Consider the following 473,594-nt stretch of genomic DNA (forward strand, 5'->3'; position numbering starts at 1 on the left):
CCTTGCCACCCCAGTGGGACTCCCGGCCAGGCCCACCAGGCCCTGCTGCCCTGTCCTCCTGGGTCTGAGGTTCCCAGTTCTCGTGGTTATGCCCATCCTTGCCCTGGCAGCCCCAGCACCTGCCTGGCCCCTTGGAGGAACAGTGGTGCTGAGGGAGGGTGTGAGGTGAGTGGGCATTAGAGCCCACCAGGATGGGGGTGGACCCCCAGTGTCTGTGAGGGAGGATGCCAGGTCTGGGGTCCAGGCCGAGGGTGCTGCAGCTCAGGGCTGTGGTGGGGAGCAGGGTGTTGGGGGGGGTCTTGCAGACAGACATGGGGTGGACACAGACCCCTGCCCTGGCAGATCCCTGTCAGGATGCCAGTCTTGTTGGCAGAGGGACTCCTGGAGTCTAGGGGTCCCCCAGCTCCATAGCCCGGTCCCCTGGGCCGCTTTCCTGGTAGGGGTTTCCTTGGCCCGGCTTCTGCCTTCTCCACCTTCCCAACCCGTGCTGCCAGGCCCTCCAGCCAGGACCCTGGAGGAACCCCAAGCTGCGAGTATCTTTCCAAGGGCAGGGGCAGGGCTGCCCCTCAGCCTGGAGGGCTAGGCAGCCTTGGCCTGGGCTCAGGTAACCAACAGCAAAGCCCATCTGGGACATCCCACTGAAACTGCGGCAGGACGGAGGCCTGGGTGCAGTGGGTACATCAAGGCCTGGCGGGGCCTGGTGGGGCTCAGAGTGCTGCCCAGGGAATGGAGGCAGGGGCAGCACCGCGCTGGCAGGAGGGCCCAGCAGTGGTTACAGGCAGCTCCCTGGATCACTGGGACGTCCCACCACACTGGGGACAGGCCCGGTCACCCACGACCCACACACATGGGAGGCGGTGAAAATGTTTTTGATGCCGGGAGAAAACCAGGCTGTCTCGGCCAGAGTGGGTGTCCTCTTCCTGGGGAGAAACCAAATGCTTCCTTGAGACACAGGATGGGCACCTGGCTCCCCCCAGGGGGCAGGAAGAACGAAGAGGGGCGAGGCTGGCGTGGCACAGCAGCAGGACTGTGATCTGGACCCAGCTGTCCCTGCCTCCCCAGCGCCACCCATGGTGTCAGGCAAATGCTGCATAATTGAAGGGAAGAAGGAACGGACTTCCAGCACCCACAGACCACAGCAGCGAGGTCCCGGCCAGTTTATTGTGATGACCCAGGTCACCCAGAAAAGATGACCCATGTTCAGTGGGCACAGGCAAGCCGCGCGGGTGACACAGCCGCCATTTGAAAGAGGGCAGGGTGGTACACGTGGTGGGGGGGGCCACTGCTTAAACCCACAGCGCCATCTGCACCCCGTATACTCACCCCGGCTGGCCTCCTGCAGTGGCACCAGGTATCCCCACGCGCAGCCAGCACCTTGATGGTGAGCCTGAGTGCTGGCCGCTCTGTGGGTGGCGCCCACAGAGGTGACAACCCTGAAGGGTGCAGGGGGCCCTGTGCCCCACTTTAAGGGATGCTCTTGGAGCCCAGACCCAGACGTTGGTAAGGAAGTACATGGAAGGGGCTGAGGCACCCGGGGCGGGGGTGGCCTGAAAGCAGGACCCCAGGAGCACATTTCCAGGGGCCACCACAGAGACAGGGAGCCATGGTACAGGGTGAGGATGCAGCTGAAATCCTGGCTGGCGCAGTTTTGAGCCCTGTGACCTTTTGGTGCCTCAGTTTCCCCACGTGCAAAGGGGGGATCGTGTTGGTGCCTCTGTCGCAGCCCGCTGTGAGGTGGAGGCGAGTCACAGGTGTCTTGCTGGGATGGCAAGCGAGGCCACTGTGCATGAGGGAAGGCAGGGGGCACGTGGGATGGGAAGAGTCTGGAGGGGCTGCTTGGAGCACTGGCTGGCTGGCGGGAGCCAGCCTGTTTGCAGCCACTGGTCACCAGCCTGCAGGAGGCTCATGGGAGAGACCTTGTGTCCTGAGAGCATGTGACCCCAGACGCCCACAGGTCCTCGGTGGCCCCCAGGCCGTGTCCATGGCGGAGGCCTGCAGTGGGTGGGCAGGCCTTCTCATAGAGGGGCTCCTCTGGTCCTCCTGACGCATCAGTCAGGAACACAAGCTCCAGGGGCCTCAGTGCCTGCGGGGAGACTGCGTTCTCTCCGTCTCAGTACAGGGCTGCACGCTGGGCTGGCCTGGGAGGACGGTGCACGCCCTGGGCCATGGCTTCCTGAAGCAAAGGGAGCCAGCAGTGGGGGGACACCACAGGGCGTCAGAGCTGGTGGCTTCTTGGACACCTGCCAGGGGTGAGCAGCTGCTGAGCCACGAGGGAGCCCTTCCCCTGGAATCCGTGGGGGAGAGAACCAGGAGTGCCTACCCTCTCTGGAGTGTCTGGCCCAGACCCAGCCTGGGTCACTCCCATTTTGGGGCACTCAGCCCTGCCCCGGCCAAGTGGCTGGGGGTTGTGGACGCGACATTTCCCACGCACAGGAAGAATTCACTCAGACAGGATGAGGAGGGCTTTGCACAGGCATTTACTCCAGGGGATGACAGGCCACCCCAGCCCCAAAGGGTTAATGCGTCCTGGGGCACACAGAGCTGGTGACCTTGGGGAAGGCCACACAATGGACTGCTGGAAACCAGTTCTCTCCTCCCACTGTTGCCTGGGGCTACAGACAAAATGAAGGCGAAAAATGCGGGGGCGGGGGGTGGCTGCTGACAGGGGACCCGGGGGTAGCCAGGCTGTTGCTGGGAGACTCAGTGCGACATGGGCCTAGTGGAGGGCCCCAGGCCTCCTGCAGTGGCAGCAGGTGTCCCCATGAGCGGCCGGCACTCAGGCTCACCTTGAGGGGTACCTGCAGATGGCAGCCAGAGGTGAGCCTGAGGCCTGGGCCGGCCATCCCCAGCCACCTCCCAGACCCCACGCATGGGGACAGGGCCTACAGCACACAGGTGCACACATCCAGACACGTGATCAGCCACACGCACACGTGTGCATACACGTGCACACTCACCACACTCGCCCAGTAACAGGCGTTTGCCACATCCACCTCCCAGTCACGACACCTCGATCTTGGCGGAGGTTCCCCCACCTGCCAGGGCCTCTGTGCCAGTGGGTAGGCTGCGGCCGGCAGACAAGGTGCCCTTGGACGGGTGCGTGTGTCCTGGGTGTGCTTGCCCCTCAGGGTCCTGCCCCCGAGAGGATCGGTGGTTCCTAGAGGCCAGGAGAGCCCTCCCCGGGGTCCCTGACCCTGAGTGGACCAAGCCTCCATGGCTCTTGACAGGGAGGGAGGGGTCCAGCCCCGCCTGCTGTCCCTGTTCACTGAAGTGAGCAGAGTCGGGTGGGGCTTCCCAGCTTCAGGGACCGTCCAGCCTCCACTTCTGTGCCTGCTGTGGAGTGGCCATCTCTGGGCCAGGGCCATCTCAGGGCTGGGGCTGCACCCTTTGGCCTGGCTCTTCTGCCCTGGGGGTGCTGGCCTCCCCTCACCCTGGGCTCCGTGAGACTGGGCAGGGTTGGGTGTCCCCTCACCTGAAGCTGCAGCTCCAACGCCTGCACCTGTTCCAAGGACTCCATGGTCCTCCTGACGAGAGCTAGAGTGCGGGAGAGAGAGGAGGCCCTGCTGGTCCCTTGGCCTTGGGGCCTGGGAGCCCAAGACAAGAGAACTTCCAGGCCCAAGTCCTGCCCCGACCCCCGAGCCCCCTTGTTTTTCCTGTATCCACTCGGTCACCCAAACCAGCTGTGGGACCTTAATGCCCACAAGCAGCCCCTGAGTGCCCGGCCCCTGAGGCTGGGTCCAGCTCCCTCGGCCCCGTCTACAGTCCAGGATGCCTCTCGCAGGCCCCTTGGCCCTCGCTGCATCCCTTCCTCCTGGCCTGGCCCGCCACACTGCACTGGCCCTCACCCCTACCCCTCCGGCTCAGCTCACCCCAGCTGGGGGCCGTGGGGTGGGGCAGGCATCATGCCAGCTCTGTTCCAGAGCCTCTGGGGCTGGGAGGAGGGGGGAGGCACAGGGAGCCCCACCAGCCAGAGCCACCAGGCACACAAGAACCCCCAATCCCCACTACTGCCGGGTGAAGTTTGAGGAAACAGTGGCTTTGTACCACGGGCAGACTGGCCCCATTGTGGGGGCTTGGATCACCATGCAGCAGTGGGGCTCAGGGCCCTGAGAAAAGGAAGGCCTGGGCAGGGGGTGGGGGCGGGGGCAGGACCCGCAAGCTCAGGCTTTCTCAGGGCTCGCTCTGAATCCTTGAGCCCCTGGATAAACATTCGTTCAGTCCTTTTGTGCTGTGTGACACCGCAATGCAAAGATGGTGGCAGGAGCCCTAAGCTGTGGTAGGCACCACCTCAATTTCCAGCCCTGCTGGCCCCAGAAGAGCCAGGGCCTCCCTGGTGTGTCCTGAGCCAAGGCCAGTGGCCACCTGAGCTCTGTGGCCCTCAGTGTCTTCTGTGCAGGAGCCGGTCACTGTCTGCAGGGAGCTGTCGGCCAGCAGGTGGGCATACGGCCCATGTGCACGGTGGGGAGCCCTGCAGAAGGACCTGGGCCGCCCTGGGGACCTTCTTATGGGGACAAGGCTGGAGAGCCGATGCAGTCCAAGCTGGACCGTTGCTCCTCATGCTGGCTGGGGCTACCCCGAGTGTGCAGAGAATGGGCCCCTCCTCTGTGCCTGGTGGGGTGGTGCTGTTGACTGAGTGCGTGATCCCAAGCAACTGCTGCTCAGAGAGGGGCAGCAAGCGTGGGGCTGAGCTGGCACTCAGTTGGAGTGCTCCCTGTGGGGCCTCGGGAGGGCCGGCAGGGCAGAGATGCTGGGCACTACACGCCGCCTGGGAGACACGACCTGACCCCCAGCCCTTCAGGGATGGTGCAGGCCCTGCCCAAGCCCCGGTTCCCCAGGCCCTGCAGTCCCTGGCCCTGAGTGCTCTTGAGAGAGCAGTGCACAGGCTGCAGCCTGCCTCAGGAGCTGCCAGGCCAGCTGGAGGAAGCTGCTCCCGGGAACAAGGCCGTTTGGGAATGTTTTCTTTCCTTTTTTAACCTACAGCTGAGCACACGTTATACTTGTTAAATGGTCACGTAAGATGGGTGTGTTTTCAAATGAGTGGCTGGACATAGTTTTCAAGTGGCAGAGCCCTGCTTTAGGCTGGAGTGGGCTGGGTGGGCACCAGGGATGGGAGCCTCACACCCCTAAGGGTAAGACCTGGAGAGGGTGGGGCTAGGAGGGCATGGTGACCACCACTCGACAGTTGGTGCCCGAAGCTTCCAGCCCTGATGCTCCCGTGCCTCTTCTCCCAACGCGTGAAGCTGCCCTGGCCATTTACAGACCTGGCCTGGAGAACTGGGGGCACAGGTCCACGTGGGCACCTGCCCTCACCTCTCCCCTGTGAGGCCAGAATGGGAGCCTCCATGGGACCAGTGGCTGGGTGTTGTGGGGAGGTCCTGGCCCTCCCAAGGGAGACAGAAAGAACCCCTCGGCCTGACCGCTGGGGGTGACTCTGCCTGAGCTCACTCATCTATGGGCTCAGCAGAGGGGGTGGCCTGTGGGACAGGATGGGACCCAGGCCTGAAGTCTGTGCTGAGCCTGCGGGGCCTCCGTGACTCCAACACCCCAACAAGAACACCTGCTGCCCGCTCCGTAGCCTGGCCCCAGTCACCTGGGTGGCCCCAGTGCCCACTCCCCATCTTTCTAGACCCCAAGACACAGAGGCCTCGGGCCGCAGACAAAGCAGCCTTGGGTGTCTGCAGCTGCTCTCCGGAGCTCCCGTCAGCTGGAACACCTGGCGCGCTCGGGGGCGGAGCCCACGTGGGCCTTTCAAGGGCCCCCAAACCCAGGCTGGCCCCTCTGCCTGCCAGGACCAAGGTGACACAGCAACATAAGGTGGCAGCAGCCCGGGGGCTTTCCTGGGCTGGGCCCATGGAGCATGGAGCCTCCTCTTAGCTGTTCGTGAAGACTAAGCAACGCTGTGTTGCCCCAGGACTACCTGCACACTCCGGGACGCCCCAGGCTACCTGCACGCTCCGGGACGCCCCAGGGCTACCTGCACGCTCCGGGACGCCCCAGGGCTACCTGCACGCTCCGGGACGCCCCAGGCTACCTGCACGCTCCGGGATGCCCCAGGCTACCTGCACGCTCCGGGATGCCCCAGGGCTACCTGCACGCTCCGGGACGCCCCAGGCTACCTGCACACTCCGGGATCTGCGGATCTTCCACTTCAAACAGCAGCTCATCATGGATCTGGGCCACCAGCCTGGCAGGGAGGGAGGGGGTCACCTTGGGAGGCCAGGACTGTGGGGTGGGGGCTCAGGGTTGCATGCAGAGGCGGGGGCCCATCCTCAAGGTTTCTGAAAGGTGGTTCTGGCACTGGGGCCCAAGAGGATGTGGCTCCGTGAGGCACGGGGAGGACCCAGCCCATGGGCACCACTGCCTCCCCACGGCATGGGGAGGACCCAGCCCATGGGCACCATTAACCCAGCCCATGGGCACCACAGCCCATGGGCACCACTGCCTGAGGTCACCCACTGTCACCAGGACAGCTCTGGGCAGCCGAGAGAAGGGGTGATAGGGAGACAGGCTGGTTGGAAGTGACTCTGGTCAGCTGCAAGGAAGCAGGTGGCACACCCAGCAGGAGGGGCTGGGCGGCCCGTGTCCGCCCCACCCAGGTTGGTCCCATGGGGCTGAGCAGTTCGCGTTCTGAAGTCTGGGCAGGGATGGAAAACAGCCCTTCGCGAACTGTTGTGGGGCCTGACATGGGCTGAGCCTCATGAACATCATGGGTTCCTGTGCCCTGAAGGCTTCTCGGAGAGGCGGGGTGCTCATTCCTGGCTCCTGCCTCGCTCTGGTGAGCGTCCAGCCAGCCCCAGCCAGCCCCAGCCAGGCCCCAGCCAAGCCCCACCCTTCCCCAGCCTCCTTCATGGAGCCCCTCAGTGCCCCTCCCAGGGCGTCAGCAGGGAGAGCAGGTGGGACCCGAGTAGGAGGACATTCCGGTGAAATGCACTGCTGGGGGCAGGTCCCTGGGGCAGGGCTTACAGATTGAAGTACAAGTTCAAGTGTGCACAAGGTGGACGGATCATGGCTCCGGGCGATCAGCTCTTAAGGGCCCACACCACGCTGGGCACAGACCCGGCCACAGCTGGATTCGGCCAGGGCGCTGCGGCTCCACATGCTCCTTGGAAATGGGTGATACACACCTTGGGCAGATGATGCCTCAAATGTTGGTGATGTGAGACCTCTGCTGAGGCCTGCTGCCCCCAGACCCACTGCCAGCCTCTCATGTCGGGTGGACACGGGCAGCTCACCCTGTGCCCTCGGAAGGGTACATGCGGTGTGGGAGACTCACAGGATGAGCTGCTGGGAAGGATGGGGTGCCAAGGGGTCCCACACGCTTTGTCCTCTGTGTGACCTTGGCTCTGTCTCCTGGATTGAGCCTTCATGGGCAGGGGTCACGTCCTATTTTTGACCCTGCTGCCCGTCCTTGGCCGGCACAGACAGGGGCACAGCGGGCCCAGGGCCCTAGGGAGCTGGGCTGCCAGGGAGCCCTCGCCGGGCAGTAGTCACGGGCATGTGATGGAGAGCCCCAGCTGGGATGAGGGGCAGCCTTCAAGCCCCAGGGTACAGGTGGGCCATGCTGGCACTTTCCACAGGGGACGTGGACTTTGCAACAGCGATTTCTGGTAACCTGCCCCAATCCGCCCTTCCTCTCTTTCTTCACGTTGGTCCCTTTGTTGCCGGATGGGGTGGAGGTGGGGCTGTGTCCTCAGCTGCAAAGGACATTTCGCAGGCTCTCTCTCAGGCAGGGTGGCCCAGGACCGCATTCCCTCCAGCTCGCAAGGAGGCTATTTTTTTTTCCCCCCTTAGCAGGGAGGGAGGTGAGGAGTGGGATGGAAAAGGAGACTCCAGGAAAGCTCCTAAAAGGGAAGGCTCTTTAAAGGGCTGACTGTAAAGGGCTGCCAGGGGCAGATGCTCTTCTGACCACTACTACTTTCTCCTTTTGCCTGGAAGGTGTGATGGCTGGAGCAGCAACCTCCATCATAGCACCAGGAGGGAGTGGCCAGGGAGCCAGAGGGACTTTGGTCCTGCTGCTCTGCGCCTCTGAAACAGCAACCACTGTTCTCTGGACTTCTCATGATGGGAGAGAAATCTGCCTTCTGGAACCTGAGCTATTGTAGCTTGGGCCTGTGTCCCTGACGGCCAAGTGTCCATCCTCCTGGGTGTACATCCACAGCACACTACGTGGGCCCAGACAGTGGTACAGTGCTGCTCACACCCTGTACCTGGCAGGCTGCCCCCAGGGAGCGGGAGGTGGGCCTGTGCTTTATGTGCAACCTCTGGCCAGGGGCCGTGGACGCTGCCCTTCCAGAAGTCAGAGGGGTGAGAGAGCCCCAGGCTGTCAGCACCAGCGAGCTTGTCTTAAACTAACTTCAAGGCCTCGGGCAGAAGTCTTTGTCTCCCAAGAGAACTTACTTTTCAAATGGGCAGAAACCTCAGAAAAGGCACTTGTAACTTTTTCCAGATTTAGCAGAAGCAGTTTTCACACTTCTTGAAATTACATTGTGAAATTCTGAGCTGCTGGTGTGGCAGGAACCTAAGAATAGGTGTAGTTGTCAGTTACTTACACATCATTCTTGCAGCCACTGAGACATGACCGCGCTTCTAATTGGGAAATGGGGCATGGGTGAAAGAAGAAGGATGTCTGTCGTCTCCGTGTGGGGTAGAGGAATGCAGGACCTTGGATCCTGTTGTGTTCCGGAAGGGAGTGGACCTCTGGTGCAACTCATATCCCTGTTCCTGAGAGGGGTCGGCCACAGAGCTGCTGTGTTCGGCATCTGGATGGCCTCACTGAGATCACTGCACGAGTAGGAGAATGTTCCAGAAGAGCCTCACTGCGTTGCCCTGTCTGGGGCCTGCAGGGGCAGCTTCCTTGCAATGGATGCCCCCAGCCCTGCTGAACTGTTTTGTGGACTCATCCTGAGTGTGGGCGCACGGTGGCCTCATGCAGACCCGCCTTGAGAAGGCCCAGGAGAGGGACCGTCACAGCACTGACACGTTCTGAAACCCAGGAAGGCCTTTTCATAAAGGGCCTGCATCAGAAGAGACAGGACAGCTGAGCCATGGCACAGAGGCCTGTGAACACTGGCCACTGGCCTCCTGCTCTGAGCCCGACCTCTCTGGTCTTTTTAGGGTCTGGACCGAGAGGCACGAACAAATGCCATTTCTCTATCACAGGGACTGTGGGTGGGGAATGGGGACTGTCCTGTGGCCCCAGCCCACCTGGGCAGACCCTCGGGGCGGCCAGATGAATCTTTTTTGTTGTTAGACAGCATCTGGCTCTCGCCCAGGCTGGAGTGCAGTGGTGCGATCTCGGCTCACTCTAGGGGCACTGTGTGCCTCCCAGTGATCGAGTTTCGTGCCTGCTGCTTCAGGCAGAGATGCCCGGCCACACTGAGTCTGCACCCGTCCCTTCCAGATGCCATCCACGTTACTCCTGGAAGAACAAATTACGTTCACAAAACACAGACCATGGAGTGCCCAATATTCCACACGAGTCCGCTTTGCATTTTGCTATGAGAGCATTTCCTCGTGACAGCCAATGGTTGATAATAGAAAGACGACTAGCGGGTAACTGTGTTCCTGAGTAAAAGTGTCTGTGTCCAGCTTTCGGAAGGACTCAGTCAGCAACAGAGAAAGACCTCAGCTCCTCACATGCCAACTTCCTTTATCAATTCCACAAGGGTTGAAAGTGAACCGACTTTTTCTTTTTTTGAGGCAAGGTCTTACCCTGTTGTCCAGGCTGGAGTGCAGTGATGTGATCATGGCTCACTGCAGCCCCGACCTCCCAGGCTCCGGTGATCCTCCCACTTCAGTCTCCTGATTAGCTGGGACTACAGGTGTGCACCACCATGGCTTGCTTTTTTTTTTTTTTTTTTTTGGTAGAGACAGGTTTCACTATGTTGCCCAGGCAACACATATGTTGGTCACAAACTCCTGAGCTCAAGTGATCCACCCGACTCGGCCTCCCCAGTGCTGGGATTACAGGTGTGAGCCACTGCACCCAGCCTTGAATCAACTTTTCTAGACTTGCAGTATCTTAGAGGCAGGACCACCATTTGGCTTTCAGTTCCTGCCAAAACTAGCACAAGCTGCTCATACCCTGGGAGAAGCTATAATTTACCTGCAGAAACTGGAAGTGAGCTGGATGCATGGATTTCAGGACACCAGGAGAACACTGTGCGGCACTAGAGGCTGGCTGGCATCAGTGTGTATGTATGTGTGTGCACGGGTGTGTGAATACACGTGTGTGTCCGTGTGTGCATGTGTATGGGCGCATGTGCTTATGTGTGCATGTGTGTGCGTGTATGTGTGCGTGTGCATGCACACGTGTGTGTTGGGAAGGAATGCAGATGGCAGCGAGATGGGGCAGGAGAGGACTGAGAGTGAATCTTTTTTGTTGTTGTTGTTAGAGTTTCACTCTCACCCAGGCTGGAGTGCAGTGGTGTGATCTCAGCTCACTGCAACCTCCACCTCCTGGGTTCAAGCAATCTTCCTGCCTCAACCTCCTGAGTAGCTGGGATTACAGGTGTGTGCCACCACACCTGGCTAATTTTTGTATTTTTAGCAGAGATGACATTTTGCCATGTTGGCCAAGTTGTTCTCAAACTCCTGACCTCAGGTGATGCATCCGCTTCAGCCTCCCAAAGTGCTGGGATTACAGGTGTGAGTCACCACGCCCAGCTGAGAGTAAATCTAATGCTCCACTCCTGCCTCCTGACCACTTCAGTTACTGCAGAAAGCAGCACTGATAGCCCACAGCCCAGTGAAGCTGCAAGCAGAGCCTCTGGGGCAGTGCTTAGACCCTGTGGGGTCTCAGGTATCCTCCCTCCCTGGGATGACAGCCTGGGCTTCAGCCTCCTTCTGGGCTTCGTTTCCCTGAGGTTTTGGGTGATTGTGGACCAGAGGAGGTACCCAGAGGGGCTGCAAGGGGAGGAGCCAGCTGGGGTTCGGTGGACTTAGGGACCACCCCCTCCTCTCCATTGCTGGGTGTCACACCTTGGCCTGGGCAGGGCCATTGCTGGGGACACAGTTCTGCACAAAGTCGCTGAAATCACTGGAACAGCACAGGCTTGAAAGCCACAGTGACAGGAGGGAGTTCGTGAAGACATAAGGAGGCCACTTTTAAAGAGAGATGAGGGATCTCTAATAAGGCAAAAAATCATGCCTTGAGAATGTAAAATAACCTCAAAAGCCAAGAGAAAGTTGTAAGCTCAGATGTTGTAAAGTTGTAGGCAGGACATGGGTTTGTGTAAGCTCCTGCAAGGACGTTTGTGATGAGATGGAAAAGAGAGGCCACGGGTAGGCAGGACCCACAACCCAAAGTCAGGGGTGTGCACACTGGGGAGGCCTGAGCCACATCTTATACTCTAGAAGCCTCTGCCTCAGCCCACCCTGGGCTCCCCTCCTGGATGCATCTGCAGTGGCAGGTGCACCCTGGTCTGCAGAGGCTGCCCCCATGGGACTGGCACCAAGAGCTTCAGGGCCCTTCAGGGTGGGGGTAGGAAATGTCTATGGTGGGTCAGAGCGCCAGAGGCCCTTCTGGGGGCTAACACTGGGGGGTGCTGAGGCGGCTCAGCTCCCAGAAGGGGCTCTGGGATTCCTGAGGGGATCCCCCACAAGGAGAATGAGGAGAGGAGGTGTCTGCGTGGCCATTTCCAGCAACCCCAGGGCCTTGGTTGGCAAGGAGGAGGTGGTTGGGTGAGGGCTGCTTGTCCTCTGGCTGCCGAAACTCTTGAGGTATGTGCCCTGGGGGAATAACTGAGGCAGGGACAGAGGCCTGAGAGAGCTGTGGCCTGGGGGGCAGCCACGGTGCAGCCTCCACCACCAAGGCACATCTGAACGTTGGCTTTGGGCTCGGGGCTGCAGCCAGAGCTGGACGTGGGGCACACTGCCTGGCATTGGTGGCAGCAACAGGTAGGAGTGGGGACAGTTTGGAGTTCCCAGGGTCCTGCTCAAGGGGCTGAGGGGTTCACCTGCCTCTGGGGTGGGCAGCCCCAAGGGGTGCCCCTGTGCTGTGCAGACACCCTGAGGAGGAGGGGTCTGGGGGAGACAGCATTTCTGTCTGGAAAGGCCTCATCTGCGCCCCATGCTGGTAGACAGCTGGTTGCTGTCTGCATGCCTGCTGGGGGTAGCCTCCAGGGCCTGCCACAGGCTGAGAGCCTCGGGAGGGGTTGGGGGCCCGATGAGCAGAGCTGGTGAGCGGTCAGAATCGTGAGCCCCCAGAGGGTCTTCCCGCAGAACACTAACCCTCCCATCCAAGCCCTGGGAAGGGCTGGGGCCCAGGCAGGCTGACCGCCACCCACTGACCTGGCTGTCAAGGTGCGGGAAGTGGCCACTGCAGTGAAGACACGGATCATGGCCAGCTTGCAGAGGTCAGCAGCGGAGCCTGTGGGGCACGTGGTGCTGTCTTGAGGTCCCAAGGCACACGGTTCATGGTGCACTCAGCATTTGGCACTGTCGCCACAGCTCTCACGGCACCTCCACACAGAGGTGCTGGCTCTGAGCTGTCTGAGTGCCAAGGCCACAGACGACTGCAGGCAGACACTTCATCCTTGCTCCTCCCGCCCTCTTGCTACTGCAGGGCACCTGGGTTTTGGGTGCCTTATTCCCAGAGGCCTCACCCCTGCCAGGCATGCATGGAGAGGATGGAAGGGCCTAGGCCAAGCACCAAAGGACCGAGCTCCAGGTCTGCCTAAACCCTTGAAGCCTCAGTTTCCCACCGCAGAGATATGGGAAACAGTACTGCCTGGGCCCAGCTCTTGGGGGAATCATCCTAGCTACAAAGATGACTGTGTCCCCTCACGCCCCTGACAGTAACTGCCAGGCAGGACATGGGTAGTGTAAGCTCCTGCAAGGAGGTTTGTGATGAGCAGGAAATACCACATCAGTGATCAGTGGGTGCCACCAGCCCTGTGGCTGCTAAAACCCAAGAAGCAAAAATGGACACAGAACTACAGGGTTAGAGGCTTCCGTACCTTGCACCACAAAGTTCACTGCCTGTCGCTCTGCTTGTGCCCGGAGTTGCTGGTCATGAGCGTGAATCCTTGGCAGGGGTCTCCTTCTGCCCATGATGGATACCACATAGCCTGAGTCACACAGAGCAAAAGCAGATGAGGGACAGAAACAGGCACTGCAGCAGGTGCAGCTCCCTTGGGCCAGGTCCAGAGGCCCCAGAGAGACAGTCACACTGCAGTGCAGACTCCGAGCCTCCCCTGGGCCCTTTGAGTCTATCGCAGGGGCAAGCGGGCTCTCCAGTGGGAAGGCAAGGGTCTGCTGCTGGGCACTCTGCACTTTTTTTTTTTTTTTTTGAGACAGAGTAAGACTCTGTCACCCAGGCTGGAGTGTAGTGGCGCGATCTTGGCTCACTGCAGCCTCCTCCTTCTGGGTTCAAGCAATTCTTCTACCGCAGCCTCCTGAGTAGCTAGGATTACAGGCACCTGCCACCACGCCCAGCTAATTTTCTGTATTTTTAGTAGAGACGGGGTTTCACCATGTTGATCAGGCTGGTCTCGAACTCCTGACTTCAGGTGATCCGCCCACCTCGGCCTCCAAAGCACTGGGATTACAGTGGGGAGCCACTGCCCCTGGCCACACTCTGCACTCAGCTCTGCACTCTCCTGACTTCTAGCTGCACCTGGATCTCATATAGGACGAGGGAGGGCAGCTTTTGCAAAGTCATGTGGAGGCCTTGGGCCCAGGCCAACTCCGAACTGTGTGGAATGGAGGAGAAAGGGGTCAGCCCACATCCTCAAGGAGGGGCATGTCTGAGTCAGGTCCACACCCTGCACTGGGCAGATCCAATCTTGTGTGGCCTGAAGTGTATGCGGTTTGGGGGCTCTTTTTAAGAAAATGACTATATTCCTGACCAGTGAGGACTTCTGCCTTAACTAGGTGTGGGCGGGAAATAAATCCTCCACCTGTGACTGAGGATGAGAAGAATTTCCCACATCTGTAATAATCAAAGTGACAAGGGATTGAGTACCTACTACATGCCGGGCAACACGCAGGATTCCTGAGAGGGACTGGCATGAGGACCCGAGACGGCTTCTGCTCTGACCTAGTCCCTTTCCGCTCCTGCTGTTTTGTCGGTCTAGTGAGTTTTGACCGGACGCTGGGCACTGTGAATTTTACGTTGTTGAATGCTGGGGTGTGCTGTCTTCCTTTTGAGGGTGTTTTGGCAGGCTTAAGTTACTTGCCAATCATCCTGATCCTTTTGAGGTTTGCTTCTAAGCTTTGTCAGAGTGGATTTGGAATAGTTGTAATCTAGGGCTAGTCCAGACCTGTCTCTAAAGTGTGACCCTTCTGAGGCCTCTGCTGAATGTCCCAGGTGTCTAACAAGGACTCTCTGCTCTGGATGGTCAGAACTCAAACATCTCCTCGTTCCATGTGAACTCTGGAATCATCCAGCTTACTGCTCCCAGCAGTTTTTGCGCTTAGTCCCGTAGCGTTTCACTCAATGTATGTGTATCTTAGTGTTCAAAAACAGACACAAGGGGGACTCCTTGAAGATTTACAAAGCTCTCTCTCTCTCTCTAGCTCCCTCCTCTCTGACACTCTGACTTGCAAAATACAGCTGCATCTGCCTCCCCAGCCTGGATCCATGTCTCCTCCACTCATCGAGACCACTCTGCAGTCTGCGTGGCTCCCCTTGCACACACGGGCTGTGCCTCCAGACACACGGCGTTCACAGGACTCAGCTCACTGGCGTCTTTTCTCTCAGATACAAGAGCAATACGCTACCCACTAGCTAGTGTTGGAAACGGCTGCTCCAGGTACTTTGCCCCGTTTTCTGGTTCTTCATGGTGGGTGCAAAGTCTGAAGCCAGTGACTTCCTTGTGGCCTAAGGCAGAAGTCTCCTGACTCCATACATTTCAAACCTCATTTCTCCTCCACCCAGTGCTACCAGTGCCAGTGCCCTGGCCTTTTGTGGTGATGCTCGCATGGCACCAGGGCTCCTGGAAGCCACTCTTGTGCCAGGATGGCTAGCACCACACCACACAGAGAAAGCAGGGGACCACAGGAGCACCAGCAGGAAAATCCACATTAAATGAGTTGCCAGCTCAACTGGCTGTGGCCCCACTGATGCCACCCGGCATAGAAAGGTGTGTGGTGGAGAAAGCCAGAGCGGTGGAGGCAGCAGTCCTAGCCGAATGTAGCTGAAACACTTTCTTTTGACATGTTTGCAAAATGTAGAAGGACGTGAGCACATTGCAGGGCCTCTCCCAGGGCCTTGGGACGGCCAGCATCAGAGTAAGTCTGCTCCAGCCGGGGCGGCCAAGTGCCCTGTGGAGAGCACTGAGCCCTGAGGGCTGGTGGCCAGAGAGGCATCTGAGATCCCAGCTGGCTCCCAGCTTTTGATGCCTCCTTGACATCTCTTACGTGCCATTCTCCCTCCGCCCCTCCTCCGTTACTGTGTTAATGCCTGCATGCTTCTAGATTATTCTCAGGGGTGGCTTTGACTGCACCTCAAATCTCTTTCCCACATCGTGACTGGAATCATTGTTGAAGGACAAAGCTCAGGTTCTTTCTGCATGGAGTGTCATGCGTGGTCTGGGTTTACCCAGCCCTACCTGTTCTCTGGCCCACCTGCCCATGCTGGCACTCCTCCTGGCCCTTCCTGTCTCCACTCAGGTCGCCCGTTCCATGAGGTGGAGACTGGCACAGCTCCCTTGGGGCCTCTGCGACTGCTCTGTTCCTCTCACACCTGGATGCCACCTTCCTGTCCTTGTCTGGATGCTTGTGGGTTTACCGTGTCCTCCAAGGACTATAAGCTCCATGGGAGCAAGCAGCTTGTGTCTCAGGTGCTGGAGAGGCCCCCCTTCCAGGCTAGCATGGGCTGTGGCACAGATGCTGCCCACCTGCCCGTCTGCTGTCAGACCAACGAGGAGCCTGTAGCAGGGCTGGCCAGAGCTCATGGGGCTTGGGCACGGGCCCCAGAGTGAAAAGTCATCAATGAGTCACTGGGAGAGGCTCACGGAGAGGGTCTACGAGGCTGCACACAGACACTGCCAGCACCCAGAGGCAACAGGTCACAGCATCCAGGATGCTGGCCCTGCTGAGGCCAACTCTCGGCTGATTTCCTCACTCCCAGTGACTGCTGAGTGCTGTGAGTGCTCTTCCTGTGTCTGTCGTTCATCCTCGTCTTTGCTGTTTATTTCATTAATTTCTGCTCTCCCACTAATTTCTTCCCTTTTTTCTCTGCTGCTCATTTCCAGATTTCTTGTGTAGAACACAACTCATATATGCCCACAACTTTCTCTTTCTTTAAAAAATACTCCTTTAAAAGATTCCTTTGCTTCTGAGTGAGGCGTCAGCTTAGCCACATCCCAGTTTCTGATGAGATACTTTTACTTTTAATTTATTTCTAACATTTTTTGTCATTTTCTTAGGGTTTCTTTTTTTAATCCTAAATTATTAGGAGTATAATCAATTTCCAAATAGGTAGGTGGAAGGATGGCTACAAATACTCAGACATACATGTGTGAAAACACCTTTTAATTGCACTGTGGTCACAGAATATGTTCTACTTGATATTCTTTGAAATTTATTTGGGTTTCCTTTGTGACCTGATTGTGGTGATATTTGTAAATATACCAGTGCTTTTCACAAGAATCCATGTTTTCCCTTTCCAGGTGCAGGCTTGTATCTGTTTTTACCTATCTGCCCACCCACCATCTAGTCACTCAAGTATGTTCACTGTGTTGCTTCAAGCCGCCCAGACTCCTGTCCCTTCTCGTGTGGAAGCTTCAGCCCTATTTGTCCAACAAGAGCTGAGGATTCACCCAGGCCCTGAAACCAACCTCAGGACCCAGGGCCCGCCCACACACCACCCACCCAGCTGTCCCCGTATCCTCCCACAGAGGGTGGGCAGGGAGCAGGAAGCTCTGGTTGTGGCCAACTCACCTGTCCGGTGACACTGGGCAATAGCTGCTCGGGCAAAGTCCTTGATTTTCTTGTACTTCTGCAAAAAACTCTCCAAAAACTGGGCAGCTTCCTGAACAGGAACTCCAAGGCAAGCAGCAAGCCTCTCCTTCCCTGTCAGTCAGAGAGACGCATGTCAAGGCCTCACTCACACCGGCCGTGACCGTGTGCATGGGCTCAGTGAGTCAGGTCCAGTTGACAGCACTGGTCTTTTCTGATGGGTTGGGATGCAGTTGGTGTTGGCTTTACAAGCTGGGTGCTAGGTGCCAATCAATCAGGACTGGGGCCTGTGAAACATGTATTTATTCAGTGATACTAACTCAGCGCCTGCCAGGTGTTTCAGGTAATGTGGTGATGAAGTAGACACGGTCCCTCCTCCCAGTGCAGCCAGTGGGAGACCCAATTCCAGAACTGCGGAGGTTAGAGTGGGGCACAGAGGAAAAGAAGAAGGGGAAGTTCCATGGTCAAAGTATGAGAAAATGGTGCTCAGGAGTTCAATATTTGGTTCTAGAAGATGCAGGTGTTCTTGTGACACTGCTGGTAGAAATGTCTCTGGTTGGGGCCAGGCATGGTGGCTCATGCCTGTAATCCCAGCACTTTAGGAGGTTGAGGCGGACGGATCACTTAGGCCAGGAGTTCAAGATCAGCCTGGGCAACAAAGTGAGGCCTACTTTCTATTTATCAACAAGAAAAGAAAAGAAAAAAAGGACTTTGGCTGGGCAGTGGCTGAGTTCCACAAGCATGTGAGCAGGTTCAGCGACCACAGAAGCCTGGGTCTGGGCCCAGTCCCACCAGGAGGTTCCGTGTGGCCCTGGGGATGTTGCCTGACCCACATTAAAGCTCGTTTCTGCACTGTATATTAGGAACAAGAGCCCTTATCTCCAGCTGGGAGCCCCATGAGCTAAGGCATGGGAAGCTCTAAGCAGTGCGTGGTTCCTACTTGGTACTCAATATACACTCATTCCCTCCCATTTTCCTCCAGAAGAGAATAATAATGTAAATAGAGAATGAGGAATCCATGAGGACATCATCCCTTGCTTGACAGTGGGATCCTAGGGAAAGCCTTGGCCCTGGGGAGTAGTGCTGTGTCCTTGGAAGGAACCCCAGAGAGACAAGCAGCCTGAAGACCTGCCTTCCTGGGGGAGCATGCCCGGGACCAGCAGCGGTCTTGGCTGTCCTCTGTGATAGGTAAACTCTGGGGTTGTACTAGAGGGGGCTCCATGGATCTTTGGACAGGATAGTGCAGAAACATGGCCCAGGGGGTGAAGGTGTGGGGTCTGTGAAGACCAGGGAAGAACCCTCTGGAGGAATGGGATCGACTGGCCTCTCTGATTCAGCCCTTCTTTCAGCCAGGCCACTCCTGGCCCTGGCCAGCTAATGGCGCAGCAGCTCTGGACAGAGAGAATATTCAAGTCTTAGGAGAGTGAAGGGGCAGGCGTTTGCTTCCACTGCTTTGCCAGCAAGAGTGGGAAGGTCTGGGGTGCCCTGTTCTCCCCAAGTTTATCCTGGCAGAGAGGGATAAAGTCATAGTCCTTCTATGCCCAGGACTGCCTGATGAATTGGCACCATTTGGCTGGAAATGAAAAATCTCCAATATCTCTTTTAGGGCTTAAAACCTATTATTGTGATATCTTCACAACTAAGTTATGTGTTCTGCTACACTTTACTGAAATAATTCATCTATGACTCTTTCTTTCTGTCAAATTCCAACCACCACCCTCACCTAGTGCCTCAGCTATGGTGCTGCAATGGAAAATTCCCTTGGCTCTCAGAAAGAAATCCAATGGTGGCTGGATACACAAGGTTGGCCAGATGAGACTTTGAGTATCTTCTTAGACAAGTCTTTTCTCACCTCCAATCTGCTGTTAAGCCCATCTGGTGAATATTTTATTTCTGATATGCAGTTCTAGAAATTCCATTTTAGAATTTTATTTCTTGAAGTTTTCTTTTTTCATTTATTATGAGCATATTTTCTTTTACTTCCTTGAGCTTAGTTATTAATAGCAACTTTAAAACCCTCATCTGTTAATTCCAACATCTGGGTCATCTTAGGATCTGTTTCCATGATTTCCTTTTCTCTTAAGTATGGTTAAGCTATTCTGTTTCCTCCTGTTTAGGAATTTGGGGTTGTATGCTGGATATCATGTATGATATATGTAGAGTTTTGGATCCTATTATGTTCTTCTAAGGGGTGCTATTTTTTTTTCTGTTTTTCTTTTTCTTTTTTTTTTTTTTTTGAGACAGTGTCTTGCTCTGTTACCCAGGCTGGAGGGCAATGGTATGATCATAGCTCACTGCAGCCTTCAATTCCTGGGCCCAAGCGATCCTCCTGCCTCAGCCTTCTGAGTAGCTGGGACTACAGATGTATGCCCACCATGTCTGGTAAAGGAGTGCTAATTTTTTGTTTACACTTTTTATATATTTATTTTAAAGTGTATATTTAGGACAAATGTTTTTAAAAATGTATAAAAATAATTCACATAAAAATCCAACTTCTATATTTACATGGTCCCTTAAAAGATTTTCATTTTATTATCATTAAAAATGTATTTCAACAATCTTCACAGTACTCTCAAAAGTCAGGAATTTTAAGATTTTCTAATAGAAAAATTTTAGTATTTATCTACACAAAAATAATGAAACTAGGAATTATACCATATTTTAAAATATAATGTCTCAACTATGCTGTGCCACATAAGAATAATCTTCACACTAAACGATTATAATTCCAAGTCCTGGCATTTTCATTGATGAACAAAGCACAAAAACATTTCATAGAAAAAAAATTTCATCATAAAAAACATAGGAAGTGGAATGCTTCAAACAAAAATATCTGAGGTCTGATTTCACAACAAGTTTCCATATCCACTTTGTAAACATATACTTACTCAGTATAGGTTACCAGCTTAAATAAAGTCAGTTATCACCGAAAGAAGACATAGTTAAAAAAAATTCAGTGCAAAAATACGTATCAACTAATCAACTGACCTACAACAACTTTGGTGAAAATCACAATTTGAATCCCATCATATAAAGTGATTCTCTGAAGACTTTAATTAAAAATAAAAAGCTCTACAACAGCAATCAAGTTTTCCTTTTGTTGCTATTCTCTAGTAAATGCTTTTTTTGATTAGCTTTTACAATATCATCAGGTGATACTGATTTGAAGTCAATGGTGTTATCACTACAAGAGGACTTATTTCTTTGTCCTTTACATCTTGAACTTGTCTACCATAAAGAAAAGTCTTACAGAAGTCAAGGGTGCGTCACTTGCAGCTTTTCAGTGGGTGACAAAGACACAGTGTTGAGGGAAAAGCTGAACTTCTAGCAGCAAGGGCCTTGGTCTAAGACAGAGAAAAAGGTGGTTTCCTAGTCAGACAGCCTTATTGTTTTTCTTATTATCCTTAGCAAAATTGGAATTCTTCCCTAGCTTTGAACTTAGAACTTCAGTTCGTGACGATGGAGCAATGGATTGGTCTACTATACGCTTTGAAACAAAATCTGGGTTTTTTATAAGGACACTGAGATCAATATTTGAATCTATTCCAGGAGACCTCTCTTCAGATAAACTGACTTCAAAGGACTCTTTCTTAATCTGAGAGTTGTATACATCAATCGTTTCTGCAATCAATTCAGAAAGTGACAAATTCTCAAGGTCTCTTGTGAGAAGCTTTAGGAAATGCCAGTGACAACAGAGATCCTGTTAATTCTGATATTCCGGGTGAAGACTGACAGTGATTTGCTAATTGTGACAGGCGAAAGGATCCCAAACTTAGATCTGTGAAACTGGCAGATGACTGGTTACAAAGGTCAGACAAAGTAAAGCACTGGCTTATATTGGTTTCTTTGTGTTCCCGAAACAGTTCAGTTAGGAATGGACTTTTCACACTGAGAAAACTGCAAATTATCATTTTAAAAAATGTAATTCTTGGCACTTTGTTCAACTAAAGAAACACTTCCAACTTCAGTTTCTTTACTAGCATTTAAATTATCAACAGTCATATTTTCCAATGAGCTAGTTATGCACAAAGGATTATTTGAACTTCCTAAACTGCCCTGTACTGGAATGTTTTGAAAATCAGATAGTGAATTATTTTGAATATATAAAGAATTACTCGGTGTTGTGCTCTTTATCATCATGGCCTTTAAATCCGGCATTTCTTTGAATGCAGAATCATCTTTGGAAACACATTCGGATGCATGAAGTCTCAACAGATCAGCATCTAGGTTCTTTGAAAGTAGACTTTGCAGACTGTAGATGATAATCTGACTGATGGCTGACTGTCACAGGAATCTCTTGACATATCATGAATTAGGTCAGTTAGTGAAAGTTCTTTTGTTAACTTACATAATTCCAGTTTCTTTTCCCTTTTAAGTCTGTCAAGTTTCTTCTTCCTAAGGAGTAAACAGTGACTTGGAACTGAAGAATTATGAGATAATCCGTATTTTCCTACTGAGCTAGAAAAATCAAAGGGTTTGCTACGATAATCCAAATGATTTGCTGACTGAGGATAAGAGCTTTGAACATTATTAGCTGAAACTTCAGAAGAAGAAAATAAGACTCCTTACCTTTTGTTGTCTTTCCTGTAGATACTGTTCCCTCATTCTCGTCCTTCAAATTCTGCATGCTAATCCAGAACCCCTGACAAAGGCTTCTGCACATCAAACTTGTTCTTCAGAACTGCTTCAATTAATATTTCATCTGGCACAGCATCTCCAAGTACCTTCTCTCATTTGATCAAGGAATGAATAAAGATGAGCTTGATCAAATCCACTGAGCTGGTGGTTCGAAACAGAATTGGAAGATTCTTTCAGATCTTCATGATCATATTCTTTTACAGGCTCAATGGAAGGTTTGTCACCCTGTGAATAAATAAACTGAGCAGCTGTTGATGGTGAAATACAATAATCATCCTCTACAGACTGGCCATAGAGATCATCAACTTCAAAATCTTCATTGTAGTCAAAGCCTCGAACATTCCGATGCCGGGCCATGACGGCGGAGAGGGCGTTTACCACAGCCCCTTAACTCCTTCCAAAACACTCCGCTTAGATACTGTGCCAACTCAGGAGTACTAATTTTTTTTTTTTTTTTTTTGAGACGGAGTCTCGCTCTGTCGCCCAGGCTGGAGTGCAGTGGCCGGATCTCAGCTCACTGCAAGCTCCGCCTCCCAGGTTTAGGCCATTCTCCTGCCTCAGCCTCCTGAGTAGCTGGGACTACAGGCGCCCGCCACCTCGCCCGGCTAGTTTTTGTATTTTTTAGTAGAGATGGGGTTTCACCGTGTTAGCCAGGATGGTCTCGATCTCCTGACCTTGTGATCTGCCCGTCTCGGCCTCCCAAAGTGCTGGGATTACAGGCTTGAGCCACCGCACCCGGCCAGGAGTACTAATTTTTTTTAAAGGGGCACTTAGTTTGGTTGAAATCAAACTCTGTCTCCCTGCAGTGGGAAAACGCTGAAATCTCAGGTCAGTCCTTTTTGTCTTGGCTTCTGGATTGTTTGAAGTCTGTCCTATTCATGCATAGTTAGGAGTCAGCCAAGGATCTGAGTAGAGTTCATACCTGGAATTTGGCCTCATTTCCTGGCTCTCTTCTTTCTAGAATTTCTCCCTTCACTTTCCAGATCCTCTGGTTGTCCAGAACTCTGTCCTCCAGTTCTTCAAGCTAGTAGGATTGTATGTTCCTAGCAGAGTTTCTGTCCCCACAGCATCAACTGAGGTTTGCCTTCAGGTAAGGGCTATAGAATGAGAAATTCACCAGTGCCATTCCTTTCCTCCAGGTGTCAGCTGACCTCCAACTGCTGTTGCTCTGGTCACTTCCCAGTGCCTCTGGGTAGTTGTCTTTTTATACATTTTCCACAGTTTAAAGCTGATCCCTGCAGGAGGGCTGCTCCAATCGGAGCGACTTGGCCATCACCAGAAGTCATGCCTTGCTTTCTAAATACTTATGGCCAAGGGAGAATCCCTTTCCTTTCTTCTGTGGAGCTGTCGGGATCTCTGAAGGGCAGCGGGTGGCCTCAGTCCCCATGCATGAAGAACGTCCATCCACAAGAGAGCAGACGGTGTGGTGGCTCCACAAGCAGCAGGGATGAGAGACTGAGATGGAGCCTGAGGGTCCGGGAGGACTTCCAGGCCCTGGATCCTTGCTCCTCACTCCTTGGACACCCTTAGCAGTGAGGCTGTCACACTCAAAGGTCACTGTCCCTTCCCCAAGCAGGATGGCTTTTGGCTCTGTGGGGACTTCTCTGTCTCACGCTTCCTGTGGACTGCTCCTTCTTTTCATAGAACTTGTTCCCACACTGTGATTCCGTTGATCCTGTTTCACACACAGGCCCTGAGAGATCTGCATACTAGGGGCACTAAGTCCTCCCTACCTCTGAAATCCTACATGAACACACAATTTGACTCTTCCCACAGACAGCTAATCCTATCTGGTGGGTACACATGTGAGTCTATGTATGTGTGTGTGCTACAATTTGACGTTTAGCAGGGACAATCTTCACTCCCTTTCCTCCAAGTGCTCTTCTGCTCCACACATATTGCTAACAGGCTTTCACTCCTGTTTATGTATCTAGGGATGAGCAAGTGCCTGTACATAGTGGGCCTTTGGGAATGTGGGCTGGTCTAGCTGGGACAGACCTGACAGTAAATCCTATGCTACTTTCAAAACTCAGCTCAGGTGTTGCTGCTCTGGGCCAGCTCCTGGACTCTCCCAACTCTCCTTGGGCTGGGTCCCTCCCCTGGCTCCCTTGGTACCAGGGACTCCTGCAGATGCACTGATGGCACAGCGCTATGTGCCCAGGCCTGCTCCTGTGTCTCCTCTGACAGGTGTGAGCCCCTCGGGAGCAGGCACTGAGCCAGGGGGCATGCCCTCAGCACAGGCCTGTGGGTCACATGATGACTGGATGTGGAGGCAAGCTTCAGAGTCATGGAGTCATCTGAGAAGACTCAAGGGTTAGACTCTAGGAGCAAAAGGGGCTCAGAGCAAGATCCGAGGAGTTAGGAGCTGCTTCCAGGAGAAGGCAGGTTCCTGCTGGGCTCCGCAGCAGCCATGAGCAGGGCCATCAGGCTGGGGATGGACATTTGAATTCAGTTGACTGATAGAGGAGCAGTGAGACTGTGAGCCAGCCTCTGGGGTCAAGGCTCCCAGACAGTGGCTGCTCTGTTACTCCGTGTGTTCCCTGCCAGCTCCTCCACAGTGTCTGCGGGGGCTGAGCGTACAGACCTTGCACCCTCTGGGGCATCTCCCCTGCCTCTCACACAGTCCTGCCGCTTCCTCTGCTATCTTCTTTACAGTTTTCACAATAGTCATGTCGCCGATTTCTCAAGAATGTGTAGGAACCGTGCCTTGCCCCACGCCCCCAGCATTTGTGGGCCGTTCAGAGGTACATTACATGAAAACACGTCACTGCAATCCGCTGCAAGCCGGTAGGTGCAAAGCTCCTCTATGGAATTTCCAAAGGGTACCCAGCGGCCCGGGAGGCCTGGCAAGTTCACAGGCTTCCTCAGTCCCAGCTCATGTGACAAAGTTTCAAACACAAGGAGAACAGAGATGCAGCCTAAGCCCACAGCAGTGGATACACAGTAATTCCAGCTGTCAAGCCAGACCAGAACAATGGGAGCAGCAGAGCCGGAGGCTCAGGGTGGGAACCCGTGTCACTGTCACAGCTAAAAGCAGCCAAATTACCCTTTTCGACATTATGGTTAATGACTCAGTACTTATTTACAAAATGCAGCTCTTTTCCTCTCCAGGAAAAAAAAAAGAAAAAGAAAGTGAATACTCCAGAAGGAGCCAAATGGGTGGCAGAGAAGACCACCTTTTTCTGAGGAGGTCAGGGCAGCCGTCCTGCCGGAGCACAGCTGCCCCACGGCAGGTGCTCGCACTCTCATTCTGTGTTCCTCCCTCCTAGCTGGATTTGGGGTGGCTGCCCCAGCTGGGGACAAGGCCGGGGCTGCCACAGGAGACCTACAGAAGCTGTTGAGTCACTTGGAGGCATTTATTGACATGGCACAGAAGTGAAGTAGGAGTCAGACATAATGGCAGATGACACAGATGAGAGCTGACTGTGCCAGGTATGGCCCCGTCCACCCTATGAAAACATTTTCCCAGGAGGAGATGGCACAGGGAGGCGGAGGGCCTTGTACAAGGCCACACAGTCAGGAGGTGACAGGGTTGGGGATCAAGTCCAGGCTGCCTGGCCCAGGATTGGGGAGGCGATGTCTTGCCCGCAGAGCAGAAGCAAATGTTATGTTTGCAACACAAGATGCTGGAGCAGGATGCAAGGCAACAAACTCTCATATAATTTGGCAGAGTGATGCCTTCCCCACAAGACAGAGGCCCCAGGGAGGTTCAGGGGTACAGCACAGAAGAGGCTGAGAGGAGGAAGTGGACCAAGCAACTTTGAGGAGAATCAATCCAATGTCACATTACTGTCACTCACAGAATCTAGTTCTTTAAAACAAAGTTTCTTAGTCTATTTTCCAAAAACCATGTACACAATCAGAATGTTTTCAAAAGTGGAAATAAGACCACCAAGTCCACTAATTTGTTCCTGTGTCTTCTCTGTGCCAGGCAGTGAGCTAAACTGATGAGCTCCTTTCTTTGAGGTGCCCATGTTCGAGCTGGTGCATGAGACCATGAACAGGCAAGTGAGTGCAGAGCTGGCGTATCTTGCTCCCTCGCTGGTTTGAAGAGCAGAGCTGCCAAGATGTAGGCTCTGCCCAAGGCGTGAGGCCCATGTGGCAAGGAGCTGAGACCACCTCCGGCTGACAGCCAGCAAGAAATAGGCCAGCCAGGTGCGGTGGCTCACGCCTGTAATCCCAGCACTTTGGGAGGCCAAGGCGAGCAGATCACTTGAGGTCAGGAGTTCAAGACCAGCCTGGCCAACATGGTGAAAGCCCATTTCTCCTAAAAATACGAAAAATTAGCCGAGTGTGGTGGCAGGTGCCTGTGATCCCAGCTACTCAGGAGGCTGAGGCAGGAGGCTTGAGCCCAGGAGTTGGAGGTTGCAGTGAGCCGAGATTGTGCCACTGCATTCCAGCCTGGGGAACAGAGCAAGACTGTCTCCAAAAAAAAACCAAAAAAAACCCAAAAAAACAAAAACCAAAAAAACCCAGAAGCCAACAAAGTGGATCCCTCCCCAGCCACAGATGCGACCACAGCCCCAGCCAACACCTTGACTGCAGCCCTGCAGGGGACCCAGTTATGGCATGCCCACACCCAGAGAAACTGTGGGATAGTGTGTATTATCTTAAGTTACTATGTTTTTGGCAATTTGTTACCCAGAAATGGGTAACAAATACTGTGGTTGAGGAAGGCTGCACAGGGGAGAGTTGAGCGCAGGTCTGCAGAAGTGAGGGATGGGTCCTGGTGATGTAGGGGCAGGCGTTCCGGTAGAGGGAAGAGCAGTGCAAAGCTCTGAGGTTGGAGCCAGCCTGGCTGACTGACTGACTGTGGTCAGCCAGGTGGGGCACTTTGGACCCTTGTTCAACAGCACCACAGTCTCAATGGAGACTGCAGGGCAGCTCTTAGGGACGATGTACTATGGGCTTGCCCCGTTATTCTTCCACTGAAGCTTGTTTGGTTTTGCTGCTTTTCTGTGAATAAACAAAGGGTTTCCATGGCAGGATGGTGAATCTTCTTTTAAGGGTCTTTGCACAAGCCCTGCTGCTCAAAGAACTGATCACAGGGAAAAGGAGGTCTGAACAGGCTTAAGAAGGAGCTGGCGGGCTGGGGAAATTAGGCCACACTGATTCAGCATTACCCAGGGCCAGAAAAGAATTAAAAAAACGCAGACAACCCATGTCAGGGAGTCCAAGGGAGAGTAGAAGAAGGGCGAATGGAAGAGAGTAGAAGGCCTGCTTTGACATGGGCGCTGGGGCTGGGGGGTAGGAGGAAGGAGGGAGAGGAGCAGAAGCAGGAAGAGAAGCGAAAAGGGAAGGGGAAGAAGAGGCTTGCAGAAGAGGTCCCAGGCAGCCCAAACCTCTGGCCTCCAGTCCTTCCCGGCCTAGCTCTGCTTTCTCCTATCTGCTACCCCTGAGATTGGATCCCCACTGTCCTGCTCCCAGCCCAAGGCCTGGTTCTGCCTTCTGTGGGGTGCTTTGGCTGTGTGGCCCAGCTGGGTGAGCTCTGCCCTAGGGAGATGGGGTGCATGCTGAGATGTGGCAATGAGTCCAAGCACTGCACACTGTGAGGCTGTCTAACTTTATAACGTCTTGGCATGTGTGTGGACAAGGGTCTCCTCGAAGGTCTCCAAGCACAGCAGTGGTGCCTAGCACAGTAGTATGGTGTAGGGGTGGAGCCAATGGCTTGGTCACACTTGACCTGCCCACCTCTGTGGCCTCCCCCTGAGAGACTGGATGTGACTCTGAGCAGGTCAACGCGTGGGGTGGTCTGGCCAGTGTCTGGTGGCTGCAGGTGTCATCAGAGCATAAACACCACCCAGGGACTCACAGATGATTTCTGAGGCACAGCCACATTTAAACACAGGCACACAGCTGCCAGCTTACAGGTGACCCCGAGACCCCAGCTCCCAGCCTGCAGCCTACCTGCTCCATAGACCACCGCGTATACCACCCTCTTGGTTTGCTCTCTGTCTGCGTGTGTCACGTGTTCCATGGGCACGTCCTTCCTGCATGGAGAGAACATGTGTGTTCAGGCACAGGAGGCATTGTCAGTGCAGGGCAGACAATCTAACCACACGCCCCACCACTGCGCTTCCTCTGGAAATTCTTCACAGTTTCACGGTGGCTGGCACACCGGCACGGGAGACATTCCATACCTGTGGTGTCAGCTTGGCAAGGGCCCCAGGCAGATGCCTTTAGCAACACTGCAGCAGCTGCTGCCAGCCAAGCACTACCCCACATTCCCAGGTGTCCACAAATCAAAACCCAAAACTGCTTTCACCAAAGGCATGCCCACCCAACTTCAGGAAAGCCCATTCCCCATGTTGGGGTGCCTGGACCTGGGCCACGTCTGTGTCTGCTGCAGTGGGGGAGCTGGTTTCTAGGCCTATCTAGTCCCACTGCTTGACTGGATGAGCAACTCTGTCCTGGCCTCCCACAGATAGAGGCCATGGGGGTGAGCCCCACCCTGGGGCTACAGCATTCAGATAGAATAAGGATCAACCCAGCATTTGACCCGCATCTGAACCACAGCAATCTCCAGAGATTAAAGCTGAGACATCTGAGTAGCACAGGAGCTCCAGGGCACTCCCAGCACCACCAAGAGTCCCTCCTCCTCTGAGAGCATCCCCAAAGGATAGGCAGCCTGCCAGGTGCCCTGGGTGCCGCGCCTCCTGTCTGCTGCTTTTGTAAACATCCTTATCATCTACACCAGGCCTCCCTGATGGAGTGGGCATCTCAGATTCAGAAGCCGAGAGAGAGAGAGAGAGAGAGAGAGAGAGAGAGAGAGAGAGAGAGAAACAGAGACAGAGAGAGACAGAAAAAGTAACAGAAACTTCTCCCAATCTGTTTTGTGAATGACTTTGTGCTGGGGCCTCCTTCATTGCTTAGCCAGGTTGTTCACAGCTCTACCTTAGCCTTCACTTCCTACTTGCACTGAGCATAGAGACCAGCCCCAGGTGAAACTCAGGTCTTCTTAGCTCTTTTCTGAGCATGCAAGCTCCCTGCGCATGTATGGGGCTTTCTACATTTCCTGGTATCCACAGGTACTTTTGAATGCTCTAATTTCCAAAAGCATCTCTCTCCTCAGTTTTTCTTCCAGAGCTTTCAGTGCTTCATTGTTGCCTCAACTATACTTTTTAGCTCCAGGAAGCTGCAAGTTACTTGCCTTACAATGTTTCCAAGCAATGTCTGCCACTCTTCTGCAGCAAGTGGGTTCTGAGTTAGGTGAAACAATGACAAGTGCCTGTGTCAGCCCTTCAGGCAACCACCAGACTGGTGAGAATACCCACTTCTTTTCGAGTAAGGTGTGCTCTGCCTCCAGAAGCAGAGACCAGGTCCCATGCTCAGAATATACTGCTGCCTTCAAGATTGGGGGGTGGGAGGAGGGTAAATAGAGTCATCACAAGGCTCTCCTACCATTTTTTATTTTTTTTTTGAGACAGAGTCTTACTCTGTCACCCAGGCTGGAGGGCAGTGGCATGATCTCGACTCACTGCAACCTCCGTCTCTTGGGTTCAAGTGATTCTCCTGCCTCAGCATCCTGAGTAGCTGGGATTACAGGCACCTGCCACCATGCCCAGCTAATTTTTGTATTTTTAGTAGAGACGGGGTTTTATTATGTTGGCCAGGCTGGTCTCAAACTCCTGACCTTGTGATCAGCCTGCCTTGGCCTCCCAAAGTGCTAGGATTACAGGCGTGAGCCACTGCACCCAGCTCTCCTATCATTTTTTTTTCTTATTTTTCTTTTTTTAGTGGTAGGGTCTTGCTTGTTCCCCACTGGTCTTGAACTCCTGGTCTCAAGCGATCCTTCTGCTTCAGCCTCTCAAAGTGCGGGGATTACAAGCATGAGTCACCATACTCTGCTTGCCTTTTTCTTGATTCAGCATCTGCTTGGTTGCTGTAAACCTTTGCCTATTTTTCAAAGTTTTGATGAAGTTGGTTGAGACGGTTTTGTTAGATTTTTCAATGTTTCTTTGGGGGACGGGCCCATGGGGCTGTGTACCCCATCATTCTTGCTGACATCCCAGACTTCACTGATTTTTTGCCACCTAATTTCTAAGTACCAATGCATTTCCAGTTTTCCCCCTTTTTCTGCTGTGTTAAGCTATTTTGCCACCTCATTTAGCTGCCCTTAAACTTGGCATTGTTAATAGCTATATTTAGATAAGAAGCAAAAAGCCAAAATGGGCTGAGTGCAGTGGCTCATGACTGTAATCGCAGCACTTTAGGGGGCTGAGGTGGAAGGATCATTTGAGGCCAGGAGTTCGAAACCAGCCTGGGCAACACAGCAAGACCCCGTCTCTACAAAAATGAAAATTAAAAAATTAGCTGGGCATGATGGTATGCCCCTGTGGTCCCAGCTACTTGGGAAGCTGAGGTGGGAGGACTGCTTGAGCCTGGGAGGTTGAGGCTGCAGTGAACCATGAGTGTGCCATTGCACTCCTGGGTGACAGAGTAAGACCCTGTTTAAATGAATAAACAACTACATGACATTTTTGTAGACTATTTTATAAAACATATTTAAATTTAACCAAATGAAAATGTATCATAGAGGTCTTGGTAAGTTTAGTTTGATGCCAGGTACATAAGCAAGGGAAGGAGCTAGAATGATCCATGGGTAATGGCTTAGCACCAGAGACACCAGTATGAACTCATAAGCTCCATGTCGATGCACATGGTTACACAGACAAATATTTAAAGATGTGTGTATATACAAGGTTGGCATGCATGCATAACTTCCTGTTCTGTCAGCTGAGAGGGCCTAGAAGCAACCTGCTCAGTAGCAAAGAGCACCTAGCACCAGAGCTTGGCCTTTAACACCACTCTCCAATGAAAAATGGGGCTCCCTTGGAGAAATGGCTGATTCCAGGACTGGGGCAGGAAACATACAAGATGAGCCTGGAATATCTTCTAGTGCCGGTAAGTAAGGAAGTGATAAATGTGTGTGCACGTGCGCGCGCGCGCGCACGCACACACACACACACACACACACACACACACACACACACACTAAAGAGGTTAAGTCAAAGGGACACAGGAGCCATCTGAAAGAGGTCCCAATGGCCAAAGCTGGAACAATTTAAGCAAGAAAACAAAAAAAAAAAATTGGATTATAGCCCAAAGTAAAAAATAAATATTCATGAATCCACACGAATTTGGATTCAAAGGATTAAATAAATAAATGGGGGAGAACACAGATCTCCCATACAGAACAAATCCAAATAATGTATATAGATATCCTGTCCTTAAGAAGACAAAGCATAACCCCCAACTCCTTAATTAGAGGCTGTGCTTAGTGACTTGCTCTCAAAGGGTACCATGTGGAATCAGAGTAGAAGAGAGTATCTTTATAGTAGAGAAACCTGACAAACACGCCATCAGCCAGGTGACCCAGGTCAGCATCAGCAGGGGTAAGTCCTGTTGACAGTGCGTGTCCCTGATTCAGTGTGATGGGAACGGCCCTGCACCTCTGTGCTCTTCCTCCCTCAAACCCCAAATCCCAGTCTCGTCATGAGAAAAACATCAGACTAACACCAACTGAGGAACATTCTACAAAATACCTGACCAGTCCTCCTCAAAACTGTCAGGGTCATTGAAAACAGGGCAAGTCCAAGAAAGTGTCACCATCAAAAGGAGCCTACAGAGACTGTGACTAAATTCAGTGTGGTGTCATGGAGGGGGTCCTGGAGCAGAAAGGGGACAGCAGGGAAAGACTGAGGAAATTCAAGTCATGTGCGGACTTTAGTTTATGATAACACACCAGTATTGGGTTCATTCATTGTGACAAATGTACCATATTAATGGAAAACATTCATACCAGGGAAGCAGGGGTGGGATGCATGAGAACTCTTCGTACCATCCTTGCCATTTTTATGTCAATTTAAAACTGTTCTAAAATAAAGTTTATTTAAAAAAGTGATCCAGTTCAAGACCAATCTGGGCAACATGATGAAACTTTGTCTCTACTAAAAATACAAAAAAATTAGCCAGGTGTGGTGATGTACACCTGTAGTCCCAGCTATGTTGGGGGCTGAAGCAGGAGGATCACTGGAGCCCGGAAGGCTGAGGCTACAGTGAGCTGAGATTGTGACGAGTGAGACCCTGTCTCAAAAAAAAAAAAAAAAAAAAAAAAAAAGAGAGAGAGAGAGAGAGAGATCCAAAAATTATGCTAGGTTGCAAATCATTTATATAGTATGACTCGATTTTAAGTCATAAAATTGCAGATAAATATGTGAGGGAAAGCCCACAAGTAAGTCTAGTGGGCTTACGGAAATTTGGTTTTTGTTATTTTGATAGCTGGTATTTAAATTTTTTCTAACCAATGAAAACTATAAAGAAAAAATTACCCATAAAAAATTCCACAGTAAATACAGGAGAGTCAATAGCTTTCCTACTAGTAATAAACAGAAACTATAATAAAATGACCACACTCACAATAGCAATAAAAACCTCAACATACCTGACAATAAGTTTAAGAAGAAATGCACCAGACTTTCAACAAGGAAGGGGCATTAAAGGACACAGTGGAAGATGTGCTGTGCTCCTGGACAGGACACTACAACAGTGAAAAGACATCAACTTTGCCATATCCAGTTTTACCTTAGCACACTTTCAATTAAGGTATCGAGAGGATTGAGGGGTGAAAACTTAAGAAAGCAATTCTAAATTTCATCTGAAAAACAAAACAAATGGGAACAGTCAGGCCAAAGCTAAAAAGGGCGAGTAATGAGGAAGAACAGGGAAAGGTACACAAAGCTCAATACTGATGCAGGAGTAAAAATAGATAAATCGGGGGAAGCAAAGAAAAAGCCCCAAACAGGCTGTAGTATATTATAAAACATAGTCAATGATTTGGCATTTTAAATCTATACTGGGTTGGAACTGACTCATTATTTGGGAAACTATGAAGTTAAATGCCTACTTCCTATCATATACAAAAATAAATTAGAAGCTCATTAAAGTAAAAACAATCATGAAAGGATGATGTTGAAATACATATACAGAGAAGAACAGAGAGCCCAGTGGCGGTGCTGGGGCTCGTGGGCCTTGGTGTGTTGCAGAGGTGAAACACTGGATGTGGCCCCATGCATTGACCTGGGACAACTGGCTCGCCATGGTGGAAAAAATCAAATTAGATCTTTGTTGCCACACAAATCACAAAAATGGGGTCCAGACTGAGTAAATGCCTAAACATGAAAGAAAATCAAAACTTAAATAAGGCTAAAGAAAACAAAGGAGAATACATAAGTCTCATAAATAGGAGTGCATTGAAAAGAAACACAAACAATACAAATCATACTAAGAAATATCTTTTTTTTTCAAGACAGCTGATTAGATGCATTTCAAGCATGCCTCATCCACTTAGAAGAACAAAAATGCTATGTAGACAATCACACTTTGAATACATTATCCAAGACAGAACACAGCAGTTCAACAGAAAAGCAAAAGAAAACTCCACAATCTAGGAAGAAGGAAAACAGACAGCCTGCATGGCCGGGACAGGCTGGGAACCAGAGTGACTCCCCAGTACTGGAGGGGGTGATATCTTTCTGTGGTCCACTTTCCCACTGGGAGATCATATAATCCAGGCCATAGGAGAGCACCTTAACCCTCCCCAGCCCTGCTCCAGGGAGGGAACACGCCCTGGGTCCCACGTCCTTCCTAAGACCTAAGTAGCTAGAGTAAGATGTCATTGTTGGTCCTAGCTTCTAACAGACTGTGTGGTGCCATGAAACAATGGCATTAGGCCTAGGCATCAGGAAAACTTGGGCTGCTGCTTGTGGAACAAGGATGTGAGCAAAGTGTGAGCTCCCACAACTAGAATTGGAAAGCAAGCATGGCATGGGCTGCAGTCACCAGAGTTGAAAGTAGGCACTTTCCCTGGGAATTGAGCAGGACGAGAGTAGCTGTGGAGGCTTGGTCTTGAGCTGGATAGGGGCTCTTATGGCCCAGGGCTGAGTTGTGGGTTAGGTGTGAGTTGCCAGGTCTGACTGAAAAGTGAGTCAGCTGTGACAGCTGGGATGGGGGAGGATGCCTGGATTGGACTGGGGTGTGAGAGAGACACAAGTTCCCCACTCTCCAGCCAAGGCTGTGATCACCGGAACAGGCCTTCACTCGCAGGACCTCAGCATAGTGGCTGTTGCCCTTCACTCAAACATTTCACCAGGGGCCTGGGGATTGCCATGCCATCCCTAGCCCTTCACCAACGCAGGTGCATGAACTTTCCACTGGGGGGCACTTACCATTCGGGGTCCAGCACAAGTTCACCTGGTCCGGCTATGCCTGCCTTTATCCCCAACAGAGTGCAGGATCCAGGGTCCTGGGGGTTCCACAACCCAATTCAGCACCTGGGACACTCAAGCACTTTTCCAGCGGGGCAGAGGTCAGGCATAAACACCATACCACTACCATCTCAGCTGGCTCCTACCTGCAAGTGCTGCCTGCTGGCCTGGGGGCCGGCCTGCATAGCCCATTGCAACCACTGCCAACACAAATGCACAGCACTTGGGACCCAAAAGAGTATCTCACAACCACTGCTACTACCATCACTCAAACCACCCTGGCAGCCGAGGAGCTCAAGAGCCCACTCACCCAACCAGGACATCACTAGTACAAATGGCATCTGAGAAAGCCAACCAGAGGCCTAAGAACTGGTCTGCCTGGAACCGCCAATACAGGTGCCAGCATATGCTGTCCCAGGGCACAAGGACAGTCATGCTTAGCTCACTAAGAGAAAGTGGCTGAAACCTGAAGAGAGGCCCATCTGGCATTTTAGTCCCTGCAAAACTTTACCACAGCCTCCACCAATACCTACACCCTGACATCCCAAAGAAACCACAGATACCACTAATGCTATTCACAGCCAAAGAAATCATACAGAGTCTTCACTACTGCATGCAATCAGAAACAAAGCCAAAGGGTCCTATCCAACCAACAGAGAGTCACATCTTCAGGAACCCCCACACCCAAATGAAAGTAAATTAAAAAATAAGAAGCAGCAACTGTTATACCAGATGTGCAGAAATCAGTGTAAGGACACAGGAAACATGAAAAAGCAAGGTAATATGACACCCTCAAAGGAACACAATAATTCTCCAGCAATAGATCTCAACCAAAAAAGAAATCCTCAAAATCCCGGATAAATAATTCAAAATACTGATTTTTAAAGAGGCTCAATGAGATGCAAGAGAAATTTGGAAATCAATACAAAGAACTCAGAAAATTAACTCAGGATGAATTAAAATTAATTCACAAATGAGAAACTTACCAAAGAGATAGATATCTCTAAAAACAAAACCCCCAAAACCAACTAAACAGACATTCTGGAACTAAAAAATTCATTGAAGGGAATATAAGATACATTTGAAAGCTTCAACAACAGACTGGGCCAAGCAGAAGAAAAAATTTCAGAACTTGAAGACAGGGCCGGGCGCGGTGGCTCAAGCCTGTAATCCCAGCACTTTGGGAGGCCGAGACTGGCGGATCACGAGGTCAGGAGATCGAGACCATCCTGGCTAACACGGTGAAACCCCATCTCTACTAAAAAATACAAAAAACTAGCTGGGCGAGGTGGTGGGCGCCTGTAGTCCCAGCTACATGGGAGGCTGAGGCAGGAGAATGGCGTGAACCCGAGAGGCAGAGCTTGCAGTGAGCTGAGATCCGGCCACTGCACTCCAGCCCGGGCGACAGAGCAAGACTCCGTCTCAAAAAAAAAAAAAGAACTTGAAGACAGGTCTTTTGGAATCCAGTAGGCAAAATTAAAGTAAAAAGAATAAAAAGAATGAACAAAATCTTTGAGATGTTTGGGACTATATAAAACACCCAAATTTATAAATTATTGGTATTCCTGAGGTTGAAGAGAGATCAAAAGGCTTAGAAAACCTATTTAACAGATTAGTATATTAAAAATTCCTGTCTAGTAAGAGATTTTGACATCCAAATCCAGGAGGTTCAGCAATCCCCAGGAAAATACAAGAAAAAAGGACTTTGCCACAGCACATTATAATCAAACTGTCTAAAGTTAAAGTTAAAGAGCAAATTCTGGCCGGGCGCGGTGGCTCACACCTGTAATCCCAGCACTTTGGGAGGCCAAGGCGGGAGGATCATGAGGTCAGGAGATCGAGACCACCCTGGCTAACATGGTGAAACCCCATCTCTACTAAAAAAATACAAAAAATTAGCCGGGCATGATGGCGGGTGCCTGTAGTCCCAGCAACTTGGGAGGCTGAGGCAGGATAATGGCATGAACCCAGGAGGTGGAGCTTGTAGTGAGCAGAGATCATACCACTGCACTCCAGCCTGGACGACAGAGTGAGACTCCGTCTCAAAAATAAATAAATAAATAAAATAAAAATAAAAAATAAATAGAGAGCAAATTCTAAAGTCTGCAAGAGAGAAGTGTCTAGTCATCTACAAAGGAAACCCCATTAAACTAACAGCAGACTTTTCAGCAGAAACCTTACAAGCCAGAAGAGAATGGAATGACATATTTAAAGTGCTGAAAGAAAAAGCAAACAAAAATGCTGTCAGTCAAGAATTCTATATCCAGCAACACAATCTTCATAAATGAAGGATAAATAAAGTCTTTCCCAGACAAGTAAATGATGACTGTATTTGTCACCACTAGACCAGCCCTTCAAGAAATGCTCAAGGGAAGCCGGGCGTGGTGGCTCACGCCTGTAATCCCAGCACTTTGGGAGGCCAAGGTGGGCGGATCACAAGGTCAGGAGATTGAGACCACAATGAAACCCCGTCTCTACTAAAAATAAAAAAATTAGCCAGGCACGGTTGTGGGCGCCTGTAGTCCCAGCTACTCAGGAGGCTGAGCCAGGAGAATGGCAGGAACCCGGGAGGCAGAGCTTGCAGTGAGCTGAGATCGCACCACTGCATTCCAGCCTGGGCGACAGAGCGAGACTCTGTCTCAAAAAAAAAAAAAAAAAAAAAAAAAAAATAGAAATGCTCAAGGGAGTCCTAAACTTGGAAGGAAAAGGATGACATTCACCATCATGGAAACATACAAAAGTATAAAACCCACTGGTAAAGCAATCACACAAAGGAGGAAGTGAAAGTAATCAAATGGCACCACTACAGAATCCCACCAAACCACAATGACAGAGAAAATGAAAGAAAGAATTTATAAAACCAGAAAACAATTAGCAATATGACAGAAACAAAACTTCACATATCAACATTAACCTTAAAGGTAAATGGATTAAATGTCTATGGCAGAACAACAATCCACTGTATGGATAGACCATATCTTGCTTACTTGTTCTGCTGATAGACAGTTAGGTGTTTCCACCTTTTGGCTATTATGACTAATACCACTATGAACGTCATGTACGAGTTTTTGTGTGGACATATGTTTCCATTTCTGTTGGGTATGTACTAGGGGTGGAATTGCTGGGTCATATGGTAACTCTGTGTTTAACTTTTTGAGGAACTGCCAGACTTTTTCACAGTGGCCGCACCATTTACCAATGGCAATGTATGAGGGTTGATTACTTTTATTTTGTAGGAAAGCAGGAAGGAAGATCAGTCCTTGAGCTTTTTACCCAAACTTCCCCCAGAAAACACAATCCTGGAGCCCTTAACAAATAATTAAAACTCTCTGGAGGGATATTTGACTGAGCAACATGGGCCTATGCTGTCTGCACCCAGCAGAGAGCCTCATTTGCAAGTGGCATCTCCCTCTTATAGTAAAAGCTATCCCAGTCAGACCACATGAGCCATGACGGCTGTATCTGTGGCTGAAAGAGGAAGAGCCCCAGGGATAGACTGTGGCCTCAGGTCATAGATCAAAGCTGTCCACTCCTCAGTGCGAGTTACTGCAAAGGTGTGCTGTTGCTGTCATTCACCCTCCAAGTGCTGCATACCTATCAGGGTGGCAGGGAATCAGACTGGCTCCCTTCAGAAGCGTGCACAGGTCGGGGGCACACACATGCATACAGTCATGTGCAGCCCAAGAGCAATCACCACACCAGCTACCCTTTGTTGAGATCTGCCCCCCACTATCCCATCTGAGCTCCAGTCTCAACAACCTATTTGGCCTCTCCACATGGGTGCAGCAGAGATGTCCCAGGTTCAACACGTCTGCGTCTTAACTCTCGTTCTGACCTCCCCTCACATCTTGTGAAAACACACCACCCACCCTGCTGCTGGCCCTCAATTGCCCCACTGGCACTCCCACGTCCAGTCCATCTCCACACCTCATCACCTCCACCTCCTAATATCGCTGGAGTCTGGACCTTTTTATCGTCTCTACTGATTGTTCCCTGCCCCTCATCTGGATGGCAGCAATAGTCTCCTCTGCCTTTTTTTCCCCTACAATCCATTCTCTGCTCAGCACCATGCAATTTGAAAACTTCCTTGCTAAGGCCGGGTGCGGTGGCTCAAGCCTGTAATCCCAGCACTTTGGGAGGCCGAGACGGGCAGATCACGAGGTCAGGAGATCGAGACCATCCTGGCGAACACGGTGAAACCCCGTCTCTACTAAAAAATCCAAAAAAACTAGCCGGGCGAGGTGGCAGGCGCCTATAGTCCCAGCTACTCGGGAGGCTGAGGCAGGAGAATGGTGTGAACCTGGGAGGTGGAGCTTGCAGTGAGCCATGATCCGGCCACTGCACTCCAGCCTGGGTGACAGAGCAAGACTCCGTCTCAAAAAAAAAAAAGAAAACTTCCTTGCTGAAAATCATTCAGCAGGCATCCAGTTAAAGGTGGCACATCTATTTCTCTCTGCTCCCTACCAAGATCCCACTAAAATAATGCAAAGGAATTAAGAGGAATAAATCTACAAGAAAAAAGAGATCAGGAGAGGGATTATCACCAGGCAAGAGAGCTCCATATATTTATGAAAGCTGGTGAAGAGCTGGTGGTGAGAAGAGCCATCACCCGGAAGACCCAAGAATGTGAGCTCCGGAATAGGGAGTGCCTGGTATAATGCAAGGCGGAGACAGGGAGCTGAAAGCAGGGAGGGGACATGAATCCAACACATGTACACAGAATGGTCAAGCATCCTCTTTGACTCACCACCCATCACTCCCGACCCCAAACACTCCACACAAGTCTGTCCAGGAGCCCACTCCCCCAGACAAATAATGATGATGATGATGATGGTGATGATAAAATGGACCATGGGATTCTCTCTACAGAAACTGATGGTCTTGGCAAGCTCTCCAACACCCTCCATATTGCTGAACTTGACAGTCACTCCCTAGTATCTGGCCTTCTTAAGATGTCCTCAAAGAAGAAAACCTGTTCTGTGCTGCTCACTTCACTCTTACTGAGCAAACTCAGGAAGAGTTTACTCAGGTACTTTTTTTTTTCTAGCAAAAATGATCTCTATGGGCCTACTATGCTTATAATGCTAGCTAATGAAATTCCAGAGTCTGTCTTTAAAATGCAAGTCTTCATAATTTAAAAAAAAAAAATTGAATCTAAGAAAGAAATGAAGATGTTCTCTCTGGCCTGCAGCTGTGGAGAAAGAAACATCAATCACAGACCCAATTTGAAAAGTGTTAAATGGGGAACTTTCACGTGAATAGCCATCCTGGTTTCCTGGGAACTGCAAAAACTGGCATGAATATCCTTAACTACCGCACTCTTCTCTCTTCTGTTACCATGAAATTGCCTTTGGAGGTCTTGCGAGACTCCTAGACTTTAGAATGTATTGCCATGTCCTGTGACAATCATCTTGAAGAAGTCTTGTAATTTTGATAGACTGTCTTACTTGATAAATTTTTTGCCCAGGGAATAATGCTAAAATTGGCATGTGTGAATTCCTAACCCATATAAATACTTACAAGACCTAGCTGTTGAATAAGAAGAGTGTCACTGGCTGTCCCCTCTTTCAGCATACACAGGACCAGCAAATACAAAGCCCAGGGCTCTTCCAGATGATTATTTAACAGATCCTTTGAAACAGTTTTTCAGTTAAATTGCATTTATCTTTTATCATATACTAAATGTTTACACATATTCCAGTAGGTCTTTTTATGGACTTCATTTTTTTCCATTGATCTATTCTGGTTTTTATTCATACCACTGTGTTTTAGCAACTGTGACTTTAACATTAATATATTTTAGTATCTGGCAGGACTTGGTCTTTTTTAGTGCTTCTCTTAAAAAGTTTTTAGGATTATTATGCATTATTTTTGCATCATAAACTGCAGATTAGTTTGTCTAGTTACTAAAAAAACCTTACTGGTATTTTTTGGCATATTTGTTAGGATATTTCTATATTTACATATTAATGTAAGGAGAAGTAACATCTTCATAAAATTGAAGTTTCCAATCTGTCCTATTTTTCACATTTCTCAGATCTTGCACATTATCCATTGTATTATTATAGATATTTTCTTTTTCATTGCACCTTTTCTTCCAATACATTTTCTAACCGGTTGTTTATATTTGGGGAGGTAATTTCTGTATATTAATCTGTGCCTAGTCTTCTTCCAGGTCCTAGTTTTAATAGTTTTTAATAGTTTTCTTTTAGTTGATTCACTTGGTTTCCTAGGCAGATAATCATACCGTCTTCACCAAATGATGGGTTTGCTTCCTCCTTTCCAGGTTTTTTTTTTTTTTTTTTTTTTAGGCGGAGTCTCGCTCTGTCGCCCAGGCTGGAGTGCAGTGGCCAGATCTCAGCTCACTGCAAGCTCCGCCTCCTGGGTTTACGCCATTCTCCTGCCTCAGCCTCCCGAGTAGCTGGGACTACAGGCGCCCGCCACCTCGCCCGTCTAGTTTTTTGTATTTTTAGTAGAGACGGGATTTCACCGTGTTAGCCAGGATGGTCTCGATCTCCTGACCTCGTGATCCACCCGTCTCGGCCTCCCAAAGTGCTGGGATTACAGGCTTGAGCCACCGCGCCCGGCCCCTTTCCAGGTTTTAAGCTTGTTTCATTATTTAATCAACCAGAGTAACCATACATACTAGCAGCAATAGTATCTTTTCTCATCTCTGAGTCTCACAGGGGTGCTTTGGTGTTTCATGCATGGCTTGCGGTGGGTAAATACTGTCAGCCATTGAAGGCTTGGAGGGGTTGCATGATCTGACTGAATCTCAGAGAGATAACGGGGTAGCATTAGGGCGTGGATTGGAGTTGGGGAGTGGGGGACCAGCCAGGAAATTATTACAATGGTAGATGTGGGAGATAACAAAGGCCTAAGCTGAGGTTGTGGAAACAGGAAGAGAGAAAAGGTCTAAGGCCAGGGGGACCACTGGCCTGGGGAATGTGAGGTGGGAGAGAGGAAGAGAGGAGGCATGACCGCTGCCTGAGGTACTGGCCATGGCACTGAGCTCCCTCCAGACCCACTGAGTTTGAAGTGTTTGTGGGATAGCCATGGAAAACCACCCCTGAGGACTGGAATGCTGGCCTGAGCTCAGGACAGAGAGGAGCTACAATGACCACAACAGCCACATATTGCCAATGATGGACACATCAACCACTCCTGAGGTCTTGCCATGAGCCAGGCACTGGGCCACTGCTTCTCCTCTGAGCATCACCTGATCCCACGATACCTCTGCGATGCTCTTCATCTGAACACTTTGCACCTTTGCTCCTTTTGCCTGGTGAGCACCCCTTCTCTTCCTCTGCTGGATTTCTCCTGACTCTTAAACACTCAGTTTCTCCTAAATTCTTCAGAGAAGTCTTCCTGACTCCAAGCAGTCCCAGCTGAGGGTCCCTTCTCTTTCTGGCCAGGGCTCGACTGTGATGATTCTAAACACAGGAGGCTAAGAGAAAGGTACGAGGCATTGACTTGCCAAGACCCAAGGGCTCAGATCAAAGCTCCAGAATCAGACTGTATGGGTAAGGAAGGTGGCTGCTTCTCTCGCTGGACAACTGTGCCCCCCCCCAGGCACGTTTCTTAAAGGCCCCAGGCCTCAGTTTCCTAATCCATAAGATGGGGACAATAGCAGCATCCTAAGTGGTGGTTGGTATTTAATCAGATGTGCTTAGAAAAACCTAGACATATAGTAAGAACTCGATAAATATTAGCTATTTGTATTGTTAAAGGGATAGAATGCAGAATAAAAAGAGGGAGAGAACGCTCCTAGGTACAGAAAGGAGGATGTCCACAAGGTGGTCAGAACAAAAGTTTAAATTCGGTGAGTTTTTCTTCTAAATCTCGATTACAGCTCCTAATTAACCATGCAGTGAATCACATGTATTGACGCCCACTAAAATTGAAGAAGACTTTTAGGGTAATTTTGTCGCAATTATTTTCTCCTGGCTTTCTCCCTGTAAAGCATGCAGTGTGATTCTTTGTGTGTTGCTCAAGCTCTAGAACTTGGCTGCAGCTAACCAGAGACACCCTGGACAGTGCCAGAAATTTGTGGCTGACATTCACCCCTTCTTCCACGGGTGCCCCCTCAGTATGGCACACTAATCTTCAAAACCTTGATGGGAAATGACAAAATGGCCATGATCCTCAGGCATGCAAAGACGCTTTCCTCGTGGGCAATGAGGAGACGGTCCACCAGGCTTTTCCACCGAGAGTGGGGGCTCTGCTCATTCACAGGAGTGGGCGTCTGCTCTGCCCGCTAAGCAGAGCTGCTGCTTTGGAGGGTTTGTAGCACTAGGAGGCTTTGAGGGCTTGTGAAACACTAAATCATTAAAAATCATCAATGATTATAGAAATACTGGAAGGAATTAGATGTGCCAGGGATCTGGTAAATTTTTTAGTAGAAGAATCTCAAAGATTAAGCAATATCATTTAGGAGGAAATGATTGAAAATGAAAAACAAAAAACAGGCCGGCACGGTGGCTCAAGCCTGTAATCCCAGCACTTTGGGAGGCCAAGACGGGCGGATCACGAGGTCAGGAGATCAAGACCATCCTGGCTAACACGGTGAAACCCCGTCTCTACTAAAAAATACAAAAAACTAGCTGGGCGAGGTGGTGGGCGCCTGTAGTCCCAGCTACTCGGGAGGCTGAGGCAGGAGAATGGCGTAAACCTGGGAGGCGGGGCTTGCAGTGAGCTGAGATCTGGCCACTGCACTCCAGCCCAGGAGACAGAGCAAGACTCCATCTCAAAAAAAAAAAAAAAAAAAAAGAAAAACAAAAAACAAAAGGAACCTCTGAAGCAGAGCTAATCATGGGGGGAGTCCTTTGCTATAATTAATCGTTACGGCACAACTTTCTTTTTCTTTTTTTTTTTTTTTGAGACAAAGTCTCGCTGTGTTATCCAGGCTGGAGTGCAGTGGCGAGATCTTGGCTCACTGCAAGCTTCGCCTCCTGGGTTCACGCCATTCTCCTGCCTCAGCCTCCCGAGTAGCTGGGACTACAGGCGCGCACCACCACGCCCGGTTAATTTTTTTGTATTTTTAGTAGAGACGGGGTTTCACCATGTTAGCCAGGATGGTCTCGATCTCCTGACCTCGTGATCTGCCCGCCTTGGCCTCCCAAAGTGCTGGGATTACAGGTTTGAGCCACCACGCCCGGCCGGTACAACTTTCTTAAGGAAGCACCACACAGGGTCTAGGAAAAAATAATGTATGGTAATCAATGTTTAACAATGCAGACAGCCTGAAATCAGTAACATAAATTGTATCCTAAAAGAGCAATAATCAAAATAATACAATATGGCATCTTAATTGCACATTTATTAAACTTTATTTAAATAGAAATTCCCCTTCTGAGAAAAGCAATGAGACTTTTTCAGGGAATGAATGATTGAATGAAATGTAAATTCGATTTCACTCTTTAGTTCTGTCAATTTTTGCTTTAGGTATTTTAAAGTTGTTTTAACAGGTGCAATAAAATTTAGGATTACTATATCTTCTTGATGAATTGGCCCTTTTATCACTATGAAATGTCCCTTTTTATCCAGCAACACTTTTTGTCTTGCAGTTTACACTGATACTAGTCTAGTAATTGGCTTTCTTATGCCTAGTGTTTGCATGACATATTTTTCCTTACCAGCAGTTGTAACAGAGGGAAAGAGATGAAGAGGAACCACGTGCAGACTCTTAAAGTCTTGCTTAGGAGTGACATGTCACTTTTACTCATGTTCCATTGGCAAGTCACATGGCCAAGTCTGACACCTACCGGGTACGGAAGCACCATCTTCCCTGGACAGGGAGCCACAGACAGCAATACTGTCTTCCACACTTGCCTGTACTTTTTCTGTATATTTCTTGGAATTTTCTACACTGACAATCATGTCATCTGCAAGTAGAGGCAGTCTCAGAGAAGCACTCCAAAACCATCTTAAGCAGAAGAAAAAATGAACATATTCTGCAATTAAAAATTCTTCTGGCCAGGCGCGGTGGCTCAAGCCTGTAATCCCAGCACTTTGGGAGGCCGAGACGGGCGGATCACGAGGTCAGGAGATCGAGACCATCCTGGCTAACACAGTGAAACCCCGTCTCTACTAAAAATACAAAAACTTAGCCGGGCAAGGTGGCAGGCGCCTGTAGTCCCAGCTACTCGGGAGGCTCAGGCAGGAGAATGGCGTGAACCCGGGAGGCGGAGCTTGCAGTGAGCTGAGATCCGGCCACTGCACTCCAGCCTGGGTGACAGAGCGAGACTCCGTCTCAAAAAAAAAAAAAAAAAAATTATTCTAAGTTTCAGTCTGAAAATGCTGAGTTGAATGCACAGCTGATAAGAATTGTTTTTTATTTGCATTTTATAAAACTTTTAGGAATTCACCTAACGAGCCAAGGACACGATGGTTCCTTGAAGAAGGCGCCTCAATGGCATGTCTTGGGCCCCGCAGTGCATAATGGCTGTGTCTTTTGCTTGTGTGAGTATGCATGTGTGTGCACACATGTGTGTGTGTGAAGTTGCTGGAGCTGCAGCAAGCAGCTCTGAGGTCCTGTCTGATGTGCATTCCCTGGGGAATTCCCAGCTCTCTGGGTGTCAGCACCAGTCTCTCAAATTGTGGCTTTATAGTTGATTTCTTTTATTTCTTCCAAACTCCATTTATATAAGCTTAAAGGTTTTTCAAGGAAATTGTTATTCTTTGAAAACATTACTAAATATTTCAGAATATCACATCAAATTGCCTTTTTGCTTTTTGTGTTTCAAACAATAAGGCAATTACATGAAACAAACATTTTTAAGAGTGTATTTGATCTTGCTGCTTTTTTACCACATGCTATTCTAGTCCTCTGTTTGGAACATAAGAATTATTTCCACAGCAACTAATTACAGTGTAAGTCACAAATGTTGGATTACTATTGCTGATGGGGAATTAGAAGCAACCACCATGCAAATATTAAAAGCTTCTTATTTTTGAAGTTCTCCCAAGAACTAATACAAGCTAATAAAATACAGGGAAGACATATGCTATATCCAATGTAGATATGAACTTTTCAAGTTGGCTTTATGAGTGCTCGGCTTGACACAAATCTGAAGAGAATTATTTTCTGTCTAATATGTTACACCTTTGTCAAAAATTGGTAAAGTATATTTGTTTGGGTCTATTTCTGGTTTCTCTTTTCTGTTCCACTGATCTAGTACTTATCCTTCTGTCAGTACCACACTCTCTTGATTACTATATGTATAAAGTTTTAATATCAGGTGGAGTGATTCCTTCCATCTTATTCTTCTTCAAAATGGTTTTAGTTATTCTAAGCCCTGTGCCTTTTCATCTACATTTTAGACTAAGCTTCTCTGTGTCTACAAAAACCTTGTTTGGGTTTTAACAGGAATTGCACTATAAACCTACAGACCAATTTTGGGAGAACTGACATTATTTGTATGTTGAGTTTTCCATACCATGAACATGGTATTTCTCTTGAATTCTTTGATTCCTTTCATCAGCATTTTATACCTTTAGGCATACATATCTTGTATATGTTTTGTTAACTGAAATTTAAGTACTTTATTATCTTTGGAGTGATTTTTTTTTTTTTTTTTTTTGAGATAGTTTTGCTCTTGTTGCCCAGGCTGGAGTGTAGTGGCTCAATCTCAGATCACTGCAACCTCCACCTCGTGGGTTCAAGTGATTCTCCTGCCTCAGTCTCTCAAGTAGTTGAGATTACAGGCATCCATCACTACAACTGGCTAATTTTTTGTTTTTTTAGTAGAGACGGGGTTTCATCATGTTGGCCAGGATGCTCTCGAACTCCTGACCTCAGGTGATCCACCCACCTTGGCCTCCCACAGTACTGGGATTACAGGTATGAGCCATCATGCTTGGCCATCTTTGGAGTGATTATTAATGGCATTGCGTTTTAAATTTTGATTTCTGCATGTTCATTGTCAATTTATAGAAATGTGACCAATTTTTGTGAGCTGATTTTGGGACTTGCAACCTTGGTGAACTTACTTATTAATTCTAAGGGTTAAAAACAATTTTTTGTCTGTTCTGTGGGATTTTCCACATAGACAATCATGTCATCTGCAAAGAGAGACAGTTTTATTTCTTCCTTTCCAATCTATATGTCATTTCCTTTTTTTTATCTTGTGCAGTGGCTAGAACTTCGATACGCAATATTAACAAGTTGTTCCTGATCTTAGGGGGAAGGCATCTTTCACCATTAAAATATGTTGTTGGGGCCTGGGTGTGGTAGCTCATGCCTGTAATCCTAGCACTCTGGGAGGCCGAGGCAGGCAGATCACTTGAGGTCAGGAGCTCGAGACCAGCCTGGCCAACATGGTGAAATCCCGTCTCTACTAAAAATACAAAAATTAGCTGGGCACGGTGGCAGGTGCCTGTAATCCCAGCTACTCTGGAGGCTGAGGCAGGAGAATCTCTTGAACCTGGGAGGCGGAAGTTGCAGTGAGCCGAGATTGCATCACTGCACTCCAGCCTGGGACACAGAGAGAGACTCTGTCTCAAAAAAAAAAAAAGAAAAAAAAAAAATCTCCAGGGAAGCCATCTGAGCCTGAGGATTTCTTTTTCAGGAACTTTTAAGGGACAAACTCAATTTCTTTAATAGTTATAGGAATATTTAGGGTATCCATTTCATCTTAGTTAGATTTTGGTAGTTTGTGATTTTCAAGAAATTGGTCCATTTCTTCTAAATTGTTGAATTGTTATAGTATTCCCTTTTTATCCTTTTGATGTCTGCAGAATCTATGGTGATATCTCCTATTTCGTTCCTGATATTGATGATTTACATCATCTATTTTCATTTTTTGTCACCCTTGCTAGAGTTTATCAATTTTACTGATTTTTCAAAGAACCAGTTTTTTTCATTGATTTCCTCTATTGTTTTCTGCTTGTCAATTTCATTGATTTCTGTTGTTTATTATTTCATTCCTTCTGCTTGCTGTGGGTTTATTTTGCTCTTCTTTTTCAAGTTTCTTGAGATAGAAACTTATTGACTTGAGATCTTTCCTGATTTCGAATGTAAGCATTTCATGCTATACATTTCCCACTTTACCTATATCCTTCGCCCAGTACTTTGACAAAAATGCTTTGCTGTAATACTTGGTTAGCAACAGCCAGAGTAGCTTTGGGCCCACTGAAGAAAGTAACACTTGTGATCTAATCACCAACACTCGCACTGAATTGCAGAGAGATTCTCTCATGCATTCTAAGGGAGGAAATCCAGGACACCTATTCCATCCAAGCGCTAAGGTGGCAACAAAGCTCAAAGGTTAACCAAGAAGCAAAATGGTCTTCCTGCCTGAACTAAAACCATCTTCTAAGACTTTCTGTATCTCTGGAGAGAGAGCAGGGGTGTTATTAAATTTATTACATACTTTAAAAATTCTATATTGTCTTATATCCTAACTGGAAGGAAAGCGAAAGTGAGAAAAAAGGACACCTTCTGGGAGGAGGGACACAGAGAAAGGCAGGCAAGTAAAACACTCCAGGGTGCACCTGTGTTCAGGTGTAGAGGAGGGGCAGGGACAGAGAGTAAATGACAAGTCCACAAAACCATGCTCAACACCCATCCCCATCAAGGAAATGCAAGTCACAGCTCAATGAGATACCACTTCACACTCACAGGATGGCTAGAATCAAAAAGACAGGTAATACGAAGTATTGGTGAGAATGTGGAGAAGCTTGAACCCCATATACTTATGGGAATGTAAAATGGTGCAGCATTTTTGGAAAATTATTTAGCAGGTCATGGAAAAGTTAAATATGGGTACCACTGAATTGCACATTTTAAATGATTAAGACAGTAAATTTTATGTGACAGGTATTTTACCACAATGAAAAAAGTTAAACATAGAATTATTTTATGACCCAGCATGTCTACTCCTAGGTATATACTCAGGATAAATTTAAATGTATGTCTGCACAAAAACTTGCACACAGACCAGGGGCGGTAGCTCACACCTGTAATCCCAGCACTTTGGGAGGCCAAGGAGGGAGGATCGCCTGAGCCCAGGAGTCTGAGGCCAGCCTAGGCAACATAGGAAGACAATCTCTACCAAAGAGAAGAAAAAAAAATCTAACCAGGCATGGTGGCATGTGCCTGTGGTCTCAGGTACTCAAGAGGCTGAGGTGAGAGGACTGTTGAGTCCAGCAGGAGGTCGAGGCTGGAGTAAGCTGTGAGTGGCAGTGAACCACTGCACTCCCACTAAGGGTGACAGATCGAGATCTTATCTCAGAAACAAAACAAAACAAAACAAAACAAAACAAAACCTCAGCCGGATGTGGTGGTTCACGCCTGTAATCCCAGCACTTTGGGAGCCCGAGGCAGGCAGGTTGCTTTGTAATCAGGAGTTTGAGATCAGCCTGGCCAACATGGCAAAACCTCATCTCTGCTAAAAATACAAAAATTAGGCTGGGTGCAGTGCCTCATGCCTGTAATCCCAGCACTTTGGGAGGCCAAGGCAGACGGATCATTTGAAGTCAGGAGTTCAAGACCAGCCCAGCCAATACAGTGAAACCCTGTCACTACTAAAGTTACAAAAATTAGCTGGGTGGCAGTGGCACACGCCTGTAATCCCAGCTGCTTGGGAGGCTGAGGCAGGAGAATCTCTTGAGCCTGGGAGACAGAGGTTGCAGTGAGCCGAGATTGTGCCACTGCACTCCAGTCTGGGCAACAGGGTGAGGCCCTGTCTAAAAAAAAAAAAAAATCAGCCGGGCATGGTGGCATGTACCTGTGGTCCCAGCTACTCAGGAGGCTAAGGCTGGAGAATCACTCAAACCTGGAAGGCAGAGGTTGCAGTAAGCCAAGATCATGCCTTTGGTCTCCAGCCTAGGCGACAGAGTGTGACCCTGTCTCAAAAAAAAAACCCAAAACCAAAGCCAAAACCAAAACCAAATCTATATACAAACATGCATAATGCATTGTTCATAACTGACAAAAAGTAGAAACAACCCAAATGTCCATTGAAGGACATCTGATGAATAGATAAATACATGGATTATTTGCTTATTTATATTGAAATATATAGAATATATTATTCTATATAATAGAATATTTTTCAGCCATAAAAAGGAATGAAGTACTGTTACCTCCTACAGCATGGATACACCTTGAAAAAATACTATGTTCAGTAAAAGAAACCAGATACAAAAGGTTCCCTGTTATACAATTTCATTAATGTGAAGTGTCCAGAATAGGTAAATCTAGAGACAGAAAGTAGATGAGTGGTTTCCAGGGCTAGAAGGCGGGGTGAATTGGGAGTGGTGGTTAATGGGCATGAGGCTTCTTTTCAGGGTGATGGAAATGTTCTGGAATTAGATAGCGGTGACTGTAACTTTATTTTTTGAGAGACAGGGTCTCACTCTGTCAAGGCTGGAGCTCACCGCAGCCTCAACCTGGGCTCAAGCAATCCTCTCTTCTTAGCCTCTCAAGCAGCCAGGACTACAGGACAGGCGTGTGCCACCTCATCTGGCTAATTTTTTTAAAATTTTTTTTGTAGAGATGGGAGTCTTGCAATGTTGCCCAGGCTGGACTCAAACTCCTGGCCTCAAGTGATCCTCTCCTCTTTGCCTCCCCAAATGCTGGGATTATGGGCATGAGCCACTGTGCCAGGCCAATTGTAACCTTAAAAGGGTGAATTCTATGGTCTGTGAATTATATCTTGATTTTAAAAGATGGTGAGAGCTTGGGAGAAGGATGTTTTCCCAGGAGCGGGGGCACAGAGACCAGGAGAAAAAGCACTGGGACAGGCAGGGACCAGGGCTGCCGCACACCCACAAAGACCTGTGCAGTCTCTGACTTGTCCCTTGCTGGGGGTGGGGTCTCGCTGCTGTTGCTGGCCCTGGACCTTGGAGCCAGAAACACCCTGGAGGCAATCATTGTCTTAGATGTGAGGAGTTCTGGGCTTCAAATACAAATAAAGGCCTATGTAGGTAAAATGAAAGTTTGTTTTAAGAAGCAAGAAAGAGGTGGCAGTGAGAAAGTATAGGGAGTAAGTGTAGATTTCTTTTGTATAAGCAATAAACGAGGTCTTCAACCAGGTTGAAGATAGGATTTCTTTCTAGGGTTCTATTTAGGGGAATCCTAAAGCAGGATTTTTGTCCCCCAGTAGAGGGGAACGAGGAAATCAACAAGGATATATTAACAATGCTAGAGTAAACATGGAAAATAAAAGGAATATGGATGAAGGCTGCCATGTAAGGCTGGGCTGGTTGTACACCACACAGCTGTGGGAGGAACCAGGCACACAGGTCTAGACACGTGGCAACTCCTGGAGATCTACACTGCACACTCCTTATCCTGGCAATAGAGAAGCTCCCTCCTTTGAGACAGGAGCCATTGGAGAGAGGGAGGAGGGTACATGGAGACACTGAGGCAGGGTGGAAGGGAGTTCAGAAGCCCCTGTCTTAGGCTTTCTACTTTGTCATTTAAGTAAGAGGGGAGGTTCTTTTTGGAGATTAAGAGAGAATAGTAGTTATTTGTGGGAGATCAAAAAAGTCTGGAGCAACAAGAGAAGACAGGAAGTCGAGAATATTAAGGGCTTCTCTGAGTCCACATGGCCTGAATTTCTATTGGACTCAGCTGCCACCACCTTGCAACTTCTTCCAGCACCTGGGGTGGGGTAAGTGGTGAGCAAGTAAGTAATGGGAATCACTCAGGGCTGGAAGCCAGAGAGCAGGGAGAAGTCAGAGGAGCACAGCTTCCTAAGGGGGCAGCTGATGGGGCTGAGCAGAGAGAAGAATGGGTCTGTGTGTGTCCTGGGATCCATCCTGGGACCTTTCCGGAGTGCCCAGGAGGAGCTGGAGCTGACTGGGTCTCCGTGCTTTTGGAGCTCAGTGGGGTACAGGCAAGACTGGCTAAGTGACAGACCTGGAAAGAGATGCCAGGAGGAAGGCCACTGGCAGAGTTGTGAGTGAGGCTAGCGAGGACCCGGTGCAGATCTGGGCATTCAGAGGTGGAGAGTTGGAGTCCCCGAGTGGGCCCTGACTGGGGTGGAGGCCACTTGTGTGAAAGGACCGGGTCACAGAGGGTAGGGTGCAGGGTCTGAGGATGAGGGAAGAGGATGGGAGAGAACAAGAAGATGCCCTGGATATGGGGTGAGAGGCAGGACCCAGTGCTCAAGAGCTGGCCTTGGCTCCTGCTGCCCTGGACCCCACCATGTGCCGTGCTCGTCACATCCACCCAGTACAGTGCCTCTTCCTGGGCTGGGCAAACACTTCATTATTCTTTGCTTTTCTCACTTTCCCTGCTGTCACTATAAACACAATTTCACAGCTACTCCAAAGTCCAGTTGAGTGTACAGTAACATTCTCAATCCTCTGCTCCTGGTATATAAAATATTTCTTCCTGAATTTTGTCATTCAAGTAAGAGTCCTGTGGTGGTAGCCTTTTTGGAGAGATTTTCTGATTCAAACGCAAGTTTGAGTTCTATACTATTTGTTCATTTATTTGACAAATCCTTTGTGAGTCCCCACCCTTTGTGGAGCACAGTAGGGACCAGAGTGGATGAGGTCTCGGCCCCTGGGCGCTGATGCTGCAGCAGGATGAACAGTAGAGCAATACATGAGAATGTGCATCGCACCAGAGACGAGTGGAGACCAGAGAGGAGTGGCAGTGTGCCCAGCATCAGGGGAGGGTGGTCAGGGGAGGGCCCTGAGGAGATGCCGGGAGGGCCCACTTGGATAAGGTGGTGGAGGGAGACACACGGACATTTGGGGAAAGAGCTTCCTGAGCCCCAGGGCAGGAAAGGCCGGAGTGAGGCGGGTAACTGGTGTGCTCAAGACCAGCCAGGGTAGCTGAAGAGGGAGCACAGGGAGAGTGGGTGGCAACCAGGCCAGAAAGCAGCCAGAGCCCTTGCAGGTCCCCCTGCCTTCAGCAAAGACAGAGGCAGAGACAGCACATGGGGAGGGGAGTGCAGGGGCTTAAGAACGCAGGGAATGCAGGGGGCCGGCCTAGTGAGGGGACAGACCCCCCCCCAACCTGCTTAGGACTCTGCTCCTCTGACTTCTTCCCTCTGGCTTCCACCCCTGAGGGACCCCCCGATCCGCTTCCTCATCTCCCACCCCGTAGGTGCTGGGCAGCCTTTCTGTGTGACGTGGTGAGGGTGAACAGGTGTCAGGAGATGAGCTGGGAGGGGAAGGGTAGGGAGGGGTGAGGGGGCTGCAGGGGGAGCAGAAGAGGCCCAAGGTGATGGGAAGGTGGCGCCTGCAGCTGCTGAGGAAGGGGACAGTGACTCAGACACAGGGACCTTCCACCAGCCAGCACACCCTCCCCCTCTCCTCCTCAAAGGGGCACTGATGCGCCTGGCCCGGTGAACACCTGCCATGTATACACCTAACACAATAATCACTCCTCCTTTTTGTGGAGTAGAATCTCTCCACCTCCCTTGCAGCTGGTGCAGCTGCATGACCTGCTCTAGAAAGTGGGGTGTAGCTGTTGTCTGCACTGGGCTCTGCAAGAGCCCCTTGACTTTCCTGGGCAGAGGAGAGGGGTGAGAGGAGAGCCTCGTAACTGTCTCTCCATCCTGCTTTGGAGACTGGAGCAGGTATTCCACAAGGAGGAAGAGAAGCCAACGTCCTGAGAATATGATGCAGAAGGACGGGCCTGGGACGACCCTGCCAAGCTGCCCAACAAAACCCGAGCCCATCTGCCTCTGGAATTCTCCAAGAGTGTAAGCCACTCAGGCAGGGTCTTTCACCTGCAGCTCAAGAAGCCCCTGGCCCACAGACGGGCTGGGGTGTGAGTGCGCAGCAAGCACCTTGCTCTCCTCGGAGGGCAGCGGCTCACAGCCAGCACCGTGGGCTCACTCTTTCCATGTTGCTCACCTGTAGGGTGCAGGACTCGCTGGTTATTTTATCATTTCTATTATATTTTCTAGGAACGGACTTCTTTTTTAGTGGAGAAGAATCATCCCTTCTTTCACAATTAGGTAACTCATGGCATCCTAGTTATCTACTCTTCTTTTCAAAATGATTAACTACTAGCCACATACACAAAAAAATATATAATTTCTGTCTTATGAAAGTAGCCTTGGAATAATTCAGGCTTTTAAACTTATATTGGCCTTCCTGCAGATCTGATAATATTGTGAGTTCATATAGCTTACCACTGTGAAGTCAGAGTAGAAAATACATCATCTCTTTCAGATTCCTGGAATAACTTCAGAAGTTCTGGATCCCCAGATAAATGTGCAAGAATGCGCAATTCAATCTGTGAAAAGTCTGTGAGATACAGTTCTGCATTAATTTAGAATTTGCCAGCAATGTTCCTCGTGGTTGCTGCCCAACCCGGCCACCCTCAGACTCTCCTGACTGTAGCCTCAAGGTCCACGTCCCCGCCTCCCATCTCCCAGGGTCTTCTGGCCTCAGTGTCAGGAGGTGAGAAATGAAATGGGGAGGCTCGCACAAGGTGAGGAGGCTCAGGAGTGAGTGAGAGTGTGTGCGTGGAGGGGAGTTGTTGTTATAAATAGGATGACCAGTTACCTTATAGGCCTCATCAACAAAGTGACATTGAGCAAAGGCATGGAGGAGGCAAAGGAGTGCACTAAGATGGTCTCTGGGGAAGAGGAATGGCTGGGCAAGGGCCTGGAGTGGAGGTGATACTGAGCTGGGAGAAGCAGGGCCGGGCAAGGCCGCAAAGAGCAGGGCAGACAAAGCACGGGGGTGGGGACCAAGGGTATCTGGGATTTAGATATGGTGATGAGGGGACACTGGAAGCAAAACTTGTTATTATGTACTGTGCCTTAGAATTTATTTGAAAGAGGCTGGCTGCAGTGGCTTATGCCTGTAATCCCAGTACTTTGGGAGGCCAAAGTGGGCAGATCACCTGAGGTCAGGAGTTCGAGACCAGCCTGACCAACACGGTGAAACCCTGTCTCTACTAAAAATACAAAAATTAGCCAGGCGTGGTGGCGCACACCTGTAATCCCAGTTACTTGGGAGGATGAGGCAGGAGAATGGCTTGAACCCAGGAGGCAGAGGTTGCAGTGAGCCAAGATCACACCATTGCACTCCAGGATGGGCCACAAGAGCGAGACGCTGTTTCAAAAAAAAAAAAAAGATTTTATTTGAAAGAATGAATTCCATAAGTACCTTTGAATTGTTCAATTTCTAAACCATTGAACTCTATGAAAATGCATAAAGTAAGCTACAGAAACGTACCTGCTGCTAGAAAGGTGTGGCCTTTGGATGAAACAAACATGGCCCTCGGGGAGATCGTGAGAATTTCGTCTTCTTTACCTGAATTGTTATTTCAAGAGCATTTAGTGACTTTGGTCATGAACTGACATAGCTATTCCTTAATACAATATTATTTGAATATTATTCTAAAGTCAAGAGTTAAGATTTTAAATTTTTCTGAATATTTTTATGAATTTAATTTTTTTTAGAGATGGGGGTCTCACTTTGTTGCCCAGGTTGGAGTGCAGTGGCACAATCATAGCTCACTGCAGCCTTGTACCCCAGGGCTTAAACAATATTGCTGCCTCAGCTTCCCAAAGCAAGCTGGGACTACAGGTGCACACCGCCATCACCAGCTCATTTTTAAGTTTCTTATAGAGACAGGGTCTCACTATGTTGCCCAGGCTAGTCTCAAACTCCCAGACTTAAGCAATCCTCCTGCCTTGGCCCCCCAAAGTACTAGGATTACAGGTGTGAGCCATGGTGCCTGGCCTTATTAATGTAACTTAAAAATAACATATTACTACTGAAAGTTAACTAGGTTTTCTGTCTTTTTAAAATTTTCTGTTTTGTCTAGAATTCTTAGTGAAGAAAAGAAAAAGTCAAATGTTGACAACTGAATGCATTCCAGTAAAAGCAATCTTGAAACTCTCTGAGCCTCACTGATTGAAGGTCTATGTGGGAAGCACAATTGTGATTTTCCCACTGAAGACATTTTAAAGGGGCAGCAGGGGATGAAGCTGCTCAGGATCCCTCTCCATGGACCCTATTTCAGGGCAGTTACATGTATTTTAGAAAAGACTGCTCATCGGGGTGGGGAGCAGTAGCTCACACCTGTAATCCCAGCACTTTGGGAGGCCGAGGTGGGAAGATCACTTGAGCCCAGGAGTTTGAGACCAGCCTGGGCAACATGATGAATCCTCATCTCTACTAAAAATGCAAAAAATTAGCTCGCCGTGGTGGTGTATGCCTGTAATCCCAGCTACTAGGGAGGCTGAGGCAGGAGAATCGCTTGAACCCAGGAGGCGGAGGTTGCAGTGAGCTGAGATCATGACATTGCACTCCAGCCTGGGCAACAGAGCGAGACTCTGTCTCAAAAAAGAGAAGAGAAGAGGAGATGAGAGAAGAGGGGAGGGGATGGGAAGGGAGAGGAGGGGAGAGGAAAGGAGAGAAGAGACAAGATTGCTCATCGGGTTTCACTGCTTTGCCAGGACCTTCTTGCACAGCAGGGCCCCCAAGAGAAGGGCAGGAGCACCACTGCCAAGGGGAGGACGTGTACAGGGCATGGGCAGCAGAACTCTCATTTGCTCAGATTTGAACTTTTTCTTTTTTAGAAATGTACCCATCAGCATTACAGCAGAATAGTTTAAAAGAAAGACGAGTGTTAGTGTGCTTTATAATGTGCTCTTAGACTCTTTTTAAGAGTGTTAGTGTGCTTTTATAAACATTTCCAGTAATGTTCAGACTTTAATAAGCACCAGTGCTATTATATGTTTGTTTTTTCTTTATTGGGAGGCTGGTGGGGGAGAGATGGTAGGAGGAAAGCTACTTTCCTGATATAATTATCATCTATTTCCACTTGTAAACTGCTAACAGGGAGGTACCATATCACTTTAGCTGTTTTTTATTTTTTCAATGTATATTTAAATCCTGGTGATGCAAATACAAAGAACTTCAGGAAGGTGAAGCAGTTAGTTCTACAGAAAATCAATGACAAGTAACCTTTTTAAAAATTTTAAAAATGGCACAGTGGCTCACACCTGTAATCCCAGCACTTTGGGAGGCTGAGGTGGGAGGATCACTTATGCCCAGGAGTTTGAGACCAGCTTTGGCAACATGGCAAAGCCTCATCTCTACAAAAAATACACACACACACAAATTAGCCGGGTATGGTGGTGCATGCCTGTAGGCCCAGCTACCCAGGAGATTGAGGTGGGAGAATCACCTGAGCCTAGGAGGTCAAGGCTGCAGTGAGCCATGATCGCACAACTGCACTTCAACCTGGGTGACAGAGTGACACCCTGTCTCATAAAACAATTACCAAAGACTTTATTTAGCAAGATAGTAAGAAATGAGTTACCTTTAAAATTCTTAGGTTTAGTAATCTGAATTGGGTGCTTGGAGATACCTTGGATATTCTGTTAATAATAAGAGACTAGCTTTAGTTAAAACATCTACTCTTAATCTGTACCATTTAGGATATTTAATGGGTATCACATTTTATTAAACATTAAAACAAGTAAGCCAATGTATCATGCATAAGCACATTAATACTTAATACAATTGTCTAATATCAAAACATAATTTTGGCGAATATACCACTAAATGTACTTAGCAGATTTGAGAACAATTCCTTTTGACTCCAGCCTATGTGACTCTTAACATAATTATGTACATTCTTTTTACAGCAGCCCAAATTATGAACTCAGCTAACTTAAAAATTCCTACAACATATGCTGATGGTAGGTTTCGGTCAAATTTGTACATTGTACTTTTATTTGAGAACATATTTTAAGATGAAAATTCTGGTCTCTTTGATGCTGGTCATTGCCCTCCCTCACAGGTCCTGGCACTTGGTGCCTGCCTCTGTCTCAGCCTGTCCTAAACTTAGTGGCTTGTGCTGTGTCCCCTGCAAACTCTTAGGGTCATTTGTCAAGCACCTTTGCACTTTTACAACTTGGACAATGTGCAATGATTCACATGCTTCTAGCCCGTTTCAACTATTCAAATCATGAGAATTTCTGTCACAACATCTTTTGGATTCTTGGTAGTATCTTGAATAATAATACCCTGCTATGTCTGGGAATAGAACTCCCTGGGCATTATTAGTTAGTCTTGACTCCCTGGCTAAATCTGACAAATTGCGCCAAGCATCGAAGTCCCGGAGTCTTACAGCGATGCTCCTTAGTTCCGCCTAGAAACCCTGGGAAGTGGTAAGGCCACATTGTCCTCCTCATTTTTTTAAGATGAGGACGTGAAGGCCTTGGAGTATTAAGTCAGTGGCTCTCAAGTTTTCTATACATTAAAATCACATGATACCTCAAAAAATACCCAATATTTACAGGAAAAGCTCAATAATAGTGTAGAGATGACAGAGAAAACAGCTATTGAATTTGAAGAGAGATCAATAGAAATGATCCAATCTAAAGAAGGGAAGAACAATAAACAAAGACTCAGGGATCTGTGGGCTAGTATCAAAAGACAATATCAAATTGTGTTCTCTTAGTTCCTGGAGAAAAGAAAGAGAATTGTGCAGAAAAATATTTTCTTAAAGAAATAATGCCTTCAAATTCTGAAATTTAGTGAAAGACATACTTTTTCCAATTTGAGAAGCTGAACAACCCTAAATATGGTAAAATAAAAGATAACCAGGCCCAGAAACATCATAATCAAACTGCTGAAAAACTATAATTGAAAAAACATCTTGAAAATAGCCAGAGCAAAATTGACACTTTACATGCTGAGGAATGGCAATGTGCGTGACTGCAGACGTCTTATCAGGGACCATGCAGACCAGAAGACAGTGGAACTACAACTTTCACAGACTGAAAGAAAAGAACTGCCAACTCAGAACTCTTTATTCCATCCTCCAGGAATGAAGGTGAGTTAAAGACATTCTCAGACGAATAAAAATTAAGGTACTCTGTCATCTGCAGACCTGCTCTAAAAGAAATGCTACAGGAAATTCTACAGGCTGAAGGGAAATGCTTCCAAAGGGAAACCTGGAACTTCAGGAATGAAAGATGAGCAACAGAAATGGTCAGCATCTGGGTAAATATTAATAAATCACCTTTTTTGAGTTCAATGGCTTGTGTAAGCATTTTGCGTCTTATTTGAAGTGGTAGAATATGAAATCTAAAAATAGCCTGTGATTGGGCACAGTGGATCACATCCGCAATCCCAGCACTTTGGGAACCCAAGGCAGGAGGATCGCTTGTGCCTAGGAGTTTGAGGCCAGCCCGATGTAAATTTACATGGCTATTATAAAAAATAGCAAAAAATAACATGCTGGCAATAATGCAAAGAAAGGGGGAACTCTGGTATACTGTTGGTGGTAAAGTAAATTAGTGCAGTCACTATGGAAAACAGGATGGAGGTTCCTCAAAAAAAGAAAAATTAAAATACCATATGATCCAGCAATCCAGTGCAGGGGATGTATGGAAAAGAAAGGAAATCAGTACGACAAATAAGTATCTGCACTACCATGTTTATTGCAGCCCTGTTCACAACACTCAAGATATGGAATCAGCCTAAGTGCTCATCAGTGGGTGAATGGATAAAGAAAATGTGGTAAATATACACAATGAAATACTATTCTGCCATAAAAAGAATGACATCCTGTCACCTGCAGCAACATGGATGAGCCTGGAGGCCATTATGTTAAGTGAAATAAACCATTAAACATGCAATATTTGCAGTGTATGTACATAGTGGTAGCAGAACTGTTCACCTGTACCCCTGTGGAAACCAACTTTATTAACTAGAGTGCAGTAATTGGGTTCAGTTGCTTCTGCCTTTTGTCTTTAAGACTCCACTCATTTCAGGTCAGCATCTTTTTCCTCCCCTGCCCCCCAACAACTTTCCCCAGTGAGGCTGTTTCACACAAATTTAATATAATTAGATTGATATGTCACATTCTGTTTCCCATCCTGAGATCCCCCGACTTCATAAATGACTTTTAAAAATTTAAATACATTGTAGTTCACTCTTGCTGTTGCACATTCTATTGGTTTTGATAATGCATAGTGTCAGCTATCCACCATTATAGTATCACACGAAATAGTCTTACCACCCAAAACAATCCCTGGAGCTTTACTTATCCAACCTCATCCCCAAGTCCCAGCTCAGAACTTCTGGAAACCACTAACCTGTTACTGTCTCTACAGTTCTGCCTTTTCCAAAACGTCACATAATTTGGAATCGTATGGTATGTAGCCTTTCCAGATTGATTTACTTCATTTGGCAATATGAATTTAAGATTCATCCATGCCTTTTTATGGCTTTATAGCTTATTCCTTTTTATCACTGAATAATATTTCCCAGTATGAATGTGTCACAGTTTATCTATCTATTCACCTCTAAAAAGACATCTTGGGCCGGGCGCGGTGGCTCAAGCCTGTAATCCCAGCACTTTGGGAGGCCGAGACAGGCAGATCACGAGGTCAGGAGATCGAGACCATCCTGGCTAACACCGTGAAACCCCGTCTCTACTAAAAATACAAAAAACTAGCCGGGCGAGGTGGCGGGCGCCTGAAGTCCCAGCTACTCCGGAGGCTGAGGCAGGAGAATGGCCTAAACCCGGGAGGCGGAGCTTGCAGTGAGCTGAGATCCGGCCACTGCACTCCAGCCCGGGCTACAGAGCAAGACTCCGTCTCAAAAAAAAAAAAAAAAAAAAAAAAAAAAAAAGACATCTTGGTGGGTTACAGTTTTTGGTGATTATAAATAAAGATGCCATAAGCATTTGTGTGCAGGTTCTTGTGTGGACATAAGTTTTCAAATTAATTTGGTGGATGCCTAGGTGTGTAATGGTTGGATCATATGGCATTTAGTTCTGAAAGAAACTGCCAAACTAGAAAAGTGGCTGTACCATTTTTCATCCCCACCAGCAATGAATGAGTGCCTGTTGCTCCACACCCTCACCAATTAATAATGTAAGGGTTTTTAAATTTTTATTTTTTTTGCTTTTTGATCTTAGTCGTTCTAATATGTATGTAGTGGGATCTTGTTGTTGTTTTAACCTCCTCACCTTTTTGATATCACGACTTCTCCTCATCCTTCAAATCTGCACACAAGCAGACTTCCTCCTTTCCTTAAGAAAGAAACCTCCTCTAGCTCCCTAAGCAAGCAGGCTGGGGTCTGTCACAATGCTCTGAAGAGCATCCTTGACAACTCTCAGTTCAGACGAAGTACTGATCACAACACTGAACAGCTGGGGACCTGGATCCCCCTTACCAGGAGCACCTCACACATAGAAAGCATGTAATACATGCGTGTTTACTGAATGAGTGAGACAGAGAAGCACTGAAAGCCTCTCAGTAATAAAAACTGAATACACGTAATGTACAAATTGCCACCTTTGACTAAACTCCTTCCTTCTGCTTGTGCCTTGTGCACGTATCCCTCCAATACTGGTGATGTTCTGCTACACAGAAAGCACCGCGACACGCAGCCCAGGGCGGGGCAGCAACGCAAAAGAACTCACACACAAATCTGGCCTTCTGGGAGTTATTGTCTGTCGTGACGTGTGTATCACACATACAAGTCACATAACGCAGGGTTCAAATGAACAAAATGAAAGGATGTCACAGGAGACTCTCCATGGCGCTCTGAGGGAAGAAGAGAGTACTTCAGGCCCCTGAGGAGTGAGGCAGGGGAAATCAGCCTCATTGATGGCAAATTTCCAGGAAATCAGGAGACAGGAAGCAGCCACAGAACCACATGTGTTTCTTCTGTAACCGACCTTCACGGCCCTTCAGCAAGGCCTCTCTGGAGGAGGTACCAGCCCATGCCAAGCCTTCCATGACCAATGCTCCCCGCTGGTTGTGGCACTGTGCGCCAGGGAGATCTGTGAATGTCTGTTCATGTGCATGGGTTCACATTTCCAAACACATGAAACGCTGCTGCACTTCTCTGTGGGCCTCTGTGATGCAAGCAGCCATCACACAGAGTGCCGTCCCTAACGCCTCATGGGCAAACGCATGCTCACAGGTGTCTACGTGAGCAATGAGCACAAACAGCATGTGAGCTACCAAAGACCAAAGGTGACCACAGTGACTGCGGCGGGAAGCGACAACTAACAAGAGTCCGAACATCTGGGAGGAAGCTGGGTCCCACTGGGTGGGAGGCCGAATGTGGGAGAAGCCTGTGGGTGGCACCCAGCACACTAGGGGTGTGGATGAAAGTGTGGTTGTCACACGACCATGAGAGCATCGAAGTCAGACATCACTCCAGCAAGCGGCTGCTGTCACAGACCAACACCAGGTGCCAGCACCCAGGAGAACCGTTCGAGGAAGAAGAACAGAGAAGCAATCACTGCCTGCAGGCATCCTTTACAGGGAGGGGCTGGACCCCCCGTTACTCTCCTTGGGCGAGGAGATGGCCGCCCAGGCTGACAGCAAATGGTGATATCTGAATGTTTCTGCAGGTGAAAGCCTCGGAACCAGCACACTCCTAATTTGTTGGAGTCAATCATGTTATTTACATTACATCAGCTGGTCCCCTCGTGTTGACCATCCGTGGACATTTCGTCTCCCAGGTCCAACCAATGTCCAGGGGGCGGAGACCATGCCCATGGGTCTCCTAAGCACTCTGGAGCCGAGCAGAGGGAGCACACAGTGACACAAGCACACAGCAGAATGACTGTTTTAAGTTCCCCAAACTATGGAAATGGAAGCAAACTGGAATACTTTTCTTAGAATTTTAATATCCTCTAGGGTATACAATTTTCTGCTGTTACTGTGGACATCAAAATGTGTGGAAATCACTTCTCAGCTGCCTGTGTAAATAAGCCCAGTCAAACCCCACAGAGGTGGGCTCAGCCCCCATGGGTTGCTCTGGGCAGCCCAAGTCTCCCGTGAGTGGCTGCAGGGGAAAGTGCCAGCTGTGGGGAGGGGGCACACCCCAGCATCTGTTTTCTTGGTGAACTTGGTATGTTTTTGCAAAAAACAAAAATGATCTAAAAAAATTGAATGTTAGCCTCTATTTAACATTCAGTGAAAGGCAAGGTGCTGAGATGATGTTTTCATTCTACAATGTGGCATTTGTTAAAATCTCAGTAGTTGTTAAGTGAAATGCTATGCAGGGAATAGTTTCAGCTGTGGGTGAAGGGGTTGCACCCAGGAGGTACATGAGCCTTTGCTTTTCTCCCTAGGTACTGTGTGGGCCTGGGTATCTTCATCTGTCTACCTGACCGAAGCTCCAGATGGAAGGTGCCAAACTGGGGAGGTGGTGGATATAAGGGAAAGGTGATGGCAGCCCTGCTTTTAATGTGTCAGCTATGTCCTTGCAGCCTCTGGAATGAAGCCAAAGGAAAGTGACAGTCACAGGGTCTCGGCCAGCCTGAGGGCACGCCGGCTCTTCTCATCTTGAGATTCATGCCATTCTCCTGCCTCAGCCTCCCAAGTAGCTGGGACTACAGGCGCCCGCCACCTCGCCCGGCTAGTTTATATATATATTTTTTTAGTAGAGACAGGGTTTCACAGTGTTAGCCAGGATGGTCTCGATCTCCTGACCTCGTGATCCGCCTGCCTCGGCCTCCCAAAGTGCTGGGATTACAGGTGCGAGCCACTGCGCCCGGCTGAAAAATAAATAATTTTCACAATAACCTAGCAAAGAAGGTGCTACTTTTATCATTCCATGGATGAGAAAAGTGAGGTTTCCATAAGTTAAGTAACTTGCTAGAATAACACAGCTATTGACTGAGCTGAGATTTGAACTCAGTTCTGCCCTAGGCCAAGGTTCTGTTGCCTCCAGAGTCTGCCGGAAAATGCCAGAGGTCTCCTGAAATAATTTTTCTTGATACAAAAAAAACCAAACCAAACCAAAACAAAAAACCCAAGTGAAAACCACAACAAAAACACAGAAAAGGGCAGCTGGCACAGAGCTCAGAGTGAAGGCCACAGCGGCATAGCTGCTACGGCACCTGGGCCAGGCTGATGCCGCTGCACTTGACCTAAGCAGCTTGTGGAGCCTGACCTGCAGCCTGAAGGGCAGTGTGGCCCTGACCCCATGTGGGGTCTGGAACCCTGTGAGTGGCTTGGATGGGAAGCCCCCTCTGCCCGCTCCACCTTGATACACTCCCGTGGCCCCCCTTACCCACTAAAGCTTCTGCTCAGTTGCCCCCTCCCCAACCTCTTTAACACTGCCTTCCCGAGGCTGGCAATCCTCCCGCCACTACATCCGTTCCACACATTCCACTCTCCCCTGTATTGTTTCTTATTCCATATGCGTATTGGCTGTCTCATGCCTTCTATCCCAAAGACTTCACAGAGCAGAGGGGTTTCTTTGCGGGGGTGGGAGGGTTGGAGTGCACAGAGTCTTACTCTGTCACCCAGGCTGGAGTGCAGTGGTGTGATCTTGGCTCGCTGCAACCTCCTCCTCCTGGGTTCAAACAATTCTCCTGCCTCAGCCTCCCGAGTAGCTGGGATTATAGGTGCATGCTACCACACCCAGCTAAGTTTTGTATTTTTAGTAGAGACAAGGTTTCATCATTTTGGCCAGGTTGGTCTCAAACTCCTGACCTTGTGATCCGCCCACCTCAGCCTCCCAAAGTGCTGGGATTATAGGCATGAACCATCGCGCCCGGCCAGGGCAGAGTTTTGACCCATACAGTGCAAGCACCCTGAACATCCTGGCACACAGCTGTTCAGAAAACATCTGTTGAATAAATGATGACGAATGGAGAGTGGCAGGAAATGGAGTTGGAGAAGCAGGTGGGGTCAGACCACCCGAAGCCCTAAGAGCCAGGTGAGGAGACCAGACATTAGTTAGCCCAAGAGCTCTGGGAGCCACTAGAGACTTTAGGGAGTGGAGCTAAGGCGTTGGGCTTGCATTTCTGAGAGACTCCTGGCTGGAGGGAGAAGAGCAGGAAGGTGGGTGGGGAACTGGAAGTCTGGCACCAAGATGTGTAGACAACAAGGGTGGGGACAGCTATACCGGGAGGCCCAAAGGCCTTGGTGCCCAGCCGGGACCCCTGGGCTCCAGCCTTTGTGACCAGTTAGTTGAGCTGAGGAATCACCACCTCCACAGGGTAGCTCAGAGGAGAAGCCAAAGATCTGGCTTAAAAATCGTGAAATCAGCCAGGTGCGGTGGCTCATACCTGTAATTCCAGCACTTTGAGAGGTCGAGGTGGGTGGATCATTTGAGGTCAGGAGTTCGAGACCAGCCTGGCCAATATAGTGAAATGTGGTCTCTCGTAAAAATACAAAAATTAGCCAAGTGTGGTGGTGCATGCCTGTAATCCCAGCTACTTGGGAGGCTGAGGCTACTCTGAACCCAGGAGGCAGAGGTTACAGTGAGCCAAGAATGTGCCACTGCACTCCAGCCTGGACAACAGAGTGAGACTCTGTCTCAAAAAAAAAAGAAAGAAAGGAAAAAAAAGAAAACGGTGAAATCACTGTGCCCTTTTTTTTTTTTTCTCTCTAAGATTCCTGAAGGAAAGCTGAATGAAGAGGGTTGAGACTCATGAGCATCTGTGCAGGCGTGGAAGCTGCCGGGAAAGGAGGTGCTTGTGCAGTGGGCTCTGAGGAGCAAGGATGAGCACCCTTGACCACAACAAATGGGTAGAGGGAGAGGAGCCCACTCCTCTGGGAAGGGGACAAGGCACAGGGTCAGAGGGGAAGGGCAGAGCCACACTGGGTCACCAGCAGGGCAGAGTGGAGACAGGGAGGAGCCACGGAAATGGGCCAGGTCCCCAGGGGGAAGCATGAGCCTCTGCCAAGCAGGGCTGGCTGGAGCCTGGGGCCCGCAGCTCCCCTGGGGTCAGCAAGGCTGTGGTCACTGTACTGGACAGCGTGACTCAAAGGGAGCCAGGCTCCTCCACCTGCCAGCCTTTGGCTCTGATGATCCATTTTAAACTGTGGGTCCCAGTTCCTTAGTGGGTCACAAACAGCACTTTCAAAGGTGAACTGAATAGAAGAGAAAATAGCAATGTGCGCTGCACGCAGTGGAACCTGGAACCTGCTCTGCATATATCCCAGTCAAGAGGCAATGCACAGAAAGTACCAGAAGGCTCCTCTTCCCACTGTGAGGTGACGGATGGAATAAGGGGATGGCTCAGTTTACTCTAGGTAGAAATAGGAAAATATTAAATCACTCAAAATAATAAAGTACAAAGATTTTAAAAGTTCATTTGGGTTTCAAATAGTGCTACAGATTTAGCAGTAATTATGTGATGTATGAACACCTTGCTAATAAATATTTTGATAATATTTAAATTATATCATATGGGAGGAATATTCATCAGGAAAGCAGAAAAATAACATGGCAACAATGTAAAGGTCTTGATTAGAATTACTTCAAAATAGTACTTATATCATTTATGTGGGTCCTAATGAAAACAGAGCCTAAAGACTACATCAGGAAAGAAAGTCCTCTTCATGTGGGGGTATAGTCAGTACCCTGAAGAAAATTTTATAAGAATCTCCAGGAAATAACAACTTACGAGTGGCTGGGGCTCTGGAAGACAGAATAGAACACTTCCTATTAGAACTCAAAAGGTAAATAGTAAACAGCTCTTTCACTTGTTTTTGGTACATTCAAAGGGATTTTTTTTTTTTTTTTTTTTTTTTGAGACGGAGTCTTGCTCTGTCGCCCAGGCTGGATGCAGTGGCATAATCTCGGCTCACTGCAACTCTGCCTGCCGGTTCAAGTGATTCTCCTGCCTCGGCCTCCGGAGTAGCTGGGATTACAGGTGTGCTCCACCATGCCCAGCTAATTTTTCTATTTTTAGTAGAGACAGGGTTTCACCATGTTGGTCAGGCTGGTCTCGAACTCCTGAACCCATGATCTGTCCACCTCAGCCTCCCAAAGTGCTGGGATTACAGGCATGAGCCACCGTGCCTGGCTGGGATTTGTTAAATTGATGCATGGAACAGGTTTAAAGTGTGTAACCCTTATTTCTGCTGACGGTAGGAATAAACTAATTTGCCACTTGGGCTGGGCGCAGTGGCTCATGCCTGTAATCCCAACACTTTGGGAGACCAAGGTGAGTGGATCACTTGAGGCCAGGAGTTCAAGACCAGCCTGGCCACCATGGCAAAGCCCCATCTCTACCAAAAATACAAAAATTAGCCAGGTGTGGTGGTTGTACATCTGTAATCCCAGCTACTCGGGAGGCTGAGACACAAGAATTGCTTGAACCAGGGAGGTGGAGGTTGCAGTGGGCCAAGATGACGCCACTGCACTCCAGCCTGGATGACAGAGTGAGATTCTGTCTTAAAAAAAAAAAAAAAAATTGCCACTTGTGGAGGACACAGGCTATTTGGGGCCATACAATACTTTCTTTTCCATTGTGTTTAGAAAATGACACTTGGATCTTCATGACGGTGCCCACCACCCCCCTCCTTTAAGCCAACCAGCGGACCTCATCGTCATGGAGACACAGGGAGACACTTGCCAAGGCATCTGCGAGACGCATGTCTTCATCCTTCTGTGAAGCTGCATGAGATGCTCTGCATCCCCACTGGAGAGAAACCCAGCAAGCACTGCCCAGGCCTGCTGGGACACGTGGGGAGGCTATGCAAGAGAGAGGCTGAGGAAAGGGCAGAGAGAAGCTGGGTGTGCTCATATAATGTAGGCTGCCAGATCAAACCTTGCCTGAAGCTGGCCCTTCTTCAGCCTTCTAGGTCAGGTAAGCTGAGACATACCCCTAATTGTTTAGGTCAACTGAGTTTGGTTTTATGTAATCTGCAACTGAAAGTCTGCCTGAACACATGGATTGTGGTATTTTAACCTACAGTTAAAATGCTGGGAAAAGCGCTTGGTCGGTGTGGCATTCATAGCTGGCTGATTAAGAGCCCAGCTGCTCTCCCCTCTCTGTCCTTCTCCCTCCACTCACACTTCTCCTTCCCGAGGTGGTGTCTGGGGTGGTGGATGATTCAGGGAGCCTACATGCCCCCCTGGCACCTGAAGAGAGGGTCCTGTGTCCCCAGCTGTGGCCACCCTGCCCTTGTGGGCCTCGGCTGCCCATGTCCTTGCCCTGTTTGCTCTGTTGGTGAAGTGTCCATGAAGGACTGCAATGAGTTCTGTGCTCTCGGCACGGCCAGCATCTAACATACGTCCTCTGCCAACTGGGCCCTGGCGCTGGCTCTGGCAACACTGTTACCTCCTGAAGCTCAACGGCACCCTCCCTGTGGACCTGGCCTTTGGCTGCCCATCTCACAGCTCTCCTCCACGGACCAGTGAGAACCCAGAAAACATGGGCAGCCGTGGCTTCCGTATCAGGGGAGTGCAGGACCCCAGGACCACAGGAGCTTCCAGCCCCCTCTCAGGCTCCTTGGAGAGCACTGCTTCCGGCCCCCTCGGCCTGGCACTCCTGGAGACTGTGACCCAGCCTGTGGGGCACTGCATTCCCCTCTCTGGCTTTCCACCCCCACTCTGAGTTTCTAACCCAGAGGGGCCAGAGGAAGTCAGAGCCTTTCAAAGACTCTTTCAAAGTGTGCTGAGCTCTTGGTTCTGCTCTCATGCTCTCCCCCTCAGCACCTCTTCCAAGCCAAGGAGGTACCCTCTCCCTCCTGTGAAGTGGGTCTCTTGCATCCTCTCTACTCAATGGCTTCCTTTATAATGTTAAACTCTAAAAATACAAGGCTTTGAGTCTTGATATTTAAAAGGAAGCTTCTGAAATTCAAAAATTAACAAAACAAAACACTTTTTGATCTCTCATGCCGATACTTTTCTTGTTTCTGCTGTGCCCTTTCACAAGTTCTAGTTGAAAGCCAGAGCTGAACACTGATTCCTTTATTCTCAGCTGAAACTCCCTCTCCCTCTGAAGTAACAGAGGCCTCAGCCCCACTGGGCAGGCAGTCTCTAAGTAGCAAGAGGTGCTGGGAATAAAATATGCACTGGAGGGTTTCTCAAAACTACTCCGGTGCTATCAAGTATTTTGTTCGATTAAAACTGCCAATAAGGAGACTTCTGCTTCCAGGAAGGTTGTGTAAACACGTTCCCTGTCCCTATCCCAAGATACAACTAAAACCCTGGGCAAGTACAAGAGACTCAGAAAGGTGGAGAAAATAAGGCAGATTGGCTAGGGACCACAGGACCCAAAGAATCCCACAGAGGTGGGTCCCAGGTTTCTTTTTGCCTAATGTGTCCCAGACAAGCCAGTAGCGTGGAAATGCCAATAACCACAGACAAAAACAACAACAAAACAAAACAAAAAACAAAACCTAACAAAAGCCTGCTCTCATTAGCCAAAAGACCAGGAAAAGGCCAGCCTAGCGGGAAAGAAAACCTTTAGACAATAACTATTCTACTCCAGCCAAATGCCATACAAAAACCCGTATTTGTGTTTTTTTTTTTTATCCCCCACCCCCACGCCCGCCATCCTTGATACCTAGCCAAGATGTTTTTGGTAATTTTCCATCTACTGAACCCTCACCCCCTCTGTTGGCTATAAATCTCCAGCTGCCAGTGTGGTATTTGGAGTTGAGTTCAATCTCTCTCCCCTATTGCTGTAATCTTAAATAAACTCTCCCTTGCATGTTTAACTCTGATGCAATTTTTTTTTGGACAAACTATAACATGTCAAAATGTATGGGTTAAAGCTAGAGCAGTGCTGAGAGGAAAATTTATAGCACTAAAAATGCATACATGAGAAAAAAGAAAAAGTCTCAAAGCAATAATCTAAGCTTATACCTAATAAGCCTAGAAAAAGAAAAGCAAAATAAACCCAAATCAAGCAGAGAAAGGAAATAATATGGAATCGATAAATTGAAAATAGAAAAATAATAGAGAAAATCAATGAAAAGATCAATAAAATTGACAGAACTCTCAGTAGATTGACAAGGAAAAAACAGAGAAGACACAAATTATCAATATCAGAAATGAAACAGGGAATATCACTACAGACCCTAAGACATCAAAAGGATAAGGAAATGCTATGAAAAACCACACACATGTAAATTTCACAACTTAGACAAAATGGACCAATTCTTCAAAAAACACAAGCAACTGAAATTCACCAAATATGAAAGAGATAATATGGGCAACTGCATAACTATTAAGGAACTTGAACTCATAATTTTAAAACTCCCCCAAAATAAATGTCTAGGCCTAGATGATTTCATTAGAGGATTCTATCAAATGTTTAAAGAAGAATTAACACCAATTCCACATTATATCTCCCAAAAAGTACAAGAGGAAAGAACACTTCCCAATTCATTTTATGAAACTAGTAGTACCTTGATACCAAAACCAGATCCCTCATGAACATACACATAAAATCCTTTAATAAATATTACCATACAGAATTCAGCAATATATTAAAAAATATATGATCCAACAATTGACTTGTGCACACTTATCCCAGAAAAATAAAGACTTAAGTACACACAAAAACCTGTATATGAATGTCTATGGTAAACTTATTTTAACAGCCCAAAACTGGAAACAACCCAGACGTCCTTCAAAACTAAAGTGCAACTTATACCCAGGAACTTCAGGTAATACATTGCCCATGGGAACTTAATATCTGTCTTCAAAATACATTTTAAATATATGATTTAAATATATTCTTTTGAACAACTAATAACTTTCCTCAAAGTTGTAAAAAGGGTCTTCTATAAAATACATATTCACTGTTAAAAATTTGTTTTTTTGTTTTGTTTTGTTTTGTTTTTTGAGACAGAGTCTCACTCTGTCACCCAGGCTGGAGTGCAGTGGTGAGAACTCGGCTCATTACAACCTCTGCCTCCCAGGTTCAAATGATTCTCCTGCCTCAGCCTCCCAAGTAGCTGGGACTACAGGCACGTGCCACCATGCCCGGCTAATTTTTGTATTTTTAGTAGAGACTGGGTTTCACTGTGTTGGCCAGGCTGGTCTCAAACTCCTGACCTTGTGATCAGCCTGCCTCGGCCTCCCAAAGCGCAGGGATTACAGGTGTGAGCCACCACCCCGACCCTAAAAATATTCTTAAGAAGACTCTTTTCTTAACTAGAGGAATTCATTCATTGTATTCATCAAAATCCTGCCATGTGCCAGCTATTATGAAAAATGCTAGTTCTTTAAACACATAACCTACAAATAATTAATATTTAAATAATATATAAACTACTGGACAAAATTCCTTTACCTGGTGAATATAGGCTGTAAGAATGAATGCTACGTATTTTTCCCTAAAAATTGCCCCCCGCCCCCATTATCCATTAGCTATATTTAGCACTCGATAACTAAGATGTAAGTCCCTGGTTTTACTCTTTCCTTCAGTAACATTTAAGGATTACCTATCAACTAGTAGACACTGAGCTTGTTTCTTGGAATAAAATATTGAAAAAATTCAAGGAGCCTACAGTAGAGAGAAGGCAATCACTAGCAATGGAACGATGACCACGTTAGGTAGTCAACACTCTGGGAATACATATCTGTAATGAAACTATAGGAAGTTAAGACTGTGTAAGAATATGGAAATAGACCAAAGGCACAGAATTGAGAGCCTAGAAACAGACCTATGCATTTGTCAAAATTCACAAATGACAGAGGCATTACAAATTACTGTAGTTCTTACAATAACAATAGTTATAACAAAGTTACCCAAACGGAAAAATAATCAGATCTCTACCTCACACCTATATAAAAACAAATTCCAAGGGAATTAAAGACTCAGTGTAAAAAGTAACTTTATTAAGAGAGAATTTGCTATCACAGAACACATGACAGGCAAAAAAAAAAAAAAGAGAGAATTTGAGTATCTTTATGATCTCCAAGTAAGAAAGGGTTCCTTAAATGAGACAGACAGATACAAACCTTAAAAGAAAAGACTACACATTTGGCAATAGTTTTTAAACATCTGTAAATCAAAGACATAGAATCCAATCTGAGAAAAACCAACCAATCACAGACTGGGAGAAGATATTTATATAAGTGAACAAAAGACTAGTATTCATAATAAAATAAAAAACTTACAAGAAAAAGACAAACCACTATATTGAAAATGGGCAAAAGAGATAAACAAGCGAGTCACTGAAAAAACTCAAATGACAAATAAACATACAAATACACTGACCCTCATTAGTAATTAAAGTAACATGAATTAAGCCACACTAAGATATTAATCCACACTCATCAAATTGGCAAAAACTTAAAAATGTGGTAATACCAAGTGCGGTGGTCTGTACGGCAATGAGGTCTCTATCACACTGCAGGTGAGAATGTGAGTGAGTCCACTCATTTGGAGGGTGTTTAGTGATGTCAGGATAGTTGAATACCAGCATGCCCTATGGTCAGGCAATACTGGTGACGTGATAGAGAAACCCTCGCACATGTTCCAGAATATTCCTCCCAGCATTTACTTTTTCCTTGCAGCATTGTTTTTAATAGTGAAATATTGGAAACAACCTAGTATATCTGTACAATGACATACTACATAGCAGCCAAGATGAATAATTTAGAGCTACGTCTGTCAACACAGATAAATCTCAAAAACATAATGTTAAATGAAAACAGCAAATTTAAAAGTACAATATGCTATAATTTATATAAACTTTAAAATAGCAAAAAAATACAATCTATCATTTAAGGACATATATATATTTAAGAAAATATAAATAAATAAATACATACATACATAAATAAATGCAAGCATTAAAATGGGATGATAAAGACTAAATGTAGAATAGAAAAGGGAACTGAACTGGGAAGAACACACTTGGGAAAGGATTAACAGGGGCTTTAAATGTTCTCAAGTAGGCCAGGCTCGGTGGCTCACACTTGCAATCCCAGGACTTTGGGCGGCCGAGGCAGGCAGATCACCTGAGGTCAGGAGTTCCAGACCATCCTGGCTAACATGATGAAACCCCGTTTCTACTAAAAAGATAAAAAATAACCCGGGAGGTGGAGGTTGCAGTGAGCCAGGATTGCGCCATTGCACTCCAGCTTGGGCAACAAGAGCTAAACTCCGTCTCAACAACAACAACAAAAGTACTCAAGTAATATTGAAGCTTTTAAGCTGAACGATGAATACACACGTGTTCATTATATTGGACTCCATACTTTGTTACTAGGAAAAGGGGTACTCACTGACTTCTAGTGTGGGGAGGGGCAGGCGGTTGAACAAGGCTTTTGAGGACATGTCCCCTGCACTGAAACCAGAAGAACTAACAGGCAGCAGCCAGGCCAAGAAAGCTGGGCTGAAAGATGTGTTCATGGATGTAGAGACAGAAAAAGTATCTTGACAGAGGTAACAACAGCAATGGCTTGAAGGCAGGTGAGAGCACGAGGAATCAAATAAACAAATTTTATCAAAGTATTATCATCACAGGACAAAATGGTAATTTGGCTCCATCCCAGTTAGATACTAAAAAGCTAGTACAAACATGCTAATGCAACAATGAACACATATTTAGGAAAATAAAAAAACTAAGGGGGAGAAAGACTCATCAACCAAGAAATCAAAGCAAATATCCAGCTAAATAATCCCTAGATTTTAACATTTCCAATTAATACAGCTATAACATTTAAAAAAATTAAATACTAAGCTACAAGAAAAATGAGAACTCAAGATACTAAAGAACTCATAAGAATACAATGTGAAAGGTCAGATATTTTGAATTACATAATGTTGATAAATTCTGAGCCAGTATCATGAGTGACTGTAGTGAAATGAGGACATTGACAAAAACTGGCTCTGCTGATATAGAAATATTAGGAGGGACCTCAAAGCCATGTGTGATAAGGAGGTATTAGATTTAAGAACGTGGCTCCCGGCAGTGCAATGAGAACAAAGGTCCTCAACACCTTCCCATGAGAAGGCCTTCGTAAAAAATGACAGCTCTAAGAGGGGCTTTCAAAACAAGGATTGACAAGATGACCCCTAAAGTATCCGAGTTGGGGAGAGAGGAGGATTTAGAAAAACAAGAGTCCATGACCAATTCATGCCCAGGGTGAAGAAGGCGACAGTCCAGCATGGGGAACAGGCTTGGCCCACATTGTCAACAGGCCATAATACTGATCATGATCCCAAACCAAATGATTTTGAGACACTGAAAGACAATTCAAGAGTAGATCAAACATCCAGTTTTTCTTTTCTTTTCTTTTCTTTTCTTTTTGAGACAAAGTTTCACTCTTGTTACCCAGGCTGGAATACCATGGCGCAGTGTCAGCTCACTACAACCTCCGCCTCCCAGGTTCAAGCGATTCTTCTGCCTCAGTCTCCCAAGTAGCTGGGATCACAGGCGCCCACCACCGCGCCTGGTTAATTTTTGAATTTTTAGTAGAGATGGGGTTTCTCCATGTTGGTCAGGCTGGTCTCGATCTCCTGACCTCAGGTGATCCACCCGTCTCAGCCTCCCAAAGTGCTGGGATTACAGGCGTGAGCCACCGCGCCCAGCGTTTTTCATTCAATACACACTTGGTGCCTACTGCATTCCAGGTACAGAGCCAGGCTTGGGGAAATGTCAGTGAAGCACACAGAAAAGGTTCCCATTCTCATGGAATTTACAGTTCAGTGAGGTGAACAGAAGTGCAGGATGTTATAATATGGTATAACGAGCACTATGCTAGAGGAAGTATAGGGAATATTTGGGAGGACACTGGACTGAGGTTCTAATAAAGCAAAAATTGAACTACAGCAATCAGTGAACTAGACAATATAGCAATAGAAACTATCCAAATTGAAACAGAAAAAAAATCCCAGGAAAAGAATAAAAGTGAGTTTCAGTGAGCTATGGACAATTCAGTGAGCTATGGGACAAATTGACCTAATATATGTAATTATAAGTGGAATCCCCGATGGAGAGGAAAGGAGGACTATAAAAAGTATGTGAATAGGCTGGGTGCAGTGGCTCATGCCTGTAATCCCAGCACTTTGGGAGGCTGAGGCGGGTGGATCACGAGGTCAGGAGTTTGAGACCAGCCTGACCAACATGGTGAAACTGCGTCTCTACTAAAAACACAAAAATTAGCCAGGCATGGTGGCACGCGCCTATAATCCCAGCTACTCAGGAGGCTGACGCAGAACTACTTGAATCCAGGAGGTGCAGGTTGCAGTGAGCCGAGATTGCACCATGGCACTCTAGCCTGGGTGACAGAGCAAGACTCTGTCTCAAAAAAAAAAAAAAAAAAAAGTATGTGAATAAATAATCACCAATAAATTTTCAGGTTTGATGAAAACCATAAACCAAATATCCAAGAAACTCAATGAATCCCAAATACAAGAAACATGATGGCATATCATAATCAAATTTTTCAAAAATAGTGATAAGGAAAAAAAAGCTAAAAGCAGCAAAGAAAAAAGGCACATTATATGAAGATAGTGATGAAAAACTTCTGATCAAACAATGTGAGAAGAAAGTAACATCTTCAAAGTATTGAGAAAAAAAACTTGTAACTGAGAATTTTATACCTCTCAAAAAAACCTTTCAAAAACCAAAGGTGAGGGCTGGGTGCAGTGACCTGTCACTGTGGTTACAGGCTGGGCGTGGGCCTGTAATCCCAGAACTTTGCGAGGTTGAAGCAGGGAGATGGCTTGAGCTTAGGAGTTCAAAACCAGTCTGGGCAACATGGTGAAACTCCATCTCTACAAAAAATACAAAAATTAGCTGGGTGCAGTGGTATGAGCCTGTAGTCCCAGCTACTTGGGAGGCTGAGGCAGGAGAATTGCTTGTGCCTGGGAGGCAGAAGTTGCCATGAGCTGAGATCGCACCATTGCACTTCAGCCTGGGTGACAGGAGTGAAACCCTATCTCAAAAACAAACAAACAAACAAACAAAAACCCAAAACAAAAAACAAAACCAAAGGTGAAATAAAGACATTTCCAGACCTACAAAAGCCAGGGGAATTCATCAATGGCAGACCTACAACACAGGAAATGTTAAAGGATGTCCTTTAGGCAGAAGGAAAATGATGCCAAAAAGAAATCTGTTTGTAAATAGGGAAATGAGAGCACTGGAAACAGTAACTACATGGGTAGATAGATAGGATTTTTCTTATTATTAAAATCTATGCTGCCCAGACTGATCTTGAACTCATGGCCTAAAGGATATAGGATAGCAAGATCCATCTCTAAAAAAATTAAGAAGTTAGCCAGGCACAGTGGCACACATCTGTGGTCCTAGCTACTCTGAAGGATGAGGCAGAAGGATCACTTGAGCCCGGGAGTTAGAGGCTGCAGTAAGCTATGGTTACACCACTGCACTATATAGCCTGGGCAACAGAGTGGGACCCTGTGTCTAAAAAGAGAGAGAGGGCCGGGTGCGTTGACTCAAACCTATGTAATCCTAGCACTTTGGGAGGCCGAGGTGGGCGGATCACGAGGTCAGGATTTTGAGACCAGCCTGGCCAACATAGTGAAACCCCATCTCTACTAAAAATACCAAAAATTAGCTGGGCGTGGTGGCGGGTGCCTGTAATCCCAGCTACTCAGGAAGCTGAGGCAGGAATCGCTTGAACCCAGGAGGCAGAGGTTACAGTGGGCCAAGATCACGCCACTGCACTCCAGCCCGGGCAACAGTGTGAGACTCCGTGTCAAAACAAAAACAAAAACAAAAACAAAAAGCAAACAAAAAAACAAAACAAATAGGAGAGAGAGAGAGAGAGACACATATGCACACACAATAGTTTAAACGTAAAAGAACAGAAAATACCACGCTACCATTCAAAGAAAACTGGAGTGGCTATTTAACATTAATATTAAATTATATTTTTATTAATTGTATTATTTCCAAAATTATTCTAACATTTTGTTAGTTAATATTAAATTAATATTTTAATATTAGACAAAACAGATTTCAAAGCAGAGAACAATACCAGGGATATAAAAGGTTATTTTATCAAAATAAAGTAGTCAATTCTCCCCAGATTGAGTTCTCGATTCAAGGTAATCCCAGTGAAAATCTCAGCAGGCTTTTTTGTAAAAATTGACAAACTGCTGATTATAAAGTTCATATGGAAATGGAAAAGACCAAAGACCCGAAATAACCATTTTTTTTAAAAACAATGTTGGAGGACTTACATGCCCCAATTTAAAACCTTACTCGAAAGCTATAATAATAAAGACAGTGCATTGCTGGTATGGTAGGTATATAGATCAACTAGACCAAGATCGGAGTATAGTATTAAACCCTTACATTGATAGTAAATTTATTTTAGACAAAGGCGCCAAGGTAATTAAATGGGGGAAAGATGGTCTTTTTAAGAAATGGTGCTGGGACAACTGGATCTCCACTCGTAAGAAAGATGATGTTAAACACTTAACTTTACACCATATACAAAAGTCAATTCAAATGGCTCTAAATGTAAAGCCCAAAACTATAATACGTCTAGAAAACAATGTAGAAAAAATACTTGCAATCTTGGTTTAGGCAAAGGTTTCTTAGATACAATATCAAAAGCATGATCAATGTAAGAACTCATTGATAAATCAGAATTCATTAAAACTTAAAACTTCTGCTCTTCAAAAGATGGTGTCAAAAGAATGAGAAGACAAACCACACACTGGAAGAAATTATCTGCCAAAATATACCTGATAAAGGACTTGTGTCTAGAATATATACAGAACTCTCAAAACTTAATGATAAGAAAATAAGCGGTCCCTTTAAAATACACAGAAGATCTGACTAGATGCTTCACTGAAAAAGAGAAATGAATGGCAAATTAGCACATGGAAAGACTCTCAGCAGTAGTGATCAGGGTAATGCAATGAAAACTGCAATGAGACACAACAATGCATCTAGCAGAATGGCTCAAATTAGAAAGACCAGCCAGACCAAATGCTGCTGGGAGTATAAAAGAAGTAGAATTTATACACTGCTGGTAGGAACATCAAATGGTAGAACCACTCTGGAAAGAGAGTTTGGCAGTTGCTTAAAAAGTGAAACCTACACCTACTGTATGACTAGCTACTTGACTCCTTGGTGTTTACCCAAGAGGAAAAAAAGTATCTATCCATGTAAGGACGTGCAGTGAATGTGTGTAGTAATATCCTAAACTGAATAATATCCCCAAACTGGAAACAACCCAAATATTGATCAACAGGTAAACTGATAAACAAAGTGGGGTACACAGAGTCCATGGAACACTACTGAGCAATAAAAAGAAATGAGCTACTGAAACACAGAGCAACATAGCTGAAGCTCATAGTCACAATGCTGTGAAAGGAGCCCGATAGGAGTCCATGCTGTGTGGCTCCATTCACAGAGGTTTCCAGAAACTGCAAACGAATAGATAGTGGCAAAGAGCAAGTCAGTGGTTGCCAAGGACATGGGTAAAGGTTGAGGGGTGGGGAGGGAAGGGAGATATTACAAAGAGACACAAGGATACTTTTGCACAACTGGTAGCAATGACTCTTTTTTTCTTCTTTTTTTATTTCCATATAAAGGACCAGAAGCAATAACTTTCTCTTAGGAGGGGGTGTGGGGGAAATTTAGCTTTCTGAAAATACTGAGAACCAGCTATAACCTAATTTTCTTTTCTTTTTCTTTCTTTTTTCTTTTTTTTTTTTTTCTTTCTTTCTTTTTTTTTTTTTTTTTTTTTTTTAGGTGGGATCTCACTCTGTCACCAGGCTGGAATGCAGTGGTATGATCTCGGCTCACTGTAACCTCCTCCTCTCGGGCTCAAGCAATCCTCCCACTTCAGCCACTTGAGTAGCTGGGACCATAGGCATGCACCACCATGCCCAGCTAATTTTCTGTATTTTGGTAGAGATGAGGTTTCATCATGTTGCCCAGCCTGGTCTCAAACTCCTGAGCTCAAGAGATCTGCCTATCTCAGCCTTCCAAAATGCTGGGATTACAGACATGAGCCACTGCACCTGGCCTGACTTTTTTTTTTGTTTTTTTTAAGAGACAAGGTCTTGCTCTGTCACCTAGGGTGAAGTGCTGTGATGTGATCACAACCCCCTGCAGCTTCAAACTCCTGGGCTCAAGTGATCCTCCTTGCCTCAGCCTCCCAAGTAGCTACCATGCTCAGCTAATTTAAAGCATCTTAAAATTTATGTAGAAATGCATTCTTCCTATGCTGCCCAGGCTAATAATCTGATTTTTTAAAATATTAGTCAACTGTATTTTGTGCACTTCAAGCAAAAAAAAAAAAAAAAAAGCAATTGAAATTCTAGCCATTTTATGACATTATCATGTAACCTACATAGTATTTTCTTAAATAATGTGCAGCTGGATTCAAGTTTTATGTGTACAAAAACAGAAGCACAAATGTTCTATCAGAAAATAGAGGTGAGTATTTAAATAATCTGTCTAAGATGACACTAAGACAGAAACAATAAGGGACGTCAGTACAGGGGAAAGTCACCATAGAGAGTGGGAAAGGCTCTGCCACACATTGCTCAGGGCAGAGACAGGCTGAAAGCATTTTGGAAGACAATCTAATAAAAGCTATTAAAAGTAAAAATGTAATATCTTCTGTACCCAGTATAGTAATTACTCAGTAATTCCATATCTGAAAATCCATCCCATAAAAATACATGTACCAATACAACAGGACATACATGCATGGTGTTCATTGCAGCTCTACTTTTAGAGGGCAAGTGCACAACACACCCACGTGTGGAACACACATAGCTAAGAGTGGGACAAGGCTCTGTCAGGTAAGCTGCAGGGATCCCCATAAGCTGTTGCTGACAGCAAAAAGCAAGAGGCAGGAAAGGAAAATTCTGAATCTGTAAAATAAATAATGACAAAGTGCATGTTTCTATGTGTATATGTGCAGACACATATGGGCCTATATGAGACTGTATAATAAGTCACAAGGAAAATATGGATATGCAAGCTCTAGGCTGCTATCATGGGCTACCAAGAGCACTGGGATTGAGGGGGGAGGGCTGAGGTATGTGGGTGTGAGAGAAGTGTCTACAATAAAAACAACATATGAAATGTGATCCCATTTATGTAAATGTGTGTGTGCATAAAGAGATAAGTTAGAGGATGGTTACCAAAATGTTAAAGATGGCCATAGCGGGGATATGGAGTTTTGAGTGACTTTTTACTTTGTTATTTACATTTTTATCTATTGTTTGAATTCTTTAGAAATATCATGTTATTTGTATAATTTTAAAAAGCCATTTTAAGTATAGTAAACCAGAATATGTATCTTAAAAGTTAAAAGGCAAAAGAAAATTGGAGGAAAATAATTCAACATTTTATAAAGGGTTAATCTTTATTATATAAAGAGCTTTTCCATACCAATAGGAAAAAATAAACACCCTCCAGAGAAATGGGCAAATGACATGAACAGGCAATTCAAAGAAGAATAATTGTTTCATGTAGTCAACCTCAACACATATTTAAAGAAATGGAAATTGAAAAAATGAGTCAGGAAAGTAATCAAAATGAAAACTCCTTGTGTTGGCAAGGATTAGGGGACCAAACATTTCACACACTATGTGGTGGGAATGTTATTTTTGGTGGAGAGGCTAATTTGGCAATATAAAGCCTTAAAAATACATATATACTGTAACTCAGAAACTCTGTCTCTAGGAATTTATGCTATAGAAATCAACATAAAAAAAGTACCAAAAATGCTTATGGTATTGGTTCTGGTATTGCTATTGAAATTGGTATGGTATTGCTATGATAAAGTACAAGTATGTTTATGGTATCTCTATAAAATAATTAAAACTGCAAACAATCTAAATGGCCATCATTAGGGGTAGCCATTAAATGGAATACAATGCAGCTGTTAAAATGATGACACAAGCTTCCAGTTAAAGGTCACAGCTGAATGCACATGTTATGTTTACATCTCATCTTTTCAAAAGTTCAACTGAAATAACGGAAAAATGAGTAGGTAAAATTAGAACTTCACAGAGAACCTGGGAGGAGTGCTACTCACAAACCAGACCCTTCAGAAACTTCTGGAAGAGAATAAAACACAGCAAGAAATTTACTGAAAATGTAATGGAAAAAGAAACTTATAACTCCATAAAAGCAAAAGCAAGGACCTCCACGAAAAGTTTCTCAGCAGAATTCCTAAATAACTCCTAGATAAGAAGTATCAACTAAGAGAAAACTGCAGCAGTTGTGGTTGGTTGAGAAATTAGCCCAAGGGTAATGTGGCAGCAGTGCCTGCATTCAGAGGAGATGGCACTGGTATTCACATGGATATTGGTGCTGGTATTGGTAGTCACATTAGTATTGCTATTACTACTACTCTTCCCTAGATAAAGACCCCAGAAGAGCCCCCTAAAGTGCAAGGCCAGAGACAGCTGGCAGCCCGAGAGATGACTGACCAAGAGTGGGTGTCCATGCACCCAAGAGACCATACAATCAGTGCAAACTCCCCCCATCCCAGCCTCTCTTCCTCTTCCTCACACAGTCACCCGAGTGTGTCCCTCTGCCTGCACGCACTTGGTACACCATCTATGCAAATGCCTGGATGAAGTCCTGACCATTAATGGAGGGAACCCACGGGACAGACACATGTTATGGAGGGAAGGGAAAGATGACTAACATTTGCTCATTCTGTAAATCTCCACATACTTGTATTTCTTTACCATTAATATATATTCATATTTATATATATTAGTGTATACTTAAATAATTCACATATTTAATTCATATATTTAAATTTAAATATAGATTCAAATCAATATTTATTAATATAGAATGATATCAAGAGATGTTAAAATAGAAAAGCATAATATAAAATAGAATGGCTTTATCTTTGTAGAAAAAAAAATTTTTTTTTTTGAGACAGAGTCTTGCTCTGTCACCCAGGCTGGAGAACAGTGGCACGATCTCGGCTCACTGCAAGCTCCGCTTCCTGGGTTCATGCCATTCTCCTGCCTCAGACTCCTGAGTAGCTGGGACTACAGGCACACGCCACCACGCCTGGCTAATTTTTGTATTTTTAGTAAAGACAGGGTTTCACCATATTGGCCAGGCTGGTCTCCAACTCCTGACCTCATGATCTACTGCTTTGGCCTCCCAAAGTGCTGGGATTACAGGCATGAGCCACCACACCCGGCCTAAAAAATTGTATTTTATAAATATATGTGCTTAGCAAGAAGTGTGGAAAGATAGACACCACAGTTCTGCATGGTGCATAACAAGTGACTTTTTATTATTTTTATTTCTTTTCTGTATCTAAGGAATTTTCTGTAATGAGAAATTAATCATGAGTCTTTTTTAGTTCAAAATACAGAGCCATTTAGAAAGTTAATTGCTTTAAGTGTGATGGAAGCTGCATCATAAGTTCAAGGGAATTTATGGCTTTTTTTTTTTTTTTTTTATCAGAGACACAGTTTCAACAACCACCAAAAAATTAAGCTGTTCATCATAGCATCAGCTATTTCAACACATTTCTGGAAATCAGAAGCCACCTGTCTGGCACAAATCTGAAAAGGAAGATGGGGTAGGGGTGCCCTTTTTGCCCTCACACTGGAGTGCATGGTTTCTGGGTGTGAAGCCCCCGCCCTGCTAACTCAGCACTTCACAAGAAGAGAACCCACCTGCCTTGTTCTCCTGCTATGTTCTCAGAATAAACAGAATAAAACACAGCATATCAGTATGAAGCCCCCTCTTGGAAACAGAAAGTACACAGGCAAACGCATGTGGAGACAAAACTTCAATAGCAAGGCAGGAAAACGGCGTTTAACAAAGACAGCTGTTTACACAACTTACAGGATGCTTGGCTGAAAGTCTTCCAGTCACAGTTCCAGTCTGATTCCATGTAGAGGAAATGGAGCCCTGTATTAGTTAAAAAGAATCAGTGTAAACTCTGGCAATGCTATGTGAAGTCGAGGATGTGGCGGAGCCTCCACCCACAACACACAACACTCACTGGTCCTCCAGAAGCCAACAAGCTGCTGGCCCTAAACTTCCAACCCTGAAATGTCCTTGGGGTTACAAAATTCCTGACGTGTGATTAGGGAAGGGTGAGGAAGGAGGCTCCCCCTAACCCATGTAGGAACTGCAACAAGACTTTATGTCACTCACAAATCCTGTGCATGGGGAGAGTAAGAGCTGTTGGGCTGTGGGGAACTTGGCATGGGCTCAAGATAGGACTGTGCGTCACAGACAGGTTCTGTCACTTGCTGAGTGAACTTGACCGAGTCACAGAACATCTCTTGACTGCAGTCTCCTCAGGTCTGAACTAAAACAGTAACATCTTCCTCAAATGAATCCAGAACAGAGACACAATCGTGGATGTGAAAGGTGGTCAGCTAGAGCTTCCTCATAAACGGAGGGTTTCAAGGCATAACGTCAACCTATGCTGCAAGGGGACCTAAATGATACCAATATTATGGTTCATAGTTTCAAGGATATTAGATTATTTTGGCCGGGTGCAGTGGCTCACGCCTGTAATCCCAGCACTTTGGGAGGCCGAGGCAGGTGGATCACGAGGTCAGAGTCTGAGACCAGCCTGGCCATCATAGTGAAACCCCGTCTCTACTAAAAATACCAAAAATTAGCTGGGCGTGGTGGCGGGCACCTGTAATCCCAGCTACTTGGGAGGCTGAGGCAGAAGAATCGCTTGGAGCCGGGAGGCGGAGGTTGCAGTAAACTGAGATTGTGCCACTGCACTCCAGCCCAGCGACAGTGCGAAACTCTGTCTCAAAAAACAAACAAACAAAAAAGAGAATATTAGATTATTTCATCATTTACTAAAATTACAAAGGTTCTATATGTATCTGAACTCACACAAAAACCACAATCCTAATCACAGTATCTTTTTGTAAAGCTTGTTACCTTTTTCATACAAGCTAATAATCCATCTACAAAGGTTGACTTGATCTTGTGAACCTAAGGTAGAAAGACAAAAATAATCATTTTCTTTAAGTCGTAAGTCTTTTTTGGGCGGGGGAAGGAGTCTCGTTCCATTGCCCAGGCTGGAGTGCAATGGCATGATCTCAGCTCACTGAAACCTCCGCCTCCTGGGTTCAAGCAATTCTCTTGCCTCAGTCTGAGTAGCTGGGATTACAGGCATGTGCCTCCATGCTCAGCTAAGTTTTACATTTTTAGTAGAGATAGGGTTTCACCATGTTGGCCAGGCTGGTCTTGAACCCCTGACCTCAGGTGATCCACCTACCTCAGTCTCCCAAAGTGTTGGGATTACAGGCGTGAGCCACCACACCCGGCCGGTTTAAGTCTTTAATCAGGAATGGTGTGAATGGTGTTTCACAGAGTGCTGGGTACATGCTGCTACTATCACCTCAGATGACTCCGGGAGGCCCTGGAATGACCTTAGGTGGCACCAGGATTAAATAACACTGACCCACACAGAAAGATGTCATTCCACTCTTTAAAAATAGATCTATTAATTCTAGAATCTTTCTAGATTTACAGGACATTTGCAAAGATAAACAGATAAACAAATACTCTGACACAGTGTCTCCTGTGGCTGCCCCTTTACATTGCTGCAGGGAGAAAGGGCCAGGCTGGAGCCAATGTGCTCCCTCACAGCTGCCAGGCCCTCAGGATACAGCAGGCCACAGGCTCAGTGAATACTAGGACCTATGCTGTGGGCAGTGGCAAAAGCTATAAACGTGGTTCACAACCAAAAGAGAACTTTGGAAGGAAATGGCAGGTGTGTGAAAAGAGAAAGGGAATCACCAGGGGAGGGAAGGGGGCCACTCATGAAATCTCTGGCAAATGTAAATGCAGGACGACACAACACTGCTATGGTATGGTCTTGGCAGACCTAGAAGCCAGGGAGGGGTTATGGGAGGCTTCGAGACTAGGTACTGCTGGGCGTCTCCTGCACACCGATGACACACAGCCGTGGCATGCCACCTACTTCCTTCTGATTCCTCATTGTCTTCTTCCATTTTGACTCCTGGGGTTCGCGAGTGGGGCTGATTGCAGACTTGGGTAAAATCACATTAGGGTGCAAGTAAGCAGTGCCAGTACAAGGTTAACCTGACAAAACTCTATTCCCCCGAGAACACTGGGAGGGCTACTTCAGCCATTATGGATTTCTGTTGATGACACAGGGCTGTATGGTTCCCCTTCATCACCTTTTACGTACAAAAAAATTAACTTACCTGCCTGTATTCCAAAATTATCTTGGGTAATGGATGAAGGTCTCGCAGAGCATTTAACTAAACATGAAAATAAATATTACCAATGTAATTCATGTTAACATTTTAAACACTTATTTTCATCTGGAGAAAGTCTTTGTAATAAATGGTCTAATTGAGCATATTTTCCAAAATAAAGATGCATAATAAACTCAAGTTTATCAGGTGTCTTAATCCTAACCCCTTACAAAACTATTCTGATGTCTACATGGGCACTAAAAACATCTCAGATAAGCTTGGAAATAAGATTCCTCTTGAGATTTAAATTAGCGAAATCTAAATCCAGGATAGGTAAAATACCGTGTCAGTGTCTACAAACGTATAACTCGCTAACTGCATAATTTCAGGGAGGGAGTAATGGATTATGAGTTTAAAGATTAGCTTTAAAAATCAAAATATAACATACCTATAGGAAAGTGCAAGAGAGTAAGAAAAGTTTGTTAATTATCACAAAGTGAGCACAGTTGTTAACCACCACCCACAACAAGCAACGACACATTCCAATTTCCCCAGTAGGTACTGGCTGCTTCCCCAGGGCTGACCACCACCTGGACTTCTACCACAGGCTACCTGTTTCCTGTCCTTGGTCCAATGTTATTTTTTTTAGGGTTCATCAATATATGAAGCAGTATTTCATTTATTTGCACTGCTGTGTAGTATTCAAGTGCATGAATGTAGAATATGATCCATTCCACCTTTGATGGATATGTGTTTTTTTTCTACCTTAGGGCTATCATGAATAATGCTGGTACAGAGATTTTAGTTAATGTATGTCCACAGTTCTGTGGAATACATACATTAAGAAGTGTGAAACTGCTGCGTCAACTTTAGCAGAGATACTGCCAGTTCTCCAAAGTAAACGTACCTGCTTATACCCCTTTCAGCAAAACATAAAAGTTCAAGCTGATCCACATTTTTGCCAATGCATGTCATCACTGGTGTTAATTTTAGCTGTTCTAGTAAATGAGAAGTGATCTCTCACTATAGTTTTAGTCTGTATTTCCCGTGACTAATGTTGTTGGACACTATTCATATATTTGACTAATTGTATATCTTCTTTCATTAAGCCCTTGTTCGTGTCTTTTGCTCACTTAAAAAATTGGTGTGTCTTTTCCTCCTTGAGTTGTAGAAATTTGTTATTCTGGACAGTTTTCTGGTCAGTTATATATTTATGGGAAATATCTTTTCTCCTTCTGTGGCTAGCTTTTTTATTCATTTTTTTTTAACTTTTAATTTTTTTTACATAAGGTCTCACTCTGTTGCCCAGGCTGGAGTGTAGTGGTGCAATCATAACTCACTACAACCTTAAACTCCTGGGTTCAAGTGATCCTCCTCTACCTCAGCCTCCCGAGTAGCTGGACTACAGGTGCACACGACCATGCCTGGCTAATTTTCTAAATTTTTGGCAGAGATGAGGTCTTGCCATGTTGCCCAGGCTGGTCTTAAACTCCTGGCTTCAAGTGGTCCTCCTGACTCAGCCTCCCAAGGTGTTGGTATTACAAGCATGAGCCACAGTACCTGGCTTTTTCACTGTTTAATGGTGTCTTTTCGTAATTAGAGATTTTTAATTTGATTGTTGTCCTGTTTATCAAGCTTTCCCTTTATGGTTGATGCATTTGCTGTCCTACTTATGAATGTTTACCTACCTCTAGGTCTTAAAGATATCCTCTTGTTATATCTTCTCCAATCTTTACTATTTTGCTTTTGATACTTAGATACACAATTTACTTGGAATTTATGTTTATGTGCTGAATGAAATGGGGGCCAAGAAGCACTGGCCCTTTATGTAACAAGCCCTCCTTACTTAATGCTTTGCAGTGATGCCCTATGAGACACATTCTCTCTCCCTCTCTTTCTTCTTGAGACAGGGTCTTGCTCTGTCACCCAGGCTGGAGTGCAGCGGTACCATCTTGGCTCACTGCAACCTCTACCTCCGGGGCTCAAGGTATCCTCCTGCCTCAGCCTCCAGAGTAACTGGGACTACAGGTGCATGCCACCATGCCCAGCTAATTTTTGTGTTTTTTGTAGGGATGAGGTTTTGCCATGTTGCCCAGGCTGGTCTTGAACTCCTGGACTCAAGCAATCCTCCTGCCTTGGCCTCCCAAAGTGCTGGAATTACAGGCATGAACCACCATGCCTGGCCCGATTTTCTTTATTTTTTTTACCTTTAAGTTCTGTTGGACTTGATGTTTGTGGATTTTCTATCTTGGTCCATTGGCCTAGTTACTGACCCTCGAGTCAACACCAAATGGTATTGCCTAATTAATTCCTAGTAATTCCTATTGCTTTATAATTAGTCTTGATATTCAATAGACTATGTCCTTAAATAGTGCTTCCCCTCCTCCCTCCAGATTATTTTGGCTCTTTTTAGTTTTTAGCATTTCCATATAAATCTGAGAATCAACTTTTCAATTCCTACCAAAAAAACTCCTGCCAGGATTTTAATTAAAATTGTTTAGAATCTATAAATCAACTTGCGGGAGAACTGATTATATGATTTTGATGTAATAGTGTAAACCACTAAATCATAGTGCTCTCTGAATAAAGACTGAGAACACAAGAGCTGTGACCATAAAACATTAACAGTGGGAGGTATCTTGCCTCAGTATAATCCAGAATTGCAGTTTTTGTAGAAAAGCTATCCCCAGGGGGGTGAAAGTGCATGAAAATACTTAGCCAAGAAAACAGCTTAAGATCATCTAACTCTCCTTATCTTGATACCTTACTCACAAACTAACTTTCTAACCAATAGTCTCCCAGTATATTTTGACTTGAGCAGCCTGAGAACACCAAAAAGAAGTAGTGTTTGATTGCACAAACCGTGTATAAAGCACTGAGTGTTGGCTGAGGGCCAGAGGCAGAGCGCCATCCGCCGCCATGGCTCTGTGGGCTCACCCGCGCACTCTGCGCTGGCTGCAGACACCACATTCTCCTGACCTCCCTTCTCACTCGTTTCCCTCTGGTGCCTCTTCTCTCTCTGACCTTCAAAATACCAGTTTCTCGGAGTTTAACTCTGTGGTCATCTATACCGGCTGTGTACCGCAATCAACAGGGAGCTTCAAAAGCAGGCCCATGACTAGGCTCTGCCACCCAATTCTGACTCAGGGGATCAGCTGTGGGCCTGGGCATCCGTGTTTTCCAAATCTCCAGGCAGGGCAGAGGAACATTGTCCCAGGGCGACTTTAGTAAAAATCAGCTGGCAGCTTCCAGGTGTGGATTCCCAGCATGAGCCCCATCCCACAGGCCCACTGCTGTTTTGTGACATGGCACATCACTGTCTCACATACACTTCTGTCCTAACATATCCAAGGCTGAACACTTGACCTTGCCCTCCATAAACAGTTCCTGTTCCAGTTTTCCCTGAGTAGTGGCTGTATCCATTTGCCCAAGTGCACAACTTAGAAAACTCAGAACTACTCCACATGCTGACTTCTGTTCACACTCACATGAATTTATCAGAAGGTCCTTTCTGTTCTAAATATCCTCTAAAAATCCATCTGTTTTGCTCCATTTTCATTGCCATGACCTAGACTGCAGTGACAGCCTACTAATGAGTATCCCCCATTCTCCAACCAGCTAAAAGAGTAATCTTGGCTGGGCATAGTGGCTCACGCATGTAATCCCAGCACTTTGGGAGGCAGAGGCGGGCGGATCACCTGAGGTCAGGAGTTGGAGACCAGCCTGACCGACATGGAGCAACATGGAGAAACTCTGTCTCTACTAAAAATACAAAATTAGCCGGGCATGGTGGCACGCACCTGTAGTCCCAGCTACTCAGGAGGCTGAGGCATGAGAATCACTTGAACCCAGGAGGCAGAGTTTACCATGAGTCAATTCATCACGCCATTGCCCTCCAGCCTGGGCAACAAGAGCAAAACTCTGTCTCAAAAAAAAAAAAAAAAAAAAAAAAAAAAGGCTGGGCGTGGTGGCTCACACCTGTAATCCCAGCACTTTGGCAGGCCCAGGTGGGCGGATTACCTGAGGTCAGGAGTTCGAGACCACCCTGGCCAACATGGTGAAATCCCATCTCTATTAAAAATACAAAAATTAGCCAGGAATGGTGGCACATGCCTGCAATCCCAGCTACTCGGGAGGCTGAGGCAGGAGAATTGCTTGAGCCCAGGAGGCAGAGATTGTAGTGAGCTGAGATTGTGCCATTGCACTCCAGCCTGGCTGACAGAGCAAGACTCTGTCTCAAAAAAAAAAGTGATCTTATAAAAACATATCCAACACCTATTAAAATGGTGAAAATCCAGAACACCAACACCACCAAGTGCTGGCAAGGATTTGGAGCAACAGGAACTCTCATTCATTGTTGGTGGGAATGCAAAATGGTGCAGCTACCCTGGAAGACAGTTTGGCGGTTTCTTACACAACTAAACGTACTCTTATCATTTCATCCAGCAATCGTACTCTTTGGTGTTTGCCCAGATAAGCTGAAAATTTATGTCCACATAAAAACCTACACGCAGATAATTATCTCTGCTTTATTCATAATTAACAAAACTTGGAAACAACCAAAATGTTCTTCGTAGGTAAATGGAAAATAAACTGTGATACATCCATGCAATGGAATATTATTCACTGCTAGAAAGAAATGAACTATCAGGCTATGAAAAGACATGGAAGAAACTTAAGTACCTACCACTAAGTGAAATAAGTCAATTCAAAAAGGCTACACACTGTGATTCCAATTTTGTAACATTCTGGGAAAGGCAAAACTGTGGAAACAGTAAAAAGCATAGTGGCTGTCAGGGGCTGGCGGGAGGAAAGGAGGAATAGGCAGAGCACCGGATTTTTAGGGCAGTGGCACTGCTCTGTATGATGCTGTAATGGTAGATGTATGTCATCATACATTTGTCTAAACCCACAGAATGTCTAACACCAAGAGTGAACCCTACACACAAGAGCAGTCCAAGAGTATACTGTGTAACTACGGACTTTGGGTGATAATGATGTGTCAGTGTGGGTTCACTGACTGTTAACAACGGTACCATTCTGTCGAGGATGTTGATAGAGGGGGAGCTTGTGCATGTGTGAGAACAGGGAGTACAGAACAGGGAGTATGGGAACTCTTTGTACTTTCTGCTCAATTTTACTGTGAACCTAAAACTAAAAAATAGTCTTTTTTTTTTTTTTTTTTTTTTTTTGAGACCGTGTCTTACTCTGTTGCACAGACTGGACAGCAGTGGTATAATCACTGCTCAGCGCAGCCTTGAACTACTGGGCTCAAGTGATCCTGCCACCTCAGCCTCATGAGTAGCTGGGACTACCAGCATGCACCACCACACCTGGCTAATTTTTAAATTTTTTGTACAGACATGGTCTCACTATGTTGTCCAGGCTGGTCTTAACTCCTGGCCTCAAACAATCCTCCTGCCTCGGCCTCCCAAAGTGCTGGGATTACAGGCGTGAGCCACCGTACCTGGCCATTAAAGTCTATTTTTTAAAAATCTAGATCATAGTTGCTCCCTTACTTAAACAATTCCAAGGCTATCCATTTTTCTAAAAATCTACATTCCTCCCCATAGCCTGCAAAGCACAGCAGAATTGGGTCCTTGTTCACCCTCAACCCCATCCCTCCCATTCTTCTCAGTCACAAGGCTCCAGCCTCAGCCCCTGAGCAGCCTGAGCCTTTTCCCATTGCAAGGCCTTGTTCTTATCCTTTGCATAGGCACTTCCTCATCTTCGAGCTTCAGCTTACACACAATTCCTTAGGGTTCTCTCTGGACCACTCGGTCTGGAGTGTGTCGCTCTCCCTGTTATTACCTTAATGGCTCTTATCCTGCTGGATGGTTCTTGTAATATCTAATTTTAGGTGTCAACTTGACTGGGTTATAAGACAACCAGACAGCTGGTAAAGCATTATTTTCTATGTGAGTGTTTCCAGAGGAGGCTGGCATGTGAGTTGGTGGACTGAACAGGGAAGATCTGCATTGATGCGGGCAGGGAATATCCAATCAACTAAGGGCCCAGTTAGAATAAAAAACAGAGGAAAGGTGGATTCACTCACTCTGCTAGCATCTGGGACACGCTTCTCCTATCTTTAGACATCAGAACTCCAGACTCTCCAGTGTTTGGACTCTAGTACACACACTGGTGACACTCCAGGCTCTTGGACCTTCAGCCTTGGACTGAGTTACACCATCAACTTCCCTGTCCCAAGGCTTTCGGGCTTGGACTGAGCCACACTATCAGCTTTCCTGGGTCTCCAGCTTGCAGACAGCCTATCGTGGGACTTCACAGCACCCCCAACTGCATGAACCAATGTCCCTAACAAATCCCTTCTCATATACCTATTATCTGTATCTATATCTGCATATGTCCTCCTGGCTCTGTTTCTCTAGAGAACCCTGCTGTAGTTCCTCACTGGAATAGATATTCCATGATGATAAAGACCTTTTCCCCACTAAACCGTCAACAGTGTCTAACACAGAGCCAGGGCCACAAGAGTGTTTGCTGACTAAAACAGAAAGGGCATCTGTCCTGCTCATGGCTGTATCCCACATACTGGATGCCCAGCAATGGGGTCAGTGCACACACATGACCTGGAGACTCCATCACTTCAGTTAGTCAAGGGGTGTCAAAAGCAACTCCTGGAAATGATGAGTGACTGGTCCAGGAATCCTGATCCCAAAGCTGGACCACCTTCCCAGAGTTTGAACTCCCTGTGATGTTCTGAGAACATGTGACTTCATTGCAGAGAAAAAAAAAAAAAACCATCAAAGCTTCTTTCAGTTCGTTAGGGAGGGACCCTTGTTCCCCACTCGTCACGTGCCTACTGAGGGGAGGGAATTCCCACTATACCCCAGCAGGAGTGAGCGGACCAGCTAGGCACCACAGGACTCTAAACCACACCGTACAGGTACAAGGGTACGTGTGTTCTTCAGCCCATGTGGAGCATCTGAGAACCCTGAGGTGAGTGTCAAAGAACTGACGTTGCATAGATCGTGTTCTCTTACCACACTTCATTTAATTCAGAAATCAAGGCTGGGCACGGTGGCTCACGCCTGTAATCCCAGTACTCTGGGAGGCCAAGGTGGGCAGCTCACCTGAGGTCAGCAGTTTGAGACCAGCCTGGCCAACATGGTGAAACCCCGTCTCTACTGAAAATACAAAAATTAGCCAGGTGTGGTGGCAGGTGCATGTAGTCCCAGCTACTCAGGAGACTGAAGCAGAAGCATCGCTTGAACCTGGAAGGGGGAGGCTGCAGTGAGCTGAGATCACACCACTGCACTCCAGCCTGAGCGAGACTCTGTCTCAAAAAAAAAAAAAAAAAAATTAGAAATCAATAACAAAAACTATCTGGGAACCCCACACACATTTGGAAATGTTAAGACACACTTCCAAACAACTCAATGGTGAAAGAATTATAAAGAAAATATGTAGAGTTAAACGATGAGAAAAAAATGGCACATCTCAAAACTTGAAGGGTTCATTAGTGACTTCCTGAGCATCCACTATGCCCCAGGCATTGTACTAAGCACTGGGAACATCCCAGCAACAAAAAAAAAGTTGTGCACTCTTAGGGTTACATCTAGTTGGGGGAGCTGAGCAGCAGCAAATCTGTGTGTGACGCAGGGGATACCATCAGCTGGTTTCCCCGACATCAAACATGGATTCGTGGAGGAAAAGGGCAGGTTGGGGACAGGCGCTGGGGTGAGAGGAGCCACAATGCTCACCAAGGCCTCTGGGAAGGGGGCAGGGAGGATGGAGAGAAGTCATGAGAAGAAATCTGAATCTTGAATTTGTCCATGTACATGGCATAAGCCAATCTTTTCATATGCATGAATGAACAACTTGACTTATTCAGTTAAATAAAAGAGTGAGGCTAATATGACTTATGCTTATTATGTCTTTATGGGAGAAAAATGAGCTCCTCATGAAAGCTGTTGCCTTAACATGAGAGCACATCAGCACCAGAAGACAGTGATGCCTCCTTTCTTGCATTGCTGGTTGTCTGGAGAGGGAAGGGAGCTGCAAAGGGAAGGGCGACAGTGCCAGCTGGTGCCAGGACAGAGGTGAGCTCAGGTGCCAGTGCAGGATGAGCGGCTTGCCCAGGCAGCGCCCCCTGCTGGAGCTCTGGGGCATGTTACCCATGTCCACTGTGTGGTGTTGAGACCCAAGCCTTAGTCTCTGCAGCAAGACAGATGCTGCTTCCAGGAACCACCTGCTGACCCAGCACTCCATGAACACACCACAGATGCTGAGTTCAACACCAGGGGCTGGTTTGGTTCTGGGGACAAACTGAAGTCTTTGATCTGCACAACCTACATTCTAATGGAAAAAGCAAACACACACCTAAGATAAATTTTAGGTAGTGGTGAGTTGGTGAGTTGTGTGCAGAAAATAACTCAAGGTGAAGAAACAGCTGTGACTGGGGACCTTACTGTAGTCTGGGCGACCAGAGGTCTCCTGAATGCAATGTATAAGCTGACAATCAGAAGCAAGCGGGAAAAATTTGTGGCACGAGTCTGGGGACAGAGGAGGAGCTGGCGCACAAAGCTGCAGGCAGCTCAGCAAGTGCTGGAGTGTGGAGAGAGAGGAGGTGCCGGGCCAGCAAGGCACAGCCAGAGCACAGGCCTGGGGATATGCTCTGCAGCTCGGATTTGATGGTAAGTGCAATAGAAGCTACTGGAAGTCCTAGGGCAGTAACGTGACTTTTCCAGTGCTTTTAAAGGATCACTCTGCCTGGGTGTGAGGGATGAGCAGCAGGGGCAAGAGTGGTTGGAGGGATCTAAGTGAGAAAGGTCTATGGTGGAGACGGGGAATGGGGAAAAGGAGGCACGCTCAGGACCTATTTTGTGGGTAGAGACTGTGACACTCGCTGTGGGGGAGGTGGAAGGAAAGTCAAGGATGACTCACAGGATTTTTCTCGGAATGGCCAATGCTAACTGGTCTTTTGAGAGCTTTTATGTCAGGCACAGTCCTAAGTGCTGTTTCACACAGACACATGGACACACATGCACGTGCACTGAATTCTCACAAGATTCTAGGAGGGAAAGTACTATTATTATCTTTCTTTTATAGATCAGGAAACTGAGGCACAAGTAATGTTTTCATGTTGTCCAAACCATGCCGGCCAGTGATGGCTCACCCCACTGCCCCTGTTCTTACTCACTACTCTGCACTAGCTCCCAAGGACCTGGAAGGAAGATGGGCCCTTCACTAAGGTGGAGAAGGCTTGAAGAAGAAGAAGATTTGGAAAGGCACAGTTCCGAGTCCCTCCAGTGGAGCATCCTCTGCAGGAGTCCATTATTCACCCAGTAACTGCCCATTAAACCAGCAAAGGCCAAGTGCAGGTACAGTCAGTGAGCTCAGGCTCCATGAGGGCCTGTACTCTAAGACGCCCTCACAGGGCGAAGACCGGAGGTATGTGGTACTGGAGAGGGAACAGGACCAGAGGAGGCATCTTAGAAGGAAACCTTCCTTTGCTACAAAGTCAAATGCTGGACAGAGCACAGAAAGCACAAACTGGAGCCTCAAAAGCTGATTCTCACCACAATAACCAATATTCACAATGACATTAATTCACTTATTTACTGACCTCCACTCTGGGTCTTTTCAGTAAAAGTACTCACTGGCTTCTGAATATCGACGTATACTCTCCCACTCCAACACAACACAATCTCACTACTCCTTGTCTTCAAAAAATTGATTCCTCTCAAGAGAGGAGTAGGTAAAATTCTCTAAAATAAATCTGGGGAAAGGAGAAGACTGATGACCTGCTTCTAGTTCCTCTTGGGGACACGAGGCAAAGAGATTTTGACTGGATTGTCAAGAAGTTGGTTTTAAGAACAAAACTCCACCAAATTATGCTTTTCAGAAAGTCAAGCCAATTAACTGCTTCTGCAAAAGTGCACTGTCTGACTCTCTCTCCTTGGTCCGCAGTGAGAAAAGCAACCTTGGTGTGGGGAGCCCCTCTTCTGCAGAAACTGCTGCCAGCATGAGGGGACGGCCTGAGAGTCTCGGGTGGGTCTAAAGGTCAGCACACAGGTGGTGCAGACATGCTGTCATTCTGAAAAGAAAAGGATAACTCTGAAATCTTACCACTGCTTCTGATGTGGATGGGTATTTCTGCAGCCCCGTTCTGGGGAGACTGTTCCTTCGACTCAGCAGGTGCAGCTTTAACTTGCCAAAGAGGATCTTCAACAAAGCAATTTACACATGGTGAGGGAATCTCACATTTGAAAGAAACAGAACATTACAATAGCAGAGCCCATGCCGCCAGCCAGAGAATACACACCCAAACAGACGTTACAACATGCTTAAATTCTCACTTAGTACTTTTCTTTGATTTAAAGGCTTTGAAGTAATGAATCTCAGTGTGTTCATTACTTGTGAGAGACCATGAAAAACTTACTTTTCGGATAGTTGACATAAAATATTTATAAATTCAAAATAAATCTCCCTTTAACTCCTGAATAAGAAATACATTTTACGAAAGAGCCAAAATTCAGCTTTACCTCTCGAAGCTGGTTACTGCTCATTATAAGAAACCGTTCTCCTGCAACAAAATGAGCTTCTTGCTCCAATTCCTTGAGACGAGCCTGAAAATATGATACACACAATTAATCTCATTCATAGCTTTCACAATTTAAGATTATTTTTTGTTCATCAAACAATTCTCAACAGCGAGATGGGCATGGTGGCTTATGCCTGTAATACCAGCCCTTTGGGAGGCTGAGGCGGGAGGATCACTTGAGCCCAGGAGTTTGAGACCAGCCTGGGCAACACAGTGTGGCCCCATCACTAAAAAAAAATTAGCTGAGCACAGTGGTGCACACCTGTAGTCCTAGCTACTTGGGAGGCTGAGGTGGGAGGACTGTATGAACCCGAGAGTTCAAGGTTGCAGTTAGTTATAACTGCCACTGCACTCCAGCCTGTGTGACAGTGAGACCCGGTCTCAACAAACAAACACATACACACAAAATTCCCAAAGAAAGCTCTTAAGAGAGTAATAAATAACCTATAATTTATCAAAATAAGCATAAAAATACATATTTTGGCCAGGTGCAGTGGCTCACACCTGTGATCCCAGCACTTTGGGAGGCCGAGGCAGGTGGGTGTCTTGAGCCCAGGAGTTTGAGACCAGCCTGGGCAACATAGTGAAACCTCATCGCTACAAAAAAAATAAAAATAAAAATAAAAATAAACGTATTTTGCCTCATGGTGAAATACCTAGGCTCATAGAAGCATCCTCCCCCAAAGGTAAGAAAACACTTAAAGAAGCAAAAATAATGGGAAGGGAAGAATCAATTCTCCAGCAATATTAAGACTAAAAAAGGGATCCAACATCATATAGAACAAGACAGAGGTAGAAAGTATAGGAAACAGGCTTGTATCAAGAATACATCAGGATATCCTATACATCAGTAAGCAAAAATATAAAAATGGGTAAAAGACTTGAGCAGATCCTTTACAAAAAGAAATTCCTAAAAGCTAATGATGCTTATGAAAAGCTAATCAACCCCACTAGTGTGAAATGTGACATACAAAATGACATCACTCTGGTCCAGAGCTCTAGAGTAGAGTCAGGGAGCCATTAACGCTGAAAAACAAAACCAAAAAGACAGGGACTTGCATTGAACCTCTGAACTGGGCCAAACTGCAATGACCACAACATCCTGGAAAACAGCTGGATTTTGCCAGTGCTGCAACTCCTGAAGAGTGACAACCAATGAGCTCAATGGATTCATGCACTGAGCCAGCCACCTCCACCAAGATCATTCTTTCACAACTGTGTATTTGCCCTTAGCTTCCTCTGAAAAATCTCGACTCCCCTTCCTCTCTTTGGAACACAATTTGGCCTTTAGCTGAATGTGTCCCCTAAATTGCAATTCCTAAGACCCCAATAAATGCCTTGTTTTACTGCTTTTCAGTCTGGTTTTTTGCCTTTTCTTGGTTGACATTAAATGGTGTCAGAAGTAGGACACAAAGCAACTCTCCTCTGCATTCTGGCACTGCCACAGATTTGAGCATGATACTTGCAGGAACCCCTTGTGCCCTATCACCTCCCTGAAGGCCTGGGACCCTGGTGGAGAATCCTCTGGTTTCCCTGAACACCCTACCTCAGTTGAGGTTCAGACCTTTACTGGGCGTCTGTCCTTTGCTGCTGGCTGTTCACAGAGGGAATTTTCCCTTTTTGGTGAGTACTCATGGTGACTTCTGCTTCTGAAAGTACAGGTGCTGAGTCACCCTCTTCTGGAATTTCTGCTGATTTTCTGTACAAAAATTACGGTTCTTTATCTTATAAATTTATTTATTGAACCAACATCACTGAAAGTGATTTGGAATTACAATGGCCAATCTGGGCATCTTTGATCTCCCAAAATTTGTTTTCCTCCACAGAAAATTAGAAGGGCTAAAAGGAAAGATTACACAGCCTGAGTGGAACAGCCACTTTACTTTGGTATCTTGAGGCATCTAAAAGAATCCAGGGAACTAGGCCGGGCGCGGTGGCTCAAGCCTGTAATCCCAACACTTTGGGAGGCCGAGACGGGCGGATCACGAGGTCGGGAGATCGAGACCATCCTGGTTAACACGGTGAAACCCCGTCTCTACTAAAAAAATACAAAAAACTAGCCGGGCGAGGTGGCGGGCGCCTGTAGTCCCAGCTACTCGGGAGGCTGAGGCAGGAGAATGGCGTGAACCCGGGAGGCGGAGCTTGCAGTGAGCTGAGATCCGGCCACTGCGCTCCAGCCTGGGTGACAGCGTGAGACTCCGTCTCAAAAAAAAAAAAAAAAAAAAAAAAAAGAATCCAGGGAACTAAACTAATGTTCCTAAGAGATAACAATGCTGAATTAGCTCAAAGACTCTCTAAACTAGGAAAGAAAAAATAAAAACCCAGAAGCATCTTCTACCCCGACCCTTCCCATCCATTGTCACGCTCTGTACTCTCTTGCTTATATGGTAGAAACTTATTCTAAACCTGGAAAATTACCTCCCGGGTTTTCCATGAAGAGGCGGCTTACTGGATTGGGTAGCTACTGGAATAAGTATACCACTGGAAATTCTAATCATCAGTAGCCAAACAGTAGATCTTTAAACTAGAAAAACTCCCATAAAATATTTTTGATATCTCTCATTCTAAACAGTTGTTTTATTTGTACTTACGGGAGGATCAATTTTTTTTAAGAAAGACATATAATAGGCTGAGTGTCGTGGGTCACACCTGTAATCCCAGGACTTTAGGAGGCCGAGTCGGGAAGATCACTTGAGCCCAGGTGTTCAAGACCAGGATGGGCAACATACTCATCTTAAAAAAAAAAAAAAAAAAGCCAGGCATGGTGGCATGTACCTGTAATCCCAGCTACTCAGGAGGTTGAGGCAAGAGGATGGCTTGAGCCCAGGAGTCTGAGGCTGCAGTGAGCTATGATTGCAGCAACTGCATGCCAGCCTGGTTGACAGAGCAAGGCCCTGTCTCTAAAAACAAAAATAAGGCCAGGTGCGGTGGCTCGCACCTATAAACCCAGCACTTTGGGAGGCCAAGGCGGGCAAATCACTTGAGGTTAGGAGTTCAAGACCAGCCTGGCCAACATGGTGAAACCCTATCTCTACTAAAAAGACAAAATTAACGGGCATGGAGGTGGGCAACTGTAATACCAGCTATTTGGAAGGCTGAGGCAGGAGAATTGCTTTCAATTGGGAGGCAGAGGTTGCAGTGAGCCAGGATCATGCCACTGCACTCCAGCCTGGGCGGACAGAGTGAGACTCTGTCTCAAAAATTAAAAAAAAAAAAAAAAAAAAAAAAAAGGCCATGCAGGGTGGCTCACACCTGTTATCCCAACACTTTGGGAGGCTAAGGAGGGTGGATCACTTAAGGTCAGCAGTTCGAGACCGGCCCAACCAACATGGTGAAACCCTGATTCTACTAAAAATACAAAATTAGCCGAGTATGGTGGCACATGCCTGTAATCCCAGCTACTTGGGAGGCTAAGGCAGGAGAATTGCTTGAACCTGGGAGGTGGAAGTTGCAGTGAGCCAAGATTGCGCCACTGTACTTCAGCTTGGGAGATAAGAGTGACACTCTGTCTCAAAAAATAAATAAATACATAAAATAAAATAAATTTAAAAAGACACATAATAGTGTCATGGCTAGCCTCAGAAATTCTCTTGATGAAATTAAACAACAAAAATCTGACCTGAACAACATTAACATCCTTTGTACATTCAAACTGCCTGCTTTGGATTCCCTGCGGAACTTACAAAAAAAAAGAAGACACTCTACTTTGGTCTCATGGAGATGTAAGTCCTTTAATTCAGGAGAAGAACCACTAATTTAAAACCTGGTTTAATATGTGTGTGACTCTTGACTTTGGGGGGGTTCTTCTATTTTTCTCATGGATCCCCAAGAGTGATGAGCAGGTTCAAGTCTAACATATAGGCACCTCAACTGACTGTCCTCTGGACTCCAAAACTTTTTCTTTTTTTTTTTTTTGAGATGGAGTTTTGCTCTTGTTGCCCAGGCTGGAGTGCAATGGCACGATCTCAGCTCACTGCAACCTCTGCCTCCTGGGTTCAAGCGATTCTCCTGCCTCAGCCTCCTGAGTAGCTAGGATTACAGGCATGCGCCACCATGCCCGGCTAATTTTGTATTTTTAGTAGAGATGGGGTTTCACCATGTTGGTCAGGCTGGTCTCAAACTCCTGACTTCAGATAATCCACCCACCTCGGCCTCCCAAAGTGCTGGGATTACAGGCAGGAGCCACCACACCTGGCCTCCAAGAAAACCTTTTCAAAGAATGTTCCCAACATTAACCTTTGTTTTTCTTCCATTTGTGAGGCTGTCCGCAATGCCGTCTTCTGAAATAAGACACAACTATTTAATTGAACTGACCAGTTCCCAGAAATGGGAGAGTGGTTTAATAGGACCTTTTGCCCCTCAGGTAAATCAATTTTTCTCTACACATCCATCAACGTAGCTGTTACCGTGTGAAGCCTCCATGGGAGCTTCAGAAAAGGGAATGTTGAGGTGCAGAAGATGATCCTCCAAATATGGTGATTTGGCATGCTGAATGCTTTTGAGAACTGAAAGGCTCCAGGAATATGTCTTAGAATCTAGATCCTTCTAATCTTGTTGTTCTTCCCACTCCAAGAGCAGGGAGGAACTCTGTCTCTGGAATTTTCTTATCTGGCTAAGAAAGCTTCTTACCAAAAGAAATACAATTGTCTTCTACATGGTTCCTGAAATCTCATTACCTATTTCAGAAAAGAAGACTGAGGAATGACATTTAGACATGTTAATAAAATGTGCGGCTCTCCTGATATACAGCTAATCACCATATAATAATGCAGGCCTCCTTATTAAAACGGCTCTCTTGTTACTCAAAGATCACTCATCTCTGAAGCCATATTGCACACTGACTTTCAACAACCCCCCTCTGTGAGATAAGACACTCTAAACAGGCAGTTCTAGTTCTGGGGAAAAGAGATAACAAATCTGTGGCTGACCAACCAATAACTGATCAGTGATGATTTCACATTTCAGATTTTGAGCAAAAGTGGGGAATGTGACATGCAACATGCAAAATGGTATCATTCTGGTCCAAGGCTCTAAAATGAAGTCAGGAGGCCATTCTAAGGACTACCTATATGACCTGCAACCCTGCAAAACAAAACAAAACAAAACAAAAAAACAAGGACTTGCCTTGAACCTCTGAACTGGGCCAAACTGCAATGACCACAACATCCTGGAAAACAGCTGGACTTTGCCAGTGCTGCAACTCCTGAAGAGGGACAACCAATGAGCTCAACGGACTCATGCACTGAGTCAGCCACCTCCACCAATGATCATTCTTTCACAACAACTGTGTATTCACCCTTAGCTTCCTCTGAAAAATCTCGACTCCCCTTCCTCTCTTGAGAACGCATATTGGCCTTTAGCTGAACCTGTGTCTCCTGAATTGCAATTTCTAAGACCCCAATAATACCTTGTCTAACTGCTTTGCAGTCTGGTCTTTCACCTCTTCTTGGTTGACAGTAGTAATCAGGAAAATAGAAACAAAACTCATAATGAGATATCATTATAGCCTCACCAAAATGGCCATAATGTAAATGTAGCCAGGGGAAGTGAGGATGTGCAAGAACGGGATCCCGTATGCATTCTCATGGGTGAGACTCTGGGAAGCCATTGGGCATTACTGAATAAAACTAAGCAACAGATTCCCTGTGTCCCAGCACACTAGTCACCTCATAGCCCCCAGAAAGCTGTGCCCACGGGCACAGGGAATGCCCTCAGAGGTACAGCGTGGTTTGTAATGACAGCCACTTGGAAACAACCACACGCCTATTGGCAGTGGGACAGAGACACCAAGCACAGCACAGCCCACAACAGAAAATTCCACAGCACTGCGTGACACACAGAAATACAGGTGGAGCTGAGATGTAGAAGGCTGGGTGAAAGCCTACATGTAAATCACTGTTTACTTACAGTTCAAAAGCAAAGCTAACCGACATTGTTTAGGCTTTGAAGTGGGAAAGCTAGAAAGAAGAGCAACAATGAAAAGGCTACAAAAGTCAGGGCTATAGTTACTTTTGGCAGCAGGAAAGGGGTTCCCATAGGGAAAGCACACAGGGCTCTGGAAATTCTATGCTTTGAGCCAGGTGATGGTTATATTGGGGTTTCCTTAAACATTTTATTTTAAAGATGCTCCTGGCATGTGGTTTATTTAGACTTTTTAAAAAATTTGTGCAGATGTATGTGGTATGTGAGAAAATGCGTTACGTGTATATAATATGTGGTGGTGAAGTCAGGGTATTCAAAGCGCCCAGCATTCGACTTCAATACCTTTGTGTTAAGTACAGTTATCCTATGCTGCTATCAAACACTGCATTTATTTCTTTTATTTTACTGTTATGTTTGTACCCTTTAGCCCGCTTCTCTTCATCTTTGCCCTCCCCGCTGCTCACCCTTCCCAGCCTCTGTGTCTATTTTCCCACTCTCCATCTACATGTGTTTTCTTAAGAAAACTGAAGTAGAGATTTTTATGTATTTTTTCATGCATCTTTACACATCTCTGTATTTTTGTTTTTCAAGAAACCCAAGAATTCCTTCACCAAACTACAGGGGACAATGTCCCTGTAAGAAAACTTAACTTTTGAGAAGGATCCTGAGGAGCCATTAAAGAACTCCCCGGACACACATGCACTATGCTGTTTAGGTCTTTTCAATGCTTGGTTCTCCCCTGCAGGAGTCAGAAAGAGGGAGAAGAACTGTCAACATCAAACCAGGAAGAGAAGACAAGGAGAATCTACTCTAGACCTGCCACTGGGAACAACTATCTCATGCAGGAAAGAGATGGCCAGTACACACCGTCTGGAATAATAACTTACCCCAAGAAGTGCTGATATCTTCTCCATCTCCTCTTTGTTCACCTGAATGGCGTGGCTTTCCATCACTGTGATTCAAAACCAGATCATATTTGCATTAATGTATCCTTTTTACTAAACGCTAAAATGCTTCACTCCCTGATGAGGACAATAATGACTGCAACTGCCATTTACTCAGCACCTGCTGCATGCCAACCTCTGCACAGGATCTGTCAGGATCCCTGTGTCATACAGGCAAATGGGTGCATTGACAGAGCTGGCCTTTGAGGTGTGAGTGGGCGAGGGGACCACAATGGCCAGCCTGGCCCTCCCCACACTGTGAATGCCCCCTGGCTGACGTGGTGCCCATCAGGACCTGCATCAAAGGCAAAGGCAGAAGAGAGCCCTGCATCGGTTCTTGCAGGAAGGTTGTCAAGGTTATAAGGACAGCAAACCAGAATGAGAGACAACCACTAACACATAAAATATCTAGAGAAACCTACTCCTCCTGGGCCAGGCAGCACAGCAGGGATCCCATATGACCAAAATGTCAGAACCTCTAGTCTTTCCACACCAATGGGGAATGCAGTCCAACCCCTCACTACATACAGAAAGGGAAAGTAATAGGCTTGCTACCTCTCCGGTGCCCATGGGATACACTATCTACTCCTAAATAAGGTACAGAGAAATATTCATCCCAAACAGTGTGAAGAACCCTCTAGAAAAATGGCTGTACTTCATCTTTATGGTGACTTACCTGCCAAAATTGGTATCAAAGGAACCTCCAAAGTACAAAATAGTTGCCATAAACCATACTCCTGTTTAACAGGAAGAAATAATATCAATGTCAATTTAAATATTATTGTATCTACATTTTATTGAAAAGCCTATTTTTTTTTTTGAGACAGCGTCTTGCTCTGTCGCCCAGGCTGGAGTGCAGTGGTGCGATCTCGGCTCACTGCAACCTCCACCTCCCGGGTTCAAGCGATTCTCCTGTCTCAGCCTCCTGAGTAGCTGGGACTACAGGCACCCCCCACCACGCCAGGCTAATTTTTAAACATTTTTGGTAGAGACAGAGTTTCATCATGTAGGCCAGGCTGGTTGTGAACTCCTGACCTCAAGTGATCTGCCCATCTCAGCCTCCCAAAGTTCTGGGATTACAGGCAAGAGCCACTGCGCCTGACCAAAAAGCCTCCTTAATTTTGTTGAGCTAGAATAAAGGAGACCCCTATCATGAGCATGGCTGGTCTCCTACCCAACTTCTACCCCTCTTGCTTGCTCTTCCCAATAAACTTATTTCCCTTAAGTAGGCTATTTTATTACCAAGATCTGGTAGAGATATTTAGAAATATAGATAGGTTCAAGTCAAACATTGGAAGTGGCAAAAAAGAAATAAAAAGAAATATCTGATAGGCCAAGCCCCATTCTCAATTTTCTTTACTCTTTTTCATTTTTAAGATTGATTTAAGCATTTGTAGACTTTTAGACTACCATTTTAATTTCAGAATAGGCTTACTGAATTCCCAAAATTTACCAATAATTCTCATTGATTTTTCACTGCCACTATGGATTAATTTGGGGAACATTAGAATCTTTATTCTAGGCCACCTCCCCTGAGAGCACGGAATCTCTATTTATCTGGGCCTTCCGGTGCTCTTCATGAGTCTCATTTTTTTAATTTTTCCTGCTGCCATGAGAGAGTCCCAGGCTCCATCCTCCAACTCTTGCCCTCATGTTCCCTCCTGCTCCTCCAGACCCATTCTCTGCCCTGCCCTTGCCCACAAGGCGGGGCAGGCCCCTCCAGGTCACATCACCTGGGCCACTCCTCTGCCTTCAGATTGGGCACTGAGGACAGAAGGGAGGGAAACGGGCTGAGCTACTGCCTGTCCCTGGAGGCTTCTCCTTCTGGCTGGTTCCCTTTGCCCTCCCTGGCCTCTGGACACAGTCCCTCCACTCAACACTTCTTGGTTGTTCATTGCAGTGGCTGTCTGCTTCCCAGGAAGACTCTGATTGAGTGAAACTACGTCCATCCCACTATTAATCAAAATCAATGCTCAGCTTTTATGTTAACTATGGCACTGGAAACATCCCACTGAAAGAGGAGGCTCTAAAAAATATTACAACTGTTTTCAACCTAGAGAAAGCATTTTTAAAACTTCAGGTCTTATCATTGCAGACTACCCTTTTCTGAGTAATGCACAGGTTAATTTGTTCTTAGAACTCAAGGTTTCGTTTTCTTCACATTCAAACACAGCGCAGGGTTGCTCCCTGGGAGTGCGGGTGCAAATGAAAAGACATCTCTTGTGAGTCTCCGTCAGCCAGAAATTACAATAAAATGTCTTGCCTTCAGTTTAGAGCAAAGGTCCATTGTAAGTCTGTAGAGTATCTTCAGGTTGTCACGTACATTCTGATTCTTTAAAAGAGTAAAAGTATTTTTAAAAATCAGATAAACTTGGTGGCAGTACTCATTACGGTCTGGAACTGACATGACTCGATGGCAGATGTCATGTATGTGGTAGTATCAACAAACACCTCAACTGGACAAGTTCCTGTCTGTAGAAAGTGCTTCTACTGTGCAAGTGCAAGCTATCCATAGTTGGACACTTCCTCCCAACCTAGGGTATTTCCTTATTTTACAGATTAAGAAACAGAAACACAAAGAAGCCTAATGTCTCAGGTGCAATGATTAAATGGTAGTAGGGAGAGGAGAATGCAGACCTGGCCTCTCTGGAGTCCACAGCTCCATTCTCTCAGCCTTACCACCTTGTACCTGCGCACAGCTGCTGCCACGCTCCTCACTTACCCCTCCATTCTCAGCCCAGGAGATGCACACAGAGGCCCTGGGAGATGACAAACAAGGGTCTGTGTTTGGCTGACAAAGAGGGAGATGGGATGAGATGTGCCCCTCAATACAGAGTCTAATTATCCTTCCCCTAACATGGAGCGCCAGGACCTCTTCTTCAACACCCCATTCTGTCAAACAAATCCCCCAACTCCAGCCCACTCAGACTCAGTTTTCTGCTAAAGGCCTGAGATTAGAGTGAACATCCCATGGGACGAGTGGCGAGCCACACACCACCTGGCACTGTTTTCTAGTCATCTCGGTTGTGGCTCTCCTGTGAATGTCGGGAGAACATCCTATGGAAGAGTCCCTCCACGTCAAGTTCTTAACTGCCACTTGGGAGAATCTACCTGGCTGCCTGCAGGAGTCTTCCGCACCCCAAAGCTGACCATGTGATTCCCAGTCTGATTAGCCCCAGGACAGGCCCGGCTCCCTGGTATGGCGCAGCTGCATGAGGAGCCCCTACATTTTCTCTGGCTCCCCACAGCCATGCCTCCTTCTCCCCAGGTTGGCCTTGCTGTCCTCCACAAAGGCACCATGTTCTCTGAGAGTCTTACTATATCCCTGCTGCTCCCTCTACCTGGAACTCTCTTCCATTTATCTGAACAATTCATGCCACCTCTTTGGAGAGAAGGGTGTAATCTGTGATCATGTAGATTAATGGCTGGACCTCCATCTCCCATCCTCATCCATGCACCGCATGGCTCAACTACAGACACATATCTGGCTGATGAGACATAAATAGAACTGCATCTGAGGCTGTCTCTTTTCTGCCTGGAGTGTGGATGAGTTAAACCCTGGGCCTCAATTTGACCCTGGGCAAGGTACATGTACGTTAACCTTTCTACACCTCAGTTTTCTCATCTGTAAACTGGGACTGATAATTCTGAGATGGACTACTCCTCTTTCTAATATCTCAGCTTCTGTTTGAGAAGTCTTCCTGCCTGACAGCATGGATTCTGAGTAGGAATACTAATCAAGATGCCTGGCCTCCTTGGTGGGGTGTAGACACATGGTACAAGGAGGGAAAGAAAACACTCTCCAAGTGCTGAAACTTTTACTTTTGGACAAGAGAAAAGGTCATGGTTCAGTGCTGCCACCATGCCTACCGGTTCCAGCTCCCTGGGACCCAGGGCCACCTGACTCCTGTTCTTCCCAAGGCCTGGTACTGCTTTTCCTCTGACTCTGCTGGCTACCCTATATCCTTCTGATAAATCTCTTTTTATATTAAGGGAAAGTGCATTTCTGCAACTTATAACACCAAACCCTTATTGGTACAAATCTTCACATCATAGATGATCTGTGAGGATGAAGTACATGAAGCAAATATCCCCAGCTCAGTGCCCGGTGCCTGGCACGGGCTCATATCACCTCTTACCCCCAGCTCAGTGCCCAGCGCATGGCACACGCTCACATCACCTCTTGCTTTGCTCTGATTGCTGGAGCTAGCTCAGTAGCCTGTGTGTTCTTCTAGCAGTGATTTTACCATGTAACTGTTCACTGACAGCTAACTAGAAAGCCTGAACAGAGTGGCCCCAACTGTGACCACACTGACACCACTAGACACCTCTCCTCTGGGGCCTGCTGAGAAGTCTCTCTCTGGGTTCTAGGCACAGTTCTAGAAGCTGTGAGTGCCTTTGTTTCTCCAGATGGTGCTTCCTGATAACAAGGGGGAATCTCTATCAGGGGAGGGCCTGGAGAGACCCAAGACAGTTCCTTTTTTTTTTTTTTTTTTTTGAGACAGAGTCTCACTCTGTCACTCAGGCTGGATTTCAGGGGCACGATCTCAACTTACTGCAACCTCTGCCTCCCGGGTTCAAGCAATTCTCCTGCCTCAGCCTCCCGAGTAGCTGGAACTACAGACACCCGCCACCATGCTTGGCTAATTTTTATATTTTCAGTAGAGACAGGGTTTCAGCAGGTTAGCTAGGTTGGTCTTGAACTCCTGTCCTCAAGTGATCTGCCCACCTTGGCCTCCCAAAGTGCTGTGATTATAGGCATGAGCCGCTGTGCCCAGCCTGAGACCCAGGGCAGTTCTGACCATTCTCTCCACATAGACTGAAGAGTGGCCATCCCAGGACCTCTGGCACTGTGGCCACATCACCAGCACTAAGGATTTATCAACGAGTGGCTTTCTGTTCATGGAGCAGGGGACACTGACACCAGAGAGTCATCTGGAAGAGTCACACTATGGACAGATTTCCTAGGAACAGGTGCCATGGAAGAACAGACATCACCCATCCTTATTCAACATTCTCCACCAGAAACGCCAAGGTCAGGACTATTTGTGCTGAATAAGTGAAAATGAATGTTGACAACATTCTTTTTACTATTAGGCTATCAAAAAAATAGAAAAAGCTTCCGGAAAGAAAAGGATGTATTAAAGTTGATAAAACCTTATCTTAAACAACTCACCACAATATTTCTTGAGGAATTTTCATATGTGCTGTTCACTTTAACCGTAATGGATTTTTCACAGTATTTTTCTACTAAATCTTCAAAAGAGGGTACGGCATCACTAGGATCTATAAGCCATGCAGCAATTCTGGGATCTAACCCTACAAAATCAGCAACTGAAGAGAAAAAGGTCATTCAGTCATCCCAGGAAAAACCAGTAATTGTTTTTCCTGCTTTGACAAGGCTCTTAAGTTCAAATGAGTAATAGTAGTATTATCATCCTCTCAAATTATAGAGCTAAGGACCAAAGTGACTCTCCATCATTCTCCAGAATTTAGAACCTTTGGTAAGGCAGCCTCGATGAACCCAAGTCCCACATGGCCCATCTCTGTGGGTGTCACATTAAAGAGGCAGATTTCAAGTAGCCATAAAAGAGGGACTCCAAGCTCACTTGCAGTTTGGATCTCTCAAAAACATGTTAAAAGCTGTCGAAGTCAGTGTGGTGGGCCATGCTTTCTGCCTCCCCTCTTCCTTGCTCCTCTTTCCCTCAGGCATCCTCTCTGCCAAGTTCTGCCCTCCTCCAGCCTCTCACTGGGCTGTCTTGCACCATGGAGTCTGGAATCCAAGCCTCTTGAGCAAAAGGAAGAAGGGTGGGAGTTGCCTGAGCACACACGACACCCTCGTCGCTGAATGTTGAACAGGTAGTGTGTGCAAGGCAAAGACAGTTTGGCACTCTCCCTGAAGTGTGGAAAATCCACAAGACAACTAATGTGCAGCGCCTTGGTACTGTATAAGGAACACCAGGTCTAGATTCTGAATCACCCTCTGAGCCTGGGAGGCCACCTCGCCCCTTCAGTGTTAGTTTCTTCATCCAAAAACTGGGGGGAAAGATTACTGCAATTATCTGAGATACACATGAGAAAACACTTTCTAAAAAGTAAACACGATATTTGCTAAACAAACAAGTGTTTATACCAGAACACTTTAGACATGAAGAGAGAGTCATAAAAGGACAGAGGGCGGGTATAAATTAATAGACAAACTAAATCCTAAAGTGACTGCTTTTTAAGTTACTTTAAAATTTTGAATTGTGCCATACAAAAATAAGGAGTTTGCCTTCAAATAAAACTATAGTCTTAGATCATATCACATTAAATATTATATGTTCCAGCATCTTTTTTTTTTTTTTTTTTTTTTTTGAGGCAGAGTCTCGCTCTGTCGCCCAGGCTGGAGTGCAGTGGCGCGATCTCGGCTCACTGCAAGCTCCGCCTCCCGGGTTCCCGCCATTCTCCTGCCTCAGCCTCCCGAGTAGCTGGGACTACAGGCGCCGCCACCACGCCCGGCTAATTTTTTTTTTTTTTGTATTTTTAGTGGAGACGGAGTTTCATTGTGTTAGCCAGGATGGTCTCGATCTCCTGACCTCGTGATCCGCCCGTCTCGGCCTCCCAAAGTGCTGGGATTACAGGCTTGAGCCACCGCGCCCGGCCTGTTCCAGCATCTTAAATTATACCCGTCTAAGAGATTTATATTTACCAAAGCAGCCAGTATTATGACTTTCTCACTTGATAGCTAGGAAGTCTCTTACAGTGGCACATTTAGAGCTCTGGATTAGAGAAGTCAGTGGTCCTCTGGCTGCCTGCCACCTCTGTCAGCAGGGCATGATTTTCTTTTTTTTTTGAGACAGAGTCTTGCTCTGTCACCCAGGCTGGAGTGCAGTGGCCGGATCTCAGCTCACTGCAAGCTCCGCCTCCCGGGTTTACGCCATTCTCCTGCCTCAGCCTCCAGAGTAGCTGGGACTACAGGCGCCCGCCACCTCGCCCAGCTAGTTTTTTGTATTTTTAGTAGAGACGGGGTTTTGCCGTGTTAGCCAGGATGGTCTTGATCTCCTGACCACGTGATCCGCCCGTCTCGGCCTCCCAAAGTGCTGGGATTACAGGCTTGAGCCACCGCACCTGGCCCAGGACATGATTTTCTACAACACTGTCTGGTGATGCAGACTGACCCAATAGGACTGTTTCATTCCACTTCCCTTTTCAATGCTCTAATGTTTCAAAAGTAACGGTTATCAACATATATTTTTTAAAATCCTTGGAGAAGCTCTGACAGTATAAGAATGCTCTGGGAAATGGTCCCTATAATCTCTTGCAACTGACAAACTGAAGCTTGCCAGGACAAATCCCACACTAGGGAGAAAATGCCAGTAGCTGAAAAAGAAATGCTAACAAAATGAGATTTAAAACAAGTTCAGAAAATTAAGAAAGAGTAAAAGTTATGAATAAGTAAATAAATCCGAATTATATACTTAGAAATTAGGTGACTGAGAAAAAGAAAAATTATACAAAAAAATGACAGAATCCAGGAGAGAAAAATTTTTTAAAAAGACAATTCAGAAATAAAAACTAAACTGGCAAGACACAAACGCAAATAAACATAATAGCTAACTACTTAAAGTAAAAAAAGATTTAAAAAAGGGAATTTTTTTGTTTGTTTTGTTTTATTTTTTTGAGAAGGAGTCTTGCTCTGTTGCCCAAGCTGGAGAGCAATGGCACAATCTCGGCTCACTGCAACCTCCGCCTCAGAGGTTCAAGTGATTCTCCTGCCTCAGCCTCCCGAGTAGCTGGGATTATAGGCCCCCACCACCACGCCCAGCTAATTTTTGTTTTTTTTAGTAGAGATGGGGTTTCACCATGTTGACCAGGCTTGTCTTGAACTCCTGACCTCAGTTGATCTGCCCACCTCAGCCTCCCAAAGTGCTGGGATTACAGGTGTAAGACACTGTGCCCAGCCAAAAAAGAGAATTTTTTTTAATAAAAAAGAATAAGTCCACCAGAACTTAAAAATAAAATAAAATAAAATTTTAAAAAATCAAAAAGAAATGAAGAGACTGAAAATGGATTCCGGACAAAAAAACGATAAATATGAAAAAAAAAAAATATGAAAGACAGACAAAAAGATTCAACATATGAAATAGGAAATCAAAGGGAAAAAAACAAACGAACACAGCATTAAACACTATAATTCAAGATGACTTTAGGCAGGGTGCGGTGGCTCATGCTTGTAATCCCAGCACTTTGGGAGGCCAAGGCAGGCGGATCACGAGATCAGAAGAGGCAGATCACAAGGTCAGGAGATCGAGACCATCCTGGCTAAAATGGTGAAACCCCGTCTCTACTAAAAATACAAAAAATTAGCTGGGCGTAGTAGCGTGCGCCTGTAGTCCCAGCTACTCAGGAGGCTGAGGCAGGAGAATGGTGTGAACCTGGGAGGCAGAGCTTGCAGTGAGCTGAGATCGCACCACAGCACTCCAGCCTGGGTAACAGAGCGAGATTCCATCTCAAAAAAATAATAATAATAACTTTAAACTACATAAAGACGTATACATAATCAATACAGTATAGTATTGACACAGAATAGACCTACAGATCAGTGGAGCAGAATTGAGAGTCTAGAAATAAACCCATACATCAGTGGTTGATTGATTTTCAACAAAAGTACTAAGAATGGTGTTAGACACCAACAGCGGGTTGAATTGTGGTCCTCAAAAGATAACTCCACCCAGAATCTCAGAATGAGAACTTATTTGAAATAAGGGCCTTTGCAGATATAATTATGGTAGGAATCTTGAGATGAGATCATCTTAAGTTAGGGTGAGCCCTAAATGTAATGATGGGTGTCCTTATGAGAGACAGAAAAGAAGGTGACATATAGAGACACACAGAGGGAAAAGGCCACATGAGGATGGAAGCAGAGACTGGAGGGATGTATCTACAAGTCAAGGAGTGAAAAGGACTTCCAGCCACCACTAGAAGCTAGGGAAGAGTCACAGAATGGATTTTCCCTCAGAGACTCCAGAAGGAACTGTCAACACCTTAATTTGGACTTCCAGCCTCCAGAACTGTAAGAAAATAAATTTGTTGTTTTAAGCACTCAGTTTTAAGTTACAGCAGACCTAGGACACTAATATAGACCCCTACCTCACACCATATGCAAAAATTAACAAAAAATGGATCATAAGCCTAACCTCGGAGAGAAAATGATTAAACTCGTATAATAAAAATATTAGTAAATCTTTCTGACCTTGGATTAAACAATAATTTCTTAGGTTTGACACCAAAAACACAAATGACAAAAGAAAACACAAATAAATCAGATTTCCTTAAAAAAAAAAAAAAAGAGTGCTTCAAAGGACATCAAGAAATTAAAAAGACAAGTCACAGATTGGGAGAAAGTATTTGCAAATTGTATATCTGACAATAAACTCATATTAGAATATAAAAATAATTATTTCAAATAAACAATAAAAAGACAACACAATTTTAAAATGGGCAAAATATTTGAACAGACATTTCTCCAAAAAAAGATATAAAAGTGGCCAATAAGCACATGAGAAGATGTCCAATATCATTAGCCATCAGTATAATACAAACCAAAACCACAAGGTGTAACACTTCACATCCACTTGGATGACTAAAATAAAGATAGACAAAAACATGTATTGGGCAAGGATGTGGGGAAATTACAATGCTATATACAGTGCTGGTTAAAATGGTGCAGACCTGTTGGAAACAAGTTTGGCAGTTCCTCAGAATGTTAAATACAGAGTACCACATGACCCAGCAATTCTACTTCTTCTAGATATATACCCAAGCAAGTTGAAAATATATCCATGCAAAGACCTGTACACCAAAGTTCATAGAAGCATTAATCATAACAGCCAAAAGTGAAAACAACTCAAATGTCCATCAGCTGATGAATGAATAAACAAAATATGAATATTATTCAGCCATAAAAAGGAATAAAGTACTGATATATGCTACAACATGAATGAACCTTTAAAACACTAGGCTAAAAACCACCACCAACAAAAAACTACATCAGGCTAAATGAAATAGGTCAGTCACAAAAGGCCGCATATGGTATGATTCTATTCATGTTAAATATTCAGAATACACAACTCCAGAAACAAAAATCAGCAGATTAGTGCTTGCCAGAGTCTGAGAAAGGGGAGATGGGGAGTGGCTGCTAAGGAGTACAGGGTTTCTTTCTGGGGTGACAAAATGTTCGTAGTATGACAAAATATTCGTAGACAAAAAATGTTCTACGAACATTTGGACTTAATTTGTCATAGGTTAGGCTTATGATCCATTTTTTGTTAATTTTTGCATATGGTGTGAGGTAGGGGTCTGTATTAGTGTCCTAGGTCTGCTGTAACTTACCATAAACTGAGTGCTTAAAACAACAAATTTATTTTCTTACAGTTCTGGAGGCTGGAAGTCCAAATTAAGGACTATGACAAAAATGTTCGTAGACAAAAAAGTTCGTAGTGATATTACGTAGTGGTGATAGATGCACAGTTCTGTGATTACTTAAAAAACCCCTGAATTGTACAGTTAAAGAGTGAATTTTATGGTATGAAATTATATCTTAATAAAACTGCTATTTTTTAAAGCTATACCAAAAAGCTATTTACAACTTTTTTTTTCCTTTTTTTTTTGAGACAGTCTTGTGAGATCTCTGCTCACTGCAACCTCTGCCTCCCAGGTTCAAGTGATTCATCTGCCTCAGCCTCATGAGTAGCTGGAACTACAGGTGCACGCTACCATGCTCGGCTAATTTTCAATTTTTAGTAGAGATGGGGTTTCACCATGTTGGCCAGGCTGGTCTTAAACTCCTAACCTCAGGTGATCCACCCGTCTCGGCCTCCCAAAGTGCTGAGATTACAGACATGAGCCACTGCACCCAGCCAAAGTTTTTTTTTTTTAAAGGTACATACATATATTGGAAAACTGATCCAAAACAGCCAACACCAAGACACAGTCTAGTAAAACAACTAGACTTAAAAAAAAAAAAAAAGAAAAAAAGAAAAAGGAAAACAAAACAAACAAAAAACTTTGGGCATTCAGACAAAAAGACCAAGTCACTAATTAGGGAAACAGAATCAGATTTTCACCACACTTTCTGAAAGCACCACTTTATGCCAAAAAACAATAGTATAGCATATTTTAGAAACACAAAGAAAGATGCAAACCAGTGATCTTATATACAGCCAAACTGACCTCCAAGTACAAAGGATTCTTCGGTATGTTTTAAAGGAGATGATAAGGTTAAGTAAAAACTCTATCATCCTGAACATGAATTAGAATTATCAGTATGAACTCATGGTATATTTTATCTTTAAAAATACAAGCATCTTAGCCTGGTAACAAAAGTCAACCTAATAGTGAGGTTTACACCCAGTGACCAAATTCTGGTCTCTAAATGCCATTTTTACTAAAGTAATAGGGCTTCTTGAAGAAATGGTTAATTTCAGGTCTAGGGCAGGAAATGCACAAGATGACCTGGAAACATCCTACCATACCGCAAATCAAGGAAGATGCCCAGATTACTAGGTTTGTATGACAAAGACTCACCTAACTCATCAAAGATCATGTGCAATGTGTCAAAACATATCAAATATATTTAAATTCATATGCTCATAATGATACTAAAATGAAAAGACTTTTAAAATTATCACCTTTTGGTGATTCTATGAAACAATTCATTATTTTGAAAACAGGTAAATAAAGGAAAATAATCAAATTTTTATCTTGGCTTTTCCAAATGAAGTACACTTAGGGTAACCAAATAGATGATAAAGGGGGATTTCTCTTTATGTAAGTATTACAGCTAATAAATGAAGAAAGCATAATAGATCTTAAATATCACCATGTTGCAATTAAGGAACCTAGACAATGACAAGCAGTAGCTTCTAACATCACACAAAAAAAGGTAAACATCCAAACATTATATACCTCCTGACAAATATATACAACACTATGTAGTCTTGCTCTCCCAAAATCTAACCTGAATCTGATCAAGCATCTGGATCTAACTGCCAATTTACAGGAAATAGAAGAGAGCGAACATATTAAATGACAAGGAGATGTGCTCAGTAAAATCCAGACTGTGAGAAATTCTACAGGACAAACACTCTGGTTTCTTCAACAACAAAACAACTGCAAGGATGTAAGACGAGGAAGGGAGAACATATAGATGAAAAGAGGCTTAAGAAATACAAGCACACCTGGCGGGGCGTGGTGGCCCATGCCTGTAATCCAAACACTTTGGGAGGCCGAGGCAGGCAGATCACCTGAGGTCAGGAGTTCGAGACCAGCCTGGCCAACATGGTGAAACCCGTCTCTACCAAAAATATAAAAAACTAGCCAGGCGTGGTGGCACGTGCCTGTAATCCCAGCTACTCAGGAGGCTGAGGCAGGAGAATTGCTGGAACCTGGGAGGCAGAGGTTGCAGTGAGCCAAAATTGCACCACTGAACTCTAGCCTGAACAACAGAGAAAGAAAAAAAAAAGAAATACAAGTTACGGGCTTTGGGCCCCAGTTAAAACAAATTGTAAAAAACAAAACAAATAAAACAAAAACAGTTATAGAACAACTAGGGAAGTGCAAACACTGACCAGATATCTAATAATAAAAAGAGATTATTGGTAATAGACTGATGTTACCAAAATGGTGGAACACAAGCAAGCTGGCTTCACTCTCCTTCACAGAAAAGCAAAAACCAATATATAACATCAAGATTATCACCAGCAATATCCCAGAACCCAAATATAAGGATGACACAGTTTCCAAGGCCACATAGAAGTGAAAAAACTCCATGCAGATAGTAAGAGAATCAGACTTTATGTCCCTTCCCCCATCTGCCAGTCACCAAACACGTAGAAAAATTTCCCTCAATTCAGTTACTAAACTGGAAAAAGTGAGACCAAGGTGGACAATCAACTTTCCCATCATCTTGGGCCCCCTGGCAGGAGAACCCTCCCTGCCACAATCCACAGGAAGCATCATGAGTGCCTGAAGGGAGAAATATCCCTGAGGAGAGCCAGAAATGGGCGGTGGTTGAGACTAGCAGACACTCTCCTCTGTACCACAGACAGAGAAGACACCAAACCAGAAAGGCTGGTCAGGAGGATCATGTTGTAGGAGGTAGATCCTACAGGTCCCCTGGGCATGAACTCCCAGCTAGCCTTCCCATACTGCGAGGTATATACCCTTAGGGACTTTCCTCACCAGGGATGGGGAGCGCTCTGAAGTTTGCTAGAGCCAAGGCACACCTGGGCTTAAGATGCCATCTAGTGCTGAAAAGGAAGCAAGGACCTAGCAAAAACGAAAAGATACTCAACAGATATATTGAAAAAAATTCTGAGCAAACATATCCAATAAAAAACCAAAACAAGCCAGAAAGAGAAGATTGGAACAAAAAACTAATCCTTCAATGCAAAGAAATAGACATACATTCACAAGAAATAACAGTAAGTGGGGAACCATGACCTCTTCAAACCAGACAAAGCAAGGAGCCAGGGACTGACCTTAACAGGATGGCGATAGGGAAGCTCTTTGATCAAGAATTCAAAACTGCAGTATTAAGGAAACTCAGTGATCTCTAAAATAACACAGAAAAACCCAGAAATTAATCAGAAAAATTTAATAGAGGTTGACATAATTTAAAAAATCAAACAGAAATCCTAGAACTGAGAAATATATTTGCTGAACAAAAAAATTCATTAGAGGCTCTCAACAGCAGAATGGATCAAGCAGATAAAAGAATCAGTGAGTCTGAAGATAGGCTACTGGAAAAGACACAGAGGAGAAAAAAGAAAAGAAAGAAGAGAAATGAAGAACACCTATAAGATATAGAAAATTGCCTCAAAAGAGCAAATCTAAGAATTATTGGTGTTCAAGATGAAGCAGAGCAAGAGCAAGGAGTAGAAAGCTTATTCAAAAAATAATAACAGAAAACTTCCCAAATCTTCTTTTTTTTTTTTTTAGATGGAGTCTTGCTCTGTTGCTCAGGCAGAAGTGCAATGGTTTGATCTTGGCTCATTGCAACCTCTGCCTCCTGGATTAAAAGTGATTCTCCCATCTCAGTCTCCCAAGTATCTGGGATTACAGGTATGTGCCATCATGTCTGGCTCACTTTTGAATTTTTAGTAGAGACAGGGTTTCACCATGTTGGCCAGGCTGGTCTCAAACTCCTGACCTCAAGTGATCCACCTGCCTCAGTCTCCCAAAGTGCTGGGATTATAGGCATGAGCCACTGTGCCCGGCCCAAATCTTGAGAAATATATAAATATCCAGGTACAGGAAGGCCAGAGATCCCTAAACAGATTAAACCCAAATAAAACTACCCTATAATTACCCAAATATAACTATCCTATATTTTACTACACATATAATAAGCAAACCCCCAAAGGTCAAGTACAAAGAAAGGACCCCAAAAACAGCAAGAGAAAAGAACAAATAACATATAAAGGAGCTCCAATTCATCTGGCAACAGGTTTCTCAACAGAAGGAGGGAGTGGGATAACCTATTCAAAGTGCTGAAAGAAAAGAAAACTGCCAGGCTTGGTGGCCCACACCTGTAATCCCAACACTTTGGGAGCCCAAGGCAGGAGGATTGCTTCAGGCTAGGAGTTCAACAGCAGCCAGGACAACATAGTGAGACCCCTGTCTCTACAAAATAAAAATAAAAACATTATCTGGGTGTGGTAGAACACACCTGTAGTCCCAACTACTTGGAAGGCTGATGCAGGAGGATCACTTCAGCCCAAGAATTTGAGGTTACAGTGAGCTATGATCGCACCACTGCATTCCAGCCTGGGTGACAGAGTGAGACCTCATCTCCCCACCACCCCCCACCCAATAAAAAGGAAAACAAAACAAAAGACAACTGCCAACCAAGAATTCTGTGCCCAGCAAAGCTATCCTTCAAACATGAAAAAGAAATAAAGCCCCAGACAAACAAAAACTGAGGAAATTCATCATCACCAGATATGTCTTCCAAGATATGCTAAAAGGAGTTCTTCAACCTGAAAGAAAAAAACACAAACATACAAAAAGGAAACATTTGAAGGATTGAAACCCACTAGTAAAAGTAAATACACAAACTCAGCATACTCTAACACTGTAATTGTGGTATACAATCCACTCATAACTCCAGTGTGAAGATTAAAAGATAAATCTATAAAAAGCAGTAACAGCTATGGCAACCTGTTAAGAGATGGGCCATATAAAAACACATAAATTGAGGCAACAAAAAGTCAAAATGTGTGTAGGGGGTGGAATTAAAGTGTAGAGGTTTTTTAGTTTTTCCTTTATTTGTTTGTTTCTATTCTTTTCTTTGTAAATAAAGGTAAGTTGTCATCTGTTTAAAATAACTAGTTACAAGATTTTTTTGTAAGCCTCCTTTTTATTTGTAGTGTATATATTATCGGTTTTTGTAACCACAAAGCAAAAACCTACAATAAATACACACACACAAAAAAGCAGCAAATTAAAAAGATCCTACCAGAGAAAATCACTTAACCACAAGTAACAAAATGGCAGAAATAAGTCCTCACCTACCAATAATATTGAATGTAAATGGACTAAATGTTTCAATTAAAAGTCATGGAATGGCTGAATGGATAAGGAAATACTTATACAAATTTACATAGAATAAAAGTGAGGGAAAGCAAGAATTAACATTGCTAAAATATCAATGTTACCGGCTGGGCGCAGTGGCTCATGAGGTCAGTAGATCGAGACCATCCTGGCTAACATGGTGAAACCCCGTCTCTACGAAAAATACAAAAAATTAGCCGGGCATGGTGGCAGGTGCCTGTAGTCCCAGCTACTCGGGAGGCTGAGGCAGGAGAATGGTGTGAACCTGGGAGACGGAGCTTGCAGTGAGCCAGGATCGTGCCACTGCACTCCAGCCTGGGCGACAAAGAGAGACTCCATCTTAAAAAAAAAAAAAAAATCTGTGTTACCTATAGCAATCAAAGAGTCAATGAAATCTCCATCAAAATACCAATGACATTCTTCATAGAAATAGGACAAAAAGGCCAGGCACGGTGGCTCACGCCTGTAATCCCAGGACTTTAGGAGACCAAAGTGGGCGCATCACAAGGTCAGGAGATCGAGACCATCCTGGCCAACATGGTGAAACCCTGTCTCTACTAAAAATACAAATATAGGCATGGTGGCGGGTGCCTATAGTCCCAGCTACTTGGGAGGCTGAGGCACGAGAATCGCTTGAACCCCAGGAAGTGGAGGTTGCAGTGAGCCGAAATCACACCACTGCCCTCCAGCCTGGCAACAGAGCAAGACTCCATCTCAAAAAAAAGAAAAAAGAAAAAAAAAAAGAAAAAAAAGAAAGCCTAAAATCTGTATGGAACCAAACACCCTGAATAGCCAAGCAATCACAAGCAAAAATAACAAAGCTGGAGGAATCACACTACCTGACTTCAAATTATACTACAAAGCTATAGTAACCAAGGCAGCATAGTACTGACATAAAAACAGACACATAGACCAATGGAATAGAATAGAGACCCCAGAAATAAATCAACACATTTACAGACAATTCATTTTTGACAGGCTCCAAGAATATATATTGGGGAAAGGTGCTGGGAAAATCACATGCAGAAGAATGAAACTAGACTCCTATCTCTCACCATATACAAAAATCAAATCAAAATGGATTAAGGACTTAAATCTAAGAACCTGAAATTATGAAACATCTGGAAGAAAACACTGGGAAAATGCTCCAGGACATTTGTCTGGGCAATGATTTTTTTTTTTTTTTTTTTTTTTTTTACTAAAACTTCAAAAGTATAGGCAACAAAAGCAAAAATAGACAAATGAAATTACATCAAGCAAAAGCTGTACAGCAAAGGAAACAATGGAGTGAAGAGACAACTCACAGACTGGAAGAAAATATTTGCAAACTATCCACCTGGTAGGGGATTAATAACCAGGATATAAAAGGAACTCAAACAGTTCAACAGGGGGAAACATGATTTAAAACAGGCAAAGTATTTGAATAGACATTTCTGAAAGGAAGATATACAAAAGGCCAACAATAATATTTAAAAATGCCAAATATCACTAATCATAAGAAAAACGCAAGGAAAATCACAATGAGATATCACCTCACCCCAATTTAAAAGGACTTTCATCAAAAAGATAGGGAATAACAGATACTAGTGAGGATATGGAGAAAGGGGAACCCTCATACACTATTGGTAGGAAAGTAAATTAGTACAGCCACTATGGAAAACAATACGTAGGTTCCTCAAAAAACGAAATAGAGCTACCATATGATCCAGCAATCCCACTCCTGGGTATATATTCAAAAGAATCAAAATATTCAAAAGAATCAACATATCAGAGCAATATCTGCATTTCCATGTTACTGCAGCACTACTCACAATGCCAAAATAAGGAATTAACCTGAGTTAATTTATCTGTCCATCAACAGATAAATGAAGAAAATGTGGTATATTTATACAATGGAATTACTATTCAGCCATAAAACATAATAAAATCCTGTCATTTGCAGCAACATGGATGGAACTGGAGGTCATTATGTTAAGTGAAATAAGCCAAGCACAGAAAGACAAATATCGCAGGTTCTCACTCACATGTAGGAGCTAAGAAAGCAGATCTCATGAAGGTAGAGTAGATTGGTGGTTACCAGAAGTCAGGGAGGGTAAGGGGGTGGTGGGTGGGATTAAGAGTAGTTGATTAACAGTTGCAAATATATAGTTAGGTAGAATAAAGAAGACCTGGTGTTCAGTAAATCAGTAGAGTGACTATAGTAAATAATAATCTATTGTATATTTCAAAATAGCTAGTAGAGGAAAATTCAAATGTTCCCAGTATAAAGAAAAGATAAATGTTTAAGGTGATAGATATCCCAATTATGCGGATTTGATTATTACAATTACACATTATATGAATATATCAAAATATCACAAGTCCCCCCAAAAAATGTATATCTATTATGAATCAGTAAAATTTTTAGAAGGAAAAAAAGAGAAAAAGATTATTGGCTAATTTCCTCGGGGGTGGGTAGAGATGATGGTGTTGTTTTAAAAACTGAATCTCACATTTTAGTCATACAATTGAAATATTTAGAGATGAATCACATGATGTTTGGGTTTTGCTACAAAGTATTCAGGAGGTGGCAGTTTGGAAGTATGGGGAGTTATAGAGCAAAAGATTGGCTGTAGCCAGGTGTGGTGGCTCACTTTGGGAGGCCGAGGCGGGCAGATCACAAGGTCAGGAGTTCAAGACTAGCCTGGCCAGCATGGTGAAACCCCGTCTCTAATAAAAATACAAAAATTAGCCATTCATGGTGGCGCGCACCTGTAGTCCCAGCTACTCGGGAGGCTGAGGCAGGAGAATCACTTGAACCAGGGAGGTAGAGGTTGCAGTGAGCCAAGATCATGCAACTGCACTCCAGCCTGGGTGACAGAGTGAGACTCTATCTCAAAAAAAAAAAAAAAAAAAAAAAGATTGGCTGGAAATTGATAATTATTGAAACTGGGTGATGACTACTTTTGTATATGTTAGAAATTTTTGACAATAAAAAGGGCTTTTTCCAACCTTTTATTATGAACAGTTTCAAATACACAATTTGAAAAGAATTATACAGTGAACACATATGTCCACCACCTAGATTCTACAACGAATATTTTTGCTATATTTTCTTTACCACTTATCTGTCCATCTAATTGTGTGTTTGTTTTTTTTTTCTCCTGAGACAGAGTCTCACTCTGTCCCCCAGGCTGGAGTGCAGTGGCGCAATATCAGCTCACTACAACCTCTACCTCCTGGGCTCAAGCAATTCTCCTGCCTCAGCTTCCTGAGTAGCTAGGATTACAGTCATGAGCCACCACGCCCAGCTAAATTTTGTATTTTTAGTAGAGACGGGGTTTCACCATGTTGGCCAGGCTGGTCTCCAACTCCTGACCTCGTGATCCGCCTGCCTCAGTCTCCCAAAGTGCTGGGATTACAGGCGTAAGCCACCGCGCCCGGCCATGTCCATCTAGTTTTTAAGAAGTTATAAAAAACTTTACTACTTTAAGCGAGGTGCAGTGGTCAGCACTTTGGGAAGCTGAGGCAGGAAGTTGGCTTGAGGCCAGCAGTTTGAGACCAACCTGGGCAACAGAGTTGGACCCCATCTCTAAAAAAATCAAAAAACTAAAATATATATGTACATTTAAAATCTTCAGTATTTTAAATAAAAGGTAGGTCCTATATTGTTTCAATGTTAATTACTCTGGACTGTAGTTTAATTCTTAGAAAGTTTATAAGCTATTTGTGGTAACAACAAATCTCACTGACCATGCTACTCAAGTTAATTCTTTCCTATTTTAAATTATGAAAGTAATGTATACTTGTAAAAATTCAAATAACCTAGAAACATGGAGGAAAACTTCCTCCCCATGCCTAGGGCCCATGAAGAGGCATATCCGTGTGTGTGGCCAGGTCCCCCAGTAGTTGTGTGACATGGCTGCCCTCACCATTCTCCCATTGATAGGAGGAGTCACAGTTGAAGAGTTAAATTATAGAGAGAACAAAAAATATAACTTACCATGCTTCCAACTGCCATCATTACCAAAAAACTGCAGCACTATTCTCACAAAATCCTTAGCATTAAAACAAATAACAGGACATTTACATTTCAGTGTTTGAAATAGCACGTTCCTGGAAGATGAAAAGAAATTCACTGATTTAAACATTAACTTGGAACTTTCAACCTTGGAAAAATATTACTACTACTAGACGAATAGCTATCACTTAGACAGCACATACACACATTAACTAAAGAATTCCAAGAGGTTGGTATTATTTATTATCAGCATTTTACAGATGATGAAAGCGAGACACAGAGAGACGAGGTAAGGTACCAAAGGTCACGCAACTGTCAAGTGCTTATCCCTGGGTAACATCCCATTACCTGTAGATTAAGACCTACATCCCTGAGCAAGGTACACCTACTCTGGGCTCTTCATAGCCAGGCCCCAAGATGACTCTCTAGCCCGTTCTCCCAGAGCTCCCCTCAAACATTCTACTCTCTCATCGCACTAAATTCCCTTTCCTCCACCACCAGGCTGTGCCATGTCCTGCTCTGCTCCTGGGCCACTGCATATACTGTATTCTTGACTACAGTTCTCTTCCCACAGTTTTCACAAACTGTTCAAGGGCCATCTTCAGGAAGGTATGCCCTAATTCCGCAGGCAGGGGGCTGCTCCCTCTTCTGTATCTCTTCTATACCCCTGCCCACACATGTAGTACAGTGGGAAGCACACTTGCTCTATTATAAGGTACCTTGAACATTTGTTCTCTCCATTATACCATGAGCACTTTGAATATGGGATTCACAATTGTTAAACCTGACTGAATACTTACCATGTGCCAGATACCATGCTGAACACTTCGTAGCATTGTGTGTGAAGTGACTGCTGCATTGAAACCTCATCACGATCCTATCTGGCATGCACTAGAACCATTTTACAGATGAGAAAACTTCGTCTTGAAAAGCTTAAGCAATTTGGCCAGGGTTAAATGACTAACAAATGGCAATGCTGGGATCTGAGACTGTATCTTCCTGCTGCCAGGGCCCAAACTCTAAGCTACCAAAGCCATCAATCCCTCTTTATAGTAAATGTTCATTAATACATTAATGAAGATTTCTTACCTGGCAAATTGTTGATATGCCTCCTGTTCTTGGTCCCAGAAGGTCGAGGTTCTTTGGTTAGAGCTGAGGGAGAAAGAAATCAAGAGCCTAATGAGCTTTGCACACTTAGCCAAACTGCAGTTAGATTTTGCTTGGACTTGTTCCACAGAAAGACATTTGTAGGCTTTTTGTACTTTATGTGATTTCACCTTGGTTTCCCTTGAAAAGGGCGGCCAGGATGGTAGGGAGGGTAAAGTGCCAATAACACAGCTTCAGATCTTGGCTTGGCTGGACCGGTGAGGAGGGTGTCCAAGATGGAGTAAAGAGCTTATGAAGGAGAAGAACTGGGGCCATGGAGCCCACTTCCCGTTGCTGCTCCTTCATCCTTAAAACTCAAGAGTTTCGGCCGGGCGCGGTGGCTCAAGCCTGTAATCCCAGCACTTTGGGAGGCCGAGACGGGCGGATCACGAGGTCAGGAGATCGAGACCATCCTGGCTGACACGGTGAAACCCCATCTCTACTAAAAAATACAAAAAAAACTAGCCGGGCGAGGTGGCGGGCGCCTGTAGTCCCAGCTACTGAGGAGGCTGAGGCAGGAGAATGGCGTGAACCCGGGAGGCAGAGCTTGCAGTGAGCTGAGATCCGGCCACTGCACTCCAGCCTGGGCGGCAGAGCGAGACTCCGTCTCAAAAAAAAAAAAAAAAAAAAAAAAAAAAAAAAAAAAAAAAAAAAAAAACTCAAGAGTTTCATGATAAGGTAATCTACCAACTACACTATCTTCTGCTAATAAGAGACTAATTGATTTTTATCTTTATAAAACAAACAACAAAAAGAATACCTTGTAAGCTAAATGGCAATTAGCGAGGCATGGTGGTGCATGCCTATAGTCCTAAAGTCCTAGCTACTGGGGTAAGGCTGCTGAGGAGGGGCAATCACTTGAGCCCAGGAGGTTGAAGCTGCAATGAGTCGTGATCACAACCACTGCACTCCAACTTGGGCAACAAAGAGAGACTCTGGCTCTTAAAATAAAACATGTATATATGTACATGTATATACACACATACACACATATATATTTACATATATATAAGCTAGATTTGAGGCTTTCTCATCCGTAAAATGGAGTGAATAAGGTATAACATACAGAGAGAATGTGAAGGTGAAGGGACAGTGTGTATGTGAAAGGCCTTGCACAGGTCATTTAATAAATGTTATTAAACATGTTTTGTGCAAAAAAGTATGTGTATTAATTTAAATGCGATTTATTTAAATTTATTTTGAATCTCAAAGACATAATCATAGGATTGGGATTATTATTTCCAATTTATGGTACTTGAGGCAATGTATTAATTTGATTGTCCTAGAACTTATAAAAATTAAGCCTCAACATTCATTCATTCAATGATAATATTGAATAAATACTGATTAAACACTTGCTTTGTAGCATTGTTCTTAGATATTGGGGATACATTAATGAACACACTACTGAACACAAATGAAAGTCATGTATGTGGGGTTAGCAGTGGGGTACCATCTCATGTAGGGTGGTCAAGGAAGGTCTGATAAGGTAATTCTTTTTTTTTTTTTTAGCTTAGTAATTCTTTTTTATTTATTTTAGCTTGGTAATTTTTTTTTTTTTTTTTTTTTTTTTTTTTTTAAGACAGGGCCTCACTCTGTCATCCAGGCTAGAGTGCAGTAGCGCAATCACAGCTCACTGCAGGTTCAAACTGCTGGGCTCAAGTGATCCTCCAACATCAGCCTCTGGAGTAGCTGGGACTATAGGCACATGCCACTGTACCCGGGTAATTTTGAAATTTCTTGTAGAGATGGGGTCTCACTGTGTTGCTCAGGCTAGTCTCAAACTCCAGCCTCAAGCCATCCTCCCACCTCAGCCTGAGCCACTGTTCCTAGCCAAGGTAACTCTTGAGGAAAGACATGAAGGATAAGGTAAACAAAAGCCTAGTTGGTAGAGGAAAGTTATTTACAGAAAATTTTAGCCACTAGATGTGGAAGAAACGATAGAGTTAGAAAAATCACCATCTTACTAGCCATAATTAAATAAGTGATTTAGATGATCCTCATCAAAGGACAAAACCATTAAGGGAAAGTTTGGGGGAGAAGTTTATAAGGAAGGGCTTGTGCTGACACCACCTGAACCCGCTGCTCCCTCTCAGCACCATGAAAACTGGGACAACCCAATTGCATCATTAAAGGAAGTCTGGAGGACACCAGTTAAGTCTGAATTTCAGAAAAATCATGAATAATTATTATCTGAAAAAAATTACATATTTTTTAGAGATGTATTCTTCTAGTATAAGTATGTCCCATGCAATATTTGGGACATACGTATACTAAGAAATTAGTTATTTATCTGAAATTCAAATTTAGTGTCCTATATTTTAATTTGTTAAATCTGGCCATCCAACTGCATCACAGATGGAGTGTGAAGCTTATGACTCCACCTAGGAAGTGCTGCGCAAAACAAGTTGGACCCAAATAATCAAGCATTTAGAGCTAACTCCAGTTTACAGAAAATATGGAGGAGAGAGAACAAGTTAAAGAACTTCATGATGAGGCAAACAAACGAATCCAGGACATGGGACCTCCTCCAAGACAGGGAGAGGGGCTGAGGGATGCTCCAGATTAGAAAAAAATAGAGACATGGCCACCCAATGCTATGTCCTGATCCCAACAAGTCAACTGTAGAAGGACATTTTTGAGACAATCAGGTAGCTTCAAATTTGGACTGGATATACAACTTGTTAAGTTTTAAAATGGCACTGTGGCTCTGTAAAAACAAAACAAAACAAAGCCCATAGTTTTTAGAGTCATGAGAGGGCAAAACAATAGGTTGGGATTTTCTTTAACCTCAGTCCTCTCCCCCTGCCCCAGGAAACGGACAGATGAAGGAAGTAAGGAAAAACCTTTGATAATGTTGGCCTGGGTGGATGCGTATACTACTCTGTACTTTTGTGTTTTCATAGTTTACTTTTTGTTTGTTCAGAGAAAAACATAAAGGAATGTGGCAGCAAACCATGCAGTTATTTGGGAGAATGCTGCAGGGAAGGATGGTGGCACCAGGCCCTTGGGCAGAGGCGCGTAACACATGGTCAGGAACAGCAAGGAGGTGGGAGTGCACTGAAAGGCCGGGATAGAGGAGGGGTGAGGCTGAAGACAGTGGAGGGGCCAGAGTAAGCAGACCTTGAGGGCAAGGGCCTTCACAGGTCCTGTGGCTTTTCTTTTTTTTTTTTTTTTTTTTTTTGAGACGGAGTCTCGCTCTGTCACCCAGGCTGGAGTGCAGTGGCCGGATCTCAGCTCACTGCAAGCTCCGCCTCCCGGGTTCACGCCATTCTCCTGCCTCAGCCTCCCGAGTAGCTGGGACTACAGGCGCCTGCCACCTCGCCCGGCTAAGTTTTTGTATTTTTAGTAGAGACGGGGTTTCACTGTGTTAGCCAGGATGGTCTCGATCTCCTGACCTCGTGATCCGCCCATCTCGGCTTCCCAAAGTGCTGGGATTACAGGCTTGAGCCACCGCGCCCGGCCCCGTCCTGTGGCTTTTCTACACTTGATCTTAGCCAGAAGGCCTAAAAGCAGTGATTTTGGGTTTTCCTCAGAGTGAAGCAGGAGTTGTTTGAGGGTTTGGGGCAGGGAAGTGATGTGACCTGATTTGTGCTTTAACAGGCCAGCTCTGGGTGCTGCACAGAAAACAGACTGAAGAGGCAGGTGGAAGCAGGAGTCCAGTGTGGAAGTTCTTGTGATCCAGTAGGAGGTAACAACCTGTGCCGAGTAACAGCAACACAGTGGATAAGCAGAGGGCAGATTCTAGCTACACTTAAAGGCAGAGCCAATAGGACTTGCTGAGAGCTTGATATGGTTTGTGGAAAGTAGAGAGAAGTCAGAGTTAACCCCAGGACTTTTTGCCTAAGCTCATGGAGGGCTGACACTGACTAAAGACAGCCAGGCCACAGGAGGCAGGGTCCAGGGAAGACAGGAGTTCAGTCTGGACATGTTTGCCTAAAATGACCACTAGATGTCCAAGTGCAAAACGTCAACTAGATTCAGAAACATCATCTAGATATTAGGGCTCTGTCCTCACAAGGGATCTCCATACACTAGACCTGACCAGTTGTTCTTTAAAGAGAAAATTACATAAAAAGAAAATGAAGGGTTCTGTTGGGAGCTGAAAGCTATGTTTGTCACACATTGTCCCCTTCTCCCCAAAAGTTACCTAAAATCACCCAGAGCCCAGTGAGCCTGTATGAAGCATGGAAAGGCTAGTAATGGGGCCCAGCTTCCTCCGGAGCTGGCTTGATCTTCCAGGGTGGCTAACTGGCCTTAAATCAGAGGGCTGGGGCCGGGCGCGGTGGCTCAAGCCTGTAATCCCAGCACTTTGGGAGGCCGAGACGGGCGGATCACGAGGTCAGGAGATCGAGACCATCCTGGCTAACACGGTGAAACCCCGTCTCTACTAAAAAAGTACAAAAAACTAGCCGGGCGAGGTGGGGAGCGCCTGTAGTCCCAGCTACTCGGGAGGCTGAGGCAGGAGAATGGCGTAAACCTGGGAGGCGGAGCTTGCAGTGAGCAGGGATCCGGCCACCGCACTCCAGCCTGGGTGACAGAGCAAGACTCCGTCTCAAAAAAAAAAAAAAAAAAATCAGAGGGCTGGGAAGGTAGTGGATACCTCCATTTGAGGCAGAAGCCCAAGTCATGTGTATAACCTAAGCAAAGAAACAGTGAGGAAGAGTACAAGATCCATCCCAGAAAGGGTTTTTCAGAATCCAGAAGGGGCGGCAGGAGGAACCCTGCCTGCTCTAAAATTCTGTGACTCTAAGAGGGCCAGTCCAAAGAGGTGAGACAGGTCTTACCTCTTTCCACAGACATAGAGCTTTGAAACTAGTCCCATCCTTGGTGGTATTAAGGACAATTATTGTTTGCAGGCAGTGATAACTTTGTTTTCTAATGCTGTGAATGAATGAACAAGTATGATAAGGAAAATCATCTGGGACTCTGCCAGTGACAGGGGATTTTCAGGGTCTGGGGTTGATGCTTTTCTCCCTAGCTTCTCATTGTGAAGTTGCTTCAAGTCCTGGAGCAGGCTGCTCCCACAGAACGGAACTCCATTCCAGATACTCTCTGGGAGAGAGAGGGCCAGTATTTGTAGAGATTTCTATCACTTGGATCCATTTTATTTTCATGTGCCCACACAAAACTTCTAAAAGTTTAAACAATTAAAACTGGACCTTGAAAAACTTTCCATTAGTATAAAGCAGGCATGTAAGTAGGGTGTGAGTCCATGCGTGAAGATTTTTTACCGGGCAAATTGTCGATGTGCCTCCTGTTCTCGGTCCCAGATAGCAGAGTGCTCTATTTGAATGTAGATGCATGGATCATTCGACACAAAGCCCTCCAGGACAGGACCACAGGCCGGGGCATCTGGACAACCATGGCCACCCTCTGCTTGGCGCTTGAGTAACATCACAATTCCTCTAACAGAGGAAATGGGGGTCTGTGGAAACACAACAAAATAAATTAAACCTAGACAATATATCTGTTGTAGAAAGATACACATTTTAAAATTAAGCAGAGAGAACAAGAAAAGGCCTAAAATTAAACTTGAAAATGAATGGCTTTTTTAATGACAATTGAGGCCAAAAGCCGAATCCATGACTTTACACTCCAAATCTGGTGTCTACCCTCTCCAACATCATGACGGAAGTCTCATCCAGGGCAATATGAAAGGAGAAAGGAATAAAAGGCATACACATCAGAAAGGAAGCATCATACTTTCCCTATTAACAGATGGCATGAATGTCTGTGTAGAAAATCTAAAGGAACCTGTAAAAAATGAATCCTGAAGCTAATATGTAAATTTAGCAAGGTTGCAGGATACAAGATCAAAGGACAAAAATGTAATATATTTTTATATTCTAGCAATAAACATGTGAAAATAAAATTTTTTAAAACCACCATTTATAGAACTCTAAAAAATGAAATACTTAAGTATAAACTAACAAAATACATACAGGATACGTATGCTGAAAACTACAAAATGCTAATGAAAGAAATCAGAGAAGACCTAAATAACAAAGACATATAATACTCAAGGATTTAAAAACTCAACATAATAATAAGTTTGTCCTTTATCCCCAAGTTAATCATTAGAACCAAGAAGATCAATAAACCTCAAGTACAAGGAACATGAAGAAAACTACAGATCATTTGCTTAAAACCAGTGATAAAGGGTGGGGGGTGGTGAGAGAACACATTACATAGATAGAAACAAAGATAAGGATGACAGCAGATTTCTCGTCGGAAATAAAGCAACTCAGAAGACAGTAGATATATATACATACTTTTTTTTTTTTTTTAAGAGACGGAGTCTTGCTCTGTCACCCAGACTAGAGTGCAGTGGTACAATCTCAGTTCACCGCAACCTCCGCCTCCCAGGTTCAAACAATTCTCCTGCCTCAGCCTCCAGAGTAGCAAGGACTACAGGCGCACACCACCACAACCAGCCAATTTTTTTTGTATTTTAGTAGAGACAGGGTTTCACTGTGTTGCCCAGGCTGGTCTCGAACTCCTGAGCTCAGGCAATCCGCCGACCTTGCCCTCTCAAAGTGCTAGGATTACAGGTGTGAGCCACCGTGCCCAGCAAACAGTAGAGTAATATTATGAAACTACTGGAAGAAAATAAACTATCAACTTACATTCTTTAGCCATCAAAATGCCTTTAAAAAAATGAAAGGTAAAGCAAGACTTGCATACTACACTGAAAACTATAAAACACTCCTAAAGGAAATTAAAGTTTTAAATAAATGGAGATACCCCATGTTTATGGATCAGAATACCCCACGTTTATGGATCAGAAAACTCAATACTATTATAATAAGATGGCAAGACTCACAAAATTAATCTATAGATTTAACACGATTTATATCAAAATTCCAGTTGGATTTTTGCATAAATTGACAAACTGATCCTAAAACTGACAGGCAAAGGAAGCACAATACCCAAAAGAATCTTGAAAAATACAAAGCTGGAGGACCCACTCTTCTTGATTTCAAAACTTACTACAAAGCTCCAATAATCAGAGAGAATTAGGAGACCATGGCAGATGGGAGGCAGGAGTAGATTGCAGCTCCCCCTGGGATGGACAGAGCAGAGCGTGGAGGCTTGCATTGTGACCTTTTGCTCTAGAATGACTACAAGAATAAATCAGGAAAGCAGAGAGAACACAGACCCTCTGAAGGAAGCAGATTGCTCCTGCAGGACCCAGGAGACACCCCAAATACTGTGTTGGTGTCCATGGCCAAAAGACTCACAGACAGTTCACATCACAGGACTCTGAGCACACAATCCCTAGTACCAGCCTGGAGCCTGGTAGACTTGCTGGGTGACTAGATTCAGAAGACAGATAACAGTCAATACAGCTCAGCTCTCAGGTAGCCACATCCCTAGGAAAATCGGGAGAGGACGACATAAAGGGAACACCCTGTGGGATAAAAGAATCTGAACAACAGCCTTGAGTCCTAGACCTTCCCTCTGACAGAGCCTAACCAAATGAGAAGGAACCAGAAAACCAACTCTGGTAATATGACAAAACAAGGTTCTTTAGCATGCCCAAAAAATCATACTAGCTCACCAGCAGTGGATCCAAACCAAGAAGAAATCCCTGATTTACCTGAAAAAGAATTCAGAAGGTTAGTTATTAAGTTAATCAGGGAGGGACTAGAGAAAGGCAAAGCCCAGTTTAAGGAAGTCAAAACAAATGACACAAGAAATGAGGGGAGGCCAGGTGCTGTGGCTCATGCCTGTAATCCCAGCACTTTGGGAGGCCAAGGCAGGCAGATCACGAGGTCAGGAGATTGAGACCATCCTGGCTAACATGGTGAAACTCCATCTCTACTAAAAATATAAAAAATTAGCCAGGCGTGGTGGCACATGCCTGTAGTCCCAGCTGCTCGGGAGGCTGAGGCAGGAGAATGGTGTGAACCCGGGAGGCGGAGGTTACAGTGAGTCCAGATCATGCCACTGCACTCCAGCCTGGGTGACACAGTGAGACTCCGTCCCCCACAACACTCCCAAAAAAAAAACAGAAAGAAAGAAAGAAAGAAGGAAGGAAGGAAGGAAGGAAGGAAGGAAGGAAGGAAGGAAGGAAGGAAGGAAGGAAGGAAGGAAGGAAGGAAGGGAGAGAGAAATGAGGGGAGAAATTTTCAATGAAATAGGTATAGATAGTATATATTAAAAAAATCAAAACTTCAGGAAACAATGGATACACTTATAGAAATGCAAAATGCTCCGGAAAATCTCAGCATTAGAATTAAACAAGCAGAAGAAAGAACTTCAGAGCTCAAAGACAAGGTTTTCAAATTGACCCAATCCAACAAAGATAAAGAAAAAAGAGTAAGAAAACATAAAGCCTCCAAGAAGTCTCACATTATGTTAAACGACCAAACCTAAGAATAATTGGCGTTCCTGAGGAAGAAGAGAAATCTAAAAGTTTGGAAAACATATTTGGGGGAATAATCAAGGAAAACTTCCCTGGACTTACTAGAGACCTAGACATCCAAATACAAGAAGCTCAAAGAACACCTGGGAAATTCACTGCAAAAAGATCATTGCCTAGGCACATTGTCATCAGGTTATCTAAAGTTAAGACAAAGGAAAGAATCTTAAGAGCTATGAGGCAAAAGCACCAGGTAACCTATAAAGGAAAACCTATCAGATTAACAGAAGATTTCTCAGCAGAAACCCTCCCAGCTAGAAGGGACTGGGCCCTATCTTCAGCCTCCTTAAACAAAACAATTGTTTCCAGCGAAACTAAGTTTCATAAGTGAAGGAAGGATACAGTCCTTTTCACACAAACAAATGCTGAGAGAATTCGCCACTAGGAAGCCAGTACTACAACTGTTAAAAGGAGTTCTAAATCTTGAAACAAATCCTGGAAACACATCAAAACACAATCTCTTTAAAGCGCACATCTCACAGGCCCTATAAAGCAAAAATACAATTAAAAAAAAGAAAAGAAACAAGCTATGCAGGCAACAAATAGTACAATGAATGGAATGGTACGTCACAACGCAATACTAAGGTTGAATGTAAATGGCCTAAATGTTCCATTTAAAAGATACAGAATTGCAGAATGGATAAGAATTCACCAACCAACTATCTGCTGCCTATAAGAAACTCACCTAACACATAAGGACTCACATAAACTTAAGGTAAAAGGGTGGAAAAAGACATTCCATGCAAAGGAAGACCAAAAGCAAGCAAGAGTAGCTAACACAGTAATAGCCGGGGACTTCAAGACTCCACCGACAGCACCAGACAGTTTATCAAGACAGAAAGTCAACAAAGAAACAATGGATTGGGCCGGCGCGGTGGCTCACGCCTGTAATCCCAGCACTTTGGGAGGCCGAGGCGGGAGGATCATGAGGTCAGGAGATCGAGACCATGGTGAAACCCCGTCTCTACTAAAAATACAAAAAATTAGCCGGGTGTCGTGGTGGGCACCTGTAGTCCCAGCTACTCGGGAGGCTGAGGCAGGAGAATGGCAGGAACCCGGGAGGCGGAGCTTGCAGTGAGCTGAGATCCGGCCACTGCACTCCAGCCTGGGCGACAGAGCGAGACTCCGTCTCAAAACAAAAACAAAAACAAACAAAAAAAAGAAACAATGGATTTAAACTGTACCCTGGAACAAACAGACTTAACAGATATTTACAGAGCATTCTACTCAACAACCACAGAATATACATTCCATTCATCAGTGCATGGAACTTTCTCCAAGATAGACCATATGATAGGCCATGAAATGAGCCTCAGCAAATTTAAGAAAACTGAACTTATATCAAGCACTCTCTCAGGCCACAGTGGAATAAAACTGTAAATCAACTCCAAAAGGAACCTTCAAAACCATATAAATACATGGAAATCAAATAACCTGCTCCTGAATGATCATTGGCTCAAAAATGAAATCAAGATGGAAATTAAACAATTCTTCAAACTGGGCTGGGCATGGTGGCTCACGCCTGTAATCCCAGCACTTTGAGAGGCCGAGGAGGGCAGATTATGAGGTCAGGAGATCGAGATCATCCTGGCCAACATGGTGAAATCCCGTCTCTACTAAAACTACAAAAATTAGCTGGGCATGGTGGCACGTGCCTATAATCTCAGCTACTTGAGAGGCTGAGGCAGGAGAATCACTTGAACCTGGGAAGCAGAGGTTGCAGTGAGCCAAGATCTGCCACCGCACTCCAGCCTGGCAACATAGTAAGACTCCCTTTAAAAAAAAAAAAAAAAAAAAAAATTCTTCAAACTGAAGGACAACAGTGACACAATCTATCAAAACCTCTTGGATACAGCAAAGGCAGTGCTAAGAAGAAAGTTCATAGCCCTAAACACCTACATCAAAAAGTCTGGCCGGGTGCGGTGGTTCACGCCTGTAATCCCAGCACTCTGGGAGGCCGAGGCGGGCAGATCACAAGGTCAGGAGATCGAGACCATCCTGGCTAACATGGTGAAACCTCGTCTCTACTAAAAATACCAAAAAAATTAGCCAGGCGTGGTGGCGGGTGCCTGTAGACCCAGCTACTGGGGAGGCTGAGGCAGAGAACAGCATGAACCCAGGAGGCGGAGCTCACAGTGAGCTGAGATCGCGCCACTGCACTGCAGCCTGGGTGACTGAGCAAGACTCCATCTCAAAAACAAACAAACAAAAAAATGTCTGAAAGAGCACAGACAATCTAAGGTCATACCTCAAGGAACTACAGAAACAAGAACAAACCAAACCTAAACCCAGCAGAAGAAAGGAAATGACCACGATCAGAGCGGAATTCAATGATATTGAAACAAACAAACAAACAAAATACAAAAGATAAATGAAACAAATGCCAGGCACGGTGGCTCATGCCTGTAATCCCAGCACTTTGGGTGGCAGAGGAGGGCGGATCACCTGAGGTCAGGAGTTGGAGACCAGTCTGACCAACATGGTGAAACCCCGTCTCTACTAAATACAAAAAATTAGCCAGGTGTGGTGGTACACGCCTGTAATCCCAGCTACTTGGGTGACTGAGGCAGGAGAATCACTTGAACCCGGGAGGCAGAGGTTGCAGCGAGCTGAGATTGCGCCATTGCACTCCAGCCTGCACGAGAGCAAAACTCTGTCTCAAAAAAAAAAAAAAAAAAGATAAATGAAACAAAAAGCTGGTTCTTTGAAAAGATAAATAAAATTGATAGACCATTACCAAGATTAACCAATAAAAGAAGAGAGAAAATCCAAATAAGCTCAATTAGAAACAAAATGGGAGATACAACAACTGACACCACAAAAATGCAAAAGATCACTCAAGGCTACTATGAATAACTTTACAAACATAAACTCGAAAATCTAGAGGATATGGATAAATTCCTGGAAAGATACAACCCTTCTAGTTTAAATCAGGAAGAATTAGACGTCCTGAACAAATCAATAACAAGCAGTGAGATTGAAATGGTAACAAAACAATTACCAACAAAAAAAGCCCAGGACCAGACAGATTCACAACAGAATTCTACCAGACATTCAAAGAAGAATCAGTACTGATCCTATTGACACTATTCCACAAGAGAGAAAAAGAGGGAATCCTCACTAAATCATTCTATGAAGTCAGTATCACCCTAGTACCAATACCAGGAAAGAATATCACCAAAAGAGAAAACTACAGACCAATATCCCTGATGAACATAGATGCAAAAGTCCTTAACAAAATACTAGCTAACCAAATCCAACAACATATCAAAAAGATAATCCACCATGATCAAGTGGGTTTCAAACCAGGGATACAGGGATGGTCTAACATATGCAAGTCAATAAATGTGATACGTCACATAAACAGAATTAAAAACAAAAATCACATGATCATCTCAATAGATGCAGAAAAAGCATTCAGCAAAATCCAGCATTGCTTTATTATTAAAACTCTCAGCAAAATTGGCACACAAGGGACATACCTCAATATAATAAAAGCCATCTATTATAAACCCACAGGCAACATAATACTTAATGGAGAAAAGTTGAAAGCATTCCCCGTGAGAACTGGAACAAGACAAGGATGCCCACTCTCACCACTTCCCTTCAATATAGTACTGGAAGTCCTAGCCAGAGCAATCAGACAAAAGAAAGAAATAAAAAGCAACCGAATCAATAAAGAGGAAGTCAAGCTGTCACTATTTGCTGATTACATGATTGTTTACCTAGAAAACCTTAAAGATTCCTCCAGAAAGCTCCTATAACTGATGAAAGAATTCAGTCAAGTTTCTGGATACAAAATTAAGGTACACAAATCAGTAGCTCTTCTATACACTAACAGTGACTAAGCTGAGAATCAAATCAAGAACTCAACCCCTTCTACAATAGCTGCAAAAAAATAAAATACTTACGAATATACCTAACCAAGGAGGTGAAAGACCTTTGCATGGAAAACTACAAAACACTGCTGAAAGAAATAACAGATGACACAAACAAATGGAAGCACATCCCATGTTCATGGATGGGTAGAATCAATATTGTGAAAATGACTACACTGCCAAAAACAATCTACAAATTCAATGCAATTCCCATCAAAATACCACCATCATTCTTCACAGAACTATAAAAAACAATCCTAGGCCAGGCATGGTGGCTCATACCTGTAATCCCAGCACTTTGGGAGGCCAAGGTGGGTAGAATACCAGGTCAGGAGTTCAAGACCAACCTGGCCAATATGGTGAAACCTCATTCTACTAAAAATACAAAAATTAGCCAGGCGTGGTGGCAGGCACCTGTAGTCCCAGCTACTTGCGAGGCTGAGGCAGAAGAATCACTTGAACCCAGGAGTTGGAGGTTGCAGTGAGCTGAGATCACACCACTGCACTCCAGCCTGGGTGACAGAGCAAGACTCTGTCTCAAAAAAAAAAAAAAAAAAAAAAAAAAAAGAACAAATCTGGAGGCATCACAGTACCTGATTTCAAACTATACTATAAGCATCATTACCAAAACAGCATGGTACTGGCATAAAAATAGGCACACAGACCAATTGAAGCAAATAGAAAACCCAGAAATCAACCAAAATACTTTGTTTTTTTCTGAGACAGAGTCTCACTCTGCCGCCCAGGTTGGAGTCCAGTGGCGTGATCTCAGCTCACTGCAAGCTCTGCCTCCCAGGTTCACGCCATTCTCCTGCCTCAGCCTCCCGAGTAGCTGGGACTACAGGCACCCGCCACCACGCCTGGCTAATTTTTGTATTTTTAGTAGAGACGGGGTTTCACTGTGTTAGCCAGAATGGTCTCGATCTCCTGACCTCATGATCCTCCCGCCTCGGCCTCCCAAAGTGCTGGGATTACAGGTGTGAGCCACTGCGCCCAGCAATAAACCCAAATACTTATAGCCAACTGATCTTCGACAAAGCAAACAAAAACATAAAGTGGGGAAAGGACACCCTATTCAACAAATGGTGCTGAGATCATTGGCAAGCCACATGTAAAATGAAACTGGATCCTCATCTCTCACATTATACAAATGTCAGCTCAAGATGGATCAAAGACTTAAATCTAATACCTGAAACTATAAAAATTCTAGAAGATAACATTGGAAAAACCCTCCTAGACACTGGCTTAGGCAAGGATGTCATGACCAAGAACCCAAAAGGAAATGTAATAAAAACAAAGATAAATAACTGAGACTTAATTAAACTAAAAAGCTTTTGCATAGCAAAAGCTATAGTCAGCAGAGGAAACAGACAACCCACAGAGTGGGAGAAAATTTTCACAATCCATACATCTGACAAAGACTAATATCCTTAATCTACAATGAACTCAAACAAATTAACAAGAATTAAACTAAAAAGCTTTTGCATAGCAAAAGGAATAGTCAGCAGAGTAAACAGACAACCCACAGAGTGGGAGAAAAATTTCACAATCCATATATCTGACAAAGGACTAATATCCTTAATCTACAATGAACTCAAACAAATTAGCAAGAAAAAAACAAACAATCCCATCAAAAAGTGGGCTAAGGACATGAATAGACAATTCTCCAAAGAAGATGTAAAAATGGCCACCGAATGTATGAAAAAATGCTCAATATCACTAATGATCATGGAAATGCACATCAAAACCACAATGCAATACCACCTTACTCCTGCAATAGCCATAATCAAAAAGTCAAAAAATCATAGATATTGGCATGGATGCACTGAACAGGGAACACTTCTATACTTCTGGTGGGAATGTAAACTAGTACAACCACTATGGCAAACAGTGTGGAAATTCCTTAAAGAACTAAAAGTAGAACTACCATTTGATCCGGCAGTCCCACTACTGGGTATCTACCCAGAGGAAAAGAAGTCATTATATGAAAAAGATACTTGCACATGCATGGTTATAGCAGCACAATTTGCAATTGCAAAAATGTGGAACCAACCCAAATGCCCATTAATCAAGGAGTGAATAAAGAAACTGTGCTATATACATATGATGGAATACTACTTGGCCATAAAAATGAATGAATTAATGGCATTTGCAGTGACCTGGATGAGACTGGAGACTACTATTCTAAGTGAAGTCAGTCAGGAATGGAAAATCAAACATTGTATGTTCTCACTCATAAGTGGGAGCTAAGCTATGAGGATGCAAAGGCATAGGAATGACACAATGGACTCTGGGGACTCAGGAGGAAAGGGTGGGAAGGGGGTGAGGGATAAAAGACTACAAATTGTGTGCAGTGTATACTGCTTGGGTGATGGGTGCAGGAAAGGAGAGGAAAGAAGAGGAAAAGAGAGGAAAGGAGAGGGAGGGAAGGAGGGAGGGAGGGAAGGAGGGAGGGAGGGAGGGAGGGAGGGAAAGAAGGAAGGGAGGAAGGGAAAGAAGGGAGGGAGGGAGGGAAAGATTTTTTAAAAAAATTAACAGATCAAATTTTTAAAATATTGTGCTTCAAAAGACACCCTCAATAAATTCTTTAAAAATAAGCCAGAAATTGGCAGAAGTATAAATGTTATATCTTATAAGAGACTTGTATCATAATGTATAAAGAATGCTTACAGATCCAAAATAAAACACAAATAACCCAATTTTAAAATGGGCAAAAAATTTGAACAGATATTTCATCAAATCATCAAAACAGAAAGAAGATATCAAAGAAGATATACGAATGGCCAATAAGCACATGAAAAGATGCTCCATGTCACTAGGTAATAGGGAAATACAATTTAAAACCACCATGAAATACCACTTCAGAATCACTAGAATGGCTAAAATAAAAAAAAAAATAGACAACAACAAGTGTTGACAAGGAGGTGGAGAATTTGAAACCCTAGTACACTGCTGGTGGAAAGTAAAATGGCACACCCACTCTGGAAAACAGTTTTGCAGTTTCCTAAGAAACCGATGGGAGCTATCCATTGTCAATCACTTACCACTGGAGGGGAGGGAAAGCCTTAAAATCTTGTTTCTAGCTCTCCTATCAAAATCAGACACTAAGAAAATGGGCTTCTTTTATGGTGTCAAGACAGCAAACAAAAACCATCACTGTTTACTAACCTGGTCAGCTCTTAACTGGGTGGAACCATCAGTATACATCAGAGTTACCACCAGGGCTGCTGCCTGTTTGAGCATTTCAATCAGCTGGCTTTTTGCCCAATCATCCAAATGCCTAATATCACAAAAATGTTTTTTCAATGCTCCTGAGTTCCCAGAATTTAGGTAGGCTTCAGCCTCATCAGTATCTTCTTCCAATGCCATTTGTTTACTTGTTTTCTCTGAAGAATTATTATATGTAATATGTTTTCTTTTAAGATTAATGCTTCCTTTATTTTCATTATTTATATTCTCCATTAGGAAATGCTTTCTTTCATGCTCCTTTTTCTGTAGAACTGAAGCCTCTTGATTATACTGTGGAATTAAACAACTTGAAAGAGCCAATGAGCTGATGCTCTTCTGTTTTTGGTCAGTAGATAGCTGATCTGTGAGTCTGACACCGAAGGACTGAGGAGAGAGCTTAGCGGAACCTCTTGATGTCTGACTTCTTAAAGATTTAAGATTCTACAGAAAAATGGAAAATATTTCATTAGAATATGGATTCCTAAGACAGATTTATAAACCAAACTAATTTCTGGTAAAAACTTGTCTAAAGTAATACAGAGACACAATCTTCATATTATCTATAATCACAACTTCTTTTTTTTTTTTTTTTTGAGGCAGAGTCTGGCTTTATCGCCCAGGCTGGAGTGCAGTGGTGCGATCTGGGCTCACTGCAAGCTTCCCCTCCCGGGTTCATGCCATTCTCCTGCCTCAGCCTCCCGAGTAGCTGGGACTACAGGCGCCCACCACCATGCCCAGCTAATTTTTTTTTTGTATTTTTAGTAGAGATGGGGTTTCACTGTGTTAGCCAGGATGGTCTCTATCTCCTGACCTGGTGATCCACCTGCCTCGGCCTCCCAAAGTGCTGGGATTACAGGCGGGAGCCACTGCGCCCGGCCTCTATGATCAAACCTTCTAAGGAAACCACATAGTGTCTTCTAGAGCAGTGATTTTTCTCAACCAAGGTAGGCATGCATATCTGGATCAAGAGCTCAAAAGCCAGTCAGGCATAGTAGCTCACACCTGTAATCCCAGCACTTTGGGAGGCTGAGGCAGGTGGATCACTTGAGGTCAGGAATTTGAGATGAGTCTGGCCAACAAGGTGAAACTCCGTCTCTACTAAAAATACAAAAATTAGCTGGGCATGGTGGCAGGCGCCTGTGTAATTCCAGCTACTTGGGAGGCTGAGGCAGGAGAATCACTTGAATCCAGGAGGTGGAGGCTGCAGTGAGCCGAGACTGCACCATTGCACTCCAGCTTGGGTGACAAGAATGAAACTCTGTCTCAAAAAAAAAGCTCAAAAGCCTCCAACAAGCCCCTGTTCTGGGAATCAATGCACGTAATGAGAGATGTCATGGATAGGAATATGTTGCATATGTGCATAAGAGAGAAGATTAATAATTTACAACTTCCAAGTAAAGACCATTTATAGAGAAAATGAAATCACCAAAACTATTTAATAATATGTTAATCTGTCTACTAAAAAAAATTTTTGGGGCCAGGCGCAGGGGTTCACACTTGTAATCCCAGCACTTTGCGAGGCTGAGGTGGGCGGATCATGAGGTCAAGAGTTCGAGACCATTCTGGCCAACATGGAGAAACCTCGTCTCTACTAAGAATACAAAAATTAGCTGGGCATGGTGGCGCATGCCTGTAATCCCAGCTACTCAGGAGGCTGAGGCAGGAGAATCGCTTGAACCCGGAAGGTGGAGGTTGCAGTGAGCCAAGATCATGCCATTGCACTCCAGCCTGGGTGACAGAGCAAGACTCTGTCTTGAAAAAAAAAAAAAAATTAAACCCAACTCAATAGCAGTTCTCTACCTGTCTCATTCTCATTCCATCAATGTACAATATACATTCATAGATCCACAAACTAATCAAGGTGGGGAAAGCAATCCTATCCATTTCATTATAGAACTTATTTATGATAACACTTTATTTTTAAGGTTTCTTCTCTTTTCCTTTTTTTTTTTTTTTTTTTTGAGACAGGGTCTTGCTCTGTTGCCCAGGTTGAAGTGCAGTGGCACAATCTCAGCTCACTGCAACCTCCATGTCCCTGGTTTAGGTGATCCTTCCACCTCAGCCTCCCATGTAGCTGTGACTACAGGGGTTCACCACCACACCCAGCAAATTTTTCTATTTTTAGTAGAGTGAGGTTTCACCATGTTCCCCAGGCTGGTCTCAAACTCCTGGACTCAAGCAATCTGCCTGCCTTGGCCTCCCAAAGTGCTAGGATTACAGGTGTGAGCCAACGTACCCAGTCAAGGCTTATTTTATATATATATATACACACACACACACACACACATATATATATATGTTGCTTTGAATGACTATATTAATATTACATTTTAAATAATTTTGAAAGAAAATGTTTTAACGCTTGGTCATATGTCATGAAAATTTTTAATGCATACTTGTATTTTTGTTTCAGATAAATACATGGTTTCCAAGAATAGGCTTTCAAGCATAAAATTACATTAACAATTCCGTGGAGGAGTAAACAAGAAAGGAATTCAAGGAGAAAAAGAAAAATATAAAATTTCAAACTGTTGAAGATCTTGCTCTGTCTTTTTTAAGGGGATTATTGTGGGCTGGGCACAGTGGCTCACACCTGTAATCCTGGCCCTTTGGGAGGCTGAGGCAGGAGGACTGCTTGAGCCCAGGAGTTCAAGACCAGTCTGGGCAAAATGGCAAAATCCTGTCTTACTACAAAGAATAGAAAAATTAGCTGGGCGTGGTGTCCTGTGCCTATAGTCCCAGCTACTCAGGAGGCTGAGGTGAGAAGATCACCTGAGCCCAGGAGGTCAAGGCTACAGTGAGCCATGGTCACACCACACTGTACTTCAGCCTGGGCGACACAGTGAGAAAGTCTCAAAATAATAATAATAATAAAAACAGGCCGGGCATGGTGGCTCACGCCTGTAATCTCAACACTTTGGGAGGCCCAGGCAGGTGGATCATGAGGTCAGGAGTTCCAGACCAACCTGGCCAATATGGTGAAACCCTGTCTCTACTAAAAACATAAAAATTAGCTGGGCATAGTGGTGTGCGCCGTAAATCCAGCTGCTCGGGAGGCTGAGGCAGGAGAATCGCTTAAACCCGGGAAACGGAGGTTGCAGTGAGCCAAGATCACATCACTGCACTCCCGCCTTGGTGACAGAGTGAGACTCCATCTCAAAAAATAATAAATAAGTAAATAAATTAATTAATAAATAAAATAGGCCAGGCACGGTGGCTCACACCTGTAATCCCAACACTTTAGGGGGCCGAGGCGGGCAGATCACCTGAGGTCAGGAGTTCGAGACCAGCCTGACCAACATGGTGAAACTCCATATCTACTAAAAATACAAAAATTAGCTGGGTGTGGTGGTGGGCACCTGTAATCAATCCCACCTACTCAGGAGGCTGAGGCAGGAGAATTGCTTAACCCAGGAGGCGGAGGTGGCAGTGAGTCGAGATCGCGCCACTGCACTCCAGTGAAGGTGACACAGCAAGACTCCATCTCCAAATAATAATAATAATAATAATAATGAGATGATTGTGGATATCAAGTTGTCAAAGTGCAGTATTTAATTTTTGTGAATATATTTCAAATAATGTAACAGTAAAAATGTCAATATTAACAATAAAGCAGAAATCACGTACTTTGCAATTTTTTTTTTTTTTTTTTTTTGAGGCGGAGTCTCGCTCTGTAGCCCGGGCTGGAGTGCAGTGGCCGGATCTCAGCTCACTGCAAGCTCCGCCTCCCAGGTTTACGCCATTCTCCTGCCTCAGCCTCCCGAGTAGCTGGGACTACAGGCGCCCGCCACCTCGCCCGGCTAGTTTTTTGTATTTTTTTTAGTAAAGACGGGGTTTCACGGTGTTCGCCAGGATGGTCTCGATCTCCTGACCTCGTGATCCACCCGTCTCGGCCTCCCAAAGTGCTGGGATTACAGGCTTGAGCCACCGCGCCCAGCCGTTACTTTGCAATTTTTTAAACTTGTGATAAAGACTTTAAATTTCAACTTTAAAATATATCAGGCAGTACACACAGTTTGAGATGGCCAGGCATGGGGGCTCACACCTGTAATCCCAGCACTTTGGGAGGCCAAGGCGGGAGGATTGCTTGAGCACAGGAGTTTGAGGCCACCCCGGGCAACATGGTGAAACCCTGTCTCTACCAAAAATACAAAAATTAGCTGGGCAATGATAGTGTGTGCCTCTAGTGTCAGCTACTTGGGAGGCTGAGTTGGGAGGATCACTTGAGTCCAGGACTCAATTGATTAGCTGGGCACAGTGGCGGAGGTAGAGGTGAAAATTGCAGTAAGTTGTGATCACACCACTGCACTCCACCCTGGGCGACAGAGTGAGGGGCTGTCTCGAACAAACAAACAAACAAAAACAACAAAATTATTTTGAGAGAAAGGGAGCAAAAAGTTTGCAGACCCCTGCCTTCGGGATCCAAGGAGCACAGTTTGTTCACCACTGAGAGATACAATTTCCATTCATTTACAGAGGGAAGAAGAGAAGAGTCCCTTCTCTGTGGAAGATACCTCTTCCCTCCACTCCAAGGGCAGATAATCATCCTATGAGCCCAGGGACAAATAATTATCCCATCAACCCAAGAGACAGGTCCTATTATCTCACTTTACTATAGGGAGTTTAGGTTTAAATTTAGTTAGCTTGGGACTTGAACACAGGTAGTTTACTCCAAAGTCCATTCTCTTAAACATTATGTAGCCTCTACCACTTTCATACACAAGGTCTTTGGTGATATGACCTTTTCTTTTTCTTTTTTTTTTTTTTTTGAGACGGAGTCTCGCTCTGTCCCCCAGGTTGGAGTGCAGTGGAGCGATCTCAGCTCACTGCAAGCTCCGCCTCCCGGGTTCACGCCATTCTCCTGCCTCAGCCTCCCGAGTAGCTGGGACTACAGGCGCCCGCCACCACGCTCGGCTAATTTTTGTATTTTTAGTAGAGGCGGGGTTTCACCATGTTAGCCAGGATGGTCTCCATCTCCTGACCTCATGATCCGCCTGCCTCAGCCTCCCAAAGTGCTGGGATTACAGGTGTGAGCCACCGCGCCCGGCCACAACCTCTTCTTATATCTCCTCTCTAGCCCGTACCACATAACGCACCCATTGTGAATGTTATATCCCTACCTTTCTGAACTTCTATTATTTCCACTACCCAAAGTTCCAAGCTTTCTTCCCTTTTCTGAAAATGTTCTCAATGTCCTGCCCCTACTCCCTTAAAGGTGGGGATCTTTTTATTTTTTATTTCTATTTTTTAGAGACTGAGCCTTGCTCTGTTGCCCAGGCTGGAGTGCAATCACAGCTCACTGCAGCCTCAAACTCCTTGGCTCAAGTGATCCTCCAGCCTCAGCCTCCTGAGTAGTTGGGACTACAGGAGCAGGCCACCATGCTCAGTTAATTTTTTTTTTTTTGTATTATTTTTTGTAGAGACAGAGTCTCCTTATGGTGCCCAAGCTGGTCTCAAATTCCTGGCCTCCAGTGATCCACCCTGCTCAGCTTCCCAACGTGCTAGGATTACCTGTGTGAGCCACTGCATCCAGCCTAGGTTGATCAACTCCTAATCATCCAATAGATCTCAACTCAGATATAATTTTCAGACTTCAGAAAGACATCCCTGATTCTTCTCGTCAATACCCAGAAGGGCAAAATGAAATAGCACAAAACTGAGTTAGATGTCCCTCCTATTGTCCCAGAGCACTCTGAACTTACTTCTTCTCTCACGGCGCTTACTTGCCCCTCCCCACATCCAAATTAAACTATAAGCTCTTGGAGAGCAAGAACACCCTTCTTTTTCTTTTTTAGGTGTTGTATCTACAGTGCTTAGCATATAGTAGAACACTTAATAAGTATCTGTTGAACAAATGAGTGTTATCTGTTTAAAATTACTCATATTTGCAATGATTTACCTTTTTTTCTGGTGATCGATTCTTCCCATCTTCAAGTTGTACTGAATACTTAACACTGGACTTGTTTATCACTTCTGTAGCTTTTAAAAACAACAAAAAAAGAAACATGGGGCATTAAAGAAACACTAATATCTAAGTAATACAGTTAACACTGAAATAACCTCTATAATCATGCTTATTTATTCATTATTAACTTACTTAAAACAATGTAATAAAATTCACAAGTAAAATGCTTAGTACCATTGCAATAAATGTTTATGTAAAGTACCTTCAAGTTAACTGAAGATAGCTCTATATAATCATAAAACATTTATTAAAAATCATTATTTGGGCCTGGTGCGGTGGCTCACGCCTGTAATCCCAGCACTTTGGGAGGCCAAGCTGGGCAGATCACAAGGTCAGGAGATCCAGACCACGGTGAAACCCCGTCTCTACTAAAAAAAAACAAAAAATTAGCCGAGTGTGGTGGCGGGGGCCTGTAGTCCCAGCTACTCGGGAGGCTGAGGCAGGAGAACGGCGTGAACCCGGGAGGCGGAGCTTGCAGTGAGCCGAGATCGCGCCACTGCACTCCAGCCTGGGCGACAGAGTGAGACTCCGTCTCAAAAAAAAAAAAAAAAAAAAAAATCATTATTTGGCATTTGCATTTGAATGCATGACTCTAAAAACCTAAGGTCAACATTTATAGAAACCTTAAAAGTATTATTAAAGGTTTGGGGAAATTCTTAGACTGAATACTGCAGTGGAGCAATTAAAGGTTCAGTAAAACATCATTAAAACAAACTTCTAACTTAGATTTTTGTTTTAATTTCAATAAGCCTGGGCTGAACAGTAAGTGACAGAACCAGGATCCAATCCCAGACAATATGATTTGGGAGTCTGTGCTCTTAACCACTGTGACATATATTTCTTCTGCAGGAAAAATAACAACCTAGAAATGCAAATAGGGGAAAATATTCCACTTACAATATAAAAACATTATACTTAGAATAAATACAACAAAAAAAGATACAAGGCTCTCAATGATGAAAATGTAAAATCTTATTAAATGGCATAAAAAAAGATCTGTACAAATGAAAAGCCACAGCATTAGGATATATATCACAAAATGTTTAATTCTTCTAAATTTAAGGCAATTCCAACTGAAGACCCTACAGGGATATTTTAATTTAATAAATAATTTCAAAGTACAAAGAGACAAGAAATGTAAGCTTAGGCCAGGTACGGTGACTCACGCCTGTAGTCCCAGCACTTTGGGAGGCCGAGGCGGGTGGATCACCTGAGGTCAGAAGCTCAAAACCAGTTTGGCCAACATGGTGAAACTCTGCCTCTACTAAAAATACAAAAATTAGCCAGGTCCGTGGTGGCAAGCACCTGCAATCCCAGCTACTTGGGAGGCTGAGCCAGGAGAATTGCTTAAACCCGGGAGACGGAGGTTGCAGTGACCTGAGATCGCGCCACTGCGCTCAAACCTGGGTGATAGGGCAAGACTTCATCTTGGGGAAAAAAAAAAAACGTAAGCTTAAAAAGAAAAAAAAAAAGAGAGAGAGAAAAGACCTCTAGAACAGGACAGACAACCCAGAGACTGATCCCAAGTCTTTATATACAACAAAGACAGTATTCCAATTCAATAGAAAAGGATAGATTAATTAATAGGGCTGGTACAACTAGCACCACATCAAAAAGAAAATAAATGCATTGGGAAAACTATTTGGAACAAAAATGACAAAGAGTTAATTGCTATATATACAACAAGTTCTCATACACTTACAAGATAAGACAAACAATTCAACAGAAAAATGAGCAAAGAATAGGAAGAGGCAATACACAAAACAGAAAACCCAAACAGGAAACGAATACAATACTCAGGGAAATGCAAATTAACTATAACTGAAAACGGAGGGGAAGAGGTAGTCTCATGTATTGCTGGTAAAAACATAAATAATTAGACTCTTTCTAGAAGGCAAACTGTCAAGACTTATTAAAATTAATAATGCGTACATCACTCTTGGGAATTGGGAGGAGTGGGTCACAGGGAGCTTAACATGGGCCTCTGGGAATGCTAGTGATGTTTCCTGAACTGGGTGTGGGTTTGTGAAATTTTGACCTAAACGTAACAGGATATGTGTGCTGCTTTTTATATATATATACACACATACCCATATACACATATATACACACACGTATCTATATATACCCCAGCCATATATATATATGAGAGAGAGACAGTGTTCTTGTCTCAACAAAAACAGAAAATAGTATCAATCATCTAACCAAATAATCTCACTTTTGGCTGTTTCACAGAAATATATGCAACAGTAAACAGGTTTAAACCAAAACGTTTATAGCAGTATTGCTCATTTTGGCAAAGGACTGAAAACAAAGTAGATACCAATCAGAAGAAAACTGAGGAATAAATTACATAATATCCACATCATGAAATATATAGCCACTAAAAAGAATGACCTTGTTAAAACATAGATTGCAGGGGGGAAAATGACTCCAGCTATAGTGATTGACTGAAGATGATGACCTCATTTTTAAAAATAATGACTAAATCTCCCCACTTGTGTACACGAAGATGTTATGCACGTAACACTGGCACAGGTGGGGTCCCCTGGGAGACCACCTCTGTGATGAAGGCTTGCATTTGAAAAGGTGATTGGAGAGTGAAGGAGGCACAACCCAACCAAGGAAGATGCAGTCACTCAAAGGTCTGCCCTGGGCTGAGCACAGTCCTGCAGAGGTGTCTCCCAATGGGTCAAGGCAGCTGGGCTTTTATACCCCTGCACACACTAATCACTGGACCAGTCACTCCTGGGGAAGGCGTGGGCCCTTGAGCAAAGACGTTCTTTGCAGCCAGGCAATTGGGGAGGAGCTGTACCAGGAGCAGGGACAGTGCTTCAGTACTAAAGGGGCATATGGGCGCCACAGTGCTCGCTACAGTCCACACTGTGCTGCTCATAGCCACTTGCTTCAGAGACGTTCTGGGAGCAGCTCCTGCAGGATTCTGGTGGGCCTTTTCCTGGGGAAATTTAAAAAGGGAAGGTACTGGGATGAACTACATCTTGTTGCTGCAGCTGGCCTTGAGGTTGCAAATTACATTCATCTCCCCGCTCTACTGCCCATGCTAGGGTTCATCCTCACCCTTGCCTATCTCCTCTACTGCTCTAGGTGGCTTAGTTTACCTGATCAGGTAACGCAAACCCTCATCCCTGAGAGGTAAGCCCCTGGCCACCATGCCCTTCTCTGGCCATAGCCCCTGCATTTGCCATCAACTTTGGGCAGGGGACCATGAGGTGGCCAATCACATCACCTGGGTGCGTCTCTGCCCCCAGTGTGGTGCCAAGTGTGGCGGTAGCCAGGTGTGGTGGCAGTAACAGCTCTACCTCCACCTGATGCCCATGGTCAGTCATCCCAGAAGATGGAAATTACATTCCTTGCCAGCCAGTCTCTTGGCACGAGGAACTCGAAATAACCAGGCAGCAGCCAGAGCTGGAAATTAAATGACATTCTTCATTTGCCCCTGCTGGAAAGGTTTTCCCTTTGAGAGTCAAGACCTTTAAACCTTAAGAACCCAGAGGAGTGTGGGGGAGAAATACAGATTTCTAAGTGGGTCACTGGGAGTGATGAGTTTCACCTTTTGGTTCCCAGACCCATTTATCACACAAACCAAGGACACTGCATCAGTACTGGTCAGTGATTTGCAGTGCAGACTGCACCCTGGAGGTGACTGCTTCATCGCAGGTGTCACCTCCAGGCTGCACACTAGGTGAGCTGTGCCTTCCACAGACCATCCTGCTGCTCCATCAGGCTGGCAGCTTCTTGGTGTGTGGCTGTGAGGGAGCCAGTGGGTCCCATTCTCATGTGTCCACTGCTGCAGTTCCTTGGCTGTGTGCCGGATCCTGTGGATCAAACACTCTGTGAAACTTGGGTGACGGAGCTGACTCAATCCATGAGAACGGGAAAGGCAAACCCATGCCTATAACATGTGTTGGTTCCAGCCAAGATGAATCACTGTACCTTCTAGGGCACAAGGGATTCAGTGTTGTCAAATGACTGTTTCCCTCCAAGGAAGGTGCAACTGGGGACTCAGTGTTTCGTCTTTGTTGTTGGAAGACTGGATGTTCAGCAGAGAAATAGCTAGGTCAGCTCTGGTGAGGGAGAGCCCCATGCTATGGGCCATGCCCAGCATCTACCCACCCCATGATTTCATGAGAGAGCCCAGTGTGCCAGCATGGGCACAGCAGATGGCAGAGGCTAGTAGATGTCAACTGGCCAAGTCATCCTATTAATGTGGTGGTTTGGTGTGTCCTCATGGTGAATGTTCTCGGCTGGGATGTACTTCATGTCTGTTCCCACAGATCCCTCCACATGCCTTACTCCAGGAAGTCCCTGATCTTCCAATCTTTCTTATTCCAGGTACCTGAGCAACCTGTCAAGCCACTAACCATTGCCCAAGAGTTCCAAATGTGTTAACATTGGGGCCACTTCTCCTTCCACACCAAGTAGTCAAGGGGACCACCCAACATTCTACCCATTGGGTTTCCCTTGAGCGCTGTCTTCCAGGGCTGCCTAAATCAGGCTGTTCAGAGCCCACCCACCATGAACCAAGCTCGAACTTTTCCTGCCTCCATCAGCTGGTCTTAAGACTGCCCCCTTTAGAAGTACCAGTGCCAGCACCGATGATGTCATGGGTTCTGGGCCACACAAGAAGCTTGGTTGTGCCTGCTTGTACCTAGCACTAAATGAGCCACTTCCAACTTGCAATGGACAGCTGCATGCCCACCTCTCTGTGGGTCTGACAGAACCAGCTCATGCTGGCAGTTCTGGCTCACGGTCACTTGATGTCACCATGGCCTCACGCTCCACCTCTACCAGGGCCCAGTAGCATGACAGTTTTGTTTTTGAAAAATTTATAATTCTTTTCTGCAGATAGCATTGCCTTGCTCCAGAGTTCTAGGAGGTCTGCATTGAGATTTTCCTGCTGGGGCTTTGCCTTAAGCTTCACATGGCATCTTTCCCCACTACAGATACCTCTAACATCATAAGGTCTGTTGGGTTGGAAGTCCAAGTAGCTGGGCCACTTGCTTCACAGCCTAGGCCTCTTACAGGATGCTTTCCTATGCAGTATTCCCAATGTAGAATATGCTGCCTCCACTCCCTAAACCCAGAGATGCCTATCAGGTGTTATGGTTCACTCTTAATGGTTAATGTGGTTAACCACGTTGCAGGATGACTCGACCAGTTTCCATCTTCATTCTTAATGCTTCATTCTTAAAAATGCAGTAATTTTGCCAGGTGTTCACTTGTAGTCCCAGCTACTCGGGAGACTGAAGCAGATCACTCTGACCCCAAGAATTTGAGGACAGCCTGAGCAATATAGTGAGACGCAGTCTCTCGGAAAAAAAAAAAAAAAAAAAGGTGGCCGGGCTCCGTGGCTCACGCCTGTAATCTCAGCACTTTGGGAGGCCAAGGCAGGTGGATCACCTAAGGTCGGGAGTTCGAGACCAGCCTGACCAACAAGGAGAAAGCCTATCTCTACTAACAACAACAACAACAAAATTAGCCAGGCATGGTGGCGCATCCCTGTGATCCCAGCTACTTGGAAGGCTGAGGCAGGAGAATCACTTGAACCTGGGGGACAGAGGTTGTGGTGAGCTGAGATCGCGCCATTGTACTCCAGCCTGGGCAACAAGAGTGAAACTCTGTCTCAAAAAAAAAAAAAAAAAAAGAGGCACTAATTCGTCCTTTACTTGCAAGGGGATATCCTACCTATCCCTCAGACCACCAAACTTCCAAAAACTTCATGGTTGTGGTGGGTCCCAGAATATCTGTGGGCTTATCTCCCATGTGTTGGACAGCAAGACGGCTAACAAACTTGCCATTTCTTGCTTATGCTGATTGGCATGATGTCATCAAAACAGTGGATGGCTGGATAACATAGCACTGGGGCAAGGTGCAAATTTATATTGTCCATTCAGAGTGAATATTTCTGCAGGGATGGAAAAGAATGTGTTCACCAAATCAGTAATTCCATTTCATATACCTGAGGTCTTGTTAATTGCCTATGCCATGGCCGGGCGCGGTGGCTCACGCCTGTAATCCCAGCACTTTGGGAGGCCGAGGCGGTCGGATCACAAGATCAGGAGATCAAGACCATCCTGGCTAACAGGGTGAAACCCCATCTCTACTAAAAATACAAAAAAGCCGGGCGTGGTGGCGGGTGCCTGTAGTACCAGCTACTTGGGAGGCTGAGGCAGGAGAATGGTGTGAACCCGGAAGGCGGAGCTTGCAGTGAGCCGAGATCATGCCACTGCACTCCAGCCTGGGCGACACAGGGAGACTCCGTCTCAAAAAATAAAACGAAAAATAAAATTGCCTATGCCACATCCAGCCCACCAGCTGTCATTAGGGCTATAACTTGGTCAAAACTATTCATGGTGTCAACTGTTATTCTCCAGGATCTGACTTCTATGAGCACCTACCTGGTGAATTAAATGAATATATGACAGGGACCACCCTGTGCCCTGAATCCTGTAGGTGTTTAAGGATGGCACTAACTTCTGCCATTTCTCCTGGGTTGCCATACTGCTATACTAATTCACTATCTTTGCTGGGAAGGCAGTTTCAGCATCATCCACTTGAGCTTACTCACTATGAGAGCTCTCATCCTCAGGCCAAGGAGCCAGTACCTGAGGGTTCCTCCAACAGTCTGTTCACTCCAAATAACATTTGGGGACTTGGAAAATGGCTTCAGAGTGAGCCCTCCCATTATGGTGTCATCTGGGCCAAGGTTCCATTTATTGCTTGAGTCCTCGTGCCTCTGACAGAGAAACCATGATGATACTTTAGGTCTCCAGGCATCAGTATCATATGAACGTTTCAGTATCCCCCTCTCCCATGTATAAGTTCTCAGAGTAAATGGCCACAGGTTTCCCTGGGGGAAAGACAGTAGGAATAGCTGCCATATACACTTGCTATGGTGTTGCACAGTCCTTCCTCCTGGGGACCCGGCCTCTCCTTCAGTCAGTCAGTTCCAGGTCTGAAGTCACTTTATGAGAGCTGTGCCTACCCTGCTTCTGACAGACACCACCACCTGGCCTCTATGTTAGGATTCTGTCTCCCTCACTGTTATCAGGAGGCATCTCCTACTATCATCCCTGGTCTATAGAGGACACCACTGAGATTCTCAGTGAAGCCGATGCTCCCCACTCCCTCATCAGCTTTCATTATTGCTTCGGTAAATACAGCATCCAGAGCGCCCTTCTGCAGAACACTGTTACCTGCTGAGTTTCCCAGCCCTCCACAATATGGACATTCTAGCATGTCCACCTCTCCTGGCTTTTCATGCCTTCTTTTACCATCTGCCCTGGCAGTTCTAACATTTCTACTTCACTTAGTGTGAACCCTCTCCTACAAGGAACTAAAAGCCATCCTAGCAGTATGTTGGCACCACCTCTTGGAATCTTCATTGGGTTGTCAAATCCAGTGTCTCTGAAGTGATCCCGCATCAATAAACTTTCCCTTACCCAACCTTAGTTCCACCTGCCTTAATCTAGTACCCTCAGACCCAGCCCACCCATAGGTACTCTCCCAGGCCTGCGTTTATGACCAGTTAGGTCCTGCAGTTCCTTGGGAGTAGAATCTCTTTTGTCCCTGTGCCAGTTATCAACGTACTGCCTCTCAGCTACAAATTCACCCCTCATCACACTGCATGCCCTACAGAAAATACACCTCCTTTGCCACCTGGCATGATGTTAACCTCTGTCAGCAGAGGGTGCTAGAGGGACGCTGCCAGAGAAGAGGCCTCTGGCTGCTGTGCTTTGCTTTCCTTTCTTCTTGCTCCTGCAGCTCTTAGCCAGTGTACTAGACACCCATGAGCAGCCCCACTGGCCACTTTCCAGCTACTTCCACAGACATTCTAGCCAGCCCTTCAACAAGTTTCACTCGATCCCTGTGGGCAGCTTCCTATTGAGTTTCACAGGCACCCCTACCAACTTCTCAGTGAGTTCAGTGATACTCCATAGGTGGGTTCCCACTTGCCAGACTGACTCAAGCACGTCAGCCAACTTCTTGGCCACCCAGTGGGCTACATCCACAACCTCTGACAGTCTGAATCTCAGCCTTGAGGGGAGAGATTCTGCTAAATTTGTCCCTTCCTTCAGCACCCCACTTCAGCCCTAGGGGAGGAAACTGCTCCCTGTGTCTGCTATTGCTGGATTCTTTAGAATTTTCTCTAAAGCTATTCCTGGTAGCTAATCCTGCTAGTTAGTAATGCCTTAAACATTCCCTGTTCAAATTACTCTATGGTTTCTGTCCCCTGACTGGACTGCAACAGGCCCAGTACTTTTTGGCTGGGTTATTTTGTGACTTAATGACCAGGAGAGGAGGAGGGGGCAGCAAAAAAGAAAAAGCCTGAACAATACATTTATGAATCTTTTCACAGTTCCATATGAAATGACATATGTATGCGTGTGTATAACTATACAAAAAGATCTGGGGAATTATGAACGTTGTTTGGTTTTTCTGTTTCTCCCTCCCCTCCCCAAAAACTTTTCCTAAAGTATTATAAAATAATGAGGGAGCATGTCTTATTTTTCAAGACAGAAGCTCTCCATTGTTCTCAAGCAAAGCTGTGGGGCGGCGGGAGCGCTCAGGGTGGGGCCATTTCTGCAGGTCTCAGAGGTATCTGATACTCAAGATTTATTTTTTAAATAAAATTTATTACAATTATTATTTTTTTGAAACAGGGTCTCATTCTGTTACCCAGGCTGGAGTGCAGTGGCACGATCTCAGCTCCCTGCAACCTCCACCTCCCAAACTCAAGCAACAATCCCCCTGCCTCAGCCATCCAAATAGCTGGGATTACAGCCACCCAGACAGCTGGGATTACGTGCCATCATGCCCCACTAATTTTTTGTAGAGATGAGTGTGAAAGGAAAATAAATCTTGGGAACCCCAAGTCACTAAGTTAAAGGGAAAAGTCAAGGTGGGAACTGCTTATGGCAAACATGCCTCCCCATTCTATTCAAAGTCAAATTCTATCCGAGGTTCACCTGAGACAAATGCGAATCGGATTGCTTCCTCTCCCCTATTGTTTATGTAAAAATACAGACTCACTAAATTGTGCTCCCACTGGTAAGCCAGACAAACCCACCTTGAGCCAAAGTCTTCTCGCTCTCGCCGACCCAGGCTGGAGCGCAGTGGCGCGATCTGGACTCACTGCAAGCTCCACCTCCTGGGTTCACGCCATTCTCCCGCCTCAGCCTCCCGAGTGGCTGGGACTACAGGCGCCTGCCACCTCGCCTGGCTATTTTTTTGCATTTTTAGTAGAGATGGGATTTCACTGTGTTAGCCAGGATGGTCTCTGTCTCCTGACCTCGTTATCCGCCCGTCTCGGCCTCCCAAAGTGCTGGGATTACAGGTGTGAGCCACCGCGCTCAGCTGAGCCAAACTTTTAACTCCACTACTACTATTTGCATTCCACCCACAACTTGTGATGAGGTCATCAGTGCCAGCTCACCTGCGGGAGACCAAACTCTAAAATCACATGTCTACTTTCTCAGACAACAACTGCCACCAGCTGTAGCAGATCAGGTTCCCTGAGACTGAGATTTGTCAGCAGAAAGCTTACTGGGGAGTGGCCTTGGAGATTAGAAGAATTCAGCCTGCAGAAGCTGAAACGTGATACATTGCAACAAATGCCTCAGCCAATGCTACCTGACGAGTGGGGTTGGCACAGATATATACAAGCTATAATTACAGTTATGTGGGGTATGTTCTGAGAAACGCATCATTAGGTGACTTCATTGTTATGAAAACATCACAGATCAAGGATCCCCAACCCCTGAGTTGAGGACCAGTACCTGTCTGTAGTATTAGGAACCAGGCCACACAGCAGGAAGTGAGCAGCAGGTGAGTGAGCATTCCCACCTGAGCTCTGCCTCCTGTCAGATCAGCAGCAGCATTAGATTCTCATAGGAGCATGAACCCTACTGTGAACTGTACAAGCGAGGAATAGGTTGTGAGCTCCTTATGAGAATCTAATGCCTGATGATCTGAGGTGGAACAGTTTCATCCCGAAAGCATCCCCCCAACCCCTATGCCATGGAAAAACTGTCTTCCATGAAACCAGTCCCTGGTGCCAAAAGGTTGGGGACTGCTGTCATATAGTGAACTTACACAAACCTAGATGGCATAGCTTACTACAATCCTAGGCTGTATGGTCTAGCCTATAGCTCCTAGGCTACAAACCTGTACAGCATGTTACTGTACTGAATACTGTAGGCAACTGTAACACAACAGTAAGTACCTGTGTATCTAAACATAGGTAAAAATACAGTATAAAAGATTTTAAAATGGCACTTATATAGGGCACTTACCATAATGGAGCTTGCAGGACTGGCAGTTGCTCTGGGTGAATCAGTGAGTGGGGAGTGAGTGTGAAACCTTAGTGCATTACTGTACACTACTGTAGACTTCACAAACACTATACACTTAGGACACACTAAATTTATTTTTAAAAATTTTCTTTCTTCAGGCCGGGCGCGGTGGCTCACGCCTGTAATCCCAGCACTTTGGGAAGCCGAGATGGGCGGATCACGAGGTCAGGAGATCGAGACCATCCTGAACGGTGAAACCCCGTCTCGACTAAAAATACAAATATTAGCCGGGCGAGGTGGTGGGCGCCTGTAGTCCCATCCACACGGGAGGCTGAGGCAGGAGAATGGCTTGAACCCGGGAGGCGGAGCTTGCAGTGAGTGGAGATTGCGCCACCGCACTCCAGCCTGGGCGACAGAGCGAGACTCCGTCTCAAAAAAAAAAAAAAAAAAAAAAAAAAAATTTCTTTCTTCAATAAAATCAATGTATTTTAACATTTTTTACTTTATACACTTTTAAATTTTTTGAACTTTTGAACTCTTTTATAACATTTACCTTAAGACAAAAACACATTGTACAGCTGAACACAAATAGTTTTTCTTCATATCTTGATTCCATAACCTTTTCTCTATTAAGATACTTCACTTTTAAAAAAAGTTCTAAACTTTCTTGCTTAAAACTAAGACACACACACACATTAGCCTAGGCCTACACAGGGTAAAAAGCATCAGTATCACCACCTTCTACTTCTGTATCTTGTCCCCCTGGAAGGTCTTCAGAGGCACTAATACATATGTAGCCGTCACTTCCTATGATAACAGTACCCTCTTCTGGATACCTCCTGAAGGACCTGCCTGGAGCTGTTTTACAATTAGCTTTTTTTCCATAAGTAAGAGTACACCCTAAAACAATGATAAAAAGTATATATACTATTGTAAATATATAAACCACTAACATAGTCATTTGTTTTCAAGTACTATGTGCTACATATAATTGTATATACAATTATACATAGTACAGTACAGTGTAGTAGGCTATGCCATTTAGGTTTGTGTAAGTTGACGGTATGACATAGATATATACTATATACAGAGTGCTATACTTGTATATATCTGGTAGTGCAGTAGGTTTGTTTATGCCAGCATCACAACAAAAACATAATGCGGCCGGGCACGGTGGCTCATGTCTGTAAACTCAGCACTTTGGGAGGCCAAGGCGGGCAGATCACCTGAGGTCAGGAGTTCAAGATCGGCTTGGCCAATATGGTAAAACCCTGCCTCTACTAAAAATACAAAAATTAGCCAGGCGTGGTGGCGGGCGCCTGTAATGCCAGCTACTCAGGAGGCTGAGACAGGAGAATCACTTGAGCTGGGAGGTGGAGGTTGCAGTGAGCTGAGATCACGCCATTGCACTCCAGCCTGGGTGACAAGAGTAAAACTCTGTCTCAGGGAAAAAAAAAATGTAATGCATTGTGCTATGATAACAGGACAGCTAGGATGTCACTAGGAGACAGGAATTTTTCAGATCCATTATAATCTTATGGGACCACCAACATATGTGCAGTCTGTCGTTGACCAAACATCATTCATTATGCAGTGCATGACTCTCCAGCCATAGAAGTTATAATCATAGAAAAAAATTAACAAAAATATAAAACGCACATACTAAGTTGTTAACATAGGTTAATAATAAGGGAGAGGGTTCAACAAGCAAAAATTAACTTGAACCTTCTCACAATTTTATATTAAAATAATGTAAGTATGCATGTATACAAATATGTAAAAAAAATTTTAAGAAAATGTCTTTGGGAGGCTGAGGCAGTTGGATGGATCATTTGAGGTCAGGAGTTTAAAACCAACCTAACCAATATGGTGAAACCCCGTTTCTACTAAAAATACAAAAATTAGCCAGGCATGGTGGTGGGTGCCTGTAATCCCAGCTACTCAGGAGGTTGTGGCAGTAGAATCCCTTGAACCCAGGAAGGGGACGTCACAGTGAGCTGAGATCGCACCACTGCATTACAGCTTAGGTGATAGAGTGAGAGTCCGTCTCAAAAAAAAAAAAAAAAAAAAAAAGATAGAAAAGAAAATTGTGTGGAATTACAGATTTCAGTTTAAAAAAAAAAAATACGTGGCCGGGCGCAGTAGCTCACACCTGTAATCCCAGCACTTTAGGAGGCTGAGGCGGGCGGATTACAAAGTCAGGAGATTGAGACCATCCTGGCTAACACAGTGAAACCCCGTCTCTAATAAAGAATACAAAAAACTAGCCGGGCATAGTGGCGAGTGCCTATAAGTCCCAGCTACTCGGGAGGCTGAGGCAGGAGAATAGCGTGAACCCAAGAGGCGGAGGTTGCAGTGAGCCAAGATTGCGCCACTGCACTCCAGCCTGGGCGACAGAGCAAGACCCTGTCTCAAAAAAAAAAAAAAAAAAAACCCATGTTTCCTAATGTATTACAAAGAGACTCCCCAAAAATGTTGTGGAAAAAATTTATAATACTAAAAAAAATAGTAGGACAGGCCTGTAATCACAGCACTTTGAGATGCTGAGGCAGGAGAATCATGTGAGCCCAGGAGTTTGAGACCAGTCTGGGCAACACAGTAAGACCTCGTCTCCATAAAAAAATAAAAAATTAGCCAGACACGGTGGCAAGTGCCTGTATTCCCAGCTACTTAGGAGGCTGAGGTGGGAGGATTGCTTGAATCTGGGAGGTTTAGGCTGCAATGAGCTGTGAACTCCAGCCTGGGTGACAGAGCAACACCCTGTCTCAAAAAAAAAAAAAAAGTAAGTTTACTTCTCTCTCATGTTCTGAGGTGAATGGTCTCAGTAGGTGGTATAGCTATTTTTTAAAGTCACTCAGGGGCCCAGGATCCTTCTAGCATGTTGTTCCACAATCCTCTAGGACACTGTTAGCATTTGCAGGGTTGGAGAAGAATCATTTCAGCTCTGACTGACAGGAAGCAAAGAGGCCAGACAAGTAGGCAGGCTGTCTTGGAGCCTCCCTTGGAAATGGCACCCGCTTGAGCTCACAACGCACTGACAGGCACCTGGCAACTTGGTCAAACCTGACTGCAACAAGATTGAGCCATGTAGTGTAACTGTGTGCCTCAGAAAACAAGGATGGATTCACCGTGGTAAGAAATGAATAATCGCTGCCAAAAAGTTATCTGGAATAATATAAAATGCCCATGATTATGAAGTGGTTGCCATAAAAGGCAGGATAATTAATGACTACATTTGAGCACGGAGAGATTTTAATTGAGTAAATTTTAATTAAGTAAATTTTGAGGTGTTGGCAATGTAAGTGGTAGTTACATGGATGTTCTCTTACATTAAGTTTTGCATTTTTAGTGTTTTTCGTGACAAAGTGTTTTTAAATAAAGAACTATACTTATTTCAAGAAGATATAATAGTCCAATCTTTACTGAAAGTGTATCTTGAGACACCTCAGTCAGTCTAGCAGATAAAAAAATTAGACCCCAAAATGACAAGTATCACAGGTTTAAAACAGTTTGGTGTGACTTAGTGTTTGTAAAAATATTTGTAGTTTATTTCCATTAATTTCTGAGTTTAATTTTGGTATTTATTTGGTAGGAAATAGGCTCATGGAAATGAAAGGCTAATTTACAATACTTTTCTTAGAATAATTTGACATTAACAGCTCAGTATTTGACAAGAATCTGGAGTCAGTTAAAACTTTAGCTCCAGCATCACTCATCAATAATCCACCAGCAATCCAACTTTAATTTGGATTCAAATGATGAAGGAATAAAACTGGTGAGAATCTGTGGTGGAAAGACTCCAAGGTGGTCCTATGATCCCTGCCTCTTGGTATCATGTCCTCACGTAAACCCCCACCCCTCTGAGTGTGAATGGGACTACTGATTAGCTTCTAACCAACAGAACACACCAAAGGCAGCAGCATGTATGTGATCACATTATATAAAACTATAATGTCAGTCTTGTTAGAGAGACTTTTGCTGGCTTAGAAAAAGTGAGCTGCCATATTGTAGGTTGCCCACAGAGAGGATCATATGACAGGAACTGGGGATACCTTCCATACACCAGCCAGTGAGAAACTGAGACCCTTGGTCTGAAAGTCTGTAAGAAAATGAATTCTGTCAACAACCATGTGAGTTTAGAAGAGAATGCTTCCCCAACTGCAGCCTCAGGAGAGACACCAGCCCTGGCTGATACCTGGAGTCCACCCTTGCAGAGGACCTAGCAGAGTCAGGTCCAGGCTCCTGAGGCACAGAAACTGTACAACAATAATTGTGTTGTTTTAAGCCAGTAAGTTTGTAGTAATAATGTTATACAGCAATAGAAAATATAAAATCCTTATGAAAATTCCACTATTTTTCCAAATCCAAGAGAGAAAAGTAGTATCACATATTTTTCTTTTATCTTCTCAATAACCTTTAACAAACAAAAGCCAGAATTTTAACAGGGTATTTTATTTTCAGAGATGGGATCCTGCTACGTTGCCTAGGCTGGACTCGAACGCCTAGGCTCAAGTGATCGTCCCAGGCATTAACGAGGTATTTTAGGACAACAATAAGAGCTGATATGAGATGGACTGTCATAAATTTTTCATCAGACCCTCATATTATAGCTGCCAGAGGCATTTCATTATTCTTACCAGTTTTTGAAGGGGAGTGTATTTCCACCTCTGTCAAGTATACACCACTCTACTATTCAAAAAAATATGGACTAATAAATGTGATTATGATAGTGTCTTACACAATCAATTGCTAGGCATGTAATTTGCACTTAAAAATTCTTACCAGTTTATTAGTGACTTTTACTATAATAAAGTACAGAAGCAACAGCTGCCTGAATATGAATGGATCAAAACGTTAAGTGCAACTGTATCTTAATCAAGAAGCTGTGTTTATAAGAGCTTTTGTGCTAATATTCAGCAATATTCTCAATTATTTCAATTCAATTTCATTTCTCAATTATATCTCACTCACTTATACCTTATTTTGTAGAAGGAGAAACTAATCACAAATTATTGACTTGCAAATTTAAAATAAAAACTGTTTTGCTAGTAGCAAAAAAAGACAACAAAAAAGACAACAAAAAAACACCAAAAACCCTGGTGTTACAAACATTTCAGTGACATTTGTGAGCATATCACTGCTTTTACTTTTTTTTTTTTTTTTTTTTTTTTGAGACAGAGTCTCGCTCTATCACCCAGGCTGGAGATCTCAGCTCACTGCAAGCTCTGTCTCCTGGGTTCATGCCATTCTCCTGCCTCAGCCTCCCGAGTAGCTGGGACTACAGGTGCCCACCACCACACCAGGCTAATTTTTTGTATTTTTAGTAGAGACAGGTTTTCACTGTGTTAGCCAGGATGGTCTCGATCTCCTGACCTCATGATCCGCCTGCCTTGGCCTCCCAAAGTGTCAGGATTACAGGCGTAAGTCACCGCGCCCAGCCCCACTGCTTTTACTATTATACCACGTCATAAACCCATATACACTGATCCAATAATCCTTGCCACCTAAGAGTTTACATTTCTATAGAAGTATAATACACATATTGTCAAAAACATATCTCTTGTTCACCACACACAACAGCAAATACTATGTACAGGTTTGATGACCTGAGAACCAAGATTAAAGCATCCCTTTCAAAGATACTAAAATACCTGATCCAGATTCTAAGGGAATGTTTGACAGAAATACCTGGAATAAGGAAGAGAGTGTTACATTTTTAAAGCAATGAAGGTTAAGGGAACATGAAAGTTAGCAAGCAGAAGTTCAGTCGGCACTGAGTGTAAAAAGGCGCAGAAGCTGGGCTTCATCTGTCTAGATGCATTCGATTTTCAATTCTTAGTCTTTAGAACAACTAACATTCAAAGTATCAAGAGAGAGAAAGGTTCATAAAAATTACTTACTCTCTGTACTCTTTCCCCAAGTCTTAGAATCCACTAAATCACCTGAATGCATAGCAGACATAATCTTCTGAGCAACAGTGGAGAGCGGTGTATTACAGAGATCAAAGCCTACCAATGCCTCATAATTTTCCATTTTCACAAAATCCTAAATGTAAGATTAACATAAGATAAATCCCATATATTAATTCTAAGACTTTAAAACAGGAAATACAATTATTTTGAAAAATGTATATACCAAGACTTTCATTTAAAATGTCTATATTCATAACCATAGAAAATAGGAATCAATCATCCAATAATACGGATAGAAAGAAAAAAGCAAAATAGCTAGAGGCTCAATCCAGGTATCATAGTAAATAGATAAAGAACTTATTTTCTAGGTAACCAATTTAGAAGCAAGCGATCTACTCAAATACTTCCTGAGGTTTGAAAAATGGTATTAAATCTCCAAATAGGCTCACGCCTGTAATCCCTGCACTTTGGTAGGCCGAGGCAGATGGATCACCTGAGGCCAGGAGTTCGAGATCAACTTGGCCAACATGATGAAATCCCATCTCTAGTAAAAATACGAAAAATTAACCGGGCATGGTGGCACCTGTAATCCCAGCTACTCAGGAGGCCTGAGGCAGGAGAACCACTTGAACCCAGGAGGCGGAGGCTGCAGTGAGCTGAGATCACGCCACTGTATTCCAGCCTGGGCAACAAGAGTGAAACTCCGTCTCAAAAAATAAAAACAAAACAAAATAAATCTTCAAATAAACATATCTAGTAACACAATGATTATAACTAACTTCAGTAATTATGGCAGACACACAACTACCATCCCTGCCTTGATCAGTCCTGCTGGTCCCCTGGCCTGAGCAAGCGAAAGTTTGGGTGGGGACAGTATAAATCAAACATCTGGGCAGGGGCATGGTGGCTTACACCTGTAATGCCAGCATTCTGGAAGGCCAAGGCGGGTAGATCACTTGAGGTCAGGAGTTTGAGACCAGCCTGACCAACATGGTGAAACCCCGTCTCTACTGAAAATACAAACATTAGCCAGGTGCAGTGGTGCACACCTACAATCCCATCTACTCAGGAGGCTGAAGCAGGAGAATCACTTGAACCTGGGAGGCAGAGGTTGCAGTGAGCTGAGATCGTTCCACTCAATTCCAGCCTGGGTGACAGAGTTAGACTCTGTCTCAAAAAATTAATTAACAAATAAAATAAATCAAGCGTCTGGCCACACATCTAAGTATCTGACACTAATTTAAAGAGAATTTGCTACCATAAACCAGGAAACCAGATGACATATTTTCCACATTATTGGAGAAAAGAAAAATTTTAAGTAAACTCTCTATCCCAAGACAGAATACAAAAAAATATATACAACAAAAATGTTGCTCAGGTGATATGGAGCTGATAGCAAAATTGTAAACAAAATTTATTGCTACAAAATTAAGGTTTACATAACATTTTAAATAACAAACACAATAACTGGAAAATATTTTTGTTCGATGGGTTTCAAAAATCAAGAGGGTTCATCTGTCATCCAGGTATGCCTGTTTTCTGATGGTTATAGCTAAAAAATTCCACAAAGAGCACCCAAAACATGTAGTTTTTAGATTGGCACTCCATATTACAAACAGGTGAGGAATATTCTTAAAGGTATTCCTACAAAGCTCACAAGGTATTTGTCATAGGCCACGTATAAATTAAGCACTGAAGAAGCATCTGATGTAGTAACAGATGAGCTACTTCAAATTATTTTAGACCAACCCTTATTTTCTGGTTGCCCAAATACCATTATTAAATATAATTAAACATTTTTGCTCTTAAACTGATTAAAATAGTATCATACATCTTTTGAACAACCACTTTTACAGAATTTTGAAATTCAAATTTCATTTGAAAGTCATTTATGATGTGTAAGTCACATTAAAGTCAAAGCACTGCTGGGCTGTCTTGTAGAAAACTTTGAGTCCCCAGAATTCAGACTCTAAAATGAATGATGGCCAAGGAAGTCCTAATACTCTGCGGTACAAGTAGGGACATTAAAACAGTCTAAAGGTCCATAGCAGGGAATTATGGAGTAATACAATTTAAGCAGCAAAATTTTATCTGACAATCAAACACGAGGGGACCTGGCTATTTCACATATTAAGGTCTATAGATTTAAAAATGCTGACTAGAAGTTCTACACATTTTAAAATATTTAATAGCGGCTGAGCGTGGTGGCTCACGCTTGTAATTCCAGCACTTTGAGAGGCCGAGGAGAGGGGATCATGAGGTCAGTAGATGGAGACCATCCTGGCCAACATGGTGAAACCCCATTTCTACTAAAAATACAAAAAATTAGCTAGGCGTGGCAGTGCACGCCTGTAGTCCCAGCTACCCGGGAGGCTGAGGCAGGAGAATTGCTTGAACCTGGGAGGTGGAGGTTGCAGTGAGCCAAGATCGTGCCACTGCATTCCAGCCTGGAGACAGAGTGAGACTCCATCTCAAAAAAAAAAAAAAAAAAAATTTAACAGCAGAAAATTTCTATTTCTAAAAAGAAAGTAAAGGAGAGAGATAACTATATTTAAAAATATTTGCATTATGTAATAATGCTTTTTCCCAGTAAGTAAAAAATTACCAGGACTAAGTACCACTAACATGCTCAAGTCATAAAAAGCACTGGTACTCTGAATGTACCACATGAGAAAAAAGCCAAATTAATACTTGAATTCATCAAATGAAATGTCCCATTGACCTCAAATTTTAAAAATTTAGTAGTGTTTATTATATACAGTCACCTCCTAATAAATAAAAGAGCACATGTAATAAAGATTCGGTTTCCAGTAATTGTCAATCTTCAAGACTAACAGCCTTAATCTTTGATTGAGTTTCTAAATTCTCCACAATATCTTTCAGATAATCTTCATCTTTTAAAAAATATACATATAATTCTCTTTCCATTTGATGTAATTTATTATTTGCCAAAGTTTTTCTTTTTGTCTTCACATCAGCAAGAATATCAGTGAGGAGATGATTTAGCTTATTCAGTTGAGATTCAACTTGATGAAACTGCTCTGTTAACTCCTAAAAAAAGGAAAATAAAAATAAAAATTCAAACACTTTTTTCCTAACACCAATTATAAAATTAAAGTATAATTTACATGGAAAGACTTTAAATGACTTAATAACTTCCCACAATTTTAGCAATAAATAAGCCTCAATTTAAAATCCATAATAGGTTTAATATAAATTTAATAGTAAGATTAATTGCAACAGTTTCTGATAGGTAATTTTAACTGATTCAAAGGAAACTCTTCCTGAAGAGTACTTGATATGTACGCTGTTCTGTGCATTCATATATTCAACAAATACTATTGTGCCAAGTACTGTTTTAGAGATTACTGATACAAGAATGAATAAAATCTCCCTCATGGAGCTTATATTCTGCTTAATTAGTCAAACCTTGTTTTAGCTTATTCTCTGTTTATTCTAGACAGAAAGTACAGAGAAAGTTGAAATGAAGACCAATAAAAGAGAATTATCTCAACACAAATCTCCATTTTTCATTTTTTCTTATTATCTTACCAAATGGAATTACATGACATTCCACGAAAATTATGCTGACTAATCATGTAATTTTCCTGCTCAAGAATCTAGACATGCCGACCCTTCACATTTATTATTATAAATTCAAAATCCTTAGTGTCTAGCATTTAAACTAGATTAACAAGTTTTCATAGCTTTCTAATCAAGCACTCTACTTACAAATTTTAGCCAGTATCACCAAAGAGGTTCTCAGAAAAATCTGTTGCTCTAACTACCCTCAATTGTCTACAGCTTCTAGGCATGGTCCACAAGCATAATTATCTGAGGTACTTGTTATGAATACAGATTCCTGTACCCCCTACTAGATTAAATTACTTAATCTCTGTACAGAGCTAGGAACCTGCATTTTGAAATGCTCCCTGATGATTCTAATGTACAAGTTCAAGAATGACTACCTAAGACCTGTCATAAATGCCAATTCACAGAGCAGTACTTCTTAAAATACATATTTTTGAAAATCAAGTAATTTCAACATTTTATCTACATTTAGTGATCTCCTCTAAGACAAACTTGATAAACTTGAATATACTGAGAAACAACAATCTCATCTTTACCTTCAATTAAATACTAAAGATCATACAGTTGCTAAAATATTGCTACAGAGACTGAAGTTCAGCTTCATTAATAATAGAAACACAAGTTAAAATTGATACAGCATTTTACATCACATTGAGCTAGGGAAAAATGCTAATGATACCTACTGATAAGATTGGAGTGAAATTACCATATTTTAGTGATTCTTGGATGCATTTTTTTTTTCACATTTTAACATATCTGAAATGAAGATGCATCTTAATCAAGAACATCACATGACTGTTTCTGGCCAGGTACTCTTAAGAAATACTTTCTCATCAACATTCTTGATATACAGTGTGGAAAATTACAGACAACTCTGAATCCAAAAATAACTTAGAAGAATTGAACATTGAAATGTGATGCTTTAGAACTACCCTAACCATTTAAATTGACTTATTTTTTTTCCTTTTAACATATGTCCAAGAGTGGTATGATAAAAATCTATGTCTACCTACACATAGGTAGGTAAAAGATCTTTTCTACTAAGTATGAAAAACAAAAATTCTTAATAAAGAAAACATTGTGTCGCTTTAACTAAGAGGTTTTTTTAGCAATTCATAAAATGATGGTGTGCCAAATGATCAATGGTGTCTAGTGGACGCTTAAATAGTGCTGGTAGCATTATAAACTCCTTTAAAAGGCAATCTGGCAGTATCAAAGGCAAAAAATGTGTATATACCACCCCGGCACAAAAAACCCCAATGATCCTATTTCTAAGAATTTATCCAGATGGAAGTATCCAACAACAAAAAGCTATATACACAAAGATATACATGATATTGTTCAAGAGCAAATAAAAGAAAAAAATGAAGACTATCAAAATGCCCAATAACAATAACCAGCTACAAAATTAATGGCATAGTAATTAAATCAAGACAGTATAGTTAACATTAAAAGTTAAGAAAACTTTAGAGAGTAAAAATGTTTATTTCATCATGCTAAGTAAAAACAAAACTATGGTCTTTGCTGAGGGTCTTTAGAAGTTAGCACCACGGCAAAAGACATGAAGGTCAAAATTAAGAACTACAGGACTGTCCCATTTGACAGCCACTTTGTCAACTAGAACCAGAACATGAACTGCTGGCAGAACTACCTGGACTTCTACCACTCCAAGAAGGCAATGACTGCTAAAGGGGGTGATGTCTCTGTGTGCAAATGGTACTGGCATGTGTAGAAGTCCCTCTGCCCCGGCCGGGCGCGGTGGCTCAAGCCTGTCATCCCAGCACTTTGGGAGGCCGAGACGGGCGGATCACGAGTTCAGGAGATCGAGACCATCCTGGCTAACACGGTGAAACCCTGTCTCTACTAAAATACAAAAAAAATTAGCCGGGCGAGGTGGCGGGCGCCTGTACTCCCAGCTACTCGGGAGGCTGAGGCAGGAGAATGGCATGAACCCGGGAGGCGGGGCTTGCAGTGAGCTGAGATCCGGCCACTGCACTCCAGCCTGGGCAACAGAGCTAGACTCTGTCTCAAAAAAAAAAAAAAAGAAGTCCCTCTGCCCTATATCCTTGACCTGGGACAAAGGCACGCTTCCTGGGAAAATCTGAACTGGCTCCACCCCACCTTTCCTCTGTTCTCCATCCTTCTCCCAGGGTGGTAGAGGGGGACCTAGGTACATGATGATCCCTACCCTGGGTCCGTGAATTAGGACTTAACTAATAATAAAAACTTAATGGAAAAGTGTAAAGAAAACTATATGCCTTACAATTACTAAGAAAAAGAAAAATGACACAGGAATATTAATATTAGACAAAAGAATATTAAGACAAAAAGCATCACAGGAATAGTCATTATGTAACGCTAAATGCTTTAATTCACTGCAATTTAAAACGATCAGGATATTCACTGTGATTTTAAACCTAGATATAACTTATAAAACAGACTCAAAATACATAGAGGAAAAAATGATATACAACTACACGGAGAAATTTTCTTCTTTTTTGAGACCGAGTCTTGCTCTGTCACCCACGAAGCAGTGCAGAGGCACGATCTCGGCTCACTGCAACCTTTGCCTCCCGGGTTCAAGCGATTCTCCTGCGTCAGCCTCCCAAGTAGCTGGGATTACAGTTGTCCGCCACCACGCCCAGCTAATTTTTGTATTTTTAGTAGAGATGGGGTTTCACCATCTTGGCCAGACTGGTCTTGAACTCCTGACCTTGTGATCCACCCGCCTCAGCTTCCCAAAGTACTGGGATTATAGGCGTGAGCCACTGCGCCTGGCCTACGTGGAGACATTTTCGAATCCACCATCACAGTGGAAATTTGTATACAATTCTCAATAGATCAAGAAGACAAAAATCAGTAACGGGAGACCTTTCAAAAAACAAATCACAGATACCACTTCACACCCATCAGGATGGCTACTATTTTAAGAACCACAGGAAATAAGTGTTGGCAAAGATGTGGAGAAACTGGAATTGTGCAGCTATGAGACATACAAGACTATCATAGGAGTAAGATCTATAGTAATAAAAACTGTAAATAACCTAAATGTCTGTCAATCTAACAGATAATTTCATTGTGGAATATCACACAATGGAATACTAACTACACAAAAGAGAACACTATGAATGAACTATAGCTTTACATATGAGTGAGTCTCAAAAACACGTTAAGCCATTGAAAAAGCAAGCAAGTCATTGAAGGATACATACCTTCAATATACATACCTTCGGTATACCAACACCAGTGTAACAGCATATAAAGTTCAAAAACACATAAAATTAAGTCTAAGAGAGGCCGGGCGCGGTGGCTCAAGCCTGTAATCCCAGCACTTTGGGAGGCCGAGACGGGTGGATCACGAGGTCGGGAGATCGAGACCATCCTGGCTAACATGGTGAAACCCCGTCTCTACTAAAAAATACAAAAACCTAGCCGGGCGAGGTGGCGGGCGCCTGTAGTCCCAGCTACTCGGGAGGCTGAGGCAGGAGAATGGCGTAAACCCGGGAGGCGGAGCTTGCAGTGAGCTGAGATCTGGCCACTGCACTCCAGCCTGGGCGGCAGAGCGAGACTCCGTCTCAAAAAAAAAAAAAAAAAAAAAAACATTAAGTCTAAGAATATATATATATGTGTGTGTATGTGTGTGTATAATAAAACTATACATAAAAGCAAGAAAATGATGAACAAAATTAAGCATGGTAGTTACTCTTTGAAGATGAGAGAGGAATTATGTTAGGAGGAGCATGTACCAGTAAGTGTACACAGAGGATTTTAAAGATACAAAGGCAATCCTGTGTTTGCTAAGATGAGTGAAAAAAATACAGAGGCAGTTTTATTTTTTAACACTAATATAAACATTACATATCCTTTTGTGTCTGAAAAATTGTATACATTTTAAAACTTCTGTGCACACTCATCAAAACTATCTGAAATACATATTTATATGTGAACAAAAATTAGGAGACATAGAAATATATTTTATATTAAGGCAATGGAATTGGGGTAATATTTTCCTCATGTTAACATTTTCTTTAATATCTTTTAAAACAAGCATTTTTTAAAAAAGCATTTTTAACTACTATGGCAAATACCCACCTGATCACTAAGCAAAAGCTGATTTCCTCCTTGATACAAAGCATCACAAAGCATGTCCACATCCTTATTCCGTTTGGACAGAAAGAAAGAATGTTCTTGAGCAGATACTGCCAACTGATCTTGTACTAAAGAAACATTCTGTTTCAATTTCTCAGCCACTTCTTCAAGGTTTCCATGAGTTAGAAACAATTCTTTTTTCTTATTCTCTCCCTCTAAAAGTTGGTAAAGCCTAAAATGTAAAAATTAAAATTATAGGGAAAAATTATCAAGTCAGTATCATTTTCAAAATTATAATCCACTGTATTGGGGCATTTGTGGAGATAGCTAAGTAACAACTTATAAAAATATTGGCCGGGTACAGTGGCTCACGCCTATAATCCTAGCACTTTGGGAGGCCAAGGTGGGCAGACTGGCTGAGCTCAGGAGTTCAAGACCAGCCTGGGCAACATGGTAAAACCCCATCTCTACTAAAATACAAAAAAATGTTAGCCAGGCATGGCAGCATGCACCTATAGTCCCAGCTACTCAGCAGGCTGAGGCAGGAGGATTGCTTGAACCCAGGAGGCAGAGGTTGCAGTGAACCAAGATCGCGCCACTGCACTCCAGCCTGGGCAACAGAGTGAGACGCCGTCTCCAAAAACAGAAATAATAATAATAATAATAATAATTTGTGCGCCTGCAAAAATCAAGCAACTGAAACCATTCTAACTGTAACGCTATCTCAGTACAGAAATATATATTCTAACTACTACATTAGATAAGCAGTCTATTACTGAATCCCAGTTTCCCCACCATCCAAGTTTTAGATATAAAATTCTTCTTAACTGCCACTAACCTACTTCAAAGTGCAATTCAGAGATACCTCCCAAGAAAACACTTGTCTCACAGAATGTAACGATGATGTAGTAGAAACAACAGGCTATGGCTCATGCCTGTAATCCCAGCACTGTGGGAGGGTTACTTGAGCCCAGGAGTTCAAGACCAGACTTGGCAACATATTGAAGTCTCATGTCTACAAAAATAATTTTTTTTTTTAATTAGCCAGGCATGGCGGCATGTGCCTGTAGTCCTAACTACTCAGGAAGTTGAGGCAGGAGGATCACTTGAGCCCAGAAGCTGGAGGCTGCAGTGAGCTATCATCACATCACTGCACTCCCACCTAGACAAGAGAGTGAGACCTTGTCTTAAAAGAAAGAAAGGTAAGGGAAGGAAGGGAAGGAAGGAAGGAAGGGGAGAAAGAGAGAGCAAGGAAGGGAAAGGAAGGGAAAGGAGGGAAAGGAAGGAAAGGAAGGAAGGAAGGAAGGAAAAAACAAGCAAGCAAGCAAGCAACGAATTTGAAACAGAAGACCTAGGTCTAGGTCTGAGTTTTCTGTTACGTGAAACCTAGGGCATATCAATCTCTGAGACTTATTTCCACATCTTAACTACTCCACATCTTAACCTACCTGTATTACTGGATTGTGGTGGGATTAAAAGAGAAAAACTAAAATTGTAAACAATGTAAAATATAAAAATAAATGTAAATTTTAAACAATGTAAAATGTAAATAGTTACATAAATAGCTATAATAGTAAACTTTTGCTCAGAATTTTTTAAAAAGTTATTTTTTTAATCAAGTTGTAACAGACTTTCTAAAACTGGTTCAATCCCAAAGCTGCCAATTACATTCTTACAGATGTAACTCCACAATTTCAGGGGTATCATTCACATAGATCATGATGTCAGTGGTACCCCCTGAAATTGTGCAATGAGGCAACCCTATCCAGGCCCCTCATTTTATTAATAAGAAAACAAAAAGATTAGATGCTCTTACCCTAGTCCTGGAGAAAAATGAGGAGTAGGAGCCAGATTTTTGAGGTCTTAAGACTACTTCAGCCCTCCAATTTTCAGTATCCCTCTGCCCTCAATTGCTCAGACATCCAGATGAAGCTTGGGAGCTAGCATTCATTCTCAATGATTCTCCTGACTACACACAGAAATGAAGTCTTCTCCCCTCTCTACTGCTACCTTCTCCAAATGCAGTCAATCCCCTGCCCAGCAATACCTACCATGCTGAGCTGTATTCAAACTTCTTGCCCCAAATCTAAAATAAGGTATATAAATAATAATGTCTAAAGGGGAATAAAACCCATTCGTTCCTCCACCTCATCCACTTAAGCTACAAAGTAGCTATTTTCAGATCTAACATAAATGGAATAGGCAGCAAAAAAACTAAAAATGAAAAAAGGCATATGAAAATGGAAAAAAAATAGAAAGATCAAAAGTGAAATGCAAAGAATTGTTAAAAACTTCCAAAATTTTAGCTCAAACTCTCTCTAGTATTTTGCAAAAACAAAAGGAAAAATTTACTAAGGAAACAATGAAGCATACATACCTATGAGTAGAATAATCCTTAGTATCAATGGTATTCCTTGGATTTATCTGCTGAGAAACTGATGGATCTGTTAATATTTCTAATTGCTTGTAGAGCATCACGTTACTTTGACTAAGTTCTTGAACCAAATTTTCAAGTTCACGATATATGTCCCAATGCTTTCTTAATTCAATTTCATACGATAACTGTAGAAGTTCAAATGATGCCTTTTGTTTTATTAATTGATTTAAAACCAACTCTTGTCTTGCTGTGTAATAATCTTGTTTAGCAATCTGCAGATCAAAATCTCCCTTTACCACTGGCATATTCAATAACTGGGCATTCTCTCTTACCACAGCAGGTAAACTTCTGTCTTTTATTTGAGTGATCTGTTCTTCAAGTTTCATAATCTCACTGGTCAAGCTAGAAATTTTAGCTTCTAAATTTTCTTTGTCCACAGCCTATACAAAGAAAAGCAATCACATTTCAAACTGTATGCCTAAATTTGAAATCATCTTAAGATTATTTTCACTTTCCACTTTAGGTGACCAGATAATAAGCTCAATGAATGAAAACTAATTTAATATTCATATAAACCAAAATTACAGTTTAAAAGGGAAAAATGTGGACTAAATTAAGGATATGAATTACTAAATTTTACTGCTATTACTACCATATATATAGTAATGGCTACCAAAATAGAGATCTTATTATACTTGTTTTACTCAATCAAAATCATTATTAATAGCACACTATTCACTGAATCCAAGTGTATGTTACTAGTTTTTCTTAAGTTAAAATTACCTCAATAGGTCCTAGTCAGCCAGTTGATTTTAGCACTTCTACATAACCATTGGATTTCCTATATTATTCCAGTTTTTTGTCAGCTATAGAAACTAACGTGGTGCTGATATTCAGATTCAGAAATGTTACATTTTTTACTCAAGTATCTAGCAGTTATATTACCCAGAAAGCAAGCTCTCCAAGAGTGCAGACAGACATCTGCAATACATCTATCCATATATTCTCAAAAAGAAATCAGTTTCAGTCTACTGAACCTGGACCTCTGACTTCATTAGCACTATGCTCTGGTTGGAGCAAATGAGGCAGAATACCCAAAATAAAGCAATTAGTTTCTAGCCACATCCTAAAAAGAAAATTTCAGTCCAGTCTGTATCTGCATCACACAAATTTAAAATTCAGAATGCAAATTAAAGCACGTTTGTTTAAAATAAACTAGATAATGTGGTTGAGATAATTACTATTGCTGCCCTCCATTAACGTACGAATCTATTTGTATGAAACACTGACACAGATCACAAACAAACACTGAACAATGAGAAAATAAAATGTAATCTCTTATTAGATGCCCCATTCTAAAGTACTTCAATAGCAATATTATATCCTCTATTCCTAACAATAATTACAATGTGAATCCAATCTCATTTCTTATGCTTACCTTGCTGGTTAGGCTATGAAGAGTCTCCTCTGCCCATTTTATACTTGACTTCATGCTTGAATTACTTGCTTTCAAGTGAATTAATTGATGTTGAGCACAAATGTACGCCAGCTGCAGTCTAGCCATCTCTAGTCGTCTCTCCTCAAGGATTTCTTGATTATCACAAATAGATGGTGTCTGTATATCTAAAAGCTGAAAATTGTCTTCATTTGAACTTTCAACTACTTCATGTATACCCTGAAAGAACTGTTTTTTGGTATACAAAGTTAACGCTGCTGTGCTTTGCTCTTCCTGACTTAGGTATTTTTCCAAGGAAAATTGCGATAAAAATACCAGTGGACTTGTCCCTTGACCTAAATTAGAATGTCTGAAGAACATCATCAATTGTGTAACTTCATCAGTAAGAGCCTGAAGTTCATTACTGATCTTAGTATTCATTGCATTTAGAATTCCTTGACTCTGCTTCAGCTTTTTAGTGGCTGATTCTTCTTTAGCATTTAACCTCAGAGATTTGTGGCTAGTTACTGAAGCCATCAATTGACATTTATTACGCCGCTGAATTTTTAGGTTCTTTAATTTCAGTAGAGTTTGAACCTCATCCTCTAATTTCTCCAGCTCTTTGTCATCCAGTCTAGGTGTCTTCAAATCAGAAGTTTTACACGTTTTAAGAGCTTCATCCAGTGCCGCCCCTTCTAGGATGGGCTTGCCTGATTTCTGAAGAACGCTAAAAGCTTCCAATTCTCTTTCAGACAACACGTTCTGTTCATTCACATTCCCACAAAACCACTTCAGAAACGATTCATCTTCAATGCCCTCAAACAACCAGTCAAAGTCTTCTCCATTAAGATTATCAGCTTTGGGAAAACCAATTTTTTTTAATGTTTCCACAAACTCATTTCCACAACTCATGGTTTAACTACCCCAATTTTGTTGTATCTGATGTGGGTTTACGGTGTTGATTTTTAGAAAATAAATCCAAACAGAAAAAAACTACGTTTTATACCAAGTCCACAGAGAAGGGAAAATCTATTTTTAGAATCTATAATGATTCCTCCTGGGGGGGAAGAAAACAAGTATTAGACCACAAATATGACGACAGTGTTTTTAAAAAGAAGACACAGACAAATATCACATGATATCCGAGAGCAGGATAATTGGCAGGCAGTCGTAGCTGCAATGTTTGATGATGATAAAGAGAAACAATTAGGCTAGTTCTCAGAAAACCCCAAAAGTAACGAAAATTAATTAACAAGAAAGTGGATCTATTTGGATCCACTTTATCGTTTTTTCCAAAGATAAAATGGTTTAAAATGCATTACTCTTTATAGAGCAACGTTTGTTTGTAATTCAAAATAAATGGATCCAAACAAACCCAAGTCACCAGGAGGCTAGGCAGCCTCTCTTCCCTGCCCTCCGTATGTAAGAAAACGCAAATAAGTATGGCACATCTTCTGAAGAATCAACTATTTACCTCAACGACTCGTCGGGCAAGGCTCTACCTCCAGAGTCCACTACCGCGGCGCGGAGAACAGCAGGAGCAGCAGGGAAGCGCGCGGCCACAATTAAGGGCGCTTCGGGCCGGCCTTCAGCCAGCGCTGAGGCAGCCGCGACGCCGGGGCCGCGCGAACCCGAGGCGGCGTCAGGCCCAGGGATCCGCGGCCCCGAGGCTGCGATACACCTGACGCGCCAGCGGCAAAACCTTCCTTCCGAGAGTCACCCAGCTGTGACACCTAAGCACGCTAACAGAACGAACGCAGAAGCCCACCGAATCGCCGTCGACACCGAGCTGCAGACGCGGGGTGACCGGCCCTGCGCAGCCCCCGCCCCAGCTCCTCGTCCCGCCGACCGGGCCGTGATGCCCGGGCAGCTGCCGGAGCACCTGGAAGGAGTCCCCAGAAGCTCAAGAAAAGAAGAGGCAGCGGGGTGCAGTCGGGGATCGCGGCCACTACTCCAGTCCCACACCCCGGCGCCCAGAACCCAGGCCCGCGTCAGTCACCTGAGGAAGCTCCGCTAGCTTCTCACAGGAAACCGCCGCCACCGCCCTCCGTAACCCGCGCGCCTCGCACTGCCTGACGGGAGCGCCGGGACGCGCGCACGCGCAAGGCGGTGGCGTGGTCGCGGGGATGACCGTTTGCGCAGGCGTGGTGTCAAAAGAGGCGGAGTCGGCGAGGCTGGACTATGGGGTGGAGCTGAGCAGGCGGCGCTCCGCCCCCGGCCGCGGCGAGCAACCTGCCTCCTGGGCGGGGCGCAGGCCAGAGAGAGGCAGGGTCTCGGCCGGGCAGGGCGGGGACAGGGCCAGGAAGGGGCGGGGCCTGGGAAGAGGGCGGGGCCTGGGCAAGGATTGGGGTGTAGAGGAGTGCGGTGGGGTATAGTGGGGCGCCCTCTGCGGAGCCGAAGCTGCGGGCCTGCTCTCAACGGAGCCGTCAGTTGTGCTTCAGGCCTGCCCTGCCCCGTACCTCAATCTAAACCCTCTGAAGGCACTTTTGAGGGGTACAAAGAGAAGCACAGGTTGGTGGTTGGGAGACAGGCTGGAGCCCGGCGGTGATAGCGCTGGCCCCCGAGAGAGACGAGTTCCCACATCCACAGCAGCCGGAGCAGTGCCTGGTACATTTTAAGGGTTAGGGATTGTTCGCTTAGAATCTTTTACAATGAACTTTATTTTGCAAAAGCACTTAATTCCCAATCCCTCACCTGACCACTATGTAAAAGCTGACTTCCAGCCGGGCGCGGTGACTCATGCCTGTAATCCCAGCACTTTGGGAGGCCGAGGCGGGTGGTTCATGAGGTCAGGAGTCCGAGACCAGCCTAGCCAAGATGGTGAAACCCCATCTCTACTAGAAAATACAAAAATTAGCCGGGCGCGGTGGTGGGTGCCTGTAATCCCAGCTACTCGGGAGGCTGAGGCAGAAGAATCGCTTGAACCCAGGCAGGCGGAGTCTGCGGTGAGCCGAGATCATACCACTGCACTCTAGCCTGGGCGACAGAGCAAGACTCCGAATCAAAAGAAAAAAAAAAAGCTGACTTCCTCCACAATTCCATTTTCAAAATGTTAGAAATGAACTCACATAAACGGAGTGGCCTGAGTTAAATACAAAGATGTATTTAACTCAGGGAGGATGATACACTATTTCCAAAGAGGATGGCAGTCAGTGAAAGATGACTGAAACGGGACTGCTAAATTTCATGCGAATCTGGCTGATGCCCTACAGCCCAGTGAAACCAGACCTCTCTATTGGACAGAATTCGTTTGCATCTCTATCAAACAAAAATCCTTTGCCACTCCTCAGTCTTCCACAGGTTAGCAGGGGCTTTGGTCATGGGTAAATATAATGGAACTCCCTCCCTTCAGCTTCAAATGACCCTAAAGGTGGCTTGTTAGACAATCTTCTAGTCCAGGGTGACTAGGTAGAAGTCGTTTGGATAGTTTTTCTTAACATTTTCAAGGAGAGAAATAAGAATGTTCTAAGGCAAATATTGTAATCTGATAAGAGTCAAAGATTTTCCTATTCATTCTTCACTTGTTTTACGTTTTTATCCTCCTCTTTTAAAAGTCAATGAGGCCTAAAATGATCTGAAAAACAAACATGACGGGAAAAATTTCAGAGTGGTGCCCAATCTGCAGGCGGGGAAACCAGGGATGCTGGAAAGGGGAGGCCTGGTGGGAGGACCCCTGCAGCCCAGGGTTGGAGGTCCGGGGGTGTGCATCAGGAGACAGAGTTGAGCCAGTTTGGACAGAAGGAAGTGGGAGCTGTGCAGGCAACGCCTTCCAGAAATGTTGCTGATGAGGCAAAGACTGAGTGGGAGGAGCGTGACAGAGAGAAAGAGAGAGATACAGAGAGACACAGAGAGACAGACAGAGAGAGACAGACACAGAGACAAAGACAGAGACAGAGAGACAGAGATACAGAGACAGAGAGAGACAGACACAGAGACAGAGAGACAAAGACAGAGACAGGGACAGAGACAGAGAGACAGAGTCAGAAAGAGAGACACAGAGAGAGACAGACACAGAGACAAAGACAGAGACAGAGAGACAGAGACAGAGAGAGACAGACACAGAGACAGAGAGACAGAGACAGAGACAGAGACAGAGAGACAGAGTCAGAAAGAGAGACACAGAGAGAGACAAAGACACAGAGACAGAAAAACAGAGACAGAGACAAACACAAAGAGACACAGAGACAGAGACAGAGACACAGAGAGAGAGACAAGAGACAGACAAAGGAGAGAGAGAGAGCATGCAAAACGACACAAGCTGAGGGGGTGGGAATGCAGGGCTGAGGGGAGGATTTTTTATTTTGTTTTGTTTGAAAATGAGAGGAACTTGGGGATATTTATAGACTGCAAGGAGGAACTCTGAGGAGACAGCATTAAAGATGGCAGAAAGACAAGGGGCTCCTTTATAGAAAGAGATCCCTGGAGGGCAGGAGGGGTGCACTCCAGAGCCCTGAAGGCCGTTCTAGAAACCCACTTTCCTAGTGACTCCTGGGTGGTTTCTTGGGCCACAAATTAATTCTCCATCTGATTTTGAATTGCTGACCATAGTTATTTGTTGCAAAGGTGCTTACGAGACCATAAAAGCCATAAAAACATTAAGTAAAAATTACAACAGTATCAGCCCCTAGAGTACACACGACAAACACAATAGGTTTAACTATACAGACATGGAAAGTTTTCTTCAGCTTGCCTTGGGAATTTAAGAAAGCAAGTATGTTACACTTATTTCCAGGGTAAGCTTTCTTTTCAGCAGTCAAAATTATTTGGAGTTTTAGTAAGGTCAAAAGATAAATGGAACTCAGGAATTAATCCTCCCTGAGAAAGCCCATGAGAAGATAATGGACTAAACAGACCTAAAGACAGAGCTGTGAGGATCAAGTGTTTTTGCTGTTTGCTTTTTCTCCTTCCAGTGGAAGCGATTTTCTCCTATTAGTATTTAAAAAATATTTTAGGTTTTGGACAATATCTTTTCAGACTATTTTTAAACTTTAGAAGTAACAGTCAGATGCTAAAGATTATTTGTTTTAGATGTAGTTTTCCATGAATTTTGTGGGACTCTATTCTGCAAGCAATGGAGAATGGGGGGGTGTTTTCAAGCAGGAGAGTGAATTCTCAGATGTGTGTTAGAAGCCTAATTCTGCAAGACCAAAAATGACAAAAGGTGGTAAGAGACAAGATACAGGACCACTGTTGCAGCATGTAGGAGAGGAGGAGAGAGCTGGACAGAGGGAGCTGCAGGAGCTGGCAGAGCCTGGGGCCTGATGACTAGCCTGGGTCCGCGAGACTCTGGGGTTTCCAGCTGAGCAGGGAGTGGCATTTCTTCCTAGTCTTCCTACTAATCCTTCCCATTAAGAAGAAAGAAGACCATAGGGTTGGGAAAGAGTTTGTTTTCCATCCTGTTGACATTCATGTGACAAAGTGAGAACTCAGTCCCCAAACTCAGGAGCAGGTTTGGGTCAGCACAAGCCCAAAGGAGGTGACAGAGTTCATTCACCAAGGTGGCCATGTGGAGAGGGCCTTTGAAGTGGGGAGGAATGGGGACCACAAGGGCTGGCAGCGGAGACTGGGACTGGTGGGGTGTCAGAAAGGGCCTCAGGACAGGAGGAGGAGTTGTGAGCCCCTGAGGCTCAGCAGGTCAGTGGCATAACCGTTTACATTCTAGAAAGATCCCCATGAGGCTGGAGTGCACGGGGCTGACCTGGCCAGCGACTCGGAAAGGAGGAAAGAGTAATGTGAGAAGGTCCTGTGGTGATTAGCCCAGATGATTCCAGTGCCTAATTTGGGTGGCCATAATCTCAGCAAAATATGGTGGGAAGGGATATAGGGGGCTCAGGGCCCACTTCCCAGAGGAGGTTGTGCCTGAGCTGGTGAATGCAGGGAGCAGGTGGGAGTGGGGGGCTAAAGTCAGTGCAGGGGTGGGCCGAATTGAGCTGAAGGACAAATGGTGGTGTTTGGGTTTAATCTGGAGGCCATGGGGACCCAGAGGAGGACTTTAGGGAGGGGAGCAAGGAGACCTTTGAGGTCATTCAGGCTGCCAAGAAGAGGGTGGGTGGGAGGCTGCAGGCAAGTGTCCTACTTGTAGGGGGACTTGCTATAACCCAACAAGCACAAAGATGGAAAACAGAGATGGACTCTGCTTGGAGAATCAAGGGCTTCCCAAAGGACAGGGATCCTGTCCCAGGTATCCCACTCTCCAGCCTGGTGAGCAGGGGAGGGGTGCATCTCCAAATCTCAGCGTGCCACCTGTGAGAAGGGCCCAGCATGATGATACCAGGTACCAATCATACATAGAACTGGGCACAGCCCCTGGCACCTGCATGCCCTCGATAGAAAACAGTAGTGGTGATCCCAAATCATAATATTTGGGATTTAAACGTCCACATTTACATGAACGACCAAATCCTGGTGGCTCTAAGGCCCCAGCCACATTCCCAGGAGGAACTGATTTCTATCCTGGGGTGCTCCCCACTAATGACCTCGAGGGCTCCTGGGGCACACACAGGTTCAACGATCCAGACTCTGCTGCTGGGGGTTGGGGGAGCTCAGATTCCTCCGAGGCCCCCGGCAGGCACCCTCCATGGCCACCCCACAACCTGCTGGTGGGTCCCACTGGGCCATCTCCAATGCATAGCTGCCATGTGCACAGCGTGGCGACTAAACACTCAGGAGCCCCCATATGACCACCCGGCTCCATCAATTCTCCAGCACTCAAAGCAGGCATGTCCTCTCAGCTGCCCATTGCTGGGCCCCCCAGGACTCCTCCCTCTGCACCAGGGTAGCTGGGCCCACACCGCCCCAACCCTGGCCCGGCAGATCAGAGGTCTCTGCTTCCAGGGGCGTTCCCTCCAAAAGGCCTCCCTGCGGGGGAGCAGGCAGCCAGCCCGGCTTGCTTGGGTGAGGGCAAGACCTCTTCTCCCCACTGCGCGAAGTCTCATCACCTCACAACCACCCCATGATGGGCATGACAGGAGCCTGTGTCTCCACGGTCACCACCGGCACAAGGGGATAGCTGGCCATGCCATCTCACTTCACCTCAGCACGACAGGTCCCCATGACAGGAAGCAGAAGCCATACCCAGGTAGTTGTGGGAACAGGTGCAGGAGAATTCTCACAGTGCAGCTCCGAGAGCTAGCAGCCTCTATGCAGAGGGTTCCTGGCTGGCATGGAGCACCCCAAGGGGTCGGCTGTCCTCGGCCAGCAGGGCCCCAGCACAAGAGCCAGAGGCAAAGTCCCAGTGCCTCTGGGACAAGAGCAACAAGAGCATCCAGTTGGCCAACAGGCCTGTAGCGGCACCCGCCTCAAACCCGCCTTCACCCAGCTCCAGGTGCCAGAGCATCCAGGGAGGCAGCTGTGATGGCGGGCCCAGTGTGGTTGGCAGCAGGGGGTGACGTGCTCCGTCAGGCCTCCCAGAAAAGAGGCTGTGGTAGGGCAACGAGGGCCACGGCCCAAAGGCCACACAGTATGGTGCCACTGGGTCAGGCTCTCTGCTTGGGGGCCGAGGGCAGGGCGCAAAGCATGGTGACAGTGACAATCACAGAAAGAGCCGGAGCCAGCAGGGTGAGATATAAAAATCTGTATTTATATTACAATGACATAAGGACACAGCATGGCCCACATGGTGGACAGGTGGGCGGGGGCCCCTTTCCCCTCTAGCGCACACCCCCCTCACCAGCACCAGGCCTTCATGTGGCCCCTGACTCTGGCACGGAACCTGCCCTAGTGCCCAACGTGGACCTGGGGCCACAATGCTGGCCCAGGGTCAGGGTCCTCTGTGCAGGCAGTGGGGAGAGGGGTCCCAGGTTCCCTGACAGAGGGAGGCAGGGCACGGGGGAGCCTGCCTTGCCCAGCAGACGGCATGGGCTAGGGCAGACAGCAGAGTGGGGCCCCCAGGGCCACAGACCAGTACAGGGCTCCACCACCCGGGGAACACAGGCCCAAGCACTGTGCCACTAAGGTGGGGTCTGCAGAGGCAAAGCCTTGCTGCAACATTTTCCCCTCTGCGAGGATGGCGGGGGTCTGCTATGTGGTTTGCAGGGGTTATCCTGGTATGCGGGAGCTGCCTTCCAGTAAGTCTGGGGAACCCAAGCCTGAGTCTGGGTGCTCAGTGGCCGAGAGCACCGGTGTGGGCTGGGAGGGCACACGCAGAGGCTCAGGAGCCCCCGGCGCTGTTCTGCTCCTGTCTGCTCTCTCTAGACACGGTGATGGCCTCTTGGTCCCTGCAGCCTCCAGTGATGGCAGCCTGGGCCCCTGGCAGGGAGCAGTGGGAAGTTTGAGCATATGGTGAGTCCTAGCACCAGCCCCCACCCAGTGGGCCACCCTTCACCCACCTGCTGGTGGCAGGGAGGGGCAGCTGAACAGCACGCTGGGTGGCTCTGAGACTGCCTCCCAGTCCACGTGGGAACCACGGCCTCAAGAGCCACAGGCTGAGCTGCTGGGAGGGTCGGCTGAGGGGCCACGACTGGTCACTGGGTGGATTCTGCTGGTCAGAGATGAGAGCAGAAGCCCCCCAGCTGCCCCAGGCACTGGAGGGTGGGGCAGGGAGCTGGTGCTTCAAGAATTGAGGGCAGGGACACGACCACCTCAGGGCCCTGGAGTGCTGGCTGGGGAAGCAAGGTTTTGCACACGGCCCGCCTTGCTCAGAGGTGCCGCAGTGTTTGAAATGAAGCCTCGGGGGGACAGAATCAGGCAGGCAGGGGAAGCTCCTTTCTGGGTGCCCCTGGCCCCCCGTGGGGCCGGAAGGAGATGCAGACAGGCCTCCTCACAACCACCCACAATGCATTCGGATGCCCCTCAGCTCCAGGCACCACACCCCCTATGGCCTGCAGGGCAGGTTCTGTACCAGAGTTGTTTCCAGGGACCCCCTTCCACCACAAAGGGCCCCCAACCCTGGGACATCTATGCCTATGACTGGAAATAGACAAATTTTCCCCATCATATGGAAATTGGCTAGAGATGCACCAGAGGCACGGCAGGCACTGCTGTGGGCCAGCCCCAAGGACAGAGGACGTCAGGAAGGAAGGGTGCAAGCCTCCTGGTGCCAGGCCTGCACCACCCAGTGAGCAGTCTTCATTGGCTGCCAGTGTCTGAAACCTGGAGCCCTCACTTAGACCAGGAAGCAGGGGGCTCGAGTCAGGTGACAGGTGAGAATCCACCTCTCTAGTGAGCAGGCAGGCCCCTGCCAGCTGCTGGGGAGGGCAAACACTAGGTCCCTCCATGCCACCCACAGGGGCCTGGCTGCATCGCCCCCAGGAAGCCCTGGCTGCTGGGAGGGGCTGCCCACAGGAGATGGGAAGACAGCACTAGCTGGGCAGGCCTGGGGCACCCTGAGCCACGAGGGACATGCTGGTGGGAAGGGCAAGGCCAGACACAAGACACAAGGCACACTTTGACGACATGACAGAGGGACAGGTCCCTGAGACGCTGGGTGGCTCCCACCCCTCAGCAAACAAGGACACAACAATGGCTAGGAAAATAGAGTACAAAAATCTGGTACGGGAAACAGAGGCGGCACACACGGACGTCCCTTGGCCGAGAGTCTTTAGGCTTTCTTTTTTTAAAACACGGTTGTTTTTTTGGGGGAAGCCTCTCTGCCTGCTGAGGCTGCCGCAGCAGAGCTGGTGAAGAGCCCTTTCCTAAGGTGGCTCCCGGAGCCCTCACTGGGCTGCTGGGCAGTGCAGCATTTTACTTTTTTGCTTTTTGTTTAAAAAAGGGAGATGAGTAAGCCCCCGAGGACCCAGTGGCTGCAACTTTTACCAGCCTCCAGCTCACCCCAGCCCCAGCCAGGAAGAGATGCCCCCTCTCCTACGCGGACAGGCAGGCACAGTGGGTGGGCGTGGGCGAGCGGGAGCTGGAGGGGAACCAGGCACAGCCCAGGGGCTGATGTTTGCCAGAGGACCCTGAAGGCCATCATCCCCAGAACAGGTGACCTCGGGGTGCCCAGGTGTGTCTGCGTGTGTGAGCATGTACATGAGTGCGTGTACCTAGGTGCGTGCGTGTGTGCGTCTGACAGTCCTACCAGAGCAGACGCTGCCCAGCTCGGTGTGGGCTGGGCTGGCCTGGCCTGCCCCGAGAGCCCAGCCCTAGGTTCTGACACCTGCGACGTGGGAAGGACCTTGACCACCCACCTGCCCCAGGTGCTCACCCAGGTCCCGCCCTTCACAGATCCCTTGTCCACGCCAGGAGCCTATGTGGACTGACAGGTAGGTGGACAGACGGACGGATGGACAGACAGCCTTGCCTTCCTTCCTTCCTCGGTCCACTCCTTTCTCCTGGGATCCAGGGTTGGGGTCTGAGCTCCCTGTGGTGGTCATTAAGCCCCTCACACGGCACCTGCCGAGGTTTGCAGCAAAGATATTTAATACTTCTGGAATGATTAGGAATCTGAGAACAGACCGTGGGCGGCTATGCTGACCAGGGCTCCGGACGTGGAAGCTGGGCCCTGCCTCCTTGCAGGGGACTCTGCCCAGCTGAGAGGGGCAGGCAGCTCGGCAGGCCCTGACCGGCAAGCGGGCAGTGCCAGGCAGCCCAGGTGGCAGCTGGAGCTTCCAGAATGGCACAGCAGTGGGCCTGTGGAGAGGCTGGCGTCAACTGAAGGAGAACTGGAGGGCTGACACGCGTGGCTGGCGAGCAGGCAGGCCAAGGAGCAGAGGGCACGGGCCTACGAGAGGGCGGGGCGGCCCAGCCGCCGGCAGTGGGGCCCGAAGCCACTGTCGCCGCCGCTGCCACTCTGCAGGCTGTAGTGGTCGTCCGCGTCACTGCTGCTGCCAACACTGTCCAGCTCACCAGGGCCAAACTCCATGCCCTCTATGTCCACTTCTGGGGAGAACAGAGCGGGGATGGGGTCAGGCCACTCTAAAGGTGCCAGCCCATTTCTCCCTTTTCTGGAAGCAGAAGCTCTGGGCAGAGGAGCAGAAGTGCAGACCGCGCTGTCTGGGCCCTGGGGCAGCAGACGCCAGGAGGGCTCTGGCTAAGAACCCAGCCTCAGAAGCACCAGTCCTCAGCGGGCCATGCGGCCTCTGCATCCCACCCTCCCTGTCCAGTCCCTTCTGCACTTAGATGGTGACAAACACCCCAGTGCAGCAGGGAGCTGGGAGGGTTCTCCCCAACCCCAGCACCAGGAGCCTTCTCTCCACCCAGGGAGCTGTGCCACTGAGTGCCCGGAGGCCCAGGTGAGGCTGCCCCACGCCCCACCTTGCTCTGAGTCGTCCGTGGAGACGGCGGAGCCTGTGCTATCTGTGCGCACGCGCTCCACACTCTGCACCGACAGCTGCTCCAGGCGCCGCTTCAGGAAGCGATGCTCCTGCTGCAGCTGCTCCTTGATGCTCAGTGCCCGGCGGTCCTGCTCCTCCAGTTTCTGCGGGCAAGGGGGACTGTGAGCCCACGGCGGGAAGGGGACTCCCCACTTCCCCCTGGCCAGGAACCGGGTCACCCAGGCCCAGAGGTTCCCTCTCCTTGACAAGACCTAGCCAGGCTATGGGCCACAGGGTGCCCAGTCTCTACCGGCCCCACAGCCTGAGGTGGATCCCTCCCTGTCCCAGCCAGGCGGTCACAGTCAGATGCCACCTCCCAGCCCTGTGGTTTCCATCTACGGCCCAGCTCTAATACCCGCAGCCACCAGGCAGCCTTGGTCAAGCTGAGCCATGTGTGGCCATGACACCCTGGGTCAGCGCTACCCAATCTTTGGCTGGCACCTTCTCCAGGACAGTCCTGCTTCCAGCGGGTCTCCTCACACACTCCCAGCCCTGCCTGCCCCCGCAGGGCTGTGGCTTGTACCATGCCTATCTCTGCAACACCTGCGCCCTGCCCTCTCTAAACCTTCCCGTGGGCCCCACTGAGACGCTGCTTGCTCTGTGAGGGCTCCCAGGGCTCTCGTTGTGCCCATCTCAAAGCTCCTGCCACCCCAGCCTGGAGATGACCATGCCTATGCAGGCAGAGGCCCTCAGAGCAGATGGAGACTTGCCCTGGTTGGCCCAAATGTCACAAGGCCCCCAAACCAACAGGGCTGTCAAAAGTCCTTTGGGGGCTGCCCCAGGGAATGTCTCCCTCAGCCCCGACCTACTGCCAGCCCCCACTGCCCCAACCTCCACCCTGGCCCCCCCCGCCAGGCTGCCTACTTTTAGTCTGCCTTCTGATGGCACCCAGAAACACCTGCCCCTCCTGGCCTCTTCTCTCCTTCCTGGCCCACTCTCTCCTTCCAGCAGCTGCCTCTTCACAGCCCAGGGCCCCAGAGAGCAATCTGTCCCCCGAACTCCTCCTCTCCATCCCAGCCTATGCTGCACTGTGGCTTCTTACGCCATCAGCACCCAACAAATGCAGCACAAGCCACGGAACTGCCTCGACCCCTTGGCAGCTTCTGTTGCTGCTCCTCCACCCTGGCAAAAACCACCAGGCCCCCGACACACACCCGCCAGATGGCTCCCCACCCACCTTCAGGCCCTCTGATCCAAGGGCCACCCAGGGTCCCCTGTGAGCACACCCCCAGGGCATGCAGTGACACCGAGGCAGCCGGACAGGGCAGGGTGGAGTGCAAGGCCCACTCACCTTGATGTGCACCTTGGCCCGCTTCAGGAGGCTCAGCGTGGTGTGGCGGGTGCTGTCGGGGCCCAGGGGCACCAGCTGCTTGAGCTGCTCCAGGTACAGCCTGAGTTTGGCTCGTCTGAAAGAGCCAGAGACAGAACCATCAGGCTGGGGTGGCCAAGCCCATGGGGTGAGAGGTCTGGGGGAGGGCGGGAGGCAGTTCACAGGGCCCTACACAGACCCATCCTCACCGTCCACTGCTGCAGATGTGCTGAGGGTCCCTCTCTGAGGATCCCCTCCTGGCCTGGCTGGGAACTCCCCCCGCCCCCAGGAGCAGCCCAATACCCACAGCCCCCAGACAACCGGCAGAAGCGCCCAGCTCACCATGGCCTGCAGAGCCTCAGTGCGTCACCACCAGGCACTGCCCAGGAGCCCCAGCTCGCCGCCCTGCCATCCCCCATCCCCCATCCCCCATCCCTGCCCTGGAGTCCTCATGCAGGGCAGGGTGGGGTAAGGCGAGGGTGCTGTTCAGGCTGCACCCAGAGATCTGGAGAGACCCAGACAAGATTTATGTCTCTCCACCTCATCGTGCACAACGTGCTGTCACTTTTGTGACCATGGAAACATGATCAGCCTAGGTCAAGGGAGGGCCAGGGACCAGGCCCTTCCAACCCAAGTTTCATATCCCCTTGGAAACCGCCTCATTCCAGAGTCTGTCCCTGTATCCACAGATGAATCCACTTTTCACACAACTGGAGCCATGACACCCAGTGGCGCTTGCTTGTCTGTTCACACTCAAGGGCACTTGCTCACACGCTATAATCCTCCAGGACACATTCATCGGGCACCTCGGGAGAGGGGCCCTGGCTTCATCCTAGGCCTGCCCCTGCGGAAACACCGCCTTCCCGGCTGGCCTGCTTGTCTGCGGGGGAGGATGGTGGAGCTCACGGGGTGCGGGGAGTCCAGCTCACCCAGAGGCCCGGGACCCTGGCCACGCCCACGTGCACCTGCCTGGCAGTGCAGGGCACCGGGAGGTTTTGTCACTGCCATGTTCAACCACAGACTCACCCATCCCGTGCAGGCCGCAGAGTCTGCTTCCAAATATAGGACACTTTGCTTTGGGTAAATCCTTACGAGTGGAATGACCAGGTCAAGGGGTAGGAATACTTTTTGAATCTTTTGAAAACCTGCTGCCCAACTGCCCTGCCACAGCTGATGCCTACACACGTGACTTTCCCCACATGGCGCCAACACTGAGCACCCCAGCCCTGGCATGTCTGCTCCTGCCGTTCCCAAGCCCAGCAAATCTTGTCCCCCGAAGAGTAACGTGTGCAGGGGCAGCCATTTCCTTTGGACAGAGGAGGAGACTGAAGAAGGAGGGGGCTGCTGGGTGCAGCGGTTAACAGCTGCACCAGTCGGGAGGTCTGCCTGGAGGTGGCCTGAATGGGGCCAACATCCTCAGCATCTCCCACGCTGCCTCCCGTGTACAGGTGCAGGGAAAGGGGTCCCAGGCTGCCACTACATGACGACCCCAGTTCCTGGAAGCTCAGCCTCCCCACCTCCAATGGGAGCGAGCGCCCTGCCACCCCCAACCCAGGAACTGCGCAGCCAAGAGGCCGAAGGGTGCTCTCTGCTCACGGAGGGGCCTTTCCCGAGGCACGCTGCCAACGTACTGTAGCCACCACTGGGACTAGGTTTGCAAGTGGGGGCGTTGCCAGGGGCCTCCTTCCCTGGTCCACTCTAGCAAATGGCTTTCCAACCCACCGTGTAATTACATCAGCACTACATGACCTCTGCAGAACAATTTAAAAATGCAAATCAACTTTAAAAGGAAAAAAAATTAAAAGTACCCCCAAACTCCACCACCCCAAAACAACCTCATTACCATTTTAGTGTGTTACACATGCACATCTTGAATGTTAAGTGAAAAAATTAGAATACGGAACCACATAGGTGACAAGTGACCCAATTTTGTTTAAAAAATAAAAGAGCAGACGCACACGAGAGACGACAGAACAAAACGAGGCACAGGGAGCGTGCGTCTCCAGGCGATGCGCCTGGCAATTTTATTTCTTTAGCTTTGTACTTTTCTGTATTTTCCAGGTTTTCTATGCTAAAAACACACACACACACATACACACACACACACACATTGCTGTGACAATCAGAGAAAGACACGTTTGCACAAGAAAGAAAAACACAGCTAAGAAACAAATAACAAGTAGAAAAATCTTTGCAATACATATAAAAGACAAATGGTTAGTATTCGTGGTATTTTGAGCTCACACACATCAAAAATTAAAAGCAGAATGCCTCGACGTCACAACGGGCGGAGGACACAAACAGGCTGCAGGACACGAGGGCCAACCTAACCTAACGCCTGGCTCCATCTCACCAGAGCCAGGAAATGCACACGCAAACAAGGAGGTACGACTTGCACCCTCCGACAGGCTGACGTGAGAAGGGATGGCTCCTGCGCCAGCCAACTCGAGGGGTCGTTGATGGTTTGCTGGTGGGAGAGCAAAAGGGGACACAGGTCTGAAGGGCCATCGGCACAGTTATCACTGACCGCCATCCAGCATCTCTACTTTTAGGGCCTTGGTCCTACAAAACTATCCCCCCAGATCCGCAAAGGTCTGTGCTCACCAAGGCACATCGCAGGACCGTCCGGAAGTCCCTGTGTTAACCAGAGGGTCATCACTAAGAACGCTGGTGGCACAGCCAAGTGTCCTGTGCAGTCATCGGGGATGAGCAGGTGGAGGAGTGTGCCCTGACGCAGGTGGACAGGACTTACGTACGTGGTATCAGGTGAAAGATCAAGTGAGGAAATGGAGAACAAGGTCCCCTGCTTATCCAAGTCTCATCGGCAATGTTAGTGCCCGCGGGGAGCAGAGGAGGATGTGGCTCAGCCTCCGAGTGCCTGGGATGCAGTCTCTGGGGTGGGGTGCAGGGGAGGTCCATGAACAGACCGCTTTAGAAATCACGGAACACCTTTCTCGAGAGACAAACAGAAGCCATCTGACCACATACACGCACTGTCCGAGCCAGTAACAGGTCCACCTGGCCCAGGAGGGCAGGCACCAGGGCTGGAGGCCACAGAAATTCCTGCCCTGAGCAGCGGCAGTGGCCTGGAGCCAACTCTACCAGCGGCTGGTTGTGGGACCCCAGGAAGATCCCCACCAACCCCTCTGAGCCAGGAAGCCCCTTGGCCCAGGGATGCACTGGGCTCCCACTGAGCCCTCCCCTCCTGAAGCCGCTGCAGTGCCCTGGGCCCCCTGCCAGCACCCCACGGCTGTCCCTGGGCATTCAAAGGGCTTTTAAAACCCCCACTTCCTGAAGGAACCCTGTGTGGATTCAGGAGGCAGAACCCGCCTGCAGGACTAGCGCGCTGGGCTGGTATCCACAGCAGCCCCACCTCTGACGCAGCACTTTCCAGCTCCCCCAAAAACCCCAAGCCCAGAGGGGGACCCGGGGCACCGAGAGGGCATGGCTCCACGCCAGCGTCCCAGCCAACCAGAGAACCTGGCTGTGGCTGACGGGGAGCTAGGGGCGGCCCAGGAGCAAGCGTGGATGTTGCCAACAGAACTTCCCAAGGTACGTGAAGGCCGTGTGAGGCTGCATCAGCACATGAGGCTGGGCTGCAGGGGGCTCCTGGGGACCTCCCAAAACCTGGACATGCTTGGGGCAATGTGGGGCAGGGACTCAGCTGAGGACTCTGGACTGGCCTTTGGAATGGGCTCTGCCATCCAGGGGCTGTCAAGGGCCAGGAAAGAAGGCTGGGACCTTCCCCCAAAACACACTACGACCATAGCCTGGAGCAGGGCCAGTGAGGTCAGCAGCCAAGAAGGTGAGGCCTCCACAGTCCCCAGGACCCTGGGGTCGGCAGCAATGCACCGGCCTCAGACCTGCTGAAGCTGCCTCTCTACAAAGCGAGGAGGAGCAGGGCTGGGCAGGCTTGGCTCAGAGCACCCACAAGGGGAAGTCCCACAAGCCCTGCCCAGTCCCCAATAAGGGAACACCTCCGGGCAAAGCAATGTCCAGGGCCTGCCTCCCGGGGATGGCTGGGTGGCCCAGCCAGGGGCTTCCTTCCTTCCTCAAGACAGCACGCAGCCCTTCCCTGCAGCCAAGAGCAGCTGGCATCAGGTAGGCCGTGATCCAGGGCCCCAGGCCTGTGAGTGCTTGGGGCTGTCCACATCTGCCTCTTGGCCAGCCAGAGACAGAAACCCCCTGCACTGGGGTGGAGGAGTCCACAGACACCCTGGCTGCCCACCCATCCCTCCTCTGTGTCTCAAGAAGGCCCCATGAGGCCCTGGCTAAATGCAGCCTCTGGAAAGAGAGAGCAGAGGGCAAAGCCAGGTCAAAGGGCAGCTGCAGGGGTCCCCTGTCCTCCCCAACAGCTGCCACATCCTTGCCACCCATCCTCCCCCAATGTCATTGTCCCTCAGTCTGTCCCCATTAGGAGGCTGTCCTCCCAGGGACTGCCTCCAGGAAGCCTTCCTTGAACACCCCCACGTGTCTGCCCCAGCTCCTGGGTCCTGGTCAAGGCTAGGCTGGTCTCCTTAGGCCTGGAAACAACTCCAGGCCTGCCTGGTTCTCTTGGGCCCTGTACCTGCCCCCACCTCTGTGGCCTCTAGGGAACCCCCCAAACACACATGACCTGTCCAGGAAGTGCAGTTCCTCAGAGAACACTGCGTTCTGTCCCTGCCCAGCTGCCCGCCCCAGCCAGCAGCCCGAATCCCAGGGGAACGGAAGTTGGCGCTGCTGTGGGGGTAGACATGGGGGGGAGGCGGAGACCTGGCTGAGCACCAAATCTTTCTAGAGGGGACTGTGGGGGGGCTCAACCAGCACGCAGACCTGCCCCACCAGGAAGGGAAGAGCTGACCCATTTCACAGATGGGATCACAAGTCAGGAGGGAGCGATGGCCCAGCATCCTTCAGGGGAACCTTCCTTGTCCTAGCATGGGGGCTCCTGCCTCTAGGGCTGCCTCTGCATTCACCCAGGGCTCCCACTGCCAGCCCCTAGGCCACTGAGCTCACCTGCACCTCATCACCACCAGCAGAGCTGGGCCTGCAGCCCTAGCTGCCTCCGGCTGTCACCAGGGGGAATGAACACCTCGCAGCTTTACCCGAGGGCTCGCCTGAATCCTGCCCTGGGCCAGAGCTTCCCACACGGCCAGGGACTGGCTGCTCTCCATCTGCCCCTCGGACAAGCCTGTAGCACGGCTCCTTGGAAGGCAGACCCCAGAACGCACAGGGCAGAGAGCAGAACCCTCCTGATTGGAGACCACTGTTCTGAAAGCTAAGGGCCCTGACTGTCACATAGCACAAGGGGTCTCTGGCTCCCACTTGGATGAGCTCCGGAAAGCAGGGCCTGGGCCCCCCGCCATCTCCTGCCTCTAGCACAGAGTGCCTGAAACAGATCTCAGCCTCCTCCTCCAAGCTTGACCCTTCCCAAGACAAGGACACACCCTAGCAGCACACTTGGCCATGCCCGGGACAAGGGCAGGCTCAGCGCACCACATACCCTCAGTAGAAGGGTGGGCCAGGTGCTGGGCTCATGTTGGGGGCTGGGGGATCACTTACCTGTGCTTTTCTAGCTCGTTGTGTGAAGACCTGTTTAGGGAGACAGAAAGACAGAGCTCACTCTGCTGCGTGACCACCAGGGCACAGAGAACAGCGCCCTCCTCAGGGGCCAGGACCTGCAGACAGTGGCTGGCTGTGTCTGGGTTCCGGAATGGCCCAGAACAGTGAGGGCTGGGACAGCTGTCCACCCAGGGTTGGGGGAACCACATGCTGAGGGTGGACACTGGTTGTCAGTTTTGGGTACTCCATGCTGGGGGAGACCCAGCTCACGCCCTGGAGTTCTCCATGGGTCAGGGACCTGGTTTGGTGAGAAGCAGCAACAGGGGCCGGGTTTGCTCACAGGGAGGCCCAGAGATGCAGGCAGGTCCAGGGCGCCCAGGGCCACAAGCCCACCTAGCAAGGCCTGTGGGGAATCTGGCTGACAGGAGGACCCAGGCCTCCTTCCAGAGGGGTGAGGGAGGCCCAGGGAGCAGCAGCAGGTCCTGGCGCTGACCTCTACTAACTACCTGCCTTCCCTGCTCCCCAATCCCTGAGGCCAGCTGTGTCCTTGGAGCCAAAGCAGCCTAGTACCTGGGACAAACAGCAGGTGGAGATGGAGCCCAGAGACCTGGCCCTCAGGACACGGGTGGTCCTGTCCTGACACCACCACTCTGTTGGGCTCACACACCTGCGTGACCACAGCCCACCTTACCAATGGGGACCAGGGACACAGCGTGTCAGCCAGGTCAGCCCATGAGGGGGCTTCTGAGATGTGGATGCTTCCCAGGCCAGTGGGCACAGTTCCCTCAGGGGAACTGCGTGCTAGCAGGATGGGCCGCCCTGGAGGCCCAGGCTCAGCCTCTCTGGGGACAGTGGCCTCACCTGCTGCTCACCTGTCTTGCCCATTCAGACACGGGCACACAACTCCGAGCACCACAGCAGGTGCCACAGCATCTGCCCTGGAGGACAACAAGGCAGGGGGACCTCGCTCCCAGCTCCAGGCCACCTTCCCAGTCCAGGCAGGACCCCACAGGCCAGCCAGGGCTCCCGGGCCTCCCAGGATGCTGCTGCACAGGTGGGCAGAGTTCAGACCACCTCGGGGCACCTCCAGACCCAGCCCTGAGGCCTCTCCCTGCCCTCAGGTCCTGGCTCCTTCCTGAAGTTTCTGCTGACCACTGCCTGCTTCAGGAACGTGGGATCTGGCGTCTCCTGTCCCAACCACTCAGGCCAAGGGCCTGCCCCTCCCACCTGCTGCACCAACAGGCTCTAGGCCCCCCTGTGTAGCCTCAGCAGAGCCTCCAGACCCAGGTCTCAGGATCCTGGAGAGCCTGGTGGTCACACGGGCTGGACAAGGAGCCTCAAGAATCACTGCCAGGGCCAGCCAGGGCCGGCCAGAGCGAGCAGAGGCCACGGCCATATGCTCCTCACTGGCCTCACAGAGATGGGCCCCTGCGCCAGCCTTTCTGCCTCCCCAGAACAGGCAGGCCACAGGAATGAGCTGCGCTCTCTGTCCTCAGCCCAAACCGCAGCCTGGCCACATGGGTCTGTAGTCTGCTGGCTCAAAAGGAAGGTCAGAGTCAGCAGGTGCCCTTCAACGTAAAAGCCTACCTGCCTACCCCTTGAAGGGTGGCGTGGCACTGGACCCCACCCTGGAGGCAGGGGACATTCCTCCAGCAGCTCCTCCTCGGCCCAGAGACCCTTGGGGCCCATCGAGGGGGATGTTTGCCACATGGGTCCCGGGAGCACTCTATCCCTCAGGAGAGGTGGGACCCATCCCCGCTGAGGCTGGGACAAGTGCGTTCTCAGCACTCCCGTGACCCCAGGAGACAAGCACACTTCCCATAGAATGGACCCCCCTGCAGGCTGGCCCCAGTCCCCTGCCGCCTCCCTCAACCCTGACACTGTCCTCTGGCCCCACTCCCTACCTGTTGCCCCAGCCCCACTGTGCCATGTCCCCTCCCTCACCCTGGCAGAGCATGGAAGCCTCACAGGTGGAGACAAGTTAGGGGCTCAGAGACCCTCTGGCCCCCTGCTCTGCCCAGCTACTTGTCTGGGCTGGCTGAGGAAAGCCTCCAGGGCAGCGCTGCCCATCAAGGAAGGGGCCAAGCCGCCAGCCCTGGGTTGCCTCAAGCCCCAGGGGAGCGGGGCTCGGCCCAGAGGAGCCAAGGGGAGACGCACCAGAGTTAGGGAGCCCTCTGCCTCCCTCACCAGTGCCCCCATGGTCTCTGTCCCAGCAGAATGTGGTCAGCCAGGACCCAACTCAGAACAGGTGTCATCAGAGGTGGGTGAGTGGCAGGCCTCAGTTTCCTTGGCCATAAAGAGAGATAAAAATCACATCGCCTCTCTGAGCCTGCGGTGAAGATGAACCGGCTGCGTGTGTGAAACGCTCAGCATAGAGGCAGTGTTCCGGCAGCCTTGACCAGGACGCTGGCTGTCAGCTTTGGGTACTCCACGCTGGGGGAGCCCCAGCTCACGCCCCGGAGTTCTCCACCGGTCAGGGACTTGGTTTGGTGAGAAGCAGCAGCAGGGGCCGGGCTTGCTCACTGAGGAGGCCTGAGGCAATGGTCCCCTCGTCACACTCCTGTCCTTCCCCAAACTGTCCCCAATAAGGGACCAGGGGCTGGGACTCAGAGACAGGTCCCAGCCAGGGCAGCAGGGAACTCAACCAATTCCTCGCCTGGCTCAGGACACCACAGAGATGGGTCCCTGCGCCAGCTTTTCTGCTTCCCCAGAACAGGCAGGCCACAGGAATGAGCCATGCCTTGGGGCTCTGAAGCCCCCTACAAACGCAGCTCCCAGCCTGCTCACACAGAAGGGTTGGGCCAAGGTGGGTCCAGACAGGGCCAGCTGTGCCGCGGTCCTCACAGTAGCCAGGAGGATGGAAATCCCTGGGAAGCCCCGGCCCAGGATCCCCACTTCCCACGCGGGGGACCTGTACGCATCCCAGCTTCAGGCCTTCTGCTGCCTGAACACGAGGCCAAGGTATGGAGTGCGCAGCTGGCACCAGGAGTAATGACTTCATGGGGCCCTTGACGTGCAGCCTGCCCCTCCTCCCGCCCCCTTAAAAGGCCTCCGTCTTAAAGAAGACGACCCCCACACTGGTAGCTGGAGTTTCGCTGTGTCAGGAGGCTGGGCAGGAGCGGTGGGCACCCTGGGAGGAGTGGTGGCCCAGGACAGCGCCTCCACTCGCCTTCTCTGTCCAGGCTCCTGGGAGATCGGGGAGGTCGCCGAGCAGCACAGTTCGGCTCTCAAGAGTCAGTCGAAAGGAGGCCGCCCACCCACCCGCGGAAAAAAAGGGTTAGGGCCGGCAGACCCTGGGGACCCTGGCTGAGGCTGTTTCCCCAGACCGACCGGGAACCAGCCAGCGCCCGCTGACAACTTTTCTACCGCCTGGAAAAGTCCAGAACAACTCGGGGGCGGGGAGCGGGCGCGGGAGCGGACCCCGGCGGCTGGCGCTGTACGCGTGGCACTGTTTACGCGAGCGGCCCGGGAGGCGCGGCCGCAGGAAGATGGCGACGGCGAGGGCGGGGCCGGCCGGGCGGGGCTGCGGCCGCGGCCTGCGCGCCTCCTCCTCCAGGCTGGCCGCCGGGGCGCGCGGCGACGGCGCTGAGGGCTGCGGGCCGGGAATCCAGGCCCAGGGACCACGCTCCGGGCGGGGGCGGGGGTTCGGGCCGGGTCGGACGGGGGCGGGCGTGGGGGGCGGTACCTGTTGTTCGGGGCCTTGCGCACCAGGCTGGCCGCCTTTGTTTTCTCCCTGGTGAAGTCGCCGTCGAAGGGCAGCACCGAGGCATAGCCGTGCTCGGCCTCTGCGGACACACGGCGCGGTCAGCGGCCCCCGCCCGGCCCGGACCCGCCGCCCGCCCACCGCTGCGGGCGCACAATGGGGCGCGAGCGCTACCTCGATCCCTGCGCTCCAGGTACTCGGCCGCCTCCAGCAGGATCAGCAGGGAGTTCAGCTCCATCCTCCCGCCCGCGCCTGTCCCCCCCGGGACGGCGGCGGCCGCTGCCCGGCCCGCTCCGGCCGGCTCCGCTCGCCGCCCGCCCCGCGCGCCCGGCCGCCGCACTTCCAGACTCCGCGGACTCCGGCGCTCGGCCGCCACCCTCCGCCTCAGGCCCTCAAATTGACACATAAGGGAGAGCGGCGGCCCGCAGAGCCAATGGGGGGCGGTGTTCGGGCTCCGGGGGCGGGCGCAGGGACGGACCGGGGCCAATGGGGGCGAGTCGAGCGCCTCGGGCGGAGCCGAGAATGTTGACAGATGCGGAGCTGGGCTGGGATAGGCCGGCCGCGCTAGTAACAATTTAGAAGCCCGAGCTTAGCAACAGCACGTGGTGGCCCGGCCCCCGCGCTAGCTGACTGGCGGCCACCATGCATGTTAAGTAGGCACCGCGCACCGATTGGCCAGAGCGGCCTATGTAAAACAGGCACTGCGAGCCAATGGCCGGTGGCGGGGCGCGCGGCCAATGGGGGTGTCGCGGCCGGACGCGTTGCCGAGAGGAAGCGCAGCGCGCGGGGACCGCCCGCCGGCGTGGGGGCCCGTTAGGACGCAGGAGCGTCTCGGCGACGCGGGCGCAGCGGGGCGCTCTGGGGCGTGCGCCGGGCCAAGCCGGGCCTGAGCGCGGCGAAAGCAGTGGCTCCGCGGGGTACGAGGTCTCGCGCTCTGCCCGCGGGTCTCGCGTGGGGCCGCGAACGACTCCCCTCCCCACCGGGCGCAGAGTGGCCCTGGGAAAGGCCCGTACTTGGGAGAGGGACACAGACGCTCTGAGCCTAAGAGCCAGGCCCCTCTGAGAGTGTCAGTGGGGAAACAGGCCCAGAGCGGGCGGGCTAATCAGATGGCCCAGTGGACGCCGGAGCTGAGGGAGGGCCCAAGTCTGGGGAAGGGACACAGACGTGCACCCAGAGTCGCGAGGCTCCCCAGAGTCGGGGGCTGCGTGCTCTGTGTCTAGTCTGAGGGCCAGGGACGGTCCCAGAGGCAGGCGCTGGCCTCTGGCAACGACGCTCTTTGTAGGGAGGGAAGTTGTCCTAAGTGGGGACGATGAGAGTGAACTCTTCATCAAATCCCGGCTGGCGGGTCTCCCTAGTGACCCCTGATCCTAAGGCTGGCCCAGGAGGTGGCAGGACTGGCAGCTCCAGGCTGGCCATGGCAACCCCCACCCTCTCGCTGATTTTTTATTTTATTTTATTTTTGAGACGGCTCTGTCGCCCAGGCTGGAGTGCAGTGGCGCGATCTCAGTTCACTGCAACCTCGGCCTCCCGGGTTCAAGCGATTCTCCTGCCTCAGCCTCCCAAAGTAGCTGGGACTACAGGCGCATGCTACCACGCCAAGCTAATTTTTGTTTTTTGGAAGAGACGGTTTCACCATGGATGGTTGCGATCTCCTGACCTCGTGATCCGCCCGCCTCGGCCTCCCAAAGTTCTGGGTTTACAGGCGTGAGCCGTCTCGCCCGACCCTTCTTGCTGATTTTTGAGGTTGATGGCCTGGATGTGCCAAGGGCAGGCCCTGCATGCTAGAGTGTGTGGAGGCATAAGGTGACTGGACCCCTCCAGAAGTTCTCAGTGGGGCACAGGGGCTGCTGCTGCCAATGAAACTCAACAAAAAATGTAAAACCTCAGCACCAGGACCGGCGTGAAAGCTTCGTGTGCATCATCTCCCTGGGTTTTGCATACCCGGCTTGCAGATCAGGACATGGGACTAGGGGCTCAGGGATTTGCTAGGGTCTCCCAGAAATCTCAGCAGAATGGAGATTGGTGCTGCCACAGACGACCCAGGGCTATAGGAATGCAGAGGCCAGAGCATCCTGGCCTGGCTGGTCCTGCTGGGTGTAAGCCTGTGGCGTGGGCTTCAAAATAATGTGTTCCCACAGAGCCCTGCAGGACCCGGTGGGGAACTTGGTACACTGCTATGAGACAGCCCTGCATGGACATTGAAACAACCCCCTTCATGTTAGCAGGGGCCCTTCCTGCTCCTGCCCGGCAGTCACTCCAGGGCCCCAGGCAGAGCCCCTCACAAGAACTCAGCACCATGGCCCTCCAGGTTAGTCTGTAGGGCTGCTCAGAGCTGTGCATGGTAAAGAAAGGTGCCCAAGTCTGCGGAGGAGCAAGGTGTGTTTGGGCTCTGGGGACCCCAGCTCTCCACTTAGGGGTCAGCATTTTGCAAAGTTGCTCCATCCCTGCTTTGGCCGCCCGGTGAGTTGCTGCCGACACCTAAAGCAGACACCTGGCCTGGTACAAGTGCACCTGCTGGGCATAGTGCATGCCCCCTTCCTGCCATGGGCCAAGAGGTTTGTTCTGTATGGCAATGGGCAGCACAGGTGCTCAGGTGTGTCTGTGGGGAGGCACCTGCAGGCTGCCCCAGTCTAAGAGATTTCTAGCCTCAATTTAGGCCATTTATGGAATCACCCTCGCCTCCCCAACACACTGAGGACCAAGCACTTCCCTGGTGTCCCTGGGCTCAACCTTGCCTGGAAGTGTGGTCACCACTGCCTGGGGGAGCAGGAAGGAGTGGGGAGTTGGGAGGAGAAGCCACAGGAGGCAATGGGTGACGGAGGGCTGAGCTGCAGCCAGGGAGGGAGGTGCTGGAGGCATCAGCCAGCTGGGGCAGGAGGAGAGGGAAGGGGAGGGAGCAGCCAGGAGAGGCCTGGAGGTGATGTTAGCCTGGCCCAGGTGGCTGCAGGTGGGCCTGGAGCCCCACCAGGAGAAGTCTGGAGCCCCTGGGGGATAGGGGCGCTGGTCCCACCTGCGGCTGGCAGGGTCTCTACACCCACAGGTCTCAACTTGTCCTTCCTAAGATGGGCAGAGGCACCTTGGGTCAGTGCTGGCAGGCACCAATGCCCATGGAGTCCCAGGGATGGTTGAGTGGGGAGGACGTGGCTCAGGTCAGCCAGTTGGACCCAAGCCCTGCAGGGCATGGGCCATGCCCCCTTCTGTAGGGCAGGTCCCCCACAGGGTGTGGCATCTCCGGGGAGCTTTCTGTGGGCACAGGCTGCTGCAGGAGGCTCCTGCCCAGTCCTGCCCTTCTCCGGAGCCAGGACCTGTCCAATATGCACCAATGAAGGCTAGGAGAGAGTGGGCAGACATCTCCAGCCTCCTTCCATGGGGAGCCCAGTCCCCCTACCCTACTCTGGGAGGACCTCTCTATGCCACTCTGGGACCCCCAGGGTGCATCCCATTCCTGCCCCATCTTCTGGGCCCCACCTGGCCTTGCATTCTCCCTGAGTCGTTCACCCTCACTGTCTCCTTTTCCTCATGACGGCCCACCCGAGCCCACCCCAGGCAGGGGCTCCCAGGGAAGGGATGACCTGAATGCAGAAGGGCTTCCCCGGTTTTGGGTGGAAGGCCAGGGCAGGCTTGTCTTCTGCTGCCTGGATTTCCTGAGTTTTCTTGCCCCAGCTGCCACGGCCTCAGCTTCCCTGGCTGTGAACGGGGCTGGCGGTGCTGCCTCTTGGGACACGTGGAGGACGGAATAGGACTAAAGGATTCCTGGTTTTGCTTGGGAAAGGCTACTGGGCTGACTCCCCACCCCCAGGATCTCTGAGAGTATCTAAGGCTGGCCCCGAAGAGACCTCCAGAAGATAGCTTCCTGGCCTTCCTGTGCCCACTGGGCCCCAACTTCCTTCCTCTGGACTCAGGATCCACAAACTCCTCATGGCCACACACACACGACTTCTTGGGGTGTCTGAGTCTCAGCACAGCCTCAAAGAGCACCCCTCACACACCCAGGGAGGGAAGGTTGGTGAGGCCCCGGCAGCTGCAGAGCCTCTTTCCCACACTTCCAGGCTGACCGGGCCCTGATCCCCCCAACTTGGCCACTGACGCCCTGCCCCTCCCACCTTGGGCCTCCTGTCACTGGGTGGACTGCCTGCAGCCCCCAGGTCCCCTGTCCCAGCATTCTGGGCAGGAGGCTGCCCTGCCTCCACTCCATCAGAATCCTCCCGCAGCGCAGTCCCCATCTCCACAGCCCTGAGGGGTGGCGGGTTCTAGGTCTGTGGGGTGGCCCGGGTTAGGGCTGGAGAGCTGTGACCAGCTCAGCATGCGCCCAGTGCCCCGGGGCCTTGGCTCCCCTGCACCAAGAGGCCTGGTTTTGTGCCGGCACCAGGGGGAGTCCTGTGGGGCCTCTCCTTGAAGCCACCCTGGATTCTAGTCCTGTCACTCATCCTCCCTGAGCCTGTTTCCTGGGCTATAAAATTGGGGGTGATGGTACTTGCCTCTTGGGTGGTTGGGGTGTGCCATGGAGGATGCATGCAAAGGCCTGCGCAGCAGCGGGCTGGGCTAAGGAGTGCCCAGGAAGTGCCAGGAATATGAACATCAGCTCCAAATCAGCAAGAGCCTCCAACCCCTCGGCCTTGCTCACAGAGAGACGGGGCTTAGGGGAGACAGGGCCTGCCCAGTCTCAGCCGGTCAGTAGCAGAGTCTCACTCAGAACCTGGGTGGAGCTTTGGCCGCCCAGGCTGGCCAGCCACGGGCACCAGGCCAGGCCTCTTGGGGGCCTTCCAAAAAGTTTGATACTCAGGAAAACACTCTCCAGAATACAAAAAGGCGGCGGCACAATCAAAATGCATGGAGATGTAATTAAATGTTTACATAACCTAATATCCGCCTTATTTTTAAATTTAAAATAAGATAATTCTATTTGTGAACAATTGGTGGGGTACATTTTTTTTGTCACTTTACAAGGTTTTCCCAGCATGCTGATGACCCCAGACAACTCAGACAACTATAAATTAAATGAATTTCCTATGGCCCCAAATTTCCAAAAGCAAGGGAGTAAATTTTCCTTTCAAACACTTTTACAAGAGGAAAACAAGTTTATGAAAGAGGCTGTGGCTGCAGATTCAAGGCACTCGCTGTGGGTGTCTGGGGGTGGCCTCCAAAATTGAAAGGACCAGAACCTCTGAAGCAAAGCTGGATAGGCCCTGCCTGGTCCTGCTACGGTTCTGGGACTGCCTTTCTTCCCTGAGGCCTGGGGTAGAAGAGCAGGTCCTCCTCTCATGAATTGTAGGGGTGCTGCTATCTGGGAGGGTTTCCTGGAGGAGGTGGGTCTGTGGGGCCTGGGAGCACCTCCAGGACTCTGGGGCATGGGGGTAGTATGGGTGGGCACTTTGAGGCCTGCCTGCCTCCCCTGAGCTCCCACTGCAGAGTCCAGAGGGCAGGAAGTGCAGGGGCTGGGCGCTGGTGGAGGCATCAGTGCACAGATGCCACAAAGCTGCCTCTCCAGGGTTCTGCCAGCTCCCCGCCTAGCCCTGGTGGTACAGGTGTCCAGCTCCAACAGGACCACTGGGGGCATGGTCTGTCCTGCCCTTGGTCATTGCTGTACTCTCCAGGGCCTCTCTGGACCCTCCTCCCAGGTGTAGAACCTTGAGGACTAGGGCCTGGCCACTGGGTCAGGCTGTGCAGGGGTCTCTGTCCAGACATAGGGCGCCTGGCCACGGTGGGGGGACCCCAACACAGGCAGGACCTCAGGCTGTTCTGCCTCTAGGAGGCAGTGGAGTTGGGCGGGCCCTGGTGGCCATTAGGGGCAACAACAGGACTCCTGAAGATAAGCAGGAGCTGCGGTGGGGGGTGGGGCAGGGCCTGGACCACAGGACGGGAGGGGACGGTCCCTGCCTCAGACCCGCTCCCTGGCCCAGCAAGGACACCCACCACTTCTGAGCCTCCCTGCATTCTCGCCCCAGGCCTCCCCAGAGCCACCTGCCCCTTTGTTCATGGCCTCCTTATCGCCACTCGGCCCAGGAACCAGCACAGCCAGTGTGGGTGAGGAGCTTGCCGCCTGAGGAACGGCCACTGGACAGATGAGCAGCAGGGGACCCACCACAGTGCAGGTGGGTGAGGGCCTCGGGAGACGTCTTAGCCTGCAGTGGGCAGGGCAGGACAGGGTGGGGTTTCTCCCTTCTCCCCCACCTCGTCCCACCTCCCCAAGATCAGGTGTGGCAATGGTCTCTCTGCCCCAGGCTTCCTCCTGAGCCCCTTGGACACAGCAAGCTCTGGGGATCCTCCCAGCCCTGTGCATAGCCCGGGCAGTGCAGGGAGGCCTGGCCCAGGCAGCCCCAGCCTTTCTCCAGCTGCCGGGACTAGGAACCCGGGTGCTCAGGGGTGGGGACGTCCCTGCCTCCGCAGCAGCCTTCCCTGGAAATGGTCTCCAGACACCATCCAGGCACCATCGGCCATGGCCAGTGCTTCCTGGAGCACCTCCCATCACAGGAACTTCTGTGTCTGCCTCTTGGAGACCCTCCTACATGCCCACAACCCAGTTCTATCACTTACAGACCGTATTGAGCCTCAGTTTCCCCATCTACAACACGGCGATGCTGCTCCCTCGAAGGGCTGTTGTGGGGAGAGGAGACAGCCCTGCTCAGGAAACAACAGCAGTGATGGTGATGGTGGGGAAACTGAGGCTTACAGGGGATGACCCCACAGCCAGATCCCATGGCACTCTCCTGCTTCCAACCCAGAGACTGCAGTCCCCAGCCCCATCTGTGGGTGGGTGACAAGTCTTCCCTTCTAGAGCCTTCCAGAGCTGGTTCTGCCTTGGCCCAGCCCCTCTCAACCCCAGGTCCTGGCTCTGCCCTTGGGGTGGGAATAGCCCCATGGGTGGGTGGTGACCACATGTCCTGCCTTTAGTATGGAAAGTCCCGCAGCCCAGGAAACCTCTCATTCCTGGGGGAACAAGACAGTTGGTCACCCTTTTTGGGGGGATCCTGCAGCCCCAGGCTTTCCTGCAGGGCAGCTCTGCTGCACAAGGCAGGCCAAGGCTGGCCTGGAGGGCTGCCAGGGACACAGGCCACATCCAGACCTCTGAGGGGAGGACCCTTCTTCTGGTGTCTGCTCCCTCTGCCACTGCTGACCTGGCGGACGAGGAGGACCCCCTTGCCTTAGCCCAGAAGGCGGCCACCACGGGTGTCTGTGAGGAGCCAAGGGATGCAGTGCAGCTTCGTGCAGCACAGCTGTCCACTGGGGTGGGTGTGGGGGCAGGCAGTCCATCTCAGAGTCCCCCAGTGTCCCTTCTCCTCTGCTCCCAAATAACTCAGCACTGCTCAGACGGGGCCCCACATTCCAAAACACTTTCTCCCTTGGCAGAAAGAAAGCACCCCTAGTATCTGCCCACCCACCAGTGCCCACCTCCAAAGGACAGGGTACCCGAGGCCCGTGGGCACAGGCCCATTGTCGAGGCAACCCGGGCTGCGGCCATCCTTCCGAGTTCTCTCCAGGACACTCCAGAAGGCAGCCGCTCTGGGTGTGAGTAGCACAGCCCTGCAACCAGGGCCACCAGGTGGGGCAGGCCCCAAGTCGGGGTGGCCACGAGCACTAACCCTGCCCCCCACAGGCCAGGGGGCTGAGCTGAAGACGCCTGCGAGAAGAGGAGCTGGGCAGGTAGATGGGCAGGTGGGGACGGGCATCGCGGGGGCAGAGCCCTGGAAGGTGGGAAGGAGCCTGCAGGAAGCAGGGGGTGGCCACCGCTCCTGAGGGCTGGCAGGAGCCAAGTCCCGCCCTTCAATTGTCCTAAGAGTCCAGGAGCCTCCAGCTTCTTAGAGGAGAATGCATATTAGCACCAACACCATCGCTTTCCAGACAGAGAAAAAAGATCCGCATTCACGGAAGAAAGGAGAGCGTGTGCAATCCTTAAATAGATTTATGGAAATGGCTTCAAATTACAGCATTTAGAAAATAAATATAATCTCAGTACATAATATTTCTTCCATTATATACTCTCCCCCCGACAGAAGCCGTTTCCATGCATGTGTACTCCACCGGTAAATAGTAATTAGATTTTATCCTAGAAAAGAAGCAGTAGGTGTGTCATCTCCAAAAATAAAACTGCAATCGTCATTGCAATGTGAAGCCTGAGATTTAAGCCTGAGGAGGTGTCTGCTGGGGCCACTCAGCTGCGGCAGCTTGGGTCCCAGGCCACTTTGGGGTCTGAGGAATTGGGCCAGGGTTCCAGAGGGTGCAGAGGGAAGGGGAAGTGGTGGCCGAGCTGGCGGCCCCAGGCGTCCTGGCTGACTGGTAAGCCCGGCCCAAGGCCCCGAGCAACGTCTGCCTGCGGTGTCAGTGCCTGGTCAGACCCCCACGCCATCAGCAGGGGGACAGTGGTGAGCAGACACCAGGAGCACCCTGCCCGCTTAGAGGACCACTAGGTCAGCTTCCCGCATCTCCCCACTCCAAGAAGAAATGAGATGCATGTTGTCAAGTCCTGAGGAAGGATGGTGAGGGGTGAGGGCTAGGGAACGAGGTGGGCAGCTGTTGGGGAGAATGGGCAGCCTGCATTTTGGGTTTGGGAGGCACATGGGGAGCCCTGCTGTGCCGCAGAGGCTGTGGAGTGGCCCTTGCTCTGTCTTCCAGATTCACCACAACAGCAGAGGCGGCAGAGTGGCCTCACTCTTGTACAGCTCTGTCACCCACCCCGATTCCCACAGCCCCAGCGGAGCTCCGAGGGACCAGTGGGAGGGCCCAGCCCTTCTCCGCCAGGCACCCTGCCCTGAGGCAGCTACCAGGCTCCTCCGGGTCCCCTGCTGGGCAAAGCTGACCTCCTGTTGGCCCCTGCAGCTGGCCCGGGGTCCCTGCGGGGAGGCCAGGATGGGCGAGACAGAGGCTCTGGATGTTCTAGAGGTCTGGGCGGCCCTGCAGCAGCAGGGGCAGCAGCCTCATGAGACTCAGTGAGATCGCCTGCAGCGTGGCCCCACCTTCCTGGGGGTTCCTGGCCCGGGTGGGTTGGGGCTGCCCCTGGCGCCACGTCACAGGCCGGCCTTGTCGCTGTAGAAGGGCGTGACGTGGAACATGTAGCAGTGGGTGCACACTCGGACTGGCTTCACCTGCCCGTAGCGGGGCAGTGGTGCTGAGTGCGAGGAGCAGCGCGAGCAGAAGATCTGGAATGGGGTTGGGGCAGTGAGGGTCTGCAGCAGGCCAGCCCCACCCACGCTGACTCCTCACCCTCCCACACACCTGCCCACCCAGCTCAGGCCGCATTGGTGGGTGGGGACTGCCCAGCCCTGGGTGCCAGGGGTTGTGACTTTCAGGAGGCTGGGCTCTATGAGGGGCCCACATCCTGCACCAAGGCTGCTGCAGCCTCCTGTTCACACTCACTGTCCCCTCCCTGTGGCTGGCTCTGCAGCAGCTGGGACTGGACATGGGCACCATCCAGGTCCCCGTGGTCAAATGCCTAGAGTCAGAGCAGGGCCCAGGACCTCCAGGAGCCTCTGCACAAGACCCCACAAGCCTTGCCGGCCGCCTTGGGCATCGGTCTTGACTTCCAGACCTCAGGCTGTGTCCGTGGAAGCCCTTGGATGCTGGGGGACCCTCCGTGCGTGCGGCCGCACCCACCTTCCCACAGCTGCGGCAGTGGTGCTTCCGGCGGATGACGGTGAAGGGCGCTTTGCACGCCATGCAGAAGCCACAGGCCTCATCTGGCACCCACTCCGGGGGGTCTGTCACAACAACAGCAGCGTCACATCAGCAATGGCAGGGGCAGGTGGGCTGGGCCGGGACCCTCAACCCGCCCTGGGCCCTCCTTCCCAGACTGCCAAGCTGCCTGGCCTCCAGCCAGCCTCCCAGGGGTGGTCTCCCAGCTCCCACATGCCCAGACTGGGTGGCCTGCAGCCCCTCCCCCAGGAGGAAGGCTCCCCTGGCTCCTACAGCCCTCACTGGTGTCTAGTGCAGTGTCCTGGCCCAGAGTCTCCCACACACCTTCGAAGTCCCCGTCGCGGGTCTTGGCTGCCAGTTCAGAGGATGACAGGGTCTCCTGGCACAGGGCACAGTCCTCCAAGGCCGCACTCCGCAGAGTCTGGGTGACTGGTGGAGAAGGAGGGGTCGTCGGGGTGTGGTGAGGGAGGCGGGGAATCGATGCCGGGTCACCTGCACCTGCTGGGCACAGCTGGGGGCTTCCAGCAGTGGGGCAGCTCCCCAAGCCCACTGGCAGTCTCATGGCAGGTGGCACCACAGCAGGGTGGGCGCTGATCCTGGCTGGGGGTCTTCCTGAGCAGGGGCCTCTCCTTTGCATAGCATGGGGGCCCAGAAGCCTGTGGCTGCTGCCCCTGATAGGGGCATCCAGCCCTGGGGCCCCTGCATGGCACATGCGTGGCCAGGACTCCAGCTCACAACCTCTGTGTGCAAAACAGGGCGTCACCTGCCGTCTCTGAATCATGATTTCCAGAAGGCAGCCCTGCCAACCTCCCTGGTAGAATGCAGCCTGGCGGTGTGGATGCTGCAAGGCAGAGCTGGCTCGGCACACGGGCTCCTCCCTGCTGGCAAGGGTATGCCCTGCTGGGCCAGGGCTCCAGGACCAGGCGGGCTGCCCCATGTGCCCGGACACCCACGAGCAGAAGCCCCTGTGGTGAGGGGCGGCTCTGCTGGAAAAGTGCCTCCGCTCAGCACCAGAGCACCGGGCATGGCGAGCAGGGGCTTAGCCCCCTTTCCTGCCTTGGATCCCTCCCTGTGCCTAACCAGTCCCTGCCCTGACGCCTTCTCCCTCCTAGATAATGTGTGCACTGTGTGAGTGGGAGCGTATGTGCACGTGTGCGTGGGTGTGCATGGGTGTGTGTGCATGGGCGTGGGTATGCATGAGTACATGTGCACATGTGAGGGGGAGCATATGTGCACATCTGTGCGTGTGTGTGTGTACATGAGTACATGTGTGCACGTGTGAGTGGGAGCATATGTGCCCATGTGTGCGTGTGTGTGGGTGTGTGTGCATGGGTGTGGGTATACATGAGTACGTGTGCACGTGTGAGTGGGAGCGCATGTGCACATGTGTGCGTGGGTGTGCATGGGTGTGTGTGCATGGGCATGGGTATGCATGAGTACATGTGAGTGGGAGCATGTGTGCACATCTGTGCCTGTGTGTGTGTGGGTGTGTGCATGAGTACATGTGTGCACGTGTGGGTGGGAGCGTATGTGCACATGTGTGCGTGTGTGCATGTGGGTATGTGTGTGCATGGGTGTGGGTATGCATGAGTACATGTGTGCACGTGTGAGTGGAAGCGTATGTGCACATGGGTGTACGTGTGTGTGCATGGTGTGGGCATGCATGAGTACATGTGTGCACATGTGTGTGCACGTGCCTGTGTGTGAATGTGACTGTGAGAGCCGCCTGTGTGCTTGTGCTGTGTCAGCGTGTGTGACACCTCAGCAGCTCATGGGCAGCAGTGGACTCCTTTCCACCCCCATAGGGAGGTGGGTTCGGGGAGGGCTGCCTCGAGCTGCTCTGAGAGGCAGCATTCGGTAGAAGTGACGCGGCACCACAGCTGAGTCTCATCCTCAAGAGGGAGGGTTTGGGCTCTCCCAGCCTCCATCAGAGCCAGAAGTGAAGTCACCTTGCTGCCACACATGCAGGGGACAGTAGCCAGGGCTGTGGGCACGAGCCAGGGGCCCTTGCCCATCTGCTCATTTGCAGGGGTGGAGTGTCTTCCTGGGCAGGCAGCCCATCTGGGCACTTCCTGGGCCTGCTGCTGTGCCCCTTGGCTTCCCAAGCAGGCAGGGCAGCCTGGCACATTTGGAGTGCGGAGGTCATGGGACCCTGGGCTCAATGATTGCTTGCCCAGGGCCAGAAGGTATAGATTTCTGAGCACCCCCTCCCTGTGGGCAGGGACATGGCCACCAGTGCAGGCCTCAGAGCCCGTCCTGAGTGGGCACTCACCCTTCCTCAACTTTTCCTTGTCGTCTGTTTCGGGCTTGGTGGCCATGACCTCAAACAGTGTTTTAAGAATACTTCTCAGGTCACTGGCATAGTTCGTCTGTAGCTGGTCAGCCACACCTGAGGGAGGAAGACCACAGTAACAGCAACAGAAGGACAGATGGAAGGAACTGTGGAGGTTGGTGCTGCACGCTGGGCGGACCCAGCCAGAGCTCACAGCCCAGGCCAGTGTGTTCTCAGATCAGCCAGGGAAGGAGGCGGCCCACCCCCTTGGGGCAGGGTTCCCTTGACAAGAATAAAAACTCGGGAGTCAAAAGAGAGCAGGGGAAGGGAGAGGACCAGACAGACAGCCCTGCCACAGTTGGTCTGCCACTGACATTCACGCCTTTTATGCACAAGTCACAGCCATCACCACTAAGCTGGCCGGGCCATGCACTAAGGGACACTTACAGAGCCCCTGCACTGTGCCCACCCCCAGGCCAGTGCCTGTGACTGTCACAGCCACTCAGGCATCCAGATGTGTCTACCTGCAAAGCATGTCCTCCTCCCGCAGGCACAGCCCCCAAGCAGCCTACGTGGTTGGGAGCCCAGGGTGGACCCTGTCCAGAGGTGGTGCCTAGTGCCTGGCTCTTCTGCCCCTCACCCCACTGCCCCCGCCACCACTCCCTGGAGGAAAATGCCTCCCACCCTCACCTGCAGATCCCCTCCTCCTCCTGCCTGTGTGGGGTCAGTCCAGCCTTCTCCATGAACAGGAGTGCTTGCTCCTTAGGGGCAGAGTGGGCTGCCGTTCACAGGAAAGTGAGGGGGAGGCTGTGCACGCCCCGCCTGACCTCCCCTAAAGTGCAGCCCATGTGTCCTCAAGCCATACACCGGTCCCAGGCCCCGACACGGCACCTGAAATGCAGACGAACAGGCGGTGGATGAGGTCGTGGCTGCCGTGGAACCTGGACCGGATCTTCTCTCTTGTGGCCTGTGGAGCGACATGCGTGGCTGCTGGGGCCACCTCTGGCCCCGTCTTGTCTGAGGAGCAGGACCCAGCTGCGGAGCTGCTGCATGGAGAAGGAGACACCAGCATGTGGGGTGGGGCACGGTGAGGGGCTGTGGAGCCTGAAGGTCACTGGTCAAGACAAAAGTCTGTGTCCTCGCAGACACCCACCCCACAGGCGTGTATCTGTTGCCCAGATACACAACTTCCCTATAACTTCACCTAAAACGTCCTCAGTGTAACACGCTCACCACGTACGCCAGGTGGTGCAACAGGGCTCTGAGCCAGTCCCAGGCCTGTTCTGGGTCTTTGATTTTTGCTGGGCCTCCTGGAATTGACAGCTGGTGGCGACTCACCCACGGAGGCTGCACTCCTGGCTTGATATCAACCGGCTTCCCCTATGGAAACGTCAACTCACCTTTCACACCTTTTCTAACGGCCTGAGTGTCAGGCAACCCCCACAAATATCTCTTCTCACCCTAGCCTCTGAAACCTGTGAACATGACCTCCTTTGGAAAAGGGGTCTCAGCAGGAGTAATTAAGTGAAGCATCTGGAGATGAAGAGATTGTCCTGAATGATCCGGATGGGCCATAAGTCCAATGACAAGAGTCTTTATAAGAGGCAGAAGAGGACACAGACACAGAGGGCAGGAGAGCCCATGTGACCACAGAGGCCGAGACCGGAGACGCGGCCCCAACCCAAGGAACACCTGGAGTCCCCAGAAGCTGGGAGAGGTGGGAGGAGCCTGCCCTGGAGCCTGCGGATGGAGGGAGGCTCTGCCAGAGTTTGCACTTCTGGCCTCCAACTGTGAGACAGTTTCTAGGGCTCAGGCCAGTCTGTGGTGACAGTAGCCTCAAGAAACGAATACAGGATCCCCCGCCCCCACCTACACTTCCCGTCTCCATCTTCCCAGCAGCTGCGTCCTCAGCTTTTACCAGATTTGCCGTTCAGGGGTTCCATGGTGACCCTATAAATCATTCACAGCTGGGCCTGTACTAACTTAGGGGGTTCACCTCGCCCAACTCTAGGGGTGCACCCACTGACCCTCTCATTTTAAAATAATTTATCTCCTATCATATCTTTTTGTCCCATTTTCTGGGAAATTTCCCCCAACTCGTTCTTCTAATTTTGCTCTTGACTTTTAAATTCCTGCTATCAAGTTTTAAATTTACTGCTGTTAACTGTTGTTTCAGGGATGCAAAATCTTTTCTCTACCTAGAAATATTCGGATAATTTTTTTCGGTTGCCATTGGCATCCTGCGCAGCCTCTTTTGGAGGGCTTGGCTCATTTATCTGGCCGTGTCTCATGCCGAGCCTTGCCCCAAATGTGACCTGCACAAAAATAAGAAGAGTGTGGGTGGAACAACAGGAGCCTTCACCTTGCGGGTGGGAGTGTCAGCTGGTGCAGGCACTTCAGAAAAAATGTTCGCACCATTTCAGTAAAACCAGGGCTGTCTACACTCCGGAGCCCGGTGGCCTCTGTTGCTGGCACACACTGGAAACGTGCGTCTGAGTCTGTCTGCAGAGATGCACGGTCTTAGACGCAGTGCTGGGGTTTCCAGTGAAACGCAGGACAGGATCGCCGGCAACGGAATGGAAGACCCATTGTGATCTAATCATTCACCGGCAGAGGCCACGGAGGCGGAGGCCAGCCAGCCACAGCCCCGCCAACGTGCGCGAATCCCGCATGGCGTGAGTGCTTTCACACACCGTGGGAAACACGCAGAACTGCCTGGCGTCTAATTTAGGGACACAGCCTCGTGACGTAAACCCTGCAGAAGCACAGAGTCATGACAACGTGAGAATTCAGGGTAGCGAGCTGCGGCAGATGCGGGGAGGAGGCTGGAAGAGTCCCCGGAGCTGCTCGGGGCCCCCTCCCTCATGGGGATGTGCTAACAAGCTGAATATTGACCGGAACGTGGGGGCACAGTGGGAGGCTTGGGGGGCCTGGGTCCATGGGACAGAACCCTCTGCTGGGACCCCAACAATGCTCCATGGCTCTCCCCTCCCAGGTGGTCCAGGTTCCACAGACGAAGCCCCTACCTTCAGCTTGGGGGTGTGGGCCTTGCTGCCCTCTGCCCTGGGAGCTGAGTAAGGGAGGGGCCTTCACTGTCCAGGATGTCAGCTTCCACTCAGTACCCCCAGCCTCATCAGAGCCTTACCCAAAGGAACTGAAATTTGGAACTCAGATACTTGCACACCCACGTTCATAACAGCCAAGAGATGGCAGCAACCCAGGTGTCTGTTGGCAGAGGCGTGGGTAAACCAAATGTGGTCCATCCATACAACAGAATATTATTCAGCCTTAAAAAGGAAGGAAATTCGGATCTAGGCTACAGCATGGATGAATGTTGGCAAGATCATGCTGAGTGAAATAACCCAGCTACCAAAGGATGAGTCCTGCGTGAGTCCCTGACACGAGGTCCTGAGAGCCATCACGTTCATACAGACAGGAAGTAGAATGGTGGGTGCCAGGGTGGGCAGAGGTTGGGGAGTAGGGGGGAGCGAGTGATGGGGAAACAGTTTCAGTTTGGGAAGATGAGGACATTCCGGAGATGATGATGGTGACGGTTGCACAGCACCGAGTGTGTTCAATGCCATGAAATTGTATGCTTAGGAAGGGCTAAATAGTAAACTTTATGCTACATATATTTTACAAAAAATTAAAAACATGAAAAAAAAAAGAATTGGGGCAGGGAGAGAGCAGAGGAAAGGGAACGGAGGCGGCAAGTACGTGGCAGAAGGCCAGATTGGCATGGCGCCCGACGCAGAAGGCTCGGGGGTGTTATTACCCACAACTACTGAGCTATGTGCTTTAGAAAGGTGAATTTTGTGGTATGTATGTTATATATAAATAAAGGCTTTGTTTAAAGACCACTTGTGTTTAGATATGGTAGCAATAAAGTGAAAGTGAAATTAAGAAAACAATCCTTAGTCCTTTACAACAGCATAAAAAAGATTAAAATGCTTAGACTAAATTTAACAAAAGAAGTACAAGAATCATACACGGAAAACAACAAAACATTGTTGAAAAATATTAGAAGACCTACATAAATGGGAAGACATCTCGTGTTCGCAGATCGGAAGACAGCACTCCCCAAATCAATCCACAGATTCAACGCAATCTATACGGAAGTGTCGGCTGCCTTTTTTTCTTGCAGAAATTGACAACCTGATCCTAAAATTAATATGGAAATGACTCAAGGGACCCAGAAGAGCCACAAGAAAAAAAACAAGTTGGAGGACTCACCCTTGTGGTCTGCAATGTGGCATGAGAGAGCAGGAATCAAGGCTGTACGGCACCAGCATGGGACCGACATACAGACCAACGAGACCGAGAGTCCACAAAGAACCCCATACGCTTGTGGGCAGTGGATTCTCAGCAAGGGCGCCAAGACCACCCAACAAGGAAAGGATAGTCTTTTCAACGAATGCTGCCGGAAAACTGGAGACACACATGCAAAAGGATGAAGCTGAACTCTGACCTTATACCACATACAAAAATTCACTCAAAATGAATCAAATATGTAGATGTCAGAGCTAAAACTCTAAGGTTCTTTTTTTTTTTCCTTTTTCTTTTTTTGAGATGGTGTCTCACTCTGTCACCCATGCTGGAGTGTAGTGGCACAGTCATGGCTCACTGCAGCTTCAACTTCCCTGGGCTCAAGCAAGCCTCCCATCTCAGCCTTCCGAGTAGCTGGGACCACAGGCATGCACCCGGCTAATTTTTGCATTTTTAGTGGAGAAGGGGTTTCACCATGTCACCCAGGCTGGTCTTGAACTCCTGGGCTCACGCGATCCACCCACCTCGGCCTCCCAAAGTGTGGGATTACAGGCGTGAGCCATGACGCCCAGGCTTAAAATTCTTAAAAGAAAACATTGGAGTAAATATTTGTGGCGTTGGGCTAGGCCACAAAGCATGGGCACCTAAAGCATGGGCAACAAAAGAGAAAACAGATAACTGGACTTCATCAAATTGAAGGCTTTCTGCTGCATAGGACACCACCAAGAAAGTGAAGAGAAAACCCACAGAATAATTTTTGCAAATCATGGGTCTGATAAGGACATTGTATCTGCAATATAGAAAGAACTCTTACAATCCAACAACAAAAAGACAAAAAAAAAAAAAAAAAAAAAAAACAAAGTACTGAACAAATGGAAAATAGATTTGAACAGACATTTTTCCAAAGAAGATATACAAACAGCTAATAAACACATTAACAGATGCCCAACATCCCTGTCAGTCAGGATGTGCCAAAAAAATTACAATTAAATACCATTTGATTTATTAGGATGATGAGAATGTCCCCCTGCCAAAAAAAAAAAAAAACCCAGAAAATATGAAGTTGTGGTGAGGAAGGTGAGGACGTAAAGGAACTGGAATCCTCATCTCTTCCTTGTGGGAATATAAAATGACACAGCCACTTCAGAAAACAGTTGAACGGACAGACAAAATGTGGTCTATCTATATAACGGAATAAGTTTCAGCCATAGAAAGCAACGCAGCATTACACATGCTTCCATGTGGATAAGCATTGAAAACACCATGGCATCATCCCAGCCCTGTGGGAGGCTAAGGCGGGTGGATCACTTGACATCAGGAGTTTGAGACCAGCCTGGCCAACATGGCGAAACCCCGTCTCTACTGAAAATACAAAAATTAGCTGGGCGTGGTGGCACATGCCTGTAATCCCAGCTACCCGGGAGGCTGAGCAGGAGAATTGCTTGAACCCGGGAGGCGGAGGTTGCAGTGCGCTGAGATCGCGCCATTGCACTCTAGGCTGACAACAGAGAGAGATTCCATCTAAAAGAACAAAAACAAAAACACACCCATCGTGCTGACTGAAAGAAGCCAGTCACAAAAGATCACATACTACGGCCGGGCGCAGGGGCTCACGCCTGTAATCCTAGCACTTTGGGAGGCCGAGGCGGGCGGATCACGAGGTCAGGAGATGGAGACCATCCTAGCTAACATGGTGAAACCCCGTCTCTACTAAAAATACAAAAAATTAGCCGGGTGTGGTGGTGGGCACCTGTAGTCCCAGCTACTCGGGAGGCTGAGGCAGAAGAATGGTGTGAACCCGGGAGGTGGAGCTTGCAGTGAGCCGAGATCAAGTCACTGCACTCCAGCCTGGGCGACAGAGCGAGACTCTGACTCAAAAAAAAAAAAAAAAAAAAAAAAATCACATACTGTATGATTGATTCCATTCACATGAAATGTCTAGAATAGGCATAGGGGCAGAAATGCCACATAGGGGCAGAAGGCAGATCTGTGGTCAGCAACAGCTGAAACGGGAGGGGAACAGGGTGACTGCTAATGGGGAGGGGTTTTCTTTATGGGGTGATGGAAATGTTTTGAATTAGACAGTGATATTGGCTGTACAGCCTCGTGGATGTACCAAAAATTACTGAGCTGTACATCTAACAAACAACAGAAGAGAATGTTTTTCTTGTAATCACCCAGCAAACTCATATGCAAGAAATAGCTCATAAGCTGTTTCTGTTTCGCTGTCCATCGACAGTGGGTTGACTCAATACATTAGGTCATATCCATATGGTGAAAGAATCTGCAGGATAGTTCACTGGAAATGTTAAAATATGAAACGAAAAATGTAGCATTTAAAAAATTAGAGGCCGGGCGCGGTGGCTCACGCCTGTAATCCCAGCACTTTGGGAGGCCGAGGCGGGCGGATCACGAGGTCAGAAGATCGAGACCATCCTGGCCAACATGGTGAAACCCCATCTCTACTAAAAATACAAAAAAAAAAAAAAAAAAAAAATTACCCGGGTGTGGTGGCGGGCGCTTGTAATCCCAGCTACTCGGGAGGCTGAGGCAGGAGAATGGCGTGATCCCGGGAGGTGGAGTTTGCAGAGAGCAGAGATCATGCCACTGCACTCCAGCCTGGGCGACAGAACAAGACTTTGTCTCAAAAAAAGAAAAAAAAAAAAATTAGAGGCCAGGTGTAGTGGCTCATGCCTATGATCCCAACACTTATTGGGAGGCTGAGGTGGGAGGATTGCTTGAGGCCAGGAGTTCAAGACCAGCCTGGGCAACATGACAAGACCCCTGTCTCTACAAAAAATACAAAAATCAGCCAGGCATGATGGTGTGCACCTGTAGTCCCAGCTACTCTGGAGGCTGAGGTGGGAGGATCGCTTGAGCCCAGGAGTTCAAGGGTACAGTGAGCTATGATGACACCACTGCACTCCACTCCAGCCAGGGCAACGAGCAAGACCCTGTCTCTTAAAATAAATAACTAAAATAATAAAAATAAAACTTGGAGACATCCTTTGTATATAAATGACTCACTGGGGAAGATACTCCAGGTAAGGCATTAATCTTACAGTTACTTGAGTAGTAAGATTCCAGGTACATTATTATTTTCTAAAGTCTCTTCTTGGATCAAGTATTGCTTTTGTGATCAGAAGAGATGCCATTTCAAGAAGAGAGGAAAGTGCCTGCTGGCAGCAGATGGCACCCTCGGGCCCTGCCTGTGGCGAGGAACCTGTTTCCCTGTGAAAGGAGAAGCCCTCGGGAAGCATTCAGTCCCACAGCTCCAGCCCCTGGAACCGCGCCCCGAAGCTGGGAAGGCTGTCTGGACAAGCCTCCTGCTGCTGAAGCGCCCCCGGAGGTGAGAAATCAGGGGAAGGGCCCTGACATTCAATAGAGGGTTGAGTGAGGCGTAAGAACAATGGCCTCTTCCAGCAGGTTGAGACCGAGGCCAGGCCAAGGCTGGCCGATTGCTCATGGGTGGGTCAGATCACCCACTGCCATCTCACCCCCCGACGTCCTTCACTTACCACAGGAAAGGCCCTCTCCTGCCTCCCTGCCCTGGTGGGCTGGAAGCTCTGGTGGCGCGGGAGGGGGAATGGCTGGACAGGGAGAGCCAAGGAGCCCCGTACGGAGATGTCGCAGGCAGAAAAACCAATGAGGCACTGCCCAAGGGAAGCGGCTGGGCTTGGAAGGCCCAAGGGGATACAAGAGAGCAGAGTGGGGAGGTAGAACCCAGGATTTCACCGAGAGCGTGAGCCTGGGTCCTTCTGGGTCAGCCATTCCTGAGGCCGTGTGGATGGGTGTCTTCCTTTGCTTCCTGCTGCTATAGAGTACCACAGTCTAGGTAATTTAGAATGAACAGACATGTTTTTGGCTCACGGTCTGAAGGCTGGGAAGCCCAAGGTGGAGGGGCCCCATCTGACGAGGGCCTTCTTGCTGTGTCACCGCATGGAGGAAGGCATCGCATGGGCAAGAGAGAGGGGAAGGGGGCCATGCTCACCCTTTATAAGGACCCCACTGCGGCAATAACAAACCCACTCCTGCAATAACATCAATCTGCTCAGGAGGGCAAAGCCTTCATGACCGAGTCACCTCTTAAAAGTACCACCTCTCAACGCTGTTGCAGGGGGGATCAAGTTACCAGCACACGAGCTTTAGGGCCACATTCAAGCCACAGCAGGGGCACAGCTTGGATGCCAGTGGCCCAGGAACACTGCCTTTGGAAGGGTGTTGATTCCCTGTGGCCAGTTGCTGAACAGAAAGGGTAGGGTCATGAGGAGGACCCCAGGGGTAGATCAGACGCTATGTGTCCCCTGAAAGCCAAGTCTACTGGGGGAGCCGCACACATTAACAAGACAGAGCCGAGAAGTGAGCTGGTGCCCAGCAGGTCCATCCCTGTGGTGAGGAAGGGAACAGTACGGGTGAGATACGGCCACAGTTCAAGACACAGAAAGACAGAGGCTGGAGGAGTGAGGGGCACCTACCCTGCCAACAGCTTCCTGTGTCTCACCACAGAGTGTGAACCCTTGCCACTGACATTCTCAAGTCAGTGGATCAACGTCACTTCAGCACGTACACCCGGGTGTCTAAAAGTCCAGCCACCTTCCGCAGCTGCTAGACACTCCCGCACCGGCTGCCTGAGTGTTGCTTCCTGCCACTCTCTTACAGAAGGCAGCACAAACTCCCTGCAACAGCCCCACTTCGGTTGGAACTACTGTGAAATGTCATTCTCTGGTAAAGAAAGGCAGTGCAATTCTGAACGATCACGTCGATACCAAAGGCTGACCAGCCTGTGTCTTCAGCTGTGTCACAGTTAGGCCACAGGGCAGGGGCCAAGTTTCCAACGTGCTCCTCTTGAACAGGACACAGGGAGGGTAAATGGCTGATGTCATCACTGGGGTGGGAAAAGCGGTGAGGGGAGCTCTGAGATGTTGGGAACGTGGAACACTCCTGAATTCAGCAATTGGATAGAGCAGAACAGGGAAGTTTACTGAACTTATAATTTTAATTCCAATTACTATGGAAAAGAAAGACCATAGCAAAGCCCAAATGAATCTGATGCAGAAAAGAATTTAGCAAGTGTGTATGCAAACAGAAAGACAGGACTTTGCCACCTTGAACCTCTAGGAGTCTGTGAAAGAAGAGAAGGTCAGCTTTGGAAAAACTAATAGCATCACAGATGTTTCTCATTGTGACATCAGATAGGTTAATTTTTGAACTCTTGACACCATTTGCAAAGGCTAATGAAGAGAAAAACAGAGTATAGTCCCAGCTACGGGGAGGCAGAGGCGGGAGGATCCCTTGAGCCCAGGAATTCAAGGCTAGCCTGGGTAACACAGCAAGACTCTGTCTCTAAAGAAAAATAAATGAATAAAAAAGAGAAAAACAAAGAACAACAAGAGTGACTGGTAGGCTCCAGAGGCAAGGTTTCATTGTGCTTGGATGTGGGAAAATTGGCAGCTTGGACATTTGCACAATCACATACTAATGAGCCACCTTGGGCCCTGACACAAACGGTCAGCTGGCTGCTGCTTGTAAAAGTCATCCATCCATCTATCTATCCATCCATCCATCCATCCATCCATCCATCCATCCATCACTCACTCATCCATTTATCCATCCATACCTTTACCTATCCATCCATCCACCCATCCATTCATACACCAATCCATGCATCCATCCATCCACATCCATCCATCCACCCACCTACCCACCCACCTATCCATCCACCTATCTAATCATTCATCCATCTGTCCACTCATGTACCCACCCGTCCACCCATCAATTCATCTACCCATCCAATCTTCCACTCATCCACTCACCCATCTACCCATCCACCCATCCATCCATCCATTCATCCATCCATCCATCCATCCACCCACCCACCAACTCACACATCCATTTACCCATCCATACATTTACCCATCCATACATTTACCTATCCATCCATCTACCCATCCATTCATCCACCAATCCATGCATGCATGCATGCATGCATCCATCCATCCATCCATCCATCCATCCACCCACCCATCTAATCATCCATCCATCTATCCACCCATGTACCCACCCATCCACCCACCAATTTGTTTACCCATCCAATCTTCCACTCATCCACCCACCCATTTACCCACCCACCCATCCATTTATCATCCATCCATCCATCCACCCATCCATCCATCCATCCACCCATCCACTTATTCATTTGCCTGCCATCCATCCATCCATCCATCCATCCAACCATCCATCCACCCATCCATCTAACCACCACCATCCATCCATCCATCCACCTGCTCTACAAACATGGACTAAGCACCAACTATGATCCAGGAATCGCATAGTTCAGCCCTTAGGAGCTCATGATTTGATGGCAGAGATCAATAGGTGAACAGTTAATTATCACACACATGGAAAGTGTAACGGAGGAACCATCAAGGATGTTGTTGTGGGAGGTCAGAGGGGAGACTCCTCACTCAGGCTGGAGAGAGTCTGGAGTGCCAGGGAGGGTTCCTGGAAGGTGCAGCATGAGCACAGCTTGAATGAAGGCTGAGAGGTGGGAAGTTCCCACAGACTGTAGGGAACCCCCGGTGATGCTGGGAGAGGCCAGGCAGCGGTCGAGGCTAGGTGGAGGCTCACTGGGAGGGCCTTGTGAGTGTGCCAGGCAGTTCGGACCTTGGCCTGTTGGTCAGTGCCCCCAGAGGATGCTCCACAGATCGCAATTCCTGTAGGCTACACTTGAGGGAAAAAGAGTTTGAGGAACAGAGCACAGGTGCTCTCTTTCTTGGAGTCCCAGCATCCACATTCATTGACATCAATCGACAGCTCAGGCTCGCTGTGGAGGACCTGGCCACCTAATACCTGATTCACGCGTGTATGCAGTGGAGGGAGTCAGCCAGCCTGGAAACGAGTGTTCAGAAATGAGACCATTTCCCATCGTGATAAAGGCCGTGTTGCCCAGGCTGGAGCACAGTGGCATGACCATGGCTCACTGTAACCTCAAGCTCCGGGCCCCACGTGATCCTCCAACCTCAGCCTCCCAAAGTACTGAGATTACAAGTATAAGCCACCATGCCTGGCCTGGGGCTTTGAAGACCATGATGGGGAGGAGGAGCGCACGATGGGGCACAGTGGTGGACAGCCCAGCTTGCAGAGGAAGCATTTTGGTGGAGATTTCACCAATGAGATGGAGAGGACCTCAGTAACAGGATTCCGAGATGGGGTGACCACAGCCTCCCAGGAGTCAGAGGTGAAAGACTGGCTGCCTGGTCACACTGGCCACCAGCCCAGGACAATCCCACAGTCCTGAATGCCTCTGGTTCCCCAAAGGAGTTGGAGCCTGCTGGGACATCTTGTCTCCTCTTATGGTGCCCCACAAAGACCTCCAGGGGACTGAGTCTGCAATGCATAAGGCCTGGCTTTGACTTCCTTTGTGAGTCCTGGAATCAGGGAGGGCTGAGACACCCTTCCAGGAATCAGCTCTGGAACTGTCTGCCAAAGTCACAGCAGCTCGGCTCAGGCCACAGTGGAACCAGCAGCAGGCAGACCCCGCTTCTTGGCAGGTGCCCTCAGAGTCTAGCATGGCAAGGATTTAGCAGGGAGGCGCGAATGAACTGTTTGGGGTTGAACTGGGGCCCCCCACCAAGCTCATATGTTGAAGTCCTAAACCCCAGTACCTTAAAATGTGACCTTATTTGGAAATAGAGTCATTGCAGGTGTAACTAAAGTTAAGATAAGGTCATACGGCCGGGCGCGGTGGCTCAAGCCTGTAATCCCAGCACTTTGGGAGGCCGAGACGGGCGGATCACGAGGTCGGGAGATCGAGACCATCCTGGCTAACCCGGTGAAACCCCGTCTCTACTAAAAAGTACAAAAAACCAGCCGGGCTAGGTGGCGGGCGCCTGTAGTCCCAGCTACTCGGGAGGCTGAGGCAGGAGAATGGCGTAAACCCGGGAGGCGGAGCTTGTAGTGAGCTGAGATCTGGCCACTGCACTCCAGCCTGGGCGACAGAGCGAGACTCCGTCTCAAAAAAAAAAAAAAAAAAAAAGATAAGGTCATACAGGAGTAGGGTAGACCCTAAGCCAACTTGACTGGTATCCTTACCCATGGGGAAAATTTGGGTGCAGGCCCACACATGGGCAGAACCCCACATGTACTGAAGGCGGGGGCTGGAGTGATGCTTCTGTAAGCCAAGGAACACCCAAGATGGCCAGCAAACCACCCGAGGCTGGAAGGCAGCCTGGGACAGAGTCTCACTTACGGCCCTAGGAGGAACCAGCCCGGCTGACACCTTGATCTCGACTTCTGGCCTCCAGGACTGCAAGACAACAAATGCCCCCGTGATTTAACCCACCTGGCTCACAGTGCTTCGTCACAGCAGCCGGGGGAACTAACGCGTGGCGCTGACCCCACATGGCGCCGACCCCATGGCTGTGAGGCCTGTGCACTGGTGTCAGCCCTAGTAACTTCCAGCAGCAAGTAAGCCAATTTACTCTGAATAGGCTGGAATCTTCCTGCTTCCTTTCCTCTCCAGCCCCTTGCAAAGTCATTCTCTCATGCTTTTCCTGTGTGACTCGTGTTCCCAAGGAAGTTGGTCTCACCACAGCTCCTGACTGCAGCTCCATAGCCCCTGGGTTGAGCACAGGCTAGGACTGAGAAGGAGACAAACGCTGCTCTGTGACCAGGGCATCCTCAGAAGGGCCGCTGCCACTGCAGGCCAGAACGAGGGACAGAACCGAGGGACAGGAAGGAGGGCTGGCCCGGGCCAGGAGGGCAGGCGCCCATCCTGGAAACAGCTCAGCGGGGAGGGAGGGAAATCAAAGCTGGGATCTCAGTGCTGCCCCGCCCTGGTCAGCTGGCCGGGGTCTGCCCAGGCTGCTGTCCCTGTGGTCCCCACAGGCAGGCACTAGCTTGGTCTGCAGGCCTCTCTCCCGGACGTGTCATCTGGTCTCGGCGCATTCTCTTGGATCACCCTCCAACGTCCATGCTCCTCTGGTCCCAGGGTGTGGGTACAGGCCCAGGGGTCCTTCCAGACACTCTGGCCCAGTCACTGCTCCCCCACCCATCTCCAAACCTGCTCCATGCAGGCACTCTAGGGGGTGCAGGGACAGTGGCCTGAGATTTGCTGCTGCAGGACTTCGGTCCCCGTGGGGAGCATGGGGTCAGGGGCCAGAGCAGCGGGGAGAGGACAGCCCTATGTGGGCACTGACTTACTCGCTCTCTCAGGGTGGGCTGCACAGTCCTCACCCCTCAGTTCCTCCCTCCCGGCCCCCAGGCCAGCCCTGCTTCCTGCTAATGAGACCTAAGAGACCTCAGCAGAAGGATGCCAAAAAAGCAGCAGGTCAGAGGTCAGGTCAGAGGTCAGCCCCGAGGCCTGCCCTTTGCCGGGGGAGGGGGGGCATCAGGCATGGAGGATGTCAAATGCTAAGCTCCACACCGGCCACCACCGCATCTCAGTCTCTTCTCAATCAACAAGAAGTGATGAAATAAACCTCAGCCATTCCAGACGAGAGCGCAGTCCATGGCACCTGGATTTCACCCTGGGGAGACCCTGAGCAGAGAACCCAGTCGTGCTGAGACAGGCATCTGACCCATGGACGCTGCAGGACCCTTACTCAGAATTGCTTATCCACAGCCTAGCTAGCTGATGCAAAGCTGAGACGTGGGCTCTTGGTGGAGCAAATGCGGTCTCCGGTTCACCTATGCCAGGTGGGATTAGGGAAGGAGCTCAGCCCTGGGCTGCTGACTCTCCAGCCCCTGCTCTCTGCTGTGTCCTGAAGACAGGGTGGGGGTGACAGGAAGGGTGAGGGGCTGGAGGCACAGGATTCAGATGTCATGGGGGGCTGAATGGGCCCCCCCAAATGTGAATCTGTGACAGTGACCTTTTTTAGAAGAAGGTTCTTTGCAGATGTCATGAAGTTAAGGATCTTGAGATGCGACCATCCTGGACTATCTGGATGGGCACCAACTCCAGTAAGTGTCCTTATAAGAGACAGACACAAGGAGGAGCCAAGAGAAGATGGAGGCCGAGCTTGGAGTGACCCCGCCACAAGGCAAGGAAGTGCCAGGAGCCACCAGAAACTGGAAGCAGCAGGAGGATCGTCCCCTAGAACCTTGGGCTGCAGTGCCACTCCGCCAGCGCCCTCATCTCAGATGCCTGCCTCCAGAACTGGAGACCAGCAAATCCCCATGGTTTTAAGCCTCCCAGCTCCTGGGGGTTCTGTTCCAGCAGCCCCAGACAGGCATCTACAGGTGGACTCTGTCGTCCGATCCTAAGAGCATTTCTCACCCACTGGGCGACCCTGGGCAGGTTGTGTGGTCCAGAGCTTTGCTCCCTGAGCCACAGACCAGGACAGTAAGATAGCCACTGACGGGTCAGACAAGTGAGATCCTCTCAGCGGTGTGGATGCGGCACAGAGGCAGCAAGGGCCTCGGGCCTCAGGCCTCACGTGCAGCGGCCGTAGGACGGGCTGAACGAATCCTGGCTTAAGTCCCTGAAGGGCCTCTAAGTTTGCAGTCACTCTTTCAACATCCAGGGACAGTGCTTTGCGAGGAGGAGGAGGCGTTGATTTGCTGTATTCCTTCCACAAATCTTCCTTTCTCTGTGGTGACTGACAGGAGGTGGCTGTGGCTGGAGTTCCCTGTGCAGAGGCCGGCACACATCACAGATCTCCAGGACGTCTGGAGCTAAGGGAAGGAAGGGGCGTCCCAGGCGCCCTTGGGATCTCTTTAGGTCTCTGGAAGGGTGACAGCTCCTCCCTGCCCCCACCCTCCCAGTGCCTTTTGTGATGTGGACACCGCTGTGCTTCAGCGGTGGGGGCTGCAGGGCGAGGGGTCACTCTGAGGGGGCAGGGGGAATCACTGTAGGACCCGCAGTTTGGTTCCAAAGTACTGAACATAAGGAGACACCGGATATGGATGCGTGAATGCTCTGAAAATTAGCTATTTTCCCGTCTCCTCTAATTCAGCAGCATTGCCTTGATGTCTCTTGGGATTCAGTTAGGAACACGAATTCCTTTATGTTTTTCACACTCCCCCCACCCCCACTCCTGTCTGGCCCGGCCCTATCAAGGTGCAGCGGGCCTAGGAAGGCAGAAGCAACTGGCCTGTGATCAGAAGCTCACAATGACAGCAAGGCACAATCACCATACAGCAGGGAGGACTTCCTGGAGGAGGTGGCCTGACCTGAGCAGCGATATGGCCCTACCCAGCCCTGAGTCCACGAAGGCCCAAGGACCTGCATCACCTCCCAGCCATGATCACTGGGTACAGGGCCTCCATCTCCTAGGCCCCCTTGTGGCCCCAGAGCTGGCTCCCAGGAAAACCAACAGGTGAGACTAGAACAGGGACCCCATCTCTAATGAGGGCAAGTCCTGACCTGCACAGTGAGGGGGTGGGCCAGGTGAGCGCCTGCTACACAGTGGGGGAACGTCGGGCCCCGGGCTGGGTGCTGGGGCCACAGTGGAGGCTGTGGGCTGGCAATAGGAGGAGACCCCCGAGGGGACCTGGGCACGTGGCTGCTGCTCCAAGGGGAGGTCCTGCCTTGGGGAGGGTGTCCTCGAGCTGGGCTGGGGAGTCACAGGTTAGCCAGTGTGAGCTGAAGGCCCTTGGGCATCACCACCTCTGCCATGTGGGCAGGGAACTTAACCTTCCAGGGCCTCAGTTTACTTGTCTCTAAAACAGGAAAGTGAGGCTGGGCGCAGTGGCTCACGCCTTTAATCCCAGTACTTTGGGAGGCCAAGGCAGGAGGATCATTTGAGGCCAAGAGTTTGAGATCAGCCTGGGCAGCACAGTGAGACCCTGTCTCTACTAAAAATTAAAGAAAAGATAGCTGGGCATGGTAGCACGACCCTGTGTTCCCAGCTACTCAGGAGGATCACTTGAGCCCAGGAATCCTAGGCTGCAGTGAGCCATGACTGCACCACTGCACTCCAGCCTGGGTGGCAGAGTGAGACCCTGCCTCAAAAATTAAATTAAATTAAATTAAATTAATAAAATAGGAGTGCTAAGACCAGGCGTGGTGGCTCATGCCTGTAATCCCAACACTTTGGGAGGCCCAGGTGGGAGGATCACTTGAGGCCAAGAATTCGAGACCAGCCTGGCCAACATGGCAAAACCTAGTCTCTTCTAAAAATACAAAAATTAGCTGTGGGGGTGGCAGGTGCCTGTGATCCCAGCTAGTCTGGTGGCTGAGGCATGAGAATGGCTTTAACCTGGGAGGCAGAGGTTGCAGCAAGCCAGGGTGGTACCACTGCACTCCAGCCTGGGCGACAGTAAGACCCTGCCTCAATAATTAAATTAAATTAATAATCTAAAACAGGAGCACGATACTGCCCACACAGCGTCCTTCGAAGAAGGGTGCCCCTCGGCACATACGATGCAGGGGTGGGGTAAGTAGGCGCTCAGGTCCTGGGTGTGGCCCTGGGCCGTGTAACATGGGCTGGAGCACAGCCTCCTCAAAGTGAAGGGGTGGTGTGTGACAGAGGCTGAGGCTGCTGGGCCAGACCTCAGGGCCACGGCCTCCTGCCACCTGCTGTCATCAAAGAGGCCAGCCCTCTGGAGGGTCAGGCAGGGGGTAGGCATCAAGCCAGGTACCGCCCCACACTGTCGGCAGCCCCGTCACCCCCAGGGTGATCCTCCTGCCTCGGGTCCCAAAGTAATGGGATTACAGGTGTGAGCCACAGCACCTGGCCTCGCCTTTTACAGACAAGTAAACTGAGGTGCTGGGAGGCTAAGTTCCTGCCCAGACGGCAGAGGTGGTGATGTCCAGGGTCCCTGTGGTGACACAGCTGACCACAGCCTGCGGGGGCCTGTGCATCATGCCCCAGGACACTTGTGGACCTGGGGGAGTTCCTGGAGATACCTCTGGTCAGTCACGATGGTGGTGTCCAGAAGAACTCGGAGAATCTGAGTTCCCCTGAGCGCCCCGATCCTCATCACCCATGGGGGACAGCCAGGCTGTGGTCAGCGCTCCTCATCCCAGGGACGTTCTACAGAGGCTAAGGGGGAGGGCAGACACAGACAGACCGTGGACAGGCCCAGGGAGCCGCTGTCCTCACGGAGGCCAGCCCAGTCCAGCAACTGACAGACAGCCAGGCCTCAGCCTGCAGCGTGGTGGCAGGCCCCGTCGGAGCCACTCCCCAGTGGCTGGGCCCCCAGGCTCTGCCCCGGGGGACCCATTGTTGCAAGATGTGCTCAGGGGGCAAGGCTGCCCATGCTGGCAACCGGAGCCCAGAGAGAGCAGCCCATATGGGGATGGCCCAGCAGTCCCCGGGCCCATCCCACCTGGAAGGTGTGTGACCACAAGCCTGCCTGCCTCCGAGGAGGAGGTGGGGTCTCCTCAGCTATAGAATGGGCTTCAGAGGATCAGGTGCAACCGTGCCTGGTGAGACACGCAGGTTGCAGGCCCCACGGGCTACTTTCCCAGTCGTCATGGTGACCCCTCCATGGATCCCGTAGCTACCCTGACAGCTCCTGTCTGTCAGCCCTCTCCAGCTTTGTCCTCTCGTGAAGATGCCACGCTGCTCACTGATGGCCCCCAGGAGATGTCTCCAAAAACCGGGGGCCATGGGTAGGTGCAGCAGAGCTGGGCACGACCACACCTTTCCCCTGGCCCCAGAGCAGCTGCTGACACCCACGGCTCACCAGGTCCTTCAAGAAGTCGGCTCCTCTGGGCCAGCCTCACCCCTCTCCTGCTGTGGGACAGGGGCCACACCAGGGCTGGGCCAGGGGCTGGGCATCGCCTTGGGGTGCTCACCCGGCCCCCCGCTTCCCCTATTAAGTCCAAGCACAAGCCAAGCAGCAGTGGGGAGGGGTGGGGGCCATAAGCTGATCCCTCCTGGCCAGCCCTGCCTGGCCAAGATCTGGGCTCTGGGGACACAGTGAGGCCCAGGCCTAGACATGGCCCAGTTCTTGAAAAGATCCCACTATTATTATGGTCTGGGAAGCTATTCTTTGTTTTTCTTTGTAATTACGGAAGCAATACATGTGCACCCTAAAAAACGAGGAAAGGCAGATTAGTGAGAAGAGTGCCTGCACGTGTGCTCCTGCCCCCAGCACACGAGCAGGAGGAGCTCCTGTCGCCCTTCGCGTCTCGCACCTTGCGGGCGCTTTCGCTGCTTTAAAAAGCTCTCTGAACAGAAGCCGCCACAACTGGTGAGTCTCAGAGCAGCGGGTGCAGTCGGCTGAGGACCGCCTCCAGGTCTCCTGGTCTCCGGGTCTCCGGCTGCAGTAACCCTGCGCTTGAAACCACTTCCTCTTGCTTTCGGCTCAGTGAAAGTGGGAGGAGATGCTTGGCTTTCGAGAAGGGGCTGTTCCCCCTGGAATTTTCCTGGTCCCACGGGGTGGAGGAAAACAACCCCTCGAGGATGCTTCCTGGAGCCACTGGGGAGCAGGAAGCTAGCACCCTCTCACCTCCTCAGGCTCAGGGGGAGGCTCCCTCCCTTTCCAGGCTCCCTGAGGAGGGGCTAATGCTTACTGAGTAGGCTCCACTCCAGCCAAAGCCCCCGCTTCCACCCCTTGATGGGCTCTGTGATGCTGCCAGGAGCAGGGAGTAGGGCCAGAAGTGGCCTTAGGTCCCCTCACCCCCCGCCTCAGACACTGCTGTGTCCCTCACTGAGAAGCGTCCTGAGGGACAGCACTGGGGGCCCCAGGGTCGGGAGAGCAGGAACTGAGAGCCGCACCTCAAGGAGCAGCACTATAGGCCTGGACTCTGCCCAGCTCCTTCTCCTGGAGCTCCCCAAGAATGGCAGCCCCCAACACCTGCCGATGCCCATCCCACTCCCCACACGCCTGGTGGAGGACATGAACCCTGCCTGGGTGGGCCCCAGCATCTGTGCCTTGGGAGGCTGAGGCTGGAGCGCCACCTGCCAGTCCATGGGGCTGCACTGGGCCAAGGAGCTGGGGTGGGGAGCAGAGGTGGCCAGGCTGCAGGGCAGCAGTTGCAGGGAGAGTCAGGGACGTGAGTGTCCAAATGAGCCAGGCGCCAGCACATCCTCCCAGGCCTTGCTGCCTTCCAGTCCTCAGAGCCACCTCCTTTCCACTTAGCCTAGAGCCAGCACGTCCCCCAACCAGGATCCTCAGTCACATCCAGGTGCTCTGGGATGCGGCATGAGGGGCTGGGAGGATGCCATGCTGCCGCACCTGAGAGGCACAGGCTGAACCTTGGGATGGGTCCTGCAGGCGGCCGGAGAGTTGGGTTGGAAGGGATGGTCCAGCCATGAAACGAACAGGAATGCCACAGACATGGAGACTCCCATCTCGAAGGCAGCTGTGGGACTCAGTGAGACCCAGCTGACAAAGCTCCCTACAGCTTCGTCCAGGCAGCTGAACGATGGTGGCTCCATGCCAAAGGGACAGGGAGGGAGGCCACAGTATAGTGCGATGCTAGCCCGAAGGGCAGACAGGGACAGGAGCAGGAGGGCACGCGGGGTCCAGAGGCAGGTCCCCTGGTTTGGCAGGGACAAGGGAAGCCGATTGCAGGGGCAGGGCTGTGGTGAGGGCCAGGTCAGATCATTGAGGGCCTGATAACGAGTCAGCGCCTCTGAGGGGACATCAGGAGGATGGACCAGGGTCGACGGATTACTCGATACTGCAGCAAAGAAACTCCATTCACGGAATAAGATGATAATTCAACAGACAGTCTGCTAGAAAGACATTGATTTTGTAGTCAAAAATCTTCCCACAAAGAAAACTCCAGGCCCAGATGGCTTCCCTGGTGAAGTCTACCTCACATTTCAGGCAGAAATAATGCCAGTTCTACACAAGCTCTTCCAGAAACCTGAAGAGGTGGAGCACTCCCCAACTCATCCTAGACAGCCATGCTCCTGCACCAGAAACAGGCATGACAAGAAGACAGCTGCCTGACAGTCCTCTCAGACAGATGCAAAATCCTACTGAAGTTTAGCAAATCAAAGCCAATGGTAAATCCAAAGGATAATACCTCATGACCGTGTACAGTTTGCCCCAGGACTGCAAGGCTGGCCGAACATCTGAACATCAATCAATGTGATTTATCACATTAACAGGCTAAACAGGAAAACCATGTGATTATGTCAAAGAAACCAGAAAAAGCATTTGAGAAAATCCAACATCTGTTCTTGATAAAAACAAACAACAAAAAACCTCTCAACAAATTAGGAATAGGAGAGAACTCCTTTTCTATTTTAGAAGATGAAGGGCATCTGTGAAAATCCTACAGCTCAAATCACACTTAACAATAGATACTGAATGCTTGGGAATGAGGCAGAATCATCCTGTTTCATTGTTTTCATTCAGCGTTATACTGGAGGTTCTGGCTGGTTAAAAAACACAAGAAAAAGAAATACATATAGGACATACAATTGAAAACAAGCAGAACTGTTTTTCTTCTCAGATGACAAGATCATCTAGGTAGGAAAACTGATGAAATCTTTGAAAAAAACATAACTACTAAAGTGAGTTTAGCAAGATCAATCTAGAAGATTAATCTTTTAGAAGATCAATCTACAAAGATCAGTTATAGCTATATATATTACCAATGAACAATTACAAATTAAAATTACAAAACAAACCAATTTACAATGGCATCACAAAACATAAAATACTTGAGGATTAATCTGACAAAAGATGTGCAAGACCTGTACAATTAAAAACCATAAAACTTTGCTCAGAGAAATTAAAGGCCTAAATAAATAAAGAGATATACTATGTTCATGAACCAGAAGTATTATTAAGATGCTAATTCTTTCCAAATTACTACATGGATTCTACATAATCCCAATCAAAATTCCAGCAGGCTTTTTTTTTTTTTTTGGCAAAAGTTGACAACCCTAAAATTCATATGGAAATACAAAGGAGACAGAATAGCCAAAACAACCTTTCAAAAGAAGATAAAGCTGAGCACTTGCACCTCCAACTAAGGCTTATTATAAAGCTACCATATTTAGGATGGTGTGGCATTGGTGTCAATACAGGCAAATAGATCAATGGGAGAGACTGGAGAGTTCAGAAGTGAACCCACCCCATGTGGTCAGCTAAAGACAAAAATGCAAAGGCAATTCAGTGGAGAAGGAATAGTCTTTCCCAACAAATAATTCTGGAATAATTGACTTTCCTTATGCAAAACAAAACAAAACTTTGATCCATGCCTCACACCATATACTTGAATTAATTCAAATGGAATACTGTATAGATCTAAATGTAAAACATAAAAGCATAAGATTTCCAGAAGAAAACATGGAAAAAAATCTTTGTGACTTTGGGTTATGAAAATAATTCTTAGTACAGCACCAAAATCACAATTCATAAAATAAAAAATGGATAAATTGTACTTCATCAAAATTAAAAACTTTTGCTCTTCAAAAGATACTGTTAGAATGAAAAGACAAGCCACAGATTGGGAGAAAATATTTGAAAATCACATAACAGACTTATATCCAGAATATATAAAGAACTCTCAGTACTCCATATGGATAAACAACCCAAGTGAAAGAAAAAGCAAAAGATGTCAACAGATGCTTCACCAAACAACCAATGACAAATAGCACATGAAGCGATGCTCAACTCAGTGAGGTAGCATGCCTGTAGTTCCAGCTACTTGGGAGACTGAAGTGAAGTAGGAGGATTGCTTGAGCCCAGGAGTTCAAGGCCAGCCTGGGCTGAACATAGTGAGACCCTGTCTCCAAAAAAAAAAAAACAAAACTTAAAAAAAAAAAAAAGATTTCCAACACTGTTATTCCTCAGAGAAATGCAAATTAAAACTACAATGAGGTACCACTTCACACCTATCTGAATGGTTAAAAAGCCCACCATACCAAGTGTTGACAAGGACATGGAGGAACTGAACTCTCATATGCTGTTGTTTATCGTATGCCAATCATATTTCAATAAAGCCATTTACAACAATTTTTTGTTTTTTTGAGATGGAGTGTCGCTCTGTCGCCCAGGTTGGAGTGCAGTGATACAATCTTGGCTCACTGCAACCTCTGCCTCCCAGGCTCAAGTGATTCTCCTGCCTCAGCCTCCCAAGTGGCTGGGATTACAGGCACCTGCCATAATGCCCAGCTAATTTTTGTATTTTTTTTAGTAAAGACGGGGTTTTACCATGTTGGCCAGGCTGGTCTCAAACTTCTGACCTCAAGTGATCTGCCTGCCTCGGCCTCCCAAAACGCCGGGATTACAGGCACGAGCCACCATGCCCAGCATTTACAACAATTTTTAAACCACCAGACCACTTCACCACCACGCTCACGTTACCGCCTCTGATGCCGTTCCTTCTCTCAGGGAAGTCTTTCCTGCCCACCCTGCCCACAAAGCTCTCTGAGATTTCCCACCCCACCGACCTCCTTCTGCCCTGTTCCCTGTCCCCTCTGCTCCTTCCCAGCACCTCGGCCCTCACAGGTCCTGCCACCTGGGCACCTTTCCTCCAGCCCCTTCCCTTCATTCAGGCCTCAGCAAATGTCAGAGCCTGCAGGAGGCCTCCCCCCACCCCACCCCCCGATTTTTGCTCTCACAAAAGGAGCTGCCTCACTGGCACTCTGCACCTCATGAAACAATTCTAATTTCTTCCCAGCACTGGCTGGAGGACCAGGTGGGGGGCGTGAGGGAGAGAGGATGGTGACGGGCTCCTTCCATGTAGCCGCAGCTGCCTGCAGGTGGTGCCCTTGAAGTCGACGGTGATGGAGGGGAAGGAGCAGGGTGGCGGATGTCGCAAGAGGTGCAGGGTGTGGTCCGGAGGCTGGGGGAGAAGCTGTGGTCACCAGGGAACAGACAGCCTATAAGGAAGGGCCCTCGGTGTGGTCATGAGGATGTGTGGGGGACCTGCGGTAATGACCATCCCCTTGGCCAGGCCTCCTGAGAGCACAGCCAGGCCGGGGCCTTCCCTCCAGCTCTGGGCCAGCTGTGAATTGGGAGGAGGCCCATCTGCAAGAAGGGTGGCACCTCCTCCCAGGACTTCGCTGGCCTGCGTGCCTACTGCATCCAGGGTACCACTCAGGGCCTTGCGATCACTGTCCCCCATGGGGTTCTGGTGACACAGGCATCACCGAGCTTGCTGAGGTTGTGTGCCTGGGGCCGGTGAGAGCAAGAACCCAGCTCTGCCCTCTCACCCAGGCCTGTGTGTGGCGGACCAGCCCTGGTCTTATCCCCGACTCACCGTGTCAGCCCGGGAGGCCCTGTCACTTACAAACGATTGACTTAATGACAGTCATTACACCTAATCTGTTTTTCAAGAGTCTAATTAATTCCAAGTCCTCCTCTATTTTTAAACCACTCAATCATTCTCGTTTTTCCTGCCGGGGCATGAAGTGGGTGGAAGGTCTCGGTGTTCCCTGCAGGGCCTCGGGACACCTGTTTTAGGGACCGATGGCTGCAGCAGCCTAGTGGGCACCTGCCACCAGGCCCCAGACAGTCTGGGGGAAATGGTAGCCATGTAAGCATCCCAGTGAGGGGGAGGGGAGGCCCGCGGGGTGGCACCTGCTGCCCAAGGTCACAGGCACTGGAGCAAGGCTGGGCTGCCCCAGTCCCAGACCTGTCACTCCGTCCCCTCGTCCTGCAGTGGGTCCACTGGGGACCCCCTGGAGTTGGGGAGCCCCTGCAGCCAGGGAGCCCCTGCAGCCCAGCAGCCCAGTCTTCCACCCAGAGGCTGCCTGTGTCCTCTGAGCCCCCAGAACAGCTCCACAGTGGGGCTGGGCCACTGAAGGCTCTGTCAGTCCTGCCGGCACTGCAGGGAGGGAAGCATGGCCTTCCGGGCCACTGAGGCCAGAGCACCACACGGCCCTTGGATGAGGCCCCACCCAGGGAAGGGGCTGACGCCTGTCTGCTGGTGGGAAAGCCAACTGGGGGATGTGGGAACGAAGCACATCGGAAGTGCCAGCAGCAGGTGACTCCCCATGCAGTGGCGCCTTCACCAATGTGCCAGCCACAACCTGCCCTCCTCTGGGCTGGGCACCGGGGGACGGGCTGGGGGCCGCAGGACCCTCTGTGTCATGGCCCGGAGGGGCCCAGGAGGATTTGCAGCAGCGACCTCACCACAGGGCAGGGGTCAGCAGGCCTGGGAGAGCTGGAGCTGCCTTGGGATAGACCGGCTGCAGGCTCTCCTCCATGACACCCCTGAACCCTGTCCTCACACTGGCAGAGGGCAGAGGAGCCCGTGGAATGACCCCAGGCCACGGCGGAGAAGAAGCCAGGTGGGGTGCGGCGGGTGGATGTTCAAGCTGGAGGCCGGGACCCACTGTCCGGGAGCAAGGTCATGAAGCACCACGGCAAAGCCTGATGTCACCCGGGACAGCTGTCACCGCCAGGAGAGTGGGAGACGGAGATGTGAATCCAGGAAACAATGAAATCCAGAGGCAAAGCCAAGACTGATCATGGCAAAGATGACCAGGAACGGCTGCAAGAGCAATCCAGAAGCAAGGTGAGGAGTGACAGTGGGGTGCCACGGTGACATAGTAACATGGCGGGCTGTGCTGGGAGGAACAGCAGAGCACGAGCTGTGATGCGTGAGGAGTGCGTCCTGCCATGTGGCTGGGGCCTGCTGTTGGTTCATTTTGCAGATGACAAAACTGAGGCTCAGGCTGAGCAGCCAGTTCACCAGGCACTGCCTTTCGCCTCACATCTGCCTATGGAGCAGGGCACTCCCCACCGCGCCTCCAGCGAGTCCCCTAAAAGGGATCTCCCTCAATGTCCGTCATCTGTCTGCCACTGACAAGTTCTGGAAGGAAGGCGCACACAGTCAGGGCATGTGCCACATGGTTGGGGCAGAGGCTTGGCCACTGTCTGTCCCGAGAGGCCTGTGAGACTCCTATCATTCTACCTAGAGCAACGGCCAGAGAGGCTGCTGAGCATGGTGGGGCAGTGGCGGGGGGGTGAGGTCACCAGCCGGACTCAAGTGCAGTCACAGAGGCGCTTGACTGCACAATGGAGCAGGCCTGGCCTTCCCCTGTGGGACGGACAGTGACAGGCCCTGAGACCTCCCTAAGCCAGTGCCTGGGCAGCCTCGACCGTGTGTCAGGACGGCACAGCCTCCGTCAGTCCCACTCTGATGCACAGAGGCCCCTGACACTGGTTCCAGCCTCCTCCCAACTAGGCATCAGGGCTGCAGGATTGATGGCAACAAATAAAACCCAGGCCACCAGAGATGAGAACGTTCTCCCGCCCCGCCGCAGAGGAGGAACGCGCCTTGCACCACACGATCAACCAGAAAGGCAGAGGAACAAACTTGTTTCTAGAATTTCTATAAACTTAATTACACAAGATAAAATTGAGGACATCTGCAAATCAAAACATATCCAAAAACGAAGTCAAAGGGCAAGAACAACTTGGAGAAAGCCATAAACAGACCAGACGGAACGTTTTCACGTCCGAAAAGCGTGACGTCCCAGCTGAAAAACAGCAGAAAACACAGTCACTTCGCAGAACGAAAAACACAGGCGCTAACAGAACAACTGCCCAGGTTGGCAGTCACCAGAGAGGGGCAAACCTCAGGAACCGCGAAGGGTACTCCGTTTTCTCCCCCTCGAGTTGGAGCTGGAAGTGTCGGCGGTTTTCTCCCCCTCGAGTTGGAGTTGGAAGTGTCGGCGAGGGATCGCACTGCTGCGGGTATCAGCTCTTTCTGGAAAGCAGTTTGACAGCGAATGGCAGAGCTTTAAAATGCTTCATACCTTTGCTATGGTGATTCTACTTCTAAGGACCAATTCTAAAGAAATAATCCAAGGCTGGGCACAGCGGCCCATGCCTGTAATCCCAGCACCCTGGGAGGCTAACGTGGGAAGACAGCTTGAGCCCAGGCAGGGAGCCATGTCTGTGCCACAGCACTCCAGCCTGGGCAACCAAGGGAGGCTCTGTGGTTGAAAAGAGAAAAGGGAAGGGAAGGGGAGGGGAGGGGAGGGGAGGGAAAGGGAGGGGAGGGGAGGGGAGGGGAGGGGAGGGGAGGGAGGAAGGGAAGGGGAGGGAGGAAGCGAAGGGGAGGGGAGGGGAGGGAGGAAGGGAAGGAAGGGTGGGAGGGAGGGAAGGGAAGGGAGGGTGGGAGGGAGGGAAGGGAAGGGAGGGTGGGAGGGAGGGAAGGGAAGGGAGGGTGGGAGGGAGGGAAGGAAGGGAAGGGAAGGAGAAGGGAAGGGAGGGTGGGAGAGAGGGAAAGGAAGGAGAAGGGAAGAGAGGGTGGGAAGGAGGGGAGGGAAGGGAAAGGAGGGTGGGAAGAAGGGAGGGGAGGGTGGGAGGAAGGGAAGCGAGGGTGGGAGGAAGGGAAGGGAAGGGAAAGGAAGGGAGGGAAAGGAAGGGAGGGAAGGGAAGGGAGGGGAGGGTGGGTGGAAGGGAAGGGAAGGGAAGATGGGAGGGAGGGAAGGGAAGGGAGGGTGGGAGGGAGGGAAGGGAAGGGAGGGTGGGAGGGAAGGAAGGGAAGGGTGAGGAGGGTGGGAGGGAGAAAGGAAATGGAAAGAAAGGAGAAAGAAAAGGGAAAAAAGGAAGGAAAGGAAAAAAAGAAAGAAAGAAGAAAGAAAAGGAAGAAAAGAAAGAAAAAGAAGAGAAAAGGAAAGCGGATCCATGAGGCAGACAAAAAACCATAGAGGAAACTATAAAACCATGTTCAGTGGGAAAAAAATAATAAAACCGTTCATAAGATTAGGAGTGATATTTATGTCTTTCTTTACTTCTTTTGTTTGTAAGAACTAGGGTCTGGCTCTGTCACCCAGGCTGCAGTACAGTGGTACAATCATAGGTCACCGCAGTCTCCACCTCCTGGGCTCAAGCAATTCTCCTGCTTCAGCCTCCAAAGTAGCTGGGATTACAGGCCCACACCACTGCACCTGGCTAATTTACTTTTACTTTCCATGAGATGGGGTCTTGCTATATTGTCCAGGCTGGTCTTGAACTCCTGGCCTCAAGCAATCCATCTGCCTCAGTCCCCAAAGGGCTGGGAATGCAAGCATGAGCCACCAGACCCAGTCTCTCCTTCTTATGTTTTCCAAAGCTTCTACAATGAACAGGGACCACATTTATAATCAGCAAACAGGGAGTCAGTGTTACTTTTCGCAGAAGGCAGAGGCTGGAAATCCACTTCATGGTGTCCTTGGAAGGAATGGACGACCGGCCTGAGCGGAGTTTCTGTCATCTAGACAAGTAACTTACAAGGGTGACTTCAAGAGGACAGAAGGTTCTGGATCAATGAGGTGAGGCTAGCTGAGGGGAAAATAAGCTTTTAAAAAATGTCAACTTCTCCAAAAGGATTCATTGACCACTGAGAAGGTGGGAAAGAAGCCAGTAAAATGAAAAGAGCTGAAGGGTGTAGGTTCCAGAACATTCTCATCAGCAAGGCTGATTCACTGCTGTCTGTCGAGGATGATGTCTGGACTCCCGGCGACACCACCCGAGGAAATGCCCCAGACAGGGGCTCCTCCTGGCTGGGACCCTCGCACCAGGACCCCAGCGGGCCGTGTGCCAACCCACCTCCTGTGTGCATCTGTACCCTGGCTGGTGGCTGGGAAGCCCTGTCCTTCCTCCTGGAGGCTGTCGTCTGCCTGGCCAGAAACACAGGCTCCAGGGGTCTCGGGGGAATCTGGCCTCGCGGGCCGGTCTGCCACGGCTCCACACATTTCCTTCATTTGCAGCACACGGAGGTCCAACTCACACGTGGGACTGGAAGCCGTGAGTCAGGGCCGTGCCCTCTTTTTCCCTCTGAACCGTCCACACCACAACCACAGGGGCTGCAGGGGCGCCTGCCGGGTGAGCGGGTCTCATGGCCAAACAGGCCCGGGCTCTTCCAGATGCTCTCAGCTAAGGCAAATACCACCCTCTCCGTCTCAGTCTCTCCTGCTGTAGAATGGGAGGGCTAACCAACCACAGCCACACCTGTGCACGCGACCGGCCTCGCACAAACGTTACTTAACACCAGCCAGGCTTCCTGACACGCGGCTGTTTGAATTTGGGTGAACTTTCTCCGTGTGTGAAGCTGGCCTCCTCGTCTGTCTGTGTGAAAACCTCCACTGCCTTATCACCTCCGTATGGTGTGAGGTGACACCTGGGGGGACAGGGCACGTCTCTTGTTCCTTGATGGGTCTCCGGTGCCTGGCCCAGAACATGCTTGAGACACAGATGAGTGGGGGAGTGAACGAGGCTCCCAGGGTGCGTACCGCCTGTGCCTTGGATGGGACAGTTGCCATGTGCCGCCGCCTGCTGACCTGATTTCCAGCTACCTCCGGGCACAGTGCTGGGCCCAGGCACTGTCCTAAATCGAACCAAACACGTGCTGTCCTGATTACCCTGCGATGTGCTTGCTCTCTCGGATCCTCAGCACCTGCCAGAAACGCTTCCTTGGAAGATGGCACCACCACCTGGGCTCCTTCCCTTTCCTCAGCTGAGCCTCAGCGCCTGTGCTGAGCTGCGTGAGGCCTGGAAAGCTGAGGCCGCGTTAAGAGGCCGTGTCCGTGGTGGAGCACAGAGCTCAGGCCAGGAAGGCAGGAGGAGCTTCCGGAGGGGGTGAGCGTCCACTGGCTGTCACCTGGACAACCCCCACCACCCCCAGCAGCAAAAGATGGGCAGGCCCCAAACCAAAAACTCCCCTCTTATCCTGTCAAAGAATTTCTGACGGTTTCATGTGAAACTTGGAGAAAAACGATCCATTGCCAATGAACTGGGTCTGGTCTGAGCCCCTGAGGAAAGCATCCAGTAGTAGGGAAAAGGTGCCCTGGCTGACACGGCCGAGAAGCTCAGGCTGTATCTCAAAAATGGTCTCACCCAAAAGAGGAGAGGCTGTTTGTGCAACGCTGTTCATCGTGGCACGTCTGTGACAGCAAAAGGCTGGAAACAAGCCCAAGCCAGCACCGGGACCCGAGTGCACGCCAGGCCAGCCTCGCATGGGGCCCTGCCCCGAGGTGAAGGGAAGGAGGGACGTCTCTAGAAAGCACAGGAGCGGCTCGGGCAGAAGGCCAGGAGAGCGAGGTGGGGGCGACTGCCTGTAGCAGGAGGCCCTTCACCAAATACGGGGACGGGGGATACGCGGGTGTGTATCTGAACTTCTACTCATGTGCCTTTGCTTACATTTTTGAAAACTGAAGGATGTACTACAAAACATTCTTAAACTGTTCCCTTTGGGGGCAGGGGAGAAAAAGGTTCCTTCAGACAGAGTTCTCTGGGTCTATCTTATTTATAGATTTGACTGGGAACCACACAAATAGAAAGTTGTATCAGCTGTCAATGGCAGTCTCTACACACGTAATGCTGAATGAGACCATGGAACCTGCTGTAAAGCAATGGTGTCCAGTGGTGTTAGAGCCATCAGCTGACTGCTGACCAGTGGGGTGTGCCCTAAGGACAAAACAAAGACAAGGACCAGTGTAAGGAAGGACGTGGAAACTGGAACCCCCGTCCGTGACTGCCTGGATGCCAACGGCGGCCACAGTGGAAAGTAGTCTGGCAGCTCCTCAAAACGCCACACACAGAGTGACCACATGATCTGCAATTCTGCTCACAGGGATCTACCCAGACGAGCTGAAGACATGTGTCCACACAAAAACTCGGATGAAACTTTTCATCACAGCCAAAACGTAGAAACAACACATCCGCCATCCACCAGTGAATGAAGAAGCGAAAGACGGGCTCCCCATGCGGTGAGCGTGATTCAGCCATAAAAAGGAACGGCGTGCGGCTGTGCACCTCTACACGTGGCCCTTACAGACGTTACGCTCGCTGGAGGAAGCCGGGCCCCAGAGGTCACACACCACAGATGCTCCTTGACTCAACCCATCGGATGCTAAGTCAGAAATGCATCTAACACTCCTAGCCTCCAAAACGCGGAGGACGGTTCCTGCTGGGTTCGCGTCACTTTCACGCCCTCGTTAAGCCGAGCCATCGTAAGTCGGGAACCACCTGTACCTGAATGTGTTCACAGGAAATGTCCAGAAGAGGCAAATCCATTGATGGAAAGTGACAGAGGCTGCCAGGGCCTGGTGGGGAGTGGGGAGGGATGCTGGGAAGCAGGCCCAGCCCACCCAGCCCTCAGCACAGGAAAGAGCTGCAGGGAGGCCCGGAGCCCTGAGTGGGCAGCGGAAAGGAAGAATGGCCTGACTGTCTCAGGGCCCTGGCCAGTCCTGCTCCTCCAGCAAGTGTACGACCTGGGAGGACCCAGCACAGGAAGAAGGAGACGTCTGCCCTGCACTGAGAAGCCCCTTTCCCCGGTGTGAGGACCCTCTCCTGGGCCTGCCCGCCATCCTCCAACACAGCCCCTCACTCCTGCCACCTGTGCCCCCGACCTCTGTCCCCATCTGCTGCCCAGCTCCCACGGCTCCTGGGGGGCTTTTCCGGCCTCCAGTTGAACCTCCTCCCCTCCATCCTCCCTCTCTCTTCCCTGTTAGAGAGGCCTATAGACACGGCCACAGCCAAGGCGGGAGCCCTGCAGGGTGGGGTCCTGGCAAGGGGGCCAGTGGCCCTGACAATGCAGCCATGAGACAATGAGCCATGCCTTTCCCTCCCTGTCTCCAGTGTGGGGGATGGGAGCCCATGAGAAGAGACAGGAGACCTCCCCACCTCCCCGCAATGCAGGGAAAGGAGGAGATAGTCCTGGGAAGGGCAGAGGCCCTGGGAACACCCCTGGGAATTTGCCTGTGGGTGGTCTCAGGACCCCTCACGGCCCCAGGTTCTACGCCCATAGCCACGGGTCTGTGTCTTGTTTCAGCCCGGTGCGAGCCAGGCAGCCACGGTGGTCAGCAAAGAGAAGTGAGCAGTGCGCTTGGATGCGGCCCAGGGCAAGGGGCTAGGCACCGGCACAGCCCACTCCCTCTGCCCTGCGTCGGCACACGTGGCTCACACCAGGTGCGGGATGAGCCGGGGCTGTGGCAGGTGAGCTGAGGGCTTGGCACTGAGCCCATGACACCTGAAAGGCACCTGGAACATCAGAAACAGGGAAGCGGGCCTGCTGGCACACATTTCCCGGTGCACGATGCCCCACAGGGCGGGTGCCTCTACAGCCAGCTCCTGCCCCTGCCCTCCTCACATAGACCCCACACCTGGCCAGGGCCCAGCACCTGTCGGTGGCCAAGATGGCCCAGGTGGAAACACTGTAATGCTTGGAGAACGCGCCAGCACCTGCCCCCAGTGCAGAGAGGACAAACCCAGTCCCTGGGCCAGACTGGCTCTTACCTGGAGCCCGACAGGGGCTGAGGTGCCTCATGAGCCGAGGGGCTCCCGGCATCCAGCTCTCTGATCTCTGGCTCCTGCTGACCTGCAACCCTGGCCTCTCCTTGCAGCCCACTCGCTGTGTCCACCTGGGAACCTGAGGTGTGAGGCAGGCACTTGTTGGAAGTGGGGGCTTTGGGCTCCCGCCCGTCGGAGGCATCTTCTGAGGGCGGGGGCGCCTCGTCCTGTCTCTCCGCGGCCCTGTCGCTGGCCTTGGCTAAGCTGGCAGCGTACGAGGCGCCAATGACGCCTCCCGGGCTGCACTTCTCCTGCAGACGCTCCACCACATCCTCCCTGCTGTCCCCACAGCTCCCACAGCACACGCAGGAATGCAAGAGGCAGTTGGTGGCCGCAGTGCTAAGCTTGTGGGGGCCGCCATCCATCCCCTCGGCCACGGGCTCCGAGGCGGCCTCCTGGGTGGCGACAGCAGAGTCCAGGGAAGTGGGAGATTTGGGGTTGAAGATGACCGTGGCTGAGAGCTTCATGCCCCCTGTTCGGTGGGCGATCATCTCGGCCGTCTCTGTGTCGTCCGCACCTACCTCCCAGCCGTCCAGGTGCAGCCGCGAGTCCAGGCAGCTGCAGGAGCTGGTGCCCGCGAGGCTGGCCCCGCCTGTGCCCTCGGCCTCGGGGTTGTTGTTGTTGCTCAAGTCCTCCTCCTTTTCCGAGGCGGGCACGCTGACCCCCGCTGCTCCGCCTGGCCCACCCTGCCCTTTCTCCTGGGGGTCGGCCCGAATACTGCCTGCCCACCCAAATGGGCCACCTGGGGACTCCGGCCTGGCCAGGGCTTCTGCCGTCCCCTCTACGTCATCCATGAAGAACACACGCTCCTCCTCGTCACTGCCCGACCGCAGGCGTGCTCTGCGTGGAGAGGCCTCCCCGCCTGGGCTGCCCTCTGCTCCCGGCCTGTGCGCGGGGGACTGGCAGGCGCTGGGTGGTGACAGCAGAGAGGACATCTCGTCCCCCGCTCTGTGAACCATGCGGCTGAGCTGCTCCAGCTCCTGGTCGTCGTACTGCATGGAGCAGGCCAGCTCTGCGTCCGGGTCTTTGGCCTTGACTGAGAGTGGCCCCTCAGGGGGGAGAGGGGCAGAGAGGGCAGGAGTCAGCACAGCGGGTCCCTGCACGTCTGCGCGGATGGGGAACTCCACGTCTTGGGAAATGCAGAGGTTCCGTTCCAGCGTGTGCAGCTCCTCCTCTGTCAGTGTCTGCAGCAAATCCCTACAAATCAAGACAAAACACAAGGGTGAGGGTCCCCAAAGCCACACCAGCCTCCTTGGCCAGGAGCGGATGCAGCACCCTGGAGTCTGCACCAGCAGAACAGCAGCCAGGCACTGAACGCTTGCACCTGAATTCACATGGCACCAGCAGGTCTCCTCCACCACAGATCAAGGCTCAGGTCTCGCCGCCCAGGACAACGGTGTTCAAGGTGGCCGGCTGGGATTCTAGTACAGTGTCTTTTTTAAAACAAGATTCTGGAAACTTTTGCTGAAAATAAGAAAGCCCTGATTGTTAGGCATGTGTTAGTTGCATGAATAAAAACTCCAAGGAGTGAAAAAAATATGTGCTGGTTTACACACAGACCTTCACCCTTTCATTCCGCAAATACCACTGAGCACTGGCTATGCAGCAGGAACCGGGCACTAGGACACGAGGACGAAGGCAGGTGTGCTCCTGCCCTTGTGGACTCAGCCTGCAGTTGGGGGAGGCAGATGATAAACAGGTATTTATACAAACAATGACTGAACTACAATGACAGCTGCAACCAAAGACAACGCAAGCCATGAAGGAGGGTGCAGCAGGGCACCTGGTTGAGGCCGGGAAGGCTTCCTGGAGGAAGGGGCATTGAGGCCGAGACCCAAAGGTGCAGTAAATTCAGTGATGCTGAGCAGGAAGCTCCTGCAGCAGGCTCCTACAGGCCGACTGTGGGCTGCTCTCTGCTGGGAGAAGCTTCAGCTGTGTCTGTGGTCTGAGTCCCACATAGGACGTTCCTGCACAGCCATGGCTGTTGTGAGGAAGTGCGCTTTGCAGAGCTGGGCAGAACTTTCATAAGCTGAACCCACCCATGTGAATAGCAGCAAGATTTAGAAGTGAAACCCCAACCAGGCCCCCAGCACTCTGGCTGTCGCATGACATCATCCTGACTCCATAGGCCGAGGCACGCACCTGCTCTGCTGCTCTGAAGAAATGGGAATTCTGTCTACACTCTCTTGTGGCAGGATTTGTTCGCTGATGTTATATTTGTGTAGAATCTCCAGATAAAATATAGGACACTCAGTTAAACTTCAATTTCAGATAAACAACAAATAAGTACTTTTAAAGTGTCATTAGAAATAGTTGTAAGTGTAAGTATATCCCAAATGCTGCTCATTTGGGACATACACTAAAAAGAGTCTGTTGTTTATCTGAAATTCCAACTGAACTGGGCGATCTGCTATTGTATTGCTAGATCTGGCAATGCTATTCTGTAAGATTCACGCATCATAGAGCACGTTGCCATAGGTCATTAATTCTTGTGGCTGCACTGTCTTCCATGGGGTAAATGTACGTAGTTCCTTTATCTGTTACACCTGACGGGTTTTGTGACCCAGGATTTTCGTGCATCTCTCTTGAAGAACACACGAGTGCATTTCTGCTGACTGCACATATGGGGTGGAACTGCTGAGCCAGACAGCGGGGAGGAGCCAGGATCCAGGCACGCCTGCCCACAGCTTGGCCAATAGCATGGCTTGCCCCAGGCCCTCAAGAGCACCTACTGTCTTTAACTGAATCCTTCCTGGTGAGTGAGTAATAGTATCTTATCTTATTATGGCTTTCCATTGTTTTAGCCTAATGACCAATGAAGTTGGTCACAGTTGACATACTTATCAGCCCTTAGATTTTCTCTATGCAAAGTTCCTGTTCAAGCCTTTTGCCCATTATTAATTGGGTTGTCTGCCTTTTTCTTATTGATTGACAGGAGTTCTTTATTAGATATATTCTCCAACTCTTTGGCTTGCCTTTTCATTCTCTTAATGGTGCTTTTGATGAAGGTTTTAATTTTAATAAAGTCCAATTATAACATTTTTTCTTTATGATTAGTGTTTTGTGTCCTGTTTAAGAAAGCTCTTCCCACTCCACAGTCACAAAGATGTTCTCCTTGACATTTTCCTCTAAAAGCTTTTTATTATTTTTTAAGACATGGTCTTGCTCTGTGGCCCAGATCTGGGGTGATCATGGCCCACTGGAGACTCAAACTCCTTGGCTCAAATGATCCTCCTGCCTCAGCCTCCTGAGTAGCTGGGACTACAGGTGCAGACCACCATACCTGGCTACATATTTTTTATTTAAAAATTTTTTTTAGAGACAGGGTCTCACTATGTTCCCCAGGCTGGTCTTGAACTCCTGGCCTCAAATGATCCTCCTGCCTTGGCCTCCCAAAGTGCTGGGATTATGGCATGAGCCCCCGTGCCTGGATTTTATTGTTTTACTTTTTATATCTACACTTCGTCTGGAGTTGAGTTTTTTGTACAATAATGGTAAGAACCCAGACACTAATAGATAACCATATGAGACGCTTTTCCTCACGTGGTCTTCTATTGACTCAGCCCATTCATTGGAAAGAAAAACAACAATTCCTGCTGTTCGGTAATGTCACGTTGTCATAAATCAGAGACCTATATATGCATTGCTCTGTTCTAGATTTTCTATTCTTTTGAATGCGTGTCAAGTCCATCCTTGTACTATATCTGTCAGGATTACTATAGCTTTACAATAGAAGATGTCTCCAATTTTCTTTTTCTTTTTTTTTTTTTTTTTAGAAATGGGGTCTTGTTCTGTCACCCAGGCTGGAGTTCAGTGATGTAAACACAGCTCACTGTAGCCTTGACCTCCTGGGCTCAAGAGCTCCTCCCACCTGAACCTCCCAAAGTGTTGGGATTATAGGCATGAGCCATTGTGCCTGGCCTTTGTTCTTTTTTTATGAAGTACACACAGCAGAAAAGCATATGTTCACCTGGAGACACCCACAGGGGTAGTCACAGCAGCGCTATTTGTGGAAACTACCCAAAGCCCATCGAGAGAAGAACAGATAACGTTCTGCTGCTGCTTGGCTATTCCAGGCCCCGTGCATCTCCACATACATTTTAGAATTAGTTTGTCAATTTCTACAAGGAAGGAAGGAAGGAAGAAAGGAAGGAAGGAAGGAAGGAAGGAAGGAAGGAAGGAAGGAAGGAAGGAAGGAAGGAAGGAAAGGAGGGAGGGAGGGAGGAGAAAGAAAGAAAGGAAAGAAAGGAAGGAAGGAAAGAAGGAAGGAGAAAGAAAGGAAAGAAAGGAAGGGAGAGAGAGAGAAGAAACGAAAGAAAGGAAAGGAGGGAAGGAAGGAAGGAAAAAGAAAAGGAAAGAAAGAGGGAGGGAGGAAGAAAGGAAGGAAGGAAAAAGAAAAGGAAAGAAAGAGGGAGGGAGGAAGGAAGGAAGGAAGCTAGCTAGCTTCTGGGATTTTGATTGAGACTGCATTGAACTCATAGATTAATCTGAGAATAACTGATATCTTCATAACATCAGGTGTTCCTCTCTCTGAATGGAACTGCTGTCCAGGGCTTTAAAAATTTATGGTAATAACATTTTATAACTTTCAATGGAGGTCTTGGACATCGTTAATTTGATTTATGCTTACGTATTTGATATTTACTGGTACTACCACAGATGGTATTTGCTATGGTTTGGAGGCGGTTTGTCCCCATCAAAACTCAGGTTGAAATTTAGTTCCCAATGTGGTGGTGTTTAGAGGTGGCGTCTTTAAGAGATGATTAGGTCATTAAGGAGATTAATGCCTTTCTCATGAGACCAAATTAGTTACCACAAGAGTGGGCTGTCATGAAGTGAGGCTGCCTCTCGTGTGTGGCCTCTTCGCACATGCCCCCTTCCCCTCCTGCTTCTCTGCCACGTTACGACAGAGCACAAGGTCTGCACCAGAAGTTAACCAGATGCAGCCACTTGATCTTGTACCTCCCAACCTCCAGAATCATGAGCTAAATGAACCTCCTTCTTTTATAAATTACTGAGTCTTAGGTATTCTGTGATAGCAACACAAAATTGAATAAGACAGTATTTTGATTTCATTTTGCATTTATTTATTGCTGGCATACAGAAAGACCATTTATTTTTGTATATTGATCTTTTACCTAGTGACCTTGCTAAATCTACTTATTATTTCTAATAGTTGGAAGATGCTTCTGAGTTTCCTAAGTACTTGATCACGTTATCTACATAAAATGGCAGTTTTAGTCCTTCATTTCCAATGTGTGTAACTTTCTAATTTTCCTTTTATTTTTGCCTTATTGCACTTGCTAGGCCACAATACAATGTTAAATGGAGATAGTGAATAGTAGACATCTTCTTCCTCATCTCAGGGATATGTGCTGTAGTACACACACAATAGACAACACACACACAGAGATACACACGGACGAAATCTGTACCTTTCTCTCTGTGGCCAGATTAAAGAAGTCCCCTCCTATTCCTAGTTTGCTAAGAGACGCTTTTTCTTGTTCTGCTTTGTTCATTGCTAAGAGATGTTTTCATCATAAAATTGGTGTGAAATTTTTTCAAATGCTTTTCCTGCATCTTTCAAAATTACATGATTTTTCTTCCAATTTTTAAAATTAATGTGGCAAAACATCAATTTGATTTTCAAATGTTAAGCCAATCTTGTATATCTGGAATACATTTCTCTCTTTTTTTTTAAATTTTGAGACAATGTCTTGCTCTGTCACCCAGGTTGGAGTGCAGTGGTCTGATCACAGCTCACTGCAGCCTCTGCCTCCCAGGCTCAAGCAATCGTCCCATCTCAGCCTCCCAAGTAGCTGTCAGTACAGATGTGTACCACTATGCTCGACTAATTTGTAACTTTTTTGTAGAGATGAGGTCTCACTATATTGCTGAGGTTGGTCCCAAACTCCTGGGCTCAAGCAATCCTCCTGCCTCGGCCTCCCAAAGTTCTGGGATTACAAGTGTGAGCAATGTGTGTACATTTCTCTTGGTCATGATATATCTTATTTATATATGGTTGAGTTTCATTTGTCTGTATCTTTTTAAGGGTATTTGCATCTATGTTCATGAGAGATTGGTGTAGTTGTTGTTTCTTGTAATATCTTGGTCAGGTTTAAATGTTTAGATTATACTCTTACTGATCAAAAAAAAAAAAAAAAAAAAAAAAGAGTTAGGGCTGGTTATGGTGGCTCGTGCCTATAATCCCAGTATTTTGAGAGGCCGAGGTAGTCGGATTGCTTGAGCCCAGGAGTTTGAGACCAGCCCGGGCAACATAGTAAAACCCTGTCTCTACAAAAAATACAAAAATTAGCTGGGCATAGTGGTGCATGCCTACGGTCCCAGCTACTCAGGAGGCTGAGGTGTGAGGATCACTTGAGCCTGGGAGGCAGAGGTTGTAGTGAGTCTAGATTGTGCTGCCACACTCCAGCCTGTGTGACAAAGTGAGAGTCTGTCTCAATAATAATAAGTTAGAAAATGTCTTTTTTTTTCTATTCCCTGAAAGAATTTATGTAAGACTTGTGTTATTTCTTCTTTAAATGTTTAGAAGAATACACAAGGAAAGCCATGCGTGCCTGATGTTTTCTTTGTGGGAAGGTTTTAAAATAATGAATTCAACTTCTTTAATAGATATTGGATTAAAAGGTTTTCTATTTCTTCTTCTGTTAGCTTTAATTGCTTTTTTGAGGAATTTGTCCAATTAATTCAAATTGTCAAATTTAGTGATACAAAGTTGTTTATAATATCCTCTTACTATCATTTTAATATCTGTAAGGTCTGTGGTGATGTCTCCTTTCCATCTATATTATTAGTGATTTATGTTTTATCTTTTTTCTCTTGAACTAGTCCAGCTAGAAATTTATCAATTTTATTAATCTTTTAAAATAACAAACTTTTGGGGCCAGGCATGATGGCTCACACTTGTAATCCCAGCACTTTGGGAGGCCAAAGTGGGCAGATCACAAGGTCAGGAGTTCAAGACCAGCCTGGCCAACACAGTGAAACTCTGTCTTTACTAAAAATACAAAAAAATTAGCTGGGTGTGGTGGTGGGCGTCTGTAATCCCAGCTACCTAGGAGGCTGAGGCAGAAGAATCGCTTAAACCTGGGAGGCAGAGGCTGCAGTGAGCCGAGACCATGCCACTGCACTCCAGCCTGGGTGACAGAGCTAGACTCTGTCTCAAACAAACAAAAAACCTAACTTTTGGATTTGTCTTTCCCCTACTATACATTTGTTTTGCATTTCATTGACATCTGTTCTTATTTTTATTATTTCTTTCCTCCTGCTTTCTTGAGGTATTAAACTTATTTTTCCTAGCTTCCTTAGATAAAATTTTACATAATTGAATTTCATCCTTTATTCTGCTCTAATTTATAGCATTTAGTGCTATAAATTTCCTTCAAAGCACTGCTTAGGCCTCATCTTAATTTTCCTTTTTTTTTTTTTTTTTTTTTTTTTTTTTAGAGATGAGGTCTTACTCTGTTGCCCAGACTGGAATACAGTGGCAGGATCATAGCTCACTGCACTCTTAAACTCCTGGGTTCAAGCAATCCTCCTACCTCAGCCTCCCAAGTAGCTGGGACTACAGGCGTGTGCCACCATGCCCAACTAAGTTTTTTATTGTTGTTGTTTTAATATGTTAAAGAAAATTGAAGGGGGCAAATTAGATAAGAGGATGAAAAATTTAAACAGATAATTGGAATCTATACAAAAAGTTACTCAGGAGGTTGAGACAGAAGAATCAGTTGAGCCTAGGAAGCAGAGGTTGCAATGAGCCAAGATCGCACCACTGCACTCCAGCCTGGGTGACAGAGTGAGATTCTGTCTCAAAAAAAAAAAAAAGAACATGAATTCTGGCAATTGTTGGATGTACTGTGACACATGTAAGTTAGGTCAAGTTTGTTGGTTTTGTTATTGAGATTTCTTACATCCTCAAGGGTTTTCCTGTTAGTTCCATCAGTTATAGAGAGATAAATTAAAGTATCCTGCTGGTTTTGGATTTGTCTATGCCACCTTATATTTCTGTTATTTGCTTTACAAAAGTTTTACAGCTATGTTATTCCACCCATACACACAGATTTGGGATTGTGACATCTTCCTACTGAATTGCCTATTTTGTTTGTTTTGTTTTGTTTTGTTTTTGAGACAGAGTCTCGCTCTGCCCTCAACCTCCTGAGTAGCTGGGATTACAGGCATGCGCCACTACCGCCTGGCTAATTTTTGTATTTTCAGTAGAGACTGGGTTTCACCATTTTGGCCAGGCTGGTCTTGAACTCCTGACCTCAAATGATCCACCCACCTCGGCCTCCCAAAGTGCTAGGATTACACACATGAGCCACCGGGCCCAGCCTTATGTTCTTCTTAAAAGTATGTGGAGGCTGAGTGCAGTGGTTCATACCTGTAGTCCCAGCACTTTGGGAGGCCCAAGTGGATGGATTGTTTGAGCCCAGCAACAACAGCTCAACAACAAGCTCCTGTTGTTGCTGCTGTTTTAACCCAGACCAGTAAACTTAGTTTTATACTTAGAATATTTAGTCCATTCGTATTTAATGTAATCACTGATGTGGTTAGGTTTGTATCTTTCATCTAATTATTTTTTTCTATTTGGTCCATTTGTTGTATCTTTTCTTTCTCTGTTCTTACCTTATTTTGGATGTTTTTGCTTCTGTGAATTTGCTAGTTATTCATCTTTATTATTTAATGTTATCCTAATATTATAATAGTGATCCTTGATTGACCACATTCTAATATAAATAATTTATTCAATCACATTTCCAATACAACTTTAAAATTCCATTTACCCCTTTCTGTCTTTTCTGCTACTTGTATCATGAATTTTACTACTATGTATAATTTAAACTCCACAGACACTACAATTATTTTGTACAGTTAATATTCATTTATATTAACCTACACCATGTTCTTCAGTCTCTCTTGCATTACTTTTTTTAACACAGGGCCTCTCTGTCACCCAAGCTGGAGTGCAGTGGCACAATGATAGCTCACCGCAACCTCAAACTCCTGGGCTCAAATGATCCTCCCACCTTAGCCTCCTGAGTAAGACGGAACTACAGGCATGCCACCATACCCAGCTAATTTTTTTTTTTTAAGTAGAGAGAGAGCCTCACTATGTTGTCCAGGCTAGTCTCAAACTCCTGAGGTCAAGGGATCCTCCTGCCTTGGCCTCCCAAAGTGTTGGATTACAGGCAGTAGCTGGGATTACAGGCAGGAGCCACCGCGCCTGGCCTCTCTAGCATTTCTACATTTCCCTCTGATATATTTTTTTTCTGAAGAACTCCAATTAATTGTTTTATGTGCAGGTTGCTGATAACAAATTCCTTCAGTTCTGTGTTTTGTAATAACTCATGAAGGCAAAATATCACCTTCATTTTTGAAGGATATTATTGCTGGTTATAAAATTCTGATTGTCAGTTATTTTCCTTCAGCAGTTTTTGTTTTGTTTTGTTTTGTTTTGTCTGTTTTTGAGACAGATTTTCACTCTGTTGCCCAGGCTGGAGAGCAGTGGCATGATCTCTGCTGGCTGCAACCTCCGCCTCCCAGGTTCAAGTGATTCTCGTGTCTCAGCTGGGATGACAGGAGTGCACCACCATGCCTGGCTGATTTTTGAATTTTTAGTAGAGATGAGGTTTCACCATGTTGGTCAGGCTGGTCTCCAACTCCTGGTTCAAGTGATCCTCCCACTTCGGCCTCCCAAAGTGCTGGGATCACAGGCGTGAGCCACCGCGCCCGGCTTCCTTCAGCAGTTTAAATAAATGTTATTTCACTGCTTGTCGGCTTCCCCTGTTTTTGTTTGTTGAGAAGACAGCTATCCATCTTATGTTCGTTTCAAAGTAGTATGTCCTTTTCCTCTTGCTGCATGTCAAATTTTTTGTCTTTGTTTTTGGCAATTTCACTATGATATACCCAGGTATGCTGGTTGGTTTTTTGTTTGTAGTTTTCTTGCTGAATCCGTGGCTGGAGATTTTTGTCTTTTGGAATTTGGGGAAATGTTTAGTCATGACTTCTTTGAATATTGCTTCTGCCCCTTCTCTCTATTCTCTCTGGGGCTCCAATTATGTATTTTAGGCCTTTGGAGTTTGTTACACATGTCTCTTATGTTCTATTCCGGTTTTCTGTTGTTGTTTCTTATTGTTGTTCCCCTCTTTTTTCCTGTCTGAGCTTCAGTTTGGGTCTCTTCTATTGAGCTATCCTCAAGCTGACTACTTCTATATTCTGCTGGGTCCAATCTGCTATTAAACCCATCTACTGTGTCCTTATTGTCAAATTGTGAATTTTCTTAGCTTTAGAATGTCATTTTTTTTCTTTCTTCCGTCCTTTCCTTTCTTTCCTTCCCTTTCTTTCCTTCCTTCCTTCCGTCTTTTTCTTTCTTTTCCTTCTTTCCTTCTTTCTCTTTCTTTCTCCCCTTCCCTCCCTCCCTCCCTCCCTCCCTCCCTTCCTTCCTTCCTTCCAGATGAAGTCTTGCTATGTCGTCCTGGCTGCAGTGCAGTGGCTATTCACACTCTACTGTAATGGTACAATCCCACTACTGATCAGCACGAGAGTTTTGACCTGCTCCATTTCTGACCTGGGCCAGTTCCACTCCTTAGGCAACCTGGTGGTTCCCTGCTGCAGGAGGTCACCATATTGATGCCAAAGTTTAGTGCAGACACCTGATCAGCATAGCACACTAGAACTTAGAACTCCTGGGCTCAAGTGACCCTCCAGCCTCAGCCTCCAGAGCAGCTGGGACTACAGGTACATGCCACCATGCTTGGTTGTGTCTCTGGATAGATTCCAATTCTCTGTTCAATTCTCCATCCTCTTATCTAATTTGCCCCCCTTCTGTTTTCTTTAACATATTAATCAGAACTGTGTTCACATTCTTGGGTGTAGAATCTGGATCATCAGCAGTCTGCATCCACTTTCTGGCTCTTCTCTAAACTATCAGATATATTTATATATTTTCTTGTCTTTTTTTTTTTTTTTTTTTTTGAGATGGAGTCTCACTCTGTGGCCCAGGCTGGAGCACAGTGGTACAATCTTGGCTCACTGCAACCTCCACCTCCCAGGTTTAAGCGATTCTCCTGCCTCAGCCTCCCAAGTAGCTGGGACTACAGGTGCGTGCCACCATGCCTGGCTAATTTTTTATATTTTTAGTAGAGATGGGATTTCACCATGTTAGCCAGGATGGTCTTGATCTCCTGACCTTGTGATCTGCCCGCCTCGGCCTCCCAAAGTGCTGGGATTACAGTATTTTCTTGTCTTTTTTTTTTTTTTTTTTTTTTTTGAGACAGAGTCTCACTCTGTCACTCAGGCTGGAGTATAGTGGCATGATCTTGGTTCACTGCAACCTCCACCTCCTGGGTTCAAGCGATTCTCTGGTCTCAGCCTCCCAAGTAGCTGGGATTACAGGCATGCACCACCACATCTGGCTAATTTTTGTATTCTTGTAGAGATGGGGTTTTGCCGTGTTGGCCAGGCTGGTCTCAAACTCCTGACCTCAGGTGATCCGTTCGCCTTGGCTTCCCAAAGTGCTGGGATTACAGGAGTGAGCCACTGTGCCCGGCCAACATTTTAAGCAATTTTGGATTATATGACAGACATTGGATATAAAAGAATCATAAAGGTTACAGATGACGCTTTTTCCACCAGAGAGGACTGCCCCTTTCTCTGTTAGACTGACCGCATGAGGTCCATTATTGCATTCCCTTCAGAAACGGAGTAGGTTGAGGCTTGGCTGCAGCTTAGGTCTGGTTACTATAGTTCTGAGTCTGCTGGGCTCTCTGTCTTCTCAAACCCGAAAATCTGCAGGAGACCGAGTTCTGTCCTTCCAAGTTCCAGCTCAGCCTCCAGTCACATGCAACTTCAAAATCTGGCAAACATCTCTAGGAGTGTGCTCACGGCATGCTTTGTTGTTGTTGTTGTTGTTGTTTCTTTGTTTTATTGAGATGGAGTTTTGCTCTGTCACCCAGGCTGGAGTACAGTGGCGCAATCTCGGCTCACTGCAACCTCCGCCTCCCGGGTTCAAGTGATTCTCCTGACTCAGCCTCCCAAATAGCTGGGATTACAGGCATCCACCACCACGCCCCGCTAATTTTTATATTTTTAGTAGAGACAGGGTTTCACCATGTTGGTCAGGCTGGTCTCACACTCCTGACCTCAGGTGATCCACCCATCTGGGCCTCCCAAAGTGCCAGGATTACAGGCATGAGCCCCTGCACCTGGGCTCAAGGCATGCTTTTGTTCCTAAGCACCTGGGAACTGCAGGAAGCCTGTTGTCAGGGGGCTTTCTGCCTGTATTTCCTGCTTCTCCAGGACTGGCAGGCGTGCTGCTTGAATGCCCCGAAGCTGCCAGACTGTTCCGCCAGCCCTCGTGATTAGATGTTCTTTCTCCAGTGGAGCTTCTCTGCCTGGGAAGCCTGGGCCCTGGATGAGCCTGGAATCATCAAATCTTCCCTGGGGAAAAACAGCCAAGTAGACTGCAGCTCACCTTAAAAGGCTCCCTTCCCTGGGGTCTTAGTTCACCCAGTCCTCACTTCCACAGTTCAGGTACCTTTAAAAGCATGATATTTTGGCTGGGCACGGTGGCTCACACCTGTAATCCCAGCACTTTGGGAGGCCGAGGTGGGCGGATCATGAGGTCAGGGGTTCAAGACCAGCCTGACCAACATGGTGAAACCCTGTCTCTACTAAAAATATTAAAAATAAATAAATAAATAAATAAATAAAATAAAAATATAAAAATTAGCCAGGCATGGTGGCGCACATCTGTAATCCCAGCTCCTCAGGAGGCTGAGGCAGAAGAATCTCTTGAACCCGGAGGCGGAAACTGCAGTGAGCTGAGATCACACCACTACACTCCAGCCTGGGAAACAGCGAGACTCCGTCTCAAAAAAAACAGCTGGGTGCAGTGGCTCACACCTGTAATCACAGCACTTTGGGAGGCCGAGGCAGGTGGATCACGAGGTCAGGAGATCGAGACCATCCTGGTTAACACAGTGAAACCCCGTCTCTACTAAAAATACAAAATATTAGCCGGGCATAGTGGCAGGCGCCTGTAGTCTCAGCTACTCGGGAGGCTGAGGCAGGAGAATGGCGTGAATCTGGGAGGCGGAGCTTGCAGTGAGCCGAGATGGCACCACTGCACTCCAGCCCGGGCGACAGAGCGAGACTCTGTCTCAAAAATAAAAAACAGGATCTTTCAAATGTATCCAGCAGATTTTCTGTAGTTGCTGCAGCTGGAGAACTGGCCACCACAGCCTGGGCATCCTATCTCTCCCAAAGCAGTAGTTTTGCCCAGCTTTTAAAAAGACATGAAGTTGCCTGGTTGTGTCTGCCTATATTTCCTACATATTGCCTATATTAAAATATCCACTCTAAAAATTTCATATTTTTTGCCAATTATTTTACAACAGACTGCAGGTTCTTTTTAAGGGCTCTACTCGGACACCTCTTTCCGGCTTTCCTCTTCCAGGGTGGCAAGTGATCCTCAGCTGAAGTTAGCAGTTTCTGGAGCTCTGTCAACGTCAGGCCACGTGGACAGTAACAGGTAAGTCCTCAAACCCTGACACTGGAGGAGGTGCAGGCTCATCCGTGGACTCTCGCTGTTCTCCGTGCGTTGGCAGGGGGCACACGCAGCAGTTCTGTCGGGGCGGCAGGGCCAGCCTGTGGGTGCACACCTGGGTCCCAGCTGCCCTACCCATGGGTGAGGTTCCCCACATCAAGGCCCCAGGGTGGGCAGCAGAGTCACGTTCTATCCACACAGCTTTCTGCAAGGTGAGGTGACTCACACCTGTAATCCCAACCCTTCGGAAGACCAAGGCGGGAGGAAAACTTAAGCCTAGGAGTTCAAGACCAGCCTGGGCAACATGGCAAGACCCCATCTTTACCAAAAAATTTTTTAATTAGCTGGGCGTGGTGGTCCGCCTGTAATCCCAGCACTAATCCCTCGACAGCATTCTGCCTCCAGCCCGTTCAGCTTCATCCCCCTCTCCATTGCCCATGTAGGCCAAGGGCGGATATGCTCCCAGGACGTCCACTCCACTCCTGCGTGGCCTGGGCCCCCTTCCGGCCTCACACTGCCCAGGAGGCTCATTCTCCAGCCACGGCCCAGTGCCTGCGCCACCTTTCCTGTAAGACCCCCATATGTGGGGTGGGGGGCGCATATGCCTTCCCGGTCTAGGTGGCATCGGTCTCCTCTCCTCGCTGTGGTCTCCTCCACGTCACTCGAGGAAGGATGGGACTGCGACCTCCAGGTCCAGAGGTCCCATCCCCCCCAAGCAGGAGGGAAGCAACGACAGCCATCTCCCAGATGAAACATGGACTGAACCAAGCACCCCTGCCCCTCAGCCCACTGACACCAAGGACCACCTGTCAAGGCCCCAAGAGCTCACAACCCCATCTGCAAGGGTGACAGGCAGCCCATAGCCCATGGGGTCACTTTCCACTGTCTGGACTCACAGGACCTCTGGCCCTCATGGGGCAGGGCTCTAGGCTTCTGCGTCCCCGAAGGAAACCTGGTTGCAGTGATCAGGGGCTGTAGTAGGAAATACCGAGCTGTCCCAGGCCACAGAGCCAGGGTGGCACGCGGAGGACATGTGGCCATGGGCTTCATGTGGCCCCCATCCCTCCAGGAAGCCACAGCTGGGTTCTGTCGGCTCAGGCCGCCCAGCAAAGCCCTTGGCCCATATGAAGGGAAGGCATCAGGTTTTAAAAGGGGGGGTCCCCCACGCGGACACAGACGTAAACCAGTAACTAAAGACAAAGGGCATAGGTAGAGCACCACGACTGCAACAGAAGCGAGCGCTTTGGGGACGGTGGGGACAATGGGGACGGTGGGGACAATGGGGACAGTGGGGACGGTGCGGACAGTGGGGATAGTTAGCTGTTGCTGCACTATGTCAGGAAGTGTGAGGTTCACTCCCCCAGCTCAGCCCAAGAGAGTGCCCACCCCATGCAATGCCAGGCAGGGGCCAAAGCCAGGACTCTGTGACCCCCATGGGTCGTTTGTGACCCCCACCCCGCTCACCAGGAATATTAACCGGCCCATCCTTCCTCGCAGAGAAGAGGAGGACCTGGAGGCAGCAGCTAAACATGACTTTAGCGCCCACCGGTGGCCCTCCTGTCCCCCTCCCCTCCCCCATCTCCTCTATCTCTATCCCCACCTTATTTTCCGCAGCAACGTGTGGAAGGGCCGGAACAGCTCGGACATGTCTTCTGCCTTGCGGTCCAAGTTCAGGGGTCCGTCCGCATAGACCACGAGGCCACTGCATTTGAGACACAAAAGCCAGGATGTCAGGCCTGTGGCCCCCTGGGTGCCGCAGACAGCCCAACTTAACCACCTGCGAAAACCACGGCCGCTGGGACTCTGCAGCGTCACTGTCCCAGCACGGCCGCCGCCTCATGCTTTGCCTTGTGTGATTGCATCATAAATAAGTTGAGAAAACAGCAGTAAAAATTATTACCCAGACTTCACCCTCTTTTGCAGTTGATTAGCTTGTGTTCACTGGAGGGGTCGTAAAGTAATCAGCAAAGTGTATCTGCACACATCGGTGCTGCAATCACATAAATTCGCCTCAAGGTTTGTTACCAAAACCTACCTTCTTGCAAGTTATAAAAACTGGATTTGTGGTTAAATTTATCTGCAGAGCCTTATGAGAACTGGACCTGGAACCATCTTCTCCAAAAGCAAAACCAGCTGCAGGTGTGAGCTGAGGCCCCGCACGGGTTCCCTTCCTGCAGCCTGGCCAATGCTCCACCACCCCACAAGACCAAAGCAGCCTCCCCTCATCTCCCACACAGGACCCACCTCCCTTGTGGTGCCCACCAGGCCCCGAGAAGCTCCCCTCCCCAGGACTGCAGCCCCATGTGGCTGAGGCCGGTTTTCCTCACTGTCCCTACCCCAGAGTCTGGCTCAAGGCCTGCTGAAGGACAAGCTTCCCAGATACCACCTCTGGCGGCCCCCACTCCTCTCTGTGCACCGTCCAGCCCTGCCCAGCTCCGAGTGTGCCTTGATCATCCATGTCTCAGCCCGTCTCTCCTTGAGGGCACCCATCCCAGAAGACCTTCTCTGGGTGCCTCCTCCTGGGTCTCCTGGGACCAGACCATGTCTCAGGTGCCTGGGGAGTATCCACCCACGAAATCGTCCCCTGTCCCTCATCATCATCATGTTCTTCCTCATCAGAGCACAGACAAGGGCCATGTGGGCCTGTCTGTGTAAATGGAGCACCACCGGCCTGTGTCTTTCAGCAGACGTGACACCAAGGTCAGGTCCAGCCAACACTATCCAACACCAAGTCCCCGGCAGCTCAGGGACAATCTCCTTGTCCAACGCACCCAGCTCAGTGAGAAGGGCTGATAAAGGGAATTGAACAAAGGGAATGTTTTTCCCTAAAAATCGTTGGGTTTCATGTGCAAAAAGAAAGATTTGAAAGTCACAGGAAAAGTATGTGCACTGCTGCCTCTGGGGCATGGGGGCGCCAGGCCCTGTGGAGTGGCCAGCTCAGCTGGGCAGGAGGCTGTGTCCTGACCTCCTGTCGGTGAGCGGACAGCACAGCCAGCCTTCCATTCTGCTTGGTGTCCTTTGTGGCTCTTACATGAGCTGTCTGTCCTGATTAAACGAACAGTATTCAGGGGACAATTACCCAAACCGAGCCTTAACTCTACGGGTGAATCAGGCAGTCTCAGGACAAAGGCAGAGGGAAACAGAGCAGGGAAGGGGGCAGCCCTGACTCCAGCGGCCGGGCCTCAGGGAAGCCATCCCCAACCCCAGTAGAGCTCCTCCCTGCTGGGCATAGGACTCAGCCCCGCAATGACCCGTGCACCCAATGTCTGCCCGTCTGGAAACCTCGCTCCTGCCTGCTCCGGGCAGCAGTGTGGCCGAGGAAGGTCTCAGCTGCCCCCCAGGGCAGTCAGCAGGAGTGGGGGAACGAGGCCTGCCCATAAGAGTTGCTGGCCCAGGTCCTCAGAAAAGAACTCGTTCATCAGGAGGCTCAGACCCAGAGGCTGCTGTGCCACCTCCTCCTAGGAGCCTGCGGGGACCCAAGGACCCCCGGGCTGTATCCCTGCATCCAGCCGTGTGTCGGCTTTCGCGTGCTGGACGAAGGGCCAAGCACTCCACGGTGGCCGAGCCCTGCTGCTCAGCGACTCTGCAGGTGCCCGAACTACAGAGAGGAGGCCTGTAGGACGGGAGATCAGGCTCAGGTGCTGAAGTAATGGGGTGTGGGGGGCAGAGGTGGGGAGAGGTGGGGAGCAGTCCCCAGGCAGCAGCCAGAGGCTCAGCATCTGTCTCTGCACCTGGCCTGGCACTTGCAGGAATCTGGCTGAAGGGGCTCAGAATGAGGCCTGGGAATGAGCCATTGCTAGAAATGGTGGTTCTGATGCAGCTGCTGCCCATGGCTACAGCCCGACAGGCCACCCAGGACTGTGTCCACGCTGCCACGAGCAGGGGTAAGGCAGTCACCCACCAGTGAGCCTGGAAAGCTGGATCCCGGGGTCTCGGTGTGGCCAGGGGTGTGGGGGCACCGTGAGGGGCCTGGCCCAGATCCAGCTAAGGTGAGCAGGCCAGAGGACACCCTGCACAGTGGAGAAAGCTGGGCCCTGCTGGAAGTGGGGGTGGCCAGTCTTCCCTTTTCTTTTTTCAAAGAAATTCATATAACAAACAATTGTTTTAAAGGATATGATTCTGAGGCATTTTCTGCATTCATGCTGCTGTGCACCCATCACCTCTCTAGTTTCAAAAGGTTTTTATCACCCCAGAAAATACCCTTTTAATAATCACCACTGACTTATTCACCTCAGCCATGGCAATCCCTCATCTGCTTTCTGTCTCTCTGAAGTGGCCTATTCTGGGTGTTCCATGTAAACAGAATCACGTAATGCATGACCTTTGTGACCGGTTTTCACCTTGCACCACGTTTTCAAGGCTCATGATGCTGTGGCACGTGGCGAATGTTCCCGCACATACATTTCTTCATTCATCCACGGGTGGACGTTTGGATTGTTTCTGTCTTTGGGCTATTATGAATAATGCTGCCATAAACATTCGTGTAGAAGTTTGTTCACGGACATATGTTTTCATCTCTCTTGGGTATATGCCTAGAAGGGTATGTGGTATGACCATATGGATCACATAATTCTATGTTTAACTTTTTAAGGAACCACCAACTGTTTTCCGTAGCAGCTGCGGCATTTTACACTCCCGCCAGCAATCCAAGGGTTTTGACTTCTCCACACTCTCACTACGTATTCTTTTCCAATTTTTTTGATTACAGCCATCCTGGTGGGTGTGAAGTGGCATCTCATCATGGTTTTGATTTATATTTCCTTAATAACGAATGATGTGGACCATCTTTTTCACGTGCCTGTTGGCCACGTGTATATCTTCTTTGGAGAAATGTCTATTCAAGTCTTTACTCATTTTTAAATTGGGTTGTTTGTCGATTTGTTGAGTTGAAAGGGTTCTTTATATGTTCTAGACATTAAATCTTCAACAGATATGTGATCTGCAAATATTCTTTAGGTTGTCTTTTCATTTTTTTTTTTTTTTTTTTTTTTTTTGAGACGGAGTCTTGCTCTGTAGCCCCGGCTGGAGTGCAGTGGCCGGATCTCAGCTCACTGCAAGCTCCGCCTCCCGGGTTTATGCCATTCTCTTGCCTCAGCCTCCGGAGTAGCTGGGACTACAGGCGCCCGCCACCTCGCCCGGCTAGTTTTTTGTATTTTTAGTAGAGACGGGGTTTCACCGTGTTAGCCAGGATGGTCTCGATCTCCTGACCTCGTGATCCACCCGTCTCGGCCTCCCAAAGTGCTGGGATTACAGGCTTGAGCCACCGTGCCCGGCCTTCATTTTCTTTATAATGTCTTTTGATGCATCACAATTTTAAATTTTGATGAGGTCCAGTTTCTTTTTATCTTTTTGTGGTGGTGCTTTTGATGTCAAATCCATTGAAAAATCTGAGAACAGGAAGACTTACCCTCTGTATCAAAGTTCTCTAGAGAAACAGAACAAGAGAGAAAGATTTATTTATTTTAAGGAATTATTTCATGCAATTGTGGGGGCTGGCAAGTCCAAATTCTGCTGGAGACCCAGAGAAGAGTTGACATGGCAGCTCCAATCCAAGGAGTCTGGAAGCCGGATTCCCTCTTACTTGGGGATCTCAGTCTGTTTCTCTCAGGGCCTTCCACTAATTGGATGAGGCCCACCCACATCACGGAGAGTCGTCAGCTGTACTCAGAGTCTACTGATTTAAATGCTAATCTCATCTTTAAAATACTCACAGCAGGGTAGTGCTGACATGCGTTTCAGAGGACAGGGAAGGTTGTATCCACATCGTACAGTGGATGCTACATTGGACACCGATGGGAAGAATCATCCATTCAAGGAAGCATGACTTGTGTTGAACAAGACAAGCTGGGTGAAGCATTTGAAGGTGCTTTTGAGGTACTGATGTAACATTCAACTGATCTTCAGTCCTCCCCAGGTGACAAAAATGACCTGGCTTTCATCAACCACTGTCCTCACGTCAGAGGAAATTCCATCTGCTAAGAAGTGTTGCCCACAGAGGAACCTGTGTATAACTGGAGAACCATAGTAGCAGGAAGAAGCTCTGACCATTTTAATACCTTCACGAATTCCCACGTAATGCCAAGATGGCATCTTGTATTCAGGGGTAGATAAAACCAAAGACATCTTTCCATTTATATTGAAAAATAAAGAAAAACTTTAGGGAAAACCTTCAGGGAAAAAGAAAAGTCAACCAGAACCCCGTGACTTACTCAGAAAATTGCCAGGGCCCTGAGGAATGATGGAAGAACTAGAGAAATCGCCAAAATCCAGAGGAAGCTGACCTACCAGTTTACCAAGGCCATCCTCCAAAGACTCTATCTTATTTCTCGGGGAAAGCAATCTTCTACTTACAGTGTGTTCAGCCTGATCAAGAATATCTCAGTTTAAATAACTAGAATGCAAATTATAACTATACACGTGCCAATTACCATGAGCTAAGTCACCCTGATTGCTAAATATACTCTCACGTTTCATGGTTTCCTGGCATCAGAAATCCCTACAAGCTTCAGGATTTTTCTCTTAAAGCAAATGCTGAAGAGAAAAAAAAAATTAACTTTATTATTGCTATCTTTTGTCAAATAGCATAGAATCTATACTAACTTGGTGGGAAATACTGCCAATGAACAAATTTATTGTTGGAAATGACCAAGCCCTATGTGAAAGTACTGACTAAATGGCCTTGCTCTTACTATTCTCTATTCAACCACTTTCTTCCCGATTAATACTGCCAGTACAGGAAACTAATAATGATTCAAACATTCTTCTGTCATATACTCAGGTGAAAACATCACTCTAACCTGTATCTGCTGGCTTTACAAAAAAATCATTTACAAAAAAAACGAATGCACATGATAAAAGCATTTGTGCAAAAATACATTCATGGCTTTAAAAACTTCAGTGAAAATGTATATTCAGTTCCCTTACTCACATTTTTTCCTTTCCCCCTTGTCTTTAAATCTTACTTTTTCATTTTTCTTTTAAGAGACAGAGTCTCATTCCATTGCCCAGACTGTAATTCAATGGCATGATCATAGCTTACTGCAAACTCGAACTTCTAGGCTCAAGTAATCCTCTCGCCTTTGCCTCCCAAGTGGCTGGGACTACAGGCACACACCACCACACCTGGTTTTTTGCCGTTGGGATGAGGTTTCATCATATTGTCTAGGCTGGTCTCAAACTCCTGGCCTCAAGCTATTCTGCTGCCTCAGCATCCCAAAGTGTTAGGATTACAGGCATGAGCCACCAAACCCAGTCTCTTACCCATTTTTGTTGTTGTTGTTGTTTTCTTGCTGTTTAATTTTTTGAGTTCTTTATATATGTTGGATATTAACCCATCAGATGTATGAATTGTAAATATTTTCTCCCAATCCGTAAGTTGTCTCTGCACCTTGTTGTTCCTTTTGCTATGCAGAAGCTTTTCAGTTTGATGTAATCCAATTTATCGATATTTATTTCTGTTGCCTGCACTTTGGGGCCAAATCCAAAAAGTCACTACCCAGACTAATGTTGTGTAGTCTTTCCCCTAAGTTTTCTTCTAGTAGTTTTAGAGTTTCTGGTCTTATATTTAGCTCTTTAATCCATTCTGAGTTGATTTTTTTATATGGTGTAAGATAAGGGTCTAGCTTCATTCTTTGACATGTGAAAATTTCAGATTTCCCAGCACCATTTATTGAAGAAGCTGTCCTTGTCTTCTTGGCACCTTTGTTGAAAATTAGTTGGGTTCCCTTCTGGGCTCTTTATTCTGTTCCACTGGTATGTGTCCTGTTGTCTTCTTTTTGCCAATTCCAAGCTGTTTTAAAATTACTATAGCTTTGCAGTAAAGTTTAAAATCAGGTAGTGTGGTATATCCAGCTTTGTCCTTTCTGCTCATGATTGCCTTGGCTATTCGTGGGTTTTTATGGTTCTATATGAATTTCAGGATTTTTTTTCTTTTCATAAATAAAATGATGTTGGGCTTTTGAAAGGGATTACATTAAACATGTAGATTTATTTGGGTAGTATGGACATTTTAACAATATTAATTTTTCCAATCCATGAAGATGGAATATCTTTCATTTGTCTTCTTGAATTGATTTCATTGGTGTTTTATAGTTTTCAGTGCACAGCTTTTTCAGCTCCGTGATAAAAATTATTCCTTAGTATTTTTTTGTAGCTATTGTAAATGAGATTATTCTCTTGATTTCTTCTTTCAGATAGTGTATTGTTAGTGTATAAAAATGCTACTAATTTTTGTGTGTTGATTTTGTGTCCTGGAACTTTACTATATTCATTATTAGTCCTAACAGCTTTTTTGTGGAGTTTGTAGGGTTTTCCACATATAAGATAAGGTTGCCGGCCGGGTGCGGTGGCTCACACCTATAATCCCAGCACTTTGGGAGTCCGAGGCAGGTGGATCACCAGATCAGGAGTTCAAGACCAGCCTGGCCAATATGGTGAAACCCTGTCTCTACTAAAAATACAAAAATTTAGCCAGGCATGGTGGCGGGCACCTGTAGTCCCAGCTACTCAGGAGGCTGAGGCAGGAGAATGGTGTGAACCTGGGAGGCGGAGCTTGCAGTGAGCTGAGATCATGCCACTGCACTCCAGCCTGGGCAACAGAGTGACACTCCGTCTCAAAAAACAAAAAAAATTAGCTGGGCATGGTGGCACATGCGTGTAGTCCCAGCTGTTCAGGAGGCTGAGGCAGGAGAATCGCTTGAACCTGGTAGGTGGAGGCTGCAGTGAGCTGAGATTGTGCCACTGCACTCCAGCCTGGGTGACAGAGCAAGACTCTGTCTCAAAATATATTATAATAACAATAATAATAACAAATAAAATATATATATTTAAAGTTGCCAGCAAACAGTAACAATTTCACTTCTTTTCCTATTTGGATGCCTTTTCTTTCTTTCTCTTGCCTAATTGCTTTGGCAAGGACTTCCAATACTATATTTAATAGAAGTGGCAAGAGTAGGCATCTTTGCCTTGTTCCATATCTTAGAGGAAAGGCTTTCAATTTTTCTCCATTGAGTATGATGTTAGCTGTGGGCTTCTCATTAAATATGGCCTTTATTGTGTTAAGGCACATTCTTTCTTTTTTTTTTTTTTTTTTTTGCACTTTCACTCAATGGTACTCTTGAAGGGATACATTCCTTCTACATCTAATTTGCTGATTTTTTTCATCATAAAAGGAAGTTGAATTTTATCAAATGCTTTTTCTATATCTAATGAGATGATCATATGGGTTTTTTTCATTCTATTAATGTGATGTATCACAATTATCAATTTGTGTATTTTGAACCATCCTTGCATTTCAGTGATTAAAAACATTTCTCAAAAGAAGACAAATGACCAACATCACTAGTCATTAGAGAAAAGCAAACTAAAGCCACAATGAGATATCATTTCTCATTTGTCTGAATATCTTTTATCAAGAAGATGAAAGATCAGTGTTACCAAGGATGTGGAGAAAAGGGAACCCTTGCACACCATTGGTAGGAACGTAAATTGGTACAGCCATTATGGAAAATAGTACAGAGATTCCTCAAAAAACTACAAATATAATTACCATATGATCCAGCAATCCCACTTCTGGGTATTTACCCCAAACATCTGAGATGAGTTTGTTGAAGGGATGTCTGTAGTCTCATGTTTATTGTAGCATTATTCACAGTAGCTAAGATATGAAATCAATCTAAGCGTTTAACAGATGAATAAAGAAATTGTGGTATATATATATATACAATAGAATACTATTCAGCCTTAAAAACAAAAGAGATTCTGATATTTGTGAAGAATTGGATGGAATTTTAGAACATTATGCTAAGTGAAATAACTAAGACCCAGAAAGACAAATACCATATGTTCTCACTTACATGTGGAATCTCAAACAATTAAACTTACAGAATCAGAGAGCAGAACAGTGGTTATAGAGGCTGGGGGTGTGGGGAATGGCCAAAGAGTATAAAATCTCAGACTAGAATGTTTCTTCTTTTTTTGAGTTATTTGCACATCATAGTGAATACAGTCAAAAACAGAGTGTTGGACATTTCCAAATTTTAAGAGAGTAAATTTAAAATGTTCTCATTCAAAAAATGTTAAATATTTGAGGTGATGGATATGTTAACCAGCTTGATTTAATTATTCCACACTGCATTCATAGATTATAATACAACTTTGCACTCTATAAATCTGCACAATTATAAATTGCCAGTTTATCATTATAAAAAGAAAAAAAATACCTTCACAGCAAAATTCAGACTGGTATTTTACCAAATATCTGGGTAATGTGGCCTAGCCAAGATGACACATGAAGTTAACCATCGCAGGGTACAACTTTGTTCTTTTGCATGTGGTTATCCAGATGCCCCAGGAACATTCTTTGAAGAGACTGTTCTTTCCTTATATTATGATCTTGGCCCCCTTGTCAATAATCAGTTCACCATAGATGTTTGGATTTATTTATGGCCTCTCAATTTTATTCCATTGGTCTATACATCTATCTTTATGCCAGTACCATAAGGTTTTGACTTGTAGTAAGTTTTGAAATCAGGATGTATGAATCTTCCAACTTTGTTTTTGTTTTTCAATATTGTTTTGGCTACTTAGGGCCCATTGCAGTTCCATATGAATTTTAGAACACCTTTTCCATTTCTGCAAAACCAAAAGGCCAGTGGAGTTTTGACAGCAATTGCATTGCATCTGTAGATCACTTTATGGAGTATTTGTCTTCCCATCCATGAACATGGAATGTCTTTCTGTTTAATTATGTCTTTAATTTTTTCAGCAATGTTTTTTAGTTTTCAGCATCCATGTCTTTCACCTTCTTGATTAAATTTATTCCTAGGCATTTTACTCTTTTGAATGTTATTGCAAATTCCTTATTTAAAATAACACCTAATTACATACAATGGAATATTATTCAGCCTTAAAAAGGAAGGAAATTCTGACACATGCTATGCATGGAGGAAGCTTGAAAATATTATGTGAAGTGACATAAGACAGTCACAAGAGGGTAAATCCTATATATTAGCGTGGTGCAAAAGTAATTGCAATTTTTGCCATTAAAACCCTAAGAAAGGGTCAAAATGGCGAATTTTGTTATGTATATTTTACCACAATAAAGAAGAATGTTTATTGCCTTAATTTCTGTTTACAAAAGTGTTATCTATCATTTTAAGGAACGCTGTAAAATAGAGACATACTATTTGATAACAATTTTTGTACTTAATACACCAGGGATGTTTTTGCATAGCATTAGGAGATTTTCTCCGTCATTATTTAAATGGCTAGAGTATTGTTTTTAACCAATCCCTCAATTCTGGATATCCATCCCTTCTCAAATTTTTATGATTACAAGTAATACTTCAGGGATAATCTTTGTGGATATATATTTGTGCCCCATCAGATCAATGCAACGAAATTCTGTAAAAGTCTACTGTGCTAGGACATGCCAGGCACTCAGGGTGCATCAGTGAATAAGAGTTATGGTCTAGTGGGGGAGACACAAAAATAACAGAAATCCCATTTATACGAATAACCCAAATAGGTAAATCTATAGAAACAGAAAACAGGTTTGTGGCTCCCCAGGGTTACGGGGCAGGATGAAGGAGATCGGGGGTGGAGGTGGCCGCTCAGGAGTAAGACACATCTTTGTGAGTATGAAAATGTCACGAAATTTGTGGTGATGGCTGCACAACTCTGAATGTACCAAAAATGACTGTGCACTTTAGATGGGTGAGTCATAGGGTAATGAATGTTCTCTCAATAACATGGAAAAATAAATAACAGAGTAAGTCATGCAACATGCTGGTGGGAGATGGGCTTGGATGAGCGGTGCAGTGGTGGGGACATCGCAGAGGGAGGGACAGCAGGGAGGAGGGGACAGTACAGAGGAGGGGACAGCACAGAGGAGGGGACATCATAGAGCAGGAGACAGCATGGAGGAGGGAACAGTGCAGAGGAGCACGGGGGAGAGGACATTGCAGAGGAAGGGACAGCATGGAGGAGGGGATGTCATAGAGGAGGAGACAGCATGGAGAATGGGACAGCATAGGGGAGGGGACAGCATGGAGAATGGGACATCACAGAGGATGGGACAGCATAGAGGAGGGAACAGCATGGAGGAGGGAACAGCATGGAGGAGGGAACAGCATGGAGGAAGGGACAGCATAGAGGAGGGGACGGTGCAGTGAAGGGGACAGCATGGTGGAGAGGATGGAATGGCCAAGAGAACACTGGAGCAGAGGGGACAGCATGGAGGAGGAAACATCATGGAAAAGGGGACAGTGCAGTGGAGGGGACAGTGAGGCAGTAGGGATAGGACAGCCAAAGGGACTCTGGAGCGAAGGGGACAGCGTGGTGGAGATCAGGGCAGCGGGTGCACGGGGACTGGGGAGAGGCTGAGTGTGGGTGCAGGTGGATCACAGTGGGAGCGGGGAATGGGGAGAGGCTGGGTGTGGGTGCAGGTGGATCACAGTGGAAGCAGGGACTGGGGAGAGGCTGGGTGTGGGCGCAGATGGATCACAGTGGGAGCGGGGACTGGGGAGAGGCTGAGTGTGGGCGCAGGTGGATCACAGTGGGAGCGGGGACTGGGGAGAGGCTGGGTGTGGGCGCAGGTGGATCACAGTGGGAGCGGGGACTGGGGAGAGGCTGGGTGTGGGCGCAGGTGGATCACAGTGGGAGCGGGGACTGGGGAGAGGCTGGGTGTGGGCGCAGGTGGATCACAGTGGGAGCGGGGACTGGGGAGAGGCTGGGTGTGGGCGCAGGTGGATCACAGTGGGAGCGGGGACTGGGGAGAGGCTGGGTGTGGGCGCAGGTGGATCATAGTGGGAGCGGGGACTGGGGAGAGGGTGACTGTGGGTGCAGGTGGATCACAGTGGGAGCGGGGACTGGGGAGAGGCTGGGTGTGGGTGCAGGTGGATCACAGTGGGAGCTCCGGCAAGGGTCTGAGCAGGGCCGAGATGACACCTTGTCTTGACACAGGTGGATGGGCGAGGGCCCCTGAAGAGGATCTGGCAACCATCCCGCAGGCCACGGGGGCGGTGGCTCCTGGACATGTTCTGGGATGGGCTGGAAGGAGGGGCCTGGGGAGGAAGGGAGGGGTAGAGGAGAGGGGCCTGGGTTCTGCACAGTTCCGGTCTGGGAAGCACCCGAAGCAGAGCTGTGAGTGTAGACCAGCGGGCGGGCGAAGTCGCAGCGACGGGAGCAGCCAGCTCTGTGCTGATGGGGATTGAGAAGTGACCACTGGGTCTAGAGGTTTTATTTCATTTCTTCCTTTAAAGGAACTGTTTTAAGGCCGGGGCTGGGCACGGCAGCTCACGCCTGTAATCCTAGCACTTTAGGAGGCCAAGGCAGTCAGATTGCTAGAGCCCAGGAACTTGAGACGAGCCTGGACAACATAGCAAGACCCTGTCTCTATTTTTTAATTTAAAAAAATAAATAAAAAGTTTAAAAAAAAAAAAAAGAAACTGTTTTAAGATAAATCCCCAAAAGTAAAACCAGTTTGTCGAAGAGTCTGAGCCTCGTGGAGACACTCTCCCCAGGATGCTTGTCTCCACCGGCAGAAGGGACTGACTAGATGCAGGTTTTAGGGAGGGGACAGGCCGAGGGGTTCAGGGCAAGTGGGGCTCCTCTCCTGCGGCTCAGAGCAAGTCCCCACAGGGATGACCTCCAGTTTTTGTCCTCACTGCCTGGTAAGGCCAGACTCTGCCAGGCTGCACCCTAAACAGGGGGCAGGGTCCCACCCAGCCCTCCCCTCCACCTCCCTGTGCCAACCTGAAGGCCTCAGTTTACCACTGCCTCTGCCCCAGGCAGGCCTCCTCTGCCGGCCACAGAGCTAGAGTTTCTGCTTTCTTGTGTCACAGGTGAGCAGCAGGCTCTGACCCTTGGCTGGGCTTGGTTGTGCCACCTCCAGCTGTTGACCCCCAGCAGAGCCTTTGCCACTGGAAGCCCCTCAGAAGGGGGCCGGAGCCTGGCCCGCAGCTCGTGCTTGGTCAATGTGGCATCACAGTTCTGTGACACTGTGTACTGGAGAAGGGACTGGGGCTCCTGGGCAGCAGCAGAGTCATGGGCAGAGCCACAGAGGAGTTCCACCCCCAGCTCCTGCCCCGCTCAGCGCCCCCGCCTCCCCTCTGCTCTCAGTGTTCCCTGGGGGTCACCTGGGGGTCCCAGGATGCCCACTTCACAGAGGCAGGATCCTGCGAGGGTGTGGGCCCAGGAATGCAGGCTACAGGGGTCTTCATTGCTGCAGAAGTTCCTGTGGCCCCTGGTCCTTGCTCAAGCCCTGGCCACGCCCCTGAGCACACACCACCTGCACCAACGTGCCCCCCTCCCGCCACCTGCACAGCTCCCACCTCTGGGCCAGCTGCCCTGGTGAGCCTCTCCCTCACGCCTCCAGCTCCTGTCCACCCCATCGGGTCCCTGCACTGAGTTCCCCTTCCAGCATCCAGAACATTCCACAGCCCTGTGGTCAGCCCACCTGTCCATCTCCCTGCTACAAGCATAGGGTGAGGTATGCAGCAGGCACTCAATACTTGCTCGCTGCGTGAACACAAGAAGGAGCAGGTTCTGGGCCCCACCCCGGGCAGCTGTGGCTTCTGCCTGAGGCTCAAAGCGGTTGCTGTGTACGACGAGGAAGAAGACCGGGAGCCACTGGTGGTGCAGGACTGCAGGGCCCCGGTGAGCATCCCCGAGGGGTGGCCTTAGGAACAGCTGCCTGCTCGGCACTCTCCCGCTCAGCACTCACTTGCCCTGCTGGAGGCTCGCCGCACAGAGGGGTTGTAGTGGCAGCCTGGTGCACCCCACGGTTCCTCGTATCCGCAGCCTGGCTCTGCGGCTAGATGCCTGCCTCTGGGGGGCTCGCAGCTGGCCACCCCCCTGGACAGGCCTGCTCCCTGGACTCCGGCTTTGGGCTCCTGTGCCTGCTCATCCTTCCTCCCTCCTTCACCTCCTGGGGGTCCCTCACCCCCTTTCCAGGCTCTCCCTCTGTCCTGAGCTGGAGAGGACCCCACACCAGTGCCTCCAGGAGGGGACCCACGGGACAAAGCCTCTGCCAACAGGAGCCCCAGCTTCCCTCCCCCACCTCCCTCCCTCAGCCTCCCGATGAGCACTTGCTGCCCTTCCCTGACCCCCCACACTCCCGCACCTCCCTCCCCCAGCTGCCCCCACAACTCCCGCACCTCCCTCCCCCAGCTGCCCCCACAACTCCCCCAACCTCCCTCCCCTGGCCTCCCCTCCCCAATCCCCCACCACCCCCCCCACCTCCCCTTGCCTCCCAGGATGAGAGCTCAGGACAGAAGGAGAAGCAGAGGTTTGGCCACCGGCAGGTGGACTGAGGTTGGCAAACAGGACACAGATGATACTGGTGGGAAGCGGCTGCTGTTCTGTGGTCGCCTGTACTCGGCAAACGTGGGCAGCAGACTCAGTGTGAAAGTCCAGAAACACGGTGTGCCTGGGGTGCAGCCTGTGGGGAGGGTCACCTGGGGTCATCTGCACACACCACGCCCGACCTTTAAGAGGAAGTCCAGCCAGGGCCTCAGCAGTGCGTTGACACGGGCGTGAGTGGGCGTGAGTGGGTGGTGGCTTGGTGCCACACCTCAAAGCACGCACGGAGGACTTTCTACAAGGACAGCAGAGCTGCTCATTTGCTGTGAGTGCCCTTGGGACAAGGAGACACCTGTACCCGAGGGAAAGGCTCACTGCGCCCTGCGCCCTGGCGGAGACAAGGCCGGCTCACCAGATCTTTGCTGTTCTGTTTTTTAAACAAAGAGAAGAATAAGGACCAAAACTGCCTGTCATTTTCTTCAAAGTGAGTTTGGCCACAGAGAGACACTTGCCTAGTAAAGAAAAACAATGTCACCAAATCCTGTGGCCCATGGGAAGGGGTGCTCTGTAATAGCTTCCGGGTAGCCTCTCCCCACCAGGACACTTCCCTTCAAGCCACCTTGGAGGCCACTGGGGACACCCCGCCCTCCAGCCTCAAGGTCTTCAGGTGAAGGGAAGTCCCCCGACTCTAACGGGAGGAGGATATCCGAGCCCGCCTCCGAGCCTCCCTCTGGCGCAATGTGAGGCTCGCTCTCTCTGGTTTGCTAACTTTGAAAGACGCAACCTCTGTGAGGACAGGTGAACAGTGCAGGAAACAGGCCAGGCCCTGAGCTACTGGAGGGGACTCTGGGGAGCCAGGGCCCGGCAGATAGAGACCATGCTGGAGCCCTCCCTGAGGAGGTGGCGCCCAGGACCTGGGTGAGTGGGCGGCCTGGCCCGGGGGAGTCCGGACTGGCCCCGGCAGCAGCCCCCATTGCTCCCCGCTCCAACAAGGGGGGATCGGCACATCCCGGGGTTAAGCACCTCTGTCCCCTACAGGCCCGGCCGCCAGCCCCAGCCCACTGCACTGCCACCGCCCCACATGCTCCCACCTCTGCACCCCCGTTTCCCACAGGAGGGGTATCCATGTTCAACCCCAGCACGCTGCCACGTGTGCCTGTGCCCCGGGGTTCCCTGGGGGTCCTCAGCACGGCCTGAGCCTGGGCCAGTCCTGGCCTCTGTGCCCACTGCACACTCCCTGACCACTTCACTGACATCCACATCTCCACAGGGCATCTCTCTCAAGGGATCCCCATCCCCTACTCTGCGCAGTCCCACACCTGCAGGCCGCTGCCCACTGGACCCTCCCCCTCATCCCCTACTCTGCCCAGTCCCACACCTGCAGGCCGCTGCCCACTGGACCCTCCCCCTCATCCCCTACTCTGCGCAGTCCCACACCTGCAGGCCACTGCCCACTGGACCCTTCCCCTCCCCCCAAGCTGCAAGCTCCATTAAGCTCTCTGTGGCCCACTCACTGTTCCGCCCCCGTGACCACCCGCCTGGCAGGGGCATAGGGAATCCCCGTCTAGAGTCAGGATGTGTCTGAGCAGCGTGGGCCAAGCCCCAGAACCCCTGGGTTCTGACCTTGGCCCCAAGCAGCTCAGAGACGCTGAGCGGGTGACCCCATGCCTCCTGCCTCGGTGGATTTCAGGCCTGAGCTTCCATGTGCTGTTTTCACGTCCTTGAGCCCCACAGGGCCCTACAGGCTGCCTTGAGTTCCCTGCTGTCCCAGATGGGCCCCGCTGGCAGGAAAGGCTCCACACGGGTATTCCCGCAGCCAGACCGACTGCCCCCACCTGCCCTTCAACCCAGTGAGCTTCACCTCCCTGCCAGCCCCCAAATCATTCAAACAAGCCAATCACATCCTCCTGAGGGACCAGGGGGCACCTCGTCCTCTTGTTACCACCACGTCTGCCTCCCACAGCTCCTGCAAGGCCACTCTGTTCCGAGCATGGCCCTGTGTGACCCTCATGGTCTCCTGTGACTAATGAGCTCACATGTCGATCTCACCTGTCCAGTGCCAGGTGCCAGGTGTTACGCCACCTCGCCCTATCTAGGGTGACAGAGCCTCCCTCACCAGCAAGGTGAACAGAAGGCACTCAGGTCCCTGGACCAGCAGACACGTGGTCCCTGGTCTGCTGAGGGCCGAAAGCAGGCCTGCCTGGTGACTGACCTGGGGCAGCCGAGCGGCCACTGTGCGGTAGAGGCGCCATGGAACAGCACCCACACGGGACCCGGCACCGTCAGCCCTGCCCGTCCTGCAGGTTTCTGCAGAGGGCCTGGGCACAGGAGGCACTCACCACACGATGGCCAGCCTGGGGATGCTGAACATGAGGGCAGGCTCGTAGTCATCAATCATGTCCTGGGTCAGGTACCCGAAGTCAAGGGCCCTGTCCGGAGAGAGGGACAGTGAGCAGCGTGAGGGCTGGTCCACCGCAGCCACAGGTCAGACCACAGCAGGGATGGGCAGACCTCAGTTTGCACCTGCGGTCACGCGTGGTGGCCACATCAAGAGGTGACACATGCCACCCCCGGTCCTCGTATGTGCAAGGGGCTGGGGCTGCAGGAAAAGGCCACGCACTTCCCTGAATGCCCTGGCAGGTGGCTCCAGCTTGACCTTTCCATCTGCCAGTCCCCACCTCTGCCCCAGGAGGCAGGGGCAGGGAGGATGTGTGAGGACAGCTATGATGCCCAGCAAAGAAGGTAAGGCAACCCAGAGGACAGCTCTGCTCGGCCAGGAAACCGAAACAACTCCAGTGTCAAGAATGAACACAGAACAAAAACACTGCCCCAAACAATTCAACACTTCCCTGAGAAACCAGCTTTATTTCCCTGAGAAACCACCCGGGGCCTGCAGAGGGCTTTTCTTGCACCTCGTGAGCAGGCCTGCTGGCATCACAACTTTTCAAGATAAAAGGGATTTCCTGTCATCTTATTTTCTGATAATTTGAAATATCCCTCAAAGCATAAATAGTAAAAATTTGCTTTTTAAAAATAACAAACATACAATGTGGTATTAGTCCATTTCAAATCTTCCAAACACCATAGTACCACTTGAACAAGAGAAACAACAAGGTTACATCTTAGCCCCAAAGTCCGCTGAGAAAACCTGACTCCAAATTACTGTACAAAGCCTGAGAAGAATACTGATGGCTTCCCCCGCCCGCACCCCCCACAAAAGAAACACTTGTTCAGCAGACTTAAAACCCAGCAACAACCCAATCCTGGCCTGGGGTGGTGAGGAGTGAGGATTGAGGAGTGAGGATGTGAGGACTGAGGAGGTGAGGAGGTGAGGAGTGAGGAGGTGAGGAGTGAGAATGTGAGGAGTGAGAACGTGAGGAGTAAGGAGCTGAGGAGTGAGGAGGTGAGGAGTAAGGAGTGGAGGACTGATGAGGTGAGGAGTGAGGAGTGAGGAGGTGAGGAGTGAGGACATGAGGACTGAGGATGTGAGGATTGAGGAGGTGAGGATAGAGGAGGTGAGGAGGTGAAGACTGAGGAGGTGAAGAGTGAGGAGGTGAAGAGTGAGGGGGTGAGGAGGTGAGGAGTGAGGAGGTGAGGGGTGAAGAGTGAGAAGGTGAGGAGTCAGGAGGTAAGGAATGAAGAGTGAGAAGGTGAGGAGTGAAGAGGAGTGAGGAGGTGTGTAGGTAAGGAGTTAGGAGGTGAGGAGCGAGGAGGTGTGTAGGTGAGGAGTTAGGAGGTGAGGAGTGAGGAGGTGTGGAGGTGAGGAGTTAGGAGGTGAGGAGTGAGGAGGTGTGGAGGCGAGGAGTTAGGAGGTGAGGAGTGAGGAGGTGTGTAGGTGAGGAGTTAGGAGGTGAGGAGCGAGGAGGTGTGGAGGAGAGGAGTTAAGAGGTGAGGAGTGAGGAGGTGTGGAGGAGAGGAGTTAGGAGGTGTGGAGGTGAGGAGTGTGGAGGTGAGGAGTGAGGAGGTGTGTAGGTGAGGAGTTAGAAGGTGAGGAGTGAGGAGGTGAGGAGGTGAGGAGTTAGGAGGTGAGGAGTGAGGAGGTGAGGAGGTGAGGAGTGAGGGAGTGAGGAAGGTGACAAGGTTTGGATGTCCAACCCATCATGCCTGAGGCTTCTAGCGTTTGTCCTCTGACATGTGACTTCACCTGCAGGATCTGCCCTTCTGGCCGACAGAAAAGTGACCATGGGGTGGTGGAAGGGGACCGGGCAGAGGTGAAGGCAGGGGCGGCCTCTACCCTCTGCCCACCTGTGAGGAGAAGCCGGATGTAATGTGGGAAGACATGGCTGGTGTCTTCCATCTGGAGCACTCCCAAGACAGCAGGTTCCCCCAGAGCTGCCCTCTGCCCCAGGCCTGGAGTGAGGCAGGGACTCCCCAGATGCTGCCCCCGGCCCCGAAGCATCCCTGTCCTCACCTCTCCACCGTCTCGCAGAAGAGCACGATGACCTCCTGCTGCACGTAGTACTCCCTGGGAGACTTCACAGGCACCATGGCCGAGACGTAGCTGCGAACACAGGGAGATCTGTTAGGCCGCACGTGGGCCGCGGCGGGGCCTCTCCAAACAAACAGAGGGTGGGGCATCTTCAATCAAAGCTGCAATACTGGGCAAGGTGGGGGCGGGGGCCCTCACACCCGTAATCCTAGCACTTTGGGAGTCTGAGGCGGGAGGATTGCTGGAGCCCAGGAGTTCGAGGCAACACAGCAAGACCTCATCTCAACAAAAAATGAAAAAGTCGGGTGTGGTGGTGGCATGCACCTAGTCTCTGCTACTTGGGAGGCTGAGGTGGGAGGATCACTTGCGCCCAGGAGTTGGAGGCTGCAGTGAACGGTGATGGTGCCACTGCACTCCAGGCTGGGTGACAAAGCAAGAAATTGTCTCTTAAAATACACACACACACACACACACACACACACACACACACCCTACACCACCACCCCATTTCGGCAGTTTCATAGTACACAGTTCCTGCCAGCCAGGCCTACTACAGGCCTTCCCTTGAAACCCCAGCTCTGTCCATGGGGGATGGTTGTGCTCCCAGGGCTAACCCTGGAGCCTGACCACCCTGGACCCAGTGCTGCCCATGTGCAGGACCATCCCCCACCTTGGCACCGGCCTTAATGGGCGAGAGAGAAACGAATGAATGAATGCATGGGTGGGTGAAAAACCCACAGCCCCAGGTGGACCTCAACAGCCACGGAAGCCAGCCCAGGCTGGGCACAGCGGCTTGCAAGAGGCCTGCGAGTGGCTGTGAGAGGTGATGGCTTGTTCAACCCTTCCCCAGATGACAGCACTTTCTTTTCTTCTAAATCACTAACTCTAGGCCAGGGGCGGTATCTCATGCCTGTAATCCCAGCACTTTGGGAGGCCGAGGCCAGCAGATCACTTGAGATCAGTCGTTCAAGACCAGCCTGGCCAACAGGGTAAAACCCTGTCTCTACTAAAAACACAAAAAAATTAGCCAGGCGTGGTGGCGGCCACCTGTAATCCCAGCTACTTGGGAGGCCGAGGCAGGAGAATGGCTTGAACTCAGGAGGTGGAGGTTGCGGTGAGCTGAGATCACGCCACTGCACTCCAGCCTGGGCAACAGAGTGAGACTCCATCTCAGAAAATCAATCAATCAATCACTAACTCTAATTTTTTCTTATGAAAACTGATTTAGAAAATCTGGGGAAGATAAGAAAATAAAACTCGATTGTCCGTGCTCTCGCTTCCTGGAGAGGACTGCCCTTAATGCATCGGTTGATCTCCTTCTAGGGGCCAGTAGATTACAAGATGAAAAGTTTTTATTAATTGGAACCTCCACAGACACCATCTGCCTCCGTTTTTTGTTTGTTGTTGATGTTTTGAGATGGAGTCTCACTCTGTTGCCCAGGCTGGAATGCAGTGACTGGATCTCAGTTGAACCCACTGCACCCTCTGCCTCCCAGGTTCAAGCGATTCTCCTGCCTCAGCCTCCTGAGTAGCTGGGACTACAGGCGCCCACCACCATGCCTGGCTAATTTTTTGTATATTTTTTAGTAGAGACGGGGTTTCACCATGTTCGCCAGGATGATCTGGATCTTCTGACCTTGTGATCCACCCACCTCGGCCTCCCAAAGTGCTGGGATTACAGGCATGAGCCACCTCGCCCGGCCTCTTTTGTGTGTGTGTGTGTGTGTGTGTGTGTGTGTGTGTGTGTGTGTGTGTGCGCGCTCTTGTTGCCAAAGCTGGAGTGCAATGGCACTATTTCGGCTCACCGCAACCCTCGCCTCCCGGGTTCAAGCGATTCTCCTGCCTCGGCCTCCCAAGTAGCTGGGATTACAAGTGTGTGCCACCATGCCCAGCTAATTTTTGTATTTGTAGTAGAGACGGGGTTTCACGTTGCTGGCCAGGCTGGTCTTGAACTCCTGACCTCAGATGATCCGCCTGCCTCGGCCTTCCAAAGTGCCAGGATTACAGGCGTGAGCCACCGCACTGGCCTAGCTGCCTCCGTTTTCTTCTCACCTCCTGTGAGGTCTCATTCATTCCAGAGGCATCATTCATTCCTGCCCCCTTGGGCCTCTCCAAAGCCCTTCCCCTGGAGGCCCACGGCGGCCAGATCCCCACCTGCGTCCTCTATGCTCACCCCACTCCCTGGAAAGATGCCCTCGATCACCTCCACGCTGTGCTCTCCAGGGCTTAACCCCACCCACAGGCGTCCCTGAACCCGCCTGCCTCCTCCCTCTGCAGAATTTTCCAGCTTGAAGTATCAGGGTGAGCCCGGGAAGGTGGCACAACAGTCCCCAAGCTCATACAGCCAGGGCTGTGGACCCACAGCCGCAGTACCTGAGCTCGAACTCGGCGAACAGGACATCGAAGTGCCTCAGCGCCTCCCTCATCTTCTCCGTGTAGGTGTTCAGGTCCCGCAGCGCCTGGTCGCGGAGGGCGCCCCGCACGTCCTCCAGGCTGCGCGTCAGCTCCTTGGCCAGCGGGCGCATGGCCATGCTCTCCAGCTCCCGGTTCATGATGATGGAGCCGGCGGCCAGGCACTGTGGGAGGGGACGCGCTCAGGGAGGGGCCCGGGGTGGGGGCCAGGCTCTCAGGGGTTGCCGTCCCGGGGAACCTGACTGCACACCTCGGGGACCCTCTTCTCACCCTGGAGCACAGGCCGGCTCGTGTTCCCGGTCCCCGCAGGAGGTTTTTCTTACATTCAGAGCAATCGTGAGGGCGATAACCAATGTCCCCCAACGTGATCCACGGGGTCCTCGCAGGGCCCCAGGAGCAGGGAGAGAAGGGCAGGGGAGGGGAGGGGAGGGCAGGGCAGGGGAGGGGAGGGCAGGGCAGGGGAGGGGAGGGGAGTGGAGGGGAGGGCAGGGCAGGGCACGGCAGAGGAGGGGAGAGGAAGGGAGGGGAGGGGAGGGTAGACTGAGGCTCTTGGGTCTGGGGGCTCAATGCAGGAGGAACCCTGGTCATGTGACTCTTTTCCCCTCCCCTTCCAGGCCGCAGGGATGAAGGTCAGGGAGCTTGGAGCTTCCAGACTCCACATTCAGGTCTGCGCTCCCAGGGATGAAGCAGCCAGGCTGATCCGGGCCCCGAGGCCCCCAGCCTGTCTAGGGAGCCACAGACACTACGGTCAACTTGCTCACAGCCAGAGAAACGCAACCTTCCCCGGAACGGAGACTCATCAGTGTGAGAGTCCGCGGGCTCCTGGGCAGGTAAGGAAGGCTCCTCCGCACCCACAGATCCACCCACGTCTGCCCTGGGCACTGCCAGGCAGCTCCCCAGTGTGCGCTCAGCAACTGAGAGTCTCACCAAGCTGCTCTCTGGCACGGGGGCTGAGTCCAGGCCCTGGTGGACCTGGTGTCACAGGGAGGCTCGTCCAGGGCCTCACCAGGGTTAGGATAGAACCAATCCACCTGGTGTCCCCTCAGAGATGATCAAGTGACGCAGGACAAGCAGCCATTTCCCAGGTGACAGAATGAGACAGCTACTGATTTCCCAGGCCCATGCTACGGGTGGGCTCTGAGCTTGGGGCACCAGGACCACACAAGGAGCTGTGCCCGCCCCTGGGCATGCATGCCCCTGCCAGGCCAGCCAGGCACAGAACCCGCTCCATCCCATGACTGCCCCAGGACCCACTCCACAGAGGTGGAAACTGAGGCTGGGGAGGAGACAGAACCTGCCCGCGGGCCCCTGTAACTAACCCAAGCCTCGGCAGAGGACACCCCAACCAAGTGGCTCAGAGGTGGGGTGGGCAGGGTGGACACAGGGACAGGGCGGCGTGGGATGAAGACTCCACACCCCAGGGATTCCTAGAGAGGGGAGGCGGGGAGGATGGGGACGGGACAATAGAGAGGGCGGTGATGTTGGGGCCGAGGTCAGGCTCCGGAGCACGGGGAGGGGAGGAGGCTGGGAGGTCTGCATGGTGGGGGCCTGGGGGAGACTGTTCCTGCCACCTCGAAGGGCGCCTTCCTCTCGGTGCCTCAGTTTCCTCATTGGGAGATGAAGATGAAGATGACAGGCCAGATGTGGCCTGCATGGGGCTGCAGCACAGCTCCCCAGCCCCCGCTGCTGCCTGTGCCGCAGGGCGGGAGGGGAACACTTGTTCCTGATGCGGGCATTACTGCCATTAAAAACCACTTTTAGGTCCTGGCTGTCTGGGGGCCTGAGAACCGCAAAAACATCACATGGGAAATTTCATTTGTATATACAGTTTGGGGGGCACTAGTTCATGGCTTTCCCAGATCCTCCAAGGGTGCACTGCCTACCAGGCTCAGACCACACCATGTAACCCAGAGTGGACGGAGCTCTTGGAGGAGACACTGCGGCCCGGCACCTGCAGGCACCCATGCACAAGGTTCGCAGGGACACGGCTAGACGCCACCCCACATCAGGACCTCCGAACCCAGGTGGCCACCCGCTACCTCGGCACCGAACCACAGCTGGCCGGCCAGGTTGTCGTGCCGGATCTCCTCGGGGAACTTGACGCAGAAATCTCTGGGGGCACGGTCCTGGGGGATGCACTCATCCATGATCTGGTTAATGATGTTCAACACATTGTCCTGAAACAGAAGACAGGAGAAAGTGCGCCAATCGCTGTGTCCAGCTGGCGGCTGCCATGTACTGCTAGAAAACACGCACGGTGCATGTTACTATTTTTTAGGATTATTATTAAAGTGACAGAGGAGGCTAGGCACAGTAGCTCATGCCTATAATGCCAGCACTTTGGGTGGCCGAGGCAGGTGGTTTACCTGATGTCAGGAGTTCGAGACCAGCCTGGCCAACATGGCGAAACCCCGTCTCTACTAAAAATACAAAAATTAGCCGGGCGTGGTAGCGCACACCTGTAATCCCAGCTATTCGGGAGGCTGAGGCAGGAGGATCACTTGAACCAGGGAGGCGGAGGTTGCAGTGAGCCGAGATCGTGCCGCTGTACTCCAGCCGGGGTAACAAGAGCGGCAACCATAGGAGCCATGGGCTCAGACGAACTCTCAGCCGGCTGGGGACCTGCAAAGCCCTCGTCTTCCCTGAAGCTCAGTGCACTCCTCTGTAGAGTCAGGGACACAGACCACGTCTTAGGGTCGGAAGAGTGCAATTACATCAAGGCCAGGCACAGCTGGGCCCTGCTCTTCCATCCAGGTGGCGTCCCCTCCCACCTCCTCCGGAACCAGCAGATCAATTACAGCAACACGTAAGTCAGTCTGCACTGGAGGGGGCGTGGCTTTCACAAAGTGGAGACCCTGACTCCACCCCTCATGGCTGTTCAACCAGGGACAGGTCACTTCGCCTCTCTGATCAGCCAGATCCCCTTCTGTAAGCCTCGATACACAGCAACTTCTGACTTTTTGTTTATTTTTAGAGACAGGGTCTGGCTTTGTCACCCAGGCTGGAGTGAAGTGGTGCAATCATAGCTTATGACAGCCTCAAACTCCAGGGCTCCAGCCATCCTCCAGCCTCAGCCTCCCGAGTGGCTGGGATTACCAGAGTAAGCCAGCATCCCTGGAAGCAGCTTCTATTTTAAAGACTCTTTAAAATTATTTTACTTTATTTCCTTATGTTCAAAATATAAAGTATAACAGACTGTTTTGAACACTTTGTGTATATGAGGGAAAGAAGCCCGTGTTTTTACGTCTTAAATTGCATTCCATCCTTTTCTGTAAACTTGTCCTATTCTTTAAACATTGACGATTCCTTCTGTAGATTACAAAAACACTGGAAGCTTAACTTTTGTCTTTAATTTGTTAAATATGAAATCAATACACATTCATCCTAGGAAAACTGGAATCAGTGGGAAAGGAGAGAAGTGGGGAAAATGTCCTTGGGGAAACATGACTGCAGGTGGGACACAGTTCCTTCTCATTCTCATCCTCCAAGGGCCAGTTTTCAGCCAACATTGAGATGATCCATGTACCGAACACTGCATTCTGCTGTGGTTGCTGCATCCAACTTTTGATGGATGGTGACATGCTATTCCAGCACATAGACCGTCCTGTTAACGGACTCCTTTGTCTTCTGCTGGACACTGACGGTGCCTAATCCTCCACCTCCATGCAGCGCTGCCCTCACTACTGTGGTGCACGACGCTCCGGTTGTGGATTACTTCCTCAGGACCCACTGCTTGCTAGAAATGGAATTACAACGTCAAAAGTGCAAACTGCATTTCCAGGCTCTGACGAGATACTGCCAAGTGGCTTTCCAGAAAGAGCACACGAACTGACACTCTCACCCGTGGCCATCCCTCCTTTCTGTCCTCCGAGGCTTGACTTTCATTTTTCTTAGGAAGGGATATGAAAACTCACTACGAGTGGGGAAGCATGACCCTTCTCAGGCAAGAAATGAAAACACTGAACTCTGAAGGAAATTCTGCAGTGTAAGAAAAATGTTAAGCCTTTATCATACAAAAAATAAAAACAAAATTCAACCAACAAGTGGTTCTACTGTCACTTCTTTTTAAAAGGTTTTCTGGGTAGGAAGGTCCCTTGCTCATGATTCAACAAACCAATGAGCAAACAACGGCAATCACAGCAACAGGCAGTGCACAGTAACCACCGGCTGAGATGAAGAGTCCAGGATCTGAGGCTCAGCCCGGTGGCACGGCTTATCTAAGGCTGAGGAGACTTTAGTGGCTGTGCTTGGATTCATTGCCCGCCCTTCCTGGTCTACCGGAACATACCTGCCTGAGGGAAGGGCCTTCTGTTACTCACTGATGAGTCTCCAGTGCCTAGAACAGTGCCTCACACACAGTATGCTGAACAAACACTTGCCAGGACTTCTAACTCCAGCCAAGATGGAGTCAGAGGAACCCAATATACCCCACTCCCAACGACGGTGATTCCCATGACACTGGACATCAGGCCACAAAGGACACTGATCCCCAAGAGACAGGAAATAAATAAGGTGAGCCCCCCGACTACCTCAGCTCACTGCCTTGAGGAAAGTCTCAAGTCATGGAACAGGGACAGGGAACTCGGATGGAACCAAGGCAGTTAGGGTTCAGAGAGCAGGAGGCAGAGAAGAGAGAGAACTCTGGAGATCTGGGGAGGGTCTCAGGGGTTCAGCCGAGAACTGATCAACACATGCCCGTGGGGAGATGACCTAAGGCCGGGAAAGAAGCACCTGAAGGATTCCAGGGAGCAGTGGCAGGAGCTCTCCAGAAGGCTGGAGTAGCAGGAGCGCTCACAGTTCACAAAGTATCGAGTAGAATACCCAAAAGTGTCTTGCCTCCATATGAACAGCAGTTAACTCTAGACTAAACACAGCTCTGGTCCTGCCTAACACCTTAAAAAATAAGACCCAAAGGAATAAACTGTTTCTAAGTAACTAAACTGCATCACAGAACAACCAAAAATATTTACAGTCATATAAAAATAGCCCCCAGCAAGGTGAAATTCACTATGTCAGGTACCCAATTAAAAAATTACCAAGTCTGGCCAGGTGCCGTGGCTCACGCCTGTAATCCCAGCACTTTGGGAGGCCGAGGTGGGTGGATCACCTGAGGTCGGGAGCTCGAGACCAGCCTGACCAACATGGAGAAAGCCCATCTCTACTAAAAATACACAATTAGCCAGGCGTGGCGGTGCGTGCCTGTAATCCCAGGCATGGAAGAGCATGTCACCGTCCATCAAAAGTTGGACGCAGCAACCGCAGCAGAATGCAGCATTCGGCACATGGATCATCTCAATGTTGGCTGAAAACAGGCCCCTGGAGCAGGAAAACAGGCCCTGAGGCAGGAGAATCGCTTGAACCCGGGAGACGGAGATTGCGGTGAGCTGAGATGGTGCTGTTGCACTCCAGCCTGGGCAACATGAGCAAAAAAAAAATTACCAAGCTTGAAAAGAATGAAGAAAATACGACCCATGACTAAAAGGAAAAGCAATCAATCAAAATCAACCCAGACTTGACAAAGATGATCAGGGACATTAAGACGGTTGTTATAACTGATTCCCATGTGTTCAAAAAGTTAACTAGAGACAATGAAGAAACTAAAAGTCCCGACCTGATTTAGAGATGAAAATTACAGCGTCTGAGATGAAAAGATATACTGCATGAGATTAACCTCAGATTTGATAATTCAGAAGAAAAGAACAGTAAACTTGAAGACAGCAACTGAAACTATCCCAATGATTCAGAAATAATAATAGATCATCAGTGAACTGTTGGACAACTTCAAAGGTCACATATGAATGTAATTCAAGTCTCAAAATGAGGAGGAATGAGATAGAAAAAAATATTTGAAGGAATAATGGTCAAAATTTTTCCAAATTTAATAAATATAAACTCACAGAACCAAGTAAATGAACCCCAAGCAGAAGACACATTTTTAAAAACTATACTAAATTACAGCATAATCAAACTGATCAAAACCAATAAAAAGAGAAAATCTTTAAAGTAGCAAGAGAAAAAAGATATGTTACACACAAGGAACAAAGACAAAATGGCATTAGATTTTTCATCCAAAATAATACAAGTGAGAAGAGAATGAAACATCTTTTTTTTTTTTTTTTTTTTTTTTTTTTTGAGACTGAGTCTGGCTCTGTCGCCCAGGCTGGAGTGCGGTGGCCGGATCTCAGCTCACTGCAAGCTCCGCCTCCCGGGTTCACGCCATTCTCCTGCCTCAGCCTCCCAAGTAGCTGGGACCACAGGCGCCCGCCACTTCACCCGGCTAGTTTTTTGTATTTTTTAGTAGAGACGGAGTTTCACCGTGTTAGCCAGGATGGTCTCGATCTCCTGACCTCGTGATCCGCCCGTCTCGGCCTCCCAAAGTGCTGGGATTACAGGCTTGAGCCACCGCGCCCGGCCGAAACATCTTTAAAGTATTGAGGGGAAAAAAAATATCAACCTAGAATTCTATACCCAGCAAAAATATCTTTCAAAATCAAAGGTAGAATAATTTTTCATTCAAACAAAGGCTGAAAGAATTCATGACCAGTAGACTTGCACTATAAGAAATGCTAAAGAAATTCTTTCAAGCAAAAAGAAAATGACACCAGACGGAAATAGAGATCTATACAAGGGAAAAGACAGCACTGGAAATGGTGACTACACAGTAAATATACAAGATCCTTTTTTACTATTTAATTTTCTAAATTTTAATTTTAAAAATTGACCATTTAAATGAAAAAAATACCCTAACAACATAGTGTGAGTCTATAACATACAAAAGTAAAATGTATGGCAACAACAGCACAAGGTCCAGTAGGAGAAATGGAAGTGACTTATTGGAAGGTCTTTATACTCTATGTGAAGTTGTATAATGTCATTTGAAGGTATCTGTAATTAAAGACAATTATTATAAACCCTAAAACAACCACTAAAATAACAAAACAAAGGGTTCTGGTTAATGAGCCAACAAAGGAGACAAAGTAGAATCATAAAAAATAAATAGAATACATAAAAATTAAGAGATGAAGTCACTGAAGCCAATTAATAAAAAAAGAAGGAAAAAAAGAGGAAAGGGGAATAAATAAAAGATAGGACAAACAGAAAACAAACAGCAAAATGATACTCAAATCTAACTATATCAAAGATATTTAAACAAAAACGATCTAAAATCCCCAAATAAAAGACAGAGATTTTCAGATTGCATAATAAAAAGAGACCCAACTATATGCTGCCTACAAGATCCCCACTTCACACACAAAGACACAAATAAGTTAAAAGTCAAAGGACTTTTTAAAAGTTATATCATGTTCACACCAATCAAAAGAAAGCTGGAGTGGCTACATGAATATTGAAGTAGGTTTCAGAGCAAAGAGTACTACCAAGGACCAAAAAAAAGTCATTTCCTAATAATAAAGGGGTCAATTTATTAGCAGCACATAACAATCATTAACATTTATGAACCTCATAATAGACCTTCAAAGGGCATGAAGTAAGATGACATAAACAAATCCACAATTATAGTCAGAAACTTCAGTACCTTTCTCAACTGATAAGACATAGAAAGTAAACAGAAAATCAGCAAGGACAGTAAATCTTAGCAATGCTGTTAAAACAACCTGACGTGGCTGACATTTACAGAACTTTCCACCCAACAACAGCCAGAGGCACATGATTCCCAATTGTATATGGAACATATACCAAGAAAGACCAAATTCTGGGCCATAAAACAAGCCTCAATACATGTAAAAATAATCCAAATCACACAAAGTATATCCTCTGACCACAGTGGAATTTAATTAGAAATCATTAACAGAAAGATCTCTAGAAAATTCCATAAATATTTGAAAACTAAATAACACACTTTTAAATAACTCATGAATCAAACATGAAATCAAAGAGGAAATCACAAAGTATTGTGAATGAAATGAAAGTAAAAATACAACATATCAAAATTTATGGAATACTACTAAAGCAGCAATTAGGGAGAAATTTAAACCACTAAATGCCTAAATTAGAAAAGAAGAAAGGCATTCATTCTCTAACCTCAGTTGCCATATTAAGAAACTATAAAAAACTATAAACCGTATATATTTTATATGGTTTTGAAGTCTACCATATAAAAATAAAAAAAGAAACTAGAGAGAGAAGAGTAAATGAAACCCAAAGCAAACAGAAGAAAGGTATAGCAACAATCAGAGCAGAAATTTAAAAAGAGAAAAGATTAAAGCAATAGAGAAAATCAATGAAGTTAAAAATAGTTCCTTTGAGAATATCAGTAAAATTGATAGAACTCTATCAACACAGAATGTTCAGAATGACAACAGAAGTTCAGAATGACAACAGAAGTTCAGAATGACAACAGAAGACACAGCGTAATAACAGGAATGAGAGAGGTGACATCTCTGTGGATCCTACTTACATTAACAGGATTATAAGGAAATATTATGAACAACTTAATGCCAATAGATGAAATTTCTTAAAAGGCATAAACTACCAAATCTCTCTCTAGAAGAAATTTCTGAAATAATGTGAAAACCCTATATCTATTCAAGAAATTAAATTTGTAGTTAAAAATCTTCCTACAAAGAAAACTCCAGTTTCAGATAGATTAATAGTGAATTACCAGGTCCAGATAGATTAATAGTGAATTCTACCAGGTCCAGATAGATTAATAGTGAATTCTACCAAACATTTAAGAACAACTAATACTACACAAACTCTTCCAAAAAACTGAAGAGGACAGAATCCTTCTCAACTCATCTATGACATTGTCTTGATACCAAAATCAGACAAAGACTATGGGCCCATACTCCTCATGAACACTGATCCAAAAAATCCTAACACAATTTTAGGGAACTGAATTCAATAATGCAAAAAAGGATAATGTACCATGAACAAGTGGGATTTATCCCAGGAATGTAGGAGTACCTTTTTTCTTCCTTTTTTTTTTTTTTTTTTTGTGAGATGGAGTCTCACTGTGTCGCCCAGGCTGGAGTGCAGTGGCACGATCTCGGCTCACTACAAGCTCCACCTCCTGGGTTCAGGCCATTCTCCTGCCTCAGCCTCCCGAGTAGCTGGGACTACAGGCGCCCGCCACCACGCCCAGCTAATTTTTGTATTTTTAGTAGAGACGGGGTTTCACCATGTTAGCCAGGATGGTCTTGATCTCCTGACGTCGTGATCCACCTGCCTCGGCCTCCCAAAGTGCTGGGATTACAGGCGTGAGCCACCGTGCCCAGCCAATTTTTTTTTAACATTCAAAAATCAATCGATGTATGCTTATGCTCTTCCTGGACGAAGTAAGGCAGAATCTCTGGGACTGGGTCCTGGCATCTATATTTTTTAAGCTCTCATAAGGACTGTGAACCGTGGATATGGTCAAGGATATGGTCTAACATCTGCATTTTCTTAGCAACATGTCTGATCGCTTCTGTATTTTTAAAAATCTGTTTTTATTTAGGGCCAAATTCTGTCTTTTATCTTTGTGGCATATTTGTGATACCCGGCTGGTTCTATGATCTTCTTTCTACCAGGGAACTAAAATGATGTGTCTTCCATCATTTTGCAAGACAAGAAGACACCAAGAGTTCCAGCTACCCTGACGTTTGGGTGCTGTGGCATCCAGCAAATGACCCCTTGTTTTCTGTTTATTGCATGTGATGACGGATGCATCACCCAATCTGAGTGGATTTAATGTTCTAATTCACGAAGTAAGAGAATCGGACCAGATGAGCCCAAAGTTTCTTTCAGTGCTAGATAATCACAACTCTAAAATAGCTATGGTGAGAAGCCTAAATGTATATACTAGCATGAGATTCAAACTTTTGGCAGCTTGACACAGTTTACAATTGTTTTTGTGATATCATAGCTATCATATGCAAAAAAGAATAAGTCACATTATTCAAAAAGAAAATAAATTAAAATTTAAGTGAATCACCCAAGTGTTCCCTGTTTCAATGATATAACTGAGTGCCTACTATGTACTAGGCACTGGGATGTACTGGTGAATGTTGTGTGTACACATAGCCCTGCCCTCGTGGCATCTACATGCTGCTTTTGTTGGGTGATGGAGTGGATACTAATAAAAAAGTCAATATTTATTGAGTAAAAAAAGACCATCAATGTAATTTACCATATTAAAAATAACATGATAAATCTCCATTGACACAAAAAAAGCATCTGAAAAAAAATCTAACATCCATTCCTAATAAGAACTCTTAGCAAGCGATGAGTAGGTGGCAACTGCCTTGGCCTGACAAAGGGTAGCTACGAAAATCCTACAGCTAACATCACACTGATCTCTGGGGAGAAAGCATTCGGTTTTCCATCATTAACAAAAGATGTCTGCTCTCACCACTTCTATTCAACTTTGTACTGGAATTCTAGCTAGTTCAATAGGGTGACGCACACACACACACACACTCATGGCATCCAGATAGAAAAGGAAGAAGTGAAGATTATCTTTATTGGCAAAAAATGTAACAGAACCTACAAAAAGCTGCCAGAAATACTAAGTGAATTTAGAAAGTATGATATTGTAAAATATATGTTTGGTCTTCTTCCCATTTCCTGACATACAGCTCCAAAAAGCCTGGGACTCTCTAGAGTGATATGAGTTCACTGGTGACTGGGGGGCCCTAGACAGCTTCAGGATGGGGGGCTGGTCCCTGGGAAGATCAAGGCATGTTAGAGAGTTGCGACTTTCAGCCCCCACCCCCAACCTCCGGGGAGGGGAGAGGCACTGAAGAATTGGGAAGTGTTCTCACCAATAGTCAACGATATAATCAATCATGGCTCTATAAAGAAGCTTCCGCAAACACCCAAAAGGACTGGTTCAGAGAGCTTCCTTCGCACTGGCGAACACATCCGCCTGCCAGGAGAAGTGCACACCCCAACTCCACGGGACAGAGCTCCTGCCCTTGGGACCCTTCCCGGCCTTGGCTGGTGCACCTCTTCATCTGGCCGCTCATTGTACCTGTTACTACGTCCTTTATTCCTAAGCCAGAACCATGAATGGAGTGTTGCCCTGGGTTCTGTGAGCCACTCTACAAATTGATCCAACCCGGAAGGGGGTCATGGGAGTCCCGATTTATAGCCAGCTGGACAGAAGCACAGACCACACCTGGACTTGGGATTGCCATCTGAATGGGGGGCCGTCTTGTGGGACTGAGCCCTCACCCTGTGGGGTCTGAGGTCACTCCGGGTGGACAGTGTCAAGATGGGGTTGAACAGAGGACCCCCACTGCTGTCCCCTGCAGGACCTGCTGGGGAATGACTTGGTGTGTGGGGAAAACCCTACTCATCTGGTCATGGAGTGTTGGGTGACTGTGTGAGAGTAGAGTAGAAAGTAGGAAAAACCCATTATTTAGATTCCCACAGAAAGGTTTTAGGATAAAACATCTATATACAAAAGTCACTTATATTTCCATATAGTAGCACCAAACAATCAAAAATTGACATTTAGGGCCAGGCATGGTGACTCACGCCTGTAATCCCAGGACTCTGGGAGGCCAGGGCAGTTGGATCACTTGAGTTCAGAAGTTCAAGTCCAGCCCGGCCAACATGGTGGAACCCCGTCTCTACTTAAAATACAAAAATTAGCAGGGCATGGTGGTGCATGCCTGTAATCCCAGCTACTCAGGAGGCTAAGGCAGGAGAATCAGTTGAGCCTGGGAGGTGGAGGTTGCAGTGAGCCGAGATCGTATCACTGCACTCCAGCCTGGGCGACAGAGTGAGATCCCACAGGGTGAGGGCTCAGTCCCACAAGACGGCGCCCCTTCAGATGCTGATGCCAAGTCCAGGCGTGGTCTCTGCTTCTGTCCAGCTGGCTATAAATTGGGGCTCCCACGACCCCCTTCTGGGGTTGGATTAATTTGCAGAGTGGCTCACAGAACTCAGGGAAACACTTCATTTATGATGCTGGCTTATTTTTTAAAATTGACCTGTAATAAGCAATACCACTTATAACGTCATGAAAAGACATGAAATGCAACCATCCCTCAGTACACGCAGTGGGCAGGTGCCAGGACCCCCAGCATATATCATATCTGCACATACTCAAGTCCCACACTTGGACCAGCAGAACCTGCACAGCCCTCCGTGTATGTGGGTTTTGTGTCCTGAGAATACTGTATTTTCGATCTCAGTTAGGTTGAAACAATGCATATATAAGTGAACCTGTGTAGTTCAAACCATGTTGTTCAGTGGTCAGCTGTGCTGGGGGTAAGGTGGGCCCTGTGAGATGCCCCCAGGGAGCTGGGGGGAACACCCGGGGAGCATACCCCAATCTGGGCGGACGAGAGGCCGAGAGGCTCCCCTGGGGGTGCTCAGCACCGACATGGAGCAGGCTGAGGCTGCCATGTTGGGGGTCGGACAGGAAGAGGCCAAGGACTGGGCGTGGGACCCACATGGAGGCGGCTGGGGGAGGAAGGGGAGATAGGAGGAGGGAGGAAGAGGGGGAGGTGTGGAAGAGAGAAGGGCCACAAAAGACCCAGTGGGATGCGAGGTGAGCCAGAGGCAGGGCCCTGGAGCTGAGTGAATGGAAGTGAGCCCGAATCAGATGATGCTAAGGGGCCTGGATGGTGTCCACACCCTCTTAGTTCCTTCAAAGACCACAGCAGCAAGGAGAAGAGCGTGAGTGTTTAAGCCCCTGACTGTACTGGAGCACTCCCCTCCAGATCCTTCTTGCAGGGCAATTCTCACTGTGACACATCCCAGTTAAAGCCTGTGGCAGCGGGAAGCCGGAGAAGGGGCCACCTAGCTTGGCAGCCCTCCTGTCCCTCCCCCACCTCTCAAACTCACTTAAAACCAGGCTTTATCATCAACTCTGTCAGTCAACAAAAAAGCACACAGGTCAGAGCATGTAAAGGGAACAGAGCTCCCCAAAGGTTGCCACGAGGAACAGCCTCCGAGCTCCCTTCCTCAGCCGTGGGGCCGCAGGGCAGGTCAGCACCTCTCCTCCGCGGCACTCTCCTCCTCCAGGCTCCAGGGCCCCCAGCACCTGTCCTCTGGGCAGGAGCTCTTTCTAACCTGAGCTCCTGGGGGTAGGGACTCTCCCCACCACAGAGGCCATCCCCGGAGGGGCCCAGGACATCTGTTGGAACATCTGAACACACAGAAGGTGGAGGCTGCCACTGAACAGCCCAAAAAAGAGCCCAGAGCCTGATCCGGCCAGAAAAGCTGTCCTGGCCACACACAGGGCCCTAACGCTGCTGAGTTCCCACTGCAGCAGGGCCAGGCCAGAGCCAGGGCTGGGGTGCAGCCAGCTCAGCCACTGTGCAGGACCCCCACAGGGTGGGACCCTCAGGATCACGGTGACACAGGGATGGACCCCCCCTGTTGGAGGAGCATGTGTCAGCCCCCACCTCCCACGGCCGCAAGGATTCAGCAAGACCCCATGGGGAGAGTACACCAAGAACATTCCGGAACTTTGTGAAAACCCCTCATCATCACTGGATAAAACTTTGCACCATGCCGTTTGCTATTGTGCTGGAGATGCCTCTGAATGCTTGGTGCACTGGGAAGAAAACCTCGGCCGGGATATTTTTAGCAGCAGCTTCCAGGGCCATCTCTCAATTATGCAGCAGATGCCGGCAGCGCCATGAGTCAGCGGCAGAGTGTGACCGCCACATGGTACCCAAGCTCTGCACGAGCACCTGGGCAGGCCCACCCCTCCCACACTGGCTGTTCCTTGGCTCAGAAGCCTGCTCACGCTGCACCCCCTGCCCCCACGCTCCCAGCCTCTGCTCCCCCAAGTGTCCCATGCGGTTTCTCACTTCCAGCCCGGCTATACCCACCCCACACATCCTGCCCGGGATGGTCCCTCTTCCTAGGCCTGGCTTCTCTAGCACCTGACCCTGAGAACGCCACCACAGGGGGCTAGCAGGTGACAAAGCCTTGGTCTACTGAGGACAGGCCACTCTGTCCAATGCCCAGCCGGGCCAGCCAGCTTCTGCTGCCCCGTGGCTCACCTGGCAGGAGCGGAACTGGCTGACCAGCAGCGTGCACCGCTGGGGGTCCTTCCGCCCATCCAGGCTGTCCAGCTCCGCGGCCACCTGGTTCAGCTCCTCGTCGGCATAGTAGAACCGGGCAAGCAGCTGCGGATCCGACCTCTGCAGGAGAGAGGGGCCGGGGCGTGAGTGGGTGGGGAACTGGAGGGGATGCCTCTGCCTTGTCCCCTGTCCCCAGGCCATGTGTGGGCTCCGCCTGGGGCCTTCCACCCTGAGCCGTAGCCGGCGCTTTCCTCAGCTTTCCACACCAGGATCTGGAGGGAAACAGCTAAAGCCGAGGCTCAGGCTGCCGGCTCAACCCCTGATTCGAGGGTCCCCAGGCCCCCTGCATTTCAGCCCAGGACTGTGGGGGAATCCAGACCCTTCGCTGCACCTCAGACACGAGGTCCTCACGCTCCCTCTGGTAGAGAGCCCACAAAAAAGGGGCTCCGGGAAGAGTGGGGTCCCAGGCGCTCCAGGCGACGAAAGCAGCTCTTAGGACTTTTTTTTTTTTTTTTTTTTTTTTGAGATAGAGTTTCACTCTTGCTGCCCAGGCTGGCGTGTGATGGCACGATCCCAGCTCACTGCAACCTCCACCTCCTGGGTTCAAGCGATTCTCTTGCCTCAGCCTCCCCAGTAACTGGGATTATAGGCACCCGCTACCGCGCCCGGCTAATTTTTGTATTTTTAGTAGAGACAGGGTTTCACCACGTTGGCCAGGCTGGTCTTGAACTCCTGACGTCAGGTGATCCACCCACCTCAGCCTCCCAAAGTGTTGGGATTACAAGCATGAGCCACTGTGCCTGGCCAGGAAGTATTTTTTTATTCACAAAACCAAAATATGAAGCGGCCCAGAATAATACAATAAAATTTACTCCACTTAAGTGAAGAATGATTGACAGTGCATCATAAACCATTTCCCATGATTCATAAACAATTTGCCATCCCCTCGTTCTCTAGAAACTTCATAGCGTCTCAGTCCAGTTTCCACAAGTCAGTGCACTGTGGCAGGAAACCCTATGCTCAGAGTCTCCCCTCTCACCAAACACGTGGGGGCTCAGAAGCTGGTTTTCAACTGCAACCACCACCCACCCCAACCCTGGCCGGCCTCCTCGGTGCTCTACACACACAGCACGGCCACCCTCCCTTGCCACGTGAGGTTCCCACTGCCCCAGGATGCAAACGGCTTGTTCCCCTGGATCAGAGTTTCCAGGATTCCGAGAAGCCCATTAGAAAAGTGATGAAGTCCTTTTGTGTGTGTATTATTATTATTATTATTATTATTATTTTGAAGACAGAGTCTCACTCTGTCACCCAGGCTGGAGTGCAATGGCGAGATCTCAGCTCACTGTAACCTCTGCCTCCTGGGTTCAAGTGATTCTCCTGTTTCAGCCTCCCAAGTAGCTGGGATTACCGGTGCCCATCACCATGCCCAGCTGATTTTTGTATTTTCTGTAGAGATGGGGTTTCACTAAGTTGGCCAGGCTGGTCTCAAACTCCTGACCTTGTGATCCACCCACCTCGGCCTCCCAAAGTGCTGGGATTACAGGCGTGAGCCACTATGCCCAGCCTATATATTTTTTTGAGACAGGATCTAGCTGTTGCCCAGGCTGGAGTACACTGGCATGAGCATGGCTCACTGCAACCTCCGCCTCCTGGGCTCAAGAAATCCTCCTGCCTCAGCCTCCCAAGTAGCTGAAACTATAGGCACACATCACTATATTCAGCTAATTTTAATTTTTTTCTAGAGATGGGGTCTCCCTGTGTTGCCCAGCCTGGTCTTAAACTCCTGGCCTCAAGCCATCCTCCCACCTTGGCCTCCCAAAGTTGCTGAGATTACAGAAATTAGTCACTGTGCCTGGCCTGAACCTATTTTTATAAAAGGGACTCTTCGTAATCACAGAGAGAAAGACAGAGGAGAGGGGAATATACCAAATCACACACAGTCCAAATGTGCCGGCAGTGTTCCCCACAGACTCCCATCTCCGTCGGGGCATTTCCTCCATGTGCTCTGGCCTGCTGCCCCTCCCCTCTGTGTGGCCTTGGCCAGGGTCACTTTGTCCTGACTCTTTCCTGGTCCTCCAGTCCCCTCTCTCTGGATCAGCTCAAGACGCTGGCCCAGACCCCTGGGGTGGGGAGAGCAAACCCCAGTGAGGCTGAGCGGACCCACACGAGGCCATCCACTGTCCCCTGCGTGGGCTCCAGCAATGGCTGCATGCACCTGTGACCTGGGCAGCCAATGGGAAGCCTTCCCTGGGACTGTTCACAGGAGGCCTGACAGAGCCTCTGCAGCCACTCACTCCCCGGCAGATGCTGCCTGAACGTCCACTCTACTAGGAGCGGATCTGGACCTGGGACACAGCCCAGAGCAAGACAGACCCAGGCCCCACCCCGCCCGGCCGTTGACATGCTCACAGATGCCAGAGGCACAGAGATGGACGGTGGGCACTGGCTGCCATCTGCTCCCACCCTCTCAGCACCACAGCTGTGCCTCATGCCTTTCTGGAGGTAAACACATCCCCTCCACGCGCCCAGCCAACCGCGGAGAGCCACAAGGTCGCAGTCACCCAGCAACCCCTCTGTGATGAAACGGGAAGAACCGTGGGGTTGGGAGGCAGGAGACACTCTTAACCTCGTTCCTGCTCTACTGCCTGCAAGGAAAGGAGGGAGGTGGGGAAAGTGAGGCCCAAAAGGCCCCTCCCGGCCCTTCCCCATGGTCCGAGCCCCAGGAGTGCTGCACCTTCGAAGCCTTGTGGTTGTCAACTTACAGATGAGCAACTGGGCCCTTGACCTTTGCTTCAGACGCAGCCCCCATAATCCTTTTTTCTTTTTTTTCTGAGACGGAGTCTCATTCTGCTGCCCAGGCTGGTGTGATCTCAGCTCACTGTAACCTCCACCTCCCAGGTTCAAGCAATCATCCCACCTCCCGAGTAGCTGGGATTACAGGTGTGCACCACCACATCCAGCTAACTGTTGTATTTTTAGTAGAGACAGGGTTTCACTATGTTGCCCGGGCTGGTCCCAAATTCCTGACCTCAAATGATCCGTCCGCCTCGGCCTCCTAAAGTGCTGGGATTACAGGTGTAAGCCACCGCGCCCAGCGCAGTCCCCATAATTCTGACTGGCTTATGGGGTGGCCGCCAGCTTCCCCTCCCCTAGAATTCTGAGCCAGCTTCTGGGGTGGCCACCAGCTTCCTCACCTGGACCTGGGGCCTGCCAATGCCCCTCCTCGCTCCCAAGGAAGAGGGGAAGGGCCAAGAACAGCACCTTCCTACCAGAGGGCAGAGGAGCCGTCCTGCCACTGCCCGAACCAGGAGGGAGCATGGCCCCTTTTCGGGGTAGGGCTGAGCTTGCAGCCTGCCCAAGGCCGGCATGAGACCCGCGGGGCCTGACACCCAGCTCAGGCATTAGTCCAGGTCAGCAGAGCCACTGGCTCCCTTCTGGCCCCACACCTGCCAGCTCCCCTTCAAAGCAGTAGGTATGGGAGGTGGGGGAAGCAGGAGCCTGGTGCAGACGGCCCCACAGCAGACACCTGGCTGTGACCGAGCTGGACCAGAGCCCTCACAGTCCCTCTCCGCGTGCGTCCCGCAGCCCCGACCACAGCTCACTGATGAGACACCATCTGGCCCAGCAAACAGGCCAGGTACTGAATTTAGGGCACTGGATGACAACACCTCCTGGAAGCTAAATCTCGGCTCTGAGAAAGAGGACACGACGAGGGGCCACGCACAAACCCCCAGAAAGGAACCCAGAATCATTCTCTGCCCTGGCACCAAAAACCTCACAACACTCAAGGAGTTCCCAGCAATGCCAGGTCAACACGGGCCCCTCACTGCTCGGTAAGCAGAGGAGACAGCTCAGCCACAGCGCAGGTGCATGAAAGGCTGATGGCAGCGTGGTGCTGCACAGAAAGCCCCCGTCATCACACAAAGCCCCAGACCAAAGAGGGGACTGAGCCTCTGAGCAAAGAATGGGGTGCATGCATGTCCCCTCAGCTCACTCACACCCTTCCTCTCCTGTGCTCTGGAGAGGCCAAGAACCGCCACCAAGAACCGTGTGTGCAAGTGTGTATGTGTACACGCATGCACCTGTCCATGGCTGTGTGCGTGTGAATCTGTGCATTGTGCATGTGCATAAGTGTGTACACGCATGTGCGTCCATATATCTGTGTGCGTGTGAATATATGTGTAGGCATGGATGTGCATGTGTGTGTGGACGTGCATGTGTGTGTGGATGTGCGTGTGTGGATGTGCATGTGTGTGGATGTGCATGCATGTGTGAATGTGTGCGTGCGTGGATGTGTGCATGTGGATGTGTGCATGTGTGAATGTGTTGTGTGGATGTGTGCATGCATGGATGTGTGCATGTGTGAATGTGTGCATGCATGGATGTGTGCATGTGTGAATGTGTGCGTGCGTGAATGTGTGCGTGCGTGGATGTGCATGCGTGTGGATGTGCATGCATGTGTGAATGTGTGCGTGTGTGAATGTGTGTGTGTGAATGTGTGCGTGTGTGAATGTGTGCATGTGTGGATGTGCATGTGTGTGTGGATGTGCATGCATGTGTGAATGTGTACGTGTGTGAATGTGTGAATGTGTGCGTGTGTGAATGTGTGCGTGTGGATGTGCATGCATGTGTAGATGTGCATGCGTGTGGATGTGCATGTGTAGATGTGCATGCATGTGGATGTGCATGCATGTGTGAACGTGTGCATGTGTGGATGTGTGCATGTGTGAACATGTGTGTGTGTGGATGTGCATGCGTGTGGATGTGTATGCATGTGTGAATGTGTGCGTGTGGACGTGTGCATGTGTGGATGTGCATGCATGTGTGAATGTGTGCCTGTGTGAATGTGTGCGTGTGTGGATGTGTGTGTGGATGTGCATGCATGTGTAGATGTGCATGCACCTGTACATGTGAGACTAGTGCAGCAAGTGTCAAGATGAGCTCCCACAGGGGTGACGTGTCTGTCTACTTGGCAGGGTAAATGCTAGAAAGGGGTGCTCATCACCAAAATAAAAGGCATGGGAGGTAGGGAACCCTTCAGGGACGGGCCTGACACTTGACCCCTCCTGGCCCTGGCTCCAGTTAGCGGGGATGCTTGGTGCCCTGCAGGGAAGCCGATTCTCACCTGCAGCAGGCAGCCTGTGTGCCTCAGGGCTCCCTGCCTTCCTCTTGGGGCAGGTGAAGCCTCTGAATGGTCTTCCACGGAGCTGAGGTGTTACTGAGCACACAGACTGCACTGCCAGGCCTGCTCACTGGTGGGGTGGGCATGGAGGGGTTGGATGAGGCAGATTTGCTGTGTGACCTTATCATGAGCTAACCTGTGACCACACCCCCCAAATTCAAACATTGAAGTCCTAACCCCCAGGACTCAGAATGTCAGAATGTGACTGTGTTTGGAAACAGTAAGTCCCTTTTTTTTCTTTTTTTTGAGACAGGGTCTTGCTCTATCCCCCAGGCTAGAGTGCAGTGGTGTGATCACAGCTCACTGCAGCCTCCACCTCCTGGGTTCAAGTGATCCTCCCACTTCAGCCTCCTGAGTAGCTAGGAAGACAGGTGTGTACCACTACTACACCAGCCAATTTTTGTATTTTTTGTAGAGATGGCGTTTTGCCATGTTGCCCGGGCTGGTCTGGAACTCCTGGGCTCAAGCAATTCGTCTGCCTCAGCCTCCTAAAGTCCTGGGATTACAGGCGCAAGCCACCGTGCCCAGCCTAGAGATAAGATCTTTAAAGAGGTCATTAGGGTCAAATGAGGTCGCCAGGGCGGCCCTGATCCAATAGACCTGAAGTCCTTATAAGAGGAGGAAATATGGACACAGGCATATTTGGTGGAGGACCGACCTTGCGGAGACACTGGCAAAAGGCGGCATCTGCAAGCCAAGGAGAGACCCAGCCTGAGGGCCCCAGCCCTGCCACGCAGCAGTCTTGGACTTTTGGCCTCCAGGACTGAGAGAAAATAAATTCCTACTGTTCTAGCCACTGAGTCTGGAGTCCTTTGTTGTGGCCGCCTGACCTGTGTGGAAGGCCCAGGAGGGGGCTGGGGAGCCAGCCCTCAGCCAGACCCCTCCATGCTGCACTGCCATGCAGGAGGGCCTGGGAGCCCTGACATCCACTTAGCAAACCCCGCCAGGTAACCCTCCTCCAAGGTAAAACCCCAAACTGTGGGCCTGTACAACTCTGAGGAAGCTGCTCTTGGGGTGGGCTCCAGCTTCCCTGAAAGACCCTGGGGACCCCCATCCACCCGGAAGGACAGCCCCCTTGGGCCCTGGACCTGAGCCTCGGAGCCTTCACCCACCCGAGAAAGCGCACGGCATCTACAACAACCTGCGAGGCCATGTGTGGTTCTCTGTGATTTGAGGATGCCTCCGTGATGTCTAGGGACCATGGGCTCTGACAGTATAACTGCCTGCACGTGGGAAACGGGCATCCCGAACAGCGTGTCCAAAGTCACCACCCCCGAGAAAAGGGAAGCGCTGAGTGTCTCCACAACCACAAGGAACAACACTCGCCACACCCCACCTCATGCCACGCCATGACGGGCACCAGTCACACTGCTGACTTGGCATCGGTGCCCACAAGCAAACGCCCTGCTGCTGTACCTCGATTTCAGTAAATTAAAGACCTTAAAACCAGACCTACAAACGTGTTGACCATCTGCAAAAAGAGAGCTCTAATCTCACACACACACACACACCCACACACAGAAACTCTCTGCTATTTGAAAAGCTGAGTTAGCCCCTGAGCTAGCGTCCTGGCCCTTCAGGACCGGTATTTCAGAGGAAGAGGCCAAGGTTCCCGCATGGTCCCGGCGGTGCCTGGGGCGGGAGCAGGAGAGATCTTTATTCACTGTGTCCATCATCCCACCCAGACGCCTCACTGTGAGTAGAGACCTCCAGGCAGGGGTCCCAGGAAATGAATTAACACAGCTTACAAAATTCAGTCTGTCCTGATCAACAGAATCCAGAAGAAAATGTGGGGTACTAAATTTCCATTTCTAAGTATGCAGAGTATAAAGCAAACAATTACAACCTCAACCTACTTATCACCTAGTGCTAAATCTGTCCGGCATGACAGGGCTCACCCTCAAGTCAGCCTGTGGGCAGGAGAGAGAAATGGTATAGTGGGGGAGGGGGTTAACATTCCAGCACTCACAAATCGTCTCCCTTTGATTTGAATCCACCAGCTTTGTTCAACGACATTTTACAATTTCATTTTAAATTAAGTTTTTAAATGTCCTCAAATACAATGTCCACAATAAAGGGAATCAATTGATATAAATAGGAAGTACTCACCTTGTTAAAATTTTTGAAATAAAAATTGTAAAAGAATATATTAGAACCTAATAGGAATCTCTTTTAAAACCACACCACGTAGGCCGGGCGCGGTGGCTCAAGCCTGTAATCCCAGCACTTTGGGAGGCCGAGGCGGGCGGATCACAAGGTCAGGAGATCGAGACCACAGTGAAACCCCGTCTCTACTAAAAATACAAAAAATTAGCCGGGCGCGGTGGCGGGCGCCTGTAGTCCCAGCTACTCAGGAGGCTGAGGCAGGAGAATGGCGGGAACCCAGGAGGCGGAGCTTGCAGTGAGCCGAGATCGCGCCACTGCACTCCAGCCTGGGCGACAGCGTGAGACTCCGTCTCAAAAAAAAAAAAAAAAAAAAAAAAAAAAAAAAAAAAAAAAAAAACCACACCACGTAAATATTTTCTCAAAGACAAATCCATAGCAGTGAGAGTGTTCACTGTTAAAAGGAGTTAGAAATAAACCCGTAAAGGAAGAATTTCGTTCAGGAGGTCAGATGACTACTGAACGGACAGCCTCAAAAAGAGCAGGAGAAAATACGCATGAACAAAGCAGCTCTCAATTCAAAATTACAAGGATGGACGGACTGAGGGCTAATTTTGCAAAGCTGATTAAACTGTTAATTCATTCAAGCCCCTGGTCCCTAATGTGAGCTGGGGCTGCAGGCGGGAGGCGCAGGTTGGAGGCACGTGCAGAGTGAGAGACGCAGTGCGCACGTGTGAGCTCAGCCCGTCTGACCCTGGAGTGTTTCCGGGCAGTTACGAGGGCTGGCCACCAGGCTCAGAGTTTACACGCACTACACCACCCACTGGGGCAGGCCCAGCCACCTTGAGGCCCAGGAGGGCTGGGGCTCCAAGCTCTGCACAGGGCACAGAAGCACAGTCCATCACACTGCACCTTCCACCCAGACAAGGAGACTGACGCTTCTGAAGGTAACTCATGGCCAAGGCCACATCGCTGAATGACAAGGAGCCAGATCTCAGTCCAGGTGTCACTAGGATCCTCTGGCATCTACATGGGGAAAGAGGGGGTAAGGGCCCAGGACTGGATCCCTTTCACACTCTTGTTTGCCAAATATGACATAAATCCTGCAGGTGGGGACCTTAAAGAGACACTTTGTCACTCCAGGGCAGCAGCATCACAGTCTTGGCCAAGCTGCGGCAGGGACGACGGGAGCAGGCAGGTGGCGGGACAGATGGAAGGACAGGCAGCACAACCAGGCCAGAGAGGACCAGCCCCGCCCTATGGGCCCCAGCAAGGGAGGGAAGCCCAGTCCAGCTCCTACTGCCTCCCTCCCCACACAGCTGAACCAAGGACATAAGCTAGGCTGTAAGCTCCAGTTCTCAAGACAGACCACCCCAGGCAGCCAGCTCCCTACCCCTACAGCCCCCACACTCAGCTGTGGAGACCCAGGTACATTTGACTCCTAGATATCAGCAGATCTCCGGGAGACAGTGGCCACATGCGGACTTCAGCTGGACAGAGGCTGGAGCGTGCAGGGGTGAGGACCAGGTGTCTGAGGCGCCGTCCTGGGCCTCTCCGGGGCCAGCTTTCCATTAAAGCCTGAGACTCCTTGCTCTGGCACCAGGAATCCAAGAGCACCGTGAAGAAGCCAGGGAAGAACCTCTGCCCGGGACACCCAAATGAAGCCCCACAGCTGTGAACCCCCACACCAGCTGTTCCTCAGCCCTCACCATGACCAATTAACTGTCGAGGAAACCCCTCCACCCCTCCACCCCTCCACCCCTCTACCCCTCCACCCCTCCACCCTCCACCCCTCCACCCCTCCACCCTCCACCACTGGGGCCAGAACTATTCATTGCCGCCAATCACAGGCCCAGTCCCTCCTGCAGATCCCCAACCCCTCCTGTCTGCACTGAGGCCTGGCGTCCCTGGGCAGCTGTGACCCATGTCCCCAAGGCAGGCTTCATCCACAGCAGACACCCCAGGGGCTGCCAGGCTGAGGCCCCACTGATCTGGCAGCACCACCAGCCATTGGCAGCACATCTGGGGCCCCAGACAGGCACATACTCCTGTGGTCCCAGGCACAGCCCTGCTGCCACACCCACCCCAATGCTACCAATGTTGCTACTGCCTCCCTCCCCATCCATCTGTCCCCATTCTCTACCCTGCTCTGGGGCCAGGGAGGTGCAGTGGGCACACTGGGTCAGCAGGAGGCCTGGCAGGGAGTGAGGACGGGACGGTCCTGCCCACTTCCTGCCTTGGCCTCCTGCGGACCCCACCCAGCCCTCCTCTCTCTCAGGACTCGGTACTGGCCCTCCCTGTGGCCTTCGGGCCCACATGTGGCACCAAGCCCTGGACTCATCACCATCCCTGTGGTCCCCTCAACCCCATTACATGATGAGTGTCCCCAGCACAGCCTGACCAGGGAACTGCTGAGACTGCCGGCTACTTCCTCCGGGACTCAGAAGACCCTGGCAGTTCTAAGGCTTGATGGGCGGGGGCTGGACACAGTTTAATCCCTCATATGACCGTTGACCAGTCACCTGTGAGAGCGGCATATACGCTACCCAGCTCAGGTCACCTGTGAGAGCAGCATACACACCACCCCAGCTCAGGTCACCTGTGAGAGCAGCATACACACCAGCCAGCTCAGGTCACCTGTGAGAGCAGCATACACACCAGCCAGCTCAGGTCCACCTGTGGGAGATAATCCCTGCAGGAACGTCTCCAGGGGGCCTTGGACCAACCCAGCACTCCCAGTTTTCTTGCTTGCTGGTAGAACGTGCTGAAGATGTGGCATCCAGAGGCAGGGAGAGACTGCCCAGAAAAGCCCGGGCCTTGTCCTTGACCCTCCCAGGGATTATAACAGCTTGAGTTAGGGAGGAACTGCCTGGGCTTTGCTTCTTTCTCCCTGGAAGCAGGGTGTCAAAGCTTTGCCTTGGGGGTCACGTGGCCCCTGAGGTCTCTAACGGGGGTGGCTGATTCCAGGGCCCTTCAACCCTGGTGCAAAGAGAAGCATGTGCAGTCAGCAATCCATCTGCCCTGGGCAGCCTTCCCGACACTGGGGACTGGCTCTGTCCCTTGCTTTCGATCTGTAAGTAATCAACCTGCTTTGTATAACTTGTATGTGAGTGTGTAGGTCACCAGTGCATGGAGGACTAAACAGTAGCCTGGGATGCGGTGCCCACAGGCAGAAGTTCCTGGCATTTGGCTACGATAATCTTTGCTATTCTCCACGAAGTAGGAGTCTTCTCTTGGGACTGGTAATTATCAAACCTGCTTTGAAATCCCTACTACCCCAGAGGAGATAAGGGGCGGTTCTCCAATTTACAAAGGGAAGAACCAAGGCTCAGAGAGGTTCACAAATCCACCCAAGATCTCACTTCCAATAAGCAATGAGGCCAGCATTTCAAAGCCACTCACCCTCCCTCATGGTGGAAGACTTATCCTGTGACTCGGTTTCCTTGTTTGCTCCTGCTAGGTATAAAGGGTGAAAACAGCACAAAGCCACCACTGATGTTGGTGCCGCAGCCCCAGGGCAGGCACTGTGCCCTGTGAAGGGAAGGCCTCCCCAGGCCTCGGGTCACAGCTCCAGGCTCACTGTGGCCTTCTGGCCCAGTGAGGCATAGGTTGTCCAATGCTGGCTGGGAAGGTGTTGCCTGGGACGTTCAAATTTGTGCCCCCGGGGACAGCTTGCACATCAACTCTGTCCACCCGGCCTGCCTGCAGACCAGGGCTTGGTGCTGAGCCCCCAGCCCCACCCACCCCCTGCAGGTGCCTGTGGGTAGACAGCCAGCCCCACACAGGCCTCCAGCCTGACCTGGAACCACAAGCTGCCTGGCCTCCGTGTTGTGGGGCCAGCCAGGCCACTGAACGCCCTGCCTGCCCCAATGGCACAGTCCCCCACCTCTCCAAGCCCTTCAAAGCAAACCGCCAGGAAAGGCTGGCAGCTTTATGTTCGATTCACACCAGTAAGTACTTTACCCAGACGGCGGCCGTGCCTGTTTAGAGGAATCCTCCGCAGCCCAGACGCGACAGGAGCCACGTGGGAAGGGAATTTAGAGGGTCGGCACTGGGCACAGACGCCCCGGTGGACACCAGCTTCTTTGCCGCCTGTCCCGATTAGCATCTGCGAAGTGGGCTTAAGGACAAAGAGAACCCGCTTAGCCTGGACGAACCCTGCGCACCTCGCGTCCTGGCCCGCAGGAGTGACAGTGGTGGACGCAGGTGATGAGGTTAACGCCTCGCATTCCCGCCGCCAAGCCCTCAAGGCAGCCTCGGTCTCCAGCGGGTGACTGGGAATGGCAGGGGCTGCGTTCCGCGACACAACCCCCGCGTCGCCACAGCAAAGTCTGCCGCGAGGGGGCCGTGGACCCCCCAGGAGGCGGCGCGGAGGGACAGCGGGGCGGGGCCCAGCGGGGGCGTTGCACGGGGGTCACTCCCGAGGCGTCAGACCCCGCACGGCGCGGGTGGGGTGGGGGCGGTGGACGAGGAGATCCAGGCCGAAGGACGAGCGGTGGAGCTGGGCCGCCCGGCAGGCAGTGGGCAGCAGGCAGCGTTGGGAGAAAGGGGCCGGGTGTCCCTGAACGCCGCGGGGGAAGGGAATGAAAGGGGAAGGGGCACGGGAGGCGCAGGTGGCAGGCATCAGGGCCTCCACGTCTCCCCGGGTGGGCCACGCTTCGAGAGAGCGCCGTGCGCGGAGGCCACAGGCAGCAGCCGGAACAGCACGGGACAAGGGTGGGAGGAGGGGCCGCGCGGCGCCTGTCACTCCGAGCATGGAGCGCTGCCTTTGGGCCCGCACGTGCACTGACAAAGGGCGTGTCCCCCACAACTGCCTGCACGCGGCAGGGGCCTCTCAGTGCACCGAGGGTAATAATAAGGGTGACGACAACGCCAGCCTCCCCAGGATCTGGGCAGGTCACCCAGGCCCACCTTCCCACCTGCAGAAATGCCCCTGGCCCTGCCTGCTGCCTCCCTGGCCCACAGTCTCTCCTGTCCCTGCTTCAGGTCCACGCGCAACTCTCCCAGCCTTCGGTGGGAGCCCCGAGCCCCGGCCCAGCCTGGGGACAAAGGCTCCGGCTCAGGCCTGGGTGGAACCGCTCGCCCCACTCAGGCTAGCAGTGCTGGCTGGGCCTTGGTTCTGTGCCTGAAGCTGGGCTACACCGGGAGGACGCCTCCCAGGCCCTCCAGCTCACCCTCAGCTGGACTTTGGGTTATCAAGCTCTGAGAGTCACCCCGATACCAGAAGGCCCCAACTGGACCACCTGCAGAATAAATTCTGAAGGAAAAGGGAGCACACAAGCATACATGTTTGTTTCCCAGGTCCTGAGGTTCAGACATGGGGGTCTGGGGGCCCCCCTCTACCTACAGGAGGGATGCAGGTGGCAGAGCACGGCCCGTGCTCCCTAAGGGCAAGGCGAAGGCTGACCGTGTGACCCGCTTGCAGGAAGCCAGGGCAAGATCCAGCTGGCCTCACTGTGAACTCCAATGGCCCAGCATGGCTCCCCAGCACAGCCAGTGAAGGAAGGACCCTGAGGCTGAATGTGGATGTCCCAGCAGAGGCCACCTCTCAAAAAGCATAGGCATGAACTCTACACACACCAAAAACATTCACATGTACGTTCTGAGATGGAATTTTTAACCTCACTAAATTTTTGTTTAAAATGCTTTTACAGCTGTTACCAGTGCTCATGTTTCATAAGAACCTGCTTATGCAAAGCTGCACGTGGGCCTCCCTCAGAGGCAAGCCCAGGCCTCCGCAGTTTCCCAGATGGTCTGGTAAATCGGTGCCCTGGGAAGCTTTAGACTGGGGGACTGGTTTAGACACCCCAACAAATCAGTTCCCTGCACCTGCTGTCTCACCAGGCAACACCCGTTTCCCGGCCAAGTTGCTCTCACTCGCAGCAGAAGCCACAGCCAGCTCGGAGGGGCTGGTGATGGGTGGAAGAGGTGGCAGCCTTCCCCACAGCCACTGTCCACTCAGCTCAGTGGAGTGCTCAGTGGCCCAAAGAAAACCCTCCAATTGCAAAGGGTACAGTTCCATGCAGCTGGAGGCCTCTGCCCCTTGGGGCACAGCAAAGGGCCCCTTTGTCACCTCAGTGTAGTCTCTGATGTGGAAACAGATCCCCTCCCACCCATGGAAGGAGATGCTCCCCAGAAGCTGGACCCTGCCTCTAGGAGGAGGGTGGGTTGGCCCCCTGAGGATAAGGCATCCCCTATGATGCAAAGACATGCTCCTTACAGGAGAAACAGCTGGGCATGGCGCCACACAAACCCCAGGTGATAATGCTGGCCTTGACCGTGGCATGTGTTCCACAAGCCAAGCCAGACACAAAGCTGGGAGATAATTGCACATCTAGCAAAGCGTTTTCCAAGGGAAAATGGATTTTCAAATCAAATTCTGTCAAGTACTGCCTATACAAATGATGTGCCAAGAACACGGATTGCAGAAAATTTAACCACAGTAGCTGCAGTGGGAGCATAAAGGAACGAACGAACTGCACAGCCCCTCCGTCACTGCCGAGGAGGAGAATGGGTGGTGAGAGAGCTCCGGAGGGAAGGGTGCTGCGTCACCAAATGGAATAAGCCTGTATCTGACAGCTGGGCATTTAAACTGCCAGAGATCTCATTTTGAACTCCATAGGTTTAAAGATTCTTTAAAATGCATTTTATTTTTAAAACTGACTATTAAATAGCAAACTTGCTAGGAAGACAACCGATTCCATTCCCACTGTGCTAGCAGGGTGCCCCCGGGGTGCTCCCTGCTCAAGCCCCACTGTTGCAGGGGCTGAGCACAGCTCAGGAAACTCCGAAAGGGTGGTGGGGATGGGGGAATGCAGTCTGGTCAACTCCTAAGATGCATGGAAATTTGCTTGTGGAAAATGGAAACTTAAACTGCTTATTTATAAATTATTCCTCTCCTTCCAAAAGGATTTGAGGTGATTTGCTAAGTGCTCACAAGAACTGAGCTTGCTCCTTTAATCAGAGGAACAATTCAAACACCCAGACAGGGGTCTGAGGTTGTGGGCCAAGAGAACTATTGCAGTGGGGCCGCAACAGCCGGCCCAGGATACTCTGGTCTCTACTTTGTTGGCTCAGGCCTGGGGGGCCATACGTGTCCCACGCTCCTGGGCACACTGGAAGCCATACTCAAGGAGGCCTCACCGGCCCAGGCAGGTGGACTAATGCTCAGTCCTGGACCAGCTCCCCTTGAAGGACCTAATGGACTTAGACACCCAGGGTGGTTGCTCCTCTAATCATGGAGCCCCCGACTCTGACCCAACATGAGGCCAGCTGGATCTTGCTCTGTGGTGCGTGCCGGTCGTTGCAGGTCTGTGTCTAGGTGGCTCCAGCCGGCAGAGACAAGCCCAGGCTCTGCTGCCCAAAAGAGAGCAAGCATTGCTTTCTGAAACTGTTATTATTGAGATAGAACTCACATGCCACAAAATTCTACCAAAGTGTGCCATTCAAAGGCCAGGCACGATGGCACTTTGGTGCTTTGGGAGGATGGGAGGTGGTGGGAGGATCACTTGAGGCCAGGAGTTCAAGGCCAGCCTGGGCAACAAAGCAACACCTTGTCTCTATAATAATAATAATAATCCACTGTATCCACACACAAAAGATTGGCCAGGTGTGGTGGTTCACACCTATTAGTCCCAGCTACTCAGGAGGCTGAGGCGGGAAGATCACTTGAGCCCAGGAGGTAGAAGTTAGAGTGAGCTGAGATCATCCACTGCACTCCAGCCTGGGGGACAGCGTGAGGCCCTGCCTCTATGGTATGCGATTCAGCAGTTTTTAGGGTATTCTCAGAGCTGTTTTTTAGGGTATTCCCAGAGCTGTGCAACCACCACATGATCTAGTTTCAGAACATTTTCATCACCTCCAAAAGAAACCACTCCCGTTAGCAGTCATCCCCCTACCCCTTCATCGACTTTGTCTCTGGATTTGCATGTCTGGACATTTCCTGTGCATAGAATCATACGAAACAGGGATTTTGTGTCTGTTTCTTTCACGGAGCAGTGTTTTCAAGGTTTGTCCACATTACAGCATAAATCGGTGCTTCCTGTGTGCCACTGTGTGGATGGACAGACCACATTTTGTTTATCCAGGCGTCTGTCGATGAACACTTGCACTGCTCCCATCTTTTGGCTGCTATGAATAGTGCCGCTATAAGCAAGTTTTTGTGGGGACATATGTTTTCAGCTCTCTGGGTATATATCTAGAAGTGAAATTCTTGGTCATATGACACTTCTATGTTTAGCTTTCTGAGAAACTGCCAGACTGCTTTCCAAAGAACTGCACCATTCAACAATCACAGAACAGCAGTTGGTGTGGCAGGGCTCTGATTTCCCTAAATCTTCACCAACACTTGTTATTATCTGACTTTTCAATTCTAACCATCCTGGTGGCTGTGAAGTGGCCACTCACTGTGGTTTTGACTCTCATTTTCCCAATGGCCAATGACACTGGGCACCCTCCATTGCTGGCTGACCATCTGCACATCCTCTCTGGAGACCATACGCTGTGAGCAGGTGGTGCTTAGAGGGGCATCCCTGCCATCCTTCCTTCCGGTGACATCTGTGAGTCAAGGGTATGGAACGCCACACTCTGTGGACTGACCAGATCTGCTTTCTCACATCAGAGCAATCTAGGCCAGGCTGTTCCATCTGGTGAGACAAGGGTCCCCCCTGCCATAGCCACAGGACCCCATCAAAGCCATGGGCTGGTATGGACTGGACAATGTGGCACCTTTGTTGTGATTAGGACCTAATTTGCCACAAAGAGAGGCCCTGGAGTAAGGAAAAGGTGTCCCCAGGGCCTGCTCTGAGACCCCAGACACAGTTCCTACCCACCCACAGTGGGTCAAATGGTGGTCCCCTTGAAGCACGTCTGGAATGTGTGAATATGACTGTATTTGGAAAAACAGTTGTTGCAGATGAAAGAAAGGTAAGAATCTCAACCTGAGACCACCCTGGACTCTCTGGGTGGGCCCTAAACCCAGTGACAGGTGGCCTTAGAGAAGGTGAAAGGCACACAGAGGAGAATGCCATGTGAAGATGGGGCAGAGATCGGAGTGACGGGCCTGTGAGAAACCCCAAGGATAGCCGGCAACACCAGGAGCTGGAGAAGACAAGGAACGACCCTCCCTCAGAGCCCCCAAAAGAAACCAGTGCTGCCCACGCCACGACCTCAGACTTCGGGTCTCCAGAACTTTGAAAGAAAGGATTTTTTTTTTTTTTTTTTTTTTGAGACAGAGTCTCGCTCTGTCACCAGGCTGGAGTGCAGTGGCATGATCTCAGCTCACTGCAACCTCTGCCTCCCAGGTTCAAGCAATTCTGCCTCAGCCTCCCGAGTAGCTAGGATTACAGGAGTGCACCACCAAGCTCAGCTAATTTTTGTATTCTTAGTAGAGACGGGGTTTCACCATGTTGGCCAGGATGGTCTCGATCTCCTGATCTCGTGATCCGCCCGCCTTAGCCTCCCGAAGTGCTGGGATTACAGGCGTGAGCCACTGCGCCTGGCCGATTTTTGTTGTTCTAAGCGCCCCACAGTGTGTGACTTGGTCACAGCAGCCATGTGGAATGAAGACGCCCCTCTCCCAGGGCACCACGATTACCTGATGTCCCACAGCGGAGAGAAGGGGATTTGCCTGGTCCTGTGTCATCGGGAGACACTGAGTGCATCGACCCCACGTCAGTGCATGTATCCCATAGACCGGCCCTGACCATTGCTCGGCCTGAGCCCCCTGGACACACCCGGAGCTGGCAGAGCTGGCCGGGCTGCCCAGTCCATGGATGGGGTTCCCTGGGCCCACACCCCAGCTCACGCTTGGGGGTAGGGATTCCCATCACCCCACATTCTGGGCGATCTCTTTCGACAAATCTTCCACCCGTGCAGGTGGGACACAGGCAGGACAGAGGTGGCCCTGGACCCAATCCTGCTGGCCCAGGGCCCACAGCCTGCCAGTGAGATGCAAAGAAGGGGCCAGAGGGAGCACCCACCCGCCTGAGCATCACTGTACCAGGGGAGGGGTGTCTCCCATGCCTGCTACCACCTCCACCTGTCGGCTCCCTGGACAGTGGCATGGCCATGGAACCACCTGCAGTGGGCCAGTCTGGGGTGCTGGATTGCACACCGCATCCCTCGCCGGCCACCCCTCCTGCCCGCACTGTGACGCTGGACGCCTCTGTGACTGCCCTCAGGAGGGATGGGCACCCAACCCTGCCATGTCCATGTGGGTCAGGTGTGTCTCGGATCCTCCTGTGTAATGCGGCGTTCCAGGTGCTTCCACTGAGAAGACACGGTGCCCACTGTCCACCACGGCAACCCCCAGGGAAGAGAACCGGGCCTGGGGCGAAAGTGGACACAGCATGTGGGTCGCAGCCTGCGTCTGGCTCTTCATCTTGACCAGTTGTTAGGTTTCGGGCCCTGCTCCTTAGGAGAAGTGGCAGGTGGGCGACTTGGTGCTGGAGAGAAGATGGGGAGCTCACGTGGGGGCCGAGTGGGGAAGGAAGCACACAGGGGATGGGGTGACCGCAGGAGAGGGCAAGGCCACCTAGACACACGGACACAGCCAGCACCCGGCGGGGCTGATTCATGTGGTTGCCCGCATTGCCAAGAAGAATCCCTGGCACATTCTTCTTTTGTACTGTGGTTATTGCTGAAATAATTAAATAATGCAAATAAAACTTAGAAGCATTTGACTTATAATGGTGCCCGCTACTAACAGATGATTAGGACGATTCCATCATTCTTTAAAAATAGCTGTCCTAAAGGAACACCTGCTCTCACCAATGCGTCATTTTACCAGAGAATAAAAATTATTTGTAAAATAGTCCAGTGAGAACCTGTACTTTATTTTTATGCATTATGAGAGGAAAAATGACGATGTTCCAGAGGCTTGACATATGGCAAGAAAAGCCAAACAGGTATTCGCTCAGAAAAACCCAGGAAAGGATCTGCAGAAAAGTAACTCAGGCACTGGGGCTCATGGCAGGACATAAAACAGACAAGCAAACAAACAAACAAAAACCAGAAAACAAAAGAATAGAAAGACTCCCTTCAACAATAGCAGGCAAATAATTAAAACTTTTCAGTGTCTTTAAGGGCCAAAGCCAAACGGAAAAGGCACGGTCTGGCCACTGAGGCTGGCCTGGGAAGGCCACGCTGCAGGTTCAGTCCTAACCCAGCAAACAGCTGGCAGCCCGCCCCCGACCCGGTGTGAGACGCCCGCCTGGGCAGCAACAGGATGAAGGTTGGGCTGCAGGGCGGTGAGCTGATGGCCATGTGTCCCCAGGATCCAGGGCTGGAGAGTCACACAGGAACAGCCTAGAGGCAGCAGACCCCAACTATGACGACGGTGATGGAGCCGGGGGCTGGCAGGCATGCAGGGCCACGCACGCCTCGGGTCAGCCCAGTGGAAGCCTGGAGGGCGACGCAGCGTGTGGCCGGTTCTGGTGCACATGGCCCCCGTGGACATCTGTCAGAAATGGGGAGCGGGGAGGGGGGCAAATGTTTTGTTTGCTATCACCTATTCCCGTGACCAATAGGACCCAAAGGACCTTCCAGAGAACCAGAGGTTTCTATCCTAGAAGGATGGTGGCGAGGCTGAGTCTGGTTCTGAGAAGGACTTGTGAGGGGGTAGAAATGATCCCAGCACCCTCATGGGTACATAGGGGTGTGTCTTCACAGCCCTACGATGCCTCCCCAGCCCTTCCATCGCCGCCTCCTGCTGCCACCACTCCCGCCATCCTCCTTCTAGTCCTCGGCATGCCCAGCAGGTTCCAGTCCTTGCGATTCACCCAACACCCGACTCACTCCCCATTCGGGTCTCTGCCTGAACGTCACCATCATCGAGGCCTCCCAGCCCCTCCAGTAGGGCACCGTGCCCCATCACCCCGTGATGTGGGAGGGGTACACAGAGGTGCGGGCAGGCAGGGGTGCTGGGGTGCTGACCAGGGCCTGCATTCTGGGAAGGGACCTGAAGAGGGAGGGCCTGCGGCTGGGCACAGGTGGGCGCCGGCTGTCACTCCTCCGCAGAGGCAGGGCCAGGCACTCCAGGGCTTCGGTGATTGTGTCAGTTAAACTCTGAGGGTTGGGGCTCATGCTGGCAGAGCCAACTGCCTACCTGGACCAAGGATGCTGCACACCCCTAAGACCCAGTCTCCCCAAGGCCTCTCCCCAGGGCTGACTCACCACAGCCTAGACCCAGGCCCTACCCAGGGGCCCTCCTAGCACCCCCAGCCTCTCTGGCCAGCTGGCTTTGTGCAACTAGGGAGGGCAAAACCACAGCATGCCACCAGAAGACCACCATGTCTCTGGGCAGATACTCGGGGTACCACTACCCTGTGCCCGGGCCAGCTCCTCCCCCCACAGCCACCGCCACCACAGGGACAGAAGGCTCAAGAATGGAGTGGCAGACAGACAGCATTCACCAGTAACCCAAAAGTGAATGAGGTGATCCACTTCAGCTATGCTCAGACCTTCTTAGAGAGTGACCATGTCTGATAGAGCCTGTGAAATACAAAATGACTTTTAAATAATTTTTTATTATAAAAAGTATGAGCTGGGTGCTGTGGCTCATGCCTGTAATCCCAGCACCTTGGGAGGCTGAGGTGGGAGGATTGCTTGAGCCCAGGAGTTCAAGACCAGCCTGGGCAACATAGTGAGACCCCCATCTCTACAAAAAATTTTAAAATTAGCTGATTGTGGTGGCATACACCTGTGGTCCCAGCTACTTGGGAGGCTAAGGTGTGAAGATTGCTTGAACCCCAGAGGTTCAGGCAGCACTGCCATGATCACACCACTGCCACTGCACTCCAGCCTGGGCAACAGTGTGAGACCCTGTATCAAAAAAATAATTTTAAGTATGGAAATTCTGACAAATGTAAAAGAAAAACAATGTTTCCTGGAGCTGAAACACTGTCAACATCTTGGTCTTCCACCTGTGTGAACCTGAGAACACATCGATCCATTCTTAATTGCCTCAGACCTTCAAGCAGGGGCTCTGAAACCCATGCAGTGGCAAACATGCACTCGTATGCCCTGGCAGAATCTCCGTTCCCCAAGGAGCCCCTCAAATGCCCTGATGTGTTCACCTCATTCTAAAAGCTAGAGATGACGTGAGCAGCACACAACACGGTTTTAGAACACAATAAAACGGCAGCACAGAGTATGTGCCACACCTCTCCACCTTCAAAACCCAAAAAGTAGGGGAATGCATAGAGATTCCTGCCCAGGCCCTCCCTGTCATGCCCTAAACCCTGCCTCCCTTTGTGCCCTCTCTCCTGGCTCTGCCTTTGCTGCCCCACCCCAGCCAGTCCTGACCTTGGCCCTGACTGCCTGATCCACCAAGATGGGCTTCATCTTCCCCATGGGTCTCCAAGAGCTCCTCACTCTGAACAGCAAAAGGTAATGTTTTTACTCTAAAATCATGGTATGTGCATGGTCACATACAGCCCACCATGCCCGTAGGTAAGCCCTTCCAATCTGGAAAAAGCTCAGGGGCAGCTGGAATGCGAGTAAACAGAAAGAACCAGAACCCATGCAGAAACCTCTCTCAAAAATAATAATGTGTCTTCAACTAGTGTTGTTAGAAGCTGAAGGCTGTTAGTACAAGGACAGATGTCAGTCAGAAACCCGTTTTGGGCCAGGCATGGAGGCTCACACCTGTAATCCCAGCATTTTGGGAGGCCAAGGCAGGAGGACTGTTTGAGTCCAGGAGTTCGAGACCAGCCTGTACAACACAGTGAGGCCTCATCTCTACAAAAAATACAAAAATTAGCTGGATGTGATAGTGCACACCTGTAGTCCCAGCCACTTGGGAGGCTGAGGTGGGAGGATCGTTGAGCCTGGGCAGGTTGAGGCTGTAGTGAGCTGGGACTGCGCCACTGCACTCCAGCCTGGGCGACACAGTGAGATCCTGTTTCAAAAAAAAAAAAAGAGAAGAAGAAGAAAGAAGGAAAAAGAAAGAAGAAAGAAGAAGGAGGACGAGGAGGAAAGAAATTGGTTTTTAAGCAAGTATTTGTGTGCTCATATAGAAAAATGCCCAAATATCTACGAAAGACACCTAAACTTTTAAATTGAACTTAAACCCCAACATCAGACGCTGTGGCTCCTGCCTCATCTCCCCACCTTTGGGCAGAAACTTGGTGCTCTTTCTAGAAAATTCTTAGGAAGTATCTTTGTACCCAGCCCCACATGCCACATTCGGCTCCTCCTTGGTGGGTTTGCGGCTCAGCAGCATGTGATGACCATGTCCCCTGTTGGCACCTGGTGCCAGTGGATAAGGACTGAGCCCAGTCCTCCTGCGGAAGACCCTGAGGTTCCAGACAGAATCCTCCTAAGTCCTTGTCTTTCTCTACTGCTTATGAAAGTGTAAATTTGGATGACATGAATAGCAGTTCAGACCTCCAGTACAAAGCTCTGAAAGTGCTATGGCCTTCCCCAGGCACTGGCCCCTGGGCTCACATCCCCTTCCCTCCCTGCTGCTGTAGCAAAAGGTGGAGCCACCATGGCTTTTTCAAGAAAGCTACTCTCCTGCAGCCTCGGGGAAGGTGGTTTTCTCTTCTTATCCTCAAGCCCTCTTTTTACAGGAAAATGTTATAATTAAGTCATTCCTACTCATTGTAAACAACTGTGCATCAATACGGGGTTAAGTTCTAACAAGGCCCAAATCACCCAGGGTCAATCACCCGGGCCAGCATTGAGGGAGGCCCCAGCACCTCCCCAAGGGTTCTGCCGGGTTCTTCCCCCTGCTGGACAGCAGTGGCTCACACTGTGACCCCCAGATAAAGTCACAGCTTGGTGGCCGAACTGAATGAATCCACACCCAGCCAGGTGCCAGCTCGCACCCACGGACAAGAATGAGCAGTGGCTGAGCTCACTGGATTTGCTTGTGCTAAAGGACTGTGTGAGGAGGTAGCTCACCCCACACACTAACCCCTCAACTCCTCTGTGGACCAGGAGGAGGGGAAATGACGTGGCGCCTGCCCTGGGGCTGGGCACAGGACTGTGCCACCCCCACCTCTTATCACAGGCTGAGAAAGCACCGCCCCATAAACAAAGGGCACCCCACTGACAGCCTCCACCCTCCCTTCTAACCCTACCACGTGGAGCGATGGAGCCCCAGATTTCAGAGTTCACCATGAATGTGCAAGATCTCATAGTTTTCACATTGATTACATGTTAAAACAATATTCTGATCAAACAAAATATTATTAAAATTAATTTCACCTGTTTCTTTTACTTTTTTTTAATGTGGCTACTAGAAAATTTTAAATTGGCCAGGCACGGTGGCTCAGACCTATAATCCCAGCACTTTGGGTGGCTGAGGTGGGAGGATCATTTGAGCTCAGGAGTTTGAGACCAGCCTGGGCAACACAGTGAGACCCTATCTCTAAAAAAAAAAAAAAAAAAAAAAAAAAAAAAAAAAGTTTTTAAATTAGCCAGGTGTATTATTCCATTCTCACACTGTTATGAAGAAATATCCAAGACTGGGTAATCTGCAAAGGAAGGGGGTTTAATTGACTCACAGTTCTGCATGGCTGGGGAGGCCTCAGGGAACTTACAACCATGCAGAAGGTACCTCTTCACAGGGTAGCAGGAGACAGAGGCCAGCAGGGGAAATGCCAGATGCTTATAAAACCATCAGATCTCCGGAGAATTCACTCACTATCATGAGACGAGCATGGGGGGAACTGCCCCCTTGATTCAATTACGTCCCATCAAGTCCCTCCCATGACACATGGGGATCATGGGATTATAATTCAAGATGAAATGTGGGTGGGGACACAAAGTCAACCCATATCACTGTGTATGGTGACATGACCCTATGGTCCCAGCTACTTGGGAGGCTGAGACGGAAGGATTCCTTGAGCCCAGGAGGTTGAGGCTGCAGTGAGCCAAGACTGCACCACTGTACTCCAACCCAGGCAACAGAGACCCTGTCTAAAAAAGAAAAAATTAAAAGTTATACGTGTGGCTTGCACTCAAAGCTCACGTCGTGTTTCTATTGGACAGCACTGGTCTAGGGCTTTACTTTTATCTCTATTTTAGGACACATACAAATTTCTTAAACAATTATGAGCTAAACTCGCTGACATTTTATCAGTTTCCACCCTCGTGGCTGCTTCTTTTATCTTTCCTCCGAGTTCCGTTTTCTTGCTGACATGCATCTTATAATAGTAAACCTTACAATGAGCATCTGTAAATGGTTAAAAATGTTTGCCTGAAAAATGTCTTGATCTTGCCTTCCACCCCTTCACTTAGCAGTTCGTTTGGGTATAAAATCCAGGGCTTCCAGTTGCCTTCCCGCTGCACTGTGGGCTCATTCTCTATCTCGTGGCACTTGGGGTTGCTGAGAAGAAACCTGCCGGGCTTTTTCCATTTCTCTGTAGTTACTCTGTCTTTTCGGCTAATTCTAAAGATTTTCTCTTCATCCTTGACATTCTGCAGCTTTACCACAACACATCTCAGTGTGGATTTACTCCCAGGTGTTTCTGAACGATGTGAATATGTTCTGAGAATGGTGTCGTCAGTTGACTTCGTTATTGTGCAAACATCAGAGAATGGACTTCCACAAGCCTAGATGGCCCTGCTCGACAGACCTAGACTACATGGTGGAGCCTGTTGCTCCTGGGCCACAAACCTGTACAGCACGTTACTGTGCTGAGCAGTATAATGTAGGCAATTGTAACACAGTGGGAAGTATTTGTGTACCTAAACAGAATAGGTACAGTCAAATACGGCTATCATAACAGCCTAGGCATGGTGGCTCACGCCTGTAATCCCAGCACTTTGGGAGGCTGAGGGGGGTGGATCACTTGAGGTCACGAGTTTGAGACCAGCGCGGCCAACATAGTGAAACCCCATCTCTACAAAAATGCAAAAATTAACCAGGTATGGTAGTGCATGCCTGTAGTCCCAGCTGCCGGAGAGGCTGAGGCATGAGAATCGCTTGAATCCGGGAGGCGGAGGTTGCAGCGAACCAAGATCATACTATCACACTCCAACCTGGGTGACAGAGCGAGACCATATCTCAGAAAAAAATATGGTTATCATAACTTATGGGACTACCGTTGTATATGTGGCCCGTCATGTGGCCCATGACTGCACGTTTCTTTATCCTACTTGGAACTCATTTTATCTCAGAACTCCTGTCTTTCTTCAGTACTGGGAAACTCAGCTACCATTTCTTCAAATACAACTTTTCTTTTTTTTTTTTTTTTTTTTTTTTTTTTTGAGACGGAGTCTCGCTCTGTCGCCCAGGCTGGAGTGCAGTGGCGCGATCTCGGCTCACTGCAAGCTCCGCCTCCTGGGTTTACGCCATTCTCCTGCCTCAGCCTCCTGAGTAGCTGGGACTACAGGCGCCCACCACCGCGCCCGGCTAATTTTTTGTATTTTTAGTAGAGACGGGGTTTCACCGTGGTCTCGATCTCCTGACCTTGTGATCCGCCCGCCTCGGCCTCCCAAAGTGCTGGGATTACAGGCGTGAGCCACCGCGCCCGGCCCAAATACAACTTTTCCATCATTCTTTCCTCTCCACTCTCTCCCTGGGACTCCTATGAGACACTTTTTGGAACTTCTCCACTGCACTTTGATGCTTTTTCCTTCTTTCTTAGGGAAGCCTGCCCGACTCCCGGCTGGGGCTGGTCCTCCTATGGACGGTGAGGCAGCACCCTGTCACTTCCTCTGCACTGCTTTCCTGGATTGAAACTGGGTATTGATCCACCCCTGCTCCATCCACCCACCCAACCAAGAATTCTGAAGCCAGCCAAAACGACCACTTGTTTTTGTTTCAGACCCTACACCCAGCCTTTCATTCTCCCACGGCTTGCCACAGATCTTGATTATTCCCAGAGAAAGAAGAGGCAAACTGAAGCCAAATCGGAATCAAGGTCCACCTGCCCCTTCCCAAACCACCTTAGACTCCCACAAGGGTGGGAGCTGGTGCCAGAGGCTCTGAGCAGAGGGCTCTTCCTGTATGGGGCAGATCTGTATCTGGATGTCTCTGGGCTCCAGGCATCCTGGTGAGCCACTGGGAAGGTGTCCAGAAACTCTAGGGGCCTACCTGCCTGGGCCACCCAGCAAGGTCTGGCTGGCTCATCACAGCAGGGGGCAGAGCGGGGCTGGTCACATGGACAGACAGCATCTGAGAGTGGCCAAGCCCCCCAGTGTGCACAATGCTGGCAGCACAACCTGTGCCAGAGAGCAAGCAGGTGTGGGCACAGGGGGGACCGCCCCAGGGAGAGACAGAGCCCTCAACAATCAAAGAAATCAACGGGAGGGACTTACAGTTTCCTCCTCTACCAAGAAAAGGAAATCTCAGAACCCCAGCTTCTGTCCAGACCTGGGAGCAGGTGGGCACTGCGAGGATTCTCGGCCCTCCAAGGCCAGGAGCCGTCCCCCTATGCCAGGACCTCAAATTTAAAGCTATCTCCTCTTACCAGAATCAGGAAAAACCAAGCTGACAGCTAAAATGTTCAGCTAAAGTTTACAAAATTGTAGAGGCTCAGATTGTCATATTATAATCATTGACATTCAGCAAAAAAATTGGCCCATCACTCCTGGATGACAAATCGCCCCCCAGTCTGACTGCCCCTCCTTAATAAATAGTGCAGAGATGGCACGGGCACCTCTGCCATCTCGAATTCACATTGCCACCCCACTTCCCTCCTGTAATTTTATCCTCAAGGGATACATTTCTATGCTTCAAAGTCTTTTACTGATCACCTGTCAAATCTATCTGCAACATATATATCAAAATTACATATTTATAAATCTATAAATGGGATTTAAATTTTTAAATTTTCACACTTTTTTTAAATTTTTAGACAGAGTCTTTCTGGGTCACCCAGGCTGAAGTGCAGTCGCACGATCTCAGATCACTGCAGCTTCCATCTCCTGGGTTGAAGCGATTCTCGTGCCTCAGCCTCTCAAGTATCTGGGATTAGAGTCATGAGCCACCATGCCCAGCTAGCTTTTGCATTTTTAGTAGAGACAGGGTTTTGCCATGTTGCCCAGGCTGGTCAAATTTTTTAATTTTCTGTGAGGCTCTGAGTGTTAGCATTTTCTCTACACTGACTCAACAATGTAAAAACTGCAATTACTTTTGCAGCAACCTAATAGTATTAGTACAAAAGCGATCAAACAACATAAACATGTGACACATCTTGGCAAACCATCATTTCACAGAAAGGTGTCTAACAGAAATGTAGTTCTTGATGGGGTGGCTGCATCTGGGGCTGACTAGCTCATGTCTCTTTGGGTAACTCACTCATTGCCAAAGCAGACTGGCCTCAGCTACAAGGCTGTTCCTGCGTTTTGACTTAGGTGAGTGCCAAGAAACCTGCTCTCACGGCTGAGTCAGCAGGAGCGGGGAAAGCAATAGAGGAACCTCCTGCCACTCCGAGAACAACTGTTGAGTTATCGGCTAAGAATCATTGCTTCACGACCAAAAGTCATTCTTAACACCCTGTCAACTGCAACTCAACCAAGTCCTCCCTCAATTTTATTGAAGTCAAAACAGCAGAAACCACCTGGTTTGAAGGATTTGTCATTGGCATCATCCACTCCTTGGTCCTGCGGGTCACCTTTTGATATGGTTTGGCTACATCCCCACCCAAATCTTATCTTGAATTATATTCTTGTAATTCCCACGTGTTGTGGGAGGGACCCAGTGGGAGATAATTTGAATCATAGTGGCAGTTTTCCCCATACAGTTCTTGTGATAGTGAATAAGTCTCACAAGGAGTGATGGTTTTATCAGGGGTTTTCGCTTTTGCATCTTCCTCATTTTTCTCTCGCCGCCCCCATGTAAGAAGTACCTTTTGCCTCCCGCCATGATTCTGAGGCCTCCCCAGCCATGTGGAATTGTAAGTCCAATTAAACCTCTTTTTCATCCCAGTCTCAGATATGTCTTTATCAGCAGGGTGAAAAAGGACTACTACAGTAAATTGGTACCAGTAGAGTGGAGTGTTGCTGAAAAGATAACCAAAAATGTGGAAGCACCTGCCCTAGAGGTTTATGGAACTCTGAACTTGAGAGGGATGATTTAGGGTATCTGGTGGAAGAAATTTCTAAGAAGCAAAGCATTCAAGAATTGACTTGGGTGCTGTTAAAGGCATTCAGTTTTATAAGGGAAGCCAAGTATAAAAGTTCGGAAAATTTGCAGCCTGACAGTTTTTGTTGCTGTCATTGTTTTTGAGACGGAGACTCGCTGTGACACCCAGGCTGGAGTGCAACGGTGTGATCTCGGCTCACTGCAACCTCTGCTTCCCAGGTTCAAGCAATTCTCCTGACTCAGCCTCCTGAGTGGCTGGGACTATAGGCACGCACCACCACGCCCGGCTAATTTTTGTATTTTTAGTAGAGACAGGGTTTCACCATATTGGCCAGGCTTGGTCTCAAGTTCCTGACCTCAAGTGATCTTCCCACTTCGGCCTCCCAAAGTGCTGGGATTATAGGCGTGAGCCACCGCACGCAGGCATGACAACGTGATAGAAGAGAAAAACCCATTTTCTGAGGAGAAATTCAGGCCAGCTGCAGAAATTTGCATAAGTAATGAGGAGCTGAATGTTAATCCCCAAGACAACTGGGAAAATGTCTCCAACGCATGTCCAAGGTCTTCAGGGCAGCCCCTCCTGCCGCAAGCCCAGAGGCCTAGGGGAAAATGGTTTCATGGGCCAGGCCCAGGGTCCCTGTGCTATGTGCAGCCTAGGGACTTGGTGCCCTGTGTCCCAGCTGCTCCAGTCATGGCTGAAAGGGGTCAATGCAGAACTCAGGCCGTGGCTTCAGAGGGTGCAAGCCCCAAGCCTTGGTAGCTTCCACACGGTGTTGAGCCTGCAAGTGCACAGAAGTCAAGAATTGGGGTTTGGGAACCTCGTCTAGATTTCAGAAGATGTATGGAAACACCTGGATGCCCAGGCAGAAGTTTGCTGCAGGGGTGGGGCACTCAGGGAGAACCTCTGCTAGGGCAGTGCAGAAGGGAAATGTGGGGTTGGAGCCCCCACACAGAGGCCCTACTGGGCACCACCTAGTGGAGCTGTGAAAAGAGGGGCTACCATCCTCCAGACCCCAGAATGGTAGGTCCACCAACAGCTTGCACCGTTTGCCTAGAAAAGCCGTAGACACTCAACGGCAGCCTGTGAAAGCAGCTGGGAGGGAGGCAGTACCCTGCAAAGTCACAGGGTGGAGCTGCCCAAGACCATGGGAACCCACCTCTTGCATCAGCGTGACCTGGATGTGAGACACGGAGTCAAAGGAGATCATTTTGAAGCTTCAAGATTTGACTGTCCCGCTGGATTTCGGACTTGCATGGGCCCTGTAACCCCTTTGTTTTGGCTAATTTCTCCCATTAGGAATGGCTGTATGTACCCAATACTTGTACCCCCATTGTATCTAGGAAGTAACTAGCTTGCTTTTGATTTTACAGGCTCATAGGCAGAAGGGACTTGCCTTGTCTTAGATGAGACTTTGAACTGTGGACTTTTGGGTTAATGCTGAAATTAGTTAAGACTTTTAGGGACTGTATTAGTCCATTTTCACACTGTTGATAAAGACACGCCCGAGACTGGGAAGAAAAAAAGAGGTTTAATTGGACTTACAGTTCCACATGGCTGGGGAGGCCTCAGAATCACGGCAGGAGGCAAAAGGCACTTCTTACATGGCAGCAGCAGGAGAAAATGAGGAAGAAGCAAAAGCAGAAACCCCTGATAAACCCATCAGATCTTGTGACTTATTCACTATCACGAGAATAGCATGGGAAAGGCCAGCCCCCATGATTCAATTACCTACCCCTGGGTCCCTCTCACAATATGGGGGAATTCTGGGAGATATAACTCAAGTTGCTATTTTGGCGGGGACACAGCCAAGCCTTATCAGGGAATGTTGGGAAACCATGATTAGTTTTGAAATGTGAAGACATGAGATTTGAAGGGGCCAGGGACAGAATTTTATAGTTTGGCTGTGTCCCCACCCAAATCTCATATTGAATTGTACTCCCATAATTCCCACGTGTTGTGGGAGGGACCCAGTGGGAGATAATTTGAATCATGGGGGCGGGTCCCCCATACTGTTCTCATGGTAGTGACTAAGTCTCACGAGATCTGATGGTTTTATCGAGGGTTTTCACTTTTGCATCTTCCTCATTTTTCTCTTGCCACCTCCATGTAGGAAGTGCCTTTCGCCTCCCGCCACGATTTTGAGGCAACCCCCGCCCCACAGCCATGTGGAAATATAAGTCCAATTAAACCTCTTTTTCTTCCTAGTCCCAGGTATGTCTTTATCAGCAGTGTGAAAACAAGACTAATACAGTGGCAGCGTGCTTATCCCAATACCCAGGATGACCTGAGGAATCAAATGCTGCTTTTAGTCACCTCCACTGACCCAGTATCTTCTGTTAAAATGCCTTTATCTTTTCATATCACGCTTCAAGTGTCAAAGCCTTGGCACCATCAATGCAGACTCGAGTGAATGGCAGGCCACACACTGGGCTCATGGCCAATTATGGAAGGAGGAGGCACACTTCACATTGGTTGGGATTTTCCAGCAGGCCTTCCACAGATCTAGAATATTCTATTTCTAAGAGATCCTGACAGAAAAGGCTAAGGGCCTTTCTCTGTGTATGGCATCGCTGGCATGTGTTACAGACACTCACTCTCCAGGGCCATCTCCAAGAGCCATTCTTTCACAAGACTGGAGAAAGTGAGGTTGTCACACAGCGTCATCACTCACAGTCTCTCTCAATGATGCCTTGATGACCTAAGATGTCCCCATCACCCTGAAGTGTCTCCACTGGGGCTGTTCTGCAAAGAAGGGCCTTGAGGAAGAGGGCACATGTCCCACTCAGGCAGAGTGATTTTTGGACAGGGGCACACACAGTAGATGCAGTGTTGGGTTCCCATATTCTACCCACAGGGAAGAGGCCTCCGGGACTGTCAGGCAAAGTCAATGCCACAGAGCCCTCTCCTCCCTGGGTACTTCGAGAAACACTGAGGAACTGAGACTGCGCTGCCGACAGAAGAAACTCTCTGGAAGGAATTCCCTTTATCTGAGAAGAGGAAACTGGTTTTGTAGGAAAGTGTGAGAGCTTCTGTACCCACAGATTAAGTTATTCGAGAAGGGTCAGATGGAAGTGACCACCCGCCAAGAGAGTGAACAACTGCTCGGGGCTGCCCAGGGTCACCCCAGCTGCCTGGTTTCCCGGGAGAGGGCTGTGACTGACCACTGGAGGAGGCACAGGCAGGCCACCAGGACCTTGACAAAAGCAGTTTGGGAGCAGGAGTGAGTTCAAGCAAGAACAAGAGGAGGGGAATGGAGTAGGGAGCAGCCAGGCAGGAATCTCCTCCTGAGGGAGTGCTAGATGGGGTGGGGGAGCAGAAGCACAGAGGGCCAACCCCTCAGGGCCCGGTGGGAGGGTAGGTGGGGAGGGAAAAAGCCTTACCTGCCAGGATCACAGGGGAAGCATGGAAACACGCAGCCAAGACTTGTGAACAATTGAATGACTGAATTATTTCTGAAAAATCTTTTATTTAATTCAGCAGAGGCAAAGGAGACAAAGGCCAAGAGCCACCTCACCTCCTGGAGTGTGAGACACCTGACCAAGCTTCAGCCCACTCTGCACCAGGAGTCACACAGAACTCTGCCTTTTCAAGATGTGACGGAGACAGGCTCAGGTCCTAGACTTGGTGGGAGGGGAGTATAGGGCAATCATCTGTCCTGATTTTAAGGATTATCATAAACACACTAATCCTGTACGCCCTCAAGGAGTGCAGCAAAATCATAAAACAGAGTTTCTAAAAGGCCTCGCCTTTGGAGCCATGCATAAAGCCATCCAACCAAACCTAGATGGCTTGAACTGCCCAGGACTGGCGAGAAGGGGGACCAGCCTGGAAGGCCAAGTCACTCAGGGACCCACAGATGCACCCCATCACATCTGCAGAGGCTCTCTGGGAATACACCCAAACTGCTGCCACCCCTTCCCATCACTGGCTTCAGGACAGACAGACCTGGGCCATGGAGGAGTACAGGGATGACCCTGGCCTGTCTGGTGGCTACTTATGGTAAGGCAGTGGGCCAAGAACAGCAGCAGAAAGAGGTGAGACCCACCCGAAGCAGGCCCCAGCCCTGAGAGAGCATCCGCTGCCCTTACAGAGCTGCTGTCTCCTGACCCCAGCCTGTCAAAGTTGGGATTTGAGACTAGGTCTTTGGACTGTGAGCTGGGACCCTGAGCATCGCCACCAGGCAGCAAAGCACCCCTTTGTTTCTGCAGCAGGTCAGCACCCAGCAGCACAGGGGCTGCCTACATGGCCTCCCACAGGCTTCGGACAGCAGAGGGGGCACCCACTGCCTGCATCTGAGCCTCTGCCCTCAGGGCTGACCTCTGACCTCCTGCATGGATTCCCTCCAGCCCCATTGGCTTGCCTTCCTCAGGACAGCATGGGGCAGATTTCCCTTCTCACAAAATAAACAAAAAAACACACCAGGCTTTCACAAGGCGGGACTTGACACCCTCTCACACCCCCACTCCAGTGCTCCCAGCTCCTTGCTTAAGAGCTGCAGACAGGCGCCCTCACAGGGGACCCATCTGGTTCTCTAGGAAGTTAAAATCACAATTTGGCTTTGTCAGTGGGTCCTGAGTTCACAAAGTGGAGTATTTGAGGGTTCCCCATAAACACTGCACGGGGCTCGCTCTCATCCCAGGCCAGAGCCAACACAGAATTTAATTTTCCACTTGCAGACTAATCCCAAATGTCTCTTTTCTGTTCCCACCAAAAACCCCACAATTTCTTCCCTTCCCGTCCCTGCTGGTGCTCACTCCCACGGCTGCAGCAGCTGGCTTTCCACCCAGGCAGGGCTATGGTTCGAATGCCCCCTCCCAAATGCACGTGGACATGAATCCCCCAACAGAACAATTAAGAGGTGGGGCTGGCTGCACGCAGTGGTTCATGTCCGTGGTAATCCCAGCACTTTGGGAGGCCAAGGCAGGTGGATCACCTGAGGTCAGGAGTTCGAGACCAGCCTGGCCAACATGGTGAAACCGCATCTCTACTAAAAATACAAAAATTAGCTGGGTGTGGTCGCGGGTGCCTGTAATCCCAGCTACTCGGGACGCTGAGGCAGGAGAATAGCATGAACCCAGGAGGCAGAGGTTGTGGTGAGCTGAGATCACACCACTGCAATCCAGCCTGGGCAACACAGTGAGACTCCAACTCAAAAAAAAAGAGGTGGGGCTTTTAAAAGGTGACTGATTGGGTCATGGGGGCTCTGTCCTCATGAATGAATCCAGCCGTTTGTGGACTGAGGGTCAATGGGCCATCAAAGAGCGGGGCTATCATAAAAGCTACCTTGGCTCTCTCTCCTAAGCCCCCTAGCCATGTGATGCCCTGGAACGCCTGGGGTCTCCAGAGTCCCTACAGACAAGGAGGCCCTCACCAGATCATCCCTGCGACCTGGGACATCCCAGCCTCCAGGACTTAAGAAACCCAAATGCCTTTTCTTTATAAACGACCCAGTCTCAGGTATTTCATTACAGCAACAGAAAAGAGACTAAGACAGGTGCTTTCCACAGTAAAGCCCCTCTTTGCGCCTGCTGAGGCCATGCCCGCCCGCCTGAGCCCCCAGCCAAGCTCGCCGCCCTCAGCTCCACTCCCGGAGCAGCCTCCGAGTCCAGTCTTGTCTGGACAGAAACCCCGCCGGCCCCCGCAGTCAGGTAGCACGAGCAGCAGGGCTGAGGCCCCAGAATGGAGATTTCTGGACACAGCCAGAGGGCTGGACGGCTCCGCAGGCTGCATGAGACTCCGGGGCCATGGCCACTTCCTGGAGGAGGGGGCTGAACCAGGATGGAGACCGGAGCCACAGTCCGCCTGCCTGCAGGAGGAGGCTGGCCCTCCCCAGAGCTCACCACCAGCGGCCTGGGGTCCCCCAAGGTTCCCGGCAGTCCTTTGGGAACCCGGAAGCACAGTCCAGCCTACGGCTGCGGGGCTCTCCCCTACCCATCCCCTCACCCAGGGCCACCTCTGCTGCACCTAAGCCTCGCTGAGGAAGGAAACTGAGCTTCACGGCCGGAAGTGAGACGGCTCTGCTTGCCCGTCATTGGCCAGAACCCATCACGTGGCCCGCTTGCCCTCCCGCTGGCAGGAAGCAGGAGACCCAAGTCCAGGCGGACGAGACGTCCTTGTCCTCGTGCTGTGCCTGGGGGGAATCTGCCTGTCAGGGATGTGCCGCCACACTTGGCGAGCAGCTGGGGACACGGGATATAGGGCCGGGCAGTGCTGCCTTTCCAGGGAGAGCCCAGAGGCAGCCTAGGCATGGAACAGGGACCCTCTGAGCTTGGCAGGGCCATCCTCTAAGCACACCCAGATCCCAGGGATGCTTGGGTGGGGAGGTTCTAGAAGGTTCTGGAATACTGGTTGAACAAAGTGTCCTGTTGCTTCTCCTGCCAAAAGAGCACCAAACAAAAAGGAGGAGGCAGTTACTATTCTGGGGGAATGGTGGCCATCATGATGGGCTGTGGCATCAGGGATCACCTGGCTCCCTTATCACCTCCAGAAAGAACTGCCCAATAAGAAATTGGGAATGTGGGCTTCACAGCAAGGCGCCTGGCCAAAGACTGCCAGACAGCAGGACCCCTGAGCCTGGGAAGCCCTGGAGGCCCGCAGCAAAGGGGCCCCCCATTCACGCTGCCTGAATGCAGATCTGCAGCCCTGGGTCTGGAGTCGCCATCCTCGAGCAGAGCCAAGACAGGTCCTGTGACGGGCGGCTGGCCTCCCATGGTCTGCGGGAACCCACTGAGCAGATAGTGAGCTCCCATAATGCAGCACTCATCCGGGAACTGGACGCAGCACACGCTGCCCACCAGTCCCGGTGCGAACCTAAGGGTTTATCCCACAGGGCTGCTCTCCTAAATTGTCTTCAAAGCCGGGGCATAAATTCAAGACACATAAAAACTGGCAATTACGACCATATTAAACATGGATCACATCAGGAGAAACAAATTAAAAGCTCTCACAATGTCAGTTTCCCAATTAGCTCCTCAAGGTCACTCCTAATAATGTCAACCCCTAGCACAATTATCCCATGGAAGAAAATCCTAGAGGCAAAGAAAAAAGGTCATGGACTATCAACAGCACAGCGAGGGCTCCCACATCGCTTGGAAATACCTTTTTCCACAAGAGCACACCTCCCATCCCACTGCTGCACACGAAGGGAAGTGCCAGGGCCTTTCTGGAGCATCCCAGGACAGTGTCACCCCAAAGCCCTAAGACCCACCCAGGCAGCCTCTTTCCTGCCCATGTGACGACTTTATTTAAAGAAAGGCTTTCAGAGGAAGGAACATAGGAGAGCTCAGGAGAACATAAGGAGCTTAGGAGAACGAACAGGGTGGAGATGGTGGTGTTGCTCTCAATGTTCACTGCATTTAGGTGAAGGGCTCAGCTCCACTTCCGAGGGCTGGGTCTAACAGGATCCCTCCCCTACCAAACTGAGAAAGCTGCACAAGACTGAGGCAGTGAGGATGGGAGGGACCAGACCACCCAGACCCTCTCCCCTGCTGGGCTGGAGGAGTCACCCTGGTGGGAAGCAGAGGAGGGAGCTTAACAATTTCAACCCGAAATCTAGGAACACGGTTTACCCTTTTAAAATAAGCACTGACGGCAAAGGAAGAGTCCCGCCCACAGAGAGGGAGTGGCCAAGGCAGCCAATAGCCCCCACTGCCAGTAGCTGTGGCTGGTTTGCATTTCTACCGTTCTCCATTGTGGGGGAAGAACCTGGGAGGCTGATGATTCCGTCCTCTGAGACCCCAGATCCTCTCCTCCACCCATCTGCACTGTCCCAGCTCCCTCAGAACATGGCTCCTGCCCCGTGGATCCACCCCATCCCCCCACAATCCTAATGGCTACAGCCCAACCCCACTCACACCCACGGCCAGTCAGGCCATCCAGCCAGGTCCTGCCCACACAGCCAGGGGTGTTCCGGCCTCCATGGATCTGGAACACCCACAGCCCACCTGGATCTCATAACAGCTTGATGGGGCTGCGGGGGCCAGCATCTGTGACGTGAGAGGCCAGCCTGCCTGAGGCTACCCCCATGCCCCACCCTGCTGACCCTGTGAGCCACAGACACACTGCCCGGCCCTTTCCTGGGTCTCAGTGCCCACCACATGAGGAGGCTCAGCCTGCTAGTGCCCCATGGTCTCTCCTATGGCTCAACTCAAGGCCAGAAGAAGCTGTAGAGTGCTTCCTGCTACACCCAAGGGACACATGTAAGGCCAGGTGGCTTCTGATAGATTAGGAACAAGCTGCCCAAAATTTCACCTAGAAAAACCCTTTGCAGCCCCCAGGACACGGGAATGACAGCCCTGTGTCGGAAGCATCCATTCCCCCATCGGGCTCCTCTGTCTTTCTCAGATGTGCCTGCAGTTTGGGACATGTCCATTCTGCAGGGAGCCCCAGAATGAGGGTGATGAAGCAGCCCCAAAGCCCCTAAGGAAAGGCAGCCCTGCAGAGGTCCTGGCACCAATTTGGGAAGGGAGTGGCCTGCTGCTAGCTCCCTACCTACTCTCAGCAGGAAAACACACCACATGCTCACCTGCATGCTGACACGGTGTCCCCTCACGGCGTCCCCTCCAGCCTCAGAGCTGCCTCCTGCCTGGCTCTGAAGCCCAACCCTCCCACCAGAATGCTGTTGTGGGTTGAATGGCAGTCCCCCAAAGATAGGTCCACCTGGAACTTGTGAATGTGACCATATGTGGCAAAGGGGTCCTTGCAGATGTGATTAAGGATCTTATGATGAGATCCTGGATTATCTGGGTGGGCACCAAATCCAATGACAAGCGTCCTTAACAGAGACAGAAGGAGGCGGCCGTGTGAAGATGGAGGTGGAGACTGGAGCAAGGCAGACAGAGTCAGCAAATGCCAAGCTGGCTGGCAGCCACCAGAGGCTGCAGGGGCACAGAGCAGGTCCTCCCTCAGAGGTTCCAAGAGGAACCAGCCCTGCCGACACCCTGATTGTGGACTTCTGGCCTCAGACTCTGAAGGGGTGAATTTCTGTGGTTGAGCCACTCTGTTCGTAGTAATTTGTTGGTGACAGCCACAGGAAACGAACACAGGCAGGGCCACCACAGGGAGCTCCCCCTGCCCCCGTGTCTCACTGGGGAAGCAACCATGCCTCAGCTGGAAGATGATGGGGACCCCGTATTGGGGGCTCAGGAATTCAGTTTTCCTGAAGCTGGAAGATGATGGGGAGCCACAACCCCGTGTCGGGGGCTCAGGAATTCAGTTTTCCTGAAGCTGACAGAAGCTGCAGAAGCCATCAGGCAGTGAGGTGACCGGCCAGGTTTGTGTTCCAGAAATGTCCCCAGAATCTCCACTTGTATAAATTATACATAAGCATGGATATGTAAAGAGAAAGATCTGGAAAAAACAAACCAAAATATCAGCACAGTTTTTCTTCTGAGTGGGTTTCCCTTTTGCCTCTCTAGCTGCCTGAAGTTTGAGTTTAGTTTACAATAAGCGTGTATTGTGTTTTTAGCCGTTACTACCACAATCAGAATACAATGAAGTTGTTTTCTTTTTGTAAGAAAACAAGGCCTATGGCTGGCCTGGCAGTGTGGCCAGGGCTCACCCTGCATGCTGCCCTGGTCCTGGGATGCCCCAGTTGAGGAATCCCCGTCCGGTTGGGGTCCTCCTGCTGGATTCTTTCCCACTACTCAAAAATCCTGTCCTCTGGCTGCCAAGCTTCACAGCTGAAAGTCATTTCATAGAAGACGGCAGCCCCTGTGGGGCGGGGAGCAGACACTGGGGCTATCTACAAGGCTCCAGAGACCTGCCTGTGGGCACGCAGCCTCCTCTGACCCCAAGCGCCCTCCTAAATGACCGACAAGGGGCCGTGCTCGCCTCAGCCCTCCCTCTGTGTTTCCTGATTTTCCCAGGTGCTCTCTCTCCCCTTCTGCTCCATTCCTGACTTCTGGATTTAGTGCCTTTTTATAATTCCGCATCATCCCTGCTGCTGCTCATCACTGTTCCTTCCTCTTTCATGTCCTGGTGGTCACAGCCCACCTTCAGTGCTCCCAACCCGCGCTCATGTGTGGCGGAAGAGCCTCACGTCCACAGACTCGTTCCCTCCCTCCCGTCCTGGGGCCACTGTTGCCGCACGTTTACCTCTATGTACACAACAGACCCCACAATGCAAGGTTACTGTCAGGTCCGCTAGCACTAAGGAGGTCAATTACCTTTTTTATTTTTTTACTGTGGTAAAATGCAAATAACATAAAATTTGCCATTTTTACCATGCTTAAGTATACAGCTCAGTGGCATTAAGCACATTCACATTGTTGTACAACCATCACCACCATCCCTCCCCAGAACTTTCTCACCTTCCCAAACTGAAATGTCCCCATTAAACTCTCCCCCCCCCATTCCACCTCCCCTAGACCCTGGTACCCACCACTGTCCTTTCTGTATCTATAAATGTGACAGTTCTACGGCTTCCTGTAAGTCAATTCTCTTTTTTTTTTTTTTTTTTTTTTTGAGACCAAGTCTTGCTCTGTTTCCCAGGCTGGAGTGCAGTGGCGCAATCTCAGCTCACGACAACCTCTGCCTCCTGGGTTCAAGCGATTCTCCTGCCTCAGCCTCCTGAGTAGCTGGGATTACAGGTGCCCGCCACCACGCCCGGCTAACTTTTGTATTTTTAGTAAAGATGGGGATTCACCAGGCTGGTCAGTTCAAGATCAGCCTGGCCAACATGGCGAAACCCCACCACTATAAAAATACAAAACTTAGCCCGGTATGGTGGTGAGTGCCTGTAATCCTGGCTACTAGGGAGGCTGAGGCGGGGGCATCACTTGAACCCAGGAGGCAGAAGTTGCAGTGAGCCGAGATTGCACCATTGCACTCCAGCCTGGGTGACAGATCAAGACTCCATCCTCCCCCCTTCAAAAAAAGGGCGGGGGGGCATATTTTATGTTACCTGAATTCCACTTAATTACAAAATATAGCCTGGGGGGAATAAAGCAGCTCCCTGGGATGGTGCATCCCAGGCAGAAACCAGCCCCTCCACGGCCAGCCTGGCTGGATGGCACCATCTCCTCTCCCGCAAACCCTGGGAGAAACCAGCCCCTCCACGGCCAGCCTGGCTGGATGGCACCATCTCCTCTCCCGCAAACCCTGGGAGAAACCAGCCCCTCCACGGCCAGCCTGGCTGGATGGCACCATCTCCTCTCCCGCAAACCCTGGGAGAAACCAGCCCCTCCACGGCCAGCCTGGCTGGGTGGCACCATCTCCTCTCCTGCAAACCCTGAGCTTCTCCCTAAACAAGTAGTGCCCAGTGATCACTCTCCAGCCCATCATAATCCAATGCGTAAGTACATCCTCTATCAGAACAAACATGACAACTACAGATGGGACAAAAAGTATGAATAGGTGGAACTCTCTAAAGTAAAAGTAAAATCACGTTACATTACTTCTTCTTTCATCCATGCTTAGCATGCATGGAATTTGGGAACAAACTCATTTAAAGCCGGTGTCTGCAAGCAGGTCTGGATAGATTCATCCTCAGCGAATAAAAATAAATTAAGGGTTACTAATAGACCATCCCTCTGCATCGTAGTGACTCTTAAATTGTATTAAATTATTTAAATACAACTAAGTTTTGCAGCTCACAATGAATTGTTTATATCTTTTCTTACCGTCACCTAATTCTTCATGTAACTCCAAGGAGAAGTTATCAAAGGAAACATTACGTTCTCTTTATTCTTCTCTCAAACTCCCACCTCCCAGCTCTTCCCATGCCCAATATTTAAACTGACATCAGTCGAAAAGCTCAGCTTGGCCCTGTGAATTTAATGAGACTCGTGCTTCACACACCTCAGCTGTAAGGAATTTACAAAAATGCAGAAAAATATGCCCAGGTAGAATTGACCCTGGCTGGAGTTAGAAGAAAAAAAAAGCTTTTATCTCTTTCCAGATTCAGACGAATATATAGGATCTTTTGCTCCTGTCTTGGAAAGAATTGGTTCACAAAGTTCCCCGTGAAAGGGTCGCAGGCTGCGTCTGCCCCTCCTTTGAGGACGCTGTCGTACTGATCATGGCCAGTCAATCCCATCTCATCCGCAGAGCCCCAGAGGAGACCCCCACAGCTCCTCGGCCCATGGAATGCAGGTTGTCGGTGGCACCTGAAATCTCACAGTGCCCGCTGCATAAAAGATCACTCCATTTATTTTCCTTTTCTAGACACAGAACACCTGCCTTCCCATTGTCAAATACAGAGTAATTCCAATACCTGAAACGCTTCCTGTTTTACACATAATGCCACAGGCAGCACTAATTTAAAACTCTTGGGCTGGGAATTCCTTGGAAGGCAGGCCACACAGGCCTGGAGACAGCTAATTCCCAACTATGCTGAAAAGTTAAAGGCTGTGCTAGTTATTTTTGCTCATGCCATGAGTCCCCAGAAGCTCACCACCTACTGTGCAGGGGGGTCCTGCCACAACCACCCCTGCCCGCCCCTTGGCCGCTCGCACACCTCCCACAGGCCCTGAGCCTGGCTCTCACGGCCCCTTCCAAAAGCTAGGTGGCAGCCATATGTAGCCCTGAAGCGTATTTTTGGTTGTTTTTGACTCTATAAAAAGGACATAATGCGTATGCAATATTTCGAGACTGGCTTTTTTCACTCCACATTAAGCTGCTGAGACTCCCGCCAGCCCCTTGCCGCTGCCCCTCCTCCTGCAACTGGACGCCCCCGGTTCACTCGGCCATGCCTGCGCAGTGGCGGACGGACTTCTGGGCTTTACTGCTGCGAGCAGAGCTGGCTGTGCGTGTCCCCAGGAGGCGTGTGCTAGTTTCTGTGGCTGCCGCGACAAATCACTACAAACTCCGTGGCTTAAGATGACAACATTCACATCTCACAGTTCTGGAGGACAGAATTCCAGCCTGTGTCTCACTGGGCTAGGACCAGGCGTCAGCAGGACCGTGTGCCTTCTGGAGGTTCCAAGGAAGAGTCTGTTTCCTTCCCCTTTCCAGCTTGCACAGCTACTTCCCGACGCACGGCCACCTGCCCGACCTTCAGAGCCAGCGGCATTGCATCTCTACAGCCTTCTTCCCAGGCCTGGCTCCTCTGACTCTCCTGTCCCCTTCTCCACTACTGAGGACTCCTGTGCTTCCTTGGGGGCCACCCAGATAATCCAGAAAAATCTCATGATCGGAAGGTCAACTGATGAGCAGCTGTAGTTCCATCTGCAACCTTCATTTCCCCCCGTAGATTCACGGGTTCCAGGGGTTCACACATGGACACCTTTGGGGGCAGTTATTCTGCCTACCGCAGGTGGCACAGCTGGGTCACCCACCCCAGCAGCCACGTCTGTGATCCCACGGCCACACCTGCTCCAGTGCCCGGACCTGGAGGGCTCCTTCACGTTGCCAGCTGACTGGCAAAGGCGCTCTCTCACCGTAGACTTGAGTTACAATTCCTGGACCCCTAGACTGGCTGCGTTTCTCTTCACAGGGTGGTTGACCCCATGAGAAGGGTCATGAACCGCAGGTTATGATGGCTGCAGCTCTGGGCACATAAGGTCCTAAAACATCAACGCCTCCTTTCTAACAAGGCACATGCTTCCAGCCGCTTGGTCACAGGCGGGGGCCTGGGTGTTGGGTCACACAGGTCTGCGATCCGATCCTGTGAGCAGGCACCACTCTGCGCAGCTGCATCGACGCTTGACTGCACGTGCACATGCTTCCATTACACTGTCGGCGGCCAGAGGCATCCTCGTCCTTGCAGCAACCCTGGTGCCAGCGGCAGATGCCAGCACCCAGCACAGTGGGTGGCACAGGGCAGGTGCCTCGCAAATTCAAGGAACTATCATGCAATCTCTTCCCTGCAAAGGGCAAGGCCAGCCCTCATGATACTCTCTCACTTCCCGTTAAAAATCCCACTGCATTAAGCCAGGAGAAGCTTCTGTCTTCTTTCCAGGAGTGAAATGAAATGGCACAGAGTTTAGTGAGGTGGCCTACAGTGAAACCCCTTTTGTTCAAGACTTAAAAGCATCATACCTAATACAATAATTGGCCATCCTCTCCTCAGCTTGAATTGCCAAGGTCACTGGTGCCCGATCCTGGCAGCTCCCCATCACTGCCATGCCAGTGGTACCCTGCAGGGGCCTCCCCCATCTCGGTTCCTTCTGCAGAACAGTCAGGGCACTGAACCTCAGGAAGGCACTGAACTCAATTTCCATGTTTTCTTTACTCGACTACTAAGAGAGGAATTCACACACGCTACCTAACATTTCATAATCCCTAACATACTCAACCACACTGTTTCTCATCCAAGAGCAGGCGGGCGTGCAAGGCGAAGGTTTTGCTTTACTGCGGACAGCACTGCTCCATCCAAGCCCTTCATAAGCCCCAGGAGGGATCCCAGCACTCTCCCCGCACACAGGCACCAGGTCCAGGTCATGGGAGCTGGAACAGTGTGAGGGCTGGGGACTCCGGCCTCTGCTCAGCACAGCCTGGCTGTCACACTCAGGTACAATGTACACCAGTCGTGGACCAGAGTCCCCAAAACTCCCTTGGTGACATCCCATGGCACCTGGAATTTTCAACCTGGGAGCAGGAAACAGGGGTTTCCTGAGATTCCTTCCCCACTTCCAGCTCTTCTCCAACCATGGTCACCAGGAATGCCAGGCCAGAAGAGGTGGCTGGACCCAACATGCCAGGGACAGCCTTTGACCGTGGTGCTGCCGCCCCACCCAGATAATGGTCCAAGACAGCAGGGGGGAGGCTCACAGGAGGCAGTGGGACTCTGGATTGGGGCGGGCTGTTTCTCACCCAAGGCACTGCTGACACTTGGCGCCAGGGGGTTCCTTGTCAGGGGCTCTCCTGTGCATTGTGGGATGGCTAGCAGCACCCCCACACTGCATGACAATGAAAAATGTCTCCAGACATCGCCCATGTCCCCTGGGGGTCCGAGTCAGCCCAGGTGAGACCCACTGGGTGAGTCTCTGCTAAGGCAGGATTTGAAGGGAGCTGATGGAGGAGCCATCCTGCAGAGGGGACCCAGGCAGGGGTGTCTGGGAAGCCGCAAGGAGCCTGGGTGGCTGAAACGGAGCAGAGACAGCTGGGGGAGGGTACCTGACCCTGAAGGGGCTTAACTCCAACTGACACAGAGTCACTGGGGGTTCCTGAGCAGCGAGGCGTGACCAGAATTGAATTGTGTGTTTCAACAATCACTCTGGCTGCCGTGCTGAGAACAGCCAAGTGGGGCAGGACAGGAGCCAGGGTAGAAGGAAGGAGGCCGGCTCAGAGGCATCAGAGGCGACTGCCACGGCTGGAAATCGGGGAGGCATCGGAAGGGGTCGTCTCCTGCAAACATTTTTCTATTATTATGGTAAACTGCAGTGATTTAACATAACACAAAATCTACCTTTTAACCTTTTATGAGTGTACAACTCAGTGGTATTAAATGTTATTGCTGGGCTGGGCACGGTAGCTTGTGCCTATAATCCTAGCACTTTGGGAGGCCGAGGTGGGCAGATCACCTGAGGTCAGGTCAGGAGTTTGAGACTAGCCTTGCCTTTTAGTAGAGACCCGTCCCTACTAAAAATACAAAAAATTAGCCGGGCGTGGTGGCGGGCGCCTGTAATCCCAGCTACTTGGGAGGCTGATGCCTGAGAATCGCTTGAGCCGGGGAGGTGTAGGTTGCAGTGAGCTGAGAGTGCACCACTGTACTCCAGCCTGGAAGACACAGCGAGACTGGGTCTCAAAAAAAAAAAAAAATGTATTCACATTGCTGTGCAACCATCACCACCATCCCTCTCCAGAACTTTCTCACCTTCCCAAACTGAAACTCCGTCCCCATTAAACACTCACTCCAGCGCCGCAGTGGCTCAAGCCTGTAATCCCAGCACTTTGGGAGGCCGAGACGGGCGGATCACGAGGTCAGGAGATCGAGACCATCCTGGCTAACACGGTGAAACCTCGTCTCTACCAGAAAATACAAAAAACTAGCCGGGCGAGGTGGCGGGCGCCTGTGGTCCCAGCTACTGGGGAGGCTGAGGCAGGAGAATGGTGTAAACCCAGGAGGCAGAGCTTGCAGTGAGCTGAGATCCGGCCACTGCACTCCAGCCTGGGCGACAGAGCGAGACTCCGTCTCAAAAAAAAAAAAAAAACTCACTCCTACTCCCCTCCCCGGCCCCCACCGGACTACTTTCCATACCTATGAACGTCATGCCTCTAGGGACCTCATGTCGGTGGACTCAGACAGTATTAGTCCTTTTTTGATTTAGTCTTTTTCAGCAGAGTGTCCTCAAGGGTCACCCACGCCTTAGTATGTGTCGGAACATCCTTCCTTTTTAAGGCTGAATAATATTCCACCACATGAATACACCACATCTTGTTTATTTATTCACCCACTGACAGACACATGGCTATTCGGAATGACGCTGCTGCAAACGCACGTGATCCTGGAGACACTTTGGAGGCCACGCCTACAGGATGTGCGGAGGGATGTACGGTGAGATGTGCGGTGAGAAACCAGGGGGAGAGCCGAGGCGGGTTTCCAGGTGTGAGGCCCGGGCACCCATAGAAACAGCGATGGAGGAGAATGGAGGGGGTGGGGCGGGGGCAGGTGAGACGAGGGGGTCTGGTAGACATCCACATGGAGACACTGAGGGGGCAGCTGTCCTACGAGTGCAGCGTCAGGGCAGAGGCAGGGCACAAATGTGAGGCACCAAGGCCAAGGGACCTAGAGCTGGTGCCAGTGGATGGCCTGGCTCCACAAGAGGCCACGCGGGTGGGGAAGGCCAGCGCCCATGCTGGGGTGCAGGGCACCGACACGGGAGGCCATTGGTGACCCGATGGGTGGTCACAGTGGGCTGCTTGGGGGAGCGACCAGAACACAGAGCAGTGGGCTTGCATGAGGGCGCCCAGACAGCTTCTTCAAGGACTTCTGCTGAAAAGAGGGCCAGGAGCTGGAGAGATGGTAGTCAAGGAGGGCTGCTACATGGCTGCTGCTTTAGAGGCAGGAGAGGTCATGGCAGGTTTTCACCTCTATGGGAATCACAGACTGGGAGAGACTAGTACAAGAGACAGAGAGCACTGCAGGAAGCTCTTGAGTAGGAAAATAGGTGAGATCCAGCACAAGGCAGGGCGAGATCCAGGGTACAAAAGTGGGGCAAGATCCAGTACACAAGGCCGGGTGAGATCCAGAGCACAAGGGCAGGGGCGAGATCAAGGGTACAAAGAGGGGCGAGATCCAGGGCACAAGGTGGGGCCCAAGATCCAGCACACAATAGGTGGTGAGATCCAGGGCACAAGGGGAGGGCGAGATCTAAGGCACCAGGTTGGGTGGTGAGATCCAGGGCACAAGGTGGGGTGAGATCGAGGGCACAAGAGTGGAGGTGAGATTCAGGGCACAAAGAGGGGGCGAGATCCAGTGCACGGAGTCGGGTGAGACCCAGTGCACAATGTGGGGGTTGAGATCCAGCCCTGCACTGGGGGGTGCAGCAGGGGGTGTGGCTAACCACAAAGCTGCACCAACAGCCCATCCGTCCGTCCAATCCCATGTGTTCACGCCTTTCCCCCTGTCCAGAGGTGAAACCTCCGCCCCTCTTTGTGGACCTGGGCTGACCGTGACTTGCCCAGACTGTGAGAATGCCAGCATTCCCCTACCACACCCCAACCATGCTGCCCCCAACCATGTCCCCAACCCAGCTATACCCTCGCAAGAAAGTACCCAGGAAGGCCGGGGCCTCTGACATCTGGTTCTCTGCCAAGTCCCAAGCTCAAAGCCTGGCACATCATACACACCCAGCTCATGTTTGTTGAATGAATACATGACTGTTTTAACTCTGTGCCTATTTTGAGATGGTCAGGGAGGGGCTCACTGTGTCCTTCCATTGCACCAGGTGGCCTACAGGGAAGCCACCTGCCTCCCACCCAGCAAGTGGTGACACTTGGATCCCAAGTGCAGAGCGGAGCGGAAGAAACAGCGCAGGCCCCCGACTTGGAGCAGAGCTCGGAGCAGGGCCCGGGACATCATCTGGACCCAAACGCTGCTGGACATGAGCTGTACCAGTCACGTGGGCCACATGGGGCTGGGTGCCCTGTCACCCACGTCAAAGCTTCCTCAGCAAAGGTGGAGGAAGAGGGCAGGGCACCCACTGTGGCCACCAAGAGGCACCACCATGTCCCTCCTCCTCAGAAAGGGGAGCCCGAGGAAGTGCCGGCACCACGCAGCATGCCCAGGGCGGACGGCCCCCGCTGCCGCTTCAGATGCTGCCTCTCCACATGCAGGGTCCTTCCCAGGAGTTCCTCAGGGCGGGCACAGAACCCTGACCCTGCATGGAGCTCCTGTGACATCGAGAGCCTGCAATATGCCTCGGGGAGCCACAGGTCATGGGGAATACATTTTTTTACTTGATTGCGCTTAATTCATCTACGTGCAAGGTCTTGGGGTTACCCACTTTTATACATAGCTGGTCTGGTCCATCGCAGAATGTCTAGAAGTACTAAGTGCCATCAATGATGTCCGTCAAGTTACTGTGTCGAGACACGCACACCGATTTCATCACATTAACTCTCTGACAGCACACGTACAATGCTGACCTCCTCAAACATTACCAGTCTCAGCCCCTAAAACACAGGCATCTGCACCACAATTCGACAGTAGCCCAGGTCCCGAGCCACCACAGGAGGGAGTGTCATGAGGCCCCCAGACACCCCAGTTTGCCTGGGTATATTAGGGCTCTCTAGAGGGAGAACTAATAGGATAGATATATATAAATGGGAGTTCATTAAGTATTAACTCACACAATCACAGCGTCCCACAATAAGCTGCCTGCAAGCCAAGGAACGAGGAGAGCCGAGTCCCAAACGGAAGAACTTGGAGGCCGATGTGCAAGGGCAGGAAGCATCCAGTACGGGAGAAAAACGTAGAAAGACGTAGGCTGGGAGGCGAGGCCAGTCTAGTCTTTTCACATTCTTCCGCCTGCTTTACATTCCATCCGTGCTGACAGCTGATTAGATGGTGCCCACCAGATAAAGGGTGGGTCTGCCCTTCCCAGCCCACTGACTCAGATGCTAATATCCTTTGGCAGCATCCACACAGACACACCCAGGATCAATACTTTGTATCCTCCAATCCAGTCAGGTGGGCAGTATTAACCGTCACACAGGGTGAAGAATTCCAGACCAACAGGATTCAGCTATTGATTGTGGTTGACTTACACTCTCTTTGTCCACAACGACTGGAGGTGGCGAACGTCACACACACCCTGAGAATGTCCCCAGGTGTGTGGGGGATGGAAACTGGCACCCGGGGAGGAAGGCTGGGCAGGTGGGCCATCAAGACTGGGGAACTCTCCCCAGTCCCCAGGGGAAACACCGGCTCCACGGAACTAAGGTGGGCCCCGAAGGGGATGGCCAGTGGGAGGTGAAGGCACTGATATTGCAGGGCCCTGCCACCTTGGATTGGTCACTGACAGTGCAGGGCCCTGCCACCTTGGATTGGTCACTGACAGTGCAGGGCCCTGCCACCTTGGATTGGTCACAGCTCACATGCAACGACAAATGGCCCAAGGGGGAGGTGCCGATTCATCCCGTGCAGAGCCACCCCAGGGGTGTCCCGGTTATGGGGGCGGGGCAGCACTGCCACTTCCATCTCGGGCAGGTGGGTGGGACTACGGCAGGAGTCCAGGTGCCCGCATCCCACCCTCACAGCCTGTGCAGTGGGTGACCCAGGGCCCAGGCCGCAGGGACACACCCTCTCCTCACGCCTGTCTCATGAGAAAGACCTTTCAGACAAAACCAGCTCACTTGGCCCTCCCAGCGCTCCCTGAAGCCCCGTGTGTGCGGTGGTGGCCAGCCTGCGGGATTGCGGCGGGCAGCTCACGATGGCCCCGAGGCTTTGTCATGCTGCAGTCTCTGCTGTCAAGAAACACAGAGGAAGAAATCCTGGTCGTAGCAACTTTTAAAATCCTCCCCCTGGCGCTGGAGGAGGGACTTGCTCAGCTGGGTCCCCAACGAGCATGGAGCTCCACTGCCACCACTCCCCTCATGGCACCAGGCCCTGCACAGACAGTGCTGCATCTGGGAGCTCCTTTCAACCTGGGGACAGCCCTGCCGGGTGGCGGGGCCCTCCACCCCCGCTCCTCCCAAGGTCAGCTGCTCCAGGGCTTGGACCCAGTAAGTGGACCAGGCAAGCCAGCACCGCCCCCACCATCAGACACCGTCCCCACCCGCCTCAGGAGCAGAAGGTGCTGGAGGGCCATGTCCTGCAGCCTCCGCTTGGCTAGTCCCCAGAAGTCCTGATGGCTCAGCAAGAGCTGAATTAAGCAGAGCAGGCAACAACGGCAAAAACTAGCAGAACATCCTCACGCCGGGACTGCGTGTGAGGAAGACAGCACCAGCGTCACTGTTTCATAGTGGGATCCACAGAGCCCGGGAACGTGGCAGAAAACGTGGAGGCCACGCAGCAGAGAGCGGACGGGGAACGCGGTAGACAGTCGTGCAACAGCACTCAGACAGACGCCAAGAGAGAGGCTTAGGAGGGAATATTAAAAACCTCAGCAGCTGCACCAGACGAATAAGCTTAGGTGTGTTTGCACTCTATTTACCCACCCACATCTCATGATACACCAATGCTGGAATTTCAGCTCACTCTGCTCTCAGTCAGCCTCTCACTGCATGAACACCAGGGCAGCAGTCCCATCACTGACCCGTCCCTGCAGGGCCAGGCCTGCCCCCTCCACCGAGGCCCCCCGTCCTAGCTCAGGACCCGGTCAGCTAACACCAGCATGGTCCTCACAGGACATGCCACCCACCGCCCATCTAGCACCCTCAGAAACAGGATCCCCATTTGGGAGTCTCCATGAGGCTGGCGTGCCATTACCCGTGTTTGAGAAAAGTCAAAGTACCATGCTGACCTCTCTGACAACGCAGGGCACGTAGAACAATCCACGTCCTTTCCCTGTGGCCGCCCGATGACCCCACTGGGCTGTGGCCCAAGCCTGTGTGACCCCAGCTGCCTTCTCCTTGGCTGCCGGGGCTGCCCTGAGCCCCAGTTCCTCACAGATGCCCCCACACTTCCAGGGCTGCAGCCAGGAGGGGACAAAACCTGTACCCCAGCATCAGGTCTGCAGAGGGATCTGAGATGGGCAAAGGCCTCGGGGGACCTTGTCACTGCCACTCAAGTGGGGGCATGGGACCTTCCATTGGGAGAAAGATGCAGTCACACACACAAGTGTCAACACGCAATATGAGACTTCCAGAATTCTCGGAGCATGACCCTGGCCAGCCCTGGATTGTGGTGGGAGGACATAGCCCCACTTTTGAAGACCTCCCCAGGCCTATGGTTTCAAGGGGTTTGACTTGATTTACAAGCACAGGAAACGCGGGAGTCCTATCAGGGCACTCTGCTCACCAGGGCTGGGGCAGCCCAAAGCCATGGCACACAGTGGGGCCACAGATTCCCTCTCAGGCCCCTCACAGCACTCACCAACCCCGCCTCTGATGACCCACTCTCTGTCAAGAACCACAGTGGAAGTCGGCCGCAGTGGCTCACACCTGTAATCCCAGCACTTTGGGAGGCCAAGGCAGGCGGATCACCTGAGGTCAGGAATTCGACACCAGCCTGGCCAACATGGTGAAACCCCATCTCTACTAAAAACACAAAAAAATTAGCTGGGTGTGGTGGTCCCAGCTACTCAGGAGGCCGAGGCAGGAGAACAGCATGAAACCGAGAGGCAAAGGTTGCAGTGAGCAGATATCGTGCCATTGCACTCCAGCCTGGGTGACAAGAGTGAAACTTCATTTCAAAAAAAAATAAGAAGGCCGGGTGCGGTGGCTCAAGCCTGTAATCCCAGCACTTTGGGAGGCCGAGACGGGCGGATCATGAGGTCAGGAGATCAAGACCATCCTGGCTAACACAGTGAAACCCCGTCTCTACTAAAAAAATACAAAAAATTAGCCGGGCATGGTGGCGGGCGCCTGTAGTCCCAGCTACTCGGGAGGCTGAGGCAGGAGAATGGCGTAAACCCGGGAGGCGGAGCTTGCAGTGAGCTGAGATCTGGCCACTGCACTCCAGCCTGGGCGACAGAGCAAGACTCCATCTCAAAAAAAAATAAAAAAAAAGAAGAATCACAATGTGGAAAGCAGTTGGCAGTCCCTCAAAGAGCTGAAGATGGAGCTACACCGTAATTCCATCCGAGCACCTCCCCAAGAGAATCAGATTACAAAGACGCGAACACACACGCTCATGCTAGCGTCATTCATGACAGCCAAAAATGGAGACTACCCAAATGTCCATCAGCAGGTGAATGGAAAACAAAAAGTGGTCTGTCCACTAATGGAATATTATTCAGCCATAAAAATGAAATGCTAATACATGCCACAACACGGATGAAACTGGAAGAAGCCAGACACAAAAGGCCCCACAGCATGCAATTCCTTCTAGCTGTCCAGAAAAGGCAAATCCGCAGACGGAAAGCCGACTGGAGGTTCCGGGGGCCAGGGCCAGGGTGAGTGGGGAGTGACTGACTACATAATAGAAACGGGGCGTTTATAGAGGATGATGAAAAGTTTTTTTTTGTTTTGTTTTGTTTTGTTTTGAGACGGAGTCTCACTCTGTGGCCCAGGCTGGAGTGCAGTGGCCGGATCTCAGCTCACTGCAAGCTCCGCCTCCTGGGTTTACACCATTCTCCCGCCTCAGCCTCCCGAGTAGCTGGGACTACAGGCGCCGCCACCTCGCCCGGCTAGTTTTTTGTATTTTTTGGTAGAGACGGGGTTTCACCGTGTTAGCCAGGATGGTCTCGATCTCTTGACCTCGTGATCCGCCCATCTCGGCCTCCCAAAGTGCTGGGATTACAGGCTTGAGCCACCACGCCCGGCCTGATGAAAAGTTTTGAAACCAGAGAGAGCCAATGACTGCACCACACTGTGAATACAGGAAGTATCACTGATGGCTTGCTTTCAATGGTTGCCTATATATTCTATGCATTTCACCCTCTCAGTCTCACTTTTTTTTTTTGAGACAGGGTCTTGCTCTGTCGCCCTTGCCCAGGCTGGAGTGCAGTGACACAGTCATAGCTCACTGCAGCTTCAAACTCCTTGGCTCAAGCGATCCGTCCCCCTTGGCCACCCAAAATAGGTGGGATTATAGGCGTGCGCCACCATGCCCAGCCACACTTCAATTTCTTAAAAGATTAAAATAGGCCGGGCGCGGTGGCTCAAGCCTGTAATCCCAGCACTTTGGGAGGCCGAGACGGGCGGATCACGAGGTCAGGAGATCGAGACCATCCTGGCTAACACAGTGAAACCCCGTCTCTACTAAAAAATACAAAAAAAACTAGCCGGGCGAGGTGGTGGGCGCCTGTAGTCCCAGCTACTCGGGAGGCTGAGGCAGGAGAATGGCGTAAACCCGGGAGGCGGAGCTTGCAGTGAGCCGAGATCCGGCCACTGCGCTCCAGCCTGGGCGACAGAGCAAGACTCTGTCTCAAAAAAAAAAAAAAAAAGATTAAAATATATACAAAAATGAACCATAACAAACCTCATCCATAAGCCGAATTTGTGCCCAAAGGCATATCCTTGGACAGTTCTAAAGTGAGCCCCAGATAACCCCACAGAGTGGCCTGGGCCAAGCGGTGCTGGGCCTGGGGCCTTCAGAAGTCATGTGTCTTCCCCATACTCTGAGCAGCACCGTGAAGGGAAGGTGGGGTGCACCAGCACCTGCTTTTCTGTTCTCTCCCCACAGTGAGCTATGAGGCAGGCCTTACCACCCACAGTCTGTGGCCTTTACAGAAGTGTCAGGCGCACACCAACTGGACCAAGTTTGAGAAGACCAATGGGACTTCCTCAGATTTCGAACACCATGGGAGGCTGCAGATCGACGTGCTGATGGTCTATTGATGGGTGCGCTGAGCAGCCTTACAGTTTCCTGTCATTCCCACTCCCACTGCGCCCAGCCACATGGCCGAGCTGTAACCTCGGGCAGGGCCAGGCTCTGAGATCTGCAGGTGGGAAGCCTTCCCTAGCTTAGAGGGAAGTGGCCGGGGCACAGGACAGTGGTCCCAGTGCCCATTGTCCCTGAGACCTCACGGCCCTTGGAGTGGTCAGGAGGGGGCCGGGCGAGGCCGAAAGCCAGTCCTCCTGTCACTGTCCCTCGGGTTCTCTTGGTTCTTTCAACAGTTTCAAAATGCCCACTGGCCAGGCACGGTGGCTCACGCCTGTAATCCCAGCACTTTAGGAGGCCGAGGTGGGGGGATCATCTGAGGTCAAGAGTTCGAGACCACCCTGGCCGACATGGTGAAACCCCCTCTCTACTAAAAATACAAAAATTAGCCGGGTGTGGTGGCCTGGCCTGTAATCCCAGCTACTCAGGAGGCTGAGGTAGGAGAATCACTTGAACTCAGGAGGCAGAGGTTGCAGTGAGCCAAGATCATACCACTACACTCCAACCTGGGCCACAGAACGAGACTCCATCTCAAAAAAAAAAAAAAAAAAAAAAAAAAAAAAAAAAAAGAAGGAAAGGAAAGAAAAGGAAAAGGAAAAAGAAAAGGAAAAGGAAAAGGAAAGGAAATTAGCCAGTCATGGTGGCACCTGCCTGTAATCCCAGCACTTTGGGAGGCCGAGGCAGGTGAATCACTTGAGATCAGGAGTTCAAGACCAGCCTGGCCAACATGATGAAACCCCATCTCTGGCCAACATGATGAAACCCCATCTCTGTCAAAAATACAAAAATTAGCTGGGTGTGGTGGTGTATACCTATAATCCCAGCTACTCGAGAGGCTGAGGCAGGAGAATCACTTGAACCCGGAAAGCAGAGGTAGCAGTGAGCCAAGATCATGCCACTATACTCCAGCCTGAGCCACAGAGAAGACTCTGTCTCAAAAAAAAAAAAAAAAAAAATACCCACTGGGAAGGGGCTTCCCGAGAGCTCCTGTGACTGAGACCAGGACTAAAAAGGTGGGGCAGGGAGGCCTGGGAGCCGCCAGTGTGCAGCAGGAAGCCAGCCCCTCCCTGTGGGGAAACATGCTGTCATTTTGCTTTGAGCTCCGTGCTTACCTGACACAGGGAGAAAGAACTTCACTTCCTTGCTTTTGGTAAAGGCCCGGTTCACCTTTTCTGCCCCTTTCCTTTCAACCTTTCTGCGGAAGCTGTCTTGTGGACGTGTCTCGTCAACAGCACAAGGCCGGATTGTTCAACGCACAAGTGCACTCTCAGTCTCTGCCTGGGAGGTGGGTTTGCTCCACTCACTGTGATTCCCGATTTATGTGCAATTATTTCTTCGGCTTTATTTTTTGCTTTTTGTTTGTTGTGCTTTGCTTTGCTGCCCTCTTCTCATCCCTTCCTGCTTTGATTGAATTCTTTCCTTTATTCTCCTTCCTCCCTCTCCTGGTTTAGAAGTTATCCCTTCTCTGGGACTGTTATCCTAGTGCCTGCCCTGTGGTAATTCACACACTTAGCTCATGGTCTCAAATCCAGCCTTATCGCAAATCATCAAAGACCTCAGCACCAGCTCTGATTGCTGTCCAGGCTTGCTGTCCAGAATTTCTACTCCCCCTTGCCAGGAGCACGGATGCTCACGCTCCCCAAGGTGACTGCTGCTCCCATCTACCCACTCCCTGCCCGACTCCTGTGCCCACCATTGCACCTTGCCTCCCACTCCCTCCTTCTGACTTTGATTCTCCTCTTGGAGTACATTTTCCAGTACTTCTTCAGCAAAGATTTGGGGGCGGTTACTTTTTTGTCTTCATCTAAAACTGTCTTCCATTTTGCTCCCCTCCACGAATGGCAGCTCAGCTAAGCCCAGAACTCTGCTCTGACTTTGCTCCCTGTGGCCCTTGAAAGATTTCGCTCCACAGTCCTCCGGGCCTCCAGTATTCAGCCAGTCCAGCAGAGGCCCCTGTGAGATTGTGGCCCGTCCCCTTAGGCCCCTCGGATGCTCAGAATGCTGTGCCACTGATCCCATCTGGGGTGTGGGCTTATGAACCTGATGATTCAACTCAGGAAGACTCTCAGCCGTGAGTGGAAAACAGCCTCCTCTCTCTCCCTGCTCTTGCTCCTGAAGTCCCAGGAGTTGCATCTTGAACCTTCTCATCCCTCCGTGCCTCAGAAGCTCCCACAATTGCACAGGCTGGAGTGTAATGGCGCAGTCTCCGCTCACTGCAACCTCCGCCTCCCAGATTCAAGAGATTCTCCTGCCTCAGCCTCCTGAGTAGCTGGGATTACAGGCACGCACCACCACACCCAGCTAATTTTATATTTTTAGTAGAGACAGGGTTTCACCATGTTGGCCAGGCTGGTCTCGACCTCCTGACCTCGTGATCCACCTGCCTTGGCCTCCCAAAGTGCTGGGATTACAGGCGTGAGCCACCGCGCCTGGCCTGCCTTGTGGTTTCTATCCTCAGTCTCTTGGCTTGGTTTGAGCTTATGCATGCCAGAGTGTGTGCTCATGGAGAAGCCCACCCAGACGAAGCCCATCTAGATGCTGATACCCCACCCAGACGAAGCCCATCTAGATGATGATACCCCACCCAGACGAAGCCCATCTAGATGATGATACCCCACCCAGACGAAGCCCATCTAGATGCTGATACCTCACCCAGACGAAGCCCATCTAGATGATGATACCCCACCCAGACGAAGCCCATCTAGATGATGATACCCCACCCAGACGAAGCCCATCTAGATGCTGATACCCCACCCAGACGAAGCCCATCTAGATGATGATACCCTACCCAGGTAAGCCCATCTAGATGCTGATACCCCACCCAGACGAAGCCCATCTAGATGATGATACCCCACCCAGGTAAGCCCATCTAGATGCTGATACCCCACCCAGACGAAGCCCATCTAGATGATGATACCCTACCCAGGTAAGCCCATCTAGATGCTGATACCCCACCCAGACGAAGCCCATCGAGATGATGATACCCTACCCAGGTAAGCCCATCTAGATGCTGATACCCCACCCAGACGAAGCCCATCTAGATGATGATACCCCACCCAGGTAAGCCCATCTAGATGATGATACCCCACCCAGACGAAGCCCATCTAGATGATGATACCCCACCCAGGTAAGCCCATCTAGATGATGATACCCCACCCAGACGAAGCCCATCTAGATGATGATACCCTACCCAGACGAAGCCCATCTAGATGATGATACCCCACCCAGACGAAGCCCATCTAGATGATGATACCCCACCCAGACGAAGCCCATCTAGATGCTGATACCCCACCCAGACGAAGCCCATCTAGATGCTGATACCCCACCCAGACGAAGCCCATCTAGATGCTGATACCCCACCCAGACGAAGCCCATCTAGATGCTGATACCCCACCCAGACGAAGCCCATCTAGATGCTGATACCCCACCCAGACGAAGCCCATCTAGATGGCCCCACACAGTAAGCCCTGCCCATAGAAGCCCCACCTAGATGAAGCCACGCCCAGGTGAGCCCCACCCAGAAGACCAGCACCCCACGGGCTGATGCCCCCAATCCTGACGGGGGGCAGCAGTGATGGTTTGAAGCTCTCAGTTCCAGGTGGTTTCTAAGTGGACTCTTGGACCCTCCCATGTTCTCAAATTTAGGTTTTAGTTTCCTCTTATTCCTGGCACTAGGGGTTACGCCTTCTCTTCTGCAAGCTCAGTACTTTTAAAAGTGTTTTTGTGATTTTATGCAACATTCCTGGGCACCTCGCAGTGGGGAGGTCTGCCTTTACACGGTCTGCAATACAGCCCTGAACGCCCCTGGCCCCCCACCCTGACATTCCCCGAGGAGTTGCACGGCCATCAAACACACTGTCCAAACCCCAACTCCTTCACCCCCACCCCCACCCTCCACCCTGCAGCTCCTCTCCCGGGCTCCCCATCCCCAAACAGCACCCCTCCCCCACCCAGATCCTACCCCCTCCAGGCCCAGATCTATCCACTTTCTCCATCCAGAGTTGCCTGCTGCCATCCTCTCGCTGGAATCCCCGCCACCCACCAGTCGCAGCTTCCAGTCTTGTCTCTCCCGCAGCAGGCCTGGAAGGACCCCACAAACAGCAGTGCTGACCCCATCATGCCCCCTACCTTCTGTGCCTGTGACCCATCCCCAGGCAACCTCCCAACCCCATCTGCAGCGACCCTACCTTGTCCCCTGTGCTCCAAGTGCACCGAGGCTTTCAGGCTCCCCGACCCATACTCCCTTGCCATTCACATCTCAGCAGCCCCCTCGCCCCCACTCTGCTGGCTGTCCCTCCGATCCCTGGCTCAGGCAAGGCCCACATGGCCTGACAGCCTTGGAGCTTCCCACTGGGCAGCCCCTGCCGGCGCTGTGAGAAGGCTGAGTCTAGCACACCCATGGTGGGGTCGGGGGGGCTCGTCCCTGCATGCAGCTCTGTGGGAGGAGGTTGGTCTGAGAAATTTGTCAGAACTACCCAACCATGATGAGTCCCAGACACAGAACTCCTTCACGCTGTCTGCTGGAAGCCCCAGGACAAAGGTCCCGGCAGCAGCCCAGGGTGGGAGGAGAGGCTGGGCTGGGACTTGAGGATCCATCTTCAGAGGCCAGGAAGATGCCCCAGCCAGGTAGCCTCAGTCAGCAGGCCAGGCTGGCAGGGTGCCTTCCAAACCCCCAAGTCAGCTGCCTTCCCCAGAAAGCCAAGCTCGGGAACCGTGGCCCTGGGCCTATTTTCCTATTTTTTTTCACTCAGGGGCAAAACACCTTTTCCCTTGATTATCTGTTAACCTCAAAAACTGCTACAATTCCTTTTTTTTTTAACTGAGGTGAAATCCACACAACATACAATCAGCCATCTTAGAGGGTACAATTCAATGACATTTACTGCATTCGCAATGCCTCCCAACCATCACCTCTCGCTGCGTCAAAACCTTTTCATCACCCCAAAAGGAAACCCCATGCCCTGTAAATCGTCACTCCCCATTTCCACTTCCGCTCTCCAGCCCCTCACAACCGCCAGTCTGCTTTCTGTCTCAATGGTTCTGCCTCTTCTGGACATTTCATAGAAATGGAATCACACAAGATGCAACCTTTCGCAACTGGCTTCTTTCGATTAGCATCCCGTCTTCCAGGCTCGTGGCGATGGCTTGTATCAAAACATCCTCCCCTTTTTTTTGTTGTTCATTTTTTAAAATTTTATTTATTTATTTATTAATGAGACAGAGTCTCGCTCTGTCCCCAGGCTGGAGTGCAGCGGCGCCATCTCGGCTCACTGCAAGCTCTGCCTCCCGGGTTCACGCCATTCTCCTGCCTCCAGCCTCCCAAGTACCTGGGACTATAGGTGCCCGCCACTACGCCCGGCTAATTTTTTTGTATTTTTAGTAGAGACAGGGTTTCACTGTGTTAACCAAGATGGTCTCAATCTCCTGACCTCGTGATCTGCCGGTCTCAGCCTCACAAACTGCTGGGATTACAGGCGGGAGCCACCACACCTGGCCAGAACATCCTCCTTTTCTAATGCTAGTATCACGCCATGGTGCGGAGGGACCACAGTTATCTGTTTCCCCCTTTTGGCTGTTATGTATAGAGCTGCTATGAACATGAGTGTACAATTCTTTTTTGTTTTTGTTTTTGTTTTTGTTTTTGAGGCCAAGTCTCGCTCTGTCACCCAGGCTGGAGTGCAGTGGCCGGATCTCAGCTCACTGCAAGCTCCGCCTCCCGGGTTCCCGCCATTCTCCTGCCTCAGCCTCCCGAGTAGCTGGGACTACAGGCGCCCGCCACCTCGCCCGGCTAGTTTTTTATATTTTGTTAGTAGAGACGGGGTTTCATTGTGTTAGCCAGGATGGTCTCGATCTCCTGACCTCGTGATCCGCCCGTCTCGGCCTCCCAAAGTGCTGGGATTACAGGCTTGAGCCACCGCGCCCGGCCCATGAGTGTACAATTCTTAAATGTATCTGACATTTAAGTAGTTGATTCTGCTTTTAGGTGTTTTTTGTAATCATGATATCCCTAAAAATAATTGGAAACATTCTCAAAAACTGAAATCCAAAGAAAAAAAAATTGCCCTAAGGCCACCATCCTGGGTGTGTTAGCCCAGTCTCCCCAAGAAGCCGGTGTAAAATAGCACCCCATCTGGTGCGGGAGAGCCAGGGCCAGCACAGCTGGAGCAAAACCACACCCATGGCAGAGACTGAGAGAGCCAGCCTTGCAGTTTGGACCCACGCTCCTCAGCCATGGAGGGCGCCCCACTTGATGTGCCCCCTACACCCCCTGCCTCCCTCCAGCAGGAAAACAATGAGAAATGGAAGAGCTTCAGAATACTTACTGTAAGAAGGAAAAAATCATTCCATTCATCTTATCCAACTATTCTACATAAATTACCATAACATAAAATGTTCTATTCTACTTGTGCTTAATCTATTCAGATCAGTCAAAAAATATCCATTCACTTTTGTCTTCCTCCTTCAAACACTTGACTTGCCCATCAATATCTAAGTTTTTTTTGCAATCCAACTGAACAAAGCACAAAAGTAATCGTTTCACCAAATGGGACTCATGTAAAATCCGATGACAGTCCAGTTCCTTCCTGCAGGAAAGGAGACTTTGCCTGACAAACGCGGGTGCCAGCCCTGGGGTCCCACGGACCTGAGTCCTCCTGGCTGTAGAGGTTCCAGCAAAGTGACTTGTCCTGAGACCCCATTTGTAAAACAGGGTGCATCAGCATAGTTTAAACATTCACAAATGGCCCTCAAACCTCAGTGCCTTAACGGATAGAAGTTTATCCCCCTCACATCACGGTGCAGGGTGAGTGCACCCCAACCCCTTCCCCACTGCCACCCCAGAGCCCTGGAGTCCTCTCCTAGGTCCTGAGCATCCAGACAACAAATGGGGCACGGGCCATGGGAGGACAGCATGAGAGGTTTGGGGATCAGTCCGACATGGTGAACCCCATTGCTGCCCACACCAGCTGCAGTCAGCCCTGGTCCTGTCAACCACAGATGAAGCAGGTCTTCGTGTGGTGGGTGACATGACAGCATCTCTCCCCTGGGGCGCGGGCAGGGGCAGTGCACATCCTTCATCCTCAGGGGGACATGTAACCAGGCCTGTGGGGATGCCTGGGGCGCAGGCAGGCGCAGGGCGGCATCCTTCATCATCAGGGGGACCTGTAACTGGGCCCACAGGGACGCCTGAGGTGTCCTAAGTCAGGGTCTGTTCCCAGCAACCAAGCACCTGCCACCCACCAGAAAAAGGCGCAGGGGTGTCAGGCCCCCACTGAGACCCTTTCACTCTCAGAATGGCCTGGCTGGAGGAACTGGAAGCTGTGATGGTCTCTGGGACTCCAAGAAATACTGACATGAAACCCTAAGTAGCTAAATGTTGGTTGTGTGGAAGTCCCCGCGTGCTTACACCACCCACTGGTTCTCCCAGTATTGACTGGGGTCAGTGGTTAAACTGTTCCTGTGAGTCTTGGACAGAGATGGTCTCCTCACATGCTCCCAACAATTCCACAAGGCAGGTCTCAGCATGCCCACCTGACACTAGGGAAACTGAGGCACAGGTGTGGGAGGGACAGGAATCCCCAGCCAGGCCCTGGAGCTCCCATGCTACTTAGACACATGGCCAGCAACCACTGAAGACAAGAAAACACTGGGGAAGCACTGAAACCCACAGTCTTCCCAGCATTTATTTTTCTTTGAACTGGAATCAGCTCACCATTATTCGCCTTTGCACCCGGCACACCCTGTAGCTGCACAAGGCTGTCAACTCAAACGAAACCACACCCTGGCCGTCACTTACCAGCTCTCAGATGTGCACTTGCACACATTTAGAGCAAGCACACCCGGTATTCTGGGAATTCTTGGTGGCTGAAACCAGCCACTGAAGCCTCCTTAAATTACCCATCTCTCCTCTTAAGGTCGAATAAAATGACCTAAAAACACTGAGCCTGTGGGGGAGGACACTGGGGCCCTGCTTCCCTCCCCCATCTGTCCTGCCTGCTGAGTCCAAATACCAATTATGTGAAGCTCTTGACTCCCTGCCTCCGACTCGCCCATTTAACAGAAACCATACCAGACGTTTCCAGTAAGTACTCTGCCCTGCCCTGCCAGGGAAGGAGAGCCCTGAGTGATGACAGCGTCGGCACAGCGAGTGATGCTCGCCCTCTGTCTGCAGCCCAGGCTCTTAATTGCCCTGCAAATGCCGCTGGCACAGGGCAAGGCATGTGAGGTCCCACACTCCCCCGACCACAAACAGAAACCTCAGCAAAGCGCAGGAAATGAGCTGTGAGCTGCCCGCTGAGAGTCACTTCCTAGGAGGCCAGGGAGCGGGTTCTACAAAGCCACTTTAAGAGCAGATGGACTCTCAGGCGTCCGCACTGCACTCCTGCTGACCACAGCCTGAGTGCTGATGTGGAAAGGAAGGCTCTCTGGGAGGGGTAGCATGACCTGGATGCAGAGCCGGGGGAGTCCCAGAGCCCTCTGAATTCAGAGAACCCCATGCAACAGAGAGGGACCGGTGTGCAGGGCCAGCCACGCCTACTCTGACTCAGCGCTGCCAAGCATCCTCCCAGGACTTCCCGAGCCCCCTCCGTGCCAGGCGCCCGCCAGGAGAGGGAGCACCGCCGGGCTCAGCCTGTGCAGCATCCGGAACGCTGACTTTCCAGCAGCTCATCTCAGAGAGAAACGTGCCAGACCAAGGACAACCCCCTGCCACAGCTGGGCACTTGGAGTTTATCAGTTGAAAACTAATTCATCAGTAGCCTGGCTAGAAGTTATCACTCAAATCCCAAGCCCCTGGAACAGGGTCTGCGCTTGGCATGGGGCACGGACACAGTGCTGTAGGGACAGCAATTCATTTCCCAGGTGACGCAAAGCAGGGAAGTCGAGGCACATGCTGGTGACTGCCCTCTCATAGGTCCCACTCGTGCCAGGTCCCGGTCTCCATCAAGACCCCTCCCACAGCATTCCAAGCCCCAGCTGTGTAGTTCTGGGGGGTCTCTATCATCCCTCACCCTCAGCCACCAGTGGGGAGCCCTGAAAGGAGGACCAAGTTGCGCCTCATCTCTGCACATCAGGACCAAACAGATATATCCAGACCTTGCCCCACCCCCAACTCTGGGGCCCGCCCCCATCTGCCAGTTCGTTTCCAGGGTGCCGCCCCTCTCAGCCAGGTGGCCAAGGTACAGAGTGCTGGCCACCAATGAGCAGCTCTCTTCAAGGGCCCGTGACCAAGTGGGCTGGAACCCTGGAAATCCTCGGATGACTGAGGCGGGGTTAACACAAGAGCCGAAGGGCAGGAGGTCCTATGCTCAGTACTGCTCAGTCCTATGCTCAGTACTGCTCAGTCCTAGCAGGTTCCCACAAAACATGCCAGTGGGGTTGGCCCCCAGGTGGATTTTACCAAACCCAAAGGGTTCTTCTTTTATAAAGCACACACACCCAGCAAGTCACTCAGGCTTCTCTTGGCAAAGGCCATGTCATTGCTAATCGGGGCCCGGAATGTTTACAGGAAGTTGCCGAATACATATCACTCAGTAAGGCAGATTTAAAGGAATGTTCTCCTACATAGCGGGAGGACAAGAAAGGTTAATAGCCCCCACTCTGAAAACGGTCTGGGGGTGCAGACAAGCGACCTCTTCTCAGAGTGCAAGGTTGAGCATGGTAACCAGCCATACAAGAACGACCCCATCCACCTGGCCAGCATAACCCACCGAGGGTCAATTCCTCCTCAAAGATGGGAAACACAAATTCATCCTGGGTGATTATTAATATGCTCTTTGGTGATGGCCAGGAAATCTTGCCCAGGTCCAGGTAAGTGTCCAGATCCCTTTCCCCCTTGCCGGGAGTTCTCACCTCCTAGTGACCAGGAACCTCTAGCCAGGTCAATCAATAGAAAGTCATAACCAAGCAAGAAACACAGCACTGACACTTTTGTTTCAAATGAAGACATCAACCATGCCAAAATGGTTTGCCTTTCTAAAGCATAAACTCTCTTGAAAAGACTTTAAAGAAAAGCAAGAAAGTATTTCACCAACATCAGTAAAGCAGGACAAGCTGACAGGTTTTCCTGCACGTCTCTTCCAGGTAGTGTTCAAAGTCAGGATAATACTTAAAAGATCTGAACACTTAACACCAAGAAAAATCATATTGGTGTTTAAAAGACTGATTAAGAAAGTGAATAGAAATACAATTTGCAAATGTCATTTTAATGTTAAACTTTTGTATTATTCATCAGGCATTCTTTTACTCAACTTAGGTAGCTAATGTAGTAGCTAATTTTTATTCAGATATCAAAATTTATGTCACACAGGAATATTTTTAAGCATTTCCAACTGCTTTTTAAAACTATAAGAATGGTGAATAATATTTTCATTTCAGAATATTTTCCACCATATTGTAACAAACAAGGAGCTCAGTGTTGGCCAGGCACAGTGGCTCACACCTGTAATCCCAGCGCTTCGGGAGGCTGAGGCAAGAGGATTGCTTGAGGCCAGGAATTTGAGTCCAGCCTGGGCAACATAGTGAGACCCTGTCTCTACAAACACACACACACACACACACACACACTTAAAAATTTATAAAAATAAGCTCACTGTGCAGTTTTAAACCAAAGCAGGAATTCAATTAAAAATTCAGTTTGAATTGTACATCTATCTAAATAAAGTGGGAAAAAAAATTCCTAACTGCAGGCAACAGTCTCCCCCAGACACATCCTCCCACAGCTAACGTTTAACACTTCAACTCTTCCAGGCCCAGAATCTTCCCAGGACTGACTTTGTGCTTATTTGTGCCAAAATGTGTTAAATTAGACAAGAAGGAGAAGCATAAAATTCAATTCATAATCCAAGACAAGAATCTGAGCTTTGGTTTGAAAAATGAAAAGCTCTGGAATGACATAACATACTCCAACCCTTCAAACAATCAAGATATTTAACTCCAAAGACAGATCTCAAATAAGAGACAGCCCAAGTTCAGACTGCCCACAGGGCACCAGCTCCCAGAAAATGCCATGCCATGGCCGGAGACAGATCTGAGTTGGAGATACGCCTCAAGTCCAGAGCTCTGGAGCTAGTACCAGACAGCATGCGGGTAGAAGACAACGAGAAAAAGGAGAGGTCCAAACGAATCCTGTTCCCTCCCTTCTCCAGAGGCACACAGCTCTGGGCTGACTCCTGGGATCAGCTGATTCACTGGCGGTGCCCTCTCAGTGCCTGCCCCCTGCCTGGAAAGCCAGCTGTCTGCTGAAGACGAAAAGTTAGAAACACAATTCCTAATTCTTGGGACAACCTCTAGTATCATGTTCTACCTTTAAAGTGTCTTCCCTAAACGAAAACAGACAAGGCCATTCTGAAATTACTCAGCTACTTATGAAACAGAGTCTACAATTATTTTTCCTTCCTTTTCAACACAATTAGGAGGGTGTCCCCCCCAAATGCGGCCTCTTCCACAGCCACGTCCGGAGGGGCATCCCCTAGTGTCCCAGCAAGTGCTTTCAGCGACACCAGAATGTTACTTTAAGACCTGAGACACCTTTCTCCAGCTGCCTCCCGCCTTGTGTCACAGAAAATAATGCTGCTGCACGCTCTCAAAACGCCGTTTTACAAGCCGACTTGGTTTTCCGTAACTGGTGAGGAAAAGTCACTGGAACCAAACGCCACTCATACAGCTATCCAGAGGCCACCGCCCTCCCCCGGCAGAGGCGCATGGGGGCAGCAGGCAGGACCGAGAGGGGCTCGGAGGCGCCGCAGGAGGAGAGGCTGGGCGCAGACGGCTCGGCCCCAAACCACACCCAGCGCTAGGAAGCGCAAGGCTCCGGACGAACCCTTAAGAAGTCGCTGCTAGGGGCAGGGAGGTTGGGAGAAGGGAGTGCCGCCACAGGAACCCTGAATCCCCTCCCGGTCAGGCTAAGGCCGAGCATGTACCGTAAGCCCTCAACCCAACACTCCTGCAACGACAAATAGAATTCCCCGACCTCAAAGGCGTGAAGCACGCGCCCTTCTGGGCCCTGAGTTCGCCCTCGAACCTCCGTGCCGATCTTCCAAACCCACCTCCCGCCTTCCTGGAATGGGCGCACGCGAGGCACGGATTTCAGGAAATCTCCGCCGTGACAGCTCACCCACGGTGGAGGCGGCGGTCTGGGACGCTGGACGGAGAAAGGTGGCCAGCGGAGGGAGGAGGGGTGGGTCGGCAACGCAGTGGCCTTGGATATCCGAGCTGCCCGGACGCAGCGCTGGCCCCACTCCCGCCCTTGGTCGCCGCGGTGACCCCACCCGAGCCGTGCCCTCCCAAGATCTCAGGGCCAGGGCCTCCCCGCTGCGCCGGCCCCAGGGTGCCACCCTCGGACGCCCAGATGCGCCCTGGACCCTGCGCCGGGATCCCGAGCACCGCCGCGCCTCTACCCCGCGCCGAGCGCGCCCGGCCCTGCTCCGGCTGCAGCGGACACGAGCCCCAAGCGGGCGGCGGGGACGCAGCGCCTGCAGTGCGACTGGCGCAGCCGCCGAGGCACGGAGAGCGCCGCCCGGACCCCGACCCCATGGCGCTAGGAGGGCCGCGGGCGCGGGCTGTGGAGCCGCACCTCCAGCCCCGCCAAGGCTGCTGGCCACCGGCGCGCTCGTCCCAAGGGCCGGGCGGAGGACCTGTCCCGGATTCCAGAGGACGCGGGTGGGGAAGGGACAAGGATGGGGACAAGGGAGGGGACGCCAACTGGGCCGAGGTGTGGGTCAGTCCTGGTTCGGGAAGGGAGGCCGCCATCAGGATCCTCTCTGGACTCGGAAGGACGGGTCTGCCCTGGACCCAGGGATTGGGAAATGTGGCTTCTCTCAGAACCCGGGGAAGTGGGGAGAGGGTCTGTTCTGGAGTGCGGAGGGAGGTCCATTCCCGGCCCAGGACAATGGGGGTGGGGAATGAGGGAGCAGGAGGGGAATGAGGGAGCATCCCTGGTTCAGGGAGGGGAGACGGATAAGTAGTAGGGGGTCTGCTCCAGGCCCGCGGGCTGGGGACCACGAAGTGTAGGAGGGCACCGTCCAGGACCGGGATGAGGAGGGAGAGGGGCCCGTTGTGGCCCTGGAAAAAGGGAGAGGGAAAGTGCTCCCCGGCCCGAGAGGAGGAGCAGGAGGGTCAGTCCTAGACCTGGGCTTAGGAAGCGAGGAGGGACGTTCGGACCCGCCCCAGGGACAGGGCGATGAAGGTCTGTCCAAGTCGCGGAGTGGAGGGAAGTATGTCGGCGGTGGGGGAAGAGGCCGGCCACGGACAGGAAAAGGGGGTCCGTCTCGTAGGGGGGACGGGCGGTCCTGGGGAAGGGAGAGGCCTCGGCGCGGGGGGCATCCGGCCCGAGCGGGGCCGCTCACCTTGGGTTTGTAGAGCCACTTTCGGAACCTGTTCATCATCGCCGCGCCGGCCCTGGCCGGACTCCGGGCGGCCCTCGCCCTCCGCAGCGCTGCGCCCGGGCCCGGCTGCGGCGCGGGGCGGACGCGGAGGCACGGCTGGAGCCCCCGCGCGGTCGCGGGGAAGCTGGCGAGCTGAGCCCGGAGCGCCGAGCGGGCGGCGGGCAGGTGCGCTGGGCAGGCGCGCGGGGCAGGTGCGCGGCCCTGAGGATGCTCTGCAAGCGGCGCGCCGGGCGGACCCTCAGACCCGGGAGCTGGCGCTCTGGCGCTCGGGCGCACGGACAGACGCGGGCACGGGGGCGCGCGGCTCCTCGCTGCTCACTGACACCCCGCACTCCGCTGGTCACGGCCGCCCCGCGCCGCACATGCGCCTATGGCGCCGCGAGCCCCGGGCCCACCACGAGCGGCGGGCGGGGCGGGCGGGACGGGCGGGGCGGAGGCGGCCAATCCCCGCGCGCGGGCGCCGCACCCCGCCGAGGCGCGCTCTCTGCTGGCTGGGAGACTCGCCGCGCCCGGGGATCCAAGAAACTACAAGTCCCGAAGGACATGGCGGGAAGGCGGTGCCCAGGACTTGGCGCCCGGGCCGCGCCGCGGCGCTGTGCATTGTGGGGGTTGTGGTCCACCCGACGTCGCTGGAGCGTGCAGCCGGTTGCCAGGCGACGACGCCAAACAGCCGCCGCGTCCTGCCTACCAGGAGCTGACGGACCGCGACTGCCAACCCCTTCGCCCCACCTGGTCGAGGAAACTGCTGCGGCGGCAGGTGGCGGCGGCAGGTGGCGACAGCAGGAGGGCTCGGCTGCCCGGAGGGCCCGCCAGGTACTGGGGCGGGACAGGTGCGGGGCTACGCGCCGCCGACTTTCATGACCGGCCGGCCGGTCCCTCTCACTCGCTGCTCATCTTGCTTCTCCCAAACACCTTTTCCGTCTTCTTCCCAGCTCCTCGATGAAAGTGAACGGTGCCTCTTTTTTTTCTTTCTTTTTTTTTTTTTTTAAATCACCACTACCAGCGGTGCGTTCTAAAAAGATACTCTCCCGCCCTCGCTATTCCCCCCAATGGTGCCCTAATTTGTACCTTAAAACGCTCACCTCAGACTACCTGCTGTGTGTCAAGCAGAGAGCTAAAAACCCACACGTGGCCTCACTTAAACTTCCCATTGACGGCCGGAGAAGCAGGCACAACGAGGCCGGCGTGCCCTGGCTGTGGGGGTTGCATCCAGATCACGGCGGGTCTGGGTCGGCCTGACCCCACAGCGCTGCACTTTTCCCTGCCGCACCAGCACCACGTTTCTGGCTTGTGGTGAAACGTGCAGATGTGAGACACAGGAGATGGAAATCATGCCCTGCTCGGTTCAGAATTTAGAAGTATGACCTGTTCCTGGTTGTCCTTACTAGCCAGGGCCAGGTACTCAGAAAGGTCCGTGGACTCCATGACCACTTTATTCCATCATACTCATTGTGAGCCTAGGTGCGCTGGCATCTGAGATTTCTCTTAGTTGGGGGTGGGGTCCATGTTCATTTTTGAGTAACTAATTGACTTTCCCTAACCTCCTCTTCCTACCACAGTCGACCCTCTGAAGGGTAAAACCCTTCTGGAGTTGTCCCTTATCTCCAATTCCTTCCCACCTGTTCTTTCTGGAACCTACTCCAGTCAGATTTTCACCTAACCACTCCTCTGAAGCTCTTTATCAAAGTCATCCTTGACCTTGATGTTGCAAAATCCGATGATCAGGGGTCAGCGCTCATCTCTTCCTTGAACTGTCACCACCAGGTGACCCAGCCGACTGTGCCTTCTCCATAACACACCATCCTGGCTTGGCTGGAACAGATCACTCTGTCCACTTTTCCTCCTTGCTCCTGGCCACACCTGCTTGATCTCCTTGGCTGGTTGCCTACCTTGCTCACCGACCTCTCAACACTGGAGACCCTGGACTCAGTCCTTGGAAGCTACTCTATCCACTTCCTCCCTGGGGATTTCCTGCAGTCAGGTGGTTTTATAAACAACGATTTTCTCCCAAACTTCTCAAAACCTGCATCTCTAGCCTCAACCCTGAAACTCCTGTTTACCTGTTCTTCACCATTTGGACGCCTAACAGATCCTCTTCAATTTAATGTGTCCCAAACTGCACTCTCAATCTTCCCCCATAAAACCTGCTGCTCCCAAAGCCATAATTTCTTCAGCACAGGATCTTGGGGTAGACACTTGATGGGCTTGTCCACTGAGTGAATGGCTATTCTCTTTGGGTCTATCCTTGGCCAACTCCAGGTCCTGGAGCAGTTTTATCTGCTCAGAGCTTCCCTTCCTTTGTTTTATAGTTTGAAATTGTGCATGGGATGAAGGCTGAACTTGGGGAATTGGGGTATCAGTTAGGTTTAGCTGCATGTATTGAAAAATCCCAACATCATAGTGGCCTCAACAAGAATATTACTCATACTTTTATAAAAGAGGTTGCCGGGCACGGTGGCTCACGCCTGTAATCCCAGCACTTTGGGAGGCCGAGGCGGGCAGATCACGAGGTCGGGAGATCGAGACCATCCTGGCTAACACAGTGAAACCCCGTCTCTACTAAATATACAAAAATTAGCCGAGCATGGTGGCGGGCACCTGTAGTCCCAGCTACACGGGAGGCTGAGGCAGGAGAATGGCGTGAACCCGGGAGGCGGAGCTTGCAGTGAGTGGAGATCGCGCCACTGCACTCCAGCCTGGGCGACAGAGCGAGACTCCATCTCAAAAAAAAAAAAAAAAAAAGAGGTCATGGAGAGGCAATCATGGTTGGTATGGCAGCCCCAAAGTCCTCAAGGATCAACTTTTCTTTTTTTTTTTTTTTTTTTTTTTTTTGAGACGGAGTCTCGCTCTGTCGCCCAGGCTGGAGTGCAGTGGCCGGATCTCAGCTCACTGCAAGCTCCGCCTCCCGGGTTCACGCCATTCTCCTGCCTCAGCCTCCCGAGTAGCTGGGACTACAGGCGCCCACCACCTCGCCCGGCTAGTTTTTTGTATTTTTTTAGTAGAGACGGGGTTTCACCGTGTTAGCCAGGATGGTCTCGATCTCCCGACCTCGTGATCCGCCCGTCTCGGCCTCCCAAAGTGCTGGGATTACAGGCTTGAGCCACCGCGCCCGGCCAAGGATCAACTTTTCTAGCTGCCATTCACATTTCTTCATGATCCAGGATGGCTGCCCACATTCCTGCCATCACCTCCTCAGCCCAGGTACCAGCTGCAAAAGAGAAGATGGATATGCCCCTCTCGTTCAGGGAGACTTTCCAGAAGTCTCACACCTTTCCACTTCTTGAAGGTGATGGGAGAACGTAGCCACAAGACCATGCCCCAGCTACCAGGGAGGCTAGGAAATGCCATCTTTCAGTTGGGCAGCAGTAGACCCAGCTAAAAGTCAGAGTTTTCTTATTTGGGAGGAAAGGGGGAGTGGAGATTGAAAAGCAACTAGCAAAACCTGCCACGTGGGATTGTGCTTTAAGCAGAAGCCATGGGGGCTGACTTGGCAGCAACCCTTAGGAGACTGGCTTCAATCAGGAGAAAAGATTATATTTTAATTAACATACATTTGAGATCTTAGGTAAATGAGTTATCTCCTAGTGGTTGAGAGTGTCGAGCTGTTTTGTGTCTGATGGAATTTAAACCTCCTCATATAATCTCATTTGTGTCTATAAAATATTTCCTAAGAAGGCCGGGCGCGGTGGCTCAAGCCTGTAATCCCAGCACTTTGGGAGGCCGAGATGGGCGGATCACGAGGTCAGGAGATCAAGACCATCCTGGCTAACACCGTGAAACCCCGTCTCTACTAAAAAATACAAAAAAATTGGCCGGGCGAGGTGGCGGGCGCCTGTAGTCGCAGCTACTCGGGAGGCTGAGGCAGGAGAATGGCGTGAACCCGGGAGGCAGAGCTTGCAGTGAGCTGAGATCCGACCACTGCACTCTAGCCTGGGCGACAGAGCAAGACTCTGTCTCAAAAAAAAAAAAAAAAAAAAAAAAATTTCCTAAGAAAAGAGAAGCTTCAGCCCACCCTTTTTTTAAGATAGTCTTGCCCTGTCACCCAGGCTGGAGTGCAGTGGCATGATCTTGACTCACTGCAACCTCTGCCTCCCAGGTTCAAGCACTTCTCTGCCTCAGCCTCCTGAGTAGTTAGGATTACAGGCACCCGCCACCGTGCCCAGCTAATTTTTGTATTTTTAGCAGAGGCGGGGTTTCACCATGTTGGCTGGTCTGGAACTCCTGATCTCAAGTGATCTGCCCACCTTGGCTTCCCAAAGTGCTGGGATTATAGGCGTGAACCACCGTGCCTGGCCTAGTCCAGCCCACCTTTAAAGTTGCCTTAAATATAAGATAGTCAAGTCCTGATCAATGGAGTTAAAAATCAATATGAGAAAAAAGTCATTAAGCTTGGAAATTAAATCCCACTTCCCACATAGATGGTACTTCACTATTAAAGCTGAACTTTGGAAGACTCAGGTGGGAGGATCGCTTGAGGCCAGGAGTTCAAGACCAGCCTGGGCAACATAGTAAGACCCCTGTCTCTACAAAAAAAAAAAAATTAAGTACAAAATTAGTTGGGCGTGGTAGTGCACGCCTGTAGTCCCAGCTACTTAGGAGGCTGAGGCAGAAGGATCACTTGAGCTGTAGTGAACTATCATTGAGCCACTGCCCTCCAGCCTGGGTGACAGAGTAAGACCCTAAATCAGGAACAAAATAAAATCAGGCTGAGAGTTTGAGAATGAGTGAACACATGAATATAGCTGAGATGCTGAAAGCAGGCGTCAGAAGTGGATGAATTTTAATACCTATTTCCTCCCCAAAGATGTGATTGTTTTGATGAAGTTCTTAGGCTAATTTCAGTGGGATTCAGAATTCAAGCATCTCTTTTCCTTACATCCACCTTCACGTACACCTGCTCTGGGCCAGATTCAGGGTGCAGAGGCCCCGCCCCAGCGACCTTCAGGCCCGACAGTGAACCAGGGTTCCAGGGGCAGGGCAGGACAATTTGAGTCAGGCTGGACTCCAAAGGGGCTCCTCTCCCCTGCATCCCCATCTTCAACTTGGTTTGTCCATTTTTTCCTTCCAGTTCATTCCTACCAGGTCTGCCCTGGATTGGGGGGACGGGCTTGGCATGGCCCTCTTGCTCTCCTCCACTTGCATCACCAAAGGATGCCTAGGATCATCCTTTCTCCAGAATGCTCCAGCTCCAGGACAGGGGGAGACGGCAGGGAAACTCTTCCACCCTGGGAGCAGCTGCCACCACACTCGCGCAGACCACCCACTCTCACCGCCCGCACCAGGCGCAGGAAAAGACCCTTTCCTGGGTGTATACCCAGTTCCTCCAGACAGAGCTGTGTCCAGAGCACATTAGAAAAGGCTGGGGCAGGCCGGGCGCGGTGGCTCAAGCCTGTAATCCCAGCACTTTGGGAGGCCGAGACGGGCGGATCACGAGGTCGGGAGATCGAGACCATCCTGGCTAACACGGTGAAACCCCGTCTCTACTAAAAAAATACAAAAAACTAGCCGGGCGAGGTGGCGGGCGCCTGTAGTCGCAGCTACTCGGGAGGCTGAGGCAGGAGAATGGCGTGAACCCGGGAGGCGGAGCTTGCAGTGAGCTGAGATCCGGCCACTGCACTCCAGCCTGGGCGACAGAGCGAGACTCCGTCTCAAAAAAAAAAAAAAAGAAAAGGCTGGGGCAAGGGGACCCCATCCCAGGGCAACCTGACCCGCAACGTGAGGTGGAGGCAGGGCAAGAAAACTCATTCTTTAACATTGTTTCTCTAAAAGTAGACTTTTACATTTATTTATTTATTTATTTATTTATTTATTTAACAGGATCTCAGTGTGTCACCCAAGCTAGAGTGTGGTAGCACAGACGTAGCCCAAAGCACCTTCGACCTCCTGGGCTCAAGGGATCCTCCCACCTCAGCCTCCCGAGGAGCTAGGACTACAGGCGCACCACCATACCTGAGTCATTCTTTAATTTTTTTTGTAGAGAAGTCCCCAGTTACGCTGTGGAGTTTTAAAAAGCGCCTCAATGTGGCTGACCTTGGCAAAGATGGGGAGTGGGATTTGTGAGCTGTGAGCTCACTGCCTACGGGGAGCCCCCACTGCTCTCTGCAATGCCTGGAGTGAAAGCCACAGGTCCCCCATCCCCAGTGAGCAATGCCCCAGAAAAGTGCTTCCTGCCGCCAGCAGCCTATTGCCCCCTGGCTGTGTTATGGCTGCCTAAATCCACCTACCCACCAGGGTTGGCCATCACGCCCACACTGCACCTCACGGCACCACACCCCTGCCATACTGGTGGCCTGGCCTGCTGGGACCCTCCCGAGGAGAGGAGCTGAATTCAGAGAGAGCAGGGACTTAGGGGAGCCTGTCACAAGCTTAAGGCCCCACCTGAGTGTTCCTGCCGTGGCAGGCTCGAGGGAGGGTGCTCACTGGGCCTCCTGGGCCTTTCTGCTCACAGCTGCCAAAGTTCTCACCCCAGAGGCTCAGCTAGAGGGGATCAGAGGAGAGTGAAGGGACACTGAGGCTGCGGTGGGGTGTGGGTGGTCTCTCTTCCATGGCCCAGCCTTCCAAGAAGCAAAGGTTTCCTGCAGGGTGGGCTGAGGCAGCTTAGGTGGCAGGTCCCCAGGGGCAGGCCGTGGAGGGGGTGGGAGACCTCAGAAGGTCTGGGCAGCTTCACCCACAAACCTCTCTCATCTTGCCCAGGCAAGCCTGGCTGCAGCATCTACAGCTCAGCATCTGTGGATTTGCAGGTTTAATGGCTTCTGATCTGGTGTCCTCCAAGCCAGCAGCATCACCGTCTCTTCCTTTGCCCTGAATCATCAGGACCGCACTGGCAGAGGAACGCGTAGCCAGGCAGCCTTGCTGGTCTCCAGACACGGGGTGGGGGAAGGTGACCCAGCCAGGGCCCAGGGCAGGCTCCCAGGCAGTGACGGTCCTGGCCGTGCCAGAGGCTCATGCTCGCTTTGTTCTGGGAGGCCTGGTCTCCAGGGCCTGTTCTTGGCATCAGGGCTTCAAGCCAGATTTCCAAATTCCAAGCGACCTTTCTTCTGGCCTCCTTAGAGAGAGGCTCCTGCTGGCCTCTGTGTCCATGCACAGCCAGACTGGTCCCTACAGCAGCCCCTAAAAGGACAGCCCAGCCAGGCGCGATGGCTCACGCCTGTAATCCCAGCACCTTGGGAGGCTGAGGCGGGCAGATCACCTAAGGTCAGGAGTTCAAGACCAGCCTGGCCAATATGGTGAAATCCCATCTCAACTAAAAAATACAAAAATTAGGCCGGGCGCGGTGGCTCAAGCCTGTAATCTCAGCACTTTGGGAGGCCGAGACAGGCGGATCACGAGGTCAGGAGATCGAGACCATCCTGGCTAACACGGTAAAACCCCATCTCTACTAAAAAAATACAAAAAACTAGCCGGGCATGGTGGCGGGTGCCTGTAGTCCCAGCTACTCGGGAGGCTGAGGCAGGAGAATGGCGTGAACCCGGGAGGCGGAGCTTGCAGTGAGCTGAGATCCGGCCACTGCACTCCAGCCGGGCGAAAGAACAAGACTCCGTCTCAAAAAAAAAAAAATACAAAATACAAAAATTAGCCCGGCATGGTGGTGGGCGCCTGTAATCCCAGCTACTCAGGAGACTGAGGCAGGAGAGTCGCTTGAACCTGGGAGATGGAGATTGCAGTGAGCCGAGAGCGTGCCATTGCACTTCAGCCTGGACAACAAGAGCAAAATCTATCTCAAAAAAAAAAAAAAAAAAAAAAAAACAGCCCATGTCAGGCCTCAGGTGGTGCAGCCAGCAGGGAGGTGGAGACATAGGCCCTGGGCTGATGCCATCCCTGGCCAGGGCCAGCGTCACAGCTTCTTTCCCTAACTATGTGATTAAACCCACTCGCAGAACATGCCAGGTGCTCCTCCTGGAGACACCCCTGGGAGCCCCTTCCCTCCTTCTCTGTCCTTGTCCTGCCAGCCAGTGTCACCCTGGGGCTACCTGCATTGCAGCCTGGAAATTCCCCATGACGACAGTCTCTTGGGTTCAGCCCCTGCTTCCCAGGGCACCCCCAGCCGAGATTCCTCTGCATCCCTGACTCTTCCTCCACTGAACGTGTTCAGGGCATCCCCGGCTCTGAAATATCACGACCCATTCCCTGTGCTGAGCTGCCAGGGGCGCCCTGTCCGCCCAGAAGACCACATCCTTCAGTTCTAGGGCATTTCTCTCTTATCTTTCTGGAACTCCTGTTAATCGGGGTTTGGACCTTCAGTAATAGTTCCCTAGTTTTCCTAGTGTTTTCCCCTACTTTCTACAGCTTCATCTTTTTCTACTCAGGGAGATTTCCTCAACTTTACCTTCCGTCTCCTGTTTATGTTTTTAGTTCTGCCATCATATTTTGGTTTCCACAAGCCCTCTCTTTCTCCAACCATTGCTTGTTCCTTGGACGCTGTACCTCCTCTTCTCTTGCATGGCAGTGCCTGGTTTCTAGGCTTTTTCCTGCCTTGTGCATCGTTTTCTCCTGGTTCTTTTCTTATGGTTTCTATGTTTCATGTCAGAGGTTTCTCTAAAGTGTCTGGTGACACCTGGCCTCCCCTTCTCTCTGCGTCTTGGCCAGGAAGAGAGGCGGGGGGCAGATCAACATGACCCTTTAGCACAGCCAGGGTCAGCATCTCACCGAGGACCCTCCAGTGTCAGTGGTGGTTGGCGGAATCGTTTGTATTTTTTTAATCAGTCTCCAGCCTGGAGGGTCTAGGTCTGGGGACTGCTACCTGGGGCTGTGCTAGCCTGTTTCAGGGTAGAGGAGAGGTACTCCCACTGTCCCCAACTTTGATGGCCCTTCAAGCCCAGCCTGGCCCAGAGCAGCTGGTCACTCATGGAGCAAGAGGAGGGTGAGAAGGGCCCCCCTCTGCCCAGTGCTGCCCTACTGTCCTGCATAGTCCAGCCAGAGCCCAGGCCTGCACCGCACCCAAGGATGACGGCCTTTGCTGACAGGCCCCGCCTTCTCTGAGGATAGTTTGGGGGCCACATGTTGTCCTTAGAGCTGGTTCACACAGGGTGCCAACCTCACCCTAGGCAGCTTCTCCAAGGTCCCCTGGGAGGGGCTCTGGGCGAGTCTGTCCCCTGGAACTGCTGTGCCTCTCGAGTGTTCGGCGCCCCTGCGAGCCCTCCCCAGGGCCCTGTTCCCCCGTCGTCAGGATGGCGGTGTTGACCCCAGGGACCCCAGGCTCCTTCTTGCCTCAACCATGTGTGATGAGGTCACCCTCACCCAGGACCTTCTGCTCCCCAGCAGGGTCTGACGAAGAAACCGTCACCTTCCCTGGCAAAGCTGAGGGATGCTAAGAGGCTGGCTTGAGAGGTGCCTCTGTTCTCTGCCATGGGCCCCTTGCAGGGGTGGGTCACCCCATCCAGGAGGCATGGCTGTGGGGCCTGAGGGGCACTCAGCTGGCTTGGGGTTGTGGTGATGGGGGGCCTGAGGGTGAACTCACCCTGGCCAGCCTGGGCTCCTGAGCCACAGAGGCCTGCAGGAGACAGTACAGGACATGAACCTTGGGGTACCTGCCAGGGCCCTCACTCACATCCGGCACTCCCCACTGCTGCAGGTCCAGCACCCTAGCCAGGGCCCCCAGTCACATCCAGCCTCCCCGCTGCTACAGGCCCAGCACCCTGGCAGACTCCTGTTGCTGCTGGGGAGGATCCTGTCGCCACATCCCAGGTCTGGAGGGTATGACCTGCACCGTTTGTTCTTAGGATCTTGCCCTGAGAAGATGGCCTACTATGGAAAATGCATTGAAACTGTCATCGAGAAACTCGACAAATTTACACCCAAGAGGGACAACCCTGAGCAGTTCCTAGAGGCTGTGGCCCTCTCCCTGCAGGTAGGGTCTGCGGGGGCTCCTGGGAGGCTGGTCTGCGGGGGGCTCCTGGGAGGCTGGTCTGCGGGGGCTCCTGGGAGGCTGGTCTGCGGGGGGCTCCTGGGAGGCTGCACCAATGGCACCTGTCATGCAGCTGTTCTCGTTAACAGCATCAAATACCTTCCTAGCGACTGCCTTCCTTCCAAACGGGGAGAAGCTGACAGTGTTTTCCACAGACACCTGCTCTTTGTATAGGGAGGTGCTCCTGGCACCCACAATGTGTGTCAGGCCAGGCTCTGGTGAAAAAAAGCCTTGGCCAGAACCCGGGATATGACATCCACGCTGAGGTTCCATCCTCAGTTAACACAGACGAGAAGGGTCAGCCCTGGAGTGCCCCCATGCCCCACCCCCACTTTGGAGGGCATCTTATCACGGGAAATGGGTCCTCCATCCCCCAGGGGCCCCAGGGCTGTGGCAGTGAGGGTGGGTGAGGTCACAGCTTGCGCTGTATTTGTGGTAACCGAGACTTGGGAATCACTGACCGGGTCTCCGACAGAGGCAGGGGCTGGCCTGGGCAGTGAGGCCCCTGGGGAACCGAAGGCTGCAGGCATCCATACACATCTCCTTCATCTTCCTACCCACACCTGGAAGAAGTCACAGGCCCACCTGGAGGCTGCCCAACTCTTCAGCTCCTGTCCTCCTGTCCCTGGGTTTTCCTTAGAGCTCCATCCTGGTCCTGGCAACCCCTGCAACCTTGGCAGCCCCACCCCACTCAGGGGCCTCCCTGTCACCCAGTCTTGGCTCCCACCCCCAGGTGCTGATCTCACATCTGCCACCTGTCAGTGGCAGGTGCCCAGGGAACAGGAGCTTAGATTGCAGGGCCCCTGCCTCCAGGAATGTGGGACGTGGCTCCATTGGATGGGGCCTCCAGAGGAAGCTGAGCCCACCGGGGGAAATCCTGGGGGGCTGTCTCATGGGCCATCCCGGCCCATCATTGCCCAGGAGCAGAGAGAGGGCACTCGCCCCCTGGAAGGAGGGCGCTCTTAGCAAGTGTGCTAATTCAGGCCACCTGCCTGTCCTTGCAGGCCACAGCCCTCTGTGCTGCCGTGCTCTGGATGAACTTGGCCTGTGTATGCTGCTTTCTGCGTGGTCCCTGGGGGCTGCCCTGGCCATGCTCCAGCCCCAGCCCTCACTACCTGCTCAGACGCACCTGTGCTGCTCCCCTAGGCCACAGTCTGAGCCCACCTTCCCTTGGGGTAGAGTGAGGGATTCATCCTTCATTAGTTACCCCTGGGGCAGCCTCAAGAAAGCCCAGAGGGGAGGTGTTGTGAGTAGGTTACAAAGGCTGCAGGGGTTGGGGCCAAGGCCTCTGCCATAAGAGAAGGCCTGGGGCCCTGACGCATCCCTGCTCCCAGCTTCTGGAAGAGGCGCCTCCTCCGGCTGGGGCCTGGCAGCAGCAAGGAGTGGAGAAGGGAGCAGGGCCTGTGTGCAGAGCTACAGGCTTCCATGGGCACCTCCTTCCCTCTGCTTCAGCACCCTCCGGCCCCCAGCTCTTTCCCTGAGCCCCTAAGCACCGCGGGGAAGTGACGCAGACAGCTGGGGCCCAGATTCATCTACACTCCTCTTCCCACCTGAAGGCCCCAGCACCACGGGCACACCTCTCATCCCACCAGCCAGCCCTCCCTACACCCGTCCACAACAGACAATAGTGAAGGCCCAGGTCCCCTTGGCCAGAAACCTGTCCTGGGAGCTGGCATCACCCACCCCACTGCCTGGGCCCACCTGCAGCCCAGCCCCTCTGTCCCGTCCAAGAGCAGCTCCAGCAGCTCCTCCTGTCTGTCCCCTCATTTCCCTCGGGATCTTTCCTGTCAGCCACCCGTGCTGCTACTTCTCTCATCCTAAAAACATTTGTTTAAAGTCCTCTGGGCCAGGCGCGGTGGCTCACTCCTGTAATCCTAGCACTTTGGGAGGCCGAGGCGGGCGGATCATGAGGTCAGGAGATCCAGACCATCCTGGCTAACACAGTGAAACCCGTCTCTACCAAAAACACAAAAAATTAGCCGGGCGTGGTGGCGGGCGCCTGTAGTCCCAGCTACTTGGGAGGCTGAGGCAGGAGAATGGCGTGGACCCGGGAGGTGGAGCTTGCAGTGAGTCGAGATCGTCCCACCGCACTCCCGGCCCCACTGCACTCCAGCCTGGGTGACAGAGCGAGACTCCGTCTCAAAAAAAAATGAAAAATAAAAGTAAAGCCCTCTGTACTCCTCTGCGGCTCCCGCGGTCCCCGCCTTCCAGACATCTAACAGACTCCTTGAAGTCCCTGCCAGGAGCGGCAGCTCTTCTTCCATCCTCCCTCACACCCCTCCCGGCAGACTTCCCCAGCCCTCCACCCACGGCCGGTCTAAGTCGCCCCCCTCCTCCTCGTTGCCAAATCCAGTGGTGCAGCCTCAGCGCCTCTGACCCAGCTGACCCCGCCCCCAGCTCCGGGGCCTTCCAATCAGCTTCCTGGGTACACCCCCCCCCGCCCACCAGCCAGGCCCGCCTCTCACCAGGCAGCCAGTGCTTCGCGGGCTCCGGCCTCCCCTGTCGGGTGTGCGGGGTGCTGCACACACTCCTGGTCCCCTCACCTGCTGACAGCTCCTGCTCCTCCCTCATCCTTGACCTCTGCAGAGCCTGGACTCACATCTCCCTGGGTGTACAATGGGCACCTCCCGTGTGACCCGTCAGCAGGTGAATGAATTCATGTGACCTCCCCCGAGGCTGCTGATTCCGGTATCCCCAGTTCAGCCGGAGGCCACTCCGTCTCCCCTTGCTTGAGTGGGAACCCTGGCGCCTCCTGGGCGCCCTCATTCCTCTAGCCCACATCTGTCCATCATCAGCTCTGCCTTCAACTCTGCCGCATGTGCACTCTGCTCCAGCGGCACTGGTCTCCTAGTGTTTCTGGAACATTCCACGTGTTCCCCGCTGCACTAGCTGTTGCCTCCACCTGAGAAACTTTTCCCCTGACGCTCTCTTGGCCTGCGCAGCCACACAGCACCTTGGCAGGGAAAGGGAGTGTGTTTACCCCTTCCTCAAGCAAAAAGTGGCAAAGTTCATGTCTTTATTTCTTGATACTAACCATTACAGAAAAATGAGTTTGTTACAACAAATAGTTTGGATTTGGGTTTGTTTTCTATAACCCACAGATTATTAATGGTAGATGAGACTAGTTGCTACCTGGCAAGTCACAACGTGACGACCACAGGTGTGCGTTTCCACAGGGAGCCTGGCACACCGATAATACTAGCAAACTGGCAGAGGCAGACACAACGGATCATCCAGAGGGCTGCGCAGCACGGGCACAGATGCTCCCATTGGTAGCAAGGAGGCTTGTTCCTCAGAGGCACTGGTTTTTCAGATCCTTTCTTTTTTTTTTTTTTTTTTTTTTTTGAGACGGAGTCTCCCTCTGTCGCCCAGGCTGGAGTGCAGTGGCATGATGTCAGCTCACTGCAAGCTCCGCCTCCCAGGTTCACGCCATTCTCCTGTCTCAGCCTCCCGAGTAGCTGGGACTACAGGCGCCCGCCACCATGCCCAGCTAATTTTTTGTATTTTTAGTAGAGATGGGGTTTCACCGTGTTAGCCAGGATGGTCTCAATCTCCTGACCTTGTGATCTGCCCGCCTTGGCCTCCCAAAGTGCTGGGATTACAGGCGTGAGACACTGCGCCCAGCCTTTTCAGATCCTTTGAAAAGCCCCTCACAAGCCTGAGTGGAATGGTGCGTTAGATCCTGATCCAGTTTGGACAACTCGTTTTCCTCTCCAGCTGTCAATAAATTGTTGCAACTCTCTGATTTTGCTAGGCCAAGGCTCAAGACTGCCACTTGCCAGAAAATTACACAATACATAAACCAAATGGCAGACTCTGGACAGCAGAGTGCGGTGAAAGGCAGTGTTTTGGGTTAAATTGTGCCCCCCCCAAAAAAAAATACTAAGCCAGGCATGGTGGCACGTACCTAGTCCCAATTACTAGGATGTCTGGGGAAGGAAGATCCACTTGAGCCTAGGAGTTCGTGTCCAGTTTGGGCAACATAGCAAGATTCCATTTCTCTCTAAAAGAAAAAAAATGAGCCAGGCATGGTGGCTCATGCCTGTAATCTCAGCACTTTGGGAGGCTGAGGTAAGAGGATTGGTTGAGGCCAGCAGTTTGAGACCAGCCTAGACCACACAGCAAGACCTTTTGTCTATTAAAAAATATAAAAATTAGCCAAACATAGTGGCACGTGCTTCTAGTCCCAGCTACTTGGGAGCTGAGGAAGGAGGATTGCTTGAGTCTAGGAGTTAAAAGCTACCATGAGCTATGATTACACCACTGCACTCCAGCCTGGGTAACAGAGTAAGATCCTAGCTCTTTAAAAAAAATGTTGAAATTCTAACCCCTGGTTACCTATGAATATGACTTTTTTTAGAAATATAGTCTGTGTAGATGTAATTAAATTAAGGATCTAGAGATGAGATCTGTTACAAACCACTGTGGGACTGACTAGCCACCTGTCCCTTTGCATCTTGGATGCACCCAAGGTCAAGTCCAAGAAGACACAGGTTCTCGCTGTGAGAGTAATTGGCTCTCATGCTTTCAGTGTGGATTGCCAGTTAGCTCTCCACGGAGATCCACTGCTGCTCTCCCAGGCAGGTAGGGAGCGCTTGTTCCCCTACACCCTCATATCTTTGCTCATATGAGAAGCAGTCTGCAGACAGGCAGTCTAGAGTGCCTTCAGCAGTTCCATGGTGCCATGAGGAGCTCTTTCCATTCCTCTCCACGCAGCCGCCTTAACACGTACTATTGCCTCATAGTCACTAAATGGCTGCCCTACCTCCAGCATTGCATCGATATCCCAGGTGAGGAGAGGGGAAAGGCAAACAGTATAAGGCATGTGCCTTCCTTTCAAGGTGCTTTCTTGGAGGCCACACCTTGCAATTTGTCATTACATTTTACTGATTAAAACTGTCACATGGCTCTATCATCAAGGAGAGTTGAAAATATGGTTTCAGCTGAACATATTACCATGCCCAACAGGACGGCATTCTTTCTGTTAGGTGGAAAGGAGGGTAGAAGGGATGCTGTGTGGCCCTGCAGCCTCCGTTTCCTTTGCCTGCTTTTCTAACTGACTTCAGGCTTTGCGTTACTGATGAGCAAGTATTGGTGACATGAATCACAAATCCTGTTGTTAATCAGCCTCCTGGCCCCGCACCCTTCCCCTGCACCCCCTCCCCGCAACCCACCCCGGCCCGGCCCTGGTCTAGCTCTTCCCCAACCCTGTGAGTCCAGCAGACAAGTGCACTTCTGGAGGTGCTGAGAGACCCCTGCAGCGATGGTGAATGCTGGACCCTTCACTACTGAGAGCCTGCTGCTGTCCCTGGTTGGGGACTGAGGAGCCCTGAACTTGACCAAGGCCCAAGATTTTATCACAGACTCAGAGACTCTTGGGCAGCCACAGGCCGGTCTCAGCGACAGGCTGGTTCCCCATTAGGAGCCAACTCCTGTGGCAAGGGCCTCCCCTGCCTCCTCTGGGAGAGAGAGCCCACCTGGCCTAGGCCCATCTCTGCTGGCCGGGTCAGAAGGACCTGGTCCAGGGCCCCTGAGGCATGTGTCACCCCTTGCCCCCAGCCCCAGGCCCCTCTCTGTGAATAGGCTGGGCACCACGTGTCCTGGCGGCCGCCAGCCCAGCATTAGTGGCAAGGACCTGGCTGTGGGCCTGGCCCGGCCTGGCATGGACTGGGATGTCATTTACTAGCTTCTCACTTGGCTCTGCAGCTTCCAGGACCCTCTGGCCCAGTGTGGCCCTGCCCAACCCGCCTTGCCTGGGGCTGCTGGCACAGGGCTCAAGGCTCTGACCTTATTAAAAATGCATGCTCACACTTCCAAAACACAGACGTCATTGATGAGAAGTGGAGTCGCCGTTGCCTGAGCCGGGGAGGCCAGAGGAGGTTGTCAGCAGCGTCCCGCAAAGTCATCACCCTCAGCGGCCATGCTGACTCACTGCTCTCGGAAGGGTCTGTCCTGGCTCCTGGGCTTCTCTGACAAGATGTTGTCAGTTACACGGGAGGAGGTCAGTGCCCTCGGTGTGGGTACAGCCTGGCAACTGCAGGAAACTGAGAGGGAAACAGGTGCCAACCCCCAGCAGAGCCCCTCCTGGCAGCTCAGCACCCACCGAGCCCCCTCTCCGTGCCCAGCCCCACTCACAGGATGTCACTGGGTCCCCGTGATCTATGTATTCTCTTTCCTCTCTGGCGAGCGCCCAGGTGACCGTCTAGCCAGGAAAGGGACAGTAAACAAGCCATGCCGTGACTAGGACAGGCCATGTCCCGCGAGAACTGGTCAGGAACACAGTCCTCACAGCCGTGGGGTGATAGTGCCAGGAGGAGGTCGCAGGCAGAGGGAACAGCCAGTTCCCCGATGAGGAAACAGGAGGCCAGTGTGACTGGAAGAGAGCCAGGGCGGGCCGGGGACTCCGAGGGAGCTGGGCATGCCCCTGCAGGGCCCCGCTGGCCACGGTGAGGAAGGACGCCTGGGGCGACATCCATCTGAGAAACGTCGCCCTGACTGCTGGGTCGAAGAGAGACTTGAGGGGAAGCAAGAGGAGAGGCAGGGAGAGCAGCTGGGGTCCCCCAGCCAAGCGGCCAGGAAGAGAGACAGAGAGACACGCTGGGATCAGGGAACCGTGTTTACTGTGCCACAAGGTTGGGGGCAGTAAACAAGGGGCAGGCTTGGGCGGAGCCCAGGAGGCTGGTTTCAGACGCACTCATGTGAGACGTCTGCCCCAGTATCCAGGAGAGGCCCAGCGGCAGCAGGATCGAGGTTTTTGAGTTCAGGGAGCGGTGCCGGCTGGGGTGTCCATTTGGCAATCAGAATGCTGTCAGCCTTGAAGCTGGCTGCGATCACTCAGAAAGTAGATAACGAACAAACGTCACCATAGGGGAACTGCACCCTGAGCCCCTCCAATATGTGGAGGCTGAGAAGACAAAGAGGCACCCACAAGGGAGTCCTAGAACGAAGGGCTGTCCCCGGGAGAACGTTGCTACCAGCTGGCATTCCAGGGGGAGTCCAGAAACCAGTCCTGGCACTCCCAGGAGAAAGGGATTTAAATTTAACACGGGGAACCTTGTGCTTAAAGCCGTTGCAAGGGCTGGAAGAACTCATGCTGAGTCAGTCCTGGCTCCCAGCTGGTCAGGGCACTGCAGGGAGCAGCTCCCCACCACATGGAGCGGGAGAGGCAGGGGCGAGCAGAAGGCTCTGGGAAGCCCAGCATCTACCACCCCTGGGGAGCTGAGGAGAAGAGGCGTCCCCCAACCTTGCCCCTGCCATTTCTCCCATAAGTGTATATCTTGCTAGCAGAGCCCAGGCTGCACCCAGAACCCCAGAGGCAGAGCTGCTGAAGCGGGTAGTTCTCAGGCCTCCAGCCCCTGCACTGCAAGGGCAACACTAGAAGGGTGTGGAAATGGCCCTATTTGCAGAGCAGTATCCAAAATGTTCTCGTTCACATGTGTGGAAACCGAGGCCCCACAAGGTCATGTGGCTTGTCCAGAATGCTTCAGGTTAGCTCGTTACCCTGTTATCTTAGTGTAAAAGCAACTGAAGGGCTGGGTGGGGTGGCTCACACCTGTAATCCCAGCACTTTGGGAGGCCGAGGCAGGCGGATCACATGAGGTCAGGAATTGGAGACCAGCCTGGCCAAAATGGTGAAACCCCATCTCTACTAAAAATACAAAAAATTAGCTGGACGTGGGTGGCTGGAGTCTGTAGTCCCAGCTACTCGGGAGGCTGAGGCAGGAAAATTGCTTGAACCCGGGAGGCGAAGGTTGCAGCAAGCTGAGATGAGAAGGTTGCAGTGAGCCACTGCACTCCAGCCTAGGCAACAGAGCAAGACTCCGTCTCAATAAAAAAAAAAAAAGAAGCAACTGAAGAAATCACAAAGGAAAAGATAGATTTGATCCAAAATAAAAGTAAAATTCCGGCCTGGTGCGGTAGCTCACGCCTGTAATCCCAGCACTTTGGGAGACCAAGGCGGGCAGATCGTGAGGTCAGGAGATCAAGACCATCCTGGCTAACATGGTGAAACCCCATCTCTATGAAAAATACAAAAAATTAGCCGGGCGTGGCAGTGTGTGCCTGTAGTCCCAGCTACTCAGGAGGCTGAGGCAGGAGGATGGCGTAAACCCGGGAGGCGGAGCTTGCAGTGAGCCGAGATCGCGCCACTGCACTCCAGCCTGGGCAACAGAGAGAGACTCCGTCTTGGGAAAAAAATATATATATATATTTATTGTGGTAAAATACACATGACATAAAATGTACCACTGTAGCCATTTTTCAGTGTAGAGTTCCCTGGGGTTAGGCACGTTCCCACTGTTGTGCATCCATCACTGCCCTCTATCTGCAGAAGCTTTTCACCTGAGCAAACTGAAGCTCTGTCTGCATTAGGCGACTCTCATGCCTGCTGGCCCCTGGCGCCCTCTGCTCTGCCTCGATGCGGTGGCCTGTTCTCATTAGCTAGAACCTCACAGTACTTGTCCCTTGTGTCATTCCTTGCACTGCCTCATTGTCTTTGTTTATTTCTGTCTTTGCCCCTACCTCATCTCACCAACACAGGAGAATCTGGGGACCAGTCCCTGAGTGGGGAGGTACTGCCAGCTTCCCTGGGGGCCCAACTAACTGGCCCTTAGCAGCCCTGGGGCCACTCCACCCCTGCCTTTGCCCAAGTTTCCCACCCCCACCGCTGCCCTCTCCTCCCGGCCCAGCCAGGGCCCCCCACCGGCTATTTCTCTTCCAGGCTCTGAGTCCCCAGACGCAGAGCTTTGTTTTGGAGGTGCTGTCTGGGTGCCTCGAGTACCGGAAGCTGCTGACCATTGTGGTGGATGCCTTCTACGTGGAGGATGGCCGACTCTGCCTGCGGGTTGACCGCAGCCGCTTCATGGGTACGTGCCCGACTGGTCCCCAGGGCCAGGCCACAGAGACCGTTCACTCAGGCTCTCTGTGGAAAGGCCTGGCAGGCAGGCGGCGGGCGGGCGGTGCAGCTCCCGTTCCTGCCCTTGCACTAGAGACTTCCTGGGCCCTCGCCTCACTTGGTCCTCACGGGGCAGACCAGGACCTTGGAGACAGGGAACTAATGCCCCAGGGCAGCCGGACCTGGCTCTGCCACCCCAGTTTAGGGCATCCAGCTCCCAAAGGCAGCCTGGACAACACGAGAGCCTTCCGTAGGCTGACCCCTAGCCACCACTGACCCCAAGGCCTTTGGACAAGATGGACCCTGTGGCTGCAGTCTGGACAGTCCTATGGGGGATTGAATACAAGAGACTCGCTGCCTGGGCTTCCTGTAGCCTCTGACAGCTGTCTGCTTTCATGGGGCAGGACGACCATTGCAAGCCAGGTGGCCCGTGCTGCTGGGGGGCGATCAGGGCAGCCCTGAGACCCTGCACAGGGTCTTGCTGCCCCTGTCCAGGAAGGGAGAGGAGTGGGGCAAGCACTGTAGGGTACTGGGAAACTGAGCGGAGCCATTGGTGCCAGTCCTGAGCTAGGCTCCTGTCCCCGACCCCTTGCAACCCAGCTGGAGCCTTATGATGGGCAGTGCGTCTAGGCTGCAGGCTAGGGGCCTGTTACAGTTCCTGCCTTGGAGTAAACTTGGGCCCAGGTTTATTCACGTTCTAGCTGGCTTGAGGTGACAACTGAGCTGCTCAGAATTGACAAACAAGTCCAAAATGATTTCACTTTTACCTGGGGAGCCTTTGCAAATTCTGAGAATTTATCAGATGGGATTATTTGACAAAGTGCTTTGCAACCACAAATGCATTGCACTCTAAGACAATGTTGTTTGTGGTCGCTTATCATTTTCAGGTGGGCACCAGAGGGGTGGAGGTTTTCCTGTGGCTGTGTGCCCTGACATGGTGGAGGCCTTGGGCTCCAGTCCCACCGTGCCCCTGGTGCCCCTGTGATGTCCCTGAGCCTCTGACAGGTCCCCTGTTTTCTAGTGATCTGCTACCTAGCCACATTCCTGCTGGAGGAACTCGGCTTCCAGCTGTTCTGTAACATCATCAAGTCCCAACCTGTGGATAAGATGTGCAAGGTGAACCGCCCCTACCTGCCCACCAGGCCACGAGGCCCACGGGTGAGGTCCATCTGATCCTCGCCCACCTTTCACCATTCTGGTTGGTTTTAATGAAAGAAACTCTGGTGGTTTTCTTTTGTATTTCAAAGAAGTAGCAAGCCAGTCATGCTGGTGCCCGTCTGTAGTCCCACCTGCTTGAGAGGCTGAAGCGGGAGGATCACTTGAGTCCAGGAGTTTGAGGCTGCAATGAGCAGTGATTGAACCACTGCACTTGGGCCTGGGTGACAGAGCAAGACCCTGTCTCTAAAAATCAAAGAAACAACAACAACAAAAAAAAACCCAATGCACACCGACTAGTGCGGCTAAATGCACTGCTTTTGTCCTGGGGAAATCCGATTCCGCTCCTGGGGGGCCTCTTCTGACTTGTAACAGGCCCAGAACAGCCTCTCCTCCCTGTGTAGCTTTAGGGGTCCCAGGGAATTGGTTCGGGGTCAGTTCTGAGGATTGGCACCCCAAGGGGGAGCCTGCGGGAGCCCACACCCCTGACTGCCTGGGGCCACTTGCATGGGAAGCAGGCACACACAGGCCTCCGGACCGAAACATCTGGGCTTGGGCCTGCTGCTCGTGCTGGCTGCTGCCCACTCCCACTGACTGCCAGGTTTCCCCGGACACTCATCGTGCCTGTTCTTGCTCCATTCTTTTTTTTTTTTTTTTTTTTTTTTGAGACGGAGTCTCGCTCTGTACCCCAGGCTGGAGTGCAGTGGCCGGATCTCAGCTCACTGCAAGCTTCGCCTCCCGGGTTTACGCCATTCTCCTGCCTCAGCCTCCCGAGTAGCTGGGACTACAGGCACCTGCGACCTCGCCTGACTAGTTTTTTGTATTTTTTAGTAGAGACGAGGTTTCACCGGGTTAGCCAGGATGGTCTCGATCTCCTGACCTTGTGATACGCCCGTCTCGGCCTCCCAAAGTGCTGGGATTACAGGCTTGAGCCACCGCGCCCGGCCCTCTTGCTCCATTCTTAAAATGACCCAGCGAGGTTGCTCCTACATGGTACCCATCCCAGGGTTGCGGAAACTGGAGCACAGAGAGGATAAGTAATTTGCCCAACGTCACACAGCAGGAGGGTAGCACAGCCAATTCTCAGACTAGGCTTTTAGCCACTGGCTCGCTCCTCCTTACTCTGCGTAGAGGGGACAGTTTCAGCTGAGGAGAGTCACTCCCTGGAGAAGAGAGTGGGAAAGCCCTTGGGCCCAGACCTTCAAGGTCTCTCTTGAAGGAAGCAACTAGTTCTTCAGGGGGTGTTCCAAGCCTGGAGAAGTGGGAGAGACCTGGAATGGCAGAGCCCACCAGGATTGCAGCCCCAGAGATCTGGGACTGGTGGCTCACAAAGTGCCTCGGCCACCTAACAGGTGAAGGGAGGGAGAGTGCAGCCCCAAGCCAGCACTGTGTACGTCAACGACATGTTTTCCATCCACATGGAAATGTAAGTAATTCATGACGCGTACACATTTGTATATAGCTTTAGCAAGGTCTTCATTTTAATGAAAAAGCAGCAGAACTGATGGCATTTTCTGGGAGATACCTGGAGACTGGAAACAAGCAGGCACTGATGTCTGCTCTTCTGTTACAATCTTGATATTCTTTTTTTTTTTTTTTTTTAAGACGGGGTCTCGCTCTGTCACCCAGGCTGGAGTGCAGTGGTGCGATCTCGGCTCACTGCAACCTCTGCCTCCCGAGTTCAAGTGATTCTCCTGCCTCAGCCTCCCAAGTAGCTGGGATTACAGGCATGTGCCACCATGCCTGGCTAATTTTTGTATTTTAGTAGAGACAGGGTTTCACCATGTGGGCCAGGCTGGTCTCAAACTCCTGACATCAGGTGATCCGCCTGCCTTGGCTTCCCAAAGTGCTGGGATTATAGGCGTGAGCCACCGTGCCCAGCTTATCTTGACATTCTTAATGAACAGGCGGGGCATGGTGGCTCATGCCTATAATCCCAAAACTTTGGGAGGCCAAAGCTGGGAGATTGCTTGAGCCCAGGAGGTTGAGACCAGCCTGGGCAACATAAAAAACCTCATCTCTATAAAAAAATGGGATTTTTTTGGTTTTTTTTTTTTTTTTTTTGAGATGGAGTCTCACTCTGTCACCCAGGTTGGAGTGCAGTGGTGCGATCTCGGCTCACTGCAAGCTCCACCTCCTGGATTCATGCCATTCTCCTGCCAAGTAGCTGGGACTACAGGCGCCGCCACCACACCTGGCTAATTTTTTTTGTATTTTTAGTAGAGACGGGGTTTCACCATGTTAGCCAGGATGGTCTTGATCTCCTGACCTTGTGATCCACCCGTCTCGGCCTCCCAAAGTGCTGGGATTACAGGTGTGAGCCTCCGTGTCCAGCCAAATTTTTTTTTTAAATTAGCCTGGCATGGTGATGCTTACCTGTAATTCCAGCCACTCAAGAGGTTGAAACAGGAGGATCACTTGAGCCCAGGCGTTTGAGGCTGCAATGAGCCGTGATTGTGCCACTGCACTCCAGCCTGGGCGACAGAGCAAGACCTCTTCCTAAATGATAATAATAATTATTATTATTATTGAGGCCGGGCGCGGTAATCCCAGCACTTTGGGAGGCTGAAGTGGGTAGATCACTTGAGATCAGGAGTTCGAGACCAGCCTGACCAACATGGTGAAACCCCGTCTCTATTAAAAATAGAAAAAAATTAGCCGGTCGTGGTGGCACATGCTTATAATCCCAGCTACTCAGGAGGCTAAGGCAGGAGAATCACTTGAACCTGGGAGGCGGAGGTTGCAATGAGCTGAGATTGCACCGTTGCACTCCAGCCTGGGTGACAGAGCGAGACCCCGTCTTAAAAAAAAAAAAAAAAAAATTACTGAACAAAGATCCATGTTTTGTCTTGCCCTGGGTCCCACAGTGGTGGAAGTGACCCTGGATCAATCTCAGCCTGCAGAGTCCCCAAAGCACCAGCCCAGGACAGAGTGCTCAGGGGCTGCTACAGAGACTCCCTAGGAATTCGGGGCACTGGCCGCACAGAACCCTTGGGCCCAGGGTGGTGCCCCCAACACTGGTGCCTGTGCACTTACCAGCTGAGAGAGCCTCTGGAGGCAGGTCCATGGGAACAGCCCACATAAACCCCCAAGGGTACTGCCTGAGGGACTGCCTCCCTCCATCCCACACCCCATGCCCCACTGGGCCATGCCCATCCCATTGGGGTCCTTCTTCCTACCTTGGGGCTCCAGGAAGAGGCCAGCCTGGGCCTTGAAGAAGGAGAGCAAGCTACTGGGACGCCACCCTGTGGGCTCTCCAGGGAAGCCCCTGGGCCACACCTTGGGTGCTGTCACCACCATGGTCAGCAGTGGTGAGCAGTGACACGGTGTGGCTCCCAGGAGGTAGCATTCCTCACTCTGCAGGGAGTAGCCCTGAGACACCTGTGGGGGGCTGATGGCCCCGCTGGCTCCAGGGAATCCGCCAACTGGCAGAGGGGGATTCAGACCCACCGCAAAGCCCCACCCCAACTCCAGCAGGTTCTGGGTACGGCTGCCCCACCACACCCCAGTGAGGATGGGGGCCTCAATACAGGGCTGGTCCTGGTGGCAGCAGCCCAGCTGAGACATTGAGTGTGGGGATGGGGTTTGGAGATGGAGGGATTGGGTGGGGACAGGGACCAGTGCTGAGTCTGGGGCCATCACCATGGAGCCCCAGACCCTCAGCTCCCCGTCCAGCTGGCTTTCGGGAAGCGGACTGGACAAGGCCCTCCAAGCTGAGGATGTGCTGCCAGCTTCTCAGGCACCCCTCTCCCCATGGCAGCCCACCCAGGGACCCCGGGGGCTGTGCTCCTCCCAGCTGAAGGGGAGCCAAGGTCCAGGCCTCCAGCACCAGCACCAGCACCAGCACCGCACATCAGAGCGCCAGGAGAGTTCCGTAGTGACAGTCCCAGAAGCATACCCTGCACGATGGCCTTGGGGGCAGGGAGCCACTGGGGGTGCTGGTGGCCTTGGGGGCAGGGAGCCACTGGGGGTGCTGGAGGCCTTGGGGGCAGGGAACTCACTGGGGGTGCTGGGGGCCTTGGGGGCAGGGAGCTCACTGGGGGTGCTGGGGGCCTTGGGGGCAGGGAGCTCACTGGGGGTGCTGGGGGCCTTGGGGGCAGGGAGCCACTGGGGGTGCTGGGGGCCTTGGGGGCAGGGATCTCACTGGGGGTGCTGGGGGCCTTGGGGACAGGGAGCCACTGGGGGTGCTGGGGGCCTTGGGGACAGGGAGCCACTGGGGGTGCTGGGGGCCTTGGGGACAGGGAGCCACTGGGGGTGCTGGGGGCCTTGGGGGCAGGGAGCTCATTGGGGGTGCTGGGGGTTTTGCCCAGTGAGGGGTTGGGCCCACAGCTCCAGCCCCGTGACAGCCCCGCTCCACCCCAGTTCCTTAGGTTCTTCTTCAACCCCCTGCACCTGTGCTCGTGGATCAAGGACGAGTGGAGCCTCATCTACGAGCCGGCCCACGTGAAGGAGAACTGGCTCGACCCCCTGATGAGGTGGGCTGGATGGGGTGCTCTGGGGGCCCTGAATGGCATCTGTACCCCACTCCAGGTGCCTCCACAGGCACAGGAGCTCCACGTTCCCCTTCCTGCTCCCAGAAGCTCTATGAGTGTCAGTAATCACTCCGTGTTGGGATGAGAGCTTCGGAGAAGCCCCAAGTGCCGGGCTGGCCCCACAGCTTCGGCGGGGAGGAACGGACATGGTCCAGCTGCCCAAGCGCCAGCCTGGGTTCCCTCCATGCCAGGCAGCTGACACGTGGTGGGTGGCTGAAGGCCATTTCAGGACTGGCTGAGTGAATGGCTCAGAGCTGACTCTTCTGCGCCGGGGCCTACGTGCTGGCTGGGGCTGCGTTGGTGGCTCTAGTCCTGTGGGGACCCTGCAGGGCCCTTGGCCTCTCTGCAGATCCCAAGAGTGCAGAGTACGGGTAGGGGTGGAGGGAGCTGAGGAAGCCACAGATCAGTTCCTGGTGGATTCTGGGGTCCAGATCTCTCTTGGGGTCCCCAGGGCCATGTCCAGGCCTGCTGCCCTCATGCTGCCCTTGCCGCCTTCTCCTGCCTCCCCAGCAGGACTGGGGCAAACACCGGGGCAGGCCAGAACCCCCACGCAGAGGGGTCAGCACAGTCACTAGGGCCCTGCCTTGTGCTCCATGGAGAGGCCCACTGGGGCCTGGGTGCAGCTGAGGGGCCCCCCAGTTTTTTCCTTTCTGATAGGACTGAGGGGAGCCACTTTGTCTTCCTAAGGACAGACAGACAGACTGTTCTGGCACAAGCAGACCACTTAGGTGCCAGCTGGGTGCAGAAGACCTGGAGGCCCGGGGAGATGGAAGCCCTTCCTGTGGGGAGAGGAGGCCTGGAGATGTTCCTTTACCAAGGGGAAATCCCCAGTCCCAGCCAGCCCACTCCTGGCAATCAAGATAAACCTCCAAAGGAAGGAGTAGGAGCAGCCCTGCTGGTGCCCCTACCTTGTGCCCCAGGCTGGACTCACTGCCTACTCAGGGGCCCCCATGGCCTGGGCCTGCAGGGTTGCCTCTGGGAAGCTGCTCAGCTCAGTTCCCATGAGCCCCTCTTCCTGCGCCACCACCCCCAGTCGGCTTCCTCTGCCTGCTCTAGGACCAGCCCCATCACAAACCTCCTGCCCCTCTCCCCAACCTGCCTCAAGCTGGGAGCACTGGGGCCTGGCCCTGGAGAGACCCCCAAGACCCTCCTTGCTATGGGCCCTGGACCATGGCTTTTAAGGTGAGGCAGGAGCTATTTCAAGCCATGCCCTCTGCCGCCTGGGAGCCCACATGAGAGGACACTTGATAGGCTGGTGATGGCGGGCTGTGCCCATGCAGGGTGTGGGACATGGAAGGGGGAGCCCCAGACTTGGGCGGCCTGGCAAGGCCCTTCCCAAACCCCTGCTCCAGAGCACCCCCACCCAGAGGCTGTACCAAGTACAACTGGGCTCCTGCCCCGCCTGACTCCACAGCTCCACTTCCAGGAGTCACCAACAGTGTAGTTCCAGAATGTTCCTTTCCAATCAGCTCCTTTCTCCACTGCTGGCTTCCATCTGCTCCGGCCCAGATTGGCTTCCTGAGTCCTGGCGACTGCTTGTCCTCAGAGCCCCTGGATTCCTGCAGCAGGGCTGTGCCTGTCCTCTCAGCTCCCCACTCACCAGCATGGCCCAATGCCTCTGGGCCTGTTTCCTGTATCTGTACAAGGGGACTGCATCTGTGTATGTTTCAGGGGTGTGGTTGACAGTGTGTGTGCCTACAAGTAGAAGGCACTTCGTGAAGTGAGGCCATCCACCCCACTATCACCTCCACCCCAAGGTGGATCCAATCACCTGGGAGCCTTTTGTATCCTAAAGGCCATCGCCTTATTGAATAGCTTACGGAGTGACCATAAGAGGCGTTTCCACTTTTGCCTTCAAGATGGCAGCCAAAGGTCCAGGAGCTGATCAACCACCTGGAGGGCATGTCTGCCAGTCAGTCCTCTCCTTTAAAGACCAAGGCCAAGGTCACAGAGCCCAAGGAATTCAACCTGACTGCCCCCAGGCCTCGCACCATTCCAGCGCCTGAGCTAGTCCCGGTCGTGGCCAAGCCAAGACCAGTGAGTGTGGGCATTCTCAGCGGGCACCGGCTTGCAGGCATCAGGGTGGCCAGGCTGGGAGAGTGGACTGTGTGGGCCTGTGGGATACTGGGCTCCCCGCAGGGCTGAGGGTGCACTGAACTAGACCAGGAACACTAAATGACACCACCCCATCCCCACCCCCACTCCCCACATTGAGGGAAGCCCAGCTGACCCGGAGCCCACCCGCTGGGCTCCCACACTCCACACACTGTGGTCCTCTTAAGTAGGTGTTGAGTGGAGCTGTCAGGCCATGGGGCTCTGACCTGTCTGGAGTTGGAGCTTAGAGCCCACTTTTAACTCTGACGTATTGCAACACCCCCTCCCCATTAAGTATGACACGTAGATAACAGCATACTCTTTGGGCAGGCCTAGAGACTCTTCCTCTCTTTTTCTCTCCCCACTGCTGACTTATCAGTCAGGATGCTTTGTATTGCAAATAACAGAAAAATGCAGCTCAAACTGGCTTAGACAATAGAGCACGGGCTCTACTGAGTGAAGTAGGATAGGCTTCAGGCATACGTGACCAGGGTTCCGGCTCTGCTTCTCTGTGGCTCTCTGTCCTAGTCTCCTCTGTAAGTCGAATTCATCTTTGGGCTAACTTCCCTGATTATAGCAAAATATCCTCATTTGCCACCACCTATACCATGAGAGGACACCTGGGGCCAAGAATTCTTTGGAAAAGTCTGACTGGACCAGCTTAGGTCTCATGCCTGCCTTGAATTGATCACTGTGATCAGGAATATAATGTCTTGACTGGTCACGGGCTCTACCCCAAGCAATGGACTGAGCTTCCCAGAACCAACAGGTTCTGCAACAGGACTAAGGGATGTATGTGAGGGGAAGGGGATGGTGCTGGGAGGCCCCAGAGTCCTGCCCCACTTCCGCTATCCTTCAGGTCTCATTAAAATCCCTCTTCCCAGAGAGGCTTTTCATGAATGCCTCAAACATGTCAGGTCCTTCACTTAGTTTCCTTCTCACTGATCCTGGCTCCTTTTCTTCACAGATTTGAATTTAGAGTTGTTTAGTAATTTGTGGACCTGCCTATTGTCTGCCTCCTCCAGCAGACATCATCCATCTTATTTGTCCCATATTCTTTTTATTTTATTATTATTATTATTATTATTAGAGACAGAGTCTCTCTCTGTCACCCAGGCTGGAGTGCAGTGGCGCAATCTTGGCTCACTGCAACCTCTGCCTCCTGGGTTTAAGTGATTCTTCTGCCTCAGCCTCTGGAGTAGCTGGGATTACAGGTACCGGCCACGACGCCCGACTCATTTTTATATTTTTAGTAGAAGTAGGGTTTTGTCACGTTGGCCGGGCTGGTCTCTAACTGACCTCAGGTGATTCACCCACCTCGGCCTCCCAATGTGCTGGGATTACAGGTGTAAGCCACCGCACCTGGCCATTATTTCTCCCATATTCTCAATGCCTAGCCTAGTCATGGCTCAAAGCAGAACCTCAGTGAATATCTGTTGGATGGATGGGTGGACGGATGGATGGATGAATGGATGGACTATCGGATGGTAGGTGGATGGGTGGATGGATGGATAGATGGATGGATGGATGATTAGATGGGTGAATGGATAGATGGATGATTGGATGGAAGAATGGATGGGTGGATGAATGATCAAATGGATGGATGGGTACATGGGTGAGTGGGTGGATGGATGTCAGATGGATGGATGAAGAGATCACCAGGTAGATGGATGAATGAGTAGATGGATGGGTGGGTGAATGAATGGAGGGATGGGTAGATGGATGGATGGGTAGATGGATGGATGGATGGTTGGATGCACAGAAGGATAAGTTGATGGATAGATGGATAGTCAGATGGAAGGATGGGTGGGTGGATGGATGGAGATCAGATGGATGGATGGATGATAGATGGTCAGATGGGTAGATGGATAAACAGATGGGTGAGTAGATGGATGGGTGAGTGAATGAATAAATGAGTTGGTAGATGGATGGATGAATGGAAGGATAAGTGGATGGATAGATGGATGACTGGATGGATGGATGGATGGATGGATGGATGGATGGATGGATGGATGGACGGACACATGGAAGGATAAGTGAATGAATGTAAGGATAAATGCATGCATGGAAGGATAAGTGGATGGGTGGATGGATGGATAATTGGACGATTGGATGGATGATTGTATAGATGATCAAATGGTTGGGTGGGTGGGTGGGTGGGTCAGTGAATGGGTGATCAGGTGGATGGATAGATGATCAAATGGATGAATGGATGAATAGATGAATGGGTAAGTGAATGAATGGATGGGTGGGTAGATAGATGGATGAATGGATAGATGGACAGATGGATGGACAGATGGGTGGATGGATAATTAGATGAGTTTATGGGTGGATGAATGGATGAACACATGGGTGAGTAGATGAATGAGTGAGTGAATGAATGGATGGGTGGGTAGATGGATGGATGGATGGATGGATTGGATGACTGGATGGATAATTAAATGGTTGGATGGGTGGGTAGGTGAGTGAATGGATGACCAGATGGATGGATAAATGATCAAATGAATGAATGGGTGATTAGATGGATGAGCAGATGGGTGGGTAGGTGAATTAATGGATGGGTGGGTAGATGGATGGATGGATGGATGGATGGATGGATGGATGATTAGATTATGGATAGATAGATGGATGATCACATGGGTGAGTAGATGAATGAGTGGGTGAATGAATGGATGGGTGGGTGGATGGATGGATGGATTGTTGGCTTCATGAAGGATAAGTAGATGGATGGATGAGTGGATGAATGGATGGATGGATAGATGGATGGATGGATGGATGGATGGATAGAGGGATGGATAGATGGATAGACGGATGGATGGGTGGGTGAGTGAGTGGGTGGGTGGATGATCAGATGGATGAATGATTAGATGGAGGTGGATGAAGGATGGATGATCAGAGACCTTGTTGCTGAGCAATCCCACAGTTGCCCCATCTGTATAATCTTCAGCATTTCTGACCCCATCTCCTCAGGGCTCAGTGTATTTGTCTCAGGTCATGCTGCCAGCTTCCTCTCTCTCTCTCTCTCTCTCTCTCTCTCTCTCTCTCTCTCTCTCTCTCTCTCTCTCTCCTCTCTCCTCTCTCTCTCTGTGTGTGTGTGTCTGTCTGCCAAGCACAGCCCCTGCCTGGGCCCTCACCATGCCCTCCCATGCTCTATAGCTGTGTGCTTCTCAGTACAATCTGTGAGATGTTGGTGGACATGTACCTTCTCTGCATCCACAGGGTGGCTGTGCTGAAACTATACTCTACCCTCCCTACCCTGTCCCATGCCTAAGACATCCTTCCCCTTCAGGGTTGAGGGCCCACTGGAATTCACTCATTCATTCATCCAACAGATAGTTACAGAGTGCCAAGTGTATGCCAGGCACTGTGACCTCATGAAGCATGCACTTCAGTGGGGGACACAGACAAAATCAGGATAAGTAAAACATATGTTGTATTAACTGGTGATAAATGCTGAGGAGACAAAAGGATGCAGACAAAGGAGATGAGCATTGGAGCGGTTGTGATTCTAGATTGTGTGGCCTGGAAAGGCCCCCCAAGAAATGCCATGGAGTAAAAATCCAGAAGTGAGCAAGTCAGCCATGGGGTGTCTCAGGGAAGAGCATCCTGGGCAGGAGCAAGGTGCGGGCAAAGGCCCGGGGCAGTGCCCACCCCCCGTCAAGTGTTTAAGGGCGGCCAGGAGGGGCTGGAGTGGAGTGAGGCAGGGAAGAGGGAAGGCGGGGTACCAGTCTGGTGACACATGCACTGGAGGGAGCAGAGACAGGACACATTGAGGCAGGCTGGCACCAACACAGGGTCCCTCCAGCTGCCGTGGCCAAGGAGGGTGGTGAGAGGCAGTTTGTGGAGATGTCTTGAAGCAGGTGGGCAGGAGATGAATGTGGGTGTGAGAGACAGGTGACAAGGAGGACTCTGAGGCATGGGTGAGGATTGGACAGCAGTTGTGGTCAGTGAGGCTGAGGGAGGGCTGGTTGGAGGAAGATGAGGGTTTTAGGTTTGGAAAAGTTGATTTTCCATGACTGTTAGATGTGCAAGGGAGAAGGCATGGAGTTAGGAGGGTAGATACAGCGGTCTGGAGCTGGGCCGGCCTCCTCCTGCTCCTCCATGGACACAGCTCCGGCCATGTTATCGGAGCCTCTTGTGACTGGACTCGGGGATGTGGTCCAGCTGCCCTGTCCTCTGCAGTGTCCCCTCCCCACAGCTTACTTTGCAGGGGTCTGTGATATTCTCCCAGCCTCTCCTGCCCAGGCAGCCATCTTCTGCCTGTCTCCCAGTGTCAAGGGAACTGGCTGCCCTCTTGCTCCTACCCACCCTGGCCATCCCATGCTGGCCGATGGTGCGCCCTTGGTACTGCCGGCTCACGTCTTACCCCACCCACCGCATCCCCGGCCAAGCTCCAGACCCCGCGCCAATGACCAGCCTGACCTCCTTCCCTTTACTTCCAACACTGACCCACCAGCACCTAGCAGTGTTAGCTCCAGCCCTGCTTCTCCTCCAGTGCAGGCTGCCACCACCCTCCCCTTCACCTACATCCACCAAGCTGTTGGCCCTGGCATTCCTGGCCCCTCCCACTCGTAGCTGCTGGCCACAGGCTCCTCCTCCCACCGCTTCAACAGGTCCCCCAGAGCACCTACCAGCCGCCCAAGGAGCAGCAGCAGCTGGAGACGGTCAAGAGGCACAACCGCCGAAAGGCCGAGGTGAGCTGTGTGCGACCCCTGCCTTCCCAGAGACCCCATGTGGGGGATGTATGAAGGGAAGGTGGGGTGGGGAGAGGGAGGAGGAGGCAAGAGGGGAGAGACTGGGTGGAAGCTCGTCCTCCCATGGCCTGGAGGACACTGGGCAGAGGCTGGTGGAACTGGAGCCGCCATGTCACTGTGGCAGGAGCTGCTGCTGAGGGCAAACATTGAGGAACTGCGCTGCGCCATGCCCAGGTCCTGCGGGGAGCCAGTGCAGGTACCGCCCAGCTCTCTCAAGACCCATCATCGAGGTGGCATCTTCTCAAGCCATCAGAAAGTTCCTCCCAACATTATCGCAGTGACCACTTATGTAGCCTTTTACCACTGAGGGCCAGGGAGGGGCGGATTCTCAGTAACACTGGGAAAGTGCGCCTTGAGCCCACTGCGGTGTGGCCCCTAAGCAGGCGGGTGTAGATGCGCATCCACATCCCCTGGGAGGAAGCTCACGGGAAAGCACCTGCAGGTGCTGCCTCTTGGTGTCTCCAGATGTTCTGTGACGAGCATTTCATGCCTCTGTAAGGAAAAAACAAACCCAGGTATGTTTGCCAATAAAGAAAAAGCAAAGCGGCAAGGACAGGAGAGACTGTGCCTGGCGGGGTTCACTCAGGAGCACGGCCCCACTGGGTGGCAGGGGTCCCACCGTGAGGGCAGACCCGGGGTGGGCAGCCCGCATGGTGCATGCCGCGGGGCCGACTTGGCTGAGTGCTCAGAGGGGTGGCCTTTGCAGCCACTCCACTCACTGCAACTTGCAGTGCCCACCTGGGGTGTGTTGGCAAAGCAGCTGGAGGCTGGGCCGGGAGCAGACAAGCTTGGAGAGAGGCCATGGGGGCCAGCCAGACCCCAGCTCTGGGGGTGGCTGAGAAGAGAGTCACTGAGCCCTGAGGCCAAGTTGTCGTGACTAGAAACCACTGTTCCCAGGCCCACAGGCCCTGCACCCTCCCTGTTCCAACCTGGGTGGAACCCCAGCAAGGTTTGGGGGGCATTGGAAGACAGAGATGCTGACCTGGGGTGGTGGTAGGAGTAGGCAGCTGCGGGGAGGATGAAGAGGAGTGAGCCAGGCCTCCCCAGGGTGCTGGGCCAGCATCTACCTGGTGTGTGTTTGGGGGCACCCAGCAGGCACAGGTGCCAGGCAGCCAGCTCTGCCCTGACTCCTGCAGGGCTCCAAGCAGCAGCTGCGGCTTCAATTCCCACCCCGAATCCGAAAGACTCCGAAGCTGACCTTCTATAGGGTGAGGGATTCTCCTGGATGGTCAGGCTGCTGTCCCTGGGCTCCCACCCCTCCAGACCTTTTCTGTCCCTAGAGGCTCAGATGACCTGAGCTGGGGGACCCAGAGTCTCAAGGACGGCCCCACTCTGGGGAGAGGGAAGCACCCGGGCAGGGAGTAGGTGTGAAAGGCACCTGGGCAGGGGGTAGGTGTGAAGGGCACGAGAGCAGGGGGTAGGCGTGAAGGGCGTGAGGGCAGGGGGTAGGCATGAGGGGCATGAGGGCAGGGGGTAGGTGTGAAGGGCACCCGGGCAGGGGGTAGGTGTAAAGGGCACCCGGGCAGGGGTAGGCATGAAGGGCATGAGGGCAGGAGGGTCACTTGTTGCTCCCAAAGGTCCCCTCAAGTCCCCACCACAGCCAGTCCCCACTCCACAGCCAGACAACGTCCCGGTCAAGCTGAACGCCACAGCCATCCTGCGAGAAGGGGCCTTGTACCAGCGGCAGGTGGAGCAAGAGCTGCAGAGGTGAAGGGTGGCAGGCCCCCCACCTGCCTTCCACAGCATCACCCTTGGGAGTAAAGGCCCAGACGAGGGGCCTGGGGGCTGGGCAGCTCCGTGGAGAGGGCTCAGGGGTCACAACAGGCTGTGGTCCTGCAGCGGCAGGGGCGACAAGCAGGACTGTGTCAGGGTCACAGGTGCACCTTACAAAGATCATCCCGGCTCATGGAGGGGCATGAATGGGGGTGGAGGAACTTAGCAAAGGCCTGACCCACCCCAAACCTCCCTTGGGGTTACCTCCTCTCTGGACCCCTTCCCGATGCCCCCCCGCATCTCCTAGACCACCAGGGCTGCGAACTCCTGTGCTTACCCCACGCAATGTGGTCATGTCTTTCCTTGTCTGCAAGTCAGGCTGTGGGGGGAGCATGGGTGCCTGACCAGATGGTAGAGTGGACGCACAGATGGTGCACAGGGGCAAGGGTGGCCAGGCCAGTGGAGGACAGAAGGTTGATAAATGGACAGATGACGGACACAGGGTTGGTGAGTGGACGGACAGTTGGACAAACAAGTGGATGAAGGGAGGGGTGAGTGGATGGGGCTGATGGGTGGATTGTGGGTCGGGGGTAGGAGTAAGGGCAGGCCATGCAGCTGGGTGTCAGGAGTAGCAGCCCACGCCTGCGTGGCCACTGTCCCCCAGGAAAATCTGTGGCCACCCAGTAGCCTCCATCACGGGAGGAACCCCAAGTTATGCTTCTGTCCCTCTTTGCCCAGGGTTGATAAGCTCGTGGATGGGGCTGGGGACTTCTCTGAGTTCCTTGAGTGGCAAAAGAAGATGCAGGCGAAGGACCGGGAAGAGCAGCTGGCTGCAAGCGAGTGCCGGCGGTTGCAAGGGAAGCTTAGCCATGAGGAGGCCGTCCTGGCCCGGCAGAGCCTCATGCAGGAGAACAAGCAGAGAGTGGAGCAGCAGAAGGAGCAGGTGGGTGCCATGCGGGGCAGCTGGGCATGGGGCAGCCAGCTGAGCTGTGTGCCCACTGGGAGCTGCAGGGCCAGGACTGGCAGCGGAGCCGAGTGTCCACAGCACCCCCGTAGAAGCTACTGATGTGTCGGTCCCGGCTCCTCTTCCTCCTCGAAGGACACACTGCCTAGGTAGGCACTCTCAGCCTGTGTTCCCCGAGAGTGCCTGCTCCTTCCAGTGGGCCTCCCAGTGGCCTGGACCAGCAGGGAGCCTCGGCCCCAGGAGGCCAGCCTGTATACTCTCTCCTGGGACGTATCCCTTTGCAGGCCTGTGGTCAGGGGCTTGATCAAAGATCACTTAGATTGTTTCTTTTGATAGTTTTGTCTGTGTCTGTATTCAATTTTAAGGTCTGCCTTTTCTTTCCTTTTTACTTTAAAAAAGAAATATGAAGGTCAGGCCAGGCATGGTGGCTCACACCTGTAGTCCCAGCACTTTAGGAGGCCAAGGCCAGAAGATCACTTGAGCCCAGGAGTTCAAGATCAGCCTGAGCAACATAGCAAAATCCCATCTCTATAAAAAATACAAAAATTAGCCGGGCATGGTTGTGCGTGCCCATAGTCCCAGCTACTCAGGAGGCTGAGGTAGGAGGATCACTTGAGCCTGGAAGGTCAGGTTGCAGTGAGCCATGATCATGTCACTGCATTCCATCATGGGCAACAGAGTGTAGCTGTCTCAAAAAGAAAACAAACAAACAAACATAAAAATGAAGTTCAAACAATGTGAAAAGGTAGACTCAGAGAAGTCTCACCTCTTGTAAGTCTATAACTTACAATCCATTTCCATCTTCCTTTGTAGGTCCTTCCTTTCATGAATTTCTGGATTGCCTTTCCCGTCTTTCAAAGCAAATAACACCTTTGTATATATGTACTTTTTCCTTTCCTTTTTTGTTACATAAAAGGTCACATTTTGCTTTATCTGCAAAGAATAATGTGCAAGGCTTTCACCTTTGCAGAGCTGGATTTTCAGGATAAACTTCTAGAGGAAGTTACATTTTCAGATGTCACACCAAAGAGTAACTGGATATGCGGGAGTCCTCGTTTGGGACGCGTGGTTTTACTGAATATGGCCAATCGTCTCCCTGGTACTTTTATTACCATCTTACTCCCCCAAAGTGTGAGAGGGGTCTGATCCGCATGCCCCAGCCCAGAGTACCAGGTGAATTCGTGAATTTGTGCCTATTTCATGGGTGAGAAATAGTATCTCGGTATAGTTCTGGTTTCCATCTCATTTATTTATCAGTGAATTTGAGCAAATGTCCACATGTATAAGTGATTTCTGTGTCTATTTCTATGAACCGTCTATTCGTGTCTTTTGTCCATTTTCTATTGCACTTTTGACCTTCATTTCCTTGACTTTTTTTTGGTTCTTTATTTCTTTAACTTGACAAATGCAATTGAATATATTTATGATATATAACTTTTTTTTTTTTTTTTTTGAGATGGAATCTTGCTCTGTCGCCCAGGCTGGAGTGCAGTGGCGCAATCTCATTTCACTGCAAGCTCCGCCTACCAGGTTCACGCCATTCTCCTGCCTCAGCCTCCTGAGTAGCTGGGACTACAGGTGCCCACCACTACGCCCAGCTAATTTTGTGTATTTTTAGTAGAGACAGGGTTTCACCACGTTAGCCAGAATGGTCTCGATCTCCTAACCTCGTGATCTGCCTGCCTTGGCCTCCCTAAGTGCTGGGATTACAGACGTGAGCCACCGCATCTGGCTGATTGATTGATTGATTGATTTTCTTTTTCTTTTTCTTTTTTTTTTTTTTTTTTTGAGAAGGAGTCTCGCTCTGTCGCCCAGGCTGGAGTGCAGTGGTGCCATCTCGGCTCACTACAAGCTCCGCCTCCCAGGTTCACGCCATTCTCCTGCCTCAGCCTCCCAAGTAGCTGGGACTACAGGCGCCTGCCACCATGCCTGGCTAATTTTTTTGTATTTTTAGTAGAGACAGGGTTTCACTGTGTTAGTCAGGATGGTCTCAAACTCCTGACCTCGTGATCTGCCCACCTCGGCCTCCCAAAGTGCTGGGATTACAGGCGTGAGCCACTGCGCCCAGCCTTTTTTTTTTTTTTTTTTAAGATGGAAGCTTGCTCTGTCGCCCAGGCTGGAGTGCAGTGGTGTGATCTCGGCTCACTGCAACCTCTGCCTCCTGGGTTCAAGCAATTCTCCTGCCTCAGCCTCCCAAGTAGCTGGGACTACAGGTGAGCACACCATGCCTGGCTAATTTTTGTTTTTTGTTTTTTTTCTTTTTGAGACAGAGTCTTGCTCTGTCGCCCAGGCTGGAGTGCAATGGTGTGATCATGGCTCACTACAACCTCTGCCTCCCGGGTTTCAGAAATTCTCTTCCTCAGCCTTCTGAATAGCTGGGATTATAGGCATGTGCCACCATGCCCAGCTATATATATATATTTTGGTGTGTGTGTGTATTTTTAGTAGAGATGAGGTTTCACCATCTTGGCCAGGCTGGTCTTGAACTCCTAACCTCGTGATCCACCCACCTCGGCCTCCCAAAGTGCTGGGATTACAGGCGTGAGCCACCGCACCTGGCCTAACATGATCTTTTGGAATACAAATACATTGTGAAATGGCTAAATCAAGCTAATTAGCATATGCATTATCTCATATACTTATTTATGGTAAGAACACTTACAATGTACTCTCTTAGCAATTTTTCTTTTTTTGTTGTTTTTTCTTTGGGTTTTTTTTTTTTTTTTTTTTTGAGAAGGAGTCTCACTCCATTGCCCAGGCTGGAGTACAGTGGGTTGATCTCACCTCAGTACAACCTCTGCCTCCCAGGGTCAGGCGGTTATCCTGCCTCAGCCTCCTACGTAGCTGGGACTACAGGTGCACACCACCATGCCTGAATAATTTTTGTATTTTTAGTAAAGATGAGGTTTCACCATGTTGGCCAGACTGGTCTCAAACTCCTGACCTCAAGTGATCCATCCACTTTGGCCTCCCAAAGTGCTGGGATTACAGGCATGAGTCACTGTACCCACCCACAGTTTTTCTTTTTTGAGACAGGGTCTCACTCTGTCACTGATGATCTCGGCTGATTGCAACCTCTGCCTCCCAGGCTCAAACCATCCTCCCACCTCAGCCTCCCTAGTAGTTGAAACTACAGGCGTGCACCACCTTTTTAGGAGAGACGTGGTTTCACCTTGTTGCCCAGGCTGGTCTCTAACTCCTGGGCTCAAGTGATTCACCTGCCTCAGTCTCCCAAAATGCTGGGATTATGGAAATGCGCCTCTGCGCCCAGCCTGATGTTCTTTATATGTTATGAAAAATAATCTTTATAATATATTGTTGCAGATTGCTTTTTTTCCAGTTTGTCATTAGACTTTGTATATGAGGCTTATGATGTGTGTTTCCCATGCAAATATTCTTTTTATGTCTTCAAATTTAACATTCTTTTCTCGTGTTGTGTTTGGAGTTAGAAAATGCCACTCTTGGCTGGGTGTGGTGGCTCACGCCTGTAATCCCAGCACGTTGGGAGGCTGAGGCAGGCCAATCACCTGAGGTCAGGCATTCGAGACCAGCCTGGCCAACATGGTGAAACCCCATCTCTACTAAAAACAAACAAACAAACATTAGCTGGGTGTGGTGGCACACCAACTAATTACTCCTGAGTAATCCCACCAACTCAGGAGGCCGAGGCACGAGAATCGCTTGAACCCGGGAGGTGGAGGTTGCAGTGAGCAAGATCATGCCATTGCATTCCAGCCTAGACGACAGAGTGAGACTCTGTCTCGAATAAAAAAAAAGAAAATGCCGCTCTTCTCACACCAGGTTACAGAGGGATTATCAGGCTTCTCTCCTGGTCTAAGGATGTCCGGCTACACGCATTCATGTGACTAATACTTTTTCTTACTAAATTAACTAGATTAGGTGGCACTAAATATTTGAAGTAAAAAGAGTTTTAGTTTTTCTTATGCAGCTTATATTGGACTGATTGCTTTTACAGCCTCAATGTGTTTTAGTGAACTGTAACTTTTGTTTCTGCTTGAGGTTCTAGTACCACAACCTGACCCATGGGCACCCTTTCGTCTCCTCCTCTGACCTTTGGGCACTGCTCAAGAGTCTTTGGAAGCATCTTTTCCATTGAGAGGAGAGATGTTTGGGGCCTACCTGAATGTTCTCTGCTTAAGACACACAGATTCAGTTATTCTCCAAGGAACCTCCGTGCCTCATAGAAGCCAGTATTGAGTTCCCTATCTGGGTGCTTTTCTGTTTTTTTCAACAGTTACCAGTTTTTTGGGGTTTTTTTTTTTTTGGTTTTTTTTGGAGATGGGGTTTTTGCCATGTTGGCCAGGCTGGTCTCGAACTCCCGGCCTTAAGTGATCCACACGCCTCGGCCTCCCAAAGTGCTGGAATTACAGTCATAAGCCGCCATGTCTGGCCTACAGTGACCAGTTTTAAAGTACTCTAGCAATGGGGCTGGAAAAGGATAGATTTTTAAATTACGGCTGGATGCGGTGGCTCACACCTGTAATCACAGCACTTTGGGAGTCCAAGGTGGCTAGATCACTTGAACCCAGGAGGTCGAGACCAGCCTGAACAACATAGTGAGACCCCGTGTCTACAAAAAAATGTTTGTTTGTTTGTTTGTTTGTTTGTTTGTTTGTTTTTGAGACGGAGTTTCACTCTTGTTGCCCAGGCTGGAGTGCAATGGCATGCTCTCGGCTCACCATAACCTCTGCCTCCCGGGTTCAAGCTATTCTCCTGCCTCAGCCTCCCAAGTAGCTGGGATTACAGGCATGCACCATCATGCCCAGCTAATTTTGTATTTTTAGTAGAGACGGGGTTTCTCCATGTTGGTCAGGCTGGTCTTGAACACCCAACTCAGGTGATCTGCCCACCTCGGCCTCCCAAAGTGCTGGGATTACAGGCATGAGCCACTGTGCCCGTCCAATAACTTGTTTTTTAATCTGTTATCACTGTGACATTAACCCAGAATAGCTGTACTAGTATCAACACTAAACTCCTGGTAAGCAATGACATTTCATGTTTTGGTTGTCATGGGTAATCATTCTTTGAATACTTTTTTTTTTTTTTTTGAGATAGGGTCTTGCTCTGTCTCCCAGGCTGGAATGCAGTGGCACAATCATGGCTCACTGTAACTTCAACCTCCTGGATTCAAATGATCCTCCCACTTCAGCCTCCTGAGTAGCTGGGACCACAGGCATGAGCCACCAGACCTGGCTAGTTTTGTATTTTTTGTAGAGACAGGGTCTTACTATGTTGGTCTCAAACTGCCGGGCTCAAGCAATGCTCCCTGCTCAGCCTTGTGCTGGGATTACAAGTGTGAGCCGCTGCAGCTGGCCCTGGGAGAACATTTTACTGAAGTCTTCAGGCAGATTGTTTCATCAAGCAGCACTTGCATCTTTTTTCCACTTGATTCTGGTCACAGAAATGCTGTTCTACGTGTTCTCCCTTCCTTTTAATTTTGAAGGTGCCGGTGCAGGTAACTGAAAGCTCAGGCTTGGTGTGAGCTTAGTAAGCAGCCAGTGCAAGCCATGCTCTGTGGCGGGAAGGAGGAGGGAATGTGTGGGAAACCTGGTGGGACGTCCACAGCAGGCCCAAGGATGCATGTGGCTGCCCCGGCCCCTGAGTGATGGCAGGCAGGACCGTGGGTCCAAAGTTGATGTCTGAGTGGACCCAGCCTGGCGTGTGACCTTGGACTCAGGCTCTGAGGCTGCTCTCTCCGCTGCTTACTGCCTGGGAACCCTCGCCTTACTGTGAGCCTGGCCCAGTGACCACACACTCATAGACTGTCAAACACCTATCCCTGTCCACCACTCCCGGCCTGTGGGCCTCTTTTCCTTCTTCCTCTGCTCATTCCTCTCTGCCGACTCCCTATTCTGTGCTGAGGCTGGTGCTGTGGTTGATGGGGACACTCTTTCCTGAGCCCTTGCTGGGTGCTGGCCCAGCACCCAGTGCACCTGAGGAGGTGGGCGTGGCCATCTTCATTTCCCCGCAAAGAAACTGAAACCCAGAGAGGCCCAAGATTTGTCCGCTGCCAGGGAGCTACCAGGGTGGCAGAGGCAGAACTTCGCATCCTGTGTGTCTTACTCCCAAGCGGGAGCCTTATCTGTGGACTGCTGCTGCCTCCCTGATTCCACATTCCCAAAGAGCCCGGAGGCACTGCCGCCCTCTTCTACACTCCCAGCCTGAGGTGCCCAGCCATCTCCGTGCCGTGGCCCCTGGCGCTGTGGCTGGGGGCGGAGGGCCGTTGTGGACCGCCTCTGTTCTCTCTTTGCTCATTGTCTGGTTGACTGAGATGGGACTTTTGGTATTTTTTGGTGCCCACTTTTTTCACCTCCTATTTCCATACAACGTATTACCAAATTTGTAAAGAAACGTTTATTTTTTTTATTTCAGAACAATTTTTAAATTTACAGAAAAGCCATAAAGGTAGTACAGAGTATTCCACGTCCCCCCTACCCCGGGCTGCCTACCCTGGTTCCCTCCACTGTGAACAGCTTACGTTGCTACTGGGTGCACTGGGTCTCTAGGGCTACCACAACAAAGTACCACAAACTGGGTGGCGTCAAATGCAGGAAGGTACCCCCCAAGACCACGCTGGGAGGAAGGGAGAGGACGTGAGGTGGAAGTTCCCCAGCAGGCCCAACCTCCAAAGCCCCGCCAGGAGTGAATGGGCTTAGACCTGGGTTCGGGGGTGATTCAAAGGCAGGGACCGGGTCTACCTTCAGACCTCATGCTGTGGCCTGGGCCGGGGCGGGACCAGGCAGGGAAGCCGGTGCAGACCCACTCACTGTGGCAGGTCCCCTGTCTGAGCAGATGGCCAAGCTGATGCTGCAGCATGCGGAGACACGGCTCTGGGAGGACAGGTCCAGGAAGCAGCTGGTGGAGCAGGTGATAGAGGGGCAGAAGAACGTCAAAGCCGCCCAGACGAAGCTCACGAAGGGCCGACGGCAGACAGGTAGTCAGGAGCCAAGTGTCACTGGCCCGGCCCCGTTCTTCCCCACTCAGGTGCTGGGCTACCACCCTTTCCTGAGCCAGCTACTATAGCTGTCAAGGGTCACGGGGCCCCTTAAGGGAGGTACTCCCAAGTGGCCGCACTGAGGCCAGGGGCCTGGCTGGGGAACCCTGGGGGAGGTGCCTCCCTGTCCAGCGCCTGCCCTGACACCCACCGGCCACCTCAGCTCCTGGCTTGGCCCCCAAGTTCAGGAGGTGATTGAGGAGAGTCGGGGGCTGCTGCGGCGCAGGGCACAGGCGGCCCAGGAGGAGCAGCGGCGCCGTTGTGAACTCATCTCCCAGCTGCGCGCACTTGAGACGCAGCCCACGCGCAAGGGCAAGCTCGTGGACCTGACCCAGGTGAGGACACAGTCCTGGACAGGCCCATGCCTCAGGGAGCCTCCGTGCTGGCACTGCCATGGGAGGCAGTTTCCAGGGTTCCCACCAGCGCCACAGGTGGGTCTTACACCACCTGAAACCTGGCCTGCCACCCTCTGTGACTTAGCACCCATGTGGCGCGGGCCTGGGTCTGGTCCTAAGAGTTCACAATCCCGCAGGTGAGGCAGACACTGAGCCAGTCCTCTGTAACCCCTGGGGGTGGCCAAGGTGGGCTTCACGGAGGAGACCACTTAGGAGCTGCCTGTTGAGGGAGGGCCAGGGTGGAAAGGGCAGTGTAGGGAGAGGGCAGGTGTTCAAAGGCTGGATGGAGGCTGGATGGAGCAGGAGGTTGAGGAGGGTCTGCTGGAAGCCCGTGTGAGAAGGCATGATGAGGGGCCAGGCCTCAGAGGAGCACGGGGAGGGGCCAGGCCTCAGAGGAGCACGGGGAGCCAGCTGCAGGGCCTGGCCCAGCCCCAAGGCCATGGAGAGTGCAAACGGCTGTCTGCCCCAGGCCCCGAAGCCTGGCTGGGGAGATAGTCATGAGCTCCATTTGGGACTTGCCACAGTGGAGGGGCCTCAGTCCAGCTGAGACGTGCAGACCCACACAAGGTATAGCGTTGCAGAGCAGAGCCCAGGCTGGAGAGGCTGGGGGCATGTTTCATAAGCAGTGTTGAAGCAGAGGGAAGGTGGGCAAGGGGTGGGCCCATGGAGCAGGGGAGGGATCCTGGTGGGAAGCATCAGGGCCCAGCTTGGGGCCTCCCCTACCACCCCATAGACCCCTGGCTATGGCCTGGAAGGAGAGATGTCCATAGTGGAGCTGCGGGAGCGGCTGGCCCTGCTCAAAGAGAATCAGCGGCGCAAGGAAGAAGAAAAGCGGGATCAAATCATTCAGGGCAAGCGCACCAAGAGCCAGGAACTGCAGAACACGGTGGAGCAGATCTCGCTGTGCCGTGCAGCCATGGGGAGATCCGCAGCCTTGAGGTTGGTACTGGGCTTGGGGAGGGTGCCTCTGGGTGGACAGGGAGCAGTAAGCCTGCCTTGTACCCTCCTGGGTGGGTCTCCTTGAAACAACCCGCCACCCTCCTGCCCAGGAAGTTCCTTGCCATAACTCCCCTCACCCCTATTATTGTATTAGGTGACTTCCAGGCACATGGGAATGGTGCAAAATTCTGCTTCCATGGCTTAGATGCCATGACCTAGATGCGGTCATTTTTGCACCCAGCTCATGGGTCCAACCTTTCACCATATGTGCTTCACGCAGCCAGCTAGCTATTTATGTCTGCAGAAGCATTTGGAAGTAGCTGCAGGAATCGGGCACTTTACTGTTAAACACTTCAGCATACATCTAAAAAAAAGATCGTCCTACATAAAACCACAGCACCCTGACACCAATAGAAAATTGAAAAAAATTCCCAACATCATCTAAATATCTCATTTTTTGTTTCACATTTCTCCAGGTGTCCAAAGACTGTTGGCCAACTGTGTTTTTTTTTGTTTGAGATGGAGTCTTGCTCTGTCACCAGGCTGGAATGCAGTGGCACAATCTCAGCTCACTGCACCCTCTGCCTCCCAGGTTCAAGCCTCAGCCTCCCAAGTAGCTGGGACTACAGGAGTGTGCCACCATGCCTGGCTTTTTGTGTTTTAGTAGAGATGGGGTTTCACCATGTTGGCCAAGATGGTCTCAAACTCCTGACCTCGTGATCCGCCTGCCTTGGCCTCCCAAAGTGCTGGGATTACAGGCGTGAGCCCAGCCTGGCTAACATTTTTTAAAGACTGCTGCTGTAATTTTTTTTTTTTCTTTTTAAACCAGGATCTAGTTGAGGGTGGCAGATAGCTCGTGTGCATACACACACATACAGATGCCTTTTTACTTGTTGGGGGGACAGTCTGGTGATGTTTTTTAGCCCCTTGTGGCTATCCCCTGGCAACCAGGTCAGACATGGGCAGGCATGTCCCCTGGCCCTGGGGTCAGGCTGGTCTCTGGACCCTGGTCTAGTTCCCAGGGAGGCCCAGCTGTTGTAGCAGAGCCTTGTTTGGAGCCTGGCATACAGGGCTCCAGAGAAAGTTTCTGAGTGGGACTGGGTGGGGTGGATGACAGGGAAGACAGAAGGAAGGACTAATCATTGCTGATGGAAGAGAACCCTTCACTATTGGTCCTTGGAGGGGCTGCTGCTCTGGTTGCAATTCAGAGGACGCACAGGGCAACCGCTGCTGGTGCTGTTCAGGGCTGGCTGGCTGCCCACCAGATCCCCAAGGTGGCAAACACCTGGACAGCTCTCACTTCCAGCTGCTGGCCACGGCCTGGCAGAGCTCAGATGCAGCCTGGTTGGTGTCAGGGTGCCTCCAAAGGTCTACTTCCTGCTAAAAAAGTTAGAGCAGGGCTCAGGAATGCACTCAGGCCCCAGGCCATACATTCACCAGGGGCGACCTGGACAGTGAGACAAGAGTGGTGGAGACAGGGGAACAGCACATGCAAATACCCCAAAGCTGTGAGGTCTCCGGACGCCAAAGCCAGCAGGGAACGATATATACCATCAGAAGGATCAAGGGCCATGTCTGCAGATACCTGTGGAGATGCACACCATAGCACCACAGCGTTAGCAGGGAGTACCTCCAGGCAAGAGACAAAAGAGTGTGAGGTCAAAGGGGGCTTTCACATTTGTACCCCAGTTATGCATATACTTAGTACACCTGTAATACCTTTTTTAAAAAATGTTAAGTTTTTAAAAAGCTGCCAGGCGCCGTGGCTCACGCCTGTAATCCCAGCATTTTGGGAAGCTGAGGTGGGAGGATTGCTTGAGCCTGGGAGGTCAAGGCTGCAGTGAGCCACGATCGTGCCACTGCACTCCAGCCTGGGCGACAGTGAGACCCTGCCTCAAACAAACAAACAAACAACAACAACAAAAATTTTTAAAAAGAAAAAAAGAGCAAAAGGGTAGAAGTGCTGGAGACCCCCCCACCCCCAGCCCCTGCGCGGTGGTCCTGTCTGGGAGCGCACCGCGGCCCCTGGGCTTCGCTGTGTGTCCTAAATTATTCCGGTGAACCTCTCCGGCCGCGTAGCTCCTTGTCCCCGCGTCGCTTGGACACAGGTGGCATCATGGGTCTGGCCTGGGCCTCCCGGCGGCCTGTTTCTGAGGCCGCCGCGTCGCCTGCCAGGTGGGAGGAGAAGAAGGCCCTTGCGGCGGCCCCGGAGGCCCCCTCGCAGGACGAGCGCGTGCAGCAGCTGCGGCGCAGGATCTCGGAGAGGGCGGCCGAGCGCAGCAGGCAGGCGGCCTTGCTGCACGTGTCGGCGCCGCGGGCCGCGGGCCCCAAGCCCCGCGTGAGTCCGGGTTGGTGGGAGGAGCCCGGGCGACTGAAAGCCGGGGCCGGGTGGGGATGGCGGGCGCGGCGCGCAGGGACCGGCGTCGAGGAGGGGGGGATGGCGGGGAGATCCGCTCCGGGCCGCAGCCAGGAGCTACTCAGAGGCGGGCGCGGGAGGCGGTGGGGGGCGTCCCTGCCCGCGCCGACGCGTTCTCCGACCTGCAGGCGCAGCTAGAGGCGCAGCACTGGCTGGAGCTGGAGCGGAGCCGCGAGCGCAGGCTGCAGGCGCTGCAGCAGGGAGGCTCCGGACCGGGGCCCGCGCGCCGCCTGGAGGCCGCCTGAGCCGGGCAGAGCGCGCCCCAGCCGCTTGCGGGCCACCCCCACCCCCACCGCCCCAATAAAGCGTGCGGCCCGCGGTGCGCGCCTCCTCTTCCTTGGCCGGGACCCCCTTGGCCCCGCTGCACCTGCCCCCGCACCCCTCTCCCTCCCTAGCCCCCATCTGCCCAGAAAAGGATTGCCAGATAAAAAGGCAGGACGCCCAGTTACTGCGTGGGGGCAAACTTATGCTAAAAATGTATCCTCTCCTTATCGGGAATTCAACTTAACTGGGCATCCTGCAATTTTATAAGCGAAATCTGGCCACCCCGGCCCAGGTCCTAGCACTTCCCTAGCACAAGGCATTTCTGGTGCCCACCTCTTGGAACTCCCAGAACTCCTTCGGATGTGGAAATCTGGAACCCCCACCCTTTGCCGGCATCCAGGTGGCTTCACCTAGGGAACCCCCAAGACTGAGTGGCGACTGTCAGTGTGCGTTTGGCTAGGGAAGTGGCCAGGATTCTTGAGTGCCAACGTTGCACTGGCCCTTCACGCACCTCCACCATCCTCACTACCGTCCAGGGACCTAGGAACTGGCCTGCCCCTGTTCTGCTGATGAGGCCACAGGTGCTCAGAGAGGCAATGTGACCTGCCTAGAGGGCCAGAACCCAGAGCTGGGCCTGGGTGACTTTAGAGCACCCCCTCCTCCCCTTTCTCTAGCATCAGAAGCAGCCCAGATCCAACAAGATCAGGTCCACTGGAGACAGGACTTCACCCAGGGCAGGGACCAAGATGGATTGGTTCTGCAGTGTCCTGGGACCCGGTGGGCTAGAGAGGGTTCCACCCTGAGGACAGGCTTGCTGAGTGAATGCCTGCTGGTGAAAGTCAGCCTCAAGAAGAAAGTACATTAAGCCATCTTCTTCCCAGGAAAGAGAGAAGAGGGTCAAGTCCGTGGGGTGGTGAGCAGTAAGGGGTTGGGGAGTGGAAACTAACAGATTTAAGATAGATGTCCAGGGGAGATATGTTTCCACCCCCAACTCCCAATATTCTCCTTGGGCCTGCAGAGGAGATGGCACCTCAGATGAGGAGGCTGAGTCCCAGGGTACACTCAGCCCAGGAAGGCAGGCATCTTGGCAGTGACAAGAACAGACTAAAGGACCAGAGCCCTACTCCAATATTCTGAGTTTGTGAGAACCCCAGGATTTTACCACCCAGGTGGGTAAGGAGAAGAATGTCCACCTCTGTAGAATTGCAGCTGGGAGCAGATTAAATTTTATTTAAAGAAATAAACATTGGCTGGGCAAGGGGGCTCAAACCTGTAATCCCAGCACTTTGGGAGGCTGAGGCAGATGGATCACCTGAGGTCAGGAGTTTAAGACCAGCCTGGCCAACATGGCAAAACCCCATTGCTACTAAAAATACAAAAATTAGCTGGGCGTAGTGGCGGGTGCTTGTAATCCCAGCTACTCGGGAAACTGATGCAAGAGAATCGAATTGCTTGAACCTAGGAGACGGAGGTTGCAGTGAGCTGAGAATGCACCACTGCACTCCAGCCTGGTGACAAGAGCAAAATGCCATCTCAAAAAAAAAGAAAGAAACATTGCTCACATTCTGTGTTGTGTGATCCAAACACATTTAATTTGATATTGACGGAATACATCGATGATGCCTGGCCCAGAGAGCCCCTCTGAGCTCTGGGGGTTTCAAAGGGGGATTTATTAGCTCTCATAATGCCAATCCAAAGGTGGCAGACTTCACGATGTGCCAGATCCAGCCTGAGGGACAAAGAACAGTTGCCCCAGCCTCACTGGCCTGAATTGAACATGCTTGTGCTGAGCCAGTTCCTGCTGTGGGGGAAGGTCTGCAAGGGTGCCTGAAGCACTGTGGCAAGGCGGGGAATTACCCTTCACCTAGGAGGTTGGCCTCAGGAGCGGAGGGGGGATGTGGCAGCTAACAAACTGAGGGTACTATTGCCAACACTGTTGGTTGGCAGGTAACAAGTCCCCTCCTGGACTGAGCAGCCGCTTAGAGCTAGCTTGAGAGTACCTGGGGCCTCTCCTCATACAAACCTAGGTGGGAGCAGGCCTGGGACCACTCCCTAAAGTTGTGGCCTGGGAGTAGGCATCGTGTGATAGATGGCAAAAAGTCTGTGTATCTCGGCCCCTTGCCGTGTGACTTTACACCTCCCACCAAGAGGCGGAGTCTGTTTCCCCCAGCCCTTGCATCTGGTCCGGCCTAGTGACTTTCTTTGGCTAATAGGGTGCAGCAGAAGTAACCATGTGTCAGTTCTGAGTCTGGGCCTCAGGTGGCCTTTGAGTTCCCAGGGAACCTTGCCCAGGCCCCATGTGAGCATGACTAGGGTGGCCTGCTGGGATCAGACACCATGTGGAGGAGAGCCCGTTATCTCAGAGGCCATCCTAGAGCAGCAGAGCACAAAATGAGAGCAGACGGACAAGAACCTCCCCCAGCCCCACTGTCTTGTAGATTCATGAGCAACAATAAATGTCTATCGTTCAAAGTATCAAGCTTTGGGGTGGTCTGTTCCAGAGATATAGCTAAGGGGCACACCCTTAAGGGCCCAGGGCCTTCACAGTGGGGGCCCCTGCCTCCCCTCCCTGCATAGGCTCTTTACAGAAAATCAAGCTACTCCCCCAAAGGGGGCCAGCCAGAGTGAGATATGACCCAGCTAGTGCTGACAATCCCTCTCTGAACCTTTCCTGGCTGGACTGCCTGGGGAGTGGACACTTTGCCTGAGTACAGGCTAGTCAGAAGGTCCTATGCATAGCATCTGAGACCCACTTGGGCAGGGGCTTTCTTTGGAAATAGTGAAGAAAGCAGATTCAGTATCTGGTGTGAGGCCCCGGAACCTGCATTCAGCTGGTTTCCACATGTGGGACTACGGGAGCACCAAGGTGCCAGTCTTTTCGCCAAGCTGCAGGTGTTCAGGGGCCAAGGGAAGCGCTATTTGTGAAGGAACAAGTTCAGTGCAAGTGAGGCTTGGAGAAGACTTAAAGGCAGCTTTTGTTTGTTTTTGTTTTTGAGGCAGGGTCTCGCTTTGTCACCCAGGCTGGAGTGCAGTGACGTGATGATAGCTCATACAGTTTTAAACTCCCGGGCTCAAGTGATCCTCCTGCCTCATCCTCCCTACTAGCTGGGACTACATGCACTTACCACCAAACCCAGCTAATTTTTTATTTTTAGTAGAGATGCGGTCTCACTATGTCGCCCAGGCTGAAGGCAGCCTTTGAGCATGAAACTGGTATTTGTAGAGACTTTCAACATCACATGTTCAATGTATTACAGTTACAAACAGAAAACCCTAACTTTTCCTTAGGCTGTAAAATACAAATTACTAATATTACTCTTTCTTTTTTTTTTTTTTTTTTGAGACGGATTCTTGCTCTGTTGCCCAGGCTGGAGTGCAGTGGCCGGATCTCAGCTCACTGCAAGCTCCGCCTCCCAGGCTTACGCCATTCTCCTGCCTCAGCCTCCCGAGTAGCTGGGACTACAGGCCCCCGCCACCTCACCCGGCTAGTTTTTTTTGTATTTTTTAGTAGAGACAGGGTTTCACCGTGTTAGCCAGGATGGTCTCGATCTCCTGACCTCGTGATCCGCCCATCTCGGCCTCCCAAAGTGCTGGGATTACAGGCTTGAGCCACCGTGCCCAGCCATATTACTCTTTCTAAATCTGATTTTTTTTTTTTTTTGAGAGAGAGAGAGAGAGAGAGAGAGGGTCTAATTCTGTCACTCAGGCTGACATGCAATCACAGCTCACTGCAGCCATGACCTCCTGGGCTCAAGCAATCCTCCTGCCTCAGCCTCCTGAGTAGCTGGGACCACAGGGACATGCCACCACACCTGGATAATTTTTTTTTTTTTTTTTTTTTTTTTTTGGTGGAGACGGGGTTTTACCATGTTACCCAGGCTCATCTATAAACTCCTCAGCTCAAGCAATCCTCCCACCTCACCCTCCGAAAGTGTTAAGATTACAGGCGAGGCCGGGTGTGGTGGCTCACGCCTGTAATCCCAGCACTTTGGGAGGCTGAGGCAAGAGAATGGCATGAACCTGGGAGGCGGAGCTTGCAGTGAGCCGACATCATGCCACTGCACTCCAGCCTGGGTGAGACTCCATCTCAAAAAAAAAAAAAAAAAGATTACAGGTGAGAGCCACCATGCCCAGCCTAAATCTGATCATTTTTAACCACCATTTTGATTAATCATGTACGGCTCCATTTATGAACTGAAATTCTCTTAAACATTTTCAACTGCATTTATACATGTAGAATCTAATTTTATTCTTTAGCATTTCAGTTGTCTGCCTTATCAAGTATTAATATTTAAATAATTCTCATAGGTATATTAAATGTCTACATTTCTCTTAAACTTTTAAGTTCTCTTTGTTCCAATTATAATCACAAACTTTGGAATACCTTTCAACTTACAATCACTATCAAAAATCGAATACCTAGGGCAGGGTGTGATGGTTCATGCCTGTAATCCCAACACTTCGGGAGGTCGAGGCAAGCAGATAGCCTGAGCCTGGGACTTCAAGACAAGACTGGGCAACATGGCAAAAGCCAGTGTCCACAAAAAAAAAAAAAAAAAAAAAAAAAAAATTAGCCAGGCATGGTGGCACACACCTGTGGTCCCAGCTATTTGGGAGGCCAAGGTGGGTTGATCATCTAAACCTGGGGAGGCCGGCCGGGCGCGGTGGCTCAAGCCTGTAATCCCAGCACTTTGGGAGGCCGAGATGGGCGGATCACGAGGTCAGGAGATCGAGACCATCCTGGCTAACACGGTGAAACCCCGTCTCTACTAAGAAATACAAAAAATAGCCGGGCGAGGTGGCAGCGCCTGTAGTCCCAGCTACTCGGGAGGCTGAGGCTGGAGAATGGCGTGAACCCGGGAGGCGGAGCTTGCAGTGAGCTGAGATCCGGCCACTGCACTCCAGCCTGGGCTACAGAGCGAGACTCCGTCTCAAAAAAAAAAAAAAAAACCTGGGGAGGCCAAGGCTGCAGTGAGGCATGATCGTGCCACCACACTCCAGCCTGGGTGACAGAGTGACACCTCGTCTCAAAACACACACACACACAAATACTTAGATATTTTACATGAGAATTAGATTTATCTATCAGATACTCTACCATGCCAGATTTCCTTACAATTACAGAAAATAGCAAACACATATTGTTTGTAAACACAACGCAAAAACGTTAATGCTCTGGTTTCTATCTGCCTTGTCATTCCATTATTTGACTCCATTTTCGAGGTTAGAAACTTACTGTACGGTGGCCGGGCGAAGTGGCTCACACCTGTAATCCCAGTACTTTGGGAGGCCAAGGAGGGTGGATCTCCTGAGGTCAGGAGTTCGAGACTGGCCTGGCCAACATGATGGAACCCCGTCTCTACTAAAAATACAAAGAAAATTAACCGGGTGTGGTGGCAGGCGCCTCTAATCCCAGCTACTCGGGAGGCTGAGGCAGGAGAATCACGAGAATCCAGGTTGGAGGTTGGAGATTGCAGTGAGCCGAGATCGCGCCACTGCACTCCAGCCAGCGCGACAAGAGCGAAACTCCATCTCAAAACAAACAGAAACTCAGTGTAAGAAAACAATGCAACCCAAGGCATTTGGGGTGACCTTCACATTGCCTGGGGGTGCCGAGGGACCAGAGATGCTGGCCATGGACTAAGGTCTGGGTATTCTCAGGCAGCAGGGACAAGGTGGGCTTTTTTCCTGGTTGCTAAACCCACGTCAAAGTCCAGCTCAGGGACTGGAGCTCAAGAAACCCACCACCCATTCTCCAGTCCGACCGGGGACCTGCATGCGCCTGTGCCGTGCTGCCCTGAGTCCTCCAATCCTCCACACTCTTCATCTGTTAGGTACACGTCTGCACCCCAGCCTGCAAAAGTTCCAGGTTCCTCTCAGGGGCAGGGACCCGCACGCCGGCCCAGGGCTTGGCACGCGGGGGCGCTGAAACAGGGCCAGGCCTGGTTTCCAGCCGATCGTCATAGTCCCCAGGCCCAGCAACCTTCCTCACAAAGGCATCGTTAAGAGGCGGGGAAACAAGAGCCAGGAGAGGGGCGCGGAACGGCGGGCGGGACGAACTACCAGCTCCGCGTCCCGGCCAGCTGCGTCGAGCCAGGGGCACAGCAGCTGGTGTGCGGTTCGAAAACTAGGAATGGGAAGGTTCGGGGCCCGCTCGGCTCCGGAGGCAGTCGGCGGGCAGTCCCTGGCGGCGTTGGGACAGTCAGTCGCAGCCGGGTACAGGAGCCCGGTTGGCCCTCAGACCGCGACTCCCGGAAGGCCTTGCGAGCGGGGCCGCGCCCGCGCCGTCTCTTGCCGGAAGGTGCGAATTAGGGCGCTCGATTGTGGGCGGGGGCGGAAAGAGGCGCGCTTTAAAGTGGTAACAGATGGTTTTCTTATCCAATAGGATTTAAAAATTTGTCCTTACCCGGCCAACCGCGGAAGTAGGGTAGGCGGGCGGCCAATGGGCACACGACGGGGGGCGGAGCCGAGGCCTCCGAAGCGGAAGTGGGTTGCTGTTGAGGCGGCGGCATCTTTCTCGAGGGGCTCTCCTGGGCGGCTGGAGAAGCAGCTTCTTCTCTCGAGTGCGACGGCGGCGGCTCCTGCGGACCTAACTAGCTCCAGGTTAGGCTGGGCTTTGCGGGGAAGCAGCGGCAAATCAGGGCCTGTGCAGATGCGAGGTTTAGGCGGCTTCGCGGCCTACAGAGGCCTCGGCCCGCGCGGCTCCACCCGGCCGAGACTCCGCAGCCCGGGACCTCGAGCCAGCTCTGGCCGCTCGCACCGCCTTCCGCGCGGGCGCACCTAACCCGGCTTGGCGCGGGCGACAGAAGTTAAGAGGCCTGCGTCTGGGTCTCGGCTCACCCTGGCGGGCCGCGGCCATGGGGCTTAGTCCATAGCTTAGGAAGGGAAACTGAGGCTCTGGGAAGGGCAGGAACGCCCCCAAGGTCACTCGGAGAGTCGGGCAGGGTGTGCTCTTAGTGGGGAGACCTGGGCAGGGTTTTTGTTCCCCGCTGACGACGTCTCCTTTGTGTGTTCGTGCCGCCGCCCCGCCATCGTGGGGCCTGCGAGTTTGCCCGGGTGCCCGGGTGCCCGGGCCGCGTGGCGGGGCCTTTTGTAGGTCGGGAGGATCTGAGTACGGGTGCGGGACTGACAGTGTGGGGCGCCGAGGTCGCAGTCTAAAACTTGGTAGGGCCTCGACTTCCGGACGCGCTTCCGGGCCCCGGCTGATGGTTGGTGGAACGTGTGACTGTGAGGCTTGCGGCCCAGCCCTGCACCGCTCGGGCCCTTCACCCTCTGGCGCGCCTGTAGGCTGGCGTATGAAGATTCTCAAGACCCGAAAAAGAGTTGCTAGTAAACACCGCTTTTCCGCCTTTGATCCATCGAGGAAACAGGGAAAAGGATAGAGCTTGGGCAAGCAGTTTTGGTAGGGATTTCAGCTTTTGTCTTTCACTTGTCGGTTCCCATAGACGTTCACAGTCTTAATAACCTTCGTTCTGTTTCTGCACGAAGTTCTTGAGCCAGACGTTGGGTCTCAGCTCTGGAATCTGACTTACAGTGTCCAAGTGGTTGGGGAGACTGAGGTCCAGAAAAGTGAGGTAGTCTGCCCAAGGTCACAAAGCCGGCTCTTTGGCAGCAGATGAGATTAAGTCTTAACTGCAGGATTAGGCTTTTGAATTCGGTGACCAGGAGTTTTGGGACCGCTGACAGTAAAAGAGACATTGAAGGGAATGTTTTGTTGTTTTCTTGGTGTTTTACTTGTTAATGGACAAGGATACATTGGGTTCAGTTTTACTGTGAGTTTGAGATGAAATAGGGACATTTGAGTAGCAAGCTGTGTTGCTGGCTTTTGTATTGCCTGAATTTGAGCTTCCAAAAATCTTACTTTAATACATCGTTTATTGATCTTAAATTACTACCTTTGTAAGGAGCTTTTGTAAACATTGTTTTTCTAATCTTCATGAAATCTTAATGCCATACGTAAACTATTTTTATAGAATGTATACACATCTGTGCTTTGTACATAAAATGAGTAAGATATTTCACTCTCCTCAAGATCGAAGTAGCATATTTTTGAGGTGTCCTGTATGCCAAACTTACAGCAGTCAACAGTCGTGGTGCTGGCCCTCCTGTAGCTGGGTGAGGATGGAGGGAATAAGAGATACCTCATTTTATTGTGCTTTGCACATATTGCCTTTTTTGCAAGGTGAAGGTTTATAGCAAGTATTCGTCGAGCAAGTCTGTAAGTGCCAGCCATTTTTCCAACAGCATGCGCTCACTTCGTGTCTCTTGTGTCAAGTTTTGGTAATTCACAATATTTCAAACTTTTTTTTTTTTTGAGATGGAATCTCAGTCACCCAGGATGGAGTGCAATGGCATGTTCTCGGCCTCACTGTAACCTCTGCTGCCTGGGCTCAAGTGATTCTCCTGCCCCAGCCTCCGGAGTAGCTGGGATTACAGGCACATACTACCACACCCAGCTAATTTTTGTATTTTTAGTGGAGACGGGCTTTCACCATGTTGGCCAGGCTGATCTCGAACTCCTGACCTCAAGTGATCTGCCTGCCTTGGCCTTCCAAAGTGTTGGGATTACAGGCATGAACCACCATGCCCAGCCCCAAACTTTTTCATTATTGCATCTGTTACGGTGAGCTGTGGTCAGTGTTTTGGGTTACCATGAATAGCACTAATATAAGATGGTGAACTTAACTGGTAAAAGTTGGGTGTCTAGTAACAGTTCCACTGACTGGCAGTTCCCAGTCTCTCTTCTCAGGCCTCTCTATTCCTTGAGACACAATATTGAAATTAGGCCAGTCAGTGACCCTGCAGTGTCCAGACAAAAGGAGCAGTCAGTTGAATCTCTCTTACTTTAAATCAAGTTAAGAAATGATTAACCTTAGTGAGAAAGGCATATCAAAAGTTGAGATAGGCCAAAAGCTAGGCCTCTTGTGCTGAACGACAGTTGGCCAAGTTGTGAATGCAAAGGAAGAGTTCTTGAAATTAAAATGCTACCCCAGTGAACGCATGAATGATTAGCCAAACAGCCTTATTGCTGATAGGGAGAAAGTTTTAGTGGTCTGGATAGATCAAACCATCCGTGACATTCCCTTAAGCGAAAGCCTAATCCAGATTTAAGGCCCTAACTCTCTTCAGTTCTGTGAAGAGTGAGAAAGGTGAGGAAGCTGCAGAAGAAAAGTTTGAAACTGGCAGAGGTTGGTTCATGAGGTTTAAGGAAGGAAGCCGCCTCTGTAATGTGAAAGTGTGAGGTTGAGGCAGTAAGCATTGATGTAGAAGCTGCAGCAAGTTATGCAGAATATATAGCTAAAATAATTGATGAAGGTGGCCACACTGAACAACAGACTTTCAATGTAAATGAAACAGCCTTATATGGAAAAAAAAATACTATCTAGGACTTTCATAGCCAGAGAAAGATCAATGCGTGGCTTCAAAGGACAGGCTGATTCTCTTGTTAGGGGCTAATGTGACCCGTGACTAAATTGTAACCAGTGCTCATTTACCATTCTGAAAATCCTAGGGCCCTTAAGAATTATGCAGAAATCTACTGTGTGCTGATCGGTGAAACAAGAAAGCCTGTGTAGTAGCATATCTGTTTACAGTATGTTTTACTGAATATTTTAAGCCCACTATTGAGATCTACAGCTCAGAAAAAAAAAGATTTCTTTCAAAATATTACTGCTCACTGAGAATGTGCTTAGTCACCAAAGAGGTCTAATGGAGATGAATGAGATTAATGTTAACATCTGTTCTGCAGCCCATGGATCAAGGAGTAATTTCAACTCTCAAATCTTACTTAAGAAATGCATTTTGGGGCTGAGCACGTTGGCTCATGCCTGTACTCGCAGCGCTTTGGGAGGCCAAAGCAGGTGGATCCCTTGAGCTCAGGAGTTAGAGACCAGCCTGGGCAGCATAGTGAGACCACCCCCTCCACTGCCAATCTCTTAAAAAAAAAAAAAAAAAAAAAAGGGCGGGACCAGGGGAAAGAAATGCGTTTTGTAAGGCTATAGCTACATAGATTGTGATTCCTCTGATGGGTCTCAACAATGTAAATTAAAAACCTCCTGAAAGGATACACTATTCTAGATACCATTAAGAATATTTGTCAGGCTGGGCGTGGTGGCTCAAGCCTGTAATCCCAGCACTTTGGGAGGCCGAGACGGGCGGATCACGAGGTCAGGAGATCGAGACCATCCTGGCTAACATGGTGAAACCCCGTCTCCACTAAAAAATACAAAAAACTAGCCGGGCGAGGTGGCGGGCGCCTGTAGTCCTGGCTACTCGGGAGGCTGAGGCAGGAGAATGGCGTAAACCCGGGAGGCGGAACTTGCAGTGAGCTGAGATCCAGCCACTGCACTCCAGCCTGGGCAACAGAGCGAGACTCCGTCTCAAAAAAAAAAAAACCAGAATATTTGTCGCCAGGCGCGGTGGATCACAGGGTCAGGAGATCAAGACCATCCTGGCTAACATGGTGAAACCCCATCTCTACTAAAAATACAAAAAATTAGCCGGACGTGGCAGTGGGAACCTGTAGTCTCAGCTATGCGGGAGACTGAGGCAGGAGAATGGCGTGAACCCAGAAAGAGGAGCTTGCAGTGAGCCGAGATCGCACCATTGCACTCTAGCCTGGGCAACAGAGCAAGACTTCATCTCAAAAAAGAAAAAAAAAAAAAAAAAAAATATATATATATATATATATATATATATATATATATATATATTTGTGATTCATGGGAGGTCAAAATATCGACATCAGTAGGTCATGGTGGCTCACGCCTGTAATCCCAGCACTTTGGGAGGCTGGGGTGGGCAGATCACCTGAGATCAGGAGCTCGAGACCAGCCTGCCCAACATGGTGAAACCCCATCTCTACCAAGAAAATACAAAAATTAGCCAGGTATGGTGGCACGCTCCTGTAGTCCCAGCTACTTGGGAGCCTGAGGTCGGAGAATCGCTTGGGCCCAGGAGGTAGAGGCTGCAGTGAGCTGAGATTGCGCCTCTGCACTACAGCCTGGGCGAGAGTGGGATTCTGTCTTTAAAAAAAAAGAAAAAGGACCAGGCGCGTTGTCTCACGCCTGTAATCCCAGCACTTTGGGAGGCCGAGGCGGGTGGATCACAAGGTCAGGAGATCGAGACCATCCTGGCTAACACGGTGAAACTCCATCTCTACTAAAAATACAAAAAATTAGCTGGGCGTCATGGCGGGAGCCTGTAGTCCCAGCTACTCCAGAGGCTGAGGCAGGAGAATGGAGAATGGTGTGAATCCAGGAGGCGGAGCTTGCAGTGAGCCGAGATCCCGCCACTGTACTCCAGTCTTGGGAACAGAGAGACTGTGTCTCAAAAAAAAAAAAAAATTTTGATTAACACAACAAGAACTTGATTCTGACCCTCATGGATGACTTTGAGGGGTTCTAGACTTCAGTGGAAAAAGTAACTAAATGTGGTGGAAATAGCAAGAGAACTAGAATTAGAAGTAGAGCCTGAAGTCTGGGCCTGGTGGCTCATGCCTGTAATCCCAGCACTTTGGGAGGCCGAGGCAGACTTGAGATCACTTGAGGTCAGGAGTTCCAGACCAGCGTGGCCAACATGGTGAAACCTTGTCTCTACTAAAAATACAAAAATTAGCTGGGTGTGGTGGTAGGATTATTACTGCGTAGTAATCCCAGCTACTCCAGAGGCTGAGGCAGGCGAATTGCTTGGACCCAGGAAGCAGAGGTTGCAGTGAGCCAAGATCGGGCCACTGCACTCCAGCATGGACAACAGAGTGAGACTCTGTCTCAAAAAAATAAAAGAGCTGGGCAAGGCGGTAGGAGAATCGCTTGAACCCGGGAGGCGGAGGTTGCAGCGAGCCTAAATCATGCCATTGCTACTCCATCCAGCCTGGTTGACAGAACAAGACTCCGTCTCAAAAAAAAAGAAAAAGAAAGCAGAAGCTGAAGTTGTGATTGAATTGCTGTTATTTTATAATAAAACTTGAGCAGATGGAGAGTTGCTTCCTGTGGACAGGCAGAGAAAGTGGTCTCTTGAGGTGGAATTTACTGCTGAAGGTGCAGTGAACATTGCTGAAATTATAACAAAGGATTTAGAATATTTTATAAACTTAGTTAATAAAGCAGTGGCAGGGTTTGAGAGAATCTATTCCAATTTTGAAAGAAGTTCCACTGTGGGTGAAATACTGTCACACAGCATTGCATGCTACAGAGAAATCTTTCATGAAAGGAAGAGACAACTGATGCAGCAAACTTCATTTTAAGAAATTGTCGCAATTGACCCAGTATGGTGGCTCACACCTATAATCCCAGCACTTTAGGAGGCCGAGGCAGGCGGATCACCTGAAGTTGGGAGTTCCAGACCAGCCTGGCTAACATGGAAAAACCCCGTCTCGACTAAAAATACAAAAAAATTAGCCGGGCTTGGTGGCGCATGCCTGTAATCCTAGCTACTCTGGAGGCTGAGGCAGGAGAATTGCTTGAACTAGGGAGGCAGAGGTTGCAGTGAGCCAGAATCGCACCATTGCACTCCAGCCTGGGCAGCAAGAGCAAAACTCCATCTCAAAAAACAAGAAAAAGAAATTGTCACAGCTGCCCCAACTTTTGTCAGCCCCCGCCCTGAGCTGCCCCAACCTTCATCAGCCACCACCCTGATCCGTCAGCAGCCATCATCAGGGCAAGACCCTTCACCAGCAAAAAGATTACGACTTTATGAAGACTCAAATGATCATTAGCATTTTTTATTTATTTATTTAATTTTTTATTTATTTATTTATTTATTTTTATTTTTTTTTTGAGACGGAGTCTTGCTCTGTCGCCCAGGCTGGGGTGCAGTGGCCGGATCTCAGCTCACTGCAAGCTCCACCTCCCAGGTTTACGCCATTCTCCTGCCTCAGCCTCCTGAGTAGCTGGGACTACAGGCGCCCACCACCTCGCCCGGCTAGTTTTTTGTATTTTTTAGTAGAGATGGGGTTTCACCGTGTTAGCCAGGATGGTCTCGATCTCCTGACCTCGTGATCCACCCGTCTCGGCCTCCCAAAGTGCTGGGATTACAGGCTTGAGCCACCGCGCCCGGCCTTTTATTTATTTTTTAAGAGAATCTCTCCCTGTTGACCCAGTTGGAGTGCATTGGTGCAATCATAACTCGCCTCAGCCTCCCAAGTAGCTGGGACTACAGGCGCATGCCACCACACCTGGCTAATTTATTTTTTGAGACGGAGACTCGCTCTGTCGCCCAGGCTGGAGTGCAGTGGCGGGATCTCAGCTCACTGCAAGCTCCGCCTCCCGGGTTCACACCATTCTCCTGCCTCAGCCTCCCGAGTAGCTGGGACTACAGGCACCTGCCACCATGCCCGGCTAGTTTTTTGTGTTTTTAGTAGAGACGGGGTTTCACCATGTTAGCCAGGATGGTCTTGATCTCCTGACCTCGTGAGCCACCTCGCGTGGCCCACACCTGGCTAATTTTTAACAAATTTTTGTAGACTGAGTCTTGCCATATTGCCCAGGCTGGTCTCAGACTCCTGATTCGTGATTAATATCTACGGTTGAGTGATTCCCTACTTCTCACTATCTTACAGAACCACCCTATAAAGTAGTTGTTGTAGTTAGCCCCATTTTACTCTTCCTGAGGCACGGGGAGATCAGGGCCACTTGCCCAAGGTCACACAGTTAGTAAGCAGAGCTTGCAACTTAACCCCTGACTCCTACCTTTGTTCTTTTGTTAGGCTTTGTTATGTCTTGTGCTTTTTTTGTGTGGTGGGAAAGCACATGGCCAATGTTTCTAGAAACTTCAAATAGTAAAAACAAAACTTAATAGTATCTTTATTTTTGCTTTCATCCCAGAGGAGTCTGATAAATACCCTCAAGAAACGTTATTGATTCTCAGTGACTGTATTGTATTCCTCAGAGTTATTGTTCCTAAGTTTTCTCCTCTCACCAGCTAGGGGAAGTTGTCCTAGGGCCTAGGCATTTGCCTGTCTGCCACACCTCACCTCTTTCTTTAGCCAAACTACTGCTAAATTCTGCTGCTAAATAAGGCAGCATTCTGTGTTACCTGCACTAAAATTTGCTTCCTTTCTAAGTACCTTCTTGCTGTCTTCCAGTGTTGGTTCTGGCCTCCTACTCTTGCAAGTTGAAAAGTTGAAAATGCCTCAGGTAGAAATGTTCTCTCCTATTCTCCCATCACGATCATCTGTGGTTTTTTTTTGTTTGGTTTGGTTTTTGTTTTTGTTTTTGAGACAGAGTCTCACTCTGTCACCCAGGCTGGAGTGCAGTGGCACGATCTCAGCACTGCAACCTCCACCTCGCGGGTTCAAGCAATTCTCCTGCCTCAGCCTCCCAAGTAGCTGGGATTACAGGCACGTGCCACCACGCGTGGCTAATTTTATGTATTTTTAGTAGAGACGGGGTTTCACCATGTTGGCCAGCCTGGTCTTGAACTCCTGACCTTATGATCCACCCGCCTCAGCCTCCCAAAGTGCTAGAATCACAGGTGTGAGCCACCACATCCGGCCCTTTTCTTTTCTTTTTTTTTTTTTTTAGAGAAGGTTGTCTTCCTATGTTTCCCAGGGAGGAGTGCAGTGGCCATTTGCAGGTGCAATTATATAGCACAGTACAGCCTAAAACTTGTTTGTTTTTTTTTTTGTTTTTTTTTTTTTTTAAGACAGAATCTTGCTCTGTCACCCAGGCTGGAGTGGTGCAGTGGCACAGTCTCAACTCACTTCAACCTCCACCTCCTGGGTTCAAGTGATTTGCCTGTCTCAGCCTCCCGAGTAGCTGCGATTACAAGTGGGCACCACCACACCTGGCTCATTTTTGTATTTTTAGTAGAGACAGGGTTTCACTATGTTGGCCCGCCTGGTCTTGAACTCCTGACTTCAGGTGATATGCCCGCCTCAGCCTCCCAAAGTGCTGGGATTATAAGCATGAGCCACTGTGCCCAGCCTACAGCCTCAAACTTCTAAGCTAAAGTGATCCTCTTGTCTCAGTCTCCCAAGTAGCTGGGAATACAGGTGCTGATATGGTTTGGCTGTGTCCCCACCCAAATCTCATATTGAATTCCCACATGTTGTGGGAGGGACCTAGTGGGAGGCAATTGACTCTTAGGGGCAGGTCTTTCCCATCCTGTTCTCATGATGGTGAGTAAATCTCAAAGAGATCTGATGCTCTAGGCCCGGATGCGTTGGCTCATGCCTGTAATCCCAGCACTTTGGGAGGCCAAGGCGGGCGGATCACGAGGTTAGGAGTTTAAGACGAGCGAAACCCTGTGTCTACTAAAAATACAAAAATTAGCTGGACATGGTGGTGCATGCCTGTAGTCCCAGCTATTTGGGAGGCTGAGGCAGGAGAATCGCTTGAACCCAGGAGGTGGAGGTTACAGTGAGCAAGATCGCGCCACTGCACTCCAGCTTGGACAACAGAGTGAGACTTCGTCTCAAAAAAAAGAAAAAGAGATCTGATGCTTTTATAAGGGGGAGTTTCCCTACACAAGCTCTCTTTGCCTGCTGCCATCCATGTAAGACATGACTTGCTCCTCCATGCCTTCCACCATGATTGTGAGGCCTCCCCGGCCATTTGGAACTGGCTTTTGTAGACCTCTTGCTTTTGTAAATCACCCAGTCTCAGGTATGTCTTTATTAGCATTGTGAAAACAGACTAGTATAGTAAGTTGGTACCAGTAGAGTGTGATGCTGCTGAAAAGATACCCAAAAATGTGGAAACAGCTTTGGAACTGGGTAACAGGCAGGGGTTGGAAGAGTTTGGAGGGCTCAGAAGAAGACAGGAAAACGTGGGACAGTTTGGAACTCCCTGGAAACTTGTTGAATGGCTTTGACCAAAATGTTGGTAAGGATATGGACAATGAAATCCAGTCTGAGCTGGTCTCAGATGGAGATGAGGAACTTGTTGGGAACTGGAGCAAGGGTGACTCTTGTTATGTTTCAGCAAAGAGACTAGCAGCATTTTGCCGCTGCCCTAGAGATTTGTGGAACTTTGAACTTGAGAGAGATGATTTAGGATATCTGGTAGAGTAAATTTCTAAGCAGCAAAGCATTCAAGAGATGACTACTGTTAAAGGCAATCAGTTTTTTTTTGGTTTTTTTTTGTTTGAGACGGAGTCTCGCTCTGTCGCCCAGGCTGGAGTGCAGTGGCGTGATCTCGGCTCACTGCAAGCTCCGCCTCCCAGGTTCCCGCCATTCTCCTGCCTCAGCCTCCCGAGTTGCCAGGACTACAGGCGCCGCCACCTCACCTGGCTAGTTTTTTGTATTTTTTAGTAGAGACGGGGTTTCACCGTGTTAGCCAGGATGGTCTCGATCTCCTGACCTCGTGATCCGCCTGTCTCAGCCTCCCAAAGTGCTGGGATTACAGGCTTGAGCCACCGCGCCCGGCTGGCAATCAGTTTTATAAGGGAAGCAGAGCATAAAAGTTTGGAAAATTTGCAGCCTGACAATGTGCTAGAAAATAAAATTCCATTTTCTGAGGAGAAATTAAAGCCAGCTGCAGAGATTTGCATGAGTAACAAGGAGCCAAGCGTTAATCCCCAAGACAGTGGGGGAAAATGTTGCCAGGGCATGTCAGAGGTCTTCATGGCAGCCCCTCCCATCATGGGCCCAGATGCCCAGGAGGAAAATATGGTTTCCTGGGCTGGGCCTAGGGTTCCTCTGCTGTGTGCAGCCTAGTGACCTGGTGGCCTGCATTCCAGCTGCCCCAGCTGTGGCTGAAAGGGGCCAACATAGAGTAGAACTCAGGCCGTGGCTTCAGAGGGTACAGGCCCCAAACCTTGGCAGCTTCCACATGGTGTTGAGCCTGCGAGTACACCGAAGTCAAGAATCAGGGTTTGGGAACCTCCACCTAGATTTCAGAGGATGCATGGAAACACCTGGATGCCCAGGCAGAAGTTTGCTGCAGGGGCAGGGCACTCATGGAGAACCTCTGCTAGGGCAGTGCAGCAGGGAAATGTGAGGTCAGAGCCCCCAAGCAGAGTCCCTACTGGAGCACCACCTGGTTGAACAGTGGGAAGAGAACCACTGTCCTCCAGACCCCAGAATGATAGAGCCTCTGACAGCTTGCACTGTGCACCTGGAAAAGCTGCAGACACTCAACACCACCCCATGAAACAGCTGGGAGGGAGGCTGTACCCTGCAAAGCCACAGGGGTGGAGCTGCCCAAGACCTTGGGCACTCACCTCTTGGATCAGCATGACTGGTTGTGAGACATGGAGTCAAAGGAGATCATTTTGGAGCTTTGAGATTTGGACTGCTCTGCTGGATTTCGGACTTGCATGGGGCCTGTAGCCCCTTTGTTTTGGCCAATTTCTCCCATTTGGAATTACCCAATGCCTGCACCCCCATTGTATCAAAGAAGTAACTAAATTGCTTTTGATTTACAGGCTCATAGGTGGAAGGGACTTGCCTTGTCTCAGATGAGACTTTGGACTTTTGAGTTAATACTGAAATGAGTTAAGACCTTGGGACTGTGGAAAGGCATGACTGGTTTTGAAATGTGAGGACATAAGATTTGGGAGGGGCCAGGGGTGGAATGGTATGGTTTGGCTGTGTCCCCACCCAGATCTCATCTTGAATTTCCACATGTGGGAGGGACCTGGTGGGAGATAATTGAATCATGGGGGCAGATCTTTCCCATGTTGTTCTGATGATGGTGAATAAGTCTCACAAGATCTGATAGTTTTGTAAAGGGGAAGTTTCCCTGCACAAGCTCTCTTTGCTTGCCGCCATCCATGTAAGATGTGACTTGCTCCTCCTTGCCTTCTATCTTGATCGTGAGGCTTCTCCAGCCACGTGGAACTGTTAAGTTCATTAAAACTCTTTTGTAAGTTGACCAGTCTCAAGTATGTCTTTATCAGCATTGTGAAAAAGGACTAATACAAGTGCACACCGCTGCACTGGCTCCAGTCCCGCTTTTAAGGCTCCATTTGTTTCTTAATTGTGACTGTTTTTACTTGCAGTGTAAAGGCTTCATTTCCCCCATCTCTGAAATTATTTTTTTTCTTTTTCAAAAACGCTCTGCCATGTATTCAAGGTATCTGCCATCTCTTTCAAGCATGTGATCAGCTTGATAACTTTTGCTGGGGGTCAGTGTTCGGAATGACAGGCTGGAGTGCAGTAGCACAGTCATAACTCACTTTAGCCTCGACCTCCCTGGGCACAAGCGATCCTCCCATCTTAGCCTCCTGAGTAACTGGGACTACAGGCGTGTGCCACCACAGCCTGCTAGGTTTTTTTTTTTTTTTTTTTTTTTTTGGTATTAATATTTTGTGGAGAAAGAGTTTTACTGTGGTGACCAGGCTGGTCCAGAACTCCTGGGCTCAAGCAGTCCTGCCTCAGCCTCCCAAAGTGCTGGGATTACAGGCATGAGCCTCTTTCCTGGCCCTAGAGTTTGCTAATTTCATTCTTTTTTTTTTTTTTTGAGACGGAGTCTCGCTGTGTCGCCCAGGCTGGAGTGTAGTGGCCGGATCTCAGCTCACTGCAAGCTCTGCCTCCCGGGTTTTTACGCCATTCTCCTGCCTCAGCCTCCCGAGTAGCCGGGACTACAGGCGCCCGCCACCTCGCCCGGCTAGTTTTTTGTAATTTTTAGTAGAGACGAGGTTTCACTGTGTTAGCCAGGATGGTCTCGAACTCCTGACCTCGTGATCCGCCCGTCTCAGCCTCCCAAAGTGCTGGGATTACAGGCTTGAGCCACCGCGCCCGGCCTCATTCTTTTTTTTTGTTTGTTTTGAGGCAGAGTCTCACTCTGTCACCCAGGCTGGAGTGCAATGGTGCAATCTCGGCTCACTGCAACCTCTGCCTCCCGAGTTCAAGGGGTTCTCCTGACTCAGCCTCCTGAGTACCGGGGATTACAGATGCCCGTCACCATGCCTGGCTAATTTTTGTTTTTTTAGTAGAGTTGGGGTTTCACCATGTTTGCCAGGTTGGTCTCAAACTTCCAACCTCAGGTGATCTGCCCACCTCGGCCTCCCAAAGTGCTGGGATTACAGGCGTGAACCCAGACCTTGATAATTTCAGTGGGGAAAAAAAAATCTTATTTACATGTTTGGGCCAAGTGCTATGCTAATGGGTGGGGACACCTTGATAAGTATTTGATAAGTTATGTTTCTTGTCTTAAGGGAGTATAGAAGGAATGGTTAAGTCAGCACTGGGAGGAGTGAGAGAAATTGAAGCCCTTTGAGGTAGGCCTTGAATGAGCAGAAATTCCCCCAAAGGGTGGGAGTGGCAGGACCAACCTGGCCAACTTCGGACCTTCTTTGAGTTCCAAAGTCAGGTACTTTGAACTGGCTTCCAGGATTCCTGGAGTAAAGTACAGTTCTGCTTGAAGTGTTTGTTTGGAAACATGAGTTTGTTCCAGTGAGGCTGCTGTATTAGATAACCACTTGAGAGTTTGCTGTACACCATGTCATCTGTGAGAAACGTTAGGTGATCGTGAAAAGTTGAGGCCAGCTGTACCAAGCCATGTAATATACACCCCTTCAACATAGATCAGTCACCTCAGTTGACTTGTTGTATGTGAGCCACAGTTGTGTACATCGGATGTTACAGCATTCACTCGCTTTGCCTCCACTTCTCAATAACTCACAAGCTGTAAACCGTCTGAGGCCCACTTCCACAGAGCAAGCCTCAGGCTTTTTTCAAGGTAAAGTATCACAGTTACTTGTATTTCTTAACCATTTAACGTGTAGAACTTTACTACCATTTTCACTAGATTGTTTTGTGTATGTGTGTCACTGACAAAATTTTTTAGTGTTGTGCCCCTAATTCCATTTTTCCTCACAAATGGTGGGTTTTTGCGTAGCAAGATGCTTTTTTATTTTTTTTAAGAAACACATGTCTGTAACTGCAAATGAACCCAGAAAAGTGAGGAGGAGTTGGGAGAGGAGGTTGGCTATATGATATGAAGACTTTGGCGTATGTTCTGTAGGCAATGCTTGTGATTATTTGGGAGCACTTGCAATATTCTTGGATATTTTGGAGCCTGGTGATTCTTTGCATTACCTTGTGGTGCTTTTAACTTCCATGAACCTCCTCCTCCCCCTTCTCCCTTCTGCCTTCTGTCACCTTCAGAGCATTCCTGTTGTGTGTGCCTGTTTTTCTTTATCTTTACCGGGAGCCAGTGATTTTTTGACTTGCATGTGTGTTTTTGTTTTGTTTATGATATTTTTTTGAGACAGTTTTGGTTTTTTTGTTTTTTGTTTTTTGTTTGTTTTTGAAGACAGAGTCTTGCTCTGTTGCCCAGGCTGGAGTGCAGTGGCACAGTCTCTGTACACTGCAAGCTTCGCCTCCGATGTTCACGCCGTTCTCCTGCCTCAGCCTCTGGAGTAGCTGGAACTACAGACGCCTGGCTAATTTTTTGTATTTTTAGTAGAGACGGGGTTTCACTGTTAGCCAGGATGGTTTCGATTTCCTGACCTCGTGATCTGCCCACCTCGGCCTCCCAAAGTGCTGAGATTACAGGCGTGAGCCACCGCGCCCGGCGTTTTTGTTGTTTTTAAGACAGGGTCTCACTCTCACCAAGGCAGGAGTGCAGTGGCGCGGTCATGGCTCAGTGTAGCTTCAACCTCCCACTCTCAAGTGAGCCTCCCACCTCAGCCTCCCAAGTAGCTGGGAGCTGGGACTAGAGTCACACACCACTATGCTCAGCTAAGTTTTTGTATTTTTGTGTAGAGACGGGGTTTCCCCATGTTGCCCAGGCTGGGACACTGACTTGTTAGTTTACTTTCTAGGGAAAGTGTTGAGAGTTGAAGAGGGTCTAGATTAGGACTTCTGGATGCTGGATTTCTCCACCAAGATGCAAGCCCTTAAAGAGCTGGGTTTGGCTAGCCCTTTGGTGACAGCTTGTATTGCTCCTCAGCCCACAGATGCACCTGACTAAGGACAGAAGAACATGTCTCTCTTGAGGAGCCTGGAGCCGGAGAAAGTGCTGTTTGAGATTAGGCCTCCTCTGCTGTGCCCTTCAGAGAGTTCCCATTGTGGGGCACTGCTCAGCTGCTCCCACCTGGTATGGGTCAAATAATCAGATTTGTGAGCATCTCACAACCAACTCTATAGCCCAACCAACCCTGAATTCTGGATACAGTAGAGGCAGCTAAGCTGCTAGCTGGTCTTCTCCAGCAGGCTTTGTGCTCAGTGGCCATTAACACCAGGTAGCTTGGCAAGCCTGCCTCCTGTGCTGACTGTGGGCTCTGGGGAAGTGTCGAGAATGTTGACGGCCTCTAGCATCTGAAGTACACCTGCCCATCGGCCTCTGGAGGAGTTGATCCTTCGATTTCCTTCATGATCTTACCCTTTCTCCTGGCCTCCAGAAATTACGTTGTTTTTGTATGAGACTCCAAAGCCTAGGCCATCTTGGCTGAAAGATGTGAAAGCCCTTTGTGCCTTTCAGGACCCTGGGGATTTTGGTTGTAGCCTGATCGCTGGTGGCAGCTTAATCAGGGCCATAAGATAATTTTATGGAAGACCTGGTTACTTGGCATCTGAACCTGCCTCATTGCCTCTCTGAGCATAGTCTGCTGCTTTCTGCTTTGATCAAATTCATTCCTCTTGTCCCTGCAAACCTTCAAGGGAGGCCAATGTTCGAGGCCCCTGAGCCTTAGGAATAAATAACTCTGGGTGAGAACTGCCTGTCATTGGCTCTGTGCCGGCTTTCTTCAACCTCCTCTGAGTCCTCCTCTAAGTCTAAGCCATTGTGATTAGCTACATCCTGCCAAGTCTCTTCTGGAAATGAATAAAGCCCTTGCTAAGAGCCGGAAACATTGGTTCCAATTCCTCCTGGGGTGAAGCTTTGTTTTATTGAATAGCACTCATACCTGTAAGAAGAGCCATTTTCTCCAGCCCTTCTGATATAACATCTGTTTATTACTTCATGTGTTGATCATTTGTCCAGCTAGGATATATGCTCCTTGGGTGGTTTTTTGTTGCTGTTTCCCATTCCGTTCCTAGCCCCTGGAGCAGTGCCTTACCCAGACTAGGCACCTGTGAATAGTGAGCAAATTAGCTGATAGAGTTGCCTTCTGGGTGCGAGGAACCATACTGCGTGTTTCATTCAGCGGCCACTGGTTCCACAGAGGTGAGGCGTTCTACTCAGTTAAAGATGCGGACACTGAGGCACAGAGGGCAAGTCTTTGTCCAAGGCTGTAGGGCTTATTGGCTAGCCACATCATTGCTGACCACTTACCACATACCCTCATTTGTATAATGAGCAAGAGGCTCGTATTTCTTCTGAGTATTAAGATGTGGTTATTAATATGACTGAGGGTATCAAAGTTCCGTTTAAGAGGTGTTTGTGACCAGGTGCAGTGGCTGACTCTATAATCCCAGCACTTTGGGAAGTTGAGGTGGGCAGATCACTTGAGGTCAGGAGTTGGAGACCATCCTGGCCAACATGGCAAAACCCCATCTCTACTAAAAATACAAAAATCAGCCGGGCATGGTGGTGGGTTCCTATAATCCCAGCTAGTTGGGAGGCTGAGGCATGAGAATTGCTTGAACCTGAGAGGTAGAGGCTGCAGTCAGCCAATATCACACCACTGCACTCCAGCCTGGGTGACAGAACAAGACTGTCTCAAAAAAAAAATTATGTGTTTTTATTTATTTGTTTATTTTGAGACTGAGTTTCACTCGTCGCCCAGGCTGGAGTGCAATGGCACTGTAAACTCCGCCTCCTGTGCTCAAGTGATTCTCCTGCCTTGGCCTCCCGAGTAGCTGTGATTACAGGCGCCCACCACTACATCCAGCTAATTTTTGTGTTTTTAGTAGGGAGTAGGTTTCCCCATATTGGTCAGGCTGGTCTCGAACTCCTCACCTCAGGTGATCTGCCCACTTTGGCCTCCCAAAGTGCTGGGATTACAGGCGTGAACCACCATGCCCAGCCCAGGTCTCTTATTTTCAGTGGGTGATTGTATCAGACCCTGCCTCCCAGGCAGGATTTGAGGGTTCTGTGTACCTGATGTAGGGCTGGGCTAAACAGAAGAGCTTCTCATTAGAGCATCTCCCCGTGGACTGGCTGCAGAGTTACAGCATCATTCTGGTTCTGGTGTGCTCCCCACTGCCCCTTTTCCGCTGACTCACTCTTTGCTCATAGGAATACAGTGATATGAGATACAGTCGTAGAATTTGGTTCCAGTCTGACCCTCTTCCTGTTTCCTGCCCGCCTGACAGTCTGTCTCTGTCAATTAGCAGACTCTCTTATATATGATAGAGACACATGCACATATGAATACACAGTCTCTGACTTACAGTGGGTTTTTTTTTGTTTTTTGTTTTGTTTTGAGAGAGAGCCTCGCACTCTTGCCCAGGCAGGAGTGCAGTGGCGCCATCTCGGCTTCCTGCAGTCTCCGCCTCCCTGGTTCACGCCATTCTCCTGCCTCAGCCTCCCGAGTAACTGGGACTACAGGCGCCGCCACCACACCTGGCTAATTTTTTGTATTTTTAGTAGAGACCCGGTTTCACCGTGTTAGCCAGGATGGTCTCTATCTCCTGACCTTGTGATCTGCCCACCTCGGCCTCCCAAAGTGCTGAGATTATAAGGCGTGAGCCACTGCGCCTGGCCAATTTACAGTGTTTTATTTAGGATTTTTCAACTTAAGATTTATTGGGAGTTAACCTCATTGTAAGTCAAGGAGCATCTGCACATCATATACATATATACCATAAATATACATAATTAAATGTCATACTCCTGCTAGAGTTGGGGGGGTCAGTATCTGAAGTGCTTATAATAGCTTTATGTGGGGGTGATCCTCTAAGAATAAGAGAATAGTTACGTAGACCTTAAATAATAAATTATAAGAATGAAGAAAGCCCCGAAGCCCCCCCAACTTCCACCCTGTCAGTCACCTCTCTGTCCTATACTCTGTCACTACCCCTGCGCCTCACGGCTTTCTTCATGCCTGGTCTACCCTGAATCTCCTCCTTGGTCTACCGTCTGACTTGTTCAGTCTCCCATCTGTTCTCTTCCGCACCTTTGTTGTCCTCAGTTCTCTCCCCACCTCCACACAGTGCTTGTCTGGGACATCCCTCTTCCTTCCGCCCACCCCACCCACATACATTGTTTCTTGACTGACACCTCCTGTCACTTTAGGCCCCATTCAGTGCCGCTTCCTCTAGACAGCCCAGCTTGATCCTCAGTGCAGTTAGGCTGGGACTGCAACTCCTTTGCTGCGGCTTCCACTTGCTTAGGTCACCGTGTCCCACTTCCGTGTCTGAGCTCACTGGCTGCCTTTTAGTTCCTCAGCCTGTGCATTGCAGCTGTTCACTGCTTCTTCCTCCTTGAAGAAGGAGGTTTTGTCTAAGTGACAGCTCCAGGTTATCCTAGGTTTGTTTCTTTTAAATTCTCTTTTACAGATTCTATCTACCTGCTTCCCCAAGTTTTCACACATTCTGAAATCTCTACGTCCATCCCAGTTCTCACTCTTGAGTTTCCAGCTACCTTCGGCCCTTTCTCCCTGGGTATCTCACACCCCACTTTTCTAAAAGTACACTCAGCTCCTGTTTCTATTCTCCCTTCCCTTGTTGGGTTTTGTGGTATCACTCTTGCAGGGTAAGAAGCTAGATAACCTTGACATGAGTTGTTTCTCCTTTCACCTTGGAACTTTAGGGCTCTCTTGACCATCCCCAGTCAGGAATGACCACTTCTCTACCCCAGCTCCTCTTTTCTTAGTGGCGGGGGTGCCATCAGCACCCCACTCTTACCCTCATTTATTCCTTCAATAAATGTGAGCATCCGCTTTGTGTAAGGTCTTAGCTAGGTACAAAGTAAATCGAGCCCTGTCCTCGTAGCACTTGTGTAAGTGAGAGCATCCTGGACGAGAGGCTGGAGGATGGTGGGGCCCTTTCCTGAAATGGAGTGTATGTTGGCGGAAGGAGGAGGCATGGGTTCCTTTTGGAACACACTAAATTTGAGATATCTGAAAAATCACCATCAGTGTTCCAGCTAGTTTCTAGAATTGATGTATTTGATTCTGGCACTAACATACCTATTTGAGGGTGCAGGTTTTGGTGTCAGACTGCCCTGGTTTAAGTCTAGGCTCTGTTTACTAGGTGTGGACGACTTTGGGCAAGTTACTTAACTTTAATCCTTAGCTGCTTCATGTGTAAAAAGGGGACCATAACAGTGCCTGTTTCCCTACTGGGTGATACGAGGAGCACATGTGGTAATATTTGGGAAGCACAGTGCCTTGTGCAGATGCATAGAAGGCACATCTCAGCTGTTGTTAGTTTTCTTATTCCACTGGACTCTCACCTACATGATCCAGAACCCTTTGTAGTTGGTGAGGGCTACTTTCCCATGACCCCTAAGGTCTCCTTTCACTCTGCATTTCTACATTTCTGCATTTATTTCTTTTTTTTTTTTTTTTTTTTTTTGAGATGGAGTCTCGCTCTGTTGCCCAGGCTGGAGTGCAGTGGCCGGATCTCAGCTCACTGCAAGCTCCACCTCCCGGGTTCACGCCATTCTCCTGCCTCAGCTTCCCGAGTAGCTGGGACTACAGGCACCCACCACCTCGCCCGGCTAGTTTTTTGTATTTTTTAGTAGAGACGGGGTTTTACCGTGTTAGCCAGGATGGTACATTTCTGCATTTCTACATCCCCACTATGAATGAGGCAGGGAGGTATGCAGCCCCTTCTTAAAGCTGGGTGGGAGGTCGGGCGTGGTGGCTCATGCCTGTAATCCCAGCACTTTGGGAAGCTGAAGCAGGTGGATCACCTGAGGTCAGAAGTTTGAGACCAGCCTGACCAACCTGGTGAAACCCCGTCTCTACTAAAAGTAGAAAAATTAGCTGGGTGTGGTGGCACACGCCTGTAATCCCATCTACCTGGGAGGCTGAGGCAGGAGAATCGCTTGAACCTGGGAGGTGGAGGTTGCAGTGAGCTGAGATTGCACCACTGCACTCACTCCAGCCTGGGCAACAGAGTGAGACTCCGTCGCAAAAACAAAACAAAACAAAACAGTGGGATGTGATATCACACAGCGTTTTAGGGCTTGAGCAGAAGGTTGGAGCTGGGCACTGGAAAGGTGAATTTGGAGAGACTGTCAGCCTGTGCTGTGGGGCTGAGTGTGGTGATGGGTATGTGTCAGCCCATAGACCCTGAGCCTTTACAGTGTGTCTGCACTGCTCCAAACACTCTCTTCTAATAACTTCTGGAATCCTTACACACCATTGAGGTAGGTGCAGTTCTGTTCTATAGACAAGAAATGGGGCACAGAGAAGTTCAGTGCCATGCCCCAAGGTCACAGGTTGGGGTTCAGGTGCCTGGATTTTTTTTTTTTTAGATGGAGTTTGGAGTTGGGCTCTCGTTGCCCAGGCTGGAGTGTAATGCTGTGATCTCAGCTCCTCCACCTCCTGGGTTCAATAGATTCTTCTGCCTAATTCAAGAGTAGCTGGAATTAGAGGCATCCACCAACTCTCGGCTAATTTTTTATGTTATTTAGTAGAGATGGGGTTTCACCATGTTGGCCAGGTTAGTCTCAAACTCCTGACCTCGGGTAATCCACCCGCCTCGGCCTCCCAGAGTGCTGGGATTACAGGTGTGAGCCACCGCACCCAGCTGGTGCTTGGATTTCAATCCCAGTTGCCTGGCTCAAGAGATGTGCCCTGATTGCAGTGCCAGCCTGGCTCCACACACCATGCTTAGGAGTTAGGTCTTGATAAGGATCCAGGGAAAGTTGCTGCGGCAAATGTTTTGGAAAGATGGCCTGGCAGTAGGGTAGATGTGCACCCAGGGACAGGAGACCCAGCATGAGCAGGCATGGTAATGGTGCAGAGAAGGATGACACGGCAGCAGCACTGGGGATGCACAGAGGGTGGATATGAAGAGCGTTCCTGTTGTTTCCGCCACCTGGATCCCTTTCACCTGTGTCTGCTTTGCAACTCCATCCCATTATGCTACTTCAGTATGTACCATGGTGTAGTCTCTGGAACAGCAGCACCTGGGAACTTACTAAGATGTGTAAATTGGAGGGCCTAGCAGCCTGGGCTTAACAAGCCCTCTGTGGGGGAGCCTGATGCTTGAGGCTCATGCTTGAGAAGCACTCTCCTAATCTAAGCTGCTAGCACCCAGCAGTGGGTGACCACAAGGGTCTTGTCCTTGCTTTGGCTCTCTCCTAGTCCCTCAGCCTTGTCCTGTGCTCAGGGCTTGTGGCTCCATTACCCACTGCATTGCTGACACTGAGTTTACCGTGTTCAGCCTCACTTCTCAGTGAAATCCAAGGGCCTCTCAACCTCTGCATCTGGTGATTTCTCTGCCTTTGCTCAAAGCTTCTACTTGGCTGCCTAGTCCACAGTCTCCTGGTTCACCATTCACCTGGTCCCAGCAACAGAAGTCTCAGCTGGACACACAGTGTGCTTTAGAGTGAATGGCTCTTGTCTCCTCAACTCTAGATGACAGTGAAATTGTGGGAAGAGCCTGAGGCTCTGAGCTCTGTTTGGCCTCAGAAGCTCTTTCCCTTCCCTTCCGGTTACGGTTACTGAGGAGTTGGTGTGGTCGTGTGTGGCAGTCCTGACTTGCACCTCTTCCCAGGCATTAGCACAGTACCTTGCCGAGATGGCAGGAGCCAGAAAGGAGGTAGCATAATAATTACAGTTGCAGACTTTGGGATCAGGAAGTCCTATATGCAACAAGAATGCTTGCTTCCTAAGATGAATATAGAATTAAGGATGTCATTGCGTAACATATTCAGCAAAGAACCTAGGGACAGAAAGGACCAGTACTTTATCGAGCTGAGCTTTGTTTCAGTGATGTAAGTGGCAGCATTTATCAAATCAGTATCTTTGTTTTTCAGGACTTGAAAATACTGGAAATCTGTCCGGATCCAAACTCTTTTGCAAGCCAGATGAGTAACCAAACGGCATGAAAGGTTGAGAACATTTGACTTCCCTGCAAACCTTGGTATAGATCACTTCCTCTCCTGTAGGTTGGCACCAAAGAGCACAATGAGTACAGTAAGTTTTATCTCTTGAATTTGTGATTTTTTAGGGCTAATTAACTACCTTCTTCCTTGTAGCACATGAATGAAAGTGAGTTCCATAATGGCACTTCAGAGTAGCCCCACTTCTTGAAGGAGTGTGTATAGGATCTTTCTGGTAGTTACATCAGCTCACTTATCGACACTGAACTAAATTCCAGTCATAAAGGGCAGTGCCCAGAAGACAAAAGGCTAAGAAGGAATAACTTAGGGTTTGGTAATCTCAGACCTTCACAGCAGTCGTCAGCGTCATGGAAATACTAAGACTTTTTGCTTTTTAAAATTATTTGTAGACTGGGCATGGTGACTCACACCTGTAATCACAACACTTGGGAGGGGTTAAGGTAAAAGATCACTTGAGCCTAGGAGCACCCAGGGCAACATAGGCCCTATCTCTACAAACAAATAAACAAAAAAAAAATTGAGCCAGGCGTGGTGGGGTGCACCTGTAGTCCCAGCTACTTGGGAGGCTGAGGCAGGAAGATTCCTTGAGCCCAAGAGTTCAAGGCTAGCTATGATGACACCACTGCACTCCAGCTGGATGACAGAGTGAGACCCTGTCTCTATAAAAGTCTTTCCACCCAGTTTTCCATTTTTCCTTCTATTTTGTTTCTCTGTGACGTTCTTGGTTCATTCATTGTGAGCATGATAGTAATGATCCATAGTGAAAAGTTTCTTATATTCTGTGACCAAAGTTGATTCGTCATTATAATAACTGTTTAGAGCTTTTGTTTATTTTCTGAAACAGGGTCTTGCCCTGTCACCCAGCCTGGAGTGCAGTGGCCCAATCTTGGCTCACTGCAACCTTCACCTTCTGGGTTCAAGTGATTCTTGTGCCTCAACCGTCCACATAGCTGGGATCACAGGCGTACACCTCCCCGCCCAGCTGATTTCTGTATTTTTAATAGAGACAGTTTTTGCCATGTTGGCCAGGCTGTTTTTGTTTGTTTTTTGAGATGGAGTCTCTCTGTGTCGCCCAGGTTGGAGTACAGTGGCACTATCTCGGCTCGCTGCAACCTCTGCCTGCTGGGTTCAAGCAACTCTCCTGCCTCAGCCTCCTGAGTAGCTGGGATTACAGGCGCCTACCACCACACCCAGCTGATTTTATATTTTTAGTAGAGACGGGATTTCACCTTGTTGGCCAGGGTGATGTCAAATTCCTGACCTCAAGTGATCTTGGCCTCCCAAAGTGCTGAGATTGCAGACATGAGCCACTGTGCCCAGCAGTTTTTGTTTGTTTTTAAGAGACAGGGTCTCTGTCTGTCTCCCTGTCTGGCGTGCAGTGGTGTGATCATAGCTCACTGCAGTCTCCAACTCCTGGAGTCAAGCAGTCCTTTCACCTCAGCATCCTGGGTAGCTAGGATCATAGGCATGCACCGTCACACCTGGCTAATTTTTAAGAAAATATTGGTTGGGGCCGGGCGCGGTGGCTCAAGCCTGTAATCCCAGCACTTTGGGAGGCCGAGACGGGCGGATCACGAGGTCAGGAGATCGAGACCATCCTGGCTAACACGGTGAAACCCCGTCTCTACTAAAAAAAAAATACAAAAAAAAACTAGCCAGGCGAGGTGGTGGGTGCCTGTAGTCCCAGCTACTCAGGAGGCTGAGGCAGGAGAATGGCGTAAACCCGGGAGGCGGAGCTTGCAGTGAGCTGAGATCCGGCCACTGCACTCCAGCCTGGGTGACAGAGCGAGACTCCGTCTCAGAAAAAAAAAAGAAAAGAAAATATTGGTTGGGCGTGGTGGTTTACACCTGTAATCCCAGCACTTTGGGAGGCCAAGGTGGGCGGATCACAAGGTCAGGAGCTCAAGACCATCCTGGCTAACACGGTGAAACCCCGTCTCTACTAAAAATACAAAAATTAGCTGGGCATAGTGGCAGGCACCTGTAGTCCTGGCTACTCGGGAGGCTGAGGCAGGAGAATGGCGTGAACCCAGGAGGCAGAGTTTGCAGTGAGCTGAGATCGCGCCACTGCACTCCAACCTGGGGGACAAAGCAAGACTCCGTCTCAAAAAAAAAAAAAAAAAAAAAATTTTTTTGTAGGCATGGAGTCTTGCTTTATTGCCCCGACTGATCTTGAGCTTCTGGCCTCAAGCAATCCTCCCACCTAGGCTCCCAAAGTGAGTGACCATATCCAGACTGTTTAGAGCTTTTATTGCATCTGTGAGGCAGCTCTGGTTTGGTGTAATTCAGGTATCACGTGGAACCCCTTGAGCTCTAGAGGAGATTGCCTGAAGGTCCCCCTGTCCCAGTTTATTCCCTACTGATAGAGTTCCCACTGCAAGGTGGTTTAAATGATCTAAACTCTAAAACAACTGTTGTCTGAGATCCTGAATTCCTTGTCAGACAGACCAGATGTGAAATAGCCTGCTGATTTCTTCCAGTGCTCCAGAGATGCTGTGAATGGTATGGGAAGATGGATGGTGGGGGCAGGATGAGGCTGAACAAACAGCTCTCAGAGGGAACGGTCATGGAAATGCTGGTCACACCCTCTGAGTCATTTGAGTGCTCACCCTCTTCTGTTACTTCCTGGCCATTCCTGGCCCCCATTTTGCTCCAGGACCCACTTTTGATGGTGATACACAAAAAAGCCTGCTTCTTTGACCTCCCACCTTGGTGCTTCACCTGCAGGTTACCACGTAGCTCACCTATAGGGAAATAGGTGCTCTAAGCCTTACCTCTGAAGCCCCATCTCTGCTTAGGCTGGATCAGAACAGGCAAAACAATGTAGCCTTTTGTGAGTGTGTGTGAAGAAATTGGTTAAAATTCCTGAAAGTTATGGTGTGGTTATAGCTTATGTGGTTGTGATTGGATGGTCAGTTTTCACCAAAAGCTATGGACCTCTGAGGGCCCTGCTAGTAAAAAGGAGAAGAGTTATGACCAGAATTATGGGAGGGCGAGAGGGGAGAGTTCTGCAGATATTCCTGGATTTATTGAGACTGTCTTGAGTGGTGCAGGGAAGCTACTTGGGGGGAGGAGGGGGCTCAGAGAAAGCAGAGTGGGAGGGTGAAGGATGTCCTCAGGAAGGAGGTAACATTTGAGTGGGTTCTGGAAAGCTGGGCAAGAATTGGCCAAGTGAAGAAAGGGAGGGATGGGTACTCCAGGCAGGGAAGAAGCTCTGGATAAAGGCATGGAGGGGTCGATAGAGCAGGCAGGAAAGAGGATTCCTGAGGTTAGGGAGGGGTGGGGACATTCCTCTAATTATCCATGAGGGGAGATTTGGGGTCCAGGACCCATGGCTGCTTTCTTGGCTCCCTCAGTGGGGCCCCGAAACCACACAGGTAGTTGTGGGACATGAAGGTCTGCTTAGCAGTGTCTAGTAAGAAAGACTTGGTCTGCTACAGACTGGGCATGGTGGATCACAGGAGTTCGAGACCAGCCTGGCCAACATGATGGAACCCTATCTCCACTAAAAATACAAAAAAAATTAGCTGGGCATGGTGGCAGGTGCCTGTAATCCCAGCTACTCGGGAGGCTGAGGCAGGAGAATTGCTTGAACCCAGGAGGCAGAGGTTGCAGTAAGCCGAGATCGTGTCACTGCACTCCTGCCTGGGCGACAGAGCCAGACTCTGTCTCAAAAAAAAAAAAAAGACTTGGTCAGCTACAAGGGAAGGAGGGTACAAGGACAAAGGACATTATCAAAGAGAATGGGATAAATTTTTTATTTATTTATTTTGAGACAGAAGTCATGCTCTGTCGCCTAGGCTGGAGTGCAGTAGGTGCAATATTGGCTCACTGTAACCTCTGCCACCCGGGTTCTAGTGATTGTCCTGCCTCAGCCTCCCAAGTAGCTGGGACTACAGGTGCGTGCCACCAGGCCCGGCTACTTTTTGTGTTATTAGTAGAGACAAGGTTTCAGCATCTTGGCCAGGCTGGTCTTGAACTCCTGACCTCGTGATCCATGAGAATGGGGTAAATATTAAAGAGTCCTAAGTGTTTGAAATGCTTGTTTTCCGGTGCTGTAAAAAAATAGCATTTGAACATAAATTTAATATTTTCAGCAAGGCCTTTTTTTTTTTTTTTGAGACGGAGTCTCACTCTGTCGCCCAGGCTGGAGTGCAGTGGCCGGATCTCAGCTCACTGCAAGCTCCGCCTTCCGAGTTCACACCATTCTCCTGCCTCAGCCTCCCGAGTAGCTGGGACTACAGGCGCCCGCCACCTCGCCTGGCTAGTTTTTTGTATTTTTTTAGTAGGGATGGGGTTTCACCGGGTTAGCCAGGATGGTCTCGATCTCCTGACCTCGTGATCCGCCCGTCTTGGCCTCCCAAAGTGCTGGGATTACAGGCTTGAGCCACCGCGCCCGGCCAGCAAGGCCATTTTTATACTTTCTGCAGAAAGGGTACACTCACCAGTAGTTTTGCCGTGAGAGTACATTGAATAAAGGAGACAGGGTTATTTATAACTTGGTGTGTTTACCCTATTGCTGTGTTCAGTTTTTATTGGCTGGAATGGGACCTCACATTCTGTATTTGTCCCAATTGGTTAGTAACTTACAACTTGTTGTTGTTGTTGTTGTTGTTGTTGTTGTTGTTGTTGAGACGGAGTCTTGCTCTGTCGCCCAGGCTGGGGTGCAGTGGCCGGATCTCAGCTCACTGCAAGCTCCGCCTCCCGGGTTTACGCCATTCTCCTGCCTCAGCCTCCCGAGTAGCTGGGACTACAGGCACCCGCCAACCCGCCCGGCTAGTTTTTTTGCATTTTTTAGTAGAGACAGGGTTTCACCGTGTTAGCCAGGATGGTCTCCATCTCCTGACCAAAGTGCTGGGATTACAGGCTTGAGCCACCGCGCCCGGCCGTTGTTGTTGTTGTTGTTGTTGGGGGGGAGGGGAGATGGAGTCTTGCTCTGTCTTCCTAGGCTGGAGTGCAGTGGTGTGATCTCGGCTCATTGCAAACTCTGCCTCCTGGGTTCACACCATTCTCCTGCCACAGTCTCCTGAGTAGCCGGGACTACAGGCGCCCGCCACCACGCCCGGCTAATTTTTTTTTGTATTTTTTTAGTAGAGATGGGGTTTCACCGTGTTAGCTAGGATGGTCTCAATCTTCTGACCTCGTGATCCACCCACCTCAGTCTCCCAAAGTGCTAGGATTACAGGAGTGACCGCGCCTGGCCAGAACTTTGTAAAAGAGGCAAAGGCAGAGGAGAATAAAGGAATGAGGAAGTAACTTATGGAATGCTGAGAAAGGTAAAAATAACCTTTAAATAAGGAAGAGAAACAGGCTATGATCTAATGCTTGCTTGGACTGATATAAGCATGCTAGGGTAAATATTTAGGCTAAATTGTGGGAGCTAAGAATATAAAGTACATTGATTTCTTTTTTATGGCTAGCAGATATTTAATGTTAGTACAGGTCTTTGAGTAAGTTTTGCTTTTAAGAGAAGTTACTGTTTATTTGTAATTAGATGGGGAGGAAAGTCTTTGAAGAGGAACGTCTACTTTTTACATAAGTAACCTAGTAACTGCTGGGGAAACCCTTAAAACACTAGGCAGTAGAACTCCACTGAGGTTATTGTCAGCTCACTTGAGGCCAAGAGCAGCTGCCCACCTGGGAGTTATGGCTGCTGTCACTTGGCCTCTGGGCCCTCCTGGGGCTGTTTTTGTGCTCCTTAGTCGGTGGGAAGTTGCTAGACCCAGCTTCATTTCCAGAACATCTCAAGCTGCCATTTGATAAGAGTAGCATTGCAACACAGATATAATTAGGCTTATCCCTGTTACCTGGCATGGGCTTGGCTGGGTGGTGAGTGTTCCTAGATCTTGTATGAATCTCACTTGCAATATCTGGTCCTTTCAGAGTTTCCTGGGACAGATTGACCCTAGTAAGGCTAAGGAATTGGCATAGTAGCATATTCCACCTCTGCGTAGTACTTTACATGCATGATCTCATTTAGACCTTATAACAGTTCTTCAAGGCTGGTACTGGTGGGGAACTTGAGACTTAGGAGTGCAATACTTGTCCAGGTGGTCCAGTGTGAAGGATAGCAGGACAGGGCACAGGGGAGAAGAGCACAGAAATACACAGTGGGAATAACAAGGCGACAGGCTCTGTTGGGAGGCTGTGTCTCTTGGTTAAGGTGGAGGGTATTCTCAACTCGTCTTTTGGGACCAGCCAGCCCAGAAATGGCTAGAGCATATTGGCAAAAGGCAGCCTAAGGATTTGGAAGAAAGGCTGGTCAGAGCGTCAGTTGCAGATCAGCCAGTTGAAAGCCTGAACCTTCCGGAAGACATGGCTCTTGGGTAGCCACTGGGAACATCCTTAAAACAGGTTTGGTTCTCTGAGTTCTTTGTGGGGGATGATTGTCTGGTGTGAATCACAGTTGATAATACCCTGAAAAGTTCAAGGCCACATTTCCCCGGGGAAGATGAGCTTTCCACAATGTATAGAAACTCAGAAAACTCCAAGTTCTTTATGCTAAGAAACAAAAAGGGCTCAGAAAGGCTGGACACAAAGTCAGGGAAGAGAAATTGATAACTTGGTTAAAGGGAAGGGTTTCCAGCCTTTTGGCCAGGGCATCCACGACAAGTCCAAATCCTGACTTGCCCTGAAGCTTTTGTAAAGGGATGCATCGTGTCCCTTTTGACGTGCCAATAGTTTTTGTTTTTTTGGGTTTTTTTGTTTGTTTGTTTTTGAGACGGAGTCTCGCCCTGTTGCCCAGGCTGGAGTGCAGTGGCACATCTCAACTCACTGCAAGCTCCGCCTCCCGGGTTCACGCCATTCTCCTGTCTCAGCCTCCCAAGTAGCTGGGACTACAGGCGCCCGCCACCACGCCCGGCTAATTTTTTTTGTATTTTTAGTAGAGAGGTGTTTAACCGTGTTAGCCAGGCTGGTCTCGATCTCCTGACCTCATGATCCACCTGCCTCAGCCTCCCAAAGTGCTGGGATTACAGGCATGAGCCACCACGCCTGGCTTGTTTTTGTTTTTTTGAGATGGAGTCTCACATTGTCGTCCAGGCTGGAGTACAGTGACATGATCTCAGCTCACTGCAACCTCCGCTTCCTGGGTTCAAGCGATTCTCCTGCCTCAGCCTCTGGAGTAGCTGGGATTACAGGTGCCTGCCACCAGGCCCAGCTAACTTTTTGTATTTTTAGTAGTGATGAGGTTTCACCATGTTGGCCAGGCTAACCTTGAACTCCTGACCTCATGATTCTCCTGCCTCAGCCTCCCAAAGTGCTGGGATTACAGGCATGAGCCACCACCCCAAGCCGACCTGCTGATGGTTTGATAAAACAGAAGTTTTACTTTCTAGAATTTCTACTTGTTGTATGTCTTGGATGATTTCTCTCTGTATAAGCATTCAGTATTCTGGAATCTCAAGTTTTGAGAGGAGCCCTAACTTCAAGTCTACTCACTGACCTGTTAGTGAGGTGAACCGTTTCTGTTGTTGCCCCTTTAGTTCTTCCTGAAACCCTGACATTCTGATGTTCATGTGACTATTCTTTCCCCCTTGCTACTCAGAGAAAACGTCGTGGTGGAGCAATAAATTCTAGACAAACCCAGAAGCGAACTCGGGAAGCAACCTCCACCCCCGAGATTTCCTTGGAAGCAGAGCCCATAGAACTCGTGGAAACCGGTAAGATTGCCAGGGACACTACAACTGTGGGATGTTAAAGTGGAGAGAGGTAGCTCACTGTACCAGGGTGAGCTATTAGAAGGTGTTTTCCGTGTCTTTAGAAGGCCTATGCAATCTCAGCTCACCATTTACAACTGAAAGCTTCACGGATTCTGAAATAGCCTCTCAGCTGGTTTAACTATTCAACTCTGATAATGTTTAGCAGTGGGGTAGGACCCATTTAGAAAAGTCTCTAGTGCCAATGAGATAGCCCACCTTTTCTTTTTGAAATTACATCCCCAATTTGCTTGACCTCATAAAGGACTTGGCCTTCCTCCTCTGGTTTTCATTAAGACACAAAGTCACCCGCAAAGGTAAACTTGTCCACAGAGCTCTCTGTGTTGGAGCTTGGTGTAGGCAGAGTCCAGATTGGATTTCGCCTTTCTGCCTGCTCAAGAAGTGGTTGATGACCCGCCTGAGTTAAGTCCCTTTGCTCTGCATATATTGTTTTTATAACTAGGATATCTGCAAACTGGCATTTTAAACAGAAGCAGCTTAGTGCAAGATAAATTTCATGGGCCCCCCAGGAGTAGTGAAGTTCTCTATGTGGTCTCTGAGTTTCACTTCTACAAGTGAATTCTTGAAAGCCTTGACTTGAGGCTAAGATCCTGGCTCTAGACCAAAAAGGAACCAACCGCTTTCCAGCATGGCACTTGTCATCCTCTAGGCAGTCTTACCCCTGTGTGTGCTTAGGGCTGCCCATTAGAGCACTTTTTTGTTTGAGACGGAGTTTCACTCTGTCACCCAGGTTGGAGTGCAATGGTGCGATCTCAGCAAACTGCAACCTCTGCCTCCCAGGTTTAAGCGATTCTCCTGCCTCAGCTTCCCAAGTAGCGGGGATCACAGGTGCCCACCACCACACCTGGCTAATTTTTTTGTGTTTTTAGTAGAGATGGGGTTTCACCATGTCAACCAGGCTGGTCTCAAACTCCTGACCTCAGATTATCCACCTGCCTTGGCCTCCCAAAGCGCTGGGATTATCAGCATGAGCCACTGCTCCAGGCCTAGAGCACTGTTTTTGTAAGAGCCCAGAATTGTGTTCACCAGAAAGAGAATGGTTCAATAAATTGTTGTATATCAGTATATGGACTGTTGGGCAGCCCTTCTTTTTAATAAAGAATGCAATAATGTTATATAAATTATATTGTATATCTAAGGTTATCATGGTTTTTATTCCTGTGAAACTTTATGATACAAGAAAATAAAACAGGCCAGCCAGATTGCTTGAGCCCAGGAGTTCCAGACGAGCCTGGACAGCATAGCAAGACCCTGTCTCTACAAATAAAAAAATTAGCCAAGTGTGAGAGGCTGAGATCAGAGGATCACTTGAGCCTGGAACATTGAGGCTGCAGTGAGCTGTGATCATGCCACTGCACTCTAGCCTGGGCAACAGCAAAACCCCACCTAAAAAATAAATAAAAGAAGTTACGTTAGGCTGGGCGCTGTGGCTCGCGCCTGTAATGCCAGCAGTTTGGGAGGCTGAGGCGTGCGGATCACCTGAGGTCAGGAGTTCCACTGTGCCTGGCCCATTTAGTGCTTTTAAATATTAATAGTAATCAGAAACAAAATGGTTGTGAGTCATTTTTTACTTTCTATAAATGGAAGTTGTACATTAACTGTTTGGTCCATGTCCTTTTCACCTTCATCCTGTGCTCACGTAGACATCACAGTATACCCTAAGGGCTGAAAGGCAAGCTTCACAAGAGATGCAACCCATTTTGTGTGCTGAGGTTCTAGGGACCAGTAAATATCACTGTTATTCTCCATCCAAGTAGGGAGACACTTGGGAGATAAATGGAGATTAAAAGTTTGTCCTTGGCTGGGCATGGTGGCTCACGCCTGTAATCCCAGCACTTTGGGAGGCTGAGGCGGGTGGATCACAAGGTCAGGAGTTCAAGACCAGCCTGGCCAAGATGGTGAAACCTCTTCTCTACTAAAAATACAAAAAAATTTAGCCAGGGATGCTGCCGGGTGCCTGTAATCCCAATTACTTGGGAGGCTGAGACAGAATTGCTTGAAGCTGGGATGCGGAGGTTGCAGTGAGCCGAGATGACGCCACTGCACTCCAGCCTTGGCGACAGAACGAGACTCTGTCTCCAAAAAAAAAAAAGAGTTTGCCCTAGATCCCTAGATTAACCAATGAAGTCACTAAACTAAGCCTGACTTTTGGTCCTTAGGCCAGGGGAGAGTGGTCTGCTTCCCCTACTGGGAGGAGCGAAGGTTTCAGGCTTGTCCATCCCAAAGAGAAAGGCCCAGGGCTGGGCATGCATGGTGCCTTCTCCCAGATGGGGCACAGAGGCATAGCCGTGTGGAAGTGGGATGCCGTGGCATAGAGGTGTGCGCGTGTGCACACATATATAACCGCCAAGGTACATTTGTAAAAACCATACATCCCCACTCAGAGGAGAATTCTGGAAGGGTGTTGACTGGCTTTCCCTCCTGAAGGAGGTGTTGGTCCTGGTGCTCTTTACAGTGTGTACTTCAGGATTATTTTAGTTAGGGGTAAACGTATATTACGTTTGCAGTCATACTAAAGGGTAGAGGGATACAACCTTATTTTCCTCTTAATGCTTGTTGAAATACTTTCTTTTGAAGCTGGAGATGAAATTGTGGACCTCACCTGTGAATCTTTAGAGCCCGTGGTTGTTGACCTGACTCACAATGACTCTGTTGTGGTAAGTGTTGGAGTGTGAGAGTCGGCTCTTTCTTGGGTGTGGGTCCCTGGCCAGTGCCAGCATCTGACAGCCTTGGTCACAGACTACAGGTCAAGGTTATAGCTTATGCTAAAGAAGTTCATGCATCTTGTGGAATTGAGCTTTTAGAAAGAAACTGTAACAACAACAATAATAAAGAAGTACATGCGGCCGAGCGCGGTGGCTCAAGCCTGTAATCCCAGCACTTTGGGAGGCTGAGATGGGTGGATCACGAGGTCAGGAGATCGAGACCATCCTGGCTAACACGGTGAAACCCCATCTCTACTAAAAATAAAAAAAAAAACTAGCCGGGCGAGGTGGCGGGCGCCTGTAGTCCCAGCTACTCGGGAGGCTGAGGCAGGAGAATGGCGTAAACCCGGGAGGCGGAGCTTGCAGTGAGCTGAGATCCGGCCACTGCACTCCAGCCTGGGCGACAGAGTGAGACTCCGTCTCAAAAAAAAAAAAAAAAAAGAAGTACATGCGTTCAGTGATGAGAGCCCAAAATGAAAAATGTTTCAGGAAAAATTTGTTATGGCCTTGTTGCCTATGGAGTAGGTCTGTGTAATCTGACCTTGCCACACCTGGGCACAAAATTGGTTTGGGGAAAATCTCAAGGCCCCCACATCTGCCTTCAGTCCCTGATTACACAGTTTACACCAGCTGTGTGACCTTGGGCATGTGACTTAGCCTCATTAGCCTCATTCACTTTCCATGAAATGGGGACAGGTCACTCATGTCAGTAGGGCATGGTGTAAGAGATCTTACAAGAGATGCCATGTTTGAGTGCCTGACACCTAGAATGGTGCCCAGTCACTGTGAGTTTATGCCCTCCCACCTGAAAGGAAAGAACATTGGCCCAGCACTGCCAGTGGGAAATCTCTCAAGTTCTAAAAGCACCTGCTGTTGAGCATGGCCTCGGGATGCAGGCTCCCTGCATTGCCACCTGATGCCTGCTGTGTCCTGATGCCAGGGAGGCCGGAGTCCAGGAGGCTGCCTGTGTCCCTGTCCCATGGCACCAGTTGCAGACTGCAGGGGACGTGTGTGTTGCGTGTCCTGCCTGCCAGGAGGGAGGCCTTGTCTGGTCAGAGGACACATGGAGAAGCTATTTCTAGTAGACCTGTTTCATGGTACATGCAGGTCTGGGAGTCTGGTCAGCATCCTAAGTGCCGGTTTGCCTCCGAAAGATGCCACTTGAGCATTTTCTGACAGTGTGCTCGGACTGCAGATCAAGGGTGGGGCAGTGGCACACTTGGCAGCATTGGCAGTGGGGTGGTAGGTGCTGCTGAGGAGGACTGTAGGGTGTGGGGGCTGCTAGTAGCTGAGTCTTCGCCTTGGCCCTGGGTTCACTGGTGTTTGGGTTATCCTGTCTGGCCGATGCCAGGGTATCTGAACAGGGACATACCATAGGTGTTGCTTCTTAGCTGTGCTGAGAACTTCAGAATAGGGTTGTACTGAGAAGTTTCAAGACTTCAATCCATAGAAAGGGGCAGGGATGGAAAACCATCTGAGATAAGCAGCAGTGGGTTTAGTTGTAAGTGGTCTCTGCTTAGGTCTCATTAGTGTTTTCTCTGAGGTACACATACGACTTTGCTTATCCCTGTGTACTCTATGGATTTCTGGAAAGAGAACTAATTTGGTATGTAACTGAAAGCTACAGCACAGTCACTGATTTTTTTTCCCTGTTTTTCTTTTTCCCAGCTGACACCTTGGTTTCACCAGTTGCTAATTAAAGCTGAAAAGTGGTGTCTGCAAAAGTTTTTTTTTTCTTGAATACTCCATGTTCACCAGTCTTCTTGGCCTTTTCTCTCTGCCGGACCCTGAGGAGAGAGCTAGGATTCTGACCACAAAAAGACAATTACTGATTTTGTGTTGGCTGACAAACCAACATCATTTCCCCTTTCACACTTGTGTTTTCTTTTGCTTTAGAAACAGGATCTCAGACTGGGCGGGGTGGCTCATGCCTGTAATCCCAGCACTTTGGAAGGCCGAGGTGGGCGGGCCACGAGTTCGGGAGTTTGAGATCAGCCTGGCCAACATGGTGATACCCCATCTCTACTAAAAATACAAGGATTATGGCGGGCACCTATAATCCCAGCTACTGGGGAGACTGAGGTAGGAAAATTGGTTGAATTCAGGAAGCGGAAGTTGCAGTGAGCCAAGATCATACCACTGTGCTCCAGCCCGGGTGACAGAGTGAGATTCTATCTCAAAAAAAACAAAACAAACAAAATATAAAACTTAGCCAGGCGTGATGATGCGCACCTGTAATCCCAGGTACTCGGGAGGGTGAGGCAGGAGAATTGCTTGAACCCAGGAGTCAAAGTTTGCAGTGAGCTGAGATCACGCCACTGCACTCCAGCCTAGGTGACAGAGCAAGACTCTGTCTCAAAAAAAAAAAAAGAAACAGGGTCTCACTGTGTTGCCCAGGCTAGAGAGCAATGGCATGATAAGACCTTACAAATGCAGCCTCCAACGCCTGAGCATAAGTGATTCTCCCACATTATCCTCCTGAGTAGCTGAGGCTACAGGTGCATGCCACCATACCCTACTAAATTTGGGTGGGGTGGTGGTGGTGATTTTTTAATATTTTTGTAGAGACAGGGTCTCACTGTGATGCCCAGTCTGGTCTTGAACTCCTGGGCTCAAGCAGTCACCCACCTCAGCCTCCCAAAGCACTAGGATTACAGGTGTGAGCCACCACACTGGCCAGCTTTGTTTTGTTTTGATGACTAAACTGCTCTTGCTACAAGGGCTTCCTCTCTGCACTTCCCTACCTTCCTTCTGTTTCCCTGCGCTAGGGCTCTATGTTGTCAGTCCTACTCCCAATTAACCTGGGGCTGCCTGGTTAACCTTTATAAGATCTGCAGTCATTGGGAGACCCAGGGACTGGGAATATTGGCATTGAGGGAGCTGCCCTGGAAAATGGATGGGTGGCCAGAGGGAGAGCTGATAGGTAAAAGGGAGACACTCCTGGCTTGGGAGGCAGGAGTCTTCGGTTCTGGTCTGAGATCTACTGGTCAGTTTGATCAGTGGATTTATCTCACACTGTCCTTAGTGTTCTCAGCCACAAAATAATTGTTTTGGACTTGATAGCTCTTGCTAATCATTCCCCACTTATTTTTGGTTTTAATAAGTCCATTTAATAAATGCCAGTTTATGAATTTACACTGAGACGTATACCTGAGTTTGGAATTCTGCCTCTCTGAGCGAATCTGTTTGGGAGGCCTCTAATGCTATTCACTGAGGACAAGGGGCATCTATAGATGGATCATGTGTTCAGGGTGACCCTAGACTCCACCTGCAGGAGAATGTAAAATGGATAAATGTATTCTTTCTGGAAGTGGGGTAACCTTCCTTACCAGTTCCACCAGGACCTGTTGAATAGCTTGAGTGCACTGCTTTAGCTCCTGGAGCTCTGTACCTTTAAGACAGGAATCCCTGGATACCAGGATCCAGAGGTAGCCGTCAGAACATCAGGGAACCCTCCAAACTCTGTGCCTGTGGTCCCAGCTACTGGGGAGGCTGAGCAAGGAGGATCTCTTGAACTCAGGAGTTCAAGGCCAGCCTGGGCAACGTAGTGAGACCCTGTTTCCTTCAAAAAAGAAAAAAAGACTGGAGGCCGGGCGCGGTGGCTCAAGCCTGTAATCCCAGCACTTTGGGAGGCCGAGGCAGGTGGATCACGAGGTCAGGAGATCGAGACTATCCTGGCTAACATGGTGAAACCCCGTCTCTACTAAAAATACAAAAAAAAACTAGCCGGGCGTGGTGGCGGGCGCCTGTAGGCTCAGCTACTTGGGAGGCTGAGGTGGGAGAATGGCGTGAACCCGGGAGGCGGAGCTTGCAGTGAGCCGAGATCACGCCACTGCACTCCAGCCTGGGAGACACAGCGAGACTCTGTCTCAAAAAAAAAAAAAAAAGAAAAAGAAAAAAAGACTGGAAACTCTGCATGCAGGTGTGCACCTTCTTCCAACTTTCAAAGGAATTCAAAGCCCCTGAAATATGAAGGGAAATGAAAAATGTGGTAAGATGCAGTGAGAGACTTTGTTCATCTCGCTTTATTACTTTCCCTCAAAATGAACTTTCATTTTTGGCATTGCATTGCCTAAAAAAGGCGTCACTGCTGCGTCCCGAGGTGTGAGTGTCTTTGAGTTTTACTGGATACATGCCAGACTGTTTTCTAAAGAGGGAGCAGTTCACATTCGTGCCAGTGTTTGAGGTTCTCCACATCCTCGTGGTCACTTTTAATTTTAGCCATTCTGATGCTTGTCCAGTGGTGTCTCATTGTAGTTTTAATTTGTGCTTTTTGATTACTGATGGGATCAAACACCTTTTCATGTTTATTTTTCTCTTTTGTGAAGTGCTTGTTATAAAACTTTTTTGTTTTATAACTTTTTTTTGAGATGGAGTCTCACTCTGTCACCCAGGCTGGAGTGCAGTGGCAAGATCTCAGTTCACTTAGTTCACCTCCACCTCCCAGGTTCAAGCGATTCTCCTGCCTCAGCCTATTGAGTAGCTGGGATTACAGGCACATGCCACCATGCCAGGCTAATTTTTTGTATTTTTAGTAGAGATGGGGTTTCACCATGTTGCCCAGGCTGTTCTTGAACTCCTGACCTCAGATGATCCACTCGCCTTGGCCTCCCAAAGTGCTGGGATTATAGGCATGAGCCACTGCACCTGACTGTTGTATACCCCCTTTTTTTTTTGAGATGGAGTCTTGCTCAGTCACCCAGGCTGGAGTGCTATGTGCTATGGTGCAATCTCGGCTCAGTGTAAGCTCTGGTTCCCGGGTTCACACCATTCTCCTACCTCAGCCTCCCAAGAAGCTGGGACTACAGGCGCCCACCACCACGCCCGGCTGATTTTTTGTGTTTTTTAGTAGAGACGAGGTTTCACCATGTTAGCCAGGATGGTCTCGATCTCCTGACCTCGTGATCCACCCGCCTCGGCCTCCCAAAGTGCTGGGATTACAGGCGTCAGCCACCGCGCCCGGCTGTATACCTTTTTTTAATACAACTTTCGTATATCAACTTTTTTCATCAGAAATAGGACTTTTCGCTGTAGCACCTGTCTCATCCCAGTAGCTTTTCCAGAACTGCTGTCTTCACCATAAAAGCTCCCTACGTTTTCCCAATGCAAACCTGAGTGTGTTCAGCATTTTCACTTTTCTAACAGAGACATCACGGAGGGGATAGATAGATTTGCAGGCCTTTCTGTGTCTTCTCCAATGCTGTCTGGAATAATTTTCTCCACCACTTCTTTCAAGTTACTTATCTGCATCTCTTGGGTCATAATTTCCATCATCTTAGAACTGTTGGTGCTGAGGTTTTCTCTAACCATTGGTAGTCTAGACATCAACATGAGCTTCAATCATGGTCTGCCCTTTTTTTTTTTTTTTTTTTTTGAGCCGGTGTCTTGCTGTCACTCAGGCTAGAATGCAGTGGCATGACCTCAGCTCACTGCAACCTCCGCATCCTGGGTCCAAGCAATTATCCTGCTCCTCACCCTCCCGAGTAGCTGGGACTATAGGCATGTACCACCACGCCCAGCTAATTTTTGTATTTTTTGTAAAGACAGGATTTCGTCATGTTGTCCAGGCTGGTCTCGAACTCCTGACCTCAAGTGATCTGCCCAGGTGGTCTGCCTTTTTTGTTTGTTTGTTTTTTGTTTTTTGAGACGGAGTCTCGCTCTGTTGCCCAGGCTGGAGTGCAGTGGCACGATCTCGGCTCGCTGCAAGCTCCTCCTCCCGGGTTCCCGCCATTCTCCTGCCTCAGCCTACCGAGTAGCTGGGACTACAGGCGCCCGCAACCGCGCCCGGCTAGTTTTTTGTATTTTTAGCAGAGACGGGGTTTCACCGTGGTCTCGATCTCCTGACCTTGTGATCCGCCCTACTCGGCCTCCCAAAGTGCTGTGATTACAGGCGTGAGCCACCGCGCCTGGCCTGCCATTTTTAAATCACAGAACACATTTTGTCATGGGTAAGACCCATGCATGGAAGCTAGGCAGTTTTTGCCCTGAACATCTTGAACAGTCAGCTTGAGTTTTCTGCAAATCAGCAAGCCTTCAAACATAACCCTTGAGGCCATCAGATACAATTTTGGTTCCTTGAGTCCTATCAGCTTTTTAAATAGTTGAAGAAATTGAACTAGAACAAAGCAAACTATTGGTTGTCTTCTTTTCCCCCCCCCGAGACAGAGTCTCCCTCTGTCACCCAGGCTGGAGTGCAGTGGCACAGTCTTGGCTCACTGCAACCTCCATCTCCAGGGTGCCAGCGATTCCCATGTCTCAGCCTCCTGAGTAGCTAGGATTACAGGTGCATGCCACCTTGGCCAGCTAATTTTTGTATTTTTAGTAGAGATAGGGTTTCACCATGTTGACCAGGCTGATCTTGAACTCCTGGCCTCAAGTGATACACCTGAGTCAGCCTCCCAAAGTGCTAGGATTATAGACGTGAGCCACCATGCCCAGCCTCCTTGGTTGCTTTTAAACAGCAAATCATTTTTTTTTTTTTTTTTCTGTTTTGTGTGCCTTTTCCAAATTTGTTGATTTTTTTTTCTTTTTTTTTTTCCCCCTTGAAACAGGGTCTCACTTTGTTACCCAGGCTGGAGTGCAGTGGTGCCATCACGGCTCACTGCAGTCTATACCTCTTGGGCTCGGTTGAGCTTCCTGCCTCAGACTCCTAAGTAGCTGGGACTATAGGGGTGTGCCACTATAGTGATTTTTTATATTTTTTTTGTAGAGACAAGGTCTTACTATGTTGCCCAGGGTGGTCTCAAACTCCTAGGCTCAAGCAATCCTCCCACCTTGGTTTCCCAAAGGGCTGGGATTATAGTTGTGAACCACTGAGGCTGGCCTTGGATCACTTCATGAGCATTTTCAGTATGCCCATCTCTGCTCTGGCTGGAAGCAATGCAGTGGTAGAAAAGAGACTGGCACCTCTCTTCAAGGAATCGAGATTTTTTAGGGGGAGATTATTGAAAATGTTACTTAGGCTGTTTTTCTTAAATTTCCAAATATTGTCTCTTAGGTTGATTTTTCTGGAATCTTTTTTTGGTCTGTTTCTACAGTGTATTAATAAGTCACACTATTTGCTTTTTATTCTGTATCCTGCCTGGTTTTCCATTTATGAGACTCTGTAGAAAGGATGCTTGATATTTCTGGAAGGAAGGACGAGACAGAACCCTGTAGATCTCTGGGTATAAAGGACACAGGAGGCACACTCTTGGAATAAGTGAGCCAGCCCAATTCTATAGGAAGAAAGAAGAGCTCAGAAAAGCCCAAATATCATATCCAGGAATTAGCCAAGATGGGTTGGCTGCTCAGCTAGAACGTAATTGTCAGCACCAGTCTTCCCAACACTCCTGCCAGTGCTCCACTTAACAGGCATCAGTAACTGCATGATGTGTGTAGCTGTTGGACATCGAGTAGCCTTTTGTGTGCACAGTGCTTGGAGATGGCTGTGTCTCCAGTGGAGCAGTGTGCAGTGCTGTGAGCTGTGAAGTTGTCTAAAGCAAGTGTGTCTCGGTGCTCTTGGCTGGGTGAACATTCCTAGAAATGCTAGGGGCCAGCCTGAGTGCACGGGACCCCAGTGATTCCTATACTTGTTTCTTTCATGCAGAGGTGTTCTGAGGCTCACTTGTGCTTTTAGAAGCACAAAGGGGCTTTGAGTGACCAATCAGATGTGCCTGCTGCAGGCCCACTTGTCTCTAAATGCTCTGACCTGTGGACTCTTCTCCATAGTTAAGAAGTTAGAGTAAAGTAGAATGTATGAGAGAGTGAATCTTCTTCTTTTCTCTTTTCTTTTCTCTTTTTGAGACAGGGTCTTCCTCCGTTGCCCAGGCTGGAGGGCAGGGGCCCAATCTCAGCTCACTGTTGCCTCAACCTCCCAAATTCAAGAGATCCTCCTGCCTCAGCCTCAGGAGTACTGGGACTACAGGCACTCACTGCCATGCCCAGCTAATTGTTTGTATTTTTTGTAGTGACGGGGTCTCGCCATGTTGCCCTCCCAGGATGGTCTCGACCTCCTGAGCTCAAGCGATTCAGCCCACCTTGGCATCCCATGGTGCTGGGGTTGCAGGTGTGGGACACCATGCCCAGCCCAGGAAGTGTGAATTTCTGATCTTGGGCTAGCTTACCACAGTACTAATTAAACTATTCAGTCCAGGGGATTAGTTCATTGTTCTTATTTCAGTTTCGGTTTTTCACTTATCTTAAAGGCCTCTCAAATGGATTAGAGGCCGCAGAGCTTGTGTTGCACCTCTATCCATCTCTCAACTCATCTGGTAGGCGTTTATGAAGCGCTGGTACTCTTCCCCTTGCACCCATCTTCTGTGCTAGGCAAGCACTGTGTCACCCGCGGGGCCACAGCTGTGAGTTAAGTACATTACAGAGTTCTTGGGATGTCTGCAGGGATTCTGGAATTTGATGTGACTCGGCCACTGTGTGGAGGGAACACCAGTGACCAATACTGTCTTGTCCACCAGCTGAGAGGCCAGGCTGTGGTGTGTGTGTGTGTGTGTTTGAGACGGAGTTTCGCTCTTGTTGCCCAAGCTGGAATGCAATGGTGCGATCTCGGCTCACCACAACCTCCGCCTCCCAGGTTCCACCAAGTGAGTCTCCTGCCTCAGCCTCCCAAGTAGCTGCGATTACAGACATGAGCCACCACACGCCCAGCTAATTTTGTGTTTAATTAGTAGAGACGGGGTTTCTGCATGTTGGCCAGGCTGGTCTCAAACTCCTGACCTCAGGTGATCTGCCCACCTCGGCCTCCCAAAGTGCTGGGATTACAGGCGTGAGCCACCGCGCCCAGGCTTTTTTTTTTTTTTTTTTTTCTTTTTGAGACAGTTTCACTATTGTTGCCTAGGTTGGAGTGCAATGGTGCGATTTTGGCCCACTGCAGCTTCTACCTCCCGGGTTCAAGTGATTCTCCTGCTTCTGCCTCCGAAGTAGCTGGGATTACAGGCGCCCACCACCACGCCCAGTTAATTTTTTTTTTTTTGTATTTTTTAAGTAGAGACGGGGTTTCACCGTGTTAGCCAGGATGGTCTCGATCTCCTGACCTCGTGATCCGCCCGTCTCGGCCTCCCAAAGTGCTGGGATTACAGGCTTGAGCCACTGCGCCCGGCGCCCAGCTAATTTTTGTAGTTTTAGTAGAGGCGTAGTTTCACCTTGTTGGCCAGGCTGGTCTCCAACTCCTGACCATGAGTGATTCACCCACCTCCACCTCCCAAAGTGCTAGAATTCCAGTTGTGAGCCACTGCGCCTGGCCTGTGGTGTCATTCTTATGCTGAAGACTCATCTGTAAGCTGTTTTCCTCTCATTGAAAGTGGGGACCGTCAGAATTGTTACCAGTGAGGAAACACTCTGGCCCCCCTGTTCTTATGCACCCAGTAGTTGTGTGTATATCACCTGCTGCTTGCCAGCAGCCCCCGGGCTCAGGGCTCAGGACAGGCCTCAGTTTGGCACTATCCAGGGGCAAACTGGGTATGACTCATAGGAGACCATAAAGACTCAGTACCCACACTCTCATGGCTGGGGAACTGGGAGTGTCATAGCCCTTCCTGGTGTCCACACCTAACTAGTGGGTCATCTTGGCAGAGGGTGGAGGCATGCTGGAGCTGTAGAAAGCTGGGGTCATTTCGAGCCACAGAAGAATTTGCTTCTGCTCCCAGCTAAACGTTTCCACAAGGGCCAGCACTGTTACCAGAGCCTCCTTTCTAGATTTCATGCGGACAGTACATTGTGCTGGCCCTGGTAAGTTTGGTCCTGTTGATGAGGTTGACTGATTGTCCCCGGATTTCCCTTTTCACCTTCTGCAGTCTCCTCTAAGAGGAAAGGGGAGCACTTTTCAGTGCCTCCACATGTGTGGATTATATTCTCATCTGCAAATCGAAGACCTTTATGCTCCGGCCTACATTCTTCCTGCATGGCCATTTGTGTATGTCAGGATGCCATTTGGGAAACAAAATCCACTCTAATTATTCTTAAGCTTAGTGGATTTTAACATGGAATCAGCAGTCTCTGGGCTGCGTCGCAAGGAGTAACTCTTGACCTCGAAGTATTGACCCACCTAGGGAGCTGCTATGTCTGCTCCACGAAGAAAGTCTGGAGGTGGGATCCACCCCCTGCACTCATATCTTTGGGTTCGAGTAGACAGTACTGCAGACCCTTTCTAGGGAGGAGAGGCCTGGACTCAAGACATAGCAGCCTCTGCCAGAACTGTTTCTTCATGATGCAGCTGTGCCTGCCAGTGCCAACACCCACAGCAGCTCAAGTCGGCCTCCACCCCCTGCCCTGCCAGTAGCATGAGTGTGTCTGTTTGAGGGAACATGGTTCACGTCCAGGATCCTAGCTGTGCGGGATCCAGAGTAGAGGATTAGAGCTTCTTGTCACTGTGGGGCAGATATCCTGCCCAGGGAACAGGCAGGGTGAGGTGAGCAGTAGGGCTTTGGCGGTGAGAACTTTTCCTGAAGCAGTCCCTCCTGCATGCTGAGCAAGAGGGAAAGGGCGTTCCACTGACCTCCCTAGATGGGGAAGAGCACTTGGCCAGAAGGCGGGAGGAACCGAATTTGAAACTGTTGGAGCAGAAATCGTCTAGCTGTAAGTTCTGAGCTGGCAGGTGAGGGGCTTGTCAGGTTCTTAGACCCCCAGGACACAGAATTGGATTGAGCTCTGTCCTTGGTGTGTGTCACACGCATTGGTCATGCATAGCCTGCTTTGCTTTGTTAGTTATTTGTAACAACCTACTGAGCAATGCAAATCCTCCTCCACATGAAGCCTCCACCTTGGCAGAGGCCTACATTGGCCGTGTCAGCTTGCGAAAGCATGGTGCCCCTAGTGCTGTCTGAATGTTCACTGCCTCATGTAATCCTCACAACACCACAGTCAGAGGTGGGCTCTGGTGTTTTTCAGAAGAGGAAGCTGCAGCCCCCAGATAGTAAGTAAGGTCCCCAGGTCTTGCAGCCAGCACATGGTGTGGCTATGGCTGTGGCTGTGGCTGTGTTCACGCTCCCAGAGACTCCACTAAACACCCAACAGGGAGAGACACAGCCCATCAGCTGGGAGATGGAGTGACCTGGGAAATGGGCTTGATTGACTGGGGGAGGTGCACAGATACTCTGCGGGTGGGAGGAGGGTGGGGCCCCTGCTGCTCACCGGAGGGTTCCACAGAGGGTGTCACAGGTCAGAAAAAAGAAATGCCTTCATTTATCACTTATATCAAACTGATTGCTTGTTTCTCTTTTGTTTTTCTCCTTCTTTTTACAAGATTGTTGATGGTAAGTGGTTTCATTTCCTTTTTCACTGGGTTTGGAGCAAAAACTGCCTTAGGTGAGAGCTGCGGTGCGACAGGCCTTGGCAGACCTTCCCCAAGGGCTTGGAGCTCTCCAAGCAGGAAGATCCCTTCCCACATACTGTGGTCAGACCCGCACAGGCAGTCCACTTGTGCCTGCTGAAGAAACTTCACCCCTATCACTGACACTGAGCTGTCGTCCTTTCTTGTGGCCTACCAGATTTTGGGGAAGGCTGGTAGCTCACAGCAGGGGTTGGGGCATTTCTCCTGAGAAGATAAGATAGTGGCCTCCAGAGCTGGGCAGAACCTTCTGGGTTATAGCTGAGCATGGCAGCAGTTTCTTTCTGGGGGTCCCAGGCAGGGAAGGAAGAGGGTCTTAAGAGGCATCAGGATGGGGGTGGTGAGGATGGTAAGAGTAGGGAGCCTCCAACCTGAAAATGTGACCTACCTTAGAAAGAAGAAGACCAAGGAGGAATGCTAGGAGGCTGCCCCAGGACCATGCTGACAGCTGCGTGGTGAGCAGTGACGACGAGGAGTTGTCCAGGGACAGAGACGTGTATGTGACTACCCACACTCCCAGAAACACCAGGGATGAGGGCGCTACAGGCCTCAGGTACCAACATGCCCCCAGCTCTGCTGCTGCCGTGCTAGGGGGTGGGGCCAGGGCATAGGAATGCTTTTCAGCAAACCTGAGCGCTTGGCCCTGGCAGGGCTTGACCAAGCCTCTCCCCAGCATCTGGATACAGTTGGAACCTGGCCCAGAACTGAGCCCAGCTGTTTCCACTGTAACCAGAGTATGCTGAGCGCTGACAGAGTGGGCGCAGGCAGTCCCGGTGGCTCCAGACAGGGATCCTGGGGCCAGTAGGGACCTGGGGGAGGGCAGGGTGACTCAGGTTGTCTGCACCTTCTGATGTTCACCCTGCCACATGCCCTTGGGGCAGTTGGCTTTTCTGAAAGTCTCTTGGATGCCTGTGCTAAGGCAGAGTCAGAGGAGGCCGGGGTGGTTCTCTTGTAGGGGATGCAGGCCGCTTACATGAAGGCCACTTATGGGGTATAATAAAATATTTGCATTGACTGAAAAACTAATGTGAAGCACTGTGCTCTTAGGCCCTCGGGTACCGTCAGTTGTCCTATCTGCATGGATGGATACTCTGAGGTAAGTAAACCAGGCTGTATCTTCCTTGCTTCTGGTTTCTAAACTTCATTGAAAGAACTGGATGAGACAGGATCTTCTCCCTTGGTGGGGCTGGACAGCCCTACTCGCAGTCGTGCCTGGGCATCACTTGCTGCAGATCTGCTTGTGAGTGGAGAATGTGCCAGTTTCTCCTTGGACCCTACAGCTTTCACCTTCAGCGCCTGTACCCCTGTATGCCTTGAGCTTCCGGGTGTAAATGCGTCCTCCTTTTGTGTCCCCCATCCTGACTCTTCTGGAAGCGGCTAGTGTTTACTGGCGTCCCTTATAACCTTGGGCTGTCACACTGTTGAGATGCCATGGCCCCTGCCTCCTCCTCTCCAGCTTAGAGCGATCACAGCAGGCACAGTTAGCTCTCCAGACCCCTCCCTGTTGCAGCCTGGCTCTTGTTTTCCTTCAATTGGTCATCTTAGGCATAGATGGGTGGGATTCTCTGGGGACCATGGCTGCTCTGGGATAAGGACAAACTCAGAGGCTCTTCTTTTTAATCCCTTCTAGATTGTGCAGAATGGACGTCTCATCGTTTCCACAGAGTGTGGCCATGTCTTCTGTAGCCAGTGCCTCCGCGATTCCCTGAAGAATGCTAATACTTGCCCAACTTGTAGGAAAAAGATCAACCACAAACGGTACCACCCCATTTATATATGAAGTATTCAGAGTCGCCCAGGAGACACGGATGGACAGACAGACAGACAGGTTCTCCAGTGGTATCTGCCTCCATTTTCCTGAGCTCAAAAAGACTGTTTCAGAACCAACGTCTGATATGTAAACTGCTCTTTTGTTTCCAACCCCTTCTTTTTGTTATCTCCAGTTTGATGCTATGGCGCTGGACCCAGGGCCCTCCCAGGCCATCTCTGTTCGTCGGGGGTGGTCCAGTTCTAGAGTGGGAGAAAGGGAGTCAGGCACATTGGGAATCGTGGTTCTAGTCTGGTTGCAGAACCTGCACATTTGCCAAGAAATTTTCCTTGTTTGGAAAGTTTGCCCCAGCTTTCCCAGGCACGCCACCTTTTGTTCCAAGTGTCTGCCGGTCGACCAATCTGCCTGCCACACATTGACCAAGCCAGACCCAGTTCACCCAGCTCGAAGATCCCAGGTGCAAGAGTGGCCCCTTGAGGCCCTGGAAAGACCAATCACTGGACTTCTTCCCTTGAGAGTCAGAGGTCACCCGTGATTCTGCCTGCACCTTACCATTGATCTGCAGTGATTTCTGCAAATCAGGAGAAACTGCAGGGCAATCCCCTGTTTCCTAAGAACAAAAAAGTGCAATAAAGGCCATTCGTTACCTACTTTTCGGCACCCCACAAGATGTAGCACTATTAGCGTCCCCCTCAGAGGCCTAATGTTGCCTGGGGAGCAGTGCCCATCCCAGCCCGTTTCTGCCCGCCAGTTGTTCTCAGGAACCTTACCCATGCTCCAGCGTCCTTCACCTGGCACAGGACATGCAAGATAAATAGGGCAGGCACGTGTTTGGGTGTCCTCTTTTCTGATAAAATCCATCCTGTATTTGCCACACGCCCTCCAGTCCTCAGTTCCTCGGTTTCCACTGCCTAACGTCTGCCCCCGCGTAGATACTGAGAGGTGGTGGCAGTAATTGTGGCCTTATCAGCCGCTCAGTTCCAGGCTTTTGCCCAAGTCACTGTTGCCCCATGTTTCGGAGAACCTGGCCCACCTGACTTGGCTTTCTCATCCTTCCCAACCCAGTGCCATTTGTTTCAGAAGCTACTCCTCTGGCCAGCTGGGCTTGGATCCTTTGGGCTTTGACTGCTGCATAGGTTTTGATGGGTGAAACACGGGCCCAGATGACAACCTCTCCCTCACTCCACAGGTATGTGGGAGCCTCAGGTTCTCTGAAGGGCAGCAGAGTGGCCCACGCTGCCTCTGACAGCACAGGGCCTGGGGGTGGCTAACAAGAGAGGCCTTACAGTGCCAGCCTGCCTCCTCTTCCGCTGTCCTCCTTCCTCAGAGGGCTTCAAGCCAAACAAACGGCCTTTTCGTGTGAAACATCTTCAGAGTGGGAAAGGGGCCACTTCTGGCTTTGTTAGCAATAACTGACCTTCAGTTTACCCTTCTGAAGGAGCAGGGACTCAGCACAGAATTCACTTTAGACGGGGCTGAAGGAGTGTCCCTCCTCTATGTGAAAAGAAAATTGTTTTATTCTTCATTCTGACTTTTTAACTGTTTGGCTCACTTCCAGTTAGTTTGAATGAAAATAATAATTTTCTACTTGGAGTTGAAGAGGGCAGAATCCTCAGCTCTCATCATTGTGATGTGTAGCGTGTCTGCCCTCTGACTGAACATCATTGCCATTAACTTTCTTTTGGGCATCATGCGAGTGTCATGATGCCCAGACTTGGAGCAAGGCAACCTTGGAGTCAGTCCACTAATAAAATATGGTACCACCCATTTTAAAATTTCTTTAAGTTTTATCCTTAAAGACAACTTCAGTGGTTAATTATAAAAGTTGTGTTACTTCGTCCTAAATTAAATTGATAAAAAGATTTAAAAATGTGTTTTGTTTCTACTATTCAGAAACTGCGAACTAGGGAAAGGTTGGTATGAAAAAAATGTCTTTCCTTTTTTCAATGTACATAGTTCAACTCTTTCTTTGTTACATTTAAACTGTATCCATGGATATCAGTCTGCTTTGGACTCCTCTGCTAGTGTTAAAGATGGAAATAAAACCATTAATTTGAACCAAGTATCTTTCACACACTCATTTGCTCTTTGGAACTAGAATCGGTTTCCCCCCTTTGTCTGCCTCACGTTGAGTGTATTTTGCGTTGGTGTGTGTTCGGGAAGTTCGCATGTCCGAAATCCAGCACGCTTGTGGGAGGCTGTTCTCGGAGCAGAGCCGGGAGCCCGAGCCCTGGAGTCCCTGAGAGAGCAGAGTCTACCCTGAGAGGCAGGGTCGACCGAGGAGCTGTCTGCTCAGCTCAGCCAGTCTCAGAGGTGTTGGGGTGCTGCTCTGAGAGCGATGGACTGAGATTGCCCTGGATGCCTTGCATTGCAGTGCCCCCCTTTGCCACCTAGATACAAAATTTGCCCTCTGAGTGGGAGTCAGCACTGGGAGTGCATGGATGTGCCAGCCACTGCCACAGGCGAGCAGTGCCAGCAAAGCCACAAGGAGGAAATGGGCTTGGCAGTGTGGCCAAGCTCTCCCTTTGCCTCTGGCCTCCTCTGTACCTGTCCAGCTGTCCGCAGGGACTAGAAAGGCTCACATGCTGGCTGCCTGGGTCCCAAAGGCCTGCCATCCGGTGCCGTTTCTTACCATGCTCCTGGCACTGCACTTTTGGCTCTGTGGGCAGTGAGGCAGACATCATGGAACATGTTTACAGAGGAGACAGTCCCCCAGGCCAGCGGAAAATTGAAACTGACGAGGGTGAGGTACAGGAAACCAGGAGATTCAGCAGGAGGAAGTTGAACCTCTCCAGAAAGCTCTCCCTGAGTAAGGGCTGCTAAGTTGCCATCTTCAAGGTCCAGAAAGCTCTCTAGGGAAAAAGGAGAAGAAGGAATTCCAGAGACTCCAGGCCAGGCCTGTGAAAGTTAGGAGAAAGACCTGCTTGCTGGCATACAGTAGGGTCTGCAGGCCCCCCTGATACCTCAAGGCACTGGACCAGACACTTCTGGTGGCTACCCGGGGGAGGCAGGGAGCAGTGTATCCCTAAGACTGGTACTGCTGGAGTGGGTCTGGTCCTGGAAAGGAGGGAGCCCCCAAGGCTGGCTGTGGAAACTCAAAAAATGTCTGTATTAACTGGGTTTTTTCTTTTGTTTTGTTTGGCAGCATAGAAACAATTGAGTTTTGTATATTGTGTATCCAGAATCCTTGCCAACTGTTTCTTTTTTTTTTTTTTTTTTTTTTCCTTTTTTTTCCCTCTAAGACAGAGTCTGGCTCTGTCGCCAGGCTGGAGTGCGGTGACTCGATCTCGGCTCACTGCAGCCTCCGCCTCCCGGGTTCAAGCGATTCTCCTGCCTTCAGCCTCCCAAGTAGCTGGGATTACAGGGACACGCCACCTTGCCCAGCTAATTTTTGTAGTTTTAGTAGTTACGGGGTTTCACCATGTTGGCCAGGCTGGTCTCGAACTCCTGATCTCAAGTATCTGCCTGCCTCGGCCTCCCAAAGTGTTGGGATTACAGGCATGAGCCACCACACCCAGCCCCAACTCTGTTTTTTTTATTTTTTATTTTTTCTATTTTTGTATAGACGGAGGTCTCACCATGTTGCCCAGCCTGGTCGTTAACTCCTAGCCTCAGGTGATCCTCCTACCTCAGCCTCCGAAAGGCACTGGAATTAAAGGTTTGAGCCATGACGCCAAGGCTAGCCCAGTTCATTATTATTAACACACAAATGGTGTGGGTGGACACCTTTGTGTTTCAGTGTTTCATCAAGATAGATGTTTACTGTAGGTTCTTGTTAGATAACTATCAGGCCGAAAGTCTGTCTTTAAAAAAAAAAATGGCCGGGCGCGGTGGCTCAAGTCTGTAATCCCAGCACTTTGGGAGGCCGAGACGGGCGAATCACGAGGTCAGGAGATCGAGACCATCCTGGCTAACACAGTGAAACCCCGTCTCTACTAAAAAATACAAAAAACTAGCCAGGCGAGGTGGCGGGCGCCTGTAGTCCCAGCTACTCAGGAGGCCGAGGCAGGAGAATGGCGTAAACCCGGGAGGCGGAGCTTGCAGTGAGCTGAGATCCGGCCACTGCACTCCAGCCTGGGCCACAGAGCGAGACTCCGTCTCAAAAAAAAAAAAAGACAGAGTTTCACTCTTATCACCCAGCTGGAGTGCAGTGGTGCAATCTCTGCTCACTGCAATCTCCACTTCCTGGTTTCAAGGTATTCTCCAGCCTTAGCCTCTCGAGTAGCTGGGATTACAAGCATGCCACCACCACGCCTGGCTAATTTTTGTACTTTTAGTAGAGATGGGGTTTTACCATCTTGGCCAGGCTGCCCTCAAACTCCTGACCTCAGGTGATCCGCCTGCCTCAGCCTCCTCAAAGTGCTGCGGTTACAGACTTGAGCCACCGCACCTAGCGGCATTTGTCTTCAATTTCTGTTTTTTGTTTTTTGGGTTTTGTTTTTTTGTTTTGTTTTGTTTTGTTTTTTTTGAGACGGAGTCTTTCTCTGTCGTGGCCCAGGCTGGAACGCAGTGGCCGGATCTCAGCTCACTGCAAGCTCCGCCTCCCGGGTTTACGCCATTCTCCTGCCTCAGCCTCCTGGGTAGCTGGGACAACAGGCGCCCGCCACCTCGCCCGGCTAGTTTTTTGTATTTTTTTTAGTAGAGACGGGGTTTCACCGTGTTAGCCAGGATGGTCTCGATCTCTTGACCTCGTGATCCGCCCGTCTCGGCCTCCCAAAGTGCTGGGATTACAGGCTTGAGCCACCGCGCCCAGCCTTTTTTTTTTTTTTTTTTTTTTTTAAACGAGACAAGAGGGCCGGGCGCGGTGGCTCAAGCCTGTAATCCCAGCACTTTGGGAGGCCGAGGCGGGCGGATCACAAGGTCAGGAGATCGAGACCACAGTGAAACCCCGTCTCTACTAAAAATACAAAAAATTAGCCGGGCGCGGTGGCGGGCGCCTGTAGTCCCAGCTACTCAGGAGGCTGAGGCAGGAGAATGGCGGGAACCCGGGAGGCGGAGCTTGCAGTGAGCCGAGATCGCGCCACTGCACTCCAGCCTGGGCAACAGCGAGAGACTCCGTCTCAAAAAAAAAAATAAACGAGACAAGAGTCTTGCTCTGTTGCCAAGGCTGGAGTGCAGTGGCACAATCTCGGCAGGTTCAAGCAATTCTCCTGCCTCAGACTCCTGAGTAGCTGGGATTACAGGAGCCGCCAACACACCCGGCTAGTTTTTGTATTTTTCGTAGAGATGGGGTTTCTCTATTTCTGTTTTTGGTCACAAGTGAATGTTCAATCTTATCAGTCCTTTTTCTGCTTCTATTGAGACAAGATTAATTAGCCTCTCTAATAGTTAATGTATTGTGTAACACAGGTATATGTAGTTTAACTACAGGGATATATTCTTTTTTTTTTTTTTTTTTTCCTCCCCCTAAGACAGAGTCTCACTCCGTTGCCCAGGCTGGAGTGCAGTGGCACAATCTCAGCTCACTGCAAACTTCATCTCCCATGTTCAAGCAATTCTCCTGCCTCAGCCTCCAGAGTATAGCTGGGATTACAGGTGTGCACCTGTTAATTTTTTCTATTTTTAGTAGAGTCAGAGTTTTACCATGTTGGCCATGCTGGTCTCGAACTCCTGACCTCAAGTGATCCATCCACCTCAGCCTCCCAAAATGCTGGGATTACAAGCGTGAGCCACTGTGCCCCACCTTACAGGGATATGTTGTGAGAAATATGTTGTTAGGCAATTTTGCTGTTGTATGAACATTGTAGAGTGTAATGTGTAATTAGATAAACCTAGATGGCAGATCCTACTACACATCTAGGCCATGTGATACAGCCTATTGCTCCAGGCTACAAACCTGTACATGTTACTATACTGAATACTGAAGGCAACTGTAACACGATGGTAAGTGTTTGTGTATCTAAACATAGAAAAGGTACAGAAAAGGCAGGGTGCCATGGCTCACTCCTGTAATCCCAGCACTTTGGGAGGCCAAGGCGGGTGGATCACCTGAGGTCAGGAGTTTGAGACCAGCCTGGCCAACGTGGTGAAACCCCATCTCTACTGAAAATACAAAAACTAGCTGGTGTGGTGGTGCACACCTGTAATCCCAGCTACCTGGGAGGCTGAGGCAGGAGGATAGCTTGAACCCGGGAGGTGGGGGTTGCAGTGAGCCACGATGGTACCGCTGCACTCCAGCCTGGGTGACAAGAACAAAACTCTATCTCAGAAAATAACAACAATAATAGAAGGACTACAATCTTAAAATACAATGAATAAGCCAGTAACATAGTCATTTATTATTATTATGTACTGCACATAAATTATATGTGCTATACCTTTATACAACTGGTAGCATCACATGTAACAATGTACTACAGTATGACAGCTAAGCTGTCACTAGGCAATAGGCATTTTTCAGCTCCATTATACTCAATGGGACCACCCACCATTGTGTATGTGGTCTGCTGACTGAAAGGTCTACAGCAGCACATGACTGTATTTGATTTTCTAGCATACACTATACTTGCATTTCTCTGATAACTTCACCCTATTTATGATACTTTGTCCTTCTATATGTTTTGTTTTTGTTTTTGTTTTTTTTTGTTTGTTTTGTTTTTTGGTTTTTTTTTTTTGAGATGGAGTTTCACTCTTGTGGCCCAGGCAGGAGTGCAATGGCACGATCTCGGCTCACTGCAACCTCCGCCTCCTGGGTTCAAACAATTCTCCTGCCTCAGCCTCCCGAGTAGCTGGGATACAAGCACCCACCACCACACCCGGCTAATTTTTGTGTTTCAGTAGAAACAGGGTTTCACCATGTTGGCCAGGCTGCTCTTGAACTCCTGACCTCAGGTGATCTGCTGTCCTTGGCCTCCTAAAGTGCTGGGATTACAGACGTGAGCCACCATGCCCGGTCACTACTGTACATTTCAAGACCCCCAGTGGATACCTGAAACCTGAGTACCAAATTGTATATATACTGGTTTTTTCTTATTTATATATACATACATATAAAGTTTTAATTTACAAATTAGGCACAGTAAGAGGTTAGCAACTAATAAAATACTGTATATGCAGTACTTTTTTTTTTTCTTTTTTTTTTTTTTTTTTGAGACGGAGTCTTTCTCAGTCACCCAGGTTGGAGTGCAGTGGCGCGATCTCTGCGCACTGCAAACTCGGCCTCCCAGGTTCAAGCAATTCTGCCTCAGCCTCCTGAGTAGCTGGGATTACAGGCATGCACCACCGTGCCCGGCTAATTTTTGTATTCATAGTAGAGATAGGGTTTCACCATGTTGGTCAGGCTGGTCTCGAACCCCTGACCTTGTGATCCACCTGCCTCAGCCTCCCCAAGTGCTAGGATTACAGGTGTGCGTCACTGTGCCCAGCATAGTACTTTCTTTTCCAGTTTTTTATTTGTGTTTTGTAGAGACAGGGTCTCACTATGTTGCCGAGGCTGGTATTGAGCTCCTGGCCTCCAGCAATCCTCCTGAATATGGTCTGAAAATATTTCATGGTAGTGTGTGCTGTGGGTGACTGTGTTCTCAAAGCAAAAGCATAGAAAAGGGTGTACTACTGTATTATATTGTAAGATTCATTGATGTTTGTAGTTCATTTTTCTCACTGTATGTTATTTTATTAGATGGATATGCTTCAATTTATCCACTATTCGGGTCATTTAAGTTTTGGGGCTATTAATAGCCAAAAAATGAACACTCTATGTGTCTCTTTTGGTGCAATTTTGCTCACATATCTAATGGGTATATACTTAAAAGTGAAATTACTGGACTTGCAGTACGAACATACTGCAAAGCTCACAAATATATGGAACTTGAATAGAACACTGAACCAGTGGGTCAAAGAAGAAATTACAAGAGAAATTAGAAAATACCTGGAGAAGGGTGAAAATAAAAAGACAACATACCAAAATGTATGCAGCGGAAGCTCTGCTCGGGAATATTTGTAGCTGTAAACACCTACATTAAAATATCTCAAACCAATACAGAATTCTATACCTTAAGAAACACACACAAAAAAACTAAATAAAAAGCAGAAGGAAGGCCATAATACAGATTAGAGTCAAGGTAGGCCGGGCGCAGTGACTCACGCCTGTAACCCCAGCATTTTGAGAGGTGGAGGCAGGTGGATCACTTGAGGGCAGGAGTTCAAGACCAGTGTGGCCAACATGGTGAAACCCCATCTCTACTAAAACTACAAAAATTAGCTGGGTGTTGTGGTGCATACCTGTAATCCTAGCTACTAGGGAGGCTGAAGCATGAGAATCGCTTGAACCTGGGAGGTGGAGGTTGCAGTGAACCAAGATCACGCCAGTGCACTTGAGCCTGGGCAACAGAGTGAGACTCCGTCTCTAAATAAATAGATAAATAAATTGGCTGGGTGTGGTGGCTCACGCCTGTAATCCCAACACTTTGGGAGGCCGAGGTGGGCAGATCACCCGAGGTCAGGATATTGAGAACAGCCTGACCGACATGGTGAAACCCTGTCTCTACTAAAAATACAAAAATTAGCTAGGCATAGTGGCGGGTGCCTATGACCCCAGCTACTTGGGAGACTGAGGCAGAAGAATCGCTTGAACACGGGAGGTGGAGGTTGCAGTGAGCCGACATTGCACCACTGCACTCCAGCCTTGGCGACAGAGTGAGACTGTGTTTATTTCAAAAAACAAAAAAATAAACCGGTCGTGGTGGCTCATGCCTGTAATCCCAGCACTCTGGGAGGCCAAGGCAGGCAAATCATCTGAGATCAGGAATTTGCTACTCAGGAAGGCTGAGGCGGGAGAATCACTTGAACCCAGGAGGCAGAGGTTGTGGTGAGCTGAAATAGTGCCACTGCACTCCAGCCTGGGTAACTAGAGCAAAACTCGGTCTCAAATAAATAAATAAACAGTTAAGGATGGCTGGGCACCGTAGCTCACGCCTGTAGTCCCAGCACTTTGAGAGGCCAAGACAGATGGATCACAAGATCGGGAGACCGAGATCATCCTGGCTAACACAGTGAATCACCATCTCTACTAAAAATACAAAAAATTAGCTGGGCGTGGTGGCAGGCACCCGTAGTCCCAGCTACTTGGGAGGCTGAGGCAGGAGAATCGCTTGAACTTGGGAGGCGGAGGTTGCAGTGAGCTGAGACCACGCCACTGCACTCCAGCCTGGATGACGCAGCGAGGCTCCATCTTAAAAAAAAAAAAAAAAAAAGGCCGGGTGCGGTGGCTCAAGCCTGTAATCCCAGCACTTTGGGAGGCCGAGACGGGCGGATCACAAGGTCAGGAGATCGAGACCATCCTGGCTAACCCGGTGAAACCCCGTCTCTACTAAAAAATACAAAAAACTAGCCGGGCGAGGTGGCGGGCGCCTGTAGTCCCAGCTACTCGGGAGGCTGAGGCAGGAGAATGGCGTGAATCCGGGAGGCGGAGCTTGCAGTGAGCTGAAATCCGGCCACTGCACTCCAGCCTGGGCGACAGAGCGAGAGTCCGTCTCAAAAAAAAAAAAAAAAAAAAAAAAAAGGACATGACTACTGACTTTACAGAAGAATTATCACACACTACTGTGAGCAACTGTTTGCCAAAAAATTGGATAATATAGATGAATTCCTAGAAACACACTACCAAAACTGATTCATAAAGAAACAGAAAATTAATTAGTCCTGCAACAAGTGAAACTGAAACAATCGAAAAGTTCCCAACAAAGAAAAGTCCAAGACCAAATAACTTCACTGGTGAATTTTTTTTTTTTTTTTTTTTTGAGACAGTCTTGCTCTGTTGCCCAGGCTGGAGTGCAGTGGTGCGATCTCAGCTCACTGCAAGCTCTGCCTCCCAGGTTCACACCATTCTCCTGCCTCAGCCTCCTGAGTAGCTGGAACTACAGGTGCCCGCCACCACACCCAGCCAATTTTTTTGTATTTTTAGTAGAGACGGGGTTTCACTGTGTTAGCCAGATGGTCTCGATCTCCTGACATAGTGATCCGCCTGCCTCGGCCTACCAGAGTGCTGGGATTACAGGCGTGAACCTCTGCACCCCAGCCATTTTTTTTTTGAGATGGAGTCTCACTTTGTCACCTGCACTAGAGTGCAGTGTCACCATCTCAGCTCACTGTAACCTCCGCCTCCCAGGTTCAAGCAATTCTCCCGCCTCAGCCTCCTGAGTAGCTGGGATTATAGGCGCTGACCACTATGCCCAGCTAATTTTTTGTATTTTTAGTACGAGATTTCATCATGTTGGTCAGGCTGGTCCCGATCTCCTGACCTCGTGATCCACCTGTCTCAGCCTCCCAAACTGCTGGGAATACAGGCATGAGCCACCACACCCGACCTTCACTGGTGAATTCTAACAAACATAAAAGAAAATGAAGACTAATCTTTCTCAGGCCAGGCATGGTGGCTCACTCCTGTAATTCCAGCACTTTAGGAGGCCAAGGCAGGCAGATCACCTGAGGTCAGGAGTTCGAGACAAGCCTTGCCAAGGTGGTAAAAGCCTGTCACTACTAAAAATACAAAAATTAGCCAAGCATGGTGGTGGGCGCCTGTAATCCCAGCTACTCAGGAGGCTGAGACCGGAGAATCACTTGAACCTGGGAGGTGGAGGTTGCGGTGAGCCGCGATCGTGCCGTTGCACTCCAGCCTGGGTGACGAGCAAAATTCTGTCTCAAAAAAAAAAAAAAAAGACTAATCTTTCTCAAACTTCATTTTAAAATGAATACGAGGCCCGGCACGGTGACTCAAGCCTGTAATCCCAGCACTTTGGGAGGCCCAGACGGGCGGATCACGAGGTCAGGAGATTGAGACCATCCTGGCTAATCCGGTGAAACCCCGTCTCTACTAAAAATACAAAAAAACTAGCCGGGCGAGGTGGCGGGTGCCTGTAGTCCCAGCTACTCGGGAGGCTGAGGCAGGAGAATGGCGTAAACCCGGGAGGCGGAGCTTGCAGTGAGCTGAGATCCGGCCACTGAACTCCAGCCCGGGGCACAGAGCAAGACTCTGTCTCAAAAAAAAAAAAAAAAGAATAGGAAAGAAAACTTTCTAACTCATTTTGTGAGGTCAATAGTACCCTAATACTGAAGCTACCTAAAGACATTGCAAGAAAATAAAACTGCAGAACTGGCTGGGCGCAGTGGCTCACGCCTGTCATCCCAACACTTTGGGAGGCCGAGGCGGGCTGAGAGATCGAGACCATCCTGGCTAACACAGTGAAAGCCCGTCTCTACTAAAAATACAAAACTTTAGCTGGGCGTGGTAGTGGGCGCCTGTAGTCCAGCAGGCTGCAGCAGGAGAATGGTGTGAACCCGGGAGGCGGAGCTTGCAATGAGCCGAGATTGCGCCACTGCACTCCAGTCTGGGGGACAGAGACCGACTCCGTCTAAAAAAAAAAAAAAAAAAATGCAGAATTGGCCGGGCACAGTGGCTCACGCCTGTAATCCTACCACTTTGGGAGGCTGAGGTGGATGGATCACCTGAGGTCAGGAGTTCAAGACCAGCCTGGCCAATGTGGTGAAACCCTGTCTCTACTAAAAATATAAAACTTAGCTGGGCGTGGTGGTGGGTACCCTTAATCCCAGCTACTCGGGAGGCTGAGACAGGAGAATTGCTTGAACCCAGGAGGCAGAGGTTGCAGTGAGCCCAGATCACACCATTGCACTCCAGCCTGGGTAACAAGAGTGAAACAAGTCCCAAAAAAAAAAAAACAAAACTGTAGAACAATGTATTTTATTAATATAGACGCAAAAATCCTAAACAAAACACCTTTTCATTAGAAAAACCCAAGCGCAGAAGAAAACTAACTCAACATTATAAGGGCCATATTAAAAAGCCCACATTTCACCAGGCGTGGTGGCTAATGCCTGTAATCCCAGCCTCAGCCTTTGGGAGGCCTAGGCGGGTGGATCACTTGAGGTCAGGAGTTCGAGACCAGTCTGACCAAGAAGGTGAAACCCTGTCTCACCATGTATACAAATACTCATTTTGTATTTCTAAAACTACAAAAATTAGCTGGGCGTGGTGGTGCACGCATGTAGTCCCAGTTACTTGGGAGGCTGATGCAGGAGAATCGCTTGAATTCAGGAGGCAGAGGTTGCAGTGAGGTGAGATCATGCCACTGCGCTCCAGCCTGGGCGACAGAGTGAGATTCTGTCTTAAAAAAAAAAAAAAAAGCACACATTAACATTATATTCAGTGGTGAAAGACTGAAAGCTTGTCACCTAAGATCTAGAAACAAGACAAGAATGCTTGCTGTTGCCGCTTCTACTGAACCAAATACTGGAAGTTCTAGTCAGAGCAATTTAGCAAGAAACAGTCTCCATCCAAATTGGAAGTGAAGAAGTAGAACCATCTCTGTTCACTTCTATATAGAATATATAGAAGTATATATTCTATATAGAAAAACGGCCAGGCCAGCCAGAAAAATTACGGCTCATGCCTGTAATCCCAGCACTTTGGGAGGCTGAAGCAGGCAAATCACGAGGTCAGGAGTTTGAGACAAGCTTGGCCAATATGGTGAAACCCCGTCTCTACTAAAAATACAAAAATTAGCTGGGCGTGGTGGCACACGCCTGTAGTCCCAGCTACTTGGGAGGTTGAAGCAGAAGAATCACTTGAACCCGGGAGGCAGAGGTTGCAGTGAGCCAAGATTGCGCCACTGCACTCCAACCTGGTGACAGAGCAAGACTCCATCTCAAAAAGAAAAAAGAGGCCGGGCGCAGTGGCTCACGCCTGTAATCCCAGCACTCTGGGAGGCCGAGGTGGGCGGATCATGAGGTCAGGAGATCGAGACCATCCTGGCTAATACAGTGAAACCCCGTCTCTACTAAAAACTACAAAAAATTAGCCGGGCACGGTGGCAGGCTCCTGTATCCCCAGCTACTCGGGAGGCTGAGGCAGGGGAATAGCGTGAACCTGGGAGGCGGAGCTTGCAGTGAGCGGAGATGGTGCCACCTCACTCCAGCCTGGGTGACAGAGTGAGACTCCGTCTCAAAAAAAAAGAAGAAAAAAGAAAAACCTAAAGAATACACAGTGTTCGTTTATAAATGAATTCAGCAAAGTTGCAGGATATAAAACACACTAATCTGTTGTATTTCTGTATACTGTCAATAAGTAAATCAAAGAGGGATATAAGAAAACAATTCCATCTCCAGTAGCATCAAAAAGAATAAATACTTACGGGCCAGGCGATGTGGCTCATGCCTGTAATCCCAACACTTTGAGAGGCCAAGGCAGGTGGATCATTGGAGGTCAGGAGTTCAAGACCAGCCTGGCCAACATGGTGAAACCCAGTCTTTACTAAAAACGAAAAAAATTAGTTGGGCATGGTGGCGCTCTCCTCTAATCCTGGCTACTGGGGATGCTGAGGTAGGAGAATCGCTTGAACTCTGGAGGCAGAGGTTGCAGTGAGCCGATATCATGCCACTGCACTCCTGCCTGGATGACAGAGCAAAACTCCACCTGAAACAAAACAAAACAAAAAAGAACAAATATGTATAAATAAGGAGGTGCAAAATGTGCATGCTGAAAATATTGCTGAAAGAAATAAAAGAAGTCCTAAAACAGGCATCTCATGTTCATGGACCAGAAGATGCTATTGTTAAGATAGCAATACCACACAAAGCACAAAGTCATAAAAATAAGTTGAACTTCATTGAAACAAAAGGCTTCAATGAAATGAAAAGAACTGCCAGGCGCAGTGGCTCACGCCTGTAATCCTAGCACTTTGGGAGGTTGAGGCTGGCGGATCACTTGAGGTCAGGAGTTTGAGACCAGCCTGGCCAACATGCTCAAACCCCATCTCTACCAAAAATACAAAAATTAGCTGGGCCTGGTGGCAGGCACCTGTAATCCCAGCTACCTAGGAGGCTGAGGCAGGAGAATCACTGGAACCCAGGAGGTGGAGGCTGCAGTGAGCCAAAATTGCGCCAGACTTGGAGCGAGACTCCATCTTAAAAAAAAAAAGAAAAGAAGAAGAAAGAAAAGAAATAAAAAGAACTTGTGTATCAAAGGACGCTATCAAGAGGAAATGGCATATTTGCACATAATTTACAAAATAAATTTTTTTAAATATGAAAAGACAGCCTGCAGGATGGGAGAACATATTTGCAAGTCATCTGATATGGGATTAATACTCAGAATATATAAAGTACTGCAACTCAGCGACAAAAACAGATACCCCAATTTGAAAATGGACAAAGGACTTAAATAGATACTTCTCCAAAGAAGGTATATAAATGGTCTACCTACTCCAGGGGCTTACGTGGGAAGATTGCTTGAGACCAGGGGGTCAAGGCTGCAGTAAGCCATGAACAGTGCCATTGCATTCCAACCTGGATGACAGAGCAAGACGCTGTCTCTAAAAAACAATAAATGAAAAATTTAAACAGTAGAAGTTATCGGAGCCTGAGGGTAGAGGGGACATAAAGTTTTTGTTAATGACTACAGAATTTCTGTCTGAGATGATAAAAAAAAGTTCTGAAAATAGTGGTAAAAGCTGCCCAACATTCTGAATATAGATAATGCCGTGGACTTGTACACTTAATGATTAAAATAGTCAGTTTTGGCCGGGTGTGGTGGCTCACCTGTAACGCCAGCACTTTTGGGGGGCTGAGGTGGGTGGATCACAAGGTCAGGAGATAGAGACCAGCCTGGCCAACATTGTGAAACCCTGTCTCTACTAAAACTACGCAAATTATGTAGGCCAAGGCTGGCCGATCACCTGAGGTCAGGAGTTCAAGACCAGCTCGACTAACGGAGAAATCCCGTCTCTACTAAAAATACAAAATTAGCCGGGCGTGGTGGTGCATGCCTGTAATCCCAGCTACTCTGGAGGCTGAGGCAAGAGAATCACTTGAACTCAGGAGGCGGAGGTTGTGGTGAGCCAAGATCATGCCATTGCACTCCAGCCTGGGGCAACAAGAGTGAAACTCCATCTCAAAAAAAAAAAAAAAAAAAAAAAACTGGGCATGGTGGCTCAAACCTGTAATCCCAGCACTTTGGGAGGCCGAGGTGGGCGGATCACAAGGTCGGGAGATCGAGACCATCCTGGCCATTATAGTAGCATGATGGGTAAGAGAAAAACAAGTTGGATTTGATAAAAAATAAGAACTTTTGCACCTTAGAACACACCATTAAGGCCGGGCGCGGTGGCTCAAGCCTGTAATCCCAGCACTTTGGGAGGCCGAGACGGGTGGATCACGAGGTCAGGAGATCGAGACCATCCTGGAACACGGTGAAACCCCATCTCTACTAAAAAATACAAAAAACTAGCCGGGCGAGGTGACGGGCTCCTGTAGTCCCAGCTACTCGGGAGGCTGAGGCAGGAGAATGGCGCGAACCCAGGAGGCGGAGCTTGCAGTGAGCTGAGATCCGGCCACTGCACTCCAGCCTGGGCGACAGAGCGAGACTCCGTCTCAAAAAAAAAAAAAAAAAAAACCACACCATTAAGACAAAGAAACAGCTGGGCGCAGTGGCTCATGACTGTGATCCCAGCACTTTGAGAGACCAAGGTGGGCGGATCGCTTGAGCCTGGGAGTTTGAGAACAGCCTGGGCAACATAATGAAACTCCATCTTTACATTAAACAACAACAACAACAACAACAAAAAAGGCCTGGTGCCCGGCGGCTCACCCCTGTAATCCCAGCACTTTGGGAGCACTTTGAGGCGAAGGAGGGCGGATCACGAGGTCAGCAGATCAAGACCATCCTGGCTAACACAGAGAAACCCCGTCCTGTCTCTACTAAAAATACAAAAAAATTAGCCGGGCGTGGTGGTGGGCGCCTGTAGTCCCAGCTATTTGGGAGACTGAGGCAGGAGAGTGGCTTAAACCCGGGAGGTGGAGCTTGCAGTGAGCTGAGATCCCACCACTGCACTCCAGCCTGGGCGACAGAGCAAGACTCCTTCTCAAAAAACAAAAGCTGGAAATGGTGGTGCACACATATGGCCCTGGATCCTTGGAAAGCTGGAATGGGAAGATTGTTTGAGCCCAGGAGTTCAAGGCTTCAGTGAGCCATGACCACACTACTGCACTCCAGCCTGGGTTACACAGTGAGACCCTATCTCCAAAAAAGTGAGACCCTGTCTCTAAAATAAACAGTAAGTAAATAAAATAGGCCGGGTGCAGTGGCTCACACCTGTAATCCTAACACTTTGGGAGGCCAAGGTGGGGGGATTGCTTGAGCTCAGGAGTTTCAGACTACCCTGGGCAATATAGTGAGACCCCATGTCTACAGAAAAATTTAAAAATGACCCACGCATGGGCCGTGCGCGGTGGCTCACGCCTGTAATCCCAGCACTTTGTGATCTGAGGTGGGAGGATCATGGGGTCAGGAGATCGAGACCACACTGGCCAACGTGGTGAAACTCTGTCTCTACTAAACATACAAAAATTAGCTGGGCGTGGTGTCGGGCGCTTGTAATCCCAGCTACTCAGGAGGCTGAGACAGGAGAATTGCTTGAACCACGGAGTTGGAAGTTGCAGTGAGCCGAGATTGTGCCACTGTACTCCAGCCTGGCCACAGAGCAAGACTCCATCTAAAAAAAAAAAAAAATTACCCAGGCATGGTGGTGTGTGCCTGTCGTCCCAGCTACTTGGGAGGCTGAGGTGAGAAGACTGCGTGAGCCCAGGAGATTAAGGTGGCAGAGAGCCCTGATCATGCCACTGCACAACAGCTCGGGTGACCTTGTCTCAATGAATAATAAAACACTAGGAAATGACAAGCCATAGGCTTGGCGAAAATTTTTTTTTTTTTTTTTTTTTTTTGAGACGGAGTCTCGCTCTGTCCCCCATGCTGGAGCATAGTGGCCGGATCTCAGCTCACTGCAAGCTCCGCCTCCTGGATTTACGCCATTCTCCTGCCTCAGCCTCCCAAGTAGCTGGGACTACAGGCGCCTGCCACCTCGCCCGGCTATTTTTTTGTATTTTTTTTTAGTAAAGACGGGGTTTCACCGTGTTAGTCAGGATGGTCTTGATCTCCTGACCTCGTGATCCGCCCGTCTTGGCCTCCCAAAGTGCTGGGATTACAGGCTTAAGCCACCGCGCCCGGCCGGCGAAAATATTTTAAAATCACACATCTGATAAACGACTTGTATCTGGAATACAAAAAGAATACTCAAATCTCAATAATTAAAATGCAAAGAAATGAGCAAATGATTTTAGTAGACTCTTCCTCAAAGAAGATATGTGGTGTGGATAGTAAGAACATGAAAAAGCAGCACAATTATTAGTAGTGAAATGCAAATTAAAATCACAATAAGGGCCAGGCGCAGTGGCTCACACATGTAATCCCAGCACTTTGGGAGGCCAAGGCAGGTGGATCACCTGAGGTCGGGAGTTCAAGACCAGCCTGACCAACATGGAGAAGCCCTGTCACTACTAAAAATACAAACAATTAGCCGGGCGTGGTGGCGCATCCCTGTAATCCCAGCTACTCGGAAGGTTTAGGTAGGAGAATTGCTTGAACTCGGGAGGTGGAGGTTGCGGTTAGCTGAGATCGCACCATTGCACTCCAGCCTGGGCAACAAGAGCAGAACTCCGTCTAAAAAAAAAAAAAAAAAAAAAAAAATTCACAATAAGATATTACCACACATTTTAACCCTTTGGAATATCTAAAATTAACAATACTCACCACATCGGCCATTGGCAGAGATGCAGAGTAGCTGAAACTCACATGCAGTGTTGATTGGGAATGTAAAGTGATACAATCACTTTTGAAACAATTTGTTGGTTCCTTAAAAGTTAAGCATATTGGCTGGGGCGTGATGGCTCACAGCTCATGCCTGTAATCCCAGCACTTTGGGAGGCCGAGGCAGGCTGATCATGAGGTCAGGAGATCGAGACCATCCTGGCCAACATGGTGAAAACCCATCTCTACTAAAAATACAAAAATTAACTGAACATCGTGGCACATGGCTGTAGTCCCAGCTACTTGGGAGGCTGAGGCAGGAGAATCACTTGAACCCAGGAGGCGGAGGTTGCAGTGAGCCAAGATTTCACCACCACACTCCAGCCTGGTGACAGAGCGAGACTCTGTCTCGGAAAAAAAAAAAAAAAAAAAAAAAAAAAAAAACTCACGCCTGTAATTCCAGCACTTTGGGAGGCCGAGGTGGGTGGATCATGAGGTCAGGAGTTCAAGACCAGCCTGGCCAAGATGGTGAAACCCCATCTGTACTAAAAATACAAAAAAATTAGCCTGATGTGGTGTGGATAGTAAGTGGTGGCAGGCACCTGTAATCCCAGCTACTCAGGAGGCTAAGGCAAGAAAATCCCTTGAACCCGGGTGGCAGAGGTTGCAGTGAGCTGAGATTGTGCTGGAGTGCAGTGGCACAATCTCGGCTCACTGCAACCTTCATATCCCAGGCTCAAGTGATTCTCCTGCCTCAGCCTCCCTAGTAGCTGGGATTACAGGCATGTACCACCACACCCAGGTAATTTTTGTATTTTTAGTAGAGATGGGGTTTCACCATATTGGCCAGGCTGGTCTTTTTTTTTTTTTTTTTTTTTTTTTTGAGACGGAGTCTCGCGCTGTCACCCAGGCTGGAGTGCAGTGGCCGGATCTCAGCTCACTGCAAGCTCCGCCTCCCGGGTTCACGCCATTCTCCTGCCTCCGCCTCCCGAGTAGCTGGGACTACAGGCGTCCGCCACCTCGGCCGGCTAGTGTTTTGTATTTTTTAGTAGAGACGGGGTTTCACCGTGTTAACCAGGATGGTCTCGATCTCCTGACCTCGTGATCCGCCCGTCTCGGCCTCCCAAAGTGCTGGGATTACAGGCTTGAGCCACCGCGCCCGGCCCAGGCTGGTCTTAAACTCCTGACCTCAGGTGATCCGCCTACCTTGGCCTCCCTAAGTGCTGGATTACAGGTGTGAGCCACCATGCCCGGCCTCAAGCTGTACTTTTGTATGCATTAACCAACCTTTGGCTATCTCCCTCTTCCCACTACTCTTCCCTACCTCTAGAAACCACTATTCTAAGCTGGGCACAGTGGCTCACGCCTGTAACCCCAGCACTTTGGGAGTCCTAGGCAGGTGGATCACAAGGTCAGGAGTTCGAGATCAGCCTGGCCAACATGGTGAAACCCTGTCTGTACTAAAAACTTAGCCAGACATGGTGGTGCGCCTGTAATCTCAGCTATTCGGGCGGCTGAGGTGGGAGAATTGCTTGGACCTGGGAGGCAGAGGCTGCAGTGAGCCGAGAGATCACGCCTCTGCACTCTATCCTGGGCAACAGAGTGAGACCCCACCTCAAAAACAAAAACAAAAATTACCCAGGTGTGGTGGTGGGCGCCTGAAGTCCCAGCTGCTTGGAAGGCTGAGGCAGGAGAATCACTTGAAAGAAAGAAAGAGAGAGAGAGAGAATCATTATTCTACTCTTTTCTCTGAGATCCTTTTTTTTTTTTTTTTTTTTTTTTTTTGCTTTATTTCTCTTTTGAGATCGAGTTTTGCTCTTGTCACCCAGATTGGAGTGCAGTCGGATGATCTCGGTTCACTGCAACCTGCGCCTCCTGGGCTCAAGCGATTCTCCTGCTTCAGCCTCCCGAGTAGCTGGGATTATAGGTGCCTGCCATCACGCCTGGCTAATTATTGTAGCTTTAGTAGAGACAGGGTTTCACCATGTTGGCCAGGCTGGTCTTGAACTCCTGACCTCAAGTTCAAGTCCTGACCTGCCTCGCCCTCCCAAAATGCTTGGATTACAGGTGTGAGCCACCGTGCCTGGCCAAGATCAACTTTTTTAGCTTGCACACATGAGTAATAAAGTGGTATTGATCTTTCCATGCCTGGCTTATTTCACATCACATAATGTCCTCCAAGCTCATCTATGTTGCAGCAAATGACAGAAATATGGGGTTTTTAATGGCTAAATAGTATTCCAAAAAATTGTGCTCCCTGTCCTGTGTCTGTAACATTTTATCAGTTCATCTGCTGATGTGCACTTAGGCTGATTCCTTATCTTGGCTATTGTGAATGGTGTTGCAATAAACATGGCAGTGCAAGTATCTCTTTAACATCCTAATTTCCTTTCCTTTTGATTTTTGAATCACACTAACCCAGTAGTGGGATTACTGGATCATATTACTAAATCAAAAATAGTCCTATTTTAGTTTTTTGGATTTATCTCCATACTGTTTTCCATAATGGTTGTACTAATTTATAGTACCAACAATGTATACTCATTCAGCCAATAATGTATAATAATTCCCCTTTGTCCCTTCACATCCTTGCCACCATACTGTTTTTTGACTTTTTTTTTTTTTTTAAAGACACTCTTTCACTATCACCCAGGCTGGAGTGTAGGGGTGCAGCTTAGAACTCCTGGGCTTGTGGGGCGTGGTGGCTCACACCTGTAATCCCAGCACTTTGGGAGGCTGAGGTGGGCGGATCATGAGGTCAGGAGTTCCAGACCATCCTGGCTAACAAGGTGAAACCCCATCTCTACTAAAAATACAAAAAAATTAGCCAGGCGTGGTGGCAGGTGCCTGTAGTCCCAGCTACTCGGGAGGCTGAGGCAGGAGAATGGCGTAAACCCGTGAGAGGGAGCTTGCAGTGAGCCAAGATCGTGCCACTGCACTGGAGCCTGGGCAACAGTGGGAAAATGCGAGACTCCATCTAAAAAACAAACAAACATGGCCGGGCGCGGTGGCTCAAGCCTGTAATCCCAGCACTTTGGGAGGCCGAGACGGGCGGATCACGAGGCCAGGAGATCGAGACCAGCCTGGCTAACACGGTGAAACCCCGTCTCTACTAAAAAAAAAATACAAAAAACTAGCCGGGTGAGGTGGCGGGCGCCTGTAGTCCCAGTTACTTGGGAGACTGAGGCAGGAGAATGGCGTAAACCCGGGAGGCGGAGCTTGCAGTGAGCTGAGATCCGGCCACTGCACCCCAGCCTGGGAGACAGAGCTGAGACTCCGTCTCAAAAAACAAAAACAAAAACAAAAACCTCCTGGGTTGCGGGTTCAGGCAATTCTCCCGCCTCAGCCTCCCGAGTAACTGGGATTACAGGCGCGGCGCCTGCCACCATACCTGGCTTATTTTTTGTATTTTTTAATAGAGACGGGGTTTCACTAGGTTGGCCAGGCTGGTCTTCAACTCCTGACCCTGTGATCCGCCCACCTCAGCCTCCCAAAGTGCTGGGATTATAGGCGTGAGCCATCACACCTGGCCCCACCTAATTTTTTTTTTTCATAGAGACTGGATCTCACTATGTTGCCCATGCTGGTCTTGAACTCCTGGGCTCAAGAGATCCACCCATGTCGGCCTCCCAAAGTGTTGGGATTACTGGCATAAGCCACCATGCCTGGCCTATTTTTTTTTTTTTTTTTTTTTTTTTTTTGAGACGGAGTCTCGCTCTGTCGCCCAGGCTGGAGTGCAGTGGCCGGATCTCAGCTCACTGCAAGCTCCGCCTCCCGGGTTCGGGCCATTCTCCTATCTCAGCCTCCTGAGTAGCTGGGACTACAGGCGCCCACCACCTCGCCCGGCTAGTTTTTTGTATTTTTTAGTAGAGACGGGGTTTCACCGTGTTAGCCAGGATGGTCTCGATCTGCTGACCTAGTGATCCGCCCGTCTCGGCCTCCCAAAGTGCTGGGATTACAGGCTTGAGCCACCGCGCCCGGCCTATTTTTTGACCTTTTGATAATAGTGGTTCTAAGTGGCATGAGGTGATATCTCATTCTGGTTTTAGTTTGCATTTCTCTGATGATTGGTGGTGGTGAGCATTTTCTGTGTGTATGCCTTCTTCTGCAAGATGTCTATTCAACTCATTTGCCCATTTAAAAATTGGATTATTTTTCTCTGCTGAGTTGTTTGCATTCTCTGTGTATTCTGGATATTAATCCCTTGTCACACAAATAATTTACAAATATTTTCTTCCACTCTGCAGATTGTCTTTTCACTCTGTTGGTTGTTTTGTTTGCTGTGCAAAACCTTTTAAGTCCCATTTGTCTATTTTCTCTGCTTTTGTTGCTCATGTTTTTCAGTTCTTCTTCATGAAATCATTGTCCACAGAAATGTCCTAAAGCATTTCTTCACTGTTTTCTTATAGAAGTTTCATAGTTTCAGGTCCTAACTCATTTTGGATTGACTTTTGTATATGTTAAGAGATAGATACCAGGCGGGGCGCGTTGGCTCACGTCTGTAATCCCAGCACTTTGGGAGGCCGAGAGGGGCGGATCACGAGGTCAGGAGATCCAGATCTAAGTCGGTGAAACCCCGTCTGTACTAAAAAATACAAAAAAACTGGCCGGGCGCGGTGGCTCAAGCCTGTAATCCCAGCACTTTGGGAGGCCGAGGCGGGCGGATCACAAGGTCAGGAGATCGAGACCACAGTGAAACCCCGTCTCTACTAAAAATACAAAAAATTAGCCGGGCGCGGTGGCGGGCGCCTGTAGTCCCAGCTACTCAGGAGGCTGCAGGAGAATGGCGGGAACCCAGGAGGCGGAGCTTGCAGTGAGCCGAGATCGCGCCACTGCACTCCAGCCTGGGCGACAGCGTGAGACTCCGTCTCAAAAAAAAAAAAAAAAAAAAAAAAAAACAAAACAAACAAACAAAAAAAAAAAAACTAGCTGGGCGAGGTGGCGGGCGCCTGTAGTCAGCCACTCGGGAGGCTGAGCCAGGAGAATGGCGTAAACCCGGGAGGCGGAGCTTGCAGTGAGCTGAGATCCGGCCACTGCACTCAAGCCTGGGCGACAGAGCGAGACTCCGTCTCAAAAAAAAAAAAAAAAAAAAAAAAAGAGATAGATACCAGCTTGACCAACATGGTGAAACCCCGTCTCTACTAAAAATACAAGACATTAGTCAGGCGTGGTGGTGGGCACCTGTAATCCCAGCTACTCGGGAGGCCAAGGCAGGAGAATTGCTTGAAACCAGGAGGTGAAGGTTGCAGTGAGCCGAGATCATGCCATTGCACTCCAGCCTGGGCTACAAGACCAAAACTCCATCTCAAAAAAAAAAAAAAGATAGTCATCTGGTTTCATTTTCATGCATATAAATATCCAATTTTCTCAGCACTATTTATAGATCATTTTTTTTTTTTTTTTTTGAGAAAGAGTCTTGCTCTGTGGCCCAGGCTGGAGTGCAGTGGCCGGATCTCAGCTCACTGCAAGCTCCGCCTCCCGGATTTACGCCATTCTCCTGCCTCAGCCTCCCGAGTAGCTGGGACTACAGGGGCCCGCCACCTCGCCTGGCTAGTTTTTTGTATTTTTTAGTAGAGACGGGGTTTCACTGTGTTCGCCAGGATGGTCTGGATCTCCTGACCTTGTGATCCGCCCGTCTCGGCCTCCCAAAGTGCTGGGATTACAAGCTTGAGCCACCGCGCCCGGCCTATAGATCACTTTTGGTAGTATGGTCATTTTCACAATATTAATTCATCCAATCCATGAACATGGATTTTTTTTTTGAGATACAGTTTTGCTCTGGTTGCCCAGGCTGGAGTACAGTGGCACAATCTCGGCTGACTGCAAACTCCAACTCCCAGGTTCATGCCATTCTCCCGCCTCAACCTCCCAAGTAGCTGGGACTACAGGCACCCACCACCACACTGGGCTAATTTTGTTTTTGTATTTTTAGTAGAGATAGGGTTTCACGGTGTTAGCCAGGATGGTCTCGATCTCCTGACCTCGTGATCTGCCCGCCTTACCCTCCCAAAGTGCTGGGATTACAGGTGTGAGCCACCGTGCCCAGCCTTTTTTTTTTTGTATTTTTTAGTCGAGACAGAGTTTCACCATGTTGGCCAGGCTTGTCTCCAACTCCTGACCTCAAGTGATCTGCCCACCTTGGCCTCCCAAAGTGCTGGGATTATAGACGTCAGCCACCGTGCACAGCCTATTTGCTTTTTAATGTTTTTATTTATTTTTGAGACAGGGTCTTGTTTTGTCCCTTAGGCTGGACTCTATTGGAATGATGATCGCTTGATCTCCCAGGCTCAATCCTCCCAGCTCAGCCTCCCAAGTAGCTGCAACTACAGGTGCTTGCCACCATTCCTGGCTAATTTTGTAAAATTTTTTTATAGAGACAGGATCTTGCTATGTTGCCAGGGCAGGTCTTGGACTCCTGGGCTCAAATGATCCTCCTGCCTTGGCCTCCCATAGTGCTGGGATTACAGGCGAGAGCCACCCCACCAGGCAGAATCTTTTGAACCTTAAATCTTGTCTTAAAGTCTTTTTTTTTTTTTTTTTTTTTTGAGACAGGGACCTACTCTGTCACCCAGGCTGGAGACCAGTGGCACAATCAGGGTTCATTGCAGCCTTGGGCTCAAGTCATTCTCCCGCCTCAGTCCCCCAAGTAGCTGGCCACTTATAGATGTGCACCACCACACCCTGATATATTTTTTTACTTTTATTTATTTATTTATTTGAGACGGAGTTTCACTCTTGTTGACCAGGCCAGAGGGCAATGGTGCAATCTCGGCTCACAGCCACCTCCACCTCCCGGGTTCAAGTGATTCTCCTGCCTCAGCCTCCAGAGTAGTTGGGATTACAGGCGTGTACCACTCTGCACGGTTAATTTTTTGTATTTTTAGTAGAGACAGGGTTTCTCCATGTTGGTCAAGCTGGTCTCAAACTCCTGACCTCAGGTGATCTGCCCGCCTTGGCCTCCCAAAGTGCTGGGATTACAGGTGTGAGCCACTGCGCCAGGCCTATTTTTTTGTTGTTGTTGTTTTGTTTTTTTTTGTTTGTTTGTTTTTTGAGACGGATTCTCGCTCTGTCGCCCAGGCTGGAGTGCAGTGGCGCGATCTCGGCTCACTGCAAGCTCCGCCTCCTGGGTTTACGCCATTCTCCTGCCTCAGCCTCCCGAGTAGCTGGGACTACAGGCGCCCGCCACCGCGCCCGGCTAATTTTTTGTATTTTTAGTATAGACGGGGTTTCACCGTGGTCTCGATCTCCTGACCTTGTGATCCGCCCGCCTCGGCCTCCCAAAGTGCTGGGATTACAGGCGTGAGCCACCGCGCCCGGCTATTTTTTTTTTTTTTGAGACTGAGTCTGGCTCTGTCACCCAGGCTGGAGTGCGGTGGCCGGATCTCTGCTCACTGCAAGCTCCGCCTCCCGGGTTTACGCCATTCTCCTGGCTCAGCCTCCTGAGTAGCTGGGACTACAGGCGCTCGCCACCTCGCCCGGCTAGTTTTTTGTATTTTTTTAGTAGAGACGGGGTTTCACCGTGTTAGCCAGGATGGTCTTGATCTCCTGACCTCGTGATCCGCCCGTCTCGGCCTCCCAAAGTGCTGGGATTACAGGCTTGAGCCACTGCGCCCGGCCAATTTTTTACTTTTTATAGAGACAGGGCTGCCTCATGTTGCCCAGGCTTTACAGTTTTTTGTTTTGTTTCTGAGACAGGGTTTCACTTTGTCTCCCTGGCTGAAGTACAGTGGTGCAAGCATAGCTCACTATAACCTCAAACTTCTGGATTCAAAGGATCCTCTTGCCACAGTCTGGTGAGCAGCTAGGACTATAGGCACACACCATCATGTGCCACTCATTAAACTTTTTTTTGTTTGTTTGTTTTTTAATAGACAGGGTCTCACTAAGTTACCCAGGCTGGTCTTAAATCCTGGCCTCATGTATACCTTCTTGGCATCCCCAAGTGCTGGGATTATAGGCATGAGCCACCATGCCTGGCCTAGTATTTCTTTTTTTTTTTTTTTCGAGACAAAGTCTGGCTCTGTCGCCCAGGCTGGAGTGCAGTGGTGCAATCTCAGCTCACTGCAAGCTCCGCCTCCCGGGTTCACGCCATTCCCCTGCCTCAGCCTCCGGAGTTGCTGGGACTACAGGCACCCACTACCAGGCCCGTAATCCTGTACTCGACTCATGCCTGTAATCCCAACACTTTGGGAGGCCGAGGTGGGCGGATCACAAGGTCAAGAGATGGAGACCATCCTGGCTAACATGGTGAAACCCCGTCTCTACTAAAAATTACAAAAAATTAGCCGGGCGTGATGGCGGGCACCTGTAGTCCCAGCTACCAGGAGGCTGAGGCAGGAGAATGGCGGGAACCCGGGAGGCAGAGGTTGCAGTGAGTCCAGATCACACCACTGCACTCCAGCCTGGGCGATAGAGTGAGACTCTGTCTCAAAAAAAAAAAAGATGGCGGGCTTCTGAAGTCCCAGCTACTAGGGAGGCTGAGGCAGGAGAATGCCGTGAACCTGGGAGGCGGAGCTTGCAGTGAGCGGAGATCGTGCCACTGCGCTCCAGCCTGGGCGACAGAGCCAGACTCCGTCTCAAAAAAAAAAATTATTTTGAACAATCATTCTTTTTTTTTTCTTATCCTTTTTATTTCCCAGACATAAGGAAACAATTTCTTTTCTTTTCTTTTTTTTTTTTTTTTTTGAGACTGAGTCTCGCTGTGTCTCCCAGGCTGGAGTGCAGTGGCGCAATCTCGGCTCACTGCAAGCTCCGCCTCCCGGGTTCACGCCATTCTCCCGCCTCAGCCTCCGAGTAGCTGGGACTACAGGCCCCCACCACCACGCCCGGCTAATTTTTTGTATTTTTAGTAGAGACGGGGTTTCACCGTGTTAGCCAGGATGGTCTCGATCTCCTGACCTCATGATCCGCCCGTCTCGGCCTCCCAAAGTGCTGGGATTACAGGCTTGAGCCACCGCGCCCGGCCTGGAAACAATTTCTTATGGTTTGTATTGGAGTATTTACTCATTTATAGTTTGTGTAATCTATTTAGACTCATGTCTACCATTTGTTACCTCTTTGACACACGTTTTGTGTTTTTTTCTTCCCTTCTTTCTTGCTAGAGCATTCAATATTCTTCATTTTTCCTTTCGTTCTCTTCTCTCAAATGTATTTTTTTGTTTGTTTGTTTTGAGAAAGATTC

At 49.8% G+C, this 473,594-nt stretch overlaps 6 protein-coding genes, 5 long non-coding RNA genes and 3 pseudogenes across 43 annotated transcripts; 8 read left to right on the forward strand and 6 right to left on the reverse strand.

Moving 5' to 3' along the window:
• Window positions 1–2,457: 2,457 nt before the first annotated feature.
• Window positions 2,458–173,090, reverse strand: POLN (DNA polymerase nu). 3 transcript variants are annotated; one of them, XM_015137860.3, is made up of 30 exons: window positions 173,020–173,090; window positions 171,024–172,077; window positions 169,586–170,025; window positions 167,212–167,440; window positions 162,364–162,579; window positions 159,517–159,661; window positions 143,235–143,314; window positions 137,276–137,776; window positions 127,036–127,229; window positions 121,745–121,807; window positions 120,638–120,750; window positions 106,235–106,392; window positions 103,322–103,390; window positions 101,735–101,795; window positions 101,002–101,066; window positions 94,134–94,217; window positions 93,718–93,813; window positions 83,632–83,688; window positions 82,337–82,390; window positions 81,269–81,334; window positions 56,065–56,122; window positions 53,967–54,044; window positions 52,913–53,027; window positions 27,451–27,533; window positions 16,888–17,019; window positions 12,960–13,070; window positions 12,292–12,370; window positions 6,117–6,184; window positions 3,473–3,534; window positions 2,458–2,798 (listed from the first exon to the last, which is right to left on the reverse strand). In XM_015137860.3, exons 2-30 carry the CDS (start codon window positions 171,930–171,932, stop codon window positions 2,613–2,615), a joined length of 4,572 nt encoding a protein of 1,523 aa, XP_014993346.3. In that variant the 5' UTR covers window positions 171,933–172,077; window positions 173,020–173,090; the 3' UTR covers window positions 2,458–2,612. The 3 variants fall into 3 exon arrangements, with proteins under 3 accessions (XP_014993346.3, XP_077859014.1, XP_077859015.1); XM_078002888.1 differs by lacking the exon at window positions 121,745–121,807 and having other exon boundaries at window positions 172,495–173,090; XM_078002889.1 differs by lacking the exons at window positions 121,745–121,807; window positions 162,364–162,579; window positions 167,212–167,440; window positions 169,586–170,025; window positions 171,024–172,077 and adding an exon at window positions 172,495–172,762.
• Window positions 19,990–21,924, reverse strand: LOC106998229 (uncharacterized; annotated as a pseudogene).
• A 5,488-nt stretch (window positions 173,091–178,578) lies between the features above and the next one.
• MXD4 (MAX dimerization protein 4) lies at window positions 178,579–197,512 on the reverse strand. 6 transcript variants are annotated; one of them, XR_013417677.1, is made up of 7 exons: window positions 197,301–197,512; window positions 192,805–192,904; window positions 189,120–189,149; window positions 183,561–183,675; window positions 182,211–182,373; window positions 179,348–181,835; window positions 178,579–179,267 (listed from the first exon to the last, which is right to left on the reverse strand). XR_013417677.1 is itself a non-coding variant. In XM_078002995.1 (6 exons), the coding sequence occupies exons 1-6, from the start codon at window positions 197,323–197,325 to the stop codon at window positions 181,678–181,680; spliced, it is 591 nt and encodes a 196-aa protein (XP_077859121.1). In that variant the 5' UTR covers window positions 197,326–197,512; the 3' UTR covers window positions 178,579–181,677. The 6 variants fall into 6 exon arrangements, 2 of the variants coding, with proteins under 2 accessions (XP_077859121.1, XP_001118504.4); XR_001444629.3 differs by lacking the exon at window positions 197,301–197,512 and adding an exon at window positions 192,997–193,189; XR_013417678.1 differs by lacking the exon at window positions 189,120–189,149.
• On the forward strand, window positions 186,926–200,777 carry LOC144341088 (uncharacterized). The gene is made up of 3 exons (XR_013417689.1): window positions 186,926–187,130; window positions 198,768–198,914; window positions 199,359–200,777. It is a non-coding gene; the product is annotated as an uncharacterized LOC144341088 (long non-coding RNA).
• ZFYVE28 (zinc finger FYVE-type containing 28) lies at window positions 200,705–350,783 on the reverse strand. Of its 19 annotated transcripts, XM_078002907.1 has the most exons (14): window positions 350,379–350,783; window positions 306,904–307,021; window positions 285,813–285,953; window positions 273,885–274,022; window positions 271,807–272,009; window positions 269,416–269,505; window positions 267,344–267,433; window positions 251,302–251,403; window positions 236,081–237,331; window positions 205,613–205,767; window positions 204,722–204,838; window positions 202,774–202,878; window positions 202,411–202,514; window positions 200,705–201,956 (listed from the first exon to the last, which is right to left on the reverse strand). In XM_078002907.1, the coding sequence occupies exons 4-14, from the start codon at window positions 273,990–273,992 to the stop codon at window positions 201,825–201,827; spliced, it is 2,457 nt and encodes an 818-aa protein (XP_077859033.1). In that variant the 5' UTR covers window positions 273,993–274,022; window positions 285,813–285,953; window positions 306,904–307,021; window positions 350,379–350,783; the 3' UTR covers window positions 200,705–201,824. The 19 variants fall into 19 exon arrangements, 12 of the variants coding, with proteins under 12 accessions (XP_077859033.1, XP_028704066.2, XP_077859027.1 ...); XM_028848233.2 differs by lacking the exon at window positions 306,904–307,021; XM_078002901.1 differs by lacking the exon at window positions 306,904–307,021 and having other exon boundaries at window positions 200,705–201,983; window positions 202,346–202,514.
• On the forward strand, window positions 242,568–246,567 carry LOC144341090 (uncharacterized). The gene is made up of 2 exons (XR_013417691.1): window positions 242,568–243,087; window positions 244,566–246,567. It is a non-coding gene; the product is annotated as an uncharacterized LOC144341090 (long non-coding RNA).
• Window positions 255,522–256,288, forward strand: LOC114678220 (transcription factor Spi-C pseudogene; annotated as a pseudogene).
• A 307-nt stretch (window positions 350,784–351,090) lies between the features above and the next one.
• CFAP99 (cilia and flagella associated protein 99) lies at window positions 351,091–397,927 on the forward strand. Of its 4 annotated transcripts, XM_028848238.2 has the most exons (16): window positions 351,091–351,230; window positions 360,137–360,264; window positions 369,041–369,185; window positions 370,236–370,330; window positions 374,732–374,844; window positions 376,761–376,938; window positions 381,609–381,689; window positions 381,874–381,945; window positions 382,886–382,957; window positions 383,368–383,456; window positions 384,201–384,405; window positions 391,240–391,381; window positions 391,625–391,776; window positions 392,570–392,775; window positions 394,951–395,113; window positions 395,320–397,927. In XM_028848238.2, the coding sequence occupies exons 2-16, from the start codon at window positions 360,154–360,156 to the stop codon at window positions 395,434–395,436; spliced, it is 1,941 nt and encodes a 646-aa protein (XP_028704071.2). In that variant the 5' UTR covers window positions 351,091–351,230; window positions 360,137–360,153; the 3' UTR covers window positions 395,437–397,927. The 4 variants fall into 4 exon arrangements, with proteins under 4 accessions (XP_028704071.2, XP_077859099.1, XP_077859097.1 ...); XM_078002973.1 differs by lacking the exon at window positions 370,236–370,330; XM_078002971.1 differs by having other exon boundaries at window positions 394,951–395,511.
• LOC144341023 (uncharacterized) lies at window positions 360,377–361,419 on the forward strand (annotated as a pseudogene).
• Window positions 393,579–395,325, reverse strand: LOC114678221 (uncharacterized). The gene is made up of 4 exons (XR_013417681.1): window positions 394,793–395,325; window positions 394,495–394,664; window positions 394,275–394,360; window positions 393,579–394,152 (listed from the first exon to the last, which is right to left on the reverse strand). It is a non-coding gene; the product is annotated as an uncharacterized LOC114678221 (long non-coding RNA).
• Window positions 397,928–398,515: 588 nt separating the features above from the next.
• Window positions 398,516–401,686, reverse strand: LOC144341081 (uncharacterized). Its single transcript, XR_013417682.1, has 3 exons — window positions 400,407–401,686; window positions 399,591–400,097; window positions 398,516–398,823 (listed from the first exon to the last, which is right to left on the reverse strand). It is a non-coding gene; the product is annotated as an uncharacterized LOC144341081 (long non-coding RNA).
• On the forward strand, window positions 401,518–408,018 carry LOC144341078 (uncharacterized). The gene is made up of 3 exons (XM_078003002.1): window positions 401,518–401,756; window positions 401,841–403,858; window positions 407,114–408,018. Exons 1-2 carry the CDS (start codon window positions 401,589–401,591, stop codon window positions 402,237–402,239), a joined length of 567 nt encoding a protein of 188 aa, XP_077859128.1. The 5' UTR covers window positions 401,518–401,588; the 3' UTR covers window positions 402,240–403,858; window positions 407,114–408,018.
• Window positions 401,933–448,882, forward strand: RNF4 (ring finger protein 4). Of its 5 annotated transcripts, XM_078002997.1 has the most exons (9): window positions 402,260–402,857; window positions 403,773–403,891; window positions 423,223–423,382; window positions 430,856–430,970; window positions 433,605–433,684; window positions 444,969–444,978; window positions 445,446–445,605; window positions 446,100–446,148; window positions 446,683–448,882. In XM_078002997.1, the coding sequence occupies exons 3-9, from the start codon at window positions 423,374–423,376 to the stop codon at window positions 446,830–446,832; spliced, it is 573 nt and encodes a 190-aa protein (XP_077859123.1). In that variant the 5' UTR covers window positions 402,260–402,857; window positions 403,773–403,891; window positions 423,223–423,373; the 3' UTR covers window positions 446,833–448,882. The 5 variants fall into 5 exon arrangements, with proteins under 5 accessions (XP_077859125.1, XP_028704073.1, XP_077859127.1 ...); XM_078002999.1 differs by lacking the exons at window positions 402,260–402,857; window positions 403,773–403,891 and adding an exon at window positions 401,933–402,087; XM_028848240.2 differs by lacking the exons at window positions 402,260–402,857; window positions 403,773–403,891 and adding an exon at window positions 401,933–402,058.
• Window positions 439,085–442,335, forward strand: LOC144341080 (uncharacterized). Its single transcript, XR_013417680.1, has 2 exons — window positions 439,085–439,142; window positions 439,415–442,335. It is a non-coding gene; the product is annotated as an uncharacterized LOC144341080 (long non-coding RNA).
• Window positions 448,883–473,594: the final 24,712 nt, after the last annotated feature.

This window comes from Macaca mulatta, chromosome 5 (assembly GCF_049350105.2).
Source record: "Macaca mulatta isolate MMU2019108-1 chromosome 5, T2T-MMU8v2.0, whole genome shotgun sequence".
Lineage (NCBI taxonomy): Eukaryota > Metazoa > Chordata > Mammalia > Primates > Cercopithecidae > Macaca > Macaca mulatta.

Excerpts from the sequence above, each read along its gene's own strand:
- POLN (XM_015137860.3), bottom strand. The coding sequence starts at position 171,932 with ATGAGTTGTGGAAATGAGTTTGTGGAAACATTAAAAAAAATTGGTTTT. Across the intron at positions 53,028-53,966 it reads CCACACCTTTCTAGCAGCAG|ACTTTTCACAGATTGAATTG; the intron begins GTACGTTTCTGT and ends TGTATCTCACAG. Across the intron at positions 12,371-12,959 it reads AGTGAACTTTGTGGTGCAAG|GCTCCGCTGCTGACCTCTGC; the intron begins GTACGGAAGCCT and ends CGTGCCCCACAG.
- MXD4 (XM_001118504.5), bottom strand. The coding sequence starts at position 193,060 with ATGGAGCTGAACTCCCTGCTGATCCTGCTGGAGGCGGCCGAGTACCTG. Across the intron at positions 192,905-192,996 it reads CCTGGAGCGCAGGGATCGAG|AGGCCGAGCACGGCTATGCC; the intron begins GTAGCGCTCGCG and ends GTGTGTCCGCAG. Across the intron at positions 181,836-182,210 it reads CACGGACGACTCAGAGCAAG|AAGTGGACATAGAGGGCATG; the intron begins GTGGGGCGTGGG and ends TGTTCTCCCCAG.
- ZFYVE28 (XM_078002899.1), bottom strand. The coding sequence starts at position 289,204 with ATGCCGGCCTTGGGCAGGCTGCAAGCTCAGCCCTACCCCGAAAAGGGG. Across the intron at positions 272,010-273,884 it reads AGCTGTGGTTCGGTGCCGAG|TGCCTGGCCGCCGGCTCCAT; the intron begins GTAGCGGGTGGC and ends CCCCTCCCACAG. Across the intron at positions 202,515-202,773 it reads CCGCGACGGGGACTTCGAAG|ACCCCCCGGAGTGGGTGCCA; the intron begins GTGTGTGGGAGA and ends TTGTTGTGACAG.
- CFAP99 (XM_078002971.1), top strand. The coding sequence starts at position 360,154 with ATGGCCTACTATGGAAAATGCATTGAAACTGTCATCGAGAAACTCGAC. Across the intron at positions 383,457-384,200 it reads GTGGAGCAAGAGCTGCAGAG|GGTTGATAAGCTCGTGGATG; the intron begins GTGAAGGGTGGC and ends CTCTTTGCCCAG. Across the intron at positions 391,777-392,569 it reads AGCTCGTGGACCTGACCCAG|ACCCCTGGCTATGGCCTGGA; the intron begins GTGAGGACACAG and ends ACCACCCCATAG.
- LOC144341078 (XM_078003002.1), top strand. The coding sequence starts at position 401,589 with ATGGGAAGGTTCGGGGCCCGCTCGGCTCCGGAGGCAGTCGGCGGGCAG. Across the intron at positions 401,757-401,840 it reads GCGCCGTCTCTTGCCGGAAG|GATTTAAAAATTTGTCCTTA; the intron begins GTGCGAATTAGG and ends CTTATCCAATAG.
- RNF4 (XM_078002999.1), top strand. Across the intron at positions 445,606-446,099 it reads GAGGGCGCTACAGGCCTCAG|GCCCTCGGGTACCGTCAGTT; the intron begins GTACCAACATGC and ends CTGTGCTCTTAG. Across the intron at positions 446,149-446,682 it reads GCATGGATGGATACTCTGAG|ATTGTGCAGAATGGACGTCT; the intron begins GTAAGTAAACCA and ends AATCCCTTCTAG.